This window comes from Schistocerca serialis, chromosome 2, assembly GCF_023864345.2.
Source record: "Schistocerca serialis cubense isolate TAMUIC-IGC-003099 chromosome 2, iqSchSeri2.2, whole genome shotgun sequence".
Taxonomy (NCBI): domain Eukaryota; kingdom Metazoa; phylum Arthropoda; class Insecta; order Orthoptera; family Acrididae; genus Schistocerca; species Schistocerca serialis.
In genome coordinates, this window is record NC_064639.1 from 508,193,627 (window position 1) to 508,770,342 (window position 576,716).

The 576,716-nt window shown below is 42.9% G+C and overlaps 3 protein-coding genes and 1 non-coding gene across 4 annotated transcripts; 3 read left to right on the top strand and 1 right to left on the bottom strand.

Moving 5' to 3' along the window:
• Positions 1 to 18,340: 18,340 nt before the first annotated feature.
• Trnat-cgu (transfer RNA threonine (anticodon CGU)) lies at positions 18,341 to 18,415 on the bottom strand. The gene has a single exon. It is a non-coding gene; the product is annotated as a tRNA-Thr (tRNA).
• A 5,843-nt stretch (positions 18,416 to 24,258) lies between these two features.
• LOC126456156 (putative inorganic phosphate cotransporter) lies at positions 24,259 to 268,227 on the top strand. The gene is made up of 13 exons (XM_050091910.1): positions 24,259 to 24,297; positions 24,366 to 24,495; positions 77,047 to 77,100; positions 118,364 to 118,653; positions 137,156 to 137,233; positions 145,111 to 145,266; positions 176,181 to 176,265; positions 194,863 to 195,083; positions 199,105 to 199,251; positions 220,793 to 220,925; positions 226,354 to 226,509; positions 249,801 to 249,886; positions 265,470 to 268,227. Exons 1-13 carry the CDS (start codon positions 24,259 to 24,261, stop codon positions 265,671 to 265,673), a joined length of 1,779 nt encoding a protein of 592 aa, XP_049947867.1. The 3' UTR covers positions 265,674 to 268,227.
• A 35,783-nt stretch (positions 268,228 to 304,010) lies between these two features.
• LOC126456157 (vesicular glutamate transporter 3-like) lies at positions 304,011 to 480,693 on the top strand. Its single transcript, XM_050091911.1, is given in 9 exon segments — positions 304,011 to 304,265; positions 331,742 to 331,819; positions 367,625 to 367,709; positions 375,905 to 376,125; positions 412,215 to 412,347; positions 431,738 to 431,786; positions 431,788 to 431,882; positions 452,278 to 452,363; positions 480,502 to 480,693. Coding segments are annotated over 9 exon segments (1,194 nt in total).
• A 24,890-nt stretch (positions 480,694 to 505,583) lies between these two features.
• Positions 505,584 to 540,868, top strand: LOC126457475 (serine hydroxymethyltransferase). The gene is made up of 9 exons (XM_050093769.1): positions 505,584 to 505,979; positions 506,082 to 506,320; positions 514,216 to 514,391; positions 516,444 to 516,626; positions 528,309 to 528,521; positions 532,910 to 533,082; positions 534,459 to 534,633; positions 538,306 to 538,422; positions 539,736 to 540,868. The coding sequence occupies exons 2-9, from the start codon at positions 506,121 to 506,123 to the stop codon at positions 539,900 to 539,902; spliced, it is 1,404 nt and encodes a 467-aa protein (XP_049949726.1). The 5' UTR covers positions 505,584 to 505,979; positions 506,082 to 506,120; the 3' UTR covers positions 539,903 to 540,868.
• The last annotated feature ends 35,848 nt before the right edge of the window (positions 540,869 to 576,716 follow it).

Sequence of the window (576,716 nt, forward strand, 5' to 3'; positions counted from 1 at the left end):
AGCTGAAAGCCGTTGTCACGATTTATAAGATTATTGGCAAGACGTATTTCCACTGATTCCTTGATTACGGAATCCCAAAAACCGGAAACCGGGGCTAAAATTTTTGTTCCATTGTATTCCATTGAATGTCCCAATGAAATACAGTGCTCTGCTACTGCCGATTTTGACGGTTGCCGCAGACGGGTGTATCTTTCATGTTCTATACATCGTTCATGGACAGTTCTTGTCGTCTGGCCAATATATGCAGAGCCACATTCACATGGAATTTTGTAGATTAAGAAGGAAGACCATGCGCAACTATCATAACAAGAAGCAACGCACTGAGGACGCAGATGACGACTTTAAATCAACTGCGTTCCTTCCATACGCCGGGAATGTGTCGTCGAAAATAGGCCGATTACTGAAGAAAAATAAAATCAAGCTTATCTTCCGTCCACCAGCAAAGAACCGGGCCCTGGTTGGATCCGTTAAAGACGATTTACAACTGAAGAAAGCAGGCGTCTACAAAATTCTCTGTGAATGTGGCTCTGCATACTTTGGCCAGACGACAAGAACTGTCCATGAACGATGTATAGAACATGAAAGATACACCCGTCTGCGGCAACCGTCAAAATCGGCAGTAGCAGAGCACTGTATTTCATTCGGACATTCAATGGAATACAATGGAACAAAAATTTTAGCCCCGGTTTCCGGTTTTTGGGATTCCGTAATCAAGGAATCAGTGGAAATACGTCTTGCCAGTAATCTTATAAATCGTGACAACGGCTTTCAGCTGGATAAAAATTGGAATCCTGTTATTAAAATTATACAATCACAGCGGAATCGACAGTGTCATTCGATACTCAATGACTAGATGAACCTTTATTTTCACCACCGAGGGCAGCACGTACAACTCGGCTATGCCGCGCATGTCAACACCTGACGCATGCGCTGTAGGATGCCAGTACATTTCGCATGCGCGAGATTCGGCATAAATATCGCGACAGCACCTGGGCTCTTCAGTAGTTGTGTACTCACCTGATGATGGCCGAACGTCTCTGGGCCGAAATATTGTGGCAGAATGTCGACGGGATCCGGCTGCATACCCGGAAATTATTAGAAGAACTATCAACACCTGTTTTCTTTCGGATTCGGATTATTATATTCTTCTTGAAGTCTGAGGGTATTTCGCCTGTCTCATACGTCTTGCTCACCCGTGGTAGAGTTTTGTCAGGGCTGGCTCTCCCAAGGCTGTCAGTAGTTCTACTGGAATGTTGTCTACTATAGGGACGGCTATTAATCATCCTTAAACAGTTGATGTTTACAGCTAATGTCGTACACTCTGACTTTAAAAGACTTTATATTCGGTTCGAGTACATTCTATAAGTATCCACGAATGTCAAAAATCATTGTACTGGAATCTTCTGTAACTGTAGCTATGCCATGTGTGTTCTGGCCGGAGGCAGTTCGCTCCGCGCTCTTGTGCTGAATAAACCTTTGTTAAGTGAAGTTAGTGTTTGTCATTCGTCTAATAACACCTTCTTCTACATATCAATATACAATATAACTTGAATCGAGGCATGTGTTGAACCCCCACCCATATGTGTAGCTATGGACATGCTGACAAAGTCCCCCATGTATCCCGTGCTCAAAGAAAAGAAGCATATCAGCATCAGTCAAACGTTTGATGCTGCACCTCGTTCTTTTGAGCATCGTGTCCCAGGACAACACAGCTGTCATGTTATAGAAGGCAGGGTCCAGAGAGTACGTGTCCATGCATACACTCCGGAACTTTTCACAAACATCTGCAAGCAAGCGCATGTCAGTGTCTGTTTATAGTCCTGCGTATTCACTCAAACTGGGAATATTGAATTCCCATCAGACATTCATGGCATGCTCAATCTGCATTAGTTATGGCATCAGCTGTGAGAGTACTGGTAAATGCAGTAAATTGCGTAGCCTGGTTTTATATCCAGATACTCATAAGAGAAAACTCCTTTCCTAGTCACAAGCTGAAACTTTTTCTCAGCAGGGTAGGCAGACCAGGCGACGTGCATATCATCCTGAGGTAGAACGTCAACAGGTTTCAGAGTCAACTCTGCATGAAACGTAAAGAGTCAAGGAAGCGGAGCGTAATTTTTGGCGTCATTCGTTTCGAGAAAGAAATATGCTTCTCCACACTATCAGGCAGGACACTGACCTGATCTTTTTTCACACCAAATCTAGTCAATTGTCCAACTAGAAACTGAGCATCATGCGCGCTCAAATTATGGAAGAAGATGACTTTGTGTCATGGGAACTGGTACTTCAAATTGCGTGCTTTGTGAGCTGCACTGCAGAATTTCCCTGTAAGATGACAATGGTCTCTACAGGGAGTTTCAGCTCGTCTACCTAACAGCAGCCTAAAAGTATGGCAATCACATCATTGTATAACTCTTTATCCTCCTCCGACTTCGTCATGAGGATGTTGGTTCTGTAAAACCTTTAAACATCCTATGAGATGTTTTTCAAGTTCAGTGAGCAAACAACCTGCAGGATTATCCCTGACATAAGATTCATAGCTATTAAGACTTGAATCAGGTGAGCATGCAAGTTGGTGCACTGCCGCATACAGTACATGTTTTTGCATGAAGGTGGTATGTGATGCTAAGGAGTTCCCTTCTCAGCAGGTTTTAGGGGAAAGGCGACGTTCAAAGTCAAATTATACAACAAATGGACGTCGTTGCTGGTGGTGACAATTCCTAAATTTAATGAACTTGTGTTCTTCTGTAGGCATAACACGTGCCAGTTCCTTCGGTTCACATGCTTTTCAAATGCTTTCCCTTCCGAAAAAGTATTTAGATACCTGGTGCGAATGTATGTTCACGTTTCAACAATTGGTTATGAAGACGGTGAGACATGTCTTTGATTCGTTCGTCTTGCTTATTATCACCTTCAGAGAAGAACAGCATGTTTACATGAAGATCCCACTCACCTACATATTTCGAAAAATGGAGTGGTCCAACTTCAGCATGCTTGTCCTGCTCATTGGCTTGCTTTCGTACTTCTTCAGGACAGAAACACCTACTGATAATTTGGGATTTTGTGCCTCAGACTTTGGTATGTCCTGAGTCTTTATGGTGATGTCGATACCATCAAAGTTATAACATCCACGAACGTTAAGGCCGATTCCATATCAAGATGTGCGCTGCTGATCTTGTGTAGTTTCTTTCATAAGCTAGGATTGACGATGCAAAACAAACATTAACCTTTTCATTTTGGACATTAATACACTACCCCTTGTTCTTAATATCCTTGTGTAGCAGATATGATTCGCGAGTTGGGATGGAAGTCATTAAAGCAAAGACGTTTTTGGTCGCGGCGAGATCTATTTACGAAATTTGTCACCAACTTTCTCTTCCGAATGCGAAAATATTTTGTTGAGCCCAACCTACATAGGTAGGAATGATCATCAAAATAAAATAAGAGAAATCAGAGCTCGAACAGAAAGGTTTAGGTGTTCGTTTTTCCCGCGCTTTTCGTGAGTGGGATGGTAGGGAGATAGTATGACTGTGGTTCGATGAACCCTCTGCCAAGCACTTAAATGTGAATTGCGGGGTAATCATGTAGATGTAGATGTAGGGAGCTTGATATAACTGGACTATCCTTTTAATGGATCACAGACGTGTACATGGATATCGAGGTGTGGTATTTGGCTGAGTGCTTTTGCTGACCCTGTTACATCCATGTCAGAAAACCAGGCGAGTATAGCACCCAAGGTGGATTCACAGTACTATTCAACGAATGATGTGCTCAGAGATATAACACCATTATCACCCCAGATGTGCAGTCTTTTCTCTCCAGCAGCACCCTGCTGTTTGGGAGGGTGAGTCAACTCGCAGCAGAGTGCCGCGTTACATTTAATGGCCTGAAATGTCAGGTCATCTAGGGCTTTGAGGAGCTTTGCCCTCAGCACCAGGACGCACGCTTCCAGAAACCTGCAGTTTTAGCTGCATACAACGCTGTCAGGATGCAGTTTTTCATGCACCCTTTGGTTGTCTTCTTCTTCCTTCGCACCTAACGTGCAGTGCTAATAATTTGGCTGAACTTCACACCCAAGCCCAAACTAACCTCATCACACATGGTTTTTTCACGTGCAAATGGTGCAGTGCGTTGACTTATACCAATATCCCTTGACGCCCGTATTGCCTTAGCTTTATCAGCTAAAATTCGATCGGCGCTATGACGATCTTTATTTGCAGTGTATTTGATGTCGTGTTCCACACATGCATCGTTGAGCAGATTTATCACCTCAATGCTTGCCAATAGTTTCTAAAATTTTGTTCCAGGTCCACAGTAGTTACATCCAAGAACGTGTAATTCGACTGATAGTTCGTCGAGAATACCACCTCGTCCTCGCGTCTCCTAACAGGCATGTTATGCTAGTGAGGTGGTTGTGGTCTGCACACCCTGTTGTGTAGAGTCACCAGCGTCTATCCAGCTATTTTGTAATGCAGGAAATCCAAGTTATTTAACTAACACTATTCCTTCGATGCCGTATGAACCTCTACACGAGATAAACATCTACTTCCGAGCTCTTCCGCAACTCTCCTGCAATTTCAGTACCACTGCTGTCCTGTAAGAGGTAGGCTCTAGGATTAATTCTTTGCACTTTGGAAACTGAACAACTCGGCTGACCAGTTAGGCATATATAACTTCTGAAATGTTGTCATGGAATTCGAAATACGTACATCACCTACATGAAATTGCTAATACGTACTACACCACGTACATGAATTAGCTGTTTGTGTGGATCTAGCACTTTAATTCGATTGTATACTGTACCTAGAAATCGATTATCACGGACATCGATTAGTCTCATTTTTATTGTATTATGTTTGGTTCGTTTATAATGTGCAGCTATTTGTGAGAGGGTATCGGTTCATTTGTGTGAGCCACAAAGATCCGCCTGCCACAGGTCATCCAAACCTTAAATATAGCATATCTACGAGGGTATAATATTGTGCTACCTGGTTTGAGCAGTTCTCGAGAACTACTATGTCCATCCTTTTTCTATTATACCTCTCTCTAAGCTCAGAAATTACTGTAACAACTTCATTCGAATGAGCTGTATTACCAGCGGCAGCTGAGGCCACGAGCAGTCGTAGCCAATCTATTAGCTTATTAGGGTCATCGTAATATGTTTACTGCAGGAGTTAAATGTTCTTTTATGCTGAATGTCAATTCCATCAACGCTGCTGTTTAGTATTTATATTTCACATTGCTTTAGCTTTTGCCGGCCGGTGTGACCGTGCGGTTCTAGGCGCTGCAGTCTGGAGCCGAGCGACTGCTACGGTCGCAGGTTCGAATACTGCCTTGGGCATGGATGTGTGCGATGTCCTTAGGTTTAATTAGTTCTAAGTTCTAGGCGACTGATGACCTCAGAAGTTAAGTCGCATAGTGCCCAGAGCCATTTGAACCATTTGAACCTTTAGCTTTTCGCATTCTTATGCAGATCAGTTTAATGCATTTTTAGATCTTTAGGCGAATAATTTACTGTGTTTCTGGATGTTAGCAAAATAAGGTTCAGTAGACCAGCTGTTCTTAGAAACTGTCTGTCACCGATCTGTACTGGGTTCTCAGTTACTTATAGGCTGCATGACCATCATGTATGGTTTTACTCTGCTGACAACGAATTCTGCGATGCTTAATGAAATCGGCAGTGGCTGATAAAGATGGTTACGTCATGACAAACCTCAAGCATACCGCGAAGGCAGTTTCTCTTTAGGCGCCAACACAAGTTGTAACCGATATCTGTTTTTGTAGCCTGAACGACAATGCCAATGAAGCTACAACTGAAATGGACGTATCCGTTCCAGGTGAGCAAGGAAAAAGATCACCACCTCCACCAGTATTCATTTACTGGAAAGAGGATTACAAGTCCCTCCAACTTAAAATCAAATCGGTTGTGCAGAAAAATTTACCGTCGTCTTGCCGGACTCGACGTGTAAAAAGACACGAAGCATTCCCACAGACGTTTGCGATGGAGCGATGAAAACAGTTACAGACGAAAAACTACACAGTTTTACATACTCTTCAAAGCTGATGAAACTGATCAGGGCAGTGTTTCGGAAGGTGCTCTTGAATATGAAGCCAGATCACCTACGTGAAGAACAGAGATTTCTTGGCTTCGACGTACGTTCCGTCAGTAAAATGAAGAACCCCCCCCCCCCCCCCTCCTCCCAATACCCATAAAGAGGAGCCTCTGTTATGTGTTGTACTTCAGGACAATATCGCGAACAGGAAACTATTTAAAGTTGAGTTGGTGGCGAATATACGAGAAAAAGTATAAAAACCTAGACGGAAGCAAGGGAGGGTACAGCACTTTAACTGCCAGGGCCTCGACCACGTGGCTAGATTTTGCACAATGCCCAGTCACTGCGTTAAATGTGCCAGAAACCACGAAAGCGGTGAATGTCCGTTACGTGGACTGACAAACCGAGATGCTGCAACTGTCCAGAAAAAGCATGTAGCAAATTAACGCAGTTAGGCTGCATTTAGACGAGAATAAATCTCGCTTGTCTAGTAAACTAGACGCGCGCAAGATGTTTGCAAATGCCGGAAAAAGTCTGGTTATTCCGGTGCTCCGCAGGTGAGCCGCATTTCCCCTTGAGAAAGTGAAGCTCGCGTGGGTTTGCAGATTAATAACAGCCAGCATCACAAGAAAATCGATATTGGTGTGCAGACAGGGGTGAGGGGCTGCGACACTCACTCACTCACTCTTGGCTTCTGAAGGCCACTGCTAATTCTTTCGCTTTGTTTGAGCATTCATAATACCTAGCCTACATGTACTCTGGGGTCGGGAAATTTAGACGTCGCTTTCATCTATGTCTTTTCTTGTTTTCATCCAGTTTTGTGCATCTGCTCTTGCTCATTACCTCTGATAACAAAATCAAAACAATTTGGAATATTATTACAAGGGAGACAGGACAGCTAAGAGACAGGATGACGGCATCACCATCAAAGCGAATGGAAACTTGATATACAAGAAGCTGGAAGTAGAAAACATTTTGAATAATCATTTTTTAAATGTTGTAGAGAGAATAGGATCTAAATGTTCATTAGAAGAAGCAAGGCAGTTAATGGAAGAGGCCTTACCCACACCATTTGATACAATTGAAATTCCACCCACCTCTCCATTTGAAATTAGGAAGATAATAAACTCTCTCAAGAATAAAAGCTCACATGGGATTGATGGCATTTCCAGCAGGATAATAAAAGCTTGTTCCCAAGAAATAAGTGGGATTCTTAGCCACATACGTAATAGCTCTCTGAAGCAGGGTATTTTACCAGATAGACTGAAGTATGCCATTGTTATACCTCTGCATAAAAACGGGGATACGTCTGATGTCAACAACTACCGCCCACTCTCTCTTCTGACTGCCTTATCCAAAGTTGAAAAAGTAATGTATTGTAGAGTAGCTTCACACCTTTGTAAAAATAAAGTTTTAACAAAATGTCAGTTTGGTTTCCAGAAGGGTTTTTAAACGGAAAATGCTCTGAGTAACCAGAAGTCACCCGTTGGGATTTTTTGTGATCTATCAAAGACTTTTGATTGTGTAAATAATGGAATACTTCTAGATAAGCTCAAGTACTGTGGTATGAATGGGACAGTGCTCAAATGGTTTAAATCGTACCTAACTGGAAGAGTGCAGAAAGTTCAAATAAACACTTCACATAATATGCAAAAAAACTGGTGATTTCTCAAACTGGGGAACAATGAAGAATGGGGTGCCGCAAAGTTCGGTCTTGGGTCCTCTGCTGTTCTTAATATATATTAATGACTTGCCATTCTGTATTCACGTAGATGCAAAGCTGGTACTTTTTGCCGATGATACAAGTATAGCTATCACACCTGACGGACAAGAATTAACTGGTGAAATTGTAAATGATGTTTTTCAGAAAATCATTAAGTGGTTCTCTGCAAATGGGCTCTCATTGAACATTGACAAAACACAGTATATACAGTTCCACACAGTAAATGGAATGACCCCATTAATAAATATAGACTTCGATCAGAAATCGGTAGCTAAGGTAGAATATTCAAAATTTGTAGGTGTATGCATTGATGAGGGGTTGAACTGGAAAAAACACACTGAGGATCTGCTGAAACGTTTGAGTTCAGCTACGTATGCTATTAGGGTCATTGCCAATTTTGGAGATATACATCTGAGTAAATTAGCTTACCACGCCTATTTTCATTCTCTGCTTTCGTATGACATCATATTCTGGGGTAACTCATCATTGAGTAAAAGAGTGTTCATTGGACAAAAGCGGTGTAATCAGAATGATTGCTGGAACTCATCCAAGATCATCCTGCAGACACTTATTTAAAGAACTAGAAATCTTCACTGTAGCCTCACGATATATATATATATTCACTTATACAATTTATCAATCCGAACTAATTCAAAAGTAATAGCAGTGTACATGGCTACAATACTAGGAGAAAGGATGATCTTCACTACTTTGGCTCAGAAGGGGGTAAATTATGCTGCCACAAGTCTTTGGTCACTTACCTAATTGCATCAAAAGTCTGACAGATAGCCATACAGCATTTAAAGGGAAATTAAAAGAATTTCTTAATGGCAACTCCTTCTACTCATTAGATGAATTTTTGGATATAGTAAGTGGGTAATTCCCCAACCTCACAAAAAAAGTCATGTAATATTTTGTCTAATGTAATGTATAGACACCTTTTATTAACCTGACACGTTCCACATCATTACGAAGTGTCGTATTCATGATCTATGGAACAAGTATTAATCTAATCTAGAATTACTGCTCAAGTAGCATGTCTGGCCAGCGAATGGTCGCACGCCAGTGAACCTGGTTGCCCACGTCGGCAATGTACCAATTCTCTTACTGCTGCGCCAATGCGAAAAAATGGCGAGCAATCAGTTTAAATCTGTCACATAGGAATGTTACGCCTGCCATCTCGTGCACTACTCTGGTGGTCGGTTCTCACTATAGGAGACGTGGAGCAAGGCGTAAAACTTCGTTTTGTACCCGCTGTAGTGCGTTAATATGTTTATTGGCTGCATTGACGCACACTATGGTGGCGTATTCTAGAACAAACCATATAAGGTCCAGATACAATGTTATTCCACAGTGTCTGGGGATAATCGAACTCTGGTTTAGTAGGGAGTAGAGCATCTTCATACACCCCTGTGCTATCCCCCGGCCTCTCGGACGTACAGTCCTCACATTGAATGTCTATCGAGAGTCACATCTAGGTACTTCCCGGTTCGCGACCAAGGGATGGGGCCTCCCATGGTGCGAATTGGTCTAAGTCTGCTGGCAGCTTTTTTCTCATTGTGATTAAAGCATGGCTCTTCCAGCGCTCATTTTGAGCCGCCACTTGGTGGCCTGAGCTCCAAGCGGGTCACATGCTTTCTGTACGCGATGTCTTACTATGTGCACTCCTAAACTGCCGCAAACAGTGCAGTGTCATCGGTGTATAACACCAGATCAGCTCTGGACGTTTTCGGAGTGCCGGCGGTTTATAGATGGCAAAGTAGGGGTACGAGTACATACCCCTGTGGCACTCCTGCCCTGATATGTCGAGCTGTCGAGACTCCTATATCGGCTTTGGCATGGAATGTTCTGTTACTGAGATATGATTTGAGCAGGGACACATGTGACACCGCTACCCCCTGGGCAAGAAGCTCGAACAGGAGGCCGTTGTGCCATACACTGTTGAAGGCCTTCGAAATGCCTAATAGTATTGCTCCAAGGTAGTCTAGGGGCCGCCATGCCCTATTCAAATGTCCAGAGTGATTGTTGTTGTGTGTAGTGCCCCCTCCAGAAACAGAATTGCTCGTCCTGTAAGAGGCGCTCAGCTGTAACATCTCTTCACAGCTGCTTGGCATATAAACTGTCGAACAGTTTCGAAAGTGACTGCAGAAGTCTTATAGAAGTATAATTGCTCAAAAGTCTAGAGTCCTTACCTCGTTTCCGGATGATTACCACCTCCGCATGTTTCCACACAGTCCTCAAGATGTTGTTAAATATCACAGTTAAGGTCCGGACTACTTCTGGCGGCAATTGTTCGACGATCTTGTTTCCAATCTTATCCATCTCTTCTCCCTTAGGAGGGTTGAGGTGTGATAGGCGATTTGCGACCTCATCTTCAGAAATGTCGTAAATGAGATCGTTTTCGTCTCTATTTGCGTAGAAGACGGGAAGCCGCTCCTCCACATGTTGAATGTACTTTCCGTCCACTACGTAGTCAGGCGGCGTGAAATTCTCCGCAAACGCACCTGCCAAGGAGTTTGCCTTAGCATTTGCCAGGCTCTGTTTGCGAAAAAGACCAGCCAGATAGCCCTGAAGCAGGTTCGTCCTATATTAAGTAATCGGCCAGCTCGTTCTTCCTTGTTGCAGCTGTCCCATCATGGCCGCTACGGCGTGCAGTCAGATCCAACGTCCGTTTCCTCTATTGGTGTCTGCCTGCTGCTTGTTGTCTTCTCGCTCTCCAGCAGCAGACTCCTGGTCCGCTTCCTCTTCTCTACACTCGTCATTGCGATGGCGCTTTGTAGAGGCGTCCGCGCCGCAGCCCCACCAAGGGGTTTCTCAGCCAACACGGCCACGCTGGTGGGGTGGATTTGAAAAAGCCACGACTGCTTGCAGTCTTAAGACAGCACACTTTGCTTTCTCTTAGAATTTTCACGTTCTACAGCTCCGTCTAGTACCATGTAAGTCAGGCTGTTTCAGCTCGTCGGCTCCGTTGTGAGCCGCGGAGCGCTCCCTGCTCCAGGGAGCCGTGCCGCTCGCTGTGACCATTCAAGTGGGCCGGCACGCTGGCACGTGGCACCGCTGTCTGAGGCAGGCGGCAAGGCAAGCGTCTTGATGTGCCAGCTGCGTCTTATAAGATCGACAACCTCACACTCTTAGCTGCTAAGACGTGGGGGCACACCAGGGAATCCCCCCTGCGGGTCCGGGGATTAGAATAGGCCCGAGGTATTCCTGCCTGTCGTAAGAGGCGACTAAAAGGAGTCCCTCCCCCTCAAGGGGGTAGTTAGCGCCTGCGTCCGGAGACGGACGGTTCCACGACCTCTATTTGCGGTCATTTTGCTTTTTCACTTCTCGTTTCTTCCTTCCTTTGGTTGGTTCCTTTCTTTGCTCTTCTCCATCTCACTGTCCTCCTTACTCTTTCCCTTGTCTTCTTCTCCTTGCCTTCTCATTGCCTTCTTCTCCTTGCCTTCTCTGGTCTCCGCCTCGGCGTTTGAGACAGTCTGTCCTCTCTCTTCCTCTCTCTCTTCTTTTTCCTCTTCTTCCTTCCTCCCTGTGCGCGCCTGAAGGCCGACCCACGCGTTCGCATGCGTAGCTGGTGACGGGGTAACGCGTAATTCCCCGCCCTGGGTAGACAAGTAAGGCACGCACGTACCCCCTGGTAAAGGCCAGGCCCAGGGAGGGGTGATTGCCTGAGCTGATACCTTCTGACCATGCCGATTGGTCCCTCCGTCTGTTTCTCAGGAGGTGTGACCTGAGGTGTAAATATTCACCTAAGGCGGGAGTGCCCTCTGCGAGGGTTCCCACAAGGAAGGAGCGCGCCATCGGAGACGCTGGTAATCACGGGGGATTCCTGCGCAATGGATTTCTCTCCATCTCTCTCGCTTCTGCCCAAAAACGGAAACTTGACCAGCCACCAGTGACAAAAGTACTACCGCCTGCCCCACAGTTCCTCATAGTTTCTCGATCTGAGGATGGAAAGGATTTTTCCTCTGTCAACCCTTTCGTTATCCAGAAGGGCGTAGATGCCATAGCCGGATCTGTCAAATCTTGTACCAGGTTGCATAACGGTACCTTATTACTAGAAACTGAGAGCGCCTTTCAGGCACAAAAACTGCTTCGGGCCACACTCCTGTACACGTTCCCTGTCCGGATGGAGGCTCACTGCACTTTCAATTCGTCTCGTGGTGTGGTCTATACTAGATCACTTGACGGATTGACTGACGAGGAGATTCAGTCTTTCCTCGCTGAGCAGGGCGTGACGGCTGTCCATAGGGTCATGAAAAAGGTCGACAATGACCTTGTACCGACCCGGACACTTTTCTTGACCTTTGACAGTGTTCAGCTGCCATCGCGTATCAAAGCGAGCTACGAGGTTATTTCTGTTCGCCCCTATGTCCCGACACCTACGCGCTGCTACCAGTGTCAGCGTTTTAATCACACTCGCCAGTCTGGTTCCAATGCAGCTAAATGTGTCACTTGTGGCAGGGATGCCCATGAGGGTGACTGTCCACTTCCGTCTCCTCGTTGTGTGAACTGTCGGGGTGACCATGCAGCGTCCTCCCGCGACTGTCCCATCTACAAGGAAGAACGCTGTTTCCAAGAAATTCGGGTCAAAGAAAAAGTGTCCACCTCGGCTGCTCGCAAGCTATTTGCTAGTAGAAAGCCCGCGCTGCTCCCAGCGGGAAAGTACAGTACTGTCCTTGCCTCTCCTCGGACTACCAGGGAGGTGGCGACGCAGACATGCGATCTGACCTTCGGCACCACGGTCGTCCGTTCGGCCAGTGCTAAGATCGCGCGGTCGGCGTCTCCTCTTCCTCCCGTCACCCCTCCAACACAAGCACCTTCATCAGCTTCTGCCAAGACGAAGACCCAGAAATCGGATGCACGGGCCTTCAAGAAGGAACCGTCCCGTGCAGACTTCCTACGTACCTCGCACTCCCAGCCGTCGCCCAGTACTTCCACTAAAAGACCTTCCAAGAAGGCTCATAGGAAGCACAGTTCTCCTTCTCCTCCTCGGCGCATTTCTTCTCCTGCGCCACCCAGCGGTTGCCGCCCCAGGCCGTCATCCGTTTCGCCTGGCCGCACCGCTGGTAGCCGAACATCTGGCCGTCCACCGGCGGAGGAAGCTCCTCCTCCCGGCCATCTTAACGAGATGGCCGATGAACCTATAGAACCAATGGACGATGACTGTCCGCCTACTGATAGCGGCATCAGTACTCGCTCGAAGCCAGGCCCTCAGCGGCCTTCGAGGTGACCCCTTCTTTCATCTTCCTTTTCTTCTCACGATGGCACTTATACACTGGAATATTCGCAGCATTCGCTCCAACCGAGAGGAAATTGCTGCTCCGCTTGCACTGTCCGCTCGTTGTAGCTCTCCAGGAAACGAACTACGCCCATGCGATCAAGTTGACTTGGCACACTATACCTCTGTGCGTTTTGACCTACCCCCTGTGGTAGGTATTCAGGCTCATGGAGGGGTTATGTTGCTGGTCCGGGATGATACTTACTACGATCCCATCACATTGCACACCGGCCTGCAGGCAGTTGCCGTCAGAATTACTCTCCCCACTTTTACATTTTCTATTTGTACCGTTTACACTCCATCGTCGTCTGCCGTTACCAGGGCAGACATGATTCAACTTATTGCTCAGCTACCTGCACCATTTTTGTTAACTGGAGACTTCAATGCCCACCATCCCCTTTGGGGCTCTCCAGCATCCTGCCCGAGGGGCTCCCTGTTAGCAGACCTTTTCAACCAGCTCAATTTTTTCTGCCTCAATACTGGCGCCCCTACTTTTCTTTCGGACACATCTCACACCTATTCCCATTTAGACCCCTCTATATGTACTACCCAACTAGCACGCCGGTTTGAGGGGTATGCCCTTTCTGATACATATTCGAGCGACCACTTCCCGTGTGTCATCCATCTCCTGCATCATACCCCCTCTCCGTGCTCAGCTAGTTGGAACATCTCCAAAGCCGACTGGGGGCTCTTCTCTTCCAGGGCGACCTTTCAGGATCAAACCTTCACAAGCTGCGATAGTCAGGTCGCACACCTCATGGAAGTCATTCTCACTGCTGCTGAATATTCCATCCCTCACACCCCTTCTTCTCCACGTCGCGTACCGGTCCCCTGGTGGACCGCAGCATGTAGAGACGCTTTACGTGCTCGTCGACGTGCTTTACGCACCTTTTAACGCCACCCTACAGTGGCGAATTGTATCAATTATAAACGATTACGTGCGCAGTGCCGTCGTATTATTAAAGAAAGCAAGAAAGCCAGCTGGGCTGCTTTCACAAGCACCTTCAACAGTTTTACTCCTTCTTCTGTTGTCTGGGGTGGCCTGCGCCGGCTATATGGCACTAAGGTCCACTCACCAGTTTCTGGCTTGACGGTCGCGAATGACGTCCTTGTGGCCCCTGAGGATGTCTCCAATGCCTTCGGCCGCTTTTTCGCCGAGGTTTCGAGCTCCGCTCATTACCACCCTGCCTTCCTCCCCCGAAAACAGTCGGAGGAGGCTAGGCCACCTAACTTCCGCTCCTCGAATCGTGAAAGTTATAATGCCCCTTTCACCATGCGGGAACTCGAACATGCACTTGCCCGGTCACGGTCCTCCGCTCCAGGGCCTGATTCTATTCATATTCAGATGCTGAAGAACCTTTCTCCTGTTCGTACTTATAATCGCATCTGGATTGAGGGACATGTTCCCGCATGCTGGCGGGAGTCTATTGTTGTACCGATTCCTAAGCCGGGGAAGGACAAGCACTTGCCTTCCAGTTATCGACCCATCTCGCTTACCAGCTGTGTCTGTAAGGTGATGGAGCGAATGGTTCACTCTCGTTTGGTTTGGCTGCTCGAATCTCGTCGCCTACTTACCAATGTACAATGTGGATTTCGTAGGCGCCGCTCTGCTGTTGACCATCTGGTTACCTTGTCAACCTTCATTATGAATAACTTCTTGCGGAAGCGCCCGACCGCGGCTGTGTTCTTTGATTTGGAGAAGGCTTAAGACACCTGCTGGAGGGCGGGCATTCTCCGCACCATGCATACATGGGGCCTTCGCGGTCGCCTCCCTCTTTTTATTCGTTCCTCTTTAATGGATCGACAGTTCAGGGTACGTGTGGGTTCTGTCCTGTCGGACACCTTTCGCCAGGAGAATGGGGTGCCACAGGGCTCAGTTTTGAGCGTCGCTCTCTTCGCCATAGCGATCAATCCAATAATGGATTGCCTTCCAGCTGATGTATCAGGCTCCCTTTTCGTGGACGATTTTACCATCTATTGCAGCGCACAGCGTACATGTTTTCTGGAGCTCTGTCTTCAGCGTTCTCTTGACCATCTTTACTCCTGGAGTGTCGCCAATGGCTTCCGTTTTTCTGCCGAGAAGACGGTCTGTATTAACTTCTGGCGCTACAAAGAGTTTCTCCCACTGTCCTTACGACTCGGTCCCGTTGCTCTCCCATTCGTGGAGACAACAAAATTTTTAGGTCTTACATTTGACAGGAAACTTAGCTGGTCTCCACATGTCTTATTTGGCTGCCCGTTGTACCCGTTCACTAAATGCCCTCCGTGTTCTCAGTGGTATGTCGTGGGGAGCGGATCGAACCGTCCTACTTCGCCTATATCATTTGATCGTCCGCTCAAAGCTGGATTATGGGAGCTTCGTATACTCCTCTGCACGGCCGTCCATCTTACGCCGCCTCAACTCCATACAACATCGGGGTTTACGTCTTGCGATGGGAGCATTTTATACTAGTCCCCTCGAGAGTCTTCATGCTGAAGCCGTTGAATTGCCACTGCCCTACCGGCGCGATATACTGCTTTGTCGGTATGCCTGTCGGCTACTGTCAATGCCCGACCACCCGTCTTATCGTTCCTTTTTTGACGACTCCCTCGATCGTCAATACGGGTTGTATGTCTCTGCCCTGCTTCCCCCTGGAGTTCGCTTTCGTCGCCTCCTTCAACACCTTGATTTTTCACTCCCTGCAACCTTTAGAGTTGGCGAGAGCCACACGCCACCTTGGCTCCAGGCTAAGGTTCACGTTCACCTTGACCTCAGCTCGCTCCCAAAGGAGGTAACCCCCTGTTCGGTCTACCACTCCCGTTTTGTCGAACTTCGTTCAAAGTTCATTAATATGACCTTCATTTATACAGATGGCTCTAAGACCAATGACGGGGTCAGTTGTTCTTTTATTGTCGGGGCACAGTTTCAAATACCGGCTCCATGGCCATTGTTCGGTCTTCACAGCTGAGCTCTTTGCCCTCTACCAGGCTGTTCTTTACATCTGCCGCCACCGACATTCTGCTTATGTCATCTGCTCTGATTCCCTGAGCGCCATCCAGAGCCTCAGTGATCCGTATCCGGTTCACTCTTTCGTGCACCGGATCCAACACTCTCTTCAGCAGCTGGTGGACGACGGTTCTCCGGTTAGCTTTATGTGGGTTCCTGGCCATGTCGGTATCCCTGGGGACAAAGCTGCAGATGCCGCGGCCAAGGCTGCGGTCCTCCAGCCTCGGACAGCTTCTTGTTGTGTCCCTTCATCAGATTGTAGCAGGGTCATTTGTCGGCGCATTTTATCGCTGTGGCATGCCGATTGGGCTGCACTTACGGACAACAAGCTTCGGGACTTGAAACCTCTACCCGCGGCTTGGACGTCCTCCTGACGCCCCTCTCAGCGGGAGGAGGTAGTTTTGGCCCGGTTACGAATTGGACACTGCCGGTTCAGCCATCGCCATCTGCTGACGGCTGCGCCGGCGCCGTTCTGCCCATGTGGGCACTTGCTGACGGTCCGCCACATTTTAACGTCCTGTCCGGATTTTACTCCACTGCGTCTTGATCTTGGCCTGCCATGTACTCTCGATGCCATTTTAGCGGATGACCCAGGAGCAGCTGTTCGCGTTCTTCATTTTATCAAATTGACCAACCTGTCTACGGACATTTAATTATGCTGTTTTTTTTTAATCCTATGCCCGTCGATCTTTTCTCGTGTTTTCCCTTTTAGTTGCTGTTTTAAACTTGTGCCTCGCGGTGCATTCCTAATGTAGTCTGGGCGCTAATGACCGTTGAAGTTGTGCGCCCTAAAACCACAAAAAAACCCAGAAAATATGTTCACGAAATAAATAAGAAACAACTGTTTTACGTCCGCAGCTCGTGGTCGTGCGGTAGCGTTCTCGCTTCCCACGCCCGGGTTCCCGGGTTCGATTCCCGGCGGGGTCAGGGATTTTCTCTGCCTCGTGATGGCTGGGTGTTGTGTGCTGTCCTTAGGTTAGTTAGGTTTCAGTAGTTCTAAGTTCTATGGGACTGATGACCATAGATGTTAAGTCCCATAGTGCTCAGAGCCAGCCAACTGTTTTACAAGAAATTGCATACTAAATTTATCGGGCCTTTGTAGCTTGACATTTTCTTTCCATTACAAGATCGGAAATATCAGGCGTCAAAGTGTTCCAGCGTTAATGCGGAGGATGGCCTGGCCTTCATTGTTGCATCCTGAAGAAACGATCCTTCCTTGCTTTTCACTCTTTTCATTGCTGAGAAAAGCTGCTCACAACAATACGTAGATCCAAACGTGTACATGATCTGAGCGGCATTGTTATGAAGCTTGGGAAATAGTTTTTGCTGTAATGAGCGATACCATCGTGACAAATCCAACGTGTTGTTGTACCTTTCTTTGAACAAAGTTGAATTTTGCAAATCAATAATCTCCAATTGAAGTGACGATGACAAGTCAAGGGTGTAAACTGAAAAGGGAGTGCTGAACACCTTAAGTTCCATTTCCAAACTAGTGAGGTCTCATAACGTGTTTCAAATGACGTGATGTGCTGCTTTGACTTTGCTTGGTAATCGCCGAAAATAGTACCTTCAGGTAGTTTTAAAGAAGCAAGACGATTGAAGAATGTTAAATGTCCATTACTCATCTGCCTCTCAAATAATCGTAACTTTTCCATGAACGCTTTGATCTGGTCGTGCATGTCAACGATTAGCTGCCCTTTGTCCTGCAATGACGGATTTAAATTATTCAGATGCATAGTTATGTCAGTTAGGAACGCCAGGTCTGATATCAATTTTATATCTTTCAGACAAGGCATTTCTTCCCCTTTCATTTCGAGAAAAAGGGGATATTTCCTCACGATTGGCAAAGAAAACATCAAGAACTTTTCCCCGACTTAGCCAACGAACTGTACTGTGGTAAGGTATATCCCTATACTCCGCTTCCATATCTTTCAGGAATCCTTTGAATTGGCGATGATTCATACCGTGACGCCGCACAAAATTGACACACTTCACGTAATTTTTCATTACGCCACCTAGCTCTACTGTTTCAGCACACAGTGACTCTTGGTGAATAAAACAATGAAGAGTCAAAATGTCTTTCCCGAATTCGTTCCCGAGTTTATTTTTCAAACGAGAAGCAAAACCTTGGTGACGCCCGATCATTTGTGTTGCACCGTCTGTCGCTACAGAATGGAGCTTATCCCCAGGCAATTTCATATTGTGAACTGATCACAAACAACTTCAAAAATCCAGAATGAGATTTTCACTCTGCAGCGGAGTGTGCGCTGATATGAAACTTCCTGGCAGATTAAAACTGTGTGCCCGACCGAGACTCGAACTCGGGACCTTTGCCTTACGCGGGCAAGTGCTCTACCAACTGAGCTACCGAAGCACGACTCACGCCCGGTACTCACAGCTTTACTTCTGCCAGTACCTCGTCTCCTACCTTCCAAACTTTACAGAAGCTCTCCTGCGAACCTTGCAGAACTAACACTCCTGAAAGAAAGGATATTGCGGAGACATGGCTTAGCCACAGCCTGGGGGATGTTTCCAGAATGAGATTTTCACTCTGCAGCGGAGTGTGCGCTGATATGAAACTTCCTGGCAGATTAAAACTGTGTGCCCGACCGAGACTCGAACTCGGGACCCGAGTTCGAGTCTCGGTCGGGCACACAGTTTTAATCTGCCAGGAAGTTTCAACTTCAAAAATGTCACGTCTTGTTGCGGTGTAATCGAGTGGTACCACATCCAAGAGTTCTTCAGTTACTTGCAGCTCCATGTCGACACCACGCACAAAGACTGCAAGCTGAGCACAGTCCGAAATGTCGGTGCTTTCGTCAGGCGCTAGCGAAAATGCAACAAAGCTCTCCGCCTTTATCCTGAGCTGTGTCTCTAAATCCGCTGCCATGTCCAGGATTCGACGAGATATTGTTTCCTTGGACAGGCAAACCCCTTCAATTGCCTGCACCTCCCTTGGAAACAAACATTCTGCAACTGCACCCATGCACGATTTTACGAGTGGTCCCACCGAAAACGGCTTGCTACTCGTCGCTGTGATGTCAGAGACCCTGTAGCTTGCTCGAATTGCAAATTCAGTAGTGTTTTCTCCGCTCTCATTCACCTGAAAATTATAAACGTATTACAGAATACGAACTATGTTGCGTGTTTTGATACCCTCCGTATTACAAAGCCATTTTTAAACTTATTTCTCCTGGTATGTCGTTCTTAAGCCTGGCTATCAGTTCTCTGCGAGCAATGCCTTCTACCTGATCGTAGTGCTCTGCGTGAAGACGTGTATAATGTCGTTGTATATTTTACCTCTTCGCAGAATTAAATACTTTGACATACAAGACACTGCGGGCGACCATCCCTCTCAATGAATGGAAAGCTATCCTCCAATAGAGGTAGAGGGCTCCCGCGGCTAGTCATAGGAGTCATTGAACATTGATTATTGCGTCAGTTGCGGCTGCATGCCGCCAGGGGGGCAGTGAGTTCGCTTTCCCCCTCCACGCGGACTCTGAGCTGCCGCAGTGAGCGCTCCGGAGGGCTCCGGCTCCCTGGAGCTCGGTTGGAACAGCCTGTAAGTTATCCTGTGATGTATTAGCACGACATACCTTTCTGTCCCTTCTTATTGCCACTGTTTCCCCGTGTGATCCGCTCCTCGCCAATTCTGCGGAAAACCTTTCAATTTCTTATCTTGTCAGTCCACCTAATTTCCAACATTCTTCTACAGTACGATATGACAGTCACTTAGATTCTCTTCTTTTTTGCTTGTCCCATACTCTTTGCTTCATTTCCATGCAACACTGTGCTCCAAGTGTGCAGACTCAGAAATTTCTTCCTCAAATTAAGGCCGATGTTTAATATCGTACTGCCTGACAAAAAAAGTGAAGCCCTCGTGAGAAATTGTCAGCTGTCGTGGTCAGTCGTCATTTGTCGGTATGTAAATGGTTTCAGATACAACTCTGTCACAAATAGAGAGGCAACCAGTTGTGACGCCAGCCTGATGTTAGACTGCATGAGAACATGAAAGCAGGCATACCCACAGTCACAGGTCTGGTTGACCATGTCTGCCCACCACAAGGCAGCACCGTCGTATTGTGCTCCAGGCAAGTCATAAACATTTACAATCTGTTCCCGACACCCAAGAACCAGTATTACCTACAGGATTATGTATCATCTCACATTACTGGTCGGAGACTAGCAGCAGTCGGACAATGGAATACCCTCCCATCTGTAAGCTGCCAGCAACATCACAACACAAACGTGCATTTGGAGTGGTGCCATGACTGGGAAGCATGAACTGCTGATCTAATTTTGTTCAGCGATGAGTCGCAGTTTTCCGATACTCTGGATCCCATTACCTTAGGTATGGGAAGTGATCCCACTTTCCTAATGTTTAGCAGAGGCAAAGCGGTGTTACCCTGGCTTCATAGTGCAGGGAGCAATCTGGTGTGACAAAGTCAGGGGTAGTAGTGATTGACAGAAAGCTGATGGCACAATTGTACATCATGACTGTCCTGTATCCTCATATGGTAAATTTTTGGCGACAGTCTCATGACATTTGTCTACAGGAACATGCTCGTCAACACACGGCACACATCAGTATGAATTGTTGGCGTGATGCTGAGGTACTCCCGTGGCCAGCAGCATCACCAGCAAGATTCCTGATAGGACACATGACGAACTATCTGGGAAGTCAACTCCATCTCACTATCAGTACCCGAGATGTCGAGGGCCATTTTCAACAGTTGTGTGTCACCTTGCCTCAGGAGATGTTTCAGTGGCTTTATGGCAGCCTTCTCAACCGAAATTGTGCAAACATGCAGGGGATGCAATGGCATATTGATATGCGGACTCTTTGTAAATTTGACCCAGTTTTGTAATCACTGAAATAACATCACATTTCCTCTTAACCCATGATGTATCATTTTGTTTCCTCCTCCCCTTCGGGTTATTCCACTTATTTATCATACAATGGTGTAGATTTCTTTTCATCAGTGAGCTGTGGCCGGCTCACATTGATGCCTTGTTCTTCGGCATGTGTCACAATCGAATGGTGTCCTATTTCTCTCCGAGTTACTGCCATAATGAGTTGCTGACTTGCCTCCATCAGTGGCAGCAGCAGTGCTTAACGATACTAGTACTGCTATACCACTTTGGTGTGACCGCTACATTTTCGTATGTGGTGTGTGTGGCAGTTGGTCGGTTGGGACAGAGCAGCGAGGAAGTCTCCTCGGCGCGAGGTCAGGCCGGGGCCGCTGGCGGAGTAAACGTGCGGTCGGATTTGTGAGACACTAACTGCAACAGCTACAAAGTTCGTCGCCCACCGAGTCTGGACACTTAAGCTGAGTGATCAGTTAACCTGTTACGAAACCTCAACTGCTGTGACATCTCTTCGTTCATTGCTGGTTGTTGCTCTGTTCCATTCCCTCAAGCAGCAACGTATGGTGTGTTGGAGTCGGCGAAATTTTGCAGCTGTCTTACAGTATGGTTGATATTTATTAGTGAAGTACACGAGCAATATCTTCTGCCATTAATGTTCCAGTTACCTGGCCTGGTCGTTAGCGTAATTTCCCAGCAGTGTGTTTTTCCCTCGCCGTATTGATGCTGTCCAGCACGGCATGTAGTTAGACAGCCTTTCGTGCTGTTCATATTTTTCAGTGGTTATTGTATCTTGTCTGTATTTAGACGCCAGTTTGCAAGACGTAGTACTGCTGGTATCTTCGTCCTCACTGATTTTTCCGCTGTCGTGTTGTTGGTCGGGCGGATGGGAATTGATTAGGTTGTTGGCCAGTGCTTCAGCCGTCCCTGCGTCTGGTTGCCATCCGATTATTTTCTGTTACGTTTGAATGCCTGTCTCACCTAAACTTACGTTAGTTACCGCCTCAGGCCGATCATTGGAGCACTTATGAGCGCGACTGTTCTGTTGTTTCAGATTGTGATTCTCTTTTAGTCTCAAGCACTATGTGAGGTCTTCAGCTGTCTATTAATTTAGTTTGTTTTAATGTTGAGATAAGGCTCTCAGCTGTCCTAAGTTAAATTTTTGAAGATATTTTTTTTTTCAAAAAAGGGGATTTTGCCCATTGGAAATCCTTATTATCATCCAGACCTTAAGCCTTGAGTTGTTCTATGTTCAGTATGTGGCCATCAGCCAAACTTTATGTGAAATATTTTAAGATAAGGCCTTCAGCTGTCTTAAATTAAAATTTGAAAAATCACTTGTTGAAAACCTTTCGAAATTTTCTTCTCTATCAGAAATTCTTGTTGTCCAGGCCTTAAGCCTTCAGTTCTTCTATCTCCAGTGTGTGGCCTTCAGCTGAGTTTTTATGTAAAATTTTGTAACTATGACCTTCAGTCGTATGTATTCCTTAAGGCAATTTTAATAACTTCTGTTCGGGCCATCAGCCGCATTGTTTTTGAATGCTTTTAAGAGTACGTGTGATTAAGTGTTTTAGGAAAATAAAGTTTGTGTGTTTTGTGCAACTGACAGTAATTGATTTTGGCCCCTTTCCACAACTTATAACCTGTCTGCTCTATCATGCGAAACCAGATTTCAATTGATAGCAGAGCGTGGTTACGTTTGTGATAGTGCCATTCCAGTTACTGTTAGTTTGAATTTTGTTTCTGTTAGTGTTGCACCACATCATTTTGGTTGTGATTGTTTCAGGTGCCTACTGAAACGGCGGTCAGGCACTGCCCGAGGATTGGCCTGTTGAGGAAGGACCACCTTCTTTATGAGTTGGTGGTAAGGCGCCAGCCTATTGAGGGCAGTGTTCCGGACTTAGTGGCCCGCTTGCCTACTACCATTCTTCATCTGGTTGACGTCAAGCCGGCGGTGGTGGATGAGACAGAAGGAGCCTTGGAATTTTTGTTCAATGCCCTTAGGGGCTTGGGGACACCATTTGTGTTTTGGAAGGCACTCAACCTAGTGACAGCCAATTAGATAGGGTGCTGGCACAGTTAGTGCATTTAACTAGTCGAATAGCGGATTTAGGCATGTTACATTTGGAAGATCATCATAAAAGAATAACTGTCGAATTGGGGTCTTTGGTTAATGCATTGCAGTTTAAGCTTACATGTTTAGACTTGGATGGCAAGAGGACCGAAGAGTGGGACTTGCTATATCAAGGGGAACTGAGAGCAAGCCAGGGAGTGGTGCTGCTACATCCTCTGTGAAGTTAGACGCAGTGTTTGTCAAATTGCCTAATCCTCTGACATATTTCTTTCGAGATATTACTGAATTACTCGTAGATCGACTTGAGCAGGTCGAAAAGTTACTATGGTTGTTGGTTCGTCTTGCTGCTGCCTTTCATGTTCCGCACCAAATAGTTTTGTCACTGTTGTACACGTTAGCTTGAAGTGAGTTATGGAACCTCCTGTCCCAAGCCATGAAAGAGGGTTCTACTTACAGCAATTGAGGGAGCTCGTCGTTAGCCAGAGACTGACCACCAGAGTTTGGGAACAGCTTGAGTGTCGTTACATTTGGGAGATGAAGCAGGATAAAGAGCAGTTACATCAGTATATCGACAGTTCAGACAGCCTGCTTGGCCTTGTTGGTCGATTTTCCAGAACAAAAATTGGTCTCTATTGTTCTTAGGGGAATGCGAGTGGTGGATAAGTCTCACTGTTTTTCGTGATCGGCCTTCAGTCTGGAAAGAGCTCCATGTCACTGTTGTAGCGATATCTGCGTTGCCGCTTGTGGACAGTGTATGTCGTGAAGTTAAGCGTCGGGCTATGGGCATTGTCAAGGGAGATTCCGAATTGACTACATCAGCTGAGGTTGTTAAAAGGAGATCCCGGCATTGCTTCAGGTGTGGTACTTTGGTACCGGAGCATATGCTGCATAGATGCCCATCAGCATCAATTTTTATATGCAGCATGCACCCCACAATTTCATGCAGCCTCTGAGAGAATGATGATCTGGTCGTGTCTGTCACCGCCGTCATGTGCGTCAGGGCCGGCTTCTTCCTGCAGATGTAGCACTCTGCAGGGGGAGATGGCCGGTGTCCTATTCGAGGAGCCCCGCTGCTGCTGCTGCCCATCTTTTGCAACATACGTCCTCCTGTAGGTGATACATATTGGCGTCGGCTGGCAGCCGCAGGGGATGAAGCTGGCATGGTTACCGGTGACACTGCCGGCGTGGCTGCTGGCAAGGCGGTCGGCGTGATCGCCGGCTTGGTGGCCGGCGAGGCGGCATGGTGGCCGATGAAGCAGCCGGGTCTGTAGGTGCAGCATGTCGGCATCGGCATCGGAGTGGGCTGCCAGCTACAGGGTAAGCAGCCAGTGAGGCTGCCGGTAACACTGCCGGTGTAGCTGCTGGCGAAGCTTCTGGGCCTGTAGGTGCAGCACGTTGGCATCGTCATCGGAGTGGGCTGCCAGCTGCAGGGGAAGCAGCCGGTGAGGCTGCCGGCATGGCTGCCGGTGACACTGCCGGCGAAGCTTGCAGGCCTGGCGTGCCTAGAGGAGCTGGGCTCGTTCTGCTGCTGCTGCTGTTGCCAAACCGTCTTAATACTGGAAGCTGGCTTAATGTGTCATATGTCCACTTTCGCTTTGTTGCCAAGTGTTCATCTCCATATGATGATCGCTTAATTTCGGTTAGTAGCACATAACCGCACGTCTTGACACACAAATGCATTTGGTGTGCTCTTGCATTCAGCTTCGCACGCCCAGAGCAAATAAATGACGCCGGGCTGGCCAGCGACCTCGTTAACCAGCCTTTAATCCTTGGTGCACCCGTGTTGTCGCTCCCTCATCACCACCCTTGCCATATATTTGTTCTTGAGTAGGTGGGGAGCCAATTTGCGCTCTGTTGGATTCTTGTAGCTCACTTTCACTATGAAGCTTTGAATGGTTTCTTGAATTTGGTCACCTTACGAAATTTCGGCTGTTCCCTTCCCCGGTGCAGTGATGTTGGGTGGCCAATGGCCAGGTGTTGCCTCTGCATGGTTGAATCCGTGGGAGTATATCAGTTGGAATTTCTCCTTATCCTTGTCATTAGCATTGGTCAAGAAGTTGCTGGTCGATTTAATTTTGGGCTGTGATTTCATCAATAAAACTGGGTTAGTCTTGGATTATTCTGGGCACACCTTCTTCCTTAAGTTCGCTCCTGTGGAGAAGTTTGGTTTCTGTGAGTGTGCTAAACGTACTGTGCATCTAGATGCCGGCATCGTGGCTGTTGAGGCTGTGCCTAATGAGTTCGATCTCATCCATTTCTCCTCACATCAGGCCTCTCAGTTACAGGATTTGCTACAGAGGTTCCAGGAGCTTCTTTGTGATAGATTGGGCATGACTAATGTTCTTAATTACCACCTCCGTCTATCTGACGATATTCCTGTTAGGCAGTCCCCATATCGCCTCTCACCCGCTAAGGTGAAGATACTGAGAGCTAAAATATCCCAAATGCTTGAGCAAGTGGTTGTTAGGCCTTCAACACCTGCCTATGCTTCCCCCATATTCCTTGTCCCTAAGGATCAGGGGCGGGATTTCAGACCTGTTGTTGACTACCGGCGCCTGAACACTAAGGTTGTCCTAGAGTCTGTTCCTCTACCTGATCTTCATAACTCTTATACTTGGTTTGCTGGTGCTAATTGGTTTACTGTTCTTGATTTGAACCAAGCCTATTATCAGATTCCATTAGCTGAAAAATGTAAACATGTTACTGCACTTTGTACTGATTGGAATCTGAGTTTAACACGGTTCCCTTTGGTTTGGCTACTGGTGCAGCAGTTCTTACTCGTTTGCTGGATAATATCCTTGGGGGACTTGAAATTAGTGTGTATGTATAATTATTTGGACGACTTTGCCTATCGTTTCAGGACCATTTGGATCATATCCAGCAATTTTTTTTGGGATTGCAGGGAGCCGGGTTGACTGTCAAACCCAGTAAAATGACGTTAGCCAGGTAGCAGGTGTCCGCCTTAGGTCATCTAGTGTGAGGTCTGAGTAATCGCATCGTCCAAGAACGAACTAAGGCATTAAGAGCTGTGCCTCCGCCTACTGATAAACGTGGAACTGCTAGTTTCATAGGCATGGCGAACTATTCTAGGCGTTTTGACCCTAATTTTGCTCAGTTGGCGGCGCACTTAAATGAATTTTGCTGGAAAGGAGTGTATTTTGAATGGGGACCTGCCCAAGAGGCCGCCTTTGAGCACATTAAGGCAGCTATAGCTAACCGTCCTGTTCTCGGAGTACCGGACTTTAATAAGAAGTTTATTGTCCAGACTGACGCATCTAATGCCGGTATTTCGGCTGTCCTCCTCCAGGAGTTCGAAGGTCAGAGGCGACCATTAGCATACGCGTCTCGTTGCTTAACTGGTGCCAAACTTAAATATTCCGTCTACAAGTGCGAGGCGTTGGCCAGTTTATTCGCGCTGGGGAAGTACCGCTTCTACCTTGAGCATGGGTTTTTTCAGCTAGAAACCGGACAATGATGCAGTGAGCTGGGTGTTAGCCAGGTCACGTAAAAAAGGCCGTATTGCCAGGTGGGCAGTACGTTATTCTGCATTTCAATTTGAAGTTAAACATGTGAAATGCACTGAAAATGTCATTGAGGATGTCCTCAGCCAGATGTTCACTGAATCTACACCTAGTGAGGGCACCTGGGAGACAGAGGGATGCAGTCTTAGTTGTATCGTATTAGGTGAGATTCCTCTTTTATTTGATGATGCTGCTCAGCATCAGAATCAGGACCCTACTTGGGCATCTGTTAAGCAATGCCTTTTTGCTTGCGAACTGTCGGATGAGTATATTATTAAGAAAGGCATTTTGTGTAAAAGCGTGGGGTGTGCTAAACAATTCAGCATCTTTGTCAATAGCTCTTGTGCGCCCGGTTTTCGTTACTTTCATGATTCGTTGGTGGGTGGGCACTTAGGAACTTATAAGACCTTGTAAAACATTGAGCATTTGACTTGGCCGTCCATGGACTGTGACGTGAGAGAGATGGTTTCTCGATGTCGGTTGTGTAATGTAGCCAAACCCAAGAACGCTCTTCAACAGGGTCTGTTGAGTTCTGAATGCGAATCCTGTCCAATGCACAAACTCTATATCGATTATCTAGGGCCCTTACCTCGTACTAAGAGAGGTCATTGGTACGTATTGGTTATTATTGATGCGTTTTCGATATTTATCTGGCTCCTTCCGAGCTGTAACGTGACTGCTACCACCACTATTTCGCATTTAACAAATGCTTTGTGTTTCTGGACACCTCCAAACAAATTGTTAGTGATAATGCGCCCGCCTTCCTTTCGGCTCCCTTCAAGGTCTCCTGTTTTCAGAGCGGTGTTAAGCTTATCACTACTACACCGTATTCTCTGCAGGGATTTTTTGCAGAGTGGGTCAATCGAAATCTTTAATCCGCTCTGATTATTGAATATCAGAAAACGCTAGTAAGTGGGACTCTAGTCTTCCCTGGCTTAGTTTTGCTTTCAGTACCACCAATTATGAGGCCTTAAAAGCTACTCCCTCATCCTTGATCGTTGCCTATCCGATTAATTCCCCTCTTTCAAGCTTGTGGGGAATTAAAGATCTAATTCCGGCGAATATTACCCCTTTAGTCGTAAAGGAAAACTGGAACCGTGCCAGACATAATATACTCGGGTCCCATAATAAACAAGGTGAACGTTATAATCGTAATCGGCGAGCCTTTAGGGGAAGGCCAGGAGATCAGGTCTACGTCCGTAATTTTCCCAGTAGGTAGCTGCGTGTCAGAAATCTTACTAAATTCACTCTCCGTTTTTTTTTTTTTTTTTTTTTGTCCTTGCACCATTATGCGTATTTTAGGCCTGGTGAACCTGTTGGTTAAGGATAACTGCACCGGTAAGCAGTACTGGGTCCATCTTAGCCAAGTTAAATAAGATTAGTCCTAATGTTGGGTTACCCCCCCCCCCCCCACCAGGTTGGTGTTTGAGGGGGGGGGAGGTTGAGCCGTGGCCAGCTCGCATAGATGCTTTGTTCTTTGGCATTTGTCACGATCGAATGGCGTCTTACGTCTCCCTGAGTTACTGCCATAACGAGATGCTGACTTGCCTGCATCAATAGCAGCAGTAACGCTTATTGATACTAATACTGCTATACTATCTTTGGTGTGACCGCTACATTTTCGTATGTGGTGTGTGTGGCAGTTGGTCGGTTGGGACAGAGCAGCGAGGAAGTCTCCTCGGTGCGAAGTAAGGCCGGGCCGCAGGCGGCATGCAAGCATTGGTCGGATTTGAGGCGCCAGCTGCGAAAGCTACGAAGTTCGTCACCCACTGGACACTGAAGCTGAGTGATCAGTGAACCTGTTATGAAACCTCAACTGCAGTGACATCTCTTCGTTCATTGCAGGTTGATGCCTGCAGGTTGATCCCACAAGCAGCAATGTATGGTGTGTTGGAGTCGGCGAAATTTTGCAGCCTTATTCCTGTATGGTGTTTAATTATTGAATTGGTTGATACTTATTAGTGAAGTGCACCAGCGGTATCTTCTGCATTGTGGCCTTTTATGTATGTTACCTAGTCTGGTCGTTAGCGTAATTTCCCAACAGTGTGTTTTTCCTCGCCGTATTGATGCTGTCTGGTATGGTGTGTAGTTCGACAGCCTTTGGTGCTGTTCATATTTTTCAGTGGTTATTGTGTCTTGACTGTATTTAGACACCAATTTTCAAGACATAGTACTGCTGGTATCTTCGTCCTCACTGATTTTTTCCATTGTTGTGCTGTTGGTCAGGCAAAAGGGAATTGATTAGGTCGTTGGTTGGTCCTTCAGCCGTCCCTGCGTCGGGTTGCCATCTGGTTACTTGGTGTTATGCTTGACTGCCTGTCTCACCTAAACTTATGTTAGAGTTACCGCCTCAGGCCGATCATTGGAGCACTTCTGAGCACGACTGTTCTGTTGTGTTAGGATGTGATTTTCTTTTAGTCTCAAGTACTATGTGAGGCGTTCAGCCGTCTATTAATTTAGTTTGTTTTAATCTTAAGATAATGCTCTCAGCTGTCTTAAGTGAAAACTTTGAAGATTCTTGCTTAAACTAATTCTTTTTTTTCAAAAAATGGGATCTTGCCCTTTGGAAATCCATATTATTATCCAGGCCAGGCACCCTCTCTCTTCCACCTGTTTATGAAACTGTACGCTTGGAACACAGCATTGCATGAATGGGAAAGGAAGTCAGTGGAAAGCGGATGGGAAGTGTGCTGGCCACCAGGTCTGGTTACTTTCATTAGAATAAGGTTTGTCTCCGAAAATCGATATGAGTCCACTTATTTCCTGAATGATCTTGTGAAATTTTACGTTTTACATGGTGAGCTATTTCTGTTTACAGTATTATTTTGCTTTAGAGTTTTCAGTACTGTGGGTAAACGTTAAGAGAAATGTGGATCATAACTGCTTCGTATCTCCTGACAGCCTTGAGTTGTTCTATGTTCAGTATGTGGCCTTCACCTGAACTTTATGTGAAATATTTTAAGATAAGGCCTTCAGCTGTCTTAAATTAAAATTTGAAAAATCTCGTGTTGAAAACCTTTTGAAATTCTCTTCTCTATCTGAAATTCTTGTTGTCCAGGCCTTAAGCCCTCAGTTCTTCTATCTCCGGTGTGTGGCCTTCAGCTGAGTTTTTATGTAAAATTTTGTAACTAAGACCTTCAGTCGTATGTATTCCTTAAGATAATTTTAATAAATTGTGTTCGGGGCTTCAGCCGTATTGTTTTTGAATGCTTTTAAGGGCATGTGTGATTAAGTGTTTTAGGAAAATAAGGTTGTATGTTTTGTGCAACTGATAGTAATTGATTTTGGCCCCTTTCCACAACTATAACCTGATCCGCTCTGTCCTGCAAAACCAGATTTGTCTGGAATCTCCTCTTTGTTGTAATCTGCTCTTAATGTTCTCCTCGCTTTGTCTGTCACATAGCAGAAGTCCTTAACTACTTCTACTTCGGTTCACTTGGATCAAAGACCCTGTCGATTCCATGTAAACACAACCCACACCATTATGGAGCTGCCACCACCTTGCACTGTGCCTTGTTGACAACTTGGGTCCACGGCTTCGGAGGGTCTGCGCCAACTTGAATTCGGGACTCATTTGACCAGGCCTCGGTTTTCCAGTCGGCTAGGGTCCAACTGGTATGGTCATGAGCCCAGGCGAATCGTTGTCTGCTGCCATAGCCAATTAACGCCAAACTTCGCCACACTGTACTAAAGGATACTTTCGTCAAATGTCACACATTGATTTCTGCGGTTATTTGATCCAATGTTGCTTGTTTGTTAGTACCGACAACTCGTGGCAAACGCCGCTGGTCTCGGGCATTAAGTGAAGGACGGCCACTGCGGTGTCCGCAGTGACAGATAATGCCTGAAATTTGGTATTCTCGGCTGTGTGGTTCTCGGAATATTGAATTCTCTAACGATTTCCGAAATGGAATGCCCTTTGCATCTAGCTCCTGTTACCATGCCGCGTTCAAAGACTGTTTATTCCTGTCGTGCGGACAAAACCGTGTGAAAAATCTTTTTCACATGAATCACCTGAGAACAAATGACAGCTCCGCCAATGCACTGCCCGTTTATACCTCGTTTACCGCCAACTGTACATCCCGTGACTATTTTTACCTCAGTGTAGATTGAACTGAATGGTGGCTCCTAGGTGTTCTAAGGTAAGTACTGTTTCGAATGATTTGTCGTCATTAGTTTAATTGACCAGTAGTAAATGTCTTCATCCATTTGTGCGCAATGCGTTGAATTTATTTACGTTCAGGTCAACTTCCAGTCCCTGTAAAGATCGTCAATCCCCTGTATATTTTCCTGTATTTCTCTACAGTCTTCTGACATTCTAACCTTCCTCTAGATACCAGCATCATTCCCGAATAGCCTCACGGAACTTTCAGCGTTATAAAGTGACTAGATAATGCTGTTGGGCGACTGCGAGACACTGCTTCGAGCATCGATCCTCTGCAGGTCTTCTTTCATTCTGCTACAGTCTTCCGGCGATGTCACTTTTATGTGTACAAAAACGCAATACGCGAACAGTCTCATTGAGTTTCCAACTTCATTCACCAGGTCACTTATACTTATCATAGACAGTAACAGCCCTACAGCATACCTTGTGGATATTTCTCCTGGTTTCGCTCCATTGAAAACATCAACTTGTTTTCTGTCTGCTTTAAAGTCCTGAACTGAAAGCTGCTCCAATATTCTGTATTTTGGTATGTAGCCGAAAGTGTGAAACTGTACCTTCTGGAAGCCAAGCAACACAGCATCAATCTGGGCGCCATAATCTACAGCCCTCTGGCTCTGGTCAAATAGAACGATAGATCTTTTTTGGGACACAACAAGGATTCTTCTTACTGATAGGCAGTTTCGTAATGAGAAAAGTGGGGAACTTGAACTGCGAATTGTTGGAGCGTCCAGCCTAAATATTAGATCAGGCACCCTCTCACTTCCACCTGTTTATGAAACTGTACGCTTGGAACACAGCATTGCATGAATGGGAAAGGAAGTCAGTGGAAAGCGGATGGGAAGTGTGCTGGCCACCAGGTCTGGTTACTTTCATTAGAATAAGGTTTGTCTCCGAAAATCGATATGAGTCCACTTATTTCCTGAATGATCTTGTGAAATTTTACATTTTACATGGTGAGCTATTTCTGTTTACAGTATTATCATTCTGAACCTCGTTATTAGGAGCAATACAGATTTTCACACACAGGGCTGTGCCTAAAATCCACGACTACAGAGGAAGCAGAGTGTGAGAGAGTGAAAAAAAATTCTTTCATGTTTGCTTTAGAATTTTCAGTACTGTGGGCAAACGTTAAGAGAAATGTGGATCATGACTGCTTCGTATCTCCTGCCATTTTTCAGTACCCTCAAGGACTGTGTTCACTGACATTGATACGTGCATACTGAGGGGCTGTTATTTGTTATTCATTTTTCATCATCAGTGGCGCTCAGGAGCCTATGTTTTGACTGTTGCAGTAACTGTTCTGAGTTTACAGTTGAACAATCTTGGCAACTTTCATTCAAGGGTACAACCATGCCCCACTGACGAGTATGTACCCCAGTTGAACAGCTTCAGGAATTTAAATGGGGTAACATTGTTGGCCTGTGGGAAGCTGGAGTGACGTATCAAGAGATTGCTGCACACGTTGGGCACAGTGTACTGATTGTGTGTCGCCACTTTCAACATTGGTCTGTGGAACATCACCACATTTGTAGACCAGTTTTTGGACGTCCATGTTGTGCAGGTGTGCGGTAAGAGATGTATTGTGGGAGCAGCAGTGGCCGGCCTAACAACCTCCAGGGAGGAAATCCAGTTACATGTTACAACTGCATTGTCATCAGGAACCATTGGAACCGTCTGCTTGCTGAAGAATTTAGATCACATGTGCCCCTAGCCTGACTACCACTGACACTACGACACCAGCCCCCCAGGGTGTCCACAACTCTTTTGTGGATACGTGCATAGCGAGCATGGGACCCCGAGCTAATGTGGCCCTCCTTCCTTTCCGGGCTGCATACCATACTTTTCCACATCCTTCCCTATCCCCCATCTTCGCACCCCCTCACCTCTGGCTCTTTCGTTCCCTTTCTCCCCCTCTGGAAGTATGGTTTGTGCCTACGTCCGGAGACGGACGCTCGTAAATGTAATGCATTCTTCGCCTTCTCTGCTTGTATGTCTTCATCCATCCTTTGTCCTTCTCTTTTCCTTACCTCTTTTCTTTACCCTTTTCTCTGCTGCGGCGTTTGAGACCTCTCTTCTTTCCTTTCCCTTTCTTTGTTTTTCCCTTTCTTTGTTTTTCCCTTTCTTTGTTTTTCCCTTTCTTTGTTTTTCCCTTTCTTTGTTTTTACCTTTCTTTGTTTTTACCTTTCTTTGTTTTTACCTTTCTTTGTTTTTACCTTTCTTTGTTTTTACCTTTCTTTGTTTTTACCTTTCTTTGTTTTTACCTTTCTTTGTTTTTCCCTTTCTTTGTTTTTCCCTTTCCCTTTCCCTTTCTCTTCCTTCCTCCCTGTACGTGTCTGAAGACCGACCCACGCATTTTTGTGTGTAGCCGGTGACGGGGTAACGCGTAATTCCCCGCCCCGGGTAGACAGGTAGGACACGTACGTACCCCCTGGTAACGGCCAGGCCCAGGGAGGGGTGATTACCCGAGCTGATATCTTCCGAAAGTGCCGATTGGTCCCTCCTTCCGTTTTTCGGGAGGTGTGACCTGAGGTGTGAACAATCACCTAAGGCGGGTGTGCCCGCAGTGAGGGCCCCCACAAGGGAGGAGCGCGCCATCGGAGACGCCGGTAATCATGGGGGATTCTTCCGCAATGGTTTCCTCACCTTCCACTATGTCTGCTCACAAGCGTAAGTTCACTGAGTCTCAGCTACAGACAATTCTTCCATCGTTGCCACAGTTCCTTGTTGTTTCTCGGTCTGACGAAGTTCATGACTTCTCCATGGTCAACCCTTTCATTATGCAGAAAAGTGTCGACGCAATTGCAGGTCCTGTAAAGTCTTGTTCCAGATTACGGAATGGCACTTTGTTGTTAGAAACAGTCAGTGCCCTCCAGGCACAAAAATTGCTGCGTGGTTCACTGCTCCACACCTTCCTTGTCCGGGTTGAACCGCACCACACTTTAAATTCCTCGCGTGGAGTCGTTTATACACGCTCCCTCGGTGGATTGTCTGACGAAGAAATTCAGCACTACCTGTCTGACCAGGGCATAACGGCTGCTCATCGAGTCATGAAAAGGGTTGACACGAACATCATTCCAACCCGCACTGTCTTCTTGACATTTGACAAAGTTCGACTCCCATCCAAAATCAAAGCAGGCTATGAGATAATTTCCGTTCGCCCTTACGTCCCAAACCCTACGCGTTTCTATCAGTGTCAGCGGTTCAATCACACCAGCCAGTCCTGTTCCAATCTGGCCAAATGTGTTACGTGTGGCAAGGATGACAATGAGGGTGCTTGTCCACCTCCATCCCCTCGCTGCATCAACTGTATGGGTGACCACGCTGCTTCCTCTCGAGATTGCCCCATTTTTAAAGACGAAAAGCTCATTCAGGAAATCAGAGTCAAGGAAAAGGTGTCGACATTTGCTGCTCGAAAATTATTCGCCAGTCGACAGCCCACTGTGCCTCAGACAGGAAAATACAGCACTGTCCTTGCTTCTCCTCGGCCAACAAAGGAGGCGGCCACGCAGACTTGCGACCTCACGTTTAGTGCCACGGTCGTCAGATCGGCCAGCACAAAGATCGCCCGTTCAACCTCACCACTTTCGCCTGCCCACTCTATGGCTCACCCTTCATCGGGTTCTGCTAAATCTCGAGCCCAAAAGTCAGACACCAAGATTTCGAAAAAAGAGCATACTCGTGAAGATTTTTTACGTACCCCAACTTCACAATCATCGGTTCCTCCTCCATCTAAACATCATATTTCCAAGAAGGCTACTAAGAAACCCAGTTCATCTCCTTCTCCGCCAAGGCGTGTCCCATCTACAGCACCACCTGGCGGAAATCGCCCTCGGCCGTCTTCTATGTCGCCGAGGCACACTGCTGGCGGCCGATCAACCGGCCGATCGCTGGTGGCAGGAGCTGCTCCAGAACAACCTATGGATCAGGGTCTTCTGCTTTTGGGTGAATGCCATCCCATGCTGTCGGTCGCAAGCTCTGAGCAGTCGATGAGTTGACAGCAACCTTGGTCACATTCCTCCATTTTCTGTTCATTATATGTCCATTATCCACTGGAATATCCGCGGCATTCGAGCCAATCGGGATGAATTGTCGATCCTCTTACGATCCTACTCGCCGGTCATCTTCTGTCTTCAGGAAACAAAGCTGCGTGCCCATGACCGCTTTGTTCTCCCCCATTTTCAGTCCGTCCGATTTGATCTCCCCTCTGTTGAAGGCACTCCAGCCCATGGAGGACTCATGATTCTTCTCCATGAAACTCTCCATTATCACCCAATCCATTTAAACGCTTCCTTCCAAGATGTCGCTGTCCGTCTTTCCCTTTCTGGATATACCTTTTCTCTGTGTACTGTATACATTCCATCGTCCACCACGAGCTGATCTCCTTCATCTTCTTGGTCAGCTTCCACCCCCCTATTTGCTGGTTGGGGACTTCAATGCCCACCACCCTCTTTGGGGATCTCCACATCCTTGTCCACGTGGCTCACTATTGCTAGACGTCTTCCACCAAGCGGATCTAGTTTGCCTCAACACTGGGGTCCCTACATTTTTGTCTGCCTCCACGACAAATTTCTCTCATTTGGACCTTTCGGTCGGTACTGTTCCGCTAGCTCGGCGCTTCGAATGGTTCGCCCTTGACGATACACACTCGAGTGACCACTTTCCATGTGTCCTTAGACTGCAGCCTCAACTGTCATATATGCGCCCGCGACGCTGGAAGTTTGCCCAAGCCGACTGGACACTTTTTTCGTCTCTAGCGACATTCGATGACCGTCACTTTCCCAGCGTCGACGATGAGGTCACACATATAACCGACGTTATTCTTACAGCTGCGTAACGTTCAATACCACGCACCTCCGAATTGCCCCGGCGCCCCCCAGTTCCTCGGTGGAACGAGGCATGCCGTGACGCAATACGTGAGCGGCGACGTGCTCTTCGCGTTTTCCGCCACCATCCTACTTTGGCCTACTGTATCCGCCATAAGCAGTTCCGTGCGCGATGCCGTCGTGTCATCCGCGATAGCAAGAAGGCAAGCTGGAAATTCTTTATTAGCTCATTTAACACCTTCACTCCCTCCTCGGAAGTTTGGAGTCGGCTTCGACGGTTATCAGGCGCGCCTAGTTTCTCCCCGGTCTCTGGGCCCACTGTCGCGCATGATACATTAGTGGACCCCGTCGCAATTTCTAACTCATTGGGTCAGCACTTTGCTGAGATTTCGAGCTCTTCAAATTACCCGCCAGCGTTTCTCCCGAAGAAACGTGCTGCGGAAGTGCGACCTCTTGCTTTCTCCTCTCAAAATCGCGAAAGCTACAATACTGTTTTCTTCATGCGGGAACTCCAACATGCACTCTCTTCTTCTCGCTCCTCAGCCCCAGGACCGGATGGTATCCACGTCCAAATGTTGCTGCATTTACCAACCCATAGTCTGCGTTACCTCCTTCGCCTTTATAATCGAATTTGGACTGACAGTACTTTTCCCAGACGATGGCGGGAAGCTATCGTCGTTCCTGTTCCGAAACCTGGAAAGGACAAACATCTCCCCTCTAGCTATCGCCCCATTTCTCTCACGAGTAGTGTATGTAAGGCTTTGGAGCGCATGGTGAATTGCCGTTTAGCTTGGTGGCTGGAGTCCCGAAGTCTTTTAACACCTGCCCAATGCGGATTCCGAAAGCATCGTTCTGCAGTTGACCATCTTGTTGCTCTCTCCACTTACATCATGAACAATTTTCTCCGGAAACGCCAAACAGTAGCAATATTTTTTGATCTGGAGAGAGCATACGATACCTGTTGGAGAACAGGCATCCTCCGCACACTGTTCTCTTGGGGCTTTCGAGGTCGGCTGCCCCTTTTTCTTTGTGAAATTATGACAGAACGCACATTTAAAGTGCGGGTGAACACTACTCTCTCCCGTACTTTCTCCCAAGAAAACGGGGTACCCCAAGGCTCCGTGCTGAGTGTTGTACTGTTTGCCATTGCCATAAATCCAATTATGGATTGTCTCCTTCCTGATGTCTCGGGCTCCCTCTTTGTGGACGATTTTGTGATCTACTACAGCTCTCAACGGACCAGTCTTCTTGAATGACGTCTTCAAGGATGTCTCGATCGCCTCCACTCTTGGAGCATCGAAACCGGCTTCCGTTTTTCTCCCAGTAAGACCGTTTGTGTTAATTTTTGGCGACGTAAGGAGCTTCTTCCACCCTCCTTACATCTAGGACCTGTCAACCTTCCGTTTTCGGACGTCGCTAAATTCTTGGGTTTTATGTCTGACAGAAAACTGTGCTGGTCCTCCCACGTTTCCTATCTTTCGGCTCGCTGTCTGCGATCCCTCAACACCCTCCGTGTCCTGAATGGTACCTCCTGGGGAGTGGAGCGAGTGGTCCTTCTCCGCCTCTATCGCGCCTTAGTGCGCTCGAAATTGGACTATGGAAGCATAGTTTACTCCTCTGCTCGGCCGTCTATTCTTCGGCGTCTCGACTCTATCCACCACCGTGGATTACGTTTAGTGTCTGGAGCTTTTTACACCAGCCCTGTGGAAAGCTTTTATGCTGAGACTGCTGAACCTCCGCTGTCCAATCGGCGAGCAGTCCTTCTGAGTCGTTATGCTAGCCATCTGTCTTCCATGCCTGCTAATCCAGCCCATGACATTTTTTTCGACGCCTCCTTTGATGTAGGGTATGCAGGCCGCCCCTCCTCCCTACTACCACCGGGAGTCCGCTTCCGTCTACTGCTCCATTCTCTTTCCTTCCGCTTTCCTAAAACCTTCTTGACAACTTGGGTATAGCACCGCCTTGGTTCCGTCCCCGGATCTGCCTGCTCCGTGACCTTTGTCTGTTTCCCAAGGATGGTACCCCTTCACTTGTTTATCGTCGGGCATTTTCTCCTCTATGTGCACAAATGACGGAAGCCACATTTATTTACACTGATGGCTCAAAAACATCGTTTGGTGTAGGGAGTGCCTATATTGTTGGCGACATCCCAAATCAATTTCGGCTTCCCGACCAGTGTTCGGTGTATACTGCGGAGCTTTACGCTGTTCTCCAGGCTGTCCACTACATCCGCCGCCATCAGCGGATACAGTATGTTATCTGCTCAGATTCTCTCAGCTCTCTCCTCAGTCTCCAAGCTCTTTACCCTGTGCACCCTCTGGTCCACCAGATTCAGGACTGTCTGCGCTTGCTCCACCTGGGGGGCGTCTCGGTGGCGTTCCTCTGGCTCCCGGGACACATTGGTATATGTGGAAATGAGGAGGCCGATATAGCGGCCAAGGCTGCAGTCTCTCTTCTTCGGCCAGCTATTCAATCGATTCCCTTCGCCGATCTACGGAGCGTTTTATGTCGTCATGTTGTTCTTTAATGGCACGCACATTGGTCGACACTTCCCCATAATAAATTGCGGGACGTGAAAGCTCTTCCTTGTGCTTGGACCTCTTCCTCCCGAACGCGTCGTCGGGAGGAGGTAATTTTAACTCGACTCCGGATAGGGCACTGTCTTTTTAGCCATCGATATCTTTTAAGCGGCAATCCTCCCCCACTCTGTCCCCACTGCTCTCAGCTGTGGACGGTAAGACACCTTTTAATTGAGTGCCCCTATTTTACTCCGTTACGCCCCCGTCTACAGCTGTCGCCTGATATATCGTCAATTTTAGCAGATGACACGCGCTCGGCCGATCGCGTTCTCGAGTTTATTAGTGCCAGTGAAATGACGTCAGTCATTTGAAGCTTTTTTTGGGGGACAACCAACACCTTTCTGTAGTGGAATTTTAAGCTTTCCTTCTGCTTTTAGTTTCTCCGATTTTTTGAGTTTCGTTCCCATTGCTGCTGGTTTCCATCTTCGTTTTTTACTGTTTCCTAAGTAACGGACCGGGCGCTAATGACCATAGCAGTTTTGCGCCCTAAAACCAAAACAGAAAAAAAACTACGACACCAGCAAGTATGGCTACTCTGGCGTCGTGAAAGAGTTGACTGTTGAGTGGAATGGGACTGTTGTCTTCAGTGATGAGAGTAGGTCCTGCCTATATGCGTGTGTGTATGGCATAAACATGATGAGCTGCATGTTCAAGAGTGGATTTTCCCGCAACACACAGGCCCCATTCCACGTTATGCAGTGTGGGGGACCACGTATTGGTTTTTCTGCGGGGTAAAGTAACCAGTATGCCCCACATTGCACAGGCTGTTGTGCCTTTCCTACTCCCGTTTATTGGACAGGCAAGGTGATGTTCTTAAAGGAACAGTGCACGTGCACATACGGCTGCTGCAACGCAACGTGCTCTTCGTGCTGTTCAACAGCAGTAAGATCACCACATCTCCTGCCAATTAAACACGCCATAAAACAATAACTTACAGGTTCTCCAGGGCCTGCAAGAGCCATTGCCGAATTGCAACCAAAGGCGCAAGATACTTGGGATACTCTACCGCAGGATGCCATTTGGCACGTTTATGATCGTTTACATGCCAGAATACTCGCCAGCTTTGCCGCCATAGGGAGCTAAACTGTGTACTCATGCAGTTGTCTGGGCACCTTTTACTGTGACATGTGTGTTTCAATTGGCCCGAGTTTGTTAATTGACACCAGGCAGTAACAGAGTATTCTCTTGGGGTTAGATATTCTTGTAGATGCCGCTGCACGATGTAGACTAACGTCTGGTTTTGTGATACTTTAATATGATTTCAGCAGCTGGTGTACGTGTGAGACGAAGCGATCTGCGATTCCCATGGACACATCTATGACTTGGACTTATTTCCTTTTGTTTAGCGTGAAACGATAGAATTTCTTACGTGAAAACTAAGAACTATATAAACTTCTACTCCATGCCATAGTTTCTTGGTGCACAAAGTTACTTATTTTCCAGTTTTTTCGCAGTGTTGCAGTTGTGGTATCAACGTTCAATACCACGCTTGTTAGGGGTTGCAGTTATCGACCACGGTCCGTATTAGCATCGTTGGACGTGCGAGTCGCGACCAGCGCCGCTCCGCGGCTTGTATCAAGTTTCTAGCGAGCTCTCGTCCACTGTTGCTCCGGACGTCAAGTAGTAAAGTAGCATAGCCTTCAGCTGATAGGAAGCAACCCCGAACAAGGCGCTTCGTAACGTATGGCTTAAGTGAGGCCTCAATAGCTATCTGTTTATAATTATATGTATGCAGCCAATAACAACCAGTTAAGTACAACATATATTTTTTTTTAGCAACGACTTCTAATTATTTTAGTCGTTGTAGATCCAGACCATGCAGCCAGCACCTTATCGACGTTACTGACAAACCTGCTGTGATTTATGTTTCTATTTAGCATTGGCGACGACTCGTTCGTCGTCATCATAACAGCAGTGATGCTGCATAAACTGACAATACAAGAAACTGTGAGGGATGAATGCGCATGATGATGGTTTCAGCGCCCGAAGATTGAGGCATAGGCTGTGTTAACCATAACGGGAGTGGAACATTTCCAAAGCACGAACTAATTTTTTTACGACAGCATACGTGCCATGGCACCGAATATCTTAAGGGGGGTAGGACGTCAAACGGGCCGACTTGGAGCAGGAGAGGCATCACAGGACATTTTAATATCCAGTGTGTATACTTTTACAAATTCATAAAACTTTGTCTGCATCACCAGGAAGGATCAGGATTCACACTCATTGCATTGGAAGTTCGAAAACATGACAAAATAATTTTTTTTACGTGTGAAATTTCATCTTTTTTTCACTCACTAATGGCTACATTTGTTGCTATAGGTACACTTTTCTTCATAAGTTAGAGATATTCTTCGATGAATTTTGCACAGCATACGTACCATACTTACAGGGGTATGAAACTTTAGAATTTATTTAATTTATGAGAAAACGAATTATGTTGTATTTTAAACTTCATGTTTAGAAAAAAACACAAATTTTGCAGTAAATTACCTCAATTTTTCACAGTTTTTAATAAATTGGGAAAATTCTAGCATTTCATACACCTTTAAGTATGGTTTCTATGCTGTGCAAAATCCATCGAACCATCTCTTACTTATGAAGAAAAATGTACCTATAGCAACAAATGCTGCCATTAGTAAGTGAAAAAAATGATGAAATTTCACATGTAAAAAAAATAAAAAATTATTTCCACTGCTATGAGTGTGAATTCTGAATCCTTCCTGGTCACGCTGACAAAGTTTTATGAATTTATTTGTAAAAGTATAGACAGTGGAAATTAAAATGTCCTGTGGTGCCTCTCCTGCTCCAAGTCGGCCCGTTTGACGTCCTATCCCCCTTAAGCGAGAGTTTCAAAGCTGGCCTGGCGAAGTAGAATGCCTGCGTTATGTTGCAGTCAGTCGAGTCAATACTGTCTTTTAAGCTTAGGTCCACAGACACATTAAGGTACTTTCTTGAAAGAGAGCATTTTACTGGATGAGACTGTTTTTATTTAAAATAATCACTTTATTATATTGTCAGCTAGTTAATTTCACCCCTTTCGGAGATTATAAATCATCAGCAAACGGAATTACTTCATATACTGTCATGTATGCCATCAGCCACATTCGTGTTGTACTGGAATGCAACAAAAATATAGCAGATATTGGCACAACTTGTTAAATCAACATTTCACTTTCTTTATAGCGAGTTATGTTAAATGTATATCAAGGGAAACCATAACAAAAGTATAAGTGACCAATATCTGCAAATTGCTAGCGTCAAGTGCAGAGAATCAGAATTTTTCGTTTATATTTGGAGAAAAGTGCGTCTAAAATTACTCTCACAGCTGACAGACGCTGCCAAAATGGAATACAGTTCTGGAACAGTGTTACCCTACCGAGTGACAATCCTGTAGAAAACTCGGGAGTGCATACATAACGAACTGTTGCCACTTATTATACAAGTAATGCTTTTGACAACTTTTCACGTCTTACTGAGTGTGAAAAACCTGGTAGTGAACGCAACAGCAATATCTATTTTCCGTAATTGGCTGGTGTTTATGTGCGAGATAACCAGCGCAAATTGATGCGCGTATGACGCAGGGCAGCGCGTTTTTTTTTTTAACTACATAGGTTCAAATACACTCCTGGAAATGGAAAAAAGAACACATTGACACCGGTGTGTCAGACCGACCATACTTGCTCCGGACACTGCGAGAGGGCTGTACAAGCAATGATCACACGCACGGTACAGCGGACACACCAGGAACCGCGGTGTTGGCCGTCGAATGGCGCTAGCTGCGCAGCATTTGTGCACCGCCGCCGTCAGTGTCAGCCAGTTTGCCGTGGCATACGGAGCTCCATCGCAGTCTTTAACACTGGTAGCATGCCGCGACAGCGTGGACGTGAACCGTATGTGCAGTTGACGGACTTTGAGCGAGGGCGTATAGTGGGCATGCGGGAGGCCGGGTGAACGTAGCGCCGAATTGCTCAACACGTGGGGCGTGAGGTCTCCACAGTACATCGATGTTGTCGCCAGTGGTCGGCGGAAGGTGCACGTGCCCGTCGACCTGGGACCGGACCGCAGCGACGCACGGATGCACGCCAAGACCGTAGGATCCTACGCAGTGCCGTAGGGGACCGCACCGCCACTTCCCAGCAAATTAGGGACACTGTTGCTCCTGGGGTATCGGCGAGGACCATTCGCAACCGTCTCCATGAAGCTGGGCTATGTCCCGCACACCGTTAGGCCGTCTTCCGCTCACGCCCCAACATCGTGCAGCCCGCCTCCAGTGGTGTCGCGACAGGCGTGAATGGAGGGACGAATGGAGACGTGTCGTCTTCAGCGATGAGAGTCGCTTCTGCCTTGGTGCCAATGATGGTCGTATGCGTGTTTGGCGCCGTGCAGGTGAGCGCCACAATCAGGACTGCATACGACCGAGGCACACAGGGCCAACACTCGGCATCATGGTGTGGGGAGCGATCTCCTACACTGGTCGCACACCACTGGTGATCGTCGAGGGGACACTGAATAGTGCACGGTACATCCAAACCGTCATCGAACCCATCGTTATACCATTCCTAGACCGGCAAGGGAACTTGCTGTTCCAACAGGACGATGCACGTCCGCGTGTATCCCGTGCCACCCAACGTGCTCTAGAAGGTGTAAGTCAACTACCCTGGCCAGCAAGATCTCCGGATCTGTCCCCCATTGAGCATGTTTGGGACTGGATGAAGCGTCGTCTCACGCGGTCTGCACGTCCAGCACGAACGCTGGTCCAACTGAGGCGCCAGGTGGAAATGGCATGGCAAGCCGTTCCACAGGACTACATCCAGCATCTCTACGATCGTCTCCATGGGAGAATAGCAGCCTGCATTGCTGCGAAAGGTGGATATACACTGTACTAGTGCCGACATTGTGCATGCTCTGTTGCCTGTGTCTATGTGCCTGTGGTTCTGTCAGTGTGATCATGTGATGTATCTGACCCCAGGAATGTGTCAATAAAGTTTCCCCTTCCTGGGACAATGAATTCACGGTGTTCTTATTTCAATTTCCAGGAGTGTATATACACTGAGCAGTTTCAGAAAGATGTTAGTTACAGTAGTTATTTGGATATGAAGAAACTAGCACAGGATAGAGTAGCATGGAGATCTGCATCAAACCAGTCTCTGGACAGAAGAAGAAGATGACGACAACAACGTCTTTTGATTTCGTCGTGGTCTTGCGCTGTTGTGCACCGTGCTGTCCTTCAGGATCACATGCTGCACGGGAAAGATTTTCCACGATGTACAAAAAGTTTACAGGGCGCAACCAACTTATACAAATTGCATACTGGGATTAAACGTCGATATGGTTGCGACTCGCATCTTAAAACGGGCGAGGTAGTAGATGCGGTACTACTGAGCACTTCTACTATAACGCACCACACGGAACAGCAGTACGGTGGGGTAGACAAGAGACAAATCAACAACTCAGCAAAGGCAGTAAGAAAGTATTTGGGGCTGTAAAGTCCTGGGAGCGCCACACCAAACCAAGCTAAATTACGAAAATACTATCGGCGATTTCGCCACAAGTAGAACCGTAAAATACCATAAGAAGTGAATTGCAATTAACACGATTCATAAGCGTCTGACTGAAAAGCTACACAGTCAATCTTTCCATTGCTACAAACACTTAACAGTACCTCCAAAGTTCACTCGTGGACACTACCAGAGTGTCAAATTACTCGTTATAACTGCAGTTAACAATTTAACACGCTGGGGGCCGACGCAGGTTTCTTATTAAGACAAGCAATGATTCGGTCCCTCACTTGGATCCACCTTCGATCCAAAACAGTCATTTGCTTTAAAGCAGCTAAATAGATGACTGAAATATTAGTAATCAGCGGATACTAAAAAGTGTTGGGATTTGAAGCCACTTAGCCTCCGATAATTTGGCCCACTACAGGAGACGGTATCATCAGGGGAGTAAATACTAGCCGTGAAATGCTGCATAGTATGATCAAACAGCAGAGTGTCTAGGAAAGAGATAGCTAATAAAACATTCATCTGCCATATACTCAGAAAAATACGGCTAGTGTGCGGCAATAACCTCTTTACAAATATCGGGGAACAGTTTTTGATAACGGCTAGTATGTGGCAAAAACTTCTTTAGAAGTATCCGGGAACAGTTTTTCATAACGAGATCTTTGAATATTCGTACGTCTTTCACAAACGACGTTCATAGGCACCCTGAAGATAAATTATTCAACCATGCTCCATGCGTGAAAGGACCAACTCTCTCTCTCCACCCGAACAGGCTTCGGTAGCTCCAATGGTACCGACCGTTGGCCGTGTTATTCTCAGTCAATAGAAGTCGTTGGATGCGGATATGGATGAGCATGTGGTCAGCACACCGCTCTCCCGGCCATTGTCAGCTTTTGAGACCGGAGCCGCTGCTTCTGAATCAATAGCTCTTCGGTTGAACTCACAAAGACTTGCAAACAGGCTTAGCAGACCTGGACGGTCACCCGTCCACAAGTGCTAGACAAACCCGTCGTCGCTTAGGCTCGGTGATCTGAAGGCAACTGGTGTTACCACTGCGACAAGGCCGGCGAGTGGGCTAAGGATAAGTTAGTGCTGCACTAGAAAGTACTTTCGGCCACGTACTTTAGAATGATTTACAGGCCTTACATTGCAACTGGACGAACTAATTACCGTCATTGGAAAGGGTAAAATACTCTCCTGGAAATGGAAAAAAGAACACATTGACACCGGTGTGTCAGACCCACCATACTTGCTCCGGACACTGCGAGAGGGCTGTACAAGCAATGATCACACGCACGGCACAGCGGACACACCAGGAACCGCGGTGTTGGCCGTCGAATGGCGCTAGCTGCGCAGCATTTGTGCACCGCCGCCGTCAGTGTCAGCCAGTTTGCCGTGGCATACGGAGCTCCATCGCAGTCTTTAACACTGGTAGCATGCCGCGACAGCGTGGACGTGAACCGTATGTGCAGTTGACGGACTTTGAGCGAGGGCGTATAGTGGGCATGCGGGAGGCCGGGTGAACGTACCGCCGAATTGCTCAACACGTGGGGCGTGAGGTCTCCACAGTACATCGATGTTGTCGCCAGTGGTCGGCGGAAGGTGCACGTGCCCGTCGACCTGGGACCGGACCACAGCGACGCACGGATGCACGCCAAGACCGTAGGATCCTACGCAGTGCCGTAGGGGACCGCACCGCCACTTCCCAGCAAATTAGGGACACTGTTGCTCCTGGGGTATCGGCGAGGACCATTCGCAACCGTCTCCATGAAGCTGGGCTACGGTCCCGCACACCGTTAGGCCGTCTTCCGCTCACGCCCCAACATCGTGCAGCCCGCCTCCAGTGGTGTCGCGACAGGCGTGAATGGAGGGACGAATGGAGACGTGTCGTCTTCAGCGATGATAGTCGCTTCTGCCTTGGTGCCAATGATGGTCGTATGCGTGTTTGGCGCCGTGCAGGTGAGCGCCACAATCAGGACTGCATACGACCGAGGCACACAGGGCCAACACTCGGCATCATGGTGTGGGGAGCGATCTCCTACACTGGCCGTACACCACTGGTGATCGTCGAGGGGACACTGAATAGTGCACGGTACATCCAAACCGTCATCGAAACCATCGTTCTACCATTCCTAGACCGGCAAGGGAACTTGCTGTTCCAACAGGACAATGCACGTCCGCATGTATCCCGTGCCACCCAACGTGCTCTAGAAGGTGTAAGTCAACTACCCTGGCCAGCAAGATCTCCGGATCTGCCCCCATTGAGCATGTTTGGGACTGAATGAAGCGTCGTCTCACGCGGTCTGCACGTTCAGCACGAACGCTGGTCCAACTGAGGCGCCAGGTGGAAATGGCATGGCAAGCCATTCCACAGGACTACATCCAGCATCTCTACGATCGTCTCCATGGGAGAATAGCAGCCTGCATTGCTGCGAAAGGTGGATATACACTGTACTAGTGCCGACATTGTGCATGGTCTGTTGCCTGTGTCTATATGCCTGTGGTTCTGTCAGTGTGATCATGTGATGTATCTGACCCCAGGAATGTGTCAATAAAGTTTCCCCTTCCTGGGACAATGAATTCACGGTGTTCTTATTTCAATTTCCAGGAGTGTATTACTGCCGATTAGCTCGCACAAGGACACCAGCCGATTACTAGAAGTCGAAATGTCTGCTGGCGCACTCGCTTCTCTCTTAAGGTTACTGAAAACAGTACTCACGTAATTAGTAGCAGTGATTCGTTTTGTATGCTCCCCTCATACTAGTAGAACAATGTTCCAGAGTTATCTTAACGTTATTAGCAGCGCAACCTTCACCGAGAATGCTGTTCCATACGCTTCGTTTCCTGACGGAAAAGATTCGTTGTAATTCACCAAATTTGACCCGAGTAATTTGCAGTACGCAGTTACCAACACTCATTTCGTTTCCCTTCATACAATACTAAATCGGATGCCGTTAACATAGACTACCTGCTGCCCGTAGGAAATGTAGTCTATTGGAGCGCCAAGTTCGGAGAATTACAGTGCGCCTAAAACCCAACAGAAAGAAGAGAGTAACAAATAGTACAAGAGAGTCAAAACATAATTAGCATATTTAAAAGTACACCTTCTACTGAAATACTAAGCAAGTGTTAACGAAAATGACAAATTTAGCGAAGGGAATGTGAAGGACTGAGAGAGTTGTTCGCTGCAGACTATACACAATCTGTGACTAACCCGCCGCTCTAAACTGGTAAAATGAAAGAGTTGAAACTCCTAAAAATGTCAATCAGTTTTTGGAAACCGAACCGTAGCACTGAAACCCTTGCACACAAATAATAAATAAAATATTGTGACAAAAGACGGTTTTCGCTAATCGACGTACTTGTAACGTAACGATCAGTCTCCCAACGTACGTTATCTGATCAAAAGTATCAAGAAAGCCTTGTGTAAAGTGCAGCTGACCAGTACATGACACGAGAGGCGGACCAGCCACGATAATAGGAGGCGGGGAACGAAATGGTTCAAATGGCTCTGAGCACTGTGAGACATCTGAGGTCATCAGTCTCCTAGAACTTAGAGCTACTTAAACCTAACTAACCTAGGGACAACAGACACACACACACACACACACACACACACACACACACACACACACACACGTCCGAGGCAGGATTCGAACCTGCGACCGGAGCGGTCGCGCGGTTCCAGACTGAAGCGCCTAGAACCGTTCGGCCACTCTGGCCGGCTGGCGGGGAACGCTGTGTTGTCAGTAGTGAAACAGTAATAGTAGAATGGGACGGGCAGGAGATCTTGGTGACTCCTAACACCCAAACCTCCACATGTCAGACACTTAGATCGGTACCAAATGTTATATGTCGATGGAGTGTCAACCAAAATACCGATTTAGTTCGAGCTATGTGCTGTCGTCCAGTAGAAGACGTGTAAGCGGCAATTGAAAGTAACTCAAGAACTACCGAGTATGGGGAAAAACGTATGTGTGAAGTGTAATTGTGAAGATCTGTGGTGAGTGAGTGAGTTGCTATAGCGTCAGATCTCGCATAAAAGGTCTCGAGTTCGAAAGCTACTGATAGCGATTTTTTTAACAATTAACGCGTGAAGTTGTAGTATGGGAGAACATGTTTCTGACATATTCAAGGACGTTTCGTAGTTTGTATGCAATGTTCTTTTGGTAGTATGATTTTGTTTCGTTAGTTGAAAGTAGGAAATATATATAGTTGTGGTGTTATCAATACAAACGTACGCTATAGGTTTGCTACTTTCAACTAATGAAGCGAACACAGACTGCCAAAAGAACAAAGAACATTACTACAAACTCCGAAACTTCCTTTTAGGTGCCAGAAAAATGTCCTCCCATATAACAATTTCACGCTTAAACTGTTAGGAAAAAAAGTCGAACTCGGGACCTTTACAGCGACGAGGCAGCGCTGTACCAACTTTTTATTTATCTCATTTTGTTCATTGTTGTTCGTTGAATTTGTTCGGGGAGGACGTCTCGCGGCACTCGTTGAAGTTCATTGTTGATCCATTCACTTACTTTTTTCTTGTTGTTGTTACATGTTGAAGTTAACCCTCTGACCGAAATCTCTGAGCCACAGTGCCACCAGAGATCTCAGCAGACCTCACAGATGTACTTTCCTGTACTACGTAGTTGCCGGTCGGGGTGGCCGAGCGGTTCTAGGCGCTACAGTCTGGAACCGCGCGACCGCTACGGTCGCAGGTTCGAATCCTGCCTCGGGCATGGATGTGTGTGCCGTCCTTAGGTTAGTTAGGTTTAAGTAGTTCTAGGGGACTTATGACCTTAGAAGTTGAGTCCCATAGTGCTCAGAGCCATTTGAACCATTTTTGAACTCCGTAGTTCTGGTGTTACTTTTATTTACCGTTTACGCATCTTCTACTGGATGACAGCACACAGCACGAACTAAATCGTTTTTTTTTTTTTGGGTTGATACCCTAGCGAAACACAACGTTTGGTACAGATCAGAGTATCTGACATCTGGAGGTTTAGGTGTGAGGAACACCGGCAACTGAACCAAGTCCAGGCAGACCTCATGTACCGACGGTTAGGGACCGTCGAACACTGTGGAGGGTGGTTGTTAAAAATCGCACGAATTGAGTGGAAGGAGTCACTCGTAAGTTCCGAAGTGCTGCCAGCAGTGTCTGTGCGTAGGGACTTAAAAAGGGTGGGGTACAGTGGTCGGGTAGCAGCAGATTTCTGTGGTCTGTGCTAAGCGAAGTTTGAGCAGGTGTAAAGAGCGATGCCACCGCATAAATGGAAACGAGTGCTTTACCGTGACGAATCACACTGTACCCTGTGCCAGTATGATCGATGGGTTTGATATTAGTGAATGCCTGGAGAACGTTACTGAGCATCGTGTGTAATGCCAACAGTCAAATACGGAGAAGCTGTTGTTAATGATTGGAGGTGTTTTTCGTGGTCAGGTTGTGATATCCTTATTACACTTAATAAAACGCTAAATACAGAAGACTATAAACACATTTTACACCATATTGTACTGCGTGCAGTAGAGGAACAGTTTGGAGACGATGACTGTATGTATTAGCATCACAGTGCACCCTGTTGTAAAGCAGCATCTACGAGGCGGTCGTTTGATGGAGAATAACATTCTCGAAATGGACTGGTCTACCCAGGGTCCCGACCTGAACCAAATGGAACACCTTTGGGATGAATCAGACTAATGACTTTGCTCCAGACCCCAGCGTCCAGTATCATTACATTGTCTGGTTTCTGCCTTTGAGGAATAATGTGCTGCCATTCCTCCACGGACATTGAGACAACTCATTCAAAGTGTTCCCTGCAGAGTTAAAGCCGAAGCGAAGGGTTGACGAACTCATATTAATGTCCGCTAATAGATCTCCGGATACGTTTGATCGGATCGCGCGTCATATTTCCAGTAATGCAACCTGGGAGCCGGCCGAAGTGGCCGAGCGGTTCTAGGCGCTCCAGTCTGGAACCGCGCGACCGCTACGGTCGCAGGTTCGAATCCTGCCTCGGGCATGGATGTGTGTGATGTCGTTAGGTTAGTTAGATTTAAGTAGTTCTAAGTTCTAAGGGACTGATGACCTCAGATGTTAAGTCGCATAGTGTTCAGAGCCATTTTTGCAACCTGGGTCCTGTCATGACACAATACCGAATTCCGAAAGCTTACCTGATTATTGTCTGGATTCAATGTCGAAAACCTATGATGCACAAAGAAAAAAAAATGGTTCAAATGGCTCTGAGCACTATGTGACTTAACATCGGAGGTCATCAGTCCCGAAGAACTTAGAACAACTTAAGCCTAACTAACCTAAGGACATCACACACATCCATGCCCGAGGCAGGATTCGATCTTGCGACGTAGCGGTTGCACGGTTCCAGACTGAAGCGCCTAGAACCGCTCGGCCACAGCGGCCGGCTATGCACAAAGAGAATGGCAGGATGTACAGTATTAGACACTTGCGATCTCCGCGTACTTTCATTTTAAAATTTTTTATGCATTAACGCAAGGCAGTAAAAATTGTAGAAAGCAAAGTTCACTACCCTCTGACTTCTTGTTTCCTCTTCTGACATTCAGCTATATGTTTCAGGTTCACTACTCGTTGTGTAAATCTCTCTTGGCGTCTCACATCTCTCCAAAACTGACGATCTAGAAACTTTGTGCACCTTGTAATTACAAAATCCTCGAGATGCTGCTGTCCTCTCCTGCAATGCTGAGGGATGTTCTTCGCACCATCAGGAAATGCACTGGCATCTTGTGCCTGAAGATTATGGAGTAGATGAGTCAAAGATTGGATTTTCATGCTTATGATAGCATACACCCATTTGCTAAAGCTGTATTGACGGTGAAACAGCCAATCGGTTTTACATTGTCGTTTTCTCTACGGATCACTCATAGTAGGAACTTTATTTAGCAGTATGCACTGTGGTATCATAGCAACTTGGCGCTGAGCAGAATATGAGAGTACTGAACAGATACTTATGGCTGAGAATAACTCTACAGCAGCGCTGCAGGGGTTATTTTCGTCTGTTTTGAGGATACGTAGTTCCAAAATGGTTATGGAGCTCTCAACAGCTTTATTCCCTGGACCATCGACTATGAACCTTATTATGCATTGTATGTATTAATATCTACAAACGGAAGGTGTAGACGCGGCAGTTGTGTTGTAATGTCAGGTGAGAACCTCGTTGTCTAATGTCTCGCTTGTCAGTTGGTAGAGGGAAATGTTGTTATACTGTATGGCGTGTGAACTGTAGCAGGAACTGCTGGAGCTTAATAACCAGCAGCACAGCAGAGGAATGGTTTGCACCACGTTAGAAACGGTAATCCCTCATTTAGTTGTGTCCCCACCGAGGTGTACACGATGTGTCATAGTTAATAGCGAAAACTGGCGTTGGTGGAAAAAAACCAAACTCCATCCGAACAGGCCTTTAAGGTCCAACGAGACCGACCGACCGCCGTGTCATCCTCAGTTCACAGGTGTCACTGGATGCGGATAAGGAGGAGCATGTGTTCAGCACACCGCTATCCCGGCCGTTGACAGTTTTCGTGATCGACGCCTCTACTTCCCCGCCAAGTAGCTCCTCAAATGGCCTCGCAAGGCCTGAGTGCACCCCGCTTGCCAACAGCGCTCGCCAGACCAGACGGTCACCAACCAAGTGCTACCCCGACAGCGCTTAACTTTGGTAATGTGACGGGAATCAGTTCTACCACTACGGCAAGGCTGTTGGTGACGCTGGTGTAAGCATTCGATAACAGAAGCAAAAACTTTGCAGTAAACATACGTTCGGTAACGAGATAATTGGTGTGTGTGATAAGAGCCGCCACTGATTTCAGTATCATCCAAGGCCTACTTTAACAAGTCACAGAATACTGCTCTACCACGTTATCTATTACAGGCATACTTGTTCAAGGGTACGTTCCACTTGCTGTACCACATTCCCCAAAATCAACAAGGACAAATTTCATACTGAGGCCACCTAAGGCTCGTAGCCACTCTTGCGCTGTTTTCTCGCAACCGGCTCATTGTAGCAGAATATTTATGGTTCCATTATCGTATCTGTTCACGCGCGTCCGTCTGCGCTATAAATTATAATACAGCCCTTTTGTGGTGGTTGTGGTGGGGGGGGGGGGGGGGGGAGGAGGACATACAGCGGTAGAACAAAAGTTTGGAAACACCACGAAAAATGTGTGCTTGATCATAAATGCAGCTACAGGTTGCGCTGTTGTATTTGACCACGAACGGCGCCTATGAAACTTCCTCAATACGTTACAAATGTCAGTCGTGGTCGGGACAATGTTCTGTGTAGCTGTGAGTGCGTTATGTTGGAACTTAACTAATTCAAACGTGGGCAAATTGTTGGCGCTCGTATCGTGCGTGCTTACGTAGCCAAGGTAGCCGAAGTGTTTGATGTTTCAAGAGGCAGCGTATCGAGATTTGTACCGCATGCAGGGAAAGCGGGAAAACAGCATCCACTAAGTCACAACAGGGACGGAAGTGTGTGTTGAGTGACCATGACAGACGGTCGTTGAGCAGCATGGCACTTTGACACTATTAAGCTTCTCAGCAAACGACTGACCACACCGTTCCCAGGACTTTGTTGTCATGTAACTTTCCACAACGAACACCCGCCACTGCACCATGACCACCATCATCCTCTTTGCACTGCTCCACTCACACTGACACCGCCCGCACTACGCTCTGAACCGGCGTGGGTCACGTGGCGGTCGTACACGTGGTGCACGCGTCACGGGTGTGGTTGCATGCATATACTCACGTCCAATCGTATCCACTCGTCCGCGCCACTTTTGTTTGCCCCAACCTGTACTTCACTCTGATCGGCGCACAGTGGACTGTGCCGAAACGGAAACTACGCTAACAATACATCGTGTAACCAGCATGTACCCAAACTTGTCATTTACAGCATAAAACACTACGTTATTTAACGTATTGTGTAGCCAGGTATATGCGGTAAGAAAACTTTGCGGTAATTTTCTTAAATCTACTGCGTTAAAAACACCCGTGTAGCCTTACTTGTGTTCTATCACGTTCTTCTTTCCCTCCTCACTTGTTTTTCCCTCCTCCGACTGCCGGTGTTCTCAGTTTAAATGAACAGGGCTTCAGTTTGTCTTTATTTTTCTATTTTTTACGAATGAATATGTTTTTTTTCTTCTATAGCCGCTTAATGTAAACTATGTAGGAAAGTTCAATGTGTGTAAGAGAGGGTCTGATGGCCGTAATCTGGAGACGAAGCTGTTCTGACATGTTCGCACTAAGGAGACAATGCAGTGGTTGAGAGATGTGTTCAAATGTCGGTCTACATGAACGATAGCTTCCCTAAGCTGGTTATTAGTTCGAATGCCGCGTACGGCTTCGTCTCCTTTGTTCCACCATTGTCCGTCTTAAGTAGTGCTCTATCTGTAACGGTCCTAGTATGAAGCCAGCCCCGTGCTAGGACAACAGCACAATTAGCAGGCTTTGGCAGACAGGCACTTGGATTTTCAAGGCTAAATCTCTCTTAAAAACCCCGGCCTCGGCACCGCCTGTTTACGATCTATAAATGTAGCTCGCCGCGGTAAGGAGCCGTAAACTGCAGGGGGTAATAACCGCACGAGATAAAAGGGGTTGTTCACAGACTCCGAGGGGACTGTGTGGTCAATAAAGGTCAGATGCTAGCCTAGAGAGGCGAGCGTATAAGATGCCCATTCACGAGGCACTTCGAATACTATGGAGACCAGATTACAGTTTTACTGCCGCACGCTGGAAGGTATTGTCACCTCTACACGTCAAGCCCCACTGCCATTTTAGTAGACACTACGCCCTTCTGTCAACATTAGGATCAAGATTTTATACTGCCCGCAAGTGGTATATCTATTCATTTCCACTTAACAGACCGTTTAATTAGTCTGATACGTTAGATACAGCATTCATTTTGACCTGCGGCCCTCAAACGTTTTTAGCGAAGAAACTTAATGGAGCCCTAAAACAAGCAAACCCTGATTTTATGTTCATTCTTTAATTATAATAATTTTTTGAAAATCGTACAAAAATGGATACATTGTACACTACTAACTTCTACAACAACGGTATCCAAAACAACAAACAGTAATAAAACACACAAAATAACACTGCGTTGATTCCACAATAAATTGATAATTTAATGGCGGGTACGACGTTGTTTCTTATTGTTGATCAACTGTTTGATGTTTTGTCTGTGTAACTCCATGTGCTGCGTGTTGCTGATACAGGAGAACTATCACAGTATCCGTGGAAAGCTAGTCACCACGAACCCTGCTCCAAGAGTCAAGCGACGTTGTTTTGAACAATGATTTCATACTTGAATCTGATGTTATTTGTAAAGATTTAAATGAATTTGAACGTGGTGCTATCGTCGGCGTACGAGTGTACCATGAATATCAGGAATCTGGTAAAACATAAAATTTCCGACATCACTGCGGCCGGAAAACATCCTGTAAGAACGGGACCAACGACAACTGAAGAGAACCGTTCAACGTGACGGAAGTGCAACCGTTCCGCAAATTGCTGCAAATTTCAGTGCTGTGTCGTCAACAAGTGTTAGCGTGCGAACCATTCACCGAAACATCATCGATATGGGCTGTCGGAGCCGAAGGCCCACTCGTGTACCCTTGATGAATACACAACACGAAGCTTTATGCCTCGCCTGGGCCCATCAACACCGACATTAGGCTGTTGATGACTGAAAATAATTGTGCCTGGTCGGAAGAATCTCGTTTCAGATTGTATCGATCGGATGCAGTTGTAAGGGTATGGAGACAATCTCATGAATCTATGGACTGTGAATGGCAGCAGGGGACTGTTCAAGCTGGTGGAGGCCCTGTAATGGTGTGGGGCGTGTGCAGTTTGAATGATATTCGATCTCTGATGCGACTAGATACGACTCTGACAGGTGACTCGTACGTAAGCATCTTGTCTGATCACCTGCTCCTATTCATGTCCATTGTGCATTCCGACGGAACTCGGCAATCTCAGCACGGCAATGCGACACCCCACATGCCTAGAATTGCTGCAGAGTGGCCACAGGAACACTCTCCTGAGTTTAAACACTTCCACTGGCCACCAAACTCACCAGACATGAACATTATTGAACATAGCTGTGATGCCTTGCAACGTGCTGCTCATAGGAGATCGCTACCCCCTAGTACGCTTACTGATTTATGACCAGCGTTACAGGATTCATTGTGTCAGTTCCCTGCAGCACTACTTCAGACATTAACCGAGTCCACGCCAAGTCGTGTTGCGGCATTTTTGCGTGCTCGCGGGAGCTCTTCACGATATTAGACAGGTGTACCCGTTTCTTGGGCTCCTCAGTGTATATCTGCCAAAAAAGCTTGTAAGTAGGCTGTTTATGTTTTCTTATCGGCAACGTTACGTAGCGCTCAATATGAAAATCACTGGCTGTGCTGTGTGCAGTCTGTGGCTAGTTTGCATTGTTGTCTGCCATTGTAGTGTTGGGCAGCAGCAGCTGGATGTTAACAGCGCGTTGCGTTGCGCAGTTGGAGATGAGCCGCCAGCAGTGGTGGATGTGGGGAGAGAGATGGCGGAGTTTTGAAATTTGTCATGAACTGCTATATTTATATATGATGATATCAAGGTAAATACATTGTTTGTTCTCTATTAATATCTTTCATTTGCTAACTATCCCTATCAGTAGTTAGTGCCTTCCATAGTTTGAATCTTTTATTTAGCTGGCAGTAGTGGCGCTCGCTGTATTGCAGTAACTTGAGCAGCGAAGATTTTTGTGAGGTAAGTGATTTGTGAAAGGTATAGTTTAATGTTAGTCAGGGCCAGTCTTTTGTAGGGAATTTTGAAAGTCAGATTGCGTTGCGCTAACAAAATATTGTGTGTCAGTTTAAGCACAGTCATGTATAATTGTTCAAAGGGGACGTTTCATATGTCGACCCTTAGCCTAGGATACCTCACTGGAATCTTCTTATTTTTTTCTTGTAGTTTGTGTAATTAGTGTAGCTATTGTTTATTGCTAGCGCGTAATTGTAGAGAAAATCTCCTTTGTAGTTGCAGTCTTTCATTGTTGTACAGTAAAACAGTTGTGGCATGCATGTAGATTTGCACCAAGTATTTCGCAGCTGCAATTAACTAGATATTATTTTCAGTGCTATGTTAATGTGTTCTCTTATTTTTGATCTTCAAATTGTGTTTTTCTGTGTTGTCGTGTGAAATACTGTGACAATAATGGCGTGTGAAAAACGTAATACTAGGCTCCAAAGTAAACTGAGAAATGACAGTGAAAATGAAAGCAGTGTGTTAGCGCCACCGAGTAATGAATTAACTGATGTTCAAAGTAGTAATTTGGTAATTGTGCATAGGGAAATGGAGCGGGCTGCAAACAATGGTGTAGACATTGAAACAGGTAGTGAACAGGGAAGCATTATCGATCGATCGGTCGGCAACAGCTCGCCTGAGGAATCCGAAATGACAGGACACAATTTCGCAAATACTGTAGATTCAGGTTTTGGGTCATCACCGTTTTCTCAAATAAGTCAAGACACATTTTCTGCTTGTCAAAATGTGAATGTTGCCGGTGCAAATGCACTACCGAAAAGCGTAGAGAAACAGATTCCAGACACTAATACATTATTATTGCAATGAATGCAACAAATGGAACAAAATCAGAGACAAATGGGACAAAATCTTAAAAAGTTAGACACAGTGGAACAAAATCTTAAAAAGTTAGACACAATGGAACAACACCAGAGACAAACACAGCAACAGTTAGACACAATGGAACAAAATATTCAAAAGTTAGACACCACACTTGAACAAACACGTGAAGATTTAACTACTGAGTTACATAACATTGAATCGAAATGTCAAAAAGTCTGTAATGACGTAAAAACACAAATTTGTGAGCATTTTCAACCTATTTTTTCGCGGCATGAAAATGCATTACAGAATCACGAAGCAGCCATAAAAGAACTGCAAACCATTATTCATGAAAATCATGAGACCTTGTGGGCTAAAATTGACTCAGTTGCATCTACCGATTCGGTTAAGCAACTTGCAAAAACTCAGGAAAACTTAAAGGACACAGTAGATACTCTGAAACTTGGTTCAGAAAAACATACAGAGGAAATAATTTCACTATCGGAGAAAGTAGCCGAACTTTCGGATCAGGTCACTAACTTATCTACAAAGGTAGATGATGATCTGAATGACATAAGACCTGTAGCCTTCACTGACACATAAGAGTATGAACAAATAAGAAAATTCAAACAAAATCAAAATCAAATCAATACACAGTACAAAAGAGAAATCCGGGAAGTACAAGATCAGCTGACACAGGTAATACAAGAATTAGGTATTTCAGAGGATACTCGCGCCCCAATACGGGAAGAGGGACACAGAAATACGGAACAGCCACAAAATAATAACACAGGGCATTTCGGAAGTTATGAAATAAATTGGCAATGTGCACCGAATTTTGAGATGGAACGGCCGACACGACCTAACAATGACCGATATGCGACTCGCCGACATGATGATTTTGACTATAAGCTGTTCATGACTACACGTAAATTCAAAACATTTAAAAATTCTGGCAACGACATTCATCCACAAGCATGGCTCCATCAATTCTCGCATTGTTTTCCTCCCAACTGGTCGTTAGAACGCAGATTAGAATTTATGTGTGGCTACTTGGAGAATGAACCAGCTGTAAGAATGCGATCGGTAATTCACGATTGCCACAGTGAAGGAGAGTTTTACCATGCCTTCCTCTCAGCATATTGGTCTCAAGCCACACAAGACCGAGTAAAACATAGCATCATAATGATGAAACGTTTCGAACAATCTGAATTTTCCAGTCTTATGAAATATTTTGAAGACATGTTGCATAAGAATCAGTATCTTTCAAACCCATACAGCCCCTCAGAACTCATCCGCATTTGCTTAATCAAACTGCCTGAACATTTACGACATATTATTTTGGCAGGACGTTGCAAAGACGACATTGAAGCATTTCAGGGACTATTACAAGAATTAGAAATTGACACTGACAATCGCGGAACGCAAAACCAGGAACACAACAATTACAGGTCACATCTGTCGCAATTCCGCGATGAAAGAAGTAATAACTTGACACGACAAGGCTATTCTCACAACACAAATCGTGACCAAAACAGACACCACCCGTATGACAACCGTTGGCAGAGTAGTAATAACTACAGGGAAAGATCACCTCTCCGTGGTAATGACTATCACAGAGACAATAAGAGAATCAGACAATATGGGAACCAAAATAAATACTATCAAGGGAGACAGAATAACTTTAGACGCAACGGACCAGCGCGCAGTTGCGATTCAGGGAGAAATTCTCCACCATGTGACCGACAAGAAAGAAACTATGGAATCTACCGACATGACGACAGACGATATGATCGTAACGACAGACCTGAATTGCATCAGAACTGGTGGGATTCAAACAGAGCAGGGCCCTCTCGTCACGGTGAATTTGTAGAAGTTAGGTCTCCAAATCCCAATAACGACGCGCGCCAACAAAGAGACAATAGGCAATGACTCACACCGCTGGTAGCAACAAAACGTACTTATGAAACTGATGACGCAGCTGCCGTAGCTAGTAATTACGTAAAAATGGAAGACATTAGGGACATCTTACTCCAGGAACACGACGTAAAACTTAACAACATTGCATATCCTGTGATTCACATTACTGTAAATGACGTAAAATTTACGGCAGTACTTGACTCTGGCAGTCCCATCTCAGTAATTAGTGAAACAGCCTTTAGCAAATGCAACAAATCGAACGATTGCCCCACACTTCCGTTACGTAAGATTAAATTACAAGGTGCAATCTTTGGAAAAAGTGTAGATGTACGCCAACAAACCAACTTAGAATTCTTTTGTCAAAGCCACAGCTTCTCTACGAACTTTCTTATTGTTCCATTATTGTCGACGGAAATTATATTGGGAGTAGACTTTTTGAATGAATTCAAAGCAATCTTAAACTTTCACGATGCTGAAATAAGTTTAGAGAAGGAAGGTAAGTCAATAGCTTTGAAATTTGAAGATTGGCTCTCAAACCATGACGAAGAAATCAATCGGCTTTACCTTCTGTTGGACAACAGTTCGGAATTTTCTACAGAACTAGACACTAACAATCACTCTGCAAGAACTGACAGGGATGATATCGACGGCATATTTGAAATTGAGTTAATTCAGAATAAAATTCAAACAATTGAGAATTGTAATGACACTGATAGGCAGGACCTTTTTGAGATTTTAAAAGAACATTCCACAGTTTTTACTCATAAAACAGGAACAATCAAGGGATTTCAATACCAATTTCGTGTTCGTGAGCATACTAAATTTTGTGTTAGACCATATGTAATTCCAGCACATTATAGGGACCGTGTTAGAACAGAAATACAATCTGTGCTTGACGAGGGCATTATTGAGCCTGCAGTAAGCTCATACAACAATCCATTACATGTTGTTGAGAAGAAAAATGGATCGATCAGGCTTGTCTTAGATTCGAGACAAATCAATACGATCATTATTCCTGAAACAGACAGGCCGCAAACGTTGGAAGAACTTCTTCAAAATTTTAATGGTGTAAAAGTGTTGTCTTCCATTGATCTCAGATCCAGCTTTTATCAGATCGAACTTCATCCAGAATGTAGAAAATACACAGCTTTCCTTTGTTTCGGCGTTTGTTATCAGTTTCGGAAACTTCCCTTTGGTTTGAACATTTCTTCAGCAGCATTCATTCGCGGGCTAAATTCCATATTGCCTGAGTTCTTAAAACGTCACATCACCTTATATGTGGACGATATTCTAATAGCAGAAGCTTCATGGGAACTACATAATCGCATCCTCAACAGTTTGTTACGTATTTTTGCAGAATCTGGAATTACAGTTAACTTGGAAAAGTCTGAATTCGGTAGGACAAAGGTGAAGTTTTTGGGACATATTATTTCTTCTGAAGGCATTCAGCTGGATCCTGAAAAGTTAGAAGCAATCAGAGCCATTCCAGTTCCATCCACAAAAAGACAAGTCCGCAGTTTTCTAGGTCTCGTAAATTTTTACCGTCGTTTTCTGAATATGCAAATTCTTGTTACACCAAAACTTTGTTCTCTCACTGGAAAAAATACTATTTGGAACTGGGACGAACAAGCACAATTGGAATTCAATTCTTTGAAAGAAGCGTTACTTCACGCGCCAATCTTAGCTCATCCAGATCTGTCACAAGATTTCTGCCTTAGCACAGATTCTTCTAAAGTCGGTCTTGGTGCCCATTTATTTCAAGAAGCCATAGAAAATGACACTACCATTCAGAAAACCATTGCTTTTGCTAGCCGAGTGCTAACAAAATCTGAAAAAAAAAAATTATTCCGTTACTGAATTAGAAGCTTTAGCTATCGTTTGGGCATTTAACAAATTCCGTTTCTTTCTTTCTGGTAAGCACGTAAAAGTATACAGTGATCATCGTGCATTACAATTTCTTATGTCTTCAAAATTAAATCATGACAGGTTAAAACGTTGGGCATTGTTTCTGCAAGAATTCCGCTTCACAATAGTCTACATTCCCGGCAAGGAGATCATTGTTGCGGACGCACTGTCACGCGCACCGGATGGGCTTGAGAAAAGTACCACAGAAGGCAACCTCGAGAAAATTTCAGTATTCTTTACATTCAGAAAGTCGCCTTTGAAAACTTCATCACCACATCTTTAAAGGACATTGCTCATGAACAAGATAAAGATCCGATTTGGAAAGACATCAAGAGCAAATGGCATGAAAAGACACACACACAGATTCGGCATTATTATCTGGTTAGAAACAACATACTGTTCAAACGCTGCACTGTTGATGACAAGCTATGGGTACTTTGCATTCCTGACGATTTTGTTAATAAGCTCATTTGGTACATTCATTTCAGCTACGCACATTTTGGTCCACGAAAATGTTATCATATTCTTCGAATGACTTGTTATTTTAACAATATGGAAAAAAGAATTCGAAGAGTCTTGTCTATTTGTAAACTTTGTCAAAAGGCGAAACCATCTACTGTCTCACATCGTGCTCCGTTGTTTCCTATTATTCCTTCTAAATTAAAAGAATTTGCTGCTGTTGATCTCTTGGGACTGCTTGTCAGAACATCCAATGGATTTTCGTACGTTCTAGTCGCTGTTGAACTTACTTCAAAATTTGTTTCTTTCACTCCGTTACGTAAAGCCACTGGACGATCTGTATCCAACGCCTTTGTTAAAAATTTCTTACGTGAAGTTGGCCACATTGCTAAAGTCATTTCAGATAACGGACCGCAATTTAGATCTGCCGTTTGGTCTTGCACGCTTCGGAATCATAAAATCAAACCTGTTTTTATTTCATTGTACTCACCACATTGTAACCCATCTGAACGGATTATGAAAGAAATCAATAAGCTTTGCAGACTTTATTGTCACAGAAAGCATCAGCATTGGGACAGATATCTACAATTATTTCAAAACGTGCTGAATGAAATGCCTCACGACTCCACTGCTTTACCACCTACTCTTGTACCAAAGAATGAAGAACCACCGAACAGAATCAGAGAGCTTGTACCTTTCCCGAATACACGTAAACTTCGACACAAAGACATAATTGATTTGGCTATTAAAAATATAAAATCTGCAGCAGACAAAAGGAGAAAATTACACGGTAAAGCAAATGCAAAGAAATTATACATTGGTCAGAAAGTTCTCATTAAAGCTCATTCATTGTCACATAAGAAGAAACACTTGAGTCACAAATTCTTTCTAGTTTACAATGGACCATACAGAATCCGACGTGTACCACATGATAATTGCGTTGAAGTTGAAACTCTGCGTACTAGGAAGAGTAAAGGTTTACACCACATTTCACATGTAAAACCATTTATTGAGAGATAATCTGCTTTTTAACTTTGTCTTTGCCATAAAACTTTTCACTTCACATTTCTAGTATGCTTTGTCAGACTTAAGAAACTGTTAACATGCAACAATGTTTGAAGTTAAATATCCAGTCTAGAACCTAGGGAACATTTTTAAACAGAAATTACGATTGCATTGTTATAGTGAACAGACGACACAGTGTTGTATTTGTACATTCTTGCTTGTTAGTTACTTGATTACGTAACAACTATCAGGCTCACATATTTAGAACATATACCGGCACTGCTAATGAGATTTTCATGTAACATTTTGGTTTACTTGAAAAGACATTCTTTATTTCAAGTACTTTTTGTGGGATTAAATATGAGTTAGCACTTGGTTTCTTTGACAGCTGCACAATTATATCACGACGCTACTAATGTGTGACACAATTTACATTGTTGCTTTTGTGCTGTATCTGCTTTATATCTGCACAGTTTTTTTGAATTCTTCTGCAAAGTAAAATACGTTTTAGTAGTAACTTTTGTGGTTTAGCTACATGAGACTTCCTTTTCCGTAGCACAACAATACGTTACAGCACAGTACTTTCTTCATCATGGCAATAAGCGTAATAACTAAGATACCTATACGCAAAGCATTTCACTTTTGTTTATCATGAGGTAAGTACATTGACTTCTGCAGAACTTAGCTTTTGGAGGACAATAACTACGACACTTCCACAGAGATTATCTTACAGCAAAAGGCACATTTAGCGCTACAGTACACGTATTTGAGTCATTAATTTTGTACTTAAAACATTTATTTTTAAAGCTTTTTGAATTACAAAGAAAGTTTTCCGTGATACATTTCATTCCATTGCTGTAATCTGTAACACCTGAGGGTATAATTACATTAATCCTCAGGGGGGTACACGCTTACTTTGTGTACCATGTGTGTGGCAACCACAAGGAACCCTAGCTAATATGGTATTTGCTTATACAACTTTACACATCGGTACCATATTTCTCTAACACACAAATTACACAGCTATCTGGTCATTTAACTGAGAGATAAACATTTTTTTACTACATCAGTGACACATGTTTACGCAATCCACAGTTGGGTAACTTATGAAACTGTATTTTGTCTGTACTTTGTAAACTGTTCATATTTTTTCGGAATCATTGTGATACTATGAGAGCTTTGAATGATATATTTGGTAAGGGAGCATGATTTTAAAGTACGTTTGAGGTAGATGACATTACTGAAATGAGCAGAGAATATTTTTTAGGTTTTGAAATTATTGCAGAAAGCTACGACGTTTTTGAGATTTGACTGAGGTGTTATGATGTTATTATTACGACGACGATGTGTACTATGCTGTTGAGATATGTTTATGATCAATAAGATGATGCTACCGTATATGAGGAATAAGAAGTATGTTGGAAACCAAGAATCGTACTTTAAGAGTTATGAAATGTGCGTAAATGCGTGACTGTATCACAATGCTGATGAATATTTTATTTGGACACTTATATTTATAGGATTTTCTTTCTACAGATTCGCAACGCTAATTCTTGACCTGTGAAATATTTTTATGTGAGACTGTCACTGTAGCGGAAACTGCTGTCGTAAATATTTCCGTAAGAAAGTTAAGTGACCACCTGCAAGTAATGCGTCGTGGGAACCCACCTGGGCGACAGCCGCCCGAAAAAAAAGCCATTAGCCTTTCAGCGGCACAGGTAGAAAAAAAAAGGGGAGGCCATTATCCTCGCTATTGACATTTCCTTGTTGAAAGCATACTGTGGAGCTCGTAATTTATGATATTTACTGAAATGCCTAATGAAATGACGAGAAATATTCTTACATCTGCAAACCTGATAATGACAAGTGTCTTTCTACGAGAGTTGAGAGCTGCTGACTTACGAAATGCCACATAGCTATTGAATGATGTTTTTATGCTTTGGTTTGCGTAATTGCTTATTTCATTTGACATCTGTTTTCCAGCTGTGTTGCAGCATTGGTTTCATAAAATAAAATTAAATGCATTTGCTAATGTGAACACTTTCTGTCAACAGATCTATTAAATAATAATTTTGTGATCCACATTCTTCAAAAAAGGGAGCACTTGGAAAGGAAAGAACAATAAGAAGGGACTAGTAACAGTAACTGCATACATAATATTCTTTTCAAGTACATGGTAATATTTCTTTTACAATAAGTTGTTGTGGTGCACCACTTTAATTACTTAGACATTAAGATGTGATTATACATTTCCCTTATCTCCATTGTTATCTTTAGTGTACTATTTTTTCTGCTTGAGCTATGTCATGTTTAGATATAAGCTGCTGTTTGCCAGGCATAGTGCTACTGAACTTTAATTTGTGTTACTCTGCTAAGCCAGATTTATTTTTTTGTTTGCTGCGCATTGCCTCATATTAGTTGTAATGTTGAATTGCTTGGTAATTTAGATTTACTGTAGCTTGCTTTGCGATTTTCCATTTTTTTTTCATTGCTGTTTATATTAATTGTTTTATGTGCTGCTGCATTGCCTCGTCCCTTAGTTTAGCATCTGAGCTCAGTAGATTTAAGTTAGCTTAAGAGGGGGTAGCCTATAAGAGAATGAGTTGCGATGAATTTGAAGAAATGCACTGAGAGGCTATACGAGAAAAGTACGGGAAGGAGGTATAGATAGGACCTTTTGGGAATAATGATGAATGAAGGGAGATCTCCAAGAAGTAAAGAAAGTTTTGTTCGCAAAACACTGCAGTAAAACAAACCCTGTCCTTTCCTTGTATTATTCCGCTATATGTTTGTGTACCCTTGGGTATTTATGTTTTTCCTGTATTTATATGTTTATCTGATAAGACTTATGTTGTAGAATTTTTCTAATACTAAGCTACATTCACTATGATGAGGAATACTGTTATCCTCAAACATAATTTGCATTTATAATATGTTATTTTCTTTGTAAAGGTGTTTAGACATTATTTATTCTGTTTTGTTTTAATGCCAATGTTTGAAGTTGATGTTTCAAAAGTTATTCTGATCTTTTATATATTTACTTATGTCATAATTCCTGTAACATTGATGTATATGTCTATTTCTATTCTTTTGTAAAGCCTGTTTTACTACAAATGTTATCTGTATTGTTATGTTCTTTAATGATGTATTCTGTACCTTTGTTATTGTATTCTCATGTTATAAAATTGTAATTGACACCAGTTTATCAAACTAAGTAACTTGTAAGCATTCATTTCACTGCACACATTTCTGTTGGTCATAGTATATGGACAATATGTGAGAAGTAGGGACTGTTAGTGTTTGCACATGTGTTAATAATTCAGCAAGGGACTGGATAACAGCATTGTTGGTTCTAAGGACAGTTCCGAAAACTTTGTGAGTGCACAATCTCAAACATTATAACATATCTAATGGTAAGGACTGAAAACAAAATGCACTTGGAGTATATGCATACTAAATTGCATGCGAAGCAAGGCATCGACTTTATTTTCTTATACAGACATACTATGAGTGGCGGTTACCGCTGCAACAACCGATTTTCGGTTGCACCAGTTCTTTCCGTCTCCAGTTTGACCTGACAGTTATAAACGCTCAAAATAACCGGTTACTGAAATAACCGATTTGAGGTTTTTTTATTCCTGTTTCTTACAGTAATTAACATAGACTTAGTACAAAGACTCAAAAATTCTCATGAAGATGGAGTAGGGGATCACCATTGGTATGGGGTTGAGGATGCTGCAGAGGTCGGCCTCAGTGTTTCCAGAAAAGATTGAAAAAGCGAAGAAATAGACGCGGCGACAGCGAGAGCGGAAGGTCACAAGTTGATACGTCTCCTTCAAAAAAATTATAAATGACTATGCTTAAACTGACACACAATGTTTTTAGCGCAATGCAGTCTGACTTTCAAAAATCCCTACAAAAGAATGGCCCTGACTAACATTAACCTATACCTTTCACAAATCACTTACCTCACAAAAATCTTCGTTACTCGAACTACTGCAATACAGCGAGCGCCACTACTGCCAGCTAAATAAAAGATTCAAACTACTGAAGGCACTAACTACTGATAGGCATAGTTAGCAAATGAAAGATTTTGATAGAGAACAAACAATGTAATTACCTTAATAGTGTTCAAAAGTCATAATACATATAGCAGTTCATGGCATCCATTCTTACAAATGTACTGTTTCTGATGGACACACGTCCAGATCATCCGCTCTCAAAATTCCGCCATCTCACTTCCCCACATCCACCACTGCTGGCGGCTCACCTCCAACTGCGTAACGCTACGCGCTGTTAACAGCCAACTGCCCAACACTACAATAGGAAATTCCAACAACGCCACCCAGCCACAGACTGCACACAGCACAGCCAATGATTTTTTATACAGAGCGCTAAGTGGTGGTGGCGTTACCAATATAAGAACCTGAACAGCCTACTTACAAAGTTGATGACGTTTCTTCGTCGTAACTTTTGGATGGCATCAGTTTTTCACCCTGAAGCAAACACAGAATTAAGGGAGTAGTCATTATGTCAATTTATAGCACGTCAAGAAAATTGTAAATCTTCCTCCTCTTCCACGGAAAATTGAGAATATTTTATCCTTATATGATGTAACAAGTTTGTTGTGCCTCCTCCAGTTTTTAATCTTTTAAATTAAATGGAGCATTGTACTTCATTTCTATCCCAATTCGCAAAATATCGGACGGTTATAACTAAACTGACGGTATTCTGAGTGCTGCAGTGTGGGCTGCATATATCTCAAGACGCTGAAACACTGTAGGTATCTTCATTAATCGGTGCGCTCGTGGAGTACTCTGAAAAAAGTAATAGTTCTACAAGCAGTCAGAATGTGCTGTGGGTACAGGAAAAGGGGAAGAACGATGAAACACGTGACAGCGTTGGTTCTCGCTCGTTTATTGGAATATGGCCACAAGTTACAACGTGTGTTCATTATGGTCTCCCGACTCACCAGCATGCTACATCCGTAAAACATCATGTCCGACAGTTGCTCTGGTGTAATCAGAGCGATATGTCGTCGTATGCTACAGGGTGTGTAAATAAAGTTTCAAGACTGATTTTTCCTGAGCAGCGGTGTGCGCAGACCGGTCTCAACACCTGCGACAGGTGATGGGGAGTGTTGGTTAAGCGAGTCAAGCGTCAGCATTAGCCGGCGAAATGCTGGAGTTAAAACAATGCGATTGCAGGGAGTGTGTTTCGAAACGTCGTCGAGAAATCGGAGCGTCCAAAATGTAGCGCCTCTTGGAGAAGCGGTGTTCGCTCAAATTTTGTGTGAAGCTGAACAAGACAGGTATGGAAACGTTCGAAACGATTCGAGAGGCCTATAAAGAATACGCTATGTCACGTGCCATGGTTTTCAGGTTGAACAAGAGGTTGAACCTCCACGAAGACTTGGAGGACGATGAAGGCTCGGAAGACCTTCAACGTGCAGAACTGACGAAAATCTGGCCGAAGTGTGTCAAGTTTTAAACAGTGATCGACGTCTCAGCATCAGAATGATTGAAGATGAAGTGGGTTTGAATCACCAGACTGTGTTGTAGCTAGTGACAGAAGATCTAATGATGAGAACAGTGTGGGTGAAACTTGTATCTAAAGTGCTTTCAGATGAATAGGAGGAGCAGCGTCTGGCTGTTTCGCAGGAAATGCTTGGACATTTACAAACCGAAACTGATTTTTGGACAAAGTGATCACTGGTGATGAGACCTGTGTCTTCAAATACGATCCAGAATCGAAGAGGCAAAGCTAGGGATGGCATACCTCCGCATCACCAAAGCCGAAGAAAGCCTGGATGAGCAACTCACATGTGAAAAGCACGCTCATTGCTTTCTTTGACACAAAACGAATGATCCACAAAGAGTTTGTGCCTGCCGGACAGTATTATACCGGAGTGGTCCGCCATCTGAGAGATCTAGTCTGCCCAGAGAAGAAAGACAACTACGTGCTCCACTATGACAATGCGACCGTTCACAGCTGCTTCACTGTCACTGAAATTTTGACCCGGTTCAACGTGGCAACGCTGCCGCAGCCCACCTACAGCCCACACCTCGCCCCAGTGACGCCTTTATGTTCCCACAGAAGAAGAGAGTCTTGAAAGGGAAGTGGTCTGACAGTGTCATAGCAGTCCAAAAGAGTTCGACATGGGTTTTGAACAGCATTCCGGTTAAGGAGCTCCAGCGAGCTTACCAGCAGTGAGATTTCGTTGGCAGAGATTTGGGATTGTCAAGGCACTATTTTGAAGAATTTTAGTCCGATGTACGAAAGTATTCAATAAATGTTGTGTTCTGAGACCAGTATTGAAACTTTATTTACATACCCTGTATCCTTCAGATTAGGACGAGTCCGGGTACATCCCTGATAAACACGGATTTTCCAGATATCCACATAACCAGAAGTCACCTGAATTTAGGTTCGGGGACATGGAAGGCCACACATCTTGAAACTGCCTAGAGATGATGCGGTCGTTACCAAAGGTGTCTCGAAGCAAATCTTTCACCTGGCAAGCGACATGTGGGGTCAGCCCATCTTGCATGCAAACAGTGGTGTGGGCACAGTTGCGTTCTTGCAAATCTGGAATCACTTGTTGTATATGGAGTTCCTTACAGCTTGCAGATGTCACTGTACGCCTAATCACTGTACACGTAACAAACACTCGAGATGTTATCTCCTCCAAAAAAACGCTTAGAGATTGATGGAGTTTGCGAAACCGTGCCAGAAAGTTACATAAGCTGAGAGTGATGGATATTCCTGCTCGTACAATATGTGGCGTAGTAGAACCTCATATGCGACAGTTCTGTGCATTCACAGCATCATGTAGAGTAAAATGGGCCTCGTCCATCCAAAGAATATTCCGCGACCACATGTCATCCATTTTCATGCGCGCCAAAAAACGAAGGATAAATTCATGGCGTTGTGGCCTATCTTGGGGCTTCGTTCGACGCGCATGGTGAATCCTGCAGGGGTACTAGTGTAAAATGCGCCGCAATTTCCGTGACACAGCTCGAGTACTGGCTGCAGAGTTTGAAGCACGTGATGCACGGTCGGCTATAGCTACAGCAACTTCATCAACAAATGCCACGGGAATGGGCTGCCTCCCTCTCCCTGCTGCACCACCTAATTCACCTGTTCCTTCAAATTTCTTGTTCAAATTCTTTAGCCTGTTTATTGGCATGGGGCCTATTCGCAGACGTCTCTGTCGGCGAGTTCCCTGCAATACAGTGCTGCTATTACTACCGTTCTGACAACACAACTTTACAAGCAGTGCACGGTACTTCTTCTCAACAGTCACTGCGTTTTGTACAGGAAATTTCAATCTTCTTAACCCTTTACACCAACACTCAATTCACAATAGAAATCAACACGCAACGCCAAGCGACAAACAGCACACTGCCGTCAAAACAAAACATTTCATATGCACAGATTAATGAACGTGGTACCTACGATGTTTCAACGTCCTGCATTGTATACAACCCGCACTGCAGCAGTCGAAACACCGTCAGTTTAATTACAACCACCTGGTACTTCCTAACTAGGGATGGTATTATTTTGCAACACAACTGATGTCCGAGGACGACAGCGAGCAATTATCCTACAGACCGAATGTGGGCATTCTGTACTTACACGCTCACTGTCTAATAGGCTACGTCATGAGTCAACAGCAGCTAAGCGCAAATTGATACGCGTGTAGCACGTGTGACATGACACGACACTACAGCGCGACGCGCACGTTTGGCGACGCTCTCCGCTGGCAGAAACGAAGCGCGCTCACCCTGTAATCTTTCTCAAACGATTTTACAGAAACTATTCAGTGAAAACATTGTAATTTTGCCTTGCTTGTAGCGTTATATGTCAGCTTCGTAGCGAAGTGCCCATCATCTCGCTAATGGACATACTTATTGTGACACACACGTTTTAGTAAGACGCTAAGAAAATTTGAAAAGTTTGCAATGAAAAATAGGGGTCGCTGTGATTTTGTGTTTGGTGCATATTACACCATATGTTGCTGCGTATGAAATTTAGCTGCCGGCCGGAGTGGCCAAGCGGTTAAAGGCGCTACAGTCTGGAACCGCGCGACTGCTGTGGTCGCAGGTTCGAATCCTGCCTCGGGCATGGATGTGTGTGATGTCCTTAGGTTAGTTAGGTTTAAGTAGTTCTAAGTTCTAGGGGACTGATGACCTTAGAAGTTAAGTCCCATAGTGCTCAGAGCCATTTGAACCATTTTGAAATTTAGCTAACATTTTCAGTTTTTCTTTAGACTTCGGAGGAGGTCTCTGTCTCCGATCTCGAGAAAATGGATCCTAAGTAGCGTGCTCACTCCCGATCGCATGCCCGCGAGAATGAAATATTCACAACATCCGTCATATCTCTTAAACCGCTCCAGACATCGAAAAGAGATTTCGGCGAATGACAACACACAAGGAGGAGAGAGCGTTTTGCCAGTTCGTAAACATTTTTTTCATTCCAATGACTGTAAATTTTTAAAATTTATCGACAGCTAGTGAAACAAGATTTTTCTAGTGTGAAAATAAAAACGAAATTTCTTCTCTTATGTTACTGCAAACCGACACAATAAGGTTTTTCGTAAGCTGTTTAGCTCTGTGATCGCCAGTTACTTGTTTAATGAGGCACTGTGTATCAGAATACTGTCGCAATAGCTGCTGTAAGATGAGTTTGTGCAAACTGAACTGTTTTTTGGCAAAGGAAGCACAATTAAGCCTGTCAATGTGAGAAATGTGGCCGTTACTCATAAATGGTGATGCTTCTTCGAATGAGAAAAGGTTAACAATTCACACAAAAATAAATTGCCAATTCTGTTGGAATTTTGGTTGCATACCCGTAACTCATCGTATTTTTAACAGTGAACGACTGGAATGGAAATTTACCAATGGACTTTATTCCTTTTCTTCATATGAGTAGTACTAAAATAATGACGAGCGTTCCCTTCAGACGGAATGACACGCACATGCCAGATGCTGGTTACTCACCTACGGTTTGCCAAACTGACAATGTGTGATTCACGAATAAAATAGTTGTTATTGAGAAAAATAAACAATTGATCTGTTGCACAACACAATGGTCAGTGTATTGGCAACAGCTGGGAATAATGTGCGCGACAGGAATGCGGAAGCTACCCAAATGGTTCAGATGGCTCTGAGCACTATGGGACTTAACTGCTAAGGTCATCAGTCCCCTAGAACTTAGAACTACTTAAGCCTAACAACCTAAGGACATCACATACATCCATGCCCGAGGCAGGATTCGAACCTGGGACCATAGCGGTCGCGCGTTTCCAGACTGTGGCGTCTAGAACCGCTCGGCCACCTCAGCCGGCGCGGAAGCTACCCACGTGTGCCCTGTGAGCGGGAGCTCACATCGTTCGAAAAACACTGTCATGAAAGTAGATCTGCCTTTGTCAGCGATACATTTCAACAAATTAAATATATCAAATCAGCACACTCTTTCAGGATACTCATACTTTCGTAACAATACCGACAATTTTTTTTCATTTGTAGCCTGTTATATAATTAGTTTATTAATGCTGATAATGTGTATGCAACCACTGAAATGCTTTTTCTCATCGCGCTGAGCTAATTAAAACATTGTTATCCGTGAGGGCTTCTCAATTGTTTGTAGCTTGCAGTGGAAATGCGATGTCCACATGTACATAGTGTAATGTGTCTAATTACATCTATATGCAAGTAATGATAGTGAAACTTATGTACTTCATATCATGGACGCATTTTACCAGGAACACAAAGCGTTATATCTGTGGAAATTGCGTCTTTTTGCAACAGATCGTAGAGATACGTCAGCATAATAGGCAGCAAGTAGATAACCGTCTTTTACTTTCCTTCCTCGCTTCTGGATTACGTTATTTTGTAACATTCCTTATTCACTACCTTCAAGATAAATCGTCTGTCCATTCTTACGATCTGAAAGCGTTGTTGAGACTGAAGATATAACCCAGTAGCAAATGGCTGACCAATTGTTGAACTGTGAACGGCTCTTGGCAAAAGAATAAACAAAACAAAAAAATTGTACAGATATATGAAATTGAAAACTATTATCTACTAACGAAAAGAGATGGAGCTCTTAAATGGCGAAAAACGAAATACTACTCACAAGGGGAGGCCGCCAATTGTGAAATTCAGATTCGATTCATACTGCGCATAATAAAAGCTCATGGCCAGAGGTGTAATGTGGCAAAGCACCAAGATGCACTTCTCAGCCGCTGTCGAAGAAAATCGACAGTTAAAAGAAACCGTTGCGGTGAAATACTCTCTACGATTACTAATTTTCTACATCGTCGTGGCGCAGCGGCAAGCGCTCGGGTTCGTAATCCGAAGGTCGCCGGATCGAATCTCGCGCCATGCAATTTTTTTTATTAGTTTTTTGTAATTCATATATATATATATATATATATATATATATATATATATATATATATATATATATATGTTGGTGAAGGCGGATCGCTCTCCAATTGTACCGCCTCCATTTTTCCGTTTGTTTAACAGTGTGTACCAAAGCTCTCCCGTCCGCACTGATTTTCGACGATGTTGTTATAAGTTGCGCTAGGGACCGCATCTACCTTCTTTCGAAGTTGGCAGGCAACTACGCTGTTATGCGGCGGCTCGTTTCGGGCCATTCAACATCTGTCCTTCTAGTGTAACGAGCGAGTAACGGAGTTTATATTTCATACCTGCCACAGCAAATTTGTGTTCGTGCGGTCTCTGTTCTAATTCGAACGTTTGACTTACGCTATACGTATTCGTTTCGGAATATCGTTTCTACGTCTTCCGTTAATTATACGTGGTTAACATTATGAAGACAATTAATAACATTTGTAAAATACAACTTTGTTTGCGGAAAACATAATGATGTTCGAAGTCGCCAGTTTTTCCACGAGAAACGACTTTAAACAACTTATTATAATTGTTGTGTGTAATATATATATATATATATATATATATATATATATATATATATATATATATATATATGAATTACAAAAAACAAATACTAAAAAAAAGGAAGGTTGCATGGCGCGGGATTCGATCCGGCGACCTTCGGATTACGAAGCCGAGCGCTTACCGCTGCACCACGATGCTGTAGAAAATTATTAATCGTAGAGAGTATTTCACCGCAGCGGTTTCTTTTAACTGTCGATTTTCTCGACAACGGCTGAGAAGTGCATCTTGGTGCTTTGCCACATTACACCTCTGGCCATGAGCTTTTATTATGCGCGGTATGAATCGAATCTGAATTTCACAACTGGCGGCCTCCCCTTGTCAGTGTCAATGAAATTCGGTATAGTATAAGGCCGTAATTTTCGGATGGGCAATACTTCCGATGCTCATATGCGCTATGCCGAAGTCAGTATGTTGCAGGGCTGTCTTCCCGCTCCCCACCTCACCCCTCCTGCAGTCCTTGCGTGGCGCGCGATGGGAGAAACTGTGCCACAACCACAACAACGCCGTGCCGCCTGGCATAGGCGCGTGTCGCGTCCCAGTCGCGTCGCGTCCCAATCTTAACGGTCCCATTTGAACCTTTGAAGAAGTTACAAAAATGCGCACTGCGCTGCGCCGCGCCACACGCGCTATACGCGTCTCACTTTGCGCCTAGCGTGCTGTACAGATTCTTATGTCGTGTGTTAGTTACTAGTTTCTAACTGTAGGCGTTGTTATTAAAGTGGTGCTGGTTGCTTTTCCCAGTCTCTATATAGTCCGTGAGACGAGTGATTGGTACTGACAGTTCCGGCGGGCAGACGGCGCTGTTGCCGAACGTGGCTCGCAGCACGCGGCGCCCTGTCTGCTACACGCATTCTCTAGCAGCAGAAATAAAAGCGAGACAAAATACAAGTCGTATTGGTACGCGTGAATTTATTTAAAGTTGATGCTTGAAATATATTAACTCGAAAACTGATAAGAGCTGTTTAGTACAAGTATCTAAGATGCTGAAACATAATAAAGTTATTTGTTAAACTTCACAACTGAAATGAAAACTATTTTCGCAAGTTGTTGAACATTAGCAGTTTTGGTTTCCATTGTTAAGTATTAGCATTATTAATTTGTTCTACTACAAGCTACAGAATAATTGGTCAGTGTATTAAGAGTTATAATCTGAAGAAAGTACTCACAATATGATGATCTGTTTGTAGATCGATAGCAAACTCCCTCCTTACATTCCTGAATACGTTGTAGTTACTGTAATGGAAAAACACCACTCACATCACTGTCAGAATCTGATTTGACATTGTCTTCCTCAGCACTACTCGAACTATCACTGCTCTCTGCCAGATGTATAATTAAATTTTCGATGCATTCTTCCACAACCCCTTCGGTTTTGGCCGCCTCTCTGATGGCAATTGCAGTGCTGTTTACAATTTTAGCCGACGTCTCGCTTGTCACTTTATTGATAGCTGCTGGAAGGAGAGTTTCCACTTCAGAGATCGTGAATTTTTTATTGTTTGCAGCAATGTAATTTTTTATCTGCGCCCACACTCCTTCAATTGCATTGAAGAGTGGTATGGAGGAAGCCGAACGATTTCATGCCCGTGCCTTTTAGCAATCTCGTCAATTACATATGTTGGAAATTGGGGTTTCTTTTGTGCCACAATTTCGAGCAGTTCCGCCTTCCTTAAATCTCCTCTGAAATCTACTTTTCGCCGTTTCAACTACTGAATGATATCGTCTTTTTTTGTTGCCAAGGTTGGTGCCTTATCGTGAACAACGGAATGATAAGGCGCATTGTCCATAACAATCACTGATGGACTTGTCAGATTCGTCATAAGCGATGTCTCGAACCATTCTTGAAATACTACACTGTTCATTTCTTCATGGTAATCTCCCGTCTTTTTTGACCGAAACATTTTCAAGCAGTTTGGCACAAAACCTTTCGATGTTCCTGCATGTAAGACAATAATACGCCCTCCTCTGCCAACAGGCACTGCCATTGTCCCCTCGGGCGTTCCATCATTCCAGCCTCTACGTAAAGAATGGCTGGCATTGACCCAAGTTTCATCTAACCACACTATACTTTCGAATTCCACACCCATGATCCTGCGCAGAAATCTGCACCGCCATGCAACTACATCTGTCCTTTCCATTAATATTTTGCGTCCGTTAAACAGTGAATAGCTGAAGCCTATGTCTTTCAACACTGTACGCAATGAAAATTTGCTCCCTTTAAAAAGATCGTCTTTCTGAAGCGACACCTGTAATTTAGATAGAGTGGGATGTTCCCTTCTCTTATAATAGCTGTATATATGACGACGAATAGCGTCGTTCTGAAAATCGTGCAAAGCTGTCACCTGCTTATTTCTCGGTCGCTTCTTTCCTGGTGTGTGCAGCTTTGTTGTGCCACTCTCGTCACAATCTACACTATACTGTTCTTACCCTATCTTTACAACAGTGTTCTTACTTATTTTCAATGCTGCTGCAGTTCTCTTCACAACCTGAACAACAGGAATTAAGGGCCCACCTTTGCCCTTTTCTTTCTCAAAGTAATCCCTCACAGAGCACACGAATTCACGGGCCTGGGTGTGTAGCACACTTCTCTTCCTCCGTTTCACTTCTTGTGTTGGGCTGGTACTACCCATCGCACTAGACATTGTTTACAACGAAACATAAACAAAGAAACACTAAAAACAACAAAAACGAAGTAAACTGCGAATTCAACTTCAGACGAACGACGAACGACCGCACCGCCTGCACGCGAGACACTGGTAAGTTCCATAAGCGCGCGCAACCGTGTTTCAGAGCGGCAACGTGGCCCTTGTTACCCGCTCTAAGTCAGGCCGTCATTGGCTGCCTGCCTGCGGTCGCTAGGCAACGGAAAGACGCTACCGAGCTGTCAATACCAAAGACTCGTCTCCCAGACTATAATAACCAGTATTCCAAAGTGAGTAAAATTTTAACAATAAACACTATTCGTTTTTTTTAAAAAAAAACCAATAGTTTTAGCTCTGCTGTTACAGCAAATTTATGTGCCAAGTTCTTACTCAGTCATTTGTAAAAAATGAAAAAAAAACCTGTTATAATCGGGGCACACACCCAAGGTCTATGTAATAAGTTCTGCTTGTTTATCGGACACATGTCGGAGCAGGAAATCCCCCTCCGCCGTATATTCTCCGTTAGTATTCTGTTGCACCACACCCACATCTCTGGGATCTGACTGGAAAAGAAAACGAGCTCTGCGAAGTGCTAGATATGAAACCATCCCTCCTCTCCTACCCTGCCATCCCTGGATTACAAATGAAGAGAAAAAAACTTTGTGAATGAAGAATTTGATGCACACTGATTTGTAAGTCAAAATGATTGACTATACTCTGTTAACATCAACAAAAAAGTGGTTCAAATGGCTCTGAGCACTATGGGACTTAACATCTGTGATCATCAGTCCCCTAGAACCTAGAACTACTTAAACCTAAATAACCTAAGGACATCACACACATCCATGCCCGAGGCAGGATTCGAACCTGCGACCGTAGCGATCACGCGGTTCCAGACTGAAGCGCCTAGAACCGCACGGCCACACCGGCCGGCTAACATCAACATATTCATATACATGCACACACTAGGCATAATTTTTGTTATAGAATATGTGATTCGAGAAATGAGAAAAAGTCAAACAGCTTTAATGTCCCAGTTCCGGCTAAAGTTGATATGAGGCTTTCCTCGGTTGTAAGGAAAGTGCCAGACTGGTAACCATCCTAAGTATTCACAGTTTGGAACCGCAACAGCCTGCTCACAGTTCCCTGGAATTTGGCTGAATCAGTATTCAGTAACTCACAAATGCACTTAAATATATATAATAACTGTCTCCAAGTAAGTGGCATGCTTAATATTAGTCATAACTCACTCCATTTGCTAGTGGGATAGGAAAAGGAATGACTAGTAGTGGTGCAAGGTATCCTCCGAAATGCACCGTGTGGTGGTTTGGGAATATTTATGTAGATGTAGATATACTGGCGATTTGTATATCACATACTATTTGCATGATGTGTAATCTGTGTCGTGGTGGTATGCTGGGTATGACGTAAATACTGTTGGTACCGCCTGATGCTCACTAACGTCACAGCATTGGATGTGATTTGTTTTTCATATGAAATCGGTTGATGATTTGGGTTGAAAACGAAAAGTGAAATAGTTTCCTGACTCTTTTTAAGCCAGAAAGTAAAATCGATGAGGAACCCAGAAACCGAGAGCAACGAAAAGGACGGAAACAAGACGGCGTTCGTTTCGATTTATGTGAAGGACCTCCGCCGGAAAAAATTTAGAGACGCGTTAGCACAACACTACTCCGTGACATTCGAACTGAGCACCGTCGTTTGTTCACACTCTTGGGTTCATGAACGATGCAATTACAGCTTGTGGTTATCTTGACGTCAACAAAAGCGATGTCTTTTGTGGGAGCGCACGAGATAACGCTGAAAATGTGTCCCTCCTGTTTCAACTGGGTGCCAATTAGTGGGACTGCGTTTACACGAAGCGCAGGCGCGGTATGTTATCGGGCTACAGCTCAAACATACAGGCTGGGTGCAACTGGCTGTAGCTCGGACTGGTCACCTCCAGGTAAAGCGGCGGCAGTGCGCAAAAGGCTACTTCGGTAAACACGTGGACCCCTCGAAAGTGTTGGCGCCCTCAGACCATGGGTAAGCTTGGAACAACTTCCAAATTCCAGACTTTGTGCGATCGGGTTATTATACAGTGTGTTCAGAAACAGTCTGAAAAGCTTGTAAAGGGTGTGGCAGGGGAAGTTGTGCTGCGAAGTAATTTTTAAGAATAAAATTCTATGAGTTGCGCCGTTTCCGAGTAATTTAGCGTTGAAATTGGCCAATCAAGTCATTGCACGCACAATTTCAAACATTTGCAAGCGCTAAAATTGCGGTAATGCAGACATCGATGGGTCTGTGAGATACCACGTATTGAAATGCTGATTACCAGTGAACAAAAATTTGCCTTTTTCGGAAGTGATAAATTTAAGGTAGGTGAGAAAAAGCTACGTTTGTCCGGTTTGAGTAAACCAAACGAAGAACACGTTTGCCGACAGAGTCTCTGGTAGGATGCTAGAATTGGCGCGCACGTCGACCTATACGAGTAGGTTTTGCCGTGGAATGTACAGCTTCAGATTTCTCTAGGTTAACGGCCAGTAGTCACTCTTTGCACTCGGCTCATATTTTGTCAAGTTGTGGCTTTAGAATATACTGCTGATAGAATTTCCTCATGGAAAACTCTGAGCTTTCATTTACTATTACTGTTAAGTCATTAATACGTAACATAGACATTAATGGTCCTATCAAATCGCTGGAGCACACTCGAAATTGCTTCCGTGCTTGATGATAGCTCACCATTTAAGATAGTGTGCTGTATTCTGACTGTTAAGAAGTTTTCATTTTATTTGTAGTTGTAGGTACTTATCCAAGACGAACATAGTTTGTTCAGCAGTTGAGGAGTTGGTAGCCCTGCGCTAGGCGAGACGCACGAGTATTGTGCTCACGTTCAGATACGTGATTTAGACTGAAATAAAACCTAGTTTAATACCGATAACTAATTAAATACGAGGTTTTTATTTTGTAAATGAAAACCACCTTTTCATTCTGTACTGTAATTTATTTCTTCCAGATGAGTTTCACCTTTTTATTTACTCTAACATATCGTCAGTGGGATCTAGAACGATACAATTTTGATCGCACTGAAGATGCCTTAGACTAAAACAGGGTGAAACGAGTCTATGAGAAATAAACTGCAGTGCACCAAGGTGGTTTTTATTTTCAAAGGAAATATTTCTATGCTCGCTGCGGAGGATGGCCACGCAAACAAACTTGTTAAATACGAGCTTTGTTCAAAAAATTCCGCAACATTCGCAATTTCACCCCAATGGTGTGCTGGAGCGAAATGCGGTTGGCATCCCTGCACACACACTTGTGTTTAGTATGTAATTGCCGGAAGTTCCATTGCTGTACGAGTCGTGTTTTTTTTAAGTAAGTACCGTTTTGAAATTAAAAAAAGACGTGCTAAGATACCGCAAAAATTTTATTTTTACATGAAAGCCTGTACCTTAATCTACTTTTCTACATAATTTCCGTCAATATTGAGGCACTTGTCATAACCTTGTACCAGTTTTTGAATACCCTCCTCATAGAAGTGTGCCGCCTGACTTGTTAACCAATGCATCACCACTGTTTTGACTTCGTCATCGTCTTGAAGACGCTGACAGCCCAGGTGTTTCTTCAAGTGCAGGAACAGATGGTAGGCACTGGGCGCAAGATCGGGGCTGTATGGGGGATAATCTAGAGTTTCCCATCGAAAAGATGTGATAGATCTTTGGTCTGATTCGCCACATGCGGACGGGCATTATCTTGCAGCAAAACGATGCCCTTGCTCAACTTCCATGGACTGTTGCTTTGATTCTGGTGTGACGTAGGCCACCCATGTTTCATCGCCCGTAACAATTTGCCTTAAGAAATCATCACCATCGTTGTGGTACCGCTCAAGGAAAGTCAATGCACTGTCTAAACGTTTGATTTTGTTCACATCCGTCAACATTTTCGGTATCCAACGTGCGCACAGTTTTCGTCAATTTAAGTGCTCGATCACAATGCCATACAAAACACTACGAGAAACATTAGGAAAGCCATCCCGCAAGGAGGAAATCGTAAAGCGTCTGTTTTCTCTCACCTTATTGTCCACTTCCTGCACAAACTTTCATTAACGACCGAAGGACGCCCACTGCGTTGTTCATCATGCACATTTGTGCGGCCACCTTTGAATGCTCTCACCCACTTTCTTGCCATTCCATCACTCATAATGTTTTCTCCGTGTACTTCACAGATCTCACAATGAATATCGATCGCTTTTAGGCCTTTAGCACTAAGAAATCTTATAACAGCCCGTACTTCACAGTCGGCGGGGCTCAACGGTTATCGGAGGTATCTTAAACATTCAGTACACAACGTAAACCAAAAAAATCAGACTGTAATGGCGTCAGTGCGTAGATTAAGGTACAGGCTTTCATTGTTGTTGTTGTTGTTGTGGTCTTCAGTCCTGAGACTGGTTTGATGCAGCTCTCCATGCTACTCTATCCTGTGCAAGCTTCTTCATCTCCCAGTACCTACTGCAACCTACATCCTTCTGAATCTGCTTAGTGTATTGATCTCTTGGTCTCCCTCTACGATTTTTACCCTCCACGCTGCCCTCCAATGCTAAATTTGTGATCCCTTGATGCCTCAAAACATGTCCTACCAACCGATCCCTTCTTCTAGTCAAGTTGTGCCACAAACTTCTCTTCTCCCCAATCCTATTCAATACCTCCTCATTAGTTACGTGATCTACCCACCTTATCTTCAGCATTCTTCTGTAACACCACATTTCGAAAGCTTCTATTCTCTTCTTGTCCAAACTGGTTATCGTCCATGTTTCACTTCCATACATGGCTACACTCCATACAAATACTTTCAGAAACGACTTCCTGACTCTTAAATCTATACTCGATGTTAACAAATTTCTCTTCTTCAGCAACGATTTCCTTGCCATTGCCAGTCTACATTTCATATCCTCTCTACTTCGACCATCATCAGTTATTTTACTCCCTAAATAGCAAAACTCCTTTACTACTTTAAGTGTCTCATTTCCTAATCTAATCCCCTCAGCATCACCCGATTTAATTTGACTATATTCCATTATCCTCGTTTTGCTTTTGTTGATGTTCATCTTATATCCTCCTTTCAAGACACGGTCCATTCCGTTCAACTGCTCTTCCAAGTCCTTTGCTGTCTCTGACAGAATTACAATGTCATCGGCGAACCTCAAAGTTTTTATTTCTTCTCCATGAATTTTAATACCTACTCCGAATTTTTCTTTTGTTTCCTTTACTGCTTGCTCAATATACAGATTGAATAACATCGGGGAGAGGCTACAACCCTGTCTCACTCCTTTCCCAAGCACTGCTTCCCTTTCATGCCCCTCGACTCTTATAACTGCCATCTGGTTTCTGTACAAATTGTAAATAGCCTTTCGTTCCCTGTATTTTACACCTGCCACCTTCAGAATTTGAAAGAGAGTATTCCAGTTAACGTTGTCAAAAGCTTTCTCTAAGTCTACAAATGCTAGAAACGTAGGTTTGCCTTTTCTTAATCTTTCTTCTAAGATAAGTCGTAAGGTTAGTATTGCCTCACGTGTTCCAACATTTCTACGGAAATTTACATTTCATGTAAAAATAAAATTATTGAGATATCTCAGCACGTCTTCTTTTAATTTCAAAACGGTACTTACTTAAAAAAACGCGCCTCGTACTCTTGTTAGTTATTGTTCAGAGTTGTACTGTGTGGAACGTTGTGTCGCAAAGTTTGCAAATTTCGAAATGGCAGACTTAGATGAGCAATGCGTCTACATTAAATTTTGCGTAAAACTCAAGAAAACCTTTACAGGGACACACCAATAATGCAGAAAGTCTACGGTGATGAGTGCTTAAGCCGTACTCGGTGATACGAATGATTCACACGGTTTAAAAATGGCCGGACGGAAGTTAAAGGTGACCCTCGTTCAGGACGCCCTTCGACGTCTAGCGACGACGCTCATCTCAGGAACGTCAGTGAAATTGTGCGTGCCAGTCGAAGACTGCCTGCCCGAGAGATTGCAGAGGAATGTAACATTTCAGTTGTATCATGTTATGAAATCCGGACACAGGATCTTGGAATGCATCGTGTTGCGCCAAGTTCGTCCCACGGCTCATGAGTCAACACCAGAAAGCCCTTCACCTCGCAATCTGTGAAGAGGTTTTTTATCGTGCAAATGAGAACGAGATGTTTCTTAAGGGAATCATACATAACTGGTCATAAGACGTTGGCCTATAGTTATGATGTTGAGACCAAGGTTCAGTCTTTACAGTGGGTCGGGAAAGGTTCACCAAGACCAAAAAGAGCTCGTCAGGTCAAGTCAAATGTCAAAGCCAAGCCGATAGTTTTCTTTGACTGTGAAGGATTAGTTCATCATGAATTCGTGCCGCAGGGGAAAACTGTTAATCGGTGATACTATCGGGACTTGTTGCGAAGCCTGCGAGAAAATTTGAAAAGGAAATGGTCTGAAATGTGGGGAGACAATTCATCCCTGTTGGCGCTTGAATATTGCACAGAAAGCGAAATCACTGCTGCCTCATCCTCCGTACTCTCCGGAACTGGCCCTTGCGGACTTTTTTTTTATTTCAAAATTGAAAACCTCGTCGAAAGACGAAGATTTCCAACGCATACGAGATAAAAGGAAATTCGTAGACGGCGCTTCTCGCGATCCAGCAAGATGCGTACCAAGATCGCTTCCGGAAATGGAAACGGCGTTGCGAGCGGTGTATCAGTTGTGGAGAACAGCATTTCGAAGAAGTAAGTAAATGGTAAGCGTAGAAAAATTTTGTGGACGAAGTTCCGGATATATTTGAAAGACCTAGTACGTGTATTAGTGTGATTTTCAAGCTTACCTAAAAAAGTTTGACTCTTCGTTGCGTTATATTCCAGAAAAGGCAAAGAGATCATAAAGTAGGGTTATAGGCGTATTTAGTTTACGCTTTGGCGCAATAAACTTAAAAAATCTCTTTTAGTAGTTCTTTTTTCTTTCTAGCAACTCAAGTACAGCATATCGCTTCATTGTTTTAATTCTCATTTGCGAAATGCAGCGTAAATTTTAATTTGCTGGGTCTAGAAACTTTGCACATAACATCTTTGTTTACATATAATTGCGAGGTCTGCTTTTCTTAAACGTGTTTTCTTGTTTTTCGGTGATTTAATTGACTTATTCTTACTAAAATACTATTTTTGCCATGAGTTAAAAGTGCCTGACTTGCCGTAGAATTGTTAGCTCCGGAGTTTGGTGTGGTGGATGCAGTAATTTTTCCATTTGGGTGACTGTAGTGGCGTGAGAATTGGGGAAGTGAATCAAGACCCATCAGTGGTTCTTTAAGATATGTAGTAGAGATAGGAAAATAATGGAACAGGAGGAAAAAATTGCTGCTCTACGGCTCTTAGTTAGATCAGGCCAGGGAAGATGTGGACAGATTAACGAAGGAGAAGGGTGAAAAGAGGTGGAAAGTGACAACAGGTAACAGAAGTAACAGGCTTAGAACTTCGTCAGACAACTTTGCGCCTCTAACTACACTATGTCGGCGATTGTTGCGCGAACACTTTCTCCACGTATGCGTACACCTTAATTACTCTACCACGCAAACATTGGGGTTACGCTCGTCTGGTGTGAGGGTGTGTTCCTGGGGGTGGGGGAGGGGGGGGGGGAAGGGGGGGTCCCACTGGGTCCGAAGCGTACAATACCCCGGGGTTCGGTGCGGTAGGTTGGGTGGACTGCTGTAGCTTGTTGTGGGGTTGTTTATCACTGCGGGCTACGGCAGGGACGAAGCCTCTCTATCGTTTCTGGGTCTCCAGTTCCATACAATACAATACAATTGTCTACATTGATGAATCAGAGCCATCGAATCCAGTTGGCATAATCTACCTCTCTGAACATCGTGTGATCACTGGTTATAGATGTGTTAAGTGTTGCAGGACTTAGGTTAGCTTCTCACTTTCGTAGGGTAGAAACGGAGGTTGGAGGAGTTGCCACATTCGTCACGAATTGCCATAAATTTAATAACACAGATATTCATAAATTTTGGCTAGAGCCGCGTATAGAAGTATGTGGCACAGAAGTAGAAATTGAAAATAAGTTACTCATAATAGTAAATGTATACTGAGTACTAGCAGGTAATTTTAATCTTTTCATAAACCGCTTTGGGCTATGTAACAACACAAAAGAAAGACTTAGTGGTTGCTGGTGATTTAAATGCAGATTTTCTTGAAAATTCTTCCAGTAAGAACTTATTTTAGTCAGTAGCATTGCCAATCAACTTCATTTATACTGTTAACTTTACAACTGCAGTAGCTAAAGGCTCAAAGATGGCCATTGAAAATATATTTATAGATCTCATGAAGAAAATTATATTATAAAACCAGTAATACATAGCCTCTCAGACCATGATATGCAGTTCCTTTTGCTAAATGTTTATACTGATCAGGATATAAGATCTGCTGAATCTGAGTTCATGAAGGTAGTCAGTAAACCAAAAATGAATTGTTTTAGGAAATTCCTCTGAGACGTAATTTGGAGTGATGTGTATAATGCTCATAGAATGATTGAGAAATACAACACTTTTATTAATAATGTCATCAGCTTACATGAAAACTGTTTTCCCTCAAAACTAAGCCAGGTTACACCAAAGCCTATAAAAAAGCTATGGATTACTCAAGGAGTAAAGGTACCCTGTAAGGCAGAAAGGAAACTATATCTATCAGTCAGAAACAGCTCTCTTGTAAATCATTACGATACATAATGCAAAACGTTGAAGATAGTAATCTGGATATCAAAGAAAATTCATGATCAGAAAATGTTAGTCACATTAGATAACAAAACAAAAACAACATGGGATATAGAGACGGAAGGGACTGGTAGAACCAGAGATGAAGAGGAGCGCATAGCATTAAGAGTAAACGAGACAAAGGTAACAGATGTGTGCAGTGTTGCCGAACTTTTCAATAACCAGTGCATAACTGTTACTGAAAAGATGAGTTTGTCAGTTTCAGTAGATGCTGCCATGGAATATCTCAGACCAGTCACTAAAAATAATTACAATAATATGAGTATGACCATCACAACACTAGTACATAGCTCGTGGTCTAGTGGTTAGTGTTGCTACCTCTGGATCACGGGGTCCCAGGTTTGATTTCTGGCCGGGTTGCGGATTTTCTCTGCCTGGGGACTGGGTGTGTATGTTGTCCTCATCATTTCATCATCATCGTCATTTGTGACAGTTGTTAGATTGGACTGAGTTAAAAATTGGACTGTGTAAATATTTTGACTCCGTACAGGCGTTAATGACCGCGCAGTTGAGCGCCCCGCAAACCAATCATCATCATCATCATCATCATCATCATCATCATCACAACATTAGCAGAAGTAATGTCCACGATAAATCTTTAAAATAAAAAATAATCTAGTGGCTATGATAAAGTATCAACAAAGTTGTGGCTCTGAGTTTAGTGACATTTTAAGTTATTTTGTGTAACTAGTCTTTTATCAGTGGTATATTTTGTGAATGGTTGAAATATGCTGACATTAACCCTTCGTATAGGAAAGGAGATAATGAAATTCCAACAAACTGCTGTCCCCCTCCCTCCCCCCCATCATTCTCAAAAATTATCAAAAAAGTAATAGGCAGTCGTCTTCTTAACCATCTGATTACAAATAAAATATTATCGAAGTCACAATTCGGAATTTTAAAGTGTTTCAATATGGAGAAGGCTACACACGAAGTGAGTTTGTACGTAGCTCATTAAACAATAAATTATAGGCTACTGGTATATTTTGTGATTGTCAAAGGCATTTGACTATGTATATCACAATATCCTTTTAAGTAAATTAGAATATTACGGTGTAACAGGAAGACATGTACTAAGCTATCATGCATCATCCTACTGGGAACAGTAACATGTGGTGTCATACAAGGTTCTATCTTAGGGCCCTTACTTTTTCTTGGGTATATCGATGACTTTTCATCAGTACTATTACCAGATGCCAAGTTCGTTTTGTTTGAAATGATACAAACACTGCACTACATAGTAAATCAAGTATAGCTTTAGAAAGGTCGGCTAAGGAAATTTTCGTGGACATTAGTAAATGGGTCCTAGCCAATTCCTTGTCACTAAACTCTGAAAAAACATACGATATGCATTTCAGAACTTGTAAAATTTCCTGCCTGAAATGTGACGACAAGCAGATAAGAAAAGATGACAGCGTTAAATTCTTGAAAGTACAGCTTGATATTAAATGTAAGTGGAAGGAGCATACCACAGAAATGCTGTAGCACCTAAACAAATCTCTATTTGTTATGCGAATGTTGCCAGATATAGGTGATATAAAAGTAAAAAGGTAGCTTACTATGCTTACTTTCATTCTGTAATGTCATATGGAATTATTTTCTGGCGTAATTCATCAAGCCAAACTGTAGTTTTCTGAGCCCAAAAACGTGCAATACCAATTATTTTGTTGTGAACTCAAGGAAGTCTTGCAGAGGGCTGTTTAAGTAACTGGGGATTCTAAGTACTATGTCCCAGTTTATTACAGGTGAACAAGACTAACACATGTTAGCCTTGTTTACCAGCTTTGGACTGCCTTAACAAATATGACTTAATAATGGTCTAACAACTTTTAACATTGTACTTGAAAATGGCATACAGGGCGAAATCCGGATAATACAAAAGATAAATATAATAATACACAGTCAAATGGCGTTGCATGACTGTAGCTAAACGCCAACAGTATCGGTGTAGCTCAGAACACAACAGGCAACATGCTGTCTTGTGTTATCTCGTTGAAATACACTGTGCAGCCATATTTATGGGGCCACCCCTCAAAAGCATGAATAACCATTTTTTGCAGTGCAGACCACTGCGAGATGTGCAGGAAGAGAGTCAGTGGGGCTCTGGATGGTACTGACAGGGATGTGGAGCCATGCCACTCAAGTGCCACAGAAAGCTGTGCTAGGTCTCTCGGTTGATGATCCATGGCGTGAACAGCCTGATCGAGGAGGTCCCACAGATTCTCGGTAGGATTTAAATCCGCCGGGAGGGAGGAGGGGGGGGGGTTTGGTGGCCAGTGTTTACACTAGGTAACCTCTTCCTCGTGCTCTTCGAACCACGCGCATACACTGTGAGCGGTGTGACATGCTCCTTTGTCCTTGATGTAGGGGTCGACAAGGATAGATGCATACGTGTGTTGATCCAGTGTGCCTTCCAGAATGAGGTCACCCATGGAATGCCACAGAAACATTCCCCAGACCATAAAGTTCCCTCCTCTTCCCTCCCGACCGACGATTGTTGCAGGGTATTTACTGTCAAACATTTCACGCCGTTGGAGCACTAAACGTGATTCATGTCAAAAGGTCACCCGTCGCCACTCAATGGATGTCCAACTGCAATATTCCAGCCTTCGTCGCAATGAGCAGCATCTACATCTACATTTACATTTATACTCCGCAAGCCACCCAACGGTGTGTGGCGGAGGGCACTTTACGTGCCACTGTCATTACCTCCATTTCCTGTTCCAGTCGCGTATGGTTCGCGGGAAGAACGACTGTCTGAAAGCCTCCGTGCGCGCTCTAATCTCTCTAATTTTACATTCGTGATCTCCTTGGGAGGTATAAGTAGTGGGAAGCAATATATTCGATACCGTATCCAGAAACGCACCCTCTCGAAACCTAGCGAGCAATCTACACCGCGATGCTGAGCGCCTCTCTTGTAGAGTCTGCCACTTGAGTTTATTAAACATCTCCGTAACGCTATTACGGTTACCAAATAACCCTGTGACGAAACGCGCCGCTCTTCTTTGGATCTTCTCTATCTCCTCCGTCAAACCGATCTGGTACGGGTCCCACACTGATGAGCAATACTCAAGTATAGGTCGAACGAGTGTTTTGTAAGCCACCTCCTTTGTTGATGGACTACATTTTCTGAGCACTCTCCCAATGAATCTCAACCTGGTACCCGCCTTACCAACAATTAATTTTATATGATCATTCCACTTCAAATCGTTCTGTACGTATATTCCCAGATATTTTACAGAAGTAAGTGCTACCAGAGGTTGTTCCGCTATCATATAATCATACAATAAAGGATCCTTCTTTCTATGTATTCGCAATACATTGCATTTGTCTATGTTAAGGGACAGTTGCCACTCCCTGCACCAAGTGCCTATCCGCTGCAGATCTTCCTGCATTTCGCTACGATTTTCTAATGCTGCAACTTCTCTGTATACTACAGCATCATCCGCGAAAAGCCGCATGGAACTTCCGACACTATCTACTAGGTCATTTATATATACTGTGAAAAGCAATGGTCCCATAACACTCCCCTGTGGCACGCCAGAGGTTACTTTAACGTCTGTAGACGTCTCTCCATTGATAACAACATGCTGTGTTCTGTTTGCTAAAAACTCTTCAATCCAGCCACACAGCTGGTCTGATATTCCGTAGGCTCTTACTTTGTTTATCAGGCGACAGTGCGGAACTGTATCGAACGCCTTCCGGAAGTCAAGAAAAATAGCATCTACCTGGGAGCCTGTATCTAATATTTTCTGGGTCTCATGAACAAATAAAGCGAGTTGGGTCTCACACGATCGCTGTTTCCGGAATCCATGTTGATTCCTACATAGTAGATTCTGGGTTTCTAAAAACGACATGATACTCGAGCAAAAAACATGTTCTAAAATTCTACAACAGATCGACGTCAGAGATATAGGTCTATAGTTTTGCGCATCTGCTCGACGACCCTTCTTGAAGACTGGGACTACCTGTGCTCTTTTCCAATCATTTGGAACCCTCCATTCCTCTAGAGACTTGCGGTACACGGCTGTTAGAAGGGGGGGCAAGTTCTTTCGCGTACTCTGTGTAGAATCGAATTGGTATCCCGTCAGGTCCAGTGCACTTTCCTCTATTGAGTGATTCCAGTTGCTTTTCTATTCCTTGGACACTTATTTCGATGTCAGCCACTTTTTCTTTTGTGCGAGGATTTAGAGAAGGAACTGCAGTGCGGTCTTCCTCTGTGAAACAGCTTTGGAAAAAGGTGTTTAGTATTTCAGCTTTACGTGTGTCATCCTCTGTTTCAATGCCATCATCATCCCGGAGTGTCTGGATATGCTGTTTCGAGCCACTTACTGATTTAACGTAAGACCAGAACTTCCTAGGATTTTCTGTCAAGTCGGTACATAGAATTTTACTTTCGAATTCACTGAACGCTTCACGCATAGCCCTCCTTACGCTAACTTTGACATCGTTTAGCTTCTGTTTGTCTGAGAGGTTTTGGCTGCGTTTAAACTTGGAGTGAAGCTCTCTTTGCTTTCGCAGTAGTTTCCTAACTTTGTTGTTGTACCACGGTGGGTTTTTCCCGTCCCTCACAGTTTTACTCGGCACGTACCTGTCTAAAATGCATTTTACGATTGCCTTGAACTTTTTCCATAAACACTCAACATTGTCAGTGTCGGAACAGAAATTTTCGTTTTGATCTGTTAGGTAGTCTGAAATCTGCCTTCTATTACTCTTGCTAAACAGATAAACCTTCCTCCCTTTTTTTATATTCCTATTAACTTCCATATTCAGGGATGCTGCAACGGCCTTATGATCACTGATTCCCTGTTCTGCACTTAAAGAGTCGAAAAGTTCGGGTCTGTTTGTTATCAGTAGGTCCAAGATGTTATCTCCACGAGTCGGTTCTCTGTTTAATTGCTCGAGGTAATTTTCGGATAGTGCACTCAGTATAATGTCACTCGATGCTCTGTCCCTACCACCCGTCCTAAACATCTGAGTGTCCCAGTCTATATCTGGTAAATTGAAATCTCCACCTAAGACTATAACATGCTGAGAAAATTTATGTGAAATGTATTCCAAATTTTCTCTCAGTTGTTCTGCCACTAATGCTGCTGAGTTGGGAGGTCGGTAAAAGGAGCCAATTATTAACCTAGCTCGGTTGTTGAGTGTAACCTCCACCCATAATAATTCACAGGAACTATCCACTTCTACTTCACTACAGGATAAACTACTACTAACAGCGACGAACACTCCACCACCGGTTGCATGCAATCTATCCTTTCTAAACACCGTCTGTACCTTTGTAAAAATTTCGGCAGAATTTATCTCTGTCTTAAGCCAGCTTTCTGTACCTATAACGATTTCAGCTTCGGTGCTTTCTATCAGCGCTTGAAGTTCTGGTACTTTACCAACGCAGCTTCGACAGTTGACAATTACAATACCGATTGCTGCTTGGTCCCCGCATGTCCTGACTTTGCCCCGCACCCGTTGAGGCTGTTGCCCTTTCTGTACTTGCCCAAGGCCAACTAACCTAAAAAACCGCCCAGCCCACGCCACACAACCCCTGCTACCCGTGTAGCCGCTTGTTGCGTGTAGTGGACTCCTGACCTACCCAGCGGAACCCGAAACCCCACCACCCTATGGCGCAAGTCGAGGAATCTGCAGCCCACACGGTCGCAGAACCGTCTTAGCCTCTGATTCAGACCCTCCACTCGGCTCTGTATCAAAGGTCTGCAGTCAGTCCTGTCGACGATGCTGCAGATGGTGAGCTCTGCTTTCATCCCACTAGCGAGACTGGCAGTCGTCACCAAATCAGATAGCCGCCGGAAGCCAGAGAGGATTTCCTCCGATCCATAGCGACACACATCATTGGTGCCGACATGAGCGACCACCTGCAGATGGGTGCACCCTGTACCCTTCATGGCATCCGGAAGGACCCTTTCCACATCTGGAATGACTCCCCCCGGTGTGCACACGGAGTGCACATTGGTTTTCTTCCCCTCTCTTGCTGCCATTTCCCTAAGTGGCCCCATTACGCGCAGACAGCATATGCAACAACGTTCGCTGAGTGGTCATTGAGGAGACGCTACTGGTAGCCCGTTGGTTCGTCCAGATGGTCAGTTGCTCAACACTTACATATCTGTTGGCCTGTACACATCTCAACAATCGTCATCCTTTCCTATCATCTAAGACCCATGGTGTACAACAACTATCAAGGCGCTGCGTTTGGATAACGCCATTTTGCTCAGCTTGGTGTACTTTAACCATGGAGGCACGTGAACAGTTTACAAACTTAACCGTTTCGCAAATGTTTCCACCCTTGTCCGGAAAGGCAATGATCAGTCCTCAAGGACTTTAGACAAATCGGTCAGTTTCCATATTATGGCAACTGCACTGGTTTTAGCATCCCACATACACACTTTATACTGCTGGTCCTGCCATGTGCCATCTGTGATTGGTTATCGCATGCTGACATTGAACATATGCAGTGGCTGCATTAATGTGACTGGACCATGTATAGCGTCACATAGACGTTGAAAGATAACGTGATGGCAACATCGAAGATAGGGCACAGCCACTGGCCTGAATGCGTCGGAAATATAACGGCTGCTGTCCATATTACCGGCTAAGGCCATCGTCTCATATGCACTTGATACTACATACCATGGTGCCAGCTAATGAGACTTTGACAAGTACGAAAGCAGTCGGTTAACATTAGTCTGTTCATTTTGGTCGTTGGGCGCCTTTTTCTGCTGTCACATCAAGGGAAGCCACAACATCGGTCGCCGTGTTGACAGTCTCTGGTGCTGCAGAATTCGTCGCACTCTCATTGTGCATACTTGTCTCCCTGCAAACAAGCCCATACCCTGTCTCAGGGAATGTGCCCACAGTAGTACGATCCTGTTGCGCTGGGCAAACAGTTTGGCCTCTAATGTCGTCGAACCGTTGAGATACTGCCTGATCGTTGAGTATGGCCCTCCTCAACCCATCGTTTCCAAATTTGCATTTCAGTCTAAGGATCTCGACCAACATGAGCAGTAATACTGTGAAACGATGGATCGCAGTATCGATAGGCTGTGATCCTGCCGCTGTCGGATTCTGACACGTGCGCATAGAGGTTTATCCTTCTTATTCAAGGCGGAACACGAGCTTCTCAACAACAACATTCAGTTTCTGAGTGAGAAACCCAATCCGTAATCTTTTCTTATATGCAAAATGTAGCTGGCATCATGTTTGTGCGATTGTCTTGAAATGCTATCGTTTTGCATATCCATACTAGCCAATTTTACGTTTGTTGGATGCTGTCTTCATGATGCTGCAATTTTAATGACCAGCAGTGTACTTTTCTGACTTGTTGAAAGTGTGTGTCAGACCAGAACTCGATCACAATAATGTCTCTGTTGATGGTTAGTTGAACTAAGTCAGTAGTTGGATGGCTCAATAGGCAGACCATTTGTCACGCACAGAGGCGAGTGAAAGCACTGTTTGGAGTCAGCTCGGCCGGCTTTGGTATTTTGCCGACTTGAACCCGCTTTTAGGATCGAGCAAGTGAGCACAGTTGTTAAGGCATTGGGCTTGCATTCAGGAGGTCTGGGTTTCAGTCCCTCATTCGACCATCCATATTAAGGTACGCCATTGTTTCCCAAAAGCAGTTAAGGCCAATGTTTGAACGCACTGAAACTACTTCAGTTTCAGGTAATGTAAGGCACTATATTCAGTACAGTAGTGATTGTCAAGGGTACAAATAACGAAACAACTGCTAATGCATGTGTGTGTGTGTGTCAGGTTTAGTAATAAACTGCTACAGCGTCTCAGATGAAAATATGATGTCTGTCAAAAAAATGAACCTCCCGGAAGGGGACGGGGTAACGAAATGAAATATCACGGGTTGAGAGGGCATGTTGTGTTGTTTCGGTGGCGACAAAGTCTAGCCAAATTTTCTACAAAATTGACAATGTGAGTCCACTTATCAGTATGATGTTGCACCCCCTGGGACATATATGCATTTTTGGGAAAGGTGGGAGACGTGTCATAAAGCCATTATATCCTCCCCCCAACTGCTGTAACTGGTACTTCATATCCAGAATACTGGCAACAGAACGGTTTTGATGTTAAAGTTGGCCCCACACATGTTCTATCACGGACGGACATGGGGATGTTGCTGGCCCTGGGAGTACTTGCTCATCAAATAGACAGTTCGTAGAGACTTGAGCCATTTGTGGATGATAAATGTCATTTTGAAAAATGGCAACGCAATACTGTCTCACATGAGCTAACACATGAGGATGCATGAAGTCCTTGACAAGCGTTTTGCCGTCAGACTTCTCTCAATCGCTACCAGCCGTGACTTGAAGTCATACACGATGGATCCTCTCGCCAGAGCAAGGAACCATGCGTCATTGGGCTGTGGGGTGTGCGAAGACGAGTAAGGAGGAACTCATTCCGTCTTCGTGGCTGAAAGGAAGCACACCATGGACGCGTGGTGGGCTTTGCTAGACGCAGCTTATTATCAGTCACTTCCAGCCACTAGTCTTCCCATCGACACTGACTCTGTACCTCACCTCAACAGCGAGGTGATGGCATGCGCCGGAATAGCACACTGAAATAACTGAGGGTCGGTCCACACCTCCTTGGCTGCTACATCCGGCCTTGTGTATCCTGAAAAACCCATGTGCTGTGGTACCCAGCAGAAAGACGTCTCCTTCCCCAGGAGTTGTAGCTGGAGGATAGCGCCCAGGGTATCTACATCTACATCTGCATCTACATGATTACTCTGCAATTCACATTTAAGTGCTTGACAGAGGGTTCATCGAACCACAATCATACTATCTCCCTACCATTCCACTCCCGAGCAGCGCGCGGGAAAAACGAACACCTAAACCTTTCTGTTCGAGTTCTGATTTCTCTTATTTTATTTTGATGATCATTCCTACCTATGTAGGTTGGGCTCAACAAAATATTTTCGCATTCGGAAGAGAAAGTTGGTGACTGAAATTTCGTAAATAGATCTTGTCGCGACGAAAACCGTCTTTGCTTTAATGACTTCCATCCCAACTCGCGTATCATATCTGCCACACTCTCTCCCCTATTACGTGATAATACAAAACGAGCTGCCCTTTTTTGCATCCTTTCGATGTCCTCCGTCAATCCCACCTGGTAAGGATCCCACACCGCGCAGCAATATTCTAACAGAGGACGAACGAGTGTAGTGTAAGCTGTCTCTTTAGTGGACTTGTTGCATCTTGTAAGTGTCCTGCCAATGAAACGCAACCTTTGGCTCGCCTTCCCCACAATATTATCTATGTGGTCTTTCCAACTGAAGTTGTTCGTAATTTTTAAACCCAGGTACTTAGTTGAATTGACAGCCTTGAGAATTGTACTATTTATCGAGTAATCGAATTCCAACGGATTTCTTTTGGAACTCATGTGGATCACCTCACACTTTTCGTTATTTAGCGTCAACTGCCATCTGCCACACCATACAGCAATCTTTTCTAAATCGCTTTGCAGCTGATACTGGTCTTCGGATGACCTTACTAGACGGTAAATTACAGCATCATCTGCGAACAACCTAAGACAACTGCTCAGGTTGTCAACCAGGTCATTTATATAGGTCAGGAACAGCAGAGGTTCCAGGACGCTTCCCTGGGGAACACCTGATATCACTTCAGTTTTACTCGATGATTTGCCGTCTATTACTACGAACTGCGACCTTCCTGACAGGAAATCACGAATCCAGTCGCACAACTGAGACGATACCCCATAAACCCGCAGCTTTATTAGAAGTCCCTTGTGAGGAACGGTGTCAAAAGCTTTCCGGAAATCTAGAAATACGGAATCAACTTGAGATACCCTGTCGATAGCGGCCATTACTTCGTGCGAATAAAGAGCTAGCTGCGTTGCACAAGAACGATGTTTTCTGGATCCATGCTGATTACGTATCAATAGATCGTTCCCTTCGAGGTGATTCATAATGTTTGAATACAGTATATGCTCCAAAACCCTACTGCAAACCGACGTCAATGGTATAGGAGGCCGGCCGGTGTGGCCAAGCGGTTAAAGGCGCTACAGTACGGAACCGCGTGGCCGCTACGGTCGCAGGTTCGAATCCTGCCTCGGGCATGGATGTTTTTGATGTCCTTAGGTTAGTTAGGTTTAAGTAGTTCTAATTTCTAGGGGACTGATGACCTTAGAAGTTAAGTCCCATAGTGCTCAGAGCCATTTGAACCATTTTTTTTTTTTTTTTTTTTTGTATAGGTCTGTAGTTCGATGGATTACTCCCATTACCCTTCTTAAACACTGGTGCGACCTGCGCAATTTTCCAATCTGCAGGTACAGATCTATCGGTGAGCGAGCGGTTGTAGATGATTACTAAGTAGGGAGCTATTGTATCAGCGTAATCTGAAAGGAACCTAATCGGTATACAATCTGGACCTGAAGACTTGCCCGTATCAAGCGATTTGAGTTGCTTCGCAATCCCTAAGGTATCTACTTCGAAGAAACTCATGCTAGCAGCTGTTCGTGTTTCAAATTCTTGAGTATTCCATTCGTCTTCCCTGGTGAAGGAATTTCGGAAAACTGCGTTCAATAACTCTGCTTTAGCGGCAGTCGTCGGTAACAGTACCATCGGCACTGCGCAGCGAAGGTATTGATTGCATCTTGCCGCTTGTGTACTTTACATACGACCAGAATCTCTTCGGATTTTCTACCAAATTTCGAGACAGTGTTTCGTTGTGGAACCTATTAAAGGCATCTCGCGTTAAAGTCCGTGCCAAATTTCGCGCGTCTGTAAATCTTAGCCAATCTTTGGGATTTCGCGTTCTTCTGAACTTCGCATGCTTTTTCCGTTGCCTCTGCAACAGCGTTCGGACCTGTTTTGTGTACCATGGGAGATCAATTCCATCTCTTACCAATTTATGAGGTATGAATCTCTCAATTGCTGTTGCTACTATATCTTTGAATTTGAGCCACATCTCGTCTACATTTGCATAGTCAGTTCGGAAGGAATGGAGATTGTCTCCTAGGAAGGCTTCTAGTGACACTTTATCCGCTTTTTTAAATAAAATTATTTTGCGTTTGTTTCTGGTGGATTTGGAAGAAACATTGTTGAGCCTAGCTATAACGACCTTGTGATCACTAATCCCTGTATCAGTCATGATGCTCTCTATTAGCTCTGGATTGTTTGTGGCTAAGAGGTCAAGTGTGTTTTCGCAACCATTTACAATTCGCGTGGGTTTGTGGACTAACTGCTCGAAATAATTTTCGGAGAAAGCATTTAGGACAATCTCGGAAGATGTTTTCTGCCTACCACCGGTTTTGAACAAGTATTTTTGCCATCATATCGAGGGAAGGTTGAAGTCCCCACCAACTATAACCGTATGAGTGGGGTATTTGTTTGTTACGAGACTCAAATTTTCTCTGTACTGTTCAGCAACTGTATCATCGGAGTCTGGGGGTCGGTGGAAGGAGCCAGTTATTAACTTAGTTCGGCTGTTAAGTATAACCTCCACCCATACCAATTCGCACGGAGTGTCTACTTCGACTTCACTACAAGATAAATGACTACTGACAGACACAAACACTCCACCACCAATTCTGCCTAATCTATCTTTGCTGAACACCGTTTGAGACTTCGTAAAAATTTCTGCAGAACTTATTTCAGGCTTTAGCCAGCTTTCTGTACCTATAACGATTTCAGCTTCTGTGCTTTCTATTAGCGCTTGAAACTCAGGGACTTTCCCAGCACAACTACAACAATTTACAACTACAATTCCGACTGTTCCTTGATCCTAGCACGTCCTGTATTTGCCATGCACCCTTTGAGATTGCAGCCCAACCCGTACTTTCCCGAGGCCTTCTAACCTAAAAAATCGCCCAGTCCACGCCACGCAGCCTCCGCTACCCGTGTAGCCGCCAGCTGAGTGTAGTGAACTCCTGAACTATTCAGTGGAACCCGAAACCCCACCACCCTATGGCGCAAATCAAGGAATCTGCAGCCAACACGGTCGCACAACTGTCTGAGCCTCTGACCCAGACCCTCCACCCGGCTCTGCACCAAAGGTCCGCAGTCGGTTCTGTCAACGGTGCTGCAGATGGTGAGCTCTGCCTTCATCTCGTAAGCAAGACCGGCAGCCTTCACCAAGTCAGATAGCCGATGGAATCCAGAGAGAATTTCCTCAGATCCAAAGCGACACACGTCATTAGTGCCGATATGTGCCACCACCTGCAGCTAGCTGCACCCTGTGCTCTTCATGGCATCCGGAAGGACCCTTTCCACATCAGGAATGACTCCACCCAGAATGCACATGGAGTGCACACCGGATTTCTTCCCTTCCTTAGCCGCCATATCCCTAAGGGGCCCCATTACGCGCCTGACATAAGAGCTCCCAACTACCAATAAGCCCACCCTCTGCGATTTCCCGGACCTTGAAGACTGAGAATCATCATCTGAAACAGGGCAGGCTGCTGCATCTGGCTCAGCCAGAGACAGCACCTGAAACCTGTCTGTCAGACGCACCAGGGAGGCTTTCTGATCAGCCTCCAGGGATGTCTTTCGCTGCCTGCCACACCTTGGACGATCTCCCAATCAACCACAGGCGAGGGCTCAGCCCCACTGTGGGCAGCAACTGGGGCAACCACAGCGGCAGACCGATCTGGGGACAGACGGGACGAGGTTGACATCCTCATGATACCCAAGTCCGGACAGTCTGGAACCGCACGACCGCTGCGGTCGCAGGTTCGAATCCTGCCTCGGGCATGGATGTGTGTGATGTCCTTAGGTTAGTTAGGTTTAAGTAGTTCTAAGTTCTAGGGAACTTATGACCACAGCAGTTGAGTCCCATAGTGCTCAGAGCCATTTGAACCACTTGAACCCAAGTCCAGCTTCCCACAGTGGTGCCCATTGGCAACAGCCTCAAGCTGCACGACCGAAGTCAGCGCCGCCTGCAGCTGTGAGCGAAGGGATGCAAACTCAGCCCTCATCCGAACACAGCAATCACAGTCCCTGTCCATTCTAATCACTGTTGAACAACAGTTACTGAAACACGAGTCCGTGCCTAGATAACGCAAGGCAAACACGCAAAGAATGTATGAACTAACGTGTACAAATGCCTAACGACTGCGCTACAATCTGCCTGAATTTACGATTAAAATATCTAAAACTCGAAATTACACCTCCTATACGAAACTTTGTAACAAATAAGTGAGCTAGGAGTATACGACTTGCCGCTGGCAGCTGCTTATCCAACGGCGGCAGGGAGCACACTGGCTGTGACCAACTGACACTGTCCGTTCAAAACAAAAACAGAAGACAAACGACTACGCGAATGTAGACTATTCAGGTACTAAAGCGCGATGCTACAACACTCAAATACTATAATACGAACGAAATTTATGAATTAAACAATGCAAGTACCCAAAAACACGCAAAGAAATTAAGAATTAAATTATGTAACAAATAAGTGAGCTATAAGTATACGACTTGCTGCTGGCAGCTGCTTATCCAATGGCGGCAGGAAGCACACTCAGGACTATTTTATCTTCCGGGTGCAAACGTTGTAGAGAGTGAAGGACACTCAGAGCAACGGAACAGACAACGAATTTAGCACTCGAAGCACACATCGTCTGTCACTACAGTAAAGTCTCGAGGCAGTCAGACCTTGAGGACACGATCAAGGAAAACAACAGAGCAACCAACAGAATCCCCCGTGTTTCGACCCATCCAGAAAGACAGCTGTAGAATCGTGGTGCTCAGTTCAAATGGTTCAAATGGCTCTCAGCACTATGGGACTTAACATCTGAGGTCATGAGCCCTCTAGACTTAGAACTACTTAAACCTAATAAACCTAAGGACATCACACACATGTGTGCTTCAGTCCGGAACAGCGCTGCTGCTATGGTCGCAGGTTTGAATCCTGCCTCGGGCACGGATGTGTGTGATGTCCTTAGGTTAAAGTAGTTCTAAGTTTAGGGGACTGATGACCTCAGATGTTTAGTCCCATAGTGTTCAGAGTGATTTGAACTGAGGCTTTAAAACTGAGAGTAGTGTTCTTCATATGCAACTCAGTTAAATTAAAAATACGACGAGAACGATTAAAATAAACACACACACAATTATCTGCAGAAAATTGAGAACCCATCTTAACAGCCCACTCCTCTAATCCCGCGCTGTAAGTTGTAAGTGACGAGTCGCTGTTGCAACACTGGACCAGGAACAAAAAACAGCACAATCATTCAAAAATAAGGAGCACTGTACAGGACTCCTTATCGTAGACGTGATACTGTTTATGGCTGAGGCAAAGAGGGTAACACGTAAAACACTGCCCTGAGGAACACCATTCAGCTACTCAAAACGGTCAGACAGCACGTCACCAACTCGGGTTCTAAAAAAGCGCTTAGACAGGAAGAACCGAGGTGGCCACGAAAGCTCCATTGGTGGAGTTACTCGAGAATACTCTATCTCCAAGTAGTGTCGTATACCTTGCTAATATCAAAGAACATACCGAGACAGTGATGTTTACGTAGAAAAGCCTGCCGAATAGCTGCAAAGAACATACCGAGACAGTGATGTTTACGTAGAAAAGCCTGCCGAATAGCTGCGACAGCGGTCCGAAATCTCCGGAATTTACACTGAGAGCGGCTGAGGAGTTGGCTGGTCTCCAACAACCTCACAAGACGACGGTTAAGCATTCGCTCTGGGGTCTTTTCTACACAGCTCGTTGAGGCGACGCTCAGGTAACTACTGAGACATGTGCGGTCCTTTCCTGGTTTGGAGAGAGTTATCAGAATTGCCTCTCTCTACGAGCTGGGAAAGTTGCCTGTCTGCCATATAAGATTAAAACATTCAGGGAGGAATTTCCTGTGACGCTGCTGGCAAATGTCGAAGCTTGGAGTACTGGATTTGATCGTGGCTGGGCAGCATCACGAGTCTCAGTGCCAGCTCCAGCTCGCACATGGAGAAAGGTCAGTTGTGGAATTAGAAGACCAACTTGCCCCTCTGTGCAGTCGCACCATGGCGGCGAAATGCCGGATCCTGGCTGTCATCGGCAGCAGTCGCCACAAAATGCTCTGCCACCGTCTGAGCGGTGTTTCTGGGCGTTGTTTGGATACACCACATTTCAACACTACTGCTATTGGTAGACGAAAGTGTTTACAAGAAATCCTCTGGGTGGTTTCCATACTTTTGTAGAACAGGTGGAACTGTTGATGGAGTCCGGGAACACTTGCCATGACCGTTTCGTGCTCTACTTAATTACGCGTCGAGCCTTGGCTCTCGTGAATCGAAAGGCTGTGAGACTGCCTACTGTTGGGCAGCATTTAAACCGTCGAAGAGCTGCACGCCTGTCTCAGATTGCTGAACAGCACTCATCTGTCTACCAAGGTACAGGTCGCCTCCTAAGACGATCTGAAGATTTTGGGACGATCGTGGGCTGAGATGGATGGTCAGAGTGGGCAAGCCAGTTCTTCATGAGAAATGGAAAAATCCGTGTACGAGTCCCAATTCATTTATTTCAGTGCCCACAAGCAGGTAATGTCATCGTTTCCTTCGGATCATAATCATGTAAGGCTGCAGGATAAAAATGGTGTAAAGAACACTAACCACATAGATCTAATCATGTACCTACCCTCCATTGGTGTGTACACATACAAAATTACTTTGATATCTGACCATGTATTCTGAGTGCTCCACTTTTTTGTCAGGCACTATATTAAAGTAGCTGCTGTTATCCACTCAGTTTCTTAGAATTGGTTACTCCTGGAATTTCTGCATTATGGTTTAGGGTTCTTCTTTACTGGTCATCTCATTCCTCATACCTGGGATGAGGGAGGGGATGTAGGTGCGAGCTGGAGGCACCCATACTGCTGTTCTTCAGCCTAATGGTCTTAAAAAAATGGTCACACAATATTTTATAATTAAAATGGATAACACTGTAGGATTAAAATACAATACATTACGATTAATTTTGATGGAATTATCACAAAAAATGCAGATGATGATGGTGTATCAGATGCTGTGATGTACATGACGATGCTGTTTCTGGCAATCACGTCCCCAAAGAGTTGTAAGGGTAAAAAGTGAGAATGGATGGGCGAGAGGCAATATGTCTGAGAGGGGGAATGGATTGGAACAAGTCTGATCGCAAAGTTGGGGCCTGCCGGGGTGGCCGAGCGGTTCTAGGCGCTACAGTCTGGAACCGTGCGACCGCTACGGTCGCAGGTTCGAATCGTGCCTCAGGCATGGATGTGTGTGATGTCCTTAGGTTAGTTAGGTTTAAGTAGTTCTAAGTTCTAGGGGGCTGATAACCTCAGAAGTTAAGTCCCATAGTGCTCAGAGCCATTTGCACCATTGCTAAGTTGGGGCTGCAACAAAGTGGAACAAGGTTCTGATTGTGGTCAGGAGGGACATTCTTGCCTTTATCCGAAGAGAGGATACTGGGGCTAGGAATGAGCAAAATGGTTGAACGTGAGCGCGTATTTCCGAGTTATGAACAGGGAATTTGCTGAGGTTGGGATGAAATATGGAGACGGGCGGTGTCAGGTATATGTTACTACAGGTAGTACAACAGATTTTTACTCGTCAGCCTTATGGGATGTGCAGCATTCGTGAAAATGTTCGAAGAACTGAGGAGCTGGTGGAGGATAAGTGTGGGACAGGGAAGATGGGTACAGAGATTAGGCAAAATGCATGGCATTGTATAATTTGTAGTAAGTAGTAATCTGTTGGTGGTGTTGAATTCCAAGCTTTGTTGGCCAAGGTTCTTGAGGCGTGAGCACTAATTAGGAGCGACAACTGGAGTAATCACAGTTTAAAGTTCGTTTCAGTGTGTTGGGTTCAATGTTTTTAATTATTCTGTTCGAAGTAGGCAACAACTAGTACTTAACTCAAACTCTTAACTTATTTTAGTATTTATAAGAGCTAAATTGGCTGTAGAAATGGGTCAACTTGAGCTCTCGATACCGCCCATCGACACTGTTACGAGGTGACATCATTCGTTAACGAACAGACCGTGGGTATGTGATAAGGAACTAACCATGGGATCTGACCATGGAACTTACACTCTTAATTGCTCACAGATAAAGCATTATCTTTCGTTGTCCTACTGACGAATGATTACAACTTTCGTGAACTTTGAATTGTTTATGAACAAATTTTCCTTTCGAGTACAAAATATTTATCCTATGAGAGATCTAGTCTGACTTTGTGTGTTATAATGATGTAACATATTAATGTTCTATTTGTTTGTTTTACTCCTTTGTTTTGCCGGCCGGAGTGGCCGTGCGGTTCTAGGCGCTACAGTCTGGAGCCGAGCGACCGCTGCGGTCGCACGTTCGAATCCTGCCTCGGGCATGGATGTGTGTGATGTTCTTAGGTTAGTTAGGTTTAATTAGTTCTAAGTTCTAGGCGACTGATAACCTCAGAAGTTAAGTCGCATAGTGCTCAGAGCCATTTGAACCATTTGAACTCCTTTGTTTCAATATTTTGTTTCACTGATCCTTGACCTCGAGCAGTATTTTTGCAAAATGTATCCGTCCGTAATATTTAATAGTCTAACGTTGTGGCGGGATATGAAAAGTTAGGAGTAGACTACTAAATTTTAGTAAAAGTGTAAGTGTAATCGGAGAATATTGTAGATGTCATGTACGTCGTGTTCACATTCGTTTGACGAAGATTTTGTCTGAACAGCCATCCGACAGTTATATGTGGAGGTGTCGTCGTGATAATTTCTGGCAGTCAGTCAGGCACGGTTGAGTGATAAAGACTCAGTCTCTCTCTTAAAGTGGAGTTAACTTGCTATTTTTCTTACGTGTCCACTGTAAGATACACCATGCACTAAACCGGTGCTTATGAACGAACGGTAATAGGTTTATTTTCTTTCTGTGGGGATGTGTTCGGTGAATTTATTAAATATATGGAGGGTGGGGGCCGGTGGCGGTGGAGGCGTCGTGTGATAGTGGAAACTGATGGATCACGTTTTGGTAAGAATAAGGGCCGGGGAAGGCATGATGTTGTGGGTCTTTGTGTTTGGGAGGCTGTTATTTCGAGTAGAGATTCTTCGAATGTTGTATTCGGATGGTGGAAAATCATGCTAAGCGGGTTTCGGTTCCACTTATAGAAGAATGTGTTTCGAAGCTGTACGATACTTAGCAGATAAATAGTTGTTAGTAAATGGTTCAAATGGCTCTAAGCACTATGGGACTAAACATCTGAGGTCATCAGTCCCCTAGACTTAGAACTACTTAAACCTAACTAACCTAAGGACATCACACACATCCATGTCAGAGACAGGATTCGAACCTGCGACCGTAGCAGCCGCGTGGTTCCGGACTGAAGCGCCTAGAACCGCTCGGCCACCTCGGCCAGCAGTTGTTAGCATCTCACATGTGAATTGATCTAGCTCCAGTAAGGTGGACGTAGAGGAGAATTACGTGCCTAGTAAGTGGACTAAGGACGTAATAGACCCACTATGTTTGATAACGAGATTCGGAAAATGCTGAGGAAGCCAGAGCTGTTGCACTCTCGATTCAAAAGAGAACGTGCAAACGACAACAAGCAAAGGTTAGTAGAGATTCGTGCGTATGTGAAAAGATATATACGCGAAGCATACAACTACAGCCACAGTGATAACTTTGCAAAAGACCTGGCAGAGAAACCGAGAAAATTCGGGTTCTATGTTAAATCGCTACATGGGTCTAAAGTTTCCATCCACTCACTAGTTTACCAGTCCGGTGTGGCAGTAGAAGACAGCAAAACGAAAGCCGAAGTTTTAAATTGCGGTTTCAAGAAATCGTTCGCGCAGGAGAATCGTACAAACATACAGTCGTTATACCATGGAACAGACTCCAGTATGGACCACGTAGTATTAAGGATCCCTGGCGTAGGGAAACAACTGAAACAGCTGAAAACAAATAAGTAACAAGATCTGTATGGTATCCCCTTTCGGTTTTTCAAAGAGTCCTCTACTGCCTTGGCCCCTTACCTAGCTTGCATTTATCGTAACTCTCGCCCAACACGACGGCTCAAGCTGCTGTTAAAAAGCGAAGATGATTCCTGTATATAAGAAGGGCAAAAGAACGGAACCGCAAATTTCAGATCAACATCCCTAACATCGGTTTGCTGCAGAATCCATGAGCATATTCCCAGTTCAAATATATTTAATTTTTCAGAGAGAGAGAGGAGTTTATGAGCACGAATCACCAGGGTTTTAGTAAACGTCGCTCGTGCGAAACTCAGCTTGCCCTTTTCTCACATGATATACTGCGAACTCTTTATGAAGAGCAACGGGCAGATTCCGTATTTCTAGACTTCCGGAAAGCATTTAAGACGGAGCCCCACTGCAGGCTGAGGCTGTAAACGAATGTACGAGCATATGGAATAAGTTCAGAGACATGTGAGTGGTTTGAAGACTTCTTAAGTTATAAAAGCCAGTATATTGTCCTCGACGGCGAGTGTTCAACAGAGACAAAGGAATCGCCTAGAGTGGCACAGGGAACTGAGATAGAACCTCTATTGTTTTCAATATACATAAATGATTCGGCGAATAGGTTGGGAAGCAATCTACGGTCGTTTGCTGATGATGTGACGTACGGTGAGGCGTCGAAGTTGAGTGACTGTAGGAGGATAGAAGATGACTTTAGACAAAATTTCTAGTTTGTGTGACGAATGGCAGCTAGCTATAAATACAGAAAAATGTAAGCTGATGCATGCGAGTAGGAGCAAACCCGTAATGTTCTGATACAGCATTAGTAGTGTCCAGCTTGACACAATCATGTCGTTTAAATATCTAGGCGTAACGCTGCAAAGCGATATGAAATGGAATGAACATGTGAGGGTTGAGGTACGGAAGGCGATTGGTCGACTTTGTTGTATTGGGAGAATTTTGCGAAAGAGTGGTTAATCTGTAAAGGAGACCGCATATAGGACGCTGTTGTAAACTAATCTTGAGTATTGTTCGAGTGTTTGGGGTCCGTACAGTGTTGGATTACAGGAGGACTTTGAAGCAATTCAGAGGCTAGCTGCTGATATGTGTTACTGGAAGGTTTGAACAACACGCAAGTGTTACAGAGATGGTTCGGGAACTCAAATGGGAATTACAGAAGGAAAGGCGACCTTCTTTTCCAGACACACTGTTGAGAAAATTTAGAGAACCTGCATTTGAAGCTGCATACAGAACGATTCTACTGCCTTCAACCTACATTGCGCGTAAGAACCGCGAAGATAAGATACGAGAAATCATCGCTCATGCAGAGGCATACAGACAGTTGCTTATCCCTCGTTCTACTTGCAAGTGGAATAGGAAAGGAAATAACCAGTAGCGGTATGGGGTACGCTCCGCTACGTGCCGCATGTTGTATTGCGGACTGTTGATGTACACTCATGCTCATAAATTAAGGATAATTGAGAATGTGATGCCACACAACGTGGCACTACACAAAACTGGCGCTAATAGCATGGGCACATAGGGAACACACCTGTAAGTCCACGGTATTGGTGATAAGTTAAGAAAACCGTCCCGAAACACATGTGCTATAAAACGCCACTGTATCCTGCGCATGTACACCGACATCAATATGGGATATGATCAGCATGCACACATACACAGGCCGCACAACGGATTGGCATACACTGGATCAGATGGTCAAGCAACTTCTAGGAGTAGCCTCCCATTCTTGCACCAGTGCTGTCGGAGCTCCTGAAGTGTCGTAGGGGCTTGACGACGTGCAGCGATCGATGGGGTTTAGGTCTGGAGAACAGGCAGACCACTCCATTCACCTGATATCTTGTACGATACTCCTCCACGATGGCAGCTCGGTGGGTTCGTGCGTTATCATCCATCAGGAGGAAGTTCAAATGGCTCTGAGCACTATGGGACTCAACTGCTGAGGTCATTAGTCCCCTAGAACTTAGAACTAGTTAGACCTAACTAACCTAAGGACATCACATACATCCATGCCTGAGGCAGGATTCGAACCTGCGACCGTAGCGTTCTCGCGGTTCCAGACTGCAGCGCCAGAACCGCGCGGCCACTTCGGCCGGCTCAGGAGGAAGGTGGGACCCTGCACCTCTGAAAAGGCGGACATACTGTTGCAAAATGACGTCACGTTGCACCTGACCTGTTACAGTACCCCTGTCAAAGGCATGCAGGGGTGTACGTGCACCAATCGTAATCCCTCCCCGCACCATCAAACCACGACCTCCATACAGGTCCCTTTTAAGGATTTTAAGGGGTTGGTATCTGGTTCCTGCTTCACGCCAGATGAAAATCCGGCGAGAATCACTGTTCAGACTACGCCTGGACTCGTCCGTGAACATAACCTGGGACCACTATTCCAATGACCATGTACTGTGTTCTTGACACGAGGTTTTACGGGCTCTCCTGTGACCAGGGGTCAGTGGAATGCACCTTGCAGGTCTCCGGGCGAATAAACCATGTATGTTCAGTCGTCTGTAGACTGTGTGTCTGGAGATAACTGTTCCAGTAGCTGCGGTAAGGTTCCGAGCAAAGCTACCTGCAGTACCTCTTGGCCGTCTGCGGGCACTGATGGTGAGATATCGGTTTTCTTGTGATGTTGTACACTGTGGACGTCCAGTACTGTAGCGCCTCGACACGTTTCCTGTCTGCTGGAATCATTGCCATAATCTTGAGATCACAATTTGTGGCGCACGGAGGGCCCGAGCTACGACTTGCTGTGTTTGACCATCCTCCAGTCACCCTAGTATTCTACCCCTCATAATGTCATCAATATGTGTTCTTTCAGCCACTTTCAACACACAGTCACCATTAGCACGCCTGAAAACGTCTTCACACTTACCCGCTGCACCATACTCTGACATGCACCAACACACCTCTGCGTATGTGGGCTGCTGCCAGCGCCACCGTGCGACGACCTCAGGTCAAATGCACCGCATGGTCATACCCCGAGGTGATTTAAACCCGCAAATCGCCAGCCAGAGCGTTGTTTCACCATGTATCAGCATTGTCCTTAATTTATGAGCATGGGTGTAGATATAAATGTACATTATCACATTGGGTTAGTTCCGATAAGAGGTTGGGCAGGAAGGATTTGTTTCATATATGGCATTCTTTCATTCTTTCATTCTTTCATTCTTTTGGTTTTTTAAATTGATTGTTAAATTGTCTTGTTCGTTACATTTCACAGTTTTTTTATCGTTTCGTTCCTAAGTTAGCGTTTTTTTTAAGTCTCTTTGTTTTATAAGTTATGATTTTTGAATGTGGTAATTGGAAGTGTCAGTGTTTGTTGTATAAAATATTCTACGAAGAACCAACTTAACAGTCAATTAATGAAACCGTGATTTTTCATCCATGCTGTTTATGAAGTGTGTTAAAGTTGTACCAAAGTAAGATCAACTATAATTAATTTCGGAGATTTTGGTTCTCTGTACTGGTACCGGTCTTTTCAGTTGAGCTGTATGGCTCAAGTTATGTTTTTCATACCGTGTTTCGATAGTATTCGAGACTTTTTTGTTACATGTATTTTCGTTTTCTCTATTGGCATCCATGTTTAGCTTTCCATATTGGTATCGGTCTTTTGAGTTGAGCTCAATTGAGAAGACATTGCAGTCAGCTGCAGATCGTCACTCACGTCGACACCAAATATGTCTGTTGCCTGGATCAGAACCAGTATCGCTTCTCTCCAAAGGCTGGTGGATGTGGTAAAGATAACCAGCCTCCCTCGTGTAGTCACAGCGCACCTATCAATTTTCGATTTGCAGCGTCGTTCCCAGTGTAACGAGATAGATATTGCCAGAGCCATGGACAGAATGCTGGGACTCGGGCATTGGCTGCTGACGGACAACGCCCATGCCGATACAGCAGCTAAGCAAAAACCCTCCACTTCCGCATCATCTCTTACGATTTCCAGTGACCTGTGACGCTGACCAACCTCCAGGAGGTTTCCGCAATTTGTCACACTGCCCATTACACAAGGAATAGTCCGGGTCCTCTGGTCTGGAGACGATTGTAGTGTCTTTTGTTTAGACTTGGTCGGTTTTGTGACGAACTCATTTCTTCTTTCTTGACCTTCGCTAACAGTGAACACTTGGAAAGCCACCATGAATAGGTCAAGACTGCATTTCACACCGGAAACGTTACGCTCTGGTGGTAGAGTATGTATGGAATGCACGTCGTGGATTTTATGTTAAGTGAAAATCCAATATCCACAGTACAAAACCAACATCAGATAAACCAATTACTACAACAAAGGAAGGAATTTTAGGAAAGGAGTATGAAGCCATTGGGAAATTAGAAGTGCAAGTTGTAATAGTTAAAGAGAAGAGAGAGAAGGAGCACTTAAGTGTAGACAAAACAGAAATGACAGAATTAGAGGATGTAGTAAGAAAAATGAAACCAAGAAGACAAGGAAGTGACAACGTAACCACCGAATTGGTCAACTATGAAATCTTCATAAAAAGTATATATATATTTATATGGTGAGTCACCTAACATTACCGCTGGATATATTTCGTAAACCACATCAAATACTGACGAATTGATTCCACAGACCGAACGTGAGGAGAGGGGCTAGTGTAATTGGTTAATACAAACCATAAAAAAATGCACGGAAGTATGTTTTTTAACACAAACCTACGTTTTTTTAAATGGAACCCCGTTAGTTTTGTTAGCACATCTGAACATATAAACAAATACGTAATCAGTGCCGTTTGTTGCATTGTAAAATGTTAATTACATCCGGAGATATTGTAACCTAAAGTTGACGCTTGAATACCACTCCTCCGCTGTTCGATCGTGTGTATCGGAGAGCACCGAATTACGTAGGGATCCAAAGGGAACGGTGATGGACCTTAGGTACAGAAGAGACTGGAACAGCACATTACGTCCACATGCTAACACCTTTTTATTGGTCTTTTTCACTGACGCACATGTACATTACCATGAGGGGAGAGGTACACGTACACACGTGGTTTCCGTTTTCAATTACGGAGTGGAATAGAGTGTGTCCCGACATGTCACGCCAATAGATGTTCAATGTGGTGGCCATCATTTGCTGCACACAATTGCAATCTCTGGCGTAATGAATGTCGTACACGCCGCAGTACATCTGGTGTAATGTCGCCGCAGACTGCCACAATACGTTGTTTCATATCCTCTGGGATTGTAGGCACATCACAGTACACATTCTCCTTTAACGTACCCCACAGAAAGAAGTCCAGAGGTGTAAGATCAGGAGAACGGGCTGGCCAATTTATGCGTCCTCCACGTCCTGTGAAACGCCCGTCGAACATCCTGTCAAGGGTCAACCTCGTGTTAATTGCGGAATGTGCAGGTGCACCATCATGCTGATCCCACATACGTCGACGCGTTTCCAGTGGGACATTTTCGAGCAACGTTGGCAGATCATTCTGTAGAAACGCGATGTATGTTGCAACTGTTTGGGCCCCTGCAATGAAGTGAGGACCAATGATTCCGCACCATACATTTACAGTCCACGGTCGCTGTCGCTCTACCTGTCTGAGACAGCGAGGATTGTCCACGGACCAGTAACGCATGTTCCGTAGATTCACTGACCCGTGGTTTGTGAAACCCGCTTCATCGGTAAACAGGTAGAACTGCAACGCATTCTCTGTTAATGCCCATTGACAGAATTTCACTCGATGATTAAAGTCATCACCATGTAATTGCTGATGTAGCGACACATGAAACGGGTGAAAGCGGTGACGATGCAGTATGTGCATGACACTACTTTGACTCAGTACACCGGCTCTCGCAATGTCCCGTGTACTCACGTGTGGGTTCATGGCAACAGCAGCTATCACACCAACTGCACCCGCTTCTCCCGTGACGGGCCTCTTATGGACCCGTTTGCGTGCTACGACCATACCTGTTGCATACAGTTGGCGGTAGATGTTTTGCAGTGTGCGGCACGTTGGATGCTCTCTGTCCGGGTACCGTTCTGCATACACCCTGCAGGCTTCAGCTGCCTTTCGTCGACACTCGCCATAGATGATTATCATCTCCGCCGTTTCAGAGTTAGAATACACAATGGTCACAGTTCCTACAACACTACACTATCACAGCCGTCTGGTAACACGGTGTACTACAGTTGGTCTGCGTGCGGAGACGAATGCAGAATAACAATAGCAGCAAGCGCTACATGCGGACACTGCGACAGCTAGACCAAACCACAACAGTGCACTACAGCCACACTCGTAAACACGGTCGTCATCGTAAACATGTCCCTGCAGATGCTGCTCGCCGACCGTGGCCCGCGTTTGTTACAACACGCAACTGAACGTCGGAGGTTTCAAGCGTCAACTTTAGGTTACAATATCTCCGGATGTAATTAACATTTTACAATGCAACAAACGGCACTGATTACGTATTTATTTATATGTTCAGATGTGGTAACAAAACTAACGTGGTTCCATTTAAAAAAACGTAGGTTTGTGTTAAAAAACTTACTTCCGCCATTTTTTTGTTTGTTTTGTATTAACCAATTACACTAGCACCTCTCCTCACGTTCGGTCTGTGGAATCGGTTCGTCAGTATTTGATGTGGTTTACGAAATATATCCAGCGGTAACGTTAGGTGACTCACCCTGTATATTCTTGTTAGAAGAGGAACCTGGATCCAGAAAGAGTGTAGGTCATGTTCAAATAACACAAGCTTATAGAATTTAGCAGAGAGACAAATCTACTATTTCTTGACTACGCGAGAGTCATTGGTAACCTAAGCAGGTTCAAATGGCTCTGAGCACTATGGCACTTAACATCTATGGTCATCAGTCCCCTAGAACTTAGAACTACTTAAACCTAACTAACCTAAGGACATCACACAACACCCAGCCATCACGAGGCAGAGAAAATCCCTGACCCCGCTGGGAATCGAACCCCCCTAAGCAGGTGAACGTTGTGGGAAGCACTACACTGGGGAGGCATACCACACCTCTTACTCTGAGTAATCAAACATATGCACCAAGACTCGAAAATGGCCATTGCCGGAAGAGATAACATTAACGTAACAACAAATTTAGGCTTACGACAAGGATACTGCTTGTCGAATACATTTTAATTGTGTATGTTGATGATATGTTGAGATAATGGCTAAAACAAATGACTTTTGTACCAATAATATTAACCAATGGAATTATTTAATGATACTATTTGCTGACGACCAACTTCTTATAGCTAACAGCGAGAACACCCTTCGAAAATTCAATTATAAATTTAATACTGCTGCCAAGAGCTAAAACGTAACAATGTCGACACAAAAAATCAAAAGTCGTTGATTTTAAAGTTTCAGACACAATCTCAAGCAAATATTTAATAAACGACCGGAAAATAGTGAGAGTGAGTAATTAAACGTCTTGGGGAGAACCTCTCCTTCACAAGCGAAAATGACACACCAAAAAATGAGGCAAGACAACTTACTTCAGTGCTCCAAAACAACAGCAGTACCGTTAATACTTTATGACAGTGAGACTTGTACACTAACAGCTAGAAACGATGGAAGAATAGAACCTCCGGAAATGAGGTTTGGTTTTTAAGAAGAGCAGCTGGCTGTAGAGTGTTGATGTGATAAGGAGTACAACAATCGGACAAGAACTGGGAGTTAAAACCTTAAACGAACAGATCACGGAATACAGAAAGAAATAGGGAGATCATGCAGTAAGAATGAATGAAAATGCAGTTCCTAAAATAATGATGAATTATCAACCATCAGTGAAGACTGACCAAGAAAGACATGGGGTTATCAAATAGCAACCAGGTAAAGACAAGGGAGACACCGATCAGTGGACGTAACAGGCAGATGGCTAATAATTTATGAAAGAAGATAACATTCTACCAAGCTAAAGTGAATACAGAGAATCGTAACGAAGTCCTGGCACCCATGTCTTTCCTAGAAAGCAGTGGTCCCCAAATCATATAGTAAACTTGTATCATTCCCTAGGCCGATGTACCACCTGCGGAATGACAGACCCTAACTTATAACTGCCTGATATAGTAAGTGGTAGATTTACAGGGGTGCGTGGCAGGTCCTCTTGGTGACTTACCTGCGCATTGGCAGCGTAGTCAGCCTTCGCCCTTTCTCGACCTGTAATCTGACTTGCAGGTCAGCCGCTCGTACGTTATTCCCTACTATGTGGAGTTTGGACTTAGTAAATACTTAGAACTAAGGTTTTGGAGAGGAATTCCGGTGTTACTAAATAATGCAACGCAGCTCTGATAAAAGCAATTATTTTTCTAGAGATACGTTGGCCTCAAAATCCTGTGATACAATTTATTACAAACAAATTGCAAAATCGTACTTCGCACGGCCGAATCCAGCCAGATAGCGGTCACTGGGTTTAAGACCGCTGTCGGATACCGGTGGCATTTGCTTGTTTTCTCAGTCAGGCTAATCCCAGTTGTGATCGTAGTAATATAATTCACTCAGCAGCCACACGGGTCTTTTAAGATGTTGTATTACTGGATGCCACGGAACTCAGTCTATACTTACATTTGATACCCCACATAAAAATCAGCATGATCACATCCAATTGGTCATAATGATCATTGGTAGAAAATAAAAGCAGAACTGCAACATCAGGGGCGAGCACAGCAGTTGACTTACCGTGTTTAATGACCGTCATGTTGTTGCACGCAATAAAACAAATATAATTGAAACAAATAGTTTTTGTGTAAATCAGATCCGTGAAGCATGTGCTTGTGAGTTGCTACTGCAATATACTTCTACAGTAATTGTAACAATCTACAAATCCCCTCAAGGTAACTTTCAGCTATTCATGAAAAATCTAGAGGCATTATTGAGCTACCTGTCGGACAAAAACAAGGAGTTAGTGGTTTGTGGTGATTTTAATGCAGATTTCTTAAAAGATATGGATAGGAAAAATGAGCTAGAATCTTTGTTTGGTTGTTTCAATCTAGTATTTGTTGTGAATTTTCCAACTCGTGTGCAGCAGGATAGTAGATCACTTATCGATAACATTTTCAAAGACAGTGCTCAGGTAGAAACAATTAATGTGCACCCAGTTGATAATGGGCTATCTGATCATGTGTTAATGGAAATAACACATATAGCACCTTACAGGCTTCAGGCAGGTTCATACAAGGTAGGGAGGCTTATTGATGCGAACAGGGTACAGAGTGCTCTTAAGAGAGCAGCCTAGAAGAGGTAGAATGGGATGAAGTATACACGGAGAATGATGATGATGCTTAATTCAATTTATTCCACTGTAAATTTGTCTCAATATTTGATAGTTGCTTTCCTGAAACGTTGTTCAAAAAAGCCATTGCAAAGTCAAGTAAGCCATGGATTACTAAGGGAATTAAGATATCGTGTAAGAGGAAGAGGGAAATATGTGGACAGGCCAGAATAAGTCAGGATCCGACGTTACTTGCTTACTACAGAAGATTCTGTAATATTTTAAGGAAAGTCTTTATGAAGTCGAGAAGTTTATGTGTTCTGACAGAAATTGTACTGCACATAATAAGATTAAAACTATATGGAATATTGTCAAACAGGAGACGGGACAGCCTAACAGTGCACAGCATACCCTGGCGATAAAGCTAAATGATGATGTTGTGACTGATAATTCACATGTTGCTTGTATTTTTAACAATCAGTTTCTGAATGTAGCAGCAAAAAAGGGTTAAAGGGTTCAGTTGAAGAAGCAAAAAAAAAAAAAAAGTTAAAAATGTAATTCCCCAGGACTTTAGGCCTTTAGAAATAGCACCAACATCTCCCACCGATATTGAGGGAATTATAAATATACTGAAAAACAAGAGCTCATGTGGTATTGATGGAATCTCTAACAGAATTTTGAAGTATTGTGCTAATTTAATAAGTGGAGTCCTTAGTGATATATGTAATGCTTCGCTGACACAGGGAATTTTTCCAGACAGATTGAAATACGCGATTGTCAAACCTCTTCATAAGAAAGGGGACAAGAGTGACTTAAATAATTATAGACCAATCTCATTGCTGACTTCATTTTATAAAATATTCGAAAAATTATGTATTCAAGAGTAGTCTCACATTTAAGCGAAAATAATTCACTCAGCATGTCACCGTTCAGATTCCAGATGGATTATTCGACTGAGAATGCTATCTACACATTTACTCATCAAATAGTACAAGTCTTAAATAACAAATTATCGCCAGTTGGTATTTTTTGTGATCTTTCCAAGGCATTTGACTGCATGAATCATGTCACACTCTTAGAAAAACTCAGGTTTTATGGAACTGAAGGCTATACACACAGCTGGTTTGAATCATACTTAACGAACAGAAAGCAAAAAGTTGTGCTGAATAACACAAATAATGTTAGGAGGGTGGTAAATTCTATCGAATGGGGAGTTATCACAAAGGGAGTCCCACAGGGTTCAATTTTGGGTACTCTGCTGTTCCTTATTCATGTGAATGACCTCTCACTTAACGTTCAGCAAGCAGAACTAGTACTTTTTGCAGATGACACGAGTGGTGTAATAAATCTCATTCCATAAAAAGCAGCTGAAGATATTGTTAAGGATGTCTTTCAAAGAATTATGAAGTGGTTCTCAGAAAATAGACTCTCCCTTAATTTTGAAAAAACTCACTATATCCAATTCAGTACACCGAATAGAGTCATACAGACAATTGATGTAGCATATGAACAGGGTAGATTTCTCCAAATTTTTGGATGTTCAGTTCAGCTTCTTTCGCTCTTTATATAATCGCTATTCTGGGTAATAAACAGATCAGCCTCCTAACGTATTTTGCATATTTCCACTCAATAATGTCTTATGGATAAGTTTTCTAGGATAACTCACCACTTGGACATAAAGTACTAATTGCACAAAAGAGAGCAGTGAGAATAATTAGTGGTGTTCACCCAAGGACGTCATGTGGGCACCTATTCAAGGAGTTAGGTATTTTAACTGCACCATCAGAGTACATGTATTCGGTAATGAAATTCTTTATAAATAATCCATCTCAATTCGCGAAGAACAGTGATGTTCATACGTACAACACTAGAGGTAAAAATGACCTTTCCTATCCGTTATTGAAGCTGTCAGTTGCTCAAAAAGGAGTACATTATTCAGCAAGAAAAATCTTTGATCATTTGCCCACCAATATAAAGTGTCTGGCAGGTAGCAGATCAAGTTTTAAATCTAGCTTAAAATCATTTCTTTTGGACAACTCTTCTATTCCATGGACGAGTTCCTGTTTCAGAACTGGCAAAAAAATGTATATATATCTTATAATCTGACTTTTTCCACATCATATCGATAAAATAATCGTGAAAATGATCTACGGAACATGACATAACCAAACCAAACGAAGTTTTGCTCAATTAGCTATTTGCGTCTATGCCTCAGTTATTGTCACATGTTAAGGAAAACATTCATTCACGGTCAAAATGACTTCACCACCTGTGCGAACGTTACTTTGTTACGGTCTTATTCAGATTTATCCAAAAAGCCAAGCTTAGTTTGGAATCTTGGGGGAGCGGAACTGCCTGCTCCCCGGTCGAACCGCTAGTCCTCAATAGTGGCGTGCTGTGCGCCCTTCTCCCCCACTAAACCGTCTGTGACATCAGATACCATCTTTTCCCTTAAAACAGACACATTTTACGTTATAATTTCCCTGTTGCTTTCTGCGCATATACACTTTTGATTTACACTCGTCTGCAAATTTTACTCTGGCCCTCTGCTCTAATTTAGTTTTTTCAAACGAACTATTTTTTTACGCTTTGGCAGCCTCTGATTGGAACAGTCCACCTTCTCCATCTCCAAGGGGTGTCCGCCTGTGGATGCTGCGTCGTGTTTCTAAGCTACCCCTGGCTTTTCTGTGCCCTTCCGCCTTCACATTCTTGCAAGTCACCCTGCTGGCCTACCATGCCCGCCTCGGCTCTTTCCGTAACCATTCGGGCAGGCTACCTTCGCCCTTGCCTTCCGTCTGTCTGCCATCCCACTGCATTCTAATTGGCGCTCGCTTAATTAAAAAGGCTAGAACTTTAGTTTCATTGCCTGTACAACAAACGAATTTTTTTCTGAAGCCACCTCATATTCTTAGCTATCGAATGAAGTTCTTAAAACTATTGCTTATCTGAAGTGTGGTCATTCGTACACAGCAAATTGCCACTTTTCAAACTGAGAGTGGGTTGAAACCCGAAACGGAAAGTAGGGAAATTTTATACAACACAAGTTAAATAGAATGAGATTTTCACTCTGCAGCGGAGTGTGCGCTGATATGAAACTTCCTGGCAGATTAAAACTGTGTGCCCGACCGAGACTCGAACTGGACTCATTCCGGAAACATCCCCCAGTCTGTGGCTGTGTCTCCGCAATATCCGTTCTTTCAGGAGTGCTAGTTCTGCTAGGTTCGCAGGAGAGCTTCTGTAAAGTTTGGAAGGTAGGAGACGAGGTACTGGCAGAAGTAAAGCTGTGAGTACCGGGCGTGAGTCGTGCTTCGGTAGCTCAGTTGGTAGAGCACTTGCCCGCGGAAGGCAAAGGTCTCGAGTTCGAGTCTCGGTCGGGCACACAGTTTTAATCTGCCAGGAAGTTTCACATGTTAAATATATAGGAAAGAAAGATTAGACTCGCAAGGATAGAGAGTTGTACTAACATCTACATTAGGCGAGGTCGAAAGTGTGTGAACCGCTATCGACAAGAATAGCGTGGGTCGGTAGACTTAGATTAATAATGGGATACCAAGAAAACCCAAATGCAATTAAATGGAAATAACCTGACCGTACTCTGTGGGTAGATGATGATTGTGATTCGTGTAGTATCGACTGTGAAACACTACGACAAGGACAAACCGTCGCGCGAAGCAATACAGAAAACTAGTACTATAGCCCACATGCCAAGAAGTGCGACTGACATAATGACTACTCGTAAGGTAGAACCAATCATTTCGAGATGTTTTAGCGATCGTTATGCTACTACAAGGACATTGTCACCAAAAACCAGGTGATCATCAGAAGAGCTTGAAGAGGATTTGTGATAGTCAGACGTAATATACAGTCATTTTAATTATGCTAATGGATGAACTGAAAACAGTTGAAATCTGGCCAACACGGAACAACTGTGGTTAAAGATCAAAGACTTTTAAACTACGATCTGGGTAAATATGTACCGAATAAACTAACGACAGTCTGTAAAAACGTTATCATTTGGAAAATATTAAGAAAACAGAGTGCTGCACTGCCGCTAAAAAAGAGGGAGTCTGGAAACTGGAAGGTTTAATGATAATTCGATAATCTGTAAGGAGGACGTTGCTGAAACATACTATAATTTCCACAGTTGAATCCTAGCGAAAGGTCGATCAGAAAATCCGCGGAAATCCTCGTTATGCTCAAAGTCAGTTAACGAATCCAAACCTTCCATTCAGTCTCTAGCGGATGGATCTGGTGTTGAAACTGAAGACATGAGGCAGAGAGCCCATGAGTCTGTATCTTGGTACACGTCATACGTCCGACTGTCCGTAAAGGCTCTAGTGCTGTATACCCCAACATTACATATTTTGGGATAATACGTCATGTTAATGAGTTAATGGCCAGCTTTGTTGAAATATCTCCAAGCATTACAGAGTTACGGTTATGTGTCAGCACGCGCGCGAGTGCGCGCGCGCGCGCGCGCGCACACACACACACACACACACACACACACACAATGTACACAAATGGCCGTGTGATATAAAGTCCCGTCGAATGTGAGGTTAGACATGTATTCGATTTTTGAATGCTCAGAAGTTAAGACTTGCAGAAATTTACCGTCAACTAAAGGAAGTTGGTTGGGTTGATTTGGTGGAAGAGACCAAACAGCTAGGTCATCGGTCTCATCGGGTTAGGGAAGGTTGGGGAAGGAAGTCGGCCGTGCCCTTTCAAAGGACCATTCTGGCACTTGGCTGAAGCGATGTAGGGAAATACGGAAAACGTAAATCAGGATGACAGGACGCGGGATTGAACCATCGTCCTCCCGAATGCGACTCCAGTGTGCTAATGACTTGCGCCATCTTGCTTGGTCTAAAGGAAGTCCACATTGATAAAGTAACGAACGAAAGAAATGTGAGAAAGTAAAATGAAATGTTTACGAATGGAATTAAATATATGGTCAGTTTATGAAAGCTAAAAGGTCGTTACTTCCTGGAGTACCCCGTATGTGTATTAAAGATGTACGAACGACGTGATCATTCTTGCTACTTACGTTCATGATATCTGTAACTGTAATGTATTCGGAATCGCACTGTCTGCTCTCTAACCTACTGTACTGCGGGTTTTATCAAGTAGTCTTTGTACAAGTTATACGTATATTTCACGTTTCATTAATAATATTTTATTAACTTTATCTTCTTTCTACATCTACATGGCTAATCTGCAAATCAAACTTACGTGCCTGGCAGAGGGTTCATCCAACCACCTCTCGAAGAGCATGCGGACAAAAACGAACATCTACATCAATCCGCTATTTGGGCTTGATGTGTTGAAAATTTGTGTCGGTCGCGAAGCGTGTTCAGATGGCGGAGAAGGTAAGCAACCAATATATAGAAACGGGGCGTCCGGTTTCGAGTCCTTGTCTAACACAAATTTTCAACATTCACCACTGACTTATTTCAGTGTGTGTAAGGCGGCTGAAGTCCTGTAATAAAAGTATTTGCACTTATGCCCCTAACACTCTGTATATTGAAGTGTGATATTGGTTTATATTTGTTAATAGGTCGGTTATTCATTTTCTTCGGTCTTGAACGTTTACCTTATTGGTATAGCCAACACTGTATTGAGATAGTCTCTTATATGAGCATGTATTGCGATGTTAAGTATTTGCACTTATGCCCCTAACACTCTGTATATTGAAGTGTGATATTGGTTTATATTTGTTAATAGGTCGGTTATTCATTTTCTTCGGTCTTGAACGTTTACCTTATTGGTATAGCCAACACTGTATTGAGATAGTCTCTTATATGAGCATGTATTGCGATGTTCAGACGTGTCCTAATCTCATTTTACCAGCTGAAACTACGCTTGGTTTTATGAATGATGCGGCAGTGATTTAATTGCATAATTCTGCTTAAAATATTTCCCGCAATTTCTTTTACTGATTGTTACATTAAAGAAATTTTCTGTTGTGCTTATTGTTCCAGATCTGAAGATGCTGCAACGAACAGCCGAAACTAATCATCATCTAATATGTTTTTATATGCTATCCTGACTATTAAAATATTGTGTAAAAATATTTTAAACTTCTTCATTAAAAAATAACGCAGCATTCATAGTCTGTGTTAGGTATGTCGTGTTTTCTTCTGTTCCTGTAGTGTGAAAGTTTATTCACAGATACAAGCGAATGGTGGTGAACTTGGTGAACTGTCTGAGAATGCACATTTGCTTGAGTTCGCTGTCATTCACTCAAGTGTAAAGGGAACTGACTGCTCGTATGATTAAGTGGGATTTACTTTCAGACGAGTACTTCAGAGTTTAATATTTCAGGCTGGCTGCTAGCTCGCGATGTGCTGTGGCTACTGGCGTTCTGCGGCTTCGCTATCAATTATTCTGTTCGAGTCAACCTCAACATCGCCATCGTGGCCATGGTGAAGGGCAGCGCGCCGCTTGCTAGAGAGGCCGAGGACGTCGGATACTGCACGCAGTCCGGAGCTGTTTTTCAAAATACCTCCGATGTTAGCATCACCATCGATCAAGGCAGCCTCTGGAACGTCGTCACTGGCGCAAACAGTACCAGCTTCAACACGTCATTGGAGATTGGCAGTACCAACCTGCAGGTTGTGAAATCCGTTTACGTGAAACAGATTCTTAACTGCTAGTATTGTGACAATTCTTTATCAGTACATCTACATCTACATCTACATCCATACTCCGCAAGCCACCTGACGGTATATGGCGGAGGGTACCCTGAGTATCTCTATCGGTTCTCCCTTCTATTCCAGTCTCGTATTGTTCGTGGAAAGAAGGATTGTCGGTATGCTTCTGTGTGGGCTATGATCTCTCTGATTTTATCCTCATGGTCTCTTCGCGAGATATACGTAGGAGGGAGCAATATACTGCTTGACTCTTCGGTGAAGGTATGTTCTCGAAACTTTAACGAAAGCCCGTACCGAGCTACTGAGCGTCTCTCCTGCAGAGTCTTCCACTGGAGTTTATCTATCATCTCTGTAACGCTTTCACTATTACTAAATGATCCTGTAACGAAGCGCGCTGATCTCCGTTGGATCTTCTCTATCTCTTCTATCAACCCTAACTGGTACGGATCCCACACTGCTGAGCAGTATTCAAGCAGTGGGCGAACAAGCGTACTGTAACCTACTTCCTTTGTTTTCGGATTGCATTTTCTTAGCATTCTTCCAATGAATCTCAGTCTGGCATCTGCTTTACCGACGATCAACTTTATATGATCATTACATTTTAAATCACTCCTAATGCATACTCCCAGATAATTTATGGAATTAACTGCTTCCAGTTGCTGACCTGCTATTTTGTAGCTAAATGATAAGGGATCTATCTTTCTATGTATCCGCAGCACATTACACTTGTCTACATTGAGATTCAATTGCCATTCCCTGCACCATGCGTCAATTCGTTGCAGATCCTCCTGCATTTCAGTACAATTTTCCATTGTTACAACCTCTCGATACACCACAGCATCATCTGCAAAAAGCCTCAGTGTACTTCCGATGTCATCCACAAGGTCATTTATGTATATTGTGAATAGCAACGGTCCTATGACACTCCCCTGCGGCACACCTGAAATCACTCTTACTTCGGAAGACTTCTCTCCATTGAGAATGACATGCTGAGTTCTGTTATCTAGTAACTCTTCAATCCTACCACACAATTGGTCTGATAGTTCTTATGCTCTTACTTTGTTCATTAAACGACTGTGGGGAACTGTATCGAACGCCTTGCGGAAGTCAAGAAACACGGCATGTACCTGTGAACCCGTGTCTATGGCCCTCTGAGTCTCGTGGACGAATAGCGCGAGCTGGGTTTCACACGACCGTCTTTTTCGAAACCCATGCTGATTCCTACAGAGTAGATTTCTAGTCTCTAGAAAAGTCATTGTACTCGAACATAATACGTGTTCCAAAATTCTACAACTGATCGACGTTAGAGATATAGGTCTATAGTTCTGCACATCTGCTCGACGTCCCTTCTTCAAAACGGGGATGACCTGTGCCCTTTTCCAATCCTCTGGAACGCTACGCTCTTCTTTTTGTTTCATATTTTGGAAACTAGAGCTGGATTAATTTTGTTGTACCTTAAATTCATTCCGTTCATGTGTCCCTTGATTATTGGCTTGGGAAGTCATTTTTCGCACCAGGAGGTAAACTCTCGGAGATGGAGGGACAGTTGGGATATCTGAAAAAGCTACGAAACCTGCGTCGACGGTGTACTGGATCGTTAGAGATTGGTCGTAAGCGAACTAATGGTTCCAAAGGAACTGTCCACAAAGATGAACGGAAGAGTGATGAACGAATTCTAAGGAACGGTCTTTCATAGTTCACTTCGGTCGCGCCTTTCTACTTGTAGTTCCTGGGAACGGGAAATGGTGGGCTCGTTCCCGCAACGGCACGTCGGCCGGTCTCGTTCCAGCCTCGGTCCCGTTCCCGTCTTTCTCAGTCTCGGTCTCCCTCGGCCGGACTCGTCCTTCTTCGCGTGACCACTCGTCGCAGTTCCTTTGCCGCCTGCTCCTAATTACTTCAGTATCGAGTTGTTCTTTTCGTTCGCTGCGCACGCCCATTCTAGATCTGTTTCAAACCTTTTTTGAACTCTGGACTTCTGGTTCTTTTCGTATTCTATTCAGCGTCCACGATCGGTAATTAAAATGTATTTTATAATTATGTAAATTACATAAAAATTACGTGGTATGTAACACATACATCTCTTCAGGTAACAAAAGGGCATATCAGCGTACTTCACTATTTCGATAAACAGCAGAAGGCATACTTATAAAAAGGCAGGATATTTTGTTATTACACATGCAAAGGAAGTCGGCACGGCACACACGAGTGGCCATTTTCCATCTTTTTTTGATCCAAGGTATAACGGGATGTCTATTGTTGTGGAAGGCAGATCGACTTATAACTGAATGAAGCCCGCGCTCCATAATCGAGTGTCTGGTGTCACATTTTGTAAAGAGAATACGAAAAGTTCTACAACATTGTTTCAGTGGTAGCCGGCCGAAGTGGCCGTGCGGTTAAGGGCGCTGCAGCCTGGAACCGCAAGACCGCTACGGTCGCAGGTTCGAATTCTGCCTCGGGCATGGATGTTTGTGATGTCCTTAGGTTGGTTAGGTTTAACTAGTTCTAACTTCTAGGGGACTAATGACCTCAGCAGTTGAGTCCCATAGTGCTCAGAGTCATTTTTGTTTCAGTGGTACACGGTGGTGCACGAAAAATCGGCCGCGAGTACTAGACTGCTCATTGTCGCCCACCAATCGTCATCTATTGTTTTGAAGTTGTTGTTTGCATTAGGTTATTTTGCTTAATTATTACATGTTTATTTATTCTGCTCATATCGGCAACAAATCGTGCGTAATTGGCGAGCAGTCTGTACTCGGAGCCGTTTTTCGTGCGCCACCTTATATTGTTTCACTGCGATTAGACGCATAACGCTACAGTTGACTAAACGAGAGGTTTTGCCGAATCACGAAAATTACTTCTACACGTGTGTGAAAATCCTGTAATGAATAAAAACTCTGTACTCCAGGGGGGAGGCAAGTACATTGGCGCCTTTCATCTTCAGTCATCTATGCCACTAATTTTCAGTTTTTCATAAGAACCATATGCCATGCACATATAAATGATGAACGAGTAAAAATGAACGGTTCCCAAAAAAGAGCGATCACCGTTGAACTAGTTTGCCCATCCCTAGGGATTATGGTTTACGCGCTTCATTAGTGTAGATGACATATAGGAGAGAAGATACCGCAGAGCCTAGGGGCCACCTGCAGTGTAATGGAAGGTTCGGCAACAGGTATCGTTAACTGTGACAAACGGTATGAGATGTGATATGAAGTGTGTACAACAGGTTGGATACGGTTAATTGGAAGTGCGTTTGTCTAGAGCCTGAACAGGAGACTGGTGAATGCTCTACACTACGCTGAAGGAAGCGATATAGCGGATTTTTAGTGAAGTTAATGGGACAGGAGATGGGTGAGGTACAGAAGTTGGTCAACAGAAAAAAGTTGAGACAATAGCAATCCCACTTAATAGGGAGAAGGTTTAGTGTGTGTAGATCTGTTGGGGGCGCATGAATTCGAAGATATTAACCTGAACACTTAAGTGAATCTACCTGGTCGGAAGGAAAGTTATGATTTGGGAGGTTTTCCAGAGCTTCAGATAATAGGTTCGTAACATACATAGTGTAACGGGTATACGTGCGGATATTTCTGTTTGTGACTGAGGACGGTGTACTGAACAACATTACATCGGTATTTGCGTCATTTTGTTGACTGAGAATTATAGCTATTATAAGTCATATGATTCTAGTTAGTGTAGTACCTCCAAGTATATGTGGGATGAGCAAGCCATTACTGCTTATTTTCTCCTGGACAGCGGTAAGGTGTCGAAGTATAGATGCGTGGATGCAAAACGGTTAGTGTATACTGACAGGTGTAGTCTACTTAGTGGTGCGGTTACGACCATGGAGAAAATACTAGGTAGTAAATTATGTGACATGTTTGTGGGAAGACTGCTCGATGCAGACAAGAAACAACCAATACACTCATGTGTGTAGATATTAAGGTACAACATACAAAAATATCTGCCCATATATCCGCATATACTGAGCTGACAAAAGTTATGGGATACCCCTAAAATCGTGTCGGGCCTCCCTTTGCTGGGTGTGGTGCAGGAACTCGACGTGGCATGGATCAGCAAGTGGTTGGAACTCCCCTGCAAAAATACTGAGCCATGCTGCCTATATAGACATCCATAATGGCAAAAGTGTTTCCAGTGCAGGATTTTTCACACGAACTGACCTTTCAATTAAGTCCCACTAATATTCGATGGGATTCATGTCGGGCAATCTGGGTGGCCAAATCATTCGCTTGAATTGTACAAAATATTCCTCAGACCAAGTGCGAACAATTGTGGTCTCTTGACATGGCGTATCATCATCCATAGAAAGTCTACCGTTGTTTGGGAACATGAAGTCCATGGATGGCTGCAAATGGTCCTTAATTAGCCGAACATGATCGAAGGGATCCCTGTGTCAAGTAGAAATCTACAGATACACCAGTCACTGAATGTTAGCCCATATTTTGACTGGTGGGAATCTTCCTACATGTCGGTCAGGGGAACTGAAGATGACGAATATATATCGCCGAAATTGGATGCTCAATAAAATAACAACTGGAAACTTAGACGGCTTAAAGGTGTTTTGATTAGGTATTCCATTTCCATTTTCAGTCAGTGATCCATGTTAACACAGCCTACACAATTATGGAGCCACCACCAATTTGCACACTGCCTTGATGACAACTTGGGTCCATAGCTTCGTGGTGCCTGCTCCTCAATCGAACACAACCATCAACTGAAATCGGGACTCATCTGACCAGACCAAGGTTTTCCAGTCGTCCAAGGTCCAACCGATATGGTCACGATCCCAGTACAGGTGCTGCAGGCGATGTCGTGCTGTTGGCAAAGGCTCTCGCGTCGGTCGTCTCCTGCCACAGTGCATTAGCACCAGATTTCGCCCCACAGTTGTAACAGATACGTTCGTCGTACGTCCCACTTTGATTTCTGCGGTTATTTCCATTTCCATTAGTGCTGACAACTCTACGCAAACACCTGTGTTCTCTGTCGTTAAGTGAAAGATATCGGCCACTGCGTTGTCCCGTGGTGAGAAGTAAAGCTTGAAATTTGATATTCTCGGTGCTCTCGATGCTGTGGATCTCGGAATACTGAATTCCCTAACGATGTCTGAACTGGAATGTCCCTTGCGTCTAGCGCAAACTGCCAGTCCACGTTCAGAGTCTGTTAATTCTCGTCGTGAGGGCACAATCACGCCTGAAACCTCTTCACGTGGATCACCTGAATACAAATGACGGCTTCGCCAGTGCACTGCTCTTTTATAGCTCGTGCAGGCGATACTACCGCCGTCTCTATAATTGCAAAACTCTGTCATATGACTTTTGTGATCTCACTGTAATTTCCTGGCCACAGCTGTATGCTCCTGTTGTGGCTGTTGTGTACGCCAGAGCTCGTATCTGGGGGAAGGAGGTTTCTCCTGTATGGAAGCGATGAGTCGGTCTTTTCCGAATCTTCGTAAATAGATAGTGGTCGGATCATGTATGGCTGAGATGAAGACGAGTAATCTTGGCATGCAGGCCGGTGTTTTCCAACACCGGCTTGGAAAGGTAGTTCTGAAAGTCCTGGCAGGAAGCAGCACCTTGCAGAAGCGTCATTAGCGGGAACAGCATATGGCCAATGAAATCGCCTACATTCTGTTCTCGACTATGACTGGCTGATAGGGCTGATTGTTAAGTAATTTCGTGAAGCTGTTTTGAGGTCACTAAATTGGCATTCTGAAATACTTCCTATTAACCCACTGTTATTGACTAGTGCAACTGATAAAGGCTGATCGGTTAATATTTGCACGGGAGTTCTTTCGTATCGAATCCAACAAATCTAATTAGGAGGTCAGGCAGCAATAATCGGTACATACTTTGTTGTTGATGTTCTATATCTATTGTCTAAACAGCACAACTGAGGCAGTTACTCCTTCGTCTGAGACACTAATAACGGTTAACTCATCATAGGTCATCACATGCCAGTATTCTTCATGTGCCACTGAATGCACAATCCTCAAATGCAGTCCAAATCGTGGGTGTCCGGCGCGGTTGTCGCGTAACCGCGGTGCACAATTGAACACTTAAACACATCAAACAAATCACTCAGTTAACACCGTTTACGTATTTGCTAGAGGTGAGTCCCACGACTTTTGGTGACACACAAGGCCGTTAAACAACTGGAAACGAGGTCGGCCGCCCTGCCGAAATCCGCCCTGCCCTATCAACAGCCAACAACTTACTTGCTCAGAGCCTCAACACTGACTACTTTCTGGCGCACTCGGCGCTCGCCTATCGATAGTACCTACTGCGACCTGCGTGAGGCAAAGATATATTGTTCTCAATACGTAAGGGATGCTGGACCCCTTACATCCCCCCTTCCCGCCGAAAGGACTGCTTTGAAACCGGAGGTGGAAAGGAATATAGACAGAGTTCACAGTGACAGAAAGAGAATACACATATAAATGCAAGTACAATGAAATTTACAAATTGAATGGTAAATCCTCTGACTCCGGACGTAAACTGCCTCTACAACATATATTACATCTAAATTACAATCTATCCTTATGACACAACTCAAAATTGTAGTTTATTGAAACAATAATATCACATATAGATTATAACAAAACTCCTTTCTACCGCAATTGATAAACTATACAACGCTGGATATCTATTGAATCATAGTGTAACAAAACTATTTCCATTTCGGTTCGTCTCAGCGAGGTTTGCGTCCAGGACACAACCAAAATCCTACTGTATTAGCACCACACATTACAGGAAATAACTATCTCTAATTAGACTAATATCTACTTAACCCAATACATCAGTGATCGAAAACATAGTACATAACAAATAATACTTATTACAAATGCAGATAAATGACAATAATTTATTCTCTACTCAATAATGCATATATGAATCCACCGTCAGTGTGGTCATTAAAAAATCAGTCTCTAAAAAAAAGTCTTTCTTGTTGGTTACTAATTGTCTTTCCTGCTTTTGAGCGTCTATTATTAACATAGTTCACAGAATTGTTCATATCTAGATCCCTATTAATAAACACTACAATATTCTAAATACTAAAACTTCTCACACTATAAAGGATAGCTATATCTCAGTCCTTATATGCAATTCGTCCCTTAAATATGGTCAAATCTTTTCTCATCATGAAAACCCATAATCCTGAATAGATACAAATATAGTTAATAAAAGACAACAGCTGACACTTGAACACCAGTTCACATGACCTTTATTCTCCAAATACACATAATAACCAAAAAACACCCATACACATTTATGTTTATGCCTGGCTAGGCCCTACTTCATCGTCCTGATTACTTTTCTCCTCAGGGTTGCCCCGATCTTCATGCGGATAGTATCTCTTTATATGCTCAACATGTTCCTTGCCATGCACTCGATTGGTTTGAGCATGTTCCAGCTCCACAGTATTGGGGCGTTCGATCTTGATAATTCTATGTGGTCCCTTGTATACATGGTTAAATTTATGTATTTCAGAATTTATCTTCTTCGACCTAGCATGCACTTTCACCAACACTAGGTCTGCTACACTGTACGTTAAAAGTTTCACCAATTTATCATGCCTTTCCTGTCTCCTTTTCGCCTTCTCCCTCATGTTCATTTGTACTAGTTCGAGTTTCCTCTTCCAAGTTACCTTCTCTCCTTGTTCATATTCGATCAACTCACGAAAAACACTGTTAGGTTTCTGATTAAGTGAGGTTTCGCTTGGTGCAAATCCTGTTGAATCATGCTGTAGGTGGTTCTGAGTACTCTCGAATTTTCCTAGGTATTCCTTCCAAGTACCGTGTTTCTTGTCACAATAGGTCAGACACAAACGATTTAACTCCATTATCCGTTCAGCCGGGTTCGAGGCTGGTCTGTATATACAGATGTCTATCTGTTCTATTTGATGCCTATTCGACATTTCCCTCCACTCCTTGGATCGGAACTAGGATCCATTATCACTTAGGATTTGTTTCAGTTTACACACATTGCTGAAGTAATCTTTTTCTAACTTATTAATAATAGCCTTGCTGGTCGCTTTCTTTAATGGATAAAACTCCACAAATTTAGATATTGATTTTTCTGCAGCTATGATTTGGGCGTAATTTCCTTTTGCCACTGGCAAGGGAGCCGAATAAGTCCACTACCACGATGTCTCTAATTGATTCTGGTATGACCAGATGCAGGTAACCTTTATGTTGAACACCGATAGTTTTAGTTTTCTCACAGGTATCATAGGTCAGCAACTTGCATATAAGCCTTCCAATATTGTTGAAGGCGCAGTCCAATTCCAGTTTCTCAAGGCATTTCTTAGGTCCATAATGGGCATTGCTATAATGTGTACCAGATTAACCTGACTGTTATATGCTCTGGTATATGTAATCTCCAGCTCTCTTCACCCTCTCTTCTTCTCTTGTACTGTATTCCCTGGTGGATATAATAGTGTTTCCTAATCTTTTCTTCACCAGCACATCTATACTTAGTCTTGATTAATTTTAGTTTTTCGTCCTAGCTCTGCTCTCTCAATATGTTCCTCAAGAACCTCTTCACAAAATCTTCCTGCTATACTCCATTAAATTTATCCAAACTTCACCCCCTTCTGATCCACTCATGGCTGTTCCCCATGAATCGAGTGACAACCTTGATAACGCATAAGGTATGGTGTGTGCTTTACCAGGCTTGTACATCTCTTCGAAGTCATAATCTTGCAACGCCAATGCTCATCTCATCAAGCGGCTCTGTGTCAGTTTACTTGTAGTTAAGAATGTTTGGGCGTTCTGGTCCGTGACATATCGTCCTGCTAGATAATAACGAAATCACTCAAAACCCCACACGATAGCCAGTGCCTCTTTTTCAGTAATGCTATATCTCCTTTCTTGTGCATTCAAGTTTCTGCTAGCAAAGCATGTGGTCTTTATCACCTCAGTATCTCCTTCTTTCTCGATCTGGTATAAATGTATGCCTAGTCCATAATCTGAGCTATCTGCTCCCAAATAAAAATCTCTAGAGAAATCAGGATGGCACAATGTATCTGCATTACACAATGCTTCTTTAATCCTTTCAAATTCTTCCTGACATTCGCCATTCCAGTGCAAGGTTATTTTGGCTTTAGTAAGTGTTCTCAGTTTGGGGGCAGTGAGTACAGGTTCCTTCAGGAATTTTCGATAGAACTCACAGACGCCAAAGAATGCTTTCAGTTGCCTTTTGTTACAAGGAACTGGAAATTGCCTAATTGTCTTGAGCTTACTTGGGTAAGGGTAAATACTCTCTTTTGTAAATATGAAGCCCAAGAATTTTATCTGAGATTCACCAAATTCTGACTTATCCAAGTTTGCTGTCACCCCAGATTCCTCAAACACCTGCAAGGCTCTCTCGAGTTTCTCTAAATGTTCTCCCAAGTCTCACTTGCAATTAATATATCATCCATGTAAATAGTAACCTTCTTAAGTAATTCTTCACCAAAAATCTTGCCCAATGCTCTAATAAATTTCAAGACTGACATGTTAAGCCCAAATGGCAAGAGTCTAAAATGATAACTTCTGCCACCATATGTGAAGGCAGTGTACAGACGTGACTCAGGGGCCAGAGGTATTTGCCAATAGCTGGCAGTCAGGTCAATGCTACGAAGTATCTTTACACCCTGAAACCTTTGAATTAATTTTTCTGTCGTTTCTGGCTTGTCTGGCTCGTGTTCAATGATTTTATTTATCGTATGTGCATCCAAAACTATTCTCACCTTCCCATCTTCCATCTCTACCACAGATAATGGCCTATTATATTGGCTCTCTCAATAAACCCAAGGTCAACCATTCTTTGTACTTCCTCTTCTACCACTTGCCTTTTAGCCTCAGGGATGGAGTATTGTTTAACACTGAAAGGCTTGTGTTCCTTAATTTTCAATTTACATTGTACCCCTTTCATGATTCCTGACTGCTGACAAGGGAACCTCCCCATCGCACCCCCCTCAGATTTAGTTATAAGTTGGCACAGTGGATAGGCCTGGAAAAACTGAACACAGATCAATCGAGAAAACAGGAAGAAGTTGTGTGGAACTATGAAAAAAATAAGCAAAATATACAAACTGAGTAGTCCATGCGCATCATAAACAAATCAAGGAGAGTGTGAGCTCAAGAGTGCCGTGGTTCCGTGGTTAATGTGAGCAGCTGTGGAATGGGAGGTCCTTGGTTCAATTCTGCCCTTGAGTGAAAAGTTAAATTTTTTATTTTCAAACAATTATTACCTGTCCATCCGTCCGTCTGATGCGATCACTTTTTTGGGAGTGATTATCACATCCACAAGAAAACCTTAATCGGGCAAGGTAGAAGAATCTTTTGACCCATTCGCCAAATGTACAAGTTAGGTGGGTCGACAACATATTCCTGTCATGTGACGAACGTGCCGTCACCAGTGTCGTATAGAATATATCAGACGTGTTTTCCTGTGGAGGAATTGGTTGACCTATGACCTTGCGGTCAAATCTTTTCGGTTCCCATTGGAGACGCATATCCTTTCGTCTACTAATCGCACGGTTTTGCGGTGCGGTCGCAAAACACAGACGCTAAACTTATTACAGTGAACAGAGACGTCAATGAACGAACGGACAGATCATAACTTTGCGAAAATAAAAAATTAAACTTTTTACTCGATGGAAGACTTGAACCAAGGACCTCTCGTTCCGCAGCTGCTCACGCTAACCACGGGACCACGGCACTCCTGCGCTCATACTCTCCATGATTTGCCTATCTTGCGCATGAACTACTCAGTTTGTATATTTTGTTTATTTTTTCATAGTTTCACACAACTTCTTCCTGTTTCCTCGATTGATCTGTGTTCAGTTTTTCAAGGCCTATCCACTGTGCCAACTTATAACTAAATCTGAGGGGGGTGCGATGGGGAGGTCCTCTTGTGAGAGAAGACGTTGCTGTGCTTATGTAAGATCTCTGTTAACCTCTTCCAAATCTCTTCATCCAAATGTGTCATATCTTCAAATTTCTTGCCTATAGCATCTTCAATAAGTTGATACACTTGTGCTAATCTCTCGTAGAGTATCAATACTTCCTCATCTTCCGGTTGTTCTTCCGTAGGCCCCTCCACATAACACAAATTCACCTGTCGGAACTCTTATTCCTCATCTGAATTCTTACTTTCTACCAGGGTCAATTCTCTCCTTTCTCCCTCACATCCTTCTACACTCATTGTGCATTCATTGTCCTTTTACACTCATTGTGCCTTCATCGAAATTCATGATTGCTTCTACTTTGTTCAGCCAGTCAGTTCCCAAAATAACTGCTATGTTAAGACCTGGTAACAACAAAAACGTCCTTTCATATACTTCTCCCTCTACTTCAAATCCAGTCAATGCTTGTTCCTTAATTGGCTTACTTTTGGCACCTACAGCATTTACAACTTGGACACTATTTACAGGGAGACAGGTAAGCTGGCGTTGGTATTCAGTATCTGTTCATATAGCTTCTGAGATATAGCACACACTTCCCTCCTGGTGTCAACTAGGGCATCCACATTTATTCCACGCATCTTTGGCTCTGAGCACTAAGCGACTTAACTTCTGAGGTCTTCAGTCGCCTAGAACTTAGAACTAATTAAACCTAACTAACCTAAGGACATCATTCACATCCATGCCCGAGGCAGGATTCGAACCTGCGACAGTAGCGGTCGCTCGGCTCCAGACTGTAGCGCCCAGAACCACATGGCCACTCCGGCTGGCCCCACGCATCTTTATCCTGACTACAGGTAATCTCGGTTCTTTGGAACTCTGTTCCTTTTCCCTCATAGGTCTTCTCTCAGATCGCCATCATCATCCCTAATCAGATTTATATGGGTCCTCATTTGTCGCACTCCCGACTGGACCTAATCAATTTACCGAACTCCTTTCCTCCTGATCTTGGGCTTCACCACTTCTTTGCCTGCCACCTTCTCTCTTATATTCCCTTGTTTTTCATCTCTTCTGGAATCGCTTTGGAACCAACATCCATTTCCACAGCCCCTACTCCCATGATAGTCTCCTCTTTCCCAGTTGAATGATTGGTTATTAAACTGATTCCGTTGGTAGTTGTCTTCTGTTTGGCCCTGCTCACCTGCTTGACTATTCTCTCGCCCACGTGTGTATTCCAATTGCTCTCTATCTTTAATCAGACTTCCAGACAAGGTTTCTTGCATCCTCCGACTTAATCTTCTCTTAATTGCAGAAATCATTATCTCATCATTTAAGGGTTGCTCTTAAGTTTCATTCAGTTCTCATAAGTGCTCAGCAAATTTTCTCAAGGTACCTCTCCAATTATTAACAAACTTTTGATGGAGCAGGTTTTCCAATGTTGCACACTGATGGCTCTTTGACCAGTACTTCTTTAAAAACTCTCCTTCATACTGCTCATAACTACGAAATTCCCCACATAAAAGCTTCACCTTCCGTTCTATCTGTCGCAAATTGAATTTCGTCGTTGTCTTGAAAATGTGTTGTAAAAATGCGTATCAGCCATTTCATGAAAATCATAGGGTGCAGTGATCCCTTTGGCTTATATTTTTGTCCCTCATGACCTTGTGGATGCCTGTTATCACCACTTATTAATGTTATCACCTTACCTTCCTTTATAGCTAGTGTTGCATTACCAATCTTTCTGTTAGTCTCCCCAGTTTTCGTTTCTAATATTGAGATATCGCCTTGTAAATGTTTCGTATCCTGTGTAATCCTCCTATTATCTTCTCCCTTCTGTACTGCTATTGAGTTTTGTATATTTCGATCTAATTCAGTCTGTTTGTTGCCTAATCCCTTAATAGTTACTTCACATTGTTGTTGCTTCTGCCTTATCTCTTCGATTGCATATCCTGTGAAATCCTCCTATTATCTTCTTCCCTCTGCACTGCTATTGCGTTTTGTATATTTCGAGCTAATTCAGTCTGTTTGTTGCCTAATCCCTTAATAGCTACTTCACATTGTTGTTGCTTCTGCCTTATCTCTTCGATCCTTCCCCCTAATTCTTCCTTAACTTGTTGAACTTCTTGGGCTTTCTCGTTTATCTACTCTCCTCAGAGCAAGTTTATGTTCTTCTGGAATCTGCCTTCTCTCTCCTCGCAGACTTTCCTCACCTCTTCCTTATAATCCTGTAATTCTCTTTCCAAATTTTCTTTTTCTTGTAATGTCACCTTTATTTTCTCACTGATGGCGTCAATCTTTTCTTGGGTTATTCTATTGGTTTCCTCGATTTTCTGATTGGTGGCTTCAATTCTGGCTTTAATCTTTTCTTGGGTTGTTTTCCTCACTTTTCTGATTGGTTTCCTCCATTTTCTGATTAAGTTCCTCCATTTTCCGTCTGGTGGTATCAATCTTTTCTAATATCGTCAAAAACATGTCTTGATGCCCTCTCTCTACAATGTTTGATTTACTACTCCCAGGTTTATTTGGTGTCTCGAGATAATTGGTGGAATGTGCTAACGAGCTTTCTATTGACATTCACGGCCACTGATCCCTAAATTACCTCTATCCTCCTATTCTATCTCCATCTTCTCAACTTCTACCTCCGGAATCTTCTTAGACGAAACCATGTATAACCTCGCCATCGCATGCTGTGACACGGAATCATGGCACCTGAAGAAATCTGAAAAGGGTCAGTGCATAGCGTTCTAAAATCTTCCATAGGTAGCAGCTGCAGTTCGGAAGCCATTCATCGAGCGAGGTGGCGCAGTGGTTAGCAGACTGCACTCACATTCGAGAGGGCCACGGTTCAAATCCCCGCACGGCCATCTGGGCTGAGGTTTCTCCTGATTTGGCTAAATCGCTCCAGGCTAATGCCGGCTTGGTTCCTTTGAAAAGGACGCTGCCAGTTTCTTTCTCCGTCCTTTCGCAATCCGAGCTAGTGGTCTGTCTCCAATGCCCGCGCTTTCGGTGGGACGTTAAACTCTAATCTACCTTCCTTCCTCTTTCAGAGTGCCCTCAAAAAGTAGCAGCCGAGATTACATTTTGTATCCAATGGCCCTCGGCATCACAAGGTCATTGCGGTATTGTCTGAAATTTGTCCAACTGTGGTTGTCGAACCCGCTGGAGCTGTATTTGTTCCAAGGACTACACTTTATCTGTTGCAACCAGAGGCGCTTGTGATATTTGGAGAAAGGAAGTCAACGCAATGGCATGCGTGTAACCAGTCCAGCTTGCAATACACGGCGTCGAATCGTCGATGCAAGGGGATTCAATGCTCCAGCTTGGAGTTCTCACTGTGGACGGAAGTGTACGGTCGTTATTGCCACGCAGAGAAAATGGCTGTGGTAATAGTTTTGTAATTAAGTTAGGCATTCGTGACTGGATAACGTGTTACGCTGAAGAGCTATACTGCCATTTTGTGTCACGTTTCCAGTTTGTTTGATGGCTCCTCACTGAATGAGCATGGCATCAAACTGCTGACCTTTTTGGTCACACAAACAAAGGGCGCTGTTGGGCTCATTTGTACGCCATATCTGTGAAGCTTTAATCACGTTTTGCTGGTACACTGTTCTACACATCTTTCGTTTCAGTGGAGCCCTTCTTTTTCGGTATTACAATTTTTCCAAATGTTAGTGTCTTTCCTTTCTTACGCGTCGGTATGGTAATGAATCGAAGGCTTTCTGAAAACCTAGAAATGTTGAATACACTTGGTTACCCTTGTCCTTTGCTCGAAGGATATCATGGACGACGAGCATAAGTCGGTTGTGTACGGTCATTGCTTTCGGAATCGACGCTAATTGCTACTTCCTAATTCATCGTGAAAAAACGAAGTAGCCAATCTGCATCGGTCTCCTGAGTGATTTGATGCGGTCCGCCACGATGTCCTCTCTTGTGAAACTTTTTTCTTACATACACACATGTTACTGTAGCCTGAAAATACAGGTTGTCCATAAAGTAGGTACCAGTTATAAATTTTAATAGCGTCAACTGTTACTGTTTTAGAGTGTTGCTTCAAGGTAACAATTAAAGAGTAACTACAACACTTTCAGATAAGCGTATGCCTGAGTACTGCTCTGTTGTTTCCCGCTTGTGGTGTCACTTATGCCATATAACCAAACTGCCGACCCCTGATCTTAAAGCGTTTTGTGTTCCGCAGTTTGGTAAGAGTGAATCTATAATTCCAGTTGAAAGTTCGTTTCGTTTAAAGTTTAACAGTGATCTTCCATGTGGGAAAAGATCCGCCGACAATGCAGTCATTTCGAAACGACCAGATGTGAGTGTAAAGTGGAAAGGACAGAACCACCAAAAGTGTTGTTGACGGTGTCACAGCATCTTACCTTCGTAGAGGAAGCAAGTCTTGAACATCAATTGCCAAAGACGACAGTGCGGAAGGTTTTAGGGAAACATGGGAGATGACTTTCTTGATCAAGTGATGTTCAGTGATGGGGCAACATTTGATCTAGGCTGCAGGTATATACCCGTAATATTCGTATCTGGGAATTAGAACATCCTTACGAACTTGTACAAAATTAAAGAGTTTCTCAAAATGAGATGTTTCTGTTCTGAGCCCGACGTCAAAGGTATGAACCATTTTTTCTTTTTGTCTTGATGAAGTTACCCTAACATGGGTGGCTTATCTGGGTATGTTGCAAGAATGGCTCTTTGCCCCATAGAAGGTGAATCCGAAAAATTTATTTAGCAAAAATATGGAGCCCCTCCACATTGGTACCTCTTGGTATGAGAGGGGCTGAATGCCGAGGTTCGTGACCGTTGGATTTGTCGTAATAATTAATATGACAAAACTCTTTTCTGCGTCGCCTGCACGTTCACTTGACTTCACACTATGCGATTTTTTCCTTTGGGGCTTTATAAAAGATGGTGTCATGATCTGCCACTACCTAATGATCTTCCAAAGGTGAGAAACAGAATCTATTGTTTCCACTACTACGTACATATTAGCCAAAGTGTGGCAAAATTTATATTTTAGGTTGAATGGTTGCCGTATAAATGAACGTGCACATACTGAACATTTGTAGGAAAAACTAGGTTACCTTGTCTTCTATTTGATGTATGATTTGCAGTAAGTAGAGTAAATTGACTGTTATACGACTGAAACTGGGACATTCGTTTAGGGACACTTTGTATTTTAAGTTTTCCCAGTATGGGAACAATGAGAAGATGGCTGTGTATTTCACAATGATCACATGTTCAGTTTCCACAATAGTCAGCCCTTTCGTTTCTCGCATTTTATGACGTCCAGCTGTTAAAGGACTTCATACACATTATAGACTATGTGATCAAAAGTATCCGGACACCCCCAGAAACATACGTTTTTCATATTAGGTGCATCGTGCTGCCACCTACTGCCAGCTACTCCATATCAGTGACCTCAGTAGTCATTAGGCATCGTGAGACAGCAGAATGGGGCGCTCCGCGGAACTCACGGACTTAGAACGTGGTCAGGTGGTTGGGTGTCACTTGAGTCATACGTCTGTACGCGAGATTTCCACACTCCTAAACATCCCTAGGTCAACTGTTTCCGATGTGATAGTGAAGTGGAAACGTGAAGGGACACGTACACCACAAAAGCGTACAGGCCGACCTCGTCTGTTGACTGACAGAGACCGCCGACAGTTGAAGAGGGTCGTAATGTGTAATAGGCAGACATCTAACCAGACCATCACACAGGAATTCCAAACTGCATCAGGGTCCACTGCAAGTTCTATGGCAGTTAGGTGGGAGGTCAGAAAACTTGGATTTCATGATCGAGCGGCTTCTCATAAGCCACACATCACGCCGGTAAATGCCAAACAACGTCTCGCTTGGTGTAAGGAGCGTAAACATTGGACGATTGAACAGTGGAAAAACGATGTGGCGATCCGATGGCAGGGTGCGGGTTTGGCGAATGCCCGGTGAACGTCATCTGTCAGTGTGTGTAGTGCCAACACTAAAGTTCGGAGGCGGTGTTGTTATGGTGTGGTTGTGTTTTTCATGTTGTTTTGCGTGGCACAATGACAGTACAGGCCTACATTGATGTTTTAAGCACCTTCTTGTTTCCCACTGTTGAAGAACAATTCGGGGAGGGAGACTGTCAACACGATCGAGCAGCTGTTCGTAATGCAAGGCCTGTGGCGCAGTGGTTACACGACAGTAACATCCCTGTAATGGACTGTCCTGCACCGAGTCCTGACCTGAATCCTATAGAACACCTTTGGGATGTTTTGGAGCGCCGACTTCGTGCCAGGCCTCACCGACAGACATCGATACCTCTCCTCACTGCAGCAGTCCGTGAAGAATGGGCTGCCATTCCCCAAGAAATCTTCCAGCTCCTGATTAAACATATGCCTGCGAGAGTGAAAGCTGTCATCGAGGCTAAGGGTGGGCCAACACCATATTGAATTCCAGCATTACCGATGGAGGGCGCCACGAAATTGTAAGTCATTTTCAGCCAGGTTCCCGGATACTTTTGGTCACATAGTGTATATCATATATTAATTTGATCAAGACCTTAAGGCAGTGATGCACAGACCTCGGCCCGCGGGCCGCATGCGGCCTGTCTCGCTGATCTGATGGCGGCCCGCCTCTAACCGTTTGTTCGTGGAAATTGACAAAAATAGAGCCAAACAGCAAAGCAACTGAGAAATCAAGCGAGTATCATGTTTCAGATTAAACTGCATAAATAATGTTTGTGTAAAAACTCGTTTCCGCAATGAATATTTATGGAACAAGTGTCGTGAACTAGTATACATACAGGGTGAACACTAATAAAACGATAGACTGCAGGGACGGATTCCTGGCTGGAAGTAGAGCGCTGTATGTCACAATAGATGTTCAAAGTGGCGTCCGTGGGATGCAATGAACGCGTTCACACGTCACATCATGGATTGTCGTACTTTGGCTTACAGCATGTTGGCGGGCCACTTGCCTGGAGCATGTGCTAGGATTCGTCTAATAATCCTGTAGAACGCTGTGCTCCAAATCTGGTGTTCGCACAGTCCGCTGACTCCCTGCACGTTCGTCTATCTGAAAGGACCAGTAGACACCATATCTGGTTGTTCCTGCCATGAATACCGGACAATTCTGCTGCTTATAGTACGCTCCGTCAATCAAACAGCCTGCAACACGCAACGAACAGACGGAACGTGTTTAGAGGAGCTTCATTAGTCAGCATCATCTACCGTGGCAACGATACATTGCCGGACATATGTTCATAGGACCTTCTTTCCTTCATATCCAGTCAGGAATCATTCCCTGCCGTTTGTCGCTTTTATTTATGTTCAGCAAGTCTGTACAGCCCTTTATGATGGCAAACATGAGGCATCCACAAAGGACTTACGTTCCAATAATAAATACTTATCAACATATAAATACTTATAATGTTTAATTGTAATATTTAACGTATTGACATTCTCGATGAATGTCACTCGTATGAAATGTTTCTAGTATGGTTCAATAATCCGATGCCTGTTTCCTCCATAAGGCACACCTGGACCCCGATTCAACTTACGCCCTGTTGCAGGAGGGCCTCTTTGACTGGGATGAAAAGCAGCAGGGTCTGGTGTTGGGCTCCTTCTTCTGGCTACACTGGTCCACACAGGTAAGCTGTCGGCTGGTGTTACGTAGGCAACTGCTGAAGGGCTAACAGACGGGCTTGATGCACGTCTGTGGTTTAGGCGTGATTACAGATCCACTCTGCAGCAGATACTGACCTTTGTAACATATACCTAAGTTGAGCTGCTCTACTGATTATCCAATACACAGGAAACTCAATCGTTAGCGACCACTTATACGTTACCATGAAAAGATGTCCAGATTCAGCTTCATGTAGAACAACAGAATAGCGTCCATAGCTGAAGCTTCGCTACAAAGAAGTTTTTCAGTAAATACACATTAGAATAGTGTAAAACACGGCAAATATTAATTATAAGTCATGCAGGTTATCAATAAAACAGTGAGTTGCGCGGTACTGCATGGTAACACAGACAGAGGACTTCGCGTTTTCAAAGCATCATGCCGTTTAAAATTCGACAATTGTACTGGAGTAGACTGATAAATGCGGTAATTTCTACGAGTTAGCTGTCAACATGGTAAGCTACACAACTATTAACAGGTATGTTCACTGTAATGGTTCTGTTAACAAATAGATGCTCTTGTTGTTACTACTATCTTAAGTAATGAGGGTCATACGGTCCTTTAAAACAGTAATAAAGACAAATATCGTTTGAAAAGATGGGCTACGAGTCAGACAAAAACTGGAAAGGGAGAAGTAATTGGAGTAGTGCACCAACTGTCGTCACTGATTACGGGATAATGAATTTAAGCTCGTCGAGCGTCCATGTACCTTTGCACGTCACAGCTTAACTGCAGTCAAAAGATTGGGTTCCCGAAAATGAAGAGCACTGACAAAATCCAGGAAAAGCGATGGCGTCTCATTTCTTGTTCTGACAGGTGACAGATAATTATTATTTAGGAAAGAATAATGCGGTAACTATTGGGCCTTATTACGCAACACCATGGAATCGTTTGCGTAGGACACTGAAACAAAATGACGAAGACTAGCGCGGTATAATTCGTGTTCTCGAACATTGCCTATTGTAGCGCCAAAATAACACAAATTGTGGTTCTGAGTTCTCCAACTCCGTATTTGTGAAATGTAAGGCCACGACACTTTTTCATTTAACCTAAACATGGCTTCGAGAGAAGAAATTTTCGTTGATCGAAGTGATTAACTCTGCTGTTAAAGAGTGTCGTGCAAAACAGAGATAAAATAATTACTATGGTCTGAGTTAACTCATAGCTCTGCGGCTCAATAAATTACAGATTTTACGAAAAAATTTTTTTTACAATGTTATCAATCAACACTTCTGGAAGACAAGTAATTCGAAAATTAATAAACAAAGCGATATACTCTGCGCGAAGAAGGAAATGGTAGACGCATATAAAACAGTGCTAGGATGTGGCGTGATTCTTCTTTCGAAGTAACTCGCCTCGCAACAATCAGTACATTCTGCACTAAGTCTTCCGAATGTTATACGAACCTCTGCTTACGTTGATGATTTAAACAACGAAAAAGTGCACCATTTACTTATTTTTCATGCTTAGCACAACGCGTTTCAAGAATTTATTCTCACTTTTAAGTGCATCTGCTAACATAAGTATCTTTTGTGACCTTTGCATGTGTGATTTTCTGCCTCTCTTGCACTGTAGTTGTCGTTTTGAGGTTATACTGTAATCGGAAAAGCGGACAAAATGAATCTTGAAATATTTTTATATGCCAATATTAGAGATAGCATTTTGGTTTGTCTGCTTATAAGTACTGTGCCTCCTCCACAACACAGAATATCACACACAGGCAAATTATCACTTACACTGTTTGATGGCCGCGCGGAATGGCCGCTCAGTTTGAGGCGTCACGTCACGAACTGCGAGGTCACTCCCGCCGGAGGTTCGAATCCTCCCTCGGGCATGTGTGTGTGTGTTGTTCTTAGCATAAGTTAGTTTAAGTAGTGTGTAACACTAGGGACCGATGACCTCAGCAGTGTGGTCCATTAGGAATTCACACACATTTCATTTTCAACACTGTTTGCTGTTGTAATCAAAACATGTGACAAAGATATAACAACACTATTGTTTCACAAAGAGTTTGTACACTGTCAGAGGTGTTACATTTCCTGTGGACCACATGATGTAACAATGTTCCCTTATAAAATTTATTTTACCATTAGTGACTATTGAATTGTCGATTGCTCTCTCTCTCTCTCTCTATGAGAAAATGTTTATATTTATGACAGTTACTTCAGTTATCATATCCAGGAGAAACATTTGAAAAAATTTACTGGATCACTACCTAGTTTGTCATTGAGAATTTTTTCATCTTGCTTTATTTTTTTGTGTGTACAAAAATTCGAGCTCCTCCATTAAATAAATTGCATGTGATTATCGGGAGGAGGTGTAGTATCCTAAGATTTTGTTCTGTTTTCGAATGAGTGCCCAGTGTTTTATTTATGTGTGTTTTTGTTGCTGAATTTGTGTGTGTAACAGCTGTTGATGTATTCAGTGTAATTTGAAAGTTCGTGTCAGTTTGTCCTACGTAGTAGCTTCATCAAGTTTTACACGTGATTTTGTATGTCCCTGAGTCTGAGAATTTCTGTTTTTTATTGTTTAAGGTGTGGACTAATTTCTGTTGTAGTTAGTTGTTTTTGGAGAAAGCTACTTTTACGCCTAATAAAGAACGCTGCGGGACTCCTGGAACTGTTTTTCACGGTTAGTGGAACACACACACACACACACACACACACACACACAAACACACACACACACACACACACACACACACACACACACACACAAATAGATCACCGATACCCAGAAGACACATTCAATACCTGCAATTACATTCGATAGTTCGCAACACCACTCAAAACATGACATCGGAGTATTCAGTTCCTGGTGTTGTGAAGAGTGAAAAAGAAATCAGAAGAAGAACAGCTGTAACAAAGGAAAAAGAATACAACATGTGGATTAACATACACGAAACCTGCAAGTACAATTTTAAATCATTACTACATCGCACACTGCAGCGCCAAAGAAACTGGTATAGGTATGCGTATAACAATAGAGATATATGTAAACAGGCAGAAGACGGCGCTGCGGTCGGCAACGCCTATAAAAGACAAGTGTCTTGTGCAGTTGTTAGATCGGTTACTGCTGCTACAATGCAGGTTTTAAAGATTTAAGTGAGTTTGAACGTGGTATTATAGACGGCACACGAACGATGGGACATAGTATCTCCGAGGTAGCGATGAAGTGGTGATTTTCCCAAGCGCGCATTTCACGAGTGTACCGTGAATATCAAGAATCTGGTAAAACTTCAAATCTCCGACACCGCTTCGGTCGGAAAAAGATCCTGCAAGAACGGGATCAACGACGACTGAAGAGAATCATTGATCGTGACGGATGTGCATCCTTCCTCAAGCTGCAGCAGATTTCAATGCTGGGCCATAAACAAGTGTCAGCGTGCGAACCATTCAACGAAAAATGATCGACATGGGCTTTCGTAGCCGTAGTTCCACTCGTGTACCCTTGATGACCGCACGACCCAAAGCTTTACACCACGCCTGGGCCCGTCGACACCGACAGTGGACTGTTGATGACTGGTAACATGTTGCCTGGTCGGACGAGTATCGTTTGAAATTGTATCGAGCGGATGTACTTGTACGGGTACGGAGACAACCTCATGAATCCATGGACCCTGCATGGTGGAGGCTCTGTAATGGTGTGGGGCGTGTGCAGTCGGAGTGATGTGGGGCCCCTGATACGTCTATATACGACTCTTACAGGAGACACGTACGTTAGCATCTTGTCTGATCACCTGCACCCATTCATGTGCATAGTGCATTCCGACGGACTTCGGCAATTCCAGCAGTACAATGCGACACCCTTCACGTCTGAAATTGCTAATTTCTACAGAGTGGCTCCAGGAACACTCTTCCGAGTTTAAACACTTCCGCTGGTCACCAAACTCCCCAGACATGAGCATTATTGAGCATTTCTGGGATGCCTTACAACGTGCTGCTCAGAAGAGGTCTGCACCCTCTCGTACTCTTATGGATTTATGGACAGCCCTGCAAGATTCATGGTGTCAGTTCCCTCCAACGCTACTTCAGACATTAGTCGAGACCATGCCACGTCGTGTTGCGGCACTTCTGTGTGCTCGCAGGGGCCCTACACGATACTAGGCAGGTGTACCAGTTCCTTTGGCTCTTCAGTGTATAAAAGCAAAAAGCGTTAGAACTGTTCATAACCTGTATATAAAACATCCTAAATGCAAACTAAATAGTATAAACTAAAATATGTACACATTCCAGGCCAGTGTAGATGCCTTGCAAAGAATAAAGGCGCAACGCGTACGGCACAAATGATGTTTTATTCAGTTGTGATTGGATGGTCTCAAAGTAATAATTGGAGGGCTCAGAAGCCAATCAATGTTAAGTCATCGTTTTTCTGAAAGTGACTTATATGTCGTAACAGATTCCTGAGTATCCAATCTTTCAGTTGCCGTGACGAGTAAGTCACAATTTGACGTTTCTTACGCTAGATGGCAGCAAATGTACTGACCACGGTGTAATTGAGCCGAAATATTCCGAAGTCATTTAGTGTAAGTCAGTTTGCAACACCGGTTTGTTTGTCTTGGCGTACTGCTAGACATAGTAATCTGCTGTTGTTAGACAATACGTGATTTTTCGATCAGGATGCCCTCTCCACTCGCTGAAAATACTCCTTTTTTAGATAGCGGTTCTGAATATGTACCAGACAATGATAATAATTCGTCCGATTCAGGTATGTACTTTCTAACCTCTAAAATGTGTCGTAATTTCATGTGACCACTCAGGAAAGGGTTCTTTCCCAAAACTAGTGTACTGTTTATTTCGTCATTGATGTTGAAACGTTCCAACGTGAACATTACATTACGAGCATTGCTGAACACGTGTTTTGGATTGAATGACTTCCTGAATATTTTATTTATTTGTAGATTCACTGAAGAAGATGATCGCCATTTAGGCAACTATGATAAAAGCAATGAAAACGAAAATATGATGATACGCGAAAGGAAGAAAAAAGAAAGGAAGCAATATTCATGGAAAAGGATAGTCAGTTCTGCCAAAAGATGTTCTGGGAAAGCTTATGTGAATAGAAATTGGAGAAATATGCCTGCAAAATCCTTTAAAAATGTGAACTGTGAATGTTAACGAAAGTGTTTCGATTTAGTAAATCCCACAGAACGGTAATCGTTATACGAATTCTTTTTTAAATTGTTTAAAAAGTTTTTTATGGACACATTTAAAGTTAGTGATGCTCGTCTTTATAAAATATCGGGTAGTACAGAACAATCCGCATGTATTGATAAAAGAGGCCACAGGCCACCAACAAATAAAATCGATGTGACAAAAGTTGATCGAATCGTTGCCCTCTTATAAAAGTAATTATACCCTCTATGATGCGCCAAATCGGAGATATTTGCAGTCTGATCTGAATATCAGAAAGATGTACAACCTTTACATCGAGAAATGTGCGCAGGATGGTACCGAACCTGTCAAAGAAAAGATGCATTATCACATGTTTTCTACTAGTTTCAATTTACTTTTTAAACCCCCGTCCAAAGATACATGCTAGCTATGCGATTCGCTGCAGAACATTCTTACTTTTGAGAATGATGATGCAGAAAAATACGAGGCAAAGATTACAAAAGAACTTCATCTTCGGCGAGCACAACAAGCAAAAGATTCTTTGAATTCAGACAAGTTGCTTGCAGGAGAGGATGTTTACGTTTTTACCTTTGATCTAGAAAAAGCTTTACCTTCCACAAAACTTCCCACATCTTTTGCCTATTACAAACTAAATATGTATGTATATAACCTATGCGTGCACAGTTTTAATGGCTCTAAAGGTTAGCCGGCCAGTGTGGCCGAGCGGTTCTAGGGGCTTCAGTCTGGCACCGCGCGACCACTACGGTCGAATCCTTCCTTGGGCATGGATGTGTGTGATGTCCTTAGGTCAGTTAGGTTTAAGTAGTTCTAAGTTCTAGGGGACTGATGACCTCAGATGTTAAGTCCCACAGTGCTCAGAGCCATTTGAACCATTTTTCTAAAGGTTACATGTACATGTGGAATGAGACAGAAGGATCTCGAGGGTCACACGAAATTGGAGCGTGTCATGTTAAACATCTTAAACAACATGCCTCATCTCATCGTCGTATTATCCTGTATTCAGATTCTTGCACAGGTCAAAACAGGAATATCAAACTAAGCTTATAGTTGCATAAACTTTCACAAGATCCAGGGATGGCAGCTGATCACATTGACCACAGATTTATGGTATCAGGACACATTTACCTCCCAAATGATGCAGATTTTGACGTTATCGAATCCAAAGAAAAAAAAGAAGGAATTTATTTTTGGTCCAAGAGATTGGCCTGTTTTGGTAACAATTGCTAAACGCAAAAATCCATTTCTGCTAACAGAGATGAAGAGTTTCTTTCAACCAAAAACTTGGGAGATTCAGTTTCCAATAGAAAAACAAATACTGGAGGGGTAAAGTAAACTGATTGAAAATGAAATGGCCAAGATACTGCAGAGACCAAAAAAATTCTGTTTCCTACAAAGAAACAGTGCTGGAAGATATTATATTTCATGAGATCAACATTTCATAAAATTCAAAAGGAAGGCGTCCTCATTTGATCAATATTGTTCAAGATCCCCTGTATACAGATCGTCGACTTGTTAAAAAGCTGAAAAAAGCATATGTTGGAACTTTTGAAATATATTCCTCGACATTACCACTCATTTTATCGATGGTTACCTTCAATAAACCGAAGCACACGTGTATCATCCTCAAAGACAAAAGAAATCAAAAATCCTACTGAGTATGGCAGCGATAATTATGAATATATAGATTAAATTCATCAAAAAGTGCAGTGGGCAGTGACCATAAGTTACAGTTTTTTGGCAAATTGTACTTTTATAGTAAATTACGTAAGTTACTTTCTTCTGTATTCTCACAATAGGTGAGTTCTTGTATTGGCTTTCAATAACAAAAAAAGTCTTTTCATTGTATAAATCACCTGTATTTCTCTGTGTTACTTTTTGAAAACATCTAATTATCTTCAGTTTCATTGTGGAGTGACTTACACTGATTGGCTTCTGAACCCTCCAATTATCAGCAAACCACGATATTTTACGCAACTGAGGGCGACAGGACTACAAATGCTGAAAATGTCACAGTATTTACGGTTACCGCTGGATAATGCTAAATACGCTCTCATGAAAACCGCAGTGATTGCTTGTAAGGCGTAAGAATTTTGAAGTGAACGGGCCATACCGCCAGATTCCAGAAGTGGGCTAAGGCCTGCAGTTGGCGTTCCGTCCCTCTCCACGCAAGAAACAACAATTAATGATATACCTTCAACTTTTCTAGATGATAATTAACATTTCATAACTGCCACAAGTAATTGTCAAGTGGTAATTGGGACAGAATGAAACGTCCTTATATAAGAACTCAGATGGCACTGTTACAGTAGTGAAACACCATGCCGATGAATGTCATTCTCAACGTGGGCGGCCGGCCGCTGTGGCCGAGCGGTTCTAAGCGCTTCAGTCTGGAACCGCGCGATCGCTACGGTCGCAGGATCGTATCCTGCCTCGGGCATGGATGTGTGTGATGTCCTTAGATTAGTTAGGTTTAAGTAGTTCTAAGCTGTAGGGGACCTGAGATTTTAAGTCCCATAGTGCTCAGAGCCATTTGAACCATCAACGTGGTCGAAACATTGACCAGTGTTGAGAGAAGACAACACGCTCACAGACCCACAAAATTTTACATGAACAGCCATAGTAGCGTATGTCAGTATGAAATATATTTAGTTTTGTGTACAAACGAAAGAATTAGTTACTTAGCTAGTGAGATATGACATTATTGCAGATCCCAGGCGGCATACTGGCGAGGCGTTTCAGCCCGAAGCTGGTGTTCGGTCTGAGTAACCTGGCAGCTTGCCTGCTCGCCGTTCTCATCCCATTGGCTGCCAGCGTCGACTATCGAGCCCTCATCGCAGTCAGGGTCTTTCAGGGCATCGTTGCGGTAAGTTACTTTCACTTTGTTAAACGCAGTGGGGCACGCCGCTTTACAAGACAGTGAAGGGTTTTGGAGACGATTTTGAGTCCAGGACCTCGGCTTTGTTATACAAATGCCATATCAAAACAAATCGGGAACCAGCTATCATTTTTCTTCGATTTTTTTTCCTTGGTCCGATGAAATTTAATATTGGAGTAAGCAAGAGAAAGTTAGCATAAGCGGAGACAAAACAAAATGTCTTTCAACATGACTAGCGCATTTCGCTGTCATAGAGTAGGCAGCGAATACTGGGACTGTGTAATCTCAAATGACGTTCCAGCACTTCGAGCTTCTCCTGCGCGAGAGACGATGGCCACAAACAACAATGAGGAGCTCGTTCTGAATCGTCTGTACCGTATGCGCATTTTACTCATCACCCCTTGTGAGACTTAACGTAATTCAGAGGCGGAAGGGAACTCCGCCCATGCACATAAACTGATCAGCCAGAACATTACGGCCACCGAGCTACTATCGATATAATCTCGTCCAGACGATAGCAGCCTCACCTGGCGAGGAATGACTGCTAGTCAGACACATGCACGGTGCATGCAGTTATCAGTGAGCGTGCTGTTCGTGTGTAGAATGTGTGATGTTACAAAATAGAAGTGATGTTGCTATTCAATGGAAAGTTGGAAATTGAGATTTAACTAACTGTTTTATCAATCACAATTGGCGTAAGAATCATGGATTGACCATTGTCATAAAATATTGCATTATGAGATGTGAATAGTTTTTACTTGCGGTTTCGCGTGGCTTGAGGCAGTCACAACTAGCGTGCTATTGATTAAGAAGTTGCGTTATCGTCTTTCTAATTACTTCATGATCGTAGATACGATCATACCCGGTAGTGAAGTTATTGTTATGACAAAAAATTTCCTAAGGGACCAGAAAGTTCTTAAGGGCGCAAAAACAACTGTAACATCACACAAAAGGGAAATTCAATATTAAAGCTGATGCAAGAAGACGATAAAACAGTTTTCTTTTTATCAATGTAACACGCACATTGGACTGCTGATCCTGGAGTCTGTAATATTAGCAAAATGCATAATTAAAATGAAAATAATACTGAGGAGATAATAGAAATGAGCACTGCTAAATGATTCAGTATTCCCAGAACAAATATTTATTATAACTAAAACATATATCGTACCTTAAGCTTAATACTACAATGACGGTAGATTTTTATGTCCGTATCATGTCCATTGAGCGCTCTTTTATATAGCCATTGTCCTCTTGAGTCGCTCGTGCGTCGTCACGGTAAGTTATAACAGTTCTTCAGTTCTTTACACTTCACTCAACTCAGACATACACGTTTTTATACATTTAGTAAAAATTAGATCAGACTGCCACAAATCTGCGTCCGTCTTACTTCAGAAAAACAGTACAAGTTTTTTTAGCGCTCAAGGCTTCATTTGTTCTCCAGCGAACAAAATAGTGAAGGATCGTATAACTATCCGTATTTTTCTGTTTTTATTGCCGCCCAAAGACGACAAATTACATCACTAGAAAATTCCACCGTCGCTATGCGACGCCTCATTATACATTAATCATTATTTACAAACAAGTATTTGCCTTCTGGCTGAAAGTATTAACTACTCGTATTTGCTGTTTTAATGAAGTCAAAAATAGCGAATATCTCATTGCCTCCCATGAGGAGAGAGGGAATGCCGAAGGATTACCTCGATCCTCATGTCCTCATGAGATATTCGTGATTTTTGGTGTGACATTTACATAACGTTACTGGCGTACAAAGTACATAAATTGAAATCACATTTATAAACATATATCAGATATTTATCATTTTTCAAAATAAAGTTTTTCATTCTTTGTTCATCAGTCACTTCATTCCATAATACCAAGATTAACACTTAAGTGCATATTTAAGTTTGGTCCATATTTGCTTATAACAATAAGTGAACGTTCATTTCGCTCTTCAGGGGATAGAATTCAGAAATTACTTTCTCTTGAGCTTAACAACTAATACATGAGTACAGTGAGTGCTTATTTTCACTAAACTAGAGTGGACAATGTTCGAGCATCTGTTGACTCCTTGTGGTTCAATTACAGTTGAATAACGTAGCACTACACTTCGTGATGCTTTCTGTGTTAGCTGTCTACGGCGTTCATCATGCAGTACATCTGTCCTTTCCACTGTGGTGCTAGGAATTCAAGTGGCTTCCCGGGTTTTTATTTACAATATGAAACAGAAGAAGTGGAAAATTATTAGTATGACTTACAAGCTACTGGATACATTTGTTAAGGATCGGGACTGGTCTGGAGTTTAGGGTCTTCCTATAGTGCACATTCATTTTCTTTGTCCATCAAGAGACAGGATTATAATTCATTTTAGCAGTGTTCAGGAGTGCCGGTATTAATGGCTTTAAGGCCTGAGTAATCTAACAATCTACTTCTCACTCATCTTAACTTCAACTCAAGAAAATTGCTTAATTTACATATGAAAATGTAGTCACACAAGTGTACAAATGTCTTTCCTCCAGTATGTACGATTGAAGTCATGGCGGTTAGCAGTTTAAAGTTTGGATTGTTTCGTCACCCACACGTCAGCCACTCACAGCGGCTGCACAGTGTTGCGTGAGCTCCAATACTTAGTATCCGTTCGCGCTCCGGCTGTAACAGAGGTGCTGGTCGTCGATTGCTCCCTTTTTTTTTTTTTTGTGAACTTCGTATCACACGAGTGCATCGATACAAACACCTCGCGCGCGTTTTCCATCGTAGGAGCCAGACACTGAAGCTGCCTCCATACTTCTCTGTCAACTGCCTCCCATGAGGCTCACAGGTAAGTGACGACGAATGTTTTAGCTGTCGCTGCACTTAGAACAACACTGAACTTTGCGTTGCACCTGTTGTCGTAGCCTTGACTTCTTTTTCTTACACTTGCAGTACAACACTACCACTAGTATACAGTGAACAGTTATTTTTATTATGCACGTCGCACTTTAGTGTGCATCTTCACACAGCATTCGTGCTTAGTTCCTTCGCCGATGGAGTTCATTTACAAAACAATCAATTTTGCAGGTTTCCTCCATTGGTACAGAAAGACTCATATTCTACTATTTACAAAAGATCACTTACGAGCTAATATTTACAATTTATGGTCACTCCTTTTGTTAAGTCCAGTGAACAACTGCTTTATGAATGGACTCTCTATATTTCAAGGTTTACTTTCACTAGTGAACCTAAAAATACTCTATCAAATTTTCTTTTGAGGGCTCATCTCCTCGTTATGAAAACTACAGGTTTCGCAACACTCGTTGCATTTATTCTTTAGTGCACCCAAGATCATTTTCTACTGCCACGCAGCATATCTACTACTTAACGAATACGCATTTAACGCCGAATCTTTTTTTTTTTTCTTTGTGCTTTCCTTTGTGCTTGCCAAATTTTTTTTATATTTGAGGGCAGACTGGATAACAGTAGTTCTCCCTCTTCGCTTCATGTACTCAGCAATCGTTCTCTGTTAAAAAAAATAGGGTAACGCGTGTCTACTATTTTTTTTTTGCATGAATGGAATTACCGACAGTTTACTGGGTTTACGCAACCGGTCCATAACAAACATTACCAAAGCTAGCGAAGTTCATCACGCAACGTGTCTCATTTCTCATAAGCACTGCTTTGCCTCGAAGCACACGTGCCTTTTACAAGTCGACCCTTGGTCTGGGTTAATGAACCAGGATCAAAAGGAACGGGCACAAGGAAAATGGATTTCATAAGAGGAGTGTCTTAGGAGACATTTTTGCAATAAAATCTGCATGTAAATAAAATTATCTTAATAAACATAGGCACATATATAAACTTCAACCTCCTTCCTTACAGCATGCTTTGCTACTTCTACATCTTACTCAGGTTATAGTCAATATTAAGTTTAAATATCACTGCATTGCTTGTTCTTTAGATTAGCCTTCAATTAGGGTATTGAATGGTCGCTAGATTACACTACAGATCTTCTGAAGATCTTTACTTGGACTTATTTATGATACAGGGGGCTTGCTGTGTGGTTATTTAGTACTTTTATTCTACTGAAATCAATTCGTCAGCTAACATTCCTCATATACTCTTTACATTGGGCTCAGATCACAGGGAAATAGTTTACTTTCATAGCAATTAGTGGCCTCGTGGAGTACTTACGCTACATTATTGATGCTTCATGGTTTGCCTCTATTTGTACTGTATTTCACCTAACTTAGTTTACTACAGCTTATTGTCTCCTTGCGTGAACGCATGCGGGTTACCACTTGTTTTTACATTTAACAGCACGCTTTAACTGAACTTTAAGCTATTTCTTCTACTCCTGTCCACTGTCTGGACTGTTTGAACATGTACCCTTTTTTTTAAGCAGGTAATTTGGGCTTTTACTACAGAACTTCAAGTACTTACATTACTAAAAATAAATCTATAAATATTCTTGTACCTTGAGAGAAGTGCTTATTTACGCATCCTCCTCCATTTCTCACCTTTACATATTTTATTTAGCTCCGGGCAATCACCTCGCAAGCACTTTTTTTTTTCTTAATACTAACTTAAAATTAAATTGAAATTCTTGGTGCAACCTCAATTTCCTGCTTCAGCTTGTTGAAGAAATATCAGTTCAATGTCCATCACTATAAACAATTTTTCCATACATAGCATTTAATACTTAAGGTTTACATGTAGTAGCCGTTACCATGTAGTCAGTACGCTGTTCAACACAATACTTATCATTAACAGTTCACACAAGGAAATTTCCAGTAAGCAAGAGGTAAGAAACCAAAACATATTCTATCTGCAGTTGAGGCTGTGTCTGTAAACTAACTCTTTGTTTCAATGGACCAGTCGCTCCCGATATGGAGCAACCCTGAATCGGCAATGATAAAACTTTTGAAACAGAAGACACCTGTCTGAAGAGACATGGTGACATGACATTGATGTTTGCTCCTGTATCAACAATGGCTGTGAAAGGAATGTTGGCAATAGAAATCTTAATCGCAGCCTGGACCTGTTCATCATAAATGTTGTTAATGTCTTGAGCTTCTTTGTCACGTGCAAGGTCATCTCGTAAGTCGGTCTCATGGTCGTACCGTATCGCATTAACATACTCAGAATCAGTGTATTCGTTAGTGCCCCCACTCAAAATCCGCAGCGACCTCTTGGAGGCTGAAAGGCGCTGCCTCTAATTTTCCGCACGATGTTTAACCTGTTTGTCATTCATGGCCTTAAGTGTTTGTTCCGTTTCATATTGGTGCTGGTTATGTGGTACAAATGCCGGTGTAAAGGGGTCAAATCCACTGGGTGCATTCACTTGTGAATAGAATACTTGAGAAGGCTGATGTCGCCCGATCTTTTGGTTGCCGGCAAAACCATTTCCTTGTGAAGGAAAGTTCGCATTTGGTGCCATTTGAAAATTGTTCCGCGGTCCTCTATCCTGTGAATAGTTGTTCTTATGTTGTGCTGGGTGGCCTCCGCCTTGCCCATGCCACTTGCTATATTTCGACCTATAACTTTGATTGTACACTGGCCCATTTGAAAAATTACCACTAGTTTGTGGAGAATTTCCATACTGCTCAGGCGCAGAATTAAAGGGTGGGTTTCCGTACTGATGTTGTACCTGGTGGTTGTAAATTGGGTGGTATCTCTGCTGATTACTGTAATTGGTTTTCTGCTTCCGTTTAAAGTTATTGCCGTTTGCGTTTTGATAACCGCTGGCAGGTTGGTAACAGCGGTCGCAGTGGCTCGCTCTCTCCTTGGGCGCATTGTTGTCCGCGTGCGATGCATTCTGCTGGCTGCCAGGGAAGAATTTGCCGCTGCCAACCTTGGAGCGCACATCCTCGCTAATTAAATCTAAGGAATCCAGCACAGAAAGGAATACATCCGTGTCTTCTTCGGACACATTTACTAGTTTCTCTCTAATAGACACAGGGAGTTTGCTTTTGAGAATCATAATTACGTCCTTGGAAGAAATCGGAGAATCCCAGAATTTAATTTTTGCTAGATACTTCTCAAAGTATCGCCGGAGACTTCCATGCTTCTCATTGAAAATTTCCGCACCATACACCTCCTTCCTTAATCTTTGCTGTACCCCATTACTCCAAAATTTTGCCAAGAACATTTTCTCAAACTCTTCATAATTCCTACACGTGTCTACCATTTCCGTTCCCCATAATGCTGCATCACCAGAAATAAAGCCAGTGACGAACTGAATACGCTGTCTGTCTGTCCAGCTCCTGGGAAATATGCCGGAAAAATTCTTTAGGAACACGATGGGGTGTATTTCTCGCTTCTGCGGATGAAAAACAGGAAAAGTGCGATGCTTAATCACACTTTCCTCTTGCATTAAACTCACAATTGTGGGCGGATCATTTAGTTTCCCTACTCGGGACTCAACAGGACTGTTGTTTTGCATGTAATCAGGCGGTGAACGATAAGGAGTTGACTGACATTCGTCACCGTCTAAAGAGTTGTTCCCTATAGTTTGCGTATGTGTGTGCGGATTTTCTACCCAGTTTCTCAGCATTCTGACTTCGTCCACTACTTGCTGCTTCCACTCGGGAAGATCCCGTGTAAGTGTCCTCCGAATCTGTCCCAATTCAGAAACCACTGTGTCTCCAGACTTACCAGGAGCAGCTAAGATTTCATAAGTTACATCCTTGACAGTCTCCCTAAGCTCCTCCCTGACCTTCTTTTCGATAAAAATATCTTTACCCTTTATCCATTCACTGTAGTGTTCCGACAATGCTTCCGCGTGTGCTTTCACGGTGCTCTTAACCTGTTCTTCGATATTGATTGAGTCTATCTGCCTCGACAGATCCTCTACTACACCTTCAATGTCAGATACTGCATTTCTAACTGAGTTTATTTCTTTGGTAGCTGCCTGAATTTTTGTGTTTAATGTTCCACATACTTCAGCTATTTCACTTTTCACCTGTTTCTTCATTTTCTGAATTTGATCACTGATCTTAGTTTGCACCTCACCCAAATGGGTATTTAATTCAGCCGTAATTTCTTTATGCAGATCTGTTTTGATTGTGCCTAGCTCTGTTTTTAATGATTCGCTTATAGCATCTAGTCGGGCGTTAACAGTCTCATTTTGTGTTTTTATAGTCTCATTTTGTGTTTTTATAGTCTCATTTTGTGTTTTTATATTCTCATTTACTGCGTCAAACTGTTGTTTCAGCATTTCCATTAACGCACCGAGGTCATTTGTAGCTGCAGCGGGACGAGTTTGGACTTCAGGGTCACTTTCCCCTGTTACAGACATGGTTAGTTCAGTTTCCACACGGGAACCTACCGTTCGCGATCGTAAAGGGTATGGAATACTATTAACGTCTTCACTCCCGTCTCCTGTTGTCACCTGTCTCTGTTTACTATCTGCCATTTTCGTCAGTAAATCAGGTGCTACGCAAGGCTTTCGTCGTTTGTCAGTGACGTGGTGAGTCCGCTAAGAGCACCACTCTCGCGTGAGCAACAAATGAAATTCTGTCTGGCGAGAAGACAAGATGGAACCTAAACGTTTCAGACAAATGAATGAAGATGCTCTTCACTGCAAATTGCACACACTATCCTCCATGTTGAAAATGTAATACAGGTATACTAACAATGGGGAGAAATAATTTCTATTATCAGACTACGAAGAATTTTACTTTGAAAGATAAAATAAAGCAGATTTTCTATAGCGGGAAGGAGATAGAAAGGATGTGGATCGACTTGGAAAAGCAACGTTGCTACTGAAGCACTACACTGCGTATGCAAAATTCTGACTTACTTTTTGATGGCTTGAATACCGCTATGTTGTCTCAGCAAATTCACGTCTCTTTTCTTTTCTTTTCTCGCGGTAATTAAACTGCATTATTGACCGTTATTCTCACAGAGAGACGATGTGTACATGAAACGACAGAACATTTATTAACACAAGCACATAGAAAATTTTCCAAGAATTTGAACTAATTTTTGGTCAAGTCCCTGTTCGGGCGCCAAGTGTGATGTTACAAAATAGAAGTGATGTTGCTATTCAATGGAAAGTTGGAAATTGAGATTTAACTGTTTTATCAATCACAATTGGCGTAAGAATCATGGATTGACCATTGTCATAAAATATTGCATTATGAGATGTGAATAGTTTTTACTTGCGGTTTCGCGTGGCTTGAGGCAGTCACAACTAGCGTGCTATTGATTAAGAAGTTGCGTTATCGTCTTTCTAATTACTTCATGATCGTAGATACGATCATACCCGGTAGTGAAGTTATTGTTATGACAAAAAAATTTCCTAAGGGACCAGAAAGTTCTTAAGGGCGCAAAAACAACTGTAACATCACACAAAAGGGAAATTCAATATTAAAGCTGATGCAAGAAGACGATAAAACAGTTTTCTTTTTATCAATGTAACACGCACATTGGACTGCTGATCCTGGAGTCTGTAATATTAGCAAAATGCATAATTAAAATGAAAATAATACTGAGGAGATAATAGAAATGAGCACTGCTAAATGATTCAGTATTCCCAGAACAAATATTTATTATAACTAAAACATACATCGTACCTTAAGCTTAATACTACAATGACGGTAGATTTTTATGTCCGTATCATGTCCATTGAGCGCTCTTTTATATAGCCATTGTCCTCTTGAGTCGCTCGTGCGTCGTCACGGTAAGTTATAACAGTTCTTCAGTTCTTTACACTTCACTTCTATTTTGTAACATCACAAATGGTATAGCCTCGCGATGTATCTGAGTTTGTCAGAGAGTAGTAGTAGTAGAGGGGTTTTGTGGGCGCACGACAGCAAGGTCTTTAGCGCCCGTTCAGTAACCTAGGGAGACGGGTGTCAAGAAAAATCCCAGAACAGGAATATAAAACGGAACATAAAACACGGTAACAATCGTTGAAAAATATGTGCTCATCCACACCGAAGCGTGGGATGAAGCAGGGTGTCAACAGTAAAACATGGACAACACAGGAAGAAAATGATAGAGGGAGCTAAAACAATGTAGCAGATTGAAGTGGCTGGCTGACCACAAGGAAAAAGGGGAGGAGTCAGCCACCCTGCAATACACTAAAACCTCCAGCCTAAAAGTTTAGGCCAGAGTCCAGACACGTCACAAAACTTAAAAACCCTAGACACACACGTCTCATCCTTAGCTAAAACAGAAGGCAGATCCCCATCAACTTGTGCTTCTGCCCGTGCATCACGGTATAAAATGCAGTCTTTTAAAATGTGCCGGACAGAGATGTGCACACCACAAGCATCACAAAACGGAGGATCCTCCCGCCGTAATAAAAAGCTATGTGTGAGAGGACAGTGCCCGATCCGAAGACGTGTGAGGGCCACCTCTTCCCGCCTGAGCAACCGGCAGGAGGAGCGCCACGGCCGAGTGGTTGACTTTACCGACCGCAGTTTATTGGCCGTCACCGCCAGCCATTCGTCCTCCCACAACTCCATGCACTTCCTGTGGAGTGCAGCAATGACCGACTGCAAGTGGATGGGACACTGGACCACATCCTGCTCTCTGGAGGCCTCCTTGGCAGCCCGATCAGCCTGTTCATTGCCCCATATGCCGACATGACCAGGCACCCAGCAGAAGGATACCTCTTTACCCCGCCGTTGGAGCAAGTACAGATGGTCATATATCAGCTGGACCATCTCTTCAGTCGGGTATAGGTTCTGCAGTGATTGTAAGGCACTAAGAGAATCGGAGCAGAGAAGAAATCGATCGCCCCGAACACGATGCATCAGCTCCAGTGCCTTCAGGATCGCGTGGAGCTCCGCTGCGAAAACGGTATATTCAGCAGGGAGGCGAATCCGGGTAACATGATCAGGGAACACCACAGAACAGCCAAGGAAATTCTCCTGTTTGGAGCCATCGGTGTAAACGACAGTGAAACCGTGATGCACATCTAAAATGTTAAAAAACAGTGACTGGAAGCAATTGTGATGATCCAGAGGCTCGGCACAAGCATTTCGGAAACTGCACGAATTTTCGGGTGTTCGAGAAGGGCTGTTGTTGTAAAATTTCTGTCTTTGCAGCCATCATATTCAGATACAAGAAGCTCTTGTTGGAGCAGTTCAGAAAGCAACAGTGGCAATATGACGTAATGTGGTGCGAGGTACCGATGACACGGTTTTTTTCTGTACGGGTTTTGTGAGAAAGACCGCTTAAATTGTAGTCCTTCTCCGCAATTGGTTGCTGCGTTTGGTAGTTGCGCGCGAAAATGATAAACTTCTATTATTAAAATTAGTAGAACTAAACAGCGTATTTACTTGCGTTTCATATTAAAGCATCTCTCAGTAGTGTGCTATCATTCCATTATTTCACAAGTACTAATAACCGGCAGACTAATAAACAGTAGCTAAACGAAAAGGCAGACAAAGCACTTCGGTGATCTTCGGATCGCGCCTGACTTGGATGGCGGATGAAGTGGATCGGCTTTAAGACAGAGCTGCTTCGGCAGTGTCGGAGAACAGACATGTTCTCGGCCGCTGTCAGGGTCTGTTAAATCAGTTAAGGCTTTACTAGCCACCTATGGTTTGTAATTGTGATAGCTGGTTCGGCAGTCTCGGAGGACACACAAGTTGTCTGCTGCGCTCGGCATCAGGTGAAGACTTTATTAGCAATGTATGGTTATATGGACATGTAGTTGAGAACAGTGTGATAGTATTTACGGAAATGCGTAGTTCGTTATTTTCTCGAAGAACGGAAATTATTAGTGACTCTAAAGTGTAATGTAATTGTGCAGTTTCTCGTGTTTTGCCAATAAAAAAAGAGTGGTGTCCCATATATCCAACCTAATTAGAATTTTAATTGTTCACATAATACCAGTTCCTCGCTAAGAATTTGTTACAGCCTCAAGATAATGGATCCCAGACCTGTATGCTGTTTTCTGGGCAGGGGACAAGAAGTCCGGGTTGGTGAACATTTATTAGAAGTTATGCATTTCATTCAGGGCGGTGGAATCAAATAGGCAGCTCGCGTGCTGCAGCCTTAGAGCCAGTGACCGTCATCTGTGGTAAAGCAGAGGAGATATGAAGGAGAGAAATTTTCGAGAGAGAGAGTTCATAATACGCACGTATATATAATCCTCTCTCTCCCTGCCTCCCTTTTTCAACTAGCCGTATTGTGAGTGTTTTCAATGCATGGCGAAACCAAGCTGAAAAGTCCACATGCCATGGAGTTGGGCAGCCAGCCCCCATAACAGATGTCGGACGTTGTAAGCAAACTTGCTGGGCGAGTTAATCAAACATTACTGTGAAACCTCTCCAAAGTACAAATTCCAAAGTCACAAATTGTTTCAGTTAATGATACTAAAATTTGCATTATCGATTTTTAGAACAATGAAGTATTAAAACTTCAAACATTATTTTATGATTCAGCACAATATAAAAATTTACTGTCGTCTTACTACAGCACATAAACAATGATAACGATGGCCCTTAATAAATAAGCCATTACAGTGTCACGTTAATTGACGCAAACTATGGTAAGGGGCACAGCTTAACATCGTTCACCTGCTTAACTTGCGTAAATAATTGTTCACATTTACGTGATTATCAACAGCTTTGGAAGCGCATTTGGGTTCAGGAACGAATTCTGATCTTTATTTGGGCTGTAGTTATATCATCTTCGAATTTGTACAAATCGTTTCTGAAAATCATTTTCTCGACACGTGCACCGCTCGTGTTACTACTAGTGTCAGCCATGTTTTAGTACTTACCATTGTTTGCATATTCAAATCATCAAAAATTTATCTTAAGCGAGAATTTGAAATCAGAGCTGTCATTTTACGGTTTGTCGTTGACGTACCAGCTTATGTGAATAAAGCATGTTTTACAAGCAATAGTCGTGTTTTTCATCGGCTGTTGCTTACCATTGTTTACTGCCTTAGTCACCATATATGTCTTAACACTCCAGAGAAATCTATTGTGACTGCACTGACATGCAGTTCAGTAGCTTGCGGAGTGAGTATGTAGAGAGGGTATAAAAGATTATCACGAGCCATAATTTTATTTCATTGTTATGTTGTTGAAGATATTGCAGAACGGCCGTCAGAAGTTTTACTATCAGGTTTTGATAATGACATGAGCTATAGCAAACGCATATGAACGATCAGATTGTTTGGAGCTCATAACATTGGCTACAGTTGAGTTTTAAATAATTAATAATCAACTTAATCCAGTATTCCTATCGATACAGCAATAATTATTGTCACTGATACCAAATATGCTCCTGTGCCTGCGTTCATAACGACTGTAAGTATATGGAGTGGTCATACAATAAAATCATATTAATCGAATTTATAATACAGCATTAATTATTGCTAATGCTGTGAAGCATTCACCTTTCCCACTTTTCTGACAAATAATATGTGAGATAATATAAAATTTTGGAAAAATTAAAATGTACAAGGTGTTCCACTATTCCTATTACAGGCTTCTAAGGGTTTTAGAGGGGACTTAGCAGATAAAGTTTTGACAGGGAACGCAGTCGGGAAATGTACCGTTTGCTTGCAAAATAAGTTTGAAGATGAACTCGCTTTTAAATCTCCCGCTTTATTTCCTGCCCGGGACCCCTTATCCGAACTTCATGTACTAAGTCCCCTCTACAAGCCCTAGCAGCCTGTAATAGGAATTGCGAAGCACCCAGCATACAACTGGTCTCCAAAGAATAAACGCGAATCCAACATATACGTATTATAAATGCGAAAGTTGTATGTGAGCATGTTTGTTACTCCTTCACGCTGAAACAGCTGGACTGATTTGTATGAAATTTGGAATGGAATTAGCTTGTACCTTAAATTAACACTTAGGCTACTTTTAAAACTGTGTAGTACAAGATATTTATTGATATGAAGAACATAGCCCGAGATGTGGAACAATAATTACTCTTCGAAGAAGCTATTTACTCTTTGACTTTCGAACTGTATCGTATTTGTGAAAATGCTTTTATTGTTTAATACGTCCTACATAATACGATTCAACGCAATGAAGACAATGCTTATACAATCCTCAAAGTGTTTAATCCATACTTCGAAGCAAGCCGCTGAGCGTGTGGCGTATCTTACCAGTATATCTTATGAGACCTTGTCAAATGAATGCATTAAGTTTAGTGTGGTGATTAGTTTCTTCCTTAAGTAAACGAGTGAGTTGTAAGCGGCATGTACTCTTGTTCTGTCAGCTTCTCCCATCGTCTCAAAATTTGGTGGTTTTTCCGATGTCGCGTGGTTTACTGGGGCGCAAGTGACTCGAGCCTCAATAAAAAGAATACTACCGCCATGATAAACTTTAGTAAACACAGTCACAGTTAATACATGGTTAATACCAGCAATCGCGCTTGTATTCTCATAGATTAAGACTCTTATGTCAAAGACACTACTGTATAGCTACGCTCTTGATGACAAATTGCTTGAAACATATCTACCATCAAATATCTAGGAGTAATTATCCAGAGCGACCGTAAGTGGAATGACCACGAATTGTGATCCATTCAGAATATATTTACAGTTAGATTACTATCATACTTGAAACGTATTTCATTAGTATATACGAAGCATATCTGTCTGATGACAGAGTCGCCGCCTTGGTGCCAAAGGACCCGGGTTCGATTCTTGGTATCTCCTCGGATTTTTCTGAAATAGAAAGGTTTGGAACAGGACTCGCTCAGCCTGCCGTGGCCAAATGAGGAGCTGCTTGGATAAAAAAAAAAAGCAGCAGTATCATCAACATTCATCTACTGGCCATAACGGCTGGAGGGACTGGCGACATACTGGTCACACATTCAGCAATCACAAATCACTCCTCTTACTGCTTTGTAGGCAGCAACCAACAATCACCCTGTCGAAAAAGGCCTAAGGCTTAATGTATGAGTGGTGTTTACATTTATGTTTGCATTTTTTTGTGTTATAAATAAGATTATGGAAACCATTTCTTTGAGTTAAAGATCAAAAATTCCACCCTCTAACAACCCTACCACAACAAAGGTCAGAATTTAATAACGATTGTGGTGTTGCTCACGCTGCTAAATACTGCATTTTCTGGCAACAACTAAGTTATTATGTGCCAGGTGTTATTAGAGCACAGTTAATGAAATCATTTCATGTAATAATGAAAAAAAACTAGGCACTCATCTTTTCGTATTTCCCACGCTGGTCTCATCGTAAAATCATGGCTCAATCGTCGAAAATCTAGGTAGTGATGATTCCAAGCTCGGATGCAAAGAGGCCTAGGTTTTATTCTGCCATTTAAAAGTTTTGTAGATGCGCTTCACAAACCATTCTTGGAGATTAAACCTTTCAAAGTTAGCACAATAGTGATGTAAAAAAAATAATCAGCACTCCGAATTTAAGTTACACTTCCTTTTAATTGCTTTTATTGAAATATCACGTGACACACTAACATCACTTCACAATACAAGACATACTTGAAAACATCTTCCTCACAGTCACTGTTAAAGTTCGCATTTTATAAGCTGACTACAATATGCGTCTTTCCAACATGACGTCCAAGACTTGGCCGCCTCAAGGTCCGACTCTCTAACAACTAACTAATAATCGCTTACAGAATGAGATTTTCACTCTGCAGCGGAGTGTGCGCTGATATGAAACTTCCTGGCAGATTAAAACTGTTTGCCTGACCGAGACTCGAACCGGGACCCTTGCCTTTCGCGGGCAATAATAATAATCGCTTACGCGCCCAAAAATCAGAATTACAAGTACGTCAAAGATCATAGTGACAAAAGAAAGAATACACATAAGAATAATATCATTGCCATACAAACATATCGATGTATCACAAATGAAATCAAATCTGAATGTTGTCTCAGAAATATGTTAACTACTTCACAGAAACACAGTAGAATATTACTGGTATCGAGAGGTTCAGGTGAGGTGCCGTAATGGTTACGTAATTGAAGTACCATTACAACCCGCACATCACTACATCCAGTTTTCCGAACGAGCTAGGAAATAAAGTTGAAAATGTGCGCATCTTGAACCATACCGTCTAAAATAACTGACAAAAACTTCCATTCATTATTACTCTTAGAATACGATGAAACATAACTTAAACTTTTCCAAAACGCTTGCTCAACTTTAATGTCAAACTCCGTTTGCTTAGTAAACTTCGTTTGCTTATGGACCTCCAACATAGTGATCAACGATTCGTTATCTACAGAATTAAACAAGAATCACAATTAACAGAGTGTATTACATTAAAGTGCATGATAAATTGTTTGACAAACGTTGACAGCGATAAGCTAATGTCTTGGTACCCTGGACAAGGAATGTGGAACATGATTCAGGTAAACCCATCCCAGAATAAAATAATTATATACGCGGAAGTTTTACCGAGATTGCCGAAGGGTTAGTGTTTTTAAAAAGTGAAAGCTCTATTGGAGGGTGTGCATTTGCATCTGTGACCGGGGTTGAAAGCATATTGAACGGCAAACTGGAAGCAAGTCTTCAGAATGAAGGCTGAAATTACTCAATCTCCGTGAAACTGTCTCGACTGCCCCTACAATTCGTCTCGCTGATGCGGCTCGATCTCACCATGCTAATCTACAAGAGGAGGCTGAAGTGAGTGCAGGTTCAGCTATTGACTTCGTACCAACAACTTGCATATGCATCTAAGCTCAAATCATCGGGAAAAAATGTGTAAGTCTGGATTTCCCTCTTTATGCAAGTCATCATTGAACACAAACACTACAAATAGTATCATTTTGATTTGCTGAGTGGTATACGCTATGAGCGCCAAAGAGTGAAAACTTGTCTTAAAAGAAGCTGGCCTCCTTCTCTTACTCTCACTTGAGGCATTTAACCAGTAACACGCTACCTAACAGGTGGTGCTGAGAAACTGTGTCCTGTTCCCTCTCTGTGTGTCTGTCTATGGCCAATGAGCATGGACATCTGCAGCACAGCCGTATTTTTCTCTCCAATTTTTAAATTGCTTACGTTACCCGATCGAAGCTGTTTTTATATTGTTTTAAACATTTTGTTTTTCAGTGTCTGAGCGCAGTGGCGGCGTCTCTGTTCCCGCTCCATTCATGGATGTTGTAGCCAGTGGTGTGTATATTTCGAAGAAGTCCTGCTTTCTACCATACTGTTCGCAAAAGCGTACTTCTAGGTGTTCGCCGAAATGGCACGTTCCGCTTCTGCCACACAGCGCTCATTAAAAGCAGACTCCGGTGTTCTGGCGCCACGGGAGAAGCTATCTCTGTTGTGACCTTTAGTGTCCGGTGCCCAGAACAGCTCTTCAAAGCACTGGCCAGTCTGGTCACCTGGGGAGGACACCCGTCTGTGAGCCTCCTGCGAATTCGACCGAGGGCTGCTTCCCTCAGCGGATTTTATGACCTACAACGTGCCTGCTCGCTCGCAGCTAAGGACAACTTGCTTTCATGAAGGCTTCTTATTTGAGTAAACTGTGGTGTCACCGCCAGACGCCACACTTGCTGGGTGGTAGCCTTTAAATCGGCCGCGGTCCGTTAGTATACGTCGGACCCGCGTGTCGCCACTATGTGATTGCAGACCGAGCGCCGCCACACGGCAGGTCTAGTCTAGAGAGACTCCCTAGCACTCGCCCCAGTTGTACAGTCGACCTTGCTAGCGATGGTTCACTGACTACATCCGTTCTCGTTAGCCGAGACGACAGTTTAGCATAGCCTTCAGCTACGTCATTTCCTACGACCTAGCAAGGCGCCATATTCAGTTACTATGTCTTTTGAACAGATAATATTGTGACTCATGTACCGTCAAGAGTGACGTTCATCATTAATGGATTAAAGTTAAGTATCAAACTAATTACGTCCGCTTTCTGAATTCTAATTTCTTGTCATGTTCCAGACCTCACGTCAGTATAGTTCTTCCCTCCTCATGCCAGCCTGCGTGAGCTAAAACGTTCGGCCTCCTCTAGTAACACGGTGTTGGCTCTTCTGCCAACACAACATGAACATACCATTCAGTATGCAAATGTTATCAACATTAGTTAAGTATTGGCAATCACTGGTACTGATACACATTTTATTATTATTTTATCTTATTATTCCTGGTTTCACATTAGCAATGGGACAGTTTGGGCAAAATGGTCACGCAGGTTATGTAGCAATTTGTAAAGGATTCAGCAATGTTGAATCTGCCATTTAACAGAAGAGCAAGAAGCATTTCTCCGAATGCGCCAGAAATCCGCAGTAGATTGAAAGTCTGTATTGATGACCAAGGGACATACCCCTCCCCTGTGGATGCCTGTGAGGTATATCTATCGAGTAGCCAACAAAAAATGAACCCTCGCTCCATTCGGACGCTCATGAAGTATATGTATGGAGTCGCCAACAGGAAATGGGAATTAGGATATAATTTTTTACACCCGCGTTATATTTGCTTCTATGGCCGAAACCTTAATCTGTTAGATTTATTTACTCTGTTTTTGCTCTTTTATTTATTAGTAACGGCAATGACGAATAACTGTTGCTGCCACAGATACAAATGAGACACTTCCTTCAGTAAGAGGTGTTCTATTAGTTGAGAAATATCCAGACACGCTGCAAGTAAGAGTCAATGTAGTAGGAATCATTTGTGTTGCTTTATGACCATATTTTGTAGAAGGCAAGTGTTTTAGTAATGTCTGAGTGTGCTACCAGTCGATCCGTTGAATGTAAGAACAACCTCAGTCTCCAAATACGTTTCATATACAGTATAACAGACTGAGGTGATAAAAACTAAACTCCGCCAGAACAGGCCATGAAGGCCCAACGGTACCGACCGGCCGCCGTGTCGTCCTCCGACCACAGGCGTCAATGGATACGGATATCTACATCTACATATATACTGTGGCGGAGGCGAAGGAAAAACGACTGTGTGAACGCCTCAAGACGAGCTCTAATTTCCCTTATCTTTGAATAGTGATCATTGTGCGATTTGAAAGTTGGAGGTGTAATATATGCTCTACATCCTCGCCGAAGATCTGATTTTGGAATTTACTGAGCAGCTCCTTCCGTTTAGCGCGTCGTCTGTCTGCACGTGTGTCCCACTTCAAACTTTCTATGAGATTTGTAACGCTCTCGCTATCGCTAAATGTACCAGTCACGAATCTTGCCGCTCTTCTTTGGACCTTCTCAATCTCTTGAATCAGACCCAACTGGTAAGGATCCCATACAGACGAACAATACTCTAAGACTGGACGATCTAAAGTATTGTAAGCAATCTCCTTTGTTGAAGGACTGCATCACTTCAGGATTCTACCAATAAACCGCAATCTAGAGTTCGCCTTACCCGTTACTTGTGTAATCTGATCATTCCATTTGAGATCATTTCGAATAGTCTCACCCAGATACTTGACGGATGTTACCGCTTCCAAAGACTGGGCACTTATTTTGTACTCGTACATTAATGGGGATTTTCGCTTTGTTATACGCAGTAGGTTACATTTACTAATATTGAGAGATCATGTCACCTGGGGTCATTAGACTAGGCATTTATTTTCTGCAAATCCTCATTGATTTGTTCACAACTTTCGTATGATACTACTTTCCTGTAGACTACAGCATCATCGGCAAACAGTCTAATGCCGCTGTCAACACCATTAACCAGATCGTTTATGTAAATCGTAAAAAACGGCGGACTTATTACGCATGGAGGGGCATGTGATCATCACACAGCTCTCCCGGCCGTTTTGTCAGTTTACGAGACCGGAGCAGCTACTTCTCAGTCAAGTATCTCCTCAATTTGCCTCACAAGGGCTGAGTGCACCCCGCTTGCCGACAGCGCTCGGCAGACTGGATGGTCACCCGTCCAAGTGCTAGTCTAGCTCGGCAGTGCTTAACTTCGGTGGTCTGACGGGAACCGATGCTACCACTGCAGCAAGGCCGCTGACAACAAACTGAGTGATATAGATTTCTAAACTATTGTCATTATTTTAAAGTAGTTACAAAAAGAAGATATACTACTATTACATATGACGTGGAAAATTATTATGTACGATTAATATCTTAGTATCGCTCAGAATGATCGAAAATAAGAGATATGGTTGAAAGGGTCCTATAGTGCCATTTCATTATCATTGTATTTGCTTTCCAGTGCACTTTGAATCCTACAAAACAATTCGGGTGTTTTCGTTGCTAAATTTCGTACCAGAGAAGACTGAGCTCTGATTCAACGTAGCCATAGCCTATTTATTTCTACGATTTGCAAACATCATATGGTTGTTATATTGGTTCTTTTCAGACTTACAAATAGGTATAAAACGCCATTATAAGTCTTCCATATTTTATATATAACCCAACTCACACTATGATTCTATACAATGTTTATCCCTTGTTCTCCTATTCCAAAACTCTCTGGAATGCGTGAGTGAATGAATGTGGATGTGTTTCATTTTGCTGTACGGGGGTTTAGTCTGCTGCAGAGAATCAGCAGTAGTCTTACAGAATAGCCCACCCTTTGTAGTTTTCAGGTAGGCAAAGAGGTTTGTTCCCTTTATGTGAAAGTTACCGGTGTTAGGTTGGTGGTGGAAGCCTCATCTCTGGGTTTTCCTGGCCATGGGGTCGTATGGGGAAAGTTCTAGTGTCTGCTTCCAGCTCTCCGAGGGTCTGCACCCGAGGTCTCTTCGAAGAAGGCTGAGTTGATGAAACCGCGTGTCGCGTTGTCTGATAGGGAGGGGGGAGCTTTTAGATTTTGGCCTCGCGTTTCGTCTTATAAAAATTGTTTTGCTGGGTCGCAGCAAGGAATGCAAGACTTTTGCAGACTTTCAGTTTGATTCCTAATGCAGATTTTGGTCCGTAGGAAGAACGTATTAAGAGATTCTGTTATGAATGGTACGGCGTTTCACAAGCAATCGTACGTAGTTACCGGGCAACAGCAGTTATATAGATGTCTTATATCAATATCTTATGAAATAAATAATTTTGTTTCAAGTCTTATCCAGTAACCGATGTTGCGTCTTCTTTACCTACGCCATTCACCTTGTAGTTTCCTTGCTAGCCCATCCGTAGCGTTTTCATCCTCACAGGTTCAATAATTAGTGTTCCTTTTTTAATTAAAACAAATTCTTTAGATCTTGTTTCCAAGAATGTTGGTGCAAGCTGCTCTTATGCACAGTGTTCACGCACTTTTTACTTTATATTAATATTTGATTCATGTGAACAATCCCTGGATTATTTATAATTACATCACATTCTTTATGAGTGACATTACAATGAATGTTCTTTTACGAGTTTTTTCTTATTACTAAATTAATTAACTTTCCAACTCAGTCGAACCTCTTACTAGTCGTGTGGCTGGAGTTGGTGGCGACCCAATCTTTTACTTAGCTTTTATTGTCAGATAGCATTTCCACTTGCGTGTGGCTCTTTTAGCCATCTGGATGTAGCTCAGAGCTCCACTCATTTCATAAATACCACTTAAGTGCACGTCTCTCACATGGTACCAGAAAGTAAAAATGGAAGAATATCGCACGTAAAAATATTTCAGTGTTCATAAAAAACTGAGGTGCGAAAAGTCATGTGATAGTGATACGCACATATACAGCTGACTGTGGTATCGTGTACGCAAGGTATAAAAGGGCTGTGAATTGGTGGAGCTGTCATTTGCTCTCGGGTGATTCATGTGAAAAAGGTTTCCGACGTGATTATGGCCGCACGATATTCCATTTCGGAAAATGGTTAGGGAATTCAGTATTCAGAGATCCACAGTGTCAAGAATGTGCCGAGAACACAAAATTCCAGGCATTACCCCTCACCACGGACAACGCAGTGGCCAATTGCCTTCACTTAACGAGCGAGAGCAGTGGCGTTTGCGTAGATTTATCATTGTTAACAGACAAGCAAGGCTGCGTGAAATAGTCGCAGAAATCAATGTGGGCCGTTCGACGAACGTATCCGTTAGGCCAGTGCCGCGAAATTTGGCGATAATGGACTGTGGCAGCAGACGACCGAAGCGAGTGCCTTTGCTAACAGCTCGACATCGTCTGTAGCGTTTCTCCTGGGCTGCTGACCATAACGGTTGGATCCTAGACGACTGGAAAACCTTGACATGTCGGATGACTCTCGATTACATTTGGTAAGCACTGTTGCTACGGTTAGAGTGTGGCGCAGATCCCAAGAAGCCATGAACCTAAGTTGTCAACAAGGCACTGTGCAAGCTCGGGATGGCTACATAGTTGTGTGGGCTGACTTAACTTGAAATGGACAGGGTCCTCTGATCCAATTGAGCCGTACATTGACTGTAAATGTTTAGATTGGGCTACTTGGAGACCATTTGCAGCCATTCATGGACCTTATATTCCCAAACCACGATCGATTTTTATGGATGACAGTACGCTACGTCAATGAGCCACAATTTCCCGCCTTTGGTTTAATATTCTGGACAGTTCGAGTGAATGTTTTGGCCATCCAGATCACAAATGGTTCAAATGGCTCTGAGCACTATGGGACTCAACTGCTGAGGTCATCAGTCCCCTAGAACTTAGAACTAGTTAAACCTAACTAACCTAAGGACATCACAAACATCCATGCCCGAGGCAGGATTCGAACCTGCGACCGTAGCGGTCTTGCGGTTCCAGACTGCAGCGCCTTTAACCGCACGGCCACTTCGGCCGGCTCCAGATCACATGAATCCCATCGAACATATCTGCAATGTAATCGAGAGGTCACTTCGTGGACAAAATCCTGCATCGGCAACACTTTGGCAATTATGGACGGTGTGTGTGTGTGTGTGTGTGTACAAATGTTATTTGGCATCGTAGTAAATTTGAAAATTTGTTATAAGTTCGTATGGGACCAAACTGCTGAGGTCGTCGGTCACTAGGCTTACACACTACTTAATCTAACTTAAACTAACTTACACTAAGGACAACACACACACCCATCATTCCAAGGGAGGATTCGAACCTCTGACGGGGGAAGCCTCACGAACTGTGGCGGGCGGCCTCGGACCACGCGGTTACCACGTGTGGCATTGTAGTACATTTATTCAATTTCAGCATAGGATTATACAGCCAACCGGTTGCAAATAATTGTTTGGTACATTGACGTAGATTCTGGTACCTCTGACGACGTCTTCGTCAGAATGAAATTTTGAGAAACCGTAAAATTATTTATTTATTTATTTATTTATGCATTTATTTTACCTGGCAAGATTAGGGCCTTCCGGCCCTCTCTTACACCTAACCAGGCATACTCAGATTCAACAAATTTCAGTGTCTACAGAAAATTAGGACATATAACATGTTATACAGTATTATGTTAAAGAAAAAAATAGAGATTATAAAAGTAGTACAATGATAATTATAACAATCAAAAAATAATTATAACAATCAAGAATAATAAAAATAATAATAATAATGATAATAATAATAATAATAATAATGACTATGTATATGAAAGTAAACATATTTTTCTTTTATGAGTGTCAGTCCTATTGCTAGTTGGGAATTTTCTCGTTATATTCTTGCAGCTTGTGAGTTATTCTCATCAAGCAGAGACATAAGACGATGGAATGGGGTGAAAGAGATATAGAAGAGGTAGATAGGTTAGAGGAAGAGAAATAGAATGGTAAAATTCGAAGCTATGATGGAGAGGAGAAAGAAAAAGATGAGGGGGGAGCACAACAATGGTGGCTATACCGTCCCTAATATGTAAGTCTTAAGTTCCCTCTTGAATGTTGAGTGGTTTTGGATAAGACGCAGATCACAGGGGAGAGCGTTCCATAGTCGTATGGCTGAGATGGAGAATGACACGGAGAAAGATTTTGTGTTATGTAAAGGTACAGCCAAGATGCTAGACGTATCCGATCTGGTATTGCGGTTGTGGAATGATGATAGGTGTTTAATGTGAGAAGATAAGTATTGGGGGCACCAGTGGCTAAGAAATCGATGAAGTAAGCACATCGTGTGGAGATCGCGTTCCTTATGTGGGCGTATCCAACCTAGCTGGGAGTATGAAGGACTGATATGATCATACAACCGTATGTTGCATACGTATCTAACATAAGCATTCATCACTAGCTCGAGGCATCTCGAATTTTCATTATTTGTGCCATGTTGAACTACATCACAGTAGTAAAGATTAGGCAAGACTAGTGTTTGGACTAATTTTTGTTTAACATGGGTTGGAAATATTTTTCTAAATTTTTGAATTGCATGTAGGGAGGAGAGCGATTTCCGGCAAGCTGTGACTGTTTGTTCTTCCCAGTTTAGGTGTTCATCCAAGATTATTCCAAGGTCTTTTACTGTTTTTTGGTATGGTAGTTGGGTACCATTGAGGAGTATTTGAGGGACTGTTTCGCGAAAGTACCGACTGATTAACTTTGGATGAGATATAAGTATGACCTGGGATTTCTTGGGGTTTAGTTTCAGACCTAGGTTCTGTGCCCATCGAGAAACAGAGCAAAGATCTGCGTTCATACTCGCTACTGCGTCAGCAATGTTCTTGGGGCTTGCACTTATGTACAGTTGGATGTCGTCGGCATATAGATGGTAGTTGCAGGAGTGAATCACTGAAGAAATATCATTAATGTACAGTGAGAAGAGTAATGGACCAAGGACGGAGCCTTGGGGAACCCCAGAGCGCACGTTTTTCCATGATTACTTTTCCGACCCACAAATGACTTGTTGACTTCTGTTTTTGAGGTAGCTGTCGAACCAAATTACATTGTGGGAAAGCAATGGTCAGAATTAAGAGCAGATGTGCTCAAGCCAACCAATAAGGAAAAACAAGTCAAGTCTTTGGCAGGTGTCGAAACATAAGTCAGTGTACCAAACAGTTATTTGCAACCGGTTGGCTGTATAATCCTATGATGAAACTAACATGCGGTTGCTGAAAAATAGCCATGTTTAAAACTTATTCAGTTCCTTGGATTTTCTCAATTAATGTGCCAAATAAATACGGTAATATGCAGAATACTGTGTTATTGTAGGCTTGTGTAGTAAAATTACTGCATGCCATAACTCAAAGTTCAATGTTTTTTGGGATATTTCCTGTTTGGGGTATTAGGAAACAATTTCACGGGTCTGCCACAGCATAATTTATAAAAACCGATACCCAACTATACAATGAAGTCTAGTACATAAAATAAATAATATTCCTTGTATTCCTGTAGTAAAAAAATAGCGAAATCTGACCTGTGACACGTCCCACAAACACTGCATTTTTCACATTGAAGCCTTACACCAGTTCCTTTTACATACAGGAACAAATTGTTAAACTGCGTGTGAAACTTGTGTACCATATACACAGTACTCCTAAACAGAATCTGCCTGTACTAATGCTGTAATGTGATGAGTGACATTCAAAATTAGCAAAGAGCTTACGAACAAACATGGTAATTTGAGACATTGCAGGACATTCTCACTTCTGATATGGTGTTATGCTGTGTAATGCTTTTAGGGAAGTTGATTTTTATTACTTGGTTGCTATACCTGGATACGATGTGACTTCATTCATATGATGAAATGGTTGGCAGTAGTTACCGCTCTTGCTTGTGTGCTCTAGTGAAGGAATAGCGGTAAGCTTTAGCTGCGTTCAAAGGAAGAGGGTACCGATTTAAATGAGTGCAGTAAAAGTGTTTGGCGGCTGAGGGCCGAGGGGAGCGTTTTTTCTGCGGAACCTGGGTGAAAACGTTGCGGACTGCCGAGTTCCTCGGTCTCATTGTGCACACACGTTGGACGGCGGCGGTCGGTCGGCAGCCGCGTCCAGGTAGGCTGACCAGCGCTGAGGAGTCGCTGTGCTATGACCAGAACATTGGTGACTGGCAATAAAGCAGAATATGGGCCCTTGTTAGGCAGGGAGCCGATGAGCCGACTGTGTCTTTCTGCGAATTTCCGTGGGACAGATCAGTGGCGCCCAGACGTACAGACTCCGGTACAAAACATATTTGTGAAGGCACGAGGCTTTTAGGGGGTTTATCGCCGTTCTTTGGAAAGTCCGAAATGGACGCAACAGGGAGATAACGATCTTTTTATGGAGGGCTGTGGTTCCATCCAGGTCATGCTATTAGCAAAAGACATGGCGTAAACATATGGGAAAGAGGCCATGAAGTTGAATCTTTTTTCCTTTTCTCCCAATTAATTTTTAAAGCTACTGATTGGTCGAACCTGTGTACGTAGAGCAAGGGGCAGTCTCCCAGCTTCGAGTGCTGCGCTCCAGCTCGTGATTGGCTTGGGCTAAAGTGGGAATAGTCTAACAAGGGGAAGGCCTCAGACACGATCAACCGATTCGGCTCAAATTTGGCAGGTCGCTTGTGTACAACCTAAAACGAAGGACTCTAAGATATTTTGGGTCAACACCACCACGTTTTTGAGAAAATCACCCCTATAGGTTATGACGAGCAATCGACTCAAAATTGGAGGGTTCGATAGATAATTGTAAATAGACCATTTTTCATCATCAGGTATGGGACCTGCAAACGCAAACTTTTCCAGAAATCGAGGAAAGAAACTTTTTCAACTGCCGCTTCTGTACCCACATGGTAAACGCTTTTCGCCGACTCTTCGGAAGGAACAGTGTAGCTGTCGAAAGATTGCATTCATTAGATGTTCTTGGTTCCGTGAGTATATCTGTTTCGAATGTTTATATGACAAGTACCATCCATCTAGTTGATCGAAGAAAACTGAGGACACATAACAGTGACTGGAAGAGCCATTGTAAAGTGATCTGGAGAAACATTTTAGTTGTTGACTATCCCAAGAGGAATGAGAAATTTATTTGCCTACCTTATTATTATCATTCCTTATTGATTTACTTACCTTATTAACCCTCCTATCCCTATCAATTGAGATATGGAAAAATAAAAACGAAAAGAACATCCGCTAGATTTCTCAGATTCCCAGCCACTTACTTTGGCCGTTGCGCTATCTTTTTTCTCTTTAATCTCATTTTGTTCGCTTTCTTTCGTTGCATCTGCTAGGGGCGGACGTCATAAAACATCCGTTTAAGATCGTTGTTGATCGATTAACTCAGTTTTTTTATTACAGAGGGCAGCTAACCCTCTGACCGAACACGCTTTTTTTTCTTTTTCTTCTTTATTTTGTTCGTTGTTGATCGTTGTGTTTGGTCGTTGCGGATGTCACAATGACATCCGTTCAAGTTCGTTTGTTGATCTTTCCACTGTTTTTTTATTGCAGAGGCCAACCGGCTCTGACCGAACACGCTGAGCTACCGTGCCGGTGATATCGGTGCTGTCGGCGAGAAGCGTTTACCATGTGGTTACAGAACGGCAGTTGTAAAAGTTTCTTACCTCGATTTCTGGAAAAGTATGCGTTTTCGGACCCCATACCTGGTAATGAAAAATGCTCTATTAACAATTACCTATCGTTCCCGCCAATTTAGAGTCGATTGCTCGTCATAACTCTTAGGGGTGATTTTCTCAAAAACGCGGGGGTGTTGACCCAAAACATCTTAGAGCCCTTCGTTTTAGGTTGTACACAAGCGACCTGCCAAATCTGAGCCGAATCGGTTGATCGTGTCTGAGGCCTTCCCCTTGTAAGATGTAAATGTGCTAGGCTACCGAGATGGCGAGGAAAGCAGAGAGAAAGAGATGAGGTCTCGTGTACTGGCACTTCGCTAGTAATGGACTGCAGGTCTTTTCCTTAAATGGTGACACTTGTGCCCTTTGCTAATGTGCCACTTAGAGCCTGTGCCAGTCACCATCTGAACTCTCAGAGGTACTTCTTCTAGCATCACACACACACGAGTGATGCGTCGGTGTACTTATTTGGTTTGAGTCGGCCGTCTAAACATTTGACATATTCTGTCATGCGCAATCATGGCACGGAGTCAAATTGGTTTGGCAGACCAGCAAATGGGTCCATCTGCACACTGGGATCCACCAGGGTTTCAGAAGCTCATAAGGAAGTGCCTGCATTCCGAATTAGCCGAACGCAAGACCGCGTACTTGCATTTTTTCGGACGCGTGCCATTAATAACAGAGTGCTGCCGTAAAGTCTTGATTAGGACTGCAAGTAGGAAGCTTGCAAATTTTACCGTTCCGTTAATCATGTTGGAAGTTTCCATAAAAAATCAGAATATTTCTTTTGCGTCAGTTAAATCCGTCAGAATATAAATATAATAGGTACAAATTTTTGCAGGGATTTTATATACTTTTAGTCACATCTAATACTTTAAATTTATCGTGAAACTAAATCTAAATCATCGTCACATTCAATACTGGAATATTGATTTACAGTAGGAGCTGTAGTAGTACTTTTGTACTTTTCCAACCTTATTTCTTATTTTGAGGTAATTCGTGTGAATAACAAGTTTTTCCACTTCACTTTAGCACTCATCGTATATTTAAAATTGCATTTACGTATTTATGTTAATTTTCTTTCTTGGTTTAGATTTTAGAACATTCATGTCTGTAAAAACTCATTTGACTTAAGCATTCGAATAAGGTAACAACAAAATAGAAGAAGCAAAATCACACAATTACTCGAATCGATTTTTGGCAGTTGCATCTTCATACTGTTTAACCTCTGACCAGATTTCTGAAGCGTTCTCTACTTCTCATCGTAAGGTTTATAGCTTGCCATTGCATTCCTATAAGCCATATTTCTTTAAGTAAAAGTTGCAAATTGGACAACAGGGAAATTAAAGATCGTTTGTGAGCTTTCAGTCTGTTTCTATAAGACAGTACCGATGAACTTCAGCATTACCAGGTAATGTGGAACAAAGAGAAGAAATATATTGCAGTTAATAGCTTGACGCTGAAAATAAATCAGTAATATGTTATGATGATTCGAATCCGAAACCAAGGGAGAGTTCTGGGTCCTACTAATTTTGAACCCTTATAGTTACGGGAGAAACGTTCGGACGCGATGAGCACTATAGAGACCAAGAACACGATTAATGTCCATAAATACATGAACGATTTATATGAATCAGCATTAGCTTCAAAGTTTCTGTTACACTTACAACTCTTATAATATAAGGCATAAAAGTTAAAATAATGCTTTCATCTTTGTACGTGTTATAAAATAATTCACTATTATAATTTCAAAACGTTTCTCAGTTCACTCCACTGGTTTAATATCCTTCCTATAGCCGAATACAACATCGCCACAGTTGCACAAGCTCCTAACGATTTTTAATGGATCGCGACCTTCATTAATCGTTCCGTACAGTTCTTTATACTCAGTCTAGCGAACCGATGATTGAGCGAACTAATTATACACTCCTGGAAATGGAAAAAAGAACACATTGACACCGGTGTGTCAGACCCACCATACTTGCTCCGGACACTGCGAGAGGGCTGTACAAGCAATGATCACACGCACGGCACAGCGGACACACCAGGAACCGCGGTGTTGGCCGTCGAATGGCGCTAGCTGCGCAGCATTTGTGCACCGCCGCCGTCAGTGTCAGCCAGTTTGCCGTGGCATACGGAGCTCCATCGCAGTCTTTAACACTGGTAGCATGCCGCGACAGCGTGGACGTGAACCGTATGTGCAGTTGACGGACTTTGAGCGAGGGCGTATAGTGGGCATGCGGGAGGCCGGGTGGACGTACCGCCGAATTGCTCAACACGTGGGGCGTGAGGTCTCCACAGTACATCGATGTTGTCGCCAGTGGTCGGCGGAAGGTGCACGTGCCCGTCGACCTGGGACCGGACCGCAGCGACGCACGGATGCACGCCAAGACGGTAGGATCCTACGCAGTGCCGTAGGGGACCGCACGGCCACTTCCCAGCAAATTAGGGACACTGTTGCTCCTGGGGTATCGGCGAGGACCATTCGCAACCGTCTCCATGAAGCTGGGCTACGGTCCCGCACACCGTTAGGCCGTCTTCCGCTCACGCCCCAACATCGTGCAGCCCGCCTCCAGTGGTGTCGCGACAGGCGTGAATGGAGGGACGAATGGAGACGTGTCGTCTTCAGCGATGAGAGTCGCTTCTGCCTTGGTGCCAATGATGGTCGTATGCGTGTTTGGCGCCGTGGAGGTGAGCGCCACAATCAGGACTGCATACGACCGAGGCACACAGGGCCAACACCCGGCATCATGGTGTGGGGAGCGATCTCCTACACTGGCCGTACACCACTGGTGATCGTCGAGGGGACACTGAATAGTGCACGGTACATCCAAACCGTCATCGAACCCATCGTTCTACCATTCCTAGACCGGCAAGGGAACTTGCTGTTCCAACAGGACAATGCACGTCCGCATGTATCCCGTGCCACCCAACGTGCTCTAGAAGGTGTAAGTCAACTACCCTGGCCAGCAAGATCTCCGGATCTGTCCCCCATTGAGCATGTTTGGGACTGGATGAAGCGTCGTCTCACGCGGTCTGCACGTCCAGCACGAACGCTGGTCCAACTGAGGCGCCAGGTGGAAATGGCATGGCAAGCCGTTCCACAGGACTACATCCAGCATCTCTACGATCGTCTCCATGGGAGAATAGCAGCCTGCATTGCTGCGAAAGGTGGATATACACGGTACTAGTGCCGACATTGTGCATGCTCTGTTGCCTGTGTCTATGTGCCTGTGGTTCTGTCAGTGTGATCATGTGATGTATCTGACCCCAGGAATGTGTCAATAAAGTTTCCCCTTCCTGGGACAATGAATTCACGGTGTTCTTATTTCAATTTCCAGGAGTGTGTATCTCGGAAACCATAAATTATAGATTTCTGGGCCAAGTCGCTTCTGAGGAAACATGCATCGAGCAAGAACAAGTCCTGGAATGTCTTTTTTTTAGTTTTGCATGTACACCATTATTTACTTCCATCATAACACAAGTATTGTCTGCTTCGATGCCAATAATATTTTTATGGTTCAAATCAAATTCCTCTAAGGTGTCTGTTGCTGCACAAACAATACGGTTTGCAGTACTTTCACTTAAGGGTGCGAGATTTAAAAATGAAGTGTTTCCTTTCTTTAATATACGTTACCACAATACCAAGAAACTTCGATACGCTAATGTCAATAGACTGAATTCTCCATCTCCAAATTCAATGTCTAAATATTTTTTATAATCATGCAACATTTGGTCCGATACAGTTGCACGTCTTTAGCCTCTTCGGAATCGCTACTCACTGTTTTTAAGAACTGTCCTAAATGATCCTCAGTTAACAGGCTGCAGTGCTCAGCAAGAAAAAGGGAGGTTTATGCTTCACATGATTTCGTTTTCACTTGGTTCGTTTTTGGCGAATCATTAACATTTCGGCGCGTTGGCTCTAACAATTTCCAGTTCTCAATGTGCTTCACTGGAATTATGTGATCTTTTAAAACTGAATATTTGTTATTGCTACACCGACAAAATTTATACTCTGAAATGATTCTAAGAATTCGCTGCGAACCTTTTGGTTGTATTGTTCTTTAGAGATTTTTAAGACATAACGCAACGAACACACTAAAAACTGAAAGCTAATTTTACTTTCGTTTAGCGAGACTCGACAATCCAAGAATCGTCGGTCTGCCAAATTCTGAGCGAACAGTGAGCCATGATCAATGAACGTGTAACAGAAGGCGGATTTTTCAGTAGGAAAGAACTTAACAATTTCTGTAAAAAAAAAAAAAAAAATCCGCCAGTCGTTAAAAATTGTTTCGTGTTCCGTGAGCCTGACCCGTTAGACGTGTGAGAAACTACGTTAAGTTTAAACAATGCAGACAAACCTTACGTCATACATGAGCCACGTGATTTGGGAGGCAAAAAATATTGATGAAGAAAATCCTGTTTTGCACATCTGAACGCTCACTCCTTAGGTATTCCTATTGTATGCTTGCTTCGCAGAGTTTGCTTAATAAATCGCGATTGTATATGCTGTGCATGTATTGTGTTATTTTAAAAATCTAATTGTCTTTACTGAATCTAGTAAGCGGTTCTAATGTGTGTATTGTTTCTGGCGAAAAGGCAACGAAATTAAATTTAAAAGCAAGTCTAGTGGTAAATAATCGTATGTTGTCGAACACGACGTCTGTTAAAGGGTATGGCGTGGCCGGCGATGCACTGCCTGATAGCGCGGTGGGTGCCTCCCAACGACAGGAGTAAGTTCGTCAGCGCCTACCTGGGTGAGTGCCGTAACTTTATTCTAGATTTTCTTCTGGGTCTCTACCTTTAAGCGTTTCGCACGTTCCCAGACATGCTTTACAGAAATGTGCTGTATTCAAATTCCCAAAAATTGTGCTCGCATTACAAAGTATGAGTGCACGCGAAACAACATTAAACTTTGTCAATCTGTGTCAAGTGTCAGCGTTATCGATGAGCTCAGAGGCAATTTACGAGCAGTTTGCTGGAAGACAGTTCTTACGCACTGCTGGAAAATGTCTTGTGCGGTGTCTGGGACGAAACAATCGACACGAGGGCTGTAAAATTTGTGTATACACCAAATATGTTCTATTAGCGATGACTTTCTTCGAAGTAGCACCCAGCTGAGTCCACATTCTGCATTACATCCTTTCACTACTCGAAGGATTTCTGCATGCAGTTTTCTTGGAATTTGTTTTATAGCAAACTGCATGTTCATTGTCGCTGAGACGGACCATTTTGATGAACTGTGGCACAGGGTAAAGTCAGTAAACATCGAAAAACCTCACACACTAATATTAGTGTCTTTTGTTAATAATGCGAGCAATCTCGTTTCTTTTTGGCATACTTTGTAAACCAGGACTACGGATATTTGCAAAAAATTGCGAGGACAGTTGTTTCACAACAGTATATGTGAAGACAATGGAATGTATATGAGCACAATTACCACTTGAAAACATTTGGAAAATGCATCATTGTAAGATTTACAGGCTTCTGTTCCAATGCAATGGCGCTTTCTATATTGGTTCATTTCTTTGCTTTCGTAATATGAACCGCACTCTCAATATTAACTGAAAATGTATGTGCTGTTGTAAACAAAGGAGTAAGTCAGAAATTTTCATTTCGATTGTATATATTTTCTTCCCATTGCAAAGTAAAAAGAAAAATATGCTGTGCAGCATGAGCAATTCAAGTATGCACTTGGAGCATGAGTGGTGCATTTTCAGACTGTGTAGTGTTGAAGCGCGTCCGGTACAACCTCTCTCTTTTCCGTATCTATTTTACACACACACACACACACACACACACACACACACACACACACACACACACACACAATCACTATGTTGTCGTCTGACATGCACTTTGCTACGCCGTGCTGTAATTTTCCATTAAAGCACGTAACGTTGTAAAATAGTTTTGATTTAAAATGATTTAGTTGTTTAGTCCAAGAGAGCAGCCAGTGGTGAATGTTGCAGAACACTTACCAGAGATAACCAGATACAGTGCTGAAAGTTACAAAGTGGTTTGTCACCATCAGGGGACTGCTATGTATAATGAGTTATTGGAATACAACAGAAATATTCCTCACGCTGCTTACAATTGTAGTTTCTCAAAAAACTAGTTTTTAGCCACTACAAAATAACAAATGAATGAAATTTTGAATTGTAATCGACAAATAAAACTAATGTGAAAGGGAAGCAAAGTTTCAAATTATTATCTCAAAATCAAGGTTACTGAAGAGAAAGTTTAGAAGAGGTAATTGGTCATGATCTGTTTGAGTAATCTCCAGGGTTCATTAGAAGTGATTTAGGGGAAATGGAAAATGTAAATCAAACTGGGCAAATGAAGATTTGAACCATGTTCTTCTCGAATACCAGTTAAGTGTCGCATCAATAGAGCTGAGTCTGTCAGATAAATTGTTTATGTGTGTGTCTTGAGAACCTTTGTAGTTCTAATATGTTGGCACTTCAACGTTCTCTATCCTGTGTACTGTACTAGGTTCTACTAGAAAAGAAATCTTGGGCTCATAATTTTACCCACAGTAGCTATTGTGAGTGATATGTATTCATAAAATACAAAGGAATGAACGTCAGTCTTCAATTACAAACAAGATTTTTATTTAACGTGGAATGCATGCAAGGGCCAGAAGTCCTATCCTAATATAGACATGGGTAAGTAAAGTATCCTGTTGTGGGATGGTGCACGTAGAAAGCAAGAAGGTTGCCCAGGTAGTAACGAAAGTTAGAACTTTATTTGTACAAAGAAACACACAAGAACATGAAAAACAGAACAGTTTCACAGTGAAAATAACGTAAACATCGTCCTGATCTATTAAAAGAAATGTCACTCATACATTAGAATTAGGTGAGAGACAGAGAGAGAGAGAGAGAGAGAGAGAGAGAGAGAGAGAGAGAGAGAGAGGCAGCACTCTATCTGTCATAGTTGGTGTCACTGCCCTATGCTGCGTCGGAATCTGTTGCACTATTGTTGTCTGGGTACGGAGATTCCTGGTAAAAGAGACCGCATTCGCACTGGTCAAGAGCTGCAACCAGCGGCCGTATATGTTCCACTCGGCGCATTAATACCAGGCATTTGGCCCGTATCGCGTAGCTAGCGAATGCAAGGTAGCAACGGCTGTGTCCGTCACCGTGGCGACCTCATTACGGCAGCGAATGCCGCAGTGAAGTGGAGCTGCATCGGAAGCAGGCGTCTCACAGGGCGGCAACCCGCAAGATTTTGTTGTGTAGCTTTATCATCAGACGTCAGCTGTACACTGCAGTAACATGTTGTATACGAAGTGGTTATAATTAATTAAAGTGCAGCTACTCACGTAGACCCAGTGTGCACTGTAATTGTCGTATGGCAGCGAAACTTGGTGGATATGCTACTGCGTCAATGTTGTTGTTGTTGTGGTCTTCAGTCCTGAGACTGGTTTGATGCAGCTCTCCATGCTACTCTATCCTGTGCAAGCTTCTTCATCATCTCCCAGTACTTACTGCAACCTACATCCTTCTGAATCTGCTTAGTGTATTCATCTCTTGGTCTCCCTCTACGACTTTAACCCTCAACGCTGCCCTCCAATACTAAATTGGTGATCCCTTGATGCCTCAGAACATGCCCTACTAACCGGTCCCTTCTTCTTGTCAAGTTGTGCCGCAAACACCTCTTCTCCCCAATTCTATTCAATACCTCCTCATTAGTTACGTGATATACCCATCTAATCTTCAGCATTCTTCTGTAGCACCACATTTCGAAAGCTTCTATTCTCTTCTTGTCCAAACTATTTATCGTCCGCGTTTCACTTCCATACATGGCTACACTCCATACAAATACTTTCAGGAACGACTTCCTGACACTTAAATCTATACTCGATGTTAACAAATTTCTCTTCTTCAGAAACGCTTTCCTTGCCATTACCAGTCTACATTTTATATCCTCTCTACTTCGACCATCATCAGTTATTTTGCTCCCCAAATAGCAAAACTCCTTTACTACTTTAAGTGTCTCATTTCCTAATCTAATTGCCTCAGCATCACCCAACTTAATTCGACTACATTCCATTATCCTCGTTTTGCTTTTGTTGATGTTCATCCTATATCCTCCTTTCAAGACACTGTCCATTCCGTTCAACTGCTCTTCCAAGTCCTTTGCTGTCTCTGACAGAATTACAATGTCATCGGCGAACCTCAACATTTTAATACCTACTCCGAATTTTTCTTTTGTTTCCTTTACTGCTTGCTCAATATACAGATTGAATAACATCGGGGAGAGGCTACAAACCTGTCTCACTCCCTTCCCCACCACTGCTTCCCTTTCATGCCCATCGACTCTTATAACTGCCATCTGGTTTCTGTGCCAATTGTAAATAGCCTTTCGCTCCCTGTATTTTACCCCTGCCACCTTTAGAATTTGAAAGAGAGTATTCCAGTCAACATTGTCAAAAGCTTTCTCTAAGTCTACAAATGCTAGAAACGTAGGTTTGCCTTTCCTTAATCTAGCTTTTAAGATAAGGCGTGAGCTCAGTATTGCCTCAAGTGTTCCAACATTTCTACGTAATCCAAACTGATCTTCCCCGAGGCCGGCTTCTACCAGTTTTTCCATTCGTCTGTACAGAATTCGCATTAGTATTTTGCAGCTGTTACTTATTAAACTGATTGTTCGGTAATTTTCACATCTGTCAGCACCTGCTTTCTTTGGGATTGGAATTATTATATTATTCTTGAAGTCTGAGGGTATTTCGCCTGTTTCATACATCTTGCTCACCAGATGGTAGAGTTTTGTCAGGACTGACTCTCCCAAGGCCGTCAGTAGTTCTAATGGAATGTTGTCTACTCCCGGGGCCTTGTTTCGACTCAGGTCTTTCAGTGCTCTGTCAAACTCTTCACGCAGTATTGTATCTCCCATTTCATCTTCATCTACATCCTCTTCCATTTCCATAATATTGTCCTCAAGTAAATTGCCCTTGTATTCCTTTTTGCCTGCTTCATTTACTGCATTTTTATATTTTCTCCTTTCATCAATTAAATTCAATATATCTTCAGTTACCCAAGGATTTCTACTAGCCCTCGTCTTTTTACCTACTTGATCCTCTGCTGCCTTCACTACTTCACCCCTCAGAGCTACCCATTCTTCTTCTACTGTATTTCTTTCCCCCATTCCTGTCAATTGTTCCCTTATGCTCTCCCTCAAACTCTCTACAACCTCTGGTTTAGTCAGCTTATCAAGGTCCCATCTCCTTAATTTCCCGCCTTTTTGCAGCTTCTTCAGTTTTAATCTACAGTTCATACCCAATAGATTGTGGCCAGAGTCCACATCTGCCCCTGGAAATGTCTTACAATTTAAAACCTGGTTCCTAAATTTCTGTCTTATCATTATATAATCTATCTGAAACCTTCTAGTATCTCCAGGCTTCTCCCATGTATAAAACCTTCTTTCATGATTCTTGAATCAAGTGTTAGCTGTGATTAATTTATGCTCCGTGCAAAATTCTACCAGACGGCTTCCTCTTTCATTTCTTACGCCAAATCCATATTCACCTACTATGTTTCCTTCTCTCCCTTTTCCTACTCTCGAATTCCAGTCACCCATGACTATTAAATTTTCGTCTCTCTTCACAATCTGAATAATTTCTTTTATATCATCATACAATTCATCAATTTCTTCATCGTCTGCAGAGCTAGTTGGCACATAAACTTGTACTACTGTAGTAGGCATGGGCATCGTATCTATCTTGGCCACAATAATGCGTTCACTATGCTGTTTGTAGTAGCTTACCCGCACTCCTATTTTTTATTCATTATTAAACCTACTCTTGCATTACCGCTATTTGATTTTGTATTTATAACCCTGTATTCACCGGACCAAAGGTCTTGTTCCTCCTGCCACCGAACTTCACTAATTCCCACTATATCTAACTTTAACCTATCCATTTCCCTTTTTAAATTTTCTAACCTGCCTGCCTGATTAAGGGATCTGACATTCCACGCTCCTATCCGTAGAACGCCAGGTTTCTTTCTCCTGATAACAAAATGGCTCTGAGCACTATGGGACTTAACTTCTGAGGTCATCAGTCCTCTAGAACTTAGAACTACTTAAACCTAACTAACCTAAGGACATCACACACATCCATGCACGAGGCAGGATTCGAACCTGCGACCGTAGCGGTCGTGCAGTTCCAGACTGTAGCGCCTAGAACCGCTCGGTCACCCCGGCCGGCTTTCTCCTGATAACGACGTCCTCCTGAGTAGTCCCCGCCCGGAGATCCGAATGGGGGACTATTTTACCTCCGGAATATTTTACCCAAGAGGACGCCATCATCATTTAACGATACAGTAAAGCTGCATGCCCTCGGGAAAAATTACGGCTGTAGTTTCCTCTTACTTTCAGCCGTTCGCAGTACCAGCACAGCAAGGCCGTTTTGGTTAGTGTTACAAGGCCAGATCAGTCAATCATCCAGACTGTTTCCCCTACAACTACTGAAAAAGCTGCTGCCCGTCGTCAGGAACCACACGTTTGTCTGGGCTCTCAACAGATACCCCTCCGTTGTGGTTGCACCTACGGTACGGCCATCTGTATCGCTGAGGCACGCAAGCCTCCCCACCAACGCAAGGTCCATGGTTCATGTGGGGACTGCGTCAACGTGGAACCAATTTACGCTGGAAAAAAATGAATTACAATTATGGCCACCAGGTGCAAATCTAGCGCTGTCACTATATGGAGGTATGGTAGACACACTGGTATTTGACAAGCCATAACGCGAGCAACGAGTATAGCTGTCGGAAAGAGAGACCGTGTGCTGTTAGTGAAACCGTTTCATGTGAATGGCAGCAATTAAAGTGCTGAATTGAGAGATTATTGTCACCTGGAAGGTCTGAGGAGAGGTCCAGTGTTCAGATGGATTAAAGAAGATGATAATGACATTTTAAAACAGAAGTGAGCTTGATATGACGCCTGGAAGAGGAAGGCGTTCTATCCCAGAGGAAGTTATTGATGAGTTTGCTGTTGCTGTAACTGACCATGTAACATTTATTCCGGGTAGTGCTACTGCTCATGCAGTGTCGCGAAAATTGTCCATCCCATCGCCCACAATACAGAAAGTTTTGTGGTCTATTATACACCGGTACCCGTACGAGACCCAGACCGTGTAACAACTGAAACCTCATGGTGTACAGCAGCATTCTGAATTTCCTCTTCGTTTTCTGGGACGGATCGAAACTGATGACGCGACCAGGCAATATTCTATGGAGTGACAAGGCACATTTCACACTACAGGATGCAGTCATTACAGAGAACCGTCGAGATTGGGGTAGTGTTAAACCGTGTGTTGCACACGAAGAGCCATTGCTCTCTCCGTATGTGACTGTTTGGTGTGGATACCCAATCAGCTTCGTTCTCGGTCCATTCTTCTTTGACGAGAATACACCCAAAGGGCATGTCAGGCATACCGTGATGTCAGCATGTTATCGTAACCTCCTTGTGATTCCTGCTTTGGAGAAGCACGACTGTGTGGAAATCACTGCTGTCATGCGATTTGGGCAACACCTCATGTCTCTCATCCAGTGAAAGATCAGCTTACTGCGTACTTCAATGAATGCGTAATTTCCAGAGGTTTTCCAGATGTGTAGGCTGCAGGATCAACTGATCTGAATCCATGTGACTTTATCTTTGGGGATATCTAAAACAATGCATTTACCACAGACACTTTCGGTCTATACCTGATCTCAAGGCCAATAAACAGGAACACAGTGCTCAGATTCCAATGAATTTGTGTAAGCAACTGGTGATCATGTCATTTTGCAGATTAAGCATCTCGTAGACCTCTCTGGTGCTCATACTGAACAAATTGTGAAAGCTGTGGTTAATAATAAAATCAACATTTATGTCTTTCTCACTTGTTGACATTTTCTGTCCACGTCCCATTCCTAACCCATTGCATGTGGAGATATTTATATACGTCTTTCTTGCATTCACAGCGCTAGATTTATACCTGGCGGCCAAAACTAGAACTAAGTTTTTCCAGCATAAATCGGTTCCGCTTACAGCCCACACAGGACCTCTGAGGGTAGCTGAACTTTAACTATAACGGTCAGTACATGTGTACTACTCGACAAAGTGAACCATAGTCCCGGGGCTAGTGGTAAATAAACTCGAACGTGAGCTGATACTTTCATATTTCAGTCCAACCTTCAAAGTGTCATGTGGTGTTTCTTCGCAGTGGATGAATGAGAAGTGATAGCGCGCATCCAGCTTTACTGTATGGTTAAATGATGATGGCGTCCTCTTGGGTAAAATTATCCGGAGGGAAAATAGTCCCCCATTCGGATCTCCGGGCGGGGACTACTCTAGAGGACGTCGTTATCAGGAGAAAGGAAACTGGCGTTCTACGGATCGGAGCGTGGAATGTCAGATCCCTTAATCAGACAGGTAGGTTAGAAAATTTAAAAAGGGAAATGGATAGGTTAAAGTTAGATATAGTGGGAATTAGTGAAGTTCGGTGGCAGGAGGAACAAGACTTTTGGTCCGGTGAATATAGGGTTATAAATACCAAATTAAATAGGGGTAATGCAAGAGTAGGTTTAATAATGAATAAAAAATAGGAGTGCGGGTAAGCTACTACAAACAGCATAGTGAACGCATTATTGTGACCAAGATAGACACGAAGCCCACGCCTACTACAGTAGTACAAGTTTATATGCCAAGTAGCTCTGCAGATGACGAAGAAATTGAAGAAATGCATGATGAAATAAAAGAAATTATTCAGGTAGTGAAGGGAGACGAAAATTTAATAGTCATGTGTGACTGGAATTCGAGAGTAGGAAAAGGGAGAGAAGGAAACATAGTAGGTGAATATGGATTGGGAGGAAGAAATGAAAGAGGAAGCCGCCTGGTAGAATGTTGCACAGAGCACAACTTAATCATAGCTAACACTTGGTCCAAGAATCATAAAAGAAGGTTGTATACATGGAAGAAGCCTGGAGATACTGACAGGTTTCAGATAGATTATATAATGGTAAGATAGAGATTTAGGAACCAGGTTTTAAACTGTAAGACATTTCCAGGGGCAGATGTGGACTCTGACCACAATCTGTTGGGTATGAACTGTAGATTAAAACTGAAGAAACTGCATAAAGATGGGAATTTAAGGAGATGGGACCTGGATAAACTGACTAAACCAGAGGTTGTAGAGAGTTTGAGGGAGAGCATAAGGGATCATTTGACAGGAATGGGGGAAAGAAATACAGTAGAAGAAGAATGGGTAGCTCTGAGGGATGAAGTAGTGAAGGCAGCAGAGGATCAAGTAGGTAAAAAGACGAGGGCATCTAGAAATCCTTGGGTAACAGAAGAAATGCTGAACTTAACTGATGAAAGGAGAAAATATAAAAATGCAGTAAATGAAGCAGGCAAAAAGGAATACAATCATCTCAAAAATGAGATCGACAGGAAGTGCAAAATGGCTAAGCAGTGATGGCTAGAGGGCAAATGTAAGAATGTAGAGGCTTATCTTACGAGGGGTAAGATAGATACTGCCTACAGGAAAATTAAAGAGACCTTTGGAGAAAAGAGAACCACTTGTATGAATATCAGCAGCTCAGATGGAAACCCAGTTCTAAGCAAAGAAGGGAAAGCAGGAAGGTGGAACTAGTATATAGAGGGTCTACACAAGGGCGGTATACTGGAGGACAATATTATGGAAATGGAAGAGGATGTAGATGTAGATGAAATGGGAGATATGATACTGCGTGAAGAATTTGACAGAGCACTGAAAGATCTAAGTCGAAACAAGGCTCCGGGAGTAGACAACATTCCATTAGAAATACTGACAGCCTTGGGAGAGCCAGTCCTGACAAAACCCTATCATCTGGTGAGCAAGATATATGAGACGGGAGAAACACCCTCAGACTTCAAGAAGAATGTAATAATTCCAATCTCAAAGAAAGCAGGTGTTGACAGATGCGAAATTAACCGAACTATCAGTTTAATAAGTCACAGCTGCAAAATACTAACGCGAATTTTTTACAGACGAATGGAATAACTGGTAGAGGCCGACCTCGGGGAAGATCATTTTGGATTCCGTAGAAATGTTGGAACACGCGAGGCAATATGACCCTACGCCTTATCTTAGAAGGTAGATTAAGGAAAGGCAAACCTACATTTCTGGCATTTGTAGACTTAGAGAAAGCTTTTGAGAATGTTGACTGGAATACTCTCTTTCAAATTCTGAAGGTGGCAGGCGTAAATTACAGGGAGCGAAAGACTATTTACAATTTGTACGGAAACCAGATGGCAGTTATAAGAGTCGAGGGACACGAAAGGAATCAGTGGTTGGGAAGGGAGAGAGACAGGGTTGTAGCCTCTCCCCGATGTTATTCAATCTGTATATTGAGCAAGCAGTAAAGAAAACAAAAGAAAAATTCGGAGTAGGTATTAAAATTCATGGAGAAGAAATAAAAACTTTGAGATTCGCCGATGACATTGTAATTCTGTCAGAGACAGCAAAGGACTTGGAAGAGCAGTTGAACGGAATGGACAGTGTCTTGAAAGGAGGTTATAAGATGAACATCAACAAAAGCAATACGATGATAATGGAATGTAGTCGAATTAAGTCGGGTGATGCTGAGGAAATTAGATTTGGAAATGAGACAGTTAAAGTAGTAAAGGAGTTTTGCTATTTGGGGAGCAAAATAACTGATAATGGGCGAAGTAGAGAGGATATAAAATGTAGACTGGCAATGGCAAGGAAAGCGTTTCTGAAGAAGAGCAATTTGTTAACATCGATTATAGATTTAAGTGTCAGGAAGTCGTTTCTGAAGGTATTTGTATGGAGTGTAGCCATGTATGGAAGTGAAACGCGGACGATAAATAGTTTGGACAAGAAGAGAATAGAAGCTTTCGAAATGTGGTGCTACAGAAGAATGCTGAAGACTACATGGGTAGATCACATAACTATTGAGGCGGTATTGAATAGAATTGGGGAGAAGAGAAGTCTGTGACACAACTTGACTAGAAGAAGGGATCGGTTGATAGGACATGTTCTGAGGCATCAAGGGATCACCAATTTAGTATTGGAGGGCAGCGTTGAGGGTTAAAGTCGAAGAGGGAGACCAAGAGATGAATACACTAAGGAGATTCAGAAGGATGTAGGTTCCAGTAATTACTGGGAGATGAAGAAGCTTGCACAGGATAGAGTTAGCATGGAGAGCTGCATCAAATCAGTCTCAGGACTGAAGACCACAACAACAACAACAGCGGGACATATCCTTGCAGGTAGAGTGCATACAATTCTACACGGCTCCTTGGTGCACAGAAGGCGTAGTGGGGGAGGGAGCAACCGTAGTGGTGTGGGCTCCCTTGCAGACAGGACAGCATGCAGGGGTGATGTAGTTCTACAGCTGAAATCTTCTCGCAAACGCCTGACTTGCAGAGCTTTTAAGTTACAGCTAGCGAGCCTACAAACGATCGTTTTAACAGGTCACGCTAGTACGACCAGTAATTCGACAAGTCAACCGTTTATTACTGAAAACGGAATGGGTTTAGGATTATGCTGAAATAGAGGGAGTGATTTATTTTCGCCTGTCTTGTGCGTCGTTTATTGTTCCTCTTGCTGCTATGTTAAAATTAGCATATTTTCCCAAAGCACAGCGATGTTTACACAATTTCACCTCAGTGCCATGTTAATGCAGTTGCAATTGCGATAGAATTCTGAAACAGTCTATTATTAATCAAACAATTGAGGACATGTGAGGGAAGAAAGGTCAATAGCTTATGAAAAGCTCATGCTCAGTATAAAAATAAAAGAGTGATTCCTTCAGTTATGTTGTTACAAACCCCTATTAATTCATATTTCATGAGTTATCGACGTCCTTAAAATATTCTTCTTCTTTCTACTTTTGTGGGTCCTGTGTCCCACTTCAACGCGCGGTCGGCCTGTTACTATTATTTGGCAGTGTTAGTTGCAGAGGGTGGCCAGATGCCCTTCCTGCCGTCACCCCAAACCCACTGGGACGGAATTAGTGTACTCCAGCTGTCTGCGAGGCGTAACCTGGGGACCAGCCCAGTATTTACCTAGCTGGATGTGGAAAATTGCCTAAAAACTACATCCAGGCTGGCCGGCATACCGGCCCTTGTCGTTAATCCGCCGGGCGGTTTCGGTCACGGGCTGGCGCTCCTGCCCGAGTCCAGGAAGCAGCGCATTAGCGCTCTTGGCTACCCTGGCTGGTTATCGAAGGTCCTTAAAATAATTACACTATTTCACTGAAAAAATCTGTAGTCAGTGTTATATAGCAACAGATCAGAAAGTTTCGCACGTTATATACACTCCTGGAAATGGAAAAAAGAACACATTGACACCGGTGTGTCAGACCCACCATACTTGCTCCGGACACTGCGAGAGGGCTGTACAAGCAATGATCACACGCACGGCACAGCGGACACACCAGGAACCGCGGTGTTGGCCGTCGAATGGCGCTTTGCTGCGCAGCATTTGTGCACCGCCGCCGTCAGTGTCAGCCAGTTTGCCGTGGCATACGGAGCTCCATCGCAGTCTTTAACACTGGTAGCATGCCGCGACAGCGTGGACGTGAACCGTATGTGCAGTTGACGGACTTTGAGCGAGGGCGTATAGTGGGCATGCGGGAGGCCGGGTGGACGTACCGCCGAATTGCTCAACACGTGAGACGTGAGGTCTCCACAGTACATCGATGTTGTCGCCAGTGGTCGGCGGAAGGTGCACGTGCCCGTCGACCTGGGACCGGACCGCAGCGACGCACGGATGCACGCCAAGACCGTAGGATCCTATGCAGTGCCGTAGGGGACCGCACCGCCACTTCCCAGCAAATTAGGGACACTGTTGCTCCTGGGGTATCGGCGAGGACCATTCGCAACCGTCTCCATGAAGCTGGGCTACGGTCCCGCACACCGTTAGGCCGTCTTCCGCTCACGCCCCAACATCGTGCAGCCCGCCTCCAGTGGTGTCGCGACAGGCGTGAATGGAGGGACGAATGGAGACGTGTCGTCTTCAGCGATGAGAGTCGCTTCTGCCTTGGTGCCAATGATGTTCGTATGCGTGTTTGGCGCCGTGCAGGTGAGCGCCACAATCAGGACTGCATACGACCGAGGCACACAGGGCCAACACCCGGCATCATGGTGTGGGGAGCGATCTCCTACACTGGCCGTACACCACTGGTGATCGTCGAGGAGACACTGAATAGTGCACGGTACATCCAAACCGTCATCGAACCCATCGTTCTACCATTCCTAGACCGACAAGGGAACTTGCTGTTCCAACAGGACAATGCACGTCCGCATGTATCCCGTGCCACCCAACGTGCTCTAGAAGGTGTAAGTCAACTACCCTGGCCAGCAAGATCTCCGGATCTGTCCCCCATTGAGAATGTTTGGGACTGGATGAAGCGTCGTCTCACGCGGTCTGCACGTCCAGCACGAACGCTGGTCCAACTGAGGCGCCAGGTGGAAATGGCATGGCAAGCCGTTCCACAGGACTACATCCAGCATCTCTACGATCGTCTCCATGGGAGAATAGCAGCCTGCATTGCTGCGAAAGGTGGATATACACCGTACTAGTGCCGACATTGTGCATGCTCTGTTGCCTGTGTCTATGTGCCTGTGGTTCTGTCAATGTGATCATGTGATGTATCTGACCCCAGGAATGTGTCAATAAAGTTTCCCCTTCCTGGGACAATGAATTCACGGTGTTCTTATTTCAATTTCCAGGAGTGTATATATATGACAAAATATTCCACTTCCCATGCTATCCTTTGCCAAAAATTCATTTCTGTATCTCGAAACGTTTATGGCACATGATAGATGTTATGAATATTTCACTTTCACTCTAGCATTTTTGCACCCAATCAAAAGTGAGTGCCCTACATAAACCCTTTTTCTTGAGATTAGCGATATACGCAGGCCACGTCTCAAATTTAAGATAAATTATCTCCATTTTATACATAGCGGTATGTGGCCTAACAAACATCAAACGCAAATTCATAACGATCACAATTTTTACAGCAAACTATTCCAACTTGGCACAGTACCTTAATTGCTATTGAAGTACTACAATAACTGTGACCGTTAACGAAATGATAGGCAGTTAATCATGAAGCTGACGAATGAGGCTGATCTGCTGGGAACCACTGTATCCACGTCGGCACGACCGTTGGGAAACTTCACAGCTTTGTCGCAGACAAATGGGACCTCAAGGCTGCCTAGGAAACTCTGAGAAAAGTGATCTGTCGACTGATAGCGGTGTTACAAGGTGTGAGAATAAACGGATCGCCATGCGGGAACGAGACGACGTAGTTTCAAATAAGACATACTAAATTAAATTTTTACGAAGAAACGAAGCAAGAGAATTAAAGCGACCAGTTCTTGACTCATCGGCATTGTGAACGAGTGTTTCACAGCGATAGTATGCGAGGAGTATTGTCAAATGAATGTACCGGCCATTGTTTAATTGTTGTGTAGTGCAGAGGATTGGCATATAGACGTGTATCGCGTGACCAGCAGCCCTCCATTTGTAACAATACAGGAGCGTACTCTGTCATTACCTCGCCTTCCTATTTAGCGAAACACGACGGTCAGTGTATTTAAAAAATATAAACATGCCGATGTTTTTGTAACCTGCATAGATACTGAAAATATGAAAGTGTGACCTGAAATCAAATATAATTCATGTGTACTGCAAGTCAGCACGAGTGATAACGGAATAACTAAGCTAAATGTGGCAAGCGTTTTATTTTAGTCACATTTATTTCTTCTTCAATCTGAAATGCATTTATTTAATACGACCAGTGGGTATTTTCATGTAAGAATGTTGGAACAAAATGCGAAGCAACTTAAGATTGACTTTCTGGGTTCAAAATGCATCGTGCTTTAAATAAAATCCACATTTACGATTGAAGGCTGATGTTCTTCCCTTTATCAAATATTGTTCTCATCTCGCAAAATAAACATTTGTTTAAAATCTCGCAATACCATCCCTGTCCAGCTCTTTAGAAGTGAACTAGCCTTTGTCGTGGAAACTGTTCTCCACAGCACAGTGCGGTGTACTTGCCATCTGTCGAAGTCCTATCAAGGTAAGGGTTTATCAGACACGTGACCGATTTTAATGTTCCTTGGCTGCGTTTTAATCTAGGGAATGGTCGCACACCTATTGCATCACCCAATAAATAGTTCTACTGACTTCTTCATAAATTAATAATTGCAGGCAGGATTGTGGACAGTGGTGGAAATAATAATGCTCTAAACATTCACTAGTTTATTTTTAAATTAAAGAAAGTTTATTGGATCTTTTAAGTTTTTTGAAGCAGCACAACAGATTTAGTTGGTTAAGAAAAAACCCTACATGCAGCATGTCACTTTGATGTTGAATAGTGAGTGTGTTTGCCTATCTATTGAAAATTTTCAAGTTTAGCACCCATCCTCAAATGTTAAAGTTCTTCAGCAACTGGCGTGTAATATTACAAGTCATGCACTTTTGTTCAAAGGCCAACAGTGACTAAAGCAACTTTTCTTAGTATCACGCGACTGCAGCACGGAATTTTACAAGTTCACGGACATGTTGACCGAAAAATTTCTAAGTTCTCAGTATGTCTCCTAAAAGTGTTAAAAGTCCTCGAAAACTGACTTCTCAAAAATGTAGATCACCTTAAAGTCGTAGTCCCCTCGCCGGTCATGGAAACATAGATCCTACCTCGATCAAGTCTCAAACTGAACTGTCCCGAGCTAACATGGTCACTACCTATTTATAGCATCAGCATCTCGTCGTGCAAATTCTCAACTATACATTCCTCTTACTGGTAGAATACGTATGACATACCAGCACAGACCAGAATGTTACCACCTTTCCAATAGTGCCCTTATATTTTGACCGGCTTTCGTAATTTTACGATATTTGCAATCTAAAAGGTGGGTTAGTTTATGTACACTAATTTGCTATTAATTATTCTTGGATCTTGTGAAATCTGCACACTTATAGATAGCTACTGTAGTCTTATCTTAATGCCTCTTCTTTTAAAATTTACAATATATTTCATTTGCAATTTTGTTTTTAATTATCGGAATGAGCATTCTGGCTTATAAATCAAAATCTATATCGACATCATCATATTCCGCAAGCCACCTAATGGTGTGTGGCGGAGGAGACTTTCGGTGCCACTATCAGATCCCTCCAAGCCTGTTCCAATCGTGAATAGTACGTGGGAAGAATGATTGTCGGCAAGCCTCTCTATTGGCTCTATTTGCGTGGTCAATATATGAGATGTATGTGGGCAGAAGTAATGTTGTCCGACACCTCTTGAAAAGTACTGTCCCAAAATTTCAATAGTAAATCTCTCCGTGATGCACAACACCTCTCTTGTAACGTTTGTTTAGCAGCTCCCTAACGTTCTCTCGCCAGCTAAACGATTCTGTGACGAAACGCGCCGCTCTTCGTTGGATCTTCTCTATCTCCTCTATTAGTCCTACCTGGTAGGGATCCCAGATAGATGAACAATGCTCAAGAATCGGGCGAACAAACGCCTTATAAGCCACTTCTTTCGTGGATGAGTTATATTTCCTTAAGAATCTTCCAAGGAATCTGTGTCTAGTGTCTGCTTTCCCCAGTATCTGTTTTGTATGGTCATTCCACTTAAGGTCGCTCTGGATAGTTGCGCCTAGATATTTTACGCTAGACGCTGTCTCCAGCTGTTTTTCGTCAATAGTGTAGCTGTACGGTAGCGGATTTCGTTTCCTGTGTATGCGCAATATGTTACATTTATTTACGTTCAGGGTCAACTGCCAGAGCCTGCACCATTCATCAGTTCTCTGCAGGTCGTTCAGCAAATTCTTACTATCTTCTGGCGTTGCTACTTTGGTATAGACAACTGCATCATCTGCGAATAGCCTTAAAGAGCATCCGACGCTTTCTATTATAGCAACTGTCCTATCAAACATCCCTGTGGTACTCCGGGTATTACCTTTACATCTGCCGATTTAGTTCCGGTAAGAGCGCCGAGTTGAGTTCTGTCTGCAAGAAAGTCTTTAAACCAATCGCAGGTCTGCTCTGATACTCCGTAATCTCATATTTTTTGTCATTGAACGGCAATGCGGGACAGTGTCAAATGTCTTACTGAAATCAAGGAACTCGCCATCAACCTGAGCGCCCTTGTCCACTGGGCTGTGGATCTCATGAAGGTACAGAGCGAGCTGAGTTTCACAGGATCTCTGTTTGCGGAATCCATGTTGATTTTTGAGGAGATGTTCTTTTTCCAAAAAACGTCATAATTCTTGAACATAAAACATGTTCCAAAATTCTACGATAGATTGACGTCAACGATATAGGTCTATAATTGTGTGGGTCTGTCTTAAGGCCTTTCTTAAAAACGGGAATGACCGGCGCTTTTTTTCCAGTAGTTAGGTACCTTTCGTTGCTCAAGCGATCTACAATAAATTACTGTTAGAAGGGGAGCAAGTTCTTTCGGATATCTTTATAGAAACTTATAGGTATCTCATCAGGTCCTGAAGTCTTTCCGCGATCGGTTATCTCAATATCTGCCATTTCGATGTTCGTACGAGGACTGAAAGGAGGGACGCTGTTACGATCTTCCGCGGTGAAATAACTTCGGAAGACTGAATTCAGTATTTCGGCCTTCTCTCTGTTATCTTTCGCTTCGGTGCCGGTGTGATCGCCGAGAGAATGAATAGATGATTTTGACCCACTTACTGATTTTACATACGACCAAAATCTCAGGGTTTTTACTCAGGTCGGTTGACAGCGTCTTACTTTCAAAATCATTGAACGCTTCTCTCATTGCTCTCCTTAACGCTCATTTTCGCTGTATTATATAAACATATTGTACATACCAAAATTATGCTATTGGATGTTCAGAACCGCTAATGGCATTTTGGGTTTCTTAATTTTCTAAATTCATATGTGTTTACAAATCTTTCATCTTGAATAATTTAATTTCTGGTAGGTGTACTGAGAGCGCCTCTGGCTGTGCGTTGTCGTCTCGGTTTTCTCTTTAATTCCGTATACTCGCGTAACTTTGGGTGCCACTAGACGAATGATGGATATTCACGGATATGATAGAAACAGTCATTTGAAATAAGACTTCATTTGGACATATACCCTATTCCGATTGGTTTCCGAGATATAAGATATTTAATGTACGTCTTTCTTTTCTTCTGTTTGTTACTATATTGTCGGGTTTACAGATACACAGATAAGAGTTAGTCAACATTACGACATGCGTTTTACAAACAATAAATGGAAAATTACGTATTTTTAACACATTCATCTCTAAGCATCGTCGTACGGTTCACAGTACAGCTTTTGTACAGTTCACAATAAATGCTGGAATATACCATTGTCAGCTTCAATGCATTTGAGCACCCTTGAGGGAATATGATTGACGGCCTCTGCACGTTCCCTGATAAGGGCAGCAGCGACCATGTTGCCAAGCTGTTCACCTGGCGAATTCACGTTTCTGCTGTACACGTCAGACTTCATCCAACCTCGTAAAAAAAGTCTAACGGCGCATGGTCTAGCGATTTTGGTGGTCATTTTATCGTACTATCACGACTAATTAAGTGATTAGGGCAATCGCACCACTAGCCCAAAAACAAATGTACATTAACCCTAGAACACTAAAGGGGGGAAAATGTTACCGAAAAGTTTACTACACGACATGTTATTCAAAGGAAGTCATAAAGTATAAGTTATGCTTTAGTTAATTACAGTTATTGAATCTCCAAGGGTATGTTAAATACCAAATTAATAACAAAATGTCGTGTTTTATACCCTACGCTTATAGCAGTCGTAAATTTTACGATAGTTTAGTAATCTGGGATCAAATGTGTTCTATTTCGGAAACCATTCAGTATAGGGCAAATGCCTGTATGAAGTTTTTTTGTTTCAGTTTTTTCCCTGAATACTGACCATCTCCTGGGACACAGTGTATTGGTTTAGTTTTTTTTATTTTGCTTACATAAAACGGTTTTTCAGCGGCTCGGTTCGTGCCGTAGTGGTATCTCACCCAGCCGGCTTCCTGCAACCGTCGATGATCTGGGTTTTCCCAACGGCAGTAACTAAACCTAGTAACGCATCACGCTACCTGCTGTTTTCTGCTAGACATGTTACTACGTGGTCTCTCTCTTCCGCCAATAGTAGGATCTGAAGTTACCGTTTGCTGGGGTTTGCAGACAACGCCAAGTTGCTGCCTCCTGGCGAGTGATGCGCTCAGGCGGGTGCTACGCATCCTTCAGCTATTAAAACTGCCTCCCCTGTCTAAGTCTCTGCTTTTAGCAGCGTCGATGTGAAACCTGTCAAAAGAGTACTGCAAAGATAACACGTGCTGCAGGCGGCAGCATGGGCGCAGCGCTGACGTTCCTTGTTTCGGGCCTCCTGATTGGCTGGCTGGGGTGGCCCGCCGTCTTCTACGCCACCGCATTGGCTGCGATCGTCTGGTTCTTCGCCTGGTGGCTCCTCATCTTCGACCACCCGCACAAGCATCCCCGTATCTCGACCTGCGAGCTAGCAAACCTCCACGCCAGTTTGGGAGAAGATACTGCTGTCAATAAGGTAGTCTGCCAGTATTCTTTGTACGTTCTGTGTTACATGTCAACGTTTAACGCGATCTGTTTTTATGTAGAGTATTCCGAGACAACTAACTGATACCGGATACATGGACTCAGAAGGTGGAAGACCAAGATTGTCCATTGGAGAATGTTAGACATAATAACTACTAAAAACTTCTATTTAATATAGTATGAAGAACAACAACAAACAGTTCGCTACCGAAGAAATATCCACTAACAGAAGAATCTGCTGAAAAATGCAACTTATAAGGCATTTATCAGTTAACCTACTGCTACTGTAAGTAATTCTTAAATAATAAAGGCGGTATACAATAAAATAAGTAACAAACATAAATGTACCATGAATGCAACTATTCTTGTCGAATGCCATTCATAAAATATTTTCTGGTAACTAACTAAGGAATACCATTGTGTTGAGGCAAAGTATCGACAGTCTTTCTACTCTTCGAGATGGTGAATAGGAAACTATTCGTCGAAAATCTAGTATTAACGATATTATTACTCGACTAATAACTCATCTTAATTAGTAGCTGGAAAATAAAAAGTCACAAAACACACACACAGAGAAAGAGCGAGAGAGAGAGAGAGAGAGAGAGAGAGAGAGAGAGAGAGAGAGAGAGAGACGGCGAAATAATAGAAGATCGACAACCTAGGTCGACCGCGTCGAGAGGTATGTAAATTTTTGTCGAGTACTTCTCTAGTGACAGCAAATCGGTAATCGGAGAAGTAAGTTTTGGCACAAGCACACTCCGTAGCAAATAATTCCTTTTGAATTGACAATACCTTTTGAATTGAGAGTATCCGAAAATTCAAACGTAATTGCTAGAAAAGTATTTTTTGTGCAGTTTCATTGAGAGCATAATACAGTCATGAAATTTCCTATAAGTTCAACGTGCTCGTAATTAGGGCAAATCTTCTCATGATTTTTAGTTTCCATTACCAGTCCAAAATGGAATTTAGGCCAAAAATCTACAAAAGTGACTTACTTCAAGATGGCATGGTGTAATGCTAAGAAATCTGTACAGCCACTACGCAGAACCTGTCAGTTATTGAAGGTGCCAACTGAAACTCATATATGTTTAAAAAAATAATAAAATTTTAGTTCTATGCAAACATTTCGGCTTTTGCCTCACTAATCACACTGGAACAAAATTTCGTATGTGTACATAAAAGGGCATCTACTGATAACGGCTAACGTCGTCAAAACACGTTTGACGAATAAAAATAGTTATGTAAATAACCCTGTTTTGTTTTACCAATACATATCTATTAAATTTTTTGCATTGTATGTTCTGAAGTATCTGGTTTTCTTGAGTGCTTTTAACAACCACAGTGTTCGAACAAATTGCTATATCTAATGGCAAAAGAATAATAGCACACCACAAAAAGGAGAAACATGGTAAACAGTGTGAAAAAGTTCGGAATACAAAATTGTGCTTATGTTTCGGAAATAAAGGGATAGTGCGACTTCCAGACCAGATAAGAGGAAACTCAGATCACAGCAAACTATCCCACTGAAAATGCTTTGAGTAAGAAAAACGCATCTGGGAAAAATAAGTTGCAGCAGGAAAAGGCGGTTTTATTTACAAAACAAGTTCTAATGAGAATATTCACCACTGAAGCCGATTAATCTGTAAACACGGTACTGTGCTGATCAGTTGTGGGAAGCTGACTGGGCACGAGATAGGAGAAATTAGGCGCACGGCCTTGTGAAGTACAAAAAGAAGAACCATTAGGGTTTAACGTCCTATCGACGACGATGGCATTGGAGATGGAACACAAGCTCGGATAGGGGAAGAATAATCGGAAGTACCATTCACCTTAACCCCTTCACTACCGATTTTTTTCTAGGGTGAAGACATTATTGTATGTATATTTTATTTACTGTCGTAGGTAGAAGTACAGTGTGAAGAAATATTTCCCGCCATTTCGTTTTCCAATGACGGGAGGAGTGGGGCACACGTTGTTATTCATGAATACCTTCGGAGTCTCGGAAGAGGACTGCGCAAAAACTACAAGGCGTTCGGAAAAAATATACGCGTCACTGGACGGAGAGTCTCTCCAAGTTTTTAGCTCACATTATAGGTGTTCAGTATGGACATTGTTTTTGACGCAGCAATCGTAAATCTGTGCGCCATTAATTGACACGATTAGGCTGCCTACCTGCAGAGGATTAAAACTAAAACTTGAAGACCGCGGAATGTACGGGTGCAAGCCATAAATAGAAGAATTCTGCAAACCACGAGCAGGATATCTTTTACCAATAGGACACTGATACATATTAGCAACATGCAGAAAATTCCCACTGGTTCTCTGATAATCTTTCGAGGAACGCATTCCGTCCAGTGGTAATGGAAAGTTTAAGCGACTTAGGAAAACAATGGAACACCTATCTAGAGGACAGGATAGGGATATCAACTGCCGTCCCTCCTAATATTATTCCATTGTCTTACCACCAGGTTATCTCACTTGGTTTGTGAAGTGCATTGTATAGGACGGGCGCTCTGTGGGAGGAGAAGAGGACTGCACAGCATTTCGAGTGTCACAATTTACAGAGGGCCGGGACGAGTATCGGGATGAGTGTGAGAAAGTACAAGAAGTCACAGTTTCGATTCCTGTTGTATGTGGCGAGTGTGGAAAGAGCCACCGAAAAACTAGAACTGAAATGTAGACATCTTTTCAGCGTTAGCCTTATCGTAAGTAGTATTGCAAAGGGCCATCAAGGCCAAGCTTTTGTTCAGGGAACAGATTTCACTAGGTCACTTAAAACGATATTACTGTGTATAGTTAGATGTTTCCTTTAAAGACGCAATGGACTATCTTGCTATCAAATGTGACTCTGAAACTCTTGTCTCTAGAAATCCGAGAACGATCATCAGAACCAGAGGGCGTATAAATGGTAACAACAATCGATGGATTATAATGCAACATTCAATATTTAGCGAAATCATCATTTCCTAGCTCCACAGATTAGATACAGAGAATGATATGCTCGGTCCTTTCATATTCTGATTCAGTGCTCGCGTAACGAATCGTTGTTCTCTTCTTTGGTTTGGTAATAACTCCATTTAAATGATGAAAGCAAGACTTAAGTCACTTGTAAAAACAATGTGAGGAATATTATAATGAAGGAGGGTGATACTGGCTTACCTTTTTTTCCTTTTATTGCAGGGAATCACGAAACATTTTGTCTGAGCCATAAGGACGATATCAGTGACCATGTAAAAGGAAGAAATACATTATTTATTTATTTATTTCTGCCAGTGACATTTTCCTGCTGTCTCAATATTAACGTAGGTCGTGTTACATATGTTATTATAATTTTAATTGTATCTTTTCACCTATTCTACTCAATACGTTACGGATGACATCCCAACATTAATAAACTATAACTATGTCTTAAGGTAATATTTAAATTACGAGTAAGCTAAGTCTATGTTAATGTGTTAATAATTGGCAACCAATGCTGTACAATCAATAAAGTCATGAGATGTTCAATTGACTCAAACGGGATTTTATGTCCTGTGTATCATACGTTAATGTGATTAAATGGATTATTTTCTGTTATATATGTTTACAGCATTGCAGTAATTCTGTAAACGCTGACTATGTATTATTATTATTACCCTAAATTACTGTTTATGTGACAATGTCTTACACGAGGAAGAAGTGTGAAAAAGTATGCAGATGTTTCTACAGATAGCACTCAGCTCTTGTCCTCAGTTGGGTAACACGGATTCACTACCAGCTCTTAGAACCAGTGAATGTTTTTGTTCTGTTACACTGACTTCTGTGGAGATCGGATGGGGATGTGAACTTCAGGGACTGAGCTAGGAATCCCCATCTTTGTAGCGCTTGGTCTCATTGTCAGTTTGCCGCAGACTACCACCCCGTGTGGCGATGATCTAACTTCAGCGTATATTTTAAGAGGTATTTAAATATGAATAATGACTTTTGCTGTCCATTTGAGCATCTACGTGAGGAGAGATCTGGTGTTGTTGCAGCCAACTACGCCTTGGAAGCACATCCTGACCTCGCCACAAGTGTGGCTGATCGTCTTCACGCAGTGGGGAGGTTTCTGGGGGCTGTTCACGGTGCTGACGCAGGCGCCCACCTACATGAGGAACATCCACGGCTGGGGTATCGGCATGGTGAGGCTGTACTCTGCTTGTTGTCCACCACTGGCAGATTCTTGTAACGAAGCACATTGCTGCTTTACTGGCTCTCTGTTTCTCACCAGCCATTTTCTGAAAACCCCTACCCTGACACACGGATTTGCTACAGATTCGCATAAAAATGTTGGGGAATGTCATTTCATATGTCGAATGTGAAATAAGTGGGCATCTGAGAGTTTGTGTGAGATATACTGTGAGGGCCTTGTCAGTTTATTATAATATTAGCCTTTTCCCCATGGCTTCGCATGCATGTGTAATTGTCGCACATATTGCACATAACCTCCTCCCCCCACACTTGGTCCATCTCCTAGTCCTCCCCTCTACTCATCTCTTCCTTTCCTCTCCTTGACCATCTCCTCCTTTCCCCACGTTTCTGTCAACATCTTTTTCCTCCATCTGTCCACTTTCTCCTCACTCCCCCACCCACTGACTCATTTCCTCTTTGCCCTCTGTATGTCCATCTCCTCCTCGACCCCTTCTCTGCCCTTCTCCTCTATCTGTGCCTTTCTCTTCCTCCACACTTCTCTTCCCATTTCCTGTTCCCCTACTTTGGCCCATCTACTCCTGCCCGCAATCGCTACCAAATCCCTCCTATCCCCTCCCTTTGCCAATCCCCTCTTGTCCCCTCTCTGTACCTGTCTCCTCCTGCTCCCCTCACTCTGCGTTTCCCTGCTCTCTGTCTATCTCCTCTTCCCTCTCCTCTCTATCCATCTACTCCTCCCCCCTACCTCTCTCTGTCCATCTCCTCTTCTCAGTTCTCCCTCTGTCCGTTTTCATCCGCCCCAGTCCCTGTCCATTTCTTCCTCCCTTCCCTCTCTTAGTCCATTTCTTCCTCACCTCTTGTTGTGTATATCTTCTCCTGCCCCATCTCTCTGTCCAACTCTTCTTGTCTCTTCTCACTGCACCTTCTTCTTACCATAATACTGTATTCATTTCCTCCTCATCGATGTCTACGTCTCCACCTCCATATGTCTCTTCTCCTCCTCCTCTCTCTGCCCCTCCTCCTGCCTCCTCTCCCCATACCTCCTCTCCTTGTTCCCTCTCTCACTATCCACTCCTGTCCCTGCCTCACTCCCTATCCTGCTGCTCCTGCTCTATCCTCTCTTCAGTACATCTCATACTTGCCCCGCCATACCCATTCACACTTTTTTTTCTTAGTCATCAGCCTTCTGACTGGTTTCATGTGGCCCTCCAAGAATTCCTCTTCTCTGCCAACCTCTTCATCTCATAGAAGCACTTGCAACCTACGCACTCAATTATTTGCTGGATGTATTCCAATTGCTGTCTTCCTCTGCAGTTTTCACCTTGTACACCTCCGTCTAAAACCATAGAAGTAGTTCCCTTTTGTCTTAACAGATGTTCTATCATCCTGTTCCTTCTTCTTGTCAGTGTTCTCCATATATTCCTTTCCTCGCCGATTCTGTGGAGAGCCTCCTCATTACTTAGCTTATCACTCCATCTAGTTTTCAACATTCTCGTGTAGCATTACATCTCAAATACTTCGATTCGCTTCGGTGCCGGTTTTCCCACAGTTTGTGTTTCACTACCATACAATACTGTGCTCCAAGGGTACATTCCTAGAAATTTTTTCCTCAAATTAAGCCCTACGTCTGACACTAGAAGACTTTTCTTGGCCAGGAATGCCCTTTTTGTCAGAGCTAATCTGGTTTTTATGTCCTTCTTGCTCCACCCATCATCTGTTACTTTCCTGCTTAGGTAGCAGAATTTCTTAACTTCACGGAATTTTTGATGATCAATCCAGATATAAGTTTCTCGTTGTTCTCATTCTTGATGCTTCTCGTTGCGTTCGTCTTTCTTCGATTTACTCTCAATCCACATTCTGCACTCATTAGACTGTTCATTCTGTTAAACCCATCCTTTAATTCTTCTTCACTTTCACTGAGGCTAAAAATTTCATCGGCGAATCTTATCATTGAATCCTTTCACCTTGAATTTTAATTCCACTCTTGAACCTTTCTTTTATTTCCGTGATTGATTCTTCGGTATACAGATTGAACAGAAGAGGCGAAAGACTACATCCTTGTGATACGTCCTTTTAAATCCGAGCACTCCGTTATTCGTCTGCCACTCTGATTGCTCCCTCTTGGCTCTTGCACATATTGTATGGTACCCTTCTTTCCCTGTGGTATATCCCTAATTTTCTCAGAATTTCGAACATCTTGAACGATCTGACATTGTAGAATACTTTTTCCAGATCGACAAATCCTATGAACGTGTCTTGATTTTTCTTTAGTCTTGCTTCCACTATCAAACTCAATGTCAGAACTGCCTCTGTGGTGGCTTTACCTTTCCCAAAGCCAAACTGATCATTAGCTAACATATCCTCCATTTTCCCTTCCAAACTTCTGTATGTTATTCTTGTCAGCAACTTAATGCATAAGGTTTTAAGCTGATTGTGCGATAATTATCGCACTTGCATGCTCTTGCAGCCTTCAGAATTGTGAGGATCATATTTTTCAGAAAGTTAGGTGATATATAGCCACATTCATACATTCTACACACCAACGTGAATAGTTGGATTGTTGCCACTTCTTCCAATCATTTTACTAATTATGGCGGACTATTATTCATCACTTCTGCCCTGTTCGATTTTAAATCTTCCAAAGCCTTTTTAAATTCTGATTCTAATAGTGAATCCCCTATCTCTCCTATATCGACTCCTCTTTCTTTTTATATCACGTCATCAGACTGGTCTCCCTCTCATAGAGGCGTTCAGTATACTCTTTCCACCTATATGCTCTATCCCCTGCATTTAACAGTGGAATTCCCATTGAATTCTTATTGGTGTCACCCTTACTTTTAATATCACTGTATACTGAACCAGGCCTTCTGACAATCATTTATTTTTCGATTTCTTCACCTTTTTAATGCAGCCATTTTGCCTTAGCTTCCCTGCACTTCCTTTTTGTCTCACTTCTAAGTGACCTGTGTTTATGTATTCCTGAATTTCCCTGAACATGTTTGTACTTCCCTCTTTCATCAATCAGCTGAAGTATTTCTCTTGTTACCCTTAGTTTCTTCACACTTATCGTCTGTGTACTTATATTTTTCTTTCCAAGTCCTGTGACTACCCTTTTTAGAGATGTCCTTTCCACTTCAACTATACTGGCTACTGAACTGTTCCTTATCATAGTATCTATAACCTCAGATAACTTCATGTGTTTGTCTTCATTCCTTAGTACTGAATTCCATTTCTTTGTTCATTGCTTCTTTCTGAGTAGTCTCTTAAACTTCAGCCTATTTTTCATCACTATTAAATTGTGAGTCTATATCAGCTGCTGGGTATGCCTCAGAAGCCAGTATCTGATTTCGGAATCTCCGCCTAACAATGATGTAATGTAACTGAAAGCTTCCTGTATCTCCCAGCCTTTTCCAACTATTCAAGATTCTTAAACAGAGTAATCGCTGTTACTAGCTGAAATTTACTGCAGAACTTAATTCTTTCTCCTCTCTCTCATTTCTAGTGCCAAGCCCATATTCTCCTGTAACCCTTTCTTGTAATCCTTCCCCTTCCTTCCTCTACAACTTCATTCCAATCTCTAATGACTATTAGATTTTCATCTGCTCCCTTTATGTGCTGAATTACCTGTCTAGTATCCGCATATACTTTGCCTGTCTCTTAATCTTCAGCTTGCGATGTTGGCATATATACCTGAACTATCATTGTCGGTGTTGGTTTGCTGTCGATTCTGATGAGAAAACTTCTACCACTGAACTTCTCACAGTAACTCACTCTCTGCTCCACCTTTCTATTTCTAAAGAAATCTGCACCTGTTATACCATTTTCGGCTGCTATCATATTACCCTATAGTGATCTGACCAGAAATCCTTGCTCCTTTCCATTTCACTTCATTGATACCTACAATAGTATCTCCGTTTTCAGATTTTATAGCTTCCTTACCACGTTCAAACTTCTGAGATTCCGCACCCTGACTAATAGAAGGATATCCTTTGTGGTTGGCTATTAAATCTTTTTCTCATGGTCTCTTTCCTCTTGGTAGTCCCCTCCCTGAGATCTGAACAGGGGACTAGTCTGGAATCTTTTGCCAATGGAGAGATCATCATGACACTTTTTCAGTTACAGGCGACATTTCCTGTGAATACGCATTATGTTTCTTTAATGCAGTGGTTTCGACTGCCTTGTGCATCCTTATGCCATTGATCATTGGTGACCCTTCCATCTTTAGGGGCAGTTTCCCACCCCAAGGGCAGAATTGGAGGAGAGTGCTGTGAACCTCTGTCCACTTCTCTGCCCTCTTTGATAAGGCTACATATGCAGCCCTTGAAAACAGGTCAATAAAGCAGCCAGATACTACTTCTCAACACATATGTTGTGCCAAGAATCTTACACAGCAGAGGCTTGGAAACAGTTTCTTTGCCTGTGATGTGTAGGCTGTGGTGCAAAGTTATAATGCAGATCGATACTGTTCCCACACAAGACACATGTCATGTAGATCATCCTATAATGTAGTACCTGAAAAAATGAAAGAGGAAAAAAGCTTGACTGGTGGTTTCTTCAATTGAATTGGAGCTAAGAGTTATCTCACAGTGCTGATACTTGTGAAGTTTGCAGTTAGTTAGCCAAATTTGGTTGAAATGGATCCAAGATTTTGGGAGAATATCCTGGACATACATAATTTCATACATAGTCTGTCTTATATTTACAATGAACACACCTCCTCCTTCCCTCTCTGTATTTACATCTTCCTCCCTCTGTCTGCCCACCTTGTCCTTCCACCTCTATCGGTCTGTTTTGTGCTCTGCATTCTGTCTCTTTGCATCCTCCTTCCCCTCTCTTTATCTATATCTTACAGCCCCGTCCCTCTGAACATATCCTCCTCCCCATCTCTCTATCCATCTCTGCCTCCCCCTCTTCCTTTTCCTCCTGCCCACTACCCCTCTACACCTTCCACCTGCCACATGAATCTTCCCCTCCTGTTCTCCCTCTGTTCATTTCCTCCACCTACTCACACTGTCCATCCCCTCCTCTATACATCTTAATATGTTCCCAGCCATGTTCAGTGGCATGGGTAGCCCCTGCAACAATAAAGTAGGCCTATACTATTCTCACAACATGCTTGTTATGCAGGGCAGGCTACACTTCATGGACTTGAGAATCATATTTGCCCCTGACATACAGGCTGCAATGTAAAGCCATCAATAAGAAGGCCGATACCACTCCAACACAACATGTGTGTCGTGTAGGCATCCTACATGTGAGGCCCTGGAAAACAATTTCTTGTCTCTGACATGTAGGTTGGCCTGCAAAGCATGTTTATTTGGCAGACCGATATCACACCTACACGACATGCCTGTCATGCAGGGTAGCGTATATGATAGGGGCTGGAAGACACACGCTTTTGCCCATATGTCTGCTCCTATTGCAGCTAGGAGGTTATATCTCCCACAATTTTCATACTCGTGAGGCCTACTGTGTCTATACCAAATTTTGTTGAAATCGATCCAGGGATTTGGGAGGAGATGCCACAAATACACACATATGCTTTGCATGATATATATATTGACAGATATGTGCAATAATAGAGTTAACACACCTCCACGAAAAGCTGCTTCACACAATGTGAATAATGACGATTGATACAGGTTTGAAGATTGCTAATGAAGTTTTCAAAAAGTAATACCATGTAAAGGGGTATTATTCTTTATGACCAGTGTTCATAATAGCTACAGACATACTGAAGCTGTTAGGTCTGTGTTAAAGTAGCATTAATACCGCTCAACCATACTGTAGAGCTCTTGAAAACAGAAGTGCAGCTTATATTTTAACTAAAGTTCAGTCTTGATCACAACACTTATGTCTCAATAACTATGTTATTGAGACATAAGTGTTGTAATCAAGACTGACTTTTAGTTAAAATATAATACTCTATTGATTACTGTTTCCAAAAATGTTTACCAAAATTGTAAGAAGTGCAGCTTGCCTGAAACTTTTAAAAAATTTGGTCCTCAGTGTTTGTGGATGTGAAATATTGCTCAGTTCGTGGTACATGTGTTTCAAATACAGTCCATTTTAAAATATTTGCTGATATTAGCACTAACAGATAGGTTAACCGAAACATTGGATACTTAATATGTCCTAACTGGGCATTGTACACAGTCTTAATTTCATAGTAGGCAAAATAATAATCACACAGTAAATAAAAATTTTGGTACACCATACTGAGCTTTGTTGGACGAACCGAACTAAATTTAACGCTCATGGGATCTTTGTTTTCATCAAAGCTTCTAGTAATTATTCAGCAGACGATTTATACAATTATTTCATGGTTTCCGTAGTTTGCGGCGAAGCCATTGGCATTAAGGGGGCGGAATGCTGCTTTGGAACCTAAATGTCGTGTAATGGGGTAGAAAGTAGCTGGGGAACATTGGTTTGTTATGGTGAGTGGTCAATGGAGGAAACATTTGAGGCTTGTTTTACAGACCTACCCCAGAATTCATTCTGATTTACGGAAACCAACAATGGGTTTGATCGAGGATTTGAAGTCTGCTACTGACGTATACGCGGCCATCACTCAGTGATATCAACTCAGAGGAAAGAAGGTGTCTAAATCACTGTGCTGACTGAAACCTTTAACAGCAGCGTTTGCTTTGGTGCAGAGAAGAACAGTTAGGCGTAGTTTAGACTGTTTCCCTTATTTACACTTTTCTCCTCTAAAGGCAGTCGTCTTCTCTGACACCAGTTGATAAAACAATCCCGTCTTGTCTGTGTTGTACAAGTATTCAGGGCTGTATTTTTCTAACAGTTTACACATGGGTTTTTCTTCCAAAATTCTGCATCACCTAAGGTGCTGATTTTTCTTCTCCTGAAATCACTTTAAAAATGATCCCATGCCTGTCCTTAAATCTTTGCAACCATTCGTTACTTGTTTTAAAATTAGAATCGCCAAGCAACTTAGCGAAATCTAAGGCTTTTTGGCATGTCAACGGACCATTAATTGCTACGTCCTGTGCATGCATCTAATTAAACCACCGCAGTGTAGCACTGTCCACATCGCCCGCAGCAGCCGTCTTCATTCTTTTTCTTGAGGGACTACGTTTGTCACCTACAAAACTTTCTCCAATTTCTTTTCGTTTTTAAGGAATGTAGCTAACGTTGATTTTTCAAGTACATACTTCCTTGTTAAGTCTACTTGTTTCATTCCGTTATCAACGTCTTTGAAAACCTCCATTTTTGTCTCCAACCTTGTTTCCGAGTTCCAGGCATTGTCCAAATCTTAGCGAAGTCCAAAGAGCTTACATCAACTAAAAACATTCACAGACTGCAAAAATCGCGGAGATAAGCTGCGTATGAGCCCGACAAAACACTTCTGTCTGCTACTGAAGCTCAACAATGGACAAACTAAACACTCTTTCAAACAAAGGAGCTCTTTGACGTGTGACGATTAACACAGCTCGCGGCGGCTGTTCGCTATTGTCTTTATCGCTAGAATAAATACAGTACTGCAGTATGTAGCGAGGCTTCTGGAAATAAAGCGCCGGAAGTGTAGTAGCTAAATAAACAATACCTACCGCTACAGAGAGCTTCTTAGAAGTAGGAAATAGTAAATATTTCGAAATTTTGTCTTCGTTATAACAGGATGTTCCTAAATTTACTTCATCGTTGTAATGAGGGATAATTAACATGCTACACATAGTAAACCAGCCAGGGCCATATAAAATCATCGCTATACCCGGGTTAATCGTTGTATTGGTAATGGTTATACAGCGGTTTGACTGTATAAAGTATGTGGGACGGGATTTCGGTGGGAGTGAAGACTGGTTTGGGGTTGTGGACTCTTAACCAACTGAAATTTAATTTTATAAACAGAATGAACCACGCAATTTCCCAAGCACATGCCACAGAAAAAACAAACGAGGATTTCATGCTCAGTTTTACAAATGACTTAACACCTCGTATATAACAGTCTACATCTACGTCTACATGGATACTCTGCAAATAAAACGTATGTGCCTGGCAGAGGGTTCATCGAACCACACGCGGAAAAAATTAACACCCATATCTTTCTGAGCGAGTTCTGATTTCCCTTATTTTATTATGTGACCGGTTCTCCCTATGTACGTCTGCGTCAACAAAATATTTTCGAATTCGGGGAAGAAAGTTGGTGATTGACATTTCGTGGGAAGATCGCACCACAACGAGAAATGCCTGCGTTTTAATGATGTCCACCCCAAATCCTGTATCATGTCCGAGACACTCTCTCCCATATTTCTCGATAATACAAAACGTGTTGCTCTTCTTTGAACTTTCTCGATATACTCCATAACCATATCTGGTAAGGATCCCACACCACACAGCAGTACTCCAAAACAAGACGGACAAGTTTTGTGTAGGCAGTCTCTTTAGTAGATCTGTTGCAGCTTCTAAGTGTTCTGCCAGTACAACGCATTCTTTACTTCGCCTTCCTCACAACATTTTCTGTGTGTTCTTTCCAATTTAAGTTGTTCGTAACTGTAGTTCCTAGGTACTTAGTTGAATTTACGTTCTTTAGATTTGATTGCTTTACCATGAAACTGAAGTTTAAGCGATTCCTTTTAGCAGTCATGTGGATGACTTGGCTCTTTCCGTTGTTGTTGTTGTTGTTGTTGTTGTGGTCTTCAGTCCTGAGACTGGTTTGATGCAGCTCTCCATGCTACTCTATCCTGTGCAAGCTTTTTCATCTCCCAGTACCTACTGCAACCTACATCCTTCTGAATCTGTTTAGTGTATTCATCTCTTGGTCTCCCTCTACGATTTTTACCCTCCACGCTGCCCTCCAATACTAAACTGGTGATCCCTTGATGCCTCAGAACATGTCCTACCAACCGATCCATTCTTCTGGTCAAGTTGTGCCACAAACTTCTCTTCTCCCCAATCCTATTCAATACTTCCTCATTAGTTATGTGATCTAACCATCTAATCTTTAGCATTCTTCTGTAGCACCACATTTCGAAAGCTTCTATTCTCTTCTTGTCCAAACTATTTATCGTCCATGTTTCACTTCCATACATGGCTACACTCCATACGAATACTTTCAGAAATGACTTCCTGACACTTAAATCAATACTGGATGTTAACAAATTTCTCTTCTTCAGAAACGCTTTCCTTGCCATTGCCAGCCTAAATTTTATATCCTCTCTACTTAGACCATCATCAGTTATTTTGCTCCCCAAATAGCAAAACTCCTTTACTACTTTAAGTGCCTCATTTCCTAATCTAATTCCCTCAGCATCACCCGACTTAATTAGACTACATTCCATTATCCTTGTTTTGCTTTTGTTGATGTTCATCTTATATCCTCCTTTCAAGACACTGTCCATTCCATTCAGCTGCTCTTCCAAGTCCTTTGCTGTCTCTGACAGAATTACAATGTCATCAGCGAACCTCAAAGTTTTTATTTCTTCTCCATGAATTTTAATACCAACTCCGAATTTTTCTTTTGTTTCCTTTACTGCTTGCTCAATATACAGATTGAACAACATCGGGGAGAGGCTACAACCCTGTCTTACTCCCTTCCCAACCACTGCTTCCCTTTCATGCCCCTCGACTCTTATAACTGCCATCTGGTTTCTGTACAAATTGTAAATAGCCTTTCGCTCCCTGTATTTTACCCCTGCCACCTTTAGAATTTGAAAGAGAGTATTCCAGTCAACATTGTCAAAAGCTTTCTCTAAGTCTACAAATGCTAGAAACGTAGGTTTGCCTTTCCTTAATCTTTCTTCTAAGATAAGTCGTAAGGTCAGTATTGCCTCACGTGTTCCAGTGTTTCTACGGAATCCAAACTGAGCTTCCCCGAGGTTGGCTTCTACTAGTTTTTCCATTCGTCTGTAAAGAATTCGTGTTAGTATTTTGCAGCTGTGACTTATTAAGCTGATAGTTCGGTAATTTTCACATCTGTCAACACCTGCTTTCTTTGGGATTGGAATTATTATATTCTTCTTGAAGTCTGAGGGTATTTCGCCTGTTTCATACATCTTGCTCACCAGATGGTAGAGTTTTGTCAGGACTGGCTCTCCCACGGCCGTCAGTAGTTCCAATGGAATATTGTCTACTCCGGGGGCCTTGTTTCGACTCAGATCTTTCAGTGCTCTGTCAAATTCTTCACGCAGTATCATATCTCCCATTTCATCTTCATCTACATCCTCTTCCATTTCCATAATATTGTCCTCAAGTACATCGCCCTTGTATAGACCCTCTATATACTCCTTCCACCTTTCTGCTTTCTCTTCTTTGCTTAGAACTGGGTTTCCATCTGAGCTCTTGATATTCATACAAGTCGTTCTCTTATCTCCAAAGGTCTCTAATTTTCCTGTAGGCGGTATCTATCTTACCCCTAGTGAGATAGGCCTCTACATCCTTACATTTGTCCTCTAGCCATCCCTGCTTAGCCATTTTGCACTTCCTGTCGATCTCATTTTTGAGACGTTTGTATTCCTTTTTGCCTGTTTCACTTACTGCATTTTTATATTTTCTCCTTTCATCAATTAAATTCAATATTTCTTCTGTTACCCAAGGATTTCTACTAGCCCTCGTCTTTTTACCTACTTGATCCTCTGCTGCTGTCACTACTTCATCCCTCAAAGCTACCCATTCTTCTTCTACTGTATTTAATTCCCCCATTCCTGTCAATTGCTCCCTTATGCTCTCCCTGAATCTCTGTACAACCTCTGGTTCTTTTAGTTTATCCAGGTCCCATCTCCTTAAATTCCCACCTTTTTGCAGTTTCTTCAGTTTTAATCTACAGGTCATAACCAATAGATTGTGGTCAGAGTCCACATCTGCCCCTGGAAATGTCTTACAATTTAAAACCTGGTTCCTAAATCTCTGTCTTACCATTATATAATCTATCTGATACCTTTTAGTATCTCCAGGGTTCTTCCATGTATACAACCTTCTTTCATGATTCTTAAACCAAGTGTTAGCTATGATTATGTTGTGCTCTGTGCAAAATTCTACCAGGCGGCTTCCTCTTTCATTTCTGTCCCCCAATCCATATTCACCTACTATGTTTCCTTCTCTCCCTTTTCCTACACTCGAATTCCAGTCACCCATGACTATTAAATTTTCGTCTCCCTTCACAATCTGAATAATTTCTTTTATTTCATCATACATTTCTTCAATTTCTTCCTCATCTGCAGAGCTAGTTGGCATATAAACTTGTACTACTGTAGTAAGTGTGGGCTTCGTATCTATCTTGGCCACAATAATGCGTTCACTATGCTGTTTGTAGTAGCTTACCCGCATTCCTATTTTCCTATTCATTATTAAACCTACTCCTTCATTACCCCTATTTGATTTTGTGTTTATAACCCTGTAGTCACCTGACCAGAAGTCTTGTTCCTCCTGCCAACGAACTTCACTAATTCCCACTATATCTAACTTCAACCTATCCATTTCCCTTTTTAAATTTTCTAACCTACCTGCCCGATTAAGGGATCTGACATTCCACGCTCCGATCCGTAGAACGCCAGTTTTCTTTCTCCTGATAACGACATCCTCTTGAGTAGTCCCCGCCCGGAGATCCGAATGGGGGACTATTTTACCTCCGGAATATTTTACCCAAGAGGACGCCATCATCATGTAATCATACAGTAAAGCTGCATGCCCTCGGGAAAAATTACGGCTGTAGTTTCCCCTTGCTTTCAGCCGTTCGCAGTACCAGCACAGCAAGGCCGTTGTGGTTATTGTTACAAGGCCAGATCAGTCAATCATCCAGACTGTTGCCCTTGCAACTACTGAAAAGGCTGCTGCCCCTCTTCAGGAACCACACGTTTGTCTGGCCTCTCAACAGATACCCCTCCGTTGTGGTTGCACCTACGGTACGGCTATCTGTATCGCTGAGGCACGCAAGCCTCCCCATCAACGGCAAGGTCCATGGTTCATGGGGGGGTCTTTCCGTTATCTGGGGTCAAATGTCAATTTTTACACCATATGGTTATCTTTTCTAAGTCGTTTTGCAATTGGTTTTGATTTTCTGACGGCTTTACTAGACGATAAATGGCAGAGTCATCTGCAAACAATCTTAAGATGGCTGCTCAGGTTGTCTCCTATACCTTTTATGTAGATAACGAACAGCAGAGGGCCTATGCACTAGCTTGAGTAACATCATAAGCCACTTCACTTTTACTTTCCGTCAAAATATTTATAATATGAATAATATAAAAATCAGGGAAATAAGATATAGCCTTGCAGTAATGATATAAACTTTAAGAGGAGACAAATGAATATACAATCAGAAAAATTTTAATATAATAATAATGTATTATCCAATACAAATGCTTCATCACACACAGAGATCAACTTAAACAGGGCACCCAGTATAAGCTGGACAACACAAATTTATCAAGAAAATAGCACAAGGACACCAACTAGGACCAAAACTTTAAGCAGCAACAGGTATATAACACAGCCAACATGTAAAATCTTCAGTCACACAATAACTAAATGTACATCAGTTATCAAGGCACAAAGAAAGGCAGCTTGAATGATTAATAGCTTATCACTAAAACACAGGTTCTCACCTATTTCACTGCTTTAGAATATCCATGTCCAGATGGCCTCACCAGGTTTCATCGAAATACAGCACATTTATGCAAGACACTGCTACTCAAATTACAGATCCCATAGTGGTCCCACTGTTTCACCAATTTAAAATCTTCGCAATATACCGATGCCACCATAGACTCAAAGGTCACCACAAACAGATTACGTACAGCCTGCCACTTTTTGCAATGAAATCTTTCTTCAGGAAACACGTCCTGGCTCCCAGCTGCCATATGTTCCGGATATACAGAGGCAAACACCGTCTGCTACTCCAGCAAAATTATTCCTCATGTCAACAGCAGGTCGCATCCAGTGTTGTAGGTCTGCAATCTGACTGCCTTGCTGCGTCTATCCTATCTGCTCAGACTCCATGTGGCACTCTTGAGCTTCGTCCCAGATGAGTTCACTTTCGCCAGGAGTTTCCAGCTTGTTCCACAGTGGCTGTCTCTGGCCGACCAGTGATTACCTGTCCTCCATTACACATAAGGGCATAGAGCACAGCACATCCTGGGCCACCCACATCAGCAGCAAAGAAGCTAAACTTTTGCGCTAATGCCTAGCCCCGGTGATGCACCACACACTTGTCAACCGCTTCTCACGGCCACCCGACGCTGGCTGCCAGTTGTGCAACTCTTCTACACCAAAATGTATTCACTGCAGCAACTTCATGGGCCAACCACACTGATGTAAAACAAGCTCAGCCAGATCGCCATGCTAGGCCCCAAGCGCCGCACTGCCACACTGAGACTTGTCAGCCACTGCTTTCAGTGGCCAAGCACAGGCTCTCGGGACAAGTTGCCACTACAGTTCCATACTTTCTACTGCTTTTCTGCTATTCTGGAAGCTAGAGTCCAAAGTTTTTGTTGATCATACCTCTTGCATTCTTGCGGAGATATTTCCATAGCATCTTTCATTCCCTAACAATTATTTCTTTACATCTAACCGAGAAGTGAAATACCAATTTTCAAAAATTACACTCTAAAATTTTTTGAATATAAAGAAATATTTTGGTAAAAAATTCCCATCGCCATTTCCACTCTCTTAGGGGTTGAATTTCCAGAAATACTGAAACCCGTATTTTTTTTATTGGTAACCGAGAAGTCAAATACTAATGTTCATAGATGTGGCTCTAAAAATAGTGTAGTAGTTCTTTAATACTGACATATTTTCAAAAAATCTTTCACTCACTATTTCACCACCAGAAGGTTAAATTTCCAAAAATGCTGACATGTGTATATCTTTATTTCTGACAGAGGAACCAAATACCAATTTTCGTAGATCTAGCTTCAAAACTGCCTTAATACCGACATTTTTCAAGAAACTCTTCATCCTCTATTTCACTCTCTTAGAGTTAGAATTTCGAACAATCCTTTCATAAATGACGCCTTCCTTAGCGGCCATCCTTAGTGGTTCGGGATGGTCGATGATGAGACAGTCAGTCAGGACATTGCCTTTTACACTGAAGAGCCAGAGAAACTGGTACACCTGCCTAGTATCGTGTAGGGCCCCCGCTAACATGCAGAAGTGCCGCAACACGACGAAGCATGGAGTCGACTAATGTCTGAAGTAGTACTGGAGGGAACTGACGCCATGAATCCTGCAGGGCTATCCATAAATCCGTAAGAGCACGAGGGGGTGGAGATTTCTTCTGAACAGCGCTCTACAAGGCATCCAAGATATGCTCAATAATGCTCATGTGTAAAGTGTTTGGTGGCAAGCGGAAGTGTTTAAACTCAGAAGAGCGTTTCTGGAACCACTCTGTAGCAATTCTGGACGTGTGGGGTGTCGCATTGTCCTGCTGTAATTACCCAAGTCTGTCGGAATCCGCAATGGGCATGAATGGATGCAGGTGATCAGACAGGATGCTTACGTACGTGTCACCTGTCAGTGTCGTATCTAGACGTATCAGGGATTCCTTATCATTCCATCTGCACGCCCCGACCTCACACCATTACAAAGCCTCCATCACATGAACAGTCCCCTACTGACGTGACTGTCCAATCGATACAATTTGAAACGAGAATCGTCCGACCAGGAAACATGTTTACAGTCATGAACAGTCCAATGTCGGTGTGGACGGGCCCAGGCGAGGCGTAAAGCTTTGTGTCATGCTGCCCATATCGATGATGTTTCGTTGAATGGTTCGCACGCTGACACTTGTTGGTGGCCCAGCATCAAAATCTGCAGCAATTTTTGGAAGAGTTGCACTTCTGTCACGTTGAAAGATTCTCTTCACTCGTCACTGGTCCCGTTCTTGCAGAACCTTTTTCCGGCCGTAGCGATGTCGGAGCTTTGATGTTTAACCGGATTTCTGATATTGACGGTACACTCGCGAAATGGTCGTACGGGAAAATCCCCACTTCACCGCTACCTTGGAGATGCTGTGTCCCATCGCTCGTGCATCTACTATAACACCACGTTCAAACTCACTTAAATCTTGATAATCTGCCATTGTAGCAGCAGCAACCGATCTAACAACAGCGCCAGACACTTGTTGTCTTAATAGGCGTTGCCGACCCAAGCGCCGTATTCTGAGTGTTTACATATCTCTGTATTTCAATACAGTTTCGTTGGCTCTTCAGTATACATACAGGGATCGGCTTTTTAAATGCTTCACCATGTCAATCGAATAATTTAATGACGACTTTCGTTGCCGTTGTATAATTCCTTCCTTACCCACACTAAAACATACGCTTCTTTTCTTATTGCTGTTAATTCGTAGTTTCAATAATATGGAAGGAAGCAGAGTAACACCAAACAAATGAACAACGGACAAGCAATCTTCATAGTGTTACATATAGTAGCATAACTCTAACGACAGTCTAAAATTAGGTGTTAAAAAGACTGGACAAAAGTACAAAGGAACATTGTTTAGTGATATGCTGATTTGGTGTACAGTATATAATTGCGATGTAAGAGATGAACGTATTAGTTTTTCATTCGAACATAGAAATATAAAATTATTAAAAGGAGAATTATATTTTATTAACAAATAATGCTGCACCAAAATTCAAAATTAAAGCAGGACACTATAGTATCTCGCTTCCAGCTCGTAGTGTCTTATGGAGGCCGCTTTCTTGTCTTTCTCAATTCTTGTACTGCGAACAAGTACAGACGAGCTGGCAATATTATCTTTATTTTTGCTGCAGAACTTTTAAACTGAACCGCGAGCTGCATTTCTTGACTATATCAAGCGATCAGAAAGACGTGATAAAAAACAACTTTCAGATACGCTGCAAGCTGTAAGTGTTGAAGCACCATCTACAGATAGATCATTGTTCAAGACGTACTTTGCGACAGGGCACAAACTGCGGTGTTAGCTCGTTAACACCGTATGTGCAGATATTTAAGCTCCTCGGAAATGTAGCTCTGCCAACACTGTGCATATACTACGTTACCAGTTTGCAGTTAATAATACGATTCATTCAAATGGACCTGCAGTATTCAGTCAGTGGACAGTACACAGAAAATCTTTTTCACCTGAATGAAACTGTAGGGTCTTGCCCATTCGTCTCGTATAGGGTTCCTAAGGGATGCGGCGTTCTCGGAATACTATACAACAATTTAAAAAAATAACATTAGTAGTTTTATTTCAATAATACTTAATACTTAACTTTGAAATAACAATGGTGTCACAAGCGATGGGCAACATGCAAACAGTAATGATCTTCGCTATAACAATGGATATGGGTTACTAACAACTATTTGTAGCGCTCTCTGCTAGGCCTGTGCGTATACTATCCGGATACTGAGCCAATCTGAGTGGCCAAGGCTGGCAGAAGCGGCGCTTATATTCTCCTCTTGTAGAGGCCGCTCCTGTCGTGGTGCAGTGCACCATTGGCCAACGTCGTTTCACCGCCTTCTCTTCTCTTGCGTTCTTCTTCCTCGTTTCGGCGCTTGTGGTTACGGCAGAGCAAACACTTTATTAACCATTTTGTAGATAAGTGTGCAGGATTCTACACACATCACAAGAAGTTTTGCATCAACCCGGTTCCCAGAAATCGTGAAGATAGATGTTGACTGTGGATATTGTATCACAGACACAGTCCCTTTGACTGTTCAGAGATGTCACTAAACCCGTCCAAAGATGTAACCAACGATGCATGAGCAGCGCCTATTAGACGGAGGTGGTCCGACAGCCGATCAGTCATTCCACCAGGAAGGAGGTACAAGGCTCGTGTTGTCTGTAGTTCAACTATGCCTAGACGGCCAATACAGCGATTCGATCGCGTTCGCATTGTTACTTTGTGCCAGGAAGGGCTCTCAACAAGGGAAGTGTCCAGGCGTCTCGGAGTGTTGTTCGTAGATGGAGGAGATACAGAGAGACAGGAACTGTCGATAACATGGCTCGCTCAGGTCACTCAAGGGCTACTACTGCAGTGGATGACCGCTGCCTACGGATTATGGCTCAGAGCATGGCGAGGTCCATCTGTGCAATCACGACACCATGCAACATGCTCAGGATTGGCATCACGTTCTCTTCATCGATGAGTGTCGTATGTGCCTTCGACCAGACAATCGTCAGAGACGTGTTTGGAGGCAACCCTGTCAGGCTGAACACCTTAGACACACTGCCCAGCGAGTGCAGCAAGGTGGAGGTTTCCTACAGTTTTGGGGTGTCATTATGTGGGACCGACGTACTCCGCTGGTGGTCATGGAAGACGCCCTAACGGCTGTACGATACGTGGTGTAAAGGATGAGCCAGACAGTAGGAGATTTTACTTTATTATATGAGCCTCCAACCAGTAACATCATTTTTCCATTGCGGCCAAGCCACGGCCGGCAGCGTTAGCTGCCTGTAAATTTTTTCGTCCCACGGTTTAGTAACAGGAAGTCAGCAACGATGAAGGGCACCTTGTTCACGCGCCTCTCTCACGTGCTGAGGAGGTAACGCCGCCCCAGGCGTCGCTTAGCAGGCAACGCTCTGGAAAGTTCCATGCCGCCCGCTCGGTTTGCTCGGTCCTGGCCAATCAGGGCGGAGGAAGCCGCGTGGTGCGTCGAACATACCCGGCCGCCCGTCGCCGGGCTCGCTCCTCTTGTATTCTTGCTCACCCGCGAGTCGGATGCGCGCCCTGTAGCATTGAACATCTCCCGCTTCTCCCGGTGCTGCGGCACTGTGGAATTAGTTTTGGCAGACAACAACTTTCGGTAGCTTCGCGAACAATGTTCGCCAAATTGTAAGCGCTGGCTTACCCTCACCTCCCTAGGCCTATGTATCCCCTTTTCATCATGCTTTAGCCAATAAATGGCCTTTCTCTAAAAATTACTCTATTATTCCATAACGCCCACCGCCTGCCCATACCCGCCATCCTGTACAGTGGATACCATCCTCCGACAGATAGTGCAACCATTTTGGCAGGTGTGGTTAAATTTAACGGAGCTAAACTTCTAACTGTTATTTATAGATCCCCAGACTCCGATTTCATAACATTTTTGCTAAAGCTAGAGGAGGTTCTTGGTTCACTTTATAGGAAATACAAAAAGTTAGTTATATGTGGTGACTTCAATATTAATTGTATAAGTGATTGTGCAAGGAAGAGGATGCTGGTAGACCTTAATTCATATAATCTTATGCAAACCGCATTCTTTCCAACGAGTGTGCAAGGGAACAGTAGAACAACCATAGACAACATTTTTGTTCATTCCTCATTACTAGAAGGGCATTCTGTTAGCAAAAAGGTGAATGGCCTTTCAGATCGTGATGCACAAATTTTAACTGTAAAAGATTTTTGTGCTGCAACACGTGTTAAATATATTCATCAGCTGTTTAGGAAAGCTGATCCAGTTGCTGTAGAGACCTTTGTAAACCTTATCAAGGAACAAGAGTGGCAAGATGTTTATAGCGCTGATACAGTAGACGATAAATATAATGCTTTTCTCAAGACTTTTCTCGTGCTCTTTGAAAGTTGCCTTCCGTTAGAACGTTCAAAACAGGGTACTAGCACAAACAGGCAGCCTGGGTGGCTGACTAGAGGGATAAGAATATCTTGTAGAACAAAGTGGCAATTATATCAAAACGTTAGAAACAGTCAAAATCTAAATGCAGCAGCCCATTACAAACAGTATTGTAAGGTGCTTAAAAATGTTATTAGGAAGGCAAAAAGTATGTGGTATGCAGATAGAATAGCTAAGTCTCAGAATAAAATTAAAACCGAATGGTCAGTCGTAAAGGAAGTGGCTGGTCTGCAGAGACAGGTCGAGGATATAGAATCAGTGCGTAGTGGGAATGTCCGTGTTACTGATAAGTCGCATATATGTACAGTATTTAATAATCACTTTCTGAATATAGCAGGTGAACTAAATAGAAACCTAGTCCCAACAGGGAATCACATAGCGCTCTTAGAAAAAAAGTGTTCCGACACTGTTACCTGAAATGCTCCTCCATGATACTGACAAGAGGGAGATTGAGTTAATAATTAAATCACTAAAGACCAAGAACTCTCATGGATATGACGGGGTATCTAGCAGAATACTGAAGTATTGTTCTATGTATGTTAGCCCAGTACTTAGCCATATATGTAACTTTTCCTTTAGGAGTGGTCGGTTTCCTAACCGATTAAAGTACGCGGTAGTGAAGCCACTTTATAAAAAGGGAGACAGGGATAATGTTGACAATTATAGACCTATTTCTATGCCATCGGTGTTTGCTAAAGTTATCGAGAAGGTTGTATATGCAAGGTTACTGGAGCATTTAAGTTCACATAATTTGTTGTCAAATGTTCAGTTTGGTTTTAGAAATGGTTTATCAACTGAAAATGCTATATTCTCTTTTCTCTGTGAGGTTTTGGACGGATTAAATAAAAGGTTGCGAACGCTAGGTGTTTTCTTTGATTTAACGAAGGCTTTTGACTGTGTTGACCACAAAATGTTATTGCAGAAGTTGGACCATTATGGAGTAAGGGGAGTAGCTTACAATTGGTTCGCCTCTTACCTTAAGAACAGAAAGCAGAAGGTAATTCTCCGCAATATTGAGAGTGGTAGTGATGTTCAGTCCCAATGGGGCACTGTTAAGTGGGGCATTCCCCAAGGGTCGGTGCTGGGGCCACTGCTGTTTCTTATTTATATAAATGGTATGCCTTCTAGTATTACAGGTGATTCAAAAATATTTCTTTTTGCTGATGACACCAGCTTGATAGTGAAGGATCTTGTGTGTAATATTGAAACAGTATCAAGTAACGTAGTTCATGAAATACGTTCGTGGCTTATGGAAAATAATTTGATGCTAAATCACAGTAAGACTCAGTTTTTACAGTTTCTAACACACAATTCAACAAGAACCGATATTTTGATCAGACAGAATGGGCATATTATAAGCGAGACGGAACAGTTCAAGTTCCTAGGAGTTCGGATAGATAGTAAGCTGTTGTGGAAAGCCCATGTTCAGGATCTTGTTCAGAAACTAAATGCCGCTTTAGTTACCATTAGAACAGTATCTGAAATAAGTGACGCTTCAACACGAAAAGTAGTCTACTTCGCATATTTCCATACGCTTACGTCGTATGTTATTTTTTGGGGTAATTCATCTGATTCAAAAAGGGTATTTTTGGCTCAAAAACGGGCTGTTCGAGCTATATGTGGTGTAAGTTCGAGAACCTCTTGTCGACCCCTATTCAATAGTCTGGGAATTCTGACATTGCCCTCACAGTATATATTTTCTTTACTGTCGTTTGTTGTTAGCAATATTAGTCTATTCCCAAGAGTTAGCAGCTTTCACTCAGTTAATACTAGGCAGAAATCCAATCTGCATGTGGAATGCACTTCCTTGACTCTTGTGTAGAAAGGAGTACAGTATTCTGCTGCATTCATTTTCAATAAGCTACCACAAGAACTCGAAAATCTTAGCAGTCCCCAAACACTTTTAAGTCTAAACTGAAGAGTTTCCTCATGGCTCACTCCTATTCTGTCGAGGAGCTCCTGGAAGAGCTAAAAAATTAAGCAAATTCCAGTGTTACATTGTTGATTTTCTTTATTTAAATTTACGACTTGTCACCTGAATATGTTTTTTATATTTCATTTTATTCTGTTTCTAATATCGTGTTATAATTTCATGTATTGACTCGTTCCATGACCATGGAGACTTCTTAATTTGGTCCCACGGAACAAATAAATAAAGATATTGGCGAGGCAGTCGTGTTCTCGGATGACAATTCGCGGCCCCATCAGGCACATCTCGTGAATGACTTCCTTCAGGATAACGACATCGCTCGACTAGAGTGGCCAGCATGTTCTCTTGACATGAACCCTGCCAAACATACCTGGGATAGATTGAGAAGGGCTGTTTATGGACGACGTGACCCACCAACCACTCTGAGGGATCTAAGCAGAATCGTCGTTGAAGTGTGAGCAATCTGGACCAACAGTGCCTTGATGAACTTGTGGATAGTATGCCACGACGAATACAGGCGTGTGTCAATGCAAGAGGACGTGTTACTGCATATTAGAGGTACCACGTGTACAGCGATCACCACCACCTCTGAATGTCTCGCTGTATGGTTGTACAATATGCAATGTGAGGTTTCCATGCGCAATGAAAAGGGCGGAAATGATGTTTATGTTGATCTCTATCCCAATTTTCTGTATAGCTTTCGAAACTCTGGGAACCGAGGTGATGCAAAAAAAAAAAAATATATGTGTACACGTTCCATTTGCAACAGGTTTCAAGAAGAGCTGAAAAAATGTGAGAGATAAACTTCAAATTTTCAAATCCATGTTTAAAGGGTACCTTTGGCATACCCGTTTTATTCTCCATGGGAGTTCCTTCGGGTAATTTAGAGCTGTCCGCTAGAATGTGTTATTAATTTACATAAAATTTTTTTCATCAGCTTAGTAATCTGTTCGTCCTGATCTTGTGGCTAATTCTTTGTTCGTAGACGTTAGAACACGTCAGTCATCTGCCTTTACTACACTGTTAATTTTATCATTTTTGTAGACATTGCGTGTGTTCACTTTCCACAGGTCGGTCTTCTGACAGGGCTGCCACACGTCTGTAGGACGATGTTCTCGCTGGTCGTGTCCTCTGTTGGTGATTGCCTGCTCAAGAGGGGCCTCTTATCCAGGACTAAGCTCAGGAAGTCTGCCGCCGTTATATGTAAGTCCTCATTCGTCTGTTTTGTGGCTGTGTTTTTCGTGTATTCCGTCAGTCAGTCTTCAACCTGCAAAATGGTAAGTAACGTAATTCCTTTTCGAACATCGTGTTAACGTAATATGACAAAACGTTATGCAAACTCTTACGAGTACAATTCAAACGCGTGTAGTTGTCGTGTCTTCTTTGGTGTTGTTAGGTTAGGATATCGGGTAGAAACTGCTAGGAACTGACAGAGCCAACTGATAAATCCTCAATGTGAGTATGCCTTAAAATAGTTATTTATCATTGGGAAGGAGTCAGCATTCTTTTTTAAGTTTTATTTTACGAATTCACTCTTAATTTCCATTAGGCTGTGTTGTCATAAATCAGTACCCGTCAAATGCATCATTTAAATACCAGTAGCATATTTTGAAAACCGTGCTACATCATAAGAATATATTCAACTTAAACCAGAGCAATTACACAATTTGTTGCACTGTACTAATCAGGTCTGAGATAATTTTACGTGAGATGAAGGACGTTAGTCATCGGAAATGTTTTCATTTTGGTTGTGAAAATTTGGCAGTCATCCTTGAGAGCTTTTATTTTCTTTGAGATTTCATGAAAGCTGATATAACGACATAGTGTTCATTTCTCGCAAGTGAGTACCACAGTTGCCTCTAAATAAGAACATCGTTTCAACAGCGTATCCAGCAAGAGATTTAAGTACTTTGTATACTAACTTGTTGCATGTTGCCCTTGCTAAGCTAACAAAAACATATTGACAATACACGACGTTTAGAAACAGTATGACACTTTTGGACAGTAGTTTTCGATCTCAGTAAAAATGCAGGGTATCTCGAATAATCACGCTGGCATTTTCAGGTAACTGAAATTTCACTTCGGGAATCTCAGTGTACAAAGAAAGCTTTTTCGATTTGTCGACAGCCGTAAAATACACAAGAGGGCACAACTCGTCGGTTTGTCATCGGATTGCAGTTTTCATTCAAATAATTCCCAAAGAGTCTTCCTCATTATCGTAGTAACAACAATTTAGGGCCAATTTACACGCTGCTGGTTCTACAGAAAACATTCACAAACTGTGAGGACTATATCACATTCGTCCTCATTGTGCGGCCTTTCCCTTGGCTTTGTGATTGATTCTTTGTAGCGATGTTATTCGTAACACACTGAAATTTGCGATATTGGATGAACGTGATTGTGCGGTCAACACTGAGATTTACGATGATGGAGGAACGTGACTGTCGCGTCAAACATCAGTTACGATCTGTCATCAACACTGTCACGCTCTTAGTCTGTGTTTACTGATTAGTAAACCACAGTCGTCATATGTAACGTACTAGAGCGGTGCCTGTGGATGATGGACGATTGTTTTACCTGTCGTGTGAACCGTCATGAAATTCCTTGTTGATCATGGTGCACACGATGCTTGGCTGACGTATTTGTACCTGCAGGGCACACACGCTCTTTACTTACCCATCTCAGCCCACAATACGTCTTAACTTCTTGACAGGAACAAACCCACCGTATTTCTGCATAAAAGATCTCGCACTGACTCTGACCTCTTTCAAATATTATATATTATTTCCAGACACCGAGATATCAAACCCCTTTTCTCGTGTTCCAGTGTTTGACGGTGACACCTACCTCACCAAATAACATGGAAATAAATTGTGCAGCCTGCACCATAATCCTGCATTAGACATCTAGTTCTGAACTTATTCCCTTCTAGGATTGAGTGATCAATGACTCAGAAAAGAGGAGTGGCAGCTCTTTAGTCACCATGACAGACTGTGGTGCAGGAAAATACAGTACATTCGAAGGGTTATGTATGGGTTTATTTACCTTATTGCTGTAAACAGCTTTTGTTAGTCACAAAAACAGTAGAAAACAGAAAGGTCTTGGAGCACTGCATTAATGCAGAAAACACTTTTCCACCCTTATTTTTGCTTTTGATTTGAAACGACAGATGGGATGAAGGTGCTGTGTTGGCTCATTTGGCCCTTCACCATGACAGATGCTCTGCTAAATGAAAGTACTTGGCTCCCCTACTACTCCCGACTCACCATTTAGTAGATCACAGATGGCTCATGAGATATTGCACTCTTGGCTCACTCACTGATTTGGATCTAGATGACGAACGAGTTACTGTGGTCTTGGTTCATTGGGGCTCCCAGCAGCCACTCATGGCTCCAGACTTCATGTGGAGCAAGTCAGAGGTCACCTTTATCATTTCATTCTTGGTTCACTCACTACATTCGGCTCATAGCATTCTTAGCACGTTCACGAATTCATCTTGCTGCTCGACTTTAATCTTTCAGTCAACACTCACCATTCAAGTTCAGCTCGCGGTGGATATAACTACACGTATATTATACTATTAAATTTTACGTATGTATTAGTGCATTTACACATTACAAAAAACATTTGTTCTCATTTTAAGTTTTTACCATTTAAAAAGTGTATCTTTATGGTAAGTAATTTAATTTTTCCACATTTTTTAAGCCACAGGACATAAGCTAACCATGTTGCCTATTCATAGAAGCGTTTCAAGTGATATGTGTTATCGTTTTACCAAACTGCATAAAGAAACAGAAATGACATTGTTAAATCAACAGCTCCCTGCTCTTCTGACTCCTCATCAAAACAGAAGACACATCTAAACTTCAAGCATCCAACAGCACCACTGGGATACTGTTATTCAGGAACCCCATCAAGACCTCAGTCAACCTATGATTCATCTGCGGAAATTCGAGAAATTAGTTCTCACTGATTATCCCTCCTCCCCCCCCCCCCCCCCCCCACACACACACACACACTGACGAGCCAAAACCTGACGACCACCTACTTAAAAGCTTGTTGGTCCACCTCTGGAACGCAATTCAGCAATGGTTCTGCAAAGTACTTGATAGGTTTCCAGAGGTTTGTGGCACCAGATGCTTACATTCCATAATTTACGGGCAGTTGGTTTGTGGGCACATAGCTGGCACCTGATAGCATCCCAGTCGGGTTTCATTACATTTAGATAAGCCAAATCTGATGGCAAAGACATCAACGTGACTTCACCATCATGCTCCTCAGACCATTGCAGCACGATTCTGGCCTTCTGAGGCGAACAGTTATCCTGCTGGAATACGCCATCGCTATTGCGGAAGGAATCAAGCATAAGGGGTTACAGGTTCACATAGTCCACTACTGTCATGGTGCCTTCGATTAGTCCAGGTTCCATGGAAGCCCAGGTGAATGTCCCCCATAACCTAACACTGCTCCCATCGGCGTGTGTCCGTGGTGCACTGCATGTTTCAAGCAGCCGTTCGCCTATATGACAACTTCTCTGGACACGACCATCAACCTGGTTTAACAATAAATGGGATTCATCCGACCAGCTGACACGATTCCATTGATCTGTGGTCCAATCTCGATGATCGAATGCCTACTGTAATCATAACTGACTATGTTTTTGGGTCAACGAGGGAACACGTGGCGGTCCTCTGCTGCAGAACACCATGTTCAATTCTGTGCGCTGAACGGTGTGCTCCAAAAAACTTTTGCTTGCGCCTACCCTGTACTTTCTCGTCAAATCTGCCACAGATTGTCGCCTATACTGCGTTGGAGAGCGGGCAAGCTTCCGATCCCTATGTTCTGAGGTCGCTTAAGTCGGCGGATTTTCGCATTTGCGTCACTTGTCGTTTGTCACTAGAATGATATCCCATTCGTCTCTGCTCCGTTCATATACATCTCTTACCGCGTCATGTGGCCCCAGCGCCAACCGATTTTCATTAGCAACAATACATGTGTAAGTCTATCAGTGCTATAAAACTGATCGCATTAAATGAAATTATTAATTTCTAGTACTACGTGCCAAAGCTTCTATAAATTTTTCAAATGATGTCATATTCGCCTGTAGCTGTCACTGTTTTTATTGCACTATTGCAGTTTCTGCATCTGTGCCATATTTCTAGCATTGTGGAGGTTGATGTGTAGAGCTATTTGCACCCATGGGGACAATTTTGGTGCACAAGTAACTATGGAAACATAATTTGTTTTCCAGTTCTGGTAATTACACATCACTGCATAGTATGTTTTGGAAAGTGACTTGTGCACCAAGGTTAACTCCATGGCTGCAAATAAGGCCAGACCACGACTCATTCACTACTACAAACGAACTTTAAGGCCTGTATACCATCTGATGATGAATCGCTGTTGACTTGAAATCAAAAATGGTTCAAATGGCTCTGAGCACTATGGGACTTAACATCCGAGGTCATCAGTCCCCTACATCTTAGAACTACTTAAACCTAACAAACCTAAGGAGATCACACACATCCGTACCCGAGGCAGGATTCGAACCTGTGACCGTAGCATTCGCGCGGTTCCGGATTGAAGCGCCTAGAACCGTTCGGCCACCGCGGCCGGCGACTCGAAAACGATAGCTGTTTCTGCCATAAAAATAGGTGATTGGCTGCACTCATTACTGATAAGATTTATTCGTCACAGTCACCATCATTGTTACCAGAACGTGCCGCTGTTTTGCAGGAAAAACCATACAGGAATTGCATTTATCCCTTCCGAGACCACTGGAAGCTGCTTTGAGTCTCGAAATGTTTCTTATACCGTGTTAGGCACGGTAATGCTTTCTGGTTGTGGTATTTCCACATATTTGTCCAGTCCCTGTATGCCGTTGCTAGTATTTATCAGAGCTGTGGAAGACAATAAAAAAGCTCGTCTTTTCGGTTTATCAAACAGACGATTCACCTTCATAAAATAGTGTCCTCCAGATGCACGTTCTCAGAAATGTCTTCCTCAAATAAAGGCCGTTTTTTTGTCAACACTAGACTTCTCTTGACCGAGAATGTCCTCTTTGTCCTTTGTCTGGGCTAGTCTGCTCCTTAAATGTTCCTTGCTTGGTTCGTCATGGGCTGTTTTGCTTCCAAAGAAGCAGAATTCCTTCACTTCGTCCTTTACAGTGATACCAAATTTGGTGTTAAGTTTATCGCTTGTGTGATTTCTTCTTCTCCTCATTATTTTCGCCTCAGTCCATATTCTGTGCTCATTACATGTGTTCATTCCGTTCAGTACGTCCTGTAATTCGTTCCGACTCTCGGTTAGTGCAAGGTTATCAATGTGTATTAGTAAACAGCTGAAACAACCACCCAACATAGTTACGTCACACACCGCCATGAAACAATCTGCAATTCGAAGCCGTCTTGCGACAGAGGGTTGCAACTTGCGTCAGCGAAACGGGAAAAGTCGACTGAATAACATGCATGACATGCAGTACCTCACCTGATGTTGAGAACAGAATAAACAGTTCGTAGACATCACTTTTCAGCACTGCTTCGTAGGTGCCAAGAGCCGGACGGCAGTCTGGAGCACTGCTTCGCCCCCCTCGGCAGCTGACACGCAGCGGCGCGCGCTGCTGCTGTTGCAGACCTGCTGGGGCAGGGGGCGCTGCTGGTGGGCGTGGCTTGCTCCGGCTGCAGTGGCGTGGCCGCCGCCGCCTGCATCACGGCCTCCGTCGCCGTCAGCGGCGCCATCTCCACGGGGCCCCTGGCCGCCATGATAGACCTCAGCCCCAGCTACTGCGGTATGTACCCACCAGGGGGGCAGCCACCGCTGCTGCCTGAAGCGGATGTAAAGCGAACTGAATTTCTCGCAAGAGTCGCAGGTTCATTACAAACGAAACCATCTACGTAATGATCTGATGTAAGATAGACATCAAGCACAATCTTGCAACATATGAGGAAGAAATGATTATTAATCGAAACCCTCAGCTGCCAACAGGTGTTGTTGATATACCTCAATGTGGACAGCTGAAATTGTGTGCCGTGACCGGGAATCGAACCCGGGATCTCCTGCTTACATGGCAGACGCTCTATCCATCTGAGCCACCGAGGGCACAGAGGATAGTGCGACTGCAGTTACTTGTCCCTTGACGGTTCCCGTGAGACCCACATTCCCAACTGTTCACAGCCCATATTCGTAATGTTCCTAAAGGATATTTGCCCATCCACTCATTACTCGCGCCAACTAAGCTGACGATTCCCGTAAGAGTTCGAGCAAAGTGTGCGCATTCGCACAGGAGAAGGTCAATTTCCGGGCAGCCTTTAACTATATAAAGATAGTAACTGTTCCGAAAGAACAGATACCAATTATGACCATGGAGTTTCTGTAGAAAGAAATGATAATTAATCAAAGCCCTCAGCTGCCAACAGGTGTCGTCACCTTAGTTGGCGCGAGTAATGAGTGAATGGGCAAATACCCTTTAGGTACATTATGAATGTAGGTTGTGGACAGTTGGGAATGTGGGTCTCACGGGAAACGTGCACGGGATAAGTCCCTGCAGTCGCGCTATCCTCTGTGCCCTCGGTGGCTCAGATGGATAGACCGTCGCCGGCCGGCGTAGCCGAGCGGTTCTAGGCGCTACAGTCTGGAACCGGGCGACCGCTAAGGTTCGAATCCTCCGTCGGGCATGGATGTGTGTGATGTCCTTAGGTTAGTTAGGTTTAAGTAGTTCTAAGTTCTAGGGGACTGATGACCTCAGATGTTAAGTCCCATAGTGCTTAGGGCCACTTGAACCATTTTTTTGAACCTGTATCGGTGAGTCCGGAACTGGTTGTGCCCGTGGTTGGATGTAGCCTGGAACACTTTTAAAACAAAACAAGGGCAGATAACCAAACGAAAAGAGGCAACACAAAACACTAATTCCAAGGTTATGACCCCCTTAAATTTAACACCCTTAACAGACAGAAAACCTCAAGTAAATGACTTGGAAAATTATTCACTTCTTACAGTTCATAATTTGAAATTTTTACAGGCAACCCTCCCATTAACGAACATAAATTCAGGAGAAGTTAACGGCCTGCCAAAACAAGAACATTAAAACTATAATACAAGACACGGAGGTGACGGCCCCTTCAAATGGAGACCACAGTATAAATCACAAGATGGTTAAGTACTTTAGAAACCCACTGTCTTAATACAAGACATGGCCTGCGCACTGTGCTGGAATGACTCACGCAGGTTTCACACTACTCACGCTTTGTACTCTCGTCACTGGGCAGTGTTTTATGCTCCGAACACCGCTATTCAGTAAATATTTCTACCAGAACTAAGAGTGGATTCCTTATTTCCGCCTCAGCGGGGATAATCACAGTCACAAACTGTTTCCGGCTGTGGACACAAATTACGGCCAGATTGATCTCTAATGGCACTTCAAAGGAAATAGCGGGTGCCCATCGTTAGTAGCAGCAAGCGACGAGACTCCACATAGAGTACATAGGCATCCAGCATGAAGTTGTACTATATAGACTCTTGCTAGTACATTAGAGTCCATCACCACCAGTCAGGCGCCGACTCACTTCTCAAATCGTAACACAGCGCCGCGAGGAACCAACGCTCCACGTAACGGTCACTGCGAGACTCCACAACATAACTTATGCCCATACCACGGGCAAGCACCACCTACAGCGCCCCGGAGCGGAAAACCAAGACCACATCGTCGGAAGCGCCGCGCTTAAGTAGTGGCCAAAGGAGGAAAACCAAAGAGAAAACACGCATGCCAAAACGACCTGAATTGCTGTCCCGACTTGATAGAGAATCATTGGCTCCAGCGTTTCCCCCACGGCTCACACTCATCCTTTAGAGGATGAAAAATGGCCGTTTATGAACAGCATCCTCCAAGATACTGGACTTGTATTCAGTGGCTTAAAACGAGTAGCCCTGTGACCCAGTTCGGTATGCTAACCTTTGCCTAAAGTCAGTCTCTTTTTCTACTGCAGCCTTAGTTCGCCTCGGCTTCCCCCTTAATGACAGTCGGGGTGGAGAAGCAGACTTAGAATTAAGGACAGGAGGGGTCAGCGCAACTCTACTTAAATAACGGGTGTCCGGCAAGTAAGAACGAATTTGAATTGTGCGCCATTTTGTCATATGACCGTGGGCAGCCGTGGTTTTTTCCTTTGTTATCTGCGATCCTTCCCATTAGTAGCCTGATAGCTTTTGTCTGGTGAGCATTATTGTTTGATGTTTATTTTCGTTTTGCAGCAGATGAACTGAGCAACGTATTCAGATGATAAAAAGGTATTATGAAAACAGTGAAAACCCGCCGCAACTGTTCGTGATTTCCTAGCGACACTCGGACGTAATGCTCGTCCAACCGGACCATCATTTCGGAATTTGATCCGGAAGTTGGAGACCACGGACTCGGCTTCAAACTTTAAGAAAACAGGACGACAACGTTCTGTTCGAACCCAAGGAAACATTGGTGTCGTGCGTGACAATGTGACCGTAAGCCCCAGAAAATCGGTTCGCTGACGAGCTCAACAATTATATTTATCACCAAGTTCACTGCATGAAATCCTTTCAAAAGATCTGAAAATGTATACGTACAAGATCCAACTTACACAAGAGTTGAAGCCTGCAGGTCATGGAAAGAGAAATCAGTTTCCTCAATGGGTCTTGGTTCGACAATCGAAGAACGAGAAATTAAAAAAAGAATAATTTTCTTAGATGAGGCACACTTACACCTTAGTGGGTACGTCCATAAGCAGAACAGTAGAATTTGGGGTAACGAAAATCTGCGAGTGACTGTGGAAGATGAGATGCAACCAGAACCCACGAGTGTGTGGTGTGGGCTCTGGGCAGGAAGAGTGATCGGCCCGTACACTTTTGAAAATGATGAGAACAGCGACCGTTACCGAAACGTGCTTTCTGATCTGGTTTTCCTTCTTATTGATGAAAATGACGATTTTTGGTTTCAAAAAGATGGTGCGGGATGTCGCACATCTCGTGAAACGATTGCTGTGCTGATGGGAAAGTTTCCTCAAAAAATTATCCTTTTGCGTGCAACGAGGAATGGCCTGCCAGAGCATGCAATCTTATGCCTTTTGACTTCTTATAAGTATATATAAATAATATAATAAAGTATAATAAGTATATATAAATGTAGACTCACATAAAGCCAGTTCGCTTTACTTACGGAGGATCTACAGATATCCAACACATTCAGGTACCTGTAATAGACATATCAGTAACATGCGAGCAGTATACAAACAAATCAAAGGTTAATAAAACGCCAGCAACTGTTAGCTGGAACGAAGGTAACAGCAGTGTAGATGCCACAAACACACATGCAACCACGAGATCCACACAGACACATAAATACATAAAAATACAAACTATGCAAACAAAGCCAATCTGCAGCCATTTGTGCCGGCCGCTTTGGCCGAGCGGTTCTAGGCGCTTCAGTCCGGAGCCGTGCTGCCGCTACGGTCGCAGGTTCGGATCCTGCCTAGGGCATGGGTGTGTGTGATGTCCTTAGGTTAGTTGGGTGTAAGTAGTTCTAAGTCTAGGGGATTGGTGACCTCATATGTTAAGTCCCATAGCGCTTAGAGCCATTTGAACCATTTTGCAGCCATCTGTGTTACGTATATTATCAGCAGATGCAGAGTATCCCAAACAAATAAACAGATATAGATTCTACAGGCCCACTGGTAACTAATAAGGACAACCATCAGGACGTACCACCAGACGCAGATAAACATGAACGTGACAAAACCAGTGTAATTGATTATGACGACACTAAGCAAAACCTACATATGTGTCTCTAGGCTCGAGAACGGAGATTTCAAACGGCACTGAGCTTAGTTACACGTCTCACGATTCTCCGAAATGTAAGCCTCCCAACAGACAAACGTGAACTCTGCGATCTCTTGGGAGTAACATGTACACGGAAGAGAGAGAGCTTGATCTAAGAGAAACTCCAAAATTACTTTGAAAGAGCACACAGACGCGTATACCTCAACGCCAAGGAGACTACATTTCAGTGTTTCTCTAACACGAAATCTCCGTTCTCAAGATTATACAGTTAAACTGTATGAGGAATTCATTAGTAGGCATCGCACTTGGTAGGTTTCTGGACGAAGCAGGAGCGGATATACTCTGTCTCCGGCAACAATACATGTGTGGTGAAAAAATTACAGGGCTGCCAAAACATTACACGACCGTCACAAGGGCAAAGCATGCAAAGGCTGCAATAGCAGTAACAAACACGACCTTCATGATAACATTACACATCACTGTTAGTAACACAAAGCCACAGCCAAACGGTCGCGACACTTCAGTGCACGCACAGAATTCGTACGACATCGAACCGTTTGCAGACCTAAGTAGAGAAGATGCAAAATTTTCCATAGGTCTACTAATACTCACAGACATTAACGTCCGCTCTACACTCTGCTATGCTGATAGAACAAATACTAGAGAACATGTAATAGTTGACATCATAAATGAGTGCAACCTCTTTGTATTACGAGGCAAGTACAAGCACCAACACATTGTAGCAACGCTGGAGGAGTCAGTAATGTATGACTATCAAACAAAAACTCGCTATTACACTAAACAAAATGGGAAGTACTGGACGAAGCAACATACAGACACGGCCGGCCGGAGTGGCCGAGCGGTTAAAGGCGCTACAGTCTGGAACCGCACGACCGCTACGGTCGCAGGTTCGAATCCTGCCTCGGGTATGGATGTGTGTGATGTCCTTAGGTTCGTTAGGTTTAAGTAGTTCTAAGTTCTAGGGGACTTATGACCACAGCAGTTGAGTCCCATAGTGCTCAGAGCCATTTGAACCATACAGACACGTACATGGACACACACACCACGACCTCACAACATCAGGGATTACGTCTAGGTAGGGAAAATTGGCAGAAAATCAGAGTCACAGAGAAGATTTTCCACTACACGATATCCGAGGTAGCACAGACTACAACACCCATGTTCAAATAGACTTACCAAAAAATAAAAAATAAAGAGAGAGCGCGCAGTCAGGAGCCATTCCGCGAGCAAAAGCCGGACGGAACATAAACTACCATGGTCTGCAGAGTTGACAAGACTACGAAAGATTCACATGATAAAAGAAGATACTACCAAAGAGCCGATACAGCAAAAGAGCGAAAACTTGGACTTTAGCTGTACAGTGACGAGAAACAAAAATACAAAAAAGAACTAAACATAACAAGACAAAACCATTGCGACTACTTTGTTGAAACACAAATAGAGGACAACGTATGGTGGGGGGGGGCGTTTAAGTTACAGACAGAAAGAATGAAGACCCCAACATTTCTGTCAACATTAAGAAAGGCAGTCAGTTTGACGTCACAGGGCTGGAGATGCTCGGCAGAGTTTCTGCTCAGCTAGCTGCTTCCTGATGAAGAAACACACGATCAACACCACCATGCGGCCTTGAAGTGACCAGATGAGCAATGTTTACGAAAGTGTTAGTGTTACCATCCCTTTCGCCCGTGAAGTAGGACTAGCGATAGACAGACTAAAAAAAAGTAGAAAAGCGCTCAGCCCACACGAAATACTTTCGGGAACTCTTAAAAATACTGTCACACAGTTCACTCAGTTTGTGGTGGACATGCCAAACGACGCCTTACAGCAAGTAAGAGTCTCTGCTTTTTGGTAAACAGACAACGTGGTCATTGTTAAGAAGTCAGAGGACAGGGTCCCAACGATCCCAAAACATACAGGCCAGTCTGCCTCCTAAGAACATTGGCTAACGTACAAGAGCGGCTTCTTTGTAATCGACTACGATCTCACAGGCAGCTCTTTGGCCTAAGGCCACACCAGTGTTGTTTTACGGAAAAAAGATCAATAACTGAGGCAGTCAACCGCGCATTAGAAACAATACAAACGATAAACGATAAATATGCAGTTGCAACTTTAATCGACATCACACTTTTGGTGGTCTGCGTTGTTAGTTAGGTTGAGGGAGATGCAATTACCAACTGCCCTGTACGTATAACAGCTTACTAAATTATTGCCACCAGAAATTAGTCAAGAAAATACCGAAAGGACGCACGAAAGGCTCAACCTGTGGACCAGCATTTTGAGACATTGCTGTCGAGCCAGTCTTAAACAGCTTGGATGCGGATGACGGAATGAACGGGGTAGTCGCTTATTCAGAAGATTTATTAGTTGTTATATCAGAAAACTCACCAATACACCTAGAAAACAAAACTACATAACTTCTCATAAGTAATTGGTGTAGCAACAAACTCAGAATAGCTGCATACAAAACAATATATCTATTACTCAAAGGAGCACTGAAACGGAACACAATTATTAAACTGGATAGCGTTAAAATAAAAATGAAACAAATAACACGATATTTAGGAATACATAATAACGAACGACTTACTTTCAATGTGCATATCAGACAGAGTTGACGAAGTGGCGAAACTAACGCACCAGCTTGCAAGGCTAAAGTCACACAATACAGACTACGTTTGAGGACGCTACGAACGTATCACACAGCTCTCTATGAAGGCATAGTATGCTTTGCAGAAAGTGCGTAGGCGTACTGTGTGTGTCTTGTGACCTAAAGAAACAAAGAGAGCAGGGGCCAGATGACCATACTACTGAGAATGTAGGGTGCTTTTGGCACCACATCAATAAAAGCCTTTGGTGGTTCTGGGGACTTGCCTCATTGACGTCGCTATCCGCCACATAGAAGCGGCTTACTGGCTGAAGAGGGGTGGCACGACAATGTTCGAGAAATAACGGGGGGAAATATCACATGTATGTGTCAATTAAACAGTTAGCGCCTTAACATATGGCAAAGGGACTGGGGAACGACCGACAAAGACCGTCGCATTTTCTCCTTCTCCAGTGCACGGGAACGGCTGAAGCTGAAGCATCCGGATCCAAGCTGCTGCATGGTCCACTGTTTGATCGGCCGCGGCCCGTACGCAGCACATTTCAACCGCATAGGCCTTAGGCAGAGCGCTACATGCACATGTGAGACATGGGTCTCCTGAACGCGCGGCGTTACACTGCAACACACTTACAAAAGTACGACCTGAGACAGAATATAGTGACATCAAAGACATAGACAAACGGTGTGCTCTAGGCAGTATCTCTGATATGATTTCAAGAACACTGCATGACGTCTTCAGACCGGTAATCCATACGGCAGATCCGAAACAGTCAGACGACGACAGGATCGAGACACTGTCATAGAAACTGATGTAGATGCAGATGCAGATACAGAAAATGACAAACACAACAACGACGACAACATTTGATACATACTCATAACACAAGGAGTTGAGTTGGATTGGATTGATTTGGGGGAGGAGACAAAACTGCGAGGTCATCGGTCTCATCGGATTCGGGTAGGATGGCGAAGGAAGTCGGCCGTGCCCTGTCAAAGGAACCCTTCTGGCATTTGCCTGAAGCAATTTAGGGAAATCACGGGAAACCTAAGTGAGGATAGCCGGACGCGGGATTGAACCGTCGGCAGTCATGGGCTGTGCGGCTGGTCCCGGCGGAGGTTCGAGTCCTCCCTCGGGCATGGGTGTGTGTGTTTGTCCTTAGGATAATTTAGCTTAAGTAGTGTGTAAGCTTAGGGACTGATGACATTAGCAGTTAAGTCCCATAAGATTTCACACACATTTGAACATTTTTTTTTAACCGTCGCCCTTCCGAATGCGAGTCCAGTGTGCTAACCACTGCGCCACACACAAGCAGTACGACACCTAAAGTAGATAAATAAGGTAATTATAAGCAAAGCAGACATAGCATGCGACTGGTTCGTGTATCTAAGCTTCTCTTGAAAAAGAATCTAAAGGAAAATGACTAATATAGGAATAGACACACTCATTACTTCTAAGGAATACGCCGTACGGGGATGTGAGGCTCGAAGTTTAAGTTCCGAGGCTTCCCTCACGCCTGTGGCACTAGTCAGGGGAAACACCATCATGCGCACAATCATACAACATAAAATCACGTGTACAAACATATAGAATTACGTGTAGATATACTATTACAAATAGTACAATGGGCATGCCCTACAGCAACAATTAAAAGATGTAATAAGTAGTAATACTTCTTAGATAGCTGAAACAAATACAGTCATGCATAGCAAAATAAGACATAATTTTGTATTCTTCATCACAATAAAGGATGACAGCCAAAAATAGTTGCAGGATAGAATTTTTTTTATTAAAATTCTTGACCAAGGTTTCGGTACATATAAATATACCTTCATCAGAAGTAAAACTTCCTGAACAGAAAGACACATTCATTAGAAAAGCCATATCAACGAAAGTGAGAAACAGAAGCTTAAATAATGGTGAAATTGCTAAAGTAATACAGGCACAAAATCTTTAGTACTTACTAAAATTACATCATGCACTGGAGAATAATAAAACAATTATGCCAAAAGGCGTCGTCAATAATTAAAATATCATCTCCATTTGTACAACATGTGTAATGGGCAAAGGATGAAAGCGAACAGTTTAACACCGTTACTTCGCCTATGAACTATTGAGACACGAGTGTGAAGGCACTAAGGCAGATTGTTTCGCCGAGAGAGGGCACTTGCATGTGCCAGACTCGCGCATATTACATTCCATAAATACATATATAAGCGCATCAAAAATTATTAAAGGTTGTGTTAATTCAAACTTTGTCTTAATAAATAAAACGTATCACGCCAATTAAAGACATTTATGTAAAATAGAAAATTAGAACCAAATTTACCTGTGTCCTAGTGTCAAACGGATAAAGCTTGCGCTTGGAACATCTAACGAGAGAGGGCACTAGTGTAATGCGCGAGAGTCTCGCGTAACGTAGGCAGTGAAATACATACTAGCCAAACAACCAAAATGTTATAATAAAACGAAACCATCTGTCATTATGAATAAAACATAGTAGTCATTTAACCACACATACACATTGAAATTTATAACTAACAAACATCACAATATGTAGAATCCCAACAAGACAGGAAAAGCGCATTTCACCGGCTTCAACAAGCAAGAAAATAACTCCTAGTCAGCCAGACTATATTACATTAAGGCAATGAGGGGTTTGAAACAGTCTAAAAAATTTTTGTTTCGAAGCTGCACCTGTTCATTAAGAACAAAACCATCTTTTAGAGACAGATGCTTGAAATTCTCTAATTCTTCGAGCAAGTCTAGTTTGTAACCTTTATTAGCTTCATGAAGCAGCTCTACGTCGTCCAGTTCACTTGGCGTGTGCTGTAAGAGCCATAGATGTTCAGCAAAGGTGGAATTATATACGTTTTCCCCATTTTTACCTAACCTGTGTTCTTTATACCTAACTTTAATGGGTCTACCTGTCTGCCCTATGTAATAGTTTGGGCAGTCGTTACAAGTAATTTTGTATACACCGGACTTAGTGCTGAGTTCTTCTCGTGTTCCAATGTTATGAATTACTCTACGTTTGACGCTATTATTTACGGAAAAAGCAACTCTATAACCGTATTGTTTCTGTAAAAGTCTTTATCTTATATGAAACGTTCCCTAAAAATGGAATAGAAATAAAGTTATTACTCTCATAGTTTTTTGCCCTGTTATCTCCTAAAGTAGAAAATTTTACAGTTATTTTTTTCTCAGCAATTTGGTCAATTAATTCTTCATCAGATGCGACAGGTTCGACGTTTCTGCGGAGGTCCTTCCACCAGGAATAGCAACAACATGAAACAGAATTTATATGTTACATTTTGCTTTAACTTTAAAAGAAAATTTGCAGATAATCTCTTTCCTATCTTTCTATTATGTTCTTCTTAACTACCAACATTTATTATTTTAACACTCCGTTTCCTGTAACTAATTTAGTTTCCTTTGTAACTCATTGCTATTACCCTTCTTTTATTGCAGAATATATATATATATATATATATATATATATATATATATATATATATATATATACACTTACTTACTTATCGCGAATGGACCCAGAAGGATCACGCAAAGCTTTCTGACGTCGTTTCTTCCATACTTCTTTCATTCGTTCTCCATGTTTTCTTTTTCTTTCTTCTGTCCATTTTGTTCCTGGTCTCTTTAGTGCTTCCTTCTCCGACAATACAATCCACTTTTCCACCTTATTTCTAAAAGTTTTTCTATCTTTGCCATCTTTAAGTTCAATATTTGCTTTTTGTAAATCTAATTTTACTTGGCTAATCCATGGTGTTGTTGATTTGACTTTTTCTATGTAAGTGAGAATTCTGTTGGTGAGTCGTGTGGGGGGAAGTCTAGTGACATGTCCATAAAATTTTAATCTTCGCCTTCTTATGTCTGCTGCCAGGTTTGATATAGTTTCTGTGGTTCTTCTTGATTGTATCCGGTATCCTTCTTCTGTTAATTTTGGACCTAAAATCTTTCTCATAATTTTGCGTTCTTCTTTTAGTATTTTTTCTAAATCACATTTTGTGTGGAGTGTGAGCGTTTCACTAGCATATAGTGCTGCTGGCTTAATTACTGCGCAGTAGTGTCTGATTTTTGTGTTCGAGGAGATGCATTTTTTATTGTATATTTCATGTGTCATACCATATGCTCTCTTCATTTTCTGTTGTCTGATCTTCTGTGCAACTTCCTCTCCTCCGGTTGGCTCCAAAATTTCACCTAGGTATTTAAAACGTTTTACTCTATTTATTTTTCCATATTTTGTGTTCAAACTGTGTATATGGAATTTCGTACAGAGAAATTCTGTCTTTTGAAACGAAATTTGTAAACCTACTTTATCCGCGCATTCCTTAAGGATCTCTATTTGTTTGGTGGCGATTTCTTCATCATCTGCAAGTATGGCCAAGTCGTCCGCGAATGCTAAACAAGATATCTCCACGTTGTCTTTGGTTCTACCAAGATGGATTGGTTTCCAGTGGGATTGATTTTTTAATTCTTTTTCCCAATCCTTAATGACTTTCTCCAGGACTATATTAAACAGAAGTGGAGATAGCCCGTCACCTTGACGTACTCCAGTTTTTATGAGAAAAGGTTCAGAGATTTCTCCCCTGAATTTAACTTTAGATACAGTGTCTGTCAGTGATTCTTTGATAAGCCTTAGTGTTTTGGAGTCAAGTCCAAGTTCCTCTAAAATATTTGTTCTATGCATGAGCGACCGGGGCGGAAGCCTGCTTGATAATCACCAATTTGGCGTTCCAGCTGCTCTTGTCCTCTTTTCAGCAGGCATGTTGAGAGAATTTTGTAGGTGACTTGTAAAAGTGAGATTCCCCTGTAGTTATTGACATTTGTTCTGTCTCCTTTTTTATGTAACGGGTGAATAAGGGCACATTTCCAATCCTCTGGTAATTTTTCTGTTTCCCATATTTTTGTTATTATTTTTGTGAGCTCTTGCAACGTCTTTGGTCCTAGGTTTTTTAATAGCTCTGCAACAATGCCATCTTCGCCAGATGTTCTATTATTTTTTAAGTTTTTAATGTGACATTTGATTTCTTCCTGTGTTGGTGGTAATGAATCCGGTTGAGCGTTGGCACAGATTTCTTTGGGAAACCTTAAACTAGGTTCTGGGCAATTTAGTAGGTTAGAAAAATATTGAGCCAATACTCGACAGTTTTCCTGGTTTGTTAGGGCTAATTTACCATCTGGTTTTCTGAAACATAAATTTTGAGGGATATATCCTCGTATTTTATCTGCGAACGTTCTGTAGAAGTCTCTTGTATTATAGTTTTGGAAATTTTCTTCTATAGCGTTCAGTTGTGCCTTTGTGTACTTCCTTTTTGCTTGCCTAATAGATTTTGAAACCTGTTTTCTAACCTCGTTAAATAAATGTAGACTTTCTTGTGATTTTTTACTGTTATATTCTTGAAATGCCTTTTTTCTCCTTTCCAATGCATTTTCACAGTCTGAATCCCACCAAGGGTGTTTGAATATCTTTTTCAAGGGAATAGTTTCCTTAGCTATTCGCGTGATTTTAGAATGAAATTCTTCCCATGTGTTTGCCATTTCCTTCTCCCATTCTTCTTTTACTTTAGATTCTTTAATCTTCTTGGTGTCATATTTCTGTATTTCTGTTTTCTTCTGATGACTTCTTCGTGCTGTAAACTTGATTTTAATTCTAGTTAGGTAATGGTCTGAATCAATGTTTGCTCCTCTGCGTACTTGGACGTCGTAAATTTCTTTTTGTACTGGGTATGAAATCGCCACATGATCTATTTGAAACTCGCCAATTTGTTGTATAGGAGATCTCCATGTCTTTTGTTTTCTTGGACATTTTCTTAGAGATGTTGACATTATCTTCAGGTTATTCTGCTTACATAGTTCGACGAGCCTTGTACCATTTTTATTGGTAAATTTATGTGCAGGATATTTGCCTACGGTTTTTTGGTGGATTTTCTCTCTACCAATTTGGGCATTAAAAGCGCCGAGTAGAACTTTTGTATCATCTTTTGGAATCTTGGCCATTATATTCTCCAAATTTTCCCAGAACTTTTCTGTTTCTATGGGGTTTTTCTTGTTGTCTCCGTTTGTGGGGGCATGAACATTAACCATTGTGTATGTTTTGTTGGCACATTGTAAGCGCATCGTCATTATCCTATTATTTACGGGAGTAACTCCCTTGATGGAGCTGAGCACGCTCTTGTGTATGATAAACGCCATCCCGAGATGGGGGGCTCCTCTTCCGATTCGTTTATCCATCTTGCTCTTAAAGATGCGATATTTGCCATAATCTGATGTTTCTTCATCTGTAAAACGTGTATCCTGTAAAGCTAGTATTACTATCTTTTGCTTTTCAAGTTCTGTTGTAAGGTTTAGAAGTTTTCCTGGTTGGATTAATGTATTTATGTTAAAGGTTCCAATGTATGTAGGTGTTTTAAGTGGAAGTTTGCCAGAGAGCTCCGACTTTCTCTGATGTAATCGTGTAAGTCCAGGTTCCCCAGAATCCGAATTCCTGGTTGCCATCTGTTGATGGGTGGATTGGTTACCACCTGGGGTAATGTTGTTATTACTTGCACGAGTCATACTTGCTTGTAATCAAGTTGGTCCAGTGTTTCCACTGGGTGTTTAGAACCAGGGATTGTTAGTTCCTGGCGCATTATGACCAGCCGCACATTGTGTGAACAGACGCTGACCAGGATGCCGATGGTTCCCACTTCAGACGCGTCCTGGATTTGGGTGTTGACAGTGCTTATTGTAATGGCGGCACTTACTCGCCATGACACAGCAACGTCTTCGGGTTCTGTGGTTTTTGAATGAGTGTGACCCTTGCCAAAAGTCACCCTCCCACACCCTCGTGATGCTGCCGCCTCGGTCCGGGACTGCTTATTTGGGTTTCCCCTTATTCGCAGCTGTCCACCATATCTGATGGATCGTTCGCTATCCGCCACCTGCGACCCGCCCTGTACCTGAGGCTCGGCTATATATATATATATGACGGTTGGAACTTTAATAGTGGCAGGTATTAATTTACAGCTCGTACAAAATAGATACGTGTTTCAAAGTTTTACTGACCTTCAGAGTAGTCACCATTATTGTGTATAATCCGTTGCCAGCGATGTGGAAGTCCTAGGATACTCTTAGCAGTGCCAGTTGTGTTGGTAGTTCGAGCGCCGCGGTCTATTTCCGGATGAATTTGTAGCAGTTCTGAAGCGAATGCCGTGAAGTGTTTCCTTCAGTTTAGAAATTGAGTTGAACTCACGATGGATTTAGACAGGGGGGGGGGGGGGGCTGCAGTAGGTGGTATAGCACTTAGCAGCCTCATCAGTCAAACAAATCAGTTACATCTTGCACTGTACATGCTTGAGCATTGTCCTGCAAAATGATGGTCAGGTCCTGCAAAAAGTGTCATCACTTCTGTCTCTGCTGTTCATTTTTAGAATACAACCTATGACCAGCTTAGAGACAGAAGTGATGACAATTTCTGCGGGACCTGACCATCATTTTGCAGGACAATGCTCAAGCAAAGCTGTTACTGACGTGATTGACTCATGGGGCTGCTAAGTGCTCCCTCACTTAAACCCTCGCGAGTTCAACTCGATCTCTAAACTGAAGAAAACACATCACGGCTTCAGAACTGCTACAAATTCGTCAGGCAATAGAAGGCGCCTCTCGAACTGTCGACACAACTGGCACTGCTAAGAGTGTCCTACGACTTCCACATCGCTGGCAACGGTTTTTACACAATGCTGGTGACTACTTTGAAGGTCAGTAAAGCTTTGAAACACGTATCTGTTTTGTACGAGCTGTAAATAAATATTTGCCACTATTAAAGTTCCAACCCTCGTATAATTCTCATCTGTAAAAGTTTTCAGAGAGCTTGCTGGGATGAGTGCATCCGCCCTTGCCCCGAAAACCAATCTCTGCCACCGCCAGTAGATTTCTTCATATCTGAATTATTTTAACTACTGAGCATTTACCTCTGTATCGATCTTCAGCGGCTATCTGTCCGAGGGTAGGAACAGCAACCTGCTTCATTTAGCTGATCATCTCTTTTGCATGCGCTTAGCTGACTGTCAAGAATAATTAATACAGCTATTGATGAATCACCTGCCATCGGTCTTGGCAGTCAGGTAGGGTAGTTGCCTAACACACTTCTGAAATTGTGTATATTACGCAGGCCTCTGTCTATTATCAGTAGTTCTATGTCGCTTGCACGTTGAGATTTGGAAAAATTACTGCTTGCTTTCGCCCGCTTACTGCTGTTCCGTGCCTTGTTATTTTGTCCAAGTGTGATATGTGTGTAATGCAATGCTACGTCTAACTTCAGTTTGCTGGCCATTACCTATGTCTGTTGTGATAAGCAGTGCCTTGCGTCGTTACAGACTATTATTTCTATTGACTGATTTTCTTATTTTAATTATCACCTGTAAAATTAAAATGTGAATCATTCATTAGGGAAAAATGCGACGCGTAATGACCGCGAAATGGCCCAGGCATTCGTTTCTGTAAACCTCTCTGTCTCGTCATTCCATATGTACATCACTATTCTACAATTCACATGCAAGTGCTCGGAAGAAATATGACTTTCAAACAATTTCTTGGCCGTTCCACTCCCAAAAAGCACGTAGGAAAAATGAACACTTAAATTTTGCGGCGAGACCTCTGATTTCTCTTATTTTATTAAGATGGTCACTTCTCCTTATGTAAGTCGGAGTCAAACAAATATTTTCGCATTCGCAGAAGAAAGCTACTGATTGACATTTTGCAAAAAATCACGCCGCAACGAAAAAGTCTTTGTTTTAATGACCACCACCCCATCTCTTGTGTCATATCCGTGACACTCCCTCCTCTTGCATGAGAAGTATGCCTGATACCGTATAAATTGCAATCATTTCGAATATGTATTATGTCATCGTGGACATGGATTGAAAAAAAAAAACATCGCCTTTTTTGGCCGAGGTCACTAACGCGTTTACTGTGCTGCTCGACCCAAGACAAAAATTTCTAATCCTGCTGCTGGCAGCAATTTTTATTGTCAGTATTTGGTTAGCACATACAATCAGTCCCATACAAATCACCACCATCGCCGACACCACGCCAGCAAGCAAGCACCACCAACATCAGTGAAAAACGTGTGAAGGCAGACAGCATTGAAGAGGCGTGTGACAAAACGAAAAGTAACCGTGTGACATCCCAAAGAGGTCTTAAAATGTCCCGCAATCAGCGGCCAACACCAAGCCACAATCCGTCTATTACCACCTCAGAGACCGCAACAGAAACCAGCACCAACAGCAAGCCAGCTGCATCTAATTATGATAATTTAGAACTTAACTTACTTTTAAGTAGGCTAGAGAAAAAAGAGATACTGCAGACAGCGCAGCAGATGCTACTTAGACTGTGCCATCCAAAGGGAGATTCTCTCTGTTTTCCAGTAACAGAACAAACAGACAGAATCATCCTAAAAACAGAAAATATTCCTGCATCAGCAGAGCCGCTGCTCGATCTCATGCTCCAGGTCTGCCTGCGCAGATCAGAATCTTTCGACTTGGACAAAATATATATAGATCATGTAAGAGCACACGGACGAACATATTTTGATTACTCACAGACTTGCAGTAAATGTTTTGTACACGTAAAACACCCAGAACACATAGACATAAAATGAATATCTTACAACATAATACAAAAAACAGTACGACAGTCAGCGCGGAAATCCCTAAAATAGCACAAGACCTGCAGGCAGACATGTGCTTACAAGAACCTTATAATAGAAACGGGCAACTTATATGTCTACCAAAACATGCAACCACAATAACAGGCAGCAATGACTGTAAGGCTGCAATAGTAATTCTAAATAGAACTTATAAAATAATTAAGGTAACACAGTGATGCAATCAACACTTGGTTACCATAGAGATAACTAACGGGAACGTCACATGGGTTATTGCATCCATGTACGCCCAATACAGCCATCAAATACAGCCATATGCAGACTACATCAGAGACCTAGTAATGTATGCCAGAGGCAAAAAATTAGTGATAAGTGCTGACATTAATTCCAGATCGACCCTCTGGAACTCAGAACAGATGACAGAGGACGCATAATCACCGATCTAATACAAGAAACACAATTACGTGTAATGAATACGGAAGGACCTATACCAACATATGCAGAGTTCGATGGTACGAGCAGTAATATCGACTTCATGCTAGCAAATAATGCAGTAATGGCATACGTAACAAACTGAACTGTACACAACATAACCAGTAGTGATCATAATGTCATAACATACACACTAACTCACACTCAGAACACAATGACCAAATCACACACCAGACACTTGCTGTTGCACAAAGCAGACGAACAAATTAACGGAAATTATCCAACGACACGATCTAGAAAACATCGATGGAAGTATCGATTATAGAGCACACAAGTTAACGCAGGTGATACAACATGCACAAAACAGTTCAATACCGACAGCAAAGAACACAAATCGCTCACCAGTACCATGGACCAACGAACTTACGAGACTCAAACAAGACGCAAGACGCAAACGAAAATTGTATCAAAGGGCGATAGCAGATAGGGACAGACGAATAAGACTTGAAGCATATATGCATGTGCAAGACTTATATAGACAGACCCTATACAACACGCGTATTATGCTCTGTTTGTAATACAAACAGAGCGTAATATATGGGGGGAACCATACAAAATACTGACAGAGAAGATAAAACCCCACTAGTTCTGGGAACGCTAAGGCAGGATGACGGCACGATGACTAGGGGATGGAGGAATACAGCGGAGTTACTGCTGTATAAACTGCTCCCTGACGACGTTATCGATACAGACACACAATATCATGCAACACTAAGAGAAAACCTACACACACCATACAACACTGCAACTGTCACCTGTCCTTTTGCGCAAGAAGAGGTTGCGCTAGCAATCTCAGAGCTCAAAAACAAAAAAGCACCTGGACCAGATGTTATCCACTCGGAAACACTGAAAAAACTAACGCCGCAGATCACCCCGTTCCTAACAACGTTACTGAACGATCCCTTACGGCTGGGCAGGGTACCTACAGTATGGAAAACCTCCAAAGCAGTCATTATTAAGAAATCAGCGGACAGGGATCCTTCAGATCCAAAGACTTACAGGCCAAAATGCCTAATAAACATCCTAGCAAAGATTCAGGAGAAACTACTGTGTAAGCGCCTGCTAACACACAGAGCTCTCAGGGGTATGAGCCAACACCAGTTCGGCTTCAGATCTGGCAGATCAATAGATGATACCATCAACCAGGCCCTGCACATAGTTAACACCACAAAACAGAAATACACCATAGAAATAATGATTGACATTGCCGGAGCATTTGATAATCTTTGGTGGCCAGCACTGTTTCAGAGGCTAAGACATCTGGAGGTACCGCAATCACTGTACAACAGTGTTCTAGACTACTGTAAAGACCGATTAGTCGAATGGCAGATGAACAGCCGGAAAGTAATTAAAAGAATTACCAAAGGCTGTCCTCAAGGGTCGATCTGCGGCCCCATCTTCTGGGACATAACAATCGAACCCCTCCTACAGCTTCTGGATGGGGATGACAGGTCAGACGGAATTGTTGCCTACGCAGATGACCTATTAGTTGTAGTCACTGCAAACAACAGAGCCCAGTTAGAAGAGAAAGCCAGTGGATTACTACAAACAATTACTCAGTGGTGTCACAACAACAAACTCAGGATAGCCGAAAACAAAACAACATACACTTTACTGAAAGGATCACTCCAAAGGAATCCTTCGGTTAAAACTGGGGACACAAATAACATACGAGCACGCATTACGCGCTATCTTGGGGTACACATAGAAGAAAAATTGAATTTCCACGAACACATAAGGCTAACAACAGACAAAGCAGAAAAAATACTCCACAAACTGGTGAGGCTAAATTCAAAACAGTACAGACTACCTCTACCAGTCATACGTACATACCACTATGCGCTCTTCGAATCAGTACTCAGCTTTGCAGGTAGCACGTGGGCACATAGACTGAACGTGGTCACCAACAAAGTATCCGTCAGACGAGGGCAGAGAAGTGTACTACTTAGGCTATCTGGAGCCTTCGGTACCGCCTCAGCGGATGCACTGTGTGTGGTGCTCGGAATATGCCCCATAGATATCACGATCAAATACAGAGCTGCAAGGTACTGACTGGTTAAAGGTGGGGAGACTGGATAAGGTACACACAATAACCGGTGTGCCCATAGAGACGATACGTCACCTTAAAAGTTGGCGTTTGGATACATGGCAATGTGAGTGGGATGTAAGTGATAAGGGACGTAGACTGCACGACTTCCTCCCTGACATAATGGAGCGGTTGAGAATGAGACATATCGATCCCAGCCGCGGTATGGTACATTTCTTAACCGGGCACGGACCTTATCCCACGCACTTAAACCGCGTGAGTCTGAGGCAGACACTTACATGCACATGCGGGGAAAAAGGTTCCCCAGAACACACTGTCTTTTTTTGCGGGCAATACGCGAACAATAGATATACACTACACTTAGATTACACAGGTACATCGATATATACACAGCAATAAGAGACGAAGAACAATGGGCACAATTAAACGAACTGACAAACAGTATTTCAAAAATAACACATGACGAGTACATGCGGACACGACATCACAGACATGCCTATGTGCAGCGTAACAGAAATCTTGGAAGGAGAAACAGCATTGGTCGTATTTTTTTGTTTTTTTTTGTTTTATTATCCGCAAAATCGATTTTCGGTCACTTAGTGACCATCCTCAGTGCCAGAAGTTATTTTTTTTTTCACATAACGATCAGAGGGTATAAAACAGAAAACCACAACTACACCTGCGTATGAACATAACAGTTGGAAGGAACATACCTGTAATATACTATTTAAATTGGTAGGCACTAGTGTCAACAAGCTTAGAGCGATCACATAAACTGAGGCCGCTGTTTACATGCACTTGTTCAGCAGACCTCGGTGTGACAGGACTTGGAACGCCCTCTATGTGACATGTATCACCTGAAGACTTAATATTACTGGTTTTGCGAGATATTAACACAAAATAACTTTTGTGCATTTGTGAATCATGAAGTAATTCAAATTTAAAATGTACATAAAACACATAGCAGACGAAGGGGGAAGGAAACATCTAAAATACATTGGCGTATTGTTTTTAAAAAACAAGCTTACAAAACATAAAACAGATCGATAATAAGTTGTCAGAGTGCAGGACAGGTAAAAGAGAAAAAGACAATGAAAAAGAATAATATATGAATAACATCAAATGAAGAATAACACAGGTTTTTTAAAAAACGTAATACCCACCATCTGGCGTGGGAAGTTAGAAGTATATCGTTCTCGATTTACGTAAATATTACGTTAAAACTGAGAAGTCAAATATATAAAAATAGTAATAGTACGAAAATGCCACTAAGTAACAATTCAAATGCCATTAAACAATATTCATTACAACAACAAAAAAGGTTTGAGGGTGTAGAGTAACAATTTTGTTATCATATTTAACGACGTGATAATGTAAATATCATTCGTCCCATCACTGGTTGTACGCTTCCGCATAAGCACTGGGTCAGAACCCATACGTACATTCACAGGTTGATACAACAGTAATAAAATTGCCAAGCAACCGGTTTTGAAAATTAATAAAATAATTTGATTTTACATAACTTATAGTAGCAGTGGGACCACATGAAATAAAAGCAGACTTAAGAAGTACCTATAATTCTAATTGTGTTATTGAAATAAATTTAAAATATAAGGTGCGAACAAGTAGTATACATCAAATATCGAGAAACCATCATGAGGAAGGACAGGTAATAGTGCCACTTATACCAGAAATATACATCGCACTTTAGAGAAATAAAAATAGGCTATGCACGATGTCCAGCACTTATTCAAACAGAAAAGGAATTGTTAACATACATTAAAATAATTACGTAAAAGTGAAAACCGGTTCATATCACTTTGTGTCAACGCCTAAGAGATGTCGACTGCAGTAAAATTATGTTCAGTAGGCAGTAGGCGTCCATAAGTTCTGAAAATTAAGGAACAAAAGGGAGCATACTTTTTAAAAACCGAAATTAGTAATGTTATTAGAACAAACCGAAACATGTGTGTCTATGTGTTGAGATAGTTGGAATAGCGGCCATTGTAAGTGTTCTCGTAGCAACTATGACTGGGGCGTTGTATATAAGGGATAACAAGCAATGACTACGAATTGCTAATTGTGATAATTGGGTACAAGTTGTTGACTTTTTTCATAGGAAATCGGAGAAGCATTCCCAAAAATGTGTGCTTCTCGATATCTGGAGATTTCAGATGGCAAAAGATCTCCATCTCTTCCATAAGGTCTAGAAAGCGTCCTTTTTTACCCTTGTGCAACAACTTGAATTTCGATGTCAAATCTAGAGTTGTATGACCAGTAGCTACCAGATGGGCTGCGAAATTCGACTTTTCCGCAATATCTTTCCTCTCAAGTGCAACGTGCTCACGGAACCATGTTTCTAATTTTCTTCCAGTTTGCCCTATGTAACCTGCATTACACGTGGCACACATAACCTGATTCATGCAAAGCACCTGATTCCTTAAAAGCACGCCTAGTCTGTTCGTCGTCGAGAAACCTACATTAATATTTCTCTTCTTGAATACTCTGGCAATTTTATTGCTAATGGGACCATAGAAAGGCAAAGTGATAAATTTTTTATTTCTAGTTTCGCTTGTCTCATTCTAACTTCCCACGCCAGATGGTGGGTATTATGTTTTTTAAAAAACCTGTGTTATTCTTCATTTCATGTTATTCATATATTATTCTTTTTCATTGTCTTTTTCTCTTTTACCTGTCCTGCACTCTGACAACTTATTATCGATCTGTTTTATGTTTTGTAAGTTTGTTTTTTAAAAGCAATACGCCAATGCATTTTAGATGTTTCCTTCCCCCTTCGTCTGCTATGTGTTTTACGTACATTTTAAATTTGAATTACTTCATGATTCACAAATGCACAAGAGTTATAAAACCAGTAATATTAAGTCTTCGCGTGACACATGTCACATAGAGGGCGTTCCAAGCCCTGTCACACCGAGGTCTGCTGAACAAGTGCATGTAAACAGCGGCCTCAGTTTATGTAATCGCTCTTAGCTTGTTGACACCAGTGCCTACCATTTTAAATAGTATATTACAGGTATGTTCCTACCAACTGTTATGTTCATACGCAGGTGTAGTTGTGATTTTCTGTTTTATACCTTCTCCAGTGTCTGCACATCTGGAATGGCCTCTGCGTACACGATACTCTTAGGATGGCCCCATAACCAGAAATCGCACGGGTTGAGATTCGGTGAACGAGCAGGCAATGAAACTAGGCCTCCGTCCTCCGATCCATCGACCAGGGAAGACACCATTTAGATCCAACCACACCTTAACGGCGAAGTGAGCTGGAGCACCATCATGTAGCAGCCACATAACCCTTCGAATCATCAGTGGCTCTTCTTCTAGCAGGGCGGGCAAAGTCATCCGCAAGAAACACCGGTAGTTCAGCATGTTATACGGCGTGGAAGGAAGACTGGTCCCAAAATACGGCCGCCAACTATTCCGGCTCACACGTTCCGCCTGCACCGACGCTGGTGATTGACTATCACCGTACCACGGGGGGGGGGGGGGGGGGGGGTTCTGTATGCTATCGCACAGATTGTTATGAAAGTTTGAGATACCATTTCCTATAAACATGGCCTCATCTATGAATAGGGTGGATGACACAAATCCCCGGAATCGTGATCGCCTGGTGAAGTAACCAGTGACAAAACTGCCCCCGACATGGAAAGTCTGCCGTTAATAAGCTGTAAGTGATAACGGTAGTAGCAATTGTCATGGAGAATGTTCCACACGATGGTCTGGCTTACCCTGTACTGTTGGGCCAACTGCCTGCCGCCGACACGGCGGTCTCCTGCCACAGTGTTAATCACATTTTCCTCCAAGTCTGATGTCCGAACATTTCGGTTACATCCTTCACGACTTCCTGATTCCTGAAACGACCCTGTCTCGGACAAAAGGCGAAACACTGTTGCAAACATTGAATGCTGTAGTTGTCGTCGGCCGGGATAGATCTCCTGATACAACCTTACTGCCCGCCACCCGTTGCCATTTGCCTTTCCGTAAGTAAGCACAATATTGGCAAGCTGTCGATTCGAATATGGAACCATTGTGTACAACACTGTATCACATCGACTACAAAGTGAATCAGCAAGAGAAGTGATTCAGACACAACATTACCAATTACAGTGGCAGGAAAGGGCGCTTGGGCTTTACGTATAAGGCACAGTACCACCCTCTAGGAGGAAACTGTGCATACTGCATGCTACAGCGCCTATTAGATCAGTTTCTGTAACGATGTATGATTGAATAAATGGTCGCTAGCATGGAAACCATGTATTTCCTGACATAAGTTCACTAGACCTTTTACTTCCCTATCCTCTCATCCATCTATTCCTAGAGTTTGAACACGATGGAAGAAGTCACCCTGTATACAGTTACTAAATTGTAACATTGCGCCATTGTGAATTAAGATTTTTTTCTTTAGTCTGTTCACCTTTGGCGTTGTGTTGCAGGAATCCTGCTGGCTCTCACGAACATGATATGTGTGACACCGGGTTTCATCTCGCCAATCATGGTGGGCCATCTTACGTACCAGGCTGTAAGTACAATTGCATGTAAGAACAGATTACTGTATTTATTCTGTAATTGAAATCTGCAAATTTAGGGCTTCTAGGGTATCTTTTTACATCGAACGAGAGGTCTTGCACTTCACAATGTCGACAACTCTTTGCGTGTTCCATGGATCCTAACTGCGATATCTCTCACTTTCTGCAATTCTTCTTTGTTGGCAGGATGAATGGCCAAGTAGATATAATTTAAGATGTTTCAACTTATATTAATTACATGTTAGGCACTTCATGTCATAAGATAAGCGATTAAGGATTTTCTATCGCTGAATGGTTTAGTTATTCTAGAATATTAAGGCTAAGTGATGGATAGCGTTCCATTAGTGTATGCAGTGTATAATTTATAGGGTGTTTCACAATTCCTATTATAGACTGCTAGGAATTGTAGAGGGGAGTTAGTATACGAAGTTTTGGTAAGGAGTCCTTGTTCAGAAACGTCTTGTTTGGTTATGAAATGAGCTTGAAGATCGGATCACTTTCAAATCTCCCACTTCGCGGTACGCACACAGCGGAGACAACGAGCTTTAATTTGTTTGCCCAACAGCATGACAGAGACAACGTTTCGGATACTCGTCGTCGGGTTCTCTTGTACGTCACGAAGGACGTGCTCTTGAAAGTGCGGCGCCTCCGTGGAGCACCACACTCAGCCCTCCTAGTTGCAACGTACCAGTTTCTCGTATCGTTGTTGTAGTATGATGAAAATGGTGTGTGATGCCACGATTACAACAGTGACTGACGGCGGCGCCGTCTTCTCAGTTTTTGCGCATACCGTGAAGTGGGAGATCTGAGAAAGAACCTATCCTTAAATTTATTTTATATTCAGACGGTATTTTTCTCGACGTTGATTAGTTATTAAAACTTTATCTACTAAGTATCCTCTGCAACCCCTAGAAATCTGTGATACAAATATTGAAACGCCCTTTATATACAGTGAGGTGACAAGAGTGATGGGATACCACCAAATAACGTGTCGGACTTAGTTTTGCTTAGTTTTGAACGTTTACGAGACATAATCGTGCACACCGGCAATGCTTCCACAATTATGGACGGCTTTAGAGGAAGCATGGCTCAATATTTCTGTAGGCGACTTTCAGCGACTTGTTGAGTCCATGCCACGTCGAGATGCTGCACTACCATCAGCTCTTACCAAATGAAATCGGGCCTCATCTGACCGGCCCACGGTTCTGACACCCATGATGGTTGTGAAAATTTGCTGTATCGTGTCATTAAAATGCAGCCCCAGCTGTAGACAAGACGGAAGAAATAATAGGTTGGCAGTTAGTGTAACAAACCATTGGCAAAATTCCTCTGTGGCCGGTGAAGGACGACGTACTTATTGAAGATGACATGTATAAGGGGTAGTTATACAGACGACTAAACAAATCATCCTGATCGGCATGTCACAGCTACAATATTGTCACTGCCGCCTAAAACGTATTTCCAGGTGTTACACCACTCCATCAATGAGCACAGCCATTTTGCTTTGTCCCCTGTGGCGGCGTGCTTTGGTACTGTGACGCGGGGATTTCAGTGTGTATCACGCTTGCAGACAAGTATCAACAAACGATATGTACATTAATTACATAACTTTTTTTGTCAAGCCAATGGCCTTGCCGCAGTGGTAACAACCGTTCCCGTCAGATCACTGAAGTTAAGCGCCGTTGGACTTGACTAGGATGACTCACCGTCCGGGCCTGCCGACTGCTGTTGCCAAGCGGCGTGCACTCAGCCCGAGGCCAATTGAGGAGCTGCTTGACTGAAAAGTAGTGGCACCGATCACGAAAGCGGACAACGGCCGCGAGAGTGGTATGCTGATCACACGCCCCTCCGTGTCCGCATCTGGTGACGCCTAAGTATTGAGGATGACACGGCGGCCGGTCGGTACTGTTGGGCCTTCAATATTCACTCACTCTGAAAGGCTAAAAATTATTTTTCCCCTATTTCGCTTAATCGAAGAACTGGTTCTGTTTAAAATTATACAGATGATTTTGAAAATGAGATCAATATTTATTTATTTATTTATGCATTTATTGTACCTGTCAGTATCTTGTGCTAACTGACTGAGGGCCGTTTCATCTGAGCATTGTTCGAGAGAATGCTCGCTCAGAAATTTACATTTAGTTCAGTTTCCATCATGAACAACTGTACGTAAACTTGATTTAGAGTGGATTATTTGTTAACAATATAATCTTTTGTGTCCTATTAGAACACCGTTATCATCTATTTCGCCGATGAACTCAGGCAGTGACACAAATTACATAATAACAACACGGTAAAACTTACTAAAGAATTCATGAGAACTCCAGTAACTCGAACTGCAAAAACTTGGGACACTGAACTCATAATAGAGGTGGGTGGCAGTCTTTCAGGTTGCATACTGCTTCGTTATATCTCATTTAACTGTCTTTTTTATTACTGGCCTTGTAATTGTAGTACTTAAGTTGCCGACGTGCCAAACCAGTTTTTCCAAAAGCAGATAAAAGTATGACCAGAAAACGTTCTGCCGAATGCTAATTAGCTCTCAGGTAAGGTTAACGTTTTGTTTTACAGTGTTGTAAAATAGCTGACGCTTGTACATCTATACTATCCAGTATTGAAGCAGTACGTCAAGTGGTACTTTTGGAAACACGTTTTTTCCTTAATGTCTGCCGCAGTCTTAAGTTCACCGCTCATTCAGTGTCCAGTAGCTAGGCTACCTTGCGACGGTCTGTCGCGGCCTAAGATGGTTACCACCACTTAGCCGTCAGATTGTTGGAAGACGAGTCAACGGCCATAGTTTCGGTACAGTCTTTTCGAGGACTCGGAGATCTGAATACAGAACTCTCTAATAAGGTTAACATTTCCACTGGGGCGTACCTGTTGGTCATGAATCCCGAGACTATCATGAAATAAAACTGCACATTCCTCATGCCCATCCTGTTTCATGAAAGTTTGAATTGAAGGGTATTGTGTGCAATGAAAGCGATCTCCGTAAACGTTAAATGTTGTAAACTGAGTAAAGGTGTACCTGACCTCTGTCATCGTATATATTCAAACAGAAATGTCTTAAAGTATTTTTATCTCGTTTCATCTTTTAAATAAAAACTATAACTAATTTTAAACAAAACTGTTGAACACAATCCATTACCTTCACTTAGAGTTAGTTCACACATCTTTCTGAATGTCAGCCGCCACTTCTACGAGGACCTTTCCGTAACTAATGCTTCCTTTGTGTGCGTATGTGTGTGTGTGTGTGTGTGTGTGTGTGTGTGTGTGTGTGTGTGTGTGTGTGTGCATTTTGAGTATACGAACCAGATTATATTGGTTTAGCTAATTTCTGAACCTTCCGTTAAGGGTAATGTCTTTTCGTTGCCAAGCGACAGAAAAGAGCAATGGGGGAGCGTTCAAAAGTGGCGTCTAACGTCGAAGAGCATACAAAACAGAGATGAGTCGCTAGATTATTGGATTCCTCACTGCTGAACAAACTGCGCCAACGCAAATCCATCGAAGCTTGTTAAAAGTGTGTGGAGAGAGTCGAGCAGACATGCGCAATGTAACGTGGAGGGTACTGCGTTTCAGTAGTGATGAAAGGGATGTGCACGACAGGCCACGCCAAGGGCGACACCTCTCACCGGCCATCCTTCATAATGAAGTGTCTCAACCAACTCATCCGTGACGATCGACAATTACGTCCAAGAAATTGTGTACACCACTGAATGTTGCCTGCAGTGGCTTAGACAAGGTGTTATGCAGCTTTCGTTATCGCAACGTGTGTGCAAGATGAGTCCTGCACATTCTTACCCATAACAAAAATAATTGATTCGATGAATATGAGGCTGAAAGTGACGATTTTCTAACTCCAGAGACGAGACTCGGTGTCACCAGTAGGAGACAGAATCCAAAAGACAGTCCTTTGATTTGAGATGCGAATTCTCAAAGAAAGAAGTTTGCCATCTGCAGGCAAAGTGATGTGTTCAGCCTTCCGGGACCAGAAGGATATGGTTCTTTAGGATCTCTTGGCTCCTGAACATGTGTCATTTCAGAACGCTACAAGACAACACTTACTATGTTGAATTCGAGAGTCATGACAAAGCAGAAGAGAAACTTCCACTAGCAACACGACAACGGCAGGCGCCACAACAGTTTTAAGCCCATGGAACTGACTGCCAAATTCGGCTCGAGTGCCCTGCAATATCTATCGTACAATCCTGATTTAGCACCTTCAGATTTCCGTCTCTTTGGGCCCACGAAAGATGGACTCCGAGGCCAACATATTCGATGACGTGACATCATCAAGCCTTTAAGACAGAGGGTAGCCTGAGCTGGTTCCGGTTTTTACGGGCACGGCATGCCGGCTCTTGTTCATCATTGTCAAAATTGTGTAGCGAATGGTGGTGACACTGTGGAAAAATTACAGTCTTCTATTCTATCTCTTGTCTTACGAAAGCTTTCGACTGGTGGCTCTCCACTCTAGATTCGTCCAGTCCGAAAAGGGGCACCACTAGGGCCTACAACGTTCCGCCTTGCGCGTCCTATGCCGTTGACCATAGTAGTTTCACCCGCCTGTAGGAAAGATTTCTTATTCCTGGGTCATGAGAATGCCCAAGTTTCCTCCTTATCACCCACCCTTGAAGAGGTTGTTTGCAACGGAACGAGTCTTCTTTTTGTGTGGATATTCGGTCCCTGCCACGCTGGCCGTATGTACAATATCTGTACAGACGCTGCCCCTTCTCCATCAAGGCAAGGAGACATGATGATTTTCCCTTATTCGAGTCTTGGAAAATACTAACGTTTCCTAGGCTCCCCAGTACTTACAGAGAGAAAAATGACAGTATGTAGTTGACATCTACGTTATATCGCTTTCTGTATCTGTCGTAGTTTCGATGAAAAACCCTTGTAGAACTGTTGCAGCACCAAATGAGTGAGCCAATTTCTGGTATCCTGGAGCGAATGCGACAGGTCATGATACTTTTCAAGATTATGATTCTCATTCATCATCTTCAGACAACCCTGTAATCCGAATTAGGTGTTATGAACCAAATTCACAAATTATTACGAATTAAATTACAAACGTTTTAAAGCCGAGCTTAAAAATCTAGTTACACTACCTTGTTATGTAGAATGTCCTGCAAACACTGACCGCAGCACAGATTTACATAGTTTTCTGCTGTTTCCCTTAGCACTTAAAGACAAATGTCGAGAAAAGTCCTTTGGAAAAGACAAGAGAAATTTCTTTCTCAATTTTCCCCAATCCGAACGTGTCTTACTTTCTAATAACATCTCCCCAAGGCAGAAGCAGTAACTTGACAGAGCTGATATCTTCACATACAGAATGCGTCGTTAATTTCGTAAGATTGGGTGGAAGTTTAGTAAAATAGCTGATGCTTGTACATAGACAAGATGTAAAAAAGTATTCCATATACTGAGAAGTGGCAGGAGGAACAAGACTTCTGGTCAGGTGACTACAGGGTTATAAACACAAAATCAAATAGGGGTAATGCAGGAGTAGGTTTAATAATGAATAGGAAAATAGGAATGCGGGTAAGCTACTACAAACAGCATAGTGAACGCATTATTGTGGCCAAGATAGATACGAAGCCCACACCTACTACAGTAGTACAAGTTTATATGCCAACTAGATCTGCAGATGATGAAGAAATTGAAGAAATGTATGATGAAATAAAAGAAATTATTCAGATTGTGAAGGGAGACGAAAATTTAATAGTCATGGGTGACTGGAATTCGAGTGTAGGAAAAGGGAGAAAAGGAAACATAGTAGGTGATTATGGATTGGGGGACAGAAATGAAAGAGGAAGCCGCCTGGTAGAATTTTGCACAGAGCACAACATAATCATAACTAACACTTGGTTTAAGAATCATGAAAGAAGGTTGTATACATGGAAGAACCCTGGAGATACTAAAAGGTATCAGATAGATTATATAATGGTAAGACAGAGATTTAGGAACCAGGTTTTAAATTGTAAGACATTTCCAGGGGCAGATGTGGACTCTGACCACAATCTATTGGTTATGACCTGTAAATTAAAACTGAAGAAACTGCAAAAAGGTGGGAATTTAAGGAGATGGGACCTGGATAAACTAAAAGAACCAGAGGTTGTACAGAGATTCAGGGAGAGCATAAGGGAGCAATTGACAGGAATGGGGGAAATAAATACAGTAGAAGATGAATGGGTAGCTTTGAGGGATGAAGTAGTGAAGGCAGCAGAGGATAAAGTCGGTAAAAAGACGAGGGCTAGTAGAAATCCTTGGGTAACAGAAGAAATATTGAATTTAATTGATGAAAGGAGAAAATATAAAAATGCAGTAAGTGAAACAGGCAAAAAGGAATACAAACGTCTCAAAAATGAGATCGACAGGAAGTGCAAAATGGCTAAGCAGGGATGGCTAGAGGACAAATGTAAGGTTGTAGAGGCCTATCTCTCTAGGGGTAAGATGGATACTGCCTACAGGAAAATTAAAGAGACCTTTGGAGATAAGAGAACGACTTGTATGAATATCAAGAGCTCAGATGGAAACCCAGTTCTAAGCAAAGAAGGGAAAGCAGAAAGGTGGAAGGAGTATATAGAGGGTCTATACAAGGGCGATGTACTTGAGGACAATATTATGGAAATGGAAGAGGATGTAGATGAAGATGAAATGGGAGATATGATACTGCGTGAAGAGTTTGACAGAGCACTGAAAGACCTGAGTCGAAACAAAGCCCCCGGAGTAGACAATATTCCATTGGAACTACTGACGGCCGTGGGAGAGCCAGTCCTGACAAAACTCTACCATCTGGTGAGGAAGATGTATGAGACAGGCGAAATACCCTCAGACTTCAAGAAGAATATAATAATTCCAATCCCAAAGAAAGCAGGTGTTGACAGATGTGAAAATTACCGAACTATCAGCTTAATAAGTCACAGCTGCAAAATACTAACACGAATTCTTTACAGACGAATGGAAAAACTAGTAGAAGCCAACATCGGGGAAGATCAGTTTGGATTCCGTAGAAACACTGGAACACGTGAGGCAATACTGACCTTACGACTTATCTTAGAAGAAAGATTAAGGAAAGGCAAACCTACGTTTCTAGCATTTGTAGACTTAGAGAAAGCTTTTGACAATGTTGACTGGAATACTCTCTTTCAAATTCTAAAGGTGGCAGGGGTAAAATACAGGGAGCGAAAGGCTATTTACAATTTGTACAGAAACCAGATGGCAGTTATAAGAGTCGAGGGACATGAAAGGGAAGCAGTGGTTGGGAAGGGAGTAAGACAGGGTTGTAGCCTCTCCCCGATGTTGTTCAATCTGTATATTGAGCAAGCAGTAAAGGAAACAAAAGAAAAATTCGGAGTAGGTATTAAAATTCATGGAGAAGAAATAAAAACTTTGAGGTTCGCCGATGACATTGTAATTCTGTCAGAGACAGCAAAGGACTTGGAAGAGCAGTTGAATGGAATGGACAGTGTCTTGAAAGGAGGATATAAGATGAACATCAACAAAAGCAAAACAAGGATAATGGAATGTAGTCTAATTAAGTCGGGTGATGCTGAGGGAATTAGATTAGGAAATGAGGCACTTAAAGTAGTAAAGGAGTTTTGCTATTTGGGGAGCAAAATAACTGATGATGGTCGAAGTAGAGAGGATATAAAATGTAGGCTGGCAATGGCAAGGAAAGCGTTTCTGAAGAAGAGAAATTTGTTAACATCCAGTATTGATTTAAGTGTCAGGAAGTCATTTCTGAAAGTATTCGTATGGAGTGTAGCCATGTATGGAAGTGAAACATGGACGATAAATAGTTTAGACAAGAAGAGAATAGAAGCTTTCGAAATGTGGTGCTACAGAAGAATGCTGAAGATTAGATGGGTAGATCACATAACTAATGAGGAAGTATTGAATAGGATTGGGGAGAAGAGAAGTTTGTGGCACAACTTGACCAGAAGAAGGGATCGGTTGGTAGGACATGTTCTGAGGCATCAAGGGATCACCAATTTAGTATTGGAGGGCAGCGTGGAGGGTAAAAATCGTAGAGGGAGACCAAGAGATGAATACACTAAGCAGATTCAGAAGGATGTAGGTTGCAGTAAGTACTGGGAGATGAAAAAGCTTGCACAGGATAGAGTAGCATGGAGAGCTGCATCAAACCAGTCTCAGGACTGAAGACCACAACAACAATACTGAGAAGTAAAACTATGGACCAAAACCAGGAAAAAGTCCAGTAAATATGGGTTCTAAAATGCAACCTTAACAGCTACGAACACTAGATTTTCTTCGCTGCTGTGAAACACCTCTTCTACTGCGAGCTCTTTGCTATTACGAACGACCTACAGAAGGCAGTAAACAAATGAAGACACTTTCCTCTGTAGTAAACATCTGTTAGCTTTGTTACTGTAAATCGTTTTCACGGTTCTGGGAAGTGTAATGCGTGCATTAGGTCTAGTGGAACTAGGTTACGTTGTGATAAGCTTGTGAAATGTTTTTACAATGTAGTTTTATCTTTGCAGTTACAATCATAATGAGGGCCTGTAATCCCACACGGGAAATAGCAGACGTAGTTTGTCCGAACACAGGTTTATTACAGTAGCACTGTAGAAGCTGCAGCAAACCGAATACAGGCACAAAAATCGTAAAGCCTACAGCGACGCTGTCGTAGGCTAAAGGAACAACTGGTGTAGGAGCGTTCCAAGAGAGACCAATCCTTGGCAAAGTTAGAGTAACAGGGTCAGAAACGAGGGTATCTGGAGAAATTTATCAAAGAATGGTAATATTCTAAAATTACCACTTTTCAGGTTTATGATTCAGTGAGTTTGAGAAAGTGGAACGCCATTAGATTTGACACAAACTACACAAAACGTGTTGCGTCAGTAACCACTCAGTTATTGTTACATGTAGATTGCTTCGCAGCCCAAAGATCATTGGCATCTGTAAACAGGCAAATGCCGTCCTAACAGGACTTGAAGGCCCAACTGTTCCGACCGGCCGCCGTGTCTTCCTCAGCACTTAGGCGTCACCAGATGTGGCCAGCACACCGCTCTCCTGGCCATTGTCAGTATTCGTGACCGGTGCCGCTACTTTTCAATAAAGTATCTTCTTAGTTGGCCTCAAAAGGGCAACAGCACTCGGCAGACCCAGACGGTGTTCCGTCAAAGTGCTAGCCAATCACGACAGCACTTAACTAGCATATGTAAAGCATATGTTTTTATATTATTAACACAAGTATGAATGCCAACTCTTTGGGGTTATGATTTAGACTGAATCGTCATGTACACTTCTGGCCATTAAAATTGCTACACCAAGAAGAAATGCAGATGATAAACGGGTATTCATTGGATAAATATATTATACTAGAACTGACATGTGATTACATTTTCACGCAGTTTGGGTTCATAGATCCTGAGGAATCAGTACCCAGAACAACCACCTCTGCCCGTAATAACGGCCTTTATACGCCTGGGCATAGAGTCAAACGGAGCGTGGATGGCGTGTACAGGTACAGCTACCCATGCAGCTTCAACACGATATCACAGTTCATCAAGAGTAGTGACTGGCGTATTGTGACGAGCCAGTTGCTCGGCCACTATTGACCAGACATTTTCAGTTGGTGAGAGATCTGGAGAATGTGCTGGCCAGGGCAGCAGTCGAACATTTTCTGTATCCAGAAAGGCCCGTACAGGACCTGCAACATGCGGTCGTGCATTATCCTGCTGAAATGTAGGGTTTCGCAGTGATCGAATGAAGGATAGAGCCACGGGTCAATACACATCTGAATTGTAACGTCCACTGTTCAAAGTGCCGTCAGTGCGAACAAGAGATAACTGAGACGTGTAACCAATGGCACCCCATACCATCACGCTAAGTGATAGCCAGTATGGCGATGACGAATACACGCTTCCAATGTGCGTTCACCGCGATGTCGCCAAACACGGATGCGACCATCATGATGCTGTAAACAGAACCTGGATTCATCCGAAAAAATGGCGTTTTGCTATTCGTGCACCCAGGGTCGTCGTTGAGTACACCATCGCAGGTACTCCTGTCTGCGATGCAGCCAAGGTCTCCGAGCTGATAGTCCATGCTGCTGCAAACATCGTCGAGCTGTTCGTGCAGATGGTTGTTGTCTTGCAAACGTCCTCATCAAAAAATGGTTTAAATGGCTCTGAGCACTATAGGACTTAACTTCTGAGGTCATCAGTCCTCTAGAACTTAGAACTACTTAAACCTAACTAACATAAGGACGTCACACACATCCATGCCCGAGGCAGGATTCGAACCTGCGGCCTAGCGGTCGAGCGGTTTCAGACTGTAGCGCCTAGAACCGCTCGGCCACCCCGGCCGGCGAGTCCTCATCTGTTGACTCAGGGATCGAGACGTGGCTGCACGATCCGTTACAGCCCTGCGGATAAGATGCCTGCCATCTCGACTGCTAGTGATACGAGGCCGTTGGGATCCAACACGGCGTTCCGTATTACCCTCTTGAACCCACCGATTCCATAGTCTGCTAACAGTCATTGGATCTAGACCAACGCGAGCAGGAATGTCGCGATACGATAAACCGCAATCGCGATAGGCTACAATCCGACCTTTATCAAAGTCGGAAACGTGATGGTACGCATTTCTCCTCCTTACACGAGGCATCACAACAACGTTTCACCAGGCAACGCCGGTCAATTGCTGTTTGTGTATGAGAAATCGGTTGGAAACTTTCCTCACGTCAGCACGTTGTAGGTGTCCCCACCAGCGCCAACCTTGTGTGAATGCTCTGAAAAGCTAGTAATTTGCATATCACAGCATCTTCTTCCTGTCGGTTAAATTTCGCATCTGTAGCTCGTCATCTTCGTGGTATGCCAATTTTAATGGCCAGTGGTGTAATTAAATTCATAGTATCGAATGAACTAGAAAATAAAGCTGCAAAATACTCACAAAAAATTTCAGTCATATAACAATGTTAGGTTGATATTAAAAGTTAAAAATCAGGAACATGAAAAATCATAACTGTTGAAAACTTCCTGAAGGATGTCGACAAAAGTAACCAGTAAAAACTTCATTGATTAATACTCGTTAAAGTGGGAAAAATTGATCAGATTTAAAAATGTTTCACTTTTGATGCTATTTGTAACACTTCACCCACAAACCTCCACATCTGATCATGTTGGTGACTGACCCTGTAATTTTACACTTGATGAGCCAAAACGATATGACCAACTACGTAACAGCTTGTTTGTCCGGCTTTGGAACGAAATGCATCATTGATTGTGAGTATCACGGATCCGACAGTTCGTTGATAGGTTTGTGGAGGTATGTAGGATGTCTATGCACGGGTCATGTAATTCGCGTAAATAACGGACCACTGATTTGAGTGCGCGGTGATGGTGCCCGATAGCGACCCAGATGGGTTTCACAGGATTTACATCAGGCGAATTTGATTGCCCAGACATCAACATGAGTTCACTATAATGCTACTAAAACCACTGTAGCAATGTTCTCGCTCCGAGGCACGGACAGTTATACTGCCGAAAGATGACATCGCCGTCAGGGAAGACCTCAAGCCTCAAGGGGTGCATGTGGTTTGTAGGTGTCAGCATGTCTTCGATTACTACCACAGGTCCCATACAAGCGTAGGAGAATGTCTCCCATAGGATAATACTGCTCCCACCTGCCGCGCTGCACGTTTCGAGCCGCCGCCCACGTCGATGACGGCGTTTGTGGAGACTACCATCGACGTAGTGTAACAAAAATGTGATTCACACGAAGAGCTCACACTTTCCCATTAATCGACGGTCGAATCCCGGTGTTCCCGAGGTCACTACAGCCATTGCGCCAACATGAGAACACGTAGGGGTGATGTACTGCGGAGCTCCCTGTTCAACATAATACAATGAATGGTGTGCTCCGAAACACTTGTGCATGCACCATCATTGTGCTCTTTTGGCAAAGATGCCACAGATCACCATCTATCCTGCTTTACAGAGCAGATAGGCCTCCGAACCCCACGTTCTGTGAGAAGTCGTGGACGTCCAACCATTTAGCGCCTAGAGGTAGATTCACTATCCTACCTCTTTTCGTAGATGCTCACGAAGGTAGTGCACGAACATTCGAACAGCTTCGCCGTTTTCGAGACACTAGATCATAGCCTCTGCGTAATAATAATCTGCCCATTATCTAAGTCGCTTGTCTCAATTTACATCCCTGTTTGCAGCCCTTATCTTCTCTAGGTTGAGCCCCCGTCCATGTCTGCTCCGCATACTTATTTCTGTTACTGCCTCACGTGCCTGCAACGCCACCAGTCGGCGTCCAACACTGCGGTGGGCAGTGGTCGTAATGAACGTGTAATAATCTGTTTCTTTGAAGTTGACTGGCATAATTAAAGTAGAACGACGTGTTTTGGCTCGTTTGTGCGAAGGTCACCTATGCCCAGTAATCGACTGGATGTGTGGAAAACCTCTCACACCCACTCTGAGTTTCACAGGTAGGATCGAATCTTAACAGTCTAGGATTCAACTATTAGTATACAGTCTTTCCAGCTTGGCTGCAGAATTCGTTACTCTGTGACTGCAAGTTTCAGTGTGTTGCTCCAAGCAGAGATCAGGGGAAGTGCCAAGTCCTGGAGACAGTAAAATTTCGATTTCAAAATGTCTCACTTCTTTTCCCTCTCTTCGAAGGCAAAACCGGTCTTTCCTCTTTCTTACTGACATATTCGAGTCCATAGATGATCCGTGGGTGAACACATTTACAGGAGGACATGTCCATATTCTTCAGTCTACTTCAGACTTTTTGCTATGTCAAATTCTCCGCAAGTTGTCACAAACATTGCCTGTGTATCAATAAGAGCTAAAATACTGTTGTTATTAAGATGTGCAATAGGCAAGGAGGTTGGAGGGTGTGTCCTTGTGGGAACTGGGAATGGGTTCGGCCGCTGATATACGTAGGCGTTGGTGGCGCCCAATATCAGCCCAGATGGGTTCCATATGAGTTGTTGTTCTTATTGTTGTTGTTGTGGTGGTCTTCAGTCCTGAGACTGGTTTGATGCAGCTCTCCATGCTACTCTATCCTGCGCAAGCTTCTTCATCTCCCAGTACCTACTGCAACCTACATCCTTCTGAATCTGCTTGGTGTATTCATCTCTTGGTCTCCCTCTACGATTTTTACCCTCCACGCTGCCCTCCAATACTAAATTGGCGATCCCTTGATGCCTCAGAATATGTCCTACCAACCGATCCCTTCTTCTAGTCAAGTTGTGCCACAAACTTCTCTTCTCCCCAATCCTATTCAATACCTCCTCATTAGTTATGTGATCTACCCATCTAATCTTCAGCATTCTTCTATAGCACCACATTTCGAAAGCTTCTATTCTCTTCTTGTCTAAACTATTTATCGTCCATGTTTCACTTCCATACATGGCTACACCTATATAAGTTAGGTCGCTGTAAGATCAGAATGAGTTCACTATAATGCTCCTCAAACCACTGTAGCACTGTTCTGGTTCCGAGGCACAGACAGTTATACTGCTGAAAGATGACATCGTCGTCAGGGAAGACATTAAGCATGAAGAGATGCAGGTGGTTCGCAGCTGTCAGCGTATCTTAGGGTACTACCACAGGTTCTATGTTAACGCTGTGCATATGATGAGGGAGAGGTGTAACCAAGAAACTGGCACGGGACAAAGTGCGCTAATAGTGAATAAGTGCACCTCAGATTCCAGGAGGAGGCAACTGCTCGTTAGTGGACGTCTGTGATTATAAACAAACAGTCAAAGTGGAGCCCAAAGGATAGCATGTCTTTAGCGAGTATGCGACACCTAGTATGGCAAGATGGTATTTCTTCACAGAAAACTGAGTACTGACTATGAGATGATCTGCAGAGCATAAGTCTTCGTGAGCAAAACTGACAGAGGTGTTGCTCATGACACTCGATGAGGGCAATGTTTATGGTGACATCTGGAGTCGCAAGCTCTCAAAGCCCTTGGTGGTGTGCGAATAATTGCCAACTCCATATTGCTGTCTGGAGGGGGGGGGGGGGCGGAAGAATACCAAAGAGCTCTCCACGGATGTGAGGGTGCTGCTGTGGTACCATATGCCACCTGAGTTCGTTCCATGAGATGCGGGTGACGGTTGAGGTCACATTCATCAGGAAGACTGTTCAACGTATTCAGTAATCGTTGAGTCCATGTTAGGACACGATGCTCCAGTCATCAGAGGATAATTTGAGGAGAGGAGGGGGATTTATGTGATACTAGGTAATTCAATTTCTCATAAGAGTATAAACATTGGGGAACCCTTTTCTCTCTTAAGCCCTTTTTCGTTGTTTCATCGTGAACTCTCAAATCCTTCTTCTCACTGGTTTTGAAATATAGCACAACTGATTCCGATTTTCGTATGTTGTACTTGCACTATGTGTAGTAGCTTGTACAAAAGGTACAAAGAAATTAAGGACATTAACTGCCAGTGAGCATTGAATTAGATCAGTGGCGCAAGTTGAAATTTTGTGCCAGATCGATACTCGACCTTAGGACCCCTGCTTGGTGGGAAAATGCCCTGATCGCTGCGCCATCTGGACATGGACACAGTGGTCACCACGCCTACATGGACGATCCTTGTACGCCTCCTATCAAATCCAAATTGTCAATTTATATCACACACTACTGATATAGTGCCCCTGCTCATCAACCTCACAACTCGCGGCATCTTGCCGATTCCTGTAAGAATTCGAGTTTTGCGTGCATCTGCACTGAAGGAACCATTTTCCATCATACCTCAATTATATGTGGGGTGTCTGTTCTTTTTGACACGTCCGAAAAGGACAGCCACCACATACACATTATTTGATATATTCAGATTCATCTAGGGAGGAAGTGAAAGGTGACCAGTAAGCAGTATAGACGAAAGGAGGCTAGAAGTTTTTAATGTGTGGTATTACACAAGAATGTTTAGTATCAGATAGGAGATCGAGTAACTAATGAGCGACAGTTTGATAGGGCACAGCCTGGGTGTCAAGGACTAGTTAATTTAGTGAAATGAAATGTACGTATTGCTGTGGCCTCCTGTAAGGGTAGACTGGTCGCCTGGTGCAATTCTTTTTAGTTGACGCCACTTTCAGCGACTTGCATGTTCATAGGATGAAATGATAATGAAAACAATCACAATACCCAGTCCAAAAGTGAAGAAAATCTCCGACGCAGCCAGAGTCGAACCATGACATCTCACATGGCATTCTGCAGTGCAGACCACTCAGTAATGGGGATGAACAGTTAATTTGGTAATGAAAGGAAATTTGTGGGTAAAAATTGTTGAGAGAGCACAGTCCTCGACCACAGGAAGCAGACTGAAGTGGCGTACCACAGACAGTTACACATAATCTTGTCCACATTGTGTTGTACAGTTCCTTGGAATAACCCCGTGGTGTTGACATGGCCTGTTCCTGAGCAGAAACTATATAGTACTTGAACTTCGATGTTGTTTATAATAATAGTAATGTGTACTTGACTGGTGTGTGTATTTTGTACGTACCGGTCTCGTGTGATGGAGCTGGCGCCGTGGCTGTTAGTACACATGTGACTGAGTGCATCCCTTTGTGCAGCAAACGCCGGAACAGTGGCGAGTGGTGTTCTTGGTGGTGGCGGCGCTGGTGTCGTTCTCCGGTCTGATGTACGTGCTCTTCTCAACGGCGCAGCGGCAGCCCTGGGACCCACCCTGTGGGCAGCCCTACGCAGGTGCAGGGGAAGGCGTCGCAGCCGAGAGACAGCCCCTCCAGGAGGACAACGCCCACAAGGGATGCACCTAGGCTGCCGCTTACTGTCAGGAAACACCCCTACGTACTACTGTACCCTCTACGACCGTTTCATAATAGGGGACCTTCCATAGTCAGTACATGTAATCTTGGTAGTCTTGACATTGTATCTAACATTTTGGTCTACCTTTTAAATCCAACAGTACACATTTCCAATCAATTACATCCAGCCTATTGCATTCTTCCTAACTAACTATTCATCCTAAATGACAATCAGTGACACTGTTCCCTAACTATCTATCAAACTGCAGGTGTGACCCAAGGATCCGTCCTATCACCGCTCCTTTATCTCTTATACTCAGTCAACGATCCAAATGAACTCCCTCTTGTGTACATGCTTCGATATCCAGTAGACACTGCCCTCTTTGTAGATCACCCTACCTTCCATTCATCTCAATGGACCCTTCAACTCCATCCCAACAACTTCACCTTGTGGAATAACTTGTGATACCTTTCCATCAATCTTGCAAAACCCCAGGCAATAATTATAGGAAAAATCACCCATTAGTCTGACAATTCATATCACCACTGCCTGACCCAACAAACCAGAACAGTAAAATTTCTAGGACAAACATTTATTCAAAAACTAACCTGGACCCTGACCTACTAAAAATCCCAAAGCCCACAATATGTTAAACTCCTGAAACAAGTAATCAGGTTGACATGGATGGTAAACCCCATGACCATAATGTAGCTTGGACTTCTGTTTCTGCCAATTTTATCAGTCGCACGAGATCCTGGAATGACATGCGCTCCATGTTACTTACCGTACCTGACTAACTTCTCCCACTTGTATGCTGTACCAGTTCACCAAATACGCACACCTCCTCAAACACTAAGAACACCTTCAGCTCTCCTAAATCTTCCATAAACATGAGTCCCAGTACCCCATAGTCTCCCCTATCGCTGAGGACACTTGCCTCCTGCTACATGTCAGTCATCACATTCCACCATCCCTTCATTTACAAACATTCCACCTTGTGGAACATAATTTCTGCCAATTTTCCCTCCAAAGCCTTGAACTCATCTCTTCAGTATACCCTTTCTTCCAACCATAACCTATCTGTCCCATTGCAAAAAAGGCTACATCTCTCCATATCCTTGCCCTGCTAGTGTCCCATTCGTATCATCCCACCTACGTCTGACGAATCAGTTCCTCACCATACAGAAATCCAACATCCTTTTTCATATAATACGCACTCCAATACTTACACCTCAGTCCTCACCCATACCTACCAGAAACCCCATCATACCACAGTCATAATGCAAAAATGCACATCACCATCATCTTCTGATAAAACTCAGCTATTTTATCTCCTTCAATCTTTTAGACTGAGCTGTAAATTTATAAATCAGCTACTGAAGAGTGACAATTTGGCAACTGCCTGTCTCCCTAATTGGGGAAATGCACATAACTGATAAATAAACCAAATACAAATCTCCTACACAACTTACAAAGTTGTCTTACATTTCCTACAGACTTGATACCAACCATCTTATCATGTTCTATTGATCTTCAATCCAGTACTCCAATGCACCAATGTTGTTGTGGTCATCAGTTTGAAGACTGGTTTCAAAGTCTCCACACTAGTTCATCCCACATAAGTTTCTTTATCTCTGCACCCTACATCCATCTGAACCTGTTTACTCTTTTCGTACCTTGGTCTCCCACTGCGGTTTTTAACCTTCCTTTTCTCACTTCCCCTGACTCCAACAAAAATCTTTCCACTCTGATTCAGTTCAGTATCTCTTTATTAGTTATTTTATTTACCCATCTAATCTTAAGCATTCGTGTGTACTAAAACATTTCAGAACCCATTCTCTTGTTGTTGTATGGTTTATTGTGCATGTTTCGCTTTTGTATTAGGCTTGACCAAAAAAACAAATACTTCGAGAGAAGACTTAACACCTAAATTAATATCTGATTTTAACATATTTCTCTTTTTCAAAAATTGTTTCCTTGCTATTTCCAGTCTGCATTTTACACTCTTTATTTCTGCCATTCTCAGATATTATCTGTCTAAATAGCTGAATGTGCCTATTGCTTTCAGCATCTTGCTTCCCAGTCTAGTCTTCTCAGCATTACACAGTTTAATTCGACTACAATTCATTACCCTTGTCTTACTTTTATCAATGTTTAGTTTTTAGCCTCCTTTTGAGATGCTATCCAAATCTCTTTCTGTAACTAGCAGAATTACAATGCTCTCAGCAAACATTAAAGCTTTTTCTCTGAAATTCAGTTCACTTATCGCATTTCTTATTTGATTCATTTACTGTTTGCTCAGTGTACAGATTGACTAAAGTGCAGAACATACTGCATTCATGTCTCACTTCGTTCTCAACTTCTGCCTTTCATGTCCTCCTACACTTTGAACTGTAGTCAAGCTTTTGTTCTGCAGAAGTTGTAGTTAGCCTGTCACACAGTGTATTTTATCTATTATAATGAGAGATTTGCCAAGAGTGTAATCCATTAAACTTTGTAAAAATCGTTTTGTTAATTTGCAAATGCTAAAAATATTGATTTAACTTTTTCAACTGATTCATAGTAAAATTAATGCTTCTATATTACTATGTTTCTCTAAATCCTAAAATGATCTCTACTCTCAGCGATTTCTACTTGTCATTTCATCTGTACCAATACATTCCCTGAACTGTATACATAAACACATTACCTATAAAACGTTAACCACCTTCTCCTATTTAATTATGATATTCTTCCAGCTTTTACAAAGTCATGTGTTTTCTCTCTACAGCAGGGCTCCTCTCGTTCCCTCTTCTTCTTTTACCAAAATCTCAGTTTGAGATCCCCGTTGTGACCATCCTTGCTTTCTTCTGTCACACAATCCTTTGCGTAACTTCCACACCACCTTTAGCCATTCAACATACCGATAATCAGCCACATTTCGCCCTCCATGTCTACAGTATTCTGACACCAATGCTGTAGATACCTCACATAAAAATAACTTTAATCTACAAAGTCTTAAAATTCATTTCACCCATCTTTTACGTACACAAACAAAACCAGCTGTTATTTTTTAAGTCATAGATGGATCATACATACTTTAAAAATGTTTAAAATGCAAATATTTTGAAACTTTTCACATCGTAAAGCAACTGTCTATAGATAGTTTCTCTAAAACTTGACTGAATAGTGTCTGTAAAATGTGCTACTGAGAACTCAATCTGATTTCTTTTAATCTAGAGAGAAGAGATGACAACATAAGAAGTTGATATCCACACTGTCTTACTTCTTGAATAGTGGAAGCATGGAGTTCCTTATTAAGTAAAAACAATACTGATAAAAAAGCTACACTGTAATTTATTGATAATTAATAAATGTAAATATGGATGTGGTATTTAATACAGAAAGTATAGATAAAAATTCCATTATTTTTGAATGCATTACGGGAACAGCAGTGATCAATGTCTTATAAATATTTACTATTAAAAACAGTCTTGATCACGATTTATTTATCAAGGTGATCCGTTTCGACCACTACTGTGGTCATCTTCAGACCACTGAGTAGGAACCTCTTTCTGTTGGAGTGATTCTCCAACAGAAAGAGGTTCCTACTCAGTAGTTTGAAGATGACCACAGTAGTGGTCGAAATCGGTCACCTTGATAAATAAATCGTGATCAAGACTGTTTTTAATAGTAAATAAAAATTGCATTACCTCACAATTAGTTGTTATTGCATTGTTTGTTTATTTAGTCTCCTGTGGGTCCATCTTGAGATATATATTTATTGACAATTCATGGAGAGTCTCTAGGCCCAGGACAATGTTCTTTCTATTGAAAGCAGCATCCTGCTTCTGGATAAGAATGGAGGAGCATAGTAAGCGCAGAGCTCGTTATAAAACAAATTTTTGATCACACAGGAAAATCGAGTGCTCTGAATTCTTAATGTAACTGATCGTTGAGTTTGGTCACTGCATGATGGTAACGCCATCACAGTGAGGTGCACCAGACTATATTTATTATTTGGGGGTCGCCTAACCATGGACGATTTGTAGGACAATGTAAAGGATATTGGAATCTAAGTGAAGACAGATTAACATATATTTATTTGCTCTAATGATTGACAAAAATCACAATTAAAAATTAACAAAGTACTAAATTTCTAAAATTGCAAAATGACACTAACACTGTGACAGGTACCAAAAAATGCAAAAGACTGTATGGAGAAAGCGTAAGAAGATCGGCTCGCAAAATTAATGTTCACCTTACAACAATATGCCACAAATTATAAACAAATTAAGTAAGGTAAGTTGGGAGGGAAAGCAAGCAAGTAATGAGATGCTCAGAATATGGATCGCACTGCTACAATTATGACACTGAGATTTCCTGAAAATTAACATTCCGCAGGCCCATCAGCACCAAACAGTGGCCCAGAAATGAGTGACCCTTACTGTGGACAGTGATCGATTGACTACAGAACGTAGATCTCCCTCCATAACTCTGAACTTCAAATAAAAAACGATTTGGAGGGGACAACTCAATGCTGCCGCCAATGTAACAAATTATAATATCGCTGATTTCACGAAAAATCGAGGAAAACAGTAGAAACTTCCCACTTTTGGTATACAAAATGTACCTTATCATATAAGAGGTTGGTACTGGGATGCAGCAGTGTCCCATTAATTGGTCAGCTTCTTCGCACCAAGCATGATGGCAGGGCGACTGAGTTCAACTGGGTACGCTAAAGCTTGTAGTGGAAGCTATGGTCCCTTCCACGCTGATTTTGTGCCATCTCGGTGTTTCGTCTTTTGATGTCTGAACAGGACAGGCAAAAATGGCGTGCTCAATTATTCTCTGCAGATGGTAGTGGCAGCACAGCCCTTTCACTTAGCGTTAGGAGAGGCACTGGCTCTGCAGAGAAAAGCACGAAGCAGGCCACAACGTTCTTTCCATGGAAACTGACCAGCTCCCAGGGGACCTTTGGCCTTCGTAATGAGATTCACTGACTGCCCCCTGCCGACAAAGAGGATCCAGAAACCATGCTGAGAGAACATTTTCCCAGTGAGAAAAACACAAATCTTTCCTCCTACAAACGTGCCCTGTATACTCTAAATAAAATGAGCCACAAAATGGCGGCAAAAATGAACCTACATCACATATACATATGTGACAGCGAAGTCACACTATTAAGAAGTGCTGATCCAGTAGCAATTCTAGCTTCTTGTCTGTATGAAAGTAATTCCTTTGCCAAGGGCCATACAGAATTAAAAACTTTTCCAAGATACAGAAACATCGAATTAATCCACAAGACCTATAGTAATATCTCTTACATATTATGTGCAAAGAACTTAACTAGGGTTTTGAATTATATGCCACTTAAAAATTCATGGAAATTTATTGTTCCAGATAAGTCATTGTGTCTCATTCCAGAATACGTTCTAGAATTTTGTTACTTCAACCTTTTTTTTGATTATCCATTCCGCACATTTTCTCTTTCAGCTGGTAGGTCAAATTTTCTGCCTGACGCATCTCCAGTGAACTAAGATTAAGACTGAAGCTAATAAACTGCAAATTTCGTACAAAACTTGGCAGGTACACCATCTAGCTGTCGAGCCTTCACGAGTTAAAGCGATCTGAACTCCTTTGCAAGAGCACATTGTAACGTGGATGGATGAAGTAATTATTTTCTCTCTGGCATGAAAAAGGGAACTTATGATCTTCCTGGTGTGTGTGGGGAGGGAGGACAGAACTTCCACGTTTTACGCTGTCCATTGGCCAACTCATCAATTTAAATCTGTCTTGATCATATGTCGAATTCGGCCCTACTTACAGGGGGCTCGAAATTGATTAGTTAATAGGCAGAGGAGATAGACAGATTACAATATAGAAAGAAAAAGATTATCGTTTAAAAGTTCATCAACTGAAAATTAGGATCTTACACATTGTTGAAATCAGTCTTTACAATGTATTGAGACAACAAGGAAATCACATCAGAAAGTGACAAGTGAACACTTATAAAACACATAAAGGAGAGGCATTGTTGATACTAGCAGCAGGTAGTTACAAGGTGGCGGATAATATAGAACCTCTGCACTGGTACTACTGCTGGGGAATGATTTCAAGGTAAAACAAAAGAGAACAAAGAGATAACTGGATAAACGAAAGAGAATAAAGAGACAACTGAACACATGACAGAAAGGTGATCGAGGTGAAGAATAGGGAAGAGAGGTGCGGGGTTGATCGAGGTGAAGAATAGGGAAGAGAGGTGCGGGATGGTATGAGTGAGGTGGGGGGTGGGGGTGTGGGTGTGGAGGACTGAGACTCTAGACAGCAAGTGCCAAAGCGATGTTCATTGGCGCCTTTTGTGAACACAATCAAACTGCAAATACTGTCTGAAGAGAAAGTGGGATGAAGTGGCCATGCTCCAGAGTTTTTTGGTAAAGTGACAGCTTCTCAGTAAGTTTCTGGCCTTAAAATAAGGTTTCCTGCCAGTTGCTGAGAGTGTCAGTGGCCAAGTTCTACTGTTGGGACGCAGAAAGAGATAATGGTTTTGTTATTCAGATGTTTCCGATACTGCATTGGTACCACTGACGGCAGGTAGGGCCGGTTCGCAAACATTTTCGAGAAAAAGCGGTTTTTCTATCCTCCCCTCGCCTTTCTCCAAGTACAATTTCCCCGTGTCAGATTTCACTAAAAACTGTGATACGCACTGTATACAAATGTTGCACTTGGGCAGCCATCTTAGCTTCGCGCCTACAGCCTGCTAGTTGTTACTTCCCGTATATACTCTTACAGTTGTGGCGCCCCTAGCACCCCTATCAATCTGGCGCCCCAAGAGATGTCTTGTGTCGCCTGATGCTCAGTGAACGATTTTTAAAAACCAAGACGCCACTCTGAAGAAGGAGGCGTTCAGATTTTTATATTCTAAACATTGTCACCACTTTGATGAAAATAGTAACTTCTCTCACAATGATCGTATACGAGACCTGATTCTGGAATACTGATCTACATTATGTAAGGAATCTGGCTTCATTGTTTCCTTTCTCTATGACTTTTTAGAGGTGTTAATGTGCACGGAAAGTTATGCATATATCGAAATAAAATTAATACCAAAATTTGATACACCTCAGCCTGTTAATTACACAAGAGGGATCGATATTTCGTAGTATTATGAATATGATTTTAATTAATTGTAGCCCTTGTCTTTCTTAATGAGCACTTCTCGAGTGCTCATGTACGTGTCTCAATAGGTGATTAGGCTGGCTTGGATTGTAATGCCACAGCACATCCTGATACAGTGTGGATTACAGTTGGTGAATGGTAGAGGCTTCCCTTGACTCTCCTTTGTGATGCAAAACCTGAAAACTGAATTCAGCCTTTCGGACTTCGTATTCCTGACGTGCATTCACAAGAAATAATACCTTATGTGGAGTATATTTGGACCATATTCGTTTTTCTGATGACATTGTACTGTTTGCCTCTAGTACAGCTACACATGAACGGCTAACAGAAGAAAAAATAATAATTTTGTAAGGAGGTTGCAAAATCCATTATAATTAGTCTAAAATAATACAATAATACACATACAAAAGAATCTACTCCAAGGGTAGTTTGACATTCATTTTTGTATTTGACACAGCTAACACATTGGCACCCAAGCATGTGCACAGCTCATGTGGTGCTAGTGCTCTCAACATTCTACGTCCAAGTTCCTCTCATCTTCCTCCATTTACATTGCTGTCATTGTGTTCATGGCTTCTGTTCTGGTTTGGTGTGCTCTGAACTGGCCTCTGCATGGTTCTACAATTCTGTGGATATTTCTGAAACTATTTTGGCATTCTCAAAGGACAACCTTCATTTTGTAGCATTACAAGCAACTTGCGTTGACATCATTGAGTATATAGTATATGTGATAAGATGGCTGACGGCCATGGTACGACACCGAGCAGCAGTCTGGAGAGTGCAGCTGCAGCCTGAGCACCGTCTGATTGCGAGCTAGAAGACACGTGGAGATCCCTTGACGTGGCAAACAAAGTAGGCAAGATAAGGGCAGCGGTATGGAGGAATGTGGAGATGAATATTCTATGAAAACTACTTGATATTCCTAACAGACATGCTACAAAAAGCAACAGTACATACACCAAATGAACTGCAATGATGAGATGGGCACATAGCAAATTTAATCTTGTTTCTAAAAATAATACTTTAAAATTTACTGATGTTTTTAATTATAGCTTGTAAAAATTATAACAGATGAACCAAACACGCAATATGCACTTATTATACATCTTATGAAAGCTGAAAATGTCAGTAATCATGACAACATGTTACTTTTACAGTCTCATACAAATATAAACAATTTACTGAATGTGTATTGGAAATTGTGCCATAAATATGATTTGCTCTCTTATAAACATAGTATGAATTCAGCATGAGCATCCCAGACTCTTTCGAACAAATCCTTACTTATAACCTACCATAGTTCAATGTTTTAGCATAGATTTATAGTTTGGTGTTTAAATCTGAACACATTATATCTCTAGGTGCAGTGAAGTACACGTGACTTTATTCATATCTATTGAAATAAAGTACAAATGTTTCAATATGAGGCCATGAACTGACCATGAGAATTAAATCTATGTCCTTCCTATTGTGTATATATACATATATACACAGCCCCTGACTAATCAATGAGCTTTCCAGTGCTGCCTGCATGTCAGGGGTAAGAAAATGCTCTCTGATCCCCAACAGGTAGGCTGCCCTGCATGGCAGGAGTGTTGTGTTGCAGCAAGACCAGCTTCCTTCACTTTGCATGGTAGCCTTTATATCAGGGGCAAATAAATGAATTTCGAACCCCTGATGTGTAGCCTACCCTACGTTAGAAGCTTATTGTGGGAGTAGTATTAGCCTGATTTATTAAACTGTATTGCAGATGCCACACATACTAACAAAAATGGCTGAGGACAGGTTGAGATGGATATAGGAGGAGATGGAATGAGGGAGGGGGAGGAAGATATGGTCAGAGGGAGGGGTTTCAGAAAATGTACAACAAGAGGAGAAGGAGGAAATGAAGAGACAGAGGGAATGGGCTTGAGGAGAGAGAGAGAGAGAGAGGTAGAGATGAGAGTATGAGGCTGACAGACAGCAAAGAGGAGGTAGATATAGAAAGGGGGAGGAGGTGGTGTGTTCAATGTAAGTGTTGAACACATATGCATGCACAGCTGCAGGGAAGAGGCTAGCGTGTGTGTATGTGTATATAAAATTGAGTGGTGGTCGTTTTGTAAATATATGTATTGAATTATTCAGTAGTAATAACGTCACTAAAAGCATAAAGGAATATGCAGAGCTGTGCAGAGTGGCAGCGCAGTTTGAGGTGCCATGTCATGGATTCCGCGGCCCCTCCCACTGGAGGTTCAAGTCCTCCCTTTGGCATGGGTGTGTGTGTGTTGTTCGTAGCATAAGTTAGTTTAAATAGTGTGTAAGTCTAGGGACCGATGATCTCACAAGTTTGGTCCCTTAGGAATTCACACACATTTAAACGTGCAGAGCAGTGCTCGTGGTCTCTTGTTGGTGAACATTGTCTGGTAAGGTTGAAGAGTTAGGTTTGGACAGAGAGAGCGCTGTATGGCCCAAGATAGGATTTGTTGGATTTAGTAAATTTCTGGTGGTCGCGAGTTGAACTTTTTTAATGGGAGTGAGCCGTGGACTTCTGTCGAGAGTTACAGATGTTGGCGTTGCTTTCAGTGATCGTTTTCTGCGAGCACACGCACTTTATCGTTGTTTAAACGATTGAAGGCTGTGAACTTTAATATTTCGTTGCATTCATTATTTCTAATTGTATAACGAAACTGTTAGCCGTTTGTCGTGATAGTAAAAGTGATTAATGAACTTGAGTCTTTACTGTGACTGTTAGGGTGATTTTGCTCTGATGAGCTTTAAGAATTAGCTGACGAAGTTCATAACTTTGCCAGCGTTTTTCGTTACTTAATGCACTGCTGCATGAACTTATTATATGTATGCACACTGTGTAAATGCTCTGCGTACAGTACATAACTGCATTTTGGTACTGTTGGTTTAACCATTATTCAAGTGGCTAATCAATTTTATCTATGTAACGACTCATACATGCTCTTCAAGATTAGCTATTATTCAACTGATTTGTGAATTTTATGTGTGTAAGGACACCATTCGCATGTTTATGTACTTATTTCTGGAATTAACGTTTGCCTTGAACTTCTAAACAATCTGGTTTAGTACACGTTACTATCTTACAGGATTTAATTTAATCATTCGCTGTATATTCCAATTATTTTAATATTTATATTTAATTCTCGCTAATTGTTGTTCTACTAATAAAAGTTTTAATGAATAACGGTTTAAGATTTTAGCTTAAAAGCGAAGAAGCTCAACCACTCTCTTCATAATTCAAGCAAGCAAAACTAAAGTTTTAGGCCGTGCACGCTCATACCAAAGTGTCTGGTCGAGTCGTCGTTGGTGATGCTATTGTATGGTAAGGTCGCAATTGGATTAACTTGTCTCTTAAATATTTTGTACCGTCGCAACTTGTTCGAAACCATTGTATTTGTTGTTTTCTGTTATAATTTATATGTGCCTAAAGAAGAGTAATAGACTCCGTGATTTCTTGTAGACAAATAACCTTGTTTCCTCGCCGTTGTCAGGTTCAGTTTTGGCATCGAATAGATTCTCCAGTATTCACTCTTGCCTGCTTATAAATGACGATGCCTCATATATTACAAGAAATGAAACTGACCATAATTCCATACATAAAATCAGACCTTTGCTGAACCATTTACTTTTTTAGTTTCCAGAATCTCTTTTCACTTGAAAAAATCTTATTAGTGATGAGTATGTATGTGGATTTAGGGGTAGAACTATTTTCCATGTCGTATAAAAAACAAATGTGGTAAATGTTGTATCTAATTATTTACCTTAAGTGATTAGATAATAGAATATGTTTTACACACTGAAGTTTACACAGGTAAAGGGCGAGGAGATAATTCAGTCACAACCCTATTTCAGAAACTTCTGTCTGTCTACCTCGACAAGAGACACACATTTTATATCGGGGATGGCACAGAGTTCGGCTCGTGAGGCGTGCCCAGGCACGAATGCCACAGCGCTCAGCCTAGCTGTGCACTCCCGCCAGGAATAGGAGCAAACTGCGAACAGGTCTTATTTAGAAGGCAATGCAGTCGCACTGAAATTTTATTTGGTAGGGTAGAATGGGGAAATCCTGTGTACTTAAGACATTTAAATATTTCTTATTTTTCGAACCAAACTGGAATTGTGAACATCTTAGTTTGTCAAGTAATCAATTCCGTCATGTTTATGTTCCGATATTTGGTATTTTAAACCCATTTACACTTCTACAGGTGTTTTACAAAAATGTCACGTTGCACCGTATTACCGCGAGGGGGTGGGGTAATAACGTGCAGAGTAAGGCATAACACAGTATAGCGCATAAAATGGCGGAAACTCCGTAAAAATAAAACATTTGAAAAATATTCGAACTCTAAAATTAATTTACTTATACAATCTAAAAATGTGGACTTCACAATTTATTAAGTTCTGACAGAGAGCAAAAAATCAAAAATCCTTTTACTGGTAAAATAACATTGTAACATAATGACTCAACATGTCTCTGTTTACATTTAACGCCTATTTCGACGGCAATAGTCACAAATATACTTTTCAGCAGTGGCACGTTCACTACACTCTGAATGAAACCATCCACTGCAAATAACACACCGAAACCAGAGCTCCCTGTTTTTCCCAAGCTCTCCACAGAGTAGGCAAAAGGAATCGTTGTCAGTTAATGTTTCACTGTTTCTTGTAACAGGAGTTTCTCCGAAAGGATCAATGTCGTCCATCTCATCGTCACTACAGAGTTTGTCTAAATCATCTGATGAAGATTCAAAAGAAACGTTCCATCGACAGATTTCTGAGATCTTATCTTTGATGCAACCTTTCTGAACTTGCTTTTTCTCTTAGACTGTAACTTTGATTTTTCTAAAGATAATTTGCCTTCTCTTATATCTTCCTTTCTTAATTTTGTGTTTTTACTCTCTGCAGCTTTTTCTAAACGAAATGTGTTAGGACTCAAAGCGAAAATTGAGAATAATATTGTCTGGCACTTTTCTTCAATTTAAGAGGATGAATTGTAGCCCGTCCACAGGCTGAACCTGCAGTTCTTTATCAACATCATCGAGGACACTAGTCGCTCTCCTTGAAGAACAAACTACAACTGTCTCATCACTTTCATCATTTTTAGCGCTGCCATCCTCATCAGTTGGTGGTCTTAAAGCTGTCTCTTCTTCTGGGTAAAAAAGCATGAAGTCGTCGTCACTAAATTTCGTAGGATCTAGAGGGAAAATTTCTGTTTTGCTGAAGCCAGAGATACTGTTTCCAACATTTGCAATCCTCTTGAAGGCTTTGCTAAAGATAGGACAGATGTCATACAGTGTTATTCTCTCGTGGAGGTTAAATTCCACAAAATTGTCACATTCTTGATTAAATGAAACCTTCAACCCGCTGAAAATCGCTACATCTGGAGGTTGTAGCCTGTAACAGCAATAAGGTCGTAGTATTAACACTACTATTCCATTATCCGGGCAAAAGTTGTAGGCTTCTAGGGACACATGGCTAGTGTGATTTTCTAAAATCAAAAAATGGTATGGTTTTTAGAAGCCTTCGTAAAGGTAGCAAAATGCTTCGACCACTTTGGAAATAGATCTTTTGTCATCCAAACATTCTTGCCACATGCTTATATTGAATTTGGTGGTCCCCCTCTCTGTAGGGCAGGGGTCATGGGGGTCATCCTAAGATGAGAAAAATAAACATGGGAAGCACATCTGGTCGACTGGCACTCACTGCACAGCACACTGTAACGTTCTTCCCACGCTCCCAGCTTGTTGCTTAACAACTCCTTTGGGCGCTAAAATATTTCCTGGTTTTTGAACGGTTGATATTCCCGTTTCATCAAACTTGTAAATTCTAGAGGTATCGTACTTATAGACGTCCGTTACAGCAGTGATATTCGATAAGTATTTAACTTCATTTGTATTAAAAGCTGAGATCCGTTTAAGACCAATAGCCTCATGTTTCCGAATGATAAATGACGTATTTCTTATAAGAGAACCAGTTAACCAATCCTCTCCAGCAATTTTGGATGATTTATTAAAATTTTGCTGGATATTACTTGCCTCAGCATACTCCTACACTTTCTCAACTCCACTGAAGGTGTACCATAAAATGTCTCTGCTAACAAAAGCATATGCTTAGCGCTTAACTACGTCATTGTCCTGTTCTTTAGAAAATGTAGGTTTTTTCCTAAGCCTACGCTACCGTGGTCTCCAGTTTTTAAGCTATCTCTGAAAGTAGAAAAAGGTATTCCATACAATCTTACAGCGCCTCTTTGTGCTTTCCAATTTCTGTAACATCGTGGAGTGCTCAATTCATATTCCGTCCACTCTTACCAGTTTGCAGCTGTCCTACCTCTTTTCTCGCCATCTGTCATAAGAGGGCACACATTTCCAAAAATATAATTCATGAAAATATTAAAACAAATTACCACATGTGCCAACAGCATGAATCATGGAGCAATAACGTGCATCCTGCGCGTTATTGCCCCATGACAACATACCCAGCATTTTTAATTCTAACCCAACAATCAAGATGTTTAACTGCTAAGTTTTGATGTTTAAACCAGGAAATGCGCAATTAAATCGAGCTACTTTAAACATTGTTACTACTAAAATACGTTACTTACGGCTACGCTTGTGATCTGCTGATTCTGTAACAAAACAGTCGAAATCAAATGAAACCAACTGTCGAACACGACTGTGCCATTAAACCTCATAACCTCTCTGGATCTCATTGTAATTCTTTATACTTTGCTTAGAGTTACTTAAACATCGATAGTCGATTCATTCGATATTATCATTAGTATTTATAAAAGCAAACGATGTAGCGATTAACTATCGATTGTTTAGTGCACATATTTCAAATGAAAATTGGCTTCCTAAGAATTTTTATTTCTTAAAATACAACAATGCAAGATGAGCAAATATTGTTTTATAAAAATTGAGGTATTTAAATCCTTGTCCTATAATCTGTTGTTTAAAATACAACATTAAAAGATACAAATATGTTTAAATTCTTCTCCTTTAGTCTGTTGCGTTTTTCAGTAATTATTTATCCTGCCTTGGACAAAAGCCTCTCCTCAGGAACCGAAGTCGCTGGACACCACAAAAGTTTAGTGGCCACTATACACAACATACTATTAGATTTTGCATAATATTCTAATACACAAACATGTAGGTGTATTATAGATTTCTACAGATTTTTCAAAATAATGATGCAGGTCAGTTATGGAATCAGTGACTAGCGTAACATCGATGTTGCGCTGTTGCTAACTCGGCAAAAAAATGATCATCCAGTTTCAAACTGTAGATGTATCAGCAGACGTATTAGCACTGCTCAACGGTGCTTGTGCTTCAGGTATTATTCTTGTAGTTGATGCGATGATAGCAGTATACTCTTTCTGAAGTACTTGTGCAGCGTCTTATGCCTCTTGAAATTTCCTGAAACAAGTTTTTTAAACCTAAGATCTAATGATTTCACAAGGATATTAACAATCAATGTGTTAAATGGTTTCACTCTTTCATTAACTGATTTAATCAAGGAATCCAGAACACTTCGTCCTTCATTAGTTGTTAAGGTGCTTTCCAAGCCTGAAAACTTTGCAGCAATACCTCGTACAAGAGGTACAATTAAGGAAGCAGTGAAGTATATGACTCTCCTGAGATTGTTGTTGTTGCTACTTCAAAAGGCTGAAGAACTATTATCTCTTGTACAGCTAAGTAATTTTCTGCTGTGAGGGTGAGCAGTGCTTTTGAACTTTCATTGATCGCAATCTCAAGTTCACTGCGTACTTCCAAAATTCTTTTGACTGTGTGGCATGAGCTGTTCCATCGGGTCAGCACCTCTTGTATAAGTCTCGGTTTTTTTTGGTTTGCTCTTTTTTGAACATTGCGCAGTTCGTTACTGGTTAGTGTAGAGTTATGAAAGGATGTCACAATAGCCTTTGTTTTCAATAAAATTTTGGGAAACGTTTCTTCTTTGAAACTATCTTGTACTGTTAAGTTGATGCAGTGGACAAAACAGGGTGAAACAGCCACCAAACAAGTAAAAAAACTTGACGCTCGACGGGTTATGCTTTTAGTATATTCCGTTTTGCGGGAGCTGGTGTGTCCTTGGAGAAAGAAGCTCCGCTATTCGAACACAACACGGCAACCAACATATGAACATTATTTGTGATTCTACAAAAGCAGAAATGACATAGGGGCATTGAGACTGCGTCAGTGTTTTGTGTTTTCGAATCACCTTACAGGGTAACATGTACAACTGAAAACACTTGTAAGTACAAGGAGGACTCAGTAACAGAAGAGGACAGTAGCAGTTGTGTTTAATTAATAACGTCAATAATTGTATTTATTTTAAAATGCATTATACAGTGCAATTACAAACACTTAACAAATCTTTAAAATGTCATATTTTCCTCTGCTAAATGCGTCTTATTACAACAGTCTTCTTTGCATTTGTATTTCTAGCTACAAGTAAGCAAGTTCAAACATTTGAAGACGACAATTTGTACAACGCACATTCACGAATCCGTCTTATTTACGTGTGTAGTCTTGCCATAAGCATCTGATCGCTACGAGAGGCGCACGATCAAAATCCCCTCTCTCACGACCCCTCCACCACAGCGAGCAACACAGTTTATAAACAACATAGATTGGCTGAGGCCTCACCATATTTGATGTTGATTAAATACCTCCATACAGTCTACTTTCCCTCTACACTCCAAACGCCATGGAGATAATAGAAACCGACAATGTTTCAGGCGCCAATTAAAAAAGAATTACGTTATAAACGATAGGATATCGATATTTAATCCAAACTACCGATAGTGACGATAATGCAGATGCTATCGATTAATCAATAGTTTATCGATATTTAAGTAACACTAACTATGCGGCAACACTATGCAGCGCTCTTTCCTCCCTTTAGAAAACTGGAAAAAGCAATGCGCGGTATTATCCCACTGAACGGCGCTGCCCCGCTCTCCCCTACACATTGTCGGCATACGGACAGACGCTGGCAATTTCACAGGTTTTTCGCATGTTCACGTTCACAAACTCGTTATGGTGATGTCGGAACTCTTCCTGAGGAAAACAGCACAGACCTACCTGACAATTTTAACACCTAAGAATTTATCTTTTATAGGGGTACTATCCTGGGATCAATCATTTCCATCTGCTCGTGCACAGGGACACTTCCAACTGAACGGTCCTTAAAACAGATAGTAAACAGATGTAAGATTGACAGTGACCTCAAAACGTTTAGAAACTCTCCTCGTAAATTCTTCAAACGTCGAATTTTCTTTGACGCCTGTGAGCTTAGGGAAGTGAATGGTGTTTGTCAGAATTTGTCCCTTCCACAATGCGATTTGGTTTTTACATGCATCCCCACCAAATCAGAAATAAGCTTCTTCTGAACTTGCAGTGTCTTACTGTAGGCAACGTGCAATCAAGTCCACTGAAAACACAAGGTTTACAATCAATTTCGGATGTTCTGACTTTCGTACCTGCTCTCCTTTTTCCTTCGACTGTAAGGCGTACCCAACAGCATTTATAGGCTCACAATCGCATCACAATTTAGTTATGATGAAGAGTAGACTGAAGCATTAGAGAGTATCAGGAAGAACCAATGCACAAAGCATGAGATACGGAGGTACTAAGGAATGAGGAGATTCGCTTGAAGTTCTCTCAAGCTATAGATACTGCAATAATGAATAGCTCAGTAGGCAGCTCAGTTGTGGAGGAATGGACATCTCTAAAACGGGCAATCACAGGAGCTGGAGAGAGAAGCGGAGATACAGGGAAGGTAACTGCGAGGAAACCATGGCATCACAAGAAATACTTCAGCTGATCGACAAACGAAGGAGGTACAAAAGTGTTCCGGGAAATGCAGAAATCTAGAAACACAAGTCACTTAGGAATGAAATAAACAGGAAGTGGAGGGAAATTAAAGTGAAAGCGCCAATTGAGAAATGTGAAAAAATCGAAAAACAAATGATTGTCTGAAGGACTGACTCAGTATATAGAGAAATCAAAACAACCTTCGGTGGCATTAAAAGCGAGGGTGGTTACATTAAGAGTGGAATGAGAATTCCATTGTTGAATGCAGACGAGTGAGCGGACAAGGGTAAAAAGTACACTGAGGACCTCTATGATGGGTAAGACTTATCTGATGACGTGATAGATGAAAAAACGGCATATAGAAGAGATGGAGGATCCAGAATTCAAAAGAGCTTTGGAAGACTTAACATCAAATAAGGCAGAAGGGGTAAATAACAGTCCATCAGAATTTCTAAAATCATGGGAGGAAGTGACAATGTATGAGACTGACGACATACCATCAGATTTTCGGAAAAATACCATCCACATAGTTCCGAAAATTTCAAGAATCGACAAGTGCCAGAATTATCGAAAAATCAGTATAATAGGTCATGCATCCGAGTTGCTGACAAGTATAATATACAGAAGAAAGGAAAAGAAAATTGAGGACCTGTCAGATGACGATCAGTTTGGGTTTCGAAAAGATAAAGGCACCAGAGAGGCAGTTATCTTGTTGCGGTTGATAATGGAAGCAAGACTGAAAAAAAATTAAGACTTGTTCATAGGATTCGTCGACATGGAAAAATCGTTCGACAATGTAAAATGGTGCAACATGTTCGAAATTCTGAGAAAGGTACGACTCAGCTATAGGGAAAGAGAGGTAATGCACGATATATACAGTAACCTAGAGAGAACAATGAAATTAGAAAAACAAAGAAGCAAGTTCTCAAATTATAAAAGGTGTTGTAGCAGTATGGCACTGCGCACATGGTCTAGTGGTAAGCCGGCACGGTAGCTCAGCGTGTTCGGTCAGAGAGCCGGTTGGTCTCTGTAATAAAAAAAAACTGAGTCGAAATCAACGAACGAACTTTAACGGATGTCATGCGACGTCCGCAACGAACAAACACAACGATCAATGATGAACAAAATGAAAAAAAAAAACGAAAAAAAAACGTGGTAGCGTCTTTTATTAGTGATCGAAAGGTCCTCGTTCTTGGCTTCGAAACTCGCCACAGCTTAAATTTTGATTAATAATAAACATTGGCGGCCGAAGACCTCCGACATAATAAGTCACCCCCATCACGCCAACGGCCTTGTCAAAGAGGATGGAGGAACGGACAGATGTTCGAGGCACTCACTTGTCCTTGGGGTGGGAAACTACCTCTAAAGGCGGAGGAATCAGCAATGATCAATGGCATGATGATGCAGAAGGCAATGGAAACCACTGCATTAAAGACACGGGAGATGTGTCCTGTAATTCCAAAAGTGTCATGATGATCTCTCCATTGGCGAAAGATTCGGGAATAGCCCCAGTTCGGATTTCCGGGAGGGGACAGGCAAGCGTGAGGTGACGATGAGGAAAAGATTGAATACCCAACGAAGGGATAATGTTCTACGAGACGGTGCGTGAAATGTCAGAAGCTTGAACATAGTAGGGAAGCTAGAAAATCTGAAAAGGGAAATGCAAAGGCTCAATCTAGAATAGAAAGGACCAGTGTAGTGAAATGGAAAGAAGACAAGTATTTCTGGTCAGATGAGAATAGGATAATATGAGAATCATCAGAAAATTGTGTAACAGGACTAGAAGAGTGTGTTACTATGAACAGTGCAGCGATAGATTTGTTTATATCAGAAGCAATAGCAAACCAACACCGACAACGATAGATCAGGTGTGCATCACTACATCACAAGCTGAAGACGAAGAGATAGAAAAAGTACATGAGGATATTGAAAGGCTAATAAAGCATGTAAAGGGAGATGAGTATCTGATAGTCATGAGACTGGAACGCAGTTGTAAGGGAAAGAGTAGAAGAAAAGGTTACAGGAGAATGTAAGCTGGGGAGAAGGAGTGAGAAAGGAGAAAGACTGACTGAGTTCTGCAATAAAATTCAGCTAGTAATAGCGCATACTCTGTGCAAGACTCAGAAGAGGAGAAGGTGTACTTCGAAAAGGTCGGGTGAAGCGGGAAGATTTCAGTTAGATTATATTGTGGTCAGGTGGTGGTAAGTTTCTGTGAGACCAAACTCCTGAAGTCTTGGTTCCTAGGCTTATACACTGCTTAATCTAACTTAAACCAACTTATGCTAAGGACAACACACACACACACACACACACACACACACACACACACACACACACACACACACACACACACACACATGCCCGAGGGAGGACTCGAACCTGAAACAGGGGGAACCGCGCGTACCGTGGCAAGGCGCCCACAGACCGCGCAGCTGATGGTCAGGTAGAGATTCCGAAATCAGATACTGGAATGTAAGACGTATCCAGGAGCAGATATAGACTCAGATCACAAAGTAGTAGTGACGGAGAGTAGGCTCAAGTTTAAGAGATTAGTCAGGAAGAAGCAGTACGTAAAGAAGTGGGATATGGAAGTACTAAGGAATGACAAAATACCCTTGAAGTTCTGTAAGACTATAGATGCAGCAATAAAGAGTACCTCAAAAGGCAGTAAAGTTGACAAGGAATGGACATCCCAGAAAGGGCAACCAAAGAAGTTGGCAAGAAAACCATAGGTAAAACTGCGAAGAAGTCATAGGTAACAGAAGAAGTGCTTCAGTTGATCGATGAAAGAAAAAGCACTCCGTCTCCAGGCCACAAGTGGCCCATCGGGATCATACGACCGCCGTGTTATCCTTAGCTGAGGATGTGGATAGGAGGGGCGTGTGGTCAGCACACCGATCTCCCGGTCGTTACGATGGTTTTCTTTGACCGGAGCCGCTACTGTTCAGTCGAGTAGCTCCTCAATTGGCATCACGAGACTGAGCTACCCCGAAAAATGGCAACAGCACATGGTGGCCCGGATGGTCACCAATTCAAGTGCCGGCCAACCCGATAGCGCTTAACTTCGATAGAAGAAGGAACTACAAAAATGTTCAGGGAAATTCAGGAGTATAAAACGAAAGTCGCTGAGGAATGAAATAAATAGGAAGTGCAGAGAAACGTACACGAAATAGCCGCATGAAAAATGTGAAAAAATCGGAAGAGAAATGATTGTCGGAATGACTGATTCATCATACAGGAAAGTGAAAATAATCTTCGGTGAAATTAAAAGCAAGGGTGATAAAATTGAAGAGTGTAACGATAATTCCACTGCTAACGCAGAGGAGAGAGCGGGTAGGTGTAAAGAGGACTCTGTGATGGCGAAAATTTGTCTGATGTGATAGAAGAAGAAACAGGAGTCGTTTTGGAAGAAATAATTGATCCAGTATTAGAATTTGAATTTAAGAGAGCTTTGGGGGACCTAAGATAAAAATCATTGGGGGAAGTAGCAACAAAACGACTGTTCACGTTGGTGAGTAGAATATATGAGTTTGGCGACATACCATCTGACTTTCGCAAAAATATAATCCACTTAATTCCGAAGATTGCTAGAGCTGAAAAGTACGAAAATTATCGCACAATCGGCTTAAAAACGCGTGCATCCAAGTTGCTGACAAAAATAACATACAGAAGAATGGAAAAGAAAATTGAAGATGTGTTACATGATGATCACTTAGGTTTTAGGGAAGGTAAAGGCGCCAGAGAGGTAATTCTGATGTTGCGGTTGATAATGGAAGCAAGACTAAAGAAAAATCGAGACACGTTCATAGGATTTGTCGATCTGGAAAGAGCATACGACAGTGCACAATGGTACAAGGTGTTCGAAATTTTGAGAAAAATAGGGGTAAGCTACAGGGGGAGACAAGTAATGTACAGTATATACAAGAGCCAAGGGTGGACGACCAAGAACGAAGTACTCGAATTAAAATGGGTGTAGGACAGGGATGTAGTCTTTCTCCCGTACTGTTCAGTCTGTACATCGAAGAAGCAGTGATGGAAATAAAAGGAAGGTTCAGGAGTGGAATTAAAATTCAGGTTGAAAGAATATCAATGATACGATTCGCTGATGAAATTGCTGTCCCGACTGAAACTGAAGAAGAATTACATGATCTGAATATGGATTGAGACTAAATCGAAGAAAGACTAAAGTAATGCGAAGCAGCAGAAATAATAGCAGCGAGAAACTTAACGTCAGGATTAATGGTCACGAAGTAGCTGAAGTTTAGGACTTGTACTACCTAGACAGGAAAATAACCAACGGACATAACAAGGAGGACATCAGAAGCAGACTAGAATTTGTAAGAAAGGCATTCCTGCCCAAGAGAAGTCTACAAGTATCAAACATGGGCCTTAATTTGAGGAAGAAAATTCTGAGAATGCAGCTCAGCGTTGTATCGCAGTGAAACATAAACTGTGGGAAAACCGTAAGAGCAGAGAATCGAAGCATTTGAGATGTGCTACTACAGACGAATGTTTAAAATTAGGTGGACTGATAAGGTGAGATACGAGGAGGTTCTTTGCAGAATCGGAGAATAAAGGAATATGAGGAAACACTGACAATGCGAAGGGGTAAGATGATGGGACAGCTCTTAAGGCATCAGGGAAGACTTCCATTGTACTAGAGAGAGCTATAGAGTGCGAAATCTGTAGAGGAAGACAGCAAATAATTGAGGACGTAGGTTGTAAGCGTTACTCGGAGATGAAGAGATTGGCACAGGAGAGGAATCCTTGGTGGACCGCATTAGACTAGTCAGAAGACTGATGAAAAAATGGTTCAGATGGCTCTGAGCACTATGGGACTTTACATCTGTGGTCATCAGTCGCCTAGAACTTAGAACTACTTAAACCTAACTAACCTAAGGACATCACACACGTCCATGCCCGAGGCAGGATTCGAACCTGCGACCGTAGTGGTCACGCGGTTCCAGACTGAAGCGCCGAGAACCTCACGGCCACACCGGCCGGCAAGACTGATGACTGAAGGGAAAAAAAAGTATTATTTGACAAACATGTCAAGCGTGTTACTTAACTTTTTCAGGCGTCCCTACCTATTGTTAAGTAAATAATCTACTGTTGTTATTTCCTGCCTGATGAGTTTGTTTATTTCTGGCTTTGTGTTTGTATCCCCTGGGATCTTTTCAGTCATTGTATATTGAATTTCTTAACTGGTTAAGACGATCGACTATAATTTCGTAATGCTCTCATAGTATATTCATATTCAGTAACAAGTAGTCCTTCCCAAGTCAATTTCCTGTTTATTTTCTTTCGGAAGAATGTGTTAAGGAGAAGTTGTTGACCTTCTTAGCAACTTTTACTAATCTGTGATTTCTGTTACTTCTAAGATCATACCTTAAAGTGGGTATACAAAACTTGACCTACCAAAAGTTTTCCACTAGAACAAATGGAGAACAATATTTTTGTGTACCGTTTTAGTCAAGTAAATATATAAAGTGTTGTACGTAAACTGCGCAACAGAATTAAAGGGCAATTTTTTTCGAAACCCCGTAATTATCTCTCATTGCGACGCATAATTTAGTAATTTGACTCAAAGGTGCCGACAACCTTTCTCTGTAACGGCGCAAAAGCGTGGCGTCCTGCGACGTCACCTCTGGGCTCGACGACGCTTCAGGTAGCAGCGTGTCGACACGTGTGAAAAAAAAGGCCAGACCTCCGAAGTTCATGTGAGGTGTAAAGTGGGTTAATGATGTGCCACTGGCATCAAATTTCGCCAAGAATCTGCCGAATTCCGCCGCAAACATGTCACACGGTGGGAAAGTCGTCACAGCCCCTCTTACTCGCATCCCCTCTTTTGCCGCCTCTGCGATGGAGCTCAGACCTGCGACACCCAGCGATGCAATCGGGCTGTTTCCTTACGTTTGGCCGAGGAAAACATTTAAAACACACACTCCACTCAGAATCGACGTGCGGATGCCTCAGGTTAGGGGCTGCATAAAGGGTGTCACTGTAACCACATTTTTCCCTGGGACGTTGATTCCCCTCACATTTCGCGGTCTAAAACGACAGTTTGCAGTGCGATGAGCAATAGGAAGAAGCTCTTAACAACCTTTGATACTGATGACATCTGCCTGACGCGTCAACCCTCTTGTAAGGCTATTGTGGCGTAGCAAACCCATTGAACGTGAACGTCCGACCGCAATTTTTGCTCTCATGTACAGCGTGGAACTACTATGGACCATTCAGAACCATTCGACGACATTTGAACGTGATTTGAAGCAGCAAAGTGATCTTGTCACTTTTCAGTGCTCATGTTCCGCGTCCTCCTGTGGCGTGAGACAGAGGGGTGTCACACGGACACATAGATGAAAGAAACGGCGAAGGGTCCCTCTAAAGTCCAGTAGATTTGCAATAATCTCCGTGGCATGGCAGCTCCACCCCCCACCCCTCCTCCACATGTATGGAGAATTTTGAAAATGTGCCTTTGCAGGGAAAACGTTCATAGTAGTGCAAGGCGCCTGCAGGGAGACAACTGACACCAGAGCTGTATCAAATGGTTGCATACATGTAAGTGCCTAGCAGCAGCTCGAAGGTTTTCTTTGTGAAGGCACATTTTTAAAATTCTTCATCATAAATGTGGGTGGGTGCCTGCGAGGTTGTTGCCAAACAGGAGGGGGTGGAGGGGAGTAAGGTGTGGTCGAATGGTTTTGAACGGTCCCTTGTGGTTCCAGCCTGTACACTAGAGCAAAATTGGAGTCTCACTGCACATCAAAGGAGTGAGATCACGTTAAATGCGGTTGCTCCCCCACGATGGCGTTAGGGAAGAGGTGAAGCGTCAGGCAGATGTCAGCAGTGTCAAAGATTGTCCAGAACGTCTTCCTGTCGCACAACGCACTGCAAACTGTCATTCTGGATTGCGAAATGTCTTGTAACCAATGTCGCAAGCAAAGAGGTGGTTTCATTGACACCCTTTTGTGCCAGCCCTTGAGACCTTTCCGTGTCGCTTCTGAGCGACGGTGTGCCTGAAACGTTTTCCCCGCCACTCGTAAGAAAACAGCGTAAGTTCAAAGCTTTACGTCGTCGTTCTGACCTCCATCGCAGAGGCGTCCAAACAAGGGATGAAATGTGGGTAAGAGTGGGTGTGACGACGTTTCCGCCGTGTGACACGTCCACGGCGGCGTTCTGGAGAACTGTGGTGAACTTTGACTCCAATGTGACATCATTAACCACTTTACACCTGACGTGAACTTCCGATCTCTGGCTAGTTTTTCGCATATATCGGCTACTTGCTGTTTGTAAGCGTCGTCGAACCCGAGAGTGATGTCGCAGGGCGCCATACCTTTGCAGCATTACAGTGGAAGGTTGTATCCACCTTTGCACCAAGTTTCAAAGTTCGGCGTCGCACTTCGTGAGAATTAGCGGGCTTCAAATGTAATCCATTAATTCTACGGCGAAGTGTACAATTTTATGTGAAGCATGTAGTCTGTTTTAGTAACTAGATAGCGAGTAATAGTAAACACCAAATAAATTACAATGTACACTACTGGTCATAAAAATTGCTACACCAAGGAGAAATGCAGATGATAAACGGGTATTCATTGGACCAATATATTATACTAGAACTGACATGTGATTACATTTTCACACAATTTGGGTGCATAATCCTGAGAAATCAGTACCCAGAACAACCACCTCTGGCCGTAATAACGGCCTTGATACGCCTGGGCATTGAGTCAAACAGTGCTTGGATGGCGTGTACAGGTACAGCTGCCCATGCAGCTTCAAGACGATACCACAGTTCATAAAGACTAGTGACTGGCGTATCGTGACGAGCCAGTTGCTCGGTCACCATTGACCAGACGTTTTCAGTTGGCGAGAGATCTGGAGAATATGCTGGCCAGGGCAGCAGGCGAACATTTTCTGTATCCAGAATGGCCCGTACAGGACCTGCAACATGCAGGGTTTCGCAGGGATCGAATGAAGGGTAGAGCCACGGGTCGTAACACGTCTGAAATGTACCGTCCACTGTTCAAAGTGCCGTCAGTGCGAACAAGAGGTGACCGGGACGTGTAACCAACGGCACCCCATATCATCACGCCGGATGATACGCCGGTATGGCGATGATACACGCTTCCAATGTGCGTTCACTGCGATGTCGCCAAACACGGATGCGACCACCATGATGCTGTAAACAGAACCTGGATTCATCCGAAAAATGACGTTGCGCCATTCGTGCACCCAGGTTCGTCGTTGAGTACACCATCGCAGGCGCTCCTGTCTGTGACGCAGCGACAAGGGTAACCGCAGCCACGGTCTCCGAGCTGATAGTCCATGCTGCTGCAAACGTCGTCGAACTGTTCGTGCAGATGGTTGTTGTCTTGCAAACGTCCCCATCTGTTGACTCAGGGATCGAGACGTGGCTGCACGATCCGTTACAGACATGCGGATGAGATGCCTGTCATGTCGACTGCTAGTGATACGAGGCCGTTGGGATCCAACACGGCGTTCCATATTACCCTCCTGAACCCACCGATTCCATATTCAGCTAACAGTCATTGGACCTCGACAAACGCGAGCAGCAATGTCGCGATACGATAAACCGCAATCGCGATAGGTTACAATCCGACCTTTATCAAAGTCGGAAACGTGATGGTACGCAAGTCTCCTCCTTACACGAGGCATCTCAACAACGTTTCACCAGGCAACGTCGGTCAACTGCTGTTTGTGTATGAGAAATCGGTTGGAAACTTTCCTCATGTCAGCACGTTGTAGGTGTCCCCACCGGCGCCAACCTTGTGTGAATGCTCTGAAAATCTGATCATTTTCATATCACAGCATCTTCTTCCTGTCGGTTAAATTTCGCGTCTGTAGCACGTCATCTACTTGATGTAGCAATTTTAATTGCCAGTAATGTATGTAGTAGAGGGTAAGCAGATGCGGAAGATGAGTTCAAGAGACTGAGCTTCAGATACGTGCATGGTTTTGGTTGCTTTGCGTAAATGAGGACAGTCTAAAGCCAGGGACCTCATTTCTAGTTCTGCTTACCTTTTCGTGCATCGCGCAGTTGCTTACGGCTTTTATGGAGACCGATAAGCTGATTCTGCTTCCTTGAAGGCCTCTACATATCTGGAAGGTGCATGTATTTTCGACTGACAAAGCTGACAGCTGTAGATTAAAGAAAAAGGATCACCGCAACGCATTCTGGGAGTTCATTACCGTCCTGGCTATTGAGGTGTTTGCACTCCGGTCTCATAATTATTTTACGACGCAGAAAGTCACGTTAGCCTGACTTCTTACGTCATGGGTAAGCAAACAACTGTGATCTGTTAATGTTAACAAACATCAGCCTCGAGTAGTTGGAAATTAAAATTAATTACGGTTCTTCTTCTTGTGCGCAACTGTAAAGTATTGTATTTGCAGTCATCAGTGGCGCTGTTGAGCTCACGGTATTTGTCTAGGTGCTTGATTACCAATTCGGATGCTCTGTTTATTTGTGACGGTGTGTCGTCTACGGAGAGCTTCATTCTTGACAGTGATAGCAATTCCGGTGCCCAAATGCATGTCCTGCCAAGACATTACCTTAGCCTCCTCTGAGTATAATTCTCAGATGAACCACAATATAATTATCATTAAAATAACACTATTTTACCTAAGCTATTTTGTGGTTTTTGTAACGGCTGCAAGAACGTGACGTCGAAAAGGACAAAAAATGATGAAAAGTTACTTATTGTGTATATATACACACTATCTGCCAAAAAGTGAAGCACACGGAATACATGGTCAGATGCAAAAGTACCTTCGTACACATACACTGCATTCGCGAGTAGGTAAATGAGGTTTGTTCGTGTTCACTATTCTTATTTGGGCTCGCAGCGTTTACAAGGAGCTTGAACAGAGTCAGATGTTGGGTAAACACGGTGAAGGACATAGAGATGCTGTGTACTCGTCCGCAACAGCGTTGTCAGAACCTGGCATCGTTTGAAGTGGTCTGATTGTGGATCTCCATTTGGCTATCTGGTCGAATCGTACAATAGGCGTATTTGTGGGGCATTCGGATCAGACAGTGTGCCGATATTTAGGAGTGTGGGAAGGTGAGGGCTGGTATACTTGTCGTCAAAGTTTCGATCGATCATGCCTCACATACACAAGGCAGTATCGTCGTATTGCGAACAGAGCTTATCATAACACCTTCACATCTGTGATTGCCATCTGGGAACAAGTAATGGACTCTCTACGACGTCCTGTATCATTTCGCAGCATTGGTAACAGAGTAGCAGCACCTGGACTACGAAATTACTGTCCCATGCGTAAGCTATCGTTAACGCCACAACACAAGCTGCGCAATTTAGAATGTTGCTGTGACCAGAAAGTATGGACTACTGATTAAAGTCGTCGCACTGTGTTCAGTGATGAGTGGTGGCTGTACATTAATTCAAATAACCATCGTTGGCGTGTACGGCTGTGACCTGGGGAGAGGCCCCATTCCTCCACTATTTTGGAGATGCACAGAAGCGTTTCTGCTGACGTCATGATGTGGAAAGCCTTTGAGTGTACATTCAGGTCATAGTTGCTAGTGAATGAGGGTACTCAATGACACAACGATATGTCACTGACCTCCTGTGTCCTCATTTGTTATCTCTGAAGCGATGATGGTATTGTGGTGCTATTTTCAACAGAGCAATGCTCGTCGACACATGCGTTGTCTAAGAATTGTCTGCGTGACATGAGGTACTCCGGTGGTCAGCAACATCCCCTCATCTGCCCCAATAGAATATGTTTGCTACCTGCTCGGACATCAACTCTGTCCCAGGCCCAGTGTCCAGGATATCAAGGACCAGTTACAACAGATGTGGGCCATCTTTCCTCAGGAGAGGATAAAACAGCTTTATGGCATGCTTCCCAAATGCAGTATCACAGTCCACTACTTAGTGAAGTTCATGAGGAAGCCACCACAAAATGTTACAGTAGCAATTGTGGGGTGGTAAGTGTGCTGTGCTACAATGTGTGTCAGTATAACACATACGCTAAAGGATTGCAAGATGGGTCAGCCGTGTTTGACGAAACCTGCACCACACTTCGGTAGTAGCCAAAGTGAGCAGAGCAGGTTAATGTCACCACATTAAGACAAGACTCACGTTGCGAGATACATGGCTGGGTCTGGGTAATAGTGCAACAAATGCGTCTCAGGGCCATATGAATAGGTGTGAATTTTCAGGCAGATTCATTTGGAGTCCAGAGCATCAACACGACACCACGTGCATGCTAGACAAGACGACTGGGCGCTGCCAGCTGGAGCTGTGGATTTGGGACCAGGTCCGGCCAGTTACTTCCTGCACTGAGTCTCCTTGTAAGACAAAGCCACAGCGCTGCTGATCTGCCGTCTGCATCTGTCATCGCGAGTCTCATGCCAGGGGGCTGTGGGCTATGCCCCATAAGTGGCGGTCTCCACCTGCTTCTACGGTTACGCGTGCAGGGCCTGAAATGCTGGGTGTGGCTGTTCCACAGTGGAGTGCCGTTGCATTAGGAGTAGGAGAACGCCATGAAGGCTGTGGCTTACTGCCAGGTTGCCAGCTATTTCTCGGCCTGATGTCATCATCACAGGGCGCCTATGCATGCATCTCTTCGTCAGCATAGAAGCCAGCCACCTGGGCCAGAGTGGGGAAATTCTGCCTCACATAGCTGATGATGTGATGTGTATTTAAAATTGAATAAAATATTTTTCCCCACCACCAGTGCGCCATGGGGCCTACTGGCCCATCACTCCATCCCTGATCCTACTCAGTACCATGTGCACTCTACAAAAAACAATCTGGGCATCCTTCCAGGCCAGTATGGGTGCAACGCCATACTGATAATACGCCACATTCCTTGTAAATTTCACTCTATTTTGTAATCAGTGAAATAAGATCATATAACCCTCAACCTGTAAAGTTTCTTTTCGTTTTCTTCTCCCCTTCGGAGTTTTCCACGTTTTTTTGTTTGCTATGGTTCGCCATCCCAAGGACGTCAATAATTCTGAGGGGATGTCTTGCACTACAGAGGCGTTGTTTCTTGTTAAGTCTTACACTGCTCAGCCGAATTCTTCTTGAAGTACATCTTTCAACTTGGCTTCAGCTACTTGCTGTTTCGTTTCTCGATACGAGGGCTCGCTGAAAAGTGTTGCCTTCGAATTTTTAATGTGAAAACTCTTAATTTTTTAAATAATAAAACAAATTTTTTAACATTCTGCATCTTTATTCTTCATGTCTACCTATTTGTTTCTCAACATAATTAGCCTGGCGATAAAACATTTCTCCCAACGACAGACCAGTTTGTTGATACCGTCCCTGTAGAACGTTGGGCTTTGTTAACGGAGCCGCAACCTCGTCTCTGTTTGCACCGCTTCATCACGAAGTGAAGTCCTCGAAGGCGTTCCTTAAGTTCTGAAAACAGATGAAAATCGGATGGGGCCATTCAGGAATGTATGGAGGATGACCGATGACAGTGAAACCAAGATGTACTCGTAGTATTCTTGCAGATGTCGCAACGTTCGTGTGTTGTCTGGCATTGGCATGCTGAAGAAGAGGTTTCTCCGTGCGTGGTCTATCTGTTCGAATTCGTGCTTTCAGTTTTCTGAGGGTTTCTCAAGCTCCGACATAACTACATTACACGCCGCCATGTTGCTACAACTCAGATCCCTGTAGTGGCAGAGGGCTGAAAAGCATGTCAGTGAAGCAGGAAAGCCGACCGAGTAATAACATGTAATGCATCAGCCGTTACTGAGCGTACCATTCATCCTGAACCAGAACTTTACCTTACTGACTATCCCCTCACTGTAGTGGAGACATATAGATTTTTAGGACTGGTTTTCGACGCCCGATTGGCTTGGCTTCCTCACCTTCGTCAGCTTAAGCGGAAGTGCTGGTAGCACCTCAATGCCCTCCGCTGCCTAAGCAAAACCAACTAGGGTGCAGATCGCTCTATGCTGCTGCAGCTCTACAGAGCCCTTGTTCGATCCCGCCTTGACATGGGAGTGTAGTTTATGGTTCGGCGGCGTCCTCACTGTTGCGTTTACTCGACTCAGTGCATCACTATGGCGTTCGACTAGCGACGGGAGCTTTCAGGACCAGTCCAGTGACCAGCGTCCTGGCGGAGCTGGAGCCCCTCCATCGCAGGTCAGGCGTGCGCAACTGCTGGCCAGTAAGGTTGCACACGCTCGTAGTTCTCCTGCGCATCCGAATTACCATCTCCTTTTCCCACCCAGGCGGTCCATCTCCCGCATCGGTGTCCCAGATCAGGACTTACAATTGCAGTTCGCGTCCAATCCCTTCTATCTGAACTGGAGTCCTTGCCTTTACCACCTATACTTGAGGTCCATTCGCGTACACCTCCGTGGCTTCGCCTGGACCTTTCACATGGCCCGAAGGACTCAGTTCGCCCCGCGGCTCTCGTCTGTCACTTCGTCTCGGTTCTTGACGTGTACCGAGGCCATGAAACGGTTTACACCGACCTCTCGATGGCTGATGCTGAACTCGGCTTCGCGTGTGTCCATGGAGGACATATTGAACAGCCTTCCTTGTCCGATGGCTGCTGTGTTTTCACTGCAGAGATGGTGGCTATATCTCGTGCTCTTGAACACATCCGTTCATGCCCTGGGGAGTCGTTTCTTCTGTGTACTGGCTCCTTGAGCAGCCTACAAGCTATCTACCAGTGCTATCTTCGTCATCCTTTGGCAGCGACCATCCAGGAGTCCATCTATGCCCTGGAACGGTCTGGTCATTCAGTGGTGTTTGTGTGGACCCCAGGAGACGTCGGAATCCCAGGCAACGAATTTGCTGACAGGCTACCGCTTATGGAGATCGGCATTCCAATAACTGACCTGGTTTGGTTTTTTGCCGCCAGGTTTTTCGGCTTTGGGAGACGGAATGGCATAGTCTCAGTACGCACAACAAACTGCGTGCCATTAAGGAGACTACGAATGTGTTGCAGTCCTCCATGCGGGTCTCTCGTAGGGACTCAGTGGTTCTCTGTCGGCTCCGCATAGGCCACGCTTGGGCGACTCACGGCTACCTCCTGCGCCCTGAAGACCCGCCTCAGTGTCGATGCGGCGCCCGGTTGACAGCGGCCCATATTCTGGTGCACTGTCCCACTTTGACTGTCCTGCGACGAAATCTTCGGTTACCAGACTCGTTCCCGCTAATTTTATCTGACATCGGCTGATTTGGTTTTACGTTTTATTCGTGAGGGTTGGTTTTATCGCTCTATGTAAGCTTTAGCTCATGTCCTTTGTCCCTATGTGTCCTCCACCCTAGTGCTTTTAAGGTGGAGATTTTAATGTGTTTCTTCTCCTTTATATTCTCATGGTCAGCCAGCCATGGTAATCTGTTTTGTCGTTTTAATCTCTTCTACCCGTTTCTTTCGTTTCTGTGGTTCTCTTCTCCCCTTTTGTCCATTTAAATGTTTGTTGCCATTCCGACGTCCTTGTGGTTTTTTCCTTTCTCTCTGTTGTGTGGTGTCAGTCTCGCTTGTTTTATTCTCACCCTTGTGGCTTTGTTTTATTGGGAACAAGGTACCGATGACCTAGCAGTTTGTTACCTTCCCCCCTCTTTCAGACCAACAAACTCACCTCTCTTTTAGTATGCCACATGATACTTCAACCAAGTTTTAGCGATGATTACACGCTGTCCAGTCACATTAACGTGACCACCTATCAAAAGCCGGAATAACCAGACCGCAGCGACACATCCAGGAAGAGGGTCAGTGGGGTTCTGGAATATACTGAGAGGGATGTTTAGCATCGCTGACTTCTGTGCTGTGGCCAGCTACGCTAGTTTTCTCGATTGAGGATCCTCGCAGGAACAACACGATCGAGGTGGTCCAACAGATTTTCGACTGGGTTTAAATCTGGGAAGTTTTGTGGCCAAGGGGTATGATAAACTCCTGCTGCTCTTTAAACCATTCACGTACACTACGAGCTGCGTTCATGCATTGCATTGCCACTCAGTGAACGACCAGCTGCAGTAATGGTGTGCAAATTCCAGCCTTCTACATCTACATCTACTTTTATACTCCGCAAGCCACTCAAGGGTGCGTGGCGGAGGGCACTTTACGTGCCACTTTCGTTACCTCCGTTTCCTGTTCCAGTCGCGTATGGTTCGCGGGAAGAACGACTGTCGGAAAGCCTCCGTGCGAGCTCGAATCTCTCTAATTTTACATTCGTGATCTCCTCGGGAGGTGTAAGTAGGGGGAAGCAATATATTCGATACCTCATCCAGAAACGCGCCCTCTCGAAACCTGGCGAGCAAGCTACACCGCGATGCAGAGCGCCTCTCTTGCAGAGTCTGCCACTTGAGTTTGCTAAACATCTCCGTAATGCTATCACGGTTACCAAATAACCCTGTGACGAAACGCGCCGCTCTTCTTTGGATCTTCTCTATCTCCTCCATCAACCCGACCTGGTACGGATCCCACACTGATGAGCAATACTCAAGTATAGGTCGAACGAGAGTTTTGTAAGCCACCTCCTTTGTTGATGGACTACATTTTCTAAGGACTCTCCCAATGAATCTCAACCTGATACCCGCCTTACGAACAATTAATTTTATATGATCATTCCACTTCAAATCGTTCGGCACGCATACTCCCAGATATTTTACAGAAGTAACTGCTACCAGTATTTGTTCCGCTATCATATAATCATACAGTAAAGGATCCTTCTTTCTATGTATTCGCAATACATTACATTTGTCTATGTTAAGGGTCAGTTGCCACTCCCTGCACCAAGTGCCTATCCGCTGCAGATCTTCCTGCATTTCGCTGCAATTTTCTAATGCTGTAACTTCTCTCTATACTACACCATCATCCACGAAAAGCCGCATGGAACTTCCGACACTATCTATTAGGTCATTTATATATCATCGTCGCCGATGAACAGCAGTCAGTGAGAATTGATGAACCAGGCACCTGCTACAGAGGCTCAACGGCAACGCTTGCTGAACGGTCGTTGAGGAGGCACTGTTTGTTTGTAAACCCTCGGCTCATCTGGGCGGTCAGTTGCTCAAGTGTTGCACGTCTGTCCGCCCGTACACATCTCCGCAGTCGACGTTCGGTCCTGTCATCTATGACCTGTGGTTCACCACAGTTGCCACGGCGCCGGTTTTTGATAGCGACATTTTGCCATGCACGACGGCACGCTTCGGAAATGCTTCACCCTTGGCCCGAAAGCCAATGATTATGCCCGTTTGGGCGTGAGATAAATCGCTCCGTTCCCGCGGTGTTTTCAACGTCGCCCAGACACGCTTTATGTACATTCCGCTGCTAAAGTTTCCACCTGCCGTCTGTGAGTACTTATTGCACTCTGATGTAGACCATAGGCTGTGATCACATTAATGTGGCTGGACTGTGTACTAGGCTCAGTGGAAAATGCTACCAAGTGACTTCGTGTTTCATTTCTCTCCCCCCCCCCCCCCCCCATCCATGTTCTGCTACTATTTTTCCTTTTCTCTCTTTTCCTCTTATATATACCCATTATGATTGTATTATTGTTTCTCTTAACGATTTCGCTTACCTCATCATACATTCCCCCTGTTCATCATCTACGGATCTGGTTGGGATATAATCTTCTACCACTGTGATGCCTGACGTTTCGTGTCCATCTCGGCTACGATGAAGCGTTCACTATTCTGTTCATTGTAGATAACTCGCATTCCTATTGTCTTATTCGTTATCAGGCCTACTTTTGCGTTACTCCTATTCGATTTTGTATTTATAACTCTGCCTCAGAAGTGCTCTTCTTCCTGCTGCCGCACTTACGGAACCACATGTTTGTCCGGCCTCACGCAGATACACCAGTCTAGTGGTTGCACGAGCGGTAAGGCTGTCTTTATCATTGAGGCACGAAAGTGACGTGACCTTGTCGAGATTACGGTTCGTGGGGAGAGATAAACGATAAAAGTAAGGAAATAATTACAAAGTTTGGTGTTTTGAAGGTTAATATTAGCCTAAACATACTGTATTTTTTTTAAAAAAAAAGATAGGAGTTTAAGCATTTGAAGGTACTTGCAAGATCTGCGATGATGGGAAAGCTCCCTGAAGCAGTGATGTGTGTCTTGTCAGGTTTTCACTTACAAAAATGGAAATGTTACAATTTTTTGTCGTTGCTGCCAAGAAATCTCAGCTTGCAATATTGAATATTCAGAAAACTGTATAACTACAGTATCTACAGGAGGTGTCTCGGAAAATTACAGACAAGTCGCCCGTCTAAAATGGTGTAGGAAAAACAGGGAAAGGTAGACCGGGCAACAATAAAAAAAAGTGGTTCAAATGGCTCTAAGCACTATGGGACTTAACATCTGGGGTCATCAGTACCCTAGACTTAGTACTACTTAAACCTAATTAACCTAAGGACATCACACACATCCATGCCAGAGGCAAGATTCTAACCTGAGACCTCGCCGTTCCAGACTGAAGCGCCTAGAACCGCTCGGCCACACCGTCCGGCTGGCAACAATCCGTATTGTTCTTGTAAATTGTCGTAGTTGTGTTCGGAAAGAACCAGAGCTCCAAGCGCTAACAGAAAGCGCTGAAGCTCAAATCGTTATAGGTACGGAAAACTGGCTAAAGCCGGAAGTGAGTTCATCCGCAATTTTTGCAAAGGACCTAAACGCGTTCAAAAAGGATAGATTAAATACAGTTGGCGGCGAAGTATTTATTGGTGTCAGAAGTAGTTTACTTTGTAATAGAACTGAAGTAGATAGTTCCTGTGAGCTAGTACGGTAGAGGTTGCACCTGACAACCGGAAAAATTAATAAATGGGTCCTTTTACGGAAACTCTGACTCAGATGATAAAGTTTCTGAACATTTCAAAGAAAACTTGAGTCTTATTTCGAATACGTGTCCCACTCATACAGCTATAATTGGTTGTGACTTCTGTCTACCCTCGATATATCGGCAAAAATGTATGTCCAAAGTCGGCAGTAGGCATAAAAAGTCGTCCGAAATTGTACTGGATGCTTTCTTAGAAATTTGTTTTGAACAATTAGTTCAGGAGCCCACGTGAAGTGTAAATGGTTGCGAAAAAGTGCTTTAAGCAACAAATAATCCTGAGCAAATAGGGAGAACCGTGACGGATACAGAGATTAGCACCCACAAGGCTGTTGTAACGAGACTGACTATTGTACATCCAAACGCACCAAAAATAAACGCAAAGTACATCTATTTAAAAACGCAGATAAGAATTCGCTCTGGCACATTTCTAAGAGAAAGTTTACACTGCTTCCAGTCTATCTAAGCGTAGACCAGATGTGTTTTGAATTCAAAGAAATAGTATCGAAAGCAATTAAATAATATATAACAAATGATATAATAAGATGTGGTACTGGTCCCGCAAGGTACGTATAACAGGTCAGAAGGCTGTTGGAGAAGCAGCGAAAAAAGCATGTCAAATTTAAAAGAACGCAAAATCCCCAAGATTGTCGTAGTTTAAGAGAAGCTCGAAATTTAGGGCGAACTTCAATGTTGGATTCTTTTAATAGTTTCCATAATGAATCTCCTTTTCAAAATCTCACAGGAAAGTACACCTGCAGCAAGACGCAATCAGTACCTTCACAGCACGATAACAACGGTGATGTCGCTGATGACAGTATCAATAAAGCAGAATTAATAACCAGGTTTTCCGGAACTCCTTCACCATAGAAGACGAAGTAAATATTCCAGAATTCGATCAAAAGCAACTGCCAACATGAGTACCTTAGTACTGGATATCCTTGGTGTAGCGAAGCAGCTTAGAATACATAAGAAAGGCAAGGCTTCCATTCCAGATTGTATACCGGTCAGGTTCCTTTCAGAGTATTGTGATACATTAGCTCCGTGCTTAGCAATCATATACTACCACTCACCCGTAGAAATATCTGCAACCAGAGACTGGATGGTTGCACAAATCACACCGATACCTAAGAAGGGAAATAGGAGTAATCCGCTGAATTACAAACCCATATCACCAACGTCGATTTGGAGTAGGATTTTGGAACATTATACTTTGTTCGAACATTATGGAGAACCTCGAGAAACACGATTTATCGACAAGTAGTCAGCAAGGATTCAGAAAACTTCGTTCTTGTAATACACAACTAGGTCTCTGTTCTTACAAAATAATGATTGGTATCGACATGTCAAACTGATTCAATATTTTTAAATTTCCAGAAGGCTTTGACACCGTTCCTCGCTAGGGACTTCGAACCAAAATTCGTGGTACGGAGTATCACCTCAGTCATGCGACTGGATTCGTGAGTCACTGTCAGAAAGGTCGAAGTTCGTTGTAATTGACGGAAAGTTATCGAGTAAAACAAAAGTAATACCAGGTGTTCCCCAAAAAAGTGTTATAGGCCCTCTGCTATTCCTGACCTATGTGAACAACATAGGAGACAATTTGAGCAGACCTTTTTGACTGCTTACAGATGATGCTGTCATTTAAAGCCTTGTAAAGTCATCAGATGATCAAAACGAAATGGCAAGTGATTTAGACAAGATATCTGTATGGTGGGAAAACTAACAATTGAGTCCCAATAATGAATAGTGTGAAGTGTGAGCACTAAACGAAATCCGCTAAATTTCGGTTACGCGATAAATCACACAAATCTAAATGCTGTCCATTCAACCAAATACTTATGGATTGGAATTACGAATAACTAAAATTGGAACGATCACATAAATAATATTGTGGGAAAAGCAGACCAAACACTGAGATTTATTGACAGAACACTTAGAAAGTGCAGCAGGTATACGAAAGAGATTGCTTACACAACGCTTGTCCAGCCTCTTCTGGAATATTGCTCTGAGGTGTTGGATCTGCATCATATGGGACTGACGAAGTACATCGAAAAAGTTCAAAGAAGTGCAGCTCGTTTTGTATTATCGCGGAATAGGGGAGAGAGTGCCACGAACGTGATACATGAATTGGGGTGACAATCATTTAAAAAAAAGGCGTTTTTCGTTGCGACAGGATCTTCTCGTGAAGTTTCAAACACCAGGTTTCTCCACAGATTGCCAGAATATTTTGTTTGTCCCCAACTACGCAGTGAGAAATGATCATCATAATAAAATAGAAATCAGAACTTGTACAGAAAGATGTAAGGGCTCGTTTCTCCGCGCGCTGTTGGAGAGTGGAATGGTGGAGAAATAGCTTGAAGGTGGTTCGATGAACCCTCCTAGGTGCTTAATTGTGAACTGCAGAGTAATCATGTAGATGTAGATGGAGACGTAGTTACACAACACGTAGTTAATAATCCAAATGTTCACCTACCAAATAAATGTTATTTTGTACTTGTGTACACTCTAATTGCCACGGAAAAAAGTAATAAGTGTCGTTTAAGTATCGAAAAACTTTGCCTTGTCTTAGAGCTATCGCTTTCAGAAAGGTGATTGGTTGGTTGTACAGAAACTTGAAAATGAGCTCCCGTATAAATTACATACATCGGTGTTTCCAGAAACTTCAGGACGAATTGTGCTGCCTCTATAAGACTGGGATGTGGAACACCAATTGAAGACGCACACTAGAGGAAAACGTGATGTGTGTATTTGTGGTGTGCTTACTGTAAGACCTCCAGTACACACACCATCAGATTATTTGACTTGTCGCTCTAACCAAGTAGGCGAATGTCAGCAATATGTCTCGTGGTTTTATCGTGGCGTGTTTATCTTCTGCCATTAGGTCGGACGATAGAAATGCCAGTTGCACGCTTAGAGTAGCAGATTGACGGTGACTGACTTTAAACAGAACTTGATTAATTTTCACACACATTTATTAAAACAATAAAAAGCTTAGAAATAACTTAACTTGGTTCAGGATGCTATTTACAATTGACAATCTGAAGTTCCTTTGGTCTTGGTACGTTAATCTTATTCTCATATATCTCTGATACTTGACAAAGTGTCTATTCATTTATCTTCATGGATATGTACAGGAATATGATAATCTTATTAGGCGCAGGCTGAAACTTGACTACAGACTAATGCAGACTAATGCAGACTGACTAATCGGAGGTCTGTACACTCGTTATAATACCTCGCGCGTTCAGGTATCACTGCGCGAGTGGGATCCGCGAGGAAAAAAGGTTCTACGTTAGCAGCAGTCTCATTGGCTGCATTACATATTAATACGCGGATCGGCGGAAGCAGAATTTGGTCTGTCTCTAAGACAGCGCCATCTCGTAGTGTGGAGACGGACGAGCGCTGCGCCTGCGCTGTTGTGCTTAGCGGGGCGCGCTCTAGTGGGAAAGTTGTGTACGCGCCGACTACGCGGAACTGTGTACATAACAGTATTACTGCGAGACGAGGACACAGAAGGCCTTTGCTCGTTTAGTGCCTTCCAAAACGAAACGCTGCAGCGGCAGAGAGTGGATGGCGGACTGTGTTGCAGCGCGGCTGTCGGCCGGCAACGTGCTGTGGCTGTTGGCGTTCTGCGGCTTCGCCCTCAACTACTCGGTGCGCGTCAACCTCAACATCGCCATCGTGGCCATGGTGAGGAGGAGGGAGGCTGCGGCGGCAACGGCCGGCTACTGCGAGGGAGGCGACAGCACCAACGTCAGCGTCGCCGAAGGGCACAATATGACCGCAAATGACACAGCTTATGCGGACGCTACAGCCTTTGATGAGGTTAGTGGGGAAATTTTCATAATTTTACAGCTGCCTGCTGCAGGTGCGTTCGGGGTACATGTACTTGTTGACAGAAATAAAAGTAACCGTAATGTACTCCTAAAGTAGATATCCAGACGGATTCGTATATCCGCGTTTACGCCTGTGGATAACTACAATAATTTATGGTGAATGGAGGTACGAGGCGCCTTTTTTTAAGTACTGTTTTGCCACACCGCGGCCGCAGCGCTGCGGTCGGCGTTCAGCGCATGCGCACTGGGTACCTACATATGTTGTCTACGCACTGACGCCATTACAGTCTGATTCTTCCTTGTTAACGTTGTGTACTGAGTGTTTAAGATGCCTCCGATAATCGTGAGTCCCGCCGACGGTGAAGTACGGGCTGTTATAAGATTTCTTAGATCTAAAGGCCTAAAAGTTATCGATATTCATCGTGAGATCAGTGCAGTTTACGGAGAAAACATTATGAGTGATGGAATGGTAAGAAAGTGGGTAAGAGCATTTAAAGATGGCCGCACAAATGTGCATGATGAACAAAAGAGTGAGCGTCCTTTGGTCCTTAATGAAAGTTTGCCGGCTGGAGTGGCCGAGCGGTTCTAGGCGCTACAGTCTCGAACCGAGCGACCGCTACGGTCGCAGGTTCGAATCCTGCCTCAGGCATGGATGTGTGTGATGTCCTTAGGTTAGTTAGGTTTAATTAGTTCTAAGTTATAGGCGACTGATGACCTCAGAGTCGCATAGTACTCAGAGCCATTTGAACCATTTTGAATGAAATTTTGGTGCAGGAAGTGTACAATAAGGTGAGAGAAAACAGACGCTTTACGATTTCCTCCTTGTGGGATGGCTTTCCTAATGTTTCTCGTAGTGTTTTGTATGGCATTGTGACCGAGCACTTGAATTGCCGAAACTTGTGCGCACGTTGGGTACCGAAAATGTTGACGGATGTGCACAAAACTAAACGTTTAGACAGTGTATTGACTTTCCTTGAGCGGTACCACAATGATGGTGATGATTTCTTAAGCCAAATTGTTACAGGCGATGAAACATGGGTAGCCTACATCACACCAGAATCAACGCAACAGTCCAAGGAATGGCGGCATACAAATTCACCCAGAAAAGTGAAGTTTAAGGAAACAATTTCTTCCCGGAAAATCATGTGCACAGTTTTTTGGGACAGAAAAGGAGTATTGCTCGTGGAATTTCCGCCTCGTAATGAGACAATCAATGCAGCAGCTTACTGTAAGACATTGCACAATCTGTGGCCTTCAATTCAGAACAAAATATGCGGCTAGTTGAGCAAGGGAATCGTTTTACTGCAAGACAATGCCCATCCGCATGTGGAGAATCAGACCAAAGATCTCATCAATCACATCCTTTCAATGGGAAACTTTAGATCATCCTCCGTACAGCCCCGATCTTGCGCCCAGTGACTACCATCTGTTCCTGCACTTGAAGAAACATCTGGGCAGTCAGCGTCTTTAAGATGATGACGAAGTCAAAACAGTGGTGATGCAGTGGTTAACAAGCTAGGTGGCAGAATTCTATGAGGACGGAATTCAAAAACTGGTAGAACGTTATGACAAGTGCCTCAATATTGACGGAAAATATGTAGAAAAGTAGATTAAGGTACAGGCTTTCATGTAAAAATAAAATTGTTGAGATATCTTAGCACGTCTTTTTTTAATTTCAAAACGGTACTTACTTAAAAAAACACGCCTGTACATATGATAAACCAGGGGCAGCCAAGATCTCAACTCCCAGGGCAGTGCCTTAAGGTCCTCGTACACGATCAAACAATTTGTCAAACTGTACTTTGTTTGGCAAGCATTTGACTGTATACAGATCTGCTTGATATGTTTGTCAAGCACAGATCGCGTGACGTGTTTGCGAGATATTATGGTTGATGGTAAGTCTGACAAGATGGCACACATTGTTTGTGTCGATGATTGGCCATGTATGTTTACTGAAAAATTGTTTTATTGCAGTTTATCTCACTGTATCTTGAGTTTCCACAACTATACAAATTATGATCAAGAATAAAAATAAAATGGCTTCAGGTACCAAAATTGTGGAGGAAACACATCTCCTAGCCATGTATAATGCAGGAAGAGATTATGAACAAAATCAGTAGGGATCGGTTGGTAGGACATGTTCTGAGGCATCAAGGGATCACCAATTTAGTACTGGAGGGCAGTGTGGACGGTAAAAATCGTAGAGGGAGACCAAGAGATGAATACACTAAGCAGATTCAGAAGGATGTGGGCTGCGGTGGGTACTGGGAGATGAAGAAGCTTGCACAGGATAGAGTAGCATGGAGAGCTGCATCAAACCAGTCTCAGGACTGAAGACCACCGCAACAACAACAACAACAACACATAACTTACCAATGGGAGTGCAATGGAAAAAAATAATTCTAAATTCCCCAGTTCTTCCACTGACGATGTGGGCTATATGTTCATACGATGTGGTACTTGAATGAAACAGCGTTAGAGCAGCAAGCAGAAGAGAATAATTTTTCACATATCTGTGTCTTCTTTTTCAATGCGAGGACAACTTAACTCTGAACAGATTATTAAAATTTTCGCTGTCCATTCGCAGAAAGTCGAAGTAGTCATCAGATTCTGAGTATAACATTTCCATTAACAGGTTTACCTGTAAATATCTCTCTCTTTAAACCATTCCCTAGACCAGCGTCTTGTTTTCTTTTTGAGCACAGTGCCAGAGTGTGTGTCAGAAATATTTTTACCTGCATTTGCAGCCGTTCTCACTAGTGCCAAATTCGTCACACACGAAAAGCGTCTGCTTTAAAAGTAAGGTTAAACTGACAAGCTTTCTTGGTATGTGTGCAGGCTTGTTTGATACATCCATGCCTAAAAAAGGGCACATTTGGCAGACATGTTTCCTCTCTTTTCTGAGGGCCTTAATAAGTTTTTAAAAGTTTCATTGTTGATTCGAAGAAAGTTGATGTTATAATCGGGTTATGGGACTAATATTTCCTGTGGCAGAGTGTCATAGGCAAATCTCTCTCATTTTAAGCCATTCCCTGTACCATCATTTTATTTTCTTCTTCGTCTTTAAACACAGTGCCAGAGTGAATACTTTGTCTACACTTGTGGCCATTTTCACTACTATCGAAATACGAACAGCGTCTGCTTGATAGATTAAAGTGACAAACTTCGTTTGTACGCTTATAGGCTTGTTTGACAAATCACAAGGGCGAATTTGACAAACAAGTTTGCTCGTTTACGAGTGCCTTTAGCGCTCAGCCTCGCTGCACATTTCCGGCACCACCACGCCACGCTGTCTGAGTGATGATACATAGTTTTTATTTGCTACTAACTGTCGGCATACAGTGAAACGCAGACAATTTCAAAGGTTTTCGCACTCAGGTTGCCACGTGTTCGTTACTTTTTTAGTTTTATAATTGAAATAAGGTACTTTACACATGTACATCAATCAAAATATTATAGCACCTTTGCAACCTCTTTGTGGAGATGTGGAATCTTTACCCAAGGAAAGCACTGTAGACGTCCTGGAGAGTTTTAACATAAAAGGATTTGTCATTAAAACGGGAATTATCTTGTGGGTCAATCAGTTGCATCCTCACAGTTAAAGGGGCGCTTTCAACTCAGACATCAAACGATCTAGAAAACAGATGTAAATTGACAGTGTCCTCAAAACTTTTAGGAATATCACCTTGTAATTCTTTCAAGGCAATAATCAATTTTTCTAACTTTGCATTTTCTTCAATGGCAATGAGCTTAGGGAACTGGGCTGTGTTGTCAGAAGGCGTCACTTCTATAACGCTATTTTCTTTCTAAATGCATTCCCATCAAATCAGAAAGAAATTGTTTCTCACCCTACAATGTCTTACTGTGGACAGTGTCCAGTTAAATTAACTTAAAACGCGAGTTCTGCAACCCATTTCAGATGTTCTAATTTTCGTTCCTGCACTACCTTTCTCCTTCATAAACTCAACAATAAAAAAGCACTCCGTCTTCAGACCACAAGTGGTCCATCAGGACCATCCGACCGGCGAGTCATCCTTAGCTGAGGATGCGGATAGGAGGGGCATGTGTCTCGACACTGCTTTCCCAGTCATTATGATGGTTTTCTTTGCCGGAGCCGCTACTATTCTGTCGAGTAGCTCCTCAATTTGCATCACGAGGCTGAGTGCACCCCGAAAAATGGCAACAGCGCATGGCCGCCTGGACGGTCACCCATCCAAGTGCCAGCCACGCCTGACAGCACTTAACTTGGGTAATCTGAAAGGAACCGGTGTATCCACTGCCGCAAGGCCGTTGCCACAAATTCAACAATACCGAATTTTAAATCGTTCCTCAGATGCCTCTCGACTTAACAAAGGTACTTCGCAGTAATATATAAAGTCTCTATACTTTCCGTTCTGTTCCATCGAAAACTGTTACAACTGATAATGGAGTAATGCGCACGGTTTCAGAAAAATTATTATTCATACTACCAGTTTCTTCTGATAATTTAGCTCGAAGTACTTATTAATCTACTGAGCAATGAATCCAGTCTCTCGGACGTTTTAATTTTTTACATTTTCAGTGTCACCTAAATCTTATATTCTTTCTGCTTAGTACTGTAACATCGTTTCATAGCAAATTTGCAGTACCCGTCGCTTAGGCGACTGCGTTGTAGATATTGAGAATTTTCATACCTATCTTCTGTCATTCCTATTTATTTTTAAAGACTTGTAACTATAAAACGCTACACTGCCTCTTTTTGTTTAAAAATCTGCTGGGCCTGCGAACGTCCTTCATAACACGAACAAGCATCAACATCATCATCATCATCATCATTTATCATCGTCATTTAAGACTGATTATGCCTTTCAGCTTTCAGTCTGGAGCATAGTCCCCCTTATAAAATTCCTCCATGACCCCCTGATCAGTGCTAACATTGGTGCCTCTTCTGATGTTAAGCCTATTACTTCAAAATCATTCTTAACCGAATCCAGGTACCTTCTCCTTGGTCTGCCCCGACTCCTCCTACCCTCTACTGCTGAACCCATGAGTCTCTTGGGTAACCTTGCTTCTCCCATGCGTGTAACATGACCCCACCATCTAAGCCTGTTCGCCCTGACTGCTACATCTATAGAGTTCATTCCCAGTTTTTCTTTGATTTCCTCATTGTGGACACCCTCCTGCCATTGTTCCCATCTACTAGTATCTGCAATCATCCTAGCTACTTACATATCCGTAACCTCAACCTTATTGATAAGGTAACCTGAATCCACCCAACTTTCGCATCCCATACAACAAAGTTGGTCGAAAGATTGAACGGTGCACAGATAATTTAGTCTTGGTGCTGACTTCCTTCTTGCAGAAGAGAGTAGATCGTAGCTGAGCGCTCACTGCATTAGCTTTGCTACACCTCGCTTCCAGTTCTTTCACTATGTTGCCATCCTGTGAGAATATGCATCCTAAGTACTTGAAACCGTCCACCTGTTCTAACTTTGTTCCTCCTATTTGGCGCTCAATCCGTTTATATTTCTTTCCCACTGACATTACTTTCGTTTTGGAGATGCTAATCTTCATACCATAGTCCTTATATTTCTGATCTAGCTCTGAAATATTACTTTGCAAACTTTCAATCGAATCTGCCATCACAACTAAGTCATCCGCATATGCAAGACTGCTTATTTTGTGTTCATATCTTAATCTCACCCAGCCAGTCTATTGTTTTCAACATATGATCCATCAATAACATGAACAACAGTGGAGACAGGTTGCAGCCTTGTCTTACCTCTGAATCTACTCTGAACCATGAACTCAATTTACCGTCAACTCTAACTGTTGCCTGACTATCCACGTAAAGACCTTTAATTGCTTGCAAAAGTTTGCCTCCTATTCCATAATCTCGTAAAACAGGCAATAACTTCCTCCTAGGAACCCAGTCATATGCCTTTTCTAGATCTATAAAGCATAGATACAATTCCCTGTTCCACTCATAACACTTCTCCATTATTTGCCGTAAGCTAAAGATCTGGTCCTGACAACCTCTAAGAGGCCTAAACCCACACTGATTTTCATCCAATTGGTCGTCAACTAATACTCGCACTTTCCTTTCAACTATACCTGAGAAGATTTTACCCACAACGCTGATTAAAGAGATAGCTCTGTAGTTGTTACAATCTTTTCTGTTTCCATGTTTAAAGATTGGTGTGATTACTGCTTTTGTCCAGTCTGATGGACCCTGTCCCGACTCCCAGGCCATTTCAATTATCCTGTGTAGCTATTTAAGACCTGACATTCCACTGTATTTGATGAGTTCCGACTTAATTTCATCCACCCCAGCTGCTTTATTGCACTGCAATCTATTGACCATTTTTTCCACTTCCTCAAATGTGATCCTATTTCCATCATCAGTCCTATCCAATTCTACCTCGAAATCTGAAACATTAATGATCGTATTTTCACCTACATTGAGCAACTCTTCAAAATATTCCCTCCATCTGCCCAAGGCATCCACAGGATTCACCAGCAGTTTTCCTGACCTGTCCAAAATACTTGTCATTTCCTTCTTACCTCCCTTTCGAAGACTGCTAATTACACTCCAGAATGGTTTTCCAGCAGTTTGACCCATAGTCTCCAACCTGTTTCGAAAGTCTTCCCAAGATTTCTTCTTGGATGCTGCAATTATCTGTTTGGCTTTGTTTCTTTCTTCAACATAACTTTCTCTGTCCACCTGAGTTCTAGTATGTAGCCATTTTTGATACGCCTTCTTTTTCCTTTTACAGGCTACCTTGACTGTGTCATTCCACCAAGCTGTTTGCTTCATCCTACTTTTACATACTACTGTTCCAAGACATTCTTTAGCCACTTCTAGTACTGTGTCCCTGTACCTTGTCCATTCCTTTTCCAATGACTGTAATTGACTACATTCAACTAACTGGTACCTTTCTGAGATTGCTGTTATGTACATGTGCCTGATTTCCTTATCCTGAAGTTTCTCCACTCTTATCCTCCTATATATGGACCTGACCTCCTGCACTTTCGGCCTCACAATCCCAATTTCACTGCAGATTATATAATGATCAGTGTCATCAAAGAATCCCCTGAATACACGTGTGTCCCTCACAGCCTTCCTGAATTCCAGATCTGTTATTATATAGTCAATGACAGATCTGGTTCCCCTGCCTTACCAAGTATACCGGTGAATGTTCTTATGTTTAAAAAAGGAGTTTGTGATTACTAAGCCCATACTGGCACAGAAATCCAAGAGTTGTTTCCCGTTCCTGTTGGCCTCCATATCCTCTCCAAATTTACCCATAACCTTTTCATACCCTTCTGTTCGATTTCCAATCCCGGCATTAAAATCACCCATGAGCAGAACACTGTCCTTGTCCTTTACTCTAACAACTACATCACTGAGTGCCTCATAAAAACTATCCATCTTATCTTGATCTGTCCCTTCACAATGCGAATATACTAACACAATCCTAATTTTCTTGCTAGACACTGTCAAATCTATCCACATCAGTCGTTCGTTTACATACCTTATTGCAACTACGCTGGGTTCCATTTCTTTCCTGATGTAAAGCCCTACACCGCATTGTGCTATTCCTGCTTTGACTCCTGACAGGTAGACCTTGTATTCTCCCACTTCCTCTTCTTTCTCACCCCTTACCCGAATGTCACTAACAGCTAAAACGTCCAGCCCCATCTTACTTGCAGCCTCTGCCAGCTCTACCTTCTTCCCAGAGTAGCCCCCATTGATATTAATAGCTCCCCATCTCATTACCATTTGTTTGCCAAGTCGTATCTTAGGAGCCCCTGGTTTGTCAGTTAGAGGTGAGACTCCGTCACCTCCAAAGGTCCGAGGCATTTTGCTCTGATTGTTGCCAGCATCATATTTAAAGTACCGGAGAAGCAGGTTGCTAGCCTTACATGCCCCGAGTCCCATTGGGTTTTACCCCTAACGGTTGATGGACTAACCGGTGGATTTGGTAGTCTTTGCCGTATGAGCACAAAGGTGACCACGACTCAGAATATGTCCGAGATGCCCAGCCTTATTCCAAAGTAATTGGTATCCCGACTGTCGGGACCACTTACTTGGCCACTCATACGTTGCCCGTGGTTCATGAACTAGGACATGACTACAGGAACCCACACCATGAACTAGTAGTGAAGGTTAATTCTTCCGAACCGAAGAAAGTCGTGCCAACAGAAAAAATGCAGTACCGCAGTACTAAAAGAAATGCCGTGCTGAACCGAGTACTTCCATGAAGAAACGACCAAAGCCGAGACATGTTGAGCCGTGGCCCGCACACGAGTCACTCGCTCGGCCTACGTCAAGTTTTGCACGCCTTGGCCCGCCCTGTGGCTACTTCATTCGACTTCCCAATGTCGTGGAAAGTTCGGCAGCAGATTTCACAAAATCAGTTCCAGTAAGGACGACAGAATGTGAAAGTTGTCCGTTCAGTTGCACTTGTATTTTTGGCTGCAGTATCTTTGCCTTCTAAAACCACGAATTTATCTTTGTAATTGCCTACAAGATCATCCTAGGGAGGCGGGGGGGGGGGGGGGGGGGGGAGGGGGGGGGGTGCCAAAGCAATTCTGAACCTCTAGGATGTCGGTCGGGACGACGTAGGTATTTGTTCAAGCTTTATTCAGACATAAACATGAGGTGGAGGGGGTGGAGAGGGTGGGGGGACGGCCGGTAGCCTGTGGCCCCACTGAAGGTGTTGGTTTTCATTGGATTTGGTTATTGGAGGGCCTCGGTGGTTGTAAGAGGGACCTGAACTCGGTGCCACCGTTGTGGAGCGATAGATTCCCGGTGTCAGATGATGGGCCTGAGTTCATCGATACTGTGGAGGAGTTTCTCTGTTGCAGATGGGGTGTGACCAGAGATGCGTGAGACGTTGAGTTCGGCGTGAAGATCAGCTATCCGGGTCCACTTCGGAGCTCCTAACAGGGGAACCTCCCCATCGCACCCCCCTCAGATTTAGTTATAAGTTGGCACAGTGGCTAGGCCTTGATAAACTGAACACAGATCAATTGAGAAAACAGGAAGAAGTTGTGTGGAACTGTGAAAAATAACCAAAATATACAAACTGAGTAGTCCATGGGCAAGATAGGCAGCATCAAGGAGAGTGTGAGCTGAGGAGTGCCGTGGTCCTGTGGTAGCGTGAGCAGCTGCAGAAGGAGAGGTCCTTGGTTCAAATCTTCCCTCAAGTGAAAATTTTACTTTCTTTAATTTTGCATAGTTATTATCTGTCCGTTCGTTCATTGACGTCTCTGTTCACTGTAATAAGTTTAGTGTCTGTGTTTTGCGACCGCATCGCAAAAACGTGCGATTAGTAGACGAAAGGATGTGCCTCTCCAATGGGAACCGAAAACATTTGATCGCAAGGTCATAGGTCAACCGATTCCTCCACAGGAAAACACGTCCCATATATTCTATACAACACTGGTGACGGCATGTGCGTCACATGACAGGAATATGTTGTCGACCCACCTAACTTGTACACTTGGCGAATGGGTAAAAAGATTCTTCTACCTTGCCCGATTTAGGTTTTCTTGTGAATGTGATAATCACTCCCAAAAAAGTGATGAAAACATAAGTGTTTGTCACATAAACTGAAAATAAAAAATTAAATTTTTCACTCGATGGAAGATTTGAACCAAGGACCTTTCGTTCCGCAGCTGCTCACGTTACCACGAGACCACGGCGCTCCTGTGTTTCCCCGTTTCCTTAATGTGGCCTATCTTCCCATGAACTACTCAGTTTGTATACTTTGCTTATTTTTTCACAGTTCCACACAACTTCTTCCTGTTTTCTCAGTTGATCTGTGATCAGTTGTTTAAGGCCTATCCACTGTGCCAACTTATAACTAAATCTGAGGGGGGTGCGATGGGGAGGTTCCCTTGTAAGATGAGGCACAGGCATCTGTTTTGAATGACTTATAGTGACCGAAGGTTGGACAGGCTGGTAGTTCCCCACATGGAGCAGCCGTAAAGAAGTGCAGGTAAAACGGTCGCTTGATACACTGCACATCAAGGGGTACAGTTGGTATAGGAGATATAATAGTTGAATCCTCTTGTTGTGTATATGACGTTTGAAAAGGGATTTGCTATCCATGGTCACCCCTAAGCGTTTTATTTCGTCCATTCATGCAAGCTCTTGATGGTGAAGAGTAAGCCTGTCCTGCAAGTCTTGGCGTTTGCTACTGAAGAGGTCAGCTTTAGTTTTGTCGACGTTGAGACGAATGTGATAATCTAATATCCACTGTTCCGTCAGTGTGAGTTGACGATGCAGTCTCCCAAGTGCTGCAGTAATCCGCCGCCTACCGTTGAGTAAGGCTGTATCATCTGCGAACTGAGCTAGGACGACCTGGGGCAGGATGAATAAGTCGTTAACATAAATGATAAATGGAGTTGGGGACAAGACCGAGCCCTGTGGGAGACCCTCCTTTAGGCGTCCAACACTGGAGCATTGCTCATCGATGTGTACCACTATGTGCTGGAATTGGAGAAAACTGCCGATTATCCAAAGAGAATAGTCAGACAAGGTTTGCGGACCGTGCAGTTGATCAAGAGCTTCTCAGTCCACAAACGATTATAAGTTTTTTTTCTGTCTAAAAAGTTGGCCACTATAACTGGAAACATTCATGTTATAGGCGATGTACTCTGTGACTCGCAGTAGTTGAAGTTCAGCTGAAAGCGAAACTGGAACGCAAACTGATCTTGCCTTATGATGCCCTTATCTTGGATAAATGGTATCATGCGGTGCAAAATGAGGCTTTCCAGCAACTTTGATAAGGTGGAAAGTATCCTGATAGGACAGTGGTTAATCAGTAGACTAAGGTCTTTGTTATGTTTTGGGATCGGGGTGATTCGAGCGACCATCCATGCGCCTGGAAAATAGCCCAGCCTCATACAACTATTATAAATCTTCGTGAGCAGCAGTAAGGGCTTGTGTACAGGATCATCCCATGGTCAACTTCGATTAGTCGAGCTAAACTCTTTCGGTTATCTCTTTCTGGCACCACTGATGCGTATGGTATTTTTGGCGCTCTGCTAGGGCCTTCAGCCAATGATAAACGTTTGCGGTTGTCCGGCCACGAGGCCGAGTAGATTCGAATGGACACTCGCCAATTTGTTTCCGTTTCTAGCTTTCTGGGTTCTGCTTTTTGCTTGGTCGGCGCGGAGCAATTCAGAGTCGTGCAGTGTGGGGACTTTGGGTGAGATCTTTACAACTGCTTGCCCTGTTGATTAACAGTCAGTTTGAAGATGATTTTGCTGTGTGTTATAAATATTCACAGAGTTATTTTTCAGTCATTCCGCTTGCAGAACATGATAAATTTTAACGTGAAGTAGTTTCCTTCCGCGTGGCGGCACAAATGCTCACAGATCGTTTGTCGTTTCGTAATCTGGAAGCTGATTTATATGATCGATGAATATCTATTCCACCTGTTGAATTAAATATTCCATCGTGTCATCTTCCCCTCCACTGTAAATGAAATATTGTCTTGTTGAAAGATGTATCTAGAACACAAGTGATTTCGAGCATCTTTCGAGATTTACATTTCATTTTACGTATATGAGAACTCATATGGTCTTTGTGATGTGTCTGCACAGTCTGAAGGACAGTACAATAACTAATTGTAATATTTCTGTTAATTATTTCGCTCAACGCAACTCATTATATTATTATTGAACTAAAATAGTGCTATGCTGCTATACCGCCATCTTGTACACGTGTAATGGTACGGGCTTCGTCGCATCAATGATCAACCAGTACGCAAATGGTCAATTAATAGAGTCTCCCGCTGTTATTTCAGTCCATTAACGATATATGTTCCGTTCTTTTGCATGAATAATTTACAGGTGCAGAAAGCCAGGTCGCTGAACCTGGTCTGCAATGCAGATGACTACGGAAGACCATGCACTGTTATTGTTTGTATAATAGTGGTACATTTCGTGGCGCATATGGTAGTGAGACATTCCCTATTTTCAATAGTGTTTACAAATTTTGGTTTTAAGTTACGTCATGAGCTCACTGGCTGATGAAACATTTCAGTAATCGAAGCTCTGAAGTCGACATTCAGTGGTTAGCGGTACGAGGAAACATCCCCATGGCACCATTTTTGGCTATGAACTGAAAATAAACACATTATATAACTTTTACTACCCACTGTTAGGTATTAGAGTACATAGCTATGCAAGTTCATTACCACTGTGCACGTATTTCCGGCCGGTGTGGCCAAGCGGTTCTAGGCGCTTCAGTCCGAAACCGCGCTGCTGCTACAGCCGCAGGTTCGAATCCTGCCTCGGGCTTGGATGTGTGTGACGTCCTTAGATTAGTTAGGTTTAAGTAGATCTAAGTCTAGGGGACTGATGAGCTCAGATGTTAAGTCCCATAGTGCTTAGAGCCATTTGAACCGCTTTTTTTTACGCACGTATTAAGTTGGTGCGTGTGTGTTCTGTGACTATTTCTTCAATTATGTGTGGTCATACGGCGTTTTCAATTTATACATTAGTATAAACATTCATATAAGACAGTACAGCTTAACAGGCTGAGGCTTTGCCTAATTACTCAAGATAGCAGCTAATTTCTTAAACAGCAGACATCTTATAAATATTCAGATAACCGGGACTTGTCGATAATATCGGAGGCTATGTTGTTTTTGTCAAGATCGGTCTTAAAGTAGGTTCGTCGGTAAAATGTTCAAAAATAGCACGAAATTTGTTTCCAGGAAAAGGCTTTAAACGTCAATAAGGGACAAAAATGTTTTGGTGCTATTTTTAGGCCCAGAAAGAAATGAGTTTAAATTTGATTTTACTGACGTTACAAAATGACTTTCCTTTAATTCACAACGAAACCACAAAGCCGAGTGGCGGACAACAGGGGGGGGAAAAAAATCGGGCCATGTGCAAACCTGTCATCAGCGGTGCGATGTACGGAAAGGGTGAAACTAGTCGGCAACCTTTAATAGCTGCAGACACGGATCAAAGAGTAGCCGGATGCTGTTGCTGATGCGCGAATAACTTACAGATGCAATGCAGGTAGCATTTCGCTTCACTGGTGGATATTTACCTACAAACATATGTACTGTAATAAAAATAGTACACTTCAGTTATTTCATATTTCTATTGTTCTATTGTTTTCGGAATATTGACTTTAGGTATCGTATTTTACATAGTGACAACCAAATAAGTCACGTTGCAGAAAAGGAAACATACCATATATATAGAAAAGTAAAGGCAGCAAAGCATTTCCTGAATTTCAATCCACCCTTAATTCTCTCGGAGTGACAAAGGTTGTCTGGCTGATGCTATGCATTACCAGCGGCCGATCCTCGTAATTGTTTTATTGATGAGCTCCCACTTCGAACAAGTGGCGCTCGTGTCTCGGTGTCGCCTGCCCGTTGCTTTTTTGTTGCAGAAACACTGCACCTTACCGTGCACCATCAAACGCGTTGCCGGAATATTTAGGAGCTGTAATAAATCTCAACTATCGGCAATGCTACGGTTGTAAAACGGTGTGAACACGAGGGTAGTCATGAAGTTGCAGTTATCGCTCCCCGAAAATAAAGTTACTTACGGTAAGTCCTACAGAGTTGAGCCACTTGTTTCCTTCGGCATACAATTTGCGTGTTTTTCAATTCTTTTTTACTTCTGGCAGCATGAACGTATAGTGTACCATATAAGTATAAGTATTATTGAGGCACTATCACTTAAAATACAAGTGATTTGATAAAATGAAAGTCTACTTCGGTGGTCCATTGCATCCACTCACTCATGGGTGAGATGGACCAGCTTATTGGGAGAGATGGACCATATAAAAATGGCTATACATGAAGAAAAGACTCAGTTAAAATTACATATTATTATCTGTAGTATGTTATGATGCGTACATAATTACACCGAAGCGGCAAAGAATCTAGTATAAGCAGACGTATTCAAATACAGAGATACGAAACAGGCAGAATACGGCGCTGCGGTCGGCAACGCCTATGTAAGACAAATGTCTGGCGCAGTTGTTAGATCGCTTACTGCTGCTACAGTGGCAGGTTATCAAGATTTAAGTGAGTCTGAACGTGGTGATATAGTCCGCGCACGAGCGATGGGACACAGTATTTCCGAGGTAGCGATGAAGTGGGGATTTTCCCGTACGACCATTTCACGAGTGTACCGTGAATATCAGGAATCCGGTAAAACATCAAACTCCGACATCGCTGTGGCCGGAAAAAGATCCTGCAAGAACGGGATCAACGACGACTGAAGAAAATCGTTCAATGTGACAGAAGCGCAGCCATCCCGCAAATTTCTGCAGATTTCAATGCTGGGCCATCAGCAAGTTTCAGCGTGTGAACCAGTCAACGAAACATCATCGATGTGGGCTTTCGGAGCCAAAGGCCCACTTATGTACCCTTGATGACTGCACGACACAAAGTTATACGCCTCACCTGTGCCCGCCAACACAGACTTTGGACTGTTGATGACTGGAAATATGTTGCCAGGTCGGACGAGTCTCGTTTCAAATTGTATCGAGCGAATGGACGTGCATGGGTATGGAGACAACCTCTCATAAATCCATGGACCCTACATATCAGCAGGGGAGTGTTCAAGCTGGTCGAGGCTATGTAATGGTGTGGGGCGTGTGCAGTTGGAGTGATATGGGACCCCCTGATACGTCTAGATACGACTCTGACAGGTGACACGTACGTAAGCATCCTGTCTGATCACCTGCATTCATAGCCATTGTGTATTCCGACGTACTTGGGCAATTCCAACAGGACAATGTCACACCCCTCAAGTCCAGAACTGCTACCGAGTGACTCCAGGAAAGCCTTTCTGAGTTTAAACACTTCCGCTGGCCACCAACCCTCCGCCCCTCTCCCTCCGACATGAACATTATTGATCAAATCTGGGATGGTTTGCAACGTGCTGTTCAGAAGAGGTCTCCATCCCCTCGTACTCTTACGGATTTACGGACAGTCCTGCAGGGTTCATGTTGTCAATTCCCTCAGCACTGCTTCAGACATCCATGGCACCTCGTGCTGCAGCACTTCTACGTGCTCTTGGGGGCGCTACGCGATGTTACGCAATTGTACTAATTTCTTTGGCTCTTCAGTGTATATTATTAAATATCTTAGTCCGAAACAGTTTTATAAGTGTGCTGCAAATCTTTATTGAACATTGGGTTCTCTAATAAGTTGTTGGTTTTGTTCAAACGTGAACCTGACTTTCTCTGACATCGGCAATTACTTTTATTACCAAATGTTGAACAACATTCACGTGACCATCGCGAAAAGGAAACGCACTGAATCTAATCATCATTTTTATTAGTTTTGTAATAGATTTCCCCACACCCAACACATTCGTCTTCATTGCATTCATCAAAGTTATTTCCGTAATTTTCTACAATGCCTGCATGTGATGAACATGGTGAACTACTTGCACTATATTTTTCAAAAAATTTATTCGGTCTGATTTTCTCTTTTTTTGCCTTTTTTCTGTTTTCCTTCTTCTCTCATCCCTCTTTGTGCTTACAGTATTAATATTTCCAGTAGACTTTAGGCCTTTGGATGCAGTTGCTTCCGCTAGCTTTCTCTTGAAAAACATGATTTTGCCAACAGAAGGAACAAATGAAATTTCTTCCAAAAGTTTTCTCTGTGTTGGCTTGGTAGTAGTCAGTTTTGAAGATGGTAATATTGGAAATTTTGGGTCCAGTAGGAGTAGAGTCCGACGTTGTTTCGATGAATGAATTTGACTTGCGCTTGTAACCTTGCTTTTCCAACGCGCTTGGGATAATTACGTCTTTTGATGACCGTTGAAGTGGTTGGCTAGCTTGCTTGTGTGAGGTTCTGCTCTTCCATTTGTTGGCACAGACGTATCTTCCGACAAATAAGCATAGCCTGGGACTGCGGCCATCCTCAGTGGCGTTATTCTATATGCCTTGAAGTTAAATTTAATTGTGCTCCGTCTCCCCCACATTGAAACAAGTAGCCCATCTCTCCCAAATAACGCTGATCCATCTCTCCCGACTATACGTGGCCCATCTCTCCCAACTTCTATCTGCAAATAGCTAACTCAGTGTCCGTTTTAGATTAGTTTCATGCCTGCACATCTGTCAAGCTCGCATTTAAAAAAAATCCATCAACACTTAAGCCTTAATACTAAAATTACGTAACTACATGATTAAACTTTTCGGTTTATCGGTACAGAGAATGTGATTTTTCTCCTGAACTAACACGAACACGAGAGCAACACGTTTCCACTAAGCTTGGTCACAAAAGACCTCCCTAGCGAATAGAGGGTGTTGCTCTCTAGCAACGCGTTTGTGAAATACGCCACTGATCCGTGTCAAGCAGTAGTCCAATTCTCCTGGACTTAAGTTAATTAATTCTTAGTTTTTTGATGGTGTTGAGACAGCAACGAGCCACAAATTTATTTTCAGTTCCTTTATTCAAAACGTAGCGTTACCGGTTTCGAATCGTTACGATTCATCTTCAGACGGTTTATGCTTTCATTATAATGTCTTTTTTTTACAGGTTAATTGTCCTAAAATATAAATAATACATAATTATAAGCACGCCCCACAGATGGTTGCATTACAGATTTTCATTGGATGTGACTTACGTGAAATGTCGGTTTGGAGTGTTTGTTTTCATTACATTCGTCAAACAGATCTGAATACATTCCCAATGCATTCTTATCATTGCACACGTAAATTTTCTCTCTGAACACTTTAGATTTGTCACAGAAAAGATTTCTAGCACACACCACATGTTTTGATACAATACAAAGTGCTTACAAACATATGAGTGACAAAGATGCTATGATATGTCGTAACATCATGGAGATGTTTGGAAAAAGATCATAAATTCACTTATGCAGCTGAAACGCTTTTTACACTAGTACAGAGAGACATTGGTTTTGTGAGCTTTAGAGCGAATATTGTTACATTAATTTTTTAGTACTGTACAGTAAAATAGTACATTATTTATTTACATTTAGCATCATGAGAATTGTAGTAACATATAAATTTGCTACTTGATCTGCAGATAAGCATAGGAATATTATTTGCTTTGGAGAGTGGAAATAATTTTTGGAAATTTTTCAGAAAAGGGGTGTTAGCTAATTCAGTTTGTTCATTAAGTATATAGTCTGGGGTGCTGTTTTTGTGTGTGGGTATTTCAATTACTTCTAAAAACACACAAAAACAGCAATCCAGACTATATCCTTAATGAACAAACAGAATGTACAGAAGGCTACAAAAGGGCCCACCTCGATGACATAACTGAAGTTCAAGTCACTGTGTAAGGTGGCAGATTAAATGAATGCCAATTTTGCACTTTACATGAGACTTTTTATACATCATAACAGGAAGGTGAATGTCACCTGACATACTTCAGCGAAAATGAGCAGATTTGCCTATTAAAATGTACAGTATGCAATACAAAGGGATGACACTCAATCGACAGTATTAACACACCTAACCTAAATCCTGCACGTCAATGAGCAAGAGGTGAAACAAGATGCTGGAGGAAACGTTTCGTTTGGGAGCAGATGCAAGGGGCGACGTCACAGGCCAAGTACAACGGAAAGCTCTTAAAGCAACCTGCGGTGCGGGACAACGAATGGGCCACGTGACTTATCCAGGAGGGCAAGTAATTGGCCACAAGAGTGGTACAGAAAGAAGCTTTAGAAAACTGTGTTGGGGAATTTCCAGATGGACACAAACAAATGAGTGACGCAGTCGATCACGTGAACTGCGTGTGGTATGTTCATGATGTACGCGTGTAGCTTTTAGGCGTCTGGAGTGGGCACAAAATGTCCGATTGACTGACAGGAACTAGGAAGGAGTAAAGTGCCGAAATTTCGATGCAGTTTGATGGTAAGTCCTTTGCGATTGGCAGAGACTGCTTCCACAAAATAAAAGGAATGCTCCTCTTGTTCGGAGAAAGACGTGATGTGGATCATGAAAGGACCCAGGTGTGGGACAGTTTGCTACAAGAGACACAAGACCGAAAATTTTTGGGACTCTCCTCTGAACCAGCATCAAGAGCAGAACCGGGCGCATCACGCTCTGTACGACTCAGAGGAGGAATTTTGAGTGAACAGCGTTCACTTTGGCTGACATTCAGCTAGATATTAACTTTAGCGTCGTTGAGCTCCATCAGCGGAGAAACGAAACAGCCACATAGTTAAATGTTCTTGCGAGAACTGAGAGGGCACTGTAATATGCATACTGCTCCATCCATGCATGTGCATGTCGCCATATTTCAAGACTATGGATGAGTGCATGTTTTCTCGCCTAACGAGAAACGTAGCTTATTAATCAGCAAAGATTTTGATTAGCCTTTATAGGACTTTCAGAGGACGAGATCAGCAATGCAGAAAACAGCTCATCGCAGCAAAGGTAAATACCGCTAACAGCGGCGTAAACTCGTTGGTTCATCAGCTTGCGTCCACTGTGAACTCGAGCAACCTTGAGTAATATTTTGCTCAGCTTGTCACAAAAACTAACCTTCCTCCGTAGACTTGATTGTCTCATCCTAAATAGTACCGAACTTAGAACCGGAATCGGATGATTTGTCGTAATATTGGCCAACTTCACGATGTAGTAGTAAGAATAAGTTTGTAAAGAACCTTCTGGTTAAAATCTGATATTATTGTATTTAGAGTTATTTCGATTAAAAAGGACGAAATGCGTTATCTTGACAACTGTCCTAACATTGTCATTTTACAACCTATGTAAATTCGTGTATTTCTTTGACAATAATCCTGAATTAAAAACAATTTGTATACAGCTAAACACCATTGTGCTCGGTCATAGAATAAGGGTCCACTCCTTACCCAAGTCATTTATTCTGGAGACGCTGTGTTTTGCTGATGTCTGACGAAAGAGAAAAGGAGTGGAGTGTCAAAACTGTGACACGCGAAATGAACAACATCCCAAAGAAAAACTTTTCTGACAGGTTCACATGGTGGTATGAACGTTCTGTGCTCAGGTGTGAGGGGTCGGGGGTGGGAGGGGGTACGGGGTGGGGGTGGGGAGGAGGGGTTAGACTGTGTAGAACACCCGAATCACTTAAACCAGCATTTTAACGTTTCTCTATTTTTTACTAATCCAGACCCTAAACTTTTTGGACTGACCCAAACTCGAAACATTTGGAATGACGGGGCGCAATGTCCGCATGCTGGTTTACTGCAAGACTAGCAGAAATGTACAAGAAGACAAAGCTTGGTTGATCGAAATTCACACCAAAATCATTACACCCAAGTTTCTACGGAAACAAATACTGATTATAAACTTTAATTAATCCTTGCTAAGACCATATATTCCATCAGTTGCCATCTCGAGCCAGCTAATAGTTCCACGATCTAATAGGAGGAATTTTCCTACCAGTCACATGAACACTGATTACAAGATTCACTTTCAAAAACCGGAAATCAGATAACATTTACACAGCTGCAGACGGGAACCAATTTGAGATACCTAGTGAACATTCCACAGTGGAAGAATAATTTTCTCGATCACTGTGGATCACTAAATTCCGACATCCAAAATCTTTCACCAAAGAGGACCCACAATTGGTCTTAGTGCACCCTAGATGGCTGAAAAACAATATTGGAAGATGCCACGAGTTCCAAGCCACTTCAGAAATTATTTAAACATTAAGGGCTTTCATCCAATCAGGCGGAAGGCGTAGAATGATTGGTTTTTGACTCAAAAGCTTGCTTTCTCACTGCTCATTCTCTTTGTCAGCTAACTGCACTTAGTAGGAGGTACAGCCTCCTGCAAGGACTTCCTTTACCAATTACCGTAGGGGGAGAATACCTGACGTTCTGTAGATGTCTCTAAACCATAAGCCGGACTATCAGACTCACTTCATGTGAATTACGGAAAATCTAACGATTGCGTCTAGGCCGGCAGATAAAGCGAACTCTCAGCTTATAGCGCCTGTGAAAACAGCTGAATGATGGCTGTTGCCTCACTTACAGTCAAAACTACGCCCACAACGTACGGCCGTCTAAAATGTAAAGTACTAAATGAACCTTAAATACCGGTCCCATTTACATCGGAGCTGTATAATTGTTTGTCCAAATCCTACTCTCATCAGGTACGGAAACGTTAACTCTCCGTATTCCTCTACAGCAGGGCCGCACAAACACGGAAAATCGCACGCGTGCAAAGCGAGGTGCAGCGAGTGCCTGCACAGTGCATCGGTTCAACTCGGCGTACTTCGCCTCAACTCGGCTTGCTAGGTGAGGCCGACGCTGTGCGCTGCCGAATGCGCTGCCAGACGGCTAAGTCAACATTGGAATACGTAAGCGCAAGACAATTACTGGAATAATGGAACCATCTGCTCCAAAAAAAGGGAAAATTGCCGAAAATCGATTTAAACCGGAATGGGAACTCTCCTACTTTTTTGTGCGTTGTGACGATAAAGCCAAATATCTAATCTGCGGTACACTAATTACGTGTGTCAGAAAATCGTCTATTGAAAGGCACTACAGCAAATTGCATTCAGAAAAGTATAGTGATATAACAGGGGATGCCAGAGAGGAATAATTATGGAAGTTGCAAACTCTTGCAGAAGAGAGTTTGTAAGTAGGCTGTTTAGGTTTTCTTATTGGTAACGCCACGTAGCGCTCTGTGTGAGAATCACTGGCTATGCTGTGTTTGTCTCTGGTGTTGTTCCATTGTGTCTAACTTTTGAAGATTTTGTTCCATTGTGTCTAACTTTTTAAGATTTTGTTCCACTGTGTCTAACTTTTTAAGATTTTGTCCCATTTGTCTCTGATTTTGTTCCATTTGTTGCATTAATTGCAATAATAATGTATTAGTGTCTGGAATCTGTTTCTCTACGCTTTTCGGCAGTGCATTTGCACCGTCAACATTCACATTTTGACAAGCAGAAAATGTGTCTTGACTTATTTGAGAAAACGGTGATGACCCAAAACCTGAATCTACAGTATTTGCGAAATTGTGTCCTGTCATTTCGGATTCCTGAGGCGAGGTGTTGCCGACCGATCGATCGATAATGCTTCCCTGTTCACTACCTGTTTCACTGTCTACACCATTGTTTGCAGCCCGCTCCATTTCCCTATGCACAATTACCAAATTACTACTTTGAACATCAGTTAATTCATTACTCGGTGGCGCTAACACACTGCTTTCGTCTTCACTGTCATTTCTCAGTTTACTTTGGAGCCTAGTATTACGTTTTTCACACGCCATAATTGTCACAATATTTCACACGATAACACAGAAAAGCACAATTTGAAGAGCAAAATAAAATAACATAGCAATGGATATAATGTCTACTTAATTGCAAGCGCAGCTGCGAAATACTTGGTGCAAATCTACATGCAAGCCACACCTGTTTTACTGTACAACAATGAAAGACTGCAACTACAAAGGAGATTTTCTCTACAATTACGCGCTAGCAATAAACAAAAGCTATACTAATTACACAAACTACAAGAAAAAATCAGAAGATTCCCGTGAGGTATCGTCGGCTAAGGGTCGACATATGAAACGTCCCCTTCTTGAAAAATTATACATGACTGTCCTTAACCTGACACACAATATTTTTAGCGCAACGCAATCTGACTATCAAAAATCCCTACAAAAGAATGGCCCTGACTAACATTAACCTATACGTTTCACAAATCACTTACCTCACAAAAATCTTGGTTACTCGAACTACTGCAATACAGCGAGCACCACTACTGCCAGCTAAATAAAAATTCAAACTACGGAAGGCACAAACTGCTGATAGGGATAGTTAGCAAATCAAAGATATTAATAGAGAACAAACAATATATTTACCTTAATAGTCATAATATATATATATATAGCAGTTCATGACAAATTACAAAACTCCGCCATCTCTCTCCCCACATCCACCACTGCTGGCGGCTCACCTCCAACTGCGCAACGCTACGCGCTGTTCACATCCAGCCGCCGCTGCCCAGCACTACAATGGCAGACAACAATGCAAACTAGCCACAGACTGCACACAGCACAGCCAGTGATTCTCACACAGAGCGCTACGTGGCGTTACCAATAAGAAAACCTAAACAGCATACTTACAAATTCTGTATCTACAAACGAGGTTTGTTGCAAGTACTTTAGCATGTATATTTTGGTTAAAGGTCATGCGAAACGAAATAACATTTGTTTAGATTCCTTATTTTTCGTTTTCGCATAAATTATTTCTAACATATCTTTTTTCTCTACTTTAGAGTGAAGAAGATGAGGGGTGCTGCGAAAGGACTCTCAGAGCTAGTTACAAAGTTGCTCTACGTTTAGCAAGAGCTGGGAGGCCATTTATGGACGGGCCATTAATAAAAAACATTATGTTGGACGTAGTAGAGACAATGAATCCCACATTAGCTCCTGCGTACAGCAGAATACCACTTTCCAGAATGACAATACATCGGAGAATCAACGACATTGCTGATAATTTGCATGAACAACTGGCAGCCAAAATTGAAAACTTCCCAGCGTACTCCATCGCACTTGATGAGTCCACGGATGTTAACGACACGGCTCAGTTAGCAATATTTTTGCGTGGCGTGGACGACGACCTACATGTAACGGAAGAGCTCCTGGATATGATTTCGTTGAAGGACACTGTTACAGGGGCGGATATTTTAGCAACTGTTGAAATGGCAGCTGAGGGAATAGGACTCCCTTGGGAAAAGCTGTTTTCCGTAACCACAGACGGGGCACCAGCAATGTGCGGTAAAGCAAAAGGCTTTATTGGCCTACTGCGGAAAATACTTAACATGCCGAATTTACCTTCTGTTCATTGTTTTGCACACCAAGAGGCTCTTTGTGCGAAAGTTATCGGTCTTCAAGATGTGATGAAGGTAGTCGTGCGTATTGTGAACTACATTCGTTCTCATGGACTCACTCATCGTCAGTTCAAAGAATTTTTGATTTCCTCTGAAGAGGAGTATCCAGATATTTCCTACCACGCTGAGGTGCGCTGGCTGAGCAAAGGGAAAGTGATTTCCCGAATTTTTCGACTACGCCACACTGTGGCTCAGTTTTTGGAGAGCAAAGGACATCCGGAGCCACTTTTTCATGACCCTGAATGGGTAGCTGATTTAGGATTTTTAGCAGACATTGTGGCTCTCCTAAATGATTTAAGTCTGAAACTCCAAAAAGAAAACAATCTCATCAACGATATGATCAGCAAAATAAACGCTATCCAGTATAAACTGAAGCTCCTCAAAAACAACCTTTCAGAGAAAAATACGCAACGCTTTCCTGAACTAGGTGAGCGAGATATAAATTGAACCTTTATTAAAACAGCCTGATTTTTATAACCGCTCTAATCAAAACGGTACTATGTTTTTGTTTGACAGCATCTGTGCAGGAAGGAGCGCGCTTTGAAAAATACGTCGAGGTGCTACAATCCCTTGAAAATGCATCTAACGACCGATTCCAGGTGCCGGTATATGACACACAGCTAAATAAAGGAGACTGCGTTACATATGCAAGTGTAACATTACATTAAAACCTGTAGTACACATTACATGTTTATTAAAATCTATCCCATTTTAGTACTTCGAAACAACGGCTTACATTACTTTCATTTATTAACATTGGCTTTGTTATTGTTTCAGAAAATTACCTACCTGCAGCCAATTCTCGATGTTTTTGTGAAACCTTTTTCGATGGATATTGAAAGTGCGCCTTCAGATTTACATTTCGAACTAATTGATTTGCAAAGCGATGTTCACCGAAAGGATGTGTTTTACAATACAAAAGTTTTGCTCCAATTCTACCAGAATTTGCCGAAGGAAGAATTTCCCAAGTTACACAGAGATGCAGCGAAGATTATTTCTATGTTTGGTTCCACTTGTGTATGTGAAAGGTTTTTTTCTGTTTTGTCTTGTACAGAAACTAGATTTCGTGCGAGTATTTCTAATTGTAATTTAAAAAATTCTCTCACAATTGCTGTCAGCCAATCTCTTGTTCCAGATCTTAGTAGCATAATTGCAAATAAAATAAAAAGCACATAGGAAGATACATTTGTGTTGAAACCAAATTTAAAATTGTTACCATTACAGCTATTATATAAATCTCTTTTGTACCGGTACACCAAACTAAGCTCTCCACCTAGTGTACATTGGTATTTGGCAATGACGAAGACAACAGGATAAAAGCTTTGAAACAGGTCGAGACAGGCGGCGTTGGCGACACAAGCTGAGGAAGTGGGAGGCAGCGCTGTTGCGCAAAGCCGAGGAGTGGGGGGTCTGCACCGTCGTCAACATAGCGCAGCCGTCTTCTGCACTGTGCACTGTGCGATGCACCAGTGCATGCACCTTGCGCGGCCATGCTCTACAGTATAACAGCCGATCTCTGGGGCATGCCATAACCCTTTTCCGTCTTTGACTGAGCCCTGTAGATATAGAACTTGTGGCTAATGATTAGTGCTGTTGCCGACTAAAGAATGAACGTTTAATCATCTCGCCCTTACATCTGTGATTGACCTTCATGCAATCTGTGACCTCCTCTCCAAAGCGTTTCGTCTAGTAAATGATTTCCTGATGCCTTTCGACCAACATAGATTTATCAACCGTCTTTCCTTACTCTTAAAACACGAACAGTTATCTACAGTGCGCGGATGACACAAACAGATGGCACCATCGGTGTTTTACGTGTGGATGATGTGTAAAGCACTGCTGTAGGAAAGTTAGTTTACAAAATTTCACCTTTCGTATCAATAGCGTAATATTATCCCGATAATTGCTGACTTTGTAATTACTGGTTTACTAGTTTAAATATACCAGTGTAGATAATGTTAAGTGGCGTTGTTTAACTAAATTTATGTGAGGCACTATTGTGTTCAAAAATATGCAGCTTTTGTGTCAATAGCTTTATATAGCTATATATTACTGTTCTCTTTGCAATTACTAATTTACTAATTTAAATAAACCAGTGTAGATAAAGTTAAATGGCGCTGTTTAACTATCAGTTAAATAAAGGTCCAATTTACAAAAGGTTGTGGAACTTGCTTAGTTTGATAAACAATGGTAGTCGCCCTGGTGAAGACACCCTGCAGTAGCAGCCGAAGCGTTGGTAGTATTATCACATGACGCAGTCGCAGGATTTTACCGAAACTGTTATTTCGTCAAAGTGCTTGGAAATGAACTACTGATGTGAGGATAGCTGATGACGGCCGAAACCAGTGATTTAATGTTGAAATTTTATGTGATTGTGCCTAAAATAAACAATTTTTAAAAAGCATTCGTATTACGACGGCTTTTCTGGAGTGCGCCAGTCTAAACCGTGTCAATGTAACAAGCAGGGAGTTATTTTGATTTAATTTACACAGATCAGCCAGAACATCATGACCACCTACCTAATATGCGGTGTGTCCACTTTTGGCACTGATAACAGCGGCGACTCGTAGTGATATGGAAGCAATAAGGCATTGCTAGGTCACTGGAGGGAGGTGGGACCACATCAGCACACAGAAGTCACCCAACTCCCGTAAATTCAGGGGAGGGGGCGATCAGCTCTGACGTCACGTCCAATCACACCCCAGATGTGTTCGATCGGATTCAGATCTGGCGAATTGGGGTGCCAGCACATCAATTGGAACTCGCCATTGCGTTCTTCGAACCACTCTATCACACTCTTGCCTTGTGACTTGGCGCATTATGTTTTTGAAAAATGCCACTATCGTTGGGAAACACGATCGTCATGAATGGGTGTACATTGTCTGCAACCAGTGTACGATATTCCTTGGCGGTCATGGTGCCTTGCACGAGCTCCACTGGACCCATGGATGCCCACGTGTATGTTCCTAGAAGCGTAATGGAGCCGCCACCAGCTTGTCTCACTCCTGCAGCACAGGTGTCAAAGAGTTGTTCCCCTGGAAGATGGCGGATTCGCGCCCTCCCATCGGCATGATGGTATGGGATTCGTCAGATCATGCACTGCCACTGGGCCGACGACCAATGCCGACGGTCACGGGCTAGTTCAGTCGTAGTAGCCGATGCCGTGGTGGTAACACTGGCAAATGCATGGGCTGTCGGCTGCGGAGGCCCATCGTTATGATTGTTCGGTGCACTGTGTCTTCAAATACACTTGTGCTCTGTCCAGCATTAAAGTCTGATGTTAGTTCCGACACAGTTCGCCGCCTGTCCTCTTTTACCAGTCTGCCGAGCCTACATCGTCCGAAATCTGTAATGAGGAGTCGCTGCCCAACCCCACGACGTCTGGATGTGGTTTCACCTTGGTTTCGCCACCTGTCGAAGACACTCACCACACCACTCCTCGAACACTCGACAAGACGTGCATTTTCAGACATGCTCGTGGCGAGCCTATGGGCCATCACAATCTGCCCTAAGTCAAACTCAGATAATTCGCGCTCCTTCCCCATTCTGCGAGGGTAATCCCAAAACTAAGGTCTCCGATTTTTTATAAGTACAGAACTCTGTTTGTGTGGCAGTTGGTCACACTGTTATGAAGAGTGCTTCACGCGCTATGTGTAAACATTCGCACGCCGCGCTGAGGCGCTCAGTCTTGGCTTGGCAGAATGGAGTCCCCGTTGGATGTTACCGCCACGTGCGAATTGCGCGCAGTTATTCGGTTTTTGAACGCCAAAGGGCACTGCGCTGATTGAAATCCATCGCCAATTGACGGAAGTGTGTGATGAGCCATACATGGATGTCAAAAATGTTCGTAAGTGGTGTAGACAGTTTGCAGCTGGTCGGACCGAAATCCACGACGAACAAAGGAGCGGGAGACCGTCAATTTCTGAGGAGACAGTGTTGAAGGTTCAGCAAAGCATGCGTGAAGAGCGGCGGATAACTCTGGATGATCTCTGCATGTTGGTTCCTGAGGTTTCCCGAAGCACAGCGGCAACGAGTTGATGCTTCCCGCGCATTTCTTCACCGCCTTGCAGCCGAACAGAACAACTTTCTGGGCTGAATTGCCACGGGTGACGAAACCTGGGCAAACCACTTTACACCTGAGACCAAGCAAGATCACGCCAGTTCATAACTTTCTGAACAGCATGGCGGCGAGCTGGTATGACATGGGCATACGAAAACTGGCTCAGCGTCTACAAAAATGCATCGACAGAAATGGTGATTATGTCCAAAAATAGCTAAATGTTCAAGATGTAAACTGATGTAAACCATTGCAGAAATAAACAGGTCTATGTACTTATTAAAAAGTAGGAGACCTTACTTTTGGGATTACCCTTGTACACAGCATGCTCACTGAAACTACGTGCAGCGAGCGCGTGTCTGAGTAGCAGTCACCCCTCGCCAGGTGACGCTGATATCTCGCGGACGGGTTTGGAGGTCCGTAGTTAGAAAGTTCTGGTTGATCAGTGTATGCTGCCTCTACTAGTAAATCGCGCCTGCCAGCCACCTACTGCATCCCGACATCTTCCCCCTCGGCAGCCTGGACGGGCTTGAACTGCCAGATCCGTAAGAGTTACGGTGTTGTTACAGGATGGCCGCTACGACTGGGACGAGCACCAGCAGGCCCTGGTGCTGGGAGGCTTCTTCTGGCTGCACTGGTCCACTCAGGTGAGAACGCTGCACCACTCACTACCGACCATACCATACGCTGTGGCCAAGCTGCTTTCTCCGGTACACTGTGCGAGGGGTAAACTGAGCTTTTAACATATTCCCCCTCCCTCTCTCCCCCTCTGGATGTCGAAATGACGCGCATCGATTTGACTGACTGATAATCAGATCGCTTCCCATGGGATCAGATGATTTAATAGAAAGGTAGCGCAGTGGATTAATAATAGGAAAGGGCTGACACACCTCACAGAAGATAATAAACAAGTGGATCTTTAACTACGAAACATTGGTCCAATTGAAACCCTAGTTATTATGATGTTCTCTACAAACATGTCATGAGCAAAAGTTAATCAAAGGGCCTATTCGATCTGGGAAAAATGTTGAGAACATGAAAATTCACAATCACTAACATAGAATGATTCTAATATAATATTTAAATGACCTGGCAAAGACCATGTGGTTTAGGTAAATGGAGGGAAAGCCCGCACTTTACAAATGAGTTCTGGAAAGACAAATCCGCGGAGTACAGTCGGCAACTGCCTGATTGCGCCGAAGGGTAGACAACTACGACATGCAAATAACATCACTGATAGAGTCGTGATCGAGCCCTCAGTCGCTTGAGAAGGGTATAAGATTCGCAGAGCCCATGTGACTCTACCAACGCTCGGTAAGTCACATACCCTGATGAGCTAAGGTGCAGTTTCTCACCATATTCTGCTTACAGTAGTGTAGAAAGTTGCGAACGCCGTAATCCGCTACAGTCTGCAACGTATCAGTTCCTGACAGCGGTAATATCATTTCTCCTCATCTGCTGCCGAAGTACGAGTATGTATTCTCAGTCTCTGAGGACCAAGTACCCCCCCCCCCGCCCCCCCGAGTGGCATAGCCAGTAAAAACCATGATTTGGTACAAGTACAGGTGCTTATCATGTCTCAGTATATTTTTCTTTGTGATACAAGCCTGGATCCCATAGTGTGCAGGGCGCATTATGAGAAAAATTGCCAGACCGCTACTCCCAAGCGCCTGAGCTAAACAGTGCTTGGGCCATGCCTTCTGTGAGTGGATGCTTCGTCTCATCCCCTCGCTTTCACCTGTGGAAGGTGAGCCAAAACTCCAGGTGACGAGGGGGGAGAACGTCCTCAGAGTAACTGCCCTGTGCCTCTCTGTCTACCCTGGCTAAACATGGCTCTACCCAAACTGCAGAAAACATCACACGCAAAATGGCCAGTACAAAAGAGGAGGGATTAATATAAAAATAAATGGCTTAATCCTCGCAATCATTGAAGTTACTCATTACAAGCATTAAATATTTATTAATTATTGGGAATAGAAGTCACACTGTTACGAATTTAAATCAGTCATAAATGAAACATGAGACATGCCATTCCAGCAATGGATTGACGCATATCAGCTGCAGTGTGCCGGGGACAAAACGGTGCGCTGAAAAAGCCACCAAACAACTTCCCAGTAACAGCATTTGGGTTAAATCCCATCATTGTATGTCTGAGTACGTCTAGATGTGTACAGTCCAATTAAGTTCACACGCCGACTGTGAGAAGTCAAATATTAACGAAATATTCATGACAAACGTGCAAATGCAGTGAACACATGCGATTAAATATTAACTGATGAATCGAAAATAACTGAACAACGATATTGTAGATAAGACCTTATTTTATAGTGACCTACTAGCAGACTTAAAAAGGCGATCGGTGGTTAATAAATTGCACTTGTACCTGAAAACGTACATGTGAAACTTCTTCAGAACATAGAGGATTGCCAGAGACTCTTTCTCGTTTGCGAATAATTATTTTGAGTCCCGAATAATGTTTTTGTCGCAAATGTCATGAGCTGCCCAGCATCTACACCAGAGCTGCATCAGTGCAGCATTAGAAGGCATCGGCTGCCAGCACTACATGTTTATCAGGTGAGAATGTGGCTAAACATGGTGAAGACTTTAGGAGGCACTTACTCTTACTGAATTTTTGTTCGAACTCCTTGAGCAATCAAATTGAACTTCTATGTCTATGTTAATGAAAGTGTGCATTGTTTACGAAATAAACTTAGCATTGTAGTTTATTTTGGCTTACTAAACTTGTACCTCTTTTAGAATTGTCGATCTTGATAATTTGTGTTTTGTTTCCACTTGCCTCTTTGTAGGACACAATCTTCCCTTAAAATATGTGAGACACTCCACATTATTTTAAGAAATTACGCCGGTCGGTGTGGCCGTGCGGTTCTAGGCGCTTCAGTCTGCAACCGCGTGACCGCTACGGTCGCAGGTTCGAACCCTGCCTCGGGCATGGATGTGTGTGATGTCCTTAGGTTAGTTAGGTTTAAGTAGTTCTAAGTTCTAGGGGACTGATGACCACAGATGTTAAGTCCCATAGTGCTCAGAACCATTTCAACCATTTTTAAGAAATTACACTTATTCAATTGAGGGTGTAAACTTTAAATCTACAGAGCCATTAATATTGTACATGGTTTCTTAAACGTCTTCACAACAGTTTCGTGCAAGTAGTATATCGTGAACGCAGTTTCCACATGTGAGTTCAGCTAGGCATAATGTGCGAATGGTTGTCTCATATACACTCCTGGAAATTGAAATAAGAACACCGTGAATTCATTGTCCCAGGAAGGGGTAACTTTATTGACACATTCCTGGGGTCAGATACATCACATGATCACACTGACAGAACCACAGGCACATAGACACAGGCAACAGAGCATGCACAATGTCGGCACTAGTACAGTGTATATCCACCTTTCGCAGCAATGCAGGTTGCTATTCTCCCATGGAGACGATCGTAGAGATGCTGGATGTAGTCCTGTGGAACGGCTTGCCATGCCATTTCCACCTAGCGCCTCAGTTGGACCAGCGTTCGTGCTGGACGTGCAGACCGCGTGAGACGACGCTTCATCCAGTCCCAAACATGCTCAATGGGGGACAGATCCGGAGATCTTGCTGGCCAGGGTAGTTGACTTACACCTTCTAGAGCACGTTGGGTGGCACGGGATACATGCGGACGTGCAATGTCCTGTTGGAACAGCAAGTTCCCTTTCCGGTCTAGGAATGGTAGAACGATGGGTTCGATGACGGTTTGGATGTACCGTGCACTATTCAGTGTCCCCTCGACGATCACCAGTGGTGTACGGCCATACGGCCAGTGTAGGAGATCGCTCCCCACACCATGATGCCGGGTGTTGGCCCTGTGTGCTTCGGTCGTATGCAGTCCTGATTGTGGCGCTCACCTGCACGGCGCCAAACACGCATACGACCATCATTGGCACCAAGGCAGAAGCGACTCTCATCGCTGAAGACGACACGTCTCCATTCGTCCCTCCATTCACGCCTGTCGCGACACCACTGGAGGCGGGCTGCACGATGTTGGGGCGTGAGCGGAAGACGGCCTAACGGTGTGCGGGACCGTAGCCCAGCTTCATGGAGACGGTTGCGAATGGTCCTCGCCGATACCCCAGGAGCAACAGTGTCCCTAATTTGCTGGGAAGTGGCGGTGCGGTCCCCTACGGCACTGCGTAGGACCCTACGGTCTTGGCGTGCATCCGTGCGTCGCTGCGGTCCGGTCCCAGGTCGACGGGCACGTGCACCTTCCGCCGACCACTGGCGACAACATCGATGTACTGTGGAGACCTCACGCCCCACGTGTTGAGCATTTCGGCGGTACGTCCACCCGGCCTCCCGCATGCCCACTATACGCCCTCGCTCAAAGTCCGTCAACTGCACATACGGTTCACGTCCACGCTGTCGCGGCATGCTACCAGTGTTAAAGACTGCGATGGAGCTCCGTATGCCACGGCAAACTGGCTGACACTGACGGCGGCGGTGCACAAATGCTGCGCAGCTAGCGCCATTCGACGGCCAACACCGCGGTTCCTGGTGTGTCCGCTGTGCCGTGCGTGTGATCATTGCTTGTACAGCCCTCTCGCAGTGTCCGGAGCAAGTATGGTGGGTCTGACACACCGGTGTCAATGTGTTCTTTTTTCCATTTCCAGGAGTGTAGTACCACTTCAGATCGTACGAAGTACGGTGCTACGATGGTGATGTATATGTGGACCCAGAAGATGCAGGATGGTCATAGGCAGCAACAAGCAGGCATTGGATCACGAAATGTGAGCACAGCACAGGATGATCGGCTTCTTGTCCGCATAGCCGTAACAGACACTACAGTCCTACATAGCGTGCTGACTCTGCAATGGGACACTGCAACGAATGTGAGCCTATCTCCTTAAGTTCGATGACCCGTGCTGTGCTGTGGACTCGTGGCATGCTTTCCTTTCCTCAGCTGCCAGATTACAGACGCCATGAATACATCAGGTGGTGATGGAGAGAGTAATATAGTCATTGTCGTTCTGGGCAGCAAAACATAGTGTTTACAGACTAGTTCTACCTCATCCTGTCTTACAGTGGTGGCTGCAAGTATGATTGATACTATCGCGTTCATTGTAATGTGTCTGTCTATATTGTTGAGCAGCAAGGTGGACAAATGGCACATGTGGAACTATAGTCGCCATGGGACACAACATGTAATCTAGACTCCTCCGTGTTGACTACAATATGACCATCAATCACTGCGCCAGTTAGCTTTTGGAGCCCAATATAATGGCCCTCCTTCAGGCAAATCAAAATGTAGAAAATTCCTCGAGCTCTTCAGGCGAGCAAGACAAAAGAGTTCTTCGAAGAATGGTGGGCACCGTTGTTTTCCCGCACAGTGACCCTAAATGTTTCCCATAGCACATGTCGCAGATGGGGTAGGTCAGTAATCACTGTTAATGCTTTGTGAATTCGCTTGGAGTGAGTTTTCTCAGGAACACATGCAAGTACTCTCTGATTCCATATTACATCTTTAAATTTTCTGATTTCAGTACGTTGGAATTTGATACTGTGCTGTGCTCATCTCAGCTACCGCATCATGTTGTCAGCGCTCACATAATAAGTTAGGTTATGTAGGACATCCTTCAATCTTTCTTTCTTTCGCTTACGCCATAGTACCGCAGCTATCGCAGGGTCGGCGTGGTTACAGCGGATTTGGCAGTCTTATTGTTTGGGATGGCTGGATGCCCTTCCTGCTGCCACCCCGTACCCCCAAGGATGGAATCAGTGTACCCCAACTGTCTGCATCTAGTGCAAATCGTGAAATAGTGCGGACGTGTTTCAAATGTCTGCGACGCGTGTAACTGAGGCGGAACGTGGGGACCAGCCCAGTATTCACCTATCGGGATGTGGAAAACCGCCTAAAAACCACATCCAGGTTGGCCGGCACACCGGCCCTCGTCGTTAATCCGTCGGGCGGATTCGATCTGGGGCCAGCGCGCCTACCCGAGTCCAGGAACCAGCGCGTTAGCGCGCTCGGCTATCCTGGCGGGTTGTGTAGGACATCCTTCAATACCAGACATTTATACAGGGTGAACCCCAAAACCACATACAAAATTTTGGACATTGTCGAGTGGCATTTCCTAAGTATTTTGGTTGAGACCTATGGTCTCAGGTACCTCGTTATAGAGCAATTGTATTTCGTGCGATTTCTTACCGCGATTTGTCTTTGTATCTGTGTTGCACTGAAAATATCTGCACACTGAAAATGTCGACGATATGCGTTGTGTGCCTTATATGGAAACAAGCCTTCGCCATTATATTGCACTGTATTGTGTTAATGAAGATTTAAAAAAATAAATAAAAAGAAAACCTTCGCCATACACTCATGGTTCTTGCTACTGTCAACATTAATGTCCAGTTTACTCTTGACCTCAAGCTCGCATTCAATAAAAATGTTCAAATGTGTGTGAAATCTTATGGGACTTAACTGCTAAGGTTATCAGTCCCTAAGCTTACACATTACTTAACCTAAACTATCCTAAGGACAAACACACACACCCATGCCCGAGGGAGGACTCGAACCTCCGCCGGGACCAGCCGCACAGTCCATGGCTGCAGCGCTTTAGACCGCTCGCCTAATCCCGCGCGGCTCGCGTTCAGTACTGGGCGGTTCTGCAACGGTTGTGTTTTTCGTGGCAGTGTTAGTTTTACGTTAACATTCATACAGAGCAATATACATGGGTGTACAGGTGAACAGTTCGCCTGTATGCATCTCATGTATGATTCCTCTGAATGCAATGGGAAAGAGGACAACGACGCCATGTAGAGCTATTTCGCAGCGATGGTAACTACGTCATAGTAACGTTACAGCCGCCGAGTTCAGGGGTTGTAATATGTCAGAACGACTGAAAGGCATGGTTTGAGAGAGAGGGATGACTCACGTCGAAGAGTGCAGCGAAATAAAGGCAAGTGTGTCATTGTCTTTATTACATCGAAAGTAAACAGCCGGCCCCGCGCTAAACTCGGCGACGGCACCGTGCAGCGTGCGTGGGTCACAGCCACGCCAATGCCGGGATCTGCAGCGTCGGTGCCCTGTTGCCCAGCCTTGTGGACGTAGCGACCCTACTCGGCGGCGGCTATGTGGCCGCCGCGTGCGTTAACTGTGCCCGTGGCCCGGAACACGGCTGATTTCTCTCTCATCCGCAACTCGTGGTCCCCACGTAGAGCGCCGTAGGGAAGCGACCGACCGCCGTCGTTGTGTGAGCCATAGCAACACCAGCCGTCCGGCCAGGGCAGCTCGTTGAGTGCCTGCAGACAGCTCTGCGCCTGGAAGTGGTACATGTGGAGTTCGGAGATATCCAGTATACACATACCCAAATAGATTGGTTTCATAAACTCTGCTGAAACCTTCGATGTGTCCACAGCAACAAAGTTCTCATTGAAAATAGTTACCTGCTTAAAATTTGGTCTGGCGATGCAGTTTCTTACGCCCCAACGCCCATCCCATTCGGTCCTAGTCAAAATATCACGTTCATTTCTTATATTCTACATGGTTTTACCAAAAATGGAATTATTCATTAATTTGTAAATGTCTTTTTCGAAATCACTAGTCGCGCTGCCCTCTTTTCAGTATGTAATTTAATATATTCCTTCAACCAGGGGGACTGATTGAAGGAAATAGCCAGGATGATTCTGCCTAAGCTGAGACACTGCTGGAGATTACGATAATGAATTACATACATACCTCTGCTTGTGTCCAACAGTGGTCATCAGTTTACGGACAGTGCTTCCTCATGGAACTTGCTCTGGACATAATGGCAAGTCGCTTGTCATTTCATGCAAACTGACAGGGTATATGAGGTCTGGCTCCACCACAAACCTTACATCAGAATCAGCCGCCATACCCTATATTTTTCCATCTAATCCCTCTAATTCATTTTTGGGCACCCATTGAAACCCACCAACAGGCACTGGCTGCATCACGGCGCACCCACATGTGGATTACTTGCCTTGGTATGTTGCATGGGGGCATAATTATTTATAATGCAAATATTTTTTAATTTTAGTCGCTGTCTGTCCGGTTACGCAGTCTCGTAACCGGTTGGCCCTGACTAGTATTACTCCGCAATCTGACTGCATAGAATAACAACAAAGAATGGAAGGAAATTTGCGTTAACACAATTAATTAAGTCCCCAGCAACTATGAAAGCTACGAAACAACAAGGCACAAGTGTAACTGTTCTGTGTGTGGAAGTGTGATTCAACGTACACATCTGGCACGGTTCTTCCTCAATAAGACAAGATATTTTAAATTCCATTTACAGTGAATGAATTAAATAAAACTGAAATACTATCATTGCACATAAAAACCAGAATTACGCTCTAATACATGAACACAAGCCAGATGATTTGTTGACTGAACCTGTGACCAAGAGACATTGTTAGTTAGGAAATTTAAAAAAAATTAAAAAAATGTTTTTTACCTTCATATATATTGACTAAAAATACACTCTGATCATTACAACATCTCCATTCGAACAATATCTGCTGTCTAGCCCATCAGAACAACTGCACACGACATGGCCTCAAATAATACAGCTATCAACATCCTCTCAGCAAAGCACTAACCACCACAACTTCTGAACAAGCACTGCCAGTGGAGGCGACAGAATAAAACTCTTTGGCGAAATCTCTGGCGCTGTGACTCAGTGTAGCCACCTTTCATATGCCCTTCCTCTACGGGCTAGAATTTGATGGTATTTTTGCCAGCATTGGTGGTGAAAATACCACCAAATTCGTCAAAAAAAATAGAGACAAAAATAAAAGATAATATTAATAGGTAAATATCACATAACTAGATAAATTTTGGCTTTGCACTGACCCTTCAATAACCTAATATATAAAATACAGTAAGGAATACAAATGCTTTCATACATGTGATTTCACATGATAGTTTACACAAGTATCATTCAATCAATGGCACCAGCAATGACAAATAGGTGCAGGTAAGAATCTCATAACATTTCATAAACAGTAAATACACAAAAAAATCAGTTTGTACAAATATTCACATAAAATCCTTTCAATAGTTCAATAAACAAGTAGCACTCCTCAGAGTAGTTCACAGTCCCAACAGCAGCACCCGGCAATCGTCAACAGGTGCAAATAGCAGTCTCATAACGTTTCATCAGCAGTATTTAAACAGCTCCAACAGTGGCACCCAGAAATGGCGAGCAGGTGCAGACACCAACAAGTGACCATATTTCAGTAGAAGCAGTTCCATCAGTGGCACCCAGCAATGTGGAACAGGTGCAGACAGCAGCAAGTGACCTCATCAGTAGTAGCAGTTCCATCAGTGGCACCTAGCAATGTTGAGCAGGTGCAGACACCAATAAGTGACATCATTTCAGTAGAAGCAGTTCCATTAGTGGCACCCAGAAATGTTGAACAGATGCAGACAGCAACAAGTGACATCATTTCAGTAGAAGCAGTTCCATTAGTGACACCCAGTAATGTTGACAGGTGCAGACAGCAACAAGTGACATCTCATCACTGGTTGAGCAGTTCCAACAGTGCCACCCAGCAATGTTGTGCAGGTGCAAACAGCAACAAGTGACATTATTTCAGTAGAAGCAGTTCCATCAGTGGCATCCAGCAATGTTGAATAGGTGCAGGTAACAGTCCATAATATTCACTATCACTAATTAGACAGTTCATCAGCAGAAATTAAACATCTCCTAGTGGCTCCCATCATGTTGAACAAGTGCAGGTAACAGTCCATAATATTCACTATCACTAATCAGACAGTTCATCAGAGTTTATCATCAGAAATCAAACATCTCCTAGTGGCACCCATCACGTTGAACAGGTGCAAGCACGTACAACAGTTTGAAGGCACACACAATTGCTTTTACAAAATTATCATCAATGCTCCTACACTAAACATACAAATAATAATAAACACACAAATGATATCAGATAATTGTCATATTAAATACTACAAATACACAAATATCAGTAAACCTATAATATTTATGGGTGTCAGTGCAAGTCACAACAAACAAGTAAAATAATATTTAGGAGATAGGTCGGTACCAATTATTTGGCATTAGGAAAGGAAAACACACTCACTCACCTTTCATCCACATTAAGTACTACTGTGTAATTGAATAGTGTTAACTGTGTAAATGCAATTCTGTCAAAGATTTGATGTTCGACATGTGTATCAAGTAGTAGTGGCAGCGGTGTATAACAAAAAAATGGTTCAAATGGCTCTGAGCACTATGGGACTCAACTGCTGAGGTCATTAGTCCCCTAGAACTTAGAACTAGTTAAACCTAACTAACCTAAGGACATCACAAACATCCATGCCCGAGGCAGGATTCGAACCTGCGACCGTAGCGGTCTTGCGGTTCCAGACTGCAGCGCCTTTAACCGCACGGCCACTTCGGCCGCCCAGTGTATAACAGTCAATAATATTTAGTCAACGTCACAGTCATCATGTCAAGACCAATGTTTGCCAAGCCAAATCAAAATGTACGGTTTCTGAACATCTGTCAGTGTGTCAAGATATGCAAATACTTCCTCTCTCCAAAAAAAAATATATACTGCTTATTGATTTAACCAAGTGTGCGTATAGACAATCTTCCTTCTACTTGAGTGTTCTAGTCTGCCATCTTCATTCTCCTTGTTCCATATAAACCAACAAAAAAAATATGCTCCTCACTTACTTTACCTCTTATCCACCAAAACTCCAATAATCATCAGCATCACATAATCTTAATACTTCAATAATACTTCTTACATCGATACATATAAACCTTATCATCAATATCATTTACCTTACCTCTTGTCCACCAAAACTCCAATAATTATCAACTTCACACAATCTCAATACCTCAATAATACCTCTTCAATACGTCGACACATATAAACCTTATCGCCAATATCATTTCACTTCCATAACAACTCTTTCCTCTAGTCAGTCTCCTCGAACAAGTACAGATAAAATTTTAGTGCAAACCTCAATTCATCATCCCATACAATCCGAAGACACAATGTCCACACACAACCTCTGTGTAAACCATCTGAACCAAATCTTCTACTCATTATGAATTACAAAATACATTTTGGCTACCTTGTCCATCATTAAATAAAAGAAATGCATACATGACCTCTAACAGCCTTTAGTTTGAATAACTTTCAGTAAGTAAGTACGAGTAAGGAGTGTGAATGATCATAATATTTCACAGTGTGTACACCACTTCAAGAATCATAGCAAAAAAGAAGCAAACATGTGGAGTATTTCTTGTGTCAAGTGTCACTTGCTATTTCAATTGCTCACGAAGAATGCAGTGTAATAACTGTCAATGGTCTAAATCTAGTGTTGGTATGTCATGTCGTTAGCTTCCTTCTTATTAGCATAAATTTATACAGCTTCCATAAAACCTCCAGCTCATGTGACTTCTATGAAGTTTCTTGTACTAATGTCGTTCGTCGAATTATAGCAGTTCATTTTCTTATCTTAAAAATATAAGGCACTGAGCGTAAGCAAAACATGCAATAGCGAGTAAATATACCAGTGGAGAACAGAATGTCAACAAGTGGATGCAGCACAATTCCTACAACGAAGCTCTGCCAAGCGAACAATCTATAATTAATACCATAGTGTGATCTAAACTCCATGTTCGTACACCGCATATCAGCATTTCTATATACCAAATTAAAGAGTAGTTATGACAACAAACAGAGATGTATAAATATGCAATCCATGCGCAAACCAGCAAATATGTATCTTACATAATAAACAGGTCATTAGCATCATATTAGCATAAGCAAATAAATGTTCATATGTAATCTTAATGCCGGTCGGAGTGGCCGTGCGGTTCTGGGCGATACAGTCTGGAGTCGAGCGACCGCTACGGTCGCAGGTTCGAATCCTGCCTCGGGCATGGATGTGTGTGATGTCCTTAGGTTAGTTAGGTTTAATTAGTTCTAAGTTCTAGGCGACTGATGACCTCAGAAGTTAAGTGGCATAGTGCTCAGAGCCATTTGAACCATTTTTGTAATCTTAATAAGTAAACATGAAGGCGCAAGCAGATAAATTACAAAGTGTAACATACATACATAACCACATCAGCACAATTAATCAGGTGACAATTATAATTTCAATAAATAAGCGCAGCAGGCACCTAATAGAAAAATATGACATCAATGAAAAAGCAGTGCAGCCAAGCGATGCATAATATACACAAGTAACAACCATGTTCATTAATCAATCATTGTCAATATCAGTTAACACGAAGTATGAATCACGTAATCGCGAGCAGCAAATTACGTCTATAGTACGTACCAAGTGGAAATATGTTACCTGAAGAATAAACTCAATTAATAGTTACCTTTTTAGTTTATTACTTTCTTCTTCGAAATTACATACTTCCTGAAATTTTTCGTTAGCAAGTCCTCTTAACGTCGGACACTCACAGAATTTACCTGAAGTTCTTAAATATTTTATACAACTGTATCCTGAAAAAAACTGAACGTTAACAACATAATTTATCAAGTCACTATAGCTTTATACTGAATTTAATCAGAGAAATTAGACTGTGTATTTGTTTACAGCTGTCAGTGCATTCGCACTGAGCGCTCGATCAGCTGTAGGCGCGTGACGTACGAAGCAATTGTTCGCGGTCAACGACTGCCTTGTGCGGCGCGCAGACTTGACTGTTGCTTTGAGTATGTGCCGCCGCCGGAAATCGGCGCGGTATCCTTGTACTCTCCGTGTGTTTACGTATAACTGTTAGTTTCTCAAAAGCATGTCATTCCACAAAACTTTTAACGTTCGATATATGATGTATTCCCTTAGAGCGTCGAGATTTAAGAGTTTCTACTTCAACAGTGTTATCATGAATAATTTTGCGAACTCTACATGGACCGTTATAAAGCAGAAAAAATTTGCGACACAAGCCTTTTCCTTTGTGAGACAAACGGTGAGACGTAATTAACACCTTTTGACCAACTGACAAGGTTTTTAAACGACCAGGACGTTTAGCTGATTTCTCTCTTCTAGCAGCCGCAGATGCAATATTTCGTAGAGCCAGGTTGACAACTTCTGAATGCCGCAGTTTTCGTGAAGGCGGAAAAGGAACGATTTCAGAAATGCGATTTGTCGGTGCTTTACTTTTTAATATCAATATAGGCGGTACAGAAGTTGAATCATTAGGGAGTTCATTCAGAATGTTTTGAAAAATATGAAGATACCGATCCCACGTTCTGTGATCCTGATGACAATAAAGTCGACACAATTTATTGATTTCCTTCATCCATCTCTCCGAAGCGTTAGATTGAGGGTGAAAAAGTGAAATGAAAATTGGTTTAATCTTACGACGCCGTAGAGTACGAAGCCAAATTTTAGAGCGAAACTGTGATCCATTATCTGATATAACCTTATCAACATGACCCATTTCTTTAAGAAAATGTTTGATGAAAGCATTAGATACTGAACGAGCTGTTGCTTTGCGTAAAGGTGTAAAACACACATATTTTGATGTCAGTTCCACTGCTACCAAAATGTACGCAAAACCATTAGTAGAACGAACCACTGGACCGAACAAATCGACTGCAGCCATCTCCTTTAATTTCGCTGGAATGATAGGTAATAACGGTGCTCTGTGAGAAATAGTTGGCGGCTTAGCCTTTTGACATAACTTGCATTTGGCAAGAACAGATCGGCAATAGTTTTCTGTACTACAACGCCGTTTTCTTATATCTCTTGAAATAAGTGTGCACCTAGGCCTTTGTATGATGAGTCCGTCGCCAAACAAAAATCTTTAGATGAATCCGGATGTGAAAGAAGTGGAGCAGCAACTAAAGCATCACGAAGTTGTTCAAATTCTGATTGAGCTTCCTCATCCCAACAGCAATTAGAATTTTTTCCAGATAGTTCACATAAACGAGCTGTGGCCAAATTGTCCAATCTAACAGAGCGTCTAAGAAAATTACAGACACCAAGGAAACTACGAACATCACGTTTTGTAGTAGGAACAGCATAATTACGAACAGCGTCTAGTTTCTCTGGATCAGGAAGAATACCTTCTGTAGAAATAATGTGACCAAAAATTTCACCTGAGAATGACCAAATTCAGATTTTTCCAAGTTCACTGTAATGCCAACTCTTGCAAAAATACGTAATAATGAATCCAAAATTTTGTTATGCTCACTCCAAGAACGTTTAGTAATAAGAATGTCGTCAACATAAGAAGTAGTATTGTCACGAAGATAAGCAGGTAAAATTTCGTTTAAACTACGAATGAATGCTGCTGAAGATACACTAAGTCCAAACGGTAATTTCCGAAATCACTTTTGGGTAAAATAGTCATATCCGGTGATACTTTACTGACTCCCTTTCTAGATAGATTGATAGTTGAAGAGTTGTTTTGATAGATACAAAGAATAGTAGAAGAGTAGGCAGCGGTGCAGAAAACTAAAAGGGAAATAGCACCACTACAGCTCGGGGCGCTGTGCACGCTACGGCACATATTCACGTAGCGTAGTGAATCCCCTGAGGACATTTACATCTTCCGGCTAAAACAAAGTGTCTTATCGATTGTGGCAGCTTAATTAAACAAATGCGAATTAATTCAGTCGGGCTATAAGGGTTGGAAAGGAACTGATTCTTTCGAATCATGTCTTCAAAGTATTCTGCTGGCGTGCGGAACTCAGACTGTTTAAAATTACGCTGCATAATAAGACTGTGTTTGACTCTGCCTTGTGTGTTTTCGGACCAACATGCCGATAGAAATGCATGATAAAAATCATTTAAATTATTACAATCTCTAATAAGTGCGCGCATCCGCGTCGCCGGTTCGTTTTCTAAATATCCACACATAAATTCCAGTTTGTGACTTAGTGGCCAATTTGGTGGAAGTGTGTACATAAATTGATCTAACCATGAACATGGATGTATGTCATTCTTGTTGTTGTTGTTGTTGTTGTTGTGGTCTTCAGTCCTGAGACTGGTTTGATGCAGCTCTCCATGCTACTCTATCCTGTGCAAGCTTTTTCATCTCCCAGTACCTACTGCAACCTACATCCTTCTGAATCTGCTTAGTGTATTCATCTCTTGGTCTCCCTCTACGATTTTTACCCTCCACGCTGCCCTCCAATACTAAATTGGTGATCCCTTGATGCCTCAGAACATGTCCCACCAACCGATCCCTTCTTCTGGTCAAGTTGTGCCACAAACTTCTCTTCTCCCCAATCCTATTCAATACTTCCTCATTAGTTATGTGATCTACCCATCTAATCTTCAGCATTCTTCTGTAGCACCACATTTCTAAAGCTTCTATTCTCTTCTTGTCCAAACTATTTATCGTCCATGTTTCACTTCCATACATGGCTACACTCCATACGAATACTTTCAGAAATGACTTCCTGACACTTAAATCAATACTGGATGTTAACAAATTTCTCTTCTTCAGAAACGCTTTCCTTGCCATTGCCAGCCTACATTTTATATCCTCTCTACTTCGACCATCATCAGTTATTTTGCTCCCCAAATAGCAAAACTCCTTTACTACTTTAAGTGCCTCATTTCCTAATCTAATTCCCTCAGCATCACCCGACTTAATTAGACTACATTCCATTATCCTTGTTTTGCTTTTGTTGATGTTCATCTTATATCCTCCTTTCAAGACACTGTCCATTCCATTCAACTGCTCTTCCAAGTCCTTTGCTGTCTCTGACAGAATTACAATGTCATCGGCGAACCTCAAAGTTTTTATTTCTTCTCCATGAATTTTAATACCTACTCCGAATTTTTCTTTTGTTTCCTTTACTGCTTGCTCCATATACAGATTGAACAACATCGGGGAGAGGCTACAACCCTGTCTTACTCCCTTCCCAACCACTGCTTCCCTTTCATGTCCCTCGACTCTTATAACTGCCATCTGGTTTCCGTACAAATTGTAAATAGCCTTTCGCTCCCTGTATTTTACCCCTGCCACCTTTAGAATTTGAAAGAGAGTATTCCAGTCAACATTGTCAAAAGCTTTCTCTAAGTCTACAAATGCTAGAAACGTAGGTTTGCCTTTCCTTAATCTTTCTTCTAAGATAAGTCGTAAGGTCAGTATTGCCTCACGTGTTCCAGTGTTTTTACGGAATCCAAACTGATCTTCCCCGAGGTTGGCTTCTACTAGTTTTTCCATTCGTCTGTAAAGAATTCGTGTTAGTATTTTGCAGCTGTGACTTATTAAGCTGATAGTTCGGTAATTTTCACATCTGTCAACACCTGCTTTCTTTGGGATTGGAATTATTATATTCTTCTTGAAGTCTGAGGGTATTTCGCCTGTTTCATACATCTTGCTCACCAGATGGTAGAGTTTTGTCAGGACTGGCTCTCCCACGGCCGTCAGTAGTTCCAATGGAATATTGTCTACTCCGGGGGCCTTGTTTCGACTCAGGTCTTTCAGTGCTCTGTCAAACTCTTCACGCAGTATCATATCTCCCATTTCATCTTCATCTACATCCTGTTCCAGTTCCATAATATTGTCCTCAAGTACATCGCCCTTGTATAGACCCTCTATATACTCCTTCCACCTTTCTGCTTTCCCTTCTTTGCTTAGAACTGGGTTTCCATCTGAGCTCTTGATATTCATACAAGTCGTTCTCTTATCTCCAAAGGTCTCTTTAATTTTCCTGTAGGCGGTATCTATCTTACCCCTAGTGAGATAGGCCTCTACATCCTTACATTTGTCCTCTAGCCATCCCTGCTTAGCCATTTTGCACTTCCTGTCGATCTCATTTTTGAGACGTTTGTATTCCTTTTTGCCTGTTTCACTTACTGCATTTTTATATTTTCTCCTTTCATCAATTAAATTCAATATTTCTTCTGTTACCCAAGGATTTCTACTAGCCCTCGTCTTTTTACCTACTTGATCCTCTGCTGCCTTCACTATTTCATCCCTCAAAGCTACCCATTCTTCTTCTACTGTATTTATTTCCCCCATTCCTGTCAATTGCTCCCTTATGCTCTCCCTGAATCTCTGTACAACCTCTGGTTCTTTTAGTTTATCCAGGTCCCATCTCCTTAAATTCCTACCTTTTTGCAGTTTCTTCAGTTTTAATCTACAGGTCATAACCAATAGATTGTGGTCAGAGTCCACATCTGCCCCTGGAAATGTCTTACAATTTAAAACCTGGTTCCTAAATCTCTGTCTTACCATTATATAATCTATCTGATACCTTTTAGTATCTCCAGGGTTCTTCCATGTATACAACCTTCTTTCATGATTCTTAAACCAAGTGTTAGTTATGATTATGTTGTGCTCTGTGCAAAATTCGACCAGGCGGCTTCCTCTTTCATTTCTGTCCCCCAATCCATATTCACCTACTATGTTTCCTTCTCTCCCTTTTCCTACACTCGAATTCCAGTCACCCATGACTATTAAATTTTCGTCTCCCTTCACAATCTGAATAATTTCTTTTATTTCATCATACATTTCTTCAATTTCTTCGTCATCTGCAGAGCTAGTTGGCATATAAACTTGTACTACTGTAGTAGGCGTGGGCTTCGTATCTATCTTGGCCACAATAATGCGTTCACTCTGCTGTTTGTAGTAGCTTACCCGCATTCCTATTTTCCTATTCATTATTAAACCTACTCCTGCATTACCCCTATTTGATTTTGTATTTATAACCCTGTAGTCACCTGACCAGAAGTCTTGTTCCTCCTGCCACCGAACTTCACTAATTCCCACTATATCTAACTTCAACCTATCCATTTCCCTTTTTAAATTTTCTAACCTACCTGCCCGATTAAGGGATCTGACATTCCACGCTCCGATCCGTAGAACGCCAGTTTTCTTCCTCCTGATAACGACATCCTCTTGAGTAGTCATTCTTAGAATTGCGAAAGATCTTAAATTTCCGAACAGTTAAAAATTGTTTATAGTCAAAGTTTTCGCCTCGTGGCGACAAAGACCTACCGTGTCTTTCCCAGTCCGAATGTCGATTATTGTCAAGTTCGCGCGCCTGGCGCTCTCTTCTTGCATCTCATAAATGAAATAAATTATTTTCTTCAAAGCCCTCTGCTATCTGTGATTCTAAATTTCTTCTGCTGTCTTTTCCTACGATTTCGCCTTCAATTTGTTTGACTTGCTTTCGTAATGCCTCAAATTCCCTTTTAACGCGTTCATTAAATTTTCCCTGATTTTCAATATGTTTATTTATGCTCTGGTACTCTTCTGTTTCTGCAAATGGCAATGGAGCTGTATCATCTGAATCTCTGTCCCCATGTAAACTAAGATTTGTCAATTTATCTGAAATCTCCTCAACTCTTTCCGATAAGTCACCTATTTTTTCTTTCTGTTTATTTACGTCTTCCGTAAGTGTCGCGACTCGGGTTTCAGTATTGACACATTTAGTAGTTAACTGTTCATACTGTTGCGTTAGGTTATTTATTCTGTCAATTGGTACTGATTCCTCGATTCTTTCAAATATTTCTTCCTTATCGTGTGCACATTGTAAATGTAACTCTGAAAATTTTTGTACTATCACGCGATCTCTTTCTTCCTGTTCTCTATCCTGTTCCTTTTGTCTAATTTCTATTGAAATTAATCTATTATTGTGAGCATTCAAAATCGGTTGTCCTTCTTCTCTAATTTCTTTCTTTAATTCATCTTTCATGTTTTTGAAACATGTCCCTATTCGTGAGTCTAACCGTGTCTCCATTGTTTCCATCTCTGTTTTAATTGTTCCTATTTGTGAGTCTAACTGTGTTGCCACCGTTTTTAATTCAGATCCTAACTGTGATCCCAGTGAGTCTAATCGTGTTTCCATTGTTCCCATATTAGTTTTAATCGCCCCTAACATTTCTCGTAAAACTAACTTCCTTCGTCATAGCCGTAAAGCTATCTGTGTTCAATACTATTTCAGAATCTTCTATCGTTAATCTCGTATTCTGTGAATTTTTTGATTGAGAAAAATTTTGAACTGGTTCCGGACTATTTTCCCGACTTACTAAATTGTTTTCTACTTCATTATTCATCATACTGTTCTCCTGTGTTGGCGAGTTCGCCATGTTAACATTTTCGTCATTCTCCCTATCCATCATTTTTGCCTTTTTCATCGATCGCGTAATCATTTACAATACATACAAAACTCGTCAATATACGAAAATTACACACAATATGACACTTTATCACCAACAATACCATTCACACGAAATGCTTCCCTCAAACACGATTAACGAACAATTGAAATCTTCATAATTGCACAAAATTGTCAAACGCGTATACAAGACATCAAAAATTAAATTCTGCAAAAATAACATTAGAAGAAAGGCAAGACAACTACAAATGTTCATTACCAAATCTACACATGCAATATAGACTACAATTACTAAACTACAAATTACTTCAACAATACTACTGTCTGCTATTTTACTATCAGAAGATTTCCAAAGGACGATCCGAAGCAGCGGTCGCCAAGTGCATGGGGGCTTAATTAAATATAATGCAAATATTTTTTAATTTTAGTCGCTGTCTGTCCGGTTACGCAGTCTCGTAACCGGTTGGCCCTGACTAGTATTACTCCGCAATCTGACTGCATAGAATAACAACAATGAATGGAAGGAAATTTGCTTTAACACAATTAATTAATTAAGTCCCCAGCAACTATGAAAGCTACGAAACAACAAGGCACAAGTGTAACTGTTCTGTGTGTGGAAGTGTGATTCAACGTACACATCTGGCACGGTTCTTCCTCAATAAGACAAGATATTTTAAATTCCATTTACAGTGAATGAATTAAATAAAACTGAAATACTATAATTGCACATAAAAACCAGAATTACACTCTAATACATGAACACAAGCCAGATGCTTTGTTGACTGAACCTGTGACCAAGAGACATTGTTAGTTAGGAAATTTAAAAAAAATAAAAAAACGTTTTTTACCTTCATATACATTGACTAAAAATACACTCTGATCATTACAACATCTCCATTCGAACAACATCTGCTGTCTAGCCCATCAAAACAACTGCACACGACATGGCCTCAAATAATACAGCTATCAACATCCTCTCAGCAAAGCACTAACCACCACAACTTCTGAACAAGCACTGCCAGTGGAGGCGACGGAATAAAACTCTTTGGCGCAATCTCTGGCTCTGTGACTCAGTGAAGCCACCTTTCAATGTCATGGACACACTGGCAAGTTCCTCCACGGATCCCGCGTTCAAAGAAAAGAAGCATATCGGCATCAGTGAAAAGTTCGATGCTGCGCCTCATTTTCTTGAGCATTGTGTTCCAGGACAACCCAGGTGCCAGAGACTATGTGGCCATACGTACACTCCGGAACTTTTCAAAAACATCTGCAAGCAAGTGAACATCAGTGTCCATGTATAGTCCTGCGTATTCACCCAGATTTGCAATGTTGAATTCCCGCCAGACATACGCGGCATGCTCATAATCTGCACTAGTTATGGCTGGTACATGTAGAAATGCCAGGTAGCCTGGTTTCGTCGATTTTCGCCTTACTATCCAGAAACTCATTAGGGAAAACTCCTTCCCTAGTCACAAGCTGATACTTTTCCTCGCCGGGGTAAGCAGATGGTGTGATATGCATATCCTCTCGAGGAAGAGTTTCAACGAGTTTCTGGAGTGGCGCCTGCATAAAACGTAACGTATCAAGGAAGTGGAGCGTAATTTTTGGCGTCATTTGTTTGGAGAATGAAATATACTTCTCAACACTCTCAGGCAGGACACTGACCTCATTTTTCTCCTAACTGACGTTAACCAATTCCTCAACTAGAAAGTGAGCATCATACCCACTTAAGTTAATGAAGAAAACGGGTATGTGTCGTGGTAACATACGTCAAATTGCATGCGTTATGAGCTGCACCACGGAACTTCCCCGTGAGATGACAATGATCTATACATGGAGTTTCAGCTTTTCTATCTAGTGGCAGCCCACAAATATTACAGTTAAACGCATCATAGTATAATTTTTTATCTTCCTCCGATTCAGCCATGGGGATGTTGGTGCTGTAGAGCCTGTCAACATCCCATGAGAGTTTTTCAAGCTCAGTGAGCAACGAAACTGCAGGATTATCCCCGACATAAGATTCATAGCGGTTAAGACTTGAATCATATGAACATGCAATTTCGTACGCCACCGCATACAGTATGTGTTTTTGTGTGAAGGCGGTACGTGAGGCTAAGGGGTTCCCTTCACAGCGGGTAGTAGGAGCAAGGAGACATTCAAAGTCTGTGTATACAACAAACGGACATCGTTCCTGGTGGTGAACATTCTTGAATTTAAGGAACTTGTTTTCTTCTGTAGACATAACAACACGTACTGCTTCCTTGGATTCACATTCCTTCAGATGCCTTTTTGAATACCTTTCTTCTGAGAAATTATTTAGACACCTAAAGAAAATGTGTTTCTTATGTTCGTTTTTCGACAGTTGGCTGTAAAGGAGGAAGGACATGTCTTTGATCCATACGTAATGTTGATTATGACCTTCAGAGAAGAGCAGCATGTTTACATGAAGATCACTATCACCTGCATATTTTGAAAAATGGAGTGGTCCACCTATAGTATGCTTGTCCTGTTCATCCGGCTTGTTTTTCTGCTTCTTCTTCAGGCCATAAAGGTGAACCGATATTCCGGGATCTTGTGCCTCAATTTTTGGTATGTCATGAATCTTTAAGGGAAGCTCGGTACCGTCAGAGCTACAACATCCACGAATGTTAAGACCTATTCCGTATCAAGATGTGCGCTGCAGATCTTTTGTGTAATTTCTTTCACAAGCCAGGATTGACCATGCAAAACAAGCATTATCTTTTCCATTTTGAAAGTTAATGCAAGCCTGCTTGTTCTTAATATCCTCAGGGAGTTTGATATAACTGGATCCTCCATTTAATGGATCATAGACATGAATATAGATGTCGAGGTGTGGTATTTGGCTGAGTGCTTTAGCTGACCCTCTTACTTCCATCTCGGAAAACCGAGTCCTTATAGCACCCAAGGTGGATTCACGATACCACTCAGCGATTGATGTACTCCGAGATATAACGCCATTATCACCACAGATGTAACGTAAGGTTTTATTCGCAGTAGCACCCTGCTATTTTGGTGGGTGGGTCAACTCACAGCAGAGACTGCTCGGATCGTCTAGGGCTTTCAGGAGCTCCGCCTCTAACACCGGGAGACACGCTTCTAGAAACCTGACTGGCTCACGATACCCCCCCAGCCGGATTAAATGACATCGCCCCTCAAAGGCTCTAGCAACCACCTAGTATTCTAGAGGAGTCATGATGCCGCACCGTTAGCCACAGGTTCATTACCATTAATAACACTATAGCTAGGTGATGACTGCATCCAGCCAATGGATGAGGGCGCTGGGATCGAGGTACCTTAAGGGGGGGGGGGGGGAGGGGAGAGGGCTACGTGCCGAGGCACACATACCTTGCGATGCCAGCGAGGGTGAGAAGTCGGTGTGTGAGTAGTAGGAGGTGGTGGCTGCGACCCCCTGAGAGAGCACCCAGGCTGTGGCGAGGGCTCTCCTTGATGCTCCTGCACAGAGGAGCATTCACCATCCCCAGCCTGGGGGCTGGGAGATCATTGCTCTGCCTGAACCAAGCAAGGACGCTAGATGATATGCGGTGGTTCGGGGACAGGCACTGCAGCAGCCGCGACCGCTTCCCATGCGGCAATGAGCGTCGCTTTGCATGGCAATGCACGCTGCTCGGGTGTGTGTCTTACACCCTCCCCCACAACCACCGCTGTAGGTGCACGTGCCACAGCCATCTCCTGTAGTGGTGACGTTGGTGTCACCTCTGTAACATACAAATAACGGGAAAAATTAAGCACAATGCTCAATATTTTTTAAAAATATATCCTCTAAACAAACAATGATAATTAAGTAAATCACCATTCCTGAATAATAATTATATGCTTAAACAATGATGTTCACATTATAATCACCTTTCACATTCTTTGTCCCAGAACTGAGCAGTTCAGTTGACGTTTCTGGCAGTTCTCCCGCCCAGTCAAATATACCCATCCCCTGCTGCAGAAGCGAGGGATCTCACTGTCTTTCAGTAGCCACCATCTCACATTCCCTCTGAAGCACCTCACCCTCGACAGAATTGTTGTTTTGTTGTGGAGCCCTCGATACATCTCACGGAAGTCGCCTACAACGAAATATTATTTATTAGAAACATCAACAAAAAGTTTTGACTACAGCGAGGTATTGAATATAACTACGAAAGAATTAAATAAATAAGTAAAAACTTCATACCAGATGGAAGTGACACACATAAAAAAAATTGTATCACCCTGGTTCCGAGAGCTCCGGAACCTGTACAGAAAATTGGAATAGTTATCAACATAACGTAATTTCCAACCTTTTTATTGGTCATGAAAACCACACACTGCATGTTGTAGCACCACACAGTGAAGCCGTCAGAGGTGGCGGTACATGTTCGATAGGGTTCATGTCTGTAGAACATGCTAGCCGCCCTAGTCGAGCGATGTCATCCTGAAGTCATTCACAAGATGTGCACGATGGCACGCAAATTGTCGTCCATGAAGACGAATGCCTCGCCAATATGCTGCTGATATGGTTGCACTATCGGTCAGAGGATGGCATTTACATATTGTACATCCTTTCATGACCACCAGCGGCGTACGTCGGCCTCAAATAATGCCACCCCAAAACAGTATGGAACATTCACCTTGGTGGACTCGCTGGACATAAGGCATTCAGCCTGACTGGGTTGCATCCAAACACGTCTCCAACGATTCTCTGGTTGAAGGCAAATGCGACACTCATCGTTGAAGAGTCCTGAGTGGTCCATTCGGCATGTTGTTGGGTCCATATGTACCGCGCTGCATGGTGTCGTGGTTGCAAAGTTGGATCTTGCCGCCATGGACGTCGGGAGTGAAGCTGCACATCATGCAGCCTATTTTGCACAGTTTGAGTCGTAACACGACGCCCTGTGGCTGCATGAAAAGCATTATTCAACAAGGTGGCGTTGCTGTCAGGGATCCTCCGAGCCACAATCTGTAGGTAGCGGTCATCCACTGCAGTAGTAGCCCTTGGGTGACCTGAACGAGGCATGTCATCGACAGTTCCTGTCTTTCTGTATCTCCTCCATGTCCGAACATCATCGCTTTGTTTCACTCCGAGATGCTTGGACACTTCCATTGCTGAGGGCCCTTCCTGGCACAAAGTAACAATGCGGACACGACCGAACCGCGGTATTGACCGTATAGGCATGGTTGAAGTACAGACAACACGAGCCGTGTACCACCTTCTTGGTGGAATGACTGGAACTGATCGGCTGTCGGACCCCCTCCGTCTAATAGGCACTGCTCATGTATGCTCGTTAACATCTTTGGGTGGGTTTAGTGATATTCCTGAACAGTCAAAGGGACTGTATCTGTGATACAATATCCATAGTCAACGTCTGTCCACAGGAGTTCTGGGAACTGGGGTGGTGCAAAACTTTTTTTGATGTGTGTGTTGACTCCAGGTCATCATTCTCGTCGCATACCCCTACAGGAATCCAATTTTCCTCTTGATTAGTAGAAACATCTACAACAATGAATTTATATATACCTCATACAACTGTATATGATAAAATCATCTAATGGCAATGTATTACATCTGTACTTACTTTCTTGCTGCATTTCAGACTCCATCAGCAGCATCTCAATGTGCATCACCCGCTGCTCTAACGCTGCAACAGCGAGATCAAAAGTTTTATAAATACTTGTTATGATCTGAATACATCAAGAGCTGTTTTCTGAACATGTAAATTACCACACAGAATTTGGCTCTTCCACTTGATGGGGACTTTCAGTTTCCAGTTGCTGTTGCTCTAATACTAGAACAACGGTAGAAATGTTATAAGCACTTGTTACGATTTGAACATTTTAAGAAACGCTTCCTGAACATATAACTATGACACACAGAATTTTGAGATGTACTTACATGATGCTGGCACAACCTCTTCCACTTGCTGGAGACTTTCATCCCCCAGCTGGCGTTTTAATTCCAACAGCATTTCGGGAATGAATGCTAAAATAGTAAGAAAAATGATGTTTTAAAACCACTCACTACGAAAATGTATCACAATCTCGAAAAATTTTGAATACTTTGCTACGAAATTTCATAACTTTCACAATTTGAACTCATAATTTTTTTATATAAACACTTACATGGCAATTGACCAAAGTTTGGCCGTTTCCCACCACCACTGCCACTGGCATCACTACTGGCTGAGCATTTCATGGAGTAGTAATCACACTACACACAGTCAAAGACTGATGATGATTGTGGTGGGGGTTGGGGTTTATATTGCTTCAGACTCCACCCTCTATTTTGTGGAGGACCAATAGGAACTCAGAGTGCCATACGAGCAAGTTATAACTTGCATTTTTTTCTTCAAGCTTGGTGCAGCTGTTTGAGGAAAGTATCACATCTGTGGAGGGAGGAAAGAAAAATCTGAGACAGACATTCCTGTGTTTGTCCGCAAGTGGATGGAATATTGGATGCAGCTGCTAACCTTAGAAAAACACGCTTTGTTCATTCTGAAACAGATGAATAGTCTGACACGCCCATCCTTTGTTTGCCGGCTAGTGGATCGAAAATTGGATGTAGCTACTAACTTTAGAAAAACATTCTTTGTTCAGTCTGACTCAGATGGAAAGTTTGACACGCCGAGTTCCAGCTGCAGTGTTTAAAATATATTTTTCTTAGGGCAGAGCTGTGGCGGAAGGCGCTGACCTTCGAAACCGGTAATGACCAACAAAGCGCGCCTTGAGAACAGAATTGTCAGTAGAGACTGCCGGACACGTGGCCGAGCAGCGCATGTGTCGCAGTTGAGTCGTTAGACTGCCTAACGACGCTCACGTTAGCTCACGTGGTGCAGCGCCTTTCATGTCAAAAGGCCCGCAACTGATCAGGAGGCGTCGGGTAAGCTAGCTACTACCTGCTGTGATGGGCTGGAGACCGCAGAAGCTACAGTGGTGAAGTCCCTTCACGAGGTGCTATGTCTGCACAATAGTGTGTATGGTAAACTAAACAATAGGAGATAAAAGGACGGCTGCCTCAAGTGCAATTTGTTCGTTCAAAATATAATGACAAGCCCTCAAACCACCTCCCCCAGACAGAGAGTGACTGTGTTAGGCGACCGCTCGTGATACGCTGCATGCCTTCAGACGACAGTCCTAGACAACACAAAAGGGAAATTAAGTAGCGTAACCCCACCCATCCGGAGGACGCCCCAGATGGCTATTTCAAAAGTCGGCTGTTTGCGAAACAGAAAGCCCCTCTCGCAGTGCCTTCAGTACAGAGTGCGACGCCGGCATCCTCAGAACCGTGATAAATGACTGCTATCCTGACAGCCACGGCCTCATAAGGAGGTCGCCCGCCGTTCTGCTCTGGATTATTTAACATCAACTAGACTCCTATAATGAAGCAGCCATTAAAAAAGAAAAACATAATCATTTTACATTGAACAACAGCAGTTGTATGGTATCGTCAGTTTTTGAGCTGTATTGCACTTTCATGCTGTCCTTGTGTAGCGCCATGCGTAGTTGTGCAGTTAGGCAATCTTTCTCATTAGTTACGTGATTAGGATCAATCTTTGCACCAGTTTCCCGAACAAAATAAATAAAGTACACTAACCTAACCTTCCTCTCCCGCACCTGGATAGTTTCCATGTGTTGGGGGTGCACCTGGGCTTTCCATCCAGTAGAATCAGGGTTCGAGTCCCGGAAAGGGCATAGCCATTTTTAATTTCCCATCAATTCCAAGCACCTCTGCTGGTTTAATTGTGTTGGGCTTTCCACCCAGGAGGACCAGGGTTCGAGACCTGGAAAGGAAACTACCAATTTTAATTTCTTGCCAGTTCCCGGGCGGGGGACAGGGTGGGATGTTAGCACAGCTCTGGGACAAAGAAATTCCCACCAAAACTCAAAATATCCGCCAATAGGGGAGGGAGGGGGGGAGGAGGGGGCTGGGGCACACGTGCAACTGAGAAAACAGGTGACGTCATCTTGGGCTGTGGGTGGGCGTGGTCGGGGCATATCAATTTGATAGCAAAATTGCGCTCGCGCTGCCAGTTCCCTACTACTGTCGTTACATTAAGTGAAAATGTGAAAACGCCATAATGTTCAGGGTGTTTCACGTACCATGAGGAACATGAGATTGTCCGGCGTCGTGCATGAACCACTACTCCCGCAGCCAGGCAGATGGGACTAGTCACTGCATGGCGCCCAGACACGTTGCTCCAAGAGCATGATGGTCTGTGAATCGGCTTTAGCCGAGACATAGACCAGACGAGATCGAGCAAGCTTGAATGAAAGTACGAGAGAATCGTTGCTCCATTTGTTCCTTCAGGCCAGTGTGTTGGTCGTATCTACTAACGGAGCAAATTCAAACGGAAACTGTTCAAAGTAATAGCAAAGCACCGACTGACCAACACAGATACTGTTCATTGCCAATACATGGCGGACAGTTTGATGCTGATGTGCTCTTTTTTATGAAGTACAGGTGCGTTGTCTACTGAGGCACGTGTCCTCGCAGAATAACCAACTTTGCAGTTCTAGAAGCCCTCGTCAGTTACATCGACAGCCTCTGCATCTTGCAAAAACAAGAGCGTGATACGCGTTTAGTGCAACACGAATTGTTGTACCAATCTTTTTCCACCAGACTGTAAATTATGTTAGGTATGTGAAGAATGCATTGAAAACTTTTTTCTTGAAACTAACAGCTAACGAAATTTTACACTGAGGTGACAGAAGTCATGGGATAACGATGTGTACATATACAGGTGGCGGAAGTATCACGTTGTTTTGTTTTGTTTGTTGTTGTGGTCTTCAGTCCTGAGACTGGTTTGATGCAGTATCACGTATACAACGTATAAAAGACCAGTGCATTGGCGGAGCTGTCGTTTGTACTCGGGTGATTGATGTGGAACGGTTTCCGTCGTGATTATGGCCGCACAACGGGAATTAACAGGTTCTGAACGCGGAATCGTAGTTGGAGCTAGACGTATGGGACAGTCCATTTCGGAAATCATTAGAGAATTCAATATTCAGAGGTCCACAGTGTTGTGGCGTAACAAGCTTGCTACGCCACACTGGGAAGGGAGCCGAATGAAAGGCACGCGTACACACACGCCGACTGGCGTCCAGTCTGGAACAAGATACGTTATGACTGCTATCAAGAAAATACGTAGCTTTGGAATATACTTAAATATTCACTCCTTGTGATACATCTCTCTTGACTATACAGATGAGACTCGTAAGATACATGCACTGTTACAATTGGCGCCTTGCTAGGTCGTAGCCATGGACTTAGCAGAAGGCTATTCTAACTGTCTCTCGGCAAATGAGAGGAAGGCTTCGTCCGTATTGTCGCTAGCAATGTCGTCCGTACAACTGGGGTCGAGTGCTCGTCCGTATCTCGAGACCTGCCTTGTGGTGGTGCTCGGTCTGCGATCACACAGTGGCGACACGTGGGTCCGACATGTACTAAATGGACCGCGGCCGATTTAAGCTACCACCTAGCAAGTGTGGTGTCTGGCGGTGATACCACATTCCTCCCCCGCAAATAGGCGAACGGTCGTAGTATAAGGCTTCCGCCCGCCGTGGGGAGGACCCCATGTTGACGTATGCGATGAGGTGGGGAGCCTAACAACAGGCGAGGCTGTGCCACCCGCACCCGGCCATTCGGTCCGAGGGGAGCTAGGAAACGCCTGAAAACCTAGTCCAGGGTGCACGTCAACATGCGGTGTATGCGCCCGTACAGAGACAGGAGGGGCCAAAGGGTCGACCTCCATGGCGTCGGGGTATCCGACGCGCGATGACGTCATGTGGTTCGGAGCGGGCAAGAGTTCCAAGGCGGAGGACAGCTGGTCACGGGAAGCGAGCGGCGGCGCGTGACCCAGGAAGGCGCTTGGCGGCTGCAGCGAAGCGTCGAATGCGGGCGGCGCCGGCGGGAGAACAGGCGGCGGCGGCGGCGGCGGCGGCGGCTGCGGCGGCGCGTCGCCATGGGGCAAAATGGAAGGCAGCGTCGGTAACACCTGGGGATGAGGCGAGCCAGTAGATGGGTCCCCAGGGCGCTGACCGGACGGCACCGTCGCTGAAAGCAGACGGGGAGCGGCAGACCCCGTGCGACGACAGAGGCGCAGCTGATTGAGATGCCGACGCACCTCACCAGAGGCCCCCAAAACCAAATACATCGCGCGGCCGAGGCAGCGAAGAACGCGCCCTGCGAGCCAACGCCGTGAACCTCGATAGTTGCGATAAAATACAACGTCGCCTGGAGCAAAAGCAGGAGTCTGCCGCTGCACAGGAACCTGATGCGTCGAATGCAGCAAAGACATCCAGGTTCGATGAGGACGACCGTGGAGCAACTCAGCCGGCGAGCGACCATCTCGGGGCTGAGAGCGATACGAGGACAAAAAGAGCAATAACGCGTCCTCCCGAGAATGCGACTCTTTCAACTTCAACATCTGTGACTTGAAAGTCCGACCAATCGTTCAGCGGCACCGTTTGACTGAGGCGAAAACGGCGCGGATGTCAGATGTTGAATACCATTGGCCTGGCAGAATGACTGAAATTCTGCGGACATGAATTGTGGGCCATTGTCGGAAACAATAGTCTGCGGAAGACCTTCAATGCAAAAGATAGCAGACAACGCTTGGATGGTGGCGGAGGACGTCGTGGAAGACATCCGGACAACAAAAGGAAAATTACTGAAGGCATCGACCAGAACCAACCATCGAGCATTCCAGAATGGACCAGCAAAATCAATGTGCAAGCGTTGCCAAGGGGAAGTGGCTTTTGGCCATGCAAAGACTTTCCGCGGCGGTGCGGATTGTTGTTCGGCACACGCCATGCAAGAAGAACACATATTCGTAATCGCAGCAGCTATTCCGAACCAAGTACAGTGCTGACGAGCAAGTTATTTCGTTCGCACTATACCCCAATGTCCTTGGTGAAGAAGCCGTAAAACAGAGGACTGTAACGAACGTGGGACCACGACTCTCGACTGATCATTATCAGAACGCAACAACAATACACCACGTCGAACAAAAAGTCTCTCCCTGTGAGCAAAAAATCTGCGAACCAACGGATCCTCGATCCGAGACTTTGACAAAGGCCATTGCGTAGCAACAAAACGCAAAACGGTAGCAAGGACCGGGTCAGCAGCTGTGGCTGTAGCTACACGACGAAAATCAATCGGAAACGATTCGACCACTTCATCGGTTTCCGAATCAATGAACATGCAAGCAAGTTCGGAAGAATCGAATGCTTTATCCTCAGCAACAGGCAAACGGGACAACGCATCGGCGTTTCCGTGCTTAGCAGTGGACCGATACAAGATATCGTAGCGGTACTGCGAGAGGAAAATAGACCAGCGAATGAATTTCTGCGCTGTACGTGGAGGTACAGGCTTGGTCGGATGAAAAAGCGATGTCAAAGGTTTGTGGTCTGTGATGATGGTAAAGTGACGACCATACAAGAAATCATGGAACTTAGTAACACCAAACACGAGAGCCAAAGCTTCTTTCTCTATCTGGGAATAATTTCTTTGCGCAGACGAGAGCAATTTGGACGCAAAGGCAATAGGGCGATCATGGGAGCCAACTTTGTGCGCAAGCACAGCACCGATCCCGAAATCCGATGCATCTACCATCAACAAAAGGGGTTTCTGGGGATCGAAAGGCGTGAGGCAAGTAGTAGAAAGCAACGCCGATTTCAACTGGCGAAAGGCGCGTTCGCATTCCGTCGTCCAGACGAACGGAATACCTTTACGGCGTAAGCGATGAAGCTGAGCTGAAATGGAAGAGGCATTGCTCACATATTTATGATAATAGTTAATTTTACCCAACACACTCTGTAGCTGCTTCACATTTTGAGGGGAAGGCAAATCTTGTATGGCACGGAGGTGCTCTGGACTCGGATGTATGCCTTGGGCATTGATGACATGGCCCAGGTATGGTAAGTCACGAGCAAAAAACACACATTTGTCCTTCCGCAAGCGAAGACCATTTTGTCGCAAGACCTGAAATAATGTTCGTAGGTTCGCAAGATGATCTTCTTCTGTCTGTCCGGAGATCACTATATCGTCCAGATAGTTTGCTGCAGTAGGGACCAACGCACAAATAGTCTGTAAATATTGCTGAAACAATGCAGGGGCGGATGCACACCCGAATGGCAGTCTTTTGAAGCGGTACAATCCAAGATGCGTGTTAACCACCAATACGCGTTGGGATTCGTCGTCCACCGGTATTTGCAAGTACGCATCGGCTAGGTCCAACTTTGAAAAATATTTTCCCCGGCACAGTTTAGCAAAAAGATCTTCCGGGCGGGGCAAAGGAAAAGTAGCAGCCACTAGTTGTGGATTCACTGTGGCCTTGAAGACCACGCAAAGTCTCAATTTTCCGGAAGGTTTTGGCAAAATTACTAAGGGTGAGGCCCAGAGAGAAGCTTGCACACGTTCAATTACACCCTGTGATTCGAGATCGTTTAATGTTCTTGCGACCTCATCACGCAATGCGTGGGGAACATTGCGCACTCTGAAAAATTTCGGTTGCACGTTTACTTTCAGTTCCAAATGTGCTTCATAGTTTTTAGCGCAACCTAAGCCCGATGCAAAAATGTCTGCAAATTCGTCACACAGACGAGAAACACTGTCTGAAGGCACAGTTTGATTCACTGATAGGACCTGATTTACAATAGACATGTTAAACAACTGAAATAAATCTAAGCCAAACAAGTTCACTGCAGAAGAAGAACGAAGAACGTAAAATGACACAAGTTTTGTTTGTCCCTTGTATGTTGCAAGAAGGCTGCACTGTCCTAACACAGGAATTTTCTGTCCTGAATATGTGGTTAGCTTAACATTTGCGGAACGCAATGGAGGTTTGCCCAGTTGTTTGTACGTGTCGTGATTGAGCAATGAAACAGCAGCTCCGGTATCGAGCTGGAATGGTATGACCTTGCCATGAAAGGCCAAATCTATAAAAAGTTTATTGTCCTGCTGACGACAAGAGCGACTGTCTCGTGCAATTTGAACAGACACTGGTACAGAATCACTTGCTAATTGACCTGATTTCCGGCGACGTCGACACACAGCTTTTGTGGGACGAACACAATCACTGTTAGAGAAAGTGTCACTGGACGAAGTGGAATTAACGACATGAATGTCCATGGGCGAAGGTCCACAAACCTGAGTGTCCTTGGTTCGATTCGGCGCGAAGCAAAGGGCCAGGAATGGTTGTGATTGTCTGATCTGAGCTTTTTCAGGCAAACACTTTGAACATGTCCTTTCCTATTGCAGAAAAAGCAAATAGCTTGGCGTGACGGGCAATGTTCACGCGAATGTCTAGTAGCACACCGCGGGCATGATTTCACTGCATTTGTATGCTGGTGCGGCACACCTGGTTTAGAGCGCGGCGGCAGCTGCGTCGAAGTGCGCGAGGCCCGGTTACCGGGCCGCGCAGCGCGTCCAGCGGGCCGGTTAATGTTACACACGGTTGGCGAAGTTTCAAAAGATTCCTGAGCACTGTCAAGTGTGTCTTGTCTATCTAATATGTCTATCACTTGTTGAAGGGAGGGATTAACTAGTTTCAAAATTTGCTCCCGTATGCGAACATCAGAAACGTTCTGTGCAATTGCATCACGCACCATTGTATCTGAATAAGAAAGGCCACAGTCACAGTCAAAGGCACAGTCCCTTGTAAGTCCTTGCAATGTTGCTACCCACTCCCTATTAGTTTGACCGGCCGTACATTTTGTACGAAAAAACGTATACCGTTTTGCAACCACATTAACTGTTTCTTTGAAATAGGCATCTAAAGCAGACAAAATTTCCTCGTAGGACAGAGTTGCTCCGTCGCGTCGGGGAAACAATTTCACTATCACACGGTAGGTGGACACACCGACACAAGAAAGCAAAAACGGCTGCCGCTCATTACCTTGAATTCTGTAGGCGGCTAGATGAAAGGCGAACTGGTGGGACCATTCTGGCCACGATTCGTGCGCCACATTAAAACTGCGAAACGGCGGTGCAACTGCATGTTGTGGCTGCGGTAGCGGTGAAGCGGCGGCTGCCGCATCGGTTTGAATGGCACGTTGACCCTGGACGAGCTGTCCAAGGGCATCCAATAACGCCTGCGTCTGCTGATTCTGCAAGCGATAAAATTCGGACAGTACATCTGGCGAAGCCATGACACAAGTAAATGTAAGCAATCAGAAAGAACACTTCACTCGTCGCCAATTTGTTGTGGCGTAACAAGCTTGCTACGCCACACTGGGAAGGGAGCCGAAAGAAAGGCACGCGTACACACACGCCGACTGGCGTCCAGTCTGGAACAAGATACGTTATGACTGCTATCGAGAAAATACGTAGCTTTGGAATATACTTAACTTTATTCACTCCTTGTGAAACATCTCTCTTGACTATACAAATGAGACTCGTAAGATACATGCACTGTTACAATTGGCGCCTTGCTAGGTCGTAGCCATGGACTTAGCAGAAGGCTATTCTAACTGTCTCTCGGCAAATGAGAGGAAGGCTTCGTCCGTATTGTCGCTAGCAATGTCGTCCGTACAACTGGGGTCGAGTGCTCGTCCGTATCTCGAGACCTGCCTTGTGGTGGCGCTAGGTCTGCGATCACACAGTGGCGACACGCGGGTCCGACATGTACTAAATGGACCGCGGCGGCCGATTTAAGCTACCACCTAGCAAGTGTGGTGTCTGGCGGTGACACCACACACAGTGTCAAGAATGCGCCGAGAATACCAAATTACAGGCATTACCTCTCATCACGGACAACTCAGTGGCCGAAGGCCTTCAGTTAACGGCCGAGAGCAACGGCGTTTGCGTAGAATTGTCAGTGCTAACAACCACAGAAATCAATGTAGGACGTACGACGAACGTATCCGTTAGGACTTTGCGGTGAAATTTCGCATTAATGGGCCATGGCAGCAGACAATCGGCTCGAGTGCTTTTGGTAACAACAGGACACGTTCTGCAGCATCCCTCCTGTGTTGGCGAACATATCGGTTGGATCCTACACGACTGGAAAACCATGGCCTGATCACGTGAGTTCCGATTTCATTTGGTAAGAGCTGATGATAGGGTTCGAGTAGGCGCAGGCCCCACGAAGCTATGGACCCAAGTTGTCAACAAGGCATTGTGTAACCTTGTAGCGGCTGTGTTTACTTGGAATAGAGTGGGTCCTGTGATCCAACTGAACTGATCATTGACTGGAGACCATTTTCAGCCCTTCATGGACTTCATGTTCCCGAAAAACGATAGGATTGTCCCTGGACCACAGTTGTCTGCACTTGGTTTGAAGAACATTCTGGACTATTCGGGCGAATGGTTTGGCCACTCATGTCGCCGACATGAATCACACCAAACATTTATGGGACATAACTGAGAGGTCAGTTCGTGCAGAAAATCCTGCACTGGCAACACTTATGCAATTATGGACGGCTATAGAGGCGGCATGGCTCAATATGCCTGCAGGGGACTTCCAACGAGTCGTTGAGACCATGCCACGTCGAGTTGCTGGACAACACCGGGAAAAAGATGGTCCCACGCTATGTTAGGAGGCATGCCATGACTTGTGTCACCTCAGTGTGTACTAGAAAGTGCAAGACCAGTGTGAAAATGGAAGTATTACAAAGTGTCCTTTAAAATCTCCTGACAATGTTTCCGGTACATTAAAGCCGCATGGCTTTATTTAACATCAGAATCACCCATATTCTTGTGTGCTTCCGTCTAGTACAAAGAATGTAGGCACACGTCTGGAACTCTCATTATGCGTGTTGCTGTACAGGGATTCCTACATGTACTACTACTAGCGGGATCCTGCAGTTCGATCAGTGTTAGTGACACAAGGCACCAAGAATTCGTTTTTTTTTACTCCGTCGGTGTCTTACCAATGACTTCGTCTCACTGGACAAAACGGCTGCAACTGAGTTCTGTTCGGCAAATTATTTAAATCTCTCAGGAAGATTTATTGTAGCGTCCACGTCATTGTAGGAGAAATATTTATTTAACTGTCTCGATCTCCAATGTAGTGTGAGTTAAATAAACTAAAATATTAGAAGAAACCAAATTCCTGAGAAACATTTTGGTTTTAATTACAAAATTCAGCTTTCTATTTTCGAGTACCAAATGGAAGAACACTGCATATATGTAAATGGAACGTTTTAGCGAATGATACTTTACAGTTAAGCCGATTAGAGATGTTGTTGTGGTCTTCAGTCCAGAGACTGGTTTGATGCAGCTCTCCATGCTACTCTATCCTGTGCAAGCTTCTTCATCTCCCAGTACCTACTGCAACCTGGATCCTTCTGAATCTGTTTAGTGTATTCATCTTTTGGTCTCCCTCTACGATTTTTACCCTCCACACTGCCCTCCAATACTAAATTGGTGATCCGTTGATGCCTCAGAATATGCCCTACCAACCGATCCCTTCTTCTAGTTAAGTTGTGCCACAAATTTCTCTTCTTTCCAATTCTATTCAATACCTCCTCTTTAGTTATGTGATCTACCCATCTAATCTTCAGCATTCTTCTGTAGCAACACATTTCGAAAGCTTCTATTCTCTTCTTGTCTAAACTATTTATCGTCCACGTTTCACTCCATACATGGCTACACTCCATACAAATACTTTCAGAAACGGCTTCCTGACACTTAAATCTATACTCGATGTTAACAAATTTCCCTTGTTCAGAAACACTTTCCTTTCCATCGCCATTCTAAATTTTAATGGTCTTGCCAAGAGACAATTTTACCATTTTATATCCTCTCTACTTCGACCATCATCAGTTATTTTGCTCCCCAAATAGCAAAACTCATTTACTACTTTAAGCGGCTCATTTCCTAATCTAATTCCCTCAGCATCACCCGATTTAATTCGACTACATTCCGTTATCCTCGTTTTGCTTTTGTTGATGTTCATCTCATATCCTCCTTTCAAGACACTGTACATTTCGTTCAGCTGCTCTTCCAAGTCCTTTGCTGTCTCTGACAGAATTACAATATCATCGGTGAACCTCAAAGTTTTTATTTCTTCTCCATGGATTTTAGCCCCTAATCCAAATTTTTCTTTTGTTTCTTTACTGCTTGCTCAATATACAGATTGAATAACATCAGGGATAGGCTACAACCCTGTTTCACTCCCTTCCCAACCACTGATTCCCTTTCATCTCCCTCGACTCTTATAACTGCCATCTGGTTTCTGTACAAATTGTAAATAGCCTTTCGTTCCCTGTATTTTACCCCTGCCACATCCAGAATTTGAAAGTGAGTATTCCAGTCAACGTTGTCAAAAGCTTTCTCTAAGTCTACAAATGCTAGAAATGTAGGTTTGCCTTTTCTGATCTGATTAGAGATAATGAGTCCTTATTTTGCTTTGTAGGGAATGGCGTGGCCATCGATGCACTGTATGACGGCAAACTGGGTGCCGCCCAATGACAGGAGCAAGTTCATCTCCGCTTACCTCGGTGAGTAACGAACTGCGATCGACCGATTCTTCAGAGCTCTCCGTCTGTATCGGACCCTTATAGAAAGGGCTGACTTAAGTCGCAAACGACAAAAATGCCCCCATGAGGCGCAAAGCCGATGGGGGTGAAAGAGGCACCTATGCATAGAAATTTTAATGGTCTTGCCAAGAGACAACTTTACCAAAAGATAAACTTCCTTCGGAATTTTTGAAATCATTGGGGAAGTGAATACTGAACGAATAATCAAGTTGGTTTATAAAATTTTTGAGTCTGGAGACGTACCATCAGACGTTCAGAATGATGTAACCTACACAGCAATCAAGTTCAAATGGCTGTAGGATGCAGTAGTTAAGCAGAGATGAAGAAATTGACACAATATGGACTAGCATAGAGAGCTTCGTCAAATCAATCTCTGAGCTGAAGTTCACTGCAACATCCTCATACAGCAGTCGACAAAGTGGACTGTAGAGACTCAGGAAGTTCATGACATCCTCCATACTAACCAGCAACACTGTCACGTCCCTCTCCCTGCCACTGACATCTCTTAATAACAAAGAGAGATTGTGTTATGTATTCTGACGGCTGGCTATTTAAGCCTTCATCATCAGCAAGTTTTAAGTATACTTTTCAAAATTTGAGAGTGTTCATTTCATCACAAAACTGTATTATTTATTGATATACTGTATTATTTTATTGGTAGCCCATCGTTTTTGTTGATCACACTCTGCATTGCTCTGAGCAGTCAAAATTTCAGAAGCATTACCGGTACGTGTTGAATGTTGGCAGTAAGCGAGGTAGCGCAGTGGCTAGCACACTGGACTCACATTTGGGAGGACAACAATACAAACCCGTATCTAGCCATCCAGGTTTAAGTTGTCTGCTATTTCCCTGAATCGTTTAAGGCAAATGCCAGGATGGTTCCTCCTCCAACCTTCCCTAATCCACGCTTGTGCTCCATCTCTAATGACCTGGTTGTCGACGGTATGTTAAAGACTATTCTCATCCTCCTCCTCCTCCTCCTCCTCCTCCTTCTCCTCCTCCTCCTTCTCTCCTTGAATTTTGCTCCTTATGTTCTATGTTCCTCGTGATGCCAAAGTTAGCTTTAAGGAATAAAATTTTTATTTTAGATGTGTTACTTGGCAATTTATTACCGAACTGTCTTGTAACTTGTTTTATAGCTTAATATGCAGATCCTAATACTCCGTCAAATTATATCACTAGCGCTCCAAGAGAACTGCCTATGATTGCATTTCTAATTATTTCTAATTCTCCTTCCTCTTGGTATGGTGAGAGGGTCTTGTAATTACGGCAACCTTGGAGCTTTCAGCTGGCTTGCGAAAGGAAGTTTAACATAGGGAAACAGGATAGTCGTAAAGGTATAGAGCAGAGAACAGTCTGCCGTCCCAACCCAGCACAGGCTTGAAGTGACGACTGACAGTGTACCATAAAACTGAATCACGCGAGAAGTGAAAGAAATCATTTTTAGTAAAATGGGTAAGAACACAAACCTACGAAGTGTGGATGCGACCGTTAAGGCCAGTGTAGGCAGCTGGAATGTTTACTCAGATTCAAGTAGGGGGACCTCTGATGGCTCATATTGATTATTTCGGTAGCGGTGGCGAATTCCCACATGTGTGTACATGGACGCTTTTTGTTTGGTCGTGACTGAAAATCTGTCATGTAGTGGGAGAGATTCCGTGCCATGGGAGAAATATACCTTGTTTAATTAAATACGAAAATACCACAAGAGGAGAAAATGCTTAATCTTGTTTATTAAATTATCATGGGTCGGGTCTTGCGTGAGGGATAAATTAAAATTTATTGATAAAATTGGGCTCGGCTTCTGTTCGTCTAGGGCCAAAATGCGTCACTTTAATTTACAAGAAAACTGGAGGATGGCTGCTGATAACTGATCAGAGTTCCATCAACTGTTAGACTGAACATACACACATGTTTTGAATCGCCAATGCTACTACACGTGATTTGAGTTTTCACACATCAAATTTACTGTCCAATAATCACACATTATTGGCTCTGGTGATCAACAAAAGATACTGTGTAGCAATAGACGTAGTCCGCAGTAGATAAAAATGCACCATAAATTAATGAACTAGCCGGAAAAGCTCAAGACTGCCTTCACAGCTAGAAATTATGATAAAATACCCTCACTCAAACCGACACAATGATTGATTGTCCTATAGGTCGATTAGATATGGATTTCAGATAACGTTTCCACTAACTGCTGTGGCACACTGCAAAATTATCAGAGTCCAGACTGCGCCAGAATAATTCTAAATCCTGCGACTGTACCAGAAACTAAGTTGAAAACTTCACAAAATTCGTCAGAGTCCACACAGAAAGCGAAATATTTTCAGATACCTAAGTCCTGGCTGGACCACCGCTCAACCTACTGAATGAATATCAATCAGGCTTATGTAAACATCTCAGAACACCATTTGCATCAATAAAGAAGGTAACGGATGACCTGAAACTTGCTTTACATGCACAAGAGGCAACAACGATGTACTTCTTACACCTCGGCAAAGTCTTAAGATACATCGACTATGACATTTCACTTGTCAAACTTAGCAGTCTAAATTCCTGGCGAAGTGCGGTGCAGTTGTTTCGCTCAGAACTGACATCTAGGCAGCAATGCTTTATGTCCGGCAGCATAAAGTCACAACGAAGTCAGGTAGTATCAGACGTTCCCCAGGGTTCGGTATTAGGTACTATTCTCTATTCATTGTACATAAATGTCATCGGTCCTGTTCTGTTGCAAGTACCACATGCACGCTGATTACTCCAGTTTTGTCGAAGTACAAAACCTATAAACCTGACGACAGCTATCAAAAATCTCAATACCGACTTGTGTGCACTATCAAAATAGGCACATGATATAGGATTAAAGCTCAGCCCATGCGATACCCAAGCAGTATTGGCTGATCCTTCTAGGCTCATCAGCTCGAAATATAGGGAATCCCTGCAATTTTTAACTCTAAATGTGACGAGTATCACCTTTCCTTCAGAAAAGAGTCTAGGAGTAACAATAGATGAAAATCTAAATTAGACTGAGCACATAACTGCGAATAATGCAAGAAGACATCGGTATCTCTCCACACCCTACAAAAATATAAAAAAATCTTTCCTCTTCACCTGAAAAAGAAACATGTACATACATTTACACTTACAATTATTGATTACAGCGATGTTGTCTTGCAAGACCTTTCTCAGGAAAGCTCACGGCGCCTGGAACTGGTTATTTATGTATGTGTTTGTTATACCTGTGATGTTCCACTCTTTGATCAAATTTCACCATCATATGTATAGCTATCCTGGCTGTATGCAGACAGGCGCAAAGATCTCCATACCCTCTACCTTTTCTACCATCTTATCAGTAAACACTGTTCCTCATATCTCCTCTCGACCTTAACGTTCTCGTCTGAACAACGTGACAGAAATGCCCATTCCCATCAGAGTAAAATCCTTTCTGTCCCATTCCATCATTCAGTCACCTTCTGGGAGCCCTTCTCAGTACCAGGAACCCAACTCTAGAACGATCTCCCGCATTATGTTAGAGGACTGGATAATACCTCCAGTTCAGATGACAGATCATGACATATCTACTAAAGCAACAATCATGATTACTGTTGTCCCTGTAGACACTCGCTACCTTTGTACATACCTCTTTCTAACCTGATCTTTCTCACTGCCCAGTATTCTTAGCTGACGTAGTCTCCATAAATTTCCTTTTCCCAGGACTCGCTACATATCAGAAAACATTCGTTTTGTAGACTTATAAGTTCTCCTTATACCATTTTGTAGACTTATAAATTCTTCTTATATCTGCCACTATCATTATGCTTATTAATGCCACAATTATTATTATTATTATTATTATTATTATTTCTATTATCACTAGTAATGGATGCAGTTGCAGTAATACAAGTAACGCCATTATCAACTTTGTTAGTTCATAGTCAGTATAATTTACTCACATCAGCACTTCGGACACTGAAATCCTTTTAATACTAGTCGTCATGTTACTTCTTTGGTAACTATGATATAATAGACACTTTACGTGTATACCCTGGTCCAATCTAAGAGAGTGCCTGATGACCCTAATCAGTTCAGGTTAAATAAATAATTAAGTAAATAAATAAAATAAAAATAAACATACCGACTGACAGACCTCAAAAACCAGACATTGAGACAACCACGGAGCAGGGACGGACGAACAGACTGACAGACGGACAAACCACGAGGAACATGGACGCAGACCTATTAAAACCTTCGAAAACTATCCCCTTCTCTTATTCTCAGCGTCTCCCACCCGCGGTGTTGCCGGTTAGTACGCAGCATGGCACGCACTCATATAAATCACTCCTTGTTTGTCTGTTCCCCTTCCGCCCCGTGTACCCTGTCTCACCTGGCAACACTCTATCCTTACCTGCAATACAGGCAACACGGTCAGGCGTGGAACATAGAAAAAAATGTGACTGGCTGACGCCTAGGCCAAACTACTTGACTCGCTGAAACACCACTCACAAGGTTATTTTACTCACAGTATGATGTTGTGGTGTTGCAGATGACGAGTAAACGATGAATGAGAGTGAAATCCAGTGTTGGCACATAGTGTATTCATCTCGAATAGCGCACAGCTTAATGTCTTCATCTAAGAGATCTGTCAAAGTGAACAACGAGACGCATTGTCACTCCATCAGACACAGATCATATGTTTGATATACTGACACACAGTCTTTGACTTGGTAATTGCACACTATCGTCTCTCCTCCTATAGTGCACAATATGCACCTGATGTATTTGAGACCGCTAATACTGGGTCTATTATCCCCCAAGTAGCGTCCGTTAGCTCCTTCACCGATTGAGGGTGGTTGTAACTTAGCCTGGATCCGCTGGAAAATTGCGTCTCGTACATGCTTCTGTGTCCTGTAGGATCTCTCTCTCTCTCTCTCTCTCTCTCTCTCTCTCTCTCTCTCTCACCCTCCTTTGAGTTGCAAAACAATTAGCTAATGACGACTATGCGAATGGAGAACCCTTTGTTTAATACCACAGGACTAGTTGTGGTGAAAACATATTGCAGCAAGTTCATCGATGAAGACAGTAAGCAGGACAAATGCTTTTCGGATGCGCTGCGCCAGTAAGGCTAATGTAGATTTGTTTGGGAGTGGTAAATATGAGGTGAATCTGACTTAAGGCCTCTCTATGCTGAGGCTGTGGAAAGAAGCACTTCCTTCGCACCCGCAGTGAGAGAAAAGTACTGAATCTACATCTAAATCCGCACCTATGCTTTTTAAACCACTGTGAAGTGCATGAGAGGCTTTTTTACCATTCAGTTCACGTTTGGAATGCGAGAAGAATGACTCCTTAAACACCTCTGTGGGAGTTTTAACTACCTAATCTCGTCTTCGCGATCACCGCAGGAGCGATACGTGTGCTGTTGTAGTATATTCCTAGATTCACACGATTGCAACTGATTTTCAACGACACCAACACTTTTGTTTTACTGATCTTTGCAGTTATATTCGAATTAAATTAGAGCAGAACTCTGGAATTTTCTCTGTAAACGAAAATTTGAAATGGAGTTCAGTACTTCTGCTTTTCGTTCACTAGTCCGCTTCTGTTCCTGTCTACACCATGACTGTCTGGAGACTAACTTTGGTGCCACTAGCAGGCCTTAAGTATGGCCACAATGGCTGCGGGTTTTGTGAGCGATCCTACAATAGTATTTAGCTACAGTAGTCCTTGAAGACTTCAGGCAGGGCTCCCTTGACAGCCAAACGCGTTTCATTCAGTATCGCCCTATCTACAGCTTTATCTTTATTTTAAATCTCTTATGCAGAAGTATTTGCTTCATTAGGAGTTTATTTACCGTACCTGTATACCATGAAGGGTTCCTTCCATCATGGGCTGTTCTGTTGGGTACATATCCATCCAGTGAATGCTCAACTGCTTTTTTAAACTTGAGCTTCTTCTACAAGCTCCTTTCCAGAGTTAAATATTTCAAGTTTTTCACTGTGGTTTGACGCTACTGCCTTTATCTAGTTTACTGCACACATAAATCTTTCTACTTGTTGTAGTAGCTATTTGTACTCTGGCAACATTATTAACACAACTGCCTCAGGATCACTGATAACATTTGCAATGCTAGTTGCCTCTAAAAGATCAGGCTTATTTGTTACCATTACTTTCCATATATATCCATCATGAGCGGTCTTCTGAACTGTCTTCAGAGAAAGCACTTAGCAATGTTTTGTAAGATGTCTTGTCAATCTCACCACTAACGAAACTGTTGTTATCCCCTTGATAAAAGTCTCTCCTAGCGATACAGTATAACAGGGGATCTTACGTCCTACTGAACAGACGGTTTGTCTAACGTTTTCTGTTGTATCTAGGGGTGAGTCGTGTGGTCCATAGCATAATCTAATTATAAGTTTATGCTGACCCATAACACTGAGTCTCGTTCAAATAATATTGCACACAGCTTCACTCTCTGTCTTGATGGATTTGAGCTTCTTATATATTGCGGCAAATACACCAGTTCTGTATCCCATTAGCCTACCCTTTAGATATAAACTTAAGCTTTTCCCCTTGCTGAAATGGGTGTGTAAAACTCCCATTGTCAAGCTAACCAACGTTTCATAGGCTTGAGAGGTGCCTCTGAACGAGGATTAAAAACACGTCACGCTCCTTCTGTCAGTTACGGAGGCTAAAGAGCTAATTGTTACATTCCATGAGCAATTAATACAATCAACAACACCTTTCTGCTCACGAATATATGTGATACTTCGTGCGATACCGTTGAAAGAGTGCTGTAAATCCATGTGATAGTTGTTACATCTTTTAAATCTGTTTGCGTCGACCCGAGTAAAGCGTTTGTAAAATTCAACATTAGATGGGATCAAACTGTGCTTCATTCATTCTAACTTGGACCATTTGCCCCGAAAAAACCCATAGTCGAATCGTTTCTTTATACTTGTACACAAGCGCTAGTCATCCGTTTATGACTACCCATACGCGAAAATTTGCCGCAATGGTTAACCCATTGAAATCTCGTTCGTGAGGAGATGCTCTCAAACCCCGTCCTCTCATTTCAATTTACGCGTTCTATGGTAATCTAAATTGCTTCCAACGAAAGACTGAATGGTTCCTTTGAAAAGAACGTAGTAGATGTCACTTTCCACCCTTGTCCAGCCCAAGTTTGACTCCGTCTTTAATGTTCTCGAACCCAATTTCTCTTTTTACTTGGAAGTAGATAATATGAAGGGCTTATTTCAATAGTGATACAAATCCATTTTTGATCATATTGAGATACAGAGTCCTAAAGTTAAATGAGCGCTGAAAAATCTGCAGTTGAAATACCAGAAATATTCGAGCATATGGCTTCTTTCTGCTTGTTTGGATCATTAATTTCAGAAGCATTATGGGCGGAAAAGTGGAGGTAATGGACTTGTACCACTATTGAAATAAGCCGTTCATATGTGACTTTCCAGTTACGACAAACGTACGAAGAATTTCGCGGTACGTGACCGACGCACATTACTTTCACCCCGTCAAATTACTAACACTTGGACAGGGACTGCAGATAGGTGGCACCGGGTAGGAATGTGGGTCGGCGGAGAGGCGGGCAGAGATAGTCCTCGCCATTACGACAACCATCGTGTCCCGGTGGCACAGTGATTAATTCAGCTGCCTAGTAAGTAGGGGATCCCGGGTTCGAATCCTGTCGCTGCTCATTGTGCATTAAGTCCCGATGCAGCTGACATCATTTACTCCCTTTCTTTTCCCTTTCTCCCCTCTCCCCCGCTGAACCTTCAATTTACATAATTGTGCATTACATTTGGGTCAACGTCTGAACAAAACCGGCACTGAAAATGGAATGTGCGCATGGTATGCTTGGCTTGGAGTGCCTGTCTGATGGAAATCTATTTATCTGACGTTACTTCAGCGACTTCCGTGTCGATGATGATGGTGACACACACACATGTACCGAGCGGAGAAAGTCCCTTACCCAGCCAGAAATCGAACCTGAGGCCCCTTGTTGGAGAGTCAGCAACACTAATCGCAAGACCACGAGCTGTTAACAACAAAACTGGTAAAGGAATCATGATATAAAGCAGTCACACTGATATTCTGTAGAAATTTACCAGACTGAGAGAGCCATCTCGGTGCTGCAGGCAGCAGTGTGGGAGCTGCGCTGACGTTCCCGGTGTCGGGTGTGCTGATTGGCTGGCTGGGCTGGCCCGCCATCTTCTATGCTACATCACTGGCGGCCATTGTCTGGTTCCTGGCCTGGTGGCTGCTCGTCTTCGACCATCCTCATCACCACCCGCGCATCTCAAATTCTGAGCTACATTATCTGCAAGTCAGACTGGTTGCTGATGATGCCAGCTACAAGGTTGGTCAAGAGGCTTTTTCTGTACACCATTTCCAATTGTGGGTAAATTGGTACCATTCAAAAAAGGAGTTAAAAACTTTTTTGTTCTAATGTACTATTTGATGATTGGAGAGAACAACAAGATTAACACGTCTGGCGCAACGCTGCAGCGGTTCACCCGCATAAGATGTCACTGGCAAGTGTTTATCTTTTCCTTTTGTTATTTATTAAGTTTACGTTAGTGGGCTGTAATTTAGCCATGGAAAAGTAATTTAGCCATTGTTTGCATTTGCTATCAGTTTACAGAGGTATTTAAAAACATTAAGACCTTAACTTTACTTACATTCATAAGCAGTACATGAAGACAACGTGAGACTACCACGCAAGATTAATTTTTCTAGACTTGCATTTCTCACACATGGGCCATATGTTCTCACACTAATCGGAAAAAAGTTGTTATACAACTTTAGACCATTTAATCACATAATAATATAGAACTGAGGACCTACACGAGGATCTATATACTTAACTGTAGGAGATTTGTAAATAACTCCCCGATTTGATTATAACTGCAGACTTATCAGGAGTTTCATCCGCTGGCGGTCTTTTTGGTCGTCATAATACTGCTCTGAAGCTGGTTACCCATTTCGTCCAAACATCTAGTTAATGCGGCGCAGTCTGCCATGCATAGCTGCCACAGCATATTCGTAATACTCGCGGATAGTCGTATTCTTACTTTAATTAACTGTGTGCCCCTGAGTATTAAGTTCTGCGCGTGTTGGTACCATATAGTTGAGATTTGCAAATGGGTTTCACAAAAGATGCAAACAGTCTGTCCCTGAATAACGCGCATTTGAACATAGCTGATGGGAGTTTAAACATCGATACTTCACTATCGATATTGACGTATATAAAACATTGTAATATAGATGTTAAGGACGAAACATCGCCCTTCTATTTGGCAAACAAACTAGTCTGCTTGTTGTCATCATCAATCTTTTTTTGTTCATTTAAACGTAACTTTTTGTGAACGTGTATCATAACGACATCCTTGCTACACAAGTACGACTTATCAAACATGGCTGAGGTGGAGGGGCTGGGGGAGGGGGGGGGGGAGGGGGAAGAAGTGATGTGTTTGAGCAGACTAATGAAGAAACGTTGGCTATTATTGTAGCTAGTGTGGACTGATACCTTCCACTGCTCATTCATTTCATGCTTTCGTGATGTCAAGCAGTAAGGGAAACACGTCGATCCAGAACAGGAAAAGAGGGAAACCAAATTTGATTTATGGGATGAATAATAGCACCAGAAAAAATTAATTTGCGAACTGGGAGGGAAATAGACATAACATTACAGTTCAATTGCTATATGAAATATCGCCTTTTAGATCTTTAGCAAGATCCATTAGAAATACGGAATCACATTATCGGTAATACTAACCTACAGCTACAAAATTTGCACGTAAATATCTGACCTGCGTTGCCACATCATCAGCTTCTGAAAGACTGTTCTCAAAAACAGGACATTCTTTCTGTCTCTAGATGTACTTGTTTTGCGACATACTACAAATTCATCATTTAAAATCGAAGGTTTATGTTTGATTATTACCGACTGTTGATATTCGGACTTCGATGATGGAATCGAAAGCGACGTAGATGATTTGTCAATATCGTGCATCCATAGTCGTATGTAACTAATGAGCGGAAGCATTCTGGATTAATCTAGACTGCCCCGATCCATTATGGTGTGCAGCGAATGATTCAGCTTAAGATTCTTAACAAAACAAAGAGAGGAGGCAAAGTCATAGATGAACCTACCGACCACAGCAATCTTATTAGAGATAGAGTTCACACTCATTTGGGCAACAGTGGGACAGGAAATGGTCTCTGCGCTGTTCAGGAGGATATTAAAAAAAGAGGAAAAAAAACAAGTATGATTTGAGTATCTACGTGGGCGTGCTGAAAACTTATGCCTCGGAACTTTTACGTGAAAACTCTTAAAGCTTTTTAAATGAAGCGCCGTTATTAACATTTTTCATCTTTATTGTTGATGTCTACTTATTTATTTCTCAACATAATCACCCTGGCGACGACCATTATGTCTCCCAAGGAGAGACCAGTTTGTTGATAGTCACTGCACATTGTTTGACCTTGTTGACGAAGCTTACCTCTGCTTGCACCGCTTCAGCCCTTTCAAAGTGAAGTCCTCAAAGTTGTTCTTTAAGTTTTAGAAACAGACAGAAATCCGATGGGGACACGTCAGGACTGTATGAAGGATGATCGATGACAGTGAACCCAAATCGTAGAATTGTTGCGGATGTCGCAGCGCTTGTGGTGTGATCTGGAATTGTCATGCTGAAGCAGAGGGTGTTGCATGTACGGATGAACTCTTAGAATTAGCACCTCGATTACAGCACACTGTTTCTCACGTTCCGACATAGTTACGTGACACACCGCCAGGCTGCACGCTACAGTTCGGAGACCTCTAACTGCAGAGTACAGGCCACTACACCTAAATTAGGTTTGCTCCACAATCGTTGAGCATATTTTCAGTTAGAATATGATAAACTTTCTTGGGACTGAGAAACTCATTTCCACGAATCAGCATGATTTGAAAAAGCATCGTTCGTTTGAAATTTAACTTGCCCTTTTCTCACATGATGTACTGCGAAATACGTGTTATGATGACGACGAACGAATCGTCGCCAATGTGAATGACTGGTGGCCAATGCTAAATAGAAACACACAAATCTCTTCTTTGCATATACAGCAGGTTTGTCAGTGAAGTCGATAAGCAGCTGGCTGCATGGTCTTGGTCTACAACGACTAAAATAATTAGTAGAAGTCGTTGGTAAAAAATAATATATTGTACTTAACTGGTGGTACAGGAGTCTTCATGGTAAGGAGGAATATGATTACAAACAGAGAGCTATAGAGGCATCACAAAGTCATACTTTAACTAAACGCCTTGTTAGAGGTTGCTTCCTATCAGCTGAAGGCTATTCTACTTTCCTGCTTGACATCCCGAGCAAGAGTCACCGAGCGCAAGCTAGAGACTTGTTGCAAGCCGCGGAACGACGCTAGTCGTGACTCGCGGGTCCAGCGATACTAGTACGGACCACGGTCGATAACTTCAACCCCTAAAACGTGATACCACTGTATGGAAAAAGGGCAACAGGCAGAACTTCTAGCTTACCGGAAAGCATTTGACATGGTGCCCCATTGCAGGATGTTAACGGAGGCAGGGGCCTATGGAATAAGTCACAGATATGTGAGTGGCTCTAAAACATCTTAAGAGAACCCAGGATGTTGTCCTCGACGACGAATGCTCAGCGAAGACAAAAATATCGTCAGGAGCGCCCCAGGGAAGTGTGGTAGGACCGCTGTTGTTCTCTGTATACATAAATAATTTGGTGGACACGGCGGGCAGCAACCTGCAGTTGTTTGCTAATGATGCTGTGGTATACGGTAAGTTGTCGAAGTTGAGTGACTGTAGGAATATACAAGACGACTTAGGCAAAATTTCTAGTTGGTGTGATGATGGCAGATAGCCCTAAATGTGGAAAGATGGAAGTTAATGAGGATGAGTAGGATGAACAAACCTGTAATGTACGGTTACAGTATTACTAGTATCCTGCTTGATACAGTCAAGTCATTTAAATTTCTGGGCATAGCATCAGAAAACGATATGAGGTGGACCGAGAATGTGGTAGGGAAGGCGAATGTTCGACTTCGGTTTACTGGCAGAATTTTAGGAAAGTGTGCTCCATCTGTAAAGAAGACCACACATAAGACATGGTGCGACCTACTCTTGAATACTGCTCGAGTGTTTGGGATCCATACCAGGCGAGACTGAAGGAAGAGGTGGGCTACTATAATTTTTACCAGTAGGTTCAAACAACATGTAAGTGTTATGGAGATGCTTCAGGAATTCAAATGGAAACCCCTACAGGGAAGGTGACGTTCTTTCCAAGAATAACTATTCAGAAAATTTAGAGAACAGGCATTTGAAGCTCACTGGTGAACGAGTCTATTGCCACCAGCATACATTGCGAGTAAGGACCATGAATATAAGATTCGAGAAACTAGGGCTCAAATGAAGGCATATAGACTATAGTTTTTCTTTCGCTCTATTTGCGAGTGGAACAGGAACAGAAATGACTTGCAATGCTGTGGATACCCTTTGTCATGCTCTGTACAGTGGCTTGTGGAGTATCTATGTAAATGTAAGTAGTGGGACAAAGCTACCACCACCCCATGTTGCATTGTTGCCAAATTTGTTCAAGATGGCGGATCCAAGATGGCGTAGATAGATATGGCAATGTCACAATGACGTCATGGTGGGAAGTTAAAATTCTGGTAGGAAACTAGGACATTTGGGCTACCTAAACTAGCCTAACTCCATCTCCTCCAGTCCTCCATCTGCTCCCCCAGAAAATGGTGGGAAAATAAAATTTTGGCGGGGAAAAAAAGGTCACTTGGGCTACCTCCACTAAGCTAAGTCATCCGATGGCCACCTCTTCCTTGGAATTGGCGGGAAAAGGACTCAGCCTGTGGTGGGCTGCTGTAGAGAGGAAGGAGTGTACTTTATCTCTGGACAATTTATTTAGGGATGGATTTCACATAGTTTATTTATTATACTGATATAAAACACTCGATCTGACGTGCTTGGGGTCACGATGCACAGCCTACAGACCTGCAAATTTCTCGTAAGCCACCAAAATAATGCAGTACACTGATATACAGACACGCAGACAACTCGTAAACTGGCATAATAATGCTTGCAAAACGCTATGCAAACACAGTCACGAATTATAAACTGTCGAAATAATTCATTTTGCACAGCCCACAGATATGATCATAAACCAATGCAACAAACACGTCCACTACTCGTGAAATTGAAAAAAAAATTATGCATATTTAACACCCTGCCAACAGACTCACAATGCTTAAACAGCCTGAAATAATGCCCTGCACAAACACTCATTGCACATATAAAATTCTTTTGAACTATCGGTATGAATTTCGACTGTGACATATCAATGACCTATTCCCTACACAGCTCAAAGACGCAAACACTGGACGGCGTGCTCACGCCGGTCCCATACGTGGGACACCTCTGGGCCACGCACACGCATTTACCATTTCTAGTGCGATACCTATCTACCTGTGGTCCAGTGAAGACCTAATTGCCGAGCGACTCACCATCATAGGTGCAGATAAAAGATGTGTTACCCTTCCTGGAGATCGTTAAGTCCTGCTTTCGACAAACATCTTTGAAATTCAAACGTTCTCACTGCTATATAGAGGCTCCTATACCCCAGCACAAAGGATGTCTTGTGAATGAATGGCGCATTCTGATTGGCTCCTACTGAATTCACCCACCAAATTACTGATGCTGCTGGTGTGGAAGCACTGTCTGCCCTTTTTTCTGCAGATGAGACTTTTAGTGACAATACTGTTTTGTACAGATCCTCATATTGCACTGACAATTAAACCCTGCAAAAGTGCTCTACAGCTAGTGAAATACAGAAAGACACTTGCTCAGTTACACCACTCTGCCACTGAGGAAAGAAGCTTGAATATTACAGCGTGAAACCGATCGCCAACCTGGCAATATATTACCGCATTCGTGTCAATGTAGTAAACATACAATTCGTATCCTGCGCCATCAAAATCGCCCCTTTTGCATCATGCATATAGCTATCGACCGCCAGATACTCTTACATATACTGCGATGACAGGCAGCATAAGCACATGCACTAGATATTTCCCATGAGGTACGGTGGTTATTAACCATAGCTGACGATTACAAGTCATCTGACCCCAATGCATGACCAGAGTGCCCTCAGTGCACCAGAGTCACTCTCTGAACTGTTGTACAAAGTCAGGGTCGGTTCCCCTCAGCACAGTGGCAGCACAGTTTCTGGCCCCGACCTGCTTTGCTTACTTGCTTTCTCCACCCATCTCCATACTCTGGGATCACATGAACATGTGTAATTCCACATGGTTTGCCAAAATATCATACCATTTTCGCGATACTTATTGATATAAAGCACATGCAATATCGCTTACATAGTGGTATCGCTTGTGCAGTATGATTCCGAAGATATACACAGGAAATTATTTCTTGGGATGCAGGAATGTACCTGACGTAATCATGTCGTCCTCTAGACGGCCGAATAGCGAACTAATACTCATTATGTGTTGGACAGCCTTGCCGGCCGGAGTGGTCGTGCGGTTCTAGGCGCTACAGTGTGGAAACGAGTGACCGCTACGGTCGCAGGTTCGAATCCTGCCTCGATCATGGATGTATGTGATGTCCTTAGGTTAGTTAGGTTTAATTAGTTCTAAGTTCTAGGCGACTGATGACCTCAGAAGTTAAGTTGCATAGTGCTCAGAGCCATTTGAACCATTCTGGACAGCCTTCGTGATCGCGTGGATATTTGAGAAGATTCATTATGGATGTGTGTTTGTGCTGGACCATTATTCCCTCCCATATAAATTGTCTGGTTGACTACTTCTGCAGATTTCCTGTCTTCATTTGGTTGAGAGAACATTGATTCTGGTGTGTGGATCTAGCAGGTGAAGAACTTTGTAAATTATAAGCATGATTTGGAATCTGTTATATCACCGACATCAGTATTTGTGAGTTAAAATATCAGTTTTGTTCTTTTTTTTCGAGGTTTCACATAAAGGCCTTCGCAGATGAGATCAATTTCTAGTTACTCAGTGGTTTACACACACTTCACATCACTAAGGTTTCGAGTTTCTACAGAAATAATTTCCTGTCTATATCTTCGGAATCATACTGCAAAAGTGATACTGCTATGCAAGCGATATTGCATGTGCTTGATATCAATAAGTATCGCGAAAATGGTACGATATTTTAGCAAACCATGTGGAATTGCACATGTTCATGTGATCCCAGAGTCTGGAGATGGGTGGAGAAAGCAAGTAAGCAAAGCAGGTCGGGGCCAGAAACTATGCTGCCACTGTGCTGAGGAGAACCGACCCTGACTTTGTACAACAGTTCGGAGAGTGACTTTGGTGCACTGATGGCACTCTGGTCATGCATCAGGGTCAGATGACTTGTAATCGTCAGCTATGGTTAATAACCACCGTACCTCATGGGAAATATCTAGTGCATGTGCTTATGCTGCCTGTCTTCGCAGTATATGTACAAGTATCTGGCGGTCGATAGCTACATGCATGATGCAAAAGGGCCGATTTTGATGGCGCAGGATACGAATTGTATGTTTACTACATTGACACGGTATGCAGTAATATATTGCCAGGTTGGAGATCGGTTTCACGCTGTAATATTCAAGCTTCTTTCCTCAGTGGCAGAGTGGTGTAACTGAGCAAGTGTCTTTCTGTATTTCACAAGCTGTAGAGCACTTTTGCAGGGTTTAATTGTCAGGTCAATATGGTAATCTGTACAAAACAGTATTGCTGCTGAAAGTCTCATCTGCAGAAAAAAAAGGTGGACAGTGCTTCCACACCAGCAGCATCAGTAATTTGGTGGGTGAATTCAGTAGGAGCCAATCAGAATGCACCATTCATTCACAAGACATCCTTTGTGCTGTGGCCTCTCGATTGCAGTGAGAACATATGCATTTCGAAGATGTTTGTCAAAAGCAGGACTTAAAGATCTCCAGGAAGTGTAAAAGATGATGGATGGGGTGCCATGTTAGGACCATCAGGAGGAGCACATTCGGTGTTATTCTGGGCTATTTTCGTAAGCAGGTCCTGTTAGGACAAGAATTTCCATGCAGACTAGCTGAGACATCACGAAAGCTCCTACAAAAGCAACTGTTAACTACATCTGCAGTACTTTACGATATCCTAAAGGTAGACTTGGCTCTTATTTACATAGACATGTGACAGCAGTATAACACTGACAGCCTTTTACTTGCGCCAGCATAGATGAGTCGCTGCTCAGACACCTCCCACTTGATGCTGGACTGGTGGCTGGGTAAACACGTATGTGGCCATAGGGGTCTTGCATGTCCTGTTAGGATCGCTAGGGAGAATGTACCCTGTGATATTCTGGGAAGCATTGCAACAGATTTCTACAGCACATCCAGAGGGGGGACTTGGCTCTTATTTACATAGACCTTTGATGTCAGTATAACACTGACAATCTTTTATCTGCACCTACAATGGTGAGTCACTCGGTAATTAGGTCTTTGCTGTACAGCAGGTAGAAAGGTATCGCGCCAGCAACAGCAAACACATGCGAGCAGCCCAGACGTGTCTCGCTTATTATGAGACTGGCGTGAGCGCGCCGTCTATTGTGTACGTCTTGGAGCTGTGTAAGGAATGGTTCGTTGATATGTCATGGTCGAATTTCTTGCCGATAGTTCGAAAGTGTTTTTTACATGTGATGAGTGTTTGTGCAGTGTATTATTTTCAGCTGCTTAAGCATTGTGAATGTGTTGGCAGAGCGTTAAATATGCATTATTTTTTGACAATTTCATGAGTAGTGGACGTGTTTGTTGCATTATTTTGTGATCATACCTGTGGGCTGACCAATGCATTATTTCGACAGTTCATAATTAGTGGGCATGGTTGCGCAGCGTTTTACAAGCATTATTTTGACAATTTACATGTTGTTTGCGTGTCTGTATATCAGTGTACTGCATTATTTCGGTGACTTACGAGTAGTTTGCAGGCCTGTAGGCTGTGTATTGTGATCCCAAGCACGTCAGAGTGAGTGTTTTGTATTAGTGTGATAAATAAACTATGTGAAATCCCTCCCTAAATAAACTGCTCCAAAATAAATGAAGTACACTCCTTCCTCTCTCCAGCAGCCCAGCACAGGCTGAGTCCTTTTCCCGCCATTTTTCCTGAGACCACCATGGGACCATAGAGCACTCTGGTTGCAGTACTGTGTACTAGGTCAGTTGGACTCCGGACCTAATGGTGAACACACTGGATTGAGCTACTGCCTACGACAACTCAAATTGTTTAAATAAAGATTGCATGCAAAATACTTACGTCCATCCTATCCAGCAGCCCAGCACAGGCTGAGTCCTTTTCCTGCCAATTCCAAGGAAGAAGTGGCGGTCGAATGTCTTTGGTTAATGGACGTAGCCCAAGTGACCTCTTTTCCCGCCATTTTCTTAGGTTAGTGGTTGTAGCTCAAGTGATCTTTTCTCCCTGCCAAAATTTGAACTTCTCACCATGACGTCATTGCAATGTTGCCATACCTATCAATGCAATCTTGGATCCGTCATCTTGAATAAATCTGGCAACAATGCAGCCAACAATTTGGTGGTGGCTTTGTCCTACTACTGATGTGGACGTAGATTGCTATTGCTGTTGACACTCCTATGTTCCAACATTATAAGTCATTTTCTCTGGGTTGCTGTCATACCTACCTGGTTTGAAGAACACAGGGTCTCTCTATTGTATCACGACTGGGCCACTAAATCACCCGACTGTAATCCGTGGAAAATGTCTATTACTATTTGTAACAGCGTTTGAAATGTGGGAAGTAGCTGTACTGAATCTAAACATCCGTAAGTGGGTACATTTGGATATGGCACACCTCAAAAAACTTGTTGATCTCTTACTCGCCAAACTGAGGCGATTATCAAGGCCAGAGCGAGTGCTACATGGTATCATCGAGATGTCTGCTGCGGGTCACTATTTTTCTGTCCAGTGTGCTTATTTATCTGAACTGGCACCCTGGGATTTCTTCTTGTTCCCCAGTAGCGAATAAGCGCTCACAGGGCGGAAACGCCCTCCGAATAAAGAAACTACTGTGTCGTATATTGGTGAGTTGACTGACATTTCCCAGGAAGAATTGTTTAGCACATTTTCCAAGTAGTTGGAAATGCTGAAGGAGTTGGTGAGTGTATATGGGGAGGCTTTTGGAAGCCTAACTCTTAAATAAATTTATTAAAATGGATTGAACTAAAATATTTTGACATGGAGTGGCTATGAGAGACATTGTTTCATGATAATTTCTTTGTTGATGGCTTGCGTTCTTTCATGGCTTTAATGTGACCCAGGAAACGGAGATTTACCAGTCGAGAGCAACAAACTACATATTGTTGCAGCCAGCAACTCCCTGGAAACGCATCCTGACCTCGCGCCAGGTGTGGTTGCTGGTGTTGGCCAAGTGGGGCAGCTTCTGGGTGCTGTCCACCCTGCTGACACAGGCACCCACCTACCTCAGGAACATATTCTTCTTGTAGTGAATTTATTCCTCTGTTGCAGTCAGTCACCGTCTAATGATCCCTTTAAGATTATCAACAAACTCTGAACCTTAACTTAATCAGGTTCCATCACTTTAACTTGCTACCTTTTTCGTTCGTTGTGATCCATTGTTCATAACCAATAAATTATCGTCAGTTTGCATCTGCACCTGGAAAAGTCTCACAATTTAAAATCTAGTTTCGAAAACTCTGTTCCACATATGCATCCTTCTTTCATGACTTCTAAGCAAAGTGTTAGCAATGGTTAAATTATCATCATCAACGGGTTGTCTGCCTTGCGTCAGGTATTGACCGCGTAGCCCTCCATGCTTCTCTGTCTTCTGCGTTCCTCTTCATTCTTTGGTACCCTCCTTGTCGCCTGCTGACATCATCCAGGATCTGGAACCTTCCTTCTGCCCTTCCCTCTCTTTCCCAGAACAAAACCTTCAGTTGCCTCTACTAGAAGGCAATCTCTTCTTAGATTGTGGCCTATTCAGTTTAGTTTCCTGTTCTTCGCCGTCAGCAGCATCCTCCGTTCTTCTCCAATTACCCTCAGTATTTCTTCATTCCTGACTTTATCAATCCAGCTGATCTTCTCTATTCTCCGCTATAGCCACATTTCTCAAGCTTCAATTCTCTTCTCATCCTGCGTCCTCAAAGTCCACGTTTCTGCTCCATACAAGGCCACGCTCCATATTAAGCACTTAACCATTCGCTTCCTTAATTCTTTGTTTAGACAACTAGTTAGGAGTCTTCTCTGCTTTTGAAATACCTCTTTCGCCAGAGCCATTCTCACTTTGATATCTTGTTGGCAATCCATGTCTTCTTTAATCCAACTTCCCAAATACTTGAATGCTTTTACCTGTTCTATGATTTCTGACCCCAACTTAATTTTCACTTTTCTTTTCTTTAGGTCTATGACTATGATGATGATGTTTGGTTTACGGGGCGCTCAACTGCGCGGTCATCAGCGCCCATACAAAGTCCCAATTTTTACACGGTCCAATTTTTTCGCAAGCCAATCTAGCCACTGCCACGAATGACGATGCTGAAATGATGAGTACAACACAAACACCCAGTCCCCGGGCAGAGAAAATCCCCAAGCCGGCCGGGAAACGAACCCAGGACACTGTGATCCAGAGGCAGCAACGCTAGCAACTAGAACACGAGCTACAGACGCCTATGATCATGCTTTTGGTTTTCTTTTTATTAATTTTTCATGCCATATGCTGCACCGGCTTAATTAAGGTCACTTAGAATTTGAGTCAGCGTCTCTTGATTTTCTGCAAGGATCGCCATGTCATCTGCAAATCTTATACGAGTACATTCAATTTTCCGCCCACTTATCCTGACGCCTCTTGTCCCGTCCAAACAGCTTTCCAGTACTTCATCCAGATAGATGTTAAATAGGATCGGCGAGAGACAACAGCCCTGTCTGACACCTATCCCAATCTTGTTGTCTTCAGAGATCCCATTACCTATTTGTACCGGAGCTTTCTGATTCAGGTACAGATTTTCGATCAATCTTCTCTCCTTCCACTTTATTCCCTTCTTTTTCAAGATATTTAACAGCTTATCCTACTGCACTCTATCAAAGGCCTTTTCGAGGTGTATGAAAACAGCATACACTTCTTTGCCCTTTTCTGTGTATCTTTCGTCGATGGTTCTTAGAAGTCCAATGGCATCTCATGCTCCCTCTCCCCTTCTTAAACCATATTGTTCTTCGGCCAGTGTTTCTTCCAGTGTTCCATATAGCCTCCTATTCAGAATTCGAAGAACTACTTTTGCTGCCTGCAATATTAAGCCTATTGTCCTGTGGTCTTCACACTCTTTGGGATTATTAGTCTTTGGGATTGGGACTATTATACTTACGAGAAAGTCTTCTGGCGATGCTTCTTTGTCATAGATGTAGTTGCCAAGAGAGGTCAACTCATTTTCGCCTGTTTCTTTTAAATTCTTTAAGATTTCTGTCGGAATGTCATCTATACCACAGTTTTTGTTGTTTTTAAGGTCTCCCGGTGCCTCATTTACCTCTGAACCTAGAATAAAATCTCTCTTTTCATCTTCATTTACTGATTCTTTCTTCTCAATCTGCAGATCGGAATGTCTTTGATCCGCTTCATAGAGAGTTCCAATATATTCTTTCCATCTGAACAGCGTGTGAGTCACTTAAGAGTTCCATCTTTCCCTTCTATCTCCATATTTGTCATGTTCTTCCTTCCCTGAAATACTACTTCCTTGGCTACTCGATACATCTTTTCATACTTGCCCTCTTTCTCCAGTGTCTCAGTTTCTGAGTAGATTTTTCTCGTCCATTTTTCCATGGCCTGACCAGTTACACTTCCCAGCTCGTTGTTCAGTCTTCTGTATTACCTTTTCCGTCATCAGTTTGTGCGTTTTTCCATTTTCTCCTTTCTGCCATCTTCAAGATCATGTCATCAGTAACCGACTTTTTCATTCTCCGCTTGCACTTCACCAGATCAACGACATCTTTACTGGTTGCTTTCAGGGTGTCTCTCAACTGGTTCCACTGTTCAATTATGCCCCCTGTCTTTTCGCTAATTTTTCACTTGTCTCGGAACTTCTCTTCAAGCTTTTTGGTTATTCCTTCTTCCTTTACAGCATCCAAGCTAAATTTGTCTCTCACTTTACCTACCAACATTCTTTTCAATCTAATCTGCACATTTGCTACAACCAAGTTGTGGTCAGAGTTAATATCTGCTCCTGGATAAGCCTTGGCGTTTCTCATGCATGTCCGTAATTTACTCTGTATTAATATGTAATCGATCTGGTATCTGCTGTTTTGTATATTCGATGTCCATGTTTACTATCATCTTTTGTGATCTTCAGAAAGCATGTTTCCAACTACCAATGAGTTTGCCTTACAAAATCTGACCATTCTCGCATCTCTTTCGTTTCTGTTACCCAATACAAACTTTCCCTTCGCCAACCACCACGATCCAATCTCCCATTACTATTATGCACGCCTTTTTCTTCTCTCTCTCCACTAGTGATTCAATTCTGCTGTAGCACCCTTCAATGTCATCGTTGCTGTGTTGGCTTGTTAGCATGTAGACCCGTATCAGAACTACGTCTTTCTTATGGCCTTTCAACCTCAGTATCATCAGTCTGCTATTTATGTATTCCACCTTCATTATCATGGTTTTTACCTTCTTCTTTACCATGATAACTACTCCAATCATTCCGTTTTTTCCTCGCCTAAATAAAATATTACTATTTGCAAGGCCCACTTGACATGGCCCTCTAAGTGAAAAATAATGATTCCGGAGGTAAAACATCCCCTCAATCAGATCTCCGGGAGGGGAGTACATGGAGGCTAATTGAAAGTGTAAAGATAAAGAAAAAGAAAACGAAAGAGGAAAATCTAAGGATTGGTACGTGGAACGTTCACACCCTCTTACAAATTGGCAAATTGGAAAATGCGAAATAAGAGATAGAGCACAACAATATAGATTAAATTATGCTCTGTCAAAAATTCTCCCAGGTGGCTTCCTCTTTCAGTCCTCCCCCTGATCCCATGTTTTCCTGTTACTTTCTCTTCCTCTCTCTGCTACCGAGTTCCAGTCTCTCATAACTTTTTAAATTTTTTTATCTCTTAACCATACGAATAATTTCTTTTTTCTTGTCGTACGTTCTTTCAATCAGCTCACTATCTATGGGATTGGTAGGCATGTTGACTTTTACCATTGCGGTACGTGGGTGTTCGGTTTACGTCTATCTTCGCTATGATAATGTTAATGGCAGTTTAGAGATAGAGTTGATTACTGTGATACTAATTCATTGATTGTTTTTAATGACTAACACTCACCGAGTGTGATTTTAATATAGCAGTTACTGAGAATGAACTGTCATACATTTTCAGCCATAAATAGATGCCTATTGTATGTACTATCATTACAGTAAACTGCATTTAGGTACTGCAAATTAGCCGCGTGGAGTAGCCGCGCAGTTAGAGGCGTCATGTCACTGACTGCACGGCCCCTCCCGCCGGAGGTTCGAGTCCTCTCTCGGGCAAGGGTGTGTGTGTGTGTTGTTCTTAGCGTAAGTTAGTTTAAGTAGCGTGTAAGTCTAGCGACCAATGACCTAAGCAGATTGGTCCCTCAGGAATTGAGATACATTTTGAACTGCAAATTACAGTACTGAAAGCTGTTATGAGAGTCATAGCAAGTTTTTGTTGTGGGGTGATCGGTTCAAAAATGGCTCTGAGCACTATGGGACTCAACTGCTGAGGTCATTAGTCCCCTAGAACTTAGAACTAGTTAAACCTCACTAACCTAAGGACATCACAAACATCCATGCCCGAGGCAGGATTCGAACCTGCGACCGTAGCGGTCTTGCGGTTCCAGACTGCAGCGCCTTTAACCGCACGGCCACTTCGGCCGGCGACGGGTGATCGGTTTTCTAAATGTTATCGACTATATAATGAATTAGGGAACAATTGAGAACGGTAATTAATCCAATCTGAAATAAGAGAACATGAATAATGTGAAAGAATATTTAGTAAAAAAATTAAATATTGGTATGTCTTTACCCACCTTCGTCTCTCTTTCGTATTGATTCATGGTACAGTTAACAAAATGCACCGCGCTCTCCTGTGGGTCACACCCCATACCTCAATGTCGGTAATGGGCTACCGCTAGCGTCTGCAGCTTCCAGGTGAGAACGGCAACTCCACGAGCCGCCTCGTCTCCGCGGAAACCGCTAGCCGCTGCCTCGTGCCGCGCTACCGCTCTCTGTTGAGAACCGGTCTTAAAAAGCTGTGACGACTGTGTGTCTCCCTCAGATTCATCTGATCAGAGGACGAGTGTGATAAGGCAAGATAACACACTACTGAACTGTACTGTACTTTCAGGGTCAGTAAATTTTCAAAATTACAGTGCAAGTATCTTGTCATCTACTGCACTTGGTCATACAGGTTCAAGCCTCAGCATCAAAAGATTAGCTCCAGCGCCCTCCACTAGGTTGAGAGTTCAAATGACCACAATTTCGCTCCTTCTAACTAACTCACTGCAGCACATGTTCTGTCTCAATCGAAACAACAACAATCTCCCTTGCGCCAAATTTTGAGTTGTCTTGTGACAGCCAGAGCGAGAGCACCAGCAGCAGCGAGTACTGTTTGTATAAAGCGTTTATTTTGCATTTTGTTTACGACCTTCCACTAAGGAAGGGATTCTATTTGTGTTTATCTGCTCTGCATAGTAACTAACAGTTCTTGATAAAACTTTACGTAGTTTTCGTGTTAGATTTCTTAGTGTTTTCTTGATCGTTTAGAACAGAAAGCGCCCTAAAACCGTCTTTTGTTTGTTTCGCGGCCGTTAGCCACTAGTCACTTGAATCAGCAGTTGTCTTGTGACAGCCAGAGCGAGAGCACCAGCAGCAGCGAGTACTGTTTGTATAAAGCGTTTATTTTGCATTTTGTTTACGACCTTCCACTAAGGAAGGGATTCTATTTGTGTTTATCTGCTCTGCATAGTAACTAACAGTTCTTGATAAAACTTTACGTAGTTTTCGTGTTAGATTTCTTAGTGTTTTCTTGATCGTTTAGAACAGAAAGCGCCCTAAAACCGTCTTTTGTTTGTTTCGCGGCCGTTAGCCACTAGTCACTTGAATCAGCAGTTGTCTTGTGACAGCCAGAGCGAGAGCACCAGCAGCAGCGAGTACTGTTTGTATAAAGCGTTTATTTTGCATTTTGTTTACGACCTTCCACTAAGGAAGGGATTCTATTTGTGTTTATCTGCTCTGCGTAGTAACTAACAGTTCTTGATAAAACTTTACGTAGTTTTCGTGTTAGATTTCTTAGTGTTTTCTTGATCGTTTAGAACAGAAAGCGCCCTAAAACCGTCTTTTGTTTGTTTCGCGGCCGTTAGCCACTAGTCACTTGAATCAGCAGTTGTCTTGTGACAGCCAGAGCGAGAGCACCAGCAGCAGCGAGTACTGTTTGTATAAAGCGTTTTTGTACTTATTTGCTGCGCTTAGCTTTTAAATAGTTTTTCTGGGAAAACCTAGCGTAGTTTTCGCGTCTCGTATTTCAGTGAGTGTTTCTTGATTATCAGAGTAGCTCATCAGAAGATTATCTTGGGAATTTGTCACCGTATAGAGTAGGGTAAACATAGTCATGTGTAGGGACTGTGGTTGTTGTGAGCGGACGCAAGGAGAATTGGCCACTCTTCGGGGGCAGGTGGAGGCTTTGTCTGTTAGGCTCATCGAGCTCGAGGCGCAGGCGTCGGCTCGTAGTGGCGTTGGGGCAACTGTGGTGAGACCTATGCCTACTTCGGTGGCCTTGGAATCACATGGAACCCCTGATGTCGCTGCGTCTTCCGGCAGTGAGCATCTTACCGGTCAGCCATCACTCCAGGGTGAATGGCGGACAGTGGTGGGCTCGCGCGTGCCTGGCCGAAAGGCGAAGGTGGGATCTGGCCGCGTGGCAGCTGCCTTACCCCTTTCCAACAGGTACGGGGTGCTTCCTAGTGGTGATGACATCGTTTCCGAGCCACCACAGGATGCCTCGCCTGTTGGGCCAGTGGCCGAGTCTCCGGCAAGGTCCCGACAGTCACAGAGGGCGGGCCTATTAGTTATAGGGAGCTCCAACGTTAGGCGGGTTATGGAGCCCCTCAGGAAAATAGCGGGTAGGTCGGGGAAGAATGCCAGTGTGCACTCGGTGTGCTTGCCGGGGGGTCTCGTCCGTAATGTGGAGGAGGCCCTTCCGGCAGCTATTGAACGCACTGGGTGTGACCGGCTGCAGATAGTAGCACATGTCGGAACGAATGACGCCTGCCGCTTGGGTTCTGAGGCCATCCTTGGTTCCTTCCGGCGGCTGGCTGATTTGGTGAAGACAACCAGCATCGCACGCGGAGTGCAAGCTGAGCTTAATATCTGCAGCATAGTGCCCAGAGTCGATCGCGGTCCTCTGGTTTGGAGCCTTGTGGAGGGTCTAAACCAGAGGCTCAGACGACTCTGCGACTATAATGGTTGCAAATTCATCGACCTCCGTTATTGGGTGGAGAACTGTAGGGCCCCCCTAGACAGGTCAGGCGTGCACTACACACCGGAAGCAGCTACTAGGGTAGCAGAGTACGTGTGGCGTGCACACGGGGGTTTTTTAGGTTAGAGGGACCCCCCCTTGGGCGAAACGATAAAATACCTAACGGCTTACCAGAGAGGACATTATCATCGTTGATAAAGAATCTCCGTCCTCAGAGACCAAAAACAGGAAAAGTTAACGTAATATTGGTAAACTGCAGGAGTATCCAGGGCAAGGTTCCTGAATTAGTATCTCTTATAGAAGGAAATAGTGCGCATATAGTATTAGGAACGGAAAGTTGGTTAAAACCGGAAGTGAACAGTAACGAAATCCTAGACACAGAATGGAATATATACCGCAAGGATAGGATAAACGCCAATGGTGGAGGAGTATTTATAGCAGTAAAGAATTCAATAATATCCAGTGAAGTTATTAGCGAATGCGAATGTGAAATAATCTGGGTTAAGTTAAGTATCAAAGGTGGGTCAGATATGATAGTCGGATGCTTCTATAGACCACCTGCATCAGCAACCGTAGTAGTTGAGCGCCTCAGAGAGAACCTGCAGAACGTCGTGAAGAAGTTTCGTGATCATACTATTGTAATAGGGGGAGACTTCAATCTACCAGGTATAGAATGGGATAGTCACACAATCAGAACTGGAGCCAGGGACAGAGACTCTTGTGACATTATCCTGACTGCCTTGTCCGAGAATTACTTCGAGCAGATAGTTAGAGAACCAACTCGTGAAGCTAACGTTTTAGACCTCATAGCAACAAATAGACCGGAACTTTTCGACTCCGTGAATGTAGAAGAGGGTATCAGTGATCATAAGTCAGTGGTTGCATCAATGACTACAAGTGTAATAAGAAATGCCAAGAAAGGAAGGAAAATATATTTGCTTAACAAGAGTGATAGGGCACAAATCGCAGAATATCTGAGTGACCACCATCAAACGTTCATTTCTGAGGAAGAGGATGTGGAACAAAAATGGAAACAATTCAGAAACATCGTCCAGTACGCCTTAGATAAGTTCGTACCGACTAAGGTCCAAAGCGAGGGGAAAGATCCACCGTGGTATAACAATCATGTACGAAAGGTACTACGGAAACAAAGAAAGCTTCATCATAGGTTTAAGAGTAGTCGAATCATAGCTGATAAGGAAAAGCTGAACGAAGCGAAAAAGAGCGTAAAGAGAGCAATGAGAGAAGCATTCAACGAATTCGAACATAAAACATTGGCAAACAATCTAAACAAGAACCCTAAAAAGTTTTGGTCATATGTAAAATCGGTAAGCGGATCTAAATCCCCTATTCAGTCACTCGTTGACCACGATGGCACCGAAACAGAGGACGACCGAAGAAAGGCAGAAATACTGAATTCAGTGTTCCGAAACTGTTTCACTGCGGAAAATCGTAACACGGTCCCTGACTTCAGCCGTCGCACGGACGCCAAAATGGAAAATATTGAAATAAACGATATCGGAATTGAAAAACAACTGCTATCACTTAGTAGCGGAAAAGCATCCGGACCAGACGAGATACCCTTAAGATTCTACAGTGATTATGCTAAAGAACTTGCCCCCTTTCTATCAGCAATTTATCGTAGATCGCTGGAAGAACGTAAAGTACCTAGCGACTGGAAGAAAGCGCAGGTCGTTCCCATTTTCAAGAAGGGTCATAAATCAGATGCGAATAATTATAGGCCTATTTCGCTTACGTCAATCTGTTGTAGAATAATGGAACATGTTTTGTGTTCTCGTATTATGACGTTCTTAGATAATACAAATCTCCTTCATCATAACCAACATGGATTCCGCAAACAGAGATCATGTGAAACTCAGCTCGCCCTATTTGCCCAAGAAATTCACAGTGCCGTAGACACTGGCGAGCAGATTGATGCCGTATTCCTGGACTTCAGGAAGGCGTTTGATACGGTTCCGCACTTACGTTTAGTGAAGAAAATACGAGCTTACGGAATATCGGACCAGGTTTGTGATTGGATTCAGGATTTCCTAGAAGAAAGAACACAACATGTCATTCTTAACGGTTCAAAATCTGCAGATGTAGAGGTAATTTCGGGAGTACCGCAGGGAAGCGTGATAGGACCTTTATTGTTTACAATATACTCGTACATAAATGACTTAGTTGACAACATCGGTAGCTCCGTGAGGCTATTTGCAGATGACACGGTTGTCTACAAGAAAGTAGCAACATCAGAAGACTCGTACGTACTCCAGGAGGACCTGCAGAGGATTAATGCATGGTGCGACAGCTGGCAGCTTTCCCTAAACGTAGATAAATGTAATATAATGCGCATACATAGGGGCAGAAATCCATTCCAGTACGATTATGCCATAGGTGGTAAATCATTGGAAGCGGTAACGAACGTAAAATACTTAGGAGTTACTATCCGGAGCGATCTGAAGTGGAATGATCACATAAAACAAATAGTGGGAAAAGCAGGCGCCAGGTTGAGATTCATAGGAAGAATTCTAAAAAAATGTGACTCATCGACGAAAGAAGTAGCTTACAAAACGCTTGTTCGTCCGATTCTTGAGTATTGCTCATCAGTATGGGACCCTTACCAGGTTGGATTAATAGAAGAGATAGACATGATCCAGCGAAAAGCAGCGCGATTCGTCATGGGGACATTTAGTCAGCGCGAGAGCGTTACGGAGATGCTGAACAAGCTCCAGTGGCGGACACTTCAAGAAAGGCGTTACGCAATACGGAGAGGTTTATTATCGAAATTACGAGAGAGCACATTCCGGGAAGAGATGGGCAACATATTACTACCGCCCACGTATATCTCGCGTAATGATCACAACGAAAAGATCCGAGAAATTAGAGCAAATACGGAGACTTACAAGCAGTCGTTCTTCCCACGCACAATTCGTGAATGGAACAGGGAAGGGGGGATCAGATAGTGGTACAATAAGTACCCTCCGCCACACACCTAAGGTGGCTCGCGGAGTATAGATGTAGATGTGGATATCTAGATCGACAATGCTGAAATGATTCGACATTACTATAGCTACGTGCCCCTGTCGTACTTTATAAATTTTGGATGCCCAGTGTCTGCTGATGTGGCCTCTATGTCCTTGTCGCTGTGTACTATCTCTCCCACAGTTAATGCGCAACTGCCAAATGCGATAAGTTATCCTGGTTGAGAACGTACAAGCTTTGTCAGCTCTAACAAAGCGTACTGGACGTAAGATAATAAACCGGTTGTCTTCGGACATCCACGTTTCCTGCCATCGGTAAGACTTTTGACCGTGTGATAGTGTACCTAATGGTTTCAGTAACACAGCGCCACTTCCAATGTTAATCGACTCTGAGTGGAGAACATGCAGCTTCCTACTACACTGACAGCACTCCTTCTCTCAACTTGTTCATAAAATGTTACACGAAATTAATGAATAGAGCATTTGACTTTGAAACTGATAATGATTTCAAAAGCTCATAGAAACGATCAGACTCTAAAAAGAATTAATTGTATACTAATGTGGCCGTGTGTCCAAACGAACCAGTTACACTGTTTCAAGCATTTCGTTAGCCTAAGAATAACTCTCAAGATCTGTAGACATGAGTATGTTACGACTGAGTAATATTAGCAAGCGCATCACGACATAAAATTTCCCTGGCAGTAGCTAAAATGTAAATTCCTACTTTTAAAAAAAATGAAAAAATTCACGTACGGGAAGATCGGTGCGGTTGCTGCTGAAATCAGTATTCTCACGCCAAAGAACAATAGTATCGCAACGCATTAACACTTTCATTTGCAGATTAGACTGCCCTAATTGCTCCAAAACTGATTCAAATGCACCTTCCACGCCGATGTCCAGACATACTGAAACGTAATAAACGAGCTAATCGCTGGAATACCGCGCTCCAAGCCAGCTGAGACTGATGTGGAACGACCACACAGCATAAAACTTGTGAATCAATAATTTCCTTAAATGTACCTGACAAAATTATTTGATGTTTTAATTCTAATGAAATGACATTTAGTCATGAAAGTATTCTTTAGACCTAAGATCTATTGTTATTACTAAACGAAGGCTTTCATTGAGAGCTATTGTTCGTTCTTGTGGTCTTCAGCCTGACGACTGGATTGTTGCTGTTCTCCACGCTACGCTGCAACCGACATCCCTTTAAACCTGGTTACTGTAGTCGAGCATTTTACAAATTTGCCGCCTCCCCTCACCTTATCTCCGTGAACAAACTGATTATTCCTTGATACCTCAGGATGCGTCCTATCAATCGGTCGCATCTTTTAGTCTGCTTGTGCCATGATTTACTTTTTCCCCCAAGCTCGGTTGCGTATCTCACCGTTAGTTATGTGATCTACTAATCTATTCTGAAGAGGGTCATAATGTGTAATAGGCAGACATCTATCCAGACCATCACACAAGAATTCCAAACTGCATCAGGATCCACTGCAACTACTATGACAGTTCGGCGGGAAGTGAGAAAACTTGGATTTCATGCTCGAGCGGCTGCTCATAAGCCACACATGGCGCCGGTAAATCCCAAACGACGCCTCGCTTGGTGTAAAGATTGGACGATTGAACAGTGGAAAAAAGTTGTGTGGAGTGACGATTCACGGTACACAATGTGGCGATCCGATGGCAGGATGTGGATATGGCAAATGCCCGTCATCTGACAGTAAAATTCGGAGGTGGTGGTGTTATGGCGTGGTCGTGTTTTTAATGGAGGGGACTTGCACCCCTTGTTGTTTTGCGTGGCACAATCACAGCACAGGGCTACATTGATGTTTTAAGCACCTTCTTGTTTCCCACTGTTGAAGAGCAATTCGGGGATGGCGACTGCATCTTTCAACACGATCGAGCACCTGTTGGCGGAGTGGTTACACGACAATAACATCCCTGTAATGGACTGGCGTGCACGAGTCCTGACCTGAATCCTATAGAATACCTTTGGGATGTTTTGGAACGCCGACTTCGTGGCAGGCCTTACAGACCGACATCGATACCTCTCCTCAGTGCAGCACTCCGTGAAGAAAGTGTTGCCATTCCCCAAGAAACCTTCCAGCAACTGATTGAACGTATGCCTGCGAGAGTGCAAGCTGTCATCAAGGCTAACGGTGGGCCAACACCATATTGAATTCCAGCATTAGCGATGGAGGGCGCCACGAACTTGTAAGTCATTTTTACCCTGGTGTCCCGATACTTTTGATCACATTGTGAATTTTTACAGTCACCCTCCGCATGGCTTCACGGTCCCTACATGTCAGTACATGAGTTCTGGCAGGTCTTGATTTATCTGTGGTTGTTCTTTCTATTCACAATCACACCACCAACAGTCAACATGAGCAGCTGAAGAAGGGTTAAAATGTCTCTCATTGGTTTGTTAGTCAGGTGACAGCCATCAGCTAGTCCATGTTCGGAATCACTGAACTTTCTGAACGACCCAGTCTTCTGCTACTGCCTGTCTACTGACAATACAATGCTCTCCACCTCCTTTTGTACCGGCGGGTCCGCCTCTCGCAACGTATAGTGGTCAATGGTACATTACATAGTGTTGTCCGGATACTTCTAACTAGGCAGTGTATAAATTTATACTACAGTGGCGTGTGCTGCCTTCGTGTCTCTCTTGGCTAAGATTAAATGCGTTCGCGATGTTTAGTAGCTTACCGGTATTCCTATTTTCTTATTCATCATTACCCCTACTTGTCATTAGCCCTACTTGCTTTTGTTTTTAAAAGCATCTACTTATCTGACCAGAAGTCCTGTTCTCCCGCCAGTATGCCGCTTTTTGTATCTAACTTCAACCAACCATTTCGATTTTTAAATTCGATAGCCTACCTAGCTCATGAAGGGATCTAACATGAAACTCGTTGATCCGCAGAATGCCAGTTTTGTTTTTGTCGAAGACGACATCCTACCGAGTAGCGTCTGCCCAGCGATCCGAATGCAGGACTATTTTTCATCCACAATATTTTACGCAAGAGGGCTCATTATTTGACCTTGCAATAAGGTTCCATGCCCTCGTCAAAGCTTGCGGCTATAGTTCCCTCTTGCTTACAGTCGTTCGTAGTATCAGCACAGCAAGGTCATGTTGCCTGATCTTACAACGACAGATCAGTCTCTCATCAAGACTCTTGCCTGTGCAGTTACCGAAAGGGATGCTGCCCCTCTTCAGGAACCAAAGGTTGGTGTGGCTTCTCCACAGATTCGTCTCTCTAACGGCTATCTGTATTATTGAGGCGTGCAAGACACCCGACCTCTATGGTTCAAGGGAGGTTGTTAAAGTTACTTTACATAATTTATGAAAAGTGCAAGTACAAATGCTTGATTCAAGCATTAATTATTCTCAATATAGCCTTTGATTTTCGGAACGTTAGCATGAAATAGGAACAGAATCTTACCCCCAATAACAACTCACTAGGTAAATGACGAGGCTACCACGAACTACAGCCATAAAATAAACTGTTTTAAAATCGAATAGGTTATTCGTTCGGACTACCATACGATTCTACAGCATGTTTCTCTTACACAGACAGCGCTGAAAGCGATGCAGATTACTTCAAAGACACCGTAGTACGGCTGAAGAAGACAATGCTCCATTTAGTCATATTAGATCATTATCCGGTTCCGCTCAGAGATGACTGTTATTTGTTAGGAGCCTTCTCAAACCAACATCTGACTCGCTGCAATCGAATGAGTTTCAGCGTAGGGAATATACTCTGTTACATTCGGTAAGGGTTCGCATACACTTACGAGCAGTACCCCTGTCTCGTCATCAGTCAACACCTGGAGCCAGAGAGGCGCCTCGACAGACCGCACACACGCGTTTGGGTTGTATCCAGAGCCCTTTGGCAGAAATCGTGCTCCTGAAGTTACAACACACTTTTGCTATTGCATATCCCAGTGATGAAAATTATAAATGAAATATTTATGTTGTTGTGAAACCGATTATTAGTATGCTTATAATGTTTAAAATACGAGGGCGAGCTGAAATTTAATGCCTCGGAAATTTTTATGTGAAAAATCTTAAAGCTTTTTAAATAAAAAAAAACCTTATAACATTCTACATCTTTATTCTCCATGTCTACATATTTACAACCCTCTGCCCATAGAGTACTCCGAATAACATGGCGGTATGTAACGTAACTACACTCCTGGAAATTGAAATAAGAACACCGTGAATTCATTGTCCCAGGAAGGGGAAACTTTATTGACACATTCCTGGGGTCAGATACATCACATGATCACACTGACAGAACCACAGGCACATAGACACAGGCAACAGAGCATGCACAATGTCGGCACTAGTACAGTGTATATCCACCTTTCGCAGCAATTCAGGCTGCTATTCTCCCATGGAGACGATCGTAGAGATGCTGGATGTAGTCCTGTGGAACGGCTTGCCATGCCATTTCCACCTGGCGCCTCAGTTGGACCAGCGTTCGTGCTGGACGTGCAGACCGCGTGAGACGACGCTTCATCCAGTCCCAAACATGCTCAATGGGGGACAGATCCGGAGATCTTGCTGGCCAGGGTAGTTGACTTACACCTTCTAGAGCACGTTGAGTGGCACGGGATACATGCGGACGTGCATTGTCCTGTTGGAACAGCAAGTTCCCTTGCCGGTCTAGGAATGGTAGAACGATGGGTTCGATGACGGTTTGGATGTACCGTGCACTATTCAGTGTCCCCTCGACGATCACCAGTGGTGTACGGCCAGTGTAGGAGATCGCTCCCCACACCTTGATGCCGGGTGTTGGCCCTGTGTGCCTCGGTCGTATGCAGTCCTGATTGTGGCGCTCACCTGCACGGCGCCGAACACGCATACGACCATCATTGGCACCAAGGCAGAAGCGACTCTCATCGCTGAAGACGACACGTCTCCATTCGTCCCTCCATTCACGTCTGTCGCGACACCACTGGAGGCGGGCTGCACGATGTTGGGGCGTGAGCGGAAGACGGCCTAACGGTGTGCGGGACCGTAGCCCAGCTTCATGGAGACGGTTGCGAATGGTCCTCGCCGATACCCCAGGAGCAACAGTGTCCCTAATTTGCTGGGAAGTGGCGGTGCGGTCCCCTACGGCACTGCGTAGGATCCTACGGTCTTGGCGTGCATCCGTGCGTCGCTGCGGTCCGGTCCCAGGTCGACGGGCACGTGCACCTTCCGCCGACCACTGGCGACAACATCGATGTACTGTGGAGACCTCACGCCCCACGTGTTGAGCAATTAGGCGGTACGTCCACCCGGCCTCCCGCATGCCCACTATACGCCCTCGCTCAAAGTCCGTCAACTGCACATACGGTTCACGTCCACGCTGTCGCGGCATGCTACCAGTGTTAAAGACTGCGATGGAGCTCCGTATGCCACGGCAAACTGGCTGACACTGACGGCGGCGGTGCACAAATGCTGCGCAGCTAGCGCCATTCGACGGCCAACACCGCGGTTCCTGGTGTGTCCGCTGTGCCGTGCGTGTGATCATTGCTTGTACAGCCCTCTCGCAGTGTCCGGAGCAAGTATGGTGGGTCTGACACACCGGTGTCAATGTGTTCTTTTTTCCATTTCCAGGAGTGTATATAGGTACGCGAGATTCAGCTTGCTGTAATAGTTTCGAATTCGAAGAGTTCGTCCATAGATGCAGTACTCTTTCCTTTAACATGACAATGCCAAACCACACACGAGAGCTGCGGTATCTGCAACATCCGACGCTTTGGGTTCACTGTCATCGATCATCCCCAATACGGGTGTGGACTTCGTCCCATCCGATTTTCATCTATTTCCAAAACTTAAAGGGCACCTTCGAGACTTCACTCTGATAGTGATGAAACGGTGCGAGTAGAGGTGAGGTTGTTGCTCCTTCAACAAAGTCAAACATTCTGCAGTGACACATTCCTGGGGTCAGATACATCACATGATCACACTGACAGAACCACAGGCACATAGACACAGGCAACAGAGCATGCACAATGTCGGCACTAGTACAGTGTATATCCACCTTTCGCAGCAATGCAGGCTGCTATTCTCCCATGGAGACGATCGTAGAGATGCTGGATGTAGTCCTGTGGAACGGCTTGCCATGCCATTTCCACCTGGCGCCTCAGTAGGACCAGCGTTCGTGCTGGACGTGCAGACCGCGTGAGACGACGCTTCATCCAGTCCCAAACATGCTCAATGGGGGACAGATCCGGAGATCTTGCTGGCCAGGGTAGTTGACTTACACCTTCTAGAGCACGTTGAGTGGCACGGGATACATGCGGACGTGCATTGTCCTGTTGGAACAGCAAGTTCCCTTGCCGGTCTAGGAATGGTAGAACGATGGGTTCGATGACGGTTTGGATGTACCGTGCACTATTCAGTGTCCCCTCGACGATCACCAGTGGTGTACGGCCAGTGTAGGAGATCGCTCCCCACACCTTGATGCCGGGTGTTGGCCCTGTATGCCTCGGTCGTATGCAGTCCTGATTGTGGCGCTCACCTGCACGGCGCCGAACACGCATACGACCATCATTGGCACCAAGGCAGAAGCGACTCTCATCGCTGAAGACGACACGTCTCCATTCGTCCCTCCATTCACGTCTGTCGCGACACCACTGGAAGCGGGCTGCACGATGTTGGGGCGTGAGCGGAAGACGGCCTAACGGTGTGCGGGACCGTAGCCCAGCTTCATGGAGACGGTTGCGAATGGTCCTCGCCGATACCCCAGGAGCAACAGTGTCCCTAATTTGCTGGGAAGTGGCGGTGCGGTCCCCTACGGCACTGCGTAGGATCCTACGGTCTTGGCGTGCATCCGTGCGTCGCTGCGGTCCGGTCCCAGGTCGACGGGCACGTGCACCTTCCGCCGACCACTGGCGACAACATCGATGTACTGTGGAGACCTCACGCCCCACGTGTTGAGCAATTAGGCGGTACGTCCACCCGGCCTCCCGCATGCCCACTATACGCCCTCGCTCAAAGTCCGTCAACTGCACATACGGTTCACGTCCACGCTGTCGCGGCATGCTACCAGTGTTAAAGACTGCGATGGAGCTCCGTATGCCACGGCAAACTGGCTGACACTGACGGCGGCGGTGCACAAATGCTGCGCAGCTAGCGCCATTCGACGGCCAACACCGCGGTTCCTGGTGTGTCCGCTGTGCCGTGCGTGTGATCATTGCTTGTACAGCCCTCTCGCAGTGTCCGGAGCAAGTATGGTGGGTCTGACACACCGGTGTCAATGTGTTCTTTTTTCCATTTCCAGGAGTGTATATAGGTACGCGAGATTCAGCTTGCTGTAATAGTTTCGAATTCGAAGAGTTCGTCCATAGATGCAGTACTCTTTCCTTTAACATGACAATGCCAAACCACACACGAGAGCTGCGGTATCTGCAACATCCGACGCTTTGGGTTCACTGTCATCGATCATCCCCAATACGGGTGTGGACTTCGTCCCATCCGATTTTCATCTATTTCCAAAACTTAAAGGGCACCTTCGAGACTTCACTCTGATAGTGATGAAACGGTGCGAGTAGAGGTGAGGTTGTTGCTCCTTCAACAAAGTCAAACATTCTGCAGTGACACATTCCTGGGGTCAGATACATCACATGATCACACTGACAGAACCACAGGCACATAGACACAGGCAACAGAGCATGCACAATGTCGGCACTAGTACAGTGTATATCCACCTTTCGCAGCAATTCAGGCTGCTATTCTCCCATGGAGACGATCGTAGAGATGCTGGATGTAGTCCTGTGGAACGGCTTGCCATGCCATTTCCACCTGGCGCCTCAGTTGGATCAGCGTTCGTGCTGGACGTGCAGACCGCGTGAGACGACGCTTCATCCAGTCCCAAACATGCTCAATGGGGGACAGATCCGGAGATCTTGCTGGCCAGGGTAGTTGACTTACACCTTCTAGAGCACGTTGGGTGGCACGGGATACATGCGGACGTGCATTGTCCTGTTGGAACAGCAAGTTCCCTTGCCGGTCTAGGAATGGTAGAACGATGGGTTCGATGACGGTTTGGATGTACCGTGCACTATTCAGTGTCCCCTCGACGATCACCAGTGGTGTACGGCCAGTGTAGGAGATCGCTCCCCACACCTTGATGCCGGGTGTTGGCCCTGTGTGCCTCGGTCGTATGCAGTCCTGATTGTGGTCTCTCGTTTGGAGGAATGTGTTTGTCGCAAGAGCGACTATGTTGGAAAATAAATATGTAGATATGAAGCATAAAGATGCAGAATGTTGATGGTTTTGTTTTATTTAAAATTTTGTAAGAGTTTCCACATAAAAAATTCGGAGGCCTTACTTTTCAGCACGCCATCGTAAGGTTTCGTATGTTTTATATATACCGAAATTACACTGATCAGCCACAACATTGTGATCATCTATCTAATAACCAGCATGGATGATAGCAACGACGTGTTGCGGCATGGAAGCAGTTAGGCCTTGGTAGGTCGTTGGAAGGAGTTGGCACCACATCTACTCACGTATGTCACCTAATTCCCGTCAATTCCTGAGAGGAGGGCGACGAGCTCTGACGTGACGTTCAACCACATCCCTGATATGTTCGATCGAGTTCAGATCTGGCTAGTGTGGGGGCCACCACATCAATTGGAACTCGCCACTGTGTTCTTCGACATGGCGCATTATCCTGGTGAAAAATGCCACTGCCGTTGGGAAACATGATTGTCATGAAAAGGTACAACCAGTGTACGACACTCCTTGCCGTCATCGTGCCTTGCACTAGCTCCAGTAGACCCATGGGTGCCCACGTGAATGGAGCTACCGCCAGCTTGTCTCTGTCCTTCAGTAAAAGTGCAAGGAGCTGTTTCCCTGTAAGACGACGGATTCTCACCCGTCGGCAAGATGAAGAAGGTATTGGGATTCAGCAGACCATGCAACGCTGTGCCACTGCGCCAACGTCCAGTGCTGATGGTCACGTGTCCGTTTCAGTCTTAGTTGCCGATGTCGTGTTGTTAACATTGGCACATGCATGGGCCGTCGTCTGCGGAGGCCCATCGTTAGGAGTGTTCGGTTCACTGTGCGTTCAAATACATTTGCACTCTGCCCATCATTAAAGTCTCACAGTTCGCCGCCTGTACTGTTTCACCAGTCTGCTCAGCCTACTACGTCCGACATCTGTAATGAGGGTTGACCCCCAAAACGACGATGTTTGGATGTGGTTTGACCTTGGTTCCGCGACGTGTGGAAGACACACACCACAGCACTTTTTCAAACACTCGACAAGTCGTGCAGTTTCGGAAATCCTCGTGCCCAGTATCCAAGCCATCAAAATCTACCCTCGGTCAAACTCAGACAGATCACGCGTCTTCCCCATTCTACACACAGACAGCACGCTCACTGATACTACATGCAGCGTATATAAGCCTGACTAGCAGTTATTCTTCGCTAGGTGATGCTGCTATCGCCTGTAAAATTCTGACTTATCAGTGAACAAATTCAATGAGTACGCCACGAAGGCGAGAAAAAAAATTTAGAAGCAATATTGTAAGTGTGGCATGGTCCCTTCGTAAAATAAAGGTCCTTTCACAAGATACAGATACTTCAAGCCAATGATATGCTTTCGGATGTTCAGCTGAGTTGTTTTAGGCACAATATTCCGTCGACCGACCCAGTTCTCAGCTACTGCGAGCTGTTTTCTATGCGTACTCGCTGCCTGGCGTGGACTCTTACCAGACAGTAATGTACTGTTGGTGTCGCGCAGCTATTTACAGCATAGTTAGAATCCCGGCTTCCGCTGCGCTTTTGTACAACTGCTATTCAGAGTATGCTGCATGTCTTACGAGGAGCAGACTATTCGAACAGTCAAGCAGAGGCGCAAGGAACATCAGCGACACACGCGACTCAAGCAACCAGGAAAATCACCTACCGTCTAGGACTACCTCGAATATAATCACGAAATAAAATACGAGAAGATCATTATCGTTGTGCAAACAAGACGTTTCTGGGATAGCGTAGTTAAAGAATCTATCGAAATAAAGCAGTGGGAAAATCTAATAATCCAGGACGGAAGTTTCTATGTAAAGTAGGCTTGCGGTCCGGCACTCGATTTGGGAAGATCTCGCCAGCCATGACACCCAGCGGAGCTGGAAAACCCTGAGAGAATGTGTGTTTCACAGTACGGGCTCTGCAAATTGAATAAGCGAAGGACGGAGCGGGTGCCGCGTGTCGAACTCTACCTAGAAATACCTCCGCAATACGAATAATAGTTAATGGTATTGTTGGAGTAGAGGCAACGAGTTCGCTTACTAAAACAGCTCGCAGCACATGAAGAAGAGAACTGGGTCGGTCGTCGAAATATGATGCAAATGAAATCTACAACTGAGCTGAACAAGCGAAGGCATACTAGGAAGCAATCACGCCAAAAAACCTGTGAGATCACATTATTTCATGTTTTCCATATTTTGCAACACCTTGAATAATATATAATCAAGACATACATTGATCAGCCTGAACATTATAACTGCGGACCTACTATCGATATGAACCCATCCAGGTGATAGCAACGTCACCTACCGAGGAATGACCGCTGGTCAGGCATGCACGGTGCACGCAGTATCAGCGAGCGTGCCCTCCGTGTGTACAACGCGGAAGGCGCGCGATCTTTCTGAGTTTGGCCGAGGGCAGATTGTGATGGACCGGAGACTCGGTACGAGCGTTTGCGAAACTGCGTGACTTCGGCAGCTTGGATGCATGCTTCCTCTCGAAGCTTAACATCACCCATGACACACTAACGTCGCAATAGTACTCACTCCATTCACAATCTCGTCTTCTAGAAGCGTCTGACAGTACTGTAATTGTTGCCGGTCATCCTTGCTCAGTGTTTCACAATTTGTATTTCAGGCCACCACGGGTCGTAGAGGAGACTTAGTAGATACATTTTTGAACCCATGTCTGGAAATGTACCGTTTGGATGTAAAATAACTGCGAAGATAGGTTCAATTTAAAATCTCCAGCTTCAAGATACGCACATAGCGGGGACAATGAACTATTGACCAGTCTGTTCTATAGGAGCCCATGGGATGGTCAATATTTCGAACACTATTCATCGGTTTCTGTTCTATGTGACGAAGGACGTCCTCTTCAAAGTCGACAGAACGTCCGTGAAACATCACAACGAACCATCCTACTTGTACACGTACAGATTTCTCGCAGCCGTTATCATAGCCCGACGAAAATGGTACGATATGTGAGCATGCGAAGAGTCCAGAAAAAAGTCCATTAAATATGGGCTCTAAAATTGATATCTTAAAAGCTATGGGCACTTGGTAATTAGAAGATACCTGTTTCGCAGGAGCGAAGATGAACAAGTGCTCGTGGATCTTAAGCTACGGATTTTAGAGTCAATATTTACTAAAGGCCTTTGTTTTCTTAGTTTGGTCCATACTATCTCCTCCAAACATATGGGAACCAAAGAGCTTTCAGTAGAACACATGAGCTTTACAGCATCGAAGATAAAGAACTGCTCATTCCTCTTAAGGTATACAGTTAAGAGCCCATGTTTACTAGACATTTTTTCGTTGTTTTGGTTCATAATACCACCTCCAAAAGTCGGCTACCATACAGTCTTAGTGATAACAGTAGCGGTACATCTATTCCACCGTGAAATGTATCAGAACCATTTTCGCGTATGTCTTTCGATTTGGTCCTTTCCCGGAAGTAGGTCCCTTACCTCAGATTGACACATTTACACTTCTCCATCATCCCTAAAAGTTTGTAACATCACGAAATCACACTGTATATCCAATGGTACATTCCAGGTCATGGGAATTTTATCTGCTAATTCCCATCTACCACTCCTAGAAGCGTGTAATAGAAATTGTGAAACACACTGCATTTCCAACAGTTCCCAGTACATATCCAACTGTTCAAAATCAGTGAACTTGGAGAGACATTAATGTGAGTTCAGGGTTGCTACGTGTTCCCTGCCTCTGCTTGCAAAGTATACGTTTGAAAATGCTAGCAATGTGTAGGTTATAGTTTTCTACCACTAGATAGTAGCGATCAGTCGTGTCAGTCTTCACTGATAAGCGTGTAGTCAAATCTCGTGGTTCACCCCATCACTTTGCGTGGAGTTATGCTTTCAGTGATGACATGGATGCAGTGAACCGTTCCGAATCACTGAGAGTGATGCGTCAGAGTGCTCGGTAGCTCTTTGTTCAAATGGCTCTGAGCACTATGGGACTCAACATCTTAGGTCATCAGTCCCCTAGAACTTACAACTACTTAAACCTAACTAATCTAAGGACATCACACACACCCATGCCCGAGGCAGGATTTGAACCTGCGACCGTAGCAGTCCCGCGGTTTCGGACTGCAGCGCCAGAACCGCTAGACCACCGCGGCCGGCAGCTCTTAGTATTATGCGTTTGAGTGCCAATCAGAAATCTTAGAATCCTCTTGGTGTAGCTAGAATCAGTACTGTACACAATGTAAATTGACGCTGAGGTAATTGTTTCTTCCGTGGCTCAATATTTCTGCATTATTGTTGCTGTATACGTCGTATACTGTTTATGAAATTTACAACACACATAAAAGTACCCGAATGAATCCAAACTCCGGAACTTGTAACATTTATAGTTCTTTGAGCCATTGTGTATTGTGTATTAAACCGGGGACTTAGAACGACGTAGAGGCTTTGTGCCGCCGTAGCCCTCAGTGGTTCACAACCCCACACTAGGCCACAGCAGTTCATCCACCCCACTGCCGCCCCACACGGAACCGTGGCCCCCCAGTGCCTTCTTTAGGTGGACTGAGACAAGAACAACAACTGCTGCTACCTAGTTTACACCAGCCGTTGCAAACTGTGTCAGCTGCGTAGACTTTTGTTTTGACTGGCTGCTGTAATAAATGATGGACTAAATATCCTCTGGCCTGCGCGTCGAAATTCTTATTTCCGGTTATTAATTACTTCTAAATTAATATATTGTTCATGACAGTATGGGTGAACTTCTTAATAGTGCACTACCATTGCGTAATGAAAACGTAAATTTATTTTCAACTTTAAGTGAATAGTTATTTTCAACTTTAAGTAATAGTTGAATCGTTAGAAAGAGCCTAATCACATTCCATCCGTCGTAATACAGACAAGGGAATCGCTCATTTAATTTGATTATTATTCATTACCATTGTTGTTATTACTGTTGTGGTCTTCAGTCCGAAGGCTTGTCTGATGCAGCTCTCCTCGCTACTCTATCCTGCACAAGGTTCTTCATCACTACTGTAACCTACATCCTTTTGAACTTGCTTATTGTATTCATCTCCAACTCTCCCTCTACAATTTTTACCGCCGCATTTCCCTCCAATATTGACTTGGTGATCCCTTGACGTCTCAGAATGTGTCCTATCAAGCGAGCCCTTCTTTTCGTCAAGTCATGGCACAAATTCGTTTCCTCCCCAAGTCTGTTCGATGCATCCTCACGGGTTATATGACCTTCCCATCTAATCTTCAGCATTCCTTTGTGGCACCACATTTCAAAAGCTTCTATTGTCTTCTTGTCTGAACTGTTTACTGTCCACGTATCACTTCCGTAAAGCGCTACACTCCAGCAAAATACCTTCAAAAAAACTTCCTAAACTTAAATCACTATTCGATGTTAATAGATTTCTCTTGTTCAAAAACGGTTTTCTTGCCATAGCCAGTTTACATTTTATATCCTCCCTACTTCGGCCATCATCACTTACTTTGCCGCCCAAATAGCAGAACTCATCTACTAATTATAGTGTCTCGTTTTTTAGTCTGATCACTCTGCCTCGTCTGATCTAATTCTAATACTTTCCATTATCCTTGCTTACTTTTTTTGTTAATGTTCATTTTATATCCTCTTTTAAGGACCTTGTCCATTCCGCTCTCTGACAGAATGACAATGTCATTGGCAAACCACAAAGTTTTTATTTCTTTTGTCTGAGCTTTAATTCCTTCTCCAAATTTTGCTTTGGTTTTCTGCACAACTTTCTCAATATACAGGTTGAATAACAACGGGGATAGATTCATCGCGATTAATGCCGTAAGCTGTGTCATGGAATGCATAGCACCATCAATCACTACAGTCGGTTTCATAACCTATGTCCGCGCGATAGCGTGCCAAACATATTGGAAACAAGTCATCAGTCCGAAATATTCCGCATCGTGACGAGAGTATGTATAGCTTTCTACCACATCGGCAGTTCTGGTTGGTAACCAAAGGTATTGTAATACATATTTTACTCAAACAACTGTCTCTGCAAGACTGAAATTCTGCTCAGTGATCAACATTTAAAAAAAAAAAAAAAAAAAAAAAATTACATTATCAAGCTGTCAAAATGTGACTTTTAAAGAATTTTTCAACGACGCGATGGTTTAAATAGCCCTACTATAAATCAACTATGAACACCAGAGGACAGTGTACCGTCTATCAATCTGTGATTTTGCTCTTCTGTAAACTGCCTTTCCTCGCAGGTGAGCCGTCAGATGATACCTGACTTAGTTCTCTACGGCAGCTGCCCTCCGTTGTTATCACAGCACCAGCCGCCGGCCTAACTTCTACAGGTGGACTACATTGAGGTGACAAAAAGTCACGGGATAGCGATATGCGCATGTAATGATGGCGGTAGTATCGCACACACAAGGCATAAAAAGGCAGTGCATTGGCAGGACTGTCATTTGTACTCAGATGATTCATGTGAAAAGATTTCCAACGTGATTATGGCTGCACGTCGGGAAGTAACTGACTCTGAACGCGGAATGGTAGTTGGAGCTAGACGCACGGGACATTCCATTTCGCACGGGACATTTCCAGGTCCCCACAGTCAAGTGTGAGCCGAGATTATCAAATTTCAGGCATTACCACACACCAGAGACAACACAATACCGTTCACGTAGAGTTGTCAGTGCTAACAGACAAGTGAAGAGGCAAGCAACACTGCGTGAAATAACCGCAGAAATCAAAGTCGGACGTATCCGTTAGGACAGTGCGGCAAAATTTGGCGTTAATGGACTATGACAGCAGACGACCAACGCGAGTGCCTTTTCTATCAGCAAGATATCGCCTGCAGTGCCTCTCACGGATTCGTGGCCATGTCGGGTGGACCCTAGATGACTAGAAAGCCGTGGTCTGGTCAGATGAGTCCCAGTTTTAGTCGGTAAGAGCTGGTGGTAGGGTTAGAGTGTGGCGCAGACGCCACGAAGTTGTCCAGAAGGCACTGTGCAAGCTGGTACTGGCTCCATGATGGTGTGTGCTGTGTTAACATGGAATGGACTGGGTCCTCTGGTCCAAGTAAACCGATCATTGACTAGAAACGGTTATGTTCAGCTATTTGGGGACCATATGCACCCATTCATGGAGTTCATGTTCCCAAACGATGATACAATGTTTACGGATGACAGTGTGCGATGTCACAGGGTCACAGTTCTTCGCGGTCGGTTTGAAGAATATTTTGGACAACTCGAGCTACTAATTTGGTTACCCAGATCGTCATATGTGAATCCCATCGAACATTTATGGGACATAATCGAGAGGTTAGTTTGTGCACAAAAACCTGCACTATCAACATTTTCTGCTGTTATGGACGGCTATAGAGGCACCATGGCTCAATATTTCTGCCGGGGACTTTCAACGACTTGCTGAGTCCATGCCACGTCGAGCTGCTGCACTATGCCTGGCAAAAGGGGATCCGACATGATATAAGAAGGTACCCCATGACTTTTGTCACCCCAGTGGATAGGGCCCCTGCTATCCACGGTGTAGCTTTTTGCCGTACTGTACTGGTAGCAACACAAAGAGCTCTTGTTTCAATTGCTTTGTACTTTGCAGTAGTGCTGTTTCAGTAGTTTATCCTTCTTTAAGACAAACAGTGCAATGGTAAGGACTTGTTTGCCTCTCCTTGTTGCAGGTCGGCCTGTTGTCTGGTATACCTCACATCGGCAGGACTGCGTTTGCTCTGCTTGTCTCCAGGGTTGGAGATTTCTTGCTGAAGAAGGAAATCATCTCGAGGCCATATCTCAGAAAAGTGGCCACTAGCTCCTGTAAGTTAACGCTATGCAAGAGCATACTTTCTATATTAGACGCCTCTCTTTCGACACTTGAGGGTGTGTGCTGTACAGCGTAGGATGTCAGTGTACAGATGAACTTCCCGAAGTTTTTCCTGTTGTGTTGACAATTCCTCGTTTCCCCTGATGTGCGTACTACAATACTGCGTATGGTGAAGACAGACTATCGGTTCGATGCTCGCCTACGTATCTTAGCGGTCAGTGTGTCTGACAGCTAAGTGGAAGACCAAGTTTCATTTCCACGCACTGCCAAGAATGTCTGGTTCATAGAAGAACTGGAACGAAGTGCATTCAGCCTTTAGAGGCACACTGAGAAGCTACCCTCATGAAAAGTAGAAGCTGCGATGCGTCGAAAGCAGACAGCGACCGATGTGCTAGCTCCATGTTAGCTTTACAAGAGATGTAGGAGAGGCTAATTGTTCTCGGCGTATGAAGAGGTGTAAGAACTCTATGACTTGATACAGTATACTAGTGGGAGAAAGTAGTTGGGTCTGGCAGATGGTTCGGAATGCATGTAATTCCAGGTACTGGAGGTACTGACACAACTTGGGAGGAGCAGAGGCCGATACTACACTGATGTTAAGTAAGGATGGGATGTACACTCCTGGAAATGGAAAAATGAACATATTGACACCGGTGTGTCAGACCCACCATACTTGCTCCGGACACTGCGAGAGGGCTGTACAAGCAATGATCACACGCACGGCACAGCGGACACACCAGGAACCGCGGTGTTGGCCGTCGAATGGCGCTAGCTGCGCAGCATTTGTGCACCGCCGCCGTCAGTGTCAGCCAGTTTGCCGTGGCATACGGAGCTCCATCGCAGTCTTTAACACTGGTAGCATGCCGCGACAGCGTGGACGTGAACCGTATGTGCAGTTGACGGACTTTGAGCGAGGGCGTATAGTGGGCATGCGGGAGGCCGGGTGGACGTACCGCCTAATTGCTCAACACGTGGGGCGTGAGGTCTCCACAGTACATCGATGTTGTCGCCAGTGGTCGGCGGAAGGTGCACGTGCCCGTCGACCTGGGACCGGACCGCAGCGACGCACGGATGCACGCCAAGACCGTAGGATCCTACGCAGTGCCGTAGGGGACCGCACCGCCACTTCCCAGCAAATTAGGGACACTGTTGCTCCTGGGGTATCGGCGAGGACCATTCGCAACCGTCTCCATGAAGCTGGGCTACGGTCCCGCACACCGTTAGGCCGTCTTCCGCTCACGCCCCAACATCGTGCAGCCCGCCTCCAGTGGTGTCGCGACAGGCGTGAATGGAGGGACGAATGGAGACGTGTCGTCTTCAGCGATGAGAGTCGCTTCTGCCTTGGTGCCAATGATGGTCGTATGCGTGTTTGGCGCCGTGCAGGTGAGCGCCACAATCAGGACTGCATACGACCGAGGCACACAGGGCCAACACCCGGCATCATGGTGTGGGGAGCGATCTCCTACACTGGCCGTACACCACTGGTGATCGTCGAGGGGACACTGAATAGTGCACGGTACATCCAAACCGTCATCAAACCCATCGTTCTACCATTCCTAGACCGGCAAGGGAACTTGCTGTTCCAACAGGACAATGCACGTCCGCATGTATCCCGTGCCACCCAACGTGCTCTAGAAAGTGTAAGTCAACTACCCTGGCCAGCAAGATCTCCGGATCTGTCCCCCATTGAGCATGTTTGGGACTGGATGAAGCGTCGTCTCACGCGGTCTGCACGTCCAGCACGAACGCTGGTCCAACTGAGGCGCCAGGTGGAAATGGCATGGCAAGCCGTTCCACAGGACTACATCCAGCATCTCTACGATCGTCTCCATGGGAGAATAGCAGCCTGCATTGCTGCGAAAGGTGGATATACACTGTACTAGTGCCGACATTGTGCATGCTCTGTTGCCTGTGTCTATGTGCCTGTGGTTCTGTCAGTGTGATCATGTGATGTATCTGACCCCAGGAATGTGTCAATAAAGTTTCCCCTTCCTGGGACAATGGATTCACGGTGTTCTTATTTCAATTTCCAGGAGTGTATGAGGGTTTTTTTAATGCATGGATGATTGTCATGGGATTTAAGCTCTGTCTTCACCCAGTTAGTAGATTTGGTCTATTTTGAACTCTGTTTTAGAAGGGTAGTAGGCGAAGGTCTACTTTTGATGCTGTGTTAGTCCTAGATATTTCAGTGTTTTAGTTAGGTGGAATGGACAGTTGTAGATGGTTAGATACAGTTGTCTGGAACGGAATGCGCGGGTATTTTTTCCTGTAACTATCCCAGGACTGACAGGATGCTGTGACAGATAACACCAGGAGGGGAAGTTGTGAAGATGGATTGGTTGGTTGATTTGAGGAAGGGGCCCAAACTCCGAGGTCATCGATCTCTTAGGGTTAGGGAAGGATGGGGAAGAGTCGATCGTGCCCTTTCAAAGGAACGATCCCGGCATTTGCCTGAAGCGATTTAGGAAAATCACGGAAAGACTAAATCAGGATGGCCGGACGCGAGTCCTCCCGAATGCGAATTCAGTGTGCTAACCACCCTGCTACCCCGCTTGGTGTGGAGAAGGAGCTGAAGAAATTGTTGAAGGGGGTGAATGGAAGATCGGCTGTTCAACAATTTTAAATGTTCGCTTATTAAGTTGCCGTCTCTTTATCTAAGAGTAGATGATGAATGCAGCTAGCCGCTATCTCTGTGTAATGTCTTGTCTGTATAGACGTGTATCTGTTGCCTTTAAGATCCCTTCACCTTCACACCTAAGTCTATACAGTAAAGTAAGGCCCTCCCAGTTCTCAGCTGATCCGTGATAAGACAGGCGAAAAATTAGACTAATGGAGGATTATTAGTATATCTCTATTTTCCATCGCTCTCTCTCTTTCTCTCCTTTATCTATGTACAGTTTTTAATATATTATTTCATTACGTGAAATCAGCCAAATAGAATCTTTGGTGGAGTCCTTCGTCTTGGTAATCAGCGGCTGGCTTGCTGTAAGACATCTTTACATTTATTGTTACTGTTAAACACTGCAGTCAGTCGGGAGAATCAATCGTTTGGACAATTTGTTCCTTTTACGAAAGATTGCGAATTCCAGATGGGTACGAAGCCTTTTTGGACGATTTAACACAGACTCAATGATTGCAGGCTCTCTTCGACACAACTGAAACTTCCCCACTAATTACAGGGTCAACGTGATCAACAAATGATTCAGAAAAAACTAATTCGTTCATTCACTCCAGAACAAAAAAGTCACAAACCTTATTTATGGAGGAAATCGTGTATTAAATCCATCTCAATTACATGTCCAGAGCTCCGGTGATTCCACGCCTTAATTATTTTTCTTTTACAATCTCTTTCTCTGCAAAACAAACCGCTAGCGGCACAAATGTTAATTTGCTCGCTTTTGCGAGAAGAAAAGCAGAATATGTATCTCTCAGAAACACGTCGATCCCTCAACAGATACTCCAGAAGTTATCCTTGTTACCCTGTAACAACCACGGAGAATGGATATATGCATCTCTGTTATTTCAAAGAATAAACGCACTAGAAAATACTTTGGCGTCGACGAGCTGTCGCCGCATATATTACGAGAAAATCAGATCAGATAACTTTTCCAAAGTGAATGAATGTGGATGGTTTGATTGAAAATGATTAATTAGTGCGTGGTAGAAGGTATTTGCTGTGGGGACATTACAATGCCCCTCGCAGCGAGCGAAGTTTGTGAGCCTAATTTTGATTTACCAAACACACTTCGCGAGCTATCTATTAGTGTGGGTAACCCGGAAGTGATGAATGTCAGTCCTCCGACTGAAAAAAAAAAATATGTTTAAGACAGACGAAGAAAAGAAACATTGAAAACAGAAGAAATGAAGAGACAGGTACCGCGGCTGTATTGCTTTTACGTGCATCAAGATGTTGTTGTTGTTGTTGTGGTCTTCAGTCCTGAGACTGGTTTGATGCAGCTCTCCATGCTACTCTATCCTGTGCAAGCTTCTTCATCTCCCAGTACCTACTGCAACCTACATCCTTCTGAATCTGCTTAGTGTATTCATCTCTTGGTCTCCCTCTACGATTTTTACCCTCCACGGTGCCCTCCAATGCTAAATTTGTGATCCCTCGATGCCTCAAAACATGTCCTACCAACCGATCCCTTCTTCTAGTCAAGTTGTGCCACAAACTTCTCTTCTCCCCAATCCTATTCAATACCTCCTCATTAGTTACGTGATCTACCCACCTTATGTTCAGCATTCTTCTGTAGCACCACATTTCGAAAGCTTCTATTCTCTTCTTGTCCAAACTAGTTATCGTCCATGTTTCACTTCCATACATGGCTACACTCCATACAAATACTTTCAGAAACGACTTCCTGACACTTAAATCTATACTCGATGTTAACAAATTTCTCTTCTTCAGAAACGCTTTCCTTGCCATTGCCAGTCTACATTTTATATCCTCTCTACTTCGACCATCATCGGTTATTTTACTCCCTAAATAGCAAAACTCCTTTACTACTTTAAGTGTCTCATTTCCTAATCTAATTCCCTCAGCATCACCCGACTTAATTTGACTACATTCCATTATCCTCGTTTTGCTTTTGTTGATGTTCATCTTATATCCTCCTTTCAAGACACTGTCCATTCCGTTCAACTGCTCTTCCAAGTCCTTTGCTGTCTCTGACAGAATTACAATGTCATCGGCGAATCTCAAAGTTTTCATTTCTTCTCCATGAATTTTAATACCTACTCCGAATTTTTCTTTTGTTTCCTTTACTGCTTGCTCAATATACATATTGAATAACATCGGGGAGAGGCTACAACCCTGTCTCACTCCTTTCCCAACCACTGCTTCCCTTTCATGCCCCTCGACTTTTATAACTGCCATCTGGTTTCTGTACAAATTGTAAATAGCCTTTCGCTCCCTGTATTTTACCCCTGCCACCTTCAGAATTTGAAAGAGAGTATTCCAGTTAACATTGTCAAAAGCTTTCTCTAAGTCTACAAATGCTAGAAACGTAGGTTTGCCTTTTCTTAATCTTTCTTCTAAGGTAAGTCGTAAGGTCAGTATTGCCACACGTGTTCCAACATTTCTACGGAATCCAAACTGATCTTCCCCGAGGTCGGCTTCTACCAGTTTTTCCATTCGTCTGTACAGAATTCGCGTTAGTATTTTGCAGCTGTGACTTATTAAACTAATAGTTCGGTAATTTTCACATCTGTCAACACCTGCTTTCTTTGGGATTGGAATTATTATATTGTTCTTGAAGTCTGAGGGTATTTCGCCTGTCTCGTACATCGTGCTCGCCAGATGGTAGAGTTTTGTCATGACTGGCTCTCCCGAGGCCATCAGTAGTTCTAATGGAATGTTGTCTACTCCCGGGGCCTTGTTTCGACTCAGGTCTTTCAGTGCTCTGTCAAACTCTTCACGCAGTGTCTTATCTCCCATTTCGTCTTCGTCTACATCCTCTTCCATTTCCATAATATTGTCCTCAAGTACATCGCCTTTGTATAAACCCTCTATATACTCCTTCCACCTTTCTGCCTTCCCTTCTTTGCTTAGAACTGGGTTGCCATCTGAGCTCTTGATATTCATACAAGTGGTTCTCTTCTCTCCAAAGGTCTCTTTAATTTTCCTGTAGGTAGTATCTATCTTACCCCTAGTGGGACAAGCCTCTACATCCTTTCATTTGTCCTCTAGCCATCCCTGCTTAGCCATTTTGCACTTCCTGTCGATATCATGTTTGAGACGTTTGTATTCCTTTTTGCCTGCTTCATTTACTGCATTTTTATATTTTCTCCTTTCATCAATTAAATTCAATATTTCTTCTGTTACCCAAGGATTTCTATTAGCCCTCGTCTTTTTACCTACTTGATCGTCTGCTGCCTTCACTACTTCATCCCTCAGAGCTACCCATTCTTCTTCTACTGTATTTCTTTCCCCCATTCCTGTCAATTGTTCCCTTATGCTCTCCCTCAAACTCTCTACAACCTCTGGTTCAGTTTATCCAGGTCCCATCTCCTTAAATTCCCACCTTTTTGCAGTTTCTTCAGTTTCAATCTGCAGTTCATAACCAATAGATTGTGGTCAGAATCCTCATCTGCCCCAGGAAATGTCTTACAATTTAATACCTGGTTCCTAAATCTCTGTTTTACCAATATATAATCTATCTGATACCTTTTAGTATCTCCAGTATTCTTCCAGGTGTACAATCTTCTTTTATGATTCTTGAACCAAGTGTTAGCTATGATTAAGTTACGCTCTGCGCAAAATTCTACAAGGCGGCTTCCTCTCTCATTCCTTCCCCCAATCCATATTCACCTACTACGTTTCCTTCTCTCCCTTTTCCTACTGACGAATTCCAGTCACCCATGACTATTAAATTTTCGTCTCCCTTCACTACCTGAATAATTTCTTTTGTCTCATCATACATTTCATGTATTTCTTCATCATCTGCAGAGCTAGTTGGCATATAAACTTTTACTACTGTAGTAGGCATGGGCTTTGTGTCTATCTTGGCCACAATAATGCGTTCACTATGCTGTTTGTAGTAGCTAACCCGCACTCCTATTTTTTTTATTCATTATTAAACCTACTCCTGCATTACCCCTATTTGATTTTGTATTTATAACCCTGTAATCACCTGACCAAAAGTCTTGTTCCTCCTGCCACTGAACTTCACTAATTCCCACTATATCTAACTTTAACCTATCCATTTCCCTTTTTAAATTTTCTAACCTACCTGCCCGATTAAGGGATCTGACATTCCACGCTCCGATCCGTAGAATGCCAGTTTTCTTTCTCCTGATAATGACGCTCTCTTGAGTAGTCCCCGCCCGGAGATCCGAATGGGGGACTATTTTACCTCCGGAATATTTTACCCAAGAGAACGCCATCATCATTTAATCATACAGTAAAGCTGCATGGCATCGGGAAAAATTACGGCTGTAGTTTCCCCTTGCTTTCAGCCGTATCAAGGTGTTTTCCAAGGTTTTCCAAGACATAACATCAAGGTGTTATGTCTTGGAAAACCTTGGAAAACCTGTTAAGGCTAGACCCCCAGCCTACGGTGCATAGAAGATAGGAAAGCCTACAGAAGAAAAAAAAATAATTTTGAAATTGATCTCTAAAGGAAAGATAGGGATAGATTTATATAACGATTTGGAGAGGAGTGATTTGTGCCTCTAGCTAAGAAAATTTTACAATCTATAACTCGAGGTTTTTTTTTTTTTTTCAATCTTGTTCCCAGGGCAATATCTTGCGGTGCTGAAACTCCACCGGATCTTGCATGTCCCCGACGTCCAAATTTGTAGTCGGTCTTCTACGCGACCCACAATGGGAAGAGTAGAAGGGACAGGGATACCAGATTTTACATGCAACATTCATTCGAAAAGAATTAGCAATGACCGAAAGGGAAACTCTTCCTGTAAACGAACTGGTTAGGTTGCAGGTTGCACCGTCCAAGATTCTCCTTTTTGAAAACAAAATCCCTATGGCTTCATGCATCCTTTTTCTTACGATGTACTGCAAGAAATTTAGCCATTGACTTAAGGTTTCCATTTGTCCATTGACTAATGTTGATGCCGAAAACATCATAATATTTACCCTAGTTTGAATTTTCTTTTGGTCTTCGCATCACCACTTGTGCTTATAAGTCCAAAACTTCTGACACATTTTCTGTCAATGATTTATTCTTCGTAATTTAAAGGATTCATGCAACTTGCAGTAGATTTTGGTTTCAAATCATCGAATAATGGAAAGTGTGGTTCATTTTATACAAAGACATAATCCATCATTTCCTTGAAAAGTCATATCATTTATCTATACTCATAAAATTTTATCCTAAATACATATATTTCTCCACTTGATTGCTGTAATGTAAAAGTTTTAGTAGTGAGGAATGTGAATTCACTTCTTTTATTTATTCTCTGATTCATTTGGCATTCATACATGCACATATATGGAAATGGATTTTCAAACAAAATTCCAAAGTGAACAAGACCCATTAAATAACTACTAATTCTATGAATATTAACTTCTTTTGGCATTCAACAATAAATCAAGAACTCTTAACCTCTAATTATGACACTTTTTTGAAGTTCAACATCAATCAGTTTCCCCTCGCGTTTGATGCGAGTCTCTTACAAAGCATATCTGTGTCGTCTGTATCGATTCTTACTCTCGCGGCGACGTCAATTGTTTTGCGCGAGAAATTATTTTTGCAGCGTTAACTGTCACTCACGATTCACTACTTAACCGCAAAACTTCACTTCACACGTTTACACATCTAAGCGTGCACTTGAAATTATATATGAAGATTCACTGGGAACCTCTTTTGATTATGCAGCGTCACTTTCGGGAAATATTTCTTTCTTCTTGAAGGTCATTCAGATCCTTTATACTTCTTGATGACATTAGCAATGCTAAAGTTCTATGTTTACCCAAACACAGGTGAAGCCTATCTCCACTATCTTCTTTGCAGCACTCGATGGTTATAGTTAGTCACTATTTCTACAATCTGTGTCACTGATTAATTATTTCAGTTTAAAGTTTTCTAACACTAAACACACACAGTTTATTGTTATGTTTTTACGAGCGTTCATCTCTGTCACTCGCAATGGGGAGCAGTATGGGCTTGCAGAGGGTTCGATCAAACCCCATTTCAACATGCGATCTATTTCCTTTTGCATTTGAGCCTTTAACCTCCAGGGAACAGGATAGAAAGTTCTACAATACGTTTCGTGCGGCTTAACGTAGAGATGGCATATGTATCCTTTAATAACTCCTGGCCTTTCATCAAAAACGTTTTCATACGTTAATAATAATTTATTGAGCTACTTCTTCTGATCTTCTATAATGCAGTCGGATTCATTTAACTTTTCAAACACTAATTGACCGAAATCTTCTTTGACTTGGAACGCATTAATTACGTACTGTTTAGAATTTTGGGCCGTCCTGATTACTTGCACACTGATCCCACAATTATATTTTCTCGTAAGGCTTTTTTTTTCAACAACTCCAACTCAATTTCTTGTTTATTAACATTCAACCAAATTTTTCCTGTTTTGAAATCTATTCTGCATCTGTATTGACGTAGGCTGTCGACTCCGATAATACAATCTACCACCAAATTTTTCACAACAAGGAATGTGCTTAATATTGCTACATTTCCGAATTCTACACCGAGTATTGACTGCACCTTTACACTAGCCGATCGAGCCCCAACGGCGCCTATTATTCTGCAATTTTGAACTGGAAAAACTGGTACTCGTCTTATATTTCTGATCCTGTTGAATAGTGCTTCCGAAATAACATTTGTGGTTGCAGCTGTGTCTAAAACCGCCACTATAGGTATGGTCTCCATAATGACTTGCACTTCGGCTACTGCCACCTGTTCCTTATCCTCATCTAGTGGTTCTAAGTCCTCGGTCAGTTCATCTGCCAGTAATAGTCCATCATTATACGTTAGCATGGGTACAGATATCCTGTTGCGTCTCAACCAATTGTTGACCGCTCCTCCGGTCCACGAGTGGGTCCTTACGAGTTTGTTGGATTTTGATTTGTCTGCTGGTTGACATCATCCGTCACTTCGGTAATTACCGGTTGATTCGGAGATGTCCGTCCCCACTGATGTTGGCTATTTGAATTCATTCCTCCCGGTTGATTCCAATTTCTATTGTTTTTATTATTCCAGGCTTGGGGTCTGAGTTTTCTTTCGTTCCCCCACACGGGGTTATATCTTTTCCCGTTCCTGTTGTTCCTTGAATAGTCCCTCGCAAGACCATTTCCGGGATTACTATTGAGATTTTGAGGGGTTCCTCCATTATTTAACGATCTCTGTTCATTCCTTCTAAGTGTCGATTGATCGCCATTGGTATAACCCATACTTCCACCTTGCCTACCGTTTCGCAGAGGTTCTATCGCCCTATATTGTAATCTGTTATTACGGGCTTTCTGGTTGTTCTCTTCGATAATATCTATATGGTCTAACGTCGTGAGGAACGACTCCAAGTCTTTGTCGTTGCCGTAAATCAATTGATTCCGGATGCTAGTTGGTAGTCTTGCCTTAAGTATGTTTATTATGTCTGGCAAGGGCATAGGTCTATCCCAGTATCTGGTTTTATTTATATATTTTTCGAAATACCTTCTAAGGCTTCCTTTCGAAAAGGAGAAAGGCTCTGGGTAGAGCACCTCCTGCCTTAGGCATTCCTGTACCCCTTCTGACCAGAACTTTGCTAAAAACGCCTTCTCAAAATCGTCATATGTCGGCCAAACAGAAGTCATGTCCGAGGCCCAGATCGCCCCCGAACCATGTATATATCCTGTAACAAAACTGATCTGCCACTCCGACCAAGCCGGCCGAAGTGGCCGTGCGGTTCTAGGCGCTGCAGTCTGAAACCGCGAGACCGCTGCGGTCGCAAGTTCGAATCCTGCCTCGGGCATGGATGTGTGTGATGTCCTTAGGTTAGTTAGGTTTAACTAATTCTAAGTTCTAGCGGACTAATGACCTGAGAAGTTGAGTCCCATAGTGCTCAGGGCCATTTGAACTCCGACCAATTTCTGGTAGCACTCCTCTGAAACTTCGAATAAAAACAATTGGATGGTCCCCCCTTTTGTCAGGGTTAAAAATCTGGAATTGCCGATGCTTTATCATTTTTTCTTCGGCATGACAAAGGCTTTCGTAATCTCCAGTCGATAAGAATTCACGCGATCAACCAGCTTGTGGCAATTTAATGTTTGAATTACTTGCACAAGTCCTTATTGTGTGCGAATGGGCAGTAACTGGCTCTATAGTCGTTGCCAACTTCTGCTGCTGCCCTGTATTCATTTGTTCTGAGCTTTGTTGTGAAGCGCGCATCGACTCTTCTATCGTTTGTTTCCAATGCTCCAAATCAGCACCTAACTGCTGTCGCACCTCCTCAAGTTCTTTCGCAAACAAATTCTCTTCCTGTTTGCGAGATAAATTCTGGAATGCTGCCTTAACATTTTGCTCAACGTTTTCACACATTAGCCTTTTGTTTTCCAACGTGATTTCGGATAATTTACCCGTTAATACGTTAATTTGGTGGTCTATAACGTCTTGACGCTCTGTCAGATGTTCAACGCTTTCCTTTAGGTTAGTCTGTGTACGTGCCAATTAAGGAAGTTGCGCAATTGCACATGCCATGGCGTCTTGTTTTTGTACTAATTGCGGAACCATTTCCACTTGTTCCCGTACGGTATCTATCTTAATAGCCACATACTCCTTCATTTCGACACGTACGCGCTGAGTAGATTCCTCACATTGTGCTTTCACCAATTCTATTTGTGCAGTTAATTTTCGGCCTGATCTTTGGCTTCCTTGGCCTTCGCCTCTATCCGCTGCTCTAATTCGGAAAAACTGTCTTGTAACTGCTGCTTAATCTCAGTCTGGACTAATTTCATCTCTTCTTGAGTTTGAGTGACTGTCACTAACTGTGCTTTAATATCGTTTTTCAGATTTTCCTGCCCTTCAGTAACTGAGGCTAATTTCGTATTCAAATCATTTTGCCCTTCAGTAACTGAGGCAAATTCCGCATTAATGTGGCGTTCTGTTGCGCTATCTGTAGCCATCGGTCCTACACTTCTTACTGCTTCATTATTATCAGTGCTAACAGCTGAAGGCTGATTTGCTCTGCTTGACTCATCCTAAACATTGCCCTAGTTAAAACCATATAAATGTTCTACTGTCATTATATGTAACTTCCTTCACACGAGAGTACTTCTGTGTCTAATTTCTTAATGTGCATACAGATAAATGCAACTGGGACAGGTCAATCAAAACACTTCCTACATCTAACATAAACACAAATATTCAATGTTCAAATATCAAATGACATTAAACAGAAAAGCGTATGCTTCGTGCTGTATTTCGGCTTTATTTGCGGATCCAATTATATCACCTGCGAGTCTTTCCTCTCTTTTCCAAGCGTCAGTTAGGTTAGCTCGTCTTAGTTGACATGAAACAGAGAACAAAATTATTTTAGCAACGTCCAAAAACGTGTCCTGTCACGTTCGCCATTTTAACATTTTTAAATGTTCGCATATTAAGTTGCCGTCTCTTTTTTTCTAAGAATAGATGATGAATGCAGCTAGCCGCTATCTCTGTGTAATGTCTTGTCTGTATAGACGTGTACCTGTTGCCTTTAAGATCCCTTCACCTTCACACCTAAGTCTATACAGTAAAGTAAGGCCCTTCCAGTTCTCGGCTGATTCGTGATAAGACAGGGGAAAAATTAGACTAATGGAGGATTATTAGTATTATCTCTATTTTCATTCGCTCTCTTTCTCTCCTTTATCTATGTACAGTTTTTAATATAATATTTCATTGCGCGAAATCAGCCAAATAGAATCTTTGGTGGAGTCCTTCGTCTTGGTAATCAGCGGCTGGCTTGCTGTAAGACATCCTTACATTTATTATTACTGTTAAACACTGCAGTCAGTCGGGAGAATCAATCGTTTGGACAATTTGTTCCTTTTACGAAACATTGCGAATTCCAGATGTGTACGAAGCCTTTTTGGACGATTTAACACAGACTCAGTGATTGCAGGCTCTCTTCGACACAACTGAAACTTCCCCACTAATTACAGGGCCAACGTGATCAACAAATGATTCAGAAAAAACTCATTCGTTCATTCACTCCAGAACAAAAAAAGTCACAAACCTTATTTATGGAGGAAATCGTGTATTAAATCCATCTCCATTACATGTCCAGAGCTCCGGTGATTCCACGCCTTAATTATTTTCCTTGTACAATCTCTTTCTCTTCAAATCAAACCCCTAGCGGCACAAATGTTAATTTGCTCGCTTTTGCGAGAAGAAAAGCAGAATATGTATCTCTCAGAAACACGTCGATCCCTCAACAGATACTACAGAAGCTGTTCTCGTTACCCTCTAACAACCACGGAGAATGCATATATGCATCTCTGTTATTTCAAAGAATAAACGCACTAGAAAATACTTTGGCGTCGACGAGCTGTCGCCGCATGTATTACGAGAAAATCAGATCAGATAACTTTTCCAAAGTGAATGAATGTGGATGGTTTGATTGAAAATGATTAATTGGTGCGTGGTAGAGGGTATCCGCTGTGGGGACGTTACAGCTGGACTGAAAGAAGACGGTGTCGTCAGCATATTGGAGAGGCTTCACAAGAGGGAATGACTTTTGGACGTCGGATGTGAATGGTAGATAAAGGAGCGGTGACAAGACGGATCCTTGTGATTCGCTTGCAGTTGAGTGAAAAATTTCGGAGTGGTTCTTGCTGATCGTTACATAAGGTGAACGGTTAGTCAGAAAGGATGCAATTAGACGAATTTATCTGATTGTAAGCGCGTAGCAGTGAACAGGAAACAAGAATGTTAGACAAGTTCGTAGGCATTTTCGATGTCTAGAAAGACGAAGCTGTAAGGCCCAGAGCTGGCCACATTATTTGCACATTGTAGCCGGGGATGTTGTCCACTTGAGAGCCAAAAGAAGCGGAATGTGTGACTTTTTCCAGTGTTAAATGAAAAAGGAAGGTTAGGGTTTAAAGTACCGATGACAATGAAGTCATCAGAGACGGGGCACAAGCTCGAATTCGCTTAAGGGTGGGTAAGGAAATCGGACGACCTATTTCAAGGGAACCATCTCGGCATTCGCCCGAACCGATTTATGGAAATCAGTGTCGAGAATGAGCGGGAGAGTTTGAAGTCGTGACATCCACCTTTGTCGTGTTCAAAATGTCGTGCAAGGTGTTGAAAACTGATTCATGATTGATTTTCACTTTTTTCGATTGTCGCTTCGATTGTGATAATGCCATTCTCTTGCGATTCCTGGTCCTTCAAACAGTTTCCCCACTCCATGTAGCGATTAGTAATAAAAAAATACACACTGCGCTCAATTGAAAATAAGGTAATCCTACCATCACACATCTAACAAGGGAACCTCCCCATCGCACCCCCCTCAGATTTAGTTATAAGTTGGCACAGTGGATAGGCCTTGAAAAACTAAACACAGATCAATAGAGAAAACAGAAAGAAGTTGCGTGGAACTATGAAAAAAAAAATTAGTAAAATATACAAACTGAGTAGTCCATGCGAAGATATGCAACATCAATGACTATAGGACTCTAGGAGCGCCGTGGTCCCGTGGTTAGCGTGAGTAGCTGCGAAATGAGAGGTCCTATGTTCAAGTCTTTCCTCGACTGAAAATTTTAGTATCTTTATTTTCGCAAAGTTATGATCTGTCCGTTCGTTCATTGACGTCTCTGTTCACTGTAATAAGTTTAGTGTCTGTGTTTTGCGACCGTACCGCAAAACCGTGCGATTAGTAGACGAAAGGACGTGCCTCTCCAATGGGAACCGAAAACATTTGATCGCAAGGTTATAGGTCAACCGATTCCTCCACAGGAAAACACGTCTGATATATTCTATACGACACTGGTGACGGCATGTGTGTCACATGACAGGAATATGTTGTCTACCCACCTAACTTGTACACTTGGCGAATGGGTAAAAAGATTCTTCTACCTTGCCCGATTTAGATTTTCTTGTGGATGCGATAATCACTCCCAAAAATTGATGAAAATATAAGCGTTTGTTACATAAACTGAAAATAAAAAGTTAAACTTTTCACCCGAGGATAGGTTTGAACCAAGGACCTTCCGTTCCGCAGCTGCTCACGCTAACCAGGGGACCACGGCGCTCCTGAGCTTACGTGAGCCCTGATGTTGCCTATCCTACGTTTGGACTACTCAGTTGGTATATTTTCCTTATTTTTTCATAGTTCCACACAACTTCTTCCTGTTTTCTCGATTGATCTGTGTTCAGTTTTTCAAAGCCTATCCACTGTGCCAACTTATAACGAAATCTGAGGGGGGTCCGATGGGGAGGTTCCCTTGTAAGCAATCGATTAAACAAACAGATGTCTGCACACACTATGTCAACTATATTCCTAATAAAAGCTTACAGACAGTGTGCCTTGTGTAAGCAACTTCCTGATTTACTTTTCTTCTTCTTTTTCCTAGGCCTTTGTCTCGCATCAGAGGTAATACGGGATCTGCATGGTTAATAACGGATTTGGAATGGGTAATTTAAGGGGGGGGGGGGGGGGGGGGGCGGATGCCCTTTCTGTCGGCACGCCGTTACCTCCAGGTCAGAACATCTACATCTACGTGATTACTCTGCTATTCACAATAAAGTTCCTGTCAGAGGGTTCAATGAACCACCTTCAAGCTGTCTCTCTACAGTTCCACTCTCGAACGGCACGCGGGTAAAACGAGCACTTAATTTTTTCTGTGCGAGCCCTGATTTCTCTTATTTTATCGTGATGATCATTTCTCCCTATGTAGGTGGATGCCAACAGAATGTTTTCGCAATCGGGAGAGAAAACTGGTGATTGAAATTTCATGAGAAGATCCCGTCGCAACGAAAAACGCCTTTGTTTTAATGATTGCCACTCCAATTTACTATCATGTCTGTGACACTATCTCCACTATTTCGCGATAATACAAAACGGGCTGCCTTTCTTTGTACTTTTTTGGTGTCATCCGTCAGTCCTAACTGATGCGGATCCCACACCGCACAGCAATACTCCAGAATAGGGCTGACAAGCGTGGTGTAAGCAGTCTCTTTAGTAGACCTGTTGCACCTTCTAAGTGTTCTGCCAATGAATCGCAGTCTTTGGTTTGCTCTACCCACAATATTATCTATGTGATCGTTCTAATTTAGGTTATTTGTAATTGTAATCCCTAAGTATTTAGTTGAATTTACAGCCTTCAGATTTGTGTGACATCTCATAATCGAAGTTTAGCTGATTTCTTTTAGTACTCAAGTGAAGAACTTCACACTTTTGCTTATTCAGGGTCATTGCCACTTTTCGCACCATACAAATATCTTATCTAAATCATTTTGCAAGTCGTTTTGATCATCTGATGACTTAACAAGACGGTAAATGACAGCATCATCTGCAAATAATCTAAGACGGCTACTCAGATTGTCTCCTATGTCGTTAATATATATCAGGAACAATAGAGGCCTATAACACTTCCCTGGGGAACGCCGGATATTACTTCTGTTTTACTCGATGACTTTCCGTCTATTACTACGAACTGTGACCTTTCTGACAGGAAATCACGAATCCAGTCGAACAACTGAGGCGATACTCCGTAGGCACGCAGTTTCTTTAGAAAACGCTTGTGAAGAACGGTGTCGAAAGCCTTCTGGAAATCTAAAAATATGGAATCAATTTGACATCCACTGTCAATAGCACTTATTGCTTCATGAGTATAAAGAGCTAGTTGTGTTTCAAAAGAACGATATTTTCTGAATCCATGCTATGTGCACCCCAACCGTCTGCGTGTAGTTTTATTTTTGCTGGAAGGGAGCGAAAGCGTTCTCAATACGAGCGCTATCCAGAAAGTAAGTTACGATCGGTCGCGAAATGGAAACGACGATGAAAATCCGATAAAGCTTTGCAAAGATGTGTTGGGCAGTGTCTCCAGTATGACTCTAGGTAGAATTATGTCGCTCTTTTCATTCCTGAGCTCTTAGTGAGCGCGTAAAGATGTTATAGAAAATAGTGTCTCCCGCAAAGTACGAGGGCCTGGTGAGAATTTTCCCCTGAAGCTATGCAACCAACATTACATAACTGTCGTGCAGTTTCTTCTTCAAGACAATTCTCAGCCTCATTCTGCAGGGGCAATGAAGATGTTCCCGCATCGTTTCAATTGGAAATGTTTGGTTACCCACAATACAGCCCGTAATTGTCTCCCACTGAGTTTCATCTCTGCTCAAACGAACCGCTGGCTATGAAGACAATATTTTGGCACAGACAACGAGCTCTAGGCCAGCGTAGAGAATTGGCGGAAAGCACTGGCGGCTGCCTTCTATGATGAGGGTGGAAAGTTGGTACAACGCTACGACGAATGTTTGAGTCAGAACGGCGACTGCGTAGAGAAGTAGCTGAAAGGTGTAGCTAACTGTTACAAATGAAACATTTCTGATTTTCACTGTGATTTTCACTTCGCGATCAATCGTAACTTACTTTCTGGACAGCCCTCGTATTTGTGAATCGTGAGGCGGGGATGCGGGAGACCGCCTGAAAACCACATACACGCTGCCCGCGCACTGACAACTCAAAGTTGATCCGCCGAGTGGATTTGATATGGGGCGGCACACCTCCCCGTCCTGGAAGCGACACTTTAACACGCACAGCTATCCACATCGCTTTATAGTTAACATTTAGTAGATAGATACACCAACAAAAAACTGGGGCAGTATTAATCCAGTCAGCCATGAAAGGTGCAAAACAGACTGCCAGAATGCAATTTACTTTTAACCTCCGTTCTTTAGGAAAGAGCTGCACCTCTTGTTCTTTGCACATTATTCTGTGCGTCCAGTGCTTCTGCATTGGACTTTCGAGTACTCACTCTATCCCCTGGGTTGCCATGCCGCGCAGTGTCTTGCATGTTCTTTGCATGAAACATATTTTTCACAAAAATTATTAATAAAAAGATTTTCTTTCCACTTGCCCTCCTTCTGCCAGTCAGCAAATTTTTCCAGTAAGTCACTCTTGTTTTACGTTATAAATTAAAAATACGGCTACTACGAATGATTCATTTTCAAACTTCCATATTTTCTTCACTATTACATGTAGAAATATGACAAATACACAAATAGAACTGTCATCTCTTCAAGTTTGCATTTTGCCCTCTACAAACGTTCTGTGAGTGCCCCTCTGGTCGCACGACACACCTCCAAACGTCGAGTCAGTGGTCATCGCAGCAGCAATTGAAGCGTTCTCTGAGCCGTTCCGATGTTCCTGGAGGTGGGGTTCGCACTTTTCCCCAAAGGAAAAAGTTACAAGACGTTAGATCAAGCAACCTTGTGTGCCAAAGGAGCAGAGCTACATCATCTTCCAAGCGATCCGGCGAACCGAAGCTGGTCATTTTAGGTAGCAACGAACATCGACGCCCCAATGAGGGAGTGTTCCGTCTTGTCGGAATATATTCTCGGAATTACCAGTCAGTGGTGTAAACAACAACAACTGCAGCATATCGAGGTAAGAGTTGTCCGTCAGAGTCTTCTGACAGAAAAAATCGGCCCATACAGCTTCGCCTGTGACATTTCGCAGAAATCAACCTTCAGCGAAACTCGTTCGTGCTCCACAGTGTTCAGGATGTGAGGATGTTTAGTGGCCCACAATCTCACATCATGGCGATTAACCTTTCCATATAAATGGGGTGTTGATTTGTCGCTGAATATCAGCTTGAAGGTCCCCCCCCCCCCCCCCCCCCCCCCCCGCCGGAGGTTCGAGTCCTCCTCCCTCGGGCATGTGTGTGTGTGTGTGTGTGTGTGTGTGTGTTGTTCTTAGCGTAAGTTAGTTTAAGTTAGTTTAACTAGTGTAAGTCTTAGGACCGATGACCGCAGCAGTTTAGTTCGTTAGGAATTCACACACACTTGAACATTTTTCAGCTTGGATATAAATGTTCATGGTCAAGTGCATTCAAAATTGCAATGCACAATTTAATGCGCCGGCCATAACAGGTCGGTATTAATGGTCGCACGAACTGCAGACTGTACGGTTTGAAATGTTATCGTCCTCGCAGAATCTTTCACACTGTTTGCTGCAGTATTCCAATTCGTAGCTCGCGCGGACCGTTGATTTTTTTCGGTCAGCCTACGAAATTTTCCTCCACGCTCTCCCCGGTTGCGTCTGACATACTTGGTAGCCGGCACGGTAGCTCAGCGTGTTCGGTTAGAGGGCTGCGCGCTCTCTGTAATAAAAAAAAACTGAGTCAAGGAATCAAAGATCAACTTCAACAGATGTCTTGTGACGTCCACCCAGAACTCATGCAACGAACTATATCGAAAAAAATGAATTAAAAAAAAAGCGGTTTTAGGCTGCTTCAGTGCGGAACCGCGCGACTGGAACGGTCGCTGTTTCGAATCATACCTCCGGCATGGATGTGTATGATGTCCTTAGGTTAGTTAGGTTTAAGTAGTTCTAAGTCCTAGTGGACTGATGACCTCAGATGTTAAGTCCCGTAGCGCCCAGAGCCATTTGAACCATTTTGAACTTTTCTGTTTACAAAGACAACCGGTGTCCCTAAATTGTCGATACCAACGCACAATTCTCTGTTCACATGGCGATTCTTTTCCATAATTTCCTATGAATGCACGCTCCACTGTTATACCAGATAAACATCTCGCATATTCCAACACACAAAAACTCTTTTCTCGCTTTGTCGCCATTTTTTCATAGCATTGCACTCGCAACACCATCTGGTGGGCACAACGCAGACTCGGTGAGTTTACGGTTCTCTTCAAAAAGAATCACATCTGTAAATGTATTATTTTAGAAAATATAGAAATCTGAAGGTGTGGCGTGTTGCAGACCTGCTGGCGTCGGCAGCGCTGCTGGCGGGCCTGTCTTACTCTGGCTGCAGCCACGGCCTTCCTGGTGGCCGCCGTCTCCGTCAACGGCGCCCTCGCCACGGGGCCGCTGGCCGCACTCGTAGATATCAGTCCCAGCTTCTGCAGTAAGTACCGACGTCAGCATAAAAGCGTAATTCTGTATCTTTGCTATTGCGAATATACAGGGTGATCTTTTCCGCTGTGAACAAGCTACAGGGATTGATCGGTGAGAGTATACAGACCTAAAAAGGTCCAATGATCTTACGTCCGGAAATGCATGCTTTCCATGCTAGAGACCATTTATTCAGTAGTAAATTGTTACAGAAACTGCGGCCTAATACATACAGCCACACTTATGGAATGTGTTGGAAATGTTTTCCATGTGCCTCAACGCATGCTTGCATGCGCCTTAGCATATTCTGTCTCACACATTCACATCAGCCAGGCTGCATTCGAACAGACCAAGGGCATCATGTATACGCCGCTCCAGTGCCTCCAGTGGGCTCTGCAGACACGATATTTTTGAGATGGCCCCATAACAATAAATCGCACGGGCTGAGATCCAGTGAACGAGCATATCGTGCAACTGCACCCCCTCATTTGGGATACGACTGTACATTAACAGCGAAGTGGGCTGGAGCACCATCATGTGGCAGCCACATAACCTTTTGAATCATCAATGGCGCTTGTTCCAGCAGGGGAGGCAAAGTCACCCGCAAGATACGCCAGTAGTTACAGCCTTTTAGGTGACGTGGAAGGAAGACTGGTCCCAAAATACAGTCGCCAATTATCCCGATCCACACGTTCGATGTCACCATACCATTGGGATTCTGTAGATTATTCCACGGGTGACTGTTATGAAAGTTGAAGATACCTCTCCCCGTAAAGGTGGCCTCACTGTGAATAGGATGGATGACACAAAACCCGAAATCGTGGTTGCCTGGTGAAGAAACCAGTGACAAAACTGCACCTGATGTGAAAAGTATGTAGTTAGTAACCGCTGCACACACTGTAAGTGACGGGGTAGTAACAATGTCACAGAGCATGTTCCACATGGTTGTCTGGATTACCCTGTACTGGCAGGCCAACTGCCTGGTACTGACACGGTGGTCGCCTTTCACAGTGTTAATCACGTTTTCCTCCAATTCTGGTGTCCTTCATGATTTCCTTCTTCCTGAAATGACTCTGTCTCAGACAAAAAGCGAAACACTGTTCCAAACATTGAATGCTGTGGTAGTTGTCAGCAGAGATTGGTCTCCTGATACAACCTTGCTGCCCACTGCCCATTGCCATTTGCTTCTCCATAACTAAACACAATGTGGGCAAGCTCTTGATTCAAATATGGTACCATTGTGCACCTTTTTTGTTCCATATCCTCTCATTGATCAACCCCTAGAGTTTGTACACAGTGGAAAAAAAATTGAATAAGGGAGTCCAGCATCACCTCTTGAACCCTTGGATCGATTTCAGTCAAATGTGGCACACAAACAGCGAACTTCATGATTATCAGCAATGTGGATGTTATAACCCCCTTGTTCCTATAGAAGTGAAAACACAGGCAAAATACAGTTTTTAGCCCCTGATGTGTAGGCTGCCTTGCACAGTAGGTGTGTTATGTGGGTAGTTTGGCATACCTTGCAAGGGACTACTCTTGTGGGTGAGCATGGTTAAAGGAGTGTTGGGGGGGAGGGGGGGGATAAGGAGATGGGTAGTGTCAGAGGGACGATGGTGTGGATGAAGAAAGGAGGGGGAGGAGATGGACAGAGAGGAGGGAGAAGGGTATGGACAGAGATGGAGGGGAGGAGGAGATGGACAAAGAGAGGGGGTGGAGGAGGAGATATACAGAAAGAGAGGAAAGGAGTAAATGGTCAGAGGGGGGGGGGGGAAGGGTAGGAAGAGATGGACGGAGAGAAGGGGGAGAGGTACAGGAGGCAGGCGAAAGTTGTAGAGGGGCAATTAGCAGGTGGAAAAGGAGAAGAAGAGTTGGATAGATCGAGATGGCAGAATGAAGTGAACATACAGGCGAAGGGAGGGAGTGGTGGACACAGAGAGCGAAGAGTAGAAGGAGGAGATGTGTGCAATATGTGTCAAACGCTTACGTGAGTGAAGATGTGGGGATAAGGCTAGTATAATATACTAACTGTTACCTGTAGCTGCGCTCGAATGTCAGTTGTTTTGTTATAGTGATTTATGGTGAGTAAGTAAGTTAGTAATTTATAAATGTCTGTTTACATAGTGGTGTAGAGATGTATGTGTAAAAAGTATGCAGTGCCTGTATGTAGGTACATAATGAACGTGTTTCTGTGATTTTGCTGTACGTCTAATCATGTTTAAAACATGCCTAGATTTATTAAATTCGAACAGAAGTTGGGGATCCTTCGGCACACTAGTTCTGGATGTGAGATTTTTCCACCAGAGAAGCACATACCAACCTTTTCTTCCTTCCACTTCAGTGCATTGTAGTCCACATTCTTTATCCATCCCCCTAAGATGACTAATTATGATTAACATAGTTAATAGATCATAATCAAATATAGCGTCACCAAAAGCCTCCCACGTTCCATATGTAAATGTACGATGTTTCTCCGTTAGTCGTACAGCCTTTAACTGAGGCCGTCGTTGTCAGTCTTGAAGCATCTCGAATCTGTAAGACGCGTGATGCTCAGCGGCTAAAATGCAATGGGCTTGTGGCTGATATTAGTTGGAACTATGGATTAAGTAAGTACAGGACTGTATAAGCATTGTATTCATCACACTGAATCGTATTATGCACAATACATCAAACAATAAAAGCATTGCCGGCCTGTGTTGCCGAGCGGTTTCAGGCGCTACAGTCTAGAACCGCGTGACCGCTACGGTCGCAGGTTCGAATCCTGCCTCGGGCATGGATGTGTGTGATGTCCTTAGGTTAGTCAGGTTCAAGTAGTTCTAAGTTCTAGGGGACTGATGACCTTAGAAGTTAAGTCCCACAGTGCTCAGAGCCAATAAAAGCATTTTTACAAATAAGGTAAAGTTCAAAACTCAAAGAATAAATAGCTCTTTCAAAGAGTAATTATTGTTCCATATTTAGTTTTATATTCTTGAAATCGATGAATATGTTGCACTACAGAACTTCTAAAGTAGCCTATGTTCTTCCTCAGCGTTCAATATATCTTCACATCAAATTTCACCAAAATCGTTTCAGCGCGTTAGTCGTGAAAGCGTAACAGGCAGTTACTTTCGCATTTATAGTATTAGGATGGATTACATATTATAATGCATCTTTTAATGCAATGGTCTAATCTATTTGACAAGTGAACTAATCGACGTTTTTCCAAATTCGTGTAGTAAGGGGCATAAGGCACAGATGGAAACGAATATAAATCGCACAACCGAAAACTTTTGTCTTTGTCTGTATAAACGAAGACACATCCGCAAAACTCAAAAGTTAAAACCAATAAGCGAGAAATTAGAAACGGCAACTACAGGGAGCGAGCCAAGAAGGAGAACTCATAAACGAAAACTAAGAAGAAAGAAACAAGAAACTGGAATTGATAAACGAGAACTGAAAATTGAGCAGCGGGCACATAGCTTGGTTTCCGAGATCACCGAGACCGCTGCAATCAGACCTTCTCAATTCTCGGACTGTTTGCGTCCCAATTTACGCTGCTGGCCTGTGCTGCGATTCCCCGTCTTTTGTTGGCCAATCTGTCTGTCCTATGTTACGCTGTCCTGATCCTCATTCTTAGTCAGATCGTTCAATGTGGCTTGTGGTGATATTTTCCACTACCATATTCCGGTCATCATAAGAATAAACGTAATGTAAACAAACACAAACTCGATGAGTGCTCAGTAGCCGTAGCAAACGCACAATGGTGTTTAAGGTTTCTGGGTGTAGGTTCTACTTATATATTAGAAATCTTATTACTGTGTTACTGTAAATGCAACTTTAAGATATTCTAATGCATAAACAGCCATTAGCGTCTATCTTCATTATGCTTTAGCTATGTAGTTTTCATTTAAAAATCATGTACAGTTGCTATCTGTGTAAGGGCTAGTTGTGCTCTGACTGACGGGCTTGGACTGCGAAAAGGTGTGGCGCTGCTTTCTGCTCCACAGTGCTAAAACAACGTTAAAAACTGGCGAGAAACAGGTTGCTCCTCAGGTTTTTCACAAGTTTATAGGGAAATATCCGTCACTAGCTGAGATGCAGATTGCACAAATGATATCTGAGTTTACAGGCATTTTTGTGTCGTGTGCAAGCCTACTGAATGCGAAAAGATAAACAAGAATGCCCGCAATCCTTCCACTCCAGGACAGTCAATATTGTGTCGCAGGAAAACGTGAAGATTTTGTGAAAAGTGCTGTGCGGTCGAAGGTGCGCATGATCTTCTTCAGAAACGAGGCGCCCATAGTGAATAAGACACTTAAAATAATTCATGACGATGATGACCTGGCCATTTTTAGATGGACAACATTTTACAAACTAACGAGAGACATTGGTTTCCGGTTTGAAAATAGGAAATCAAATCTACATATACATCTGCATATACTCCGCTAGCCACCGAGCGGTGTGTGGCGGAGGGCACTATTTGTCCCAAAGTCATACCCCCACCCCCCACCCCCCCACCCCCTCTCTTCCACTCGCTGTTCGCGCGAGGGAAAAACGACTGTCTGACGCCTCAGTACGAGCTCTAATTTCCCTTATTTTTGAATGGTGATCATTGCATGGTTTGAAAGTTGGTGGTAATAATATATGCTCTACATCCTCGGCGAAGATCGGATTTTGGAATTTAGTGAGCAGCCCTTTCCATTTAGCGCGTCGTCTATCTGCAAGTGTGTCTCACTTCAAACTTTCCATGAGATTTGTAACGCTCTCGCGTTGGCTAAATGTACCAGTCACGAATCTTGCCGCTCTTCTTTGGACCTTCTCAATCTCTTGAATCAGACCCAACTTGTAAGGGTCCCATACAGACGAACAATACTTCAAGACTGGACGAACTAACGTATTGTAAGCTATTTACTTTGCTGAAGGAGTACATCGCTTCAGGATTCTACCAATAAACCACAATCTAGTGTTCGCCTTACCCGTTACTTGTGTAATCTGATCGTTCCATTTGAGATCATTTCGTAAAGTCACACCCAGATACTAGGCGGATGTTACCGCTTCCAGAAACTGGGCATTTATTTTGTACTCGTACATTAGAGGGGATTTTTGCATTGTTATATGCAGTAGGTTACACTTTCTACTACTGAGAGAAAACTGCCAGTCATTACACCACGCATTTATTTTCTGCAAATCCTCATTGATTTGCTTATAACGTTGGTATGATACTACTCTCCTGTAGCCTATAACATCATCGGCAAACAGTCTAATGCCGCTGTCAATACCATCAACCAGGTCTTTTTTGTAAATCGTAAAAAGCAGCGGACCTATTACGCTGCCATGGGGCACATCTGATGTTACGCTTGTTTGTGTTAAAGTCTCCCCATTCAGGACGACATACTGCTCTCTGTCTGTTAGAAAACTTTCTACCCAACCTCATATGTCATCGGATAGACCGTAAGCGCGCACTTTTTGGAGCAAGCGACAGTGCGGAACTCGAACGCCTTTAGTACGTCGAGGAATGTGGCATCAACCTGGGAGCCGGTATCTAGAGCCTGTTGTATATCATGCGCAAAGAGGACCAGCTGTGTCTCGCATGACCGCTGTTTCCTAAAACCGTGCTGGTTTGTGCAGATGAGCTTCTCAGAGTCTAGAGAGGTCATTATGTGTGAACACAAAATATGTTCCATGATCCTACAACAAATCGATGTCAGTGAAATTGGCCGGTAATTATGTGCATCCGATTTTCTAATCTTTTTATGGATTGCTATGGTCTGGGCTTCTTCCAGTCCCATGGAACTTCCCGCTGTTCCAATGGTCCTTGACAGGTGATGGATAAGAATGGAGCTATATTTGTAGCATAGTCAACATAAAATCTTACGGGGATACCGTCTGCGCCAGATGCCTTCCTGGCGTCTAAGGATCTTAACTGTTTTACTATCCCAGATACACTAAACACCATGTCAGCCATCCTTGCGTTTGTTCGATTATTGAAAGGGGAAATGGTGCTGCAGTCCTCTACCTTAAACTAGTTTTTGAAAGCTAGGTTTAGAATTTCGGCCTTCTGTTTATCATCATCCGTTACATTACCCGTACTGTCAGCAAGAGAAGGTACTGAATTATTTGTAGCCTTCATAGTATAATAACAGACAGAGCTGATATTTCTTTGTAGAGGAGGCGTTATCTTCGTCAGATTCACCAACTTATTCGTGAGAAAAGTATAATATTTGTTACCCTGATGGGGCTTGTGTTAATATTGGCCATGTCAGACAAAAAGTATGGATTGAGTCAAGGCAAACTTCTGTTGCAGGCTTATCAGAGGGGATAAACAATCCGACGGGAAAAGAAAAACATTAATTATTGTACACACAGCTAGCAACTGATCCGTAGAAGGTTGGTGATTTAATTTTTGAATCTAAGAAAACTGAAGATTATCACGAATAAATGCGTGGTGAAGTGTTTCTTAAGTGGTTTAGAGATATTGTGCCCAAATTGGAGCCCTCCAGCAGTGTTGTAATGGGCGATACATCGTATCACAGCGTCAGGGTTGAGCGTAGGCCGCAAAAATCTTGGAAAAGCTAGATGCTGTAAACTGGCTGGTAGAAAAGAGAACCAATATCGATCCTATCGCCGTTAAGGCTGAATTGCTACAACAAGCTGAACTTATATTGTAGACCAGTACGTTATCGATGTAGCTGCCTAGTCTGCAGATCACATTGTCATTAAGTTACCACCGTACCACTGGAATCTGAACCCACCAAAACTGATACAGAGCCAAGTCAAGGGATTTGTCGCGAGAAATAACAAGACTTAGCTGCCAGACGTACTGGAACTAATTCACGGATCTTCGTCACACGTCGATATCTAACGCTGGCGGGGTGCATACCAGCAAGACATAAAATGAGGAGAAAATGTGACGCTTAGATGGTTTCGTGGATTCTGTAGCAGACGACGCTTCCAGTACTGAAATGTATCCCACGGATTCGGATATGGAAGGAGTTCCGAGATTGCCAGACGACTCATTATAAGTGGTACTTCAGTGGCTTCAATATTTAAATACCTGCAGTACGCTTTTGCGTCACACGTAGCTCAAGCAGAAAATTGTCCTGTGTTTAAGTTAGGAATTTTCATTACACTTGTTTCTAATAACAGTATTATGTTAGCTAAGAATGAGAGCATATTGCGTATTACGTCTGGTCGCCTAAAACGCGTACTGCCGAAGTATTGACGTATATTATTTCTTTCTGATTAAAAATGAAACTGCGTTCCAGGCTATATCGTTTCGTGGCTGATCTCTTTCTGCGTCGTAACTTCAACCGTTCACATCACTGCAGGGTAGTTGGACAAGCTGGCTGGCCAGTGCTGTCTGAGTTAACCCTCTAACGGTAAGGTTGGGGTTGGATCCGACCCCAGCGAGTCTGTCTTGTTTATAACTCCCCACTCCCTTTTCTGAGGGCGCTGTGGTTCCAGCTACCCTACCAGCCAGTCGTCCCGAGAACGCCGAGGAGGTCACGTCAGTCTGTTGAGTGACCTGCAGCTACCCTCTCTATCCGAAACCTACATTACCCGCGCTCGGGTTGGAACCGACCCCACCTTACTGTTTACGTCACACTTACTAGTTTCTTTTGTGGGGAGGATTCAACCCCATATTGATGTTTATATTACATCTAAGTTTTGTTTTCTCTTCTAGTATCTTACTAAAATTGCGCATCAACTCCTTAGAACTCCTCAGGAGATATACAACGAGTTTCTCCGACAGGAGGCTGAGTCAGAGGATGGCGACAATATCGATGCAGAAATCTGTTCAGAAACCGAGGACGATGTATTATCTAATACTGATGACGAGGATGATGTATTTCATTGTGCTGCAGGAGCAGTCGAGTTTGATAATTCTCAGTCAGATGTTAATTCTCAGTCAGATGTAGATGATGAGAGAAATTTTGAGCTAGGTAAAGACTTAGAGACAATATGAACCAACAAACCCATCCATTCAAAATTTTCTAGGACACCAGCGTCAAATATTATTACTCTTCTCCCTGGTCCACGTGGGGAAGCAAGGGGGGTCACTAGTGAATTGGAAATATTTTTATTATTTATAGATTCGAAGATTATAGAAAAAATTGTTTTGTATACAAATCTTGAAATCGAGAAATCTAGGCAAAAGTACAATACGGTCACCAACAGAGAGCGTTGAAATAAAATGGTTGATGGCCCTTCTCTTCATGAGTGGTGCCTAAAAAATTATATGCTCAGTGTACATGAGATGTTCTTAGCAACCTATGGACCTTCGGTGTTCCGTTGCACTATGTGCAAGAAAAGTTTTGCATTTCTTCTAGAAAATCTCCGCTTCGATGATAAAGCCACCAGAGAGGCCAGAAAAATCAAGGACAAATTTGCGGCTTTCAGAGAAGTGTGGGACATGTTTGAATTTAACAGCGAAAAAAATTATAGTCCATCTGAATATGTTACAGTAGATGAGACCCTACTGAGTTTTCGGGGTGCCTGTCCATTCAAAACGTATATCCCATCGAAACCCGACAAATATGGGTTGAAAATAATGTCACTATGCGACGCAAGGACATTCTGTTTTTTGCGTGGCATTCCATACACTGGCAAGGACAACAGAATAAAGAGGAGACCTGGAGATTTGCCTTTACGTGCCCAGTATGTTGTGCGCATGGCGGAATCTATCAGGGGTTCTAATAGAAACATTACAGCGGACAATTGGTTCTCTTCACTGGAGGTGACTGACGCCCTCCTCCAAAAGAAACTCACATTTGTAGGTACGTTGAGGAGGAACAAACCGCAAATACCACCATCAATGCTGCTTTCCGCTCCAGTAGGCTCTTCAACATTTATGTATCAGGACGTCAAAACTTTGGTGTCATTTACCTTAAGAAAAATAAAAAAGTTTTACTGATATCGTCTATGCACTTCTCTGGAGAGATAAATGAAAAATCAAATAAGCCTGAAATTGTGGAGTTCTACAATCTGACTAAAGGAGGGGTCGATGTATTAGATATGCTTTGCCACAGCAGGACCACAAAAAGAAAATCGAGAAGATGGGCCATGCGGTACTTTTATGCTATTTTAGACATCGCTGCTATAAATAGTTTTATCATTTACAAAAGCAATAGCAAAATGTACAGCTTTTCAAATGACGCGAGAATATCATTTCTCGAAAATCTTGCGCTCTCTTTGACAAAACCTCTTATGGAAAAGAGGTTGAATAACACACATCTTCCCCGTGAGCTCCGTTCGTCTATTGGAAAACTTTTAGAAAAAGAACCAATCCAATTAGACAAGCCTACCCAAGCACAGTCACTAAAGAAAAGAAGATGTGATTTTTGTGACAGATCAAAAGATAGGAAGGGGAATGCTTTTTGTAGTAAGTATAATCGTTCTATACGTGGAGAGCATAAAGTTATTATATGCCCTGGCTGTAAGGAAACTGAGATGTGATGAATTGTGCCAAATATGTATTTTGAGGGCTGTATGTGATCGTTTCCAGGACAACATTATACATTTATTATTTGTTCCTATTACATTATGTTTACAAAGACAATTATTATTGAGAACTTTATATTTCGAAACTGCTGACATTATAATTATTTTCTACAAGTAGCAAGAGATGTTTCTCATTTAGTTCCTATCTTTAGAGTTTCTAAAGCACTCAAGTTCCTAGTTGATGACTGAATCTATTGAGTTTTACTATGTTTTCAATAATTTTACAGAGAATATTTCTATTAAGGTATTTTTTTTGTAATCAAGTCCCTACTTTTTTTCCAAAGTATTTTATATTCTTACTTATTGACTATAAAAATAAAAAAACTTGTTTTTATAACAAATATTATATGTATTTAATTGATAATAAAATTTTTCTCATTATTCATTTTTTATTCTACCCCGAAAAATCGATATTTGGAGGGTGGGGTCTGATCCAACCCCACCTTACCGTTTATGTCAGGAAACTTCACCTTACCATTAGAGGGTTAAATGCGCCGGTGAAACTGTTATGCCGCATTATCGCTGAGTCGAAGCGCGCGTAAAGCACAACAAAACCGTTTCCTTATTATCGTACTTGTCTGTACTCGAGACTCCCTGGTTTCCGCTCTACGCGAAACGAAATCCAATGAGTTTCCAGCAAAGACAGAAGAATACATAGTGTAATGTTTACATCAGGTTTATTCTTATGATGAACGCAATATAAACATGCGTCCGCTTGCGGTTGGTAACGGGCAATCGTGTCGATGACAGGGCTGCCGTCCTGCTGCCTAAAGCGTTTTGTGCGTGATGAGTCGAAAGTGCGTATAGGGAGTAAATCGGACAGTGTAGACTCGTTACGTCCTCATCCTACAGGTAGACCTATGTGATGAGGCATCATCATTCACCAGTTGCAACTTAGATCCGTATGCAACGCGTAGCTAGAAGGTAGTTGCCCACTATATCCGCTGATGAATCGAACATTTAAATACAGCAAACATGTCAACGACGCAACTGCATTTGAAAATGGCCACGAACCAAAACTGGCTAAGAATATAATGTTAGTAATGTAGTACACGATGCAATAAAGGACATCTTTTATAAAGCATCTGACGGCCTACGCTGAATATGTCAAATGGGCCGCGCGGGATTAGCCGAGCGGTCTGAGGCGCTGCAGTCATGGACTGTGCGGCTGGTCCCGGCGGAGGTTCGAGTCCTCCCTTGGGCATGGGTGTGTGTGTTTGTCCTTAGGATAATTTAGGTTAAGTATTGTGTAAGCTTAGGGACTGATGACCTTGGCAGTTAAGTCCCATAAGATTTCACACACATTTGAACATTTTTTTATGTCAAATGGTTTCATCATTGACAAATTACGTCGAGGCTGGGACCCACACAGGAAGAAACTGTCATTTTCTTCAGTTCCTGCTCAACGACCTTTGAAATCCTATAGAGATCCTACAATGCCGTAACGATATAGCAGTAAGAAGTCCTTTTCTGAACATCAGCGAGCTGTGTAGGTGACAGCAATGTGAATCAACATCACTTTTTCTATATAAACCACATCAGTGATAGACGTCTGTTCGGTAATAGTCGCTTCTTTTCTATTCCAGTCGGACTAAATGACAGAAATGACATTGTGACGACAAATACTACGTTTACAGTCACTGGCGGTTGAGAGGACTTTTCTAGAACGCAGATGACAGGAACACGAGGAGTAGGAGAAGTCAAATACCTCTACCAGTAAACTCTTGAACCGTCTCTTTTTCTTTTTTCACTATTTTTACGGCTCCTGTGGGCCTGCGCCTTGACCGGGGCCCATCTGGCAAACCTCTCGGTACGACCATGCACAGCTCACTATCTAAGCCGAGACAAACCAAATTTTAAACACCCAAGCCTTCAGCAAAAGGATGTCAGAAATTCCTAAATCTGATACTAGTAAAATCTAAACGTTGCTGTTAACATACCAGACAAATCACAGGCACAAAATTGGGAAAAATTCAAACATACGAGGTCTGTTCAAAAAACTCCGTAACATTCGTATTCCGTGCCAATGGTGTGTTGGAGCGAAAAGCGGTTGGCATCCCTGCACACTCCTGTATTTAATTGTAACTTCCGGAAGGCTCATTGTAGTATGTCTGTTATTGTTCAGAGCTGTAGGTTCAGTAGAACGTTTGCGAATTTCGAGATGGCAGGGTTAGAAGAGCAACGCGTCTGAATTGCTGCATTAAATTTTACGTGAAACTCAAGAAAACCTTTGCAGAGGCACACCAAATGATGCAGGAAGCGTATGGTGATGAGTGCTTAAGCCGGACTCGTATGAGTGGTTCAGACGGAAGTCAAAGATGACCCTTGTTCTAGACGCCCTTCGACGCCTACCGACGACGCTCGTGTTACGAACGTCAACGAAATTACGCGTGCCAGTCAATGACTGACTGTCCGAGAGTTGCAGAAGACTGTGACATTTCAGTTGGATCATGTTATGAAATCCTGATACAGCGTCTTGGAACGCAACGCGTTGCCACCAAGTTCGTCTCACGGGTCATAAGTCAAGACCAGAAAAACCTTCGCCTCCCAATTTGTGAAGAGCTTTTGAATCACGCAAATGAGAACGAGATGTTCTTTAGGAACATCATAACTGGTGATGAGACGTGGGCCTACGGTTATGATGTTTAGACCAAGGTTCAGTCTTCACAATGTGTAGGGAAGGGCTCTGCAAAACCAAAAACAGCTAGTCGGGTCAGGTCAAATGTCAAAGCCATGCCGATAGTTTTCTTTGATTTTGAAGGATTAGTTCATCATGAATTTGTGCCACAAGGAAGAAGTGTTAATCGATGGTAATATCAGGACTTGTGGCGACGTCTACGAGAAAATGTGAGAAGGAAACGGCCTGAAATGTGGCGAGACAATTCAAGGCTCTTGTATCACGATTACACACCAGCACATTCATCCCTGTTGGTACGTGACTATTGCATGAAAAACGAAATCACTGTGCTCCATCATCCTCCATACTCTCCAGACGTGGCCCCTGCGAACTTTTTTTATTTCCAGAGTTGAAAACTCCTCTGAAAGGATTAAGATTTGCAACGATAGACGAGATAAAGGAAAATTCACAGATGGCGCTTCGAGTGATCCAGCTACCAAGACTGCTTACGGAAGTGGAACGGCGTTAGGAGCGGTGTATCAGCTGTGGAGGAGAGTATTTCGAAGGCGACCAGGTGCAATAAGTAAAAGGTAAGCGTAGAAAAATTTTGTGGGCAAAGTTCCGGAATTTTTTTTATAGACTTCGTAAGTTTATCAAAACTGCCCAAAGCCAAATTACTTTAAAAAGGCTGGAGAAACATCCTTGGTGGCATGAAGATTGTGAACAGGCAGTAAAATGCCGACACAAGGCATCAAGACATGGAATAGTAACAAATCAGAAAATCCACTTGACAAGTTCCTGGCAACTAGAAAAGAAGCTCCAAAATAAATTAAACAAACGAAACGACAGTGTGAGAATCGTCAGATCCGTGAAATTGGAGAAGAGTTCCAAAAATGTGAGGATAACCTTTTATAAAGTTTTTGAAAGGAAGCTGAGTGGGTACCAACTCCAAAATCTCTGCTTGAGGAAGGAAAATGGACATATTAAAAAATATATAGAAATTGGCCTGAGCCAACAGAAAGATTTCCTCCAGAAAGTCCCATAAAAACCAATTCAAATGCACAAGCAACAAATGAAGAGGAAATTGCTAGAGAAATTAGAAGATTAAAAATGACAAAGAATGTAGTTAAGACTGAACTATTGCATAACTCGTAAAATCATCCGGCCGGAAGTTCTAAAAGAAAACATTTGTCTAACTGAGAAAATTTCGGATGACTGGAGATCTGCATTGAAACATCCACTACATAAAATGAGACACAGAACGGATATTAGTAACTACAGAGGGAATGAATTCCCTTCTTCCTGTTCCATTCAAACTTCTGCCTCATTGTCTCCTGGATAGATCATAACAACAACTTGAATGCAAAACTGACGAATATCAAGCAGGATTCAGATCAAGTAGATCTTGCCTGTGACATATTTTAATTTGAAACTAATTCTTACGGATAAAAAATTTACATTAAAAATACACTCCTGGAAATTGAAATAAGAACACCGTGAATTCATTGTCCCAGGAAGGGGAAATTTTATTGACACATTCCTGGGGTCAGATACATCACATGATCACACTGACAGAACCACAGGCACATAGACACAGGCAACAGAGCATGCACAATGTCGACACTAGTACAGTGTATATCCACCTTTCGCAGCAATGCAGGCTGCTATTCTCCCATGGAGACGATCGTAGAGGTGCTGGATGTAGTCCTGTGGAACGGCTTGCCATGCCATTTCCACCTGGCGCCTCAGTTGGACCAGCGTTCGTGCTGGACGTGCAGACCGCGTGAGACGACGCTACATCCAGTCCCAAACATGCTCAATGGGGGACAGATCCGGAGATCTTGCTGGCCAGGGTAGTTGACTTACACCTTCTAGAGCACGTTGGGTGGCACGGGATACATGCGGACGTGCATTGTCCTGTTGGAACAGCAAGTTCCCTTGCCGGTCTAGAAATGGTAGAACGATGTGTTCGATGACGGTTTGGATGTACCGTGCACTATTCAGTGTCCCCTCGACGATCACCAGTGGTGTACGGCCAGTGTAGGAGATCGCTCCCCACACCATGATGCCGGGTGTTGGCCCTGTGTGCCTCGGTCGTATGCAGTCCTGATTGTGGCGCTCACCTGCACGGCGCCAAACACGCATACGACCATCATTGGCACCAAGGCAGAAGCGACTCTCATCGCTGAAGACGACACGTCTCCATTCGTCCCTCCATTCACGCCTGTCGCGACACCACTGGAGGCGGGCTGCACGATGTTGGGGCGTGAGCGGAAGACGGTCTAACGGTGTGCGGGACCGTAGCCCAGCTTCATGGAGACGGTTGCGAATGGTCCTCGCCGATACCCCAGGAGCAACAGTGTCCCTAATTTGCTGGGACGTGGCGGTGCGGTCCCCTACGGCACTGCGTAGGATCCTACGGTCTTGGCGTGCATCCGTGTGTCGCTGCGGTCCGGTCCCTGGTCGACGGGCACGTGCACCTTCCGCCGACCACTGGCGACAACATCGATGTACTGTGGAGACCTCACGCCCCACGTGTTGAGCAATTCGGCGGTACGTCCACCCGGCCTCCCACATGCCCACTATACGCCCTCGCTCAAAGTCCGTCAACTGCACATACGGTTCACGTCCGCGCTGTCGCGGCATGCTACCAGTGTTAAAGACTGCGATGGAGCTCCGTATGCCACGGCAAACTGGCTGACACTGACGGCGGCGGTGCACAAATGCTGCGCAGCTAGCGCCATTCGACGGCCAACACCGCGGTTCCTGGTGTGTCCGCTGTGCCGTGCGTGTGATCATTGCTTGTACAGCCCTCTCGCAGTGTCCGGAGCAAGTATGGTGTGTCTGACACACCGGTGTCAATGTGTTCTTTTTTCCATTTCCAGGAGTGTAGTTTGTACCTTCGTAGATTATAATATATATATTGTACAGTAATTGTCTCCTTCACATGCTGAAAGAACAAGTTCTGGACCTCAGAACCACTGTAATTTTTAGTTAAACAGTTCAAATTGTTCAAATGGCTTTGAGCACTATGGGACTGAACGTCTGTGGTCATGAGTCCCCTAGAACTTAGAACTACTTAAACCTAACTAACCTAAGGACATCACACACACCCATGCCAGAGGCAGGATTCGAACCTGCGACCGTAGCGGTCGCGCGGCTCCAGACTGTAGCGCCTACAACCGCTCGGCCACTTCAGCCAGCCAGTTAAACAGTAAACTGCACAATATCTGAGGTAAAATAAAATTCAGAGGAGATATTTCGGAACATTTTCAAACTAAAAGAGATGGGAGACAAGGTGATGCATTGTCGCAATTACTCTGCAGCAGTGTCTTAAAAAGAGTAATTCAAGAGTGGTAGAAGCTAAAATCAGAGGTTAAAGCTGACGAACCAGTCGAATGAAAAAGAACCTATAGCAGGATGGACTGTTTAGGTTTTCCAGACCAATTGACGATTGTATGTCAGGACATTTAGACTGCACAAAAACAAATGGAAGTCGTTAAAAAAGCAGCAGAAAGAGTAGGACTCTAATTATCAATCGAAACAAACAAAAATGTGTGTCTAGCAACTGCCTGACACTCAAAATTAGAAAATATAAATACAGGAAAATCGAGAGAGTTCCCCAGTTCAGATGTTTAAGCGAAATCATCCGGCAAACTGGCTGGAGAAGACTGGTTGTGAAATTCGTTGTCACAAAACCGCATCAGCTTTGAGGCTTACAATGCGTCATCGAACGTCCCAGCTTTGACGACTTGCCTACAGGCTGGTCCTGCTGGTTTAAATCCCGTTCCGACGAGCTGACAGTTGCGGACGGTCCCCTCCCTGTATAGAGGCCGCGTCGACACACCCGCAGCGGGGTCGATGAGCAGGTGCGGCGTAATCGGCAGGTCGATCCATCATTCGACAGGAGTCCGTGTGACATCCCTCTTGCGGGAGCACCGGCTGTGGAAGCCGTGTCTGCTAACACTGCTCATCTTGCAGGGCATTGGCCAGTGGACTGTGGACTGGTTTCGGTTGCTGGGCTGCGGTCCCAGCTGTCAGTGTTTGAGCCGTTACAGAGAAGACAAAAAGTAATAAGGGTACTTACAAACTAAGAGCAAATAAAGAGATTGGAAAGTACGCCAACATTCCGGTATGAAAAAAATGCATGTTGAAATTCCGCTGGCGTGTTACACTGAAGCACGAAAGAAAGTGGTATAGGCCTGCGTATTCAAATACAGAGATATTTAAACAGGCAGAATACGGTGCTGTCTATCGCAGTTGTTAGATCGGTTACTGCTGCTACAATGGCAGGTTATCAACATGCAAGTGGGCCTGAACGTGGTATTATAGTCAGCGCACGAGCGATGGGACACAGCATCTACGAGGTAGCGCTTATGTCCGGATTTTCCCGTACCAACAGTTCACAGGTGTGCCATGAATGTCAGGAATCCGGTAAAACATCAGATCTCCGACGTTGTTGCGACCGGAAAGAGATCCAGTAAGAACGATACCAACGACGACTGAGGAGAGTCGTTCAACGTGACGGAAGTGCAACCCTTCCGCGAATTGTTGCAGATTCCAATGCTGGACTATCAACAAGTGTCAGCATACGAACCATTCGTGTACTCTTGATGACTGCATGACACACCGACATTGGACTGTTGATGACTGGAAATACTCGTATATTGCATGATCGGACGAGTCTTGTTTCAAATTTTATCGAGCGGATGGACGTGTACGGGTATGGAGACAACCTCATGAATCCATGGACCCTGCCGGTCAGCAGGGGACTGTTCAAGATGGTGGAGGCTCTGCAATGGTGTGGGTCGTGTGCAATTGGAGTGATATAGGACCCCTGATACGTCTAAATGCGACTCTGCCGGATAACACGTACGTAAGCATCCTGTCTGATCACCTGCGTCCATTCATGTTCATTGTGCGTTCCGACAGACTTGGGTAATTGCATCAGGACCCCACACATCCAAAATTGCTACAGAGCGTCTCCAGGAACACTCTTCTGAGTTTAAACGCTTCTGCTGGCCACCGAACTCGCATACAGGAATATTATTGAGCATATCCGGGGGATGCCTTGCATCGTGGTGTTGAGATCTCCACCCCCCCCGCCCCCCCCCCCCCCCCCCGTACTCTTAAGGACAGCTCTGCAGGAGCCATGGTGCCAATTCTCTCCAGTACTACTTCAGATATTATTCGAGTCCATACCAAGTCGTGACACGGCACTTCTGCCTCCTGGCGGGGGTGCTGGACGATGTTAGTCAGGTCTACCTGTTTCTTTGGCTCTTCAGTGTAAAAGAATGAAACCAACTACATTAACAAGAGAGCTTGTGTACTTCTACGCAACTCGCAGTCAAGCAAAAACTGAAACACTAAAATGGATCCGTGCAGTAAAGAGATCCTGGATGAAGCAGGAAATAGCGAACTTGATGTAGCAGACAGAAAAAACGTTTAGGCAGAAAATTCGCGACTGGGCGGTTGGTCTGGTAGAAAAACCGAAGAAGACCGGAACGGCTTGGTCTGACGAGTGAAAAAGAGAGAGGGAGTTAAAGTAATTTGGGCACAAACAAGAGCTGAAACAAAGCTCTGAAAATGCATCTTGTTGTACATCGCGTGATCCAGGAGTACCAATCATACATACAGGTTACAAAGTAAGATGTGGCTCACCTTTCTGGTGAGAAGGCGATACCGTTACACGGACGGCAGTAGATGTGGGTGCAGTGTGAGGCGGACGACGATGGCGGTAGGAATGGCCTTCCATAATCACTCATTGGACTGATCTCCCGTTGTCGAGTTGTTGTTGAGTTTATGCTAGCTTGCCGCCTGGTCTCTGATGATACAACCTTATTCACTGTCGGTGTTGCATCTCTACCGACTATCTAAATTAGTAATTGAAGAGGCGCTTCAGTCTGGAACCAAGCGACCGCTACGGTCGCAGGTTCGAATCCTGCCTCGGGCATGGATGTGTGTGATGTCCTTAGGTTAGTTAGGTTTAGGTAGTTCTAAGTTCTAGGGGACTGATGACCTCAGATGTTAAGTCCCATAGTGATCAGAGCCATTTGAGTAATTGGAGATATCTGTTGCAATACATACTTTTTTAATTTCATAAAGGTGCTAATTTTATTGTATTTTTAAGTCACTTTCTTGAATGTTACGAAAAAAAGCACGTGACTTTGTGGAACCCTTCAGTGACGTCCATGTAACCCGAGAACGCAGGTCAAGAGACGTTGCCACAGCACGGGTACGCACATAACGTGGCCCATGGGCCGCATGTAGTCCATCATTGATAAGATGGCGGCCCACTCCTTAACGTTCGTTCTAGAATTTTCTTGTTTCTTTATTCATCTTTCATTTCCTCCCAGAAAGTAGAAGATGGGCCCTTGTACAACCTACTTCTTTTGGGAAAAATTTTTGTAACATGAATAAAGTTAATAAGTTTGGAACGAATTATGTGAAGTGGCGGCTGGTGATCATGTGTCCATGTGCTACAGCAACACTGTATACATCGAAGTTAAATAGCGTCATTTCCCTTCGAAAGCGTGCCAAAAGTTGCATTAAAACTACACCATTTCCTTGTGAACATGTGCTAGTATGCAAATAAAATGGACGAAAATATGTTTTCTTGAGCTCTCGTCGCGATGACTAGAAACTAGTGTCAAGCGCAGTCGACCATGCTACGATCAACTAAGAGAAGAGCTGCAACTGTCTGTTTTTGACAGTGCATGTCCTTCCGGCAGTGCGAGTGCTGTGTTGCTCACAGCACAAAGGCATTATTTTTCTTTGAAAGTGCGTGTAAAGTATTTTGGAGGCCTAGAGCAGCACGGCATTTCGTGGGGCAGTTGACATGTAGGTGCCATAGGTCAATGTACGAGTGCACCAACTGGCACTCGTCAGCACAAGTTCAGTTCTCACTGCTACCATCATTTTTTTCGTTTTATTTTATTCCTCACAATGTTAAACTATTAACTGTAAAATTTAAATATATTTAAACAGTTCAATTTATATACATAAAATTTAATATATTCAATGTTGTTATGATACTACACATGTAAGTTAAAAGGCTGTAGGCAATGGTAAAAAAAGTAAGTATACGTGTAAATTTAGTATGAAAAAAATTGTATCTGTGGTGTGATGTTTGCTGTAGACTTTTTGGCTTTACATATTTGTTATTCGGAAAAGGATGCATGAGGTATAGGGGCATTGAAAGATCTATGACATATAAATGCATTAACAACAAAGCGAAATCATAAACATATAAACAAAATACTTGATCTTAGTACATTAGGTAAAGCTAATACCGCAACTGTATTATAACAACATGGTGAAACATGATCTGCTTATTTTTGTGATATTGTAGCACATTGGCAAAATATTGCGCGAGACACCACTGCTAGTTATCTATAAGCTTTCCTTTTCCTTGTGGCCCCTTAGCTATAATTGGGCCGGCGTAAGTTGATCCCTGACAGTTGCAGTTGGTTCAAATTGCTCTGAGCACTATGGGACTTAAACATCTGAGGTCATCAGTCCCCTATACTTAGAACTACTTAAACCTAACTAACCTAAGGACATCATACACATCCATGCCCAAGACTGCGACCCGTAGCAACAGCGTGGTTCCGGACTGAAGCGCCTAGAACCACTCGGTTACAGAGGCCGGCAGTTGCAGTTGTTTGGGTGCTGCAGCTTCTCTACCTCAACCAGTAACGTAACGCGATTTTGTAAAAGTCCCTTTGGTAACGCCTCAGTGTTGTCAGGGCTCCATAGACAGCTACTGTTTCTGAGTGCAACCTTTAGCTCTTGGTAGTAGAAAGCCGGCAACAGTGCTGCAAGCTGTCAGGGATTTTCTTAGACCGTCTCGACTATAATCACAATGGTTTGCAGCCCTCACTATTGCCAAGTCTGTATACCCCAGACAAAGCATGCTGCGGGAGAGAGCAAAAAAAAAAAAAAAAAAAAAGATATCCATTAATAAAGTGGAATATCGTGCGGTAATTTCTTTTCGTCAGCAGCAGGAACGTTGGAGCTGTGACAGATCAATACAGACGACTAAAGAAGTCATTTGGATTAGCCTTCAATCAAACAGAAAGTTAACTACGTAACTTTACAGTCTGAATGATGTAAAAAATTTTTAAGTTTTAAAAATGAATAGTGTATGGCGATTAGATGTATAAATAATAAGCTATCGGTGTAACTCGAAACGTAAACTGCAGGTTTCTTTTATGGGGGCAGAGGATGATAGGTTGGTGAGAAAGATCTACATCACAGATAAGTACTTTTTTTTTTTTTAGATTTCCCTGATCTACCCGTTGTGTTGCAGGCATCCTGCTTGGTTTAACCAACGTCGTGTGCACCCTGCCTGGCTTCATCTCTCCGGCAGTCGTCGGGGCGCTTACTTACCAAAACGTAAGTAATGATAAGGGGGAGTCATGCATGTTTCTACAGCCTTGCATCTATCTTCCAGCCATTCCTGCTTATCCATTTTGGATTTCTTGTCAGTCTCAGTGTTAAGAGTCCCGTGTTGCCCGGTATTTTTATTCTTCTTCGGTTAAATAAATTTAGTATCTCTTGAGTTATCCAAGGATTTTTACTACGCCTTATCTTTTTACCTATGTGATTCTCTGCTGCCTTCACTGTTTTATTTCTCAAAGCCACTCATTCGTCTTCTATTGCGTTCCCTCTCCCTATATCAGTCCAACGTTGCCCAATGTTCTCTCTGAAAGTCTCAACAAAGAATATTCTTTCGTGATTATTAAACCAAATGTTAACGGTGATTAAATTATGCTGTGTGCATAATTGTGCCAGGGGTCCCCCTCTTTCACTCCTTTTCCCCTATCCATGTTCTCCCATCTTTCCTTCTCTTCCTTTTCTTTCTACCGAATTCCAGTCACCCATCACAACAAAATTTTCATCTAACTTAACTATCTGAATCATTTATTTCAGCTCATCACACATTCTTTCAAATTCTTCAGTTTGCATATAAACTTGTACTTCGGTGGTAACTCTTGGCTTCGTGTCTGCCTTGCTACGATAATGCGTTCACTATTCTAATCATAGTAAAGTATCCGAATTTCTATTTTTCTTTGTTCATTATTGGGCCTACTCCTGCATTACCCTGAAACATCCCATACCGACAGAGCAGCGATGAGCTGCGTTTATGAATCTTTAATTAAGCTCTGTGATGTATTTTGTTTAAATAAATGATGTTTTGACGTCTCCCTCGCCGCTGGGAAGGAGACACGCTTCCGTTTTACCTCTTGACGCCATTTTCCATTACAGGTGCGGTAACCATTTTGTAATGTGTAACATTTTCCTAATTATCGTAAAATATATTTTAGTTCATTCAATTAGTTGTTCTAACAATATAATTAACATTAATCACCACTATGTTAAATAATAATTAACAACGTTTCTGATTACAGCTTTTGATTCTCTATGGGACTGTCGCCACTGGGACTATAAGTTCAAAGCCGGCCGGTGTGGCCGATCGGTTCTAGGCGCTTGAGTCTGGAACCGCGCTACCGCTACGGTCGCAGGTTCGAATCCTGCCTCGGGCATGGATGTGTGTGATGTCCTTAGGTTAGTTAGGTTTAAGTAGTTCTAAGTTCTAGGGGACTGATGACCTCAGATGTTAAGTCCCATAGTGCTCAGAGCCATTTGAACTATTTATAAGTTCAAAATAACACTTTCATGGCATCCATTTGTTATACAGGCAACGGCACTACTGCTAATACACAGAAGAGCCAAAGAAACTGGTACACCTGCCTAATATCGTGTAGGGCCACCGCGAGCACGCAGAAATGCCGCAACACGACGTGGCATGGACTCCACTAATGTCTGAAGTAGTGCTGGAAGGAACTGACACCATGAATCCTGCAGGGCTGTCCACAAGTCCGTAAGAGTACGAGGGGGTGAAGATCTTTTCTGAACAACACGTTGTAAGGCATCCCAGATATACTCAATAATGTTCATGTGTGGGGAGTTTGGTGGCCAGCGGAAGTATTTAAACTCAGAAGAGTGTTCCTGGAGCCGCTCTGTAGCAATTCTGGACGTGTAGGGTGTCGCATTGTCCTGCTGGAATTGCCCAAGTCCGTCGGAATGCACAATGGACATGAATGGACGCATGTGATCAGACACGGTGCTTACGGACGTGTTACATGTCAGAGTCGTATTTAGACCCATCAGGGGTCCCATATCACTCCAACTGCACACGACCCACACCATTGCAGAGCCTCCACCATCTTTAACAGTCCCCTGCTGACAGGCAGGATCCATGGATTCATGAGGTTGTCTCCATATCCGTACACGTCCATCCGCTAGTTACAATTTGAAACGAGACTCGTCCGACCAGGCAACATATTTCCAGCCATCAACATACCAATGTCTGTGTTGATGGGCCCAGGCGAGACGTAAAGCTTTGTGTCGTGTAGTCATCAAAGGTACACGAATGGGCCTTCGGCTCTGAAAGCCCATATCGATGATGTTTCGTTGAATGGTTCGCACGCTGACCCTTGTTGATGGCCCAGCATTGAAATCTGCAGAAGTTTGCGGAAGGGTCGCACTTCTGTCACGGTGAACCCTTCTCTGCAGTCGTCGTTGGTCTCGTTTTTGCAGGATCTTTTTTCGGTCGCAGCGATGTCGGAGATTTGATGTTTTACCTGATTCCTGATATTCACGGTACCCTCATGAAATAGTCGTACGGAAAAATCCCCACTTCATCGCTACCTCGGAGATGCTGTGTCCATCCCTTGTGCGCCGACTATAAGACCACAATCAAACTCACTTAAATCTTGATAACCCGTCGTTGTAGCAGCAGTAACCAAGCTAACAACTGCGCCAGACACTTGTTTTATATCGGCGTTGCCGACCGCAGCGCCGTCTTCAGCCTGTTTACGTATCTCTGTATTTGAATACGTATGCCTATACCAGTTTCGTTGGCTCTTCAGTCTATTTTCGCAACAAGATTACAGGCCCTCCATCTAGTTCCAACCAGGTACTACGTTGCTTAAGATGCTTCCTTATAGCTGAACCATTTGAACTAAATTTTATTAGAATCACTAATTCCGAAACACAATATCCATGCAATATCCAACCATTAAACCTTTCTCGGGATCGTTGTGTAAAAATCATTGTCCTCTTTTCATGTCATCACTTCTTAGTAAGAGAACAGATATAAACTGACGAAATACGCAAGGTCGGAAGAAACAATTATAACCCCTACCTGACCGGAAGCACTGTTCCTTCCACCACCGCATTCCTTAATTCTCACTGCATCTAACTTTTCAAATTCTCTAACCTACCTACCTGATTAAGCTACCTAAAATTCCATGATCTGGGCCGTAGAAAACCAGTTTTGTTTTTCCTGATGACGACACGCTCTTGACGGGGTTCTATAGATGTTTCAAATGGCTCTGAGCACTATGGGACTTAACATCTGAGGTCATCAGTTCCCTAGACTTAGAACTACTTAAACCTAACTAACCTAAGGACATCACACACATCCATGCCCAAGGCAGGATTCGAACCTGCGACCGTAGCGGTAGCGCGGTTCCAGACTGTAGCGCCTTTAACCGCTTGGCCACCCCGGCCGGCGTCAATGTGTTGTTGAATATTCTAAGTTCAGACATTTCGAACAGAATCGGTTAGCCGAATATATATATATATATATATATATATATATATATATATATATATATATATATATATATATATATATTCCGAAAATACTGCTCATACTAAACCCAACTAGCGATTTTGTCACACGACATTCTGAAAACCGTGGATTGAGGGAATCAGATGGATGCGGCATTTAGTGTCTTCTGAGACGCTTTTGACTGAGTACCAGCACTACAGCAACACTTATTAACAGAAGTACCATCATATGGGGTTGCTGTTGTCCCAAGACTAGTTTGATGCAGCTCTCCACGCTAGTGTGTTTTATGCAAGCCTCGTTACCTTAGAGCAACTACTGCAAACTACATTCACATTTCAGCCTGCTTACTGTATTCATACCTAGGACTCCCTCTACAATTTTAACGCACCACACTTCCCTCCAATATTTAACTGGCAATTTCTTGATGCCTCAGAATGAGTCCTATCAATCAATCCTTTCATTTATTCAGATTGTGTCATAAATTTGTTTTCTCCCCAGTTCGATTCAGTACTTCCTCGTTAGTTACGCAATCTGTGGTATCGATAGCTACGATGCCACGGCGTATGGGCAAGTTTTTAAGTTGGCACTTCGACAGATACCGACGACAGCGCCCTCTAGCAGGCTCTGCTCAGCTCTACGAGCACCGCTGTAGATTCTGTCCAATTGATCTAGAGCAGATGGCCTGGAAACGTCACTTCAACTTCAGAGGGTGTTGGCTTGCTATTGAGACTTTGTACTACTTACTACGGGAATACGGTTTTGCACCTACGGGCTCTTCAGTTGCAAAGCTACGCATGTCATTCACTAATATTCTCTATTAAATGTACTTTCCCGTAAAAAACTGTACCGAGAATCTTACCTCATCTGCTCCTACTCACCTCCTACATTCGGCCTACCCTTCAGTTTACAGCAGCAGACCCACGCGCCGCCTTCCAGGCGGGATACAAAACGATCTGCACATACAATCTTCAGCATCCTTATCAAAGGAAATTTCTGAATAGAGGAGTATTTCGTAGTAGAGTCGAGGCAGCATATTATCTTAAATGCGAAGTTAATGGCGCATGAAAAGGTATCTTCAGACATGCCCCAGGGAAGAGAGTCTGGACCCTTGATGTTCGTGTTGTATACTGACGACCTGGAACACAATATTAACGGTAACCTCGACAATTTTTGCAGATGATACAATTACCTAGACACTTTAAGTAGTTCATGAGTTGCTATTTCTGGAGAAAAATAACTGATGATGATCGAAGTAGAGAGGATAAAAAATGTAGGCTTGTAATCGCAAGGAAAGCGTTTCTGAAGAAGAGAAATTTGTTAACATCGAGTATAGATTTAGGTGTCAGCAAGTCTTTTTCAGAAATGTGTGGAGTGTAGCCATGTGTGGAAGTGAAACATGGACGATAAATAGTTTAGACAGGAAGAGAATAGAAGCTTTCGAAATGTGGTGCTGCAGAAGAATGCTGAAGATTAGATAGGTAGATCTCGTAACTAATGAGGAGGTACTGAACAGAACTGGACAGAAGAAGACTTTGTGGCACAACCTGACTAAGAGAAGTGATCGGTTGGTAGGACACTTTTTGAGGCATCAAGGTATCACCAATTTAGAATTGGAGGAAAGCGTGGATGGTAAAAATCGTAGAAGGAGACCAAGAGATGAATATACGAAGCAGATACAGAAGGATGTAAGTTGCAGTAGTTACTCGGAGATGAAGAGGCTTGCACAGGATAGAGTAGCACGGAGAGCTGCATCAAACCAGTCTCTGGACTTAAGGTCACTACAACAATATCAGTTATCTAGAATTAAGTACTTTCTAATAGAAACCTTCGCAAGTATTTAGATCTCAATAAGATTACAAAGTGACACAAAGACTGTCAGCTTGCTTTAAATGTTCAGAAATGTAAAACTGTGCATGATGTGTCGACAGAAGTGCCGACACAGTGTGATTTGAGGGGACCGCAATGCACGCTATAAACACACGAAGGATGGCGTGAGGTCTGAAACAGGATACGTAATGATTGCTATAAAGAAAAGTACGTAGCTTTTGGAATACTTAACTTTAATCCATCCTTGTTGTATACATCGTTCTTGATGAGACATGCTTTATACGATAAGTATCAATTGCTATGTAAGGATAATGGCGCCTTGCTAGGTCGTAGCCATAGACTTAGCTGAAGGCTATTCTAACTTTCTGCTCGGCAAAGGAGCGAGGCTTCGTCAGTGTAGTCGCTAGCAAAGTCGTCCGTACAACTGGGGCGAGTGCTAGTCCGTCTCTCGAGACCTGCCGGATCTAAATCCCCTATTCAGTCACTCGTTGACCACGATGACACCGAAACAGAGGACGACCGAAGAAAGGCAGAAATACTGAATTCAGTGTTCCGAAACTGTTTCACTGCGGAAAATCGTAACACGGTCCCTGACTTCAGCCGTCGCACGGACGCCAAAATGGAAAATATTGAAATAAACGATATCGGAATTGAAAAACAACTGCTATCACTTAGTAGCGGAAAAGCATCCGGACCAGACGAGATACCCTTAAGATTCTACAGTGATTATGCTAAAGAACTTGCCCCCTTTCTATCAGCAATTTATCGTAGATCGCTGGAAGAACGTTAAGTACCTAGCGACTGGAAGAAAGCGCAGGTCGTTCCCATTTTCAAGAAGGGTCATAAATCAGATGCGAATAATTATAGGCCTATTTCGCTTACGTCAATCTGTTGTAGAATAATGGAACATGTTTTGTGTTCTCGTATTATGACGTTCTTAGATAATACAAATCTCCTTCATCATAACCAACATGGATTCCGCAAACAGAGATCATGTGAAACTCAGCTCGCCCTATTTGCCCAAGAAATTCACAGTGCCGTAGACACTGGCGAGCAGATTGATGCCGTATTCCTGGACTTCAGGAAGGCATTTGATACGGTTCCGCACTTACGTTTAGTGAAAAAAATACGAGCTTACGGAATATCGGACCAGGTTTGTGATTGGATTCAGGATTTCCTAGAAGAAAGAACACAACATGTCATTCTTAACGGTTCAAAATCTGCAGATGTAGAGGTAATTTCGGGAGTACCGCAGGGAAGCGTGATAGGACCTTTATTGTTTACAATATACATAAATGACTTAGTTGACAACATCGGTAGCTCCGTGAGGCTATTTGCAGATGACACGGTTGTCTACAAGAAAGTAGCAACATCAGAAGACTCGTACGTACTCCAGGAGGACCTGCAGAGGATTAATGCATGGTGCGACAGCTGGCAGCTTTCCCTAAACGTAGATAAATGTAATATAATGCGCATACATAGGGGCAGAAATCCATTCCAGTACGATTATGCCATAGGTGGTAAATCATTGGAAGCGGTAACGACCGTAAAATACTTAGGAGTTACTATCCGGAGCGATCTGAAGTGGAATGATCACATAAAACAAATAGTGGGAAAAGCAGGCGCCAGGTTGAGATTCATAGGAAGAATTCTAAGAAAATGTGACTCATCGACGAAAGAAGTAGCTTACAAAACGCTTGTTCGTCCGATTCTTGTGTATTGCTCATCAGTATGGGACCCTTACCAGGTTGGATTAATAGAAGAGATAGACATGATCCAGCGAAAAGCAGCGCGATTCGTCATGGGGACATTTAGTCAGCGCGAGAGCGTTACGGAGATGCTGAACAAGCTCCAGTGGCGGACACTTCAAGAAAGGCGTTACGCAATACGGAGAGGTTTATTATCGAAATTACGAAAGAGCACATTCCGGGAAGAGATGGGCAACATATTACTACCGCCCACATATATCTCGCGTAATGATCACAACGAAAAGATCCGAGAAATTAGAGCAAATACGGAGACTTACAAGCAGTCGTTCTTCCCACGCACAATTCGTGAATGGAACAGGGAAGGGGGGATCAGATAGTGGTACAATAAGTACCCTCCGCCACACACCGTAAGGTGGCTCGCGGAGTATAGATGTAGATGTAGATGTAGATGTGTGGTGGCGCTCGGTCTGCGATCACTGACAGTGGCGACACGCGGGTCCGACATGTACTAATGGACCGCGGCCGATTTAAAGCTACCACCTAGCAAGTGTGGTGTCTGGCGGTGACACCACAGTGCACTTCACAAAACAGCCGGCCGGGGTGGCCGAGTGGTTCTAGGCGCTACAGTCTGGAAACGCGCGACCGCTACGGTCGCAGGTTCGAATCCTGCCTCGGGTATGGATGTGTGTGATGTTAGGTTAGTTAGGTTTAAGTAGTTCCAAGTTCTAGTGGACTGATGACCTTAGAAGTTAAGTCCCATAGTGCTCAGGACCATTTGAACCATTTGAACTTCACAAAACACACGAGAGTGTGCTGAAAACTATTACCACCGATTTTTATGTGAAAATTTTTAAAGCTTTCTAAATAAAACAAACTTTATTAACATTCTACATCTTACATCTTTATTCTTCATGTCTACATACTTATTTCTCGATATAGTCACCCTGGCGACAAAGATATTTCTCCCAACAGGAGACCAATTTCGCTGATACCGTCACTGTAGAATGTTTGTCTTTGTTGACGGAGCCACAACCTTTCCTCTCCTTGCACCGCTTCATCACTATCAAAATTAAGTCCTCGAAGGTGTTCTTTAGGTTTTGGAAAGAGATGAAATCGGATGGGGCCAAGACGGGAATGTGTGGAGGATGATCGATAACAGTAGATCCAAGGCGGCGGATTGTTGCAGATGTTGCAGTTCTCGCATGTGGCCTGGCATTGTCACGCTGAAAGAGCGGGTGCTCCATGTGTGGATGAACTCTTCTACAGTTCGAAAGTCGATTACAGCACGCTGTTTCTCACACGCGAGCGTAGTTTCATCGAAAACCGCCGTGGTACACACTACAATTCGGAGCCTTCTAGCGGCAGAGGGCTGTAAATATGTAGGCATAATTAATAAAAATGCAGAAAGTTAAAAACGATTGTTTTCGTTAAAAAGCTCTCAGAGTTATCACATTAAAAAATACGGGGGCATTACTTTTTTAACACGACCTCGTAACAGCCTGTGACTACACTGTCAATGAGGCCCCCAATGTTGGAATCAGTCAACCTATACAAAAACCTACATCGAAAAAATTGTGGAGATATGAAGTGAAATTATTACAGGACTCAGCTGTAGGCAAAGCGGGAGGCAAACTTTCGTTCATTGATAGAACGTTACAAATAAATGTCGTGTGACTAGGGCCTCCCGTCGGGTAGACCGTTCGCCGGCCGCAAGTCTTTCGATTTGACGTCACTTCGGCGACTTGCGCGTCGATGGGGATGAAATGATGATGATTAGGACAACACAAAACCCAGTCCCTCAGCGGAGAAAATCTCCGACCCACCCGGGAATCGAACCCGGGCCCTTAGGATTGACGTTCTGTCGCGCTGACCACTTTTTTTTTTTTTTTTTCAATCTCCTTTTGCTCGTTTTCGTTCGTTGCAACTGCTCGTTGCGGACCTCGCAAGACACCCGTTTCAGTTCTTCGTTGATCCATTAACTCAGATTTTTATTACAGAGGGCAGCTAACCCTCTGACAGAACACGCTGAGTTACCGTGCCGGCAGCACTCAGCTACCGAGGGCGGACGATAGAACGTTAAGAAAATGTAATTAGTCTACAAAGGAGATTGCCTACAAAAGACTTGCACAACTGTTCCTGGAATATTGATCAAGTGAGTGGGACCCATACCAAAAGAGAACAACAGGGGATATGTGAACTATACAAAGAAGGGCAGCAGGAATGGTCACAGATTTCAGAATGAGATTTTCACTCTGTGTCGGAGTGTGCGCTGATATGAAACTTCCTGGCAGATTAAGACTGTGTGCTGGACCGAGACTCGAACTCGAGACCTTTGCCTTTCCTCGAAAGATAGTCGCCAACGATTCTGCTAAAGCGTATTCACAAAATTTCAAGGAGCAGTGTTAAGCGAATATCAAATAATATTTTACAAGACTCTACTTAGCGCTCCCTTAGGAAAAGCGAGCATTAGAATACAGAGAGTCACTTAAGCAATCGTTTCTTATGCGCACCATAAAGTGCGAATGGAATGCGAAGAAGCGCTAGTAGCTGGTGGAATGATTTAAGTAGCCTCTGACATGCAGTTCGTAGTTGTTTGCATAGTATTAATGTATGTACACATTTACTTGGTAAGAATAAATTACCCGTACGCCTCTGTATGCGACCGAATTATCCTGGTTTAGGCTCCTGGTCGTTACACCATGTACAGCTTTCTGTGGCTATTTGCAAGCAACGCAGTTGTACACAGCAAGAATATATTCACGAAAACCAAGGATGGTCACTGCTTGAGGAAAGATTGGGATATTTCTCTCAACTTGAATATAATGTAACGTAAAGTACGTAAATGTAAAAAAAAGTTACAGTTAGTTCTCACTACATGAACTGTGACCAGTCATTGGAATCAGACAAAACTGTCAAGTATTTTGAAATATTTTTCTGGAGCGATTCCAATTGAAATGGTCAAATAAATTTAGCTGTAGAGAAGGAAGATGTCAGATTGAGATTCAGCAGGATAGCTTTAAGGAAATGTAAATTCACACAGGCGGTCCGCAGCTCGTGGTCGTGCGGTAGCGTTCTCGCTTTCCACGCCCGGGTTCCCGGGTTTGATTCCCGGCGGGGTCAGGGATTTTCTCTGCCTCGTGATGACTGGGTGTTGTGTGCTGTCCTTAGGTTAGTTAGGTTTAAGTAGTTCTAAGTTCTAGGGGACTGATGACCATAGATGTTAAGTCCCGTAGTGCTCAGAGCCATTTTTTTAGTGGCTGCCAACAACACATTTGTTCGATCAATTTTTAGCTGCTGCTCTTCTGTCAGGAACTCATCCGAAATTCGATTAACTGAACAAAATAGAGAGGTAACAACATGAATGAATGAAACGATTTTCATTAAATAGCATTTGTAATGGTGAATTGCCTGCTCTATTGAAGGAGATAAATATGGTTTTTTCCTTCCTGCAAAAGGGAAAAAAAACACAATGCATACGGCAAAAGGATCTATCTGCTGCCTTCTAAATACTGTTTGCTGTGTTTCTATGTCAATATTTTTTCTATTAAATACATGTCGTTGTTTTGAGATGTTTGGCTGACACTTTTCCCATTCTTTCACTTCTAAGCACTTTTCCATACATACTTTGTCAAGAACAGCCATTATGAACTCTGCTATTCTTGTGTTATATTCCTACTTTTTGTATCACGCTTGGAATCTCATAACTTCACCTATACCGTTCGCTACTTGGCAAAGCGAAGTGTCGCGTTCACATCCCGCCTTGTGCGAAACCAGTACCGTTTGATGTCGACGTCGCCTTCCATTCTGTTCTGTTCCACTTCGTTCAACTGAATTACAGTTTGAATCGACCTTAAATCCACATTTTCTTCAGGACAATCGACTTCCACCTACTGTTTTAATTGCTATTTCATTTCTGGCGTCAGATTGGCGATCCATGAAAATGGATGTAGCACCTGGCACTCAGAATCTGATTCTTTTTAGGAAGGCCAAATCTTACTGAAAAATTCCTTTTCGTGGTGTTTGATTTTAGTCAACACACACATTCCACCAAGCTTTCTCTTAGTTAATTCCTCTCGTACCCTAATCTTTCTTCTAATATTCCTACGATGGCAGTTACCTATCAGTAATCACCCAGCACCATAATGTCAGGTATGTCGATTACTGTTTTGGGCCGTCCTGCACGAGTGTCACCTTTAAAAGGAGTGAGATCAAGTTTGAATTTAAACTCCCCCCCCCCCCTCTCCCACCCCCTCCCCCTCCTCCATGGACCTATTTCTTAACTGTTGAAACTGAAGCAACTAACTTCTTAAACGCGTGAACCTTGAATTTTTCCCGTCGTTCTGAATATTCGATGATATTTCTGGAGTGCGGCCAGTCGTATCTTACTCATATTTCATCTGGGTTCCTGCTAGACATACTCAAGTGAGCCTCAACGGCATATCGTCTACCCTCTTCATCGAGTATTCAGTACAACCAGAAAATTTTAACATTGACAGCAGACACCTCTATGGGGATTTTTTTAATCCTTTATTGATTTTCAATTCCCCCACACCTGGGGAGTGGTGGGCTGACAGCAGCTTAATACACTGCTCTACAGCTGAGAGAAAAGTTAAACAAACAATGGTGAGAGAACAAACAATATATAAAAAAGGCGATAAAACGGTGACTTCGTTAAAAACAGTAAAATGGCGGAAAGAGGCGGAACGTAAAATACAAAAATATGGCTTTGACGATGCAGATGAAGACACACAGTAAGGAGACAGGCACAACTAAAAAACACGGTGACAGTCTGGTTTCTGTTCACATGAGATAAAAACACAACTAGCGACAGTATGGTGGCTGTTCGCAAACCTGACATGGGACGCACAACACTGAACACGCACTTAAATCAGCACTGTAGAGGCGGCACGGCAGCAGATGGTGAGGCTGGGGGGCACAGACCAATGAAGGGGAAAAAGGGGGGAGGAGAGGAAGGGAAAAAAGGGGGAACCGATTGAGGGAGGGGGGACAGAAAAAAGGGGGCCTGGGCAGACGAGAGAAGAAGTGGCAAAGGCAGTGGAGGGGAGAGCAAAAGGACTCGGGGGAGAGAAGGGAGGCAGAGAGAGGGTAGGTGGGGAAAAACAGGATGGAAGGGGGGGAGAGGAAGCCTGGGAAAAGGACAGAGGAAGGGAGGGGCAGATGAGGACCAGAGTTGATAGGGGGGATAAATGGAGGGAGAGATGGCATCATCCATGTGAGGGAGTCAACAGAAGCCACCTTGGGAAAGGAGATGAAGGGTGTAGAGGTGGAGGGTAGGGGGGACATAATGGCGAAGACGCAGCAGAGGGCGGGAGTTCTCTGCGGGGAAGAAATGGGATCATGCGTTATAAGACTCACCAAGATACTGAGAGGGCACCGTTGCTTGATATGCTTAGCCGATGTCAGTCGTCTACGGCTCATCTGGCGATGTCTGCCAGGAGCGCAGATAAAATATCGCGCATTGTAGTAGATCTCTGTACTCCCGAAACATCGTCGAAGTTTCTTACAAACACAATTTGATCGAAAGTATCTTGACATCCCTATGTAATGCGGAATTGGCCGCTAGATGTCACGAGAGGCTGATCCGCTAGTACAAAAGGAGACAGGGAGTATTGAGAAGCAGTAATAGAGAAGGGGGTTGCTCAGGAAAACTCAGTCGCTTAGAAAATAGGCCAGTCACTGGGTGGCACCTGACTAAGGAATCTATCAGAGACATTTCTACCTTTCTAAAATTGCCCAAGTCGGCTGTTGGTCATGTGACTGAGAAATGGCAATGTGAAAGAAAAAACGCAACTAAATCGAGACCTGGCAAACTTCATGTACTGATGGACAGGGACCGTCGAGTATTGCGGAGAGTGGTTATAAAAAGTTGCATGGCATCAGCTGGAATAACTCGTAAGTTTCAAAGTACTATCGGCAGTCCAGCTAGCACAATGATTGTGCGTAGGCAGCTCAAAATAATGGGCTACAGTGGTCGAGCAGGTCCTTGTAAGCCATACATTTATTTTGCCAGTGCTAAGCGACGCTTGGAGGACCCCACTGGACAGTAGACGACTGGAAACAAATGATGTAGAGTGATGAATCGCCCTAAATTTGTGGCAATTCGATGGAATTGTGTGGGTTTAACGAATGCTGGAGATCTTACCTGTTACCATTGGTAGTGCCAACAGTGAAGCACAGAGGAGGAGGTGCTGCGGTACAGGGACGTTTTTCTTCGTCAGAAAACTCTAAATGCGAAAGGATATGAACATATTTTACAGCATTGTGTTCTGCGTGCAGTAGAGGAACACTTCAGAGACGATGATGGTTTCTATCAGCATGAGAATGAGCCCTGTCATAAATCAGATGGTCTGCTGACAAGTGGACTGCCCTGCCCAGAGTCCTGACCTGAAGCCAATGGAGCACCTTTGGGATGAGTCAAAACTTCGACTTAGCTCCAGACCCCAGCGTCCAACATCAACACCTTCTCTCGTTTCAGCTCTTGAAAAATGAAGGGCTACCGTTCCTGCACAGGCATTCAGACACTTCACTCGAAGTGCCCCCAGCAGAGTTCAAGCCGCCCTTAGGGCGAAAGGAGGACACACCACAATTAATGTTCACTAATAGGTGTTCAAATGGTTCAAATGGCTCTAAGCACTATGGGACTTAACATCGGAGGTCATCAGTCCCCTAGACTTAGAGCTACGTAAACCTAACTAACCTAAGGACATCACACACACATCCATGCCCGAGGCAGGATTCGAGCCTGCGGCCGTAGCAGCCGCGTAGTTCCGGACCGAAGCGCCTAGAACCGCTCGGCCACCGCGACCGGCCACTAATAGGTGTCCGGATACGCTTGATTAGCTAGTATATGTTCACCGTCTATTGATGTATTTCTGTTGCTTTTTAACCATTATTAACAAGTTACTTCGTGACACTAAATCTAGTATATTGATTTCAATGAAATTCACATAACACAAATAAAAATATAAAGCACACCAGTGGTAAGACACAATCAATACCTTCACTACGCGATAACAACGGTGAAGTCACTGATGACAGTGACACTAAAACAGAGTCATTAAACACGGTTTTCCGAAACTCCTTTTTTTAAGCATATTTACTTGTAACTACTAACAGTACGAATGAGACTCTATGGGATTTACGTAACATTTTTTCCAAAATTGAATATTTATGACACTACTTCATTTAAGAAATTGATATATCTTTCAGAAAAAGCCTACTGTGCATATGACGAGTGAGCACGTGCTATACTAATAGAATAAACCTGTGGGTCAGAAGATTACTAGGTTGTTCTTCAATTCTTGTTTTGGATATTGTTTTCTAAAGCTTTGCGTGGTAATTCTGCCACACGAACACTAATTTTTTCCTAAACAGTAAATGCTTTGCTTGTTTTACCGCTCAGCGGCCACTTTTACACAGCTTCACTTTCTCTGTTATTTTGTTTTCGTTGGCTCTGGCCGCGGAGCAGTCCAGCGCAGAGCAGTGGTGTGCGGTCTCACTCGCTCCGCAGCTGCCTCTCTCTCGCTCCTATGCCGACACCAGCGACATTCGGTCACGTACGGGGTGCTGAACTGCACTGCCTTGCGCCCGCACCCGCGGGCCAAATTCTCGGATGAGCCTGTTCTAGATAATGGAGCACCTGACTAGAATAAGCCTTTTTCTTCAGTACGAAGTGCGAGGTTTGCCAAGCAGTGTACTTTTGGATGCAGTGTTCCCGGCTGAAATCTGCTCGATGACCTGACATAAGGTCTCCACAATCTCCTACAACTTCGACTGCCGCCCACAACGTTGCTCGTCGCAAACAATCCCACTTGTTGCCTAGACATTTAATGATTATCTCCTTTGGGGCTTCTGTATGGCAACATAGATGAAACCACTCTTGAACTTCAGTAAAGGGCAATGCATCGAGTCTCCAACTTATGAGACTGATTGTTTGTAACGTCGTCAGCATCTTCCAGATTAGCAGCAATAAAGAGACAAAAATTCGTGTTCTCCCAGAAGTGGCTAGGAACTTCTCGAGCACCCTGTATAACAGGAATTAGTTTAATTTTCCTGGAACCCCACGACAGAAATGAAGAAGTGATCCATGAAGAATTCTACACTTTGGACTTGAAAGTGCGAGGATTATTGCTAAGACTTTACAATTCCTGTGGTAGCCTACTGAAGATGTGTACTAGGATCAAGGAGGTGCAATCCAGATGCAGATTGGATTTCTGTGAAGTATTAAATGAGTGGAAGCTGGTGATTCTTGGGAATAGGTTCATATTGTTAACAACAAAATACATTCAAGAAAATGAATATTGAGAGGCTAGTGTCAGAGCTTCTAGAATCCTGAACAGGGAACGACAAGAAGTCCGTGAACTTACGCCACATATTGCTCGAACTACTCGTTCCTGAGCAGAAAATACCGTTTGTGAATGGGAAGAATTACCACAGAATGTAATGCTGTGTGTCAGATGAGAATGAAAATACCCGCAGTAGACTAATTTTCGTGCTGCGCTTTCACCTATTGCAGATACTGTTCTAATGGTAAATACAGCAGCATTCACTTTATGAAGAAGATCCTGAACATGCGCTTTCCATGACAGTTTACTACCTGTCCGAACACCTAGAAATTTGCGTCATTCAGACTTACTAATCATATGCTCATTCCCATTCCGTGCAATCAAAATTTCAGTTTTAGTTGAATTGAGTGTTAGAAACTGTAAAAACTGAGTTTTATTGATATTTAGCACCAATTAACTTTCGACAAGCCAATGACTTATGTCTTTAACTGCGGTATATGGTACGTTGCCTATTTTGCACTCATCGTTCTTCACTACCATCAGTAAATAGAAATATTTTAGAATAAACTTTCATATTAGAACGCATGCAGCAGACCCAGCACCGACCCCTGAGCCCCTCCCCCCCCCCCCTCCCCCCACATCCCGCTCCCCCCCCCCCCCAACCCACTTCACCAAGCCCTAATCAGACGCCAACTCATAGGTGTTCTCATTACTGTGGACAGTCACCTTTAGCTGTCTGTTCTTAAGGTATGAGGAGATCCATTACTGAAATACTCCTCTTATTCCATAATGGTCCAACATCTGAAGTAATATTCAATGATCCACACAATCAAACACCCTAGTTAAATCAAAGAAGGTGCCTAGTATTCGCAAATTCTTGTTTCATGCACCCAGTACAGTAGAAAAGACAATATGTACCGTTTCCAATAATTAAGCCTCTTCTGAAATCAAGCTGTACTTTGACAGAAAATTATGTGTATTGCAGCGATCAAATTCCCTCACATACGCAGCATTTTTTGATAGCTTTTGCATACACTGATGGCATAGAATGTCTAAAATTGTTTAGATCATCTCTTTATCCTTTTACTATTGAATAAGTTAATTTTTCATGGAATTGACCATTTCTAAAGGAAAAATTACAAATGTAGCTAAGTACTTGGCCAAAATATGCGGGACAGTGATTTAGAAGGAAGGAAAGAAGATCGGATTTAACGTGCCGTCGACGTTGAGGTCATTAGAGATGGAGCACAAGCTGGGATGGTGTCAAAAATGGGGAAGGAAATCGGCCGCGCCCTTTTAAAGGAACGATCCCGGCATTTTCCTGGAGCGATTTCGAGAAAGCACAGGAAACATAAATAGGGATGGCCGGACGCGGGTTTGAACTGTCGTCCTCCCGAATGAGAGTCTAGTGCGCTTAACAGTGATTCAGCATCCTGCTAGATACCCCAACGTATCCATGAGAGTACTTAGTTTTCAAGGACTTAATTCTTGACTCATTCTCCCCCTTGTCAGTAACACGGAGATATATTTCGGGTAGAAGTGTTTGAAAGCTTTTTCTAAGAGAGTTATATGGTTCCCTGCAGAAACTAACCTTTTTCTTAGTTCACCATCTATGTTCAGAAGGTGATCGTTAAATACTGTACATACTCGTATATCTGACTTATTGGAAAAAAAAAAACATTTTTGCTATGTATTGACTTTCTATCCTCGACCATATGCTATTGACCCGGCACTGCCTTCATGGCTGAACCCATGGTTTTAATTTTATCCTTAGGATTAGCTACTCTATTTGCATACTACATGCTTTTTGCCTTCCTAATGAGATTTTGAGGCACCTTACAGTACTATCCGTAATGGATTACTACAGCTCCTTTGTTACAATCCCTAACATTTTGATATAATCCCCACTTTGTTCTAGATAGTATCTTTTTCCCATTAGTTAGCCACCTAAGTCGCCTGTTAGTGCTAGTACCCGTATTAAACGTTTTAATGGAAAGCAACTTTCAAAAAACAAGAGAAATGTGTTGAGGAAAGCATTATATATGACCCAGTCACGTTGATGTGACCACCGCCTATCTTCGACGTCAACGTGCAGTAACCACCGACAGACGACAGGTGTCAGCACCAGCAGTTGAGGGTATATAAAGCGTGCGGGCCGGACGTGGAAAACAGGACGCACGCACTCCGCTGCTCGACTCCCTGCGGCTCACTTCGTTACTGTCGCTCGCCACTAGCCCAACGCCATGTCCGGACGCGGAAAGGGAGGCAAGCTGGCTGCTGTGGCCAAGTTCCTGCTCACGTTGGTGGCAGATGGCCGGGGCAACAAGAAGAATCGTAGCAGGCCGCAGCACAAGAGGCAGTGTTACTGCTGCCAGACGGTCGGGCACGTCGCCAGGACGTGCAGGGACACAGTCACGTGTCTGAAGTGTGTCAAGGTGGATGACACACGAGACTGTGACAAACCGCGACACATCGCGCCCACGTGCGTGACTGTGGTGGCGTGCACGCTGCAAACTCCCGCAGCTGCGCGTACCTGAAGCAGCAGACATCCACCGCCACAAGGGAGAAAGCGGTACACGGAGAAGAGGTTGCGGCCCCATCATCCCACTCCATAGGGGGAAATGGACCGCGCCATCAAGAAGAAGAAGACGGCGAGGCTGGAGTTTCGCCCATCGCCGCCACCGACGACGCAGTGGCTGCTCTCAAAGCCACAATGGAGGCAGAGAGGGCAGCCATGCAGAAGGAGCTCGTCGCTGTTCACCAGCAGCTTCAACAGCTGCGGGATGAACTTAGGTTGGTGCAGAAGAAGACACCCGCCCCGGACACCACCTCTACGGCAGGACGACAAGCAGAGGTGTATGTGGCGACGCAAACGGACGTCCCTCCAGAACCTGTGGCAATACAGGAAACCAGGGAGACGCCCATGGACGTAATGCCGTCTGTTCCTTCCCCGCCTTCCGCTGGGGAGATCAAGCTGCAGGGGAAACAAGACGAAGAGACCGGCAGGCCACAGGGGAAACAAGAAGTGATCCATTCCGACACCATACCGTTTCCAGGTACTACCAACATGCCGCAGGTACTGAAGAAGATGGCCGTCATGTTGCGGGACGGGCGCTACAACGCCCACGAGCACCCCTACCTCTTCGCGCAGGTCGAAAGGAAACGGAAGCCAACACTTCCACACAGGCCGTTCGAACGACGTGGCGGGTATCGACCAATCAGCAAAAAGGACCTGCACACCATCAACACGAACCCTGTCTTCACGCCGTGCGACTTGGACTTCATCCTGGAGGACGCAGTCGCCCGGTTACGGAAGGAGGTCTGCAATGGAGAGTGGAAGCTGTCAGCGGAGTTGGAGATCGCGATAAACAACATCATAAGTGACGGAAAGAAGAGTCAAAACGCCATCTCCCACCGCTAGCATGCCTGCATGCTGGCAGTTAGGAACCACCACAAGTACAAGCGAGGGTAAACCACAACGCGAGGCATCATCAACTCAAACCGCAAGGAGCTAAGGAGGAACAGTTGTTAAAAGCTTCAACGCTCACACCTCGGGCCAAGGTAAAGGCCCGTCTGTTAGCGTCAGCGTCGGCGTCAACGTAGAAAACAGTAAAGTCGTTGTCGTGATGTGGAAACGGAGCGATATACACTCCTGGAAATTGAAATAAGAACACCGTGAATTCATTGTCCCAGGAAGGGGAAACTTTATTGACACATTCCTGGGGTCAGATACATCACATGATCACACTGACAGAACCACAGGCATATAGACACAGGCAACAGAGCATGCACAATGTCGGCACTAGTACAGTGTATATCCACCTTTCGCAGCAATGCAGGCTGCTATTCTCCCATGGAGACGATCGTAGAGATGCTGGATGTAGTCCTGTGGAACGGCTTGCCATGCCATTTCCACCTGGCGCCTCAGTTGGACCAGCGTTCGTGCTGGACGTGCAGACCGCGTGAGACGACGCTTCATCCAGTCCCAAACATGCTCAATGGGGGACAGATCCGGAGATCTTGCTGGCCAGGGTAGTTGACTTACACCTTCTAGAGCACGTTGGGTGGCACGGGATACATGCGGACGTGCATTGTCCTGTTGGAACAACAAGTTCCCTTGCCGGTCTAGGAATGGTAGAACGATGGGTTCGATGACGGTTTGGATGTACCGTGCACTATTCAGTGTCCCCTCGACGATCACCAGTGGTGTACGGCCAGTGTAGGAGATCGCTCCCCACACCATGATGCCGGGTGTTGGCCCTGTGTGCCTCGGTCGTATGCAGTCCTGATTGTGGTGCTCACCTGCACGGCGCAAAACACGCATACGACCATCATTGGCACCAAGGCAGAAGCGACACTCATCGCTGAAGACGACACGTCTCCATTCGTCCCTCCATTCACGCCTGTCGCGACACCACTGGAGGCGGGCTGCACGATGTTGGGGCGTGAGCGGAAGACGGCCTAACGGTGTGCGGGACCGTAGCCCAGCTTCATGGAGACGGTTGCGAATGGTCCTCGCCGATACCCCAGGAGCAACAGTGTCCCTAATTTGCTGGGAAGTGGCGGTGCGGTCCCCTACGGCACTGCGTAGGATCCTACGGTCTTGGCGTGCATCCGTGCGTCGCTGCGGTCCGGTCCCAGGTCGACGGGCACGTGCACCTTCCGCCGACCACTGGCGACAACATCGATGTACTGTGGAGACCTCACGCCCCACGTGTTGAGCAATTCGGCGGTACGTCCACCCGGCCTCCTGCATGCCCACTATACGCCCTCGCTCAAAGTCCGTCAACTGCACATACGGTTCACGTCCACGCTGTCGCGGCATGCTACCAGTGTTAAAGACTGCGATGGAGCTCCGTATGCCACGGCAAACTGGCTGACACTGACGGCGGCGGTGCACAAATGCTGCGCAGCTAGCGCCATTCGACGGCCAACACCGCGGTTCCTGGTGTGTCCGCTGTGCCGTGCGTGTGATCATTGCTTGTACAGCCCTCTCGCAGTGTCCGGAGCAAGTATGGTGGGTCTGACACACCGGTGTCAATGTGTTCTTTTTTCCATTTCCAGGAGTGTATCTGACGCCCAAAAGCGCATGATCATTGGTTTTCGGGCCAGACGTGGATGCATTTCCAAAATGGCTTCTTATGCTGCTGCTGTTAAAATATACCGTGCATAGCAGAACGGCGCTATCCGAAACCGGCACCAAGGCAGCTGTGGTGCACCTCGGGCCACAAATGAAAGGAGTGAATGACTTGTACGGGCGAATCGACATGGAGCTGTTAAACAACTGACGGCTCAGATGAACCAAGGAGGTAGAAACAGAGCCTCCTCAACGACCGCTCAGCGAATGTTGCTGCATATGGGCTTCTGCAGCAGGTGCTCGTTTCATGCACCCCTGCCGAGTGGTGTTCATCAACGACTAAGGCCGGAATTTGCACGACAGTACAGCGCAACTGGATGTCCACTGAATGGTTACAGGTGGCGTTTTCAGACGAATTGTTGGAAGGTTCTAGGCCGGTGGAGGGAGCGTGCTTGTGCAAAAGAGGATACTTCTCTCGTGGAAAAAAGCTGTAAAAGTCATCCAAAGTTTTACGCACAAGAAAGCGGTGTTTAGGGTGGATATCGCACTGCAGGTCAATCAACTCTAGTTGAAACACTTGTGAGACGTCCTGTACCCGAAGGGAAAATGGGTGAACAAATATATCTTAGGCAGGTTCAAGCTCACATATCTCCAAAAGTCTGTTTTCAAACTCTTCTTGTAATTCGCAAATGATTTGAACATAATCTGAAAAGTCCACACCTTCTTTAACGCTGTCTAATGCAGGGAAGTGCCCACAATACTCCTCGCGCAACTGATTTTCCCACAAAATCAGTTTTGTTTTGAAATGATTGAATCGCCTGCACTAAATCAACAACAGAGTGATTTTCGCCTTGGAGTGAAATGTTCAAAGTATTTAAATTACCAGTTGGTCATTCAAAACAGCCAATTTCGCCACCCACTTAGGATCACGAAGTAATTCTTCTGGACGCCCTTTCATTTCCAAAATGGTATTGACTTAGTCCCTCGAGGAGAAAAACTGATGAAGCACCTTCCCTCTGCTCAGCCATCTTACTTGTGTGGTAGCGGACGTTCGGGTATTCCGCTTCGATATCAGTCAGAAATTCTATAAACTGGCGATGTGTGAGTCCATGCGAGCGAAGATAATTAACCGTTCGAACAACTGTCTCCATAACATTTTTTATGTTGACAATCTTCGCACAAAGTGCCTCCTGGTGTATCAGACAATGGAATGCAGCGAATAAGGAACAGCCGACTTCAGCCATTTTGGACCTGACGTAATCCAGGAATCCAGTGCGTTTCCCTTGTAGCGCATGAGTTGTTACCCGGTCAAGCGTTCCCGTTGCAAACCCATTGGCTCGAACATGTTTTCCACGGCTAGAAAAATATCCAAACCAGTGGTTGTCTTTTAATGGTGTAAGGCCGGGTAATTCCTCAGTGACACGCAGATTTTCGTCGACACCCCGAATGAATATGACGAGTTGAGAGATGTCTGCAACGTCCTTAGACTCTTAAAGAGCGACAGAAAATGAGACGAAGTTAGCCGCTCTCTCAGTTATTTGCTGCTCGATATCTGAGGCCATATGTTCGACTCGGATAGCAACAGTTAGATGTGAAAGAGCAATTTTTTTTTCAAATTTTTCGGTGGGGTCTGCTGGACAAATTACAAGCCGCCGAGTCAATCAGGCTATCCATGATGAGATTCCCAGCCGCAAATGGATTCCCTGCTTTCGCAATTCGCAGCGAGCATTTGTAACTTGCGCGCAAACTTAGCGCACCTGTTTCCTGCTCCTACCACAGAAAAAAAACTTACAATTAATTTTGTGCAATCCTGTTTAGTCTCATTCACTGAAACCCAAATAAAAAACTAACAAAAAGATTTGTTTTAGGTGCGTTTTCCCCAGTTCCTCTGAAAAGCGAACATAGATCCTAGCAAGAATAGCGAAATGTGGTCACAAAATAAATTTTTATCTATTAGAATATTTGCGTTTTAATTAATTGAAAACATAGATCAAACTGCAACAATTGTTTTCCTATCAATCAAAACACAAACGCACAAAAACAAAGAATGACAACGACACTTTGCTGTCCGAGAGAGTGTTTGTGACGGCTTTTCAGAAAGTGACAAAAAATAGTACACCTGAAGTTTTTTCTTATGTCTGTAGGGCGCTATTTAACGCAACCCAAATATAAAAATTAACCGAAAAGAAATGTTCCTTGTTGCTGACAATCTGATATTCGATAACTGGCACATTGCTAAGTGACATATCAGATTATAAAATATAGTTTTATTTATTATCAGTTCTTCAAGCTATATAAAACTTTTATCCATCCTGGATTTGGAACACTGCGACTGTCTTGTTAAAGGTTTCAGGAATTACTGCAACCAATCGCCGTTTTTTCTTCAATTTTTATTTATTCATGACCGGTTTCGAATCGCCTGGCGATTCATCACCAGATGATACAATTTAGTTTGGAGTATTGTGGTGGTCGTGCATCTGTGGCAAATACAGAGACGGGAAAGTGAGCACTGTATGTGGAAAGAATATTATGATTGTAAGATTAATTTGATGGTATTATTCACTATTTTTATTCTTGTGGCAGGCGCTGCTCTGGAAATCATAATGTGTGCTTACCAGTATCGTTAAACATCAAGCGAAACAGGCACTTTTCCACCGATGGCGACTCCCACATACTTTACGAAATATAAACAAACCAAAGAGTGTGGTTGTTATTGTCTCCAAAGAGTTTTGTGGAGGCAGAGAAATTTCTTTGCTCATTTCTCTCCCCCCCCCCCCTCTCACTCTTTCCCCCTCCCATCCCTCTTCCCCCCTCCCCCCAACCCCTCCCCATATGTGTACTATCCTGTATATTGAGCAATGAGAACATGCCAAACATAACTTCACTACTAGAAATATTGTCCTAAACACTTTGCTGTAGATTTTGTAAATAGCATAAGAAAATTTTGCAATGTAAAAACACAATAATAATTTTTATAAAGAAAGTAATGTAATAAAAATATATATTTTATTACGAATGCCACACAAAACGAAAAATGAGCAAAGAAAATTCTCTGCCTCCACAAAACTCTTTGAAGACAATAACAGCCACACCTTTTAGTTTGTTTATATTTTGTAAAATATGTGGGAGTCGCTCTCGGTGTAAAAGTGCCTGTTTCATTTGATATTTAACGATACTGGTAACCACACATTATGCTTTCCCGAGCAGCGCCTGCCACAAGAATAAAAACAGTGAGTAATACCATCAAATTAATCTTACAATCGTAATATTATTTCCACATACAGTGCTCACGTTTTCGTCTCTATATTTGCCACAGATGCACGACCCCCACAATACTCCAAACTAAATTGTATCATCTGATGATGAATCGCCAGGTGATTCGAAACCAGTCATGAATAAATAAAAATTGAAGAAAAAACGGCGATCGGTTGCAGTAATTTCTGAAACCTTCTTCAAGCTTTGACTGACGTTCCTCTTGCGACAAATTATCGAATTTATCTTTGTGACAGGTATTAAAGTGCGTTCATTCGTGTACCTTTTTCATTTCGTGAGTTTCCGATGACATACTGAACATGTGGCATGATTTTCGACAGCAGTACGAAAGAAATTAATTTCCCACTCGGGTTTAAATAGCGCGGCCGCGCCGCTCCTTCTCTTTTTTTGTCTGCTGCTGTGGACCATCCATCTCGTTCCACTGTAGCCTTACGTCTGTTGATTACAGCTTTGTGTCGTATCAGTGCTCTTGACCGCTGCTGGCACGGGTGTCTGTCTTCCGTACGGAGCGTGCGTACAGCGGCATTGTGATGCGCAGCGGGCGGTCCGCACGGTCAGCTAAGAGACACGGCTCGGCCACTGCAACAACGTACGAATTCGCCCGGGGCGCTGGCCTCGGGCGATCGCTCCAGTGGCACAGTTGGACGAGCCTGGCCTAGAACCTGAGGACTATGCAGCAAAAATGGCCACCTGCTAGGATTTAATAGAAGCAGTAAACAATGAACATTTGTTAGCACACGTCCGGTTCAGTGATTAGGCTGTCTTTCATACTTTAGCCTCATCAGCTGTCATAACAGCAGGATATTGGCTGATGAACAACCACACATCGCCATGGAATTGGGAAGTAAAGCTCCAAAAGTAAACGTGTGGCTGGGCCTCACCTAACAGCGCATTTATAGTCTATTGTTTTTGCTGAAGAAACTATCTGGTCAACATCATACGTAGACATGCTTGAACAATGCTTGCCAACAATGTTCGAGATTCGGCGATGTTTTGATAAGACGGCGCCCCAACGCAATTTGTACAGACTATGCATATCAGGTTACCTTCCATTAGGAACGTGGGTGCACTCAGCGACTGTGATACGATTTACAAATAACAGAGCACAGCAATCAGTCGTCCTTTTTTGTAGGTTTTATTTGGCAAATCTAGGTTTCGGCCAGTGCCTATCCACTATCAAAGCATTATTTAATAGTACCAAGGCATGTCAGTTCCTTGTTGTTCGGGCGTCTGTCACGGTTCTTTCAAGACTAGAGTAGTCTCAGACAGGCACCCGAACAATACGAAACTGACATGCCTTGGTACTATGGAATAATCATTTGATAGTGGCTAGGCACTAGCCGAAATCTAGATTTGCCAAATAAAACCTGCAAAAACAAGGACGACTGATTGCTGTGCTTTATCATTTGTAGACTATGCGTAGTTACCGCAACGATAAGCTCCCAGGGTGATGCATTGGATGAGACTTACCACAGGCAGCTCGCTCACCTAGTGTAACGCCCTTGGATTTCTTTGAACGGGGTCACATCGAGAGTCAGGCACACAAGTTGAAAACTGGATACAATGGGAGTCATACAGCCAACCAGTTGCAAGTCAAAAGATTATTCAAACCTTAACCTAGGTTTCGACAGATATAAACCTGTCTTCCTCAGAAGAAGTAATAACAAGTGTTACACATGAAAAGAGAAATGAAGGTACAACGCTTAGTCAACACTAAAATGGTCCGTACAAATGCTGTGGCATAACCATAACGGTTAGTCAACAGTAAAAACCATCCATGAAAACTCTAAGGCTATGTGCATCATATACATGACGCACGTAGCCTTAGATTTTACATGGATCATTTTTACTTTCAACTAAGCCTTATTGCTATGCCATAGCATTTATATGGACTATTTTACTGTTCACTAAGCCTTACACCTTCGTTCCTTCTTTCATGTGTAACACGTATTGTTACATCTTCTGAGGAAGACAGATTTATATCTGTCGAAACGTAGGTTAAGGTTTGAACAAATTTTTGACGTGCAACTGGTTGGATATATGATTCCCATTGTATCCATAATTCTACAGCTACTGACCGCGGCCACGTTCAAGATTTTAAAGGTGAATATTAGGGATTTGCAGCACGAGCGGCAACGCATTTCAGTAGCGGTGCGTACAATTACCCCAGCAATGTTGCAGCGTATGTTCAGGTGTACTGAGGAGAGGTTGCAACTATGCTTGCATATGTAGGATGTCGAATGACAATGAATTCATTGAGTTACGATGTCTTCTCCTATGTTATATTCATATTCCTTCACGCTGAAAACATGTAACTGGAATTGAAGTGTTCCTTCCCAGAAACGGTTAGTTGTTGAGTATGGTAACAGATAGTCACAGCTTTTCATCTGCATAGGATTCATCTACATTTTATTTTATCGATGTTAATTTCACGTGCTGACTAATTCCATGGCCGTGGAGATTTGCTCCTCAATTTGGTCCTATGGAACTAGATGTATAACAAAAATAAAAACAAATAAATAAAGAAACAAACGAAAAGTTAATAACGTAAGTTAATTTTTTGATGGTAACAGTTAGAAGTTTCCATCCACCGCTCGTAACAGAACTTGCTGTAATACAACCGGATGTACATGTACAAAGGGTACTAGGAAAGTTTTGCAATACGACGGAACAATAAGTTGCAAGAGGCTGATTGTTGCTGTGTTCTGAGATTACTTAATACTTGCATTGTAGCCGCTGTGTCAAGTCTGTGGGCGCAGGCGCTCACTGGCAGGTTTGGTTTGAAGTGCTTACTATGGCATCGTGGCCACGAAGTGAGATTCGGACAGTTTTGAGATAGGACTTCGCGCGTTGTTTAAACATAGACCACTGCTTTGAAAAAAAAAAAACTCTCGCATTCGGTTGTGTGTGTCCACATCGTAAAACTATATTCAGATGGTACGGAGAATTCCAAAGAGGAAATTTCACTCTGGAGGACGCTGAGAGGACGGAAAGGCCACGATCATCAGTTACGGAGAGAAACATTGATGCTGTCAGGAAAATACTAGACGAAGACAGGCAAGTGACCTATAAGCAGATAGAGGATACCTTAGGACTAAATGCATCAGCAATTCGTTCGATTCTGTATTATCATTTGTAAGTAAAGAAACTTTGTTGTCTCTGGGTGTCGCATAGACAGGCGGGGTTGAGTTGGGTTGTTTGGGGGAAGAGACCAAACAGCGTGGTCATCGGTCACAGCGGATTAGGGAAGGACGGGGAAGGAAGTCGGCCGTGCCCTTTCAAAGGAATCATCCCGGCATTTGCCTGGAGCGATTTAGGGAAATCACGGAAAACCTAAATCAGGATGGCCGGACGCGGGATTGAACCGTCGTCCTCGCAAATGCGAGTCCAGTGTGCTAACCACTGCGCCACCTCGCTCGGCTAGACAGGCGGAAAAGCAGATGACACGACATGTGACTTGCTGCTGGGAGATGTTAAAGAAGTTTCCTAAGGAACAATCTCAGTATGTGACTGACGGATGACGGTACTTGGCTGTGCTATTATGACGTGCCGACTAAGACTCAAAACAAACTTTGGATCTTTGAAGACGACGATACACCCGCAGCTGTCAGAAAATCCCGATCAGAAAAAAAGAAAATTATAGCTGTTTCTTTCAAATCGAGTGGAATTGTGGAGCGTGTTGTTTTGGACACACAAAAGACAGTCACAGCTTAGTGATACGCTGAGCAGTGCCTGTCTTTGAAGAACCTGCGGCTGAAGTCAAGAATGGACACTTGGTTCCTCCATCACGACAACGCTCCAGCTCAGCGCAGCACAGCGGCGTGCATCGGATGTTTGCAGGGTACAGGACTGAAACTTCTTGAGCACCCTCCTTACAGTCAACATCTTTCCACTTGTGACTTTGCACCGTTCCTGCATGTGAAAATGGAGCTGAAAGGAGTGTGATTTTCAAGTGATGAGGATCTCCTGAGGGCTCAGGACAACAAGTGTGCCTTACTCCCTACAGAGTAGGCGTCAGAAAGAACAGACCACTCAAGACGATGGGCAAGCTAGGCAGTGCACAAGGATAGGTCCAAATGGGAATAGGTGTGCGGGGAGTCAGAAAGGAAAGTGGGTGCACCAGTGTTAAGGCAGAAAAGGTTGAGTTGGTTAAGAATGTCGGCCAAGAGAGCACCTCTTTGGCAGGCCCTGGGAGAGCCCCAAAGGGGATGACGCGCATTAAGTCACCGAGTAGCAAAAACGGCGGAGGTAGCTGCCCAATAAGCTGAAAGAAGTCAGCCCTGGTGACATCGAAGGACAGAGGTACATAAATGGTACAGAGGGAAAAAGTCAGATGGGGAAGGAAGAGGCGAACGGCAACAACTTGAAGACGGGTAGTCAGGGAGATGGGTTGACTATGAAGGTCATCTCCTATAAGCAGCACGCTGCCCCCATGAGATGGGATGCCGACCTCAGGGCGAAAGTCAAAACGAATCGATAAGTAATGTGGAAGCTCGAAGCGGTCTTGAGGGCGCAATTTCGTTTCCTGAAGAATTGGTGTAGGGACTGGTTTCGGAGATTGAGAGGTATATTCAGTGTGGTGGAAGTTACTTCCAAAAAATTAAATAAATAAAACTGTACTGCAAAAGTTGCCTAGTACCCTTTTTATTGCTCTGAGAAGTGACTGCCAGAGGTGGTGAGAGGTGAATGCCCTTCACAGCAGACGCCGGCCCAGTGGCGCGCGGTCTTCCTCATCTCGGCGGCGATGGCGGCCGTGCCGGGAGCTGTGTACGCGCTGCTGGGGGACGCGGTGCGCCAGCCGTGGGACCAGCCGCCCGCGACACCAGCAGACGCGGCGACCAGCCGGGAAGTGGCCCCACTCCAGCCAGGAGGACACGGCGCGGGCCAGTAGGGGGGCAGCCGGCTGGCGGATCCGCTCTGCGAAGCTGGCCACTGGAGGCGGGCAGCGGGGTCTCAGCAGTGCCCTTCGCTATTTCTCCATACGCAGCTTCTTTGGTGTTCACTGCCACGTCGCTACTCGGTCATACGGCCAGCACATCTTTTGATATACCCACCACGCACTGAATTTACTATCTCATATTCTAAATGCAAGGAGAGTTGAGTAAGCTTTAACACCCTTTTTATTGTGTGAACGGTTAGGATATACAAACGAGTTGTTTGGCAAATGATAGCACACAAAAGAGCACGAAATTCTGTTGCAAGGTTAACACTCATGACTTCTGTATCAACCGAGATACTTAAGCAAATACGACCACTTTTTCTTTAAAAATATGGATGGATACACAGGGTGGTCCATTGATCGTGACCGGGCTAAATATCTCACGAAATAAGCGTCAAACGAAAAAACTACAAAGAACGAAACTTGTATAGCTTGAAGGGGGAAACCAGATGGCGCTGTGGTTGGCCCGCTAGATGGCGCTGCCATAAATAAAAACGGACATCTTCATTTTTTTGAATAGGAATCCCAATTTTTTATTACATACTCGTGTAGTACGTAAAGAAATATGAATGTTTTAGTTAGACCACTTTTTTCGTTTTGTGATAGATGGCGCTGTAATAGTCACAAACATATGGCTCACAATTTTAGACGAACAGTTGGTAACAGGTAGGTTATTTAAATTAAAATACGGAACGTAGGTACGTTTGAACATTTTATTTCGGTTGTTCCAATGTGATACATGTACCTTCATGAACTTATCATTTCTGAGAACGCATGCTGTTACAGCGTGATTACCTGTAAATACCACATTAATGCGATAAATGCTCAAAATGATGTCCGTCAACCTCAGTGCATTTGGCAATACGTGTAACGACATTCCTCTCAAGAGCGAGTAGTTCGCCTTCCGTAATGTTCGCACATGCATTGACAATACGCTGACACATGTTGTCAGGCGTTGTCGGTGGATCACGATACCAAATATCCTTCAACTTTCCCCACAGAAAGAAATCCGGGGACGTCAGATCCGGTGAACGTGAGGGCCATGGTATGGTGCTTCGACGACCAATCAACCTGTCATGAAATATGCTATTCAATACCGCTTCAACTGCACGCGAGCTATGTGCCGGACATCCATCATGTTGGAAGTACATCGCCATTCTGTCATGCAGTGAAACATCTTTTAGTAACATCAGTAGAACATTACGTAGGAAATCAGCATACATTGCACCATTTAGATTACCATCGATAAAATGGGGGCCAGTTATCCTTCCTCCCATAATGCCGCACCATACTTTAACCCGCCAAGGTCGCTGATGTTCCACTTGTCGCAGCCATCGTGGATTTTCCGTTGCCTAATAGTACATATTATGCCGGTTTACGTTACCGCTGTTGGTGAATGACGCTTCGTCGCTAAATAGAACACGTGCAAAAAATCTGTCATCGTCCCGTAATTTCTCTTGTGCCCAGTGGCAGAACTGCACACGACGTTCAAAGTCGTCGCCATGCAATACCTGATGCATAGAAATATGGTACGGGTGAAATCGATGTTGATGTAGCATTCTCAACACCGACGTTTTTCAGATTCCCGATTCTCGCGCAATTTGTCTGCTACTGATGTGCGGATTAGCCGTGACAGCAGCTAAAACACCTACTTGGGTATCACCATTTGTTGCAGGTCGTGGTCGTTTCACATGTGGCTGAACACTTCCTGTTTTCTTAAATAACGTAACTGTCCGGCGGACGGTCCGGACACTTGGATGATGTCGTCCAGGATACCGAGCAGCATACATAGCACACGCCCATTGGGCATTTTGATCACAACAGCCAAACATCGACACGATATCGACCTTTTCCGCAATTGGTAACCGGTCGATTTTAACACGAGTAATGTATCACGAAGCAAATACCGTCCGCGCTGGCGGAATGTTACGTGATATCACGTACTTATATTATACGTTTGTGGCTATTACGGCGCCATCCATCCCAAAGCGAAAAAGCGGTCCAACTAAAACATCCATATTTCTTTACGCACTACACGAATATGTAATAAAAATGGGTGTTCCTATTTTTAAAAACGCAGTTGATATCCGTTTGACCCATGGCAGCGCCATCTAGCGGGCCGACCATAGCGCCATCTGGTTCCCCCCTTCAAGCTAGACGAGTTTTGTTCTTTGTAGTTTTTTCGTTTGATGCTTATTTCGTGAGATATTTGGCCCGGTCACTATCAATGGACCATCCTGTATACAGTCCAGTCACATTAATGAGACCATCGCCTATGTTCGTCGTCAACTGCAATAACCGTGCTCGCAGACGGCAGGTGGCAGCACTAGCAGTGGAAGGTACATAGATTGTGTTGGTGGGACGCGGGAAACAGTGCAGTCTTTGACGTAATGGAGAAATGGGGTGATTTATCTGACGTTTAAAAGGGCATGCTCGGTGGCTCTTGGGCAAAAGGTAGAAACAGCTAAGTTTGTATAACGTTCGCACGCCACTGTGCATTTCAAAATGGCACTATTCGAAACAGCTGCCGAGGCAACTACGGAGCACCACGGGTCGGAAACGACAGTGGTGATCGTTGACTGCACAGATATGTACGGGCGAATAGGCTTGCAACTGTCTGTCCAGATGAAACAAGGTGCTACCAACAGCGTCTCCACAACAACCATTCAGCGAACGTTTCTGCATACGGGCCTCTGCAGCAGGCGTCTGGTTCATGCATCCATGCTGACTGCTGCATCAAAGGCTGGAATTTGCTCGCCAATAGCATAACTGCACGTCCACTGAGTGGCGATACGTAGCTTTTTCAGATGAATCACGTTTTATTTTCCATCAGACAAATGGCCGTTGGCATGTACGGAGTGAAACATCTGAAAGCAAACACCGCGCAACAATCGTTGGAAGGGTCCAGGCCACAGGAGGGAGAGTTATGGTCTGGGGAGTGTTTATGTGATCTCGTAATTCTGAAAGACATTGTTTATCAACCCAAGTACGCATCTATCCTTGCGTACCATGTACACGTCTGAATGCAGTTTCTTCTTCCTCTGCACAATGACATCTACCAGCAGTACAATGCAATGTGTCATACAGATCACAGTGTATGTCTGTTGTTTAAAGAGTCCAGGATGAGATTCCCATATTCCCCTTGCCACCAAACTTCCCGGATTTAAATGCAGTTGAGAATCTGTTCGATCTCCTCGATCGGGTTGTTGCAGCCATGGATCCTCAACCAAGAAACTCAATGCAGCTAGACATGGCGCTGGAGTCTTTCCTAGCAGTACCTTCCACCATCTCATTGACACTCTTCCTGAACCTCTTGCAGTGGTCACATTAATGTGACTGAACAGTGAACATTTTTAACTGCATTAGAAACTACTTGAAAAGACAAGTCAAGTGTAAAGTTTGTTATTATTGGTACTGAAAATTTTCGTAACTACATCCGAGAAATGTACTAAGATTGAACAACCTAGTCACCGAAAATGACTATCGCAGTGTGAACACTGCCAAATGGGACACTCATATCACGCTCCACCATTGTAGCAATCCTTTCACATATTTACTTCATTTCACCAAAGACCGTTCGCTGAAACACAAGCTCATACATATATCTCAGATAGTTTCCATAAGCCCATTCTCTTATGTTAGAAATTAGCTTATATTTCCAGTTACAAAACCCATAGCTGAATCTGCATCTGTCATAAAAAATAGTACCAGAGGGCATACATTTTATCTCAGCAGTTTCGGCCTGTCTTGTTGCCACATTTAGTGACAGAACCTGGCATGGGAGGCCCGCTTGGTGGTGTTTACACAGCAATAGCCAGTTCCGTTCACCTTGCCTGGAATTTTTGCACATTTGTCAGATAGTTGAGCAAAAAGTCAACGGTTATGAGTGTTGATCTCAAGTTTACAATGGCTCTTGTATGCAGTTAAAAATGAGCAATTTTCTATTTCTAAAAAGATCATGCTTGCTCCAGTATCTCGGCTGTTATGCGAGGCATGAAGATTAAACTTGCAACAAGAAAATGGTTCAAATGGCTCTGAGCACTATGGGGCTGAACATCTGTGGTCATCAGTCCCCTAGAACTTAGAACTACTTAAACCTAACTAACCTAAGGACATCAGACACATCCATGCCCGAGGCAGGCTTCGAATCTGCGACCGTAGCGGTCACGCGGTTCCAGACTGATGCGCCTAGAACCGCACGGCCACACCAGCCGGCAAACTTGCAACAAGATGACATGCCTCTCTACACCCCATCACCCCAGAAAACCTCATTTTGGTATTTTGAATTGTTCAAGAAATAAAAAGGGTTTTAAGCCTCGTGCAGCTCAGCCAGCGTGGATGCAGGTGTTTCAAAAAGATTCATTTAATATCACAACACTAGAAAGAAACTTGATGTAAATTTCAACTGTTCATAGCACTACAAAGTTTTCATTTTACAAATGAATCATCCGATTTCAGCAGCAATATCTTTCACATGCATCCACAATCAATCTTGGGATACTTTTGTCTACTTGTAAGAATTATATCTTCATTTAGGAGTATAGGCGTCCACAAGAAATGGTATTTACCATCCCTTCCTCCCCCACCCCTGTAGCCTGGAGTACAAATATTGTAAATACTTCTGGATTAAAGAAGACAACCCACCGAAATGCAGAAGTGTTTAGCTGTCCGTATGCGTGTGCACGCACGCACGCGCGCGCGCGCGCGCACACACACACACACACACACACACACACACACACACACACACACACACACACACATACACACACAAATGCATTTAAATGACTATGCTCCTACATGGTGTTGTTATTTATTCTAAAAAGCTGTGCATCATGATCAGAGAGAGCATTTGTTACTGTGCAAACAGTTATTTTCTTGCTTTGAGCTTCATCAAAGGATCACTGTCAATTAGGGTCCTACTGTCATTATCCAAACATGTTGGAAAGTTAATTACTGAGATCAAGTTGTAGGATCCAAACAAGCTTTCAAGATCACTTTTCCTATCAGAACCCCTTAGAAAATCTGAATGTAAGTCACTGCATCTTACTAACTGCTTGCTGCTGTCTAATGTATAGCACAGTAAAGAATCCAGATTCCTCTTAAATAGTTCAAAATTTCCCATTGGGGACCTATATACAGTTACAATTAAATGTGAACTATTTTTCAGCAATAATTCACAGCACACACTTCTATGTGCTGATCACTACAAAATCAATTTGTCTCTATGTTGTTGAGCTTGTTTCCTGTATTAATGAATGTTAACAATTCCTTTTCCCTCTTTTCCATGTTATTTCTGCATGAGTAAGCTGCAATAGTGTTATCTTTTGTACGTAACTTATCGAACCCTATGATTATGTGCTGCTCAGACAGGTACAAGACCCCTATCTTTCCAGAGCTCTCTAATTTTCCAAACAGACAAGAAACTCTTCTACCTTATTATTCAATCATCTAATATTCTGATGAAATAAGCTAACCTTACTTTTCTGTGCATTATGAAGCATGGGGCTCTATTGTTATTTTTCATTTCTTTCAAAACAGGGTACCCGAATCCTGATTGTAACCTACGAACAGTGTCCCTCTGACACCAGTAACCAGAGGGATCTTTCTGTGTGTGATGGTGGCCTGCCATTTGTTACCTGCAAGAAGTTCAGCTGACCTATCTCTCCCTTTCTTACTCAGGTGTAGGCCTTGTGTAGTAGCAACTGGCACTGCACTCACGCGAGCTTTTGTTCTAGTCAGCGACAGCCTGTTCAACTCAATATTCACAGAGCTCACAGCAGTGTTAACCCAGGACTGATCATGGTGCTTCAGGACATCCACAAACCTCAATTTTTGTATGTAGTTGCTACTCCTACTTCATCCAGGCCACCCCTAATGCTTTAATTACTGTTCTTAGCCAGTCTGTTCCCTGCTCCCCCAGTTGTAATAACCTGATCCTCTTTGCCAAAACCTTTGCACAAATTCCCTGCATCTTCCATCACCTAGCCAAGGCTAGCACTTTGCTTCACAATATTGTGTCCTGTTACCCTGTCCTGTGCCATCTGGTTTACACCCCTCCCAAGCAGCAAGACTCTTTTCTTCCTACTACATTGAGTTTCTTTGCTAGAAATCTTCTGCATCTTACTGTTACCTACAGCAGAATGAGGCTCTTTTCCCCCTACTTCAGGTAACAAGTCAAAATATTCAATACTGTTAGCTCAGATGTAGATGAAATTGAAGAGCTGTTCTCCTTTCCCACATTACTTGTTACCTTTACCCAGTTCCCAAGATATTTTTCCCCCTTCAAACTATCAAGTTCAAATTTCGCATGCTCTGATTCAGCCTGAAGGGCACAAATCTTTGCCTACTGCTCCGCGATTCTCTTGTCTTCTTTGCAAACCCAGCTCCGTGCAAGAGCCTCGTTGAGTTCCCCATTCAGTTCTCCACTACAGTCACCCAAAGACCCAGTGAATTTCGAGTGCACAATCTACTCATACCACTCCTTCTTGCTACCTTATGGCAACATCCGCACTTATCCCACATTGTAACTCAGACTACACAGTTAAAAATAGAATTAAAGCAATTAACACACTCTTAGATTACAATCAAGATTTGGCACTCTGTTGTGAAAGAAGTGAAAAATAACAGTAGAGCCCCATGCTTCATAATGCAGGGAAAAGTAAGGTTAGCTTATTTCATCAGAATATTAGATGCAATAAAAAGAAGAAAAATAAATTGGATTGTGCATATATTAAGAAAGAATGACAGACTGATAAAAACAGTTTTAGAAGGTTATGTAGAAGGGAAAAGGAAGCGAGGAAGGAAGAGATTTCAGATACTGGATGACGTGATGGATGGTGCAACATACAGCAGCCTTAAGAAGGAAGTATCTGTTAGATTATCTTAATCTTTACTCTATGCAAACTGCATGTTTAATGTCAGTAAAATGTTTTCATTTAGTATAATTGGCCATGACCAGTAATTTTACCTTATCATACAGAAAAAACTGTAATTATTTTATAGTTCTTCATTTATTTTTACTGCTTTTTATGTCAAAATTAACAACCCTTACATCACTTTAAATCCAGTCACAAACTTCAAACCATTCTACATCCTAGTAGTTTCATGATCTTAAAAAACAAAATCACTCATATCCTATAATCATAAAGCCAATTTTATACGATTTGTATTATGAATTTGGATGTTTTACTGCCATGCATTATAAAAAATAGCAGTAGAGTTTAGACAGTTTTACATTATACAGATGTCTTAGAGTACTTATATGATAATGTCAACAAAAATGTGGTGGGATGATGTACCATTACTGCAGTGCTGTCATATTCACCTGATCTGACACCAACGGACTTCTTTCTTTGCAGTATAATTAAGAGATAAAAGGTGTGGAGCACAAAACCAAAACAGGTTGAACAACTGAAAGCAGGCATTGAGAAGACCTCTACTGACTTGAATATTATTCTTTGTCTGCGTATGTGTAACGGTTTCTAACAGACTAAACAGATGTATTAATGAAGAAGAACATATTATAAAAATGAGAAGCATATTGTGTAAGAAAATAAAATGTTTTCCTAAAATGTCAAAGAGTGTATTTTCTGTTTTGTTATGTCTGTATGGGTTTTTGCACTACCTTAGATTCTTTTTCTCCTTATAATTTTCTGTTCCATATTTTGATATCAACTGCTTGTACTGTTTGTGGTAGCTTTACATCAAGCAACTGGCAACTGATTTTTTACCCTACGACTTTTCCCTTTGGGTAGCTTGAAAAGAACAGTCATCACGGGGCTGTATCATATGAGTGCATTGGCAGGTAATGCTCAAGAAACATTTTACTCAGAAATATCATTGAGTTTATAGAGGCAGCTGCAATAGTTTTGTCTTCTTGCAATCAATGTTAATAAGAAACCATATATTTACAGTAAAAATATGAAGACGTAGAGCTAGTGATTTATATTCATGTAAATTCCAAAACTTCCTTCTTCAAAGAAATACTGCACACTTGCTGACATCTCCACAATGTTGTTCTTTTTTAAGTAGAAGCTCATCAGACCTGTAGATGTAACTGTGTCTCTCTCTGATCTCTGTATAAATACCCAAATAGTATGGGTGTGTTTTAGTTTTTATATTCAGCATCAGACTGCTGCCATCTTCAATGGAAGCTTAGTTTCTCAAAAAGCCCTTGGTTTACTTCATCACTTTTATTTCTATTTCATTAGGCATGAAAATTTAAATTCCTGATGTAAAATTGTCCTTATTGGTAGAAATGTTGAAGACTGTAGTACACTTTGTTTCATTTTGCCTCTTATGTTTTCTGATGTCCCAGCAGTATCTTGAACATTTCTATTACACTTTCATATGGGCTACATCAGTCTGTTACAGTCCTATCAGTGTGTCTCTGAATTTCTACGACAATAAATACAAACATCCCTCGCCTCATGCTTTATCTAAAAACAGAGTAGTGTCAATCACATCAATGCTTTCGTAGCTCATGTATCAAAAGAAATGGAATTATGTTAAAAAATATGCTAATCCACACACCAACTATAGCATTCTAAGTTAGACTTTCTATTATTTTCATGTATGATCCCTAGTTGATTCATTTGCAGAGGAACACCAAGATCCTGTACCCCTTCTGAGTCATAATATAAATCTGTGTTCTTACATATAGGTAAAATGATAGGTTTCATTACATAACATATTAGGCTATGATGATAGTTGCCCACAGTGGTGCAGTGCAGCTCATGGATACCAGACATGACTACATGCAGCGTGAAACTTGACCCTGCATAGCGTTATGGGCTCTTTCTTTCTTTTTTCTACGTATGTAACTAATGATGTTCCACAGCTTGTATAATGGTTTCCGATCTGCTAAGTAAAAATAGATACGTATTGCTATGTTTATTTAAGACTTTTATATTCGAAATTGATTCTCTGGTATATCCTGTGCTCCCCCAACCCGGAATACTCCTAGCTTAAATCTTCACTAATCTGTCACCACTGTCTTACTTCTCTCTTCCGCCCACACTACTCCTTCCCCATCCAGACTGTGCACTGCCTTCTGGCAACTCTCTTCCTCCCCCCCCCCCCCCCCCCCCACCTTTGGGCACGCACGCACTATCTCTCTCTCTCTCTCTCTCTCTCTCTCTCTCTCTCTCTCTCTCTCTCTCCCCCCCCCCCCCTCCCCATCCCTCTCCCTTCTCTCTTCACCTGCACAGCTTGCCCTCCTTTTCCACCCTTATCATTCCTCCCTTTCTCCCTCTTTATCACCACTTTCCTTTTCCTCCCTTCCCTTTCCCTCTCTCCCTCTTCCTGTACCTCCTTTTGCTTTACCCTCTGTACTCCTTTCATCTTGCAATTCTGCCATGGAGTCATCTGTCCAAAGAACTGCCTTTTTCTTGCTGCCGTCTCTTTGCATCCTTCCCTATCCCCTTCCCATTTCGATCAGCTCAGACAATTGCTTTCAATAATCAAGTAGCAACAATCGTATGTGTGAATGTGTATACTTTTGCCGAAAAAAGAGCGAGAACTCCAAAGATAGGTTAATGATATTTCCTGCTACTTGTTTCTGTGCTCTATGCATTGTTCCACTATAGGTGAGTGGTTGCCTTTCCCATATTTTACATATTTGAAACTTCCATTTATGTGGTATATTTATAGGTGCTTCCTGCAAGGAAAGAAACCTGTCCTAAAATGATAATTCCTCTGTGGCATAAATGTTGCTGTTCGGCTCGGTCTGACTAGAAAAGCTGGAAATATTGCAGGGAAATAGTTAGAGTCGTTAAATAAATTAGAATTCTGCAACCTTCTAGCAATTCATCTCAATTACATTCAACCTCAATGGGTAGTTTTTACTTCTTTTGGTCTCTTTGGCACCCAATTGTAAGCCTAACCTTTCCTATCATTGTGCGGTTCATTGCCACTGGTCTCTCTGCCTTGAGAGCCACTGTTTTAGAGGGAAATAACCACTGTTACATTAATGTGAGAATATCCAACACTTTGGAGTGGGGTTAGGGGTGGGTGGGAAAGGGGCTACAATTTTCAGTTAAAACTATTAGGACATTACTGATTTTTCACCATATAATTCACAAAGTACAGTAGAAATAGTATGTTTGGTCACATGGGTACGTAAAATATAATATTTATAAACAGTGGTTCTCTCTCCTCAATACACCAATGTCAAAAGTTAGAACAGAATCAACTTCACGGAAGAAATGTTTAGAACCAAAAGTGTAACTTATAAAGAAGGTTTATTCATGTGGGCTAAGAAAATCAACTTCAAGGTTCTTATTCAATTTCTTCATACTTTCCAGCATTGTGTTTCATCAAAGTGCAACGAATTATTTAAAACACACTGTAAATGAGATAAAGGTCTTGCATTCAGTGCAAGCCACCTTTGGTAGATTGTCAAAATAATAACAGCCACTGTCAAAAATGCTCTGTACCTTAGTCGTTAATTGTATGTTCTCAGGATTGAAATATGTCCAGAAATAAATTTGAATTTAAAGAATGTGCAGAGTTCCAGCTCAGCACTATTGCCCAGTGCTCATATACATCTACACTCTGCAAACCACCATGAGGTGCATTGCAGAGGGTACATCCCATTGTACCAATTATTAGGGTTTATTCCTGTTAAATTCACATATGGAGTGCAGGAAAGATTGTTTGAATGCCTCTGTGCACGCAGTAATTATTCTAATCTTGCCTTCATGATCCCTGTATGAGTGATTTGTTGTTGGTTGTAGTATATCCCTAGAGTAATCATTTAAATCTGGTTCTTGAAACTCTGTTATTAGACCTTCTCAGCATAGTTTACATCTGTGTTCAAGAGTCTGCCATTTCAGTCCCTTCAGTATTTCTGTGACACATTCCCCTGGATTAAACAAACATGTGGCCATTTGTGCTGTCTTTGTATGTATTCAATATCCCCTCTGAGTCCTATCTGGTACAGGTCCCACACACTTGAGCAATATTCTAGGATGGATTGCACAAATGATTTGTGAGCAATCTCTTTAGTGGAATGATTGCATTTCCCAGAATTCTACCAATAAACCAAAGTCTAGCACTTGCTTTACCCATGACTGAATCTATGTGATAACTCCATTTCATAACTGTACAAAATGTTACATCCAGATACTTGTATGAGTTGGCTGAATTCCAAAAGTGACTCATTGATGTTATAGTCACATAGGATATAATGTTTTTTAGTTTTGTGAAGTGTGCAATTTTACATTTCTGAACATTTATGGCAAGTTGCCAATCTCTGCACCATGTTAAAATCTTATAGTACTTCATTATAGATAACTGTATCATCTGCAAAAAGCCTGATTTTACTATTAATATTATCTGCAAGGTCATTAATACACAACGTGAACGGCAAGGGTTGCAACAAACTTTACTGGGGCACACCCAAAGTTACTTCTACACCTGGCAAGGATCCTCCAGTTAAGATAACATGCTGTGTCCTCCCTACCAAAAAGTCCTCCATCCAGTCACAGATTTCACTTGATACCTCATATGACTGTACTTTTGACAATAAGCATAGGTGCAGTACTGAGTCAAAGGTTTTTCAGAAATCAAGAAACACTGATCTACCTGGTTACCTTGATCCAAATATTTCAGTATGTCACGAGAGAAAAATGTGAATTGGGTTTCACAAGTTCGATGTTTTCCAAAAATCATGCTGGTTGGAATTGAGGAGGTCATTGTGTTTAAGATATCTCATTATATTTGAGCTCAGAATATGTTCTAAGATTCTACAACAATTCGATGTCAAGGATACTGGATGGTAGTTTTGTGGATGACTTCTACTACCCTGCATGTAGACAGGCGTGACTTGTGTCTTTTTCCAAGTACTGGGCACAGTTTCTTGGGATCAACAATATATTACAGTGAGACGAGGGGCTAACTCACGCACAGGGATTCCATCGGGTCCTGGAGCTTTGTTCAATTTTAATGATTTCGTTTCTCAACACCGCTAACACTAATACTTATTACACTACTCTTTTCATTGGTAGGTTTTCCTCTAGGTTTTCCATTGTAAATGAACATTTGAAAATAGAGTTAAGCTTTTCAGCTTTTGCTTTGCTACCCTCAATGTCAGTTCCTGTCCCATTCGCTATGGACTGGACACTAACTTTGATGCCAGTAACAGCCCTTACATACGATCAGAATTTCTTTGGATTTTATGAAAGATCATTTGACAATATTCTGCTATGGTAGACAATGAAGGCATCACATATTGCTCTCTCCACAGCCAAATGCATTTCATTCAGCTTCTCTCTATCTGTTGTGCTACACTTTATTTTACACCTATTACACAACAATCTCTATTTCTTCACAGTGAATGTACCCCATGGAGGTTCCCTCCCATAATGAACTGTTCTACCGGGTACATATCTACCCAGGGCGAGATCAACTATTCTTTTACACTTGAGCCAGAGTTCCTCTACATGTTCCTGACCTGTGCTGATAGTTTCAAGGTCTTCATTGACATAAGACATTACTGAATTTTGATCTACAGGGTGGCGCACGAAATGCGTTACCATTTTGTTTTTGAATATAAACGCTATTGTCAATACAATCTGAAAGGAACATATACTACAATGAAGAGCCGTTTATGGAGATTTGTTCTAACTCAGAACATGCTCAATATGTCCAGCGTTTCGTTTCCTAACTTCCTTCAAATGAACACTGAAATTGGTGATTACCCTACGACACATGTCTTCCGTAATTTCACTGCAGGCTTGAAGAATAAGTCTACTGAGCTCCATTAAATCACGTGGATATTTTGGGAAAATTTTTCCTCTAGGTACCCCCAAAAGAAAACAATTCGATGTCAAGGATACTGGATGGTAGTTTTGTGGATGACTTCTACTACCCTGCATGTAGACAGGCGTGACTTGTGTCTTTTTCCAAGTACTGGGCACAGTTTCTTGGGATCAACAATATATTACAGTGAGACGAGGGGCTAACTCACGCACAGGGATTCCATCGGGTCCTGGAGCTTTGTTCAATTTTAATGATTTCGTTTCTCAACACCGCTAACACTAATACTTATTACACTACTCTTTTCATTGGTAGGTTTTCCTCTAGGTTTTCCATTGTAAATGAACATTTACACATGGATTAAGGTCTGGCCTATTGGGGGGCCAATTTTGTCCGTCACTGAAGTGACCTGGAAACCTGAGTGAAATGATACGCATGTCAAAATGCTTGTGTAAAAACTCCAACACAGTGTTCGAAGTATGTGGCCTTGCTCCATCATGCATGAACCACTGCGTGTTGAAGGGCAAGGCAGTAGCAAGAAGCTAGGAATGAAGCTATTGCGAAGCGTGTTCAAATAATGCTTGCTGTTCACAGTTTCTTCAAAGAAAAGGGTCCAATAAGTCTGTGACCAGAAATTTCTGCCCACGCTGTAATCCTCGGAGCATAATGTTGTCATTCATGAAGCACTTGTGGGTTTTCAGTGGCCCAAAAGAGTACATTTTGTTAGTTAACCACACCGTCTAAACGAAAATGCGCCTCGTCTGAAAACCAAATGTTGTTGAGAGCTTCTTTCTTATCCTCTGCCCACTGAACAAACAGTAGTCTCTGGTGCTTGTGTTCTTCAGTGGGCTTCTGTGGACAGGTCATCTTGTATGGGTACATATGGAGGTCACTTTTAGGAATGCATTGAACAGAGCATCTGGATGTCCCAGTTGGACTGCTGCCTTTCTACACAATTTCCCAGGACTTCTCTGTACAGCAACTCGTACCGCTTCAATATTCTCCGGCAAACAAACAGGCTTAGGCCGAGGTCGCTTCGCTTCCAATACTGTTCCTTCCTGTACAAATTTATCGTACAACCTGTGGATGGTCTGTTTGCAAGGGACCCATCGTGTGTTAAACTGTTGTCGAAAATGCTTCTGAGTCACAACAAGGATTTTCGTTTCATGAAAAAGTAACACAATTGCCGATCGTTGCTGTGTCGTCACTCTTCCGTTGTCAGCCATTGCTGCTTACTCGGCTCCTAGCGGCAGTACTGTGAATTACACGTCATTTCGTAACTCATTTGTTTTTCCAAGCTCTGCTGGTACTGCTGTAGAGATCCCAGTGGGATATCTAATGTGCGTCGTAAATTGTGAAAGAAACAATTGGTAACACATTTCGTGTGCCACCCTGTAGTTTACTGAACGTATATATCTTTCTGCTTGTTTTAGTTGTCCTTTGTACTTTGGTAATCATTTTTGCCACAACTGTGTCATGGTCACTGATACCAGTTTTGAATGGATGTCCTCAAAGACGTCAGGTCTATTTGTTGCCATTAGATCGAATATTTTTCCATCGTGAGTGGTGTTCATAATATCTTTTGTAGGCATTTAGTGAAGTTTCACAGGATGTCTTATCATGGCCACTACTGACAAAATTATAATTTTCCCAGTTCATTGTTGGGTAATTGAAGTCTCCACCAACGATTACAGTACAATTGGGGATTTCACATACAAGTGATCGGAGGTATTCTCTGAAGTATTCGGTTGCATCAAGAGAAGTCTGGTGGGCGATATAAGGATCCAAGTATCATTTTATGCCTGTCCCTGATACTAAGTCTTGCCTAAACAATCTCACATACAGCTTCAACTTCTATCTTGGTGGATTTGAGTTTTTGCCTACTGCAACAAATACACTACCTCCATTTCTCATTTGCCTATCCTTTTGATATAGACTTAAATTTTTCCACAAAATCTCACTGTTATCAATTTCAGGTTTCAATCAGCTTTCTGTACCTAGTATTATATGAGCTTGACTGCTTTTCCTGGGCGCTTCTAACTCTGGCACTTTGTTACAAATGCTTCAGCAGTTTACCATTAGGATTTTAATACTCTCTCCTGTGGGAGGCATATCTTTCGATCTTTCACTGATACTTCTGGGTTTCCTACAGCCATCGTTATCTGGACTGGATGAAGAGTCACCTCATTTAAAAAACTTTTGTGTACACCCCACACTCACAGTCAGCTACCTGAGTAGAAGCCTCTGATATGTAGTGCACACCTGACCTATTTAGGGGGTCCCTACAGTTCTCAATCCTATGGTACAAGTCCAGGAAGTCGCAGCCTAGCTTGTCACAGAACATTCAAAGTCTCTGGTTCAATACTTCCATTTGACTCGGAACCAAAGGGCCACAGTCAGTTCTGGGGACAGTGCCACAAATTTCCAGCTTCGTTGAAACTCCATGCGCAAGGCTGGTCTTCTCAACCTTCTCTGCCAGTCACTGGAATGATCCAAGAATGACTTAGGAGCCCAGACAACAGGCATCATTTGTTCCAAAGTGCGCCACAATCTGCAGTTGGTTGCACCCTGTTTCCTCAATAGCTGCTGGAATAGTGTCTTCAAGATGTTGAATGAGGCCCCAGTCTTACATACTAAGTGCACCTGGTGTCCTTTTCTGTCTCTTGGTGTAATTCTACATCTACATCCATACTCCGCAAGCCACCTGACGGTGTGTGGTGGAGGTACATTGAGTACCTCTATCGGTTCTCCCTTCTATTCCAGTCTCGTATTGTTCGTCGAAAGAAGGATTGTTGATATGCTTCTGTGTGGCCTCTAATCTCTCTGATTTTATCCTCATGGTCCTTTCACGAAATATACGTAGGAGGGAGCAATATACTGCTTGACTCCTCGGTGAAGGCATGTTCTCGAAACTTCAACAAAAGCCCGTACCGAGCTACTGAGCGTCTCTCCTGCAGAGTCTTCCACTGGAGTTTATCTATCATCTCCGTAACGCTTTCGCGATTACTAAATGATCCTGTAACGAAGCGCACTGCTCTCCATTGGATCTTCTCTATCTCTTCTATCAACCCTATCTGGTACGGATCCCACACTGCTGAGCAGTATTCAAGCAGTGGACGAACAAGTGTACTGTAACCTACTTCCTTTGTTTTCGGATTGCATTTCCTTAGGATTCTTCCAATGAATCTCAGTCTGGCATCTGCTTTACCAACGATCAACTTTATATGATCATTCCATTTTAAATCACTCCTAATGCGTACTCCCAGATAATTTATGGAATTAACTGCTTCCAGTTGCTGACCTGCTATATTGTAGCTAAGTGATAAGGGATCTATCTTTCTATGTATTCGCAGCACATTACACTTGTCTACACTGAGATTCAATTGACATTCCCTGCTCCATGCATCAATTCGCTGCAGATCCTCCTGTATTTCATTACAATTTTCCAATGTTACAACCTCTCGATATACCACAGCATCATCTGCAAAAAGCCTCAGTGAACTTCCGATGTCATCCACAAGGTCATTTATGTATATTGTGAATAGCAACGGTCCTACAACACTCCCCTGCGGCACACCTGAAATCACTCTTACTTCGGAAGACTTCTCTCCATTGAAAATGACATGCTGCATTCTGTTATCTAGGTACTCTTCGATCCAATCACACAATTGGTCTGATAGTCCATATGCTCTTACTTTGTTCATTAAACGACTGAGGGGAACTGTATCAAACACCTTTCAAAAGTCAAGAAACACAGTATCTACCTGGGAACCCGTGTCTATGGCTCTCTGAGTCTCGTGGACGAACAGCTGGGTTTCACATGACCACCTTTTTTGAAACCCATGCTGATTCCTACAGAGTAGATTTTTAGTCTCCAGAAAAGTCTTTATACTCGAACATAATATGTGTTCCAAAATTCTACAACTGATCGACGTCAGAGATGTAGGTCTATAGTTCTGCACATCTGTTCGACTTCCCTTCTTGAAAACAGGGATGAACTGTGCCCTTTTCCAATCCTTTGGAACGCTATGCTCTTCTAGAGACCTACGGTACACCGCTGCAAGAAGGGGGGCAAGTTCCTTCACTTACTCTGTGTAAAATCGAACTAGTATCCCATCAGGTCCAGCGGCCTTTCCTCTTTTGAGCGATTTTAATTGTTTTCCTATCCCTCTGTCATCTATTTCAATATCTACCATTTTGTCATCTGTGCGACAATCTAGAGAAGGAACTACAGTGCAGTCTTCCTCTGTGAAACAGCTTTGGAAAAAGACATTTAGTATTTCGGCCTTTAGTCTGTCATCCTCTGTTTCAGTACCATTTTGGTCACAGAGTGTCTGGACATTTTGTTTTGATCCACCTACCGCTTTGACGTAAGACCAAAATTTCTTAGGATTTTCTGCCAAGTCAGTACATAGAACTTTACTTTCGAATTCATTGAACGCTTCTCGCATAGCCCTCCTCACACTACATTTTGCTTCACGTAATTTGTTTGTCTGCAGGGCTTTGGCTATGTTTATGTTTGCTGTGAAGTTCCCTTTGCTTCCACAGCAGTTTTCTAACTAGATTGTTGTACCATGGTGGCTCTTTTCCATCTCTTATGATCTTGCTTGGCACATACTCATCTAATGCATATTGTACGATGGTTTTGAACTTTGTCCACTGATCCTCAACACTATCTGTACTTGAGACAAACCTTTTGCGTTGAGCCGTCAGGTACTCTGTAATCTGCTTTTTGTCACTTTTGCCAAACAGAAAAATCTTCCTACCTTTTTTAATATTTCTATTTATGGCTGAAATCATCGATGCAGTAACCGCTTTATGATCGCTGATTCCCTGTTCTGTGTTAACTGTTTCAAATAGTTTGGGTCTGTTTGTCACCAGAAGGTCTAATATGTTATCGCCACGAGTCGGTTCTCTGTTTAACTGCTCAAGGTAGTTTTCAGATACAGCACTTTAAAAAAATTTCACTGGATTCTTTGTCCCTGCCTCACGTTATGAACATTTGAGTCTCCCAGTCTATATCCGGCAAATTAAAATCTCCACCCAGAACTATAACATGGTGGGGAAATCTACTCAAAATATTTCCAAAATTATCCTTCAGATGCTCAGCCACAACAGCTGCTGAGCCAGGGGGCCTATAGAGACATCCAATTACCATGTCTGAGCCTGTTTTAACCGTGACCTTCACCCAAATTATTTCACATTTCAGATCTCCGTCAATTTCCTTCGATACTATTGCACTTCTTACCACTATAAACATGCCTCCCCCTTCACTGTCCAGCCTGTCTCTGCGGTATACATTCCAATCTGAGTTTAGGATTTCATTACTGTTTACGTCCGGTTTCAGCCAACTTTCTGTCCCTAGTACTATATGGGCATTGTGACCGTTTATTAATGAGAGCAGTTCTGAGACCTTTCTATAGACGCTCCTGCAGTTTACTATTAGCACATTAATATTGTTATTCCCTATTGCATTTTGCCTACTCCTACCTTGCCGCGTTTCAGGAGGCGTCTTGTCGGGCCTAGGGAGGGAATTCTCTAACCTAAAAAACCCACATGTGCATTCCACATGTACTCCGCTACCCTTGTAGCCGCTTCCTGCATGTAGTGCACGCCTGACCTATTCAGGGGGACCCTACATTTCTCCACCTGATAGCGGAGGTCGAGAAATTTGTACCCCAGATCTCCGCAGAATTGTCTGAGTCTCTGGTTTAAGCCTTCTACTCGGCTCCAAACCAGAGGACCGCCATCGGTTCTGGGAACGATACTACAATAGTTAGCTCAGATTCCACCCCGTGAGCGAGGCTTTCCACCTTCACCAATTCCGCCAACCACCTGTACGAACTGAGGATGACCTCTGAACCCAGACGGCAGGAGTCATTGGTGCCGACATGAGCAACAATTTGCAGTCGGGTGCACCCAGTGCTCTCTATCGCCGCCGGTAAGGCCTCCTCCACATCTCGGATGAGACCCCCGGCAAGCAGACAGAGTGAACACTGGCCTTCTTCCCCGACCTTTCCGCTATTTCCCTAAGGGGCTCCATCACCCGCCTAACGTTGGAGCTCCCAATAACTAATAAACCCCTCCCCCCGTGTGCCTGGTCGGACCTTGCTGAAGGAGCGGCCACATGTCCACTCACAGGCAGAGCCACACGGCCACACGGCCAGCCTCCACATTTACCCTCCACCTCGTGCGCCGCGAACACCGCTGAACCCGCCACTCCCCTTGGGGAGAGGGTGGAGAGCAGCCTCAGATTAGGGAAGGATGGAGAAGCAAAGCAGCCATGCCCTTTCAAAGATACCTTTCTGGCATTTGCCTTAAGCGATTTATGAAAATCACGGAAAACTAAATCAGGATCGCCGGACGGCATTTGAACTGTCGTCCTCCCAAATGTGAGTCCAGTGTGCTAACCACTGCGCTACACCGCTCAGTCTTTGAAGGCGGATGTGAACGTGTCTGATGGAATGGGACTGACCATGTTCGAATCTAGAACAGTAATCTGCCGTAATGCGCATTGCTTGACTGTGTTGAAATATCTGAAGTTCCATAACACCTAGGTGACCTACCTCTGTTGCAGAGGGAGCCAATTTAAGCCTCTGGGCCTGTTCTGGTGTTGGGAGACATGAGGCAGGGATAAAGCATTTTATAACCTCATCTTGTGAAAAGTATTCCAGCTATTGGTAGTGGAGGCAATGAAATCAAAATTGTTGAATACATACTGGCAGCATGCTTCACTTGAGACAGGCACTTCAGTAGAGCAAACAGTTGACAACCCCATTGTCAAGCTTTTTTATGCAATAACTTATTTAACTGCAAATAAGAACTCATTTAAGAAACCGAAAATAACGAGCTATATAAACACAAGCTCAGTATAGTGATTTTCTCTATTCACATAACAGAACTAGACTCTAAATGCTCATGAGTTATAGACTGTTTGAAAACTGAAAACAAGGCAGCATTTGTGTCGGGTGAGGTTGCCTTTCGGAGTGATGCCACAGCTTTCATACATGATGATGACTAAGAACCAATATCGCCTCGAGAAGCATAGAACAGTGTGCAGAGATTTACATAGATTCTGTCCATATGTGTTTCTTGAGTTAATATTATAAGTGACTCATATCTGTATTCCTCATAGTGTTAACGTGGTTAGAGGAAAACAAACATGCTTCAGGCGTGTCTGTGCATTGTGTTGCTGGTGATTTATAAGCTTGAGTTACAATGGAAGGTCTGCTACAAGTTTTTCAAACACTTTGTAGTTGTATACTGTACTGTAGTGGGGTAGAAAGAATAGGGAATTGCCTGCTTGCCCCTAGTCTGCAGACCTATGATGGAGGGAAATGCATGATCAGGGTCTAGCAACCATCCTTCCATCACCCTTGCAACCTCCACCTCCCTCCATTCTGTTACACAGCGTATCCCTTATAAAGCTCTAATGCACTTATGTGAGGTACACACATTTAATATTTGTTTTTAACCAACTGGATTTAACAATAAGCATTAAATTAATACCATTAAACCACTATTTTTAATAATCAGCTATTTTTCCATCCTCTGCAGTGTGGAAACTGTTAATCCTAACTAAAGTCACACAATGGAAAATCCAGGATGGAAACTAACAATATTATGAAAAGAATAGTTGCTACTCACCTGGGCATTTCGTAATGACAGATAAAAATGAATAGGAACTTTTTTGTAGGAAATTTTGTATGGGGAACATTACCACTATAAGTTGTGGTTGTTGCATTATTCATGAAAAACACAAAACCTGACCTTCTATTGTCTCCCCTTCCCACCTCTTTGTTCATATCCTACTGGTCAAGATTTTTAATTTGTTGTTCCTGACACTCCCTTTACCGCTCAACAAAAACTTACGACTACATGAATTTTTTTCCCCAACTTTGGTAGATTTGGGGAAGGGGGCCAAACAGCGAGGTCATCCGTCCCATTGGATTAGAAAAGGATGGGGAAGGAAGTCGGCCATGCCCATTCAAAGGAACCACCCTGGGCATTTGCCTGAAGCAATTCAGGGAAATCGTGCAAGACCTAAATCAGGATGGCCGGACATGAGTTTTGAACTGTCATCCTCCCGAATGTGAGTCCAGTGTGCTAACCACTGCGCCATCTAGCTCAGTCCCCTAACTTTCCTTTGTTGTCTGGACTACTAGTACAGAATACGGGAGCTTGGACAAAGCCAAGGATATTACAGAAAATGCATTTAATGTGTTCAGTCAAACAGCACAAGCCTCACAAACAAACACAAACAATGTGAACTTCTCACATCCACCCAGGAAAATGAGGGGATTGATTGAATTTTCAGCAGATAGTCTATGTCGTGCATATCAGAAAATTTAACAGAATCACCTTCATCTATACAGTCTAACATAATGCTACACTGTTGACTTTCCATCAGATAGTTTTGACAGAGGGCCACCTTGAGTTGTTGATGTCCAGCATTAAACTATTCGCCACCGTATAATCCCCAAAAGGATTGAAGGATGTAGTACAACAGCTACTGACAGCTTGTTTTTAGACGCAGCAACATGCAGTGATTTAGCAGTAGAGCTCTCAATGATTTATCTGACTGTGATGGTCAAAGGTTAACAATAAAAATTACTTCTCAGTTGGTTATACATCATAGATGGGAAGTATCATATCACAAAATCATAAACCATGACTTGATAACAGTGTCTGGAGAGAAATTATGCGAATACTGGGCAGAAATTTATAAATTAGTCAGTGTTGATGGAACAATTAACTTTCTCTTAAACTTATTCCTACAGCACTTCAAGTTTTATTTTCTCATAAAACAAATCAGAGAAAGCAGGACATAAGCAAGAATAAGGGATGAGTAACTCCTGGGATTAATGTATCTTATGCTAGAAGAGATTGCTCTATGTAATTTGGGGAATGAGTGGTGATTAAGATTTGAAGGTGCATTACCACCACTATTGTAAAATCCTCCACTCTTTCATTAAAAAAGAAAACTCCTATGCCATGCTAAAAAATAAAACTCTCCAAAAACAAGGCAAAAAGGACTTGGAAATATTGTTAAAATTAAAACAAACATAGTTATCTAAGTGTAATTGAGCCCTTAGAAAATGACTCTGGCACAACTGGTGAAACTTTCCCACCAAACTCCATGAAATATTCCTTGCTGTGCCTGCAACTACTGCAGCTGCTAATCAACAACATAATGCAGATGCACCAGGTTTACTTGTGCAGACGCTGCACATGCCACCAACATACATTAGTTTTAAAAATACTGCCCATAAAGAGATTACAGAAGTCATCAGTTACTAAAAAGTTGTGAAAAGGGAGTAATAATGCTAGTTATAATGTTGTTTCTAGTAGAATATGAATATCTTATGCTGACTTGGTAGGATTACTACTAAGCTATCTTTAGTCAGTCAACATTTGTGGTAGTATTTCCCAACAAATTTACATATGTTGACCTAACAACATGTCCACAAAACTGAAGCTAAACAAACCAACTCTTATTACAAAACTATAGGTCCTATCACTTCTTCCAGTCTTTTAAAAAGTGTTTGAAAAACTACTGTAAGCTAGAATACTGACTCATTTATAGCTGAGCAGGACTTGTTAACTGCCTCTCAGCTTCACTTTCATAAAGGATTCTTCACAGAAAATTATCAAGATGCTATGGTCTAAAAAAACACCTTTGATTGTCACAAAATTCACCTCAGGATGGGGGAATGCAACATATGGGGTGTCACAAGGATTGGTTCTTGGTCCAGTCTTATTTCTAACCAACATGTATGATGTTGCAATAACATTAAAGGGTAGTCAGAAAATGTAATGTTTGGTTATGACACAAGCAAAATAACTGAGGGTCTAAAATCAACCACAGAATAAACAGCAAAGATAGCTGTAGACATCTACAAGTGATTCACAGCTAGCAGTTTAAGCCATAAGCTCACAAAGGCTCACATCATGAAAATCCAAACAATGAGAAATGACCTGTTAGCAACAAAAGTAGACGTTAATCATCATATACTAAATACTCTGCGTAAAATTTCTTTGCGAGTGCAACTGGTTACCATGTTAAAATGGATTCAACACACAGATAAGTCAATCAAGAAACTCAGTTCAATGTGTTATGACTCTAGAAGCATCTCTCATTGTGTGGCCTTGAAAACAAGTATGTTGGCTCATCTTCACTTCATTGCCCTATGTATTATGTTCAGGAAAGTGTACCTAAAATAGAGTTTATTCACCGGAAGTGATCAGTACAAATACTGTGTGAAGTATTTTTTGAATTCTTACACTTACTTCCCAATACAATTACTCCTCAATGGTCTTCACAGCATGAAGTAAAAACCAGTTCAAGTGAACTGTGAAGGCAGTCATAATGCAAGACAAAAATAATCATCTAAACCTGCCTCCTTTTCTAGAGCTTAGAATGGAGTTATGAACCTTGTTGGTCAGATATTCAATACTCTCCCACCTAACAAAGGAAATAATGGGGAATACTTACCAATTCAATAGAAAACTAAATACATGCCTCATCAGCAACTCTTTCTACAGAATTATTTGAAAATCTGGATTCTGGCACTGAAAAGTTTGCTAGCTACATGTGGCAGTAGCAATGTTTGTTATAGAATGCAGCAGCTTTTTCAGAGCAGCAGGTTACCTACAAATTTACTCAATTAACTACAAATGGCAAAGATGTGAAAGCGCGATTGTTCATGCAGGATGCAGATTAAGTGTCTACGGCCCTGTCTCACGTTAATCCATACCTGGACTCATTCCACATCCCAGAAGGATGCTTGAATGAATGCCTCTTTGTTATTAGCTTTGAGAGACTCTATAAGGCTGGAGGGTATTCCGTGTACCTTGAAAGGATAGAATGCGAGTGAGGGCTGGGGGAGGGGGTGGGGTGGGGTGGGGGGTGGTGAAGAAAATTAAAATACGAGCATGTAATATCCGAATGGAATTGACATAATCATATGAAACTGTATATCTGATGTTACATGTCTGCTACAGTTATGTAGTAAGGTGTCTAGACATTTAAATCTATTGTTTTGTGGGGTGACAAACACCTGAAATGAGTTTACTTTATTTCACAGTAGTTGCACTACGAAGTTACACGAATAACTATCAGTATACAAATGACATCCTAACTGTTGATTAACTGTGTTAGTTTTCTTTGCTCCCTAATATTGGAACTAATATGGGACAGTTGCATATGACAAACTAAACTGATGTGACAGCTGCAAATCAACAGGTGACGACAAGAACGGAAGACATAGTAACTGCATGTATGGTATGCAAAGCTTTAGTACCGGAGTAAAACTAGTTTTTACAGTGACAGCTTTGTTGAAAAGACGGAGGCATACAATTTGGTTGAGAACTATGCTCATCAGTGGCACACTGACTTATAAAAATAAAAAAAGGAATGATGAGACGTATTATAAGGGTTCGTCTTTACGTACTCGCACAAAGTTAGCAACCGATCCCTTTCAGAAGTGAATTGCATTTTTGAAATTAGTCATGTATTACAGGGGATAAAGATAACACCTTAACTATTATTTCCTTTATTATTCACTGATTCAGTATAGAATTAGCAGACATGGCGTAGGTGGTACAAATATGATAAATATCCACGACGCTTCGCGTATTAAAACAAGAGTATCACGAAGTTACATACTACAAGTACGTAACAAAAACAACAAGAGAACCCATGGATGACAGTAAACACAAAAAACGAGAACAAACTGAGCAACAGGTTGTCTCAAACAAAAAGTAAACGTCTACTTCGGCAACTTCTGCAAGGAAATGTAACTGAACAGCACATTACAAACAAGGTTCGCGAAGACTGTGAACTTTGTGAGATTGAGAACTCGTGGAAAGCGTGCAAATGTACAGCATCAACAATCTTTACTTCTAAGTTTCTTATTACGCCAACGTTCTGAAATCGCAAATGATAATTTGATATTCCCTCGTGAAGTTTCTTTGGTGTTTTTCTGCACGGTGTTGTGGTATGACATATCAGCACATGTCATAGGCGGGAAATTGTATTAAATGAGACTCTTATAAAAAATGATACCAATACTTTAATGAAATTTATTAGCCTGTTTACGAAGTGTGCATAACGGTAATTTGTGTCCGGAACAGCAGTGTATATGCTGTGCTTTACGTTAGTTTCAGTAATGCGACTGCGAGACAGATGGCTCAGAAAATCCCTGCATTAGCATTTTAATCATCCGGTGTTATTGGCAGCGTCGCGTGGAGTTACATAAGACAAATCCACTTCGATAAAAGTATTGTTGCAGCATTCTGGACGTCATACAGGGGTTATCAGCAGAACCCTTTGGCCTAGCAGATAGCTGTCAGGACTATCAGCGTGTCGAAAACATCCGCGGGGGGTGTAGTGGACGGCCGTAACTCTTGAGAGGAGAGACTAGTTATTACACGTAACGGAACGGCACAGGCGGTGCCACATTCAGTTGCCCGAGGTTAGTACTTGGTGCCTAATGGTCGTGTGGCAATGTAACACAGCACCCTGGCCAAAGCTTTTCAAACTACTGATCGGTGTTTATTAATCTCTTAACTTGCAGAACTGGTAAGTCAGCAGTAGAGTGAAACCCGCAGCAAACATGAGTGGCGACGCGTCGTTCATGAACCAGACCCTGGGGCAGGCAGACCCGGAGCTGTACGAGATCATTTGCAACGAGAAAGATCGGCAGCGGGCCGGCTTGGAGATGATCGCCTCCGAGAACTTCACTTCGGTGCCCGTGCTGCAGTGCCTCAGCTCGTGCCTGCACAACAAGTACTCGGAGGGCCTGCCCGGACAGAGGTACCGTTTATGTGACACCACACTTTATTCTGGCCTTGTGTTCTAAGAATGGCATTTGGAAAAATACATAGCTCATCCAGTGTTCAGTTAGAGTTTGATATTGGAACTTCCTATACTTCTCACAAAATCTTTGTTGTAGTGACAGACTGATCCGCAGTGTAGCCTGAGGTTCAGGTTACGTCGAAACATGACAGCTTGGCTGTATGTTGGTGAAGTCAATGAATAAAAAAAAAGGAATGTTGCCCAAATAGATTAACCTATAGCGCAGCCTAATGTTTACATTAGCAACATGTTTAAATTTAGTATCTTCAATTTGCTATATTTTATGCACTTTTCACCATAAAAACTAATAAAATAGCAAGGCAAATGCAGAAAATGTATATTAGATAATGGGCAAGACTGACGAGTATTTTGATACCAGTTATGTTCATACAATATACAAAGTACTTAACCGTGAAAAATGCAGTGCGTATCCACTACATAACTCTTGCCCTGTGTTATACTGTGAAAAATGCCATACCTCCTATTAATACACAACACAAATGTAAAAGTGATTAATAAGGCACAGAGTTCTTTCATTCTTTGATGTGCTTGTTGATGGAAAATATAAAATGGAAAACAACCCCCGTAGTAGATCTTTGGGTACGGTTAGACTGAGTTACTTTTGCCATCAGAACCATTTGCAGATGTGGGACAAATAAATCATTCACCGATGACCTGCAGGATAATGTTCTGGGGTTACTTCTCACTTGGTGTAAATTAATCATTGCACAGAAGAAAGGAATTAGAATTTGGTGTCGGGTTGATAAACACCCATACTTCTTACAGACATCTGTTAAGGCAATTGGAAATGGTAACCAGTCTCAGAGTACATGTATTGACAGATGAAATTATTGTTGTCGGCAATAAGTTGCAGTTTGAGAGAAATAGAGATTCTTGTGAACACTACTAAGAGAGGAAACTGATCTGCACTTCTCACTAGTGAATAACTTTGGCACAGAAAGGAGTAAAATACATGATCTTTGATAATCTGCCCAAGGAAATAAAATGTCAAGTAGACAACAGAAGTGTTTTCAGCATAGATTAAAACTCTCTTCTTAAGAACTCATTCTGTATCATAGTGAAATTCTTGAATATATATACTGTAGGCTTAAGGAGGTGGAAGGTAGCCATTTAAAAATACAGTATATTTTAAAAAATTGCCTATGCAATCCTTTGTTAAATTGACACATTACATATAGTAATGTATATCATATATGTGATGTACGGAACACGAAATTAATGAACTATGTAATAAATAAACTACTTAACTATATTTTAGGTGTACTTCCAGGTCACACTGATTTGTAAAGCATTTCCAATACTCCTTTTATTACAGTATGAACACGGCATTAAGGTCCAATTTTCATATAGTAGCTCTCAGTTCATGACTTAGTAGCATCTGGTCTACTTTCTTGTGTAGATATATAAAACATTTATTTATTATTGCTTACAATTTCAATACCTGCTAACTGGAACCAAATGCAGATTGTATTTTTACAAAGCCACAGAAAGTTGGATGTAACTATTATTAATATTCACTTCAATAACTCTGATTTAAGCATTTTTGATAATTAATGAAATTAAGCTTAAAGGAAATAGCAAATTTAGAAAATATTAAATGAATAGGAAAAACACACACAGTCCGTAAACCATAACGATGATTATTTGAACATCTGCACTACCATCAAAGCAGATTACTTACTTTCAGTTCCTAATCTTAACCATGGGGAAACATCATGGTTAAGCAAGACATATTCTTTGGGATGCCCTTGTTGTGGAATTCTACATCTATGACTCATGCGAATGAAGTCTCGAGTGTTAGGGACAGCATGCTAAATCTCCAGAAATGGAGTTCCAGGTGACCAGTACCATCCCAAAAAATTGTGACCCCACCATGCATCAGCCTTGAGATTGCCTGAGAGTTGAGATGGTGTCATCGTCTGTAATCCCAGTGGAGCCAACTAATGGAGGCTAACATATGTACCACCCTGCAACCTGCTGTTGCTGGGAGGCCAAAATAAGCCACATATAATTTTCCATTCATTCCTTCAGTTCTGCCACAGCTGTCCCATTGTTGGTCAAATATTCACTGCTTTTGGTTGTCCTCTTGTGGAAATTAATTTCAGAGTCAGTGAATCCTTGATAATACTAATTCATTGACTCACTCGCAATACGCACTTCAGCATTATCACTTACATTTGGGTTTCTCTTACTCTAAATATTTTCTAAGTTCCCTCCCAGACATTTTATTTCCTGCCTCGTTTATTAGATGCCATTCATCTTTGCCTCTAACACTGTTACTTAGTGTAGCAATGCCTGTCCACAAATCTCTTGTAGGTTAGTCACTCTAGTACAATATGGTCTGGTGTACCAATGTTGCCACACTCACACATATTTATTGGACATTTCTTTATCCCATATAAATATTCAAGGTGTGATTCGTGACCTGTCAGGCAGTGAAACAGGCCTCTAGACGCATTTACATAGCTCATAAAAATGCTCTTCTTGATGTCTTAGAAGTACACCATATACCCTGCAACCTGTTGTGATAGCAACCATGTCTCCTTGCCACTCACATGCTTCACATAATTTTAATTCTTGTTTGGTTATTATTTCCTGACCCATTATTTTTCACACCTTGGGAACATTCCCTTTGCAAAGCCAGTGGAGAGACCTTCCATATCTGACAGTAATATTCATTGTGTATGTGAGTGTTGTCCCATAGGCTCCAGTCAGCCTCAGCAGCACACTCCTGTGTGTGCACCTTAGGACTGACTTGTATGTTATATCATGGTTTGTGTCCAGATGCTGGCAGCAGATCGTATGGCAGTGGTGCAAATTGCATCATGATAGTCTAAGCTGTTATAAAATGATCTTAAAGTCTCGTCAAATTATGCAAAACTTTGGTAGTTTTCTGACATACCCAAGATGTGTGTGTGAATATTACTCCTCTTGTGCATGTGTACACTCAGGTACTTACGTACTCCACTGCATAGTATAAGAGTTCTCCCAATAATCAAAGTAGTATTTTGCGAGTCGGAGGAGCTGGCTTTGAGCAGCAGGTAGGCAGTCTTATTAGCCACAATTTCTAATTTATTATGTGAGGACCACTTTTACATGTGAGCAAGCATTTCACACACTTTTCTTTCCAGCCGGGCTCTAGAGATCTCTGCCACCATAGCCAATATGTCATCAGCATAGGCTATTTCTTCTGACACCTAAGCATGGTCAGAATTGCTAGCAATGGCTTGGGAGTAAGGTCTCAGAAAACTGGTTCATGTATAGACCCCTGCGATCAATCCTTAATAATTCGCTTCACTGATATTGCTTGAAGATGTGCCCCACTCCATGGTGCACCCTTCACAGTAATCTAGGAAGCTCTGGGACAAACATCTTGGGACATGTAATTGTCCTAGGTGGGCAAAAATTGTCGGCAGCCACAGGTTGTCAAATACATGCAAACTGTCAACCAGAATACCTACAACATACTTACTGCTACAGTTGTCCATAACACTGATAGTGCAGTTAATTCCACCATCAACAGATCTGCCTATTCAGAAGCCAAATTGATTCTGGTTGAGGCCACGCAGTTCCCTGTGGAACTAAAGTCCACTGCATAGTGAAAGCTTCTGTACTTTACCCAAGGTGCTCAGAAGACAGAGTGGTCTGTAGCGCTAGGGAACTATTAGATCTCTGTTCATACCCTTCTGGATTATGACTGCTTGTGCATACTTCTGAACAACAGGATTGTTCATTGTCTTAGTGATTGATTCAATAATTCTATAATGAAACAGTTTTTTTCTTTGTGACTTTTTGAAGATCGTCATCATTTTTGATGTTGTAAAGTTTTCAAGCCTTTGGTAACTTTGTGGATGATCCTGCCAATTGAATTGCAGTTGGTAGGTAAATGTACATGGTATAGTGAACAACAAGCATCATTATTGTAGTTTTTGATTTTCAGTATCGTATGTTTGCATGTTCTAGTTCTAGAGGTCATTCATCTCTTTCCTTAATTGTGTTTTGTTTAGGTCTTGTGGATGGTGACCTAGATCATCTTGTTTGTGGAAATGTCAATCCATTAACAAGGAAAGATGATTGCTTGGAACATGTTGTATACTGAAACCAAAGAATTTAGTTATCATCACACAGTATAAAGTCCTAGATGGAGTAACAACAATGAGGACTGATTGTTACTCATCCCATAGTGGAGGCATTGGATCACATATGAACAATGAAAAAGGATGCTAAATAGTAAGCTTTAGGACAAACCCCTTCTTTCGAAATAGAAAACACATTCACAACTCGCTCACATGTGGCCACTGTTTCCATATGCTGGAGCCCAGTGGAGTGCTTGGAGACAGTGGCCGTGTGTGTGTGTGTGTGTGTGTGTGTTTTCTCTATTTCAGAAGGACTTTGTCTGAAAGCTTAATATTTTAGCATCTTCTTCATTGTGCTTATCTGCGACCAATGCCTCCACTACGGGATATTAAACCCAAATATTGGGTTTGCTGCTGTATCCAAAAATGAATATGACATAATGTCCCAGTAGCAGTTTATCCTTTTCTTCTTGTAGTTATTATATTTATTTTCACTAGAGATAATTTCATTAGTTGGCTTTGATGCCCAACGCATTTCGCTTTAATTTTGAGTAATAGCTCCAGTGATTCGTATGATTTCACAATACTTGTTACATGATTTTGTGGTTCTACATATTACTACATCCTCTGTGTGTCAGTAATTTTTTTGCAGCGTTGGTGCGTCTCCTTCGTTGAGTGGTCAGCTGACCTGGGTTCAATTCCTGGCCAGGTCGGAGATGTTCTCCTCTTAGGAGTGGTTGTTGTGTTTTCCTCATCATTTCATCATCATTGATAAGGAGCCCGTCCAGTGTGTCGTCAACTGAAAAGATTTGTAACTCGGTGACCTAAATTCACCGGGTGAGGTCTCCTGGCCATTAATGCCACACAGTTGTATATATACAATTCTGGAATTTGAGGCAGTACTTTCTAGCGGTGTGGTATAATCCCTCGGCATAAAATACGATAGAGGCTATTTCAGCTTTTCCTTGATATTTATAGTAGATTTGTGATTGGGTCCCTGTAATGTTCTTGACCATTGTATCAGTGATGTTCATATCACATGGAACTTCAAACATTAATTTAAAGTTATTATCAGCATTAAGCTGTCTTATGGGAATGCCAGGTTTTGTTAATTCCTACAGTCCAGTTAGAGCTCATCCACTAATCAGAAAAAATATTAAACCCAAATATTGGGTTTGCTGCTGCATCCAAAAATGAATATGACATAATGTCCCAGTAGCACACCTGTCCTCTTTCAGATGACAACTGCAGAGCCTCATTGAACTTATTCATTGGTTGGTTCATTCCTGCATTCATTCGTTCATCCATCATGAATGTGTCATTAACACGAGAGTGCTCAAAAACTCAATGAATATTTCACTTCACTAGCTGAAGACCTCATCCTAGAAACTGTAAAGGACCAGTCCCAAGTTTCTCCAGCAAATTAGTGATCATGAATGCCTCTATGTATGTTAATGAAACAAATTCCAATGAAATTATAAGTAAAATGAAATCCATAAGCAATAAAATGCCATGTGGCCTTGATGAAGTACCTGATTTCATATTAAAAGCATGTGCTCACCACATAGCAAAACCATTGGCAAAAATTTTCATCCTCTCTCTAGAAACTGGTGTCTTTCCAGATGTTCTCAAAATAGCAAAAGTTTCACCGCTGCTGGGAAAAAAAAAAAAAAGTTCTTATGATCAAATATCAAACTACCTAACTGAGTCACAGCCAAATTTCTTCTAAAAATTGTAGAAAAGACTTTTATGATAGGTTTTTAAGTTCCATAAATAAATATTCACCTCTTACTGTACAACAACATGGTTTTAGAAAGTCTAAATCTACACAGACAGCAATTTTTGAATTCTTAGACATAGCTTCAAAATCCCTTGATCAACATAAATTAGGTGCAGGTATTTTTCTTGACCTGTCGAAAGCTTTCGATGTCCTACACCATAACATTCTGCTTGAAAAATTAGAAAGATGAGAAGCAAGAGGTGTAGCACATAGCTGGATTTGTTCGTACCTAAAAAACCGCAGGCAGATGCTATCACTTCAGTACAAATTTAACACTAAGGACAAAACAACTCCTTCCTTTCTAGTGAATTACCAATTAAAAAAAATATATATATGGTGTACTGCAGGGTTCAGTCTTAGGTCCACTCTTCTTGATTTATGTGGATGACTTTGTTGAATAGATGAGTCCCCAAAAAACTATCCTATTTGACAATGACACCAGCATATTGCTTACTGAATCCAGTCCATAAACTTTGCAGTCAACAGCAGAAAGTTCTAACAAGACTTTTTGAGTGGTTCACAAAGAACAGACTCATAGTTCATACTGAAGAAACTGTGTCATTTTTCATTCATTTCCTCCACCTAACCAAATGTTTGTCCAAACATGATTAAAATATTATCCCCTAGAAAATGCACATGTCACAAAATGTTTGGGTTTGTGGGTTCAGCAAGACTTAAAGTGGGACACACACACAAAAATAACTTGTCTAGGAAACACTCAGCTGTGTGCTATGGTGTAAGAATATTAAAGTCTGCAACAAGCAAAGCAACAGTACCACAGGCCTTTTATCCACAGTTCCACTCACTGCTTCAATATTGGATCATTTTCTGGGGACACTCAACACTCAGCATAAAGGTTTTTGGATTGCAAAAAGAGAGCTCTAAGAATAATTTGTGACCTTAAAAAGATGGAGTTCTGTAAATGTCTTTTTTACAGAGCTTGGTTTTCTGAATATTCCAAGCTTGTTCATTTATGAAACTAACTTGTTTAGCAGAGATTACCTCTTGAAAATGGGCAAACTAGTACAAAACAAAAATGTACACAACTATTGTGCCATAGGGATATGAAATATTCACAAAAATATCACAGAGCTATGCTTATCAGAGGAGCATAATTAACATTGATGTAATACTGAACAATAAGATACTGGAGGAAATAAAAATCGCTACATAATCAAAACTTAAAACTGAACTAAAGGCATTTCTAATAAAGCACTGTTTCTATTCTGTAAAAGAATTTCTGAATATATAACAAATAAAGTAACTTAAAAATTAAATTAGAGGAATATGTACCTAATTTTAATTTGCTACTGTTTGCTAAGACTATGTATTACTTCAACTTTTCTTTGACCTGTTCAATATCAATAATTGTACAATTTGTGCTGTACGATGTAACTGGACCAACAAAAAAAATCAGTCATTCATTTATTGTGTTAGGTAGTTCTTGTCATGGAAGAGTACCATCTGAGGTATGAAATAAGTCAGCGTATTCATTAGTAAAGTGAAGCAGCTGTAAAAGCTGGCATAGAAAGTAACTGTCGCCAAACTGCTGTAAACTAATTCTGCATACTAAAGCTTAGTTTAACATAGTAAAATTAATATTGCTATCTTAATACCTGCATGATTTCTTATGGAACTGGGACAGAGCTGGTATATTTTCATAAATGACATGGTATGTGTGCCAGTAAATGCTAGGTCATAAAATAAAGAACAGAAATCCTCAAAAGTATTGATGTAGTCTTGAAAATGAATTAGTAGTTTCAAAACGAATAGGATTTCAACTAGAAAATAAAATATTGTAACTGAAGACATCTTTCTGCTAGCAAAGAGAGCTTTAACTGTTCACTACCATTCCTGATCATAGTCATTGCCACAAAAATGAGTTTAGTGTGCTAGGAAAATAATTATTGTGAATAATATATTTATGAAGATAGTTGATTATATTGACATGTCTTTAAATATCCCCCATTCTGCAGATACTATGGTGGTAATGAGTTCATCGATAAGGTAGAGTTACTCTGCCAGAAGCGTTCGCTGGAGGCATATCGCCTGGACCCGGAGAAGTGGGGCATTAATGTCCAGCCGTACTCGGGCTCTCCTGCCAACTTCGCAGTATACACTGCAATAGTTGAGCCACATGGCAGAATAATGGGTGAGTTCCAGTAGGATTTTATTTAGGATATTTACACATCTAATTGGGCTTATTATTTTGTTAACAAGGTAAATAAATTCCTGTACATGCCTGTGATAATTATGGATGTTTGGTGTATAACTTGTCTAGATTTATAAATAAATTTCTTTATTATGCCATTTCGGCTGCAAACCTAAAAACTCGTAAATCAGTATAATGGTTCTATAGATATTTTAAACACACATTCTACCTTCAGGCACTTACAGATAAAATTATTGTATAATTCATTATTGTACACTATAACAACATTTACTTTCCACATATTGCTGTAAGTTTAGTTCACAAATTTTTTATGTTTTAACAGTTTTCACTTCCAGACTTTATTTATAAATAGTAATATAATATTTTTTCATGTAGTTTTTCTGGGGTTAAGTATCATGTCAGTTGATCGAGCTCTGGCCTCATGCCAATGAGGAAAGGAATTATCCTCAGAAATATGACTTATTTTTATTCTTGGAATGGTCATTGCATTTAACTTTCTAAATAAAGGTTAATCATGTTTTTGTTATGCTGCTGTTTGGATGACCTCCTCCTAGAGTCTAAAAGCTTAGATTAGTTTTTTAGTCTTCAAGAAAAGATTATTTTTCCACTCTGGTAAGCCAGATGTGATTGACTGTTCTTGTCTTTCCACAGTTGCTGCTCCTTTGTGGGATGCACTGAATTAGGATGTCTGTGAGGATCTATTTCTCCCAGCTCTCACTAGGTCTTCCCTGGGAGAGTCCGGTTAAAGTAATCCCAAAGGCTCCTTTGAGGAGCTATCCTCTTCATAGGGTTATACCATGGCAAACACTTTAGTTCAAGGGTCTCCAATAAGCTTGATACTATCTTTGAAAGGTCACAGTGTATTTCCTTCCTCATGCTTACCCAATGAGCTTGTGCTCTGTCTCTAATGACCTCATCAGCAGTAAGAATTTTAACCACAAACTTGCTTCTTTGCTTTCCAGCAGGCTTCTTTCTAATCCTAGCTGTTGTTGGATATCCTCATTCATTATTTTATCAATTTTGTTATGTAGGCAAGAAAAGAGAAATTTTATTTCTTTTGTTTGGAGACTGTTTTTAATCATGGGAGTTTAGTAATGATAAGAAGTAAAGGATAGTCTGTAGGGGGGCCTTTGTGTACCTTGGACCATTAAGGTAGCTATGAAGGCTGTAAGAAACCCTAACTGATCACTAATTCGGTTCTGGGAAAGCCATGCAGGGTACTACTATGTGCTGAGGCATAAAATTGTGCTTCAAGAACAAAAAGGAGCCTCAGATGAAAGAAAAGCACAATAATGTGGAGAAATTATCTCAAGATTTTGTCTTGCACCAGAAACAGTGCCATACTTGTCAAAGCATTAGTACATTATTTGATTGATGTGGGACCATAATGATAAGAAATGGTACAATATTTGTAAGAAGGTAGATTGAAATCTTTCATCTAACCATTTTGTTCAGAAGGCTATGGCCTGCACCATTCTTCAATAGTACTCTAATGACCCTATTGTTATGGAGGCATTGAATGCTAACCAAAGAGAATAAATGGTGTTTCTTTGTTTCCTTATTTCTATGTGAAGGTTTCAATTTTTAATGATGTAGTGTAACATAACTGCAAATGATTTTTTGTGACATGATAATTGGGTGGACATACTACTATGTGGAAAGAGAGGTACAAAGGTTTTAAGCTGTTAACAAACCTATGCACATGCTTCCTTCACAAAGACAGCAGTCAGGTGTCAAGCTAGTTAAAACAGTTACAAATGACGATCTTGAAACCAACAACTGTAAGCATTATGTGTTTTCCAAGTAGCGGACGGAACTGGATAAGGCATTATTTGCATTACATAACATCTCAGTCCTCTGTTTTAGAATGTGGAATGTTTCAGAACTCGAGATGTTTTGGGAATGGTTTTTATAATAGCTTTATGAAGCTTGTCTTAATATCAAGTGTGTAATTTACTGCTTAATATGGAGTTCTTCATTGTGTAGAACACGGGTGTGGTAGTCGAAGCAAAACATATTCATTTGTTGCAGGTTTGGATTTACCTGATGGTGGCCACCTTACACATGGCTACATGACAACTAACAAGAAGATATCCGGAACTTCGATATTTTTTGAATCCATGCCTTACAAAGTAGATCCAGCAACAGGACTGATTGATTATGATAAGCTGGCAGAGACAGCAAGACTGTTCAAACCAAAACTGATCATTGCAGGTGAGTAATTAACAGTTTATCTGTACCCAAGAAGGGAATAAAGATATGTGACACTTTTATTTTTCATGGTTGATTTATGTTAAGCCATGGCTAAAATTTTATTGTGCTTGTCTGTTTAAAAACACCACAACACTAAACACACTTGCTATTGGAGTTTTTTTTATAATGTGAGACTTTCTCATAAAAAATTAACATATAAATATTTCTCATTTTAGTTATGATTTTGGAGTTGCTATTCATAGCTCTTAAGTCTTTCTGGCTTTAAGACAAGCTCAAAACACAGGCAGTGTTGAGACGTAATTGTTTCTCGCGATCTTTTTTCTTTTATCAGCTATTATGTATAAAGTCTTCAGTATTTTTATGATACAGTAGCACTGTAATAATAGATCGTTTGTCTGAACCTCATGCAGTCACTGTCTTTGGTTTGCTCAGAGTAAATGTGCTAAAATGAAACATTGGGTCTGTAGATACAGTTAAATAATTCATTCTCATTAAAAGCATCAGGTTGGCAGACACAATTTAGTAATTAATTACCGTTAACAGCATTAGGTTGGCAGAGTCACACTTGGTTATATTAGCACTTCTCATTCCCACCCACTGGGTGCTGACTACAGCAAGATGAGGCACATGACTTCTGTAAAGAAGCACTTCAGAACCCTGTTGCATCAGCCTGCAGCTGATGTGTGAAACTACATCCAAACTAGACTCGCTGACATGTTGGACAACTATCAGGTGTGTTGGGCGGATAGCTCTCTCATCATTGCTGATTGACTAAGTTGTGACATAAGTCTGAGGGAGAAGAGTGGGGTACACGTTCTCTAGTAGCTTTAGCAGTTCTCATATGAGTAGACTCTTATGTTTTGTGCACCAGTGTGTGTATTTGGATGAGCCAATCAAATTATTTGTTAGCACAGTCATCATGACATGTATAGTCAGTTTTCCCACTCCATACTTGCTGATAAAGCATTTTACTCCAAAACCGTACAACGTGCTTGCTACATTGAATACCCTGGTTCCTGTCAGTAAGTTCCTAAGTAACACCCAGCGTTGTCCTTACTTGTTGGGTAACTGCCAGTCATGTCCCATGCTGTTAGCAGTTTTGCCTTTGCCTTTCCAGCAAAGGAGAAGAGGGTGGTGGCGTAAAGTTTCTGTTCAGCAGACTTTATGCCAGTGTCGTGGATTAAATTCCAAACCTATCAGCATTGTTTCATGGAGTGAGGGCATGTGAAATGCTGATTCGTCCGCTGGATGAGGACATTAAGCATGGTGGCCCCCATGGTGCTATTGGAGAGGAGATTTCACTCTCTCTCTTCTCTCATCTTCTCCAACACAAATATGACTCTACCAAACATTCACACCCATTACAATCATCTGCATGTATCAGATACACTTAACATAAAAGTCTCATGTTTCACAAAGGAAAGGTGCAATGTGCACGGAGGGTAGGCAAAACCCAATTAGGTGGCTGGTGTTCCCTCCAGAGATAAAAAAAATATTTTAGGTGTTGGCCTTGAGTCATATGGGCAGCTGGCTCTGGCCCATTATGTTTGTTTTATGTCACCACTAGCAACAAGAGGCCCAATTTGTCCCCTCAAGTGCAGGGACCTATTGAAACTGGCCCAGTCGTCATTGTCTGCCATCGAGGTCCACCTCCCCTATCTTCTGTTTCTGGAACCCCCCCCAGTTGTTTTAAAATTGTTAGGAGCACCAGCAATTATTTGCATAAGAGGCAATGTTTAGACTTGTCACGTCAGAAACTGCCAGAGCTTTTTTTACCACTCATGGTTTATGCCACTTAAAAGCCACACGCCAAATTTCAGCTGCCAGTACACACTGAAAGTTACATTAAAATTGCAAAAATATTTATTTTCTAGATTAACACTCGGGACTAAGATATGGATAGCCCTGAATTATTATTATTATTATTATTATACTTCCAGTTCACCATTGTGACAATATCCTTAAGTTATAATCACTATAGTCTGATTTAAATCAATTGGCATCTTACATTTAAGGTCCAAAGTCATGACAAATACAGCCATTGCAGCATTCCTCTCTGTGAGGTTTGGTACACATCTGTATAGTAACTCTAAAAATGCCAAAATTTGTTTTTTCTTTAATTAGAGTGGGAGATGTGTTATTTTTAGGTGAAATTTTCCCATCGATTCAATAGCTTCGACTCATCATATTGTGAAAGCTATTGAAGTTGCTGATATAATTTTATTTTGTTGCTTACAATAATAGCTCGCTTAGCAGTGACATGTTGTATTGTATTATGTTTATAGTGTGTAAGCTTCAGAAAAAGTGATATTTTATTGTTGAAATTTGTCTGTATTTAACTTATAACAAATATGAATTTAAAATTCTGGAAGCCATGGTTGATAAAGATGTAGTGTTTTGACACTCCCATCCCCCACCCCTTCCAATACTTTTGTCATGCATTATAAGGCATAGGAAACTTACTGTATTTTATGAACTACAAGATGCACATTAATTTTTAAGCAGTTTTCAAAAAAGTAATGTTTTTACCATTTTTGTTATTAGATTACAAAGCCGGACTAAAAGAAAAAATTCTTAGTTTATTAAACTGGAATGACCTAATTAAATCCCTGAAAATTGTCATCTGAACTTCCTCCTCCTCCTTCTTCTTCTTCTTATTGTTCCTCCCTCCTCCTCCTCCTCCTCCTCCTCCTCCTCCTCCTCATCCTCATCATCATCATCATCATCATCATCATCATCATCATCATCGTCCTCTTCACTGCCATCAAAAAAGTTACTTATGCAGCACTTCTTGAAAGATTTAACAATAATGTCTTGTCTCACTCTAGACCATGATCGTTTTATCCACTGACACACTTGTTTCATTGTAGGTCAATTTAAACCTCCCTTCAGAATGAATTCATGTTGAGTTTCATCCATTTGTTCCATTCGTCTCTCATACACACTTTAAGTGGTTTATTTATTGAGACATCAAGAGGTTGCATTTGTGAAGTATGTCTTCCCGGAATAACAGCAGACTCTGTATTTCCCTGTTTCAAATTCTCTTCCACAGAATTTTTTAAATGACTATTAAAGTGATCTAGTTCAAGGATAGAACTCTTCTTCAATAAAGCATCTGTCCTTCTCTCCCGCACTGTTAATCCATAATTTCATATCAGCCTTGTCTATCCAACACTTGTCGTGTACGTGAATGCCACCACCCTGGCAGTATTTCAGAAGGTTTTGGCATTGTTTTGCACGTGACAATGATCATTAGATTATGTTCAGTACCATCAGCACAACATGAAATGATAACAGTGTAGGCATTTTTTCATATCCTCATGTCATTATCAAGTTGTAACACCTTTCGTGGCAGCAGCTCTATTACTCGCCACATCAAGTCTTGGACAATTTTGTCCATATTCACTATTTGGCTTAGTTCCACACCGTTTTTTTTCCCCCTTCTTTTTATTTATTTTTTTAGTGATGAATAATAAAGCAATGGAAAGATAATATTTTCTCTTCATACTCTTGTGGCATTTTGTGAGATATTTTGGTTTGCATGCTAAGCCCATGATGCTTCATGAACCACCAACTCCATCCTTAAAGTATGTTAAGTGCTAGCTTAGCGAGCGTGTATTTGAATCGTTTTTGTATTAGTTCCAGTGCCATTTTGACAGTGTCTTTGAATCCATTTCAGTAAATCATCTTCTAGTTTTGGCCATTTTTGCATTCAGTCCTCTGTTTGCACATTTGGGCTTCCTCATTCTTATCAGCTTTTCTTTACGACCCCGCCAATCGCGAATAGTTTTTTTCTGTAGGTGAAGGAACCAAATGATGCTCATCTGCTCCATTTCCATGTTCTGCATATGCTATTACTTTCAGTTTACAGCCCACGTCATAATGAATACCTTTCCTTTTTTTTTACATTACAAAACTGGCTAATAACAAAAATATTATACTATAAGAAAATTATTTAATTTATTTTGTAGCTACCAGTTTCGCCACTTCAATGCATCATCTGCAGGCCTGTGTGCATTAAACAGTAATAACAGCAGTATCAACTTATCAGTCATGCAATACAGACACATTAAACAAAATGAGAATCAAGGACAAGACTTTACAAATAAACATTTGATAGAACGAACAGATACATCCATTGTCCCATACCTGAAGTATACCACAACGAATTTCCATTCTATGGATTGTACAACTGTATTATTTATTAATAACTTCTGTGAATAACTATTCCATGATTTTTATTGACCAGTTGGACATGCATTATCTGCACAGCCCTGAAATAACCTACTGAAAGACAAAATAACTGTAGATGATGATAAATGTATGAATAAGGTAACACCTCAGAAACAAGTAAAGTGAAATAACTTGACCTACACATCTGTCAAATTATGAAATGCTGAGTTGTGAAATTTTGAAAGAGACTACAACCTCAGAAAGAAATAAAGTGATATGGATGTCGTATATATACAATTAACGTACAAGATGTGTCAGAGGACCAAAATAAGACCTACCTCAAATCACAACATATGTAGAACATATGAAAAAACCCCACAAGAAACTGTTCATGATGAAAACCATTCATGTGCGGATGCATTCATATATCGTGTACTGCTGTAGAGCAATCAAGCACAAGGACACTAAGTGACCTGTGAGGATGCAGTGCATTATAAAGGATGCCTCGGCAATGTATATACATGAAATATCAGAAAAGCTCGCTGACTAGTTAACAACTCAAAAAGTACTCTTACATATTAAGCATAAGTTAACACAAAGAAATAAAATGAGATCAAAAAAAAAAAAAAAGAAATATAATTATTCATAAATATACTGTAATACGTACATACCTAAGTTTTTTGATGACATTGAAACTAAAAGCCATTATGTTCATGCGATAAAATTTTCAAAGGAAAATAACGGCCATCAACTGTGAACATGTGACAGCAATCTATAAGTTGGCAATACATACACTATTACAACAAAAACACTGCCAATACCATAAGTCGTATGTAGCGAAATTTAAGTGAGGTTAATATAAATCTACGTGAAATTGAAGACCAGTGCAAAACCACTAACTGTGTCACATATGACTAAAATAATTGCATGCTAAAGAGGAGGAAACATTCAAAGATATCTAGTTAAAATTCTAGGGCTAACATACACAGTTCTACCACCAAGCACCTAACTAGAGGCCAATGACAGCAATGTTCACGTCAGCTAGCTTCCTGACCAGCAACCCACTCAAAAAGTACTCATATGTATTAGACACAAGTGAACATGCAAAACATACAATGAAATTTGAATTGCATATACTTATGAGTAAATACACTGTAACCAGTACACATGTTGGTCTTTCAACCACATCAAAACTAAAAACCATTGTATCCATGCAATCCAGTTTCAAAAGAGCCATACTGGCCATACATATCGTCTTAATAGGCAAACCAAATTATCAGTTGACCAGTGAGGAGCCCACACATCAAGCCCATAATTAAATCATAAGTAAATCCTGTATGTGAGTTTGATGTAATACTATGAACATGTCACAGCAATCTGTAAATTGACAATACATCCACTATTAAAACAATAACACTGGCAGTGCCACAGTCCTGTCCAGCAGAACCAGAGTGATGGTAAATGCATACTTACGTAAATTTGGAAATAGGTGCGTAACCACTAAATGTGTCACATACAACTAAAATTATTGCATGTGAAAGAAAGAGAGACCTTTAAAGATATATAGTTGTAATTGTAGTGCTAACACATGACAGCAATGTAAACATCAGCATACTTCAGTACCTGAAAAATCCTGTGAAATACGCTACAAAATATTATTCGCGTGTGAACACAAGTGTCGTCAGATAACCCAAACTAAGTCCAGTAACAATATTATGAGAAGGAAAGTTGCTACTCATCATTTAGTGGAGATGCTGAGTTGCAGATAGTCAAAACAAAAAGACTCTCACAATTAAAGCTTTCGGCCATGGGCCTCAGGCAACTGAAACCACACTGCGAGTAGCAGCACCAGTGCATGATGGGAGTGGCAACTGGGTGGGGATAAGGAGGAGGCTGGGGTGGGGAGGGGGAGGGATAATATGGTGGGCGTGGCGGACGCTGAACTGTTGCAGGTTAGACGGAGGGCAGGGGAGAGGTGGGGAGGGGGAGTGCAGAAAAGGAGAGAAAATTGGTGAAAAGGATCCATATGGCACAGGCCATGAAGCAGTCACTGAAATGAAGGATATCATGTTTGGCAGTGTTTCAGCAACAGGATGGTTCACTTGTTTCTTGGCCACATTTTGTCGGTGGCCATTCGTGCGGACAGACAGCTTGTTGGTTGTATGCCTACATAGAATGCAGCACAGTGGTTGCAACTTAGCTTGTGACCCACATGACTGGTTTCAGAGGTAGCCCTGCCTTTGATGGGATAGGTGATGTTAATGAATGGGCTGGATGTTAATGAATGGGCTGGAGTGGATGGTAGTGGGAGGATGTATGGGACAGGTCTTGAATCTATGTCTATTACAAATGTATGAGCCATGAGGTAGGGATTGGGAGCAGGGGTTGTGTAAATATGGACGAGTATATTGTGTAGATTCCACAGATGGTGGAATACCACTGTGGAAGGGGTGGGAAGGATAGTGGGCAGGACATTTCTCTTTTCAGGCCACGATGAGAGGTAATCGAAAACCTGACGGAGGATGTAATTCAGTTGCTCCAGTCCTGAGTGGTACGGAGTTACAAGGGGAATGCTCCTCTGTGGCCAGGCGGTGGGACTTTGTTGGGTGGTGGGAGACTGGAAAGACAAGGTGCGGGAGATTTGGGAGGATAATTACAGACAGTGAAGGCCTCAGTGAGACTCGGTATATTTCGAGAGGGACTGCTCGTCACTGAGGATGCGACAACCATGGGGGGCTAGGCTGTACGGAAGGAACTTCTTGATATGGAACGGGTGGCAGCTGCCGAAGTGGAGGAGGTATTGCTGGTGGTAAGTAGGTTTGATATGGACAGGGGTACTGATGTAGCCATCTTTGAGGTGGAGGTCAACATCTAAGAAGCGCAGGACCGGGTGAAGGAAATGGGGGAGAAGTTATTGAGGTTCTGGAGGAATGTGGATAGGGTGTCCTCAGCTTCGATCCAGATAGCAAAGATGTCATCAATGAATCTGAACCAGATGAGGGGTTTGGGATTCTGGGTTCTATATGGCGTATTAATAGGTTGGCAGGATGGTGCCATGCAGGAGTCCATAGCTGTACCCCGGATTTGTTTACTTTCCTTCTCATAATATTTTTACATTTCATCGTGGATTTTCCATTTTTTAAATAAGTCCAGTAACAATTATGTCATGAAACAATCAACTACCAATGAGAGTGAGTAAGAGGCAAGTAGTCAATGCTAAAGCTTTCATGAAAGAATGGAAACGTGACCCATAATAGATACTGAGCAAAGGAGCGGTGCAGAAGGGAGAATGAAGAGTTATCCTAACTGTACAGGCTCAAGACAGATTCAAATAGACATCCAACAATCCACAATTACAAATGATGTAGCACTAATAAGATAACAAGCAGAGGCAAAACAATTAAGACGCTTGTCAAGAAAGCATATGTCAGTACCAAAAAGCCCTCCCCCACTTGTATGCCAAATACACACAAAAACACAGAGAACTCTGAGGGACTCACTGCAGTTAATGCTGACGGGGTTGACACAATCCCTGTACATACCGCATCAGTGGCCAGCATAACTGGTGATGCAGACTACCTACAGAAAGTATAAAAAAGTGTATACCAGAGGGTATGACTGAAATAATTATTATTAAATGAATGCCAGAAGTACCTGTAAACTTTGATGTCAGCACTCCAACCGTCAACTACTATCTGACAAGAGAAACATTCAAAATACATCATCCAAAGATGTGTGTCAGCAAATACTCAAAGTCAGACAACATTAAAACTGGCAGTGTGAGAGTATCTCACAATAACAGTAATCAATACAAAAAATTTTGTAACTGAAATATTTAGATAAAAGGATGAAACCCAACAACAGGGTGTATTCAAACTACATGGAAATTCATAATGGTTCACATGAAAACCATGTCAGTCAATTATTTTAGCTGTATTTAACACATTTAGTGGTTATGCACACATTTTCAAGTTTACATAGGTGTGAATTTACCATCACTCTGGTTCTGCTGGACAAAATTGTGACATTGCCAGTGTTGTTGTTGTAATAGTGGCTGTATTGTCAACTTGTAGATTGCTGTGACATGTTCATAGTATTAAATCAAACTCAAATACAGAATTTGCTTAAGATTTAATTATTGGCTTGATGTGTGGGCTTCTCATTGGTCAATTAATAATGTGGCTTATCTTTCACACAATATATATGGCTGTTGTTTTCTTTTGAAATTTTAATTGCATGAATGTAATTGCTTTTGGTTTTAATGTCATCAAAATACTTCAGGTGTGTACTGGTTACCGTACATTCATGAATAACTATATGTTTTTTTAGATCTCATTTTATTTCTTTGTGTTAACTTATGCTTAATATGTAAGAGAACTTTTTGAGTTGTTTGCTAGTCAGAAAGTGTTTCTGATATTTCATGTATATACATTGCTGAGTCATCCTTTATAGTGCACTGCACCCTCACAAGCTACTTAGTGTCCCTATGATTGTTTCACGGCAGTACATGATGCATTTGCACATGAATGTTTTTAATCATGAACAGTTTCTTGTGTGGTTTTTTTTTTTTTTGTATGTTCTACATATGTTGTGATCTGAGGTAGGTCTTATTTTGGTCCTCTGACATGTCTAGGACATATATTGTATGTATACGACATACATATGTCCCTCAGCTGTGTATACTGTGTATAACTTCACGTCTTGTACTTTTACATGACATATGGATCTAATTTCTTCATTTTATTTGTTTCTGAGGTTGTAGTCTCTTTCAAAATTTCAGAACTCAGCATTTCATACTTTGACAGACATATAGGTCATGTTCCTTCGCTTTACTTGTTTCTGAGGTGTTACTACCTTCATACATTTATCATCTTCTACGGTTATTTTCTCTTCTAGTAAGTTATTTCAGGGCTGTGCAGATAATGTATGCCCGACTGGCCAGTAAAAATCGTGGAATAGTTATTCACGGAAGTTATTAATAAATAATACAATGCGTAGGTAGAAATTCGTTGTGGTATTCTTCAGGTATGTGACAATGGGTGTATCTGTTTAGTCTATCAAATGCGTACTGCAAATTCATTTGTAGAGTCTCATCCCTGATTCTCATTTTGTTTAATCTGTTTTTGTGTTGTACAATTGATATGTTGATAATGCTGTCATTTATTCATACAGGTCTGAAGACGGCACGCAGAAGTGCCTAAACTGGTAGTTACAAAAAAAAAAAAAAAAATAGTTCATGAGGATGGCTGTAGGCATTTTATTTGCTTACAGTAGTAAATGGTTGTGATCCTCAAGACCTCCAGTCAAAAGGATGGACTTACAAAAAATATTGTTCTGTTCCCCATAACATAAATCACTTTAAAGTTCACTGGCACTGTAGATGGCACTGACGCATCATATGCTACACAGTGCTCTGTGTTTATGATGACGAAGCGAGAGGGAGTCAGTGTTAGCTAGCGTGTGAATTCCTGGAACTCATGTTGGTTGCATTGGTGCACTGTTACTGCAAATGAATCCAGTGTTGCCAGATAGCGACAGGTTACCCTGGGAATCGAATATACGGCCATTCTTAAGACTTGTGGAAATTTTAAGTCATACACTGGACTTTAATATTAAATTTTGAGTATAAGATATACCTCTATTATGAAGGCAATTTTTCAAAGAAAAAAAGTGCATCCTATAGTCCATACAATATGGTAATGTTACATGAGTCTTCTGCTGTGACAACAGTTCTCTGAGAACCAGCAAGCACACTGCTTTGTGCAGTGGGAGTGACAAGACTGTGGGAGCCAATTACACCAGTACAGCTCTCATTTGTGTATTGGTGGTGGGAGTAGTCCAGCCCACTGGGTATGAAGTGCTGACTAGTTTAAATCCAGTTATGGTATGCTGTCAGGTTTCAAAATCTGATTAAATGTGTGTGGAACTGCACTCTTTCTAACTCTTAATTCGATTTTCTATGAAAACATGGAAGTTTGTCTGTGATGGGGCTATAAGATATTGGTCCTGATATACATAAATAGCACACAGAATTGTACCTGTAAATCATACTTCTGCAACATTTGGAAAAAACAAAGTTAATTTTGATGTGATGGTGCTCTTGTATTTATTTTCATGTACTCTTTACTAATTGGGAAAGAACACTTTGGATAAAATGTAAGTTGTGCTTGCGAGTAGCAGTGGAGTGTTTACCATGCAAACTATTGGGAGCAGTGATAAAACAATGTCACACACAGTGCAAGAATTCAGGGCAGTACACAAGGCAGCTCCATCACACTTCATAATTATTATTGCGTATTTTCCATTTCATGTCGGGACTTGAATTTTGCATACATTGAGATGACAAAAGTCATGGGATGCCTCCTAATATCATGTCGGACCTCCATTTGCCATGCATAGTGCAGCAACTCGATGTAGCTTAGACTCACGAAGTCGTTGGAGGCCCCCTGCAGAAATATTGAGCCAAGCTGCCTCTATAGCCGTCCATAATTGCAAAAGTGCTGCGGGTGCAAATTTTTGTGCACTAACTGCCCTCTCACTTATGTCCCGCAAATATTTGATGGGATTCAGGTAGGGCAATTTGGGTGGCCAAATAATTCTCTCGAATTGTCCAGAATCTGCTTCAGACCAATTGTGACACAGTGACATGGTGATTGTCATCCTTAAACATTCCATTATCATTTGGGAACATGAAGTACATGAATGGCTGCAAATGGTCTCCAAGTAATGGAACGACCATAGCTTCTTGGCATCTGTGTCACACTCGAATCCTACCATCAGCTCTTACCAACTAAAATTGGGACTCGCCTGACCAGGACACGGTTTAGCAATTGTCTAGGTTCCAAATGATATAGTCAAAGTGCTGCAGATGATGTCAAGCTGTTAGCAAAGATGCTCATATTGTCATCTGCTGCCATAGCCCATTAATGTCACATTTCGCCACACTGTCCTAAGGAATATCTAGCTCATACATTCCACATTGATTTCTGTAGTCAATTCATTTAGTGTGCTGGCACTGAAAACTCTAAGCAAACACCACTGCTCTCAGTAGTTTAGTGAAGGCTGTTGGCCACTGCATTGACCTCTGTAAGATGTAATGCTTGAAATTTGGTATTGTCTGCACACTGTTGGCACAGTAGACCTCAGAATATAGAATGCCCAAAGATTTCGGAACTTGAATGTTCCATGCGTCTAGTTCCAACTACCATCTGGCATTCAAAGTCTGATAATTCCCGTCATGCGGCCATAATCATGTTGGAAATCCATTCACATGAATCAGCCTACTATAAATGGTAGCACTGCTGATGCTCTGCCTTTTTATACCTTGTGCACATGATGCTACCGCAGAAGAGCTTTCTATGTGATGTGTCTGAGCATTCTCTTGTTAGAAACAAACTGCCACAGAAGAGTTGTATGTACTTGCTTTTTCTATGCGAAATAAAGCCTTTTAATGTAACCTAGTTTACACTATATGAACTTATTACATCAAGTATCATGTAAAAATTTCAGGTATTAGTTGTTATTCGCGCTGTCTGGATTACAAGCGTTTCCGACAAATTGCTGATGAAAATGGAGCATACCTTATGGCTGACATGGCTCATGTGTCGGGGTTGGTTGCTGCTGGACTTATACCGAGTCCATTTGAGTTCAGTGATATTGTCACAACCACCACTCACAAGACACTGAGGGGTCCTAGAGCTGGCATAATCTTCTTCAGGAAAGGTAAGATGCTAAATTTTTTAATATTAAGGGGAAAAGATGAAACTAGTACATACCGTATTTAAAAATTCTTAATTTTCGAATGTTAAGGGAAAAAGAAGAAACTTGTACATTTACACGAATCTAAGCTGCACTATTTTTCCGGTTTTTGTCATCCAAATAACTGCCTGTGGCTTAGAATAGAGTGCAAAGTAAACGGAAGTTCTGAAAAATGTTGGTAGGTGCCGCCACAACTAACTTCTGCCATTGAATATATGTAGCACTACACAGGCATGATTTGCAGGCACAAAGATAAATACTGGCACCAAAATCTCCGCATCAGTAAATAAATTAAAAAAAAAAAGGTAGAAGAAGAGCTTTTTTTCTCTGCCCCGAGTTTCGACCACTGCATTTTCATACAATATCCAACGAAGTAAATAGAAGTTCCATATTGTTAATCTTCGAAAGTAGCAGCCTTTCAAATATTCGTAGCAACACAATTAAATTTCTTTACACAAAAATACCAACAATGCACAAGGCTTTAGGATTGTTGCACAAGTTGATGTACTGGGGCCCATTAAGATTTCACGTAGCGGCACCTATTGCTTCGTGGAGTTTTGTGAAGTGCTTGTTGGTGTTAGTGAACCATAATGAAGTGCTTTCATTATAGTGCCAAATTCAAGATGGGAGTTATTTGTTTTGCAGAACGAAGTTCTAATAGTGCTGCAGGTCTGTGATACGGGATTGATGAGAGCAGTGTCAGGCGATGGCGACTGCAGAGAGACAAATTATTTGTATGTTCAAGTAGCAGGAAAACATTTAGTGGGCCAAAGTGTGGCCGATAGGCGCTAGAAGTGATTTTAAATGAATTTATCAAGGAACAGCGTCAGAAATTCCTGCCTGTGAACGCCGAAGTTATAAAAATTAAGGCATATGAAATTGCTAGAGAGCAAAAAATTGGAAATTTTAAGGCTAGTCGCAGGTGGATTGTTCTGTTTATGAAGTGCTGGGGTTTTTCACTTTGGAGTTGAACTTCAGTTGCACAGAAGCTGCCAAAAAATTACGAAGAAAAACTTGTGGAATTTCAGCGTTTCATAATTAGGTCGCGCACAGAAAAGCAATACCTTCTTGGTCAGATAAGAAATGATGACCAAACTCCCATATATTTTGACATGCTGTCAAATCTACTATGAAAATCTGACTGGCAAGACTGTTTGAGATGTATGTCAATATGGCCAACTTTTATGAATAGTGAATCACATGCAGTATTCTCGTCACCATAAGATTAATATGAAAGTAAACATTATGCTGTGTATTCTTTACTGTTTGCTGCTATCTCATTTAAATCCTGTCTGCCTAATAAACTACGAAACTAGACTGAGACAACAGCAGAGGCGGAAGAATATACATATAACGTCATCTTTATATTCGTATTATTCTTATGCTGAATAGTGATGCAGTAAGAAATGAAGCACGGCAACCGACTAGATTTTTAAATCTAAGATGACTCTTAATTTCTATGCAGAATGTAATGTACTAAAGAAGCATCTGGAAAGATTTTCAAACGGAGAAAAATTTTCACTAAACTCTCGTTCAGAACATCTTCTATCATAAGCAGTCTATTATTTGGTTCTTGTTGATCATTATCAAAGAAACCAGCAATGTAAGTAACAACAAATAGCAGTCTCTTGCCATTGTTTCGCTAATCAGACAATTCCTTTTTTTTTTTTTAATTTTATTTTTATTTTTTTATTTATTTATTGTAAGTGGCAGTAGCACACACAAAAGCAAGCCATGCCGCAAGCGGCGACAGGTCCTAAACACTCATTATAAGAATGTGACAGGCAATGCATGACACAGTACAATAATGCATTTTCAGCTTAGAGTGACATAAACACCTATAGCAAAGAGAACGGCACTTATCAGATCAAAGCAAAATAAGCAATCGATTCAAACCAGATGAAGCACTTGAAAAAGAAAGGGTACCCGTATAAATATGGACGGAGTGCCTGAAGCGCAGCAATGGCTACCTGCTAAAGCTTAACTTCTAAGCTTACAACTCGAACCAAACTACTGTAGCTGTATCTTCATCCATTCGACCTAAATTGTGTCTCATGTTGCAAAGGACCATTTTTGTTTTGATTTGGAGGTGTGGTCTAAAACTTTTCTCTCCCCTTGAATTTCGAGTCTCATTTTTCAGGTGCAGTTTAGATTTGAGTGTGGCTTGGATTCAAGTAAATACGGTATCTTATTTTTAAGTTTGTTGCAAGGAAACCAACTTTCTGTAGAACTCCTGTATCTACTGTTTCATTGTATTCATAACTCTGTCATCCACAAGGTGTTCATTTGTTCTTGTAGATAACAGCCCTTCACACTTCTTCCTGATAGGACGTCAAACGGTAAATACAGAGTTTCCCACTCTGAGCATTGCTGTATTTCTGTGGGATAGGAGCAAACTGGTCTCAATGATCTGTTATAAACAGTTGGAGTACTTAAACCCAATCCAGTTAAAATATTTGGTACATAGCTAAAAGGAAGATCTGCACATTAGTATCATAACAGTGCTTATTATTGCTGGAATATCTTTTGAATGTTGCAATTTTCAGTTTGGTAGTAGTTCCCTGCACATCCTCTTCTGGATTATATTGCAACAATCTTTGCTCCTTTACGTCACTAATGAGTCACAGACTATACGAAACACAGATGCAGCTACAAGTACATTGTCTCAGTGCTGTGGCTCGACTGGAGTGAGTTGTGCCATTGGGTGATCAACTCTGCTCTTGGCCACAGTTTAGCTTCGGCCATTCATTCAGGTGGACAGTTCATTTATAGTCATGTCTACATAAAAGGCAGTGTCAAAGTTCCAGCATAGCTGGTAAACAAACTGCTGTCACAGGTGGCCTGCCTCTGACATGGTAGAATATGCTTATTTAGTTTTTTGTTTCATTACTAATTGATTACTGTAGTACTACTTCATGGTCCAGGGCCGGCCGCGGTGATCTAGCGGTTCTAGGCGCTCAGTCCGGAACCGCGCTACTGCTACGGTCGCAGGTTCGAATCCTGCCTCGGGCATGGATGTGTGTGATGTCCTTAGGTTAGTTAGGTTTAAGTAGTTCTACGTTCTAGGGGACTGATGACCACAGATGTTAAGTCCCAAAGTGCTCAGAGCCATTTCATGGTCCAGTTGCATTAATGTGACCATTGCATCTGTTAGACACCAATGTGCAATAACCACTCGCAGACAGCAGATGGCAGCACAAGCAATGGAGGTTGTATAAAGTGTGTTGGATCAGTGCGAGGACAACAGTGCTGTCTTTGTCATAATGCAGAAACAGAGCAATTTATCTGATGTCAAAAATGGTATGGTCATTGGCTTTCGGGCCAAAGGTGGAATAATGTCCAAAATGGCCAAGTTTTTAAACTGTTCATGTTATGCTGTGGTTGAAGTATACCGTGGATGGCAGAATGGCGCTATCGAAAACCAGCACCAAGGCAACTGTGGTGCATTACGGGCCATAGATGGCTGGGTGAACAACGGCTATGGTGATGTGTATGGGACAATAGATGTGTAACTGTTCAACAGATGACTGCCCATATGAAGGGCCACTAACAACGTCTGCTTAATGACCATTCATTGAATGTTGCTGCATATGGACCACCTCAGCAGGTACCTGTTCGTGGCATACGTGCTGACTGCTGTTCATCAGCAACAAAGGCTAGAATTTGCGTGCCAATACTGCAACTGGATGTCCACTGGTCTTTTTAGATGAACTCTGTTTTGTGCTCCATCGGACAGGTGGCTGTTGGCATGTACAGTGTGAAATGTCTGAAAGCAAACACCCTGCAACTACAGGTGGGAGGTTCCATGCTGGAGGGCATTCTCTGGGTGATTGTGTTATTCTGGAAGACACAGTGGATCAACACAAGTATGCAGCTATCCTTGGGGGCCACATCCACCCCTACATGCAGTTGGTTTTTTCTCAGCATGATGGCATCTACAAGCAGGATAATGCAATGTATCACACAGCTCACAGTGTATATACAAAGTTTGAAGAGAACCACATTGAGTTCATTGTACTCTCCTGGTCACCAAACTCCCATGATTTGAATCCAGTTGAGAATCTATGGTACCACTTCAACTGTGCTGTTCACACCATGGTCCCTCTACCGAGAAATCAAGCACAGCTGGCCACTGCACTGGAATTAGCATGGCTCCACAAGCCTGTAGGTACATTTCAGAACCTCACTCACTAGCTTTCTGCATCTCTCACAGCTGTCTGCATTGCAAAATGGGGTTATTCAGGCTTTCGACAGATGGTTACATTAATGTCACTGGACAGTGTATCAGCGCACACTGGATTAGTTTTATTTTTCTAAATCAATGCTTCTTTGTTTGCTTTTCTTCTGAAAAGGTATTCGCAGTGTGGGCAAGAATGGTGAAAACATTATGTACGACTTGGAATCGAAAATTAACCAGGCTGTGTTCCCCGGACTCCAAGGCGGGCCACATAATAATGCTATTGCAGGTATTGCAACTGCAATGAAGCAGGCTACCACACCAGAATTCAAGAAGTATCAAGAACAGGTAATGTAGTGGATAATGTTATCGAAAAGTTTTTAACTATCATTAATTGTGTTAGTAGGTCATTCTTCAGGTTTGTGAATGTATTCTTCTGCCACATGCTCAGTTATTTCCCATGGTACTTCCATGAAAGTATTATACTGTTTATAGTTTGCTGTTTTGTGTTGCCTATTCTATTTTTATTTAATTCTGGCTACACAAGACTGAAGATGATGATACACACTGTCTCTACTCATGAACAGGACAGAGCAACTTGTTTAACACTGTACAATCTGTCCGCATATCTCAAAGGGCCATTGTAATCTTACACTGTGGATCCCATGGTTTCAGGATTGAAGTAGGTCAGTCTTGGTGTGAGTTGATATTGTGTGCAGGTATCAGATGTGTCTCATTGCTCTAGAGAGTAATTTGAGAGCAAAGGTAACAGCTAACCTTACCGTCAACATTTAAGTGAAGAGAGTAACCCATGAACACACTATGCCCATCTCCTGAACACCTTCCTCCAAAGGCTGGAATCTATATAACAAAATGGCATGTGGTTTCTGCTGACATGAACCAACCGGTTAAAATTTAAAGTGTGTCATAAGAGGCAGCCTCCTTGTTCACTAGATGACCCAGGAGGGCCGTCATTGAAGAGTGGGATAGGCTCGGGAGGCAGTGTCTCTACCACCTTGTGGACAGCGTGCCATTGAGGATACAAGGATGTTACAATGCACAGGTTCGGAACATGTTCGTATTCTTGGCAGGCTGTTTGCAGGGAGGTTGAAGTATTGCTTTCCAAGCCTGCCTATTGTGTGGGTGTGCATGTGTGTGCAAGTTTTGGATCAGAAAGACTATACATTCTCCATGAATCGCAGAACTAAAATTGTACGAAAAATATATATTTGTGTGAAATGATCATACTTAGTTCCAGTATGCATTATTTATTGTAATTCCACATAATATTAAATTATGTCTGTTGCAACTGCATGTGAGTTAATTACTGAAGTAAATCAAATTCCAAAAAATTGTATTATTACTGCTGTTTTTGTCGGGGGAAGGTTACAAAATAGGGGCAGATCACTTGTGCCTCGGCATAGAAGGGACTCACCTAGTCACTAGAATATATATATTACCTATCTCTTTTAAAATTTTTGTAAAAAATGGTCCTTACTTTCCATTTGGAAATGACGGCAAAAGCTCCGATCCTAAAATTTTCTACTTATCATGCTTTCTCAAACTAGAACATGACACAATTATTTGGTTATCGTTGTTTCTGAATGGTAGAATATATGGCTGCCATTTTGCTATAATTCTTTATGCGCAAAACTTGAATTTAATGGAAGCTGTCATCATGGCAGACAGTACTTGTGAAATTCAAGGCAGGATATCTGTTCCAGGTTATAAAAAATGCAAAAAGACTAAGTGATCGCTTAAAGTCAGCTGGCTACAAGATAACAACTGATGGAACTGACGTTCATTTGGTCTTGGTAGATCTTCGTTCAGCTGGGCTGACAGGAAGCAAGGCAGAACACATTCTTGAGGAAATATCTATTGCGTGCAATAAAAATACAGGTGAGTGGGTTACCTCTTGTTCTTGTCAGAATTTGCCCTTTCTTAGCAAACAGTCTGGTTTCCTGGTAAAAGAAAAAAAAAAATCTTCAAATTTAGAATGTTAATAGGCTATATTCACACTAGCCCCCTGTTGAGAACACCTTTATTATTGATTCTATTTTCCCTCAAACCAGACAGCATTGATAAATACTGCAGCAGTCATTCTCCATGTGAACTGATGACAATACGGATTTCCATTTCTTTCCCAGTCAGCTGCTGGCTTGTGCTGAAATACCGGAAATGTTCGATGTTGCTGATCGGTGCGGTAAACGATTTTGCCTACAGTAAAACAGCGAAAATAATCAGTTTTTGAAAAAGCAGTGTATTGGGTTTATAAAAAAATCTACCCACCAAGCATTGCCAGGAGAGAACATACGTAAAGGTTAAGTAAATGTGCAGTTGTCTTTGATTCTAGACAAAGTACAATTTTTTAGGCTGAGACAGACAGGTAGCCTGCAGTGACAGCCCTCAACCCTTGCGACTGGCCTTTGGTTTGGAATTTCCATTGCTAAACTGTAGGCTGGGCATCTTAGAGTAAAGCTCCCAAATGTTTTTGGTATTGGGTTCAGCAGCCCAGTCAGGCATGAAGACTCAAGCAGTCTGTATGTCTATGTCTGGTGCTATTGGAGCCTGTGATTTTTTTTCAAGAGAATAGAATGGATAACAAGTGCTTGTCAGATGTCAAAAATGGAAACTTAGGTGGGATATTGTGAAAGAGCAGTTGTGCCAAAAGGGTTCATTAAATAAATTTGTGAATCAAACTGAAAGTGTTTCTGTGACTGTACAGTGTGATGTGAAAGAATTTAATGTTACTGCAGCTTCATCATTCAATAATATTGCAGAATCATATGCTTCGTGCAAACTAGAACCAGTGGGTGATGAAACAGTTCCACTAACAGAAATAGTGTGCAATAGTGTCACAATGGAAGAAACTGGAGCAAGCCGACATCACCAAGAACTGAGTTAATGGTTCCGTATGGCTGTGCCTGCATTGCCTCCAGTTGATAATATGGGACACCCACCTTGTATCAATTTGACTGATGCGTCTAGTGGGTTTCAATATATCTGTGATGTGAAGGATGGAGAGAGGCTTCAGGACAGCATAAAATAATTTAGGATGCACCTAAATTGGTGTGAAACAGATTGTGGATTTAAGGAAAAAAACCTTTCTGTAGTCGGAATGATGTTTTCTGCCTACTTATAAGAAAAAGAAGAAAAGAAAAAAATGCTGTGTATTGCTTTGGTTGCAAGTCTCCAACCATGAACTGCCCCACAACCATATTACTGAAATGAAATGTGCAAGTGGAAAGAGCTTCCACAGAGAGTTAAAAATTCAAAATGAATGGATCAAGCAATTCAAGACCAAACTGAATAGGAAGAAAAGAGGTGGAGATCAGTTTTCTTAATGTTGTTTTCCACAGTAGATTTCCTTGCCAAAAGAAATCTTCCATTAAAAGGCAATTATGAAATTTTTAGACATATATGTAATAGAAACTTTCTAGGGTGAAGAGAATTAATGGCGAAGTTCCATCCCATATTAATTGTGTGACTAAATCTGCAAGACCAGTTTGTTACTTAAGTAAGGGCAAACAAAATGAAATCGTTATAGAGATTGTATCTATCATGAAGAATACCATAATCAAAAATATATTGTTTTCAATAATATTGGACTATACATGAGATTAGTGTGGTTTTAAGAGTGTTAGGTGTGTAACTTTCTTTTTTATGTGCGTGAGAGACATTACCAGACCATGTCTTACACCGTTGTGGCTTAAAATACTACATTACTTTGATATACCACTTGCTGATTGTCAGGGACAATCTTAAGACAACGGAAGCAACACGGAGGGTAGAAAGAATGGTACTCAAGCTCGTATCATCGAAGCAAGTTCCTTACACCCACCTTGAGTATAAGTGCCAAGAGATGGTGGAACTTCAATATCAGTGATTAAAATTGGAGTAAAATAATATAGAAAAATTTGCAAATTCTTTTGTTAAATATCTGCAGAAGAAGATAGTTCCTCAAAATTGGAACAGTTATTTTACTTCAAAAGAAAATACATAGGCAAGACACAAAAGATTATAGGTTTCATCATTCTCTCAACAATGTAAAATACACAACTAAAAGTATCACAAACCATGTTGAAAGAACACCTGATTTTCATCAGGTAAAGTAATAAGCGGGCTTTAAAAGTGGATATAACACAGTTGACTATTTGCAAATCATGAATAGAATTGTAGAATGCAACAGAGAATTACCATCTAAAATAAATCTGCATTATGGAGCTGACTGAGAGCAGTGTCAAAACTTTGTGGTAGATTGTAATTCAAGAATCATTCCTGAATACCTCAGTCAGTAGAGCAGTTCTCTGTGAAAGGAGAAGATCCCAGGTATGAATCTTCATCCTGCACACTGTGCCTGTCTTCCAAGTAGTTTCACTCACCTAATCTGGTAGGCATACTTTCAACATCATTTATACAAAAATAGCCCTCGACAACCAATGACGATTCAAGTTACATTAATGTATTGAAAAGCTTCTCAATGAATACTGTAGCTTCCATTAGAGTTATTGGTGCATAAGTATAGTAAATAGTTCAGAATTGGAATTAGCCAGGTAAGGGGATCACCAGGTCTAGTCTCAGCACCTCTACGACTGTGTGTTAGTGGAAGATACTGAACCAATCTGTATTTTGCAGATGCAGACTACAATGTGTGATTCTCCTTTAGTACAGATACAGTTCAAGAGCATAATTACCCAAGTTTGACAGTAGGTCCCACAATATATGAAAATAATTCTAAAATAATGTATAAACAACACATCAAGAAGATAGTAGTACATATTAACAATGAGGTCATAGCACTGACTGAACAGATTTTGTATTTTCGGCTGTTGAAGGGCAGGAAGAGAGATACTTAGAGGAATAAAACTGGTGTGGCATATTTTTGACTTAACAAGTAATGTTTCAAGGCATAGCTTTTGATGTCTCTCAAAAGGAAAACAGCAGTACTGTAAGAAAAATGCAGTGGAAGTGGATGGATGGTTTATGTTGGTTGATGGTAGAAGAATGTTCTTTGCTGAAAGCCAGTAGATAAGGAAAGGCAGAGGTGACAACTAGAAAGGATGTAGGGGCAAGAGGGATGCATATACTTGAAGACTGTAACACACGGAGAAGTTGAGGCAACCATCATCTGGCAGTGGATGTAGGGTGCTTCATGTTGATGTATCTTACGAATGAAGGCAGCGTTTTGAAGTATAAAATGTTGCTGTAGTATGCAAGTCCTGTGACCACGAGCAAGCTGTCACAGTTTTAAAGGCACTGGACTCTTATTCATAAAGACTGGGTTCCATTTCCCTTTCAGGCTTACTAAGTTAAGAGTTTTGTAGTCAGTTAAATCGTTTTAAAATAACTGTTGGGATAGTTCCCATGAAAAATAGAAAGCTGATTTCCTGCCCAATTCCTCCCCTGGCTTGTGCTCTGCTGATAATTACATTCTCATAAATGGGGTATAAACCCCCAATCTTGCTTCTTATCCTTCTAATTTAGATCTGTGTTAAATTTCATTTAAGTTGTTAAGGTGGAGATCCCTTATTCTATCTAAATCTCTGCAGCTGTAAATCTGTTTTGCCACAGTTCCAGGTGACAAAAGTGCCTTCAACCCAAGTGGCATTCGTCTTGGCACTCCTGCTCTTACCACCAGAGGCCTAGTGGAGAGTGATATTGACAAAGTGGTGGAGTTTATAGACAGAGGTATGTTTCCATTGCAAGCTGACATTTTTTGTGAGAAATGTCAAACTATTTTATAAACTTAAACAAATATTTGCAGTTTATGGTAAGTGTTAACTCTGATCAGAAGTTGTCTGAAGTTAGCCACAGAGTTCAGGAGTATGTGCAAATGTATAACCTGAAATGTTCTAGTTGGTAGAATAAGTCCTCCTAGCTACATTACACACTTTTACACATGGTAAGTGTATGCAATGAGTCAAAACATTACTACCAGCTGTGTATTTGTCCACCCTTGGAAGACAACGCACAGTGATTCTGCACATCATGGATTTGACAAGTCCTTGATGTGTTTTTAGAGGTATGTGGCACACCATGTCTACAAGCAAGTCGCATAACTGCTATAAATTATGGGCCGGTCGTTTTTGGGTGCGGAGCTGGTGCCCAGTAACATCCCAGATGTATTACATCAAGCCCAGATCAAGTGAATTTGGTGGCCAAGATGTCAATGTGAGTTCATTGTCGTGCTCCTCAAACCACCAAAATACAATTCTGGCCTTCTAACATGGGCAGTTATCCTGCTGGAGGATGTCCACCATAAGGGAAGACATCAAGATGAACAGCTGTCATGGTTTCTTCAGTTACTAGCATAGGTCCCTTGTAAGTCCAGGTAAATATTCTGAGTGTGTCTGGTCCCTAACTGTGGTGCCACTGAGCAGAATTCCTTTGAGTTTCAGTTCTAGCTAAGTTCGTTTTCTATATTTATTTGGGAGGAATGTGCTGGGAACAAATATGTTGTTCCTATTGGCAAATTCTGCCATTTCTGGTATCATACACAAAGTTTTTACCTGAATTATCATCTTGTAGTCGGATGTGATTTCGTTTGTGACTTTCTACAGCTCTTTGTAGATATTTTGTGCATCCTTATCAAAATAAGAGAACGTAGGTGCACAGACTGTATATCTTTTGAAAATAAAGTCTTGCTATTTATTCTGTCTGAGATTCCTTCAATATCGGTAGTATTATTTTCAATTTCTTGTCTACAATAATGCATACACATTAATTTCCTCCCTGTTCTGTTCATTTGTAGTAAACCCCCTGATTGTAACTCTTTCTGGTCTTTATTTTTTCTCATTCAGTTTACTCTGTTCTACTCTATTTAATCTTACCTGTCCCTCCATGTCCACCAAAGTATCTTGTATACCAAAAATTTGTGCACTTTATTATCCGTAAGTAAAAAGTAATACCTAAGTAGTTGAGTTTTTAATATTTGTGTTACTGTGTGTAATCGTCACGACCACCAAATATATTTAAAGTGTCATTGTAATTTTCTAAAACAGGACTGAAGCTTGCAAAAGACATAACCACCATATCTGGGCCAAAGATGGTAGACTTCAAGCGAGTTTTGGCGACAGATACCAACATTGTGCCTAAGGTGAAGGCACTACGAGAAGAAGTGGAAACCTTCGCCAGAAAATTTTCTCTGCCTGGTTACCCAGATTATTGAGCTAGTCTAAAACTTATTCATGTAAGAATGATGCCATAATGTATTCTGAAAAATGTGGAATTTACTAAAAACAAATTGCATGTGCCATTTATTTGTAATTAGTTATCGACTGTCTGTTGCAGTTAAGATAGAGTACATTTATTAGGTATTTATTACAATTACTTCTTCAAAATTTGTTAAAATTGAAGCCAATTTTTTTAAAAAAAGTAACATTTAGTTATGAGACATGCAAACCTAGTCAGTTACTATGCTCTCTAGCATTCAGAAACAAAACACTAAATTACTGGCATAATACGGATTTTCTCTGAGAAATTACAATTAGTAGAAGTATCTGCTCCCTCATGCCTTGTTTGACATCTATGTTGTGTCTATTTATTAACCCGTGATATGCCATGTCAGAGTCAAGAATTCTAAATTCAGTAATTTCAACATTCTTCATCAAATTTTAAAGCATAGCAGCAGATATAATAAATGATTTAGTGGTAATTTTTACAGTTGCCATTAATCATGTAAGCATTGAACACAGTGAATTTCCCACTTGCTTATGGTACTGATGCCACAGCGGTATGAACCAACTGTAACCAAAAACTGTTTCAGTTTAGACTATGCAGAGAGGATGTAACTAACTAACAGGCTCTGCAACAAAAAGCAAAGGCTTTAGTTTAAGCCATCCAAAGCCTTGCCACCTTCAGAGAGCTCAAAGTAGATTGCTCAGGAATGACACATATGCAACCGAAATGACTGAATTGCTCATTAATTGATAAAATGTGGCCCTAAAGGAAGTCTCTTATTAGTTAAAGGCTGGACAAAAAAAGTAAGATCTTTTTCCACCTGTATAACAGTTTTGGTATGCTTTTATGTTTGTGATACTGACTCTAGAAATTATACTACTTAATAGATTGTAATAGTGTTGTAATATTTTGTGATTATAATTACACTTTTTATTAAAGATAACATTTTTGCATAGACTGCAAAAAATTATTTCTGTCCTCTTCAGCTCCAGAAGTAAAAACGAAACAAAAACTAATGAAAAAGGGTCCATTGTATACACAACTCCCTTTATTTTTTATTGGTAGGACATAAAGTGGCAACTACTCAAAAGATGATAAACTTTTTGTATCTGTTTTGCTTTGCTTAGAAAAAGACAATGAATAGTATTGAGACAGGAATTAAATAGGGACAACATATCAGATAATATGCCAGGGATTAGACAGCAGGGAATGATAAGTGATAACTGCAAATGTATTACTTATTCTCTCTTGCCCTCAACCTCGGGGGCAGCCATTTGAGATGTCTACCCTCACAAGTATCAAAAAACTACAACAAAGCCAAATGGGCAGACTGTACAGTCTTCTACCATATATTTGTCTGTGGACTAAAAAATTTTATGTAAATTGCAAACATTATGTAAAGATAACGTGTAAGCAATTTGCAAAATATGATAACGGAAATATTGGCAACACAAGCACCACAGCTATTTGCTGGAAATTGGAGTGAGTATGTCTGGCCAATTTCAGCGACACTGCTGGTGCAGTGGTTGAATTTTCTACTGTTGACTTGGCTAAAAATGATCCCTTTCAGAGGGTCTGACCCTTTATAGGCTATTTTTTCTGGCCCAGTTCCTGAGGTGGTGAATGGAGGTATGAGCAAGTTTCTTAAGTATTGATTACTCAGGTTTTTGAGGGAATTCTGAATGACTACCAAGTGTTGAACCCCCCCCCCCCCCCCCCCTCCCTCCCTGCCAACCAAAAGATATCTTGAGGGTGGGGGGACTACGCCAAGAATGACAGCACTGAAGAGATTAACTAACAGAACATGTACAGTATCGCAGAATGTTTTGTTCATATTGAAATGTCACAAGAGGTGCTCATTGTCTTGCTATTCCATATTGAAAGTGCTTTGCGGTGTACAGAAGGAAACCGTTGGTTGAGAAGAGTTTTAAAGTGGGCCTATGTTTCTGAAAACTACAGAACAACTTGATTTTTTCATCATTACAGGTCATTGACAGAAGTAAAAGAATTAAAAAGTGACAGGAAAAATTCCTAGGATGGATTGATGACTGGACCTTGAGGATTTGTTGTCTGACACTTACCCGATGAACCATAGTGTAAAAATGTTTATGTGGGTCAATTGCAAGTTTGAGACAGCTACATTTATACTTGTGTAAACACACTGTTGTTACCAGAATATGTTGGTTGGTTGAGTCATTCATTAACACATCATGAAGGAGAGCTATCAGTGATATGGAACAAGTCAAGTTATACATTAACATGCAGAAGCAGCTACTGCAGACTAGGGTGTATACGACCCAGGAGATCCGGGAAAAACACGGGAATTTTTTCATCCGGGAGAAAACTGGGAAAAACCCGGGATTTTTTTAGAATTCCGGGAATTTTTCATTGTTTTAGTTTTCAGTTAACTTTTTGTGATTTTGACTGGTAAGAACTAACACTCTGAGAAGGATATTACTGTATCCCGCTTCTGAAGAATAATACTGCAACAACAAAACATGAACGAGAGAAAAAAACGAAAATAAAACTTAAGTCGCAAAGGAAATATGCCATATACAACAATAAAACACAGTGCTCATACAAGCGTCTGCCAACAGCAAAGTGTGTCAAAGACTTTAGGAAGACTATGCAATGCTTCCTAACAACAAATTGTCTCTGATGAGCGTGACGTGACAGCAGCTTACATTAGATTCGTTTGAGCAGTTGCGGGCGGACTCTTGTGAATGCGCAGTTGAGTCGCATATGAGTAGAACATGTATTGTCGCCTTTTTACGTGCATGCCACTTTAGTGCTAATCTGTTCACTGTGATAATTATTGGAACTACTTGATTACCTTATGCATGTATATGTACATTAGAAGAAAAACAGCTCTTTTGAGGGGGGAGGGAGGGGAGAACTACTCCTCCCCCTTGTATTATTCCACTGCTATTTTTATCAAAAACTTGAAATTAATCATTATTTAGAACAAGTTCCAGTGCACTGAGGCTGCATTTCACCAGTTAACATCAGGTAGTGGTTACTCATAGTGTGAGAAACATACAAAATACATTCTGAATACCAGGCACTTGCAACCATATCATTGTTGCCCACTTGTGGTGTGACTTTCTATGAAATTAACTACAAGTGTAGAGAACATTTGAGATTCATTCAGATGGCTGTGCTGGTGAATATTAATGTTTTGTTCCAAGACTGGAAATCAGTCACCACCTTAACCTCCTAAGAGGGCTAGAATTGTTTTCAAATTGACTAACCATAGAAAAGAAAATACTCTAAATGCTATTTTTGTATTTTAGTGTAACATTATTTTATGTTATGCAATTACTTTAATTTTATGTACCAAGATGGGTCAAAACTCCCTCAGCTGCTCAGTAGTTTTCCTCGACCATGTCTTCAGGGTTCACATACCACTTAATATACTAATAATATATCACACACATTCTGGTAATGAAAACTGACAACAACCAGGAGAGCGGTATGGTGACAACATGACCCTTCACATCTGCATCCAGTGAAACCTACTGGCTGAGGACTATATATGTTGGTTTGTCCTTCAGTATCGTTTGACATTCCAAGGCCTGATCGGAAGGAGGAAGGAAGGATTCTGCACACATCTGAGCATGATTCTAAAGGCTATGGAACAGATGAGGGAAGACTACGACAAGATGTTATTCATCAACCCTGATACCCCACTAGAGAAATTGATTCATAATATACAGCAGACCCCTATGTTTCAACAGCAAAGGAAGGAGGTTGCAACACGCTGGGTAACGAGGATAAAGGAAAATGAGCATACTGATATAACAGACAAGGAACTGCGTAGAGTTGCAGTGTCAAACAGTGTTCCGTTTCTTACACGCTGTAATCTTGCTTTCGAGTCGGGGCAGGTCAGTTGTCAGTTGGAGGGAGCATGATTGGGGTTGGGAGACAAGCTGCTGAATGTGAAATCAATCATCTGACCCTGGTGTTTCTTGTTAAAGTCTTGCAGCCAGATTGATCTCATTCATAAATCTGTGTATAGGGCAGAGCCCCATTTTACATGAAGATTTGCCCCCTCCCATCCCCATGAACCATGGACCTTGCCGTTGGTTGGGAGGCTTGCATGCATCAGCGATACAGATGGCCGTACCGTAGGTGCAACCACAACTAGGGGTATCTGTTGAGAGGCCAGACAAACGTGTGGCTCCTGAAGAGGGGCAGCAGCAGCCTTTTCAGTAGTTGCAGGGGCAACAGTCTGGATGATTGACTGATTTGGCCTTGTAACACTAACCAAAATGGCCTTGCTGTGCTGGTACTGTGAACGGCTGAAAGCTAGGGGAAACTACAGCCGTAATTTTTCCCGAGGGCATGCAGCTTTACTGTATGGTTAAATGATGATGGCGTCCTCTTGGGTAAAATATTCCGGAGGTAAAATAGTCCCCCATTCGGATCTCCGGGTGGGGACTGCTCGAGGACGTCGTTATCAGGAGAAAGAAAACTGGCGTTCTACGGATCGGAGCGTGGAATGTCAGATCCCTTAAACGGGCAGGTAGGTTAGAAAATTTAAAAAGGGAAATGGATAGGTTAAAGTTAGATGTAGTGGGAATTAGTGAAGTTCGGTGGCAGGAGGAACAAGACTTTTGGTCAGGTGAATACAGGGTTATAAATACAAAATCAAATAGGGGTAATGCAGGAGTAGGTTTAATAATGAATAAAAAAAAAAGGAGTGCGGGTAAGCTACTACAAACAGCATAGTGAACGCATTATTGTGGCCAAGATAGACACAAAGCCCACGCCTACTACAGTAGTACAAGTTTATATGCCAACTACCTCTGCAGATGACGAAGAAATTGATGAAATGTATGATGAGATAAAAGAAATTATTCAGGTAGTGAATGGAGATGAAAATTTAATAGTCATGGGTGATTGGAATTCAACAGTAGGAAAAGGAAGAGAAGGAAACGTAGTAGGTGAATATGGATTGGGGCTAAGAAATAAGAGGAAGCCGCCTGGTAGAATTTTGCACAGAGCATAACTTAATCATAGCTAACACTTGGTTCAAGAATCATAAAAGAAGGTTGTATACGTGGAGGAATCCTGGAGATACTAAAAGGTAACAGATAGATTATATAATGGTAAGACAGAGATTTAGGAACCAGGTTTTAAATTGTAAGACATTTCCAGGAGCAGATGTGGACTTCGACCACAATCTATTGGTTATGAACTGTAGGTTAAAACTGAAGAAACTGCAAAAAGGTGGGAATTTAAGGAGATGGGACCTGGATAAACTGACTAAACCAGAGGTTGTACAGAGTTTCAGGGAGAGCATAAGGGAACAATTGACAGGAATGGGGGAAAGAAATACAGTAGAAGAAGATTGGATAGCTTTGAGGGATGAAGTAGTGAAGGCAGCAGACGATGAAGTAGGTAAAAAGACGAGGGCTAGTAGAAATCCTTGGGTAACAGAAGAAATATTGAATTTAACTGATGAAAGGAGAAAACGTAAAAATGCAGTAAACGAAGCAGGCAAAAAGAATTACAAACGTCTCAAAAATGAGATCGACAGGAAGTGCAAAATGGCTAAGCAGGGATGGCTAGAGGACAAGTGTAAGGATGTAGAGGCTTCTCACTACAGGAAAATTAAATAGACCTTTGGAGAAAAGAGAACCACTTGTATGAATATCAAGAGCTCAGATGGAAACCCAGTTCTAACTAAAGAAGGGAAAGCAGAAAGGTGGAAGGAGTATATAGAGGGTCTATACAAGGGCGATGTACTTGAGGACAATATTATGGAAATGGAAGAGGATGTAGATGAAGATGAAATGGGAGATACAATACTGCGTGAAGAGTTTGACAGAGCACTGAAAGACCTTAGTCGAAATAAGGCCCCGGGAGTAGACAACATTCCATTAGAACTAGTGATAGCCTTAGCAGAGCCAGTCATCACAAATCTCTTCCATCTGGTGAGCAAGATGTATGAGACAGGCAAAATACTCTCAGACTTCAAGAAGAATATAATAATTCCAATCCTAAAGAAAGCAGGTGTTGACAGGTGTGAAAATTACCAAACTACCAGTTTAATAAGTCACAGCAGCAAAATACAAACACGAATTCTTTACAGATGAATGGAAAAACTGGTAGAAGCTGACCTCGAGGAAGATCAGTTTGGATTCCATAGAAATATTTAAACATGTGAGGCAATACTGACCATACAACTTATCTTAGAAGATAGATTAAGGAACGGCAAACCTATGATTCTAGCATTTGTAGACTTAGAGAAAACTTTTGACAATGTTGCCTGGAATACTCTCTTTCAAATTCTAAAGGTGGCAGGGGTAAAATACAGGGAGCAAAAGGCTATTTACAATTTGTACAGAAACCAGATGGCAGTTATAAGAGTCAAGGGACATGAAAGGGAAGCAGTGATTGGGAAGGGAGTGAGACAGGGTTGTAGCCCCTCCCCGATGTTATTCAATCTGTACATTGAGCAAGCATTAAAGGAAACGAAAAAAAATTCGGAGGAGGAATTAAAATCCATGGAGAAGAAATAAAAACTTTCAGGTTTGCCCCTGACGTTGTAATTCTGTCAGACACATCAAAGGACTTGGAAGAGCAGTTGAACGGAATGGACAGTGTCTTGAAAGGAGGATATAACATGAACATCAACAAAAGCAAAACGAGGATAATGGAATGTAGTCGAATTAAGTCGGGTGATGCTGAGGGAATTAGATTAGGAAATGAGACACTTAAAGTAGTAAAGGAGTTTTGCTATTTGGGGAGTAAAATAAGTGATGATGGTTGAAGTAGAGAGGATATAAAATGTAGACTGACAATGGCAAGGAAAGCATTTCTGAAGAAGAGAAATTTGTTTGCATCAAGTATAGATTTAAGTGTCAGGAAGTCGTTTCTGAAAGTATTTGTATGGAGTGTAGCCATGTATGGAAGTGAAACATGGATGATAAATAGTTTGGACAAGAAGAGAATAGAAGCTTTTGAAATGTGGTGGTACAGAAGACTGCTGAAGATTAGATGGGTAGATCACATAACTAATGAGGAGGTATTGAATAGAATTAGGGAGAAGAGGAGTTTGTGGCACAACAAAAAGAAGGGACCGATTGGTAGTACATGTTCTGAGGCATCAAGGGATCACAAATTTAGCATTGGAGGGTAAAAATCGTAGATGGAGACCAAGAGATGAATACACTAAGCAGATTTAGAAGGATGTAGGTTGCAGTAAGTACTGGGAGATGAAGAGGCTTGCACATGATAGAGTAGCATGGGGAGCTGCATCAAACCAGTCTCACGACTGAAGACCACAACAACAACTACAACAGTGTACATAGTTGGTATGCCATATTTCAGTAGAGTTACGTAACTTTTTACCTGACCAGAGGATCACTACAGATTGAAGTGAGTGGTGGCTCTCTGTGCTTTAGCTGAAGCAAGTGTGATAAATCTTTAAAAAGTTTCTGTTCTGTATGGACTCCAACCAAAGTATTTGACTGAAGAATTTAATGTGTTGTAGAGTAATTGGCTCATTCTTTTTTAGGTCAGTGCTAAACCAGCCACATGTGTGTATTTTTTGACAACTTACAGCATTTAAAATAATGGCACATGAAAAAGTTCATAAACACCATTATGCAATACTTCAAGAAATACAGAAATATCAGTTGAGGTATGTAGTGCTCACTTTTTAAGTACAGGCTACACCTAAGCATTGTCATTTCCAACAATGGGACCAAATGCCTAAGTGCCATATGGAAATTCAAACATTTTGAGAAGGTGCAAGCCTGAAATGCCATGTATCAATGTCATCAATAGGACTGGTAATCATCCAGATTTCCTTATCTAATTAAAACTTCTTAATCCTGCTAATATTAGTTTAACTGAAACACCATCCAGGATTACAATCAAGTAAAAAAAAAAATTAATATCTCTTTACATCAATATGTGCTATGTGCTAATGAGGTGGATGGCTTTTCACGGGTCATGGGGGATATACTTAACAACAACTGTATTTCTTAACTGCATTTATAGCTAGAGATACATCATACCACTTCTGCATACTCTTGGCATTTATTGTTACTATAGTCTGCTGCACCAGCTGTAGTTTCTGTTTGTTGTGAAATATAGCTTTTAGGGTTGTGGGAATTATACTTCCCACCGAATAAAATTGTTCGGAAGGCTCTTGGGCAGTATGATTACCACCAAGGTAGTTTCTCAAAGAATGTAGACCAACTTAGTAGTTTTACATAGTTTTTGGGAATATGTTGTACCACCTTTGGATGTGGCTAACATCTTGTGGTAGCATACTGTTGCCAGGAGTATGAAAACTTACACAACAATCAGTTTTTGTTTGTCACGATATCACAACTTTGGTCACTTGTGAATTTGGAAAAAATTGCTTTGTTTCTACAGCGAGAAATACACATGCCACCAAAATAAGAGCCACAAAGGTGCTGTGGTGATATACATACCACCATAGTTTTTGGTCCTGAACCACAATTTAAAAAATTATAAAAAAAAAAAATATAGTCATTTGATTACAATATTGTAATACAATACCAAAAAAATTAACTTCACTGAGTCACTACAAAAAATACACACACAAAAGGGGGTAAAGAAACTCCCCAGGCTTCTTGTAGATATTGATATAAAATATTTTGAACTCTGGAAATCACAGTGCCAGAAAGCTGTAGAGAAATCAAGAATGACCTGCGAAGGACTGACATCTTGGTGCAGGGATTGGCAATCGACCTTCTACATGCTCAAATGTAACATATGTGCATTAATAGGTAAGAAAACCTGTTATTATATGATTATCAAACAATCACTGGACGCACTCACATCTATTCAGTATCTGGGAGTACGTGTACAAAGTGGTTTTAAGTGCAACCACATGAAACTAATTGGAGAAAAGCCAGATGCCAGATAGATTTAATGGAAGAATTCTCAGGAAGTCTAGTCCGCTCATGAAAGAGTTAGTTTACAAAATCCTTGTTGATTGATTCTTGAGTACTACTGTGCAACCCTTACCAGATTGAAGATATAGAAGGGATCCAAAGAAGAGTTGTGCATTTTGTCTTAGGTTTGTTTAGTAAGTAAGTGCAAAAGGACATGGAGATGGTGGCACACACTGGAAAGTGGCTTGTGGAGCAGAAATGTAGATACCTCGTTCTACTATGGTACTGGAAACATTTGCCTCGAGTCAGGACAGTAATCTCAGAATTAATAGTGTCCGTGAATAAGCAGTAAAACGAACGTGCATAAGTCTCTCATTTGTAACTACCAGGAGTACCGGTATGAAATGAGCGTTTTTTTGTGAAAATGAAACACTAATTTTGAATTGAAAAGTAAAAACATTTTATTCAAAGTACTGACCATTGCTTTCTATACATTTTGACAACCTTTCTGGCAATTTGTGGACACCACACCAATAGAAATGTTCGTCTTTTGAAGCAAACCAATTAGACACCCAATTTTTGACTTCTTCGTACGAATCGAAGTGTTCCTCAGCCAATGCGTGTCCCATTGATGAAAACAAATGGTAGTCAGAAGGGGCCAAGTCCGGTGAGTATGGCGGGTGGGGTAGCAGCTCCCAGCCAAGTGTTTTGATTGTATCCTCAACCAGTTTTGCTTTTTGTGCAGGTGCATTGTCGTGTAAAAAAATTACTTTGCCATATCTTCTGGCCCATTCTGGTCTTTTTTCGATCAATGCATAGTTCAAATTGATCATTTGTTGTCTGTAGCGATTAATATTCACAGTTTCACTGGGTTTTAGAAGCTCATGATACACCACACCTTTCTGATCCCACCAAATGCAGAGCATTGTCTTCTTGCCGAATCGATCTGGTTTTGCAGTCGATGTTGATGGTTGTCCCGGATTAACCCATGATTTTTCCCTTTAGAATTCTTAAAATAAATCCATTTTTCATCGCCAGCAACAATTCGTTGCAAAATTGATTTTCTTTCATGCCTTTGAAGCAAAATATGACAAATGGTTTTTCGGTTTTCCATCTGTCTTTCATTCAATTCATGTGGTACCCATTTTGCACACTTTTGGATCTTTCCCATAGCTTTCAAACGGTCAGAAATTGTTTGTTGTGCAACATTTAGCATTGCTCCCATTTGCTTCTGCCTCAAAGTATCATCTTCATCCAATATTGCTTGCAATTGGGCGTCTTAGAACTTTTTTTGGTGGTCTTCCACTTTCTTCATTTCTTACATCAAAATCATTATTTCTGAACTGTTGAAACCATCTTTTGCATGTTGCTTCTGATAGAGCATGATCACCATATGCCTCGACAAGCATTCGATGCGACTCAGCACTTTTTTTCAAATAAAAACAAAAAATTAATGCTTTCCGCAAATCATCACTTTCTGGCACAAAATGCAACATTATTAACATGATGAAATCATATGATGTTCTTTGTTCCATGACTTGATGTATACTAAATATCTTTGATAGATGTCGTACCAACCACATAAAAAAAATTTAACGCTCGTTCACAACAAATGTTCCCTATCGACACATTTGTATCTTAACGCTCATTTTGTACTGGTACACCTGGTAAAGTGTTGCATCTTATATTGACGTTATGGAATAGAACACTTCATAACACCTGAAAGAAAGTGGTGAGGGTGGATTCATAGAAGTGAAAAATATAATAAGCATGATAAAGGGCAAATTAGAAAAGTCTAGTGACTTTACCATGACTAGATATCCTGTTCAAGCTGAATATATCAAGGTAGGTTTTAGTGTTTCCATCTCTACACCTGCAGCCATACATCCCAAACCCAAACACATATTGCAGGGGTCAGAACTTTGATCACTTAACTTCAAAATATAAGGCAATCAAACTTGTGGATAGTCCACTATGGCTGCTCGTGAGCCTGGTACCTCAAGTACATCCTCTGGTATGTCTGAACTGTTCATATAATCATCTGCATTGGAGCAGACAATGCTTGTTGGTGGGTAGAGAAAAATCTACTACTATGCAGACATAGTCATAAGATGGAATATGTTCCCTAGCACTTGTGCCTTTTGTAAAAGGAGACCAACAATTGAATCTGCTGTCACATCCAAGGTATAGGTCACTGGCTGAGCAGAACACTGTATCTGACATGAACTGTGCAATCAGTGACATCCAGTGTACCATCTCCTCTTAAGCATATAGGATGCAATTGTAATGAACTTAATGGAAAAATGTAATATTTACTGAGGCCTACATTACAACAGTGGCAACTGATCTTGGTACTTCAATACCTGATGAAGTCGTAATGAGTTGACCACTAAGTCCTGCTAAATCAACCATCTCGATTGTTTTTCTATTGATATGGAAAGATATGACTATATGAGAGGCAACAAACAAAAAATGGCTTCAGTTGTACAGCTGAATAAAAATGGCTTTAAGACTTTTGAAGAAATACCCATTTTTATGCATTCGAAAGAAACTTACTTTATACAGTCCTAAACACTTGCGTTCCAGGGCTATAGGCATCACAGAAAAAACAATGCCCTAAGATTTGGAAGCCTCTTGCTAGTAGGAGAAATACGCCTTCTTACTAAAGGGAGACTAATGCATTTTGACACATCATCAGAGTAATTTTTTGCTGGTAACTTCATCTCCTCCTCTCCAGCACATGCAGATAGTGTTCAGTAACCCTTCACCAAACTGAATGCACCTTCCTGGAGAGAAGTAGGTGGAAGCACATGGCAAAATTGGATTATTGTTAAATTTTGCTATATTTGAGTGGCAAGATAAGTTTTCAGAACAGTACGAAACGTAAATCCAATGCAGTTTTGTACAGCCATGAAGATACCTAAACCATGGTCTTCAGAACACCTTAGAAGAAAGCTTGTCCCATGGCGGAATGAGTAGAGTTACGCTGCAATAAGGAGGCCACTCTCATGCACGCAGTGCTGTGGAGGTCAAGAAAGTTCATGAATGGAAAATCACAACGTACTGAATACTGAGAGATAACCGCCAGGAGATAATTTAAAAGAGCAGAACAAAGTCATGTATTAGTTTCTGAATTCCAGCAACCATTCCAACTTATAGTAGTCAGTAAGGAGGGCTTCCTGTAAAGATAGATCATTCCACTATACAGTAGTATTGAATAAAGGTATTTTCACAAAGGCATTGCAAGAGGAAGTTAAAATAAAGGCACAATTTTTCTGCATTATTAAGTTTTCTGAGAGTCAGAGTTTGGTTTTTCACACAAACTGCCAAGCCAAAGAGGAGAACAAACTGGAATTCCAAAAATGACTAAATAGACAAACAACCCTTTTACATATTACAACTTCACACTGCACTGACTTCCTCTCAACACATCACTGCAGGAACATATATGATTCATTAAGTCACAAAAAAATGTTGTGTATGCCATCCAAGGTAATCCTATTTGCCTTTATTTTAGCAATATTTTGTCTGGAAGTCAATACTGTAACTCTATAGAGAAAATATCTGGGCCACTCTCTCAAGACCAGGAAAGAATACAAGCAGTTATCGTAACACAGTTCTCACAGACTGCCTGGCTCCTAGAGCACAATGTAAAGTGTCATTTTGGATCCTGAAAACAAGAAACACCTTCAGCTATCCCAAGGACACAGAAAGAATTGATCCACTCCAGATTGTCTATCACTACTGGAGGTAGCAATACACATTTCATTCCTTTGGTAATTCCGTTTGAAAAGAGTATATCCTCAAATTACTGGGTGTGATCAGGGACATGGAGCCGCTCATGTGGTTCCACTTATGTGGACAAATTTCCAGCTGCCTGCACTGTCCTTGTGGACATACTCCACTGCGGGCAGCGCTTCCTTTGTCCGCAGTCTACATCGTGATCATGCTCGCCCGGGCCGCCTACTCCCGAGGCTACTGCAGTCAGTGGCCTTGCAGTGTCACTGATGCAGATGCCACCTGCCTGTGACTATGAGTCACTTGCAGTCGGCACACAGGATACCTCTTTTGACCTTCTTCACGCAAATTTTACAAATCTCACGATCACTTTTTAAAGAAACTGGGACATCACTACACGAAAAATGTTCACTCGACGCCATCTTGATGGGCATAGAGGATATACACATTATAATGAAACAAGACAGGATAGTAAAAATGCATGAATATTATCTGCCGCATGCTGTACTGTGGCTTGTGGAATACAGATCTAATGTGGAACGTGCCAGTGTGCAGCTTGAAGAAGACACCTGTCATTAGCTTTCACTGCAGGAAAATTAGTGAGAAAAGGAGTATGAGGCTGAGAGCAGTCAGCTAACAAGACAAAATAAAGACCTCCCATCAAGAAATATGATTGTAACACAACTTCAAATCAATTCTGGAATGGTTTGTGAAGAGGTAATGTGACTCATTAGGTTACTAGACTTTGTAACTCTTACTGTAATTGTAGAATATACAGACATACCGAAAATGGAATAGATGCTTTTTCCCTTGTACTTCTTCTGACATATTGCAACTCAAAAGAATGAGTCTGCCCATAGATAAGCTGTGAATACTTTGAAATAGTTTTCTTAAAAGAAGAAATGACCTTTATAGCTTAGAAACATCAGATTACTGACAGGTATAGGCAGACTATTTGGTACACACAAAGTATCAATAGAAAGAGAGAGGGACAAAAGAAAAACAGAGTACTGTATGAGGGTCATAAATTGATGTGCGTTCCAAGAGTCATATGCTAAGGGAGGATAGAAATCGTGGCTTATAGGACAAACTAACTCATCATAAAAGTTCACTTGAAAGATCCCTTTGTCGCAAGGCAGATGTAAAAGTTAAGGAAGCGACAGAGACTGATCTAACAGTGAAGGAGGCACGAACACCTATGATGAATTGATTTTCTGCAAGAACACCTTACATTTGACTAATGACAATTGAATAACTCAGCAGAAATTATAATAAGGAACAGAAACATCTAAGAGGGATTTCACATAAATAATCCAGCTAAAAGATAATGAATGACTTGAAAACCAGCAACCCATCTCCCACCCACATTCTCCCTACTCATGTAATTATTGCTGGCCCCTCAAACTGACCATCTCCCTTCACTATCTATTGCACAAACTGGATTCTTATCATTATACATTGAGAAGAGGCACATCCACAAAATACACAATAAATGTAACCTCACTGAACTTGGCACTGTGGCTGACAGCAGTTGAAAGCTTCCCACAGTGTCATATGTAAAGAAACAGTGAGGAGGAAACAAGTACATCCTCTTTTTTGCAACCTGCCATGTTATTACCACACTCAAGTCCAAATACAAAAATAGATTCTTCAATGAAATACACATTTAACACTAGCAACAAGTTTATTAGGAACACCAACGTACAGCCAGAACAGAATTCTGGAATGCAGAGTGATGCTATTTTTACAAACATAGAATACTCCACGAAACTGGTATTTATACAAATGTAAGACATTTTAAGAACCTATAAATGATAGGTACTAAATAACAAATAATTGCTGGTATTTGCATTTTAACTGGGTACCCACAGCATGCCGTCTGGCGATGCTAACCACTACACCACACCACAACTCGTGGTAATTTATCAAAAGATGAATTATGAAAGTGGAAATGACATATGAAAATAATTAGTGATTAAATGTTTTGTATAATCAAAATTAAAACTAAAACTGCCTTCAAAGACGATACTTATTGTTACAAGTTATGCTTAGAGAATGAAACAAGGGATTCAACAGTGGATACTGCAGTGTTACTGCAGACAGTTTTGTTTGCTAGCTGAGTTCAGTAGTGGCAAGAAATGTTTCAGTGTTGGGCCAACATCACCTAAACCTACAAATTCCTTTATTTGTAGCAATCCTTACTGAATGTACTAGTTACAGTACATACAATGTAGGGAAGTATATGACAACAAAGGTTAATCTTACAGGGTGTTTAGGGAATTTCTTATGCCTGTCTTTTAGTAATTGGATGAACTTGGAGACCCCAACGGAATTGCTTATAAGATGGATCACAAAAAAACTACGTAATTAATTGTGCAGGAATTGACAGAGGCCACTCGGAAAGGTTATTACCATGGGTCAGTTGTGATCCATGGTCTTTGAATGTAGTAGTGGACCTTGCACTACAGAGGGTACACAACAAAAATGTAAATGGATTAGTTGCATGTGCAGATGACTTACAGAAAATCTTGTATGGTTTGTGCTCCACAGCTTGCAAGTACTTGTTGTAAACATCTTGCAGTACACCATGAGCTGCATGTAAAAATATTTAATTACCAAACAAGTATTCAAGCATGTAGCTCCCCATTTGTAGCATATGTTGCATACATTTATATCAACTGACATGTGTGCCAGGTACGAAATATTCATGATGTTAAAACTGATGTGGATCTCTGTGGTCCAAGGTTGTCATTATTATGTGTTACAGCTGCCAAATGCTAAATGGGGACTTTTTTTCTAAGTCAAAATTGCTTACAAAGAGGTAACAGTGGTTCTGTTCAGACTAAAAACTGTGCGAAATCATTGTAAATAGTGGCCTAAGAAAATTATTTTAATTTTATACAATTATGTTACTCATGGTGTTCTTGCTGAACATACCCATTACATATATATGAAGGTTTTCTTGTACCTTCAAAAGTAATCAGATAATGTCAATAATTAATAATATAAATTGTATGTGCAAGGACTAAACTAATAAGTCACTTTCATTATTCTGAAGAGAACAATGGTTGCAATAGATGACAGGTGTTTTCTTGACACTGATTAATTGTTTTGGGACTATATCTACTCGACCAGGCGTTTTGGATGTGAAGCACTGTGCACTGGCCAAGAAAATGCAGTGAAGGCAAGGATATCAGATACATAAAGTTGAGTCCACTATAAACAAAGAAATATAAATGTTGAGTATTCAACCCATCATAAAATAAATGTGAATCTTCTGATATAAACAGAAAGCACAACTTGCCTGACAGAACACATTATATAATGTATCACTTGAAATCAAAAGGCACAAAACAGTATTTACAACTCTGACATTAAGTAAACTTCAGAGAAGTGCAGCTGAACCTGAGGTTGTTAGGTCCAAGAGCAGCAAGTGAAACTACCACATTTCAGGTGACACTGCCCCTGCCGTATTCACCAATGCCACAAAAAATATTGCAACATATTGTGCTCCACAAAAGTATTTAATGTTCACTACCAGTAACGATGCTGGTGATGTACAGATAAGAAGCATGAAACTATCATTGTAGTTCATCTTTATGCAACGCATACACCCAACCTCTTACCCCAAACACAAGACCTGTCTGATTCTCCCACCCAGCACATCCTACACCAGTCCTGTCACAGACCTATCCCATCTTATTAGACACTGTGAAAGCAGCCATATCATACACCAGCACTGCTGTAACTTGTGCACAGAATTTTATATGGGCATGACCAATAACCAGTTGTTCACCCAAATTATGGCCACCACCAGACAGTGGCCAAGAGTAATATTGACTACCCAGTGACAGAACATAATGCTGAGCATAACATGCTTGATTACAAGGGCCGCTTCCTGGTCTGTATCATCTGGATTCTTCCTCCAATACCAGCTTCTTTGACTTACGTATGTAGGAGTTGTACTTACAACAAATCCTTTGATCTCATTATCATTCTACCCTCAATCTCTGCTAGCCCCTCCCTGCCCTACAACAATGCCAGAATTCACTCACTCTGCCCTCATACCCTTCTCTTCAATGTCTCCCGTTTCCCAATCCACTCCTTCAAGGCACTGTGTGTTATGTACAACTTCCCTGTCTGTGGCTGGAATGAGCTCACTGGTGCCACTTTAAAATCCCATGTGCTGACTGCCTCTCCCTCCTATCCATCAACAGGCCTTCCCCAGCCCTCCTTGCCTTCTTTTTACCCTCACCCGTTTCACCCAACACAACCCTTGATTCCAGTTCAGCTGCAGTTCTGGCACAAAGTAGTTAGTGGGAACAAAATAGCTGTGCAGATGTATATGTGTATTCCATTAACTGTGAGAAAGTATTTGTCCAAAAGCTAGCAATTTTTTCTGTCTGGTTTATATGCCTTTCAATGGTGCAAATATATGAAGTGTAATTTATATTAGACTGATTATAATGATATAAATATTCTGCATAGTGTCACATGCAGTGAGCAGGTTAGACACTTAATGACACACAGAGTCAGAAAGGTCCGTCCGTTTCCCTGACATGGAGATAGCTAGCTGAATATTTTGAAGGAATTGTGGAACTTGGTTGGGAAATAAATGAACAGAAGGCAAGACTTGAACAACAGCAATTCAAAATGCTTGTCTGAGCAGAAATTGAATGAATTACTCCATGAAATTGCACTGTTTTGGCCTATCAAGTTCCCCAGTAGGGAAATACATGGCTAAATATGAACGCGAGCACAGCCAGAGCAAATATTGCCAAGTCTATGTCCCGGGCCTGGCCTACATTGAAGCCCCTCTCAGAATGACTGTCTAAACTGAACTCTGACAGGCATTGCCACCTCCATCTTTATACTGTGTGGCAGACTGCACCATGCCTTCCATGCTGGTTTCCTCCCATGACTCTACGAGGCAGCACATGCAGTTGTGTATGGTCACCGCCTGCCACATCAAACTGCACTCTGCTAACAAGCTTATTCATTCTGACTCCTGTTCTTGGCGTTCCTGATGTTTCATTTCTAAACACATGACACCTGCCACTGTTGGGGAAAAATCTGCAGGCACTGCCCTCAGCGACTAAAAATTTTTGCCCTAGCTTTATTCAGTTAGTTAGAAAAGTACACAATTGCTTTATAATATACTCAAAACACATACATAAATGATTTACAATAGTCAACTAAAGAAATACATATAAACAAATCTTTTCATGGAAGAGAAACACATTTACGTTCTTACATTTCCTATCATCGTTGCAATTCTGACATCTAAAATTTAGACACATTTAATTTTATATTATGAGACATTTCATATCACATTACAATTCTGTTTTCTGGTAGTATGAATGTACAATTTATTTTACAATGGACTTTACAATGATGTACACTTCATTCAATGAATAACATGATTGCAATTTTTAATACCTGAAACAGTAAACATTTTACTGGTTCCCCGTGGAATCAACATGATAAACCTTTACAACAGTTTTTACATTTCCTATCTATGCTACAAATCTAATGTTCAGTATCTGTCCATTTTTGCTTTGAGAAACATCTCCTCTAACATCACTTTGCACATGTCTAGCAGGCACTAGAAACCTACCAAAATTTATTTTGTCACTGTCTCTAGATGTCCTTCTAGTAGAACGAGATCTGACTACATTCATGTCGGGGAACTGACTTACAATAGTATCATTAACAAATATTTTCCCACAGCAGTCATTACACATTGCTTTGAACAGAAATTTAAAGTGCCTTCTACAACATTTATTGCATTTACATAGACAATATACAACTACTGCAATCATTACACCAGAGCCCTTGTAACTCCTGAAAGAGAAATTACTTACTGAGAAGCTGCTAAAGGCACTTCTCTCCCAATATTCAGTCTCAGTTTGCAGTTCATCCAGCTTACATCCTGCCGCTGGTAATTCACCCAACTCCCTAACTGCAGGCTGTATTGGCAAATCCAGCTTGAATTCATTTGTATTTTTCCTCTCAGTCTTTACTATGCAGCAGTCTATTTCCATGTTCAAGTTCGGCACAATGTCGCTACTGGGAACATTTGTTCGTATTATATGCTCAGATTGTATCATCATTTGAGCAGTATATCCATAGCTTTTATCTAAAAATTTTAGCTTCCTTTTAGCTTCATAATAAGATAGCCATTATTTGCCCTTCATGACAGATGACAGTAATGCCCTTGTCCACAGGGACAACAACCAGCCATTCATTATTACTTTCGGGTGTCCATAGACTTTCATTCAACATTATCAGCTTCTGCATGCTGTCCTTTGGAACTTCTCAGAATGATAGTAGCATGTTAGCTACACACCTCTCATCATCATATGTGAACAAAAGTATAAATGCTTACTTGCTTATTTTGAGACTCTGATCTACTGTTTTACACTGTAGCTGCTCACTACTTAACTTCGCATACTGCCGTTTCACAGCATCAATTAGCAGTAGCCTTGTTCTGTCAACTTCTGATGGCAAGAGTATTATTCTATACAGGTTGTACAAATAGTCTTCTACTAGTGGGATATTTAACACTTAACTTAAGATGTTTACAGGAATGAAAACATGCAGATCAATAATTGTGATCAATTGGTAACCAATATCTGCCATAATCGTGACAGGGAACCACTTGTCCTTGATGTTGTCTTTTATCAGTTCTAAATACTTTACAGTCTGTACTGGATTGATCAAATGTGGCTCTAGAATACCTTTAAGAGGATTGGTAGTTACTGATATTAGCATATCATATTCCCACTCTAATTCATTGAAAATACCCATGAGCTGTATTAGCTGTTCATTAACAGTGATCAAAATTATTGCCCCCTGCAACTGGCTGCATATGCTGTTCTCATATTCTACTATGTGCCAGCTCAGTTGTTTCATTCCCTGGGTGATAATCTCTTCATTTTTTGCAATGTATCTTAGCATTTGATTAAACCTAGTTAATGTTGCTTTAACTATGGTCACTTACTGCTTCAAAAGGCTGAGTAGCTGTTTGTGCTCTCCTTCTAAGACATCTGTCTTCACCCTGAAATATGTTGCATCACCTTCATTTAATGTTCCAAACAATATTTTACTGATCTTGCCCACAAAATTTAAGATTCCTTGCTGCTTCATATGAGATTCATGTCATGCTAATTGTATGTTGTGCTTTTTCAATTTTTCCTACTGCCAATGCAACCCAAGTTCTGAACTTTACACTGTGCTGCACTAATAGTCAATAATGCGAACCTATCTTAACAATATCCTATCACTCACCTCAAGAGAACCTCAGTGTACTAAAACTTTTCTTTCAGTTCCATCAAACTGAAATAATTCGCAGTTCTCCAAGTTACACTGTAAGTTATCATAATACAATCCTGGTGATGGCTGGAATTTTACACACATCAAAAAACGTTTCGAATCACCTCAGTTCTGAGAGTTCTGGAACCTGTACATAAAATTGGAATAGAGATCAACATAAACATTATTTCCGCCCTTTTTACTGCTCATGAAAACCACGCATTACATGTTGTTCCACCATACAGCGAGACCTTCATGGGTGGTGGTCCAGATTGCTGTGCACACCAGTACCTCTAATACCCAGTAGCACATCCTCTTGCATTGATGCATGCTTATGTTCATCGTGGCATACTATCCACAAGTTCATCAAGGCACTGCTGGTCTAGATTGTCCACTCCTCAACGGCGATTCGGCGTAGATCCCTCAGACTGGTTGGTGGGTCACTTCGGCCATAAACAGCCCTTTCAAGTCTATCCCAGACATGTTTGATAGGGTTCATGTCTGGAGAACATGCTGGCCACTCTAGTTGAGCAATGTCATTATCCTGAAGGAAGTCATTCACAAAGTGTGCATGATGGGGCTGCGAATTGTCATCCATGAAGACGAATTCCTCGCCAATATGCTGCCGATATGGTTGCACTATCGGTCGGAGGATGGTATTCACATATTGTACATCCATTGTGGCACCTTCCATGACCGCCAGCGGCGTATGTCAACCCCACATAATGCCACCCCAAAACAGCAGGGAACCTCCACCTTGCTGCACTCGCTGGAAAGTGTCTCTAAGGCGTCCAGCCTGACTGGGTTGCCTCCAAACAAGTCTCCAATGATTCTCTGGTTGAAGGCATATGCGACACTCATCAGTGATAAGAACGTGATGCCAATCCTGAGTAGGCCATTTGGAATGTTGTTGGGCCCATCTGTACCATGATGCATGGTGTTGTGGTTGCAAAGATTGACCTCGCCATGGACGTCGGGAGTGAAGTTGCACATCATGCAGCCTATTGTGCACAGTTTGAGTCATAACATGACGTACTGTGGCTGCACGAAGAGCATTATTCAACATGGTGGCGTTGCTGTCAGGGTTCCTCCAAGCCATAGTCCCTAGCAGTCATCCACTGCAGTAGTAGCCCTTGAGCAGCCTGAGCGAAGCATGTCATCGAGTTCCTGTCTCTCTGTATCTCCTCCTTGTCCTAACAACATTGCTTTGGTTCACTCCGAGATGCCTGGACACTTCCCTTTTTGGGAGCCCTTCCTGGCACAAAGTAACAATGCGGACACAGTCAAACCATGGTATTGGCTGTCTAGGCATGATTGGACTATAGACAACACGAGACGTGTACCTCCTCCCTGGTGGAATGACTGGAACTGATTGGCTGTTGGACCCCCTCTGTCAAATAGAAGCTGCTCATGCATGGTTGTTTACATCTTTGGGCAGGTTTAGTGACATTTCTGAACATTCAAAGGGACAGTCAACATCTATCTTCAGGAGTTCTCAGAACCAGGATGATGCAAAACTTTTTTTGATGTGTGTATTATCTGAGTGTTTGTACTTCATATGTGTGCTCAGCTCCAATAAACAAATAATAGTGCTGATGATGTAGTATGACACCAATGTCTAGAATTAGATAAATTCCTTCAGTCTGTTGGAATGAGATGTAAGATACTTGTTTCTTTTTAGTCAGATTACAACACTAGGTCCTTTGCTGTACTACTCTGTACAGACTTCACCACTACGTATTTTAGTTACATGATCTGCTCTCATTATGCGACAAAACCTTATCTCCACATTGGAATTGCTCCGGATTCTGTGTTCTATCATAGGATTCTATATCCCCTGTTCTACAGTGCGAATTCTGCTTTCTCCCACATTGGTGCATTTCTTGCATGCATTCTTTTCGCTCTAGCACATAATTGTCAAAATTATACCTCAGACCAGCCACATCTTTCTGTTATGTATCTGGGATGTTACATGCTCTTCCAAGGAATAATTAATGGGGTGCATATCATGTCGCACTGTGCAGTGTCATATTATACATAAAAACTGTATATGGAACCCAACAGTCCCAGTAAGTCTGTCCTCTGTTTAAATAATGTTGCAAAATCTCTGTTAATGTTCGATGTGACCTCTGTAATGCTCCATTCGTTTGAGAGTGGTAGCTGTTAGTCTATATTTTCTCAATATACAGCAGTTTACATACTCTTTTCATGGTTTTGTTCAGGAAATTATTTTCCATGTCACATAGCAACACTGACTGTGTTACGTACCTCAGTATAATTTTCTTAGCTAGCACCTGCACCACTGTGTCGGAATCTTGCTGTTCAATGGGTTCAGCTACCATAAACTCAGTCAGTGCATCCTGAAATGTAAGGGTGCACTTGTTCCCTCAGTCCACATGGTTTAATGGACCTGGTATGTTAATATCACGCCTTCTGAAAACATGTTCAGGTGTCTTTGTAATCTCTGAAAGCATTTTTGTGTGTTTCCTAATGAGTATATTTTTTTGGCAGTTTTTGGATTTCCGAGAATGGTGAAGTAACAAGTTAAAATGAAAAAGCTGCAATATTAAAAGTTGCATGATTCTACTGGAGGACACCAGATCACAGAAAGAATTTACAAATGAATAAAGAATGGAATGGTACGGAGAAAGATTTAGGAGAACATGTTTCTTTTTTTTTTTTACAGAGACGTAGGTTTCTTAACACTTGCCCTGGTCTGACATGAGTTTGTGCTGTCATGTGGGAGGGGAGATTTAGCACCTCTAGAGCCCTGTGATTGGCTCAAGATTCTGTGAAGCCAGTGTCGTTCATGCACTTTAAGGGAAAACAGAATTTTTTTCTGGATAGGTGGGAAGCTCTCGGGTGTGGGGACCTTTGGGCTGGTAATCTCTTCTGGCTGAAGCTCAGGCATGTATGGTTGGTACTTGGGACTTCTCCTGAGACTGACTTCACTTGCAAATAGTGTCTGTGTCCTTGGTGGTTGTGGCCGCCACTGGCTTGCGTATGTCACCACACCTGCTGTCCCCTCCCACCTGTGGGTCCCTGACCCATACTATGGCTTCCTCTCCTCCTGTGTCCTGACCTAGACTACTGTTGCCTTCTGGTAGTGCACTAGCTGCCCTGACCTCTCTCACACACAAAAGTGCAATTGCTGGATTCATTTGCCACTTCTATGCTCCTATTATATTCCTCCAGCTTTAACCTAAACTTCCTCAATCTGGATGACGGATATGATATGCAACCTGCCCAAGTTAGGGATATATGGTCAGTACCTGTGAGGAACTTTCTATCAAATACATATGGTCTAAAGTCTTTTACTGTCCAGTAAATGAATGACATGCCCCTCTAAAATGTGCTGTAACTACCCCCTTTCGATCTTAGTCAGTGTCTGTGAAGTGTAGCTGACAGTGACAGTTATGGTAACGCAAGCTGAATTGATCTGACACTGAGCAGACTTTGACTGATCAAATCTACTGAAGTTTCTCTACACAGGTGCAGCTGAGAGCAAGTGGTGATTAAGACCCGTATGCCCTGACAATGCCGGAGCGGCAGTACGTTACCCTGTTTACTTCGTGCAGCAATGTGACTTGTAGCTGGTGAGATGTGTGCGGCGGAGGACGTGAGATGTGGAGGCGGCACCTGTGAATCAGTTGTGGCCATGCAAGAAATGCAAAGATCTCATAATCTAGTGATCAGGCAGATGGGTTGCAATTTACTCTCTACCAGATCTCTGAAATCATGGTAGATTTCAGTGTGTGACACACCCATTTGCTGGTCATACCAAGGACCAATTTGGCTCATTTATACAACAGAGTGCACATGGATACCAAACGTCAATACTGGTAAACCAAAATCGAGTAAGTGTGCCCTCGGCTAACGAGTAGTCTGAGATGCTTGAAGTCACACTGTCGGTACAGTAAGAACTTCACCACAGGCTCTCCAGTCTACACTACTTGCAAGTGAAGTCAGTCTCAGGAGAAGTCCCAAGTACTAACCACACATGCCAGAGCTTCAACCAGAAGAGATTACCAGCCCAAAGGTCCCCACACCCGAGAGCTTCCCACCTATCCAGAAAAAAATTCTGTTTTCCCACAAAGTGCATGAACGACACTGGCTTCACAGAATCTTGAGCCAATCACAAGGCTCTAGAGGTGCTAAATCTCCCCTCCCACATGACAGCACAAACTCATGTCAAACCAGGGCAAGCATTAAGAAACCTACGTCTCTGTAAAAAAAAGAAACCGCCAATTACTGTTTTTTGCAAGTTTTCATATAGGGGGAAATGGTGATATTCTCCAAAGTCGTGTCTCTTCCCATGGCAACAAGCAAACAGATACAATCTCAAATGTCTTTATCGAAATCACCTGTGCCTTGGAGCTTGTTAATCCTAGCTATGAGGTGGAATAAAGATTCCATCTTTACGTTTCTCAGATGCCGGAGTTTTCTTATACAACAGGGGCAGCCGAGGGAAGTGGCTCACTGGCCTTCTTGAAATATCGGCAAACATGAAAACATGAATTTTTATTACGCATGGCTCTCCACACAATGCCCGGTTTACAACTCCCCCATGTAGATGCATTCCTTTAGACCATTGCCCTGCCCATGCTTCTGCTGGCACAGTGGCAGGTATCGCGGCATTGTTCTGCTGGAGGTCTGTCCCACCGAGGGGCTGCCCTGTCTGCTCTGTATGGCTGTGGACCTGTCCGGCAAAATTTACTAAGGGATGGGCTCACCACCAATTGCTTTCAACTCCCAGCAATATGTTTCTGTGAGCTAAGAATCATGAAAATACCTCATGCTTTTAGCACCCTACCAGGCTCCATCAACACCTGCTCAGGCCGTTAACTTTCTGGAGTCTCACTCAAGGTTGTCAGGTTGTAATAAAATCTATAATAATTTTTTTATGCAAAAAATAGGTGAGAATAACTTGTCCTCTCTCATTGCGCCCTACCTGTCATTGATTTCTGCGTGGATAGTGTCTCACTTCAGCATTGTTTTGTGTGACATGAACTTGAGGAAATCACTGAAAATAGTAGGAGGACCTCACCCTGATAACCAATATATATGTGAAAAAGGTAACTTTGCCAATCAGGATTGCCCATGGCTAAAACACATCCTAGCCTGACCTCGTTCATTCCAGGGGTCATTCACTTATATGAAGCTTCAAGCCAGCAAGAGTACATGTAAACATTGCTGTGAGTAGTACGAATTATGTTAGATCCAGGAGTCATTGCTACATCACAGACTTCCGTTAAACATTTGATATATGGTTAAAAGGCCTTGCAGCAAAGAAATATACCCATTCACACCATATCCTGAGGTCAGAGATGTCTAATGTCCCTAATCAACTACAGTGTCCTGGAGTATCAACTGCCCTCTGCTCATTGATTTACCACTGCTCTATCACTCATTTGGTCTCAATCGTCAAACACATACATTCTCAAATCCTCAATGAATAAGGAAATAACATGTGTAATCTGTTTGTCTTATTACCTAAGTTGTGTAAAACTGTGTATTATTTTCTATGACATGAAAACAAATACAGGCACATAATCACTGTCAAGAGCATTAATAAATGTACAGAAAAACATAGATCTCACAATCAAAACAGTTCAATTGATACATACAAAAACACAAAAAGATATTACATACTGATATTACAGAAAGGTATCCTATTGCTCCCTTTGCAATGATCCCTGGGGAGACAAATTTTACAATTGAAAATGTCACACAAACTGAGAACATGGCACTTATGCATACACACAAACCATGACTGGTAGGACTGAAGAGCAGCAATTTGCACCAGAGTGGAATGGCCTCTCACTCAGCACATGACGTGGCAGAAGTGGTGGCAGATGTCTCTGGCATTCCCTCTTGTCTCTGGCAGCATCTGGCATCTTGGCAGCATCTGGCACCTTTGGCAGCTTCTGGACCACAGCTGGACCCTTGGCATCATCCTGGTCAGGCTGCAGTCAGTCATCAGGGACAGGCAGGATAGCATTGCATTTGATGTGCAACCCCCCCCCCCCCCCCCCCCCCTGGGCACAGAAATCCATTCAGCGTTAGCAGGACATGGGACAGCCTTACTCTTCCCATTCGCCTCTGCATCAGAACGTGTGCCTGCCAACACGGGACATTGGATTAGCTCACCTTTTGTCGATGGGACACATCACTCTCGGCACACCACTGAGTCAGTTAGGCTCGGCACGCGTGTCGACTGTGGTGCCATGTGACATGCTTGTCCTTCGATTAGTGGCGTGGCAGATCATTGGCTGCTAGGGGGTTCTTGCGAACATGTGGTAGTGTCCCACTGTCTGCGCTAGCTTGAGACGTGCTGCCTTCACTGGTAGACAACCAGGCTGCGTGATGTAGGCACGTCAGCTGGCAGTGGCCAGTTTTGTCGCTGTGGTTGGTCCCCCTCACCTGGCCTGCTACAGCTGACTAATTATGGCTGCCTGCTCCCCTTGCTGGCTGGCATCCGCCGTCATGTGCTGTCTGCCGTGTTGGTTCCGGAGTGCAACGGTGGATCTGCACAATCCTCAGGTGTTGTCAAATGCCATATTCTCTCACAAATGTCATTACATCGATATAATCAATTTACAGAAAAAAATAATGAAAAGTAAAAACTTTTCTTCTTAATTCTTTTTATTTTTATTTATTTTTATTTTATTTATTTATTTATTTATTTTTTTTTTTTTGCCATTTGTAATATTACTAAGCCCGTCCGGTTGGCTGTGCAGCCTAACGCATGACTTTCTGGGTGGGAAGGAGCGCCTGGTCCCCTGCACAAATCCGCCCAGTGGATTTGTGTCGAGGTCCAGTGAACCAGCCAGTCTGTGGATGGTTTTTAGACGGTTTTCCATCTGCCTCGGTGAATGCAGGCTGGTTCCCTTTATTCCGCCTCAGTTACACTATGTTGGCGATTGCTGCACAAAGAAGTTCTCCACGTATGCGTACACCACCATTACTCTACCATACAAGCATAGGGGTTACACTCGTCTGGTGCGAGATGTTCCCTGGGGAGTCCACCGGGGGCTGAACCACACAATAACCCTGGGTTCGGTGTGGAGCGGGGGAGGGGTGAAGTGGACTGTGGTAGTCATCGTGGGGTTGTGGACCACTGCGCCTGTGGCGGGGATGGAGCCTCTCCATCATTTCTAGGTACCCGGTTAACATACAATACAATATAATACAATATTACTAAGGACGCAATATCCAAAAATAAATTTAATCTACATGTACATCTACATCCATACTCCGTAAGCCACCTGACGGTGTGTGGCGGAGGGTACCCTGAGTACCTCTATCGGTTCTCCCTTCTATTCCAGTCTCGTATTGTTTGTGGAAAGAAGGATTGTCGGTATGCTTCTGTGTGGGCTCTAATCTCTCTGATTTTATCCTCATGGTCTCTTCGCGAGATATACGTAGGAGGGAGCAATATACTGCTTGACTCTTCAGTGAAGGTATGTTCTTGAAACTTTAACAAAAGCAGGGCCCTGTTAATGTTGTATGGACATAAATTATGTGGTGTGAGGTGTCATTGTTTGTGTGTGTACGTGTTTTTGTTAGTTTTTGATTAGTTATACTCCTGACATTCAACTTAATTTTACGCTGGCACTACCTCTGTACCTCCAACAAACGTGCAGACTTCTCCAAATACTAACTTATTGTACTACCCTATGCCTTCGCTAATACTACCAAAGCGAAATTTCATGCATTTTATTCCTTGTATACTCCTCTTTTATTTTTGGATGTCTGGAAGTGTTGTCTGCTGACGCTGAAGTGGTCAAGGAGTGCATCTACTCACTCAGTTGCTGGTGAGATACCTGAAATCTTTGAAGTGGCATTTATGATCATGTAGACGTAATTTTACATAGTACAAGGATGCCTCCTGTCCCCTCTGTCAGGATCGCTGCAGCTAAAATAAAACGCAAGCATACTGCATTAAAGTCTCATCCATGGTCCATCATTTCGTTTCTGCTTCCTATTTCTGGGTCTGGGGTTCGCCACTCTACTGTGAATTGCACTTGTCTGTGCTAATTCCCCATACACAATTTTTCACCGATGGCGCTCACATGGTGCTGGCAGAATTCCACCACGAGACAGGCTACACCGCATGTCAGGCGATGGCTCATCACACACCGAGTCTTAAGAGTCGACGCGCGCCCAAAGCGTGGACTGCTAACACCATATGAAACACTTCCAAAAATCAAAAGGCACATGCTCTATGGCACAATTTACCATCTTGACACCACAAAAAAACATAAAGTGATGTACATCCGTCCCTTGGGCAGTGTACAAGAAACCACGGAAAGTAAACAGAAACAATTTCATTGGCCATTGTGATACTTGTGAAGACTCTTCTACGAGAATGCTACGACAGAGTAAGATGCTCAATTTCGGTCAAATTACGACAGATCTCCCTGCTCTCCTGGGAGTGGAAATCTGACAACAATTGTGAGGTCCAAAGAAATAATAGCAGCACTCAGTTGTTTGGAGTAGTCAGTATTGCAACGTGCCTGGTTTGGCATGCCACCAAAAGTGCCAATTATTGAGGAGATTTAACTTGCAACGGAATTTTAATTCAACCTGCTACCTGCCAGTGAATGTTGGCGTCAAAATGTCACAATTAAGCAACTCACTTGACCACGTTCAACAAGGATTCATGCTGAAAACTAATGGAAATGACAAACAAACAAACAAAAAACACTGAAATAGAACAAATAGAAAATCACACTAATCATCACAATATCAACATTAAATTACGTTAAACAGTTCACCCATGGAGACTATTTACATACTGTACTTTCCCTGATCAATAAATCTACTATGTACACTTATTCTATGAACGACTTTACATGACAGACATGGTGGATGCCAGGAGATTTCCTTGATTTTAAGGTCTCTAGCTCCAGAGAGTTGAAGTGAGCGATTCTCCGGACATGGACAAGTCCATAATAGATGCTTCTGTTTGTTAGATAGACGGAAACTTCTGATGAGCACCTTTAGGCCAATTCGGTACTCACCCTTGCCTGCATTTCTATCCCAACTCTCTTTCCATTTCTTTCCTGCTTCACGCAATCTCCTGAGTGCAAGGTCAACAACTTGTTTGTGTAGTTCTCGAGATCGCAGGGGAAAATTTACAACTTCACGGATGAGATCTGTGGGTTGCCTGTTCTTGATAGCTGTTACTAGTGCTGTTTTGGTGACACCGTGTGGTAACTCTTTCATCACGTCCTGGAAGTCACGTAGGAAAACATCCCAGGTGGTGTGACGATTCACGCAGTACATACGGCAGAGGTTTCCCAGACTTTTCATCACTCTCTCTGCTGGCGACGATTGTGGATGTCGTATGGAAGTGAATATTGGTTTGATTCTGTGTTTCCTCAACATCTCTGACCAGAACTGAAGTCAATTGTCAGAGATGATCCTGTCAACATGGCCGACGTGCGTCAGGAAATCCTGGCAGAATGTTCTACATACTAACTGTGCAGTTGCTTTCTGGTGCTGGGTTAAAGTGACATACTGGATGTCAGCTCTACTACCACAATGATGTAGCAGTATCCTCTATTTGTTTGCACTAGTGTGCCCATTAAATCTGTTGCTGCAAAGTGTTTAAACTTTGATGGGATATAGAGATGCTTGGGTTGCCACAGTGATGTGCTTTGACTTCTGACAACTTTGCAGACAGTCAAAACCCTCCAGATTCTTCTGTCCATACTCTTGAAATGGCACAGTGTGGGTAATTTTAAGTAGCACTTCCTGGGTCCAAAATGTGCGTAACTCAGGTATGTGTAACAGATGATCTTGTTCATCTGGAATGCAAACGCGCCAGGGCGCTCCTTCTCCCTCACTTCAAAAGAACAGAATGTCTTTTCATACCAAGTAAAACTGCCTCAGTTTTGAATCCCTCTCGTCTTTCACCCTCTGTTTTAGAGCAAAGAGACCTTGAGCCTTGTCCTGCTTCTTGCTGATGTCCTTGAGGCTCGAGGTTACATAATTCTCTAATGCAACCTTCTTCAATATAGAACAATCTGTAGTGTTCGTCTTCCAGTACGTTGGCCTCACTTGTTTCTAGCCCCAAAGGTGAACGTGACAGCGCATCTGCAGTGATGTGCTCCTTCCCTGCTATGTATGTGATCGAAAAGTCATACTCCTGGAGCAAGAGTGCCCATCTCGTTAGACATCTGTTTCGGAGTTTCGCTGTGAGTAGGAATTCCAAGGCTTTGTGTTCGGTGTATTCTCTTGTTCTACTCCCATACAAGAAAAAACGAAATTTCTCAAAGCCGAAAACAACCGCCAAAGCTTCTAACCCAGTCACTGAATAATTTCTTTCACACTTGCTGGGGACTTGGCTTCCCAAAGCAATGGTTCTGTGCACCATGTTTCCCCCTTGCTGATATCGTTGGAAAATCACTACAGCAATCCTAGAGTAGGAGCTGTCTGACGCCATACAAAATTGCTCCTCCAGGTTGAGGTGCAAAAGAATTGACGCATTAATCTGCGCGGTTTTGAGGCCTCAGAATTCATCATCCGCCACCTCGTCCCATTCCCACGGCGTCTTTTTTTCTTGTGAGCTGGCATAGTCCCGTTGTCGCTAATTGTTTCACATGGACGAGTCGTTTATAGAAATTTGCAATGCCAAGGAAGCCATGTAGTTGTTTCTTGGTTGTTGACGTGGAAAATTTAGTAATTGACCCTATTTTGTCCGGGTCTGGTGTGATTCCTTCCGCAGTAATGATATGTCCGAGGAGTTTTACTCGTGAGGTTCCTATGAACGACTTCGTGATGTTGGAGGCTACATCATGTTCTTTGAAGGTCTGTTGGATTTCTCTGAGGATCGCATTGTGTCCTCTCCACGTTGGTTCCGCTATCAAGAGGTCGTCCACGTAGATGGTGATTCTTTGCTTACTTGTATCCTTTAAGATGCTATCGAGTCCTCTGACGAAGGCAGATGAAGACACGTTTAGCCCGAATGCTAAACGTTTAAATCGATAGCATTTCTTGAATGCAAGGAACGCTGTGTATTTCCTGCGGTCTGGGTGGTGCGTAATTTGCCAGAAATTGGACCGCAAGTCAAGAGATGAGAAAACCGTAACACCATGGAAATTTGGCAGTAGTTTCTCCAGATTTTCCGGGCGATCTGTCTCTGGCCTAATGAATGTATTGATTTGGCGCGAATCCAGCACCAAATATATCGAGCCGTCAGCCTTCTCTGCCACTGTGAGTGGGTTGTTGTATGTGGAGCTTGTTGGTTCAATGATGTCTTTGTCAAGCATAGTCTTGATCTCGAGAAAAACCTTCTGTCTGTAGGCGTGTGGGATTTGGTGGGGAGGCACGAAGAATTTAGTGTGTTCCCGCACTCGAAATGCATACATGAAATTTCGGGTTGCTCCGATTTTCGGTAGAAAGACATCTGCGTTTTCCTTTACTATTCTTTCTAGCTCTTCTTTTACCTGTGTCGGGATGTTTGCTAAATTCCCTAGCATATGGTCAATAGCATCGTGCACCTGTCGTCAAATTTGCTCAACATCTTGTTGCGACTAAACTCATGGTGTCAAGATTGATATTTTCTGCCCCTCTTTTTCTGCGTAGTTTAGATTGAAGCATTAGGCAGGGATTTGCGCACGTGTTGCGTGGCCGGAAAAGGAAATCTTCCTGGCGCCGTCTTTATGTAAAGTCAGTTCTCCTCGCTCTACGTCCAATACTGCCTGTTGTTGATTTAGGAAATCCATGCCAAATATTATCTCAATTGCCAAAGAAGGGACCACCAGAAGGTTCGCTTCTAAGGTGTGCCCTTGCCAGCTGAACGTCAACCTGGTTTGTAACTGCACTTCTGTATGCTTCCCTCTCAGAGCGAAGGTGATTTTGGTTTTCTGCAGTGTGAGTGCCGACCAAGAATGATTCGCAGTGGATTTCATGTACACCGAATCCGATATCGCCGTCACTTGACTTCCACTGTCCACAATCCCGGTTAGATTGACCTTGCAGACTGTGATGTGAATAATGGAGTGTAAATCCGGATGTGTCACAGATCTCCTTCTCCGCCCGTAGCAGTTCTCTTGTATCTTCGTACTCTAACGGGTTTATATTGCTTCTCCCAGCGGTTTCTGCGGCATTGTTTTGAGCTGAGTCCGCAGCGGCTGTGTACCAATTTCTATTTGATTTTTTTTTTTTTTTTGCTTGACCACTGCGATGGGTTAGGTGGCCTCAATTCCCCATCTTCGCTACGTTGGTGAGTCCATTGACCTTGACCGTTGTATGTCCTGCTATTGCTTTGCTGTTGGTCCCTAGAATCCTGTTGGCCCTAGTTCGAGTTCTGTTGCTCTCTCCAGTTTCTGTTTCGTCGGTTGATGCTGTTGTTGTTATGATTATAATTTTCTCGTCTTTTTCTATTTTCCCTTGAATTTTGGTTTCGATTCGATCGATGTTTTCCCCCATTTCGTCCATCATCATTCCTCTCTGGCGAATCTGGCCAGTTACGGTCACTATTTCTACTTCTTCCCGCGAGCTGTGAATTTCATTCACGTAATTGAGTTCGCACAGTGTACTTCTTGAAAGCTTCGATTGAATCGTTGCATCTACCGATGAGAACTTGCTGGTAACGTAAAGATAATTTAATGTAGTGTAATTTAATGTAGCAGTGCCTTATAATTTCCTTGGGACTGTACAGTTGGTCCAAGAATCGTCATGACCAGCAATTAGAAGAATTTTTCAGGACTGCGGAATCCTGACGCTTCTAAGTCCTTTCCTAACATGATCTCCTGTTGTATCCGTTTCTCTGTGTCTTGTGACCAGTATGTGCTAAGGAATGCGTCCATAAATAAATTCTTGGTAGGAACGACAACTCTCCGCAACTCCGCGCATATGTTCTGCAATCGATCCTTCAAAGAAACCACAGATAAGCTGGAGCTTGTACTTCAGTGGCCAAGATTCGGGTAGCACGTGATCGTACTGTGCCATCCAGGTCTTTGGACGTCTCCTTGTATATTTGAAAATTCTGGTGGTAAAGAAAAGTTTGTGGTCCAAAGGTTCGACGTATCCCCCGTACGAATTTTCCCTCTCATCTGCAGCGCGTGATTGCATGTATCTGCGCCCAAACGATCCTCAAGCACCGTTGTGGTTTTTCCCTTGTGTCGTCGGGTTCACGTAATAATGTTTCTGACCTTCGTAGATGTGTACAATTGTTTTCCGGCTCGGTCTCTGACATGCTGTGTGTTTCCGATGGAGCGAGTTCTGTTACGCGTTCTGCCGCGGCAGGAGCATATTCCTGCTGCATTCGCCCAAGTGTAGGGGTTGTGTTCTCATATAGCGGTTTGGAGAGTCGCAAAACATTTTCTTCACTTCTGCGATGCTCTCTATGGCCCTCTACCGGACGAGATTGTGTTTGCAATTGTGCGACCCACTCATTTGCCTGCCGAACGTCCTTAGCCAGCTCGTTTTGTTGCGCGGCGACTCGGGTCTGCTGACCTTTAACTTCAGAGATTTTGGCCTGTTTGATTTCTATCTGTTCGATTCGCTTCGCAGCCTCTCTTTTTTTTACAGTGTTTGGGTTGGGTTGTTTGCGGGAGAAGACCAAACTACGAGGTCATTGGTCTCATCGGATTAGAGAAGGACGGGGAAGGAAGTCGGCTGTGCCCTTTCAAAAGAACCATCCCGGCATTTGCCTGGAGCGACGTAGGGAAATCACGGAAAACGTAAATCAGGATGGCCGGACGCGGAATTGAGCCATCGTCCTCCCGAATGCGAGTCCAGTGTACTAACCACTGCGCCACTTTCCTGCCTTTCTTGAACTATTTTTTTTTTTTTGCCTTGCCTTGCCTTTGTAGAGTTGCAAGTGCCTTTTTTGTTTTATACAGCTCAGTTCTTGCCAGTTTAACTTGTTCTTTGGCCAATGATGCGTCCTTTCGAGCTACTTCCGCTACCAATCGTGCTGTTTTGGCATCGCGCTTCACCTGGTCCGCGACCTCACGCGTTTCTGCTGTCGTTTTCTTGATATTCTCTAGCTCTTCTTGATTCCTACGATCTCTTTCTTGGCTCCACCTATACCGACTGTAACCGTTCTTATGACTAATTTGTCTCTTTCCACCTCTTTCTCCCATCTCTTTTTCTCTGCCTGTCACTTCCTTTCTGCCTCTTGCACGAGAGCCTCAAACTGAGATCCACTGCTAACACCTCCAGGACTAGATGAACGAGATTCCATCATTCTGGGACGTTTCATTCGTGATTCTCGTCTGCCAGTCTCACTGATGGTGCGTCTCATACCAGCAGCGTCTACATTCCGTTCTGCGGCGCTCTCCCGTTCACTTTCGTCACCTGACTGAGACATGTCGTCATACTATGCAGATTCTAAGTTCGACATTTCTGCCCGGTCTGAAGCTGCATTTACCTGAGAATCCTGTGTAATATCTGCCTGGTCACTCTAATAATCTGGCGTGGATCTAACGTTAACAAAACACAATTACTTCCACTACTCTATAGCAAACGTGCCTTGCTTCTTGCATGCATGCTCTCTAATTCTGACCCAAACGAAGATAAACACTACACATTCCTATGCCACACAGATTCTACTCTAAATTATACTCCCGTGAGCTACTGATTTCTAGTTCGTGACAACGAAAAATTCTCAATCTATCCTAACAAATCGGCACAACGCCGTTTGCCGTCAGAAACAAACAATCGAGTGACACAGAAGTCACAACCACAACATGAAAATACACACAAATGCTTTAGCCAAACAAGCGGCAACCGTAGGCACCATCCCGGATCTGCACCTTCCTTATACAGACCACTTACGTGAAGTCAAGGAGCACGCAAGACAACAATGGCAGGACATGTGGAACGTTTCTCACCAGACAAAAGGCGGTTATTACACAGTGCTACAACCTCGGATTCCTTCACAGCCGTGGTTCATGAGGACACATCTGGACCAATCCACCATTTCTACCATCATAAGACTCCGCTTCAATCATGCCTCTTTCCCACAACATCTACATCGGATCAACGTTTATAGTTCACCAGCATGTGAGTGTGATCCTGAGTCGGAAGCTGATGTCAACCACATCTTATTTATGTGCCCCAAATTTGACCGTGAACGGTTGGTCTTTCTGAAGACATTGCTGAGTATGGGCTACCATCTTCCTCAATCAGCTTCTTCTCTTTTGTGTACTAAAGATGTTTGTCTATATAAAGTGATAGTTCACTTCATCAATAGTACTGGTTACAATCTGTAGGTTTTAATGGTGCACGTAAATTATAAATATGTCTTGCTGATGAAGATATTTCAGAATTGGTGTGACACTTTCAATTATTTTCCAATTCAATTCAATTCAATTTTTAAAACATTATGTACAAAAATGTAACATTTAAGCTTTTTATTCTTGTAAATATGCATTTCTGTATTTGTTTATTCAATTCTGTGTACATTGTCACTATGTGTTGCCGATAGCTAAATTGAGTACACACTCAAAGGCCAAATAAAAAATTAAAAAAAAATACACACATACAACAATTAAATATTAGTACTATGTATAGGCACCAGCAAGGCGAATGTACTCTATCTACCCAGTGCACCATATTAAACATGGGAAACAGAAACTTCACTAGGCAACACTATCTACTGTCTGACGGTCACAGAAGGTGCCATCAACTCAAAATTCTGCGCAAGGGATGTCAAATTGAATGACTACGCTAGGCAACACAATCCGACGGTCACAGAAGGTGCCACCAACTCAAAATTCTGCGCAACGGACGTCAAATTGAATGACTACGCTAGGCAACGCAATCCGACGGTCACAGAAGGTGCCATCAATTCAAGATCCTGGCATGGGATGCCCTTCCAATTTTTCCGACTGACGACTGGTCCAATAGTTGTCTGACTGGCAACCATGGTGATTATGAAGTCCTTTTCAAAGTGTGGATACTGCAATATCGGTGGACCAATCAGCTTCTCTTTCAGATGCAATAAAATGTTTTCGTGCTCGACACCCTATGTATAAGGTACTTACTTTTTCAATAACTCATGCAGTGGCTTCGTGACTTTGGTGAAGTTGGTTATACTACGCCTGTAGCGAGCCACAATGCCTAGATACACTTTTAGTTGCTTTGGGCTGTTAATACTCCTGTATCACTTTGACCTTCTATGGGTCTGGCCTCAAGCCCTTGTCGACCGACTGGGCCTAAATAACATACCTCTTTTAGCAAAAATTTGCACTTGTCTGCCTGTAGCTACAAATCGTGGATCCATGTTGTAACAATGTTCTGGCCTCAAGCCCTTGTCGACCGACTGGGCCTAAATAACATACCTCTTTTAGCAAAAATTTGCACTTGTCTGCCTGTAGCTACAAATCGTGGATCCATGTTGTAACAATGTCAAAATAGAGTTCAGCTGAAGACTTACTTGGCGCTGTTTGAAGAGCTATGTGCATCCATTTGTACTTGTAATGCCCTTACAGTGTACTGAATGCTGTTTTTTCTTGATCCTGTTTGTCTATTACGACCTGACAGTAGCCCTTCGCTAAATCGAGGGTCAAGAAGCCCTTTGCCTGTCCTAGACCGTCAAGAATTTTATTATCTTTGACAAAAGTATAAACTGAATTCAGGGAGATCTCATTTAGTCGCCTATAGTCAGTGACCGTATACTAATTTTGATTTCCACTGGCATCTATCTTCTTCAGAATCATAATTAATTTAAAGTCCCAACCACATTTGCTTGGTACTATGACAACATCCTCTAACATCTTTTCTACCTCTTGCTGGAACACGTCTTTTGGTAGTTGCAGTATTCTATAGCATATCGCCCTACATTCTGCCTCTGATACGTTTAATTTTATGCCTGATACTATTTGTATAAGATAATTTGTCTCCTGGCAA

Excerpts from the sequence above, each read along its gene's own strand:
- LOC126457475 (XM_050093769.1), top strand. The coding sequence starts at position 506,121 with ATGAGTGGCGACGCGTCGTTCATGAACCAGACCCTGGGGCAGGCAGAC. Across the intron at positions 528,522-532,909 it reads CATAATCTTCTTCAGGAAAG|GTATTCGCAGTGTGGGCAAG; the intron begins GTAAGATGCTAA and ends TCTTCTGAAAAG. Across the intron at positions 533,083-534,458 it reads TCAAGAAGTATCAAGAACAG|GTTATAAAAAATGCAAAAAG; the intron begins GTAATGTAGTGG and ends TATCTGTTCCAG.
- LOC126456156 (XM_050091910.1), top strand. The coding sequence starts at position 24,259 with ATGTCGGCATCGGCATCGGAGTGGGCTGCCAGCTACAGG. Across the intron at positions 24,298-24,365 it reads AGTGGGCTGCCAGCTACAGG|GTGCAGCACGTTGGCATCGT; the intron begins GTAAGCAGCCAG and ends CTGGGCCTGTAG. Across the intron at positions 24,496-77,046 it reads GGCGTGCCTAGAGGAGCTGG|CTCAAACATACAGGCTGGGT; the intron begins GCTCGTTCTGCT and ends ATCGGGCTACAG.